This window comes from Pinus tabuliformis, chromosome 4_1 (assembly GCF_031772625.1).
Source record: "Pinus tabuliformis cultivar Carrire ecotype Pingquan chromosome 4_1, CPIR1, whole genome shotgun sequence".
Lineage (NCBI taxonomy): Eukaryota > Viridiplantae > Streptophyta > Pinopsida > Pinales > Pinaceae > Pinus > Pinus tabuliformis.
Window position 1 is genome coordinate 270486320 of NC_142303.1, and position 576716 is coordinate 271063035.

Genomic DNA, 576716 nt, shown 5'->3' on the forward strand with positions numbered 1-576716 from the left:
ATTTGGCCGATCGTTCACCTCCATATGATTGTTTACCCATTTTGAGGAACAGCTGCGAAGAGTGATTTCACTAGCCATCCTTGTGACACTGCCGTGATTGGAAAATTCCAACCCGTACCTGGAATCAGCTGCTAAGCCATTTTATCACTCGTTCCTCAAAAGACGAGTCTTCTTTAAGCTCTTTTCATCTGACTCGTAAAATATGAAAAGATTGCCGAGTTTTGGCCTTCCAGCTCGTTAAAGCGACCGGAAGAGCTATCCCTCCTCTAGATTTTAATCTTTTTGGACCTGAGGGATTATTGCACAAAAAGATCGAGCGCTTGTTTTGTTCGGCTCGTTAAAACTATCGAAAACTCATCCCTTCTGTATTGTTTTATACTTTTTCGGACTTAAGGGATTAGATGACGAAAAAGGACTTTCAGAGTTGACTTTACGTACCTTTTTAGACTCTCTAAAAATGAAAAGGACCGAGTTATCTTTGTCGTTAGACTCGTTAAAAGCATTAAATAGCGACAAACTTGTCTTTAGACGAGAACGAGTTTCACTATCGCTAGGCTTGTTAAAACATAGCGATGGGCTTGCCCGAAGGGCAAGTTATAGAACAAGCATATGTTATCCTCCTCAAGCTTGACAAAAATAAAGAGGTACTGGTCAGCAATGACTAGGGAAAAATTGGGAGAAACTCAAGAAAACTTTGATGGTAGCAAGTCGCTCTTGAACATGACACTTTTCCTCCGTACCACAGTCGGGTTGGGTTGTTTCATTCACCGGTCACATCACCATGGTCTCACCATACCATCCATATTTGGGGTAATGCTACCGATCCATCGCATAAGTGTCGCCATATGTTCAAGAGAAGTCGTTCATAGGAGTCAACCGTGTCCCATCCACTGCCATACATTATCCTTCATCCTTTCATGACCGCCACCCTGAATCATATGTCATCAGATCGTTTTCACCTCCATCAAAATCATTTGCTCCGTTCCGTGTCACTGATGTGGGATTCATTAAGGCCCTCCTTTGACGGATCGCTTCTTGTCGACATCAGCTCATTATCCAAGAAGTTGATCTAGGAACAACCCCTTCAGTACTTTGAAGCTTGCATGCCTCAATGGCAAGTTTCTCACTTCCGGCGACAGGTATACTTCAATGACCTTCGACCGAAAGATTTTGCGTGGTGTTTGACGCCAAGTCCTTTATTCACACCACGTGAATTGTACTGCAGTACCTTGAGGGTCATTATCATTATCGGTGATTCCTCTCGCGCTTGTTAACGGTTTACCTCATTGACCGGTAATCAAGCGATGTCTTCCATGTTCGACTTCAGAACATTTCTCACATGGATCGACTTGTACTTAGAGTGAAGATCGAACAAGTTTGAAGACCCCGGATCTAGTTTCATCCATCCGGGCTGCGATATATATTCAGGAAAGATAAAGACATTGACATGTACATCATTGCAGCAGATAATCATCCTACCCAAAAGATGATAATTTCATCAAAATTATCAGTCTACCATCAGACGATTGTCTGTTCTATGTACAGAAAAATGAATTTATAAAGCTGAGCATGGGAATGCCCGCCTCAGCTAGATCATGAAAGCAGTATGAAAAATAATGTATTGTATTGTATCTTATTACAGGTCTCCTCCCAGCATTGGATGAACTTCGGATCCTCCTGATAAAGCATTTCACCCGATAAACGGCCTCATACTTTAGGGGGCAACTGTTATAGACATTTTTGTGCCTTACAGCTATAAGCATGAAATTTCCATAATCTAAGGGATCCAAAGTCCCTAAACATGTTGTTCCTACCCCTAGAGGAACAAGGCTAACAAACCACAGCAATTCACAGAAGTTCTCCACCAGAAACTGCTCAAAAACAAGTCAATTCAGGATCAATTCAGAGGCTCCACTAGCTGTCTACGCTGAAATGCAAAGTCTACACTGGCTACCTGCACTGCAACGCAGGTAGAAGCACTACCAGGGTGCGCTGAGCGGGAATTGACAAATGGCAAGTTCATTCAACAAGGTGTCAAGACCTTGGAAGCTTCCAGAATCTTCCTCAATGACACTTGCCTCAGTGAATTCGACTAGTGATGAGTAAGAGGTTCTCAATCTCCAAGTAGAAGCAAGAACCTCCAAGTGGAAGCAAGAACTGACAGAGGGAGAGAACACTAGTCAGATCTCAAGCTGACTCATCCTCTCTCCAAACATCTATATATGGATCTCTCCTCCATGAGATCTAGAGGCTGGAATTTTGTTATTGCAAAGAATTGTTGTTGGTTTGAGACTGGAATCATTGGGTGCTTAATGCTTTGAAGGAAGGTGAAGATAGGAATTTCATTTGCTGGGAAGGAGATGCTGGATTGGAGCCCTCTGGGTTGTATCTCTTCCTGAACCTTGTTATTCATCAATAAAGCTATCTTGGTTTCTCCTATATACTGGTGTATCTTTGATGTATGATTGCATTAGTATGTTTAGTTTATTTCTAATCCTGAACTAGTTATGAATATGAATCTATGTCTTTGTGTAGTGTTCTCTTCTTGTGATCTTGCAGAAACCTCTTGAAGCTGGGCGAGCGAGAAGGCAAGTAGCTGGGAACTCCCAAAGAGAAGAGAAACTGGATCGAGGGACAAACGGAAGACACCGGTTAGTCCATCCATCTCTCTTCATTCTTAATTCATAAAGGAAGAATACTAGAATAGCTGTTTTTGTTTGTTGCTAAGGCACTGTCACACCTTAGGTGGATAGGATCGTCCTGCATAGGCATTTTTCCCCACAACAGATGTATCTCTATAATTTTTGATCTCCCAGGTCTGAAATTTCTTCCTACGGTAACCCTCTAACTAATATTTCTAACCCCACAAGTCTCATCAAGATTGGATTCTCCAATGAAGAGTTATGCCAAATCTCCCACGATGACCTGAGTATAGACTAGTTCAGTAGAGCGAACTTGTACGACATGCCACGGGTCACTATTTCAACCTTAGGTTCTGAAAATGATATCCAAAAAACTACAATCCATTCTGTTTTTATAAATTCTTACGAAAATTCACTCTAATGCTCAGAGCGAACGTTATGATGATTAAGGTGACCTGTTTGAATGTAATTCGGGGGTCTGCAAAAACCCTAACTTCCTCAGATTATATCTCTACAAATATAGCGTGACAGGATCTGAAATTTGGAGCCGAGGTTTAGACCGATTTCTTGTCAAATGGGTTTTTGTTTTAGCTTATGAAACTTTGTAGAGAAAGAGGTATGGTGAACATTCCACAATGACCTATTTTAGATGAAATTATGGAGCTTTCAAAAACCCTAACTTCCCCAGATCATATCTTCGAAAATATAGCGAGGAAAACTCTGAAATTCAAACCCGAGGTTCATCACGATTTAGTCTCAAATGGGTTGTTTTTTTAGCTTCTGAAAAGTCTTAGAAAAAACGTTATAGCGAAAATTCCACGATGACCTGTTTGGAGCAGCGAAACCCTAGAATCCAAAGCTCAGATACCAAATGTTATGAAACCAGCTCACAAAAAGATAGAAAAGATAGATCAATGCCTTAGAATTCAACCTCTTCGAGGGGGAAACCTCCTTTACATTACAAAAATGAACAATTCTTGGATGATTCAAATGACAAAACCTCCTTTCTATATATAAGAGTCTAAGGGGTCACAATATAACAAAGCCAACCTAATAATAATAATATAAAGGCACAAAAATAACAATAGAGGGATTCTATGGGGCACAATAATAACAATATAGGAACAATAGGGGTACAACAATAATAATAAGGGATACAACGACAACAGTAATGGGGGAATCACTAGTATTATAGGGACCTAACACAAAGGGGGATAGAATTTGGAAGGATGGAGATCAGCCTCAGATGTTCGATTGAGGTTGACATCAATACCAAAGGGGGTGTTTGTTGGAATTATAGTGTTGGCATTGATTTCAATAGGGTCATGGTCCTACTTTTCATATGCATGTGTGATGGATGTTTGGCTTAGTGGTCCTATTGGTTGGCATTGATGTTAACTTGGTTATGGCATGATTTAGTGGAGGTAATTTGGAGGCTAAGTAGAGATGGATTCTAGACATGTTGTGTTGATTGAAGATGTTGTTGCTGCAGGTGGTTGGATTGCTACTATGGGTGTTGCATATGCTTCTACATGTGTTGGAAGCATTGGATTTGTTTCTACATGTGTTGATATGGTGCTACATGTGTTGGAGGTGCCTCTACCAGTATTGGAGGATGTTGGATGACATGATGTTGTTGTTGCAGGAGTTGGAGATGCTGTTATAGGAGTTAGAGATGTTGTTACAGGTGTAGGAGGTGTGTGGAGAAGTTGTGGTTGTTTCTTGAGTAGTTGGTCTTGATGAGGAGTATGAAAGACTAGAACTTTCATGTCATTAACTTGTTGCAAAGGTTCCCAACCTATGTCATTAGTTGCAAACTTGTTACAGAATCTTGGAAGTGTGTTTAGGAGTTGATGAAGGTGTCCAAGCATTAGGGACTTTTGAGGTCTAAAATGGGCCTCCTAAGGAAATTATAAAATAATAGTGGAAATAATAAAATAATATTAGAGTACATCATCAAATTTTAGAGGGAAAAAAGATAACTATTTTTCAACTCGTATTTTCAACTTATCTCCCTATGGGTTTACTCAAATTTCGAGAAGAAACACTCATTGGATGCAGAATTTGATTCCACATCCAAGGAGTACCCATGTTGGATACTTTTGATGGACACTGCTACACGAAAAAAGAGAAATACATGAAAAACATGATTCCAATCACACTTTTTCATGTATTTCTAATTTTTCGTGCAGTAGGGTCCATCGAAAGTATGTAACATGGGTACTCCTTGGATGAGGAATTAAATTTTACATCCAATGAGTACTCCTGCTCGAAATTTGAGTAAAAAAGTAGCAAGATAAGTTGAAAATACGAGTTGAAAAAGTAGTTTTTATTATTTTATTATTTTTTAATCTTTGTACTTTTTTACTCCAAAAATGGTGAATCATCCCCCATGGTTTACATCATCATCCTGAATACTATTGGTTCTTATAAAGCTGATTTTGGTTGTACATTTTTCTTAGGAGGCCCATTTTAGACCTCAAAATTCCCCTAATGAAAGTTGGGCAGGTTCTAAGTTGAGGGAAGATGTTTTCCTTCCATCCTATGCCCCTGTCGCATGGATGATGTGTCATTAGAGCAACTAAAAGTCTCTAGTCACTGGCAGACAAGATTGTGGGAGCAACCGAGGAGCTCCAATCGAGTTTTGTAGTGTTGTGCATGTGACCTGGCCTTTTCATGAGTTTCTATCCTCATTCCTTGTGCAATTCAACTAATTTTGGTATTATAGTGAGATTATTGATTGGAACTTTTCAACCTATGGTCATAAAAGTTGGTGGGCCTCTAGAAGCTAATCAAAGTTGAAAATATTAAAAGGAAAGTGGAATTAGTGACTTGATCGATTCAATGAGCTAAATCTAGATCAAATCAAGCATATGAAAAGAGTTTATGGAGCTTAGTAGTGTTTGGTAATTATTGATTTGAGTACCTTAGTTCATCTATATATTGGAGGAAGCTCAGTGATAGTATGGTTATTTCTCTTGAGTGTGGAGTGAGTATGTGTTTGGAGAATTGTGTGTAAGATGTGTGAGTTGTCTATGCATATTTTCTAAAGCAATTTGCAATTGTAACAATAGTTAGATGGAGTATGTTTCAACCAACATATTATGTAGAGAGTGAGGAATTTGCAGTTGTAGCAATAGTTATATGGAGTATGTTTCTGCCAACATATTATGTGGAGAGTGAGGAGTATTATTGTTGATTCATTGAGAGTTCATTTGAGAAAGAAAGCTCTTGTTGTTTTGTGAAGGAGTCCAGTTTGAAATATTCTGAAATGTGGCTCTAGATGATCAATAGATTGAGATATCTTGAGGGATGGGTGTTACTTATTGATGGTGGTTGGTAGCTTTAGTAGAGGAAGTAATATTCTCATAATCCACTGGGTGTTGGGCGAGGCTTGTTGGGGATAGATGTTTCCAGTGGATGGGTGTTCACAAAGTTGATTTAGAGTGAGAAACTTCCTTGTTGGACATAGCTAGCTATGATGATGTAAAATTATTTGTTGATTAATAAAATTTGAATCAGAGCAGTAGCAACAACAAGGGTGGCTTCTAGCCCGGAGAAGGGTTTTCCACTAGAAACATTTGTGTCTTTTGTGTTGAATGTTTGCATGATTTTATTTGTGAATGATGCTCTAATATTTTCTTAACTGTTTCTTTAATTAATTGAAGATAATTTTTATAAGTTCCATCACTGCTGATTCACCCCCCTCTCAATAGTGATCTAGTTTCCAACAATTAGTATCAGAGCAGTCTCTCAGTTGTAGCTTGATCACTGGAGAGTGGATCTTGGAGTTGTTGGCATATTTTTTTGCAAATTTTTCGAAATGGATCAACAACGAATTCCAATGCTTCATAAAGATATATTTGCAATTTGGAGAGCGAATTTGGATTCATATTTTTTCTCCGTTGGTGAAGATATTTTGTTATTAGTTGAATATGGAATTAAAGATGAAACTAATTGTTTGGCTAAAAATATTATTTTGAATATTATTTCAAAAATATGATAGCATGTATGTGAGACACTGTGAGACTGCAAAAGAGATATTGGATAGATTGCAAAGCTTTTATCTTGGAGGAAGCAAATTTTAAAAATGGAGAAAAATGCAAAGGATTATACTCTTATTACAGTGACAAATCAAGCCTCCTCACAAGAAGGAGATGAAGAGAAATCAAAGTTAATGGCCCTCGAAGCAGAAATTAAAAGACTCATGGTTGAAAATAAGGATAAGCAAATGTTTAATGAAAAGGAGTGTGCATTCAAAGAAGAAATTTCAGATCTAAAAACTCAGCTAGAAGAAGGAAGAAAAATCGAAATGGGAATGAGGAAGCACTACAAGGAGTTGGAGGATGAGTGCCAAAAATTGAAAGCTGAAGCAAAATATGCAAGAGAAGAATTAGAACAGTGCAGATCTAGTGCTCAAGCATCAACAAGAAAATTTGAAAATGTTGAAGCAACTAGTGGTAGCAAGAAAAATGAGATTCCTCAACAAAATTACTAGCCATGTAAGAAGCAGAAAAATAAGTGAAGAAGGCAGAGAAAGAAGAATAGAATTGGAAGATGTTATAATTGTGTTGTACATGGACATATAGTGCAATTTTCAATAATGAATAAATTGATCCCTCTCATCAAAAGTATCATCCAAAGGAGAAGCTACAACAAGATTGCATGCAAAGAAGATCACCATCATTCAAGTATAATAGTCCATTTTATGGTTATTGTTTCTCATGCAATAATTTTGGCCATAGGGATATTTACTACAGGGCACATGCAAGGAATAAAAATAAGATCAACAAAAGATATCAAGCGATTCCTCAATTCCTTGGTCACATTAGATGTTTTATGTGTGACAATATTGGCCATAAGGACAAGGATTGAAAATCGCTCGTGTTTTATAGGAGATCCAACCAGAGAGAGGAGAATATGCATGGCCAACCACACAAGAAGAAGAAGGATCAGTAGGCAAAAGTTTGGAGGAGCAAAGAGCAATAAAGAAATCCCATAAAAAACTGAGGCCTACATGGTATTAGGGGGAGCATATTGTTGCATCATGAGTTAGATGTATATTCTTGGACGTGAAACCATATATCGAAGTGTTCATAAATAAAAATCTACATATTGTAGGAAATGCATGAGTTCAGGGGGAGTTCATGAGGTTTTAAGTGTATTTTTATTTATGATCTATTTTCTTCCAATTTATTTATCGACTAGCTTAGCTATATTGATACTGCTGGTTTCTGGAATAACTGCATGTTGTGTTCTTGTTGATGTTATTGGAGGTATGGCAGCCACATGATTTCTTATACACGTAGTCAAGGTGTGATGGAGGATCACACATTTAGGGGGAGCATATGCACTTCCTAATGTATTTGTAGAGTAATGAAATTGTGTTCACTATGGAGGAGTATGTTGTGTATATTTTTTACAATAATTTGATGCAGGGAAGAATTTTGTGTTGTTGTTGCCATATAGTGGCAAGATTATATGCTTGCATGACATGATTTGTGCATTGTCTTTGATAGATAAATCTCATGTGTTGCCATGCATGTGTTGCTGCCATGGAGATCAAATAATATGTTGGAGTTAGATCATCTAGAATATGCACTTTATTTCTCATATTTTATATTCTTGATGTATCATGTTGCTGTTGTTATGTATTTTGGTGGATGATTCATGATGTTATTGTTGCATGGAGAGATAATATGTTGGTGCACATGATTTGTTGGATAGTATGCATTTACATGGTTGAGTCTTGATGTTTTATATTGTTGCTTGTATTTGGAGAGAATACATTGTTGCACATGTTTATGGACCAAGATGCTGATGAGTTGATTTTTGATATGAGGGATTTTTTTTTTATAATAATTTTTTTACGTATTTTCTTTTATATTAGATCATTAGAAAAGTATGGTATAATTTTTTATTATTAAAATTTCATTTTTATTTTTAATTTAAAGCGTTTTTTTATTAATTTAGTAGTAATATTATATATATAAGAGAAGAAAAATTAGATTTAATGGATATTAATCATTATTATTGTCTTAATATTGAGATGTACATGATGTATCCTAGTATTTTGTATAGAAATAATAATAAAAAAATCAAATATCTAACCTAAGTTTTTTCTTAGAAATGTTTAAAACACTTCATGTATACTAATCAAATTATCATCTACTTTACTTTCACAAGTCAAAAATGTGTGTCCTCTTTTTTTACTTTATATTGAGATAAATTTATATCAAATGGCTTTGATTTTTATGACATTAATTTTTTTTTGTATATTTTTATAATGCATTACCACCCAAATTTAAGGTGAGTTATTGCTACGCTTTAATCTAGCACTAGTTTCATATTACATTTTCTAGGTTACCTAAATTACAAAAGGTTTCTTCATGAAATTGGATCTACTTAATTGTATGACTTATTTCTCTATACTATATTGCTTCTTTGTGTATATGTGTATGTCATTTCATTTACCACTTTGTGTATGTGTGGATGTCATTTCCTTTAGAAGATCATCTTCAACTTCACTGCCTTTTTCACCTATGTGTCACCTCCATAGGAATACTAAAAGTCTTCATTTTAGGATTACATCCTTCAAATATAGTTTTGAACTCGGATTGATATATCAGTTCTATTTTTTCTACTTTATTAATGTCATGAAATTACCCATGAAGAAAGGAAGATCAATCTCAACTTCTTCTATAGATATCTCCATATTTGAAATATGACTCATTAGTTTGTTTTAATTATACCAAGTATTGTTCTTTTACACTTATCCTACAACAAGAAAATCATTAGCATATGGTTGAAATGAAAAGAAAAAAATCCATTTTTTTACAAGTCTTATATCTAATAAATTACAGTCGTGTTTCCATTCTTAAACACTTTAGTTCTTCTAGGGTTCTACTAAATTGGTTATTTTATAAATTATATTGACCATTCTTTCTCTATAAACCTGAAGTATGAATTAAATAGATTCAAAGCTATGTAAGCTATTAAGAAAATAATTGTTGTGTAGACTGGATATTGCTAGTGTTGTCATTCATATAATCTTCGTAATACTTCGGAGTTTGATTTTATTTATCTCTTAGGATGTCACTTTAGTTGTGCTTATTATGCAACTAGCAATTAGAACATCTAGCTTTGATTTAGAATTAATCATGTTCTCTTGCATGAGTTTTCTATTTTTAAAATATTTGATGTTGTACATTCACTGGAATGGAAAAGACCCATTAACCTAGATAGAGACAAAGATATCTAAAGAAGCACATGTAGTGTAAGTTGTTGATCTAATTCTTGTTATTGACCTTATTGATTGAGAGCCATAAGCAATCATTAAACTAGCATGAGTAGTTCTAGTGTGGATCACCTAATTTTTATTGAGGTTAACATAGAGGAGTGTTGAGATGTTAAAATTGGCAACCAAGGCAAAACTTCATGTGGGTCATCTTATTCATGGATAATAATATTTTTATTAGATTCCTCTCATCGAGAGGTGTAGGATTGATATAAAGATCATCCAATTCCGATAAGTATTCATGGAGATATGAATTTATTTTCATTATGGAATTATTATCAAGCCGACCTACAACTCATGTAGGCTCAGAAGCCCAACAGTCGCATCTATTCACCCACCAACGTTTGTGTATAAATATAAGAGGAATTTTCCTCATTTGGACTCATACATCTCATCACATCTCTCTCTACTGCGCAGATATGAGTCTCTTCTCTACTGCGCTGAAATGGGTCTCTCTCTCTCACACATGTGAAGCCGGAAGCTGTTGAATTTGAAGCTGCAACTGCAGAAGTAAAGATTGACTTGCATGGCCTAGAAGATCTCCTCTTTGGAACTGCGCTGTAGGTTCATCTGAACCTCCTTTGAAAGTCACAACTTTTGGTGGTGGAATGAAGTCAATCAGACGAACGGTTTGCAAGATATCGACTGCCCTAGTTTGAAGCCGGAAACTGCTGAAACTGAAGCTGCAACTGCAGAAGTAAAGATTGAATTGCGTGGCCTAGAAGATCTTCTCATCTGAACTGTGATGTAGGTTCATCTGGACCTCCTCCGGAAGCCGAAACTTTTGGTGGTGGAATGAAGTCAATCCGACTATCGGTTTGTGAGATATGGTCTGCCCTAGTTTGATAATGAAGCAGCTAATGCTGATGCTACTGATCTAGGGTTTGCTACTGCTGATATGAATCAAATTTATTGTACTATTTCTCTCTGCTGAATTATTGAAGATAAAAGAAGATTTGATCAAAGGGTTTCCCCACACATTGTGGGGTTTGTCCCTGGCTAGCCGCCACATCTTGTGTCTCTTGTCTTGGCTTGTTTTCTGTCGATCGTTTAATGTTCTATCTGCACTTTACTTTATGTACATGTGATTGCTAATTGGTGGAATATAATAAGAAAAAGAAGTAAACTGTTATAAGCATAGAACATACCATAACTTAACATGGTATCAGAGCTGAGTTGGAGACAAAGCCCGAGCAAGAGAAAGAGCAATCATTGAAGAGAAGATTGGCAAGGCAATCCTAAAAGAACTATGGGGTCCTCAACACTCTTTCCTACCGAAGACAAGCTCCGTGAGAAAGCTGACTATCACAGATGAAAGATGTCTATCGATCTAACCCTTGAAGATCAAGGAGTGCTGGACCATGTAAGAGGCAATATTGTTGAGCCTTCATCAAATGCATCTGCTGCTGCCTGGAACAAATGGAAAAATGGAGAAATCAAAACAAAGAAGATCATCCGGGACTCTATCGACAAGTGATTGGTGGCCTACATCTCTGATCTAGACACCTCCAAGGAAATCTACGATAGACTGGTGAGTTTATTTAAAGTTAATGATGCAAATCAAGTTTTGTTTTTTAGAAATAAGCTGAGGGAAATCAAAAAGGGTAGAGATGAAAGTATGCAAGCATACTTCTTAAGAATCACCGAGATCAAGAACGATCTCCTATCTATTGGGGAAACTATTACTGATAGAGAAATGGCACTCACAACTCTTGAAGGATTACCATCTGAATGGTATGTGTTCATGACTACTCTTCTGAACTATAATGTAATTCCTGGTTTCGAGGAATCAATGGCTAGATGCATTCAAGAAGAAACAAGGGAAGAAGTGTAAGAAATGCCCATGCCTAAAGGTCCTCCTGCTGCCTTTTCTTTTCATGCAAAGAAAAGAAATAATTCCGGGACTAAATCAAAAGGAAAGGCTGGACCTAAGGCTAGAAGAAAATGACGATGTTACATTTGCGATAAAGCAAGTCACTATGCAAGGGAGTGTCCTGATAGAAAGGACTCACTCTAGGACGATGATCAAAATCCCTCTGATGGCAATCAAAGGAATGACAAATTCAACAACAAAGGTAAGAGGAGAGCTGGGAATCAAGGAAGAGGACAAGCATTCAAGAAGGCCAGAAATTCCAGGATGTATTAAATGCACCTGACCTCAAAAAGAACCTAGTGTCCATCTCAGGAACAGAAGACAAAGGCTACAAGGTAACCTTCAGCGATGGCAAGGTATGTATATGGAAAAATAATGTTAAAGATGCCTTTACTCTTGGGTTTAGTGTTGATTCATTATATCAGGTCGATGGAAGTCTGCTAGGTGTCATGTCTTATGACACATCTCTTCAGTCCGAACTTTGGCATCGGAGGTTTGCCCACCTTCATTATAAAGCTATACTCGGTGCAAGACAAATGGTGATAGGGATGCCCGAATTCTGAATAGAGAATGAAGGTGTATGTCCAGGATGTGCTGAAGGAAAGATCAAAAGGGGACCATTCCCATCAAGCCAAAGCAAGACCTCTGATATATTACAATTGGTTCACTCAGGCATACCTGAGGTTAGCATTAAGAGGGAGACTACTACACCACATACTCCTGAGCAGAATGGTGTGGTGGGAAGGAAGAACCACACGATGATGGAAGCTGTCTGGGCCATGCTACATGATCAAAGACTTCTGATGTTTCTATGGGCTGAAACTACAATCACCGTCGTATATGTACAAAATTGATGCCCTCATCAAGCATTGGGTTCCAAGACTCCTGAAGAAAAATTCACCGATAAGAAACCTGATGTTTCTCATTTTAAAATTTTTGGAAGTCCTGTATACTTTCATGTGCCGAAAGAGAAAAGAAATAAATTGGGAGCATCTAGAAAGAAGGGAATTTTCGTGGGCTATGGTGAAAATACTAAAGGATATATAATCTATGTAGCCGGTCAAAGGGAAGTCATAATTAGTCATGATGTCACCTTTGACGAAGATATGGCTCTCAGCAAGGTGATCAATCTTCCAACTTTGAGGAGCTATCAAGAAGCCGACACCAGGGAACCGAAAGAAAAGGATGATGAATCAATACATGATGTAGAAGAACCCATGGATCCGATTGAGCCTTCCTCTTCTAGGAAGAGGCCTTCATGGCTTAAGGGGTTACTTGATGATGCTGAAGGACATGCTGCACCCTGAGGAACCTTCCGTCAAAGTAAGAAACTTAATAGGTATCAAGGATACCTGACCATCATGAGCACGATCATACAAAATGAGCCTTCGTCATTCTCAGATGCCGTCAAGCATCAAGTATGGAAGGACGCTATGACCGAAGAATATGAGTCTATCATAAAGAATGATGTTTGAGAAGTAGTTCCCAAACCCCAGGACAAGACTGTTGTTACTTCCAAATGGCTTTACAAGATAAAGCTTGCAGCAGATGGAAGCACGGAAAAGTATAAGGCTCGTTTTGTTGCTCGAGGTTTCTCCCAAAAGGAAGGTATAGACTATGATGAGATATTTGTAGCTGTTGCCAGATATACGACCATCCGCTCGATCATAGCCCTTGCCGCTTCACAAGGATGGAACCTACATCAAATGGATGTCAAGACTGCGTTCTTGCATGGCTCGATCAAAGAAGAGGTCTATGTGGAGCAACCCGAAGGATTTGAGATTTATGATCGAAAATCTCATGTATGTAGGTTGAAGAAAGCTCTCTATGGGCTGAAGCAAGCACCCCGAGCATGGTATGAGAGGATCGATAGCTACTTGATGAAGCTGGGATTCACTAGGAGTGAAGCCGATCCTAACCTTTACTTTAAGGTTGAAGATGACAAGCCTCTCATACTGGTGTTGTATGTGGATGGCCTCTTTCTAACAGGTACAGACCCTCTCATTCACAAATGTAAGAGGGAGCTGGCCTCTGAATTTGAAATGAAAGACCTAGGACTGATGCACTACTTCCTAGGACTTGAAGTATGGCAGAAGCCAAGGGAAATTTTCCTATCTCAAGAGAAATATGTGGTAAAGATATTGGAAAGATTTGGTATGATGGACTGCAAGCCTGTGACTACCTCGAGGATCTTAACTTTTAGAAGTTATATGGTAGTGATGTCGGACCAGATTTGGGAAATGCCTCTGAGTTTCATAAAATCATTCGCATTGATGTTCTTGGTGAACCTCCGTTCGAACATATTTTTTGCAGTTAGCATTGTGAGCTCATATTTGGTTGAGCCTCACTGGATTGATGCCAGGAATCTTCTGAGATGTCTTCAAGACACAATCTCTCATGGATTAAGATACACTGCCGGAGATGTGAGACTACTTGGATATACTGATGTTGATTGGGTAGGCAGTGTGGTGGACCGTAAGAGCACTTCCGGGTGCTGTTTCACCTTGGGATCTGCTTCGATATCCTGGATGAGCAGGAAGCAGAAGTCGGTGGCTTTGAGCACCGCCGAAGTAGGATATATTTTTGCTAGCATAACCTCGTGTGAGGTAGTCTAGTTGCGAAAGCTCTTTAGAGAGCTGCTTGGATTTACATTGGATACCACTGTGATTCTCTATAACAACCAGAGGTGGAATTCGGTTATTGAGGAATCCTGTATTCGTCGATTTCTCTAGCAGATAGACATCATCTTGGATATGGTAAGTTGATGAGCAAGGAGGCTCCATCGCATTAAGATGGTGTACAGGTTGATACACCTTGTCAAAGCCCCGAGTAAAGATCTAATCTGTGATTTTCCCAAACGACTTGGAGTCGGTAAGAAACCCTTGTACAAGGGTCCTGCATGTTGCATACATTGAGCTCTGGGAGCTTGAGGGTTTGCGGTGATTACTGGAGCAACATATGACCACAGGGTGACTCACCCTCCCCTGGTGGTGTACACTGGAACAAGATGATTCACTCTCTTGTGGGACAAGATGATTCGCTCTCTTATGGAACAGGATGATTCGCTCTCCTGTGTAGCAGGATGATTAGTTCTCCTGTGAGGCCTGGATTGATGTGTTCTCCATGGCGATTGTAGCAGGATTGATGTGTTCTCCATAGCAATTGTAGCAGGATTGATGTGTTCTCTTGTGAGGCCTGGATTGATGTGTTCTCTTGTGAGGACAGGATTGATTAGTTCTCCTGTCGAGGCATCCTACCCATGCAGTCTGGGACTCATGGGAAGTACCTCTCATCTGATCAATGAGCAGGGAAATGAAGTTAGGGACCATAGTAGTACCGATGGATGCATCGTTGTAACTACCGTACTCCCTACGCTAGGATGACCTCCATTGATCTGGGATCAATGATACTGGTCTGGGACCAGTGGTAGGAGTTGTACCATACTATGACGCTGACTTCGGGTCGGTTGAGACTGGTCTGGGATCAGTGGTACATACTATGAGACTGACTTTGAGTCAGTGGAGGATGATATTGGTCTGGGACCATTGGAGTTGTACTCACTATGACGCTGACTTTGGGTTGGTTGAGACTGGTCTGGGACCAGTGGTACATACTCTGAGACTGACTTTGAGTCAGTATGATACATCCTCGATCACTTCTTCTTCTCCATAATTCAGACAAAAGCAGAGTAGAACAGAAAAATGCAAGAGCAGAGCAGAATAGAACAGAACAGTACAGATCAGTGCAGGGCAGAACAAGACAATGTAGAACAGGCAAAATAGAGCAGAGCAGGGCAAGGGTCAGGCTGTACAAGGAAATGCATTTGATGAATGAATAGTAACGACCGATAGACAGATTGCAGATGAAGTTCTCCATGGTTGAGAGGGAGTGTTAAAATTGGCAACCAGGGCAAAAATTCATGTGGGTCATCTTATTCATGGCTAATAATATTTTTATTAGATTCCTCTCGTCGAGAGGTGTAGGATTGATATAAAGATCATCCAATTCTGATAAGTATTCATGGAGATGCGAATTTATTTTCATTATGGAATTATTATCAAGCCGACCTACAACTCATGTAGGCTCAGAAGCCCTACAGTCACATCTATTCACCCACCAACGTTGTGTATAAATATAAGAGGACTTTTCCTCATTTGGACTCACTCATCTCATCACATCTCTCTCTCTCTACTGCGCAGATATGAGTCTCTTCTCTACTGCGCTGAAATGGGTCTCTCTCTCTCACACATGTGAAGCAGGAAGCTGTTGAATTTGAAGCTGCAACTGCAGAAGTAAAGATTGACTTGTGTGGCCTAGAAGATCTCCTCTTTGGAACTACGCTGTAGGTTCATCTAAACCTCCTTTGAAAGCCGCAACTTTTGGTGGTGGAATGAAGTCAATCCGACGAACGGTTTGCAAGATATCGACTACCCTAGTTTGAAGCCGGAAACTGCTGAAACTGAAGCTGCAACTGCAGAAGTAAAGATTGACTTGCGTGGCCTAGAAGATCTCCTCATCGGAACTGCGCTGTAGGTTCATCTGAACCTCCTCTGGAAGCTGAAACTTTTGGTGGTGGAATGAAGTCAATCCGACTGTCGGTTTGTGAGATATGGTCTGCCCTAGTTTGATAATGAAGCTGCTAATGCTGATGCTACTGATCTAGGGTTTGCTACTGCTGATATGAATAAGATTTATTGTACTATTTCTCTCTGCTGAATTATTGAAGATAAAAGAAGATTTGATCAAAGGGTTTCCCCACACATTGTGGGGTTTGTCCTTGGCTAGCCGCCACATCTTGTGTCTCTTGTCTTGGCTTGTTTTCTGTCGATCGTTTAATGTTCTATCTGCACTTTACTTTATGTACATGTGATTGCTAATCGGTGGAATATAATAAGAAAAAGAAGTAAACTGTTATAAGCATAGAACATACCATAACTTAACATGAGATAATAAAACTGACCCCCTTTTTTACATCATTGAATTTAATAAAACTCTTGGTATGGTGCCTAGAAAAAGGTGTTTCAGAGAGAATTTAAGATTTAAAGGTTCCTTTAGAGTTGAGAGTTGCAATGATGAGATTATACAAGAAAGTCGTTATTAAGTTTAAGGAATAATGAAAGTTAGTTAGAAAAGATCAATTTCAATATAAAGAATAAGAAAGTTTTCCCTTTATCCCTTACTATTTGTGGAATTTATATATTGACAAGTTAGTGACATGTTTAGAAGAAGCACATTACACTCACACTACCATAGTTTGGATAGTAATCACTCTTCTTATTTACATTGACAGTATTGTTCTTTTTGCATGGAACCCACATGTTCTTGAAAAAGTGACACACACACACATCCCAAGGTGATTTTGACAGGTAAAATGTCCACAAGTGATGACTACTCAAGCGACAAGTTAAGAACGCTAGTCAAACACGAAAAATAATAGTGATAAATTTAGCCTTTGCAAAAAAAAGACCTTATAACAAATAAAAAATTAATAAATACTATTTTTAAAGTAAAAAAAGAAAAAAAGAAATATCATATCAATAAATAACTATTTTTATTTTTAAAGTTAAAAAAAGAAAGAATATCATATCAATAATTAATATTACATCAGCTCAAATGTAAGGAATCTGTTATAACGTAAATAAAATAATTAATTTGTTATAACGCAAATAAAATAATTGTTAAAAGTCCATTACATTTAGATCAATCTTACACAACTCCATTGAATATATTTCAAAAAAGACTTGAATTTATAATAATTCATAAAGACTGTATTCTTGTCCATATACCTCAGATATAAGATATCTCATACATATCTAAAGTTGGTGACAACATCGTCTGAGTATGACATTAACTAGCATTTGCACCAGATGTTGCAAAGAAAACGCCGTAAGGCATAAAGTGGGGAAATCCATTATCCATGTAGTGTGTGCATTATTCAACAAGGTGGATCTCTCTAAATTTGTTGCAAACATTTATGTTGTTGCATTGCTAATTTATTTAGAATCTACTACTACCTCCTCTTCTTGGAATATTAAATTTCTTATCACCCCATGATGACAATCCCTCTAATTATTGGCATCACAATTTTTGCACTTTAGTGGCTTTACCTTCAACCTAAAAAAACATGAATTTAAGTCACTCAATTAAAAAGAAATTGCTAAATTGCTATTTATCAGATTTTGAGTAAAAACAATTAATAACTCATATTTACAACACTTTAAATATTTACAACCTATTAAGTCTTGTATTTATAACTCATATTTATAACCCTTTAAAATGAAACTAACTATCTATATTTTTATTTATAATAAAAAGAATCTTCTTTATAAATCTAACACTCACATGCTACTCCTATATATTTATCTTATATTTAATATTGAGTGTCCATCAATTGAATGACAAGATGAAAGCTCAACTTAATTGCACATTTTTGAACTGCTTTGTGGGAATTCATGTCCCATTAATTTAATGGCAAATTGAAGTTTCAAATACAGCACACATTTTATACCAGATTCAGAGAGTTCATGAACAAACTTTCAAGGTTTTAATGGATCTAGGTCATTTGTATTTTCTCTCATATTCTGGGTCGTTTGTATTTTCTCTGATGTTGACTATACTAGCAATTGTCCCAAAAGGTACAAACCTTAATGTCCTTTTAATGATCAAGCCTTATGTGAAAACAATCATATTGATGCACTAGTGTACATTGATTTGTTACATTTGTCTTGGTCTATAATAGAGGTGTAACAAATATGCATTGCAAGGTATGTTGAGAATTTGGTTATCTAGTAAGCTTAGAGTCATTCTTGAGTCATTATCTTTACCATCTCAGGAAGAAGAAGAAGAAGAAGAAAAGCTTATTGAATTGAAAAAGAGCCCTAAAAAGTATTAGGATCCATGGGTCATTTTTTTGCATCATGTAGCAAGATAACATGGCTAATTGATTATGCCACATGAAGAATTAGCCTTTGCCAATATTTAGGCTTATAACTCGGTGATTTTTTATACTAATATTCTTATACCAATTTACCATGATAATTCTATTCTAAATTAAAACATTGTTTGCAGGCTATCGCGGGAGCTGAGCGTTTGCTCCCTGAAAATATACCTTCAAGGTTCCTTAGGTGGATAGCAGAGCTACTATACTTGACATTGGCAGTTTCTAATGTCGGGCTCTGTAAGGCCAGGATGCCCTTTTTGCTTCTTTTTTTTTTTTTTTTGGGTAAAACAAGAGACACATTGTACCAGAAGACATATAGGGATTCCGCAGAGGATTCTGTTAAGGTTAAAGTCAAATAACTATGAGTAAAATTCATAGGTACTTTTTTGAAGTACTTATTCTATTTCAAGAAAGATCATTCTATTGTACTAAGCAGTGTGAAATGACCCCGCTTAAGTAAATACTGTGTTAGTTCGAATAAGTTTGATAGAATTTAAAATAGGCCATGAACTACTAAGATTTGGCAGAGCTTTATGAATGTTCAGTTAAGTTAGCAGGCTGTTGTCCAGAGGCACAGTTTCAAAGAGAAAATGCCATCTGAAATGAACATTGTTTATTTACTTGTGGAAAATAACCATTAAATAGTCCAATTGAGAGGCAAATGCTAGTATGCAGCCTGCATTTTTTATTATCAAAAGAAGTTAAAGCTTGTTATGCATACCAAATGACAAATACTAATCATTCACATCGCAATAAGGGTTGGAAATTAATAATTTTGGAGGCACCAAATACAAGAGTTCAATACAGCGATAAAGCTTATTAATAAACGCAGGGTAGCATTTTCATGCAGGGCACACCAATCACCCATTTGCTACATGAGTTTCCAAAGCATCACTGGACTCTGGCATGATTAGCATTCAACTTGCATTTTACGAGATAGTAAAACTCATCACTGGACTCTGGCATGATTAGCATTCAACTTGCATTTTACGAGATAGTAAAGATACATGGACAAGGTATCTCTAGAACATGACATCATGCTCCTGAGTAACAAATCTAAAAGAAATCTGTATAAACAAAAAAAATACATTTCCAACTGGCTTATCACATATTTCCTAAAAATTTGTGATAGATAACCTACCATAAACAATCCAAAACTCAAACTGGACTGGACGATCTCTTATATCTAAACAAGACTGGGGACTTGAGGCTGTTGTGCAAATTACTGCATACACATTCCATGACAACCTGTACTACAAACTTTCAAATATAATCTGAGCTCCCATATCCCTCTCAAGGAATTATAAGTTTTTCTCCAGCATAGATGGTGTCATCAGTGTACTTATTTGCAGATTTTATTTGATCAACTGAAACCTGCACTCAACCAAGGAAATAGAACCAGTTACACAAGACTTATACAATGGATAGAAGGGAACAAGATGGCAACTTTAGTTTCACATGCATTCAAAAAGTTGAATAGCAACTATGCTAAGAAATGCTCTACAATAAGGTGGAACAAAGAATAAAGATACTTGATAAATAGAGTCAGACCACTCACCAAAATACAAGAGTTCAATACAACGATAAAGCTTATTAATAAACGCAGGGTAGCATTGTCATGCAAGGCACACCAATCACCCATTTTCTACATGAGTTTCCAAAGAATCACTGGACTCTGGCATGATTAGCATTCAACTTGCATTTTACGAGATAGTAAAGATACATGGACAGGGTATCTCTAGGACATGACATCATGCCCCTGAGTAACAAATCTAAAAGAAGCCTGTATAAACAAAACAAATACATTTCCAACTGGCTTATCACATATTTCCTTAAAATTTGTGATAGATAACCTACCATAAACAATCCAAAACTCAAACTGGACTGGCCGACCTCTTATATCTAATCAAGACTGGGGACTTGAGGCTGTTGTGCAAATTACTGCATACACATTCCATGACAACCTGTACTACAAACTTTCAAATATAATCTGAGCTCCCATATCCCTCTCAAGGAATTATAAGTTTTTCTCCAGCATAGATGGTGTCATCAGTGTACTTATTTGCAGCTTTTATTTGATCAACTGAAACCTGCACTTAACCAAGGAAACAGAACCAGTTACACAAGTCTTATACAATGGATAGAAGGGAACAACATGGCAGCTTAGTTTCACATGCATGAAATGAACACTGTTTATTTACTTGTGGAAAATAACCATTAAATAGTCCAATTGAGAGGCAAATGCCAGTATGCAGCCTGCATTTTTTATTATCAAAAGAAGTTAAAGGTTGTTATGCATACCAAATGACAAATACTAATCATTGACATCACAATATGGGTTGGAAATTAATAATTCTGGAGGCACCAAATACAAGAGTTCAATACAACGATAAAGCTTATTAATAAACGCAGGGTAGCATTGTCATGCATGGCACACCAATCACCCATTTGCTACATGAGTTTCCAAAGCATCACTGGACTCTGGCATGATTAGCATTCAACTTGCATCTTACGAGATAGTAAAGATACATGGACAGGGTATCTCTAGAACATGACAACGTGCCCCTGAGTAACAAATCTAAAAGAAATCTGTATAAACAAAACAAATACATTTCCAACTGGCTTATCACATATTTCCTTAAAATTTGTGATAGATAACCTACCATAAACAATCCAAAACTCAAACTGGACTGGACGATCTCTTATATCTAAACAAGACTGGGGACTTGAGGCTGTTGTGCAAATTACTGCATACACATTCCATGACAACTTGTACTACAAACTTTCAAATATAATCTGAGCTCCCATATCCCTCTCAAGGAATTATAAGTTTTTCTCCAGCATAGATGGTGTCATCAGTGTACTTATTTGCAGATTTTATTTGATCAACTGAAACCTGCACTCAACCAAGGAAACAGAACCAATTACACAAGTCTTATACAATGGATAGAAGGGAACAAGATGGCAACTTTAGTTTCACATGCATTCAAAAAGCTCAACAGCAACTACGCTAAGAAATGCTCTACAATAAGGTGGAACAAAGAATAAAGATACTTGATAAATAGAGTCAGACCACTCACCAAAATACAAGAGTTCAATACAACGATAAAGCTTATTAATAAACGCAGGGTAGCATTGTCATGCAGGGCACACCAATCACCCATATGCTACATGAGTTTCCAAAGAATCACTGGACTCTGGCATGATTAGCATTCAACTTGCATTTTACGAGATAGTAAAGATACATGGACAGGGTATCTCTAGAACATGACATCATGCCCCTAAGTAACAAATCTAAAAGAAACCTGTATAAACAAAACAAATAAATTTCCAACTGGCTTATCACATATTTCCTTAAAATTTGTGATAGATAACCTACCATAAACAATCCAAAACTCAAACTGGACTGGACGACCTCTTATATCTAATCAAGACTGGGGACTTGAGGCTGTTGTGCAAATTACTGCATACAAATTCCATGACAACCTGTACTACAAACTTTCAAATATAATCTGAGCTCCCATATCCCTCTCAAGGAATTATAAGTTTTTCTCCAGCATAGATGGTGTCATCAGTGTACTTATTTGCAGTTTTTATTTGATCAACTGAAACCTGCACTTAACCAAGGAAACAGAACCAGTTACACAAGTCTAGAAGACTACAACATGGCAGCTTAGTTTCACATGCATTCAAAAAGCTGGAACACATATCCCCATATTAAACCACGTCCTAATCAGAGAGTTGCTATGATTGACAATCTAGGCCATGACATTTCCACATCACATATACACTACATCCACTTTAATTATAATTTCTTTCTGATGGGCCTTCCGCCGATTCTCGGAATAGATTTGCCAGACCCTCTTCTAGACAGATCTAATATTTCATTCAACTGGTTCATTCAACATTCCCTTCGACTTCAGGAAGATCATGGAATTCTGATAAATACATGCCAAGAAATGGAACCAGCACAAATAAAAGCTCTCAAGGAAGGAAGGTTCTGAGCGCTGTTGAAATGACCCCTTGTATTTATCCCATTGGGCTGCTAATAGCTTTGTCTCTTTCAGAATCTGAAGAGAAGTTTGAGAAGGAGGGCTGCCTCAAATGGCTGGACCGCCAGCCCGCCTCGATAGTTCTGTTCGTTTCTTTTGGGAGCCGCGGCACCCTGTCGGAGAATCAGATTCATGAACTAGCTTTGGGGCTAGAAGCAAGTGTGCAACGGTTCCTTTGGGTGTTGCGTAAGGAGCCTCCTCCTCCAACTGAATCCACGATGACTACCGAAGCAGATATGAGGGAGGTTCTACCTGAGGGTTTCGAGACTCGAATACAGGACCGTGGATTTGTGGTGGATTCATGGGCGCCTCAGATTTCTGTCCTCTCTCATCCATCCACAGACGGTTTCCTTTTTCATTGCGGTTGGAATTCAACGATCGAAAGCATCTTACATGGAGTGTCGATGATCGTTTGGCCTCTCTTTGCTGAACAGAGAATGAATGCCTTCCTTCTAGTGAAGGAGATGAAGGTGGGCATTGAAGCGTAGAAGGGTGCAGATGCATTGGTGAAGAGAGAGGAAGTGGAAAGAGCGGCAAGGGAATTAATGGAAGGAGAGGGGGAATGGAAATGAAGAAGGGGATGGCAAAATTGAGGGGAAGGCCCATCATTGAGTGACAACTATTTTAAGGATGGAAAACATCACGAAAATGGTTTCTAAAAAGTGCAATATTCTCAACTGCCTACGACATTCCAATAATCTGAACCGCCTACAACATTTTTCACCGACGATCTAATGGCTGGAGTTTATTCCATCGTCTAACAATCGATCTAAAGGGCCATAACGAGACAACACGGCATGGAGGGGAGTTCCTTTTAGAGGGAACGCCTTACGGCATAAATATTTTCGAACTCCTGAAAGGGTATACCTATCCACTCTTAAAACTATTTTGCAGATGGTGCAAGGCTTTATGAACCACAACCCCATGCCAGAATTCAGAGAGTTCACTCACGCAGTTGCATAAGCATTCGTGCCATAATCCTAGATTTACTTCTCTGAGCCCATTAGACTTGAATGCTATTCTTCGACACAAAAAATTGCAGACTTCTTCATGCATGGCAAATATCAGTGCTAAATGGTGTTCAACATCCTTGTAATTATGATAAATTTCAGGTGATTGAATTACGATATAACTTTCAGGCAATTTAATTTGATTTGCAGATTCCAAAACATTTTAGTAATCAAATTTCCTTAATATTCTGCAATCTTGAATTTCATTACGTGTGCTCTTAACAACGCTCAGCAGACTTTGCTAGTTTCGATCAGAAGATTGCACCCTCACATTTCTTTGAAGGATCTGGATGAAATGGCATGTTTATTATTATTACTGGCAATGCAGTATCTATGGCGATCTGGCCTCTTCTGTGAATTCTACTCGTTTACTGGCATTCCATTTTAGTTTCTCTTTGAACCATCTCAGCTCTATGGTTGTTTCCCATCGATAAAGAAAATCCATGGCTTAAGGAGATTCTCATGACAGAGAAAAGAAATGAAAGCGCGAAGTCATACTTGACATACAGAAAATTAAGAAACCATGAAAGAAAAGAATTAAAGGAATCAGAACCATTATATAAATTGCCATTGTTCCATTACAGTTCAAGCAAAATGTGGCTTCTTGATAGAGGAACATAACATGCTGCATTCATAGACATTTAATTGCTTGCTTCCTGGACATGATTTCTCATGGATACCACTGTACTCAAATTGCAAAGGCAAAATACATCACAAATACACAGACAACAACTAAAATAAAAGAATCTTTAGCTCCTTATTGACCTACTACTACTCATGATGATCACCAGTGCTGCTGTTTCTGTAAAACCCCATCTGATCCTCTGAGCTCATCAAGAGGGACCGAAGAATCTCGCTGCTATCGCTGGAAGCCCACTCCATCGGATCCACAGAGCTTATGAGCGGCCGAAGAATCTCATGCACGACTATCCATCTGTTGCTGAAAACATCCGCAATCTTTATACCCACATAATTGACAGAGAAGGGTTTGCTGTCGCTCACAACCAGCGATTGCCCATGGAGGAGAGTCTTCAATCTTGTGCCCGTCGGAAGCTGCACCAGATCTGCCAAAGGCAGCCTCATGTTGGGAACCACATGGTACCTCACATTGTTCGAAAATTCTTGGCCTTTGCTTGAGAAAACAGAATCGCCACTGAGAGTAAAGATGGTGAGGTTTTGCAGGCGCAGAAGTTCAGGGGACTTGATGCGCATGGCCAAGGCGAGGATGCTGTGACCGCGATCTCTAAGACTGAGCGCTACATCTTGCAGCATGAAGGGCGTTATGACATTCAGGGGATGATCAGGACCAGGACTAGCTGATGATGATGGTGATGGTGACATCATTGCAGGAACAGGGGCTCCCGCAGTTGTGTCATAATTACTGTGATCAAGATCAAGATCAAGAAGAAGCTTGTCGACGCCATGGATCGCTAACAGCCCGTCATTGAGAATGTCAGGATGTGAGACAAGAACTCCATTAATGTACACTGGATGATACTCGGCCGGCATCTGAGTGGAGGGAGAGATGGAATCTTGGCGGCCACCTCCGTGAGAATTACTTGTGACGACGAGGCTGCAGTGGGCGGCAATGGCTTCCAGGTTTGTTCCGTTGGGCAGCTTTTGCAGATCGGCGTAGGTGAAGAGGCCCTTGGCGATGTGGTGGGAGAAGGCCCATCATTGAGTGACAACTGTCTTAAGGATGGAAGACGATCTAATGGCTGGAGTTTATTCCATCGTCTAACAATCGATCTAAGGGCCCATAACCAGACAGCGCGGCATGGAGGGGAGTTCCTCTCAGAGGGAACGCCTTACGGCGTAACAAGATTCTCGGTTGGAATTCTGTGTGGCCAAAAGAATATTGAGTTACGAAGTCAGTGAGAGCTACGGATGGCAATACGTTGTAGAGACATATAATAGCCTTTGATCCCTGTGATCTCGTTCTCTTTCGCTCCCAATAGGACAATTGATGCATCATATTAGTGCACATATCACGCTTCTCTATAAGAAACTTGACTCCTCCAAAAACAGATAACAATATCAATAACACACAAAGCATGAATGGTATTTCAGTTAAAGCGTTTGGAGAATACATCGTTTGGAGTGTAAGGCGTTTGGATTGGGAGGAGGTCCACGGAGCTAAGGAGTGGCAACTATGTATGTATTGGAGAGGCGGTGTGGGTGCCGCAACGTATGAAGACTTTCAAAAGAACAGAAAATAACGCACAGTTTCATTGCGCAAGTGGGGAGAGCAGCGTAGTAACTTGGTATGGGCAGCGTGCTAGTTGAAGGAGAATCCTACACAAAAGATAGCATTCAACACATAGAGAATTGCATAAAACTCAGGTGACAGGAAGAGCGCAGGTGACAGGCGTCGGAGGAGCCCATGCTGGTGCCTGAAAGCCTGAAGCGTAGACAAAGAACAGAGGAGTTACTATGACAGAACTGGCAAAGAATGCAGCTAGAATTTATCTGATGGCACATTCATTACATTTGGGACTAATAGTAGAATTGTCATGCACAGAGACGCCACAAAACCAGTGGCTCAAATTTGAGTAGGGTAGGAAATCCCCTGCACTTTTCATACCATGTTAAACATAACCATGGGGAAGACCAAATATGAAGGATAAGCATTGAATGCATTATTATTCACAATAATACACATTTATAATACATAGGAGTGACCCTTGGTTTCACATTCCAAGTGGTCTCTTGGACTCCATTAGACCGTTCAGCGCCCACACCTTAACCCTTGGCAGATTAGGTGTCTAACAGATTCAAATTCTGGATCCAACGAGCACCACCCTGCATACTTTGGACAGACCCAGAGTGAGATAAACTGGAAATCACGAAATAATGTGTTTCTTGTCAATATTTTGGAGGGAAAGAAAGCAAGCTACTTTTTTAGTCGCATTTTCAATTTATTTCTTTGAAGGTCTATTCAAATTTTAAGTGTACGTACTCATCTGATGCAGAATGAAATTTCAGATCCAACCAATACGCAAAATTCACTTAATGGTTTCTCACGTTTACAATTCCTCGACTCCTTCAGAATGTAACTTTCTCTTTCATAAATATAAAAGTTATAAAGTTTTCCATTGGAAAAATAAAAGAATTTCATTATGAATATTCAGCGCAATGTCGTCCAAATTTTTTAGACCAAACATCAGAATGGAATGCAAACTAAAGAGGGAAAACTAACATCACTAAAAAAAATCCCCTTGCTGGCAGACTAAATAATATAAATATGAAACAAAGATTCACAAGTAAGAATAAATAAAGCTGCTATGGTTTCTGTAGGTCAAAATAAACAGATAGAGCTAGAGATTTGGAAAAAAAGAACAGCAGCATATCTTCAACAAAGAATAAACAGAGAAAATAAGTGGAGAGGTCTGTCCCATTGAACAGATAACATCATAGAATTTTGTTTTGATCTGGCTAAAGTGGTTCAGAGGAGTAATTGTTATCATCTCCACCTGGCTTCAAACCACACATGTGACATGTTCACTCTTCATGAGCTAATTGTTGATTGAGGCTTTCCATAAGCAATGAAAGTGTATCTCACTCTTGCTTACAGGCCAGAGGGTGGGGTGAGTCTTGAGAGAAGTTACATAAAAATGAAAAATAATATCATAAAATTATCCAAGACAAGCAAACAATTAAAAAATAAGCATCTGAATATTATCATTATCTATAAAAATAAGATGAATCTTGCCAAAAGAATTACTTGTGAAACAATCTGGTCTCAAACAAATATAAAGAAGGCAATAAATGGGTATACATGGGTAATCTGACATTCTTAAAAGTCAGTCATACAAATATCTGTTGCTTATAATACCTTCTGTTCATAAGGCTCGTATATGGGAATTGTACTGCACGAAGTAGATAGATGAACCACACAGGAAGCATCAAATGAAAACTTTTACATCTAAAATTAAAGTCCAGAACTAATTCTAAAAATAGGTTAGGAATGTAGTGCGATTGGATGATGTCTGGAAAGGCATTTGGTAGAACTATGACAAACCTGGTTAGTTAAAAAGAGGATATCTCCACCTGATAGGGTAAATGTATGTTTTCTCTTTTGTTACCTTACAGATCTTCATATCTTCCTACCCTTTAGCATATCCGACACACTATGGAATGTCCTCTCCCGCAACATTTACAACAGGCTAATACAATAGAATCAGTTCAGCGGATTCAAAATGATCCTCTGTTTTGATCTCGAATAGTACTTGGACTCATTCATTTGCAACTTTCTTGATTATTGAAATATGTCTGCATCGAGAGCCTACTGATAGAAACCGAAAAGATGTAGCGTGGGGTACCAAGACATGTTGAGAAGGAAAAAATCGATATGATAGGGGTAAGGAAGAGGAGATTGGACAACAGGCAATACTCACCTGCTCTCTGACTTCATCTGAAATCTCTAATAAATCATATGGCATGCCATCTAGAATACGATCTAGTTCTTCGGTCAGAGCATGGAATCTGCCCGAAATTGCTTCACCGTCCAAAGACTGGATCACGCCATTAAAGCTGAAACCCCAAATTAATCCTCCGCCGTGATTAAAAACCATGAAAACAAACCTCTATGTAATGTGTAGCTGAAAGATAAAGAAATGTGCTCAAACACAATTTTATCTATGAAAACAGGTGAAGCATTGTGTATTCCAAATGATTTTCTGAACGACCAAGAAATATATTGCCCAGAAAGAGTTGATGCAAAGGAGAGGCATCGAGAAGAGAATGAATGAAGTGATCATTACCAGGTACAGTTTGCTTCCATCATGGCAGAGTTGAAGCAGTCTTTTCGCAGAATGGAATGTTTTTCGTAGCGAAGAAAAGCACTCCCCTGCCACCCGAGGAAGGGGTCCCTACAATTCTCGAAGTTCTTCAAACAATGGAAGTAACAGTTGAATCCTCCTAACGAGGTCGAAACAGTCTTTCTTCCGGCTTTTTCTGTAGTCCCTGTTCATGGTACCTCACATTGTTCGAAAATTCTTGGCCTACGCTTGAGAAAATGGAATCGTCGCTGAGAGTAAAGATGGTGAGGTTTTGCAGGCGCAGAAGCTCAGGGGACTTGATGCGCATGGCCAAGGCGAGGATGCTGTAACCCCGATCTCTAAGACTGAGCGCTGCATCTTGCAGCATGAAGGGCGTTATGACATTCAGGGGATGATCAGGACCAGGACTAGTTGATGATGATGGTGATGGTGACATCATTGCAGGAACAGGGGCTCCCGCAGTTGTGTCATAATTACTGTGATCAAGATCAAGATCAAGAAGCAGCTTGTCGACGCCATGGATCGCTAACAGCCCGTCATTGAGAATGTCAGGATGCGAGACAAGAACTCCATTAATGTACACTGGATGATACTCGGCCGGCATCTGAGTGGAGGGAGAGATGGAATCTTGGCGGCCACCTCCGTGAGAATTACCTGTGACGACGAGGTTGTAGTGGGCGGCAATGGCTTCCAGGTTTGTTCCGTTGGGCAGCTTTTGCAGATCGGCGTAGGTGAAGAGGCCCTTGGTGATGTGGTGGGAGAAGGCCCATCATTGAGTCACAACTGTCTTAAGGATGGAAGACGATCTAATGGCTGGAGTTTATTCCATCGTCTAACAATCGATCTAAGGGCCCATAACCAGACAGCGCGGCATGGAGGGGAGTTCCTCTCAGAGGGAACGCCTTACGGCGTAAATATTTATTTCAAAAATTTATCAATGCTTACTTCAATAAAATATAAGTGGAATAATAAATTCCAATCATAAGAGAGGAGTGTAGTGGTATCACTAAATAATAAATCCCCTTCTTATCCAATAAAGCAATTAATGCTAAATAGCTTAATGGGTAGGTTGGTATGACCTAAAGAAACACTAAATATGTGTGAGAATAATTTATATATATAAAGGTGAGACAATTTATATTATTTTACATAAAGTTGAGACCATTTATATTATTTTATATAGTTATTTAGATTATGTTGTTACACCTTTTTTTATAATTTTATTTTAAGTAAGGATGAATTGTTAGAATTGCATTGTTATTGCTGGGAAAAGACAAAACAGTGATGGCTAAGGCAAATAAGATGATGGTAAAGGTGTTGCAAGGCTTAGATGTTTCTAAGCAAAAACAGTGATGGCCAAGGCAAATAAGATGATGGTAAAGGTGTTGCAAGGCTTAGATGTTTCTAAGCAAATTGGTGAGGTAATTGGTTAGATTGATTTCTTCATTGATTGTCTTCTTAATAATGTACTTGCTTTCTTTTTCATTGGGTCACCATCATCATGTCTTTGATTGCCTTTTTCATCGCCTTGTCTTCTTACACATATGGTCACCATCATAATGTAGTCTTCATTATTAGGATCACTGGAGGTAAGGACATCAAGCTTCACATCATTGGAGGTAGGACATGTCATCATGTGTATTTCTTCTAGGCCTTCATCAAGTACAGTGATATGGTAGTCTTTTATTATGATCAAGATACATGATTAAAACTTCATTTGTGTCTTGACAACTTAAACAAGAGTTGTATTCATCCTCTAGCATCTTCAAGAATATTTGTCATCCTAGTCACTACCATATCAATGATTGACATCAACTATTGACATCAATGACAACCTAGATTAACAAAGTTCTATTGATCAAATATAGAATGAATTGGGGTGTTTCTATTGAAGAAATGTAGGGCATCAACATTAGGAGATTTCTTCTTCATTAGTGACTGCATGTGAATACATTTTTAACTTCTTTAGATTAGGTTCTTCTTCTTGTTTAGATTATTAACATTCTTTTTCATCAAACAATAACCAATACATGAACAAAAGTAGACAAGAGAAACAACATGTAGGCTATGAGGGGCCAAAACCTCTCACTCTTTGAGAGGAAAACCCACACAAATTATTCTTATAGAGATTCCAATTGACGAATACGAAGAACATGACCCTTGACCTATTAGGCCACTCCAAAACCAAGACACCAATCCTCTTCTTTGTCACTGGTGAGATCATCATCATCATCACTGCTACTGAAGTTATCATTGTTGTAACATTGAGATCATTACTACTACCCCACCGAGATCATTATTGTTGCATGCTCACCGAGATCTTCACCATAACAACAATATATGAGATATATATGTGTATGAGATCTGCACTTAGATCCACTGAGATAATGATCTTCTCCATCAAGGTCATGATTGTATCTATACGAACGCCATGATAACATCTATGTCGAGATCATGACTTCGTCTAGAATGTAGGCCAAGGCGGAGATTGTTTATTGTGAGATCACTAATATTTTTATCATCTGAGACTGTGACTATGTCTAGAGAGTATGTCGAGGGTGTATTACTCTTCATTACACATGAGACTGTGACTGTGTTTTAGTATGCCAAGACCGTGTTTACTATGAGGAGGCCGAGACATCATCTTCTGTAATACCCATCCGAAAAACACAGATGTTCTCCTCCATTTGAAACATTGAACCTCGCTGTAATGTGAAGAATCTCATACCTGTACAATCCGAAAATTATAGAGAATCCGAGTTTTTTTTTATTGTAATTTTGCGCAGACTCTAGCTAGGTGTTTATAGTAGTTTTGTCTCCATAATAAACCAACTTGACCGAGTGAACCGATGTGTCTCCTTATATGAGCCGACACGACTTCTTTTAATTCTATTTGTTGGCCAACTTCTTCAAGAGGGATTGTGCTTTTCTTTGGAGGGTTGTTAGACATTTCTATATACTTGTATGCATTTAACATAGGCTAAAGAAGAGCTCTTCATACATGACTTTGACTCTTTGACTCAATAATAAATCCTAAGGCTCTCAATGGGAGCCACTAATATATAAACCTCTTTCTCATGAAACCCATGTAGCAAGGCATACAAAAATAATTTTTATTCCTTTTATTTCATCATTTATAAAGATCATGTCATTATGAAGACCGAACCTAGTGACACTTTCTTCAACACTCCCTCTTAACTAGGGAGGTATTCATAATGGTACTTGGTCATTCTCAATCTGAAGAATTTTCATAAGAAGAACCAGATTGGTAACCCATCTATATAGTGTCATAGTAACCAACATTGTTTCCACAACAAGGCCTTGACTGACAACTATATCTCTTATCATATCAGAGCACAACGTTGGCGATACCAGTGACTATAGACAGCTTCATCATTGTCTCTCAAGGTACATACCCATCTGGGTGTTCACTGAGTATGACCTTCTAGGACTATTCTTATCTTGGGTTCCTAGCCCTCAAAGAATATCGATCCTCTTGCCTAATCTTATCTTGGATGCGCTACACATCCTCAAAGAGCATCAAATTCCAGATGATTACCCAATCCTCGATTCTTTCTTCCCAAATGAAGACAAGAATGTTGTATCTATCTCTTCCTCTCAACTAGGGAAGATATGCCCATTCTTGTAAAGGAATGTACCCAAGTTTCCTCTGATCAGGAACTTTCCCAAGCTCCCTCTAAATTAGGGATTTGTCAAAGCTCCCTCTTAACTAAGGACTCTCCTTTTCATCAGTAGTTTCTTCTCCATGGGTCCTTCAGCTTCTTGATCAATTTCTTTCCTTGATCTCATGAAATTCAGTTGAGCTTCTTCCTTGTAGGGCATTTAGCCATCCATCACTTTCCTTCTTGGTTCGTCATGACATTCCTTTCTTCATGGAAAGTGGCCCTCTATATACATATCTGGAACCTTCATCATATGTCTACTTCTTCCTCATCATGTTTCTTTCAGGAATTTCCATCCAACTCTTGTTCCAATAGCCCTTCATGAATTCATCCAGATATTATTCAAGAGATCAAAACATAACATTAAATCAAATAGTACCTTATGAGATGGCTCTTGTTATGAAACTAGCTCACAAAAAGATAGAAAAAATAGATCAATGCCTTAGAATTCAGCCTCTTCGAGGGGGAAACCTCCTTTACATTACACAAATGAATAATTATTGGATGATACAAATGACAAGACCTCCTTTCTATATATAGGAGTCTAAGGGGTCATAATATAATCAGAGCCGACATAACAATAATAATGTAAGGGCACAATAATAACAATAGTGGGTTTCTATGGGGCACAATAATAACAATACGGGGACTAAATGGGCACAACAATATAATAAAGGGGTTGTACTAATAACAATAAGGGGTTACACTAGTAGTATAGGAACCTAACATGCTCCTCTCCTTCAAAAAGTGTTGTCCTCAATGCTTGAGTAGTTCTTGATGCTTTTGTACAAAATTATTGTCCTCCCATGTGGAATCTTCAATGGGTAAGTTCTTCCACTTTATGAGATACTCTGAAATTGATCGATTTCCTAACTGTCGGGTTCTTGTTTATGTGAATGCTCTAGGTTCCAATATGATTTTTACTTCCTCGTAAAGTTCTGGAAATATTGTTTGAACTGGGATCTTTTGCAACTTTTGAATGAGCGGCCAAACTTCTTTGTCCTTTTTCCATTCATCCCTTGCTTCGTGTATCCAATATAGTTGGATAGTATAAATAGCACATAACAATGCTTCCACATCCTCATCCTTTCTTGAGAGTGCATCTATAACAACATTTTGCTTCCCCTTTTTTGTAGATGATTTCAAAGTCATAACCCAACATATTTGTGACCCATTTTTTCTGTTTTTCTAAAGATAATCTTTGTTCTAAAAAGTATTTAAGACTATCATGATCCATTTTTACCTTGAAGTTTCTTCCCATTAGGTAAGGTCACCATTTCTTAAGTGCATGTAATATTGCCAACAGTTCCTTCTCATAAATTGCTTGCTTGAGACGTAGCTGTAAAAATATCCAATCACCTACATCAAAACTTCTTTCACTATGATGTTAATCTGCCAGTTGTTTCATTCGACTCTGCACCAAAGTGGCATTATCCTTTAAAAGTTGGAGAACTTGTTGTTGATTCTCGATGTGATCTTTCACTGCTTGAATATTTTTCTTCTTGATATGTCCTTCTATCTTGAGAGTTTGAGGAGTGGTAATTTCTTCGAATGCATTACAAGATCTGGTCAGATTCATTTATTCTTTCTCGATGAACCTTTTTCTTCTTGATATGTCCTTCTATCTTGAGAGTTTGAGGAGTGGTAATTCTTGCCAATGCTTTACAAGATATGGTTGGATTCATTTCTTCTTTCTTCGGGGTTGGTTCCTAGTGTATATCCTCTTATTTTGATGTTTCTTGATCCTTTTCTTCCTCCTCTTCATAATCTATGTAAAATGATTTCTTCTCAGCACACTTATGACCTTTAATGTATTTTCTATCATAATTGTAACAAAGCCCTTTTTATCTTTTTTCTTACAATCGTTGTGGTGTAAACCTTGTAAATTGTGGAAGGCTAGGAGAAAAAGCACTTCCATAATTATAGTCGTGAGTGGTGGGATTCCTTGTTTCCATAATTTTGCTTTCAATTTTTCTTGCCCACCTGAATGCCTTCTCCAATGAATCAGGTTCCCAAAGATGAACCTCATGTTGAATGTTATCTTTTAAAGTACCTATGAAGACATCAATCCTTTTCTTCTCTAGATTATCATTTACCCTTATATTCAATTTTTGAAATTCCTCAATGTGCTCTTCCATTGAACACTTGTGTTTGAGATTTATCAATTGGCTAAAGAAGGTGTTTCTCTTTGTATCCTCATAATGTGCTATCATTTCCTCCGCGAAAATTGACCACGTGACAAGTGGTTTACGAGAAGAAATCCCTTTATACCATAAAAATTGATACGGTTCTAAATAAATAGATGCAATACATACCTTTTGTAACAGTGGTACACCATGTAGATCAAAATATTTCTCCATCTATAGCATCCAATTTACCGTATCCTTGCCATCAAACTTCCTCATCTCGCTTTTTCTTGATTTTAGGAGCTCGATCTTGAAACTACTGTAACTCTGTAATTTTGGAACTTCCAATTTTGAAACATGACCTACAGTATTCCTATGCATCCTCTTTCCAATGCCACTAGTCTAATCGAAATTGGATTCTCCAAGAAAGAGTTATGCACAATCTCCCAAGATGACCTGATTAGACACCTTTTCCGAATAGCAAAATTGTATGACATGCCACGTGTCACTATTTTGACCTTTAGATCTGAAAAATACACACATAAGATTAGAGTCCGTCCTCTTTCTATAACTTCTTACAAAATTTCAATCTGATGCTCAGATAGAAAGTTATGACGATTTTCCTAAGGTCACCTGTTTAAGATGTAATTCGGGAGTCTAAAAAAACCCTAACTTCCTCAGATCATATATCTGAAAATATAGCGAGACAAAATCTGAAATTTGAACCTGAGGTTCAGACTGATTTCTTTTCAAATGGTTTTTGTTTTAGCTTCTGAAACTTTGTAGCAAAAACGTTATAGCAAAAATTCCACGATGACCTATTTTAGATGAAATTTCGGAGCTTTCAAAAACTATAACTTCCTCAAATCATATCTATGAAAATTTAGCAAGACAAGCTCAGAAATTTGGACCCGAGGTTCAGAGAGATTTCGTCTCAAATGGGTTTTATTTTTAGCTTCTGAATCGTCACAAAAATAAAGTTATAGCGAAAATTCCAAGATGGCCTGTTTGGAGCAGCGAAAACCCTAGAATCCAAAGCTCTGATACCAAATGTTATGAAAACAACTCACAAAAAGATAGAAAAGACAGATCAACGCCTTAGAATTTAACCTCTTCAAGGGGGCAACCTCCTTTACATCACACAAATGAACAATTCTTGGATGATACAAATGAAAAGACCTCCTTTTTATATATAAGAGTCTAAGGGGTCATAATATAATCAGAGCCGACATAACAATAATAATGTAAGGGCACAATAATAACAATAGTTGGCTTCTATGGGGCACAATAATAACAATATGGGGACTAAATGGGCACAACAATATAATAAAGGGGTTGTACTAATAACAATAAGGGGTTACACTAGTAGTATAGGAAGCTAAAAACTCTTCATCATGACATATTCATGTAGGTATCAACATCCTGCATACATGTTGACACATCTCTCAAATATATCCATTGTCAAGTGTCTCCATCTTTTTCCATCAAAGTCTTTATATCTTAAAGGGACATTTCCTAGTAAATTCTTCTTGGTATTTTGGATGTTGATTTCCTTCATCATGGTTGCATATCTCATGATTTCTTCCTTCCTCACACATTCCATTCCCAGGAGTTTTCAATCATTGTCTCTTAATTGTAGTCAACCACCTCATACTTCATATGAGGACATATTGTGTTGATTTCAACTTAGCGAGACTTTATGCCTTCCTGCACCCTTTCAAAAGGAGGAGATCCTTTTTCTCTTGATCAATATTCTCAAGATAGAAGTAGCGATCCATGTTACCTGCAACCATACAACATGAAATTATAATATTTAAACACAAGCATACATACCTCATTTTACCTTTAGGTCATCTAGGCTTCTTCAGATAGCTTCCTTGATTGAAAATATATTCAATCCCTTGATCTTCTTCATTTCTTATGTCATCATGCCATCATTCGTGAATTCCACAAGTTGGAGTTTCTAATGAAACACTTGCTTCTTCTCTAAATTAATGATCCCTTCGATGAAGATTCCATCAACGATTGAGGATCTTGCATATCCCCATCTGACAATGTTTCCTTTTCGACTTGCTGTATGATGAGCCTTGTCCTAGATGACTTGTTCTTTTCCTTCAATGTCCAATGAGGTTCCCAAGAGCTATATCCTTCATGTTTGACTGCCATGGATTTTTTCCTTTATGATTCCCATGGTGATGTTACAAGCTCTTGTTTCTAATTCTTTCATGATGCCATGATTCATCTTATTATCATGGTCATATCTATAACAAAAGATTTAGGAGCTTGTGATAGGACCCTTTTGTGAGCGATACCATCTCACTCATAGTAGAGATTTGTTACTCCCTCTTTCCTTTTTGGAAAATGTTTGAGTCCTTTAACCTTCAATACTTTTGCCTTCAACTTGTCTTTTTCTATCTAGCATAGAGACCACATTTTGTTGAATGAGGTAACCTTCTTATTTATAGAAATTTTTTACCTTTCTCATCAGTTATATCAATGATGATTATCTTCTTATAATCTCTCCCGGATCTCCCAAGTGAGATCTCATGAAGATATTCCTTCATTATTTGATACCTTCAATCGAGTCTAAGTGATATGACCTTCTTCATTGCATTTCAAAGAGTATATCTTCTCGCATTTCATATATCTCTTTTATGTCTCCTCTTCTGCTATATAGGGATGAGAGGACCTTTGACTGATTTCATAAGAATCCTATGAGTCCCTTGATCCTTTTACATGCATTCAAATAATGCTTGACCTTCAAGGACTTTTCCATAGATATTGATGACTGCTTTTTAAGGGACTTTATCTATCCTCCTTTCTCATGCAAGGAATTTCGATGACCCAACCAGTTTATATATCTCCTTGCAAACACGAAGTCATTTAACCAAACTTGATTATATAATGAAAATACTTACCTGACAAGTGAACATGAAATATTCACCTTGATCACGTTACTGATGCTTCTTCGGGGTGATCTTTGAGTTGATGTGACTTTTGTTTCTCTATACATTGTAGATCCTTGTGGTCTTGTTATAGATCCTCCTTGCTAGTGTAGAATCCTAGATACTTTAATTTGTAGATTCTTGAGGCATATTACAGTGGCATTATTTGTACCATTGAACCGGGATTACTTCTGCCCTTATGCTTGACTGAGATAGCATCGAGACTCTTACCAAGATTCCATTGAGATTGTATCACCAATATGTAGGATCAAGGACATGTGACTATGATGATATTGATGTCATTTCTTTGTTGATAACTTCAGCACTGAACCATACTCTAATATGTCACCGAAAACTATGTTTTGTTATCCTTACTGTAATCCACTTTAGTGCACTGTGATTTAGAATCGAAACTTTTCCCAAGTTCTGTGTACTATAATTTAGGTTGAACCAATCACCATTTGGCCCAACTGAGGTATGTCATCCATTTATAAAAGTATGTATTTCCAAAGCCTTCGAACTGATGCATAGAGTGACATTGTAATCACTGCAATTTTGCCCAACAAACTGAGTTTCTTATGCGAGATTTACTAATATCCTCCTACCTCTGATTGTGCCGAGATATTAATGTTGTGACCTGAGCTTGATGTCACTGCTACCTTGAATTTGATGCCATTTTCCTTAGACTATAACCATAGCTCCGATACCATGTTGAGGAACTCTAGGGCATTGACATTAGGAGATTTGTTCTTCATTAGTAATTGATTGTGAATGCATTTTTAACTTTTCTTCTTCTTGTTTAGATTATTACCATTCTTCTTCGTAAAACAATAACCAATGCATGAACGAAAGTAGACAAGAGACAAAACATGTAGGCTATGAGCCAGTGTTAGGATATTCTGACACATAGGAAATAATTAAGTATAACTTGGTCTAGTGTATAGTTAGATAAAGTGCATTTCTTTAGTGTGTACTTTTTGTAACTTACAATCCGACGGTCACGATATGTTATAGACATGAAGTGATCTGACAGTTCATTCTCTCCTTGGTATTACCGACACTTGATCTGTGGCTTAGCACCCGATTGGTCCATGATATCTATTTAAAGAGCATGGAGGGTCACTTGTTAGGTGACTTTTCATGAGAGAAGCTTATGTAAATTTTCTTTATTTTACATTAATAAATTGCCTGAAGTGGCCATGTTGGCTGAGGCTATGGACTGTTTTCCTCTTTGACGGTTTTAACCATGTCAAGCATACTGGTGTATTGATTTGTGATATGTTTATGAGTGGTGTCCTTTGGTGTTCTATCTTGGGAACTTACCATATAAATTCCTACACAGTATCAGAGCTATTCGAGGGCCGCATCTGTTGTTGATCCAAATATAAAGCCGGTACAACTACATCCGACTGTCGTTTCCTAGATCTATTGCTTCTGACCGCTTTCAAGTCGAGAGAACTGCTCTATTGTGTTAGGAGCATCTGTGTAAGTGAGGAATCCATTTCGTTTCACACAAAATGGTTTCTGGTAGCCCTAGCTACGTCATTTTTAAGATCTTGAGGTATACAGTCTTTATTTGTAGTTATAGTTATTTACCTCTATGTTTATTTCAGTTTATAGCACTTTATAATTATTTATTTATTTATTTACCACATCTATACCTTTCATTTTTGTGTATGCTCTTTCCCCTGCGACTCTGTGCGATCTGGGCAATCCATAAATAGAATGAAAGGATTTTTCTCGTTCGTATGTTTTTTTCTAACGCAAGCCAAATTGGAAAATAAGAAAGATCAAGCACATGGATTGATAGGGATGTATATTTCTCCAGACCTTCAATTCCATATGGCAAAAGTTGATACCCCCGATGAAGCAATGAAACAACATAATAAAGTTTTTGGAATTAAAAATGAAATTACAGTCCATCAACTTGAAAATGAGTTTCTTACGTTGGACCCCAGTAATGTTTCTTCCATTGAATATTTTTTGCCCAAGCTCAAAACCCTTAGACTTCTCTTGGAAGGTGTTAAGGTTAAAAAATAAGATGGTAGTCTTATTTATTCCATTCTTATTAAGTTAGGACTAGCATACTTTGTGTTTGTTTCCACCTTCCATTCTACTAGAGAAGCCTTTATTTCTCAAGGACAAGACTACAAATCCTGCTCTTTTGATGACTTTTGTGATTCTTTAATAAGAGAATAAGAAAAACTCTTACATCTTGGTCTTCTTAATACTATAAATTCTTCTAAGAAAGCCTTATCAGCCTAGCAGCAACCAAATTCAAAGAATCCTAAGAAGCAACATCCTAAAAAGACTGGTCCTAAACCAAACAAGGGCCTAAGCAATTTCAGTCTCAAAATGAAAAATCAATTCAACAAAATGATAAGACAAATAAAAACAAAGGGAAGAAGACTGATAGCCATTGCAACTTTTGTAATCATGATGGCCACTTAGAATCCAAATGATTTAAGAAGATGGAATCCTTGGAAGAAGCCATGAAGAAGCGTAACATCGATTTGGAGCACTCTTAAACTTCAACTTCATCTTCGGGAATATCACTTTTTGCATGTGGTTCTCAAGCATCTCGGTCTGGTTATGCACTAAATGTATCTTCTTCTTCTCATTCGCATGAGTGACTCATTGATTCTGGAGCCGAATCTTATCACATGGCCAAAAACAAAGCCATGTTTTCTTCTTTAAATGATTGTAACACAAAAAATATTTATGTTGGTAACGATATATCTCTTAGTGTTGTAGGGTCTGGAACTATTCATCTAGGCAATGGTAAATTTAGAGATGTATTATGTGTTCCTACCTTATCCTGCAACCTTCTATCTGTATATCAGATAACTCATTCAGGTGAAGGTAAAAACATTGAATTTTCACCTCATGATGTTGTAATTAAGGACCTAAGAGATCCTAAACAAATTTTAGCTACTGGAATTATTGATGCTTCTACAAGGTTTCTCAAGTTTAATAACTTTGGGTCATCAACTCTTCCCTCAATATTTGTTGCTCATAATGATGAAGTGAGAAAACCTTGGCATGATCTATTCTCTCACTTAAACTATTTCTCCCTTCAAAATCTATGTAAAGAAAATATGGTGACAGATCTTCCTATGGTATCTTGTAGAGATGGTGGTTGTTCCAGATGTGTACTCGGAAAACATCACCGGGATAGTTTTGAAAAACGTGCCTCTTGGCATGCCTCAACCCCTTTACAGCTTGTGCATAGTGATTTATGTGGTCCACTTCCAGTTGTTTCATTCTCTATCTACAAGTATTTCTTAACTTTCATTGATGATTTCTCCAGACGCGCTTGGGTATACTTCTTAAAACTCAAGAGTGAAATCTTTAAAATGTTCTTGGCCTTTAAGGCCTTTGTTGACAAACAATCTGAACATAAAATTCTTAAGCTAATATCTGAGAATGGTGGATAATATGTTAACAATAAATTCATCAACTTTCGCACTGAGCATGGAATTCAATTGCAACATACTGTTCCATATACTCCACAACGAAATGGTGTAGCTGAAAGGAAGAATCACACCTTCAGGGAAATGGCTAATTGTATGCTTCAATCTAAAAGACTTAATTTTAATTTTTGGGTAGAAGCAATTAACTGTGCAAATTACATAGTAAATCGTACTCCTACTAAGGTTTTAAAAATATCACTCTAGAAGAAGCATCGAGCTCAATTAAACCATATGTAAGTCACTTTCGTGTTTTTGGAAGTGAAGCATGGGCCCATATTCCATATGAGAAACATAAAGCCTTAGAACCTAAGAGCGAAAAATGTTATTTTGTTGGATATTCTGAAAATTTCAAAAGGATATAGACTTCTTCAACCTAAATCCAAAATGTTATCATTAGAAGAAATGTAAATTTTGTTGAAAATATATCGGCCTGTGAGCCTAGTTCGGCGGATGTACCACCTCTCTCTATCCATTCTACTTCTGAAAATATTCCTTCTTTAGATGATGACAGTGAGGATGACAATCCTCACCCACCTTCTCGGGATCCTCCTTTAGCTCCTCAACTTCCAAAATGGGTCTTCGCTACTCGGGATGAAGTGGGTGCTCTTGCAGGTGATCCTACAGATGAGCATCGTACACGTCCTCAGTTCGATAGAGCATCTTCTTTACTAGCTCAATCTTCAACAAATTATGATCCTGATACCTTTGCAAGAGCTTCAGGCCATCCAGATTGGGACACAACTATGAATGAAGAATATCTTTCATTATTGTCAAATGAAACATGGGACCTTGTTCCTCTTCCAAAGGGACGAAAACTTGTTAGATGAAAATGGGTTTACATAACCAAGTTTGGACCAGATCGAAATGTTGTTAAACATAAATCTTGTCTTGTTGCTAAGGGTTTTTCACAAGTTGAAGGAATTGACTATAATGAAACCTTCTCCCTTGTTTCCAAAATGAACTCTATCCTCTTCGTTCTTTCCCTTGTTGCCTCTTTCAAATGGGAAGTCCATCAGATCGATGTTAAATCCACCTTCTTGCATGGGGGCTTGCATGAAAAAATCTCTATGGAACAACCTCTTGGCTTTATAAAAACAGACTCCAGCCTTGTATGTCAGCTTAAGAAATCCCTTTATAGTCTCATGCAAGCCCCTCGGGCTTGGTATGCCAAAATGGATAACTTTCTTTTAGATACTGGATTTTCTAGGTGTCATTCTGACAATACTGTTTACACCAAGAAAGTGGGTAAGTCTCTTATCATTCTTGTTCTTTACATTGATGATCTTATCCTTACTGGTAGTGATCCCAACTTTATAAACCATGTGAAGTCTAGCCTTAAAAAGCAGTTTGAAATGATAGACTTAGGACACTTGCATTATTTTCTTGGTCTTCAAGTCTTGCAATCCAAAGAAGGTATTTCCCTTTCCCAGTCCAAGTATGCGTGTGATCCTCTACGCCACTTTCACGTGGAAGACTGTAAGCCAACCCCTTCTCCCTTTCAGTATGGAACCAAACTTTCAGTCACTTGTACTTCCCCTGAAGTTGATGCAACCTTATACCGTTAGCTTGTTGGAAAACTTTTATATCTGACCCATACCCATCCTCAACTTTCCTTTTACGTTGGCCTTGTTGCTCGATTTATGAAAAACCCACATGAAATTCATTGGAAAGCAGCTAAAAGAATACTTCGTTATGTTTGAGGTACAGTTCAGTTTGGGATTCATTATAGTGCAGAAGCATCTCCTCTATTGGTTGGTTTCACTGATTCTGATTGGGCTGTTGACCCTGATGATCAGAAGTCTACTGTAGGTTATATCTTCACTCTTGGTTCTGGACCTCATGGGCTTGGAAGAAAAAAAGTGCCATTTCTCTTTCTTCAGCAGAAGCAGAGCATAGTGGCGTTGTTGAAGCTACTAAGGAAGCCATGTGGCTTCGTCAAATCTTGTAAAAGTTTGGTTTTCAATAGCAACATATGACTACACTTTGGTGTGATAATCAAAGTTCCATTCAACTATGCAAAGATCCAACCCAACATCAGTGCAACAAACACATTGAACTACACATGCACTTCATCAGAAAGCTCATTCATGACCATGTTCTTGAAGTGCACTATTGTTCAACCGATGATTAAGTTGCAGATATCTTTACAAAGGCTCTCACAGAGGCGAAGTTTACTAAACTTCAATTTATGGTTGGAGTTCAGGAAGTTGTCTCTAATGGGTGGTAGGCTCTAATGCCTCCTTCCTTCTCCTATTGTGTCATCTTTGTACATCCTTCAATCCTATCCCAAGTTGTTCTTAAGGGGGGATGTTAGGATATTCTAACACATAGGATGGTAATCTGAGCAAAAAGGATCACACATCCGAGTTGCAAAGGTGATAGTCCACGAGTTCCTACAATTATGTCCACAAGCTATAGTCTGACCTTGAGAAGGGTAGCCAAAAGAATTACCAACAACTCCATATTCAACAAATCCAAGCACCGAGCTCCGTTCTGTCCACTGGTTTAAGGACTGTAACTATATATTGTTCTTGAGCTGGAAGAATAAAGGAATTTTTGCCCCAAACTGTAATTTTTATTCCTCCTCGGCCTCTGTCCTGCTCCTGTCTTAATCACCAAAATTTGTTGATGAGAAACCAAGTCAAAAACGTGTATTAATAGTGGCTTTTCCAATAAAACTCAGGGGACACGTCTTCAGGATGGAGGCCGACATGAGTAGGCTAGTGTAGGTCGACTCACAGTGTAGAATTATATTCTCAACTTAAAAAATCAATAACTTTTAAACCACTTGGATTTTCGGGCTGAGTAATAGCTCGTTGGAAAGAGAAACTTATACTCTTCAATATGGTGTAGGTGTCATCAAGGAATTTTACCTCTAAGATAGTAAAAAATAATATTTAATTTGAATAATTAATTATTAGTGCAGAAATGAGGGTAGGGCAAAATGCCTTGAGTGTTGGGCTTCTTCATAGATTGATTTCTTCATTGATTGTCTTCTTAATCATGTACTTTCCTTCTTCTTCATAGTGTCACCATCATCATGTCCTTTATTTCCTTCTTCATCACCTTGTCTTCTTTAACATATGGATGTAGTTTTCATTACTAGGATCACTGGAGGTAAGGACATCAAGCTTCACATCATTGGAGATAGGACATGTCATTATGTGTATTTATTCTAGGCCTTCATCAAGTATAGTTATAAGGTATTCTTTTATTATAATCAAGATGCATGATTTACACTTCATTTGTGTCTTGAGAACTTAAACAAGAGTTGTAGTCATCCTCTGGCATCTTCAAGAATATTTGCCATCCCGGTCATTGCCATATCAACTATTGACATCAATGACAACCTAGATTAACAGAGTTATATTGATCAAATATAGAATGACTTGGGATGTTTATGTTGAAGAAATGTAGGGCATCAATATTAGGAGATTTCTTCTTCATTAGTAACTGCTTGCGAATACATTTTTAACTTCTTTAGGTTAGGTTCTTCTTCTTGTTTAGATTATTAACATTCTTCTTCATCAAACAATAACCAATGCATGAACAAAAGTAGACAAGAGACACAACATGTAGGCTATGAAGGGCCAAAACCTCTCCCTCTTTGAGAGGAAAACCCACACAAATTATTCTTATAGAGATTCCAATTGACGAATACCAAGACCATGACCCTTGAACTATTAGGCCACTCCAACACCAAGACACCAATCCTCTTCTTTGTCGCTGTTGAGATCATGATCATCAATGCTACTAAAGTTATCATTGTTGTAACATTGATATCATTAATATTGCACCACCGATACTACTGAAGTTATCATTGTTGTAACATTGATATCATTACTAATGCACCACCGATATTATTATTGTTTCACCTTCACCAAGATCTTCACCATAACAACGATATCTGAGATATATATGTGTATGAGATTTGCCCTTAGATCCACTAAGATAATGATCTTCTTCATCAAGGTCATGACCGTATCTCTATGGTCACCATGATAACATCTATGCCAAGATCATGACTTCATCTAGAATGTAGGCCAAGACAGAGATTGTTTACTATGAGATCACTAATATTTTCATCATCCGAGATTGTGACTATGTCTAGAGAGTATGTCGAGGGTGTATTACTCTTAATTACACATGAGACTATGACTATGTTTTAGTATGCCAAGACAGTGTTTAATATGAGGAAGCCAAGAATCATCTTCTGTGATACCCATCTGAAAAACACATATATTCTCCTCCATCTAAAACATTGAACCTCGTTGTAATGTGAAGAATCTCAGACCTGTACCATCATAAAATTATAGAGAATCCGAGTTTTTTTATTGCACTTTTGTGTAGACACTAGCTGGGTTTTTATAGTAGTTTTGTCTCCATCATAACCCGACTTGACCGAGTGAACCGATGTGTCTCTTGATATGAGCCAACATGACTTCTTTTAATTCTATTTCTTGGTTAACTTCTTCAAGAGGGATTATTCTGTTCTTTGGAGGGATGTTAGACATTTCTATAGACTTGTATGCATTTAACATAGGCTCAGGAAGAGCTCTTCATGCATGACTTTGACTCTTTGACTCAATAATAAATCTTAAGGCTCTTAATGCGAGCCACTAACATATAAACCTCTTTCTCATGAAACCCATGCAACAAGGCATACAAAAAAAAAAATTATTCCTTTTATTCCATCATTTACAAATATCATGTCATTATGAAGACCGAACCTAGTTACACTTTCTTCAACACTCCCTCTTAACTAGGGAGGTATTGATAATGGTACTTGGTCATTCTCAATCTGGAGAATTTATCATAAGAAGAATTAGATTGGTAACCCATCTGTATAGCATCATAGTAACCAAAATTATTTCCATAGCAAGGCATTGACTGACAACTATATATCTTATTAGATCAGAACACAACGTTGCCAAGACCAATGACTATAGACACCTTCATTATTGTCTCTCAAGGTACATACCCACTCGGGTGTTCACTAAGTATGACCTTCTAGGACTATTCTTATCTTGGGTTCCCAGCCCTCAAAGAATATCAACCCTCTTGCCTACTCTTATCTTGGATTCCCTACACATCCTTAAAGAGCATCAGATGCCATATGATTACCCAATCCTCCATTCTTTCTTCCCGAATGAAGACAAGAATGTTGTGTCTATCTCTTCCTCTCAAATAGGAAAGATATACCTATTCTTGTAAAGGAATGTACCCAATTTTCCTTCGACTAGGAACTTTCACAAGCTCCCTCTCAATTAGGGACTTGTCAAAGCTCCCTCTTAAGCATGGACTCTCATTTTCATCAACAACTTCTTCTCCATGGGTCCTTCAGCTGCTTGATCAATTTCTTTCCTTGATTTCATGAAATTCAATTGAGCTTCTTCCTTGTAGGTCATTTAGCCATCCATCACTTTCCTTCTTGGTTCGTCATGTCATTCCTTTCTTCTTGGAAAGTGGCCTTCTTGATACATATATGGAACCTTAGTCATATCACTACTTATTCCTCATCATGTTCCTTTCAGGAATTCCATCCACCACATGAATGCTAGTTGTACTTTCATTTACAACTCTTGTTCTATTAGCCCTACATGAATTTATCCAGATATTATTCAAGAAATCAAAACATAACATTAAATCAAATAGTACCTTACAAGATGGCTCTTCATCATGACATCTTCCTATAGGTATCAACATCCTGCATACATGTTGACACATCTCTCAAATATATCTATTGTCAAGGGTCTTCATCTTTTTCCATTAGAGTCTTCATATCTTTCCAGGACATTTCCTAGTCAAGTCTTCTTGGTATTTTGGATGTTGATTTCCTTCATCATGGTTGCATATCTCACGATTTCTTCCTTCCTCACACATTCCATTCCCAGGATATTTAAATCATAGTCTCTTAATTGTAGTCAACCACCTCATACTTCATATGAGGACATATTATGTTGATTTCATCTTAGTGAGACATTATGCCTTCCTGCATCCTTTCAGAGGAGGAGATCATTTTTCTCTTGATCAAGATTCTCAAGATACAAGTAGTGATCCATGTTACCTGCAACCATAGAACATGACATTATAATATTTAAACACAAGCATACATACCTCATTTTACCTTTAAGTCATCTAGGCTTCTTCCAATAGCTTCCTTGAATTAAAAGATCTTCAATCCCTTGATATTCTTATTTCTTATGTCATCATACCATCATTCATGAAGTCCACAAGTTAGAGTTTCTAATGAACCACTTGCTTATTCTCTAAATTAGTGATCCCTTTGATCAAGATTCCATTAGAGAATCTTGAGGATTTTACATATCCCCATCTGGCAGATGTTTCCTATTTTACTTGATGTATGACAAGCCTTGTCCTATATGACTTGTTCCTTTCCTTCAATGTCCAATGGGGTTCCCAATAGCTATATCCTTCATGTTTGACTGCCATGGGTTTTTTCCTTTATGATTCCCATGGTGATGTTACAAGCTCTTGTTTCTAATTCTTTTATGATGCCATGATGCATCTTATTATCATGGTCATATCTATAACACAAGATTTAGGAGCTTGTGATAGGACCCTTTTGTGAGGGATACCATCTCACTCATAGTAGAGATCTGTTACTCCCTCTTTTCTTTTTGTAAATGTTTGAGTCCTTTAACCTTCAACAGTTAGCCTTCAACTTGTCTTTTTCTATCTAGCATAGAGACCACAAGTTGTTGAATAAGGCAACATTCTTGTTTATGGGTATTTGTTACCTTGCTTATCAGTTAGATCAATGATCATTATCTTCTTATAATCTCTCCCGAATCTCCCAATTGAGATCTCATGAATATATTCCTTCATTATTTGATACCTTCAGTCGGGTCTAAGTGATATGACCTTCTTCATTGCATTTCAGAGAGTATATCTTCTCACATTTCATATATCTATTTTATGTCTCCTCCTCTATTACATAGGGATGAGAGGAATTTTGAATGATTTCATAAGAATCCTATGAGTCCCTTGATCCTCTTACATGCATTCAAACAATGCTTGACCTTCAGGGACTTTTCCATAGATATTGATGACTGATTTTTCAAGGACTTATATCTATCCTCCTTTCTCATGCAAGGTATTTAGATGACCCAACCAGTTTGTAGATATCCTTGTAAAAACGAAGTCATTTAACCAAACTTGATTATAGAATGAAAAAATATTTACTTGGCAAGTGAACATGAAATATTCACATTGATCACGGTATTGATGCTTCTTCCCGGTAATCTTCGAGTTGATGTGATTTTTGTTTCTCTATACATTGTAGATCCTCCTAAGATCCTCCTACCTATGATTTTTTTGAGACTTTAATGTTGTGATCTGAGCTTGATTTCACTGCTACCTTGAATTTGATGCCATTTTCCTTAGACTGTAACCATAGCTCCAGTACCATGTTGAGGAAATCTAGGGCATCGACATTAGGAGATTTATTCTTCATTAGTAACTGATTGTGAATGCATTTTTAACTTCTTTAGATTAGGTTCTTCTTCTTTTTAGATTATTAACATTCTTCTTCATCAAACAATAACCAATGCATGAAAAAAGTAGACAAGAGACAAAGCATGTAGGCTATGAGCCAGTGTTACGATATTTCGACACATAGGAAATAATTAAGTATAACTTGGTCTAGTGTATAGTTAGGTAAAGTGTGTTTCTTTAGTATGTACTTTTTGTAAATTACAATCTGACGGTCACAATATGTTCTAAACATGAAGTGATCCGACGGTTCATTCTCTCCTCGGTATTACCGACACTTGATCCGTGTCTTAACACCCGATTGTTCCATGATCTCTATTTAAAGAGCATCAAGGGTCGTTTGATAGGTGACCGTTCATGAGAGAAGCTTATGTAAATTTTCTTTATTTTACATTAATAAATTGCCTGAAGTAGCCGCGTTGGCTCAAGTCGTGGACTCTTTCCCTCTTCGAGGGTTTTAGCCACGTCAAGAATATTGGTGTATTGATCTGTGATCTGTTTCTGAGCGATGTCATTTGGTGTTCTATCTTAGGAACTTACCCTATAAATTCCTAAATGGTATCAGAGCTATTCGACGACCGCATTTGTTCTTGATCCAAATCTAAAGTCAGTACAACTACATCTGACTCTCGTTTCCTAGATCTATTATTTTTTATTGCTTTAAGGCCGAGAGGATTGCTCCATTGTGTTAGGAGAATCTGTTCAAGCGAGGAATCCCTTTCATTTCACGCAAAAGGGTTTCCAGTAGCCCTAGCTACGTAATTTTTAAGATATGGATGTATACAGTCTTTATTTGCAGTTATAATTACTTATCTCTCTGTTTATTTCATTTTATATTCCTTTATAGTTTTTTATTTATTTATTATCAAATCTATGCCTTTCATTTCTGCATATTCTCTTTGTGTCACGACGTTGTGTGATCTAGGAAAACCAGAAATAGAAAGAAATGATTTTTCTCATGCGTATGCTCTTTTCCGTGGCGCCTTAGTGTGATCTCGGGAAATCATAAACATTGAGAAAAATATTTACTTTTAGGTCAAATCTAACTTTAAGTCGTAAGTCTTGGATTACTTTCTCTTGTTCGTTTTGGGTTGTGTGTGTTCTTTTTTGTTTTGTAGGCAAAAAAAGGGTTTTTCAAGTAAGCACGCACTCCAAAGCTTCAGTGAGCAAAAAAAAAAAAAAACCCTTCCTCATTTCCAAAAATTACTAGCATTTTAAACTAGCTCACTTGGTCCAAAGTTACTTTATGAGAATAGAGGTCTTGGGTTCAAGTCTTTCTTTTTGTTGAGTTACTTTTTCAAAAAGCACATGTAACTTATGTTTTAAAGTTACTTTATGTAAAAGTGTTCTCACCCATTATAAGAAGTGGGTCACTTATAATTCTAAAGTCTCTTTATCTTTTCTTTAAGTTACAGTTTAGTGGATAGTTCATAAAGTACCATTGTAAAAGTGACTTTCACTTATTTATAAAAGTGGGTCACATAAAGTAATTTTTTTTTTTAAGTGAGCTAAGTAGATTAAGTTTGGAGGGGGGGGAGGGGAGAGGGGGGAATTTTTTTAATATAACATTATAATTCACTTCCCAACATTTACGTAGTTCGTCGGCATCTTCAACAACATTTCTTCAAAAAGCCATAACTTCATCCGGAAGCCGTTTTTAGAGCCATTTTTTTAATTGGCCTGTTTTTTTGAAATCTTTCCATTGGAACACTTAGTTTCAACATCTACAACTTCAGTTTCTTTTAAAATGGAAATTCCATGCCTGGTTATTCTTAACAACACTAACTACTTCCAGTGGATATCCTACATTGTGGATTTACTTAGAAGTAAAGGTCTTTATAGAATAGCCTCAGGCCAAGAGTCTAAACATAAAGACGAAGATAAGCAAGCCAAATTGGAAAATAAGCAAGATCAAGCATGTGGGTTGATAGGGATTTCTATTTCTCTAGACCTTCGATTCCATATCACAAAAACTGATACCCCCGATGAAGCAATGAAATAACTCAATAACGTTTTTGGAATTAAAAATGAAATTACAGTTCATCAACTTGAAAATGAATTGCTTACATTGAACCCCAATAATTTTTCTTCCATTGAAGATTTTTTGTCAAAGTTCAGGACCCATTGACTTCTCTTGGAAGGTGTTAAGGTTAAAAAAGAAGATGGTAGCATTATCTATTCCATTCTTACTAAGTTAAGACCAGCCTACTCTGTGTGTGTTTCTGCCTTCCATTCTACTAGAGAAGCCTTTATTTCTCAAGGATAAGACTACAAGTCCCCCTATTTTGATGCCTTTTGTGATTCTTTAATAAGAGAACAAGAAAAACTCTTACATCTTGGTCTTCTTAATACTAGAAATTCTTCTAAGAAAGCCTTAGCAGCCCAGCAGTAGCCAAATTCAAAGAATCCTAAGAAGCAGCATCCTAAAAATAATGGTCCTAAACCAAACAAGGGTCCTAAGCAATTTCAATCTCAAAATGAAAAATCAATTCAACAAAATGATAAGGAAAATAAAAACAAAGGGAAGAAGACTGATAGTCATTGCAACTTTTGTAATCATGATGGCCACTTAGAACCCAAATGCTTTAAGAAGATGGAAGCCTTGGAAGAAGCCATGAAGAAGCATAACATCCATTTGGAGCACCCTTCAACTTCAACATCATCTTCAGGAATAACACTTTCTACATGTGGTTGTCAAGCATCTCGGTCTGGTTATGCACTAAATGTGTCTTCTTCTTCTCATTCTCATGAGTGGCTCATTGATTTGGAGCTTCTTATCACATGGCCAAAAACAAAGCCATGTTTTCTTCTTTAAATGATTGTAACACCAAACACATTTATGTTCGTGATGATAGATCTCTTAGTGTTGTAGGCACTGGAACTATTCATCTAGACAATGGTCAATTTAATGATGTATTATGTGTTCCTAGCTTATCCTGCAACCTTCTATCTGTATATCATATAACTCATTCAGGTGAAGGTAAAACCATTGAATTTTCACCTCATGATGTTGTAATTAAGGACCTAAGAGATCCTATACAAATTTTAGCTACTGGCATTTTTATGCTTCTACAAGGTTGTATAATTTTAACAACTTTGGGTCATCAACTCTTCCCTCGGTATTTGTTGCTCATAATGATGAAGTGAGCAAACTTTAGCATGAGCGATTTTCTCACTTAAACTATCGCTCCCTTCAAAATCTATCTGAAGAAAATATGGTGACAGGTCTTCCTATGGTATCTTATAGAGATGGTGGTTGTTCCGGATGTGTACTCAAAAAACATCACTGGGATAGTTTTGAAAAACGTGCCTCTTCGCATGCCTCAACCCCTTTATAGCTTGTGCATAGTGATTTATGTGGTCCACTTCCAGTTGTTTCATTCTCTGGCTACATGTATTTCTTAACTTTCATTGATGATTTCTCCAGATGCACTTGGGTATACTTCTTAAAACGCAAGAGTGAAGTCTTTAAAATGCTCTTGGCCTTTAAGGCCTTTGTTGAGAAACAATCTGGACATCAAAGTCTTAAGCTAAGATCTGACAACGGTGGAGAATATGTTAACAACAAATTTATCAACTTTCGTACTGAGCATGGAATTCAATTGCAACATACTGTTCCATATACTTCACAACAAAATGTTGTAGCTGAAAGGAAGAATCACACCTTAAAGGAAATGGCTAATTGTATGCTTCAATCTAAAAGACTTAGTCTTATTTTTTGGGTAGAAGCAATTAACTGTGCAAATTACATAGTAAATCATACTCCTACTAATGTTTTAAAAGATATCACTCCAGAAGAAGCATGGAGCTCAATTAAACCAGATGTAAGTCACTTTCGTGTTTTCAAAAGTGAAGCATGGGCCCATATTCCATATGAGAAACATAAAGCCTTAGAATCTAAGAGTGAAAAATTTATTTTTGTTGGACATTCTGAAGATGTCGAAGGATATAGACTTCTTCAACCTAAATCTAAAAATGTTATCAATAAAAGAGATGTAAATTTTTCTGAAAATGTATCGACTTGCTAGCCTAGTTCGGTGGATGTGCCACCTCTCTCTATCCCTTCTACTTCTGAAAATATTCCTTCTTCAGATGATGACAATGAGGATAAAAATACTCCCCCACCTTCTCAAGATCCTCCTTTAGCTCCTCAGCTTCCAAAATGGGTCAACGCTACTCAGGATGAAGCAGGTGCTCAATGGGTCCGCGCTACTTGCGATGTAATAGGTGCTCTTGCAGGTGATCCTACAGATCAATTTCGTACACGTCCTTAGTTTGATAGAGCCTATTATTTACTGGCTCAAGCTTCAGGCCATCCAGATTGGGATGCAGCTATGAATGAAGAATATCATTCATATTGGAAAATGATACATGGGACCTTGTTCATCTTCCAAAGGGATGAAAACTTGTTAGATGCAAATGGGTTTACAGAACCAAGTTGGACTAGATGTAAATGTTGATAAACATAAAGCTCGTCTTATTGATAAGTTTTTTTCACAAGTTGAAGAAATTGACTATACTGAAACCTTCTCCCATGTTGCCAAAATGAACTCTATCCTCTTTGTTCTTTCCCTTGCTACCTCTTTCAAATGGGAAGTCCATCAAATGGATGTTAAATTTGCCTTCTTGCATGGGGACTTGCATGAAGAAATATCTATGAAATAACCTCCTGGCTTTATACAAATAGACTCCAGCCTTGTATGTCAGCTTAAGGAACCCCTTTATGGTCTCAAGCAAGCCCCTCGATCTCGGTATGCCGAAATGGATAGATTTATTTTAGATATTGGATTTTCTAGGTGTCATTCTGACAATACTGTTTACACCAAGAAAGTGGGTAAGTCTCTTATCATTCTTTTTCTTTACATTGATGATCTTATCCTTACTAGTAGTGATCCCAAACTTATAAGCCATGTGAAGTCTAGCCTTAAAAAGCAGTTTGAAATGACAGACTTAGGATACTTGCATTATTTTGTTAGTCTTCAAGTCTTGCAATCCAAAGAAGGTATTTCCCTTTCCCAATCCAAGTATGCATGTGATCTTCTATGCCACTTTCACATGGAAGACTATAAGCCAACCCCTTCTCCCATTCATTCTGGAGCCAAACTTTCAATCACTTGTACTTCCCTTGAAGTTGATGCAACCTTATACCATCAGCTTGTTGGAAAACTTTTATATGTGACCCATACTCATCCTGACCTTTCCTTTGATGTTGGCCTTGTTTCCTGGTTTATGAAAAATCCACATGAAAGTCATCGGAAAGTAGCTAAAATAATACCTCGTTATGTTCGAGGTACAGTTCAGTTTGGGATTCATTATAGTGCATAAGCATCTTCTCTATTGGTTGGTTTCACTAATTCTGATTGGGTTGGTGACCTGGATGATCGAAAGTCTACTGTAGGTTATGTCTTCACTCTTGGTTTTGGACCTCATGGGATTGCAAGAAACAAAGTGCCATTTCTCTTTCTTCAGCAGAAGTAGAGTATCGTGGCATTGTTGAAGCTAGTAAGGAATCCTTGTGGCTTCGTCAGATCCTGTCAGAGTTTGGTTTTCAGAAGCAACATCCGACTACACTTTGGTGTGATAATCAAAGTTCCATTAAACTATGGAAAGATCTAGTCCAACATCAGTGCAGAAAACACATTAAACTACACATGCACTTCATCAGGAAGCTCATTCATGACCATGTTATTGAAGTGCACAATTGTTCATCTGATGATCAAATTGCAGACATCTTTACAAAGGCTCTCACAGAGGTGAAGTTTACTAAACTTCGATTTATGCAAGGATAGTTTGCAGATCAGAGATAAGATTTGGAGCATATGTTAGAGGTTGATGGAGATTTAGTGCATTTATATGTCTAACATGTTGTTTTTGTAGATTATATTGATGCTAGTTGTTTTTGATATGGAGATCAGATTATTGTTGTAGTTGTTGCAGTAGAGATTAGATCAGAGTTCAAAGTACTGATGTTTTGTGTTACAGGGGTTGCATTAGAGATTTTATTTTTGTAGCTTCATTAGATGTGTTTTGTATGACTTATAGAGTATTTTAGTGACAGTTGAGTGTGATGTTCATATTTTATTGTATGTTGTTGCAGGGTTTGAGTTATATGAGTAGAGTAATTGTGTGTTGATGTATTTATTGAGTTTGCATTGCAAAGATTATGTTGAAGAAAATGTATTCATAGTTTGGTATATGAGCAGATTGTTATTGTGAGTCTACTATGAAAATGGATGAAGTGAGACTCACAAGTGTTTGAATGCAGAGATCATGGATCCAATATGAAAATTATGAAATGTGATCAACAAGAGAGCTTGGAGCTTAGAGCTTTCAATGAGAAAGTGATGGCTTGCATATTTAGCCTTTAGCAACATCCTTCAGGTAGTGTCTTGAGAGCTTGTGAGTGGTGGATTCCATCCAACGGTGGTTGGATAGTCTAGTGGTGGTTGGGTGAGACTTACTGGAAGTGGTGACTTCCAACAGGTAGTGGTCTACAAAGTCGAGGGAGTGGTGGCTTCCTGCAGATGGTGGTCTGCAAAGTTCATACAGTTTGTGGACTGGAGCGAATATTGGATCCCATGATTGGAAATTTATGGCTTGCACACTAGTGGTGGCCAGTACCTATGTAAAGAATAATTCTTATAATAATAGAAGAAGAGAAAAGTAGAATGTTTGATGATGGTTTTATATCTTCGGGTTTCCACCTTACATCTAGTGTCCCTTATGTGTGATGTTATTGATGCCTTCTCATGTGTTTATTTGATTTTATTTTCTCATGGTTATGTGCTTAGGTTAGATTCTTATGGTTCATGGTCATGCATAGATCTTCTTATGTGTTATGTTTCTAATAAATGAATGAATCAGGGCTTGTGAGAAGAAAGACAAAAAAATGGTAAAATTGGTTATAAGGCACAATATTTATTTACCCACCCCCCTCTCAGTATTGTTCAAGGTTTCCAACAAGTGGTATCATAGTGGGCATATCGGTTGCAACTTAATTGCTGAGGAGGTATGGGGATTGTTGGTGATTTTTTCTTAGAATGAGTCCTCTAGGAGTATTTGTCCTTGTTGCTACAAATTTCAAGGTATGGCATCAAAATATAAAATCTCAATTATTAGTTTGTGGATCTAAAATTTTGGAAGTTGGCATGTGAAGGATGTGGTGAGGATCCACTTGCACTTGAAGTTTGCAGCAAGAAGCTAAAGATGTATAATTTATGAAAATATTCACAATATAGTTCAGAAGAAGATACCACATTTTAATATGCTAAAGAGATGTGGGACAAACTAGAGATCCTATTTGGAGGTGATAACAACAACAATGCAGATGTCGAGAAGAAGAAAATGAAGAAAGACCCTCATAAGAAAGAATCTTAGCTAGAAGAGTCTCATCTTCCTAGCACAAATGGTTTAGCCGATCATGCGAAGAAATCATAAAATCAATACCAAAGATATTGCAACAAAAAAGATATAAAGATATAAATATTAATGAGTTTCTTTCAAGTTATTCTTTGGATGGTTCTTATTCTAGTCTTGTTGAGTTTCCTAGTAAAGATGAGGATAATATTAAGCTTATTAGAGATGAGTATGAGTCTTCCATGGATGTAGTAGAGAAATTATTTGTTGAGGTTAATAGACTAACAGTTGCATGTAGAGATCAAGAAAATTTGTTACAGATTTGTGACGAAAAAGACGATCTCAAGGAGGATATTATCAGTTTGAAGACCCAGTTGGCAAAATCTAAAAGAGTTGAATAGGTTATAAACAACCAACAAAAAGAGAAAAAGGGACAAGTTGGATAACTTGAAGGTGAATTTATCACATTGAGCAAGCAGCTGGAAGACAAAGACAAGCAATTGAAGCAAGAGAAGAGTACGAAGGCCTTGGACAGTTTGCTTGAGAACAAAAGATATCCATTTAATAGAGTCAGTATTGGTTTTAAAAAGGGAGAGTCTAGCTCATATGCAAGAAAGAATAACAATGTAGAACCAAAAATGCCTGTAGCAAACAAGAGTGGTAACCAAGGAAACAAGCCGCAAATCCAATCACAACAACATTTAGAAGATCATTCACTCTAAGAGAGTATTGTGGAAAATTTGTCAAATTTCAAAAGAACCAAATCCCCTTTGATCCTTTGATGAATGAGGTAGAGTGTTACAACTGCCATAAGTTTGGATATGTTGTAGTCAACTGCAAGAGCAGAGTGTAAAAATATAATTAACAAAGTTTGTAACAATATGAGTAGCAAAGGAGATCATCCATCAGGTATAATTATTCATTTAATGGATTATGTTTCTCATGTAACCTATTTGGCCACAAGGAAGTTGATTGTAGATCTAGCCCTTGGAGGAGAGTACATTTTATATGAGGCATAGATCTAGCATGAAAAGCAATATATTTTATCCTCTTGCATCATATCTTGGCCATGTGGAGTGTTATATATGTCACAACTATGGTCACATAGCGAGAGACTGCATGTTGTTAAGTTCTTCAAGGTAGATCCAACAAAAGTAGCGGCGGATCCAGAGACGAACTAGTAGAAAATCAAACAAGAAGGAGAAGTAGCCTAGGACCATGTGGAGGAAGAAAGAGTAGCAACATGTGAAGTAGAGATATCAACCCCCTCTACAGTCCATTGGCTATCAATTGAATATTCAGAAAAGACTGCAAAAGTTTATGAGAAGTGCATAGCCTTAAGGGGAGCATATGGAAATAGTATGGTATCCTGGTATGTTTATGAGGTGTAGCAATAGCAATGTGATATGTTCATAAGCCTCATTACATATTCAGGGCCACAAGATCATCCTGCCTATTGAAGTTATAATGAGCTCAGGGGGAGTTATGCATGGTATGAGGGTTTCAAGAGTTGTTATTTCTCCATTGCTTTCACTCATTCATTTGTGGCAGCTTTACATCATGTTTGGAAATTACTGAGAGGGGGGTAAATTAGTGATTTTAAAACTTCAATTTTTGCTCAACTTAAATTTTTTCTTATGCACCTTGTGACTTATATATATGCTCAATTATTAATGGTTTATTTTTGCAGTTACCAGAGATAAATATTTTCATATATACTTATTCATAATTCAAGAGCATTCACACAATATTCAAGAAACAACACCTGAAGACACCAGATATAAGTGGAAACCCATAAGGGAAAAAACCATAAACTTTTGGTTGAAAGTGATGTGAAGGCAATCTCCTACTTCCTGTTGTGGGGAAAAATGCCTATGCAGGACGATCCTATCCACCTAAGGTGTGACAGTGCCTTAGCAACAAACAGAGACAACTTTTCTGGTTTCTTCCTTTATGAAATGTGAAAGAAGAGAGATCAATAGACTTACCGGTGTCTTCCGTTTGTCCCTCGATCCGGTCTCTCTTCTCTTTGGGAGTTCACAGCTACTTGCCTTCTTGCTTATCCAGTTTCAACGAGTTCCTGCAAGATCACAAGAGAACAGCTACTTGCGACAAGAGAAGAACACTACACAAAGATAGATATTCACATTCATAACTAGTTTAGGATTAGAAATAAACTAAACATACTAATGCATTCATACATCAAAAATACATCAGCATATATGAGAAACCAAGATAGCTTTATTGATGAATAACAAGGTTCAGGAAGAGATACAACCCAGAGGGCTCCAATCCAGCATCTCCTTCCCAGCAAATGGAATTCCTATCTTCACCCCCTTCAAAGCATTAAGCACCCAATGATTCCAATCTCAATCCAACAGCAATTCTTTGCAATAACAAAATTCCAGCCTCTAGATCTCATGGAGGAGAGATCCATATATAGATGTTTGGAGAGAAGATGAGTCAGCTTGAGATCTGACTAGTGTCCTCTCCCTCTGTCAGTTCTTGAGTCCACTTGGAGGTTCTTGCTTCCACTTGGAGATTTGGAACCTCTTACTCATTACTAGTCGAACTCCCTGAGGCAAGTGTCATTTTGGAAGCTTCCTGGGTTTTGACACCTTGAGAAATGAGCCTGCCACTTGTCCACTCTCGTTCAGTGCAGGTAGCCAGTGTTCCAGTTGACATTCAATGCAGGTAGCCAGTGTTGGCTTTGACATTCAGCGCAAACAACTAGTGTAGCCACTGAAATGATCCTGAATTGACTTGTTTTTTAGCAGTTTCTGGTGGAGAACTTCTGTGAATTGCTGTGGTTTGTTAGCCTTGTTCCTCTAGGGGTAGGAACAACATGCTTAGGGACTTTGGATCCCTTAGATTATGGACATTTCATGCTCAATGCTGTAAGGCACAAAAATGTCTATAACAGTTGCCCCCTAAAGTATGAGGTTGTTTATCGGGCGAAATGCTTTATCAGGGGGATCCGAAGTTCATCCAATGCTGAGAGGAGACCTGTAATAAGATACAATACAATACATTATTTTTCATACTGCTTTCATGATCTAGCTGAGGCGGGCATTCCCATGCTCAGCTTTATAAATTCATTTTTTCTGTACATAGAATAGACAATCGTCTGATGGTAGACTGATAATTTTGATGAAATTATCATCCTTTGAGTAGGATGATTATCTGCTGCAATGATGTACATGTCAATGTCTTTATCTTTCCTGAATATATATCGCAGCCCGGATGGATGAAACTAGATCCGGGGTCTTCAAACTCGTTCGATCTTCACTCTAAGTACAAGTCGATCCATGTGAGAAATGTTCTCAAGTCGAACATGGAAAGACATCGCTTGATTACCGGTCAATGATGTAAACCGTTAACAAGCGCGAGAGGAATCACCGATAATGATAATGACCCTCAAGGTACTGCAGTACAATTCACGTGGTGTGAATAAAGGACTTGGCGTCAAACACCACGCAAAATCTTTCGGTCGAAGGTCATTGATGTATACCTGTCGCCGGAAGTGAGAAACTTGCCATTGTGGCATGCAAGCTTCAAAGTACTGAAGGGGTTGTTCCTAGATCAACTTCTTGGATAATGAGCTGATGTCGACAAGAAGCGATCCGTCAAAGGAGGGCCTTGATGAATCCCACATCAGTGACACGGAACGGAGCTAATGATTTTAATGGAGGTGAAAACGATCTGTGACATATGATTCAGGGTGGCGGTCATGAAAGGATGAAGGATAATGTATGGCAGTGGATGGGACACGGTTGACTTTTCTGAACGACTTCTCTTGAACATATGGCGACACTGATACGATGGATCGGTAGCATTACCCCAAATATGGATGGTATGGCGAGACCATGGATGTGACAGGTGAATGAAACAACCCAACCCGATCGTGGTACGGAGGAAAAGTGTCATGTTCAAGAGCGACTTGCTACCATCAAAGTTTTCTTTAGTTTCTCCCAATTTTTCCCCAGTCATTGCTGACCAGTACCTCTTTATTTTTGTCAAGCTTGAGGAGGATAACATATGCTTGTTCTATAACCTGCCCTTCGGGCAAGCCCATCGCTATGTTTTAACGAGCCTAGCGATAGTGAAACTCGTTCTCGTCTAAAGACAAGTTTGTCGCTATTTAATGATTTTAACGAGTCTAACGACAAGGATAACTCGGTCCTTTTCATTTTTAGAGAGTCTGAAAAGGTACATAAAGTTAACTCCAAAATTCCTTTTTCGTCATCTAATCCCTTAAGTCCGAAAAAGTATAAAACAATACAGAAGGGATGAGTTTTCGATAGTTTTAACGAGCCGAATAAAACAAGCGCTCGATCTTTTTGTGCAATAATCCCTCAGGTCCAAAAAGATTAAAATCTAGAGGAGGGATAGCTCTTCCTGTCCCTTTAACGAGCTGGAAGGCCAAGGACTCGGCAATCTTTTCATATTTTACGAGTCAGCTGAAAAGAGCTTAAAGAAGACTCGTCTTTTGAGGAACGAGCAATAAACAGGGTTAGCAGCTGATTCCAAATACAGGTTGGAATTTTCCAATCACGGCAGTGTCACAAGGATGGCTAGGTGAAATCACTCTTCGCAGTTGTTCCTCAAAATGGGTAAACAAACATATGGAGGTGAACGATCGGCCAATGAAAAGTGGAGGTGACGGTGCAAACACGACCAAGGCTTTAATGGCTGATGATATTACATTCACAGTGGTTATTTACCGGGATAGTTCATTTTTTAACGAGCTTAAACGCGGGTGGAAACATTTGCTCGATCTTACGTTTATTTTTTAACGAGCATGAATTACGTGCTAAAACTGCTCGGATCTTGCGTTTATTTTTTAACGAGCATGAACTTTTTGCTAAAACTGCTCGATTACCCAGTCATATGATAAGAGTGTCTCATTGAGATTCTATTTTTTTTTACGGAGCTTCATCTCACAAAGCTTTGCCCCACACCTTTCTTTATGCAAGTTAGGAAACAGCTAACCCCAAAAACAGATAAATAACCGCTCTTTGCTTGCACTCCAAAAGGTTTGCATGCCCCCAGGTAAAAAGTACGATTTCAAGGTTACTTCTACTTCTTTTCCTTCAAAACAATTGTTTTAAAAAGAGAGGCTTACCTCTTTCAGGTTACCCAAAGATTGTCTCGTTAATCTTTCAAACAAAACACTTCCTCAGCAATGTCTACCGAAATAGACAAAGGTGAGTGACAACGAGTGCCAAACACATAACTTTGACAAAAGAATCTTATTCTAGAATAACCCCTCTTCCTCTACGGACGGGGTACAGACTAGTCATATTCTCCCGCGGAAACCTACTCTATACCCAAAGTTTCCCTGCCGAAGCAGACCAGGATGCATGCCCCCTGGGTTCCAGTCATATCCTCCCGGATTACTCGCGCTCATCGGGAGGACGGACCGTGGGTTGAGACACTTCTTGCGTGAATAGACCATTTAGGGATGGTATGTGACTATTTGCGATGCGTGATCCGGGAAATGAAAGTTGGTCCACGAGCTTGACCACTCTTCCTTCATGCGGAAAACACATTACTCTAAAGAGTGAGGAGACAATAGCTCCCATGCAATATATATAGTCTCGTCCAAGGAGTAGGTTATAATCCAAGGGTCCTTGAACGACCATCACGTTCATTTGAACGGTCTTCCCTTTCAATGTTATGGGCACATTGGGTAGGATCCCTAAAGGTCGACTGGTTCCTTTATCAAAACCTGATAGATTTCTCATTTCAGGTAAAAGCGCTGGCGAACCAAGCGCTTTCCAAGCAATAGAGGAAAGGATACTCACAAATGCCCCCTCATCAATGATAGTGCCAGGCATCACCATTCTGTATATTTGAACGATAATTCTAAATGGTATGCTTGCTGGCAACCGGGGTCTGCCTAGTTGGTTCCAATCAAAGGACACAACCAGGTTGCTTGGTGGTGGGACCGAATAGACGGTCGGATATCGCTCTGACGAACTCCCTTCCTGTGATAAAGGAATGGGTGCATTGCCCCCGTGTTCGTCGGAGTCAGTGTTGATGAAGAGAATTTGGACGGTGTCGTCTTTATTCTCCTCTGTGATGGTATCATTCGAAGACAGAGCCTCTGAAGGCAAAACCGGGTCAACTGCCGTCTCAACTTTTTGACTTTCGTCAGGCATGGATCCAGACGGTTCATCTTCAATGATAAGTGCTTCGGCTGACCACCTGGGTGGGCTAGCCGGGTTCTCAACTAGTGAAGGACTTGGCAGGAGTTTTTGATATCCAGGAGGAAGTTGCGCTCGTAAAATCGGGCGATCTTCCAAAACTCTTTTAGCCTCATCTAAGAAGGGACAACGGTGGATGGCGTGATCGCCTTCACACAGTTTGCAAAGAAATCTAGTTTTCCCTCTCTGTCCTGGGACTTCACTTTCACTAGTCGACGGTGAGCAGTCAACATGGCTATCAGAGGTTGATGCTACCGAATTGTGCAAACGGGGAGACCAGTCCCTTAGTATCCGAGGGATGCAGGGACAATCTCTGTGGAAGTGGTCTCCCTTGCATATGACACATGGCGATTTAGGCCTGGTCAGTGCTGTGTGTGGATTTTTGTCAGACGACACTTGTTTGCCCCCAGTCGCCTTTGGCTCCTTCTTCTTCTTCTCTTTCTTCTTCTTTTCCTTCTTCTCCTTAGGAACTTGGTTTTTTGTTTTACCAGTTCTGTCAAGCGAAGAGGAAGGAGGAGAGGAAGAGTTAGATGAGGTAGAAGGCTGGTTGGCAACTCTGGTCTGGTCTAACTGTTGACTCGACTATTCAGGAATGGTGGTGTTCTGAACGACATTGGTTGAAAAGAGCCAGACTGGTAGGCCAATTGTCAGTCCTGGAAGCGACAATGTGGCCATGTGGGGCGCACCAACATCTCCCCAAGAGGAGAAGGACTAGGATTTCCACCAAGGGGAATTCCTTGGTTGGTGTGCTCCATTTTTTCAACCTAAAGATCAACGCAGGAATAAGGGTGATTGTTCCGTTTAAAATAAATTTTTAATGACGCTTAGACACAACTTGCTTTTTCAGTTTTAAAGAGTCGAGAAAAAGCTAAAGATGACTCTAGTCTCCTTCGATGTTTTAACGAGCCCGAAGTGACAAATGCTCGGATGGACTTTTTCCGTTATAGAGTCTGAAAAAGGCCAAAAGGAACTGCTCTGGAGTTCTAGGCAGAGGGTGTGCCAAACTTTTCGCAAAACCGCAGAATACTTTTTAGGGTACGGGCGGTCGATCTTCCTGAATGCTGTGTTCAGTGCATTGCGATCAGTAGGGCGGCTGACACGGCTTCCTAAGGATAAAGGTTTTATGCCTATAGGGGTCTCCCAATATATACGCGACGGTACGTGGGAGCACAATCCGTACTGGCGCTATCGTCCCTCAGGAGGAATCACCCACCATCCACGAGATCGACAGTCACCAGGCTTAACGACGTCGGAACACGTCTCTAGCCTAGACCTCTATGTTGTGCGTTATGTTGCAAAGCATTGTTAAGTTCATTCAATTTATTTTAGGTTGATCTTTTTAGAAGTTTGCCTTTCAAGGTTCACCACGAGATGTATGATACAATTCCTAAATGCAGTCTAAAGATGATAAGCAAGCTTTATATCTTTTCAACTTTGAAAATCCTAGCTACTAAGGGAAAAGAAAGACACCATCTTTTCTCAAAGAGCAATCAACACACTCTAATGCACTTTTCCTAAATCCAACATGCAAACTATCAAATGCAAATGCACAATGCAGGTGTTTGTTTTCCGCTTTCTTAGTATTGATGCCTACAAAGAAAGCTTTTTGTACAACTTTGAATTTGCTTTTAAATGACAAATACAAACAAGTTTACTTTTTCGAAATCAGAGAGGGTAGAAGAGATTACAACTCTTAACGATTTCCGAAATAAGGACTTGTTTTGACACTTAAAAGAGACAAACTCAAACCAATAAGCAATAGTAAATGTATAATCAATCTGCAAACAGCCAATGAACTCTCTTCTAAGATCACAATCAACAGATCTGAATCAAGGGCTACAGGATGACTATTTCACTCATGCAAAGGAAAACTGTAAATGACGCCACAAACACATAAAAAAACTCACAGTCTTTTTTGTACAAAAGGAGGCGGAATCTAAGCAGAGAAAAGGAGTTATCAGATTGGTACCTATGCTGGTTACAGGCTGCAAAAATCAGAGATCAAAACAAGGCAAAACAGAGCAGAGAACCCCAGCTGCACAAGGGCAAATTGGTTCAGCGCAACCTCAACACAGGGGTTTTGACATTCAGCGCAGGTAGCCTTCACGGGATCTGCGTTGAAATGCAGAATCCCTTCACTGGGTCTGCGCTGAAGGAGAAACTCTCGTTTCCCTCAGATTCTGGGTCATAGATTGCTATTTAATTCACTGTTTTAGGCCAAATAAAAGCAACAAGCAAGGTACAATCAAAGGGATGCTTTGAGGGGCTACTAAGATCTATCACAAGGATCATAAAATCATTTGTGAATCCATTGTTCAGATCATAGACAAGTCCAGTGATTGGATCAAAGCAGCAACTGTCTACTTTGCATCCCGGAAAGATGCAGTTCGATTGTTGTTGTCAAGTCTATGAAGCAAACAATGATAGAAACACAAATAAAATGACTAAACAAATCTCCCCAGCGGAGTCGCCAATTTGTTGTGGGGAAAAATGCCTATGCAGGACGATCCTATCCACCTAAGGTGTGACAGTGCCTTAGCAACAAACGGAGACAGCTATTCTGGTTTCTTCCTTTATGAAATGTGAAAGAAGAGAGATCAATAGACTTACCGGTGTCTTCCGTTTGTCCCTCGATCCGGTCTCTCTTCTCTTTGGGAGTTCACAGCTACTTGCCTTCTTGCTTATCCAGTTTCAACGAGTTCCTGCAAGATCACAAGAGAACGGCTACTTGCGACAAGAGAACAGCTACTTGCGACAAGAGAAGAACACTACACAAAGACAGATATTCACATTCATAACTAGTTTAGGATTAGAAATAAATTAAACATACTAATGCATTCATACATCAAAAATACATCAGCATATAGGAGAAACCAAGATAGCTTTATTGATGAATAACAAGGTTCAGGAAGAGATACAACCCAGAGGGCTCCAATCCAGCATCTCCTTCCCAGCAAATGGAATTCCTATCTTCACCCCCTTCAAAGCATTAAGCACCCAATGATTCCAATCTCAATCCAACAGCAATTCTTTGCAATAACAAAATTCCAGCCTCTAGATCTCATGGAGGAGAGATCCATATATAGATGTTTGGAGAGAGGATGAGTCAGCTTGAGATCTGACTAGTGTCCTCTCCCTCTGTCAGTTCTTGAGTCCACTTGGAGGTTCTTGCTTCCACTTGGAGATTTGGAACCTCTTACTCATCACCAGTCGAATTCCCTGAGGCAAGTGTCATTTTGGAAGCTTCCTGGGTTTTGACACCTTGAGAAATGAGCCTGCCACTTGTCCACTCTCGTTCAGCGCAGGTAGCCAGTGTTCCAGTTGACATTCAACGCAGGTAGCCAGTGTTGGCTTTGACATTCAGCGCAAACAGCTAGTGTAGCCACTGAAATGATCCTGAATTGACTTGTTTTTGAGCAGTTTCTGGTGGAGAACTTCTGTGAATTGCTATGGTTTGTTAGCCTTGTTCCTCTAGGGGTAGGAACAACATGCTTAGGGACTTTGGATCCCTTAGATTATGGACATTTCATGCTCAATGTTGTAAGGCACAAAAATGTCTATAACACTTCCCAATTACATCATATTTTTGTAGGCTCTAACCTACAAGAGGCTTCTACCCCAAGGAAGCTCCAACTCCCACAAAGTTTTCTGCAAGATACCACCCACAAGAGCCTCCTACCTCAACATGCTATAACATGTTCTTTATCAAGCTACAAATTGAAAGGAGACCACAATCTCCCAATCACAATACAAAGTCAAGTGTTATAGTTACCTGATATAAACTTTTGTTGTCAAGACTACTGCACACCTTCTTTGCTTCTCTTCTACAGTTCTATTATGATTATGTTGCTTCTCATTCTTAGTTTTTGGTAGCATCGGAAATGCTCTAGCCTTGAAAATTGGTGGAGAGACTAAGGCACATGAGTGGCATCATGAAAAATCACACACAAAAAACTGCAATATGACATCCCACTTCTTGAGAAGTGGTAGACAACTTGATAAGTGGCAGATATTCTACACTTAGTGTTAAAAAACATCATACAATCCTCATTAAATATTATTGAGTGCTATTATTATAACATTGGCTCTTTATTCTTAATCACAAGTTTATTTCTACTCTGCAACCCTATTATTATAGTTTGTATATATAGTTTTTATCACATATTAAAAACTACGGCTTGATATCCCACCTCTTGAGAGGTGGTGGATATTAAAAATCATTATACAATACTTGTTAAATATTATTCTAACATTTGCTTCTCATTCTTAATTAGAAAGTTATTTCTACTCCTTGAAACTACATCATTCTAGTTGGTATTTATAGTGTTCATTGGTTGATTTCCATTTTCTTTCTTTTGACATCAAACCAATTACCTTGAAACATTTCTAGACCATATTATCATTTCTTGACCATTTCCTACCAGGGAACTTTCATTCAACGCAACTATCTAAGCGCTAAAGTGGATCACTGTAATAACAAACTCAAAATCCTTTACTAGCATTATCTAATGGGTTATCTCTACTATCAAGAAGGTATTGAATTTAGGGCAATTCTTTCAATGGCCTAAGTTTTACAAAAAATACATATATATACCCATGAAGGCAACTAACTAGCAAAGATTAACATTTTCCTATAAAGATCCCATTTTTGTCCAATATTTGATCTCTTTAAGATGCAAGTAAGAATTGTTGAATCCTTGCGGTAGCTATGATGTTTTCAATACTTTTAATCTTCAATACTTTCCTTACATCTACACTTTGACCTAGTAAGGTTTATAAACATTCTTCATGCTTGCAACATCAATGTTAGGAACCTTGGGAGTGGCTTTTAACATACCATCCATGCACCTTTTAAAAAATACTAAGAAAATATTTTACTCAAATAATGAAAGACATAAAAAAATATTATTCTTTTTCCAATGCCCTTGAGTTCATGTCTCCATAAAATTCTTAGTAGGACACATGAAAGCAATCAAAGAGGCATCAATGTATTTAAACCTCTCTTATTCAAGAAACACCTCAATTTGAAATAACTAAGATGTAGTTCTCAGTTGGAATCCCATTATATTAACAAAGTGGCCACTTCCACATTCAACATCACCTTACCACCAGTTCCTTAATTGAAAGACAATTCATCCCCACACCACTTTCATCCCTAGAAATGTACCATGTAAGAAAAAAAATAAAAATAATCAATAACACACATTTTCTATTGTGTGGATCCCATGCAATTCCTCAAAACAAAAACAACAAAATTAAGTCTACCTTACTTTATTAACATAAAAAACCCTCATTAAAAATCTCATTGAATTGGACAAAATTTACAAAAATAAATATATTTTAATTAAAAAAGTAAAAAAAATAAAAATATATATATATATGAAAAATCAACCTACCCTCACTAACATAGTAAAACCCTTATTACATCCTAACTCCCCTTAATTTCTTATTAAAGAACACATGTCCTCTTTCATTCCCTGATGTTTTTCTACAACCATGGCTTTCCTAATATAACATAAAGCATTACATGATTTTTGGAACATCTAACAATCATCAAGACAATTTTAACAATAAAATTGTTATGGGCATCAAACATTGATGTGGGTCTTGTTATCTTGAATGGGGAGATTTGTTTGTTAATTATGGAATATCCATGGCCTCTCACACTAGTATTTTGTTGCTCTTGGACACATATAACCTAACTAGCCATATAAATCATTAATTTTGGATTCTTCAGATGTAAACAATTATCAGAGTTAATATTAATTCCTTGGAATGTGAAGAGACTAGAGTTGTTGTTGAAAAGTGTAACTAGGCTCAGTCTTCATAACGACTTCTAATTATGAATTTATGAAATTGTTGTAGTGGATGCAACCACCCTCCAAAATTTTTCCTTAGCTTCGTTTTGGAGCCTCCCTACCAACCATCCTCAGCAACATGTCTTGCACTGTCAATTACATGAGCTTCAGTTGTTTTCAGCAGATTGTCAGCATGTGCATGATGGCTTATTTCACTCCCCTCACAGGATGCTTGCCCAGACTTGGTCTAGCTGCAGGCTGACCAACTCCCTCAAGAAATTGTGTAATTTTGGAGGGGAACTAGCCTTCCCTCCAGAAATTGCGCAATCTTGACTAGCAGCCTGCTGGCCTCAGAAATTGTGCAATCCTGTCAGTCAACCTTCCCAGGAAAACTGCGCACTTTGACCCAGTAGGACTGCTCAGTGCAGAAATTGCGCAATCCTGGGCAGCAATCAGCTGCTCCTCCCAGAAATTGTGCAATACCTTTGGGCAGCCAGCCCAGATCCCTCCGAGGAATGCGCAAATTTCTCCCCTAGGCAAGGAGGCTGTTGCATGTGCCATCGGGTTGACCGGTTCCACCCAAGACTGAAAAAAATTGACTTGCATGCATGGGCTTCTTTTCCGGAAATAGGAAAAAGCAACATGAAAAAAATATCCCTAGATTTTAGGGAGCTATCTTTAGCAGCTGGAGGTTACATGCAAAGATCATTTTAAAAACTTCCCTCCAAGTGTCATTTTTTCCTAGATTTGTGGCATGTGCGTCATGAGCATCCAACTTATTTATTTGACGCTTCAGAGCTCACTTATTCACATCGATCTTGGAGCTCTGACATCCCACATCACATCTAGGAGTCTTCGACACATCCAACTCAGCTATTTCCGAGTAAGTCCACTTAACTTGTCTTTTGCAACATTTTTGTCGCTTTTGTGTTTTGGCTTGTGTGAATGCTATCTGCTTGATTTCTATGAACGTTTGTTGTCGTTTGCATGCATATTAGCTTGTACTAGTACCATTTCATTTTTCATTAGCATATCATTGTTGTCGCATGCATGACACTGTTTTGCACAAACGGCTGCCGATTCAGCAACTCACTTCACACACATGCATGTTGTTTCGTTTTCTGAATCTTGCATTCAATGTTTGCATGCATGATCATTCACTCATGCTTACACTCAGTATCACCATGCATTCACATTCACATTTTCTTTTAGTTGCTCGTCGACGGGTCGGACAACCTTGGCCCGAACTCTGCCTCACCAAGACAACATTGTGCAATCCTGAGAGGGAAGGCTCTGCCTTCCTCCCAAAAAATGTGCATTTCTACCCAGTGGCTATCTTCCAATCTTGCATTGCACAATTCTAAGAGGTAGTGACTTCTGGCCCAAAAGATTGCGCAATGCAGTCACTGGGCCTGCAACCCTTGCTAGCTGAAATTGTGTATTGCGCAATTCCAGCAGCCAGCAGGCCAGTCTGGATTGTGCAATTCTAGCAACCAACCAACATCAAAACAGTCTGGACTACCTTTTGCGTAGTTCCGACAACCAGTCTCCCATCCTCCCAGGAAAAATTGCACAATCCTTGCCAGTTAGTCCCCATGTAAAATTGCACAATCCTCAAGTTTGTTTTGGTTTTAGCTGACAGATTTCTTGCCATGAATGTCACCATGTCTCCAGATCTAGCATGTGTTCGTCTACCTCTCAATAGTTCAGGATCAATGGCCTCTAAGGGAGCAAGATCAAAGGACACCGACAGAAGCGCAACTAGAGTAGCAGTTGAGCGAGTGTCTACAAGTTTGCCGATCTATGAAGACACCAAGTTGATTGTATACAAGGACATCAAGCTGAAATGGCAAGAGGTCAATGATGCATTTGCAGGAACATTTCGGGAAGACCTCGAAGACCGCCAAGTCTATGTGAACATTCACAAGTCCAGCTTTTATTGGATTGCATGCAAGTATCTTGTGTTCCCATGCGTGGACATGATACATTGGATCGTCTTTCAAATTGATCCTGAGACGATGGCATTGAGCAGTGTTAGCGGGACAGAGATTGCTACCTTTAGGGAACAGGATTATGAACAGATGTACCATATGTCAAAGCCAGTGATCACCATGAAGACACCCTTCACCATACCTAGTAGCAATGCCAACTCTAGGGATATCTTGAAGAACAGGGTAAAGGAGTCGGCCAAATTCAGGATGACACCCAACTAGATCTACAAGATGAAGATATTGTAGAAGGCGTATCAATACTTGTTCATCTTTGCATGTCGCTTGTATGGCCAAGAAAGCACGGAAACCTACCCACGGAGTTGGGTGATCGTGTTGGACCAAATGGCTAGTAAAGGAAAAGCATGCAACTGGTCTGACATGTTCGCTCACAGGTTAAATGAACAGGTAACAAGAGCTTGACTGATCCAAATTTAAATAGGAACGCAAGAAATTATGGAGATAACCATAAACACAGAGATGCAGCAGAAATAATGCTTCATTTCATTAATGTAAAATACTGAAATATGCTTACAAACATAAATGGAAATAAATAGCTAGGGTGATGGTAGCTTATCTCTGAGAAGAGATGTAGTGGCTACATGCCTCTGAACTGTGTTACAATGAAGCTTGAAGGCCTATTTATTGTTGAGAAACAATGGAAAACCATTAACATCCCGAAACCTAACCCTAGAGGATGAAATGCCAAATTGTGGGCCCTGTTTTGGGTAAGTTGGTACATCAACTTCTCGGGGTCATAACTTTGGCACCCGATCTTCGTTTGATGCATACAACAGCTCGTTAGAAATATCTATCCGAGCAATGAAACTTTGGGAAGAGCAACATCAGTCCATTATACCATGTTGCTCTCATATTTACCAAAAAACATCAATTAGGGCTTCAAAATGGCTCCAGAAGTTCAAGACCTGAAAAACTGCTAAAAATAGTAAATTGTGCTATAATTACGGAAACTGAAAGACTGAAAGAGACAGTTGTGGGGGTCCAAATGGGATAGGGGGGTGGCCACCAACATCCACCTGGATCATTATTCCCCCCTTAGGAAGCAATGGTCCTCATTGCGTTGAGTTCCTCCATCTGCTGAACTTGGTCCTTGGTGAGCTGTTCTACAATCTCTGATGTGTCCAGTAATGGTGGGAAGCATGGTCGAGCGTGTTCCACATTGAACACTCGATGCAAGAAAAGGAATGGAGGAATGTTGTGCTCCAAAGCATTATTTCCCATAGCCTTGGTAATGATGTAAGGACCATGTTGGCGTGGTCAGAACTTCTGATGGGCTCTTGTGAGGCGTTCTTTCTGCAGATGCAACTAGACTTTGTTATCCACTTGAAGCTTGTATGGTACCTCTGTGGGTGAGGAGAGGTTGTTCCTGTGTTCTGTCATGACCATATCCCTTTGCTATTGCTGCTGCATGGAGGAACCCTTCACGGGGGTCATGGATGTGGTGACGATCTTCCCCTTACTTTGGGAGTGAACCAGATAGAAAATGAATTGCCTAATCTAGGAGATGAGCTTGTTGGTTTTCTTAGCAGTGATCAAAGAGGTGGCGATAAGTGGGGCTACCTCCGGTATCCTGTATAATGAATTACCCAAAGAAATAATAATAGCGTGAGGCTTTGACTCATACACAGCATGTCGCCTCCACAAGTATGGCTGGCCTAATAATACATCACAAACCTCTAGAGCTGTAACATCACACAATACCTCATTTGTGAAGGGCTTGATGATGTAGGGAAGGTGACACTACTGGTGAACTCGAAGATCTCGTCCTTGGTGAAGCCACCTGATACTGTACGACTATAGGTGTGGTGTAGTCGGTAGGCTCAACTGCTTCACGATCTCTATTGAAATGAGGTTTTTTTGGCTTCCATTGTCGACAATGAATTGTAGCGGCGAACCATTCACTCACATTTGTGAGTGGAAAAGACGCTCTCCTTCCTCTGGATCTTGGCGATGGCAACAGTGGCTCTGGTCTCCGCGTCAATGATCTGATTCCCTTTGCCATTCCCCTTGTTGAGTTCTGACTTAGGGTCAGAACATGCATTTGATTCAGAAGCCTTCAACTCGGCCACCAACGTCTGCTTAGCCCGACACTCACTTGTGTTGTGAGTGGGGCTCTTATGGAACTCACACCACTTTTCTATGTCCTTCTTTGACTTCGTGGTGTTGTTCTTTTCTTGTGGCTTCAATGGGTTGTCTTGGGTCACCCCGCCTTGGCTTTGTCCTTTGATCTTCGGATTTGCAGATTCAAAGTCTCGCTTCTTTTGTTTAAAATTCTGCTCGATTTTGACAGCGTATCGGTACGTCGTGCCGAGCGAGGAGATGTTCAAGAACTTCATCTCTTCTTGGATGTACCTATGTAGGTAGTCGCAGTATTTGAGTACCAAATGCAGCTCAGAATCCTTGATACCCAACTGTGTGTGAAGGGTATCAAAAATGTTTGTGAACTTTGGCACATCTTGGTCCCTTCCCTGCCGCAGCGTGGTCCACTTTATATATTTGTCCTCATAGCTTTTGACAGGGTAGTGCTGCTCCTTGATATCATCCTGGAAGGAATCCCAAGTGGGTGCGGCTGAAAATAGTGAGCCCGTACTTCCATCCTTCTGCTCGCAGTAGGTTTCCTACTAGTCCTTGACGTGGGGGGCTGCTTTGAGAAGAGTGAAAATAATCTTTTCTCGACTGGAAAAATCATGAACAGAAAAATACCCTTCTAGTAGATTTAACCATTTATCGACGACATTTGTGTCTATCAGGCCCTCAAATATGAGGATTTCAAAATTAACTTGTACCTTCAATGGTGTGGTGTTTCAAAAGTAGTTGTTGGAAGCCGATGTGTCACCTCTGGGTAGCCGTTGAAGGATCTGCGCAAAGATGTCCATCATCGCATTCCTTTGTCACTCGAGGGCTTCTTCGAGCAAGATTTTGATAGGATCTCCTACCCCCTCGTCTTTCTTTTCATCCACCATGGGAGGCCGTCGGGATTTGCAAGGCCGGACTTGCAAAGGTTCGACCAGTTCAGGCCCTAGCTCCTTATATCCCGACCTCGTTGGGGACATGCAAAGAAAAACAGAGAAAAATTAGACCGCTCTAATACCACTAATTCAGATTTAAACAGGAACGCAAAAAATTACAGAGATAACCATAAACACAGAGATGCAACGGAAACAATGCTTCATTTCATTAATGTAAAATACTAAAATATGCTTACAAACAGAAATGGAAATAAATAGCTAGGGCAATGGTAGCTTATCTCTTAGAAGAGATGTGGTGGCTACATGCCTCTGAACTGTGTTACAATGAGGCTCGAAGGCCTATTTATTGTTGAGAAACAATGGAAAACCCTTAACATCCCAAAACCTAACCCTAGAAGATGAAACACCAAATTGTGGGCTCCGTTTTAGGTAAGTTGGTGCATCAACTTCCCAGGGTCGTAACTTTGGCACTCGATCTTCATTTGACACGTACAATAGCTCGTTAGAAAGATCTATCCGAGCACTACAACTTTGGGAAGAGAAACATCAAACAATTGACCCATGTTGTTCTCATATTTCCCAAAAAACGTCATTTAGGACCTCAAAACGACTCTGGAAGTTCAGGACCCGAAAAACTGCTAAAAATAGTAAATTGTGATACAATTACAGAAACTGAAAGAGACGGTTGTGGGTGTCCAAATGGGATAGGTGGGTGGCCACCAACATCCACCTAGATCATCGACAGCCACCCAAAGGTCAGCGAGCAAAAATCTACATGTCCCCTTACATGTTGGATGCAATCTGTGCCCGTCAGGAGTTCCCGAGCTTGAAGTGGGCATGGACATCGGCGGAGATATCTGTGAACACTTATTGTAAAATTTTGTCTAAATGCAGCTTCAGAGGAGTTATCACACAACTGTCAGAGTATTTTGTCACCCCGGTGTACAAGATGATATTTGAACAGGATCCACCTTGCATGTCGAAGGAAGTAATGGAGGCGCTGATAAATATAGCAAATTGGTATGCCTCACCATCTAGCACCTTCATACGGATGTACAATGTGGAGAAGCCTTTGCATGTTTTACCGAAGTTTTCCTTGGACAAGCTCGTCATGCAAGAAGTATCATACCACATCTCAGCAGGACTGTCAGCTAGGCTCCACCAGAAGAAGAAGGCACCTTGGTCTACTCTTCCATTGTGGATCAAGTTATACGAGATATGGAATTTCAAGCATGCAGATGTCAAAGGAAAAGAGGTCAAGAAATATCCTTTTGACGCCCAAAGCTATAATCTGTATGACCCATATTGTTTTGTAGAAGATCATTGCGTGAGAGTACAGTTTTAGTGGATCCACTGGGTGTATCATTGGGTGGAGGAGAACCCATGGAGATATTGTTACACCTTCTCCAGGCCCAATGAAATGGTCAGCATCGTTGTGGAATGGTTAGAGAAGCAATATCTAGGAGAGAACCAATAGCAGCAACAATAGAGGTAAACATACTAGCGCGTGACAAAGGCAAGAGGAAGATTGTCGACAATGTGGAGGCAGAGAAAAGCTACAAGTTTCGATCATACCCACTTGTGCAGAAAGTAGCTTTAGCGATAGAGGAGAAGAAGCAACAACGTGATAGCAGGAACACACATAGGCAGAGAGAAAAATAGAAAATGGAGGAAACAGAGAAGGAGTTGCATGAGTTAAAGGAGCAACTACAAAAGGAACAGGAGTTGTGCAGACAAGAGAAGGAAGCGCAGTAGGAACAGGTACACCAGGGGGCACAACTTGTACAGACAAACGAAAATGCACCCGTACAAGTAGTCGACTCATTCGAACAGCTGGCACCAAGAAGGCAGGGTGAGCAGTCACAGGAGAAGGACTTTTCTCAAGAGATTGAACAAGCACTTGAGCAGATGGATACAGATATGGAGCAACATGAGTTAGAGCAAGACATTGAACTCATGCCTCACCACCAAGAGGTCAACCCACCAACTTCATTGGATCCAGAGGAGGAGCAAGTCCCAAGCGATGAAAGAGACGTTGAAATCCTTGGAGACAATACGGAAGGAGAAATGCACAACATTTCATTCGATGAGTCACATCATAGAGTTGTGCGGTCTTGTAGAGTGTCTACTCCAGATGATCACACATCTCCTGCATAGCTTGAGGAACAAGTGATCATGTCCAACGTGCACAAACATCCAGCAACATTGGCCGATGCTACCAGATCATATGCCGAAGCCACTAGCTCGAGTGTTCACTTCTTGATAGATGAGAAAGAGCGAATGGATAAGGAGTTACGAATGACCAAGTAGGGAGGAGAATTGGTTACAACATCCGCCCGAGCAGAGTTGAAGAAGTAAATACTAGATGAAGTATTGTCCCTTGACACAGTCATGTGGGCATTGTATTCCAAGTTTGGTACCATGCATAAGGAAGTTGTCCATCTCAACGGTTGGCAGCAGCAATGTGTTAGGAGAGCACGTATCTTATCGAACATGCATTATGTTGTTTATTACATGAAAACATGGAAAATGAGATACAAAGAAGACCCGTTACACTTGCCCAAGATGATGAAGCCCAGAGCGGTCAAGCTGAAGGCACGCATCTGGAGACAGATCTGAAACTATGAAGATCTCTCGCAGCTCATCACTAGTTTGCAGGCTTCCCATGCACGGGTATTGAAGAGCATGGATGTTGTTGTGTGCACACATGCAATCCCATCTATTGGGACACTCATCAAGGCAAATACAAAGGCACAGGTTCGGCTGGAGCTTGATTCATACTTTGACAAGTTGATGCGTATAGCCACCAACCCAGACTTGGTGATCAGTGCAGACACCATGCATCAGTATGTCGCTGATCTGGCCACACTCAATACAATGATGCACATGTTATCAGATGAGTTGGACAGAGGAGCTCGAGCAGTGTACCCGGATGTTATGGATGCAAGAGTTTGTTTCCAAAAAGATGTCACCACAGAGCACACGAACACCATCGCGGACTACCAAGCTTGGCATCAGTTCACCACTGTCGACCATCGCGAGGATGTCGAAGAGTTGGTCTTCCCACAGTTTTCCGAGTCATAGTGATGTCTTGCATGGCTTGCTCAAGCCTATTTTGTCTCACATGGGTACATGTGCAGATTGTATGTAATGTATTGTCAAGCGAAAGTTCAAGTGTCGATAGTTGGATGTAACAGTCATAGTGTAGATGAAGAGTCATGAGGATAGGTGAACAGACACAAAGGGGAATGTCAAGGGCCACCCCACCCTTTGCTATATATAGTCGCTCATAACTCATTGTAGAGCCTTTTGGTCAACCAAGCTTCCGATAGGAGTATCTTAGAGAGAGCTTGGATAGTATTGTAACGAGCCTTGGCTTCTCCACTGTGCAGAGCTAGTATATCTCTTTGGAGGAGTAGGCGGCAGTGACTATAATGTTCCGTTTTTGGAACTAGTGGTTGGTCATGGTTGTATTGTATGACTGGAACTTACACTTCTTAATATAACAAAGCCAGAACGTTTCATGCATATGTCGTATTGTATTTCAGCTATCTTGTTTACTCTAAATGATATATGTATTTGTTTTCTTACACATACATGTGTAACTATTTTCTGTATATGTATGTATGAATCTTATTGAAATGTGCAATTGGTTTAACCATCACTTTGGATTTCTAGCTTACTTTCCTTCCATGTTGTGATGCATCTTTTCTCGTGTGCTTGTGTGCTCACCTCATTCTCCGTGTGTTAGAACCGCTCATGCACCTTCCTTGACTTACTGCATATGTCACACCCTTGCTACCAACAAGGATATCTTACTTGCCTCTGTGTGAAACCGCGATCAAGGCGATACCATACGACCCAATGCTGGGAATCCTACACCAAATGATATGAGGTGTAGTTGGGACTTCTTACTGGGGAGATCACCTGACATGTTGGCGGGTCCAACACTTTCAACATTTCTGGTGCTAGAAGGAGGGCCAGATGGCAAGTTGTGTCCTCTCATCATGTTTTGAATCTTTGCACATCCATCATGGATTATGTTACACTCACCCCTCCACAATGTTTTTCGCATGTCGAACCTCTCAACATCACAAGGCAGTTTTCACGTATGATGGTGAAGGCGAAGTGGCCTGGCCTTTGTTCTTACAAGACTTCTTTTCCATACTTAGCAAGGAAGATGGATGCTCTGATGAAGAGGCCAATCTGTTGCTTGCATACACACTTCGCGAATCCCCACAACAGTGGCGCTCCAGTCTGCTTGTTGTCAGCGTGTACTCACTTGAGCAGATTTTGATCTCATTGAATCTACTTTCCATCATTTTGATCAAAAACCTATTGAGCAAAAACTGTTACAACAATGAAAGGCCCCGCATGAATCACCTATGGATTTTTGGCAGCGCTTCCATTTTTTACAGTTTGAAGCTCCGAAAATCCAGATGAAATTTCCTTATCTTTGGGATAGATTCGAATATTGTCTTAATAAATCAGTCCATCCCAAGAAGCAATTTGAGCCCAAGCCTCGCTCAACATACTTCAGTGATGGAACTGCGCAATCACAGATGAATACAGTCGTTGTCACGAGTGACTGTCCGTCGTCCCCTCATCAAACAGCTCCACCACTATAGAGCGATGTGGGAGAACAAGCACACACATCTGTTCAACTATCACATCCACCCAACATCACTTCGCTTAATTTTTGCGCAGATTTGGTTGTGAGTCCATTGAGTTGTCACATGCATTTTGTACCTCAACCTACGTCTTCGTACTCGGATGATCCTCCGGATGATATTGTCTTGTGTTCTTCCATTTTGGACTCTACACTTGTTGTGAACGAGTGTCAAGCCATCGAGGGAGTTGGTGTTGCACAACCAACATGCATTGTCATTCATGAAGAGTATGACTAGGAGCTCGAGCATCAACACTCGACGAAGGATGACTCCCTTTTGTCCGAGCCCCCTCCATTCTTTCCTAACATCTTTGATGACCCTACCATCCATGATTTCACATGTGTATCTCCATCTACATATGCACCCATTGTTGATCATTCGCAGGACACACCAGATGTCACTCCATCATCTGACAACGGAGATGATAGATTATTCACTGAAAATCCACTTCATCTACTTTTTCCCGAAACACAGAGGGTGAATTTGTCCGCTTCTCATCTACCCCTCAGTTCGATTCATCAGATCATGAGGACGCTAATGAAATCATTGATTTCGTTGATTGTATCTATCGTGATCTATTTACTCCCATATTCGATCACAATGATGATTCTATCGCAGTTGATTTTTTGAAGCCACCTATTTATGATGATATATTTGTTGAAAAAGTCGAAACCCCCCAGATTTTCGAGGCACCTCAACCTGAGCTGATGGTTATGTTAGGCCCACGCTGTCCTGAGGTTCGTTTCACTTTCGATCAGGAAATTGTTGAAACACCCAAGGCTCCTTATCACTCATATGTATGCATTAAGGATCAATCTCACACACAGGTCATACTTCCTCCACTTGAATTACAAGATCCCATTGCTCATGCATTAGAGGAATCTTACATAGCAAGCACACATGCACAACACAAGTTGTCTTTGTTTCTTTCATTTGCTTGCATGTCACAGTCAAGAGTGTGCATATGTTCCACAGCTGCACTTACTGTCGCACAGCACCATGACGAGTCCATGGACTGTATGTCATGCACTTTCACTCACTTATGTTTTGTGGACACATTGAAACCTTGAGTGTGTTCATCTTCATTGTTATATCTTTCATGTTTGTTGGTTCACATAGCTGTGTTGTTCGCGAACCATGCCTTCACCAACATAGGTCAACCAATGCATCAGTGGCTGCATTGGAAGTATCACTTCATGTGATCAGGCCCATGCATCGTTAGCGTAGGAGTAGGAGTAGTGTTTGCTTTTGGTTGTTTGCTTGCATGTTTGTTTTCTTACTTACCTCGCATGTTTGTTTGTCTGTTTGCTTGTTTTCTTTCCGCTTTTCTTTCGCATTTACTTCTACTTTTTCTTTGTTTTGTGTTTGTTCACTTGTTTTGCACTCGTAGGTTATTTTCACATGAGACCGTGTGTGACTCTTGAAACAAGTTGGGTAAAGTACAAGAGGACTTGTGCAGTTATTAATACTTGGTTATCTATTGTCCTTCCTCTGTATGAAGAACTTGTTATCCTCAGTCCATGATACGTCGATGGAAAATACGTTTGTTTGAAGTGAACCTTGGTGAAAACACAATGCTTGCGCGCTGACTAGTGTCACCTACTCTAGTCGATTGTTTTTGGGTTAAGCCGTGTCAACTCAGTCAAGTAGAGTAAGGTGAGGGGGAAAACCTTAACAAGCACGTCAGAGGTATACATAAACTACTTCTCTGAAGAAACAACCCCTTCTACTCTCAATAAGTGGGATCCCTCTTCTGCCTCTGAAACGAATAAGTGCTATGCACAGTTATGAAAATGAAAATGAAATGAAAAAAATGAAAAGTGAAAATTTTTGAAAAATGAAAAATGAATAAGGCAAAAGAAGAGAAAGGCTTCTTGCGTAGAGAGGTGAAGAAATTAACTCCGCCAAGGTACCGACCAAGCTTTTTGGTAGCGAAGCGATGCTTGTGTTCTTGCGTCACACCGTCGGGGTATAGTCCAGGCCTGCTGACAGCGGAGCAACACCATAAATGAAACTAAAACTCTAACGACTATATTGCTTGTGTACCAATATACCCCTCAACCCCAATCGAAACAAATTTGTTGGCTTGGCTTGGATGTGTGTCGACCGACCAAGAGATTGAAAGATGCTACATCTTACAATCAAGCAAGTGTGGAAACCAAGACGAACAAAGAACTGAACAATACTTCTAGAGGTGTTAGACTTGCTTTTCACGAACAAGTTTCATGCAGAGAGCTGGAGTTCTACCGTTGTGTCACCGAGTGTTGTAGTAGCTACAACCACCCTCCAAATTTTTTCCTTAGCTTCATTTTGGAGCCTCCCTACCAACCATCCTTAGCAACATGTCTTGCACTGTCAAGTACATGAGCTTTAGTTGTTTTCTAGCAGATTGTCAGCCTATGCATGATGGCTTGTTTCACGCCCCTCATAGGTTGCTTCCCTAGACTTGGTCCAACTGCATGTTGCTCAGCTCCCTCAAGAAATTGCACAATTCTGGAGGGGAACCAACCTTCCATCCAGAAATTGTGCAACCCTGACTGGTAGCATGCTGGACTCAGAAATTGCGCAATCTTGTTAGTCAACCTTCCCAGGAAAAACTGCACAATCTGACCTAGCCAGACTACTCAGCCAGAAATTGCGCAATCCTAGGCAGCGTTCAGCTGCTCCTCCTAGAAATTGCGCAATTTCTCTAGGCAGCCAACCTAGCTCCCTCCTAGGAATGCGCAGATTTCTCCCCTAGGAAAGCAGGTTGTTGCATGTGCCATCAGATGGAACGGTTCCACCCGAGACCGAGAAAAATTGGCTTGCATGCATGGGTTGCTTTTCCCGAAATAGCAAAAAGCAACATGCAAAAAGCTTCCCTAGATTTTAGGGAGCTCTTTTTAGCAGCTGGAGGTTACATGCAAATATCGTTTTAGAAACTTCCCTCCAAGTGTCATTTTTTCCTAGATTTGTGGCATGCGTGTCATGAGCATCCAACTTATTTATTCGACACTTCAGAGATCACTTCTTCACATTGATCTTGGAGCTCTGACATCCACAGCACATCCAGGAGTCTTCAACACATCCAGCTCAGTTATTTCCGAGTAAGTCTGCTTAACTTGTCTTTTGCAGCATTTTTGTCGCTTTTTGTGTTTTGGCTTATGTGAGTGTTGTCTACTTGATTTCTATTAATGCTTTCTATTGTTTGCATGCATATTAGTTTGTACTAGCACCGTTTCAGTTTTCGTTAGCATCTCACTGTTGTCGCATGCATGACACTATTTTGCACGAATGGTCGTCGATTCGACGACTCGCTTCACACACATGCATGTTGTTTCGTTTTCTGAATTTTGCATTCATTGTTTGCATGCACAATAATTCACTCCTTACACTCAATATCACCATGCATTCACATTCACAATTTCTTTCAGTTGCCCGTTGGCGAGTCCAGGCAACCTTGGCCCGGACTCTGCCTCACCAAGATAGCACTGCACAATCCTAAGAGGGAAGGCTCTGCCTTCCTCCCAGAAAATGTGCATTTCTGGCCAGTGACTGTCCTCCAGTCTTGCATTGTGCAATTCTGAGAGGCAATGATCGCTAGCCCAGAAAATTGTGTAATGGAGTCACTCGGCCTGCAACCCTTGCCAACTGAAATTGTGCATTGTGCAATTCCAACATCTAGCAGGCCAGTCTGGATTCCAAATTGCGCAATTCCAGCAGTCAGCCAACCTCCAAACAGTCCGAACTACCTTTGACACAGTTTCGGCATCCAGTCTCCTGGCCTCCCAGGAAAAATTGCACAATCATTTTCAGTCAGTCCCCAGGAATGTTGCATGTCATTCCTCAAGTTTGCATTGGTTTTAGCTGACAGATTTCTTGCCATGAATGTCGCCATGTCTCCAGATCTAACAGGTGTTCGTCTGCCTGTCAGCAATTCAGGATCAATGGCCTCCAAGGGAGAAGGATCAAAGGACACTGACGGAAACGCAACTAGAGCAGCAGTTGAGCGAGTGTCTACAAGTTTGCCGATCTATGAAGACACCAAGTTGATTGTAGACAAGGACATCAAGCTGAAATGGCAAGAGGTCAATGATGCATTTGCAGGAACATTTGGGGAAGACCTCGAAGACTGCCAAGTCTATGTGAACATTCACAAGTCTGGCTTGTACCGGATTGCATGCAGGTATCCTGTGTTCCCATGCGTAGACATGATACATTGGATCATCTCGCAAATTGATCCTGAGACGATGGCATTGAGCAGTGTCAACGGGACGGAGATTGCTACCTTTAGGGAATAGGTTTATGAACAGATGTACCATATGTTGAAGCCAGTGATCACCATGGAGACACCCTTCAGCATACCTAGCAGCAATGCCAACTCCAGGGATATATTGAAGAACTAGGTAAAGGATCCAGCCAAATTCAGGATGACACCCAACCAGATCTACAAGACGAAGATATTGCAGAATGTGTATCAATATTTGGTCATCTTTGCATGTCGCTTATATGGCCAAGAGAGCATGGAAAGCTTCCCATAGAGTAGGGTGATCATGTTGGACCAACTAGCCAGTGAAGGCAAAGCATGCAACTGATCTAACATATTGGCTCATAGGCTGAAGGAACAGGTAACAAGAGCTCGACATCCGCCCAAAGGTCATCAAGCAGAAATCTACATGTCCGCTTACATCTTGGATGCAATCTGTGCCCGTCGGGAGTTATGGGCTTAAAGTGGGCATGGACATCGGCAGAGACCTCTGAGAACACTTATTGTAAAATGTTGTCTGAATGCAGCGTCAAAGGAGTTATCACATAGCTGTCAGATCATTTTGTCACCCCGGTGTACAAGATGATATTTTAACAGGATCCACCTTGCATGTCGAAAGTAGCAATGGAGGTGTTGATCGATATAGCAGATTGGTATGCCTCACCGTCCGGCACCTTCATATGGATGTACAATGTGGAGAAGCCTCCACATGTTTTACCGAAGTTTTCCTTGGACAAGCTCATCATGCAGGAAGTATCATACCACATCTTGGCAGGACTGTCAGCTAGGCTGCACCGGAAGAAGAAGGCACCTTGGCCTACTCTTCCATTGCAGATCGGGTTATACAAGATACGAAATTTCAAGCATGCGGATGTCAAAGCAGAAGAGATCAAGAAATATCCTTTCGATGCCCAAAGCTGCAATCTGTATGAGCCGCATTGTTTTGTAAAATATCACTGCGCGAGAGTACAGTTTCAGTGGATCCACGGGGCGTGTCATTGGGCAAAGGAGGACCCATGAAGATATTGTTACAACTTCTCTAGGCCAAATGAACCATTTGGCATCGTTGTGGAATCATTAGTGAAGCAGCATCTAGGAGAGCACTAGCAGCAGCAGCAACAGAGGTAAACATACTGGCATGCGACAAAGGAAAGAGGAAGATTGTCGACAGCACAGAGGCAAAGTAAAGTTGCAAGTTTCGAATAGACCCACTTGTGCAGAAAGAATCTTTGGTGATAGAGGCGAAGAGGCAACAACGCAATAGGAGGAACACGCAAAGGCAGAGAGAAAAACGGAGAATGGAAGAAACAGAAAAGGAGTTGCATGAGTTGAAGGAGCAACTCCGGAAGGAACCAGAGCTGCGCAGACAGGAGAAGGAAGCGCAGCAGGAAAAGGTACAACAAGGGGTGCAACATGTATAAACAGACAAAAATGTGCCTGTACAAGTAGTCGACTCATCCAAATAGCTGGCACCAAGTAGGCAAGGTGAGTAGTCACAGGAGAAGGACATTACTCAAGAGATTGAACAAGCACTTGAGTAGATAGATATGGATACGAAGCAACAAGAGTTAGAGTAAGACATCAACCTCATGTCTCACCATCAAGAGGTCGACCCACTAGCTTCACTGGATCAAGAGGCAGAGCAAGTCCCAAGCGACCAAGGAGACATCGAAATCCTTGGAGACAATCCGGAAGGAGAGATGCACAACATTTCATTTTGCGAGTCACATCATAGAGTTGTGCAGTCTTGCAGAGTGTCTACTCTGGATGATCACACATATCCTATGTAGTTTGAGGAATGAGTGATCGTGTCCAACATGCGAAAACATCCAACAACATTGGTCGATGTTATCAGAGCATATGTCGAAGCCATTAGCTCGAGTGTTCGCTTCTTGATAGTTGAGAACGAGTCAATGGCTAAGGAGTTATAGACGACCAAGTAGGGAGGAGAATTGGTTACAGCATCCACCCGAGCAGAGTTGAAAAAGGAAATATTGGATGAAGTATTGTCCCTTGACACAGGGATGCGGCCGTTGTATTCCAAGTTTGGTACCATGCATAAGGAAATTGTTCATCTCAACGGCTGGCAGCAACGATGTGCTAGGAGAGCACGTATCTTGTCGAATGTGCATGCTATTGTTGATTACATGCAAACATGGATAATGAGATACAAGGGAGCCCCGTTACACTTGCCCAAGATGATGAAGCCCAAAGTGGTCGAGTTGAAAGCATGCATACAGAGTCAGATCCAGAACTATGAAGATCTCCTACAGCTCATCACTAGTTTGTAGGCTTCCCATGCATGGGTATTCAGGGGCATGGATGTTGTTGTGCGCACACATGCGATCCCATCTATTGGGACACTCACCCAAGCAAAGACAAAGGCACAAGTCTGACTAGAGCTTGATTTGTATTTTGACGAGTTGATGCGCATATCCACCAGCCCAGAGTTGGTGATCAATGCAGACACCATGCATCAGTATAACATTGATCCAGCCACACTTAAGACAATGATGCGCATGTTATCAGACAAGTTGGACAGAGGAGCTCGATTAATGTACTCGGATGCTATGGAGGAAAGAGTTCGTTTCCAAAAAGATGTCACCACAGAGTACACGAACACCATCGCGGACTACCAAGCTTGGCATCAGTTCACCACTGTCGACTATCGTGAGGATGTCAAAGAGTTGGTCTTTCCACAGTTGTTCAAGTCATAGCGATGTCTTTCATGGCTTGCTCAAGCCTATTTTGTCTCACATGGGTACATGTGCAAATTGTATGTAATGTCTTGTCAAGTGAAAGTTCAAGTGTCGATAGTTGGATGTAACAGTCATAGAGTAGATGAAGAATCATGAGGATAGGTGAACAAACACAAAGGGGAATGTCAAGGGCCACCCCACCCTTTGCTATATATAGTTTCTCATAACTCATTGTAGAGGCTTTTGGTCAGCCAAGCTTCCGATAGGAGTATCTTAAAAAGAGCTTGGATAATATTGTAACGAGCCTTGGCTTCTCCACTGTGAAGAGATAGTATATCTCTTTGGAGGAGCAGGCAGTAGTGACGGTAACGTTCTGATGTCAGAACTAGTGGTTGGTCATGGTTGTATTGTATGATTGAAACTTACATTTCTTAGTATAACAGAGCCAACACGTTTCATTCATATGTCGTATTTTATTTCAACCATCTTTTTTACTCTAAATGATATACATATTTGTTTTCTTATGTATGCATGTGTAGCTATTTTTTGTATATGTATGTATGAATCTTACTGAAATGTGCAGTTGGTTTACCCATCACTTTGGATTGCTAGCTTAATTTCCTTCCATGTTGTGATGCATCTTTGCTCGTGTGTTCCCTTCTTAACTCCGTGTTTTCACAGGTTTCCAAAGGGAACACTCATCTCACCCTCCGTGTGTTAGAATCACTCATGCACCTTCCTTGACTTACTGCATATGTCACACCCTTACTACCAACGGGGACATCTTATTTGCCTCTATGCGAAACCGTGGTCAAGGAAATATCATACGACCCATTGCTGGGACTCCTACACCAAACGGTATGAGGTCTAGTTGGGACTTCTTACCAAGGAGATCCCCTAACATGTTGACGGGTCCAGCACCGTCAACGAAAATGAAGAAGACAAAAATAATAAAATCTATTTTGAAATACTTGCATCATGAGTTTCATGAGCAAGGATTTTTTATTATAGGTCAAAGACTTCTTCTTGATGTCTTTAGGGATTTGTCATCTTGCCATAAATGTATAATTTAGACTCATATATAGGAAGTGTTATTACACTTGTAAAAGTCCTCCAAGATAGACAAGCACAGTCATCCTACGCTAGCCTCAACGTGTGCAAAAAGAAGCTTCATGTCGATTCACTTATTCATGTTGACCTAATATGGAGCCTAACCACTATATATAGCCAGCTCAGATCATTCCACAGAAACAGTTTTCCAATCACTCTCTCACTTCGAATAATAGAAGGATAGACAGAACTTTGGATAATTGATAAGAAGCCGGAGACAACACTTCGAATAAATGATAAGAAGTGGGACATAGAACTTTGGATGGGTGACAAGAAGTTGGAGACAGAGTTTTGGATGGAGACTTCTGTGGGAGTTTGGTGCTAGTGTTATTTGAAGACAAGGTCAACATTATATCAAAGTTAGTGATAAAGAGAAGAACACGAGGAGGTGGATTGTGTCTTGGTCTAGGAGACAATTCTGGTAAAGTATATGTGTCAAGCTCAGTGTACTCATCTAGTGAAGAATCTATAAGAAGAGAGTTGCGGGTTTTCCCATCAAGAGGAGGGGTTTAAGCCCTGGCTTGAAACCTAATCATTGTGTCATTGTTCTTATTGTTTTGATTGCTATTTTATGTACTGCACATAAATAATAAAGGACAACAATAATAGTTACACAAGTAGTAATCATGTGATAGAATTTGAAATAATGTCTGCCCTACCCAAATTCTCAACATGGATTGAGAGTTATGGTTACAGTTAAGGGCATCTTAGTGACAATTAAGGGTTGGCTATCTCTTGGGCGAAGGATTTAAATCACCTCAGTGACTGTTTCAATACTATATCTTTTTGTTACCTCTAATTCAAATGAATTATAGTCAAGTATTCATTACAGAATCAGCCAAGGTTCAAACCCTCTCTATACTTGGATACCATCCTCGGTCTCAGTTTAGTAATACATAGTCCTCGGCATACCTTTATAAATATAGATGTTGGAATTCGAGTGGTCTACATGTTGGATTCAATTCGAATGCTAACCACAAATTGGATAAATATTCAGTATAACAATGACATTAGTCTCGGATCCTTTCAAGAAATACCCCAGAACTTGAGACAAGAAGATGGATAAACTTTTTGTGGTACTACAGTGACAATGCTTCACTGTATAGGTGCCATTTGCACAATAAGTTTGGAACAACAACAATATGAATACCATAGAATGTCATAGTAATGCACCACGATATTGCTTAGTGTCAAGAGTAATCTCATCATTCACATTTTCGTTGCTAATTTATTACAATTAATCTCAAAAAGCGATTGGTTCGACCTATATGATAGTACCATAAGATGATCAGTGTCATATGAATCAGATGTATAAGGATTTAAAGTATCTCAAGGCTCAAGTTATCTCAATAACATATAGTTTGAAGCAGTTTCGATAATTCTATAATTATGCTATGGTGCTTGATGTTGGACAATGCAAGGTGGTCTCAAAGGAAGTCTTATAAAAGGATTTCAGTTGTGTCATGCTAGGCAGCTCAAGCAAGGATCTCATTCAAGGAAGTATCAAGGTGAAGATCTCCTCTTCACGTGCCAAGTAAGTATCTTTCATGTTTATAATCGATCCTTGGTTTAAATGACTTCATGTTTGCAAGGAGTCATCGACATTCATTGCATAAGAAAGAAGAATAGGTATAATCCTCAAAAGAGAAGTTAGTAATATCTATGGAAAAGTCTCTAAATATCAATCATTGTTTGAATACATCAACGGACTCATAGGATTCTTAAGAAATCAGCCAAAGGTCTTGTCATCCCTATGTAGTAGGAGAGAAGACATAAAAAGAGATATATGAAATGATAGAAGATATATTCTTTGAAGAATGCAGAAAAGGAGGTCATACCACTTAGACCTGATCTACACAAAATTGAAGGTATCAAAGAATGAAGGGATATATTCATGAGATCTCAATTGGAGATCTAGGAGAGATGATAAGAAGACAATCATTATTGTTTTCTAAATACGCTAACTGATAAGCAAGGTAACAAATGTCCATAGGCAAGAAAGTTACCTCATTCAACTTGCAATCTCTATGCTAGATAGAAAAAGACAAGTTGAAGGAAAAAGTGTTGAAGACATTTGCAGAAAGGAAAGACAAGGATGGTCCTCAAGCAAAGACAAAAATAAGTATAGTTAAGTTTCAATACTATAGAAAGATTTTGGAAGCTCATATCACTGAAATATGGAGGAAGCTAAAAGGGCCAAGAAAAGAGGGAGTATCAAATCTCTCCTATGAGTAAGATAGTATCCCTCATAGAAGGGTCCTATCACAAGCTCCTAAATATTGTATTATAAGAAATGACGATGACAATAAGATGCATCATGGCATCATGGAAGCATCAGACGCAAGAGATCGTGACATTACCATGGGAATCATGAAGGAAAAAAGGGACAAAATCCATGGCAGTCAAACATGAAGGATGTAACTCTTGAGAATCTCATTGAACATTGAAGGAAAGAAAGATGTCATCCAGGACAAGGCTCATCATACATCAAAAGGGAAACATCTACCAGATGGGGATATAAAAGATCCTCAAGGTTCTCTGATGGAATCCTCACCGAAGGGTTCACTAATCTAGAGAGGAAGCAAGTGTTTCATCAAGAACTCCAACTTATGGAATTCATGGGATGATGTGATGACATGAAGCAGATTAAGGGATTGAAGATATTTTCAATCAAGGAAGTTGCTAAAAGAAGCCTAGATGACCTAAAGGAAAAATGAGGTATGTATGCTTGTATTTAATATTATAATGTCATGTCATATGATAACATGGATCATTACTTCTATCTTGAGAAGCATGATCAAGAGAAAAAAGATCTTCTCCTCTGAAAGAATGCAAGAAGGCATAAGTCACACTAGATGAAATCAACATAATATGTCCTCATATGAAGTATGAGGTAGTTGACTAAGAAACTTTGATTGAAAGATCCTTGAAATGGAATGTGTGAGGAAGAAAGAGATCATGAGACATGCAACCATGATGAAGGTGATCAACATCCAAAAGACTAAGAATATTTGACAGGGAAATCTCTTGGAAAGATATGAAGACTCTGATGAAAGTCTGAAAAAGAGACAATGGATATATTTGGGAGATGTGTCAACATATATGCAAGATGTTGATACCTACAAGATGATGTCATGATGAAGAGCCATATCGAAAGGTACAATTTTATTTAATGTTATGTTTTGATTTCTTGAATAATATTTGGATGAGCTCATGCAGGGCTACTAGCACAAGAGTTGTAAGTATAAGTACAATTAGCATTCATGTAGTGGATGGAAATTCCTAAAAGAAACATGATGAGGAAGAAGTAGTCATATGACGAAGGTTCCAAGATATGTATCAAGAAGGTCACTTTCCATGAAGAAAGGAATGACATAATGAACCAAGAAGGAAAGTGATGGATAGCTAATGCCCTACAAGGAAGAAGCTCAACTAAATTTCATGACATTACACTGATCACGCAGCTGAAGGACCCACAAAGAAGAATTTGTTGATATACAGAAGAGTCCCTAGCTAAGAAGGAGCTCTAACAGGTCCCTGATCGAAAGGGAGTTTGAATTAGATCACCCCTGATTACAAAGGAATGAAAATTGTGTTTTTCAATTTCATGTGTCATGCACTAGACCAGGACTAACAACCGTAAGTCTAGATGAAGGCCATGAATGGAAATGTAGACACATGATAGACACATCATTCTTGTCTTCCCCTGAGAATAAAGAATGGAGGATTGGGTAATCATCTGGCATCTGATACTCTTTGAGGATGTGTAGGGCATCCAAGGTAAGAGTAGGCAAGAGGACCAATATTCTTTGAGAGCTAGGAACCTAAGATAATAATAGTCCTAGAAAGCCATACTCAGTGAACACCCGAGTGGGTATGTACCTTGAGAGATAACGATGAAGGTGTCTATAAATCATTGGTCTCGCCAGCATTGTAGCTCATGGTCTCGTCAAGAGATGGAGTTGTTAGTCAAGGCCTTGCACTATGACAATGTTGAGTGAGATGATGCTATAACAGATGGGATTACCAATCTGACTCTTCAAAGTTATTGAGTGTGACTAGGTACCATTATGAATACCTACCTAGTTAAAAAGGGAGTGTTCTTGAAAAGTGTAACTAGGCTCGGTCTTCATAACGACTTGTAATTATGAATTTATGAAATGAAGAAGACAAAAATAATAAAATATATTTTGTAATACTTGCATCATGGGTTTCATGAGCAAGGAGTTTTTATTATAGGTCAAAGACTTCTTCTTGATGTCTTTAGGGATTTGTCATCTTGTCATAAATGTATAATTCAGAGTCATATATAGGAAGTGTTGTTACACTTGTAAAAGTCCTCCAAGATAGACAAGCGCAATCATCCTATTATGGCCTCAACGTGTGCAGAAAGAAGCTTCATGTCGGCTCCATATATATATATATATATATATATATATATATATAAGTGACATGTCGGTTCACTTATTCATGTCGGCCTAATATGGAGCCTAACCACTACATATAGCCAGCTCAGATCATTCCACTGAAACAATTTTTTGATCACTCTCTGACTTCGGATAATAGAAGGATAGATAGAACTTCGGATAATTGATAAGAAGTTGGAGACAAAACTTCGGATAAATGATAAGAAGCTGGAGACAAAACTTTGGATTGGTGACAAGATGCAGGAGACAAAGTTTTGGATGGAGACTTATGTGGGAGTTCGGTGATAGTGCTACTTGAAGACAAGGTCAGCATGATGTCAAGGTCAGTGCTACTCAATGCAACAAAGTGATAAAGAGAAGAACACGAGGAGGATCACTGTGTCTTGGTCTAGGAGACAGTGTTGGTCAAGTATATTTGTCAAAGTCACTGTACTCATCTAGTGAAGAATCTATAAGAAGAGAGTTGCGGGTTTTCCCCTCAAGAGGAGGGGTTTTAGCCCTGGCTTGAAACCTAATCATTGTGTCATTGTTCTTATTGTTTTGATTGCTATTTGATGTATTGCACATAAATAATAAAGGACAACAATAATAGTTACATAAGCAGTAATCATGTAAGAGAATTTAAAATAATGTCTGCCCTACCCAAATTCTCAACTGGAGCAAGAAAACATAGTCAAATATGTGTCAACACAATCCTCAAATTTTAAGAAGTGATTCAAGGAATATTGGAGTTCTTAATATATGAAACCTTATCTCAAAATATATATATTTAAGGATTTAAATATTAGACCCGTGTATAGTGTTCTAGGCAACTATTCAAGTTGCAAATATCATACATATAAATAGTAGTTAAACATTTAAAACCAAAACATATTATTTACTATTAAAACTTGTAATTTTTTGACAATATTATCAATTTGATCATATTTATGAATAAATATGTATTTTTTAACAAATATGATACCCTTTTCAAAAAATGACTAAAAATATAACCAGTTGGAAAAATCTTGCCCAAAGTACCTTGATCTTAAAAATCCTAAATTAATAAAAAAAAAAAAGGACACGAAAACATAATGACAAAAAATTGTCATATGTTATAATGTAGAAGACTTAAAAATGTACATATTGAAATATGATATGAAATACAAATCACATTTATGACTATGATTTGAATCAAATTCACAAACATGAACAATCTTCGTCCAAAGTACCTTGATCTTAAAAATCCTGAGAAGAAGGCATCAAGGACATGAAAACATAATGACAAAAAATTGTCAAATATTTTGAAGTTAAAAGACTTGAAAATGCACATATTGAAATATGATATGAAATACAAATCACATTTATGATTATGATGTGAATCAAATTCACAAACATTACAATCTCATGAAAGCATAAAAATATTTAATACATATCTGCATTGACATGCAAATTGTAGCAAACACAATTCACCAATCAATGTGGTCTTTATCATTAAATTAATAAACTGACTAGTAATACATGAACATCAAATGACTAAAGTGAACAATAAATAATAAAAGTATCTAAGGAGTCAACGTCTATATCATGTTTCACATGAACATGAATGAGCCAATGATTGGTCCTTTGCATCCATCTATTGTACAAAGTCATTGGTACCATCCATGGGAATGTCACTATCTCAATGGCACACCAAACCCTTGCTACACCTCATTCGGTGCTTCCTTCAAATCTATCTATATATTATCCCTTCGATCCATACATCATTAGTCTTCTTAAATTGAAGAAATTGAAGGGCTCATAACTAATACCTATAATAGATAAATGATAATCCTCCTCAAGCTAAAGTGGCAAATACACAATGTCTACCAAACCCAATCTACATGCAATGCACAACTACAATGCACACCAATTGCCCAGTGTTCACATGTAAATGAAAAGTCATTACGAGGGAGATTTATAAGTCGAACATAGTTAAAAAATTTAGGTTATCAAATTTTGAAATTCTAGAAGTCCAATTTCAGAGGTGGCTAGGGGGGGGGTTACCCATCCATCCTTGATTTTGAAAGGGGTGTAGTCTTCGCATCCTGATCAGGTGCTCAAAATTATGCTCAAAAATCAAAGTCATCAGAATGGTGTGGAACCTAAACGATCGCGTAGTGCTCGTCATCCTGAATCCAGTGCAACACGTTTCGCACGAAACAGACACCGTATGGCTTAAGAAATGTGTTTTGTTCACTTTGGCAAACAAGTAAATTTTTGGAAAAAAGTGTTGGAAATACTGAGAGGGGGGTGAATCAATATTTCTTACAATATATATATATATATATATATATATATATATATATATATATATTTTAATTGTTCTAGTGATTGCCAACAACATATATAGATATGTGTATGTATACACAGAACACATAAATCAACAGCTGTAATTAATGCTTTTATTAAAACTCAAAACAGTGCAATGAAATAAATACAATATAAGTATAAATCTGATTGTGAATAGTTGCCAAGCTCCAACTTGGACCTCAGTGAGGCTCCAACCTCCAGAGCACCAACTCTGTTTTGCAGTGGTCCTGCACTTAGGAGCACCTACCCCAATGACTTTTGTCCAGTTCAGTTTTGAGGCTCCAACCTCTTGGGTTCCAACCCAACCTTGGTATAAACAGGTATGTTGTTGCACACTATTCAGCTGAGATTGTCTCACTCTTTCTCTCCTGCCTCTATTGCTTCTACTGCCTCTACAGCCTCTGCTGCTTCTACTACCTCACACTCTGGTTCTTCACCACACCAACAGCAACAATAGTGCTCTGTTTTTTTTGTTACTGTTTTATACATTCTCATACCTTTGTCCATTCGTTTCTGCTTACTCAATGGCTCTTTGGTTTCCTCCTCACTCGCTTGAGATTCGGCTTCCTCAACACTCGCTCGACCTTCCGGCTTCCCTCCTCCATTTTCTTTATCTTCCTCATGATTACCTTCGATTGATGGTGTCACGAAAATATAATGTCGTCGCGGAGGTGTTTCAGCAACGCCGAAACTGGTGTTTCAGCAACGCCGAAACTGGTGTTTCAGCAACGCCGAAACTGGTGTGTCAGCAGTGCTGAAACTGGTGTACCGGAAAATTTTTGACAAGTGTCGGTGTTTCAGCAACTTTTCTCTAGGTGTTTCAACAGTGTTCAACAGCTGCAGCAGCCTTCACCAGCAACTTAAGTGTTGGCGTTTTAGCAACGAAGAAATTGGTGTTTCAGCAACTTTTCTCCAAGTGTTTCAACAGTGTTCAACAGCTGCAACAGCCTTCACCAGTGTTCACCAGCAACTTCATACAACGCTTAACTACCTCTACTCCTCTTGGCTCCTCTTGGCTCTGTGTGCTCCTCTTCTTTGGCTCTGTCTCCTTCCTTGAATATTGCCATATTGACATCAATGACAATCTGTGTCCAACAATCTCCCCCTTTGTTATTGATGGCAATATTCTTCTGCTCTCTCTCTCCCCCTTTGACATCAATGGCAAAGGAATGCATACAGACTCCCCCTGTCAACCTGCTCCCCCTGTCCTGCTACATCTTTATGAACGAACTTGAGTGATGATAAAGAAATAACCCCCATCTTTTGACGCAGATGTTCGAATGCTTCTCGAGGAAGAGGTTTTGTGAAAACATCAGCTATCTGCTCCTTAGTACTGATATATTCCAGGACAATGTTTTGTTCAGCTACTTGGTCACGGAAGAAATGATACTTGATTGGAATGTGTTTGATTCTTGAGTGCATCACTGGATTTTTGTTGAGACTAATTTCACTTGTGTTGTCATAATAGACGGTAATTGGTTGATCTGTACATATGTCGAGATCTTTTAGAGCTTCCTTCATCCATAGTATCTTAGTACAACAGTCTGCTGCAGCAATATACTCGGCTTCGGCTGTGGATAATGATATGGATGACTGTTTTTGCTGAGCCAGGATACCAAACAGTCTCCTAGGAAGAATGCATTTCCACTAGTACTTTTCCGATCATCTATACTTCCAGCCCAATCAGCATCTGTGTATGCAGTTACAGTCAGTGTTGAGTTCTTTGGGTACCAAAGACCGAAATCAGAAGTTCCCTTTAGATATCTGAGAATTCTTTTTACAGCTAATAAATGGGATTGTTTGGGAGCAGATTGAAATCTTCCCACCATTCCTACTGCTTGCATTATGTATGGTCGTGTAGCTGTTAAGTAAAGAAGGGATTTGATCATTGACCTGTAATGAGTTGCATCCACTAGAGGGGAGTCATCATCTTTGCTCAGTTTGCAGTTGGTGGTCATAGGTGTGCTCATGGGTGCACAGTCCTCCATTCCATATTTTTTGAGCATGTCTTTTAGATATTTGGTTTGAGATATACACAATCCTGCTCTGGTTTGAGATATTTGAAGTCCAAGGAAGTGGGACAGCTCTCCTATCATTGACATCTCAAACTCTTTTGACATGTTTTGAGAAAATTCATGGCTCATTTCATCATTATTACTAGCAAAAATCAGATCATCGACATAAACAAGAGCAACTAGTAACTTACCTTGATCTGTCTTTATGTATAGATTGCTTCCAGCCACTCCCTTTTTGAAGCCTTGTTATTGTAGGTAGTGATCCAATCTTGCATACCAAGCTCTAGGAGCTTGTTTCAATCCATATAAAGCCTTTTTCAACTTACAGATTAGGTCCTTTCCTGCTGTCAAATCAAAACCTTCTAGCTGCTCCATGTAGACTTCCTCTTTGAGTTCCCCATTTAGAAATGTTGATTTCACGTCCATTTGATAGATTTTGAATCCTTGTGAGCAAGAAAATGCTAAGAACATCCTGATAGCTTCCTATGGGCCACTGGTGCAAATGTCTCTTCAAAGTCAATTCCTTCAATTTGTGAATAGCCTTTGCAGACAAGTCTTGCCTTGTTTCCAATAACCTGTCCTTCCTCATTCATTTTATTTTTGAACACTCATTTGGTTCCTATTATGTTTTTGTCCTTTGGACGAGGTACCAGCTCCCATGTCTTGTTCTTCTCAATTTGGGACATTTCTTCTTCCATTGCTTTTACCCAATGAGGATCCTTGCTTCTGCAAATGTTTCTGGTTCTATCATAGATAGGAGGGCAATGACTTTTCTCTTGGGTGAGGTTGTTATCCTTCTTTGGGTTTGCACACCTTCATCTCTATCGCCAATGATCTGTTCTTCTGGATGGTATCTTTCAACATACTTCATCTTTGAAGGGGTATGAGGTGGTTCTCTTTTCTCTTCTTCTTCTTCATCATCTATCTCTTCTTTAGGTTCTTCTTTTTCAAGGAGAAAGTCATCTTCATGTTCTTCAATTTCCTTTACTGGAAGTTCTTCATCAACCTTTACATCAATGCTTTCCACTATTTTCTTCAGTCGATAATTGTAGCACTTGTAAGCCTTGCTCCGTGTAGAGTATCCAAGAAATATCCCTTCATCAACCCAAGAATCAAACTTTCCGGGTGAGCCATCATTTATTTTTATGAAACACTTGCTTCCAAATATCTTGAAGTACTTCACCGAAGCAGGTCTTCCTTTCCATAGCTCATAAGGAGTTTTATCACAATTTGGTCTTAATTGAGTTCGATTCAGTGTATATATAGCTGTCCCTACTGTTTCTCTCCAAAATTTAGGCTGTAGTTCTGCAGCTAATAGCATGGTTCTTGCCATCTCTTGGACTGTTCGGTTTCGTCTTTCAACTACCCCATTTTGCTGAGGTGTTCTGGCAGCCGAGAATTCCCTTTTAATTCCATGAATATTACAGAACTCACTAAACTAGTTTGATGTGAATTCTCCTCCTCTGTCTATTCTGAGGCACTTAATTTTTGAATCTTTTTCATTTTCTACAAGGGCTTTTAAATTCTTAAAACACTCAAAAGTTTCAGATTTATACTTTATGAAATATATCCACATCATTCTAGTATAATCATCAACAAATAACACAAAGTACCTTTCTCCTTGGAGTGCTTGATTTCTAGTTGGCCCACACACATCAGCATGGATGATCTCCAAGGGCTTCGATGTACAGTGTTCCTTTGTCTTGTGCCTGGTTTTGGTCTGCTTTCCATGTTGACATGGACCACACACTGCCTGATTTGGTTTGAACAGGGATGTCTTGTACAGCTTTGATCTTGTTGATATTGATCAGATTTTCGAAACTTGTATGTCCAAGTCACTTGTGCCACAGCCAACTCTCATCTGTCTGACTCAAGTAGCATTTATTTTCCTGAATCTTGTTCAGAATGTAAATGTTGTCTGGTGTTCTCACCCCTTTTGCCACAAGTTTCCCTGAGGTAGAGTTCCTTATTTCACAGTCTTTGGTGCTGAAAACAACCTTATGTCCTTGATCACAGATTTGGCTGACACTCAGGAGGTTGTGTTTGAGTCCGTCAACCAGCAGAGCATCTTGAGCTTTTCCTTTTCCATTTATCAGAGTAATTGTTCCTTTTCCTGCAATTCTGCCATATCCGCTTCCAAAAGACACATTCCCTTCCTTTTTGCTCAGCGAGACAAACTTCCCTCTATCTCCTGTCATGTGTCTGGAGCACCCACTATCTACAAACCACTGGTTTCCATTATTTTGAGCATATAGAGCCAGGCCACATTTGTCCATGCTGGAATTCTTGCTACTTGTCTTTCTTCCTTTGAGTGGGCAATCTTGTTCATAGTGTCCAATGTTGTAGCAGAAAGAGCAAATTAGATCAAATTTGGTTAAGGGATCAAATGAATTGAAGGTTTTGATTTGTCCCTGCCTTTTGGGGGCATATGAGTTTATTATTCGGTCCTTTAGCTCTGTCTTTTCATTTTTTAGAGCCATACAATGTCTGGCTTGATGACTGAAATTTTTACAGTGAAAGCAATGTCCAAGAAAGATGGTTTTATACTTGTTGAAGCAACCATGGTTTGAGTCTATTTCCTTCCTGGGAATTACTTCTCCCTCATTCTTTGGATTTTTGATGGGCCCTTGGTGGAGTACAGGTTTGTATTTGTTGTAGTGTCCATGATTCGACTCCACATTCTTCTTTGGAGTAATTCTTTCTTCATTCTTGGAATCTAGGATGCACTTTTGATAACATACTTTTTCATATTTTGGATTGCAGGAAAGTGCATCGGCATAGCTTTTCGCACTATTCTTAGTGCTTGAGGATTCTCCTTTGAAACCTATTCCAGACTTGTCATGTTGAAGTTTTTGATTTTTCAGAATAGTCTCAAGTATTTGAGAGCTTTTACGGCCCTTTTTAAATTGCCCCAACTCCTTTCTCAAAGATACTATTTCGGCCTCGCGTTCTTCATAAGTCTCTTCGTTTTCTTTAAGCTTTGCTTCCAAGAGATCTTCTCTCCTTCTTATTTCCTCGTTTTCCACTTTGAGAGAAATGATTTTGTTCCGTAGTTTCTCATTTTCTTCAATGGCGCTTATTAACAGTTCATCTACATTTCCCTCTAGCCCTAAGTCATCATCATCTGTGAGTGCCATGAATAATGCTTCTTGGCTTTCATCATCATCACTTTCCTCATCTGATTTCTTTTTGATGACCATAAACTCATCCTCATCAGACCCATCTTGCTTGGAGAAGAAGTTTTTCTTATTGAACCCTTTCTTTTTATGTGCCATTCTTTTAGAATTTCCTTCATCATCACTGTCATGTTTATGAGGACATTTTGCTGCATAATGACCTATTTTACCACATTTAAAACAGATAAGAGGATACTTGCCTTTAAGCTTAGATCCTCTCTTAAGCTTTCGTACAAATTGAGCCAATTCGGATTCCACATCAGACTCATCACTACAGTCATTCCTTTCTTTCCCCTTCTTTGACTTTGAGGCCTTGAATGTTGCATCTTTGGAACTTGGGCCACCTTTCCTCATTTCATAGGCAGTGAGAATTCCATGGAGTTCATCCATTTTGAGGGCATCTAAATCCTTTGCTTCTTCTATAGCGCTTATTTTGGAGTCAAATCTGTCTGGAAGAGACCTTAATACCTTTTGAACAATGGTACTTTCTTCAACTTTTTCGTCCAATCCTTTCAGGGAATTTACCACTTTAGCTACTCGGAGGAGATATGCTGCAATGTCTTCTTCATCTTCCATCCTCAAACTTTCAAATTGTCTTCGGTGAGTTTGAAGCTTTTCCTTTTTTACTTTTGAGTCTCCATCATACAAGCCAACTAGCTTCTCCCACATTTCTTTGGTAGATGTACAGTGCATGATTTTTGTAAACTCAGAATCAGTGATTCCACTAGTGATGGAGTTCATGGCCTTTGCATTTGCGATGTAGGCTTTCCTCTCGTCTTGGTCCGTTGGAAGAGTGGTAGTCGTTTTGTATTCATTTTGAACAAAATGCCAGACTTCGGGTCCAAGGGACATTAAGTAGTAGGTCATTCTTTTCTTCCAGAAACCAAAGTTAGTGCCATCGAACAGAGGAGGTCTTCTTGATGCTTCGTGATTTCTCATCATGGCTGCGGATCCTTCTTCAAGCTGTTAGGCTAGTATGAAGAAGCCTGCTCTGATACCAATTGTTGGAAATACTAAGAGGGGGGTGAATCAGTATTTCTTACATATATATATATATATATATATATATATATATATAATTGTTCTAGTGATTGCCAACAACATATATAGATATGTGTATGTATACACAGAACACAAAAATCAACCGCTGTAATTAATGCTTTTATTAAAACTCAAAATAGTGCAATGAAATAAATACAAGTATAAATCTGATTGTGAATAGTTGTCAAGCTCCAACTTGGACTTCAATGAGGCTCCAACCTCTAGAGAACCAACTCTGTTTTGCAGTGGTCTTGCACTTAGGAGCACCTACCCCAATGACTTCTGTCCAGTTCAGTTCTGAGGCTCCAACCTCTTGGGCTCCAACCCAACCTTGGTATAAACAGGTATGCTGCTGCACACTATTCAGCTAAGATTGTCTCACTCTTGCTCTCTTGCCTCTGCTGCTTCTACTGCCTCTGCTACTTCTACTACCTCACACTCTGGTTCTTCACCACACCAACATCAACAACAGTTCTCTGTTTTTTTTTTGTTACTGCTTTATACATTCTCATACCTTTGTCCATTCGTTTCCGCTTACTCAATGGCTCTTTGGCTTCCTCCTCGCTCGCTTGAGCTTCGGCTTCCTCAACACTCGCTTGACCTTCCGGCTTCCCTCCTCCATTTGCTTTATCTTCCTCATGATTAGCTTCGATTGATGGTGTCACAAAAATATAATGTCGTCGCGGAGGTGTTTCAACAACGCGGAAATATAATGTCGTCGCGGAGGTGTTTCAGCAACGCCGAAACTGGTGTTTCAGCAACGCCGAAACTGGTGTATCGGCAAATTTTTGACAAGTGTCGGTGTTTCAGCAACGGAGAAATTGGTGTTTCAGCAACTTTTCTCCAGGTGTTTCAACAATGTTCAACAGCTGCAGCAGCCTTCACCAGCAACTTAAGTGTTGGTGTTTCAGCAACGGAGAAATTGGTGTTTTAGCAACTTTTCTCCAAGCGTTTCAACAGTGTTCAACAGCTGCAGCAGCCTTCACTAGTGTTCACCAACAACTTCATACAACGCTTAACTACCTCTACTCCTCTTGGCTCCTCTTGGCTCTGTGTGCTCGTCTTCTTTGGCTCTGTCTCCTTCCTTGAATATTGCCATATTGACATCAATGACAATCTGTGTCCAACAAAAAGGGGACAACTCAGTCAACAGTCTGTACTGCTGACTAGGTTTCCCAGTTGGCATTCACTATGCAGCTGCGGTGCAATCATAATTTCATCCTCCATATTAGTCGAACGTGCTTATGCACCATAAAGGTTCAATTTACTTATTGGGTGGGGGGGCGTTGGTCGAGCCTGCTTCCGCATCCTCTCCTCTCCCTCTCCTTAACAGTCGAGCACCTAAAGGTCCTTATGGTATCTAATTGAATATGCGTTGTAGTGGTTTTAACAATCGTCGCATCTATGTGGACTATTCTACTCGATGTTAGGCAGTTATCTTTCCACTTGTGTGTGCCTCTACTAGGGTGGTATTACTACCTCTTTCTTATAGCCTCACCTTTCCTCCCTCCACAATAGAAGAACATTGATACACCTGCAATTGAACATTCACTAGGCACAGTTACTTTCTTTTCGCAAAGGCACATATATACTTCTCTCTCTTGCCGATAGTTAAAGCCAAGGAAAATTTATAAGTAAATATGGCAATTGGGACAATACCCTAGATGGGGCTCCTATCAAGCTGATCTGGACCAAGAGCGACCAAGCTACCTACCTGCTCCCCCAAGCGTACCCAAGCGAGAAATACCCGGAGACGAATGAACAATGTGGGCTGCCGAATGAAGGATATGGAGGGGCATTTCACATTCAATATTTCCAGAGCTGCTGCCTCCCGTCGACGAGGAGCGACAAGGTGAAAATCAACGCCAATGGTTGAATGCCATGTGGCACGTTCATACAAGCATGAGTTCACAGGATGTTATTGGTTGAAGGCTATACAGGTGGACCAATGAGAGGGTGACACGTGGCAAACCTGGAGGCCGCCACGTGCCGTCTCAAAGGTCGAATAAAATTTTATGCGGGGAGGTCGGGGTGGAACCCGCGACCTCACCCACAACAACACCAAGCTTTACCGCCACGTCCACAGGTTGGTTCTTAACTATCATATCTCAGGCGGGTCAGCGTTAAAAAATCGACCCTAGAACAAGCCAAGGTGCTATGCGATGAATCGGCCCCTAGCATACCCGAGTTGCGATGTGATAATCGCAATTACACATCGCAGAAGTGTAGAGTCTCGTATATCTGTTACCCCCTGACTCCGCCAATTGCGAATTGCGATGGATCCCGGATGCGATAAGATTATGGGTTCCAATTAATAGTTCCGTCAAGTTCACTGTATCGCAATCGCACATCGCCTTACCGCGTTCACAGACCATAAGGTTGTCGGTTCTCCGCCAATTGCGATTTGCGATAGAGCTGCTTGAACCGTCGTCTTAACCATCAGACCTAACTGTCATGTGACCACTCGGCCTTAATCGCAAGATACGTGGGGAAGTTCGCTGAACCACCAATTTCAACGGAACTACCATAATTAACTCCAAATAATGAATTTAACTGGCAGTTAGCCAAATTTGGGGGAAATTGTGGAAAGACTGACAAAAGTCATAACTAAGGTAGTTTTCGACCAAATGAGTAGAAAGAAGTTGGGATACCATTTTTTAGTATTACGGACTCATTGGAGCAAGTTTCAAAAACATTTGAGCATTATAAACATATATTTTTACACTTTTGAGCATAATAGAGAAGCCCAAGCCATTGGAAGCTGGACCAAAAAGACGTAGCGCAAGAGGGGTGAACTTCTTTATCATGTTCCTGTTGTAATATGTTTTTGATGATGTTCTGTACATGTTTATGTTGTTGTTCAGTGTCTTATTTATGTTAAATTGTTCATAAAATTAACATAAAAACTCATCATTTCACTTGCAAAAATTCATGAATCTTTAAGTACAATGAAAATATTTTGTTTCTAATCTGAAGAGAATCTTAGCACAACAATTTAATATTCTAAATCAGATCACATCCCCCTAAACAAAAATTCCCCAAAATCTGACAAAAAGTTTCCCCTTGCATTTAAAAAAAATGGGAATGTTGAGAAACATTACCATTGAAGTTCCAACATCTCAAGTATATAGGAATCACACCCCCCAACTTGCAAGGCATATCCCCATTTAAGATTGGTTAATATGGACATGAGTTTTTTTGCTACTATATTGTCTTTTATACATATCATTCCAATTTTCTTGATCACGTGAGTATAACTTTCACATGTGCTATTATTGAAAAAATTGAAATATGCATATTTTTTATTTTTTAAAACCATGATTACCTTGATAATGAGTTATGTCCCATAAAGTACCGAGTTCAAACCCCGTGGGCCAGCCAAAAAAATTAAAAATAAAACCACTTGTTTCCTAAGAATTTTGAATCACATTTCCATGCCATACCAGCTTCAGAAACCCATACCCTTTTCCAATTCCGATGCAATTTATTTTCAAACCCACTCACGTTCAATGTCTTTAAAATCACCCTTCTTCTATGGTGCGACTTGCACAACCAAGATTTTTATGAGTTGATTCTTGAAGGTGTCACTTATTCACCATTTTATGTGGTTGGCAAAAGTTCTTAATACTGTACAGGATACACCCGTACATATCTAATTTACCTTTAGAAAACCTGTAGTTTGTGGACTTAAATAGCGACAAAACTCTTTAGTATACAAACCAAATGTTGAGAAAGTAATAAGTCATTTGTATAATTATCTGTGAAGAAGTGGCAAAACTTAAACTGAAGAAGAGAACTCGGTTCATTTGCGTTTTCCACATTCCGGTCAGTAAGCCTGAAATGTTTGACACGCATCATGTTCTGCACGCGATGAAGCTTTCACAAAATAATGTGGTTATGTTAAATTCAGCATAAACATACGATCTCACACAGCATCAAGAAATTCTTATGGTGTACACGTTCGTAGGAAGATAACCCAATAAGATGTAGTACCAGGTAAGGACAAACAAACATGGACACCTCGGCATGAGAACGTCAAGGCACCGTCAAAATAAATCACCAGAGCAAAAGGAACAAAAATCAACCAGCAGAGAAGCATGGAATGCAGCCAAAACTTAAGAGATTGGACAAAGTGGAGAAAATAAATGCAGCGACAACGCTAAGAGACAACTAGCCAGATGTTGATTCCTCCACCTGACAAAATAGTTTTGGTGAAAGGTGTTGAAGTTGTAACTAGGTTCCTCTTCATGATGTAAATTTATCATTGATGCATTTGTTATACTCATTATATTTTTGTCAAAAGCATGTTCTTCATGGTTAGAATAAAAAAGAGTCTAAAATAATTTGTGTCAAAATAAAATTTATTTGAGTCATGTCCCATTTGAACATTTATAAGAAAGAAGAATTTGAGTTTTTATTTTTGTCAAAAGCATGTTCTTCATGCTTAGAATAAAAAAGAGTCTAAAATAATTTGAGTCAAAATAAAATTTATTTGAGTCATGTCCCATTTGAACATTTATAAGAAAGAAGAATTTGAGTTTTTATTTTGAGTCATAAGCCCACAAGATGACCACGTCAGCCTAGCCCTCCAAGTGGCACCTATTACCTATTGGAGAGCTCATCATTTCATCATATCACATATTATCTTCTGCACCTAATGAAGAAGGAAGAAGGATGAGTTAAAGGAGAGAGAAGGAAGTCAAAAACATGAAGAATATTCCTTGTTGACCAAAAATTTTACCCTACTGCAGCTCGCATGTGTGGACGAATTGTCTATGGAAAAGGGCTGAATTTTCTGAGGTGATTGCAGGGCAAATTTCAGCCTCTACTCCAGGACTGAAATTCTGAGTTTGACTAGTGTTGACTTCAACTTTTTAGAGACTTGGAGGAAGGTTTGACTTGGTATCTTGGTGGCAGTTTGGTCTTGGCTTGGATATCTCTCATTTTGATCTGATTCTATGAGGTAAGGATTGTTGGGTTTCCCCTTGTGGGTTTTGCCCGAGCTACTAGCCTAATTTCTGGTGTCCTCTGTCTCATTGTGATCTCTGTTTTTCTTGGATGATTGAACAATTGTATAATTGTTTGATAAAGAAGACATAAGTAATAAGAACACATCTAATATTTACAAGTAATTATCAAGAAGCGGAATTTACTAGACTATATTGCAGTTGGTTTCTCAACAAATGATATTCTAAACATGACACATTTTGCACAACGCAGCCACAAAAAACACAAAGAATAGCAAAAAGAAGAAAAAATGCAACAGAGGAAGCAAGAGAAGTGCGAAATAGACCACTACACAGAGCCTTTTCCACAGGCATTAGTTGCGATTCAATACTCAACTGTAAACCTTAGCGAATAATGTGTTTCCTCACCAACCACTAATTCACCTTCCATTAAACAAAAGGATTACAAGTACCGTTCCAGTTTGCTATTGACAGAACTGAACTTCTGCAAAAGTTGGATATATGGGCATTTTCAATTCGGAGCTTACAAGATGAGCCCTTTGAAATTGGCATACATAATAACATAAGCAGAAGAAAAATTGTCTATCTAATTGTCTCTCCTGGTTAATTTCTTGTTTGACCTGCGTTTAGGACTTGATCCATGATTTTCAGTTGTATTTTCGCCATCATCTAACAAATGGCTGTAATCCTCTAAAGTTGCAAATGGAGACTGTCTTGGATTTGCTGAAGCTTTTCTTTTCTTTTGTTTCATTCTTCCTGCAATATCTATTGCCTCTGAATCAAAATCTAACTCCTCGTCAACGTTTGTCTCATCATCTCCAGATGCATCTTCAACAATATCTGTGTCACCTCCACTGTCATCAGCCAACAAGGACTCATCGTCTAGTTCAAGCACCTTATCCAATTTTTCATAGTCATATTCACCATCACTCTGATATTGCACATCAAGGCCCACATCTTGCTCTATCAAATTATCAATTTCATCATTGTCACTTTCATCACCCCCAGCAAAATCATCTCCAGCATCGTCAACAAGGAGATCATCTCTTATGGTTTCATCATCAATTTCTTTTTCTTTCTTTTTCTTTGGTTTTCGTTTGGATGAGTTGGCCTTTGCCAAATAAAACTTGTGAAAAACAACATCTTCGGGACGAACTTCTTCTTCTGCCAAAGATAAGAGGTCTGGTCCTACTAGAGGGGGAATAATGTCAACCTGTTCAAAAAACCAATTATATTAGTCCCAAAACCATGCAATTATTTTATACAATACTCTATTTCTGTTAATCCAGGATAGTTTCAATTTTCTGATCTATATATTCTTGTCCATCACAAAGAAATTATAGGATTACGTGCCACTTTCATCCTTCTTTCTACATGTGTGTATATATGAGTAATCGTGTGCATAGCAAAGCATGAGGAAGTTGACCAAAAACACCCAATTTATTTTTAATAGAATCTATTGGGAATATAAACTGACGAGAAAGCATTAAAGCCAATTGCCAATAGTCTGTTCCCATTAAGCATATAAATCAAGTGATGCAGATCAATAATCCATTGCATAGCCTCTAGATATAAATTGAAAAAATGCAATAATATTACCAAAAAAAAAGATCTCCATAAATCATTTGGAAGTGAAACCTTGGCTTTATATACTGCAAAAAAGAAAATAGAAAAGAAGTGTCACCATAGTAATTGCACCCTGCTTGTGGATCATCTCAGGCAGAACTTCATGGGAACTTCCTCAGAAATTCCAAGCACTGCTTTGGAAAACAAAAACATTATTGCAAGATATTTCACCAGAGAGGCGGCCATTCAATTAGAATAAATTTCTCTGCCTATCTTCCTCTCTGTGTGCAGTGAAATTAAATTTCTTTTCTTGAGAAATTAAGACAGTTTGCTCTCATTTCTTGCTTCTTCAAAATATTATCAAAATGCAGCTTCCCGCATACCCGATGCCACAAACATCAGAGATGAGAGTGATAGAGGATGAAGGGACGCCACTTCTCCCTCCACCTCTCTTTCTACTACTGCTACTACTTCCATCTCTAGGTTGTGGTAGAGCTTTAGGCCTATTACAGCATGCACTTTTGTCCAGAGCAGGCTCTTCTCTTTCATTTATTGCCATTAGTATTTCTTTGTACTATGTTAGCTTTTCTCTATTTTCAGTAGTGTTCCTGACACTCCCTGTTGATTTTTGGTAGCTACAGTTGGTATTCAAGTTGACCTAATTAAAGGAAATCAAATTATTATTTTTGAAGCTCATGGAGGATCCAAAACAAAGGTCAGCCCCACCAGCTGAATTGGTTTGACCTTTGGTCAAAACCCACTTGATTTGACCACTATATATTTATTATTGACATTCAACCTCACTCATTTGGAAAAAAAATTCAGATCGCACAAAAAAAACATCTATTCTTCTGTTCACACATGAGTCTTCAGAAGTTTGACTGAACATTTTTGAAGTCTATTTGACCAGCATTGACTGAGTCTCTTTCTGATCTGTTTGACCGAATCTTTGACAAGTTTGACCATGGAAAGAAGCTTGATTTGGGCAGAGTTGACTGAGACTTTCTGGGAAGCTTTGTCCAGAGTTTGACTGAACTTCTGGGCAGCAGCAGGAGGCTGAAATTCAGCCTGTTTGACTCTGAGTTGACCAGATTGTAGAAAGCCGAAATAAGGCCAGTTTGACCATGTTTGACCTGTGGTAGACTGATGGTCTAGTTTGACCAAATTTGACTTATTAAATCAGACTGAACCTTTTGCTGAATTGAACAATCTCTTCTAGAAAAGATTGCTGGGTTTTTTCCCGAGTTTGGCTTTCTCAGGGGAAAAAATTTGGTGTCTATTGTGCATGGCTTGTCAACTGTGATCTTTACTGTTCTATTGCATTTACAGTTTAATTTTCAGAGTGTAATTACTTAATGATGCTTTGAAAGTATGCTAAAGTAAGACAGGAAATTGTAAGTAATTATCAGTGACAGGAAATTGTGCTTGTCTAAATTAGCACTAGAAAATCAACGTGATATCAAAGCTTCGGTGAAGGCCATTAAAGATCACCTTTGAAGACACCTATTTTTGCAATATGATCTGTGACCAAATTCTTCACTAGATGGCTCCCTCTATCAAGCCTAAATATAGGCTAGAAGGTGCTATAAATTTTAGAGCTTGGAAGACCAAAATAGATCTCATTCTTAAAGATAATGATGTCATGGACTATGTGGAAAGCAAAGTTACTGACCCTCAGGATAATGAGGGAAAGGCCAAACACAAGAAGATGGAAATTAAGGCCAAGAGATTCTTGTTGAATCCATCTAAGGCCATATGATTCCATTTGTTTCTGAGCTGAAGACTTCTGGGATTGTATGCAATCAACAACATTGGTCAGAAGATGACCTTGAAGAATCAACTTCGTGATATACAGATGTCTAGATCTGATACTGTGGCTTCCTATTTCATGAGGATCTCTCAATTAAGAGATCAGCTCAAGACCACTGGAGAGAATATTGATGAATCAGAACATGTGACTATGACCCCTAATGGATTTCTAGATTCATGGGATTCATTTGTATCAAACATTTGTGGCAGATCAGAAATTCCAAAGTTTGATCAACTATGGAATGCCTGTATTCAGGAGGAGTCAAGGCTAATATCGAAAGGGAAAATTCAGAGACCTCAAGATGATGAGTCTTAAGCACTTGCAATTCATAGGAAGAATGGTAAAGGAAGGAAAATTTTGGAAAAGGAATACAGGTAGAAGACCTGCTCCCATTCAACATCAAAAGGACATGTCAAAGATTCAGTGTCTCAATTGTGACAAGTTAGGTCACTATAAAAACTAGGGCCCTAAAAGTAATAATGATAGAAAGAGGAAGGACAAGCAAAATGCTTCAGTTGCAGACATTGATGATGATGGGCATCCACATCAGAAGAGATCTAGGAATGACAATACAGATGATCTTATTATTTCAGATAGTATAGATAGTGAGGGAGTTGACAATTCCCTACACTCCTCAGATCAAAAAGGTAAGTATTTCATTTTTTTTCTTTCTACTTGATTGTTATTACTTTATTTTTGTAGAACCTCTTCTCTTTATATTTTTGGCTTGGTTATAATCGTTTCTTCTTCTTGAAAATTATGGTAGCCATGGTCGGTATTTTCATCATGGAAATTTAAATTATATATTTACCTCCAAAATCATGACAGATCGGCTCCACCAAAAGACAAGTCAGTTGGGTCCCTTTGAAGCACCCATTCGACCCCCTATGATGACTATATATATGTGAGGAATTGCTCCTCATTTGGCAATTCGTTTTGAACAATTACATCTGTGTTTCTGCGAGCTATTGAAGGAAGGAGGGCCGAAATTTTAGGAGGCCGAAATTCTAGGGAGAGCCGAAATTTCAGGGAATTGGTTTTTGACATGGCACTTGATCATGATTTTGGTTACTTGTCTAGTGATTATTCTGCTATTATTTGTGATGTATTGATGAATCTGGAAAGTCTCTCTCATAAGGAAGAAGTTTTCCTGGGTTTTCCCCTTGTGGGTTTTGCCCTGGCTGTGTGCCTAAGTTCTGTGTCTCTTGTCTTATGGTTTGTTGATATTTCTACTGTGATTTGCTACTGCTCTTTTATGCTTATGAATGATTTTCTTATCACTATTTAATGAAATGAATATTAAATAACACTGATAACGTTTTGATGCTGTGAAAAATATGAAAATTATTCTAACCTATGCCCTAGATAAAAATTCAACATCATAGAGCTGGGGGGACGTTGAAGAGCAGCTGGCTGAATTGATGGAGGTCTATGGCGAGTTCTGGGCATATATCTCTGTTCCAAACCCTATTTGATAAGCAGTCAAGGAGATGACTTCATTTAAAAAACTAAAATTTTGTTCTCCTCCTCTGGTTTGACCGAACTCCATTGGAAATTTTGTGATCCTAATTAAATGATCTATGGAAAAGGTCTATAATTCCAGATCTGCATAGTGTTATGAAGAGAAGATCCAATCCGAGCCTCAGAAGTTTGATCTGAGTCCTCTCCACACTAATGGGCTAAGACCCCTGTGATATGATTCTAAAAGGAAGCGCAGGTCTAGATCTTCATTTGACCTCTCTGTGACATGCATTACACCTTGAATATTTGCGAAAATCTGAGACTAATCGAGCTTCTGAGCAAGCTCTGTCATCCAGTCTCATAATCCTTGTATATGAGCCTCTGTGTCAAGCAAGTTAATTCCAGCTCGGTGGAATCATACAAGCCTCTTTATGGCATTTCATGAACTCTGAGTCACAGATCATATCTCTGTTGTGCGAAGTTCTCATTATCCTGTGAACTCCTGTTATATGCAAAATGGAATAATATGAAAGAAGTCTGAGCCTTCTAAACTTTAAAGTGCGAATTTGGATCCAAATCCTTGTGATAAAGAGCAGTCAATAAAGATCTAGCTTGTAGCAATTGCAAAGGTCTGTGGTCCATGCTCTGTGGATAAGCGAAATTCTGAAATATTCATGCAATGTTTTAACTTAGTAGGAGCTGAATAAGGCATCAAATTCATTCTAACGTAGCATACCATTCATTCTGAACTCAGTAGGAGCTGAATAAGGCATCAAATTCATTCTGAAGTTCCATTCACTACCGTGGAATGTTCATCATATATTCTTTTTCAATTGTGATCCATTCTTGGAAATTAGCAAATGATTGGGCCAATGATCTATCACTGATATACTGTGTAAATGGCAAAGTTCAAAATCATCTAGTCTGTGAAAGATTTGGTTCTACATTGTTCAGAGGCCTACGGTACATAATCAAACCTGAATATAAGTCGAGATCCTTGACATATGATCTGTGTAAGATAATCTATGTCTGATGTCATACACCATTATTGAGATGCAATCTAATATGCATGTGATTGAAATTTGAGACTCTAAAGTCACTATCTCTATAGGCACCTTATTTTTGTATTTTTTAATCTGAATTATGAAGAGAAAGAATCCAAAGTTAGTCTTTGAAGCATGATCCATGATCCGATCTTATGTAGCATCCGAATGACATCAAAGTCATTTCTGTAATTTGACGCATCTAAGCTAACGCTGAGGTACTCGAGCTACTGCAGTTCTGAGTCATGTGAACTCTTTGATCTCTTTTTGAACTAGATGATCCATGAAAAGTCAAATGCATTGACGCACGTAAGAAGTCAAGTACTAATGTGTTTTATTTCTGATCTCTGAGGCAATCTCTTAAAGATATATATAAGTATGAGCTCAGTTAAATCAAGCCGACCTGAATAATTATTTATCACTTGATGAATTGCATGGGATCATTATCATGACAACTTATTTATGTGAGGTAGCTACGTTCTCTCTCATATCTTTTATGAAGTTGCTGATCCCAGGGTATCATGGTCTCGGCAACGACTTTATCTTGGTTGTCAATAGAGATTCCATATCTCCAGAACAGGCTATCAAATTGTGTGATCAAATTTGTTTTTTGAAATTCAGACTGATGGAGTCATTTTTTGCTATGCTTAGAGTTAATGGCACCTACTCCATGTGAATATTAAACTCTGATGGCAGCGAGCTTGAGATGTGTGGGAATGGAAAGGACTGTTTTTACAACAGGAGTTGGTCTAATTGTTCCCGTTGCACTCAAATTGTCAAAGTTCCAAGGAAGCAGAAGTACCAAATTTTTCGACAGGATCGGGTCCCCTATCAGTAGTCCATGTGTCATGGTCAACCCAATCTTGATCCGTAAACTGCCGTGGATATTCCACTGGACAGTTCGTCACAACAAATGTAATAATATTATATTAAAACTCTTAATATCCTACACTATTACAGTTTATTAAACTTTAAGATCTATGGATTTAACTGTAATTAGTGCATGCATGCGTATGGAAATTATGCAGGAAAGTAGAGAACGACAAAATAAGCGCACACACATAAGACACAATATATGCTCTCTGGGAAACCCTTTCGGGAGAAAACCCAGCTGGAAGGTGAGGCTGCTTCGCTCTTTTTCTTTGTCTGGAAATATGGTTGCAAGTACAAATAAGTAATGCTTGTGGCCCGTGGGCTGCCATAGTACACAGATCCTCTTTGTGTGCTCTACCTCCTATCTCTCCTGGCTATCTTTTCTCAGCTATGGAACAAAATGCACTCAAAATAATGGAATGCCTCTTCCTCCCAGTGGCCCAGTTATAACATAGCCCGATAGCCTACTAGTGGTTAAGTTTGACTATATCAACTCTTAACTAGAGTTACAAAATAGATTCTTCTAAAGTCTTTTACATCACAAACACGTGGCTAGCCCATTTTCCATGAATAATGGAGGTTGACACAGCATCCTCTTGAACTATATGTGTGAGAATATGAAGGTCAACTTCTAAGTGGCATAACTTTTCACACCCTGTTTCGCCAAATTGGGTCCCGTGAGATGATTCCTCCACTTTTTCCACTCCAAATGCATGGAGCTTCGAGATGGATGACAAACAATATAATGATCCAATTTGGATCAAACCTCCCCATTTTGGGAGGCTTTTGGTCCTCAAAAGCTTTTACTAAATGAGGTGAGGAAATTTTTCCTCCACCTTCTATCTAGTGAACCATTAAGCTTTGCCTAGAAGTTGTCCCTTCAACCCAATCTGCTAGAGTTCATGTTGCCCCTATCTTGTAGTTTTGGACCTCTTTTGCAAAATTGTATCCTCTGTCAACTCTGCTTGAGCGTCTGGTGTCAAATCCTCCATAGAAGGTACGACCTGTTCCTCTTCCTGATCTAGCATGGAAGGCTCATAGAGTTTCAAATTCTCTACATTCACAACTGAGTAAATGCGCATATATGGTGGTAAATTGAGTCAATAGGCATTATTACCCACCTTTTCTAGTATCTCAAAGGGATCATACCTTAGAGCCTTGATTTTCTTACCAGGCCCCTGCAGCCTCTCCTTGTTCAACTGTATCCATACTCTGTCTCCCACCTTGAATGATTTCTTTGTTTTGTGTTGATCATGTCTGGCCTTATACTTCTCCTGTGACTTCTGCAGTGTTTCTTGTACCTGTAGATGGACCTGTCTGATCTTCTCTATAGATTTTTCAGTCCTCAAAGCATCTCTTGTAAGATCTTCCCTCACTCCTCTTTGTTTCCCATATGCAATATCCAAAGGTGAAGGTGACAAATATCCAAAACAAGTCTCACATGGGCACTTTCTTGTAGAAGTGTGGACCGCTATGCTATAATAATGTTGTATATATACTGGATTTTCATCCCAGGCCTTCAGATGCTTCTTGTAGTATCCCCTCAGAAGTTGCACCGAGGTCTTGCTGACTACTTCTGCCTCCCCAACTGTCTGTGGATGGAATGTTGTACATCACTTCAAATTTGTGTCCATCTTCTCGCACAATGTAGTCGAGAATGCACTGAGAAATCTTATGTCCCTGTCTGAAATTATGTTCCTTAGTATCCCAAAGTGCACCAGACTTGTCCAAAGAACAAGTTTGTTGCTTCTTGTCCGCTAATGATCTTTTTACAAGACATCAAAACACACATCTTGTTGAACCTGTCAACTACCACAAATAGGTAGTAATGTCCCTTCCTGGTTGTTGGTAAACCTCCCACAAAGTCCATGGAAATGCTTTCCCAAGGACGAGTCGGTACAATTAAGGGATGATACAAACCTTGTTTCCTGTTGCTAGGCTTGCTGATACAACAAAGCATACATCCTCTTATGAACCTAGCTACCTGTTCTTGCATCTTGGGCCAATACACATACCTTTGTAAGTTAGCCACAATCTTCCCTACACCAAAGTGCCCTGTAACCTTGGAGGTGTGAGCCTCTCTAATCAGCTGCAAACACTCACCTTTAGGAACACATAGCTTATCCAGCCTGTAGAGTAACCCATCCTGGAGATGGTAGTCAACGGTGCCATTGCCATAGTGCACATGAGTTTGACTCTGCAACTGCTGATACACCTTCTTGAAGTCCTTATCTTCTGAAAATGCCTCTCTGTATACATCATGGGTGAATGGCTCCATGTGTATAAGAGTCCCCAAAGCTGTAATCTTTGATATGGGTGGCTTTGAAAGCATATCGACCAACTCGTTTGTGTTGCCCTTCTTATACTTGATCACCAAATGAAACTGTTGTTAAACACCCCATCCACTTGTAATGCCTGGTCTGTTGTAGCTTACTCTGAGCCTGCAAGTAGTGTAATGGCTGGTGATCTGTGTGGATTATTGTCTCCTTTCCCATCAGATAATGCTTCCACTTCAACACAACTTGCACCATGGCATAGAACTCCTTATTGTAGGTAGGGTAGTTAAGAACTTCCCCATGAAATACTTTAGAATGGTAGAAAACAAACCTTCCTCCCTACACCGAGATAGCTCCCACAACACACCCACTCGCATCTGTCTCCACTTCAAAGGGCCACTGCAAGTTTGGTAATGCCAGAATTGGTACTTGACTGATCTTCTTCTTTAGCTCCTTGAAAGCCTTCTGCTAACCTTTTCCCCACTGGAAACTCTTGCCACTTGCCGTTATGGCGTGGAGCAGTGTTGCTACAACTGAAAATTGTTGAAAAGTGTAATTAGGTTCGGTCTTCATAATGACATGCAATTATGTTTAATGTAATGAGATGTAAATAAGAAAAATGAAATTATTATATTGACTTGCTTCATGGGTTTCAAGAGTAAGGGATTTTGTTTTTGAGTCAAGACTCCCATTGAGAGTCTTTAGGATTTATATGTCGTCTAGTCATAAAATGTTAGAGTCATTGTCATGTAAATGAATTCATGTTACACTTTGAAAAAGGCCATCTTGTCTATGTAAAGTATCCTCCAAGAACTTGTCACCTAACCTCTTCAAGTTGGCGTACAAACAATGAAGGAACTCTCTAGATGAAGTCGGCCTAACTCTAGTTGTCAAGTCAGCCTAAAGATCATGTGAAATGGTGTATAAATAGCCTAACTCGACCTCCATTCTAAGCAAGTAACTCAATCTGAATTCGGTCTAGAAAGAAGTATGAAGAAAGGGTGGAAAGGAGTGCGAAGGAGCTGTGAAGTGAGACTATCTTTTGGATGTGCTCTAGCCACAAAAATTGGTGGAGAGGCTAAAGCACATGAGATCTCCAATACCCATAAATGATTTGGGCAGATTCTAAACAGTTTGGGAGATATTAAAATAATTAATATTTTTAATGGAGTCCGTAAATCTAAACTTAGGGAAAATAAAATATTAATGTGAATTAATATAAAACTTTGTTAGAAGGGTCCAAAAGTCATGGATCAAGCCAGAGTTAATCTTAGTCATTGATTAGGGACTTAATCTCGATCGTTGATTTGTCAATGAGAAAAGTATAAGAGGAGGCTTGAGGGTCACTTGGAGAAAACACAGAGGGAGACCAGTCAGTTCAATTTCTGGAGCAAGGTTAGCTAAGAAATTTGAACTAGTGGTCTGGCGAGTAGTCAGGAGGCAGCAAGTATGGAATAGAGAGACGAGATCAGGCACTGGAGACCAGCTGAGGCAAGAGAGGCAGACGCAGAGCATTTCAAGCAGACACAGAGGCAGCAAGAGACTGCGTAGTCACTAGAGGGGTTGCGTGGGTGACACAGAGAGGCCCAAGGTTGACGCAGTCAAGCAGGGGCTGACGCAGAGTATCTGGGAGCCATGCAGAGTGTCTGGGAGCCACGCTGACGTTGGGACTCGAACAAGTGCTGGAGTTTTTCTCTCTATGAGTAAGCCAATTTGGCACCCTGTTGTATTGAAGAGTTGCTAAATAATAAAATCCTCCCTTGCTGCACCGATTTTCCCACATTGGGTTTTTCCAGGGGCTGTTGTCCAAAATATTTGTGTCAATGTGTTAATTCTTGTGCATGTGTTTGTTTCTGTATTATGGTGTGATATATGCAGCAGAATTTATTTTAATGTTTATTGAAAGAATTTCATAAATAACTTATTGAAGAATAAGTAGGAAAAGTAAATCAGATGTTACAGTGATAGAATTTTCACATGGTATCAGAGCAAGTAATCAGAGACAGGAAGGGAAAATCAGTTATGGGTCGAGACCACAATGCAGAGGCATCCATGTCAGGGGACTCGCACAGATTTTGAGAAAATTGCACAAAAGAAAGAGACTTTGATTTCTCTATGTTGGCTTGCAGGCTGGAAGAAGAAGTGGCTTGTATGACTAGTTCTGGATCATCAGAAGTATGGTATATAAATAGTGGAGCCTCGTGGCATATGACGGGAATCAGGGAATGTTTCTCAGAATATCGAGAAGAGAAGATGAACTTTCAGATCACCATGGGGAACAAGGCAAAGTGTACTCTAGTAGGGAAGGGTACCATAGTCTTTCAAACAGAATCGGGAGAACGGTTCTGTGCTACAAATGTGTTGCATGTACCAAGATTGGGGATGAACTTACTTTCTGTGTCGCAACTTCAAGGCAAGGGCTATGATGTCTACTTCATCAAGGAGAAGGTATACGTCAAACACCCGAGCTGGAAAAAGAAAGTGCAAATCAGGATCAAAAGTAACAAGTTGTATAGATTACAACTAGAATCACCAATTGCACTAATAGGCAGTCATGGAGACAAGGACTTGAATGAACTATGGCACAGAAGAATGGGTCATTTGCACCATGGAGCTCTGAGAATTCTCAGGAGAATTGTAACAGGAGTTCCGAATTTGAGTACGGAAGGAGATGATGTATGCAGAGGACGCGCTCTAGGAAAGTATGCCAAGGCAACATTTCCTAGGAGAAAACACAGGGCCAAGAGTGTAGTAGGATTGATACACTCAAATATCTACGGACCTATGCCTGTCAAAGCTCTTAGTGGTGCCGAGCATTTCCTTACCTTCATTGATGACCACTCAAGGAAAACTTGGATTTTTTTTTTTTTTTAAAAGTACAAGGTTTTCTGTCAATTCAAAGAGTTCAAGGCTCTAGTGGAGAATCTCACTGAGAAGAAAATAAAAGTTTTGCGCTCAGATAATGGTGGAGAGTATGTCGATAAGGACTTCACTGATTTTTGCACTAAGGAGGGCATCAAAATAGAGTGGACAACTCCCTACAATCTGAAGCAGAATGGAGTAGCAAAAAGAAAGAACATGACTATTATAGAAGCAACTAGGGCCATGATGTATGATCGGGATATGCAGAAATTCCTGTTGATTTGGGGTAGCATCAGATGTGCTCTAGCCACGAAAATTGATGGAGAGGCTAAAGCACATGAGATCTCCAATACTCATAAATGGCTTGGGCAGATTCTAAATAGTTTGGGAGATATTAAAATAATTAATATTTTTAATGGAGTCCCTAAGTCTAAACTTAGGGAAAATAAAATATTAATGTGAATTAATATAAAACTGTGTTAGAAGGGTCCAAAAGTCATGGATCAAGCCAGAGTTAATCTTAGCCGTTGATTAAGGACTTAATCTCAGTCGTTGATTTGTCAACGAGAAAAGTATAAGAGGAGGCTTGAGGGTCACTTGGAGGACACACTGAGGGAGACCAGTCAGTTCAATTTCTAGAGCGGGGTTAGCTGAAAAATTCGAACTAGTGGTCTGGTGAGCAGTCAGGAGGCAGCAAGTACGGAACAAAGAGAAGGGATCAGCCACTGGAGACCAACATTGAGGCAAGAGAGGCAGACGCAAGGCATTTCAGGCAGACGCAAAGGCAACAGGAGACTGCGCAGTCACTAGAGGGCCTGCGTGGGTGATGCAGAGAGGCCCAGGGCTGACGTAGAGTGTCTGGGAGCCACGTAGAGGTCAGCGAAGCTGACGCTGGGACTAGGAGAAGTGCTGGAGAATTTTTCTCTCTGTGGGTAAGCCAGTTTGGCACCCTGTTGCACTGAAGAATTGTTGAATAATAAAATCCTCCCTTACTGCACCGGTTTTCCCACATTGGGTTTTTCCAGAGGCTATTGTCCAAAATATTTGTGTCAATGTGTTGATTCTTGTGCATGTATTTGTTTCTGTATTACGGTGTGATATCTGCGGAAGAATTTATTTTAATGTTTATTGAAGGAATTTCATAAATAACTTATTGAAGAATAAGTAGGAAAAGTAAATGAGATGTTGCAGTGATAGAATTTTCACATGGTATCAAAGCGAGTAATCAGACACAGGAAGGAAAAATCAATTATGGGTCGAGACCACGATGCAGAGGCATCCACGTCAGGGGACTTGCACAGATTTTCAAAAGATTGCACAACAGAAAGAGACTTCGATTTCTCTATGTTGGCTTCCAGGCTAGAAGAAGAAGTGGCTTGTATGACTAGTTCTGCATCATCAGAAGTGTGGTATATCGATAGTGGAGCCTCGTGGCATATGACGGGAATCAAGGAATGTTTCTCAGAATATCGAGAAGAAAAGTTGAACTTTCAAATCACCATGGGGAACAAGGCAAAGTGTACTCCAATAGGAAAGGGTACCATAGTTTTTCAAACAGAATCAGGAGAACAGTTATGTGCTACAAATGTGCTGCATGTACCAAGATTGGGGATGAACTTACTTTCTGTGTCGCAATTTGAAGGCAAGGGTTATGACGTCTACTTCATCAAGGAGAAGGTATACGTCAAACACCCGTGCTGGAAAAAGAAAGTGCAGATCGGGATCAAAAGTAATAGGTTATATAGATTACAACTAGAATCACCAATGGCACTAATAAGCAGTCATGGAGAGAAGGACTTGAATGAACTATGGCACAGAAGAAGGGTCATTTGCACCATGGAGCTCTAAGAATTCTCAAGAGCATTGTAACAAGAGTTCCAGATCTGAGTATGGAATGAGATGATGTATGTAGAGGATGCGCTCTAGGGAAGTATTCCAAGGCAGCATTTCCTAGGAGCAAACACAAGGCCAAGAGTGTACTAAGATTGATACACTTAGACATCTGCGGACCTATGTTTGTCAAAGCTCTCAGTGGTGCCGAGTATTTCCTTACCTTCATTGATGACCGCTCAAGGAAAACTTGGATCTATTTTCTAAAAACCAAGGACGAGGTTTTCTGTCGATTCAAAGAGTTCAAGGCTTTGGTGGAGAATCTGGCTAGGAAGAAAATAAAAGTTTTGCGCTCAGATAATGGTGGAGAGTATGTCGATAAGGACTTCACTGATTTTTGCGCTAAGGAGGGCATCAGAAGAGAGTGGACAACTCCCTACAATCCGGAGTAGAATGGAGTAGTAGAAAGAAAGAATAAGACTATTGTAGAAGCAACTAGGGCCATGATGTATGATCAGGATATGCCGAAATTCCTGTGGGCGGAAGCATGCAACACAACAGTCTATGTTCAGAACAGGACTCCTCATCGGGCGTTGGGCAAGATTACTCCAGAGAAAGTTTTCATAGGGAAGACACCTGAAGTCAGTCATTTCAAGATATTTGGGAGTTTAGCATATTGCTGCATACCAGAGGAAAAGAGGAAGAAGCTGGATCAAACTACGGAAAAGGGATATCTGGTGGGATATAGTGAAAACACTAAGGCATACAGAATCTACCTTCTAGGGAGCAGGAAGGTAGTAGTTCGATGAGATGTAAAGTTCATGGACGATAGGGCTTTCAGAAAATGTCATGAGATGCCTTCCGAGGAGCAGTCAAAAGAGGAGTCGCGAGTTAAGCCTCTTCAACCAACGGAAGTAAAAAATTCTTCCTCAGGTCAGGAAGATTCTCAAGATGAGGAGGAGCTAATAGAAGCACCTGCTGGCAGAGGAAGAACTAGCAAGGAACTTCGTCAGATTTTGCGGGATGCAGAAGACTTCATCGATGCGCCAAGAAACAATAAGAGGGAGCGAAAACAACTAGATAGATATCAGGCATTAGTAGCTCAGGATGGGGAGCCTGCCAGTTTCAAGGAGGCAGCTCAACATCAGGTTTGGCTAGACGCGATGGTAGAGGAGTACAACTCCATAATGGTGAATGATGTCTGGGAGGTAGTGCCAAGGCCTCAAGACAAATCAGTGGTAGGTTTGAGATGGATCTACAAGATCAAATATGTTGCAGACGACAGTGTTGAGAAATACAAGGTCAGGTTTGTGGCTAAGGGGTATGCTCAAAAGGAAGGAATTGACTACGAGGATACCTTCGCCCCGGTAGCCAGGTATACGTCTATTAGGACCGTGATATCTCTTGGAACTCAGATGGGATGGGAGATTCATCAAATGGATGTCAAAACGGCTTTGCTGAACAGGGTAATAGAAGAAGAGGTATACATTGAACAACCAGAGGGATTTGAGAAACATGAGAAGAAGTCTCATTTGAAACAGTGACCTAGAGCATAATATGGTCGAATCGATGGCTACTTGCAGAAGATGGGATTTGTCAAGAGTGACGCAAATCAAAATCTCTACTATTTGGTTGTAGAGAATGAGCTGCTAATCTTAGTATTGTATGTGGATGATCTCTTTTTGATAGGATCATCCAGGCTCGTCGGGGACTGCAAGAAGAATCTAGCCATAGAATTCGATATGAAGGATTTGGGATGAATGCATTATTTCCTAGGGTTGGAAGTTTGGCAGCAAAAGGGAGAGATCTTCCTTGAGCAAGGGAAATATGCTACAGAAATCCTGAAGAGATTCAGGATGGAGGACTGTGGACCCATGGCTACTCCAATGATCACCAACTAGAAGAAGATTGATGCAGCAGAAGACAAGGATGTTGATCCCACCTTATACAAGCAGTTCATAGGGTCCCTGATGTATCTAGTCAATACCAGGCCAGACATTTGCTACGTTGTCAACAACCTCAATCAGTTCATGGTGGAACCAAAGAGGGCGCACTGGGCAGCAGCCAAACATGTTCTCAGGTATTTACAGGGAACAGTCGATTATGGACTCTTGTACACCAGGAGTAAGGATATCAGATTGAGTGGATTTATTGATGCAGATTGGGCAGGAAGTTCAGGGGATCGGAAAATACCTCTGGGTAATGTTTCAACATTGGATCATGAATGACCTCCTGGTGTAGTAGAAAACAAAACTCTGTGGCTCTGAGCTCATCTGAGGTAGAATATATGCCGGCAAGCACAACTTCGTGTGAGGCCATATGGCTTAGAAAACTACTTGTGAACCTATTCAGAGGGAATATGGAGGCAACCAGTATCATGTGCGATAATCAGAGTTGCATCAAGCTCTCTGAGAATGCAGTGTTTCATGATAGGTCGAAGCATTTTGATATCTGATGTCACTTTGTCAAGGACTGTGTCCAACGAGGAGCTGTACAGTTGAGCTACACTCTACAGGAGAACAGGTGGCGCACATCCTCACCAAGGCCCTTGGAAGGACAAAGTTTGACTACTTCAGGGAAAAGATGGAGATGGTAAAGAACTCGTTTCAGTAGCAAAAATGGGAGTGATAACAGCGCGGATGCAGAGGGAGTTGCAGTGCGAACGCAATGTTGGGAGAAAGGACCAACATCAGGACAGATGCAGAGGGAGTTGTCGTACAGATGTAGCAGTGGCAGTAGCAAAGCCATGGGTAGTAGTATAGGATGCAGCAGTGCAGAGGATGTTGGGCAAGGAGGCTTAGCATCAGCTCAAGGACCCATGTCAGATGATCAGTGTGATACTCAGTGAGGAGTATTACTAGAGCACAGTCCTCGCGAAGAGGGAGTGTTGATTTGGGGTAGCATCGGATGTGCTCTAGCCACGAAAATTGGTGGAGAGGCTAAAGCACATGAGATCTCCAATACCCAGAAATGGTTTCAGCAGATTCTAAATAGTTTGGGAGATATTAAAATAATTAATATTTGTAATGGAGTCCCTAAGTCTAAACTTAGGGAAAATAAAATATTAATGTGAATTAATATAAAACCGTGTTAGAAGGGTCCAAAAGTCATGGATCAAGCCAGAGTTAATCTTAGCCATTCATTAGGGACTTAATCTCGGCTGTTGATTTGTCAACAAGAAAAGTATAAGAGGAGGCTTGAGGGTCACTTTGGAGGACACACTGAAGGAGACCAGTCAATTCAATTTCTAGAGTGGGGTTAGCTGAGAAATTCGAACTAGTGGTCTGGTGAGAAGTCAGGAAGCAACAAGTACGAAACAGCGAGAATGGAACATCATCAAGTTGAAGATTTGATCTTCACAAGTAAGTACCTTATTATAATACAATGTAGTAAAAATGACTTCCTTGTATGGAAAAGAAGGATAGGCATTGTCCTCGAAGTAAATGAAGTCATTGATCATGTCCATGGGAAGGTCTCTAAGCCATCCAAAGAACAAGCAATATCTGAATACATGGAAAGGGATCTCAAGGGTCAAAAGATTCTTAAGGAGTCTATCAAAGATCCACTCCTTTCCTATGTAGCCAAGCTGGAGACATCTAAAGAAATATATGATAAGCTGAGAGAACTTTTATCTAGAAGCACAATAGAAAAGATCTTATCACTTAGATCTGATCACTTAGATAAATTGAAGGTGTCAAAGGATGAAGGGATATCCTCATGTCTCTCAAAGGCATCTCAAATAAAAGATCAATTGAAGGATCTAGGAGAGATGGTATCTGATATCGAAACAATCTTCATTATTCTAAATGGATTAACTGATGAACAAGGTAACCTCATTTCTACTAGGGAAGAGGAAGATATCCCATTCATCAGATTATGGTTTCTCTCCAAGGCAGAGGAAGACAAGATGGAGAATGAAAGTGACGAAAGATCAGATAGAAGGGAACAATTAGAGTCAAGACGAAAAGTAAAATTTGGAAAGTTTGGTACTCCAAAGAAGAAAAAGAGAACATGGCTAAAGAAAGATGCTATGATTGTCATAATCTTGGGAACTACAGAAAAGATTGTCCTAAATGAAAGAGGGGCAGGGAAGAAGACTATTCTACTAATGAAGTGAAAGAACCAAGGACAAAGAAGCATAAGAAGGAAGAAGCAAAAGGATGATAAATATGATCTTCTTCATTAGAAAGTACCCTTCACTTGTAATTTATAGGTAGGAATAGTATAAATAATATAGGATGCATCAAATTAGAAAGAAGCATCGTAATAGAATCATTAGAAGTAAAATCTCGTGACATGGGAAGCAAAAAGTATGTTTGGTACAAATCCTACTAATTACAAAGAATAGGAAGCTCTTAGGAAGCCTCATTGATACATATAGAAAGGAGTGGAGGTCATCATCATCTAGGACCATCATAGTCAATAAAGAAAACATCTGTCGAGTGAGGATATGAAACATCCTCAAGTTTCTCTAATGGAATCCTAATCAAAGGATTCACCGATGTAGAAAGGAAAGCAAGGTTTTCATCAAGAATTCCAACTCGTGGGATCTAAAGGTGATAGCATGATGACATAGCAGGAAAGCAAGATAAAGTACTTTCGAATGAAGTTGCTACAGGAAGTTTGGATGAATGAAAAAAATGAGGTATGTATGCTTACATAGATAATTATGAAAGCCATGTCATATGGTTGCAGATAATATGGATCACTATTTTCATCCTGGGAAACATGATCAAGAGAAGAAAGGATCTCCTCCTCCGAAGGATTGCAGCAAAGCATAAGCTACACTAGATGAAATCAACATAATATGTTCTAATATGAATCATGATGAAGTTGACTACAATCAAGGAACTATGATTGGAAGTTCCTGGGAATGAAGTGTGTAAAGATAGGAAGAGATCGTGATAATATGCAACGAAGGTACAAGGCATTCAATATCTGAAGTCCAAGATGGAGAATGAAAGTGACGAAAGATCAGATAGAAGGGAACAATTAGAGTCAAGACGAAAAGTAAAATTTGGAAAGTTTGGTACTCCAAAGAAGAAAAAGAAGAACATGGCTAAAGAAAGATGCTATGATTGTCATAATCTTGGGAACTACAGAAAAGATTGTCCTAAATGAAAGAGGGGCAAGGAAGAAGACTATTCTACTAATGAAGTGAAAGAACCAAGGACAAAGAAGCATAAGAAGGAAGAAGCAAAAGGATGATAAATATGATCTTCTTCATTAGAAAGTACCCTTCACTTGTAATTTATAGGTAGGAATAGTATAAATAATATAGGATGCATCAAATTAGAAAGAAGCATCGTAATAGAATCATTAGAAGTAAAATCTCGTGACATGGGAAGCAGAAAGTATGTCTGGTACAAATCCTACTAATTACAAAGAATAGGAAGCTCTTAGGAAGCCTCATTGATACATATAGAAAGGAGTAGAGATCATCATCATCTAGGACCATCATAGTCAATAAAGAAAACATCTGTCGAGTGAGGATATGAAACATCCTCAGGTTTCTCTAATGGAATCCTAATCAAAGGATTCACCGATGTAGAAAGGAAAGCAAGGTTTTCATCAAGAATTCCAACTCGTGGGATCTAAAGGTGATCGCATGATGACATAGCAGGAAAGCAAGATAAAGTACTTTCGAATGAAGTTGCTACAGGAAGTTTGGATGAATGAAAAAAATGAGGTATGTATGCTTACATAGATAATTATAAAAGCCATGTCATATGGTTGCAGATAATATGGATCACTATTTTCATCCTGGGAAATATGATCAAGAGAAGAAAGGATCTCCTCCTCCGAAGGATTGCAGCAAAGCATAAGCTACACTAGATGAAATCAACATAATATGTTCTAATATGAATCATGATGAAGTTGACTACAATCAAGGAACTATGATTGGAAGTCCCTGGGAATGAAGTGTGTAAAGATAGGAAGAGATCGTGATAATATGCAACGAAGGTACAAGGCATTCAATATCTGAAGTCCAAGAAGATTTGACTAGAAGATCTCCCATAAGAATGTGAAGACTCTAATGGAAGTCAGAAAAAGATAGAGACCCTTGACAATGGATATCAGTGGGAGATGTGTCAATCTACGTGCAGGACGCTGATACTTACAAGAAGATGTCATGGTGAAAGATAATTACAAAGGTAATTTTGATTTGAAGTACTCATTGATTATTTTTGAACTAATATCGAGATAGGCTTATGTAGGACTACCAAAGGGAAATCTACGGATGACTTCTAAAGTTCCAAGTGGACCATATAGAAGGATGTAATATCTCTCTGAAAAATATGGCTTGAAAGCAAAATGACATGAAGCAAAGCTAGATGGAAAATCTGTTGGATCACTTTCTGATGAGTTCAGGACATGACTAACTCATGGATAAAAGTGATCGATGATCTATGCCCTATGTAGAAAGTTCCCAAAATTGAAGACTCCTTGACAAAGAAGAAATTCATGACATCGAAGGAAGGAGCTCTTCAAGCAACTGATTGTTCCAAGATCGCCACATGCGGAGTTACGGTAGGTTCCTAGTTAAGGGGTAGCCTGAACGAACTATGTCACAGAAGAATGGAACATTTGCACCATGGGGCTCTGAGAATTCTCAGGAAAACTGTAACAGGAGTTCTGAATCTTAGTACAGAACGAGATGATGTATGTAGAGGATGTGCTCTAGGAAAGTATGCCAAAGCGACATTTCCTAGAAGTAAAAACAGGGCCAAGAGTGTACTAAGATTGATACACTCAGATATCTGCAGACCTATGTCCACTAAAGCTCTTACTGGTGCTAAATACTTCGTCACCTTCATTGATGACCACTCAAGGAAAACTCAGATTTATTTTCTGAAAACCAAGGACAACGTCTTTTGTCGATTCAAAGAGTTCAAGGCTCTGGTAGAGAACCTAACAGGGAAGAAAATAAAGTTTTGCACTCAAATAATGGTGGAGAGTATGTCAATAAGGACTTCACTGATTTTTGCGCTAAGGAGGGCATCAGAAGAGAGTGAACAGCTCTTTACAATCCGAAGCCAAATGCAGTAGCAAAAAGGAAGAACAGGGCTATCATGGAAGTAGTTAGGGCCATGATGTATGATCAGGATATGCCAAAATTCCTGTGGGAAGAAGCATGGAACACGACAGTCTATGTGCAGAATAGAACTCCTCATAGGGCATTAGGCAAGATTACTCCAAAGAAATTCTTCACCGGGAAGACTCTTGAAGTCAGCGATTTCAGGATATTTGGGAGCCTAGCGTATTGTTGTATACCTGAGCAGAAAAGGAAGAAGTTAGATCAAACTGCAGAGAAAGGATATCTAGTGGGATATAGTGAAAACGCTAAGGCATATAGAATCTATCTTCCAGGGAGCAGGAAGGTAGTAGTTCGACGAGATGTGAAGTTCATGGAAGATAGGGCCTTCAGAAAATCTCGAGAAATGCCTTTTGAGGAGTAGTCAAAAGATAAGCCATTCGTCAAACAACTTCAACCAACGGAAGTCAAGAATTCTTCCTTGGATCAGGAAGAATCACAGGTGGAGGAGGAGCTAACAGAAGCACCTGCTACCAGAGGAAGAACAAGTAGGGAACTTTGTCAGATTCTGCGAGATGCAGAGGATTTCATCGATGCAGCGAGAAACAATAAAAGGGAGCGAAAATAGCCAAATAGATATCAAGCATTAGTAGCTCAGGATGGGGAGCCTGCCAATTTTGAGGAGGCTGCTCAACATTAGGTTTGGTTGGATGCGATGGTAGAGGAACACAACTCTATAATGGTGAACGATGTCTAGGAGGTAGTGCCGAGGCCTCAAGACAGATCGGTGGTAGGTTCGAGATGGATCTACAAGATTAAATACGCTACAGACGGCAGCGTGGAGAAATACAAAGACAGGTTTGTGGTGAAGGGGTATGCTTAGAAGGAAGGGATAGACTACGAAGAAACCTTCGCCCAAGTAGCCAAGTATACTTCTATTAGAACTGTGATATCCCTTGCAGCACAGATGGGATGGAAGATTCATCATATGGATGTCAAAATGGCATTTCTAAACTGAGTGATAGAAGAGGAGGTATATAATGAACAGCTAGAAGGCTTTGAGACACATGAGAAGAAGTCTCGTGTACGCAGATTGAAGAAAACCTTGTATGGGCTTAAACAGGCACCTAGAGCGTGGTATGGTTGAATTGATGGCTACTTGCAAAAGATGGGATTTGTCAAGAGTGACACAAATCCAAATCTCTACTATCTGGTTGTAGAAAATGAGCCTCTAATCCTACTATTATATGTGGATGATCTCTTCCTGACAGGATCATCCAGGTTCATCGAGGATTGCAAGAAGAATCTAGCCACAGAATTTGACATGAAGGATTTGGGGCAGATGCATTATTTCCTGGGGTTGGAAGTTTGGCAGCGAAAGGGGGAGATCTTCCTTGGACAAGGGAGATATGCAAAAGAAATTCTGAAGAGATTCAGGATGCAGGATTGTAGACCCATGGCTACTCCAATGATCACCAACTGGAAGAAAATTGATGCATCAGAAGACAAGGATGTTGATCCCACCTTATACACGCAGCTCATAGGGTCCCTGATGTATCTAGTCAATACCAAGCCAGACATTTGCTACACTATCAACACCCGCAGTCAGATCATGGTGGAACCAAAGAGGGCGCACTAGGAAGTAGCCAAACATATTCTCATATATATACAGGGAACAGTCGATTATGGACTCTTATACACCAGGAGTAAGGATATTAGATTGAGTGGATTACTGATGCAGATTGGGCTGGAAGTTTAGTGGATCGGAAAAGTACCTTTGGGTATTGTTTCAACATTAGATCGGGAATGACCTCCTGGTGCAGTAGGAAACAGAAATCTGTAGCTCTGAACTCAGCTGAAGCAGAATATATGGACGCAAGCACAACATCGTGCGAAGCCATATGGCATAGAAAACTGCTTGTGAACCTATTCAGAAGAAAGATGGATGCGACCAGGATTGTGTGATAATCAGAGTTGCATCAAGCTCTCTAAGAATCCAGTATTTCACGATCGGTCAAAGCACATTGATATTTAGTGTCACTTTGTCAAAAATTGTGTCCAACGAGGAGCTGTACAGTTGAGCTACACACCTATAGGAGAAAAGGTGGTAGACATCCTTACAAGGGCCCTTCGAAGAACCAAGTTTGATTATTTCAGGGAGAAGATGGGGATGATAAAGAATCCATTTCCGTAGCAGAAATGGGTATGATGTTGCACTGCAGTGGCACGATGTAGCATGATGAGAAGGGGTTGCAATGCAAATGCAGTGTTGGGAAGAAGGACCAGCAGCAGCACGGATGCAGAGGGAGTTGCAATACAGATGTAGCAATGGCAGTGATAGAGCCATGAGCAGCAGTATAGGATGCAGAAGTACAGACGATGTTGAGCGGGGAGGCCTAGCATCAGCACAAAGACCGATGCCGTATAATCAAAGTGATGCTCAGTATGGAGTATTACTAGAGCACATTCCTTGCTAAGATGGAGTGTTGATTTGGGGTAGCATCAGATGTGCTCTAGCCATAAAAATTGGTGGAGAGACTAAAGAGCATGAGATCTCCAAGACCCAAAAATCATTTTGGAAAATTCCATTTGGATGAAAAGTTATTAAAATAATTAATATTTTTAATGAGGTCCTAAGTCTAAACTTAGGAAAATAAAAATATTAATGGGTATTAATAAAGATAAGGATGAGAAGCTTCTAAGAGACGGAGATCAAGACTATTTTAATCTTAGCCGTTGATTAAGGACTTAATCTCAGTCGTTGATTCATCAAACAGGAAATGTATAAGAGAAGGCTCGAGGGTCAGTTGGAGATATACTGAGGGAGACCAGTCAGTTCGATTTCTGGAGCAAGGTTTGCTGAGAAATTCGAACTAGAGGTCTGGATTGCAGCAAGAAGTAGCAAGTATGGAGTTGAGAGGCAGGGACAGTGCCAGAGGATTAGCACAGAGGTCAGAAAGGCAGAAGAAAAGCTACTCAGGGAGACACAGAGGCAACAGGACTACGCAGTCACTAGAGGGCCTGCGTGGGTGACGCAGAGAGGCCCAGCGCTGATGTAGAGAGGCAAACTGCTGACACAGAGGGTCTAGGAGTTGGACAGAGGCTAGCTGGTCTGACGCTAAGCCTAGGAGAGGTGCTGGAGAATTTGCCTCAGTCAGGTGAGCCAGTTTGGCACCCAGTGTACGCAGAAAAGTTGTTTAATAATAAAATCCTCCTCTAATGCATCGGTTTTCCCGCATTGGGTTTTTCCGGGGACAATTGTCCAAAAATATCTGTGTTGATGTATTTGATTCTTGTGCTTGTATTTGTTTCTGTATTATGGTGTGATATTTGCAACAAAATTTATTTTAATATTTACTGAAGGGTTTTTCACAAATAAGTAGGTAAAATAAATCAGTTGTTGCAGTGATAGAATTTTCACAACCCTCTATTCCAGTGTTGCGGGGGAGTGCTCCCCCCCCCCGCTCCTTCTCCCAATCCGCGCTCCGGGCGGGATTTGCGCTCCCTGCCAATTTAGGGAGCGACATCGGGAGCGTCGCTCCCGGAGCGAATATTTAACGCTCGGGAGCGATCGGGGAGCGATCACTCCCGAGTGTTAAATATTCGCTCCGGGAGCGAATCGACCGACGTCGGGAGCAATCCGGGGGGGAAAAAGGCGCGGACGCGAAAAAAAATTCCAATTTCAAAAACAAAAAATTTGTTTTAAAAGCCAATGGGGCAAACAAACATTTCATTATCACTTGAATGAGAGCAAGAGCAAGGAGAGCAAGAGCAAAGGAGCGAGGAGAAGCGAGGAGCAAGTGCCGAGGAGAAAGGAGCAAGCCTACAAAGAGGTAACTAACTTAGTAATTTAGTTAGTTTAGTTAGTTTAATTTAGTTAGGTAGTAATTTAGGTAGTTTAATTTATTTTATTAACTATATTTAGTAAAAAATTATGAATCTAAATTAAATTAATAGATTAAAATTATTAAATTAATTAATCTAAATAAATTAAATTAATTTGCAAATTCAAAAACCTACAAATATCAAACATCATGGACCTAGCTATATTTCTTCGGATTTTCCTCTTCTTGGTCCCTTCTATGGTTATTATGGTGCTGGAGAGTAGGAAACGGAGGGGCCAAAATGAAGAAGGGGATGAAGAAGCTGGAGAAAGTGGATTTGATGAAAACCCCGGTGAGGAGGAGCTGGAGGAGGGTGAACATGACTCTCAAAAAACTAAACAAGACCAAACCCCATTGTGGAAATATGTTAACAGGCCTGAAGCAGGGAAAGGGGGTGGAACCACTAAATTTCATTGCCCCCATTGCAACAATGATTACACAGGTTCATACACCCGTGCCAGAAAACACCTCTGCGGGAAAAGGCCATGGGATGGAGACAAACAAATAGGAATCAAAACTTGTCCAGCAGTGTCAGTAGCGGATAGAGCCAAATACATAAGGGAAGAGGAGGAAGCCCAATACAAATCAAAAAAATCAAGGGGTTTCTTTGAACCAAGCTCACAATCACAAGCACAAAGAACTCCTTCAGCATCCTCCCAAGGCAGGGATATGGAGGCACAAGGTCATCAGGTTTAAGGCGTAAAACCATATCAGATTTCCTTGATGAGGGGTGTAGGAATAATGTGGATTCAAAGGTTTACAGGTTTCTCTATGCATGTGGGATACCATTCAATGTTCTTCGCTCACCTTATTGGCACGAAATGGTTTCTGCCATAAATGATGCCCCTAAAGGATACAAGAGTCCTGGGTATGACAAGGCAAGAACCATTGGACTTGATCATGAAAAAGCAAAAATATCACATTCTTTGAATAGAATGACAAGTTCTTGGACTGACCATAGGGTGTCCATTGTATCTGATGGACAGACAAATGTAAAAGGCAAGCCATTGATAATTGTTCTTGCTGTGTCTGTTAGTGGTGCCATCTTTCTAACTGCACATGATTACTCAGACAAGTTCAGGACCGGCATCAACGTTGTAGAAGCATTACTTGAAACAATTGACCGTATTGGGCCATACAATGTCATCCAAGTCATCACTGATAACGCTCCTAATTGTAAGGCAGCAGGAGCAATTATTGAGGATAAATACCCCAACATATTTTGGTCTGGATGTTTGGTTCACACATTGAACCTTCTGATGCATGATGTTGTCAAGAACAAAAATGCACAATACCAATGGATTGGTGATTTGTACAAGAAAGGCAAACAAATGATAAAATTTATTACAAATCATAGCAATACCCATGGCCTTTTCCGCAATCACTCGAGATTGGAGTTGTTGAAGATTGCGAAGACCAGATTTGGTAGCTATTACCTCACCTTCAGGCGCCTTTTGAAGGTAAGAGAGTCATTGGCTAGCATGGTATCAAGTCCACATTGGCAGGTATTAAAGGAAAGGGCTACAAATGCAGCTGATATGCAAGGTTTTGAACTGGTGGAGGAGGCCGCTCTTGATGGTCAGTTTTGGACAAGTGTGAGGCAAGTATTGGATTTCACCAAGCCCATTTATCACATGATTTGGTTTGCAGATACAGACAAACCAGTGATTGGCGAGGTGTATGAGAAAATGGATACCATGTTGGGGCAAATAAAAGATATTGTTCATAACAGAGATCCCAACTTGTACAAACTGATTCATGATTGTGTGTGTGAACGGTGGAATAGACTTAATCTTCCACTACATTGCTTGGCGTATATCCTTACGCCAAAATACTACTCTATATCTTGGTTGGGCCAACCTGCACCAGGGGGTGGGATTAGGACCAAACCCCATTTAGATGCAGAGGTAACTAGTGGATATTTGCAAGCATTAGAAAAGTTGATACCTGACAGGGAGGAATGTGCAGCTGTGCGCCTTGAAATAGGCAAATACTTCAATGGCATTGGTTTGTTTGGTACCTTCCATGCAATGGAAGACAGAGACAGATTTGATGCTCTCACATGGTGGGAAACATATGGCGGCCATGGACTTTTGCCAAAATTGACAAAAAAGGTTCTATCACAGGTTGTGAATACTTCTTCTGCAAAGAGGTGTTGGAGCACCTACAGCTTCATACACAATGTGAAAAGAAACAGACTCAATGAAAACCGAGCAGAAAGCTTGGTTTATGTGCACTACAACTTGAGGTTGTTGAGTCATTACTGTGATCGGGCTTATGAGGATCCCACATATCGAATTTGGGAATATCACCCAGAGGATGACAATTTGGAGGATGGTATAGTGCATCTTGAAGCACCCGAAGAGGAACTTATAAGGGATGAAGATGAAGCAGCTGCAGCTGCAACAGCCATGCCACCTCCACCTCCACCATCCAGTAGCAGTGCTCGAGGTTCGAGTCTTATTCCTTTGCTGTCGCCACCTCCATCTACATCCTCACGTGGAGGGCATGTGCCTTCTAGTTCTGGTTGTCGGTCTGTGCGGGAGACTCCTAGAAGACCACCACGACCTACTTATACTCCTGGAGACTCTCGTGGCAAGGGCCACATGTAGATTTACAGTTTACTTGTCTTTTCTAGTTTCTATTAGTTTTCATAATTGTTGAGTCTTGAGTCCTTAACTCTTGACTCTTGACTCTTTCGTATCATAATGATATTTTTTGTAAACAATATATGACTGACAATAAAAATTTGAAGTTTGAAGTTGGCAATTATAACTCATTGGTAATGATTGTGAATTATGAATATGATGCTTCGTGAAAGACTAAAGTTGTTTCATTTCATTTCATTATTCATGTCTCATTTTATAACATTTCATTTCATGTTAACAGTTAGAAGTTAGGACTTAGAAATATCTAAGATATTACTTCTTGTAATGGTTAAACTTAGCTTACAAGTACAACTTTGGTGATCAATGATGATAAATGTTATATGTTGAATTTTCAATTTTGAAAGCTTGAAGTTGAAACTTTAAGATTGAATTTGATGAATCATGATTCACGAGACTCAATATGTTATAGTTGTAATATGTATTTTACTAACTTGTGGACATGGTTGATGAAGATTATAATTTCTAGAATCTAGATGATTGATGTGATATGGTTCAATGATCAATCTATGTTTTTTTATGTTTTTATATCTAATTCATCATTCTGCATGTTTTTGTTGACATATATGTATCAAAAATTTAAAAATATAAAATATATATATATATATATATATATTTAAATCGCTCCCGGATTCGCTCCCAAACCGGGAGCTTCTGAAAATGGTCACTCCCGCTCCCGTTTTCGCTCTCGCTCCTGCTCCCAAGTAACATTGCTCTGTTCCATCATTATTCACATGACACCTACTATTTGAAGGGTGGACAAAGGACATGTCATTCCCCTTAGGGACTAGAAACGCCAAATAGGTTCATCTATTAACCACTCCTATTTAAGGAGGTAACACCATTATGTGACTAAGCCTCCAATTTTGGAAGAGAAACCTTATATGAACTATTAATTTGCCCTTTTCTTTCAATCTTGGTTCACTAAAATGCAATAATGATTTAGCGTACCTAATGGTGAAAGTTGCAGCACTAGATATTGTGTGTAATTGAGAGGTGGTTCCATCTATAGGTCTAAGCAACTTAACTGGGGTCCATGTCCTCCAGAGGGACATATTGACATCCACAAGTGATGCGTTGAGAGCCATGGGACTCTAGACAGTTATAGAGCATCACTTGTATCCATGGGCACCTTTAGCACCCATAGAGCTCCTACACTTTGCTCTATATCATTTATGGGATGATGCACCTAGATCGGCATGCTCCCAATCGGCTTAGCAGTACCACATGGTAAAGCAATCAACCCAAGGCCTAGATGAGGTTTGTCCCATACCTTCAAACATGGGAGAGATAGCACCATCTTCAATGCCCTCAATGTTGGCGCAATGTCAGGCATATTGATCATAGGGAGACCCATGAGACGCATTTTGTGCCCCAAACCCAAAGTGGGGTCCACATGATGAGTTTGACAAAGATCTAGGGGCCAACCCCTAGAAGGTGAATTTAGAGGCCACTATCCAATTACAGGTACTAAAGGTCCTCAATGCAAGCCTTAAGGAGACATGCACTAGCATGATGTCAGCATTTTGGCTTGCACATGTGGATATTCACTTTATTTCACAAAGGCTACTAGGTCGACTTGTGACCTAAACTAGTATTTGCCCATTATTTTATGATTTAAAGGCGGTAGTAGGCTAATTAGGCATTCATATGCCTCATATAAATAGAACAACATGTCATTGTAACTTATCATCACATCTCTTGGATTTTCGGCCTCATTAGGGGAATTTGGACTTGTTCTCTTGTGGATAAACTGGAAATTTTAAATGCATTTTGAGATTTGAATCTCATCTTGGGTATTCTTTGGAGCTATTGCTTGGTCTAGTGGATGGAAATCTTACATGTTATCTTGTAAGTAAACTTAATTGTTGAATATTTATTTCTTAATGTCCAAAGTATGGAATGATTAATTCTGGGTCATGGTAAATTGTGCCCTAATTTGTTGAATACTAAATGAATTGCTATCTAGATGAATATTTCATGCATTACACATACATAACATGTAAATAATTGTCCTAGTGGTGAACTCCTAGAAGCTCTCCCATGAAAATCCATTGTTCCATTGCATAGGTAAATGCTTGAAATCTCATTGCTAGGGCATCAAATTTCGACCTCTTTAGAAATAGTTTTGGCTAATCTATCTCATCCTAGACTCCATATTCCCAAGGGACAAGGGACTGATTTAGTTGGTTCGTGATCATACTCTATTTTTATCCATATTTTCTCACTCCTATTTGGTCCTTTCAAGGCCAAGCTAGGAAACTAGGGCTTGGTGTAAATCCCTAAACAAGTAGTGCTTTGGTGGTTGGAGAGCCTAAACATCAAGAGAATAGTATTTGCCACAAAATCTATAGTTTTGGTGAGCATCCACTTCAATTTTATCCATAAACTCTCTTTCCCTAGTTGTTTTCCTAAGAGGGAAAACCTAGTTTTGCCTTGCTTCAACTTAAGGGCTTTCTTGAATGTTTCATGAGCCTTGGTATTGCTAGTAGTTCTTGTTGGAAAGCTTTTCTCTTAGCCTTGACCATTGGAATCTCCAACACTCATCAAATTTATCAAACCTTAGGTCTTGAGCCTTCTTTCCTAGGTCTCATAGAAAGTGAATTGTCTCCTTGTGGAGCTTTGAACCTAAATTGTGCCTTTCTTGAAGAGCTCCTAGTGAGGATATCTTACATATCAACCTTAGTATATCTAATATAAGTGATCTCTTTCCCATCGGGACTCCTCCCATTTGTGAAAGTTCGTAAAGAGAAAGGGGTTTTGGGCCTTGGTTGTGGTGACAGTGGGCCATTACCTTATTGTCATCTCCTTGGTCTAGTTTATACCTATAAGTTTTCCCTTTCCAAAGCTTGCTAGATTTTGCGGAAAGAGGGTCATAGATTTCGTGAGTAGGCTTACATTCTTATAAAACCACATGGAACTAACCAGTTCGAAGTCCTAGTGCTTTAAAAATAAGTAACTCGAATTTGGTCAACTCAGCTAAGTTGACCACTGACCATACCAATTCGACCTCTTGCTTGGTTTGAAGGGTTGGTTTGGTAACTCGAACTTGATCAACTCAAATGAGTTGACCACTGACCATACCAACTTGAGCTATGGCTCATTTTGTTACCAAACTGACCCTATTCAAGTGAATCGATACCTACCCAGCCAAGTAGGTACTAGATCCCACTATGGCGAACTAAACATTTTAAATTCAATTTATTATATAAACAAAAAAGAAATACTAAATCTTAAACCCTACCAAAAAGGCATAGAGAGAAAACCCCCTTTCGCTCTCACCCTCTCTCCCCCCTAACCCAACAAACCCCACACTCCATTTGCCTCACACATCTCATGGACCATAAACAACTCAAAAAGAAATCCATGCTAGCAAGGTGCCTAAAGATAACCATGCAAAAAATATAGCACATTCCCAACATTAAGGCCATTTAGAGACTTGTTGGCGATGTATTTTATTGTTAATATGTATTGCACTCTATAACATTTTGATACATTCACCCTTATCTATATGCGTGTGTGTGTGTGTGTGTGTGGTTCACAGACCTCAGAGATCGGTGACCGCTACATCCACGAAATATTTGTATCAAGTAGATCCACCTGAAGGAATCACTTCCTACTGGGTCAACCACGAAGCCTGACCCTAAGAGTGTCACGAGAATTGAACCCGTTGCCTCTCAATAGCAAAGGTGCTTTAACAACGACTCAACCAATTGATCTAGCCCTTGGGGCTACCCTTACCACATATACCTCATGTCAGTGAAACAGGGATCGCCGATTTTGTCGATTACTCGCGATTCCAACTCTGCTCGCCCATGAAACGATCCGAGTCAAATCTTTGCGAGTCAAACCACATTTACCAAGTTTGACTCGTGGTCAACGTGAGTTTGACTCGTGAGTATGGTGATTATTCCAATTTTTCCGATTCCGCGTTTTTTTCCAGAGTCCCGCCAGTTTTGGGTTTAGGGTTTATCGCGTTTTGGGTTTTGGATTGTCGCTTTGTAAGTTTATTGGTTACGTCGTAGAGCTATTTCATAGTTCAGGGTCCAGACACTGCAGAGTCGACACCGCAGAGCCGGATTGTTGACAGACACGGTTACACCGCAGAGCCGCAGAGCCGGATTGTTGACATACACCTGCGTGAGCCCTGAGGTAACCTGCGTGAACGGTGAGGTATTCATTTTAAGTTCTCAAAGCTGTAATGTGCAGTAAATAAAGCAGAGGTTTCCATTTCGAATCTTATTTCAAACCCAACATAGAATCTGTATTAATGGGCTGAAAGTTTCAGATTGCATTCTCCACTAATCATTGAAATGTGGACCTGTCTCATCATGCAAACAGCCTGCAAACTCACAGAAATTTGTTATCTACAGCAGTATTTCTAGTCCTGAATACGTATTAACAGTGTGGCTATTATTTGCCTTGAGTTCTGACCTTTCTTTTTCACCTGTTGAGCAACATGTAGATTATGTAGCACTAAGGTGCAACATCCTACAGGGATCAAGCTAAGTACTTGGGTAAATGGAACTCTGATTATGAATCAAGGTGCTCAATTATGGCAATCCATTCAGATGATAATGTATCAAGAGATGGGAAAATAGGGCAGTTTACAATTGTGATAGTTATCTGAAAAGTTTAAAGAAGCACCAAATTTTTAACATTCATTTTAACATTCTGCAAATGCCAAAAACATATTGCTTGATACAATAAATTTCCATTGCCTTTGAGAAACAAATTGCACTGTTTTCCAACTCTGATATGAAGCATATCAGATCTATTTCAAATCCACGTCTAATGAGGTAGCTTACTCCCTAAGCTACGTTCTTGGGATATGCACATGGAGGACCAACATATGGAGGTTGCTTACACCTCAGGCTAAGTCAAATTCACCTGTGAAGACTTTCTGTTATTTTGCATGATCAATAAACAAGCTTGAAAATTACTTATTCCAAGCACCTTTTTCGAGATTTAATGAGAGATAAGTCAACCTTAGAGGAGGGTCAGGGTGCTATTGTTACTGTTGTTGGTGTGATGGAGAGCACAATTTTTGGATCTCTTTCGCATGAGATAGGGTGTTGAGTATGTTTGCTTGGTAAGGAGACGCACTTCTTAAGGAATTTTCAAGCAGTTAAAGTGCCATTTTTTGGTCTGCTTCGCATGTCATCTGTGTCGCTGTTATGACTGTTCTCAACCAGCAAAAGGCAGTACTGCACTTTGGCCTTTCAGCATGACATGGCACTTTCTTGGTGTGATTTTGTGCCAATTTTTAGAGCTATGTTGTGCTCCATTGAATAAAACCAGGGTTCTGCATGTTTTCTTAATATATAATATATAATATCAAGCAATATGTAACCTGCATTTCATGTATCAAGCAATATGTTTTTCTGGTTTTATTGAAAGGCAACATTTCTATATGTTTACTGACATCTGTCTTCATTTAATTTTTTAGATTTCTAGCATATTTTAAATTTTTGGATCATTTTTAAATTTGATTTTTTATTGTCTTTCACATGAGCCACAAATTAAATAGCAGCCACGACTCCAAATCTTAACAGAAGCAACAAATTAAACACAAGTTCAAAGCAACAACAATGTCGAGGGAGACGGAGTTTGCTTGGGCTTATTGTGACAAGATTCCCGGAGACCCCAGGCTTCTTTGTAAATTTTGCAAAACGAAATGTAGTGGAGGCATTTATAGATTCAAGTTCCACCTTGCACAAATACCTGGCCATGATATAGGTCTTTGCAGCAACGTTGACGATAATGTCAAACACCAAGCAACCTTGGCCCTTGATATGTTAGATCAGCATAATGCCAAGAAAGCAAAGCAAAATACTGCAATAGGAACTCTTGGGGTTGATAATTTTTCTACCACTAGCCCCATGTCACCTCACTCTGTTGAATCCTCAATGTCGTTCCCAAGTTTCCCACACATGCCTCCAAGGCCAAGTCAAACTCAAGGCCATACGAGTCCTTCGACTCCTTCCTTCAACACTAGAGGTGGAAACATAAACACCTTTTTTGCTCCCCGCACAAAACCCATTTCCCAACCTACCTTGGATGCCACTGGTTGGAAAAAAAATATCCATAGTCAGGCAAGGAAGGCCATTGCTAACTTTTGGTACTGTTCTGACATACCTTTCCACTGTGCCAGAAATCCTTATTGGCAAGCTATGGTTGATGCAATTGCTATTGCAGGTCCAGGGTTCAAAGCCCCCACATCAGAGAGCCTTAGGACAGATATGTTGTTATAGAGTGTTGAAGATGTCATGCTTGTGCTAGCTGAGTTTCGTTCATCATGGGTAGAAATAGGGTGCACCATCATGAGTGATGGATGGACAGATCAGAGGAATAGAACTTTAATAAATTTCCTTGTATCTTGTCCCGCAAGCACAATTTTCTCAAATCAGTGGATGCTTCAGACAAGGTTAAGACTGCCCAACTTATGTTATGCTCATAACCTGCAAAAAGATACCCAAATACAGAATATGCGAAGAAAGATACCCAGAACATAGAATAGTGAGAGACAACAGCAAATATTTTATTATTCAGAAAGCAATGTTCACTGGCCTCTTCGAGGGGGCAACCTCCAATAGAGCAGAGCTCGATACAAAAATAAGACACGATGCTCCTCGCAGGGAGTCTCTATCCTTTATATATGACTCATACATGCAATACCATGGATCAATACCATGGGTTTTATTAATACCATCTATCTAATACCATGGCCCATTTGCAACTAACTGTGGTCCCGTCATTAATTGCGGGTTAACCACTTACAATTATTAATATGGGCTTTATTGACTCTTTACTATGACTCGATCCCACTACATAAATAAGGGGGTTAGGGTGGGACCCTAACATGCCCTCCCCCTTAAGAATAGCCTTGTCCTCAAGGCTGAAGCTGCGGAAACTGTTGAAGAATAGTGGTTGGTTCCCAAGTTGCATCTTCCGAAGAGGTGTCTTTCCACTTGATGAGAACTTCCCTAATCATGCAGCCACGCAGGTGCCTTTCTCGTGTGTCTAGGACCTGTTCAGGTTGAAGCCAGATTGACCCTTCCTCGTCCAATTCAGGTAGACTAGTTTGAATTCTGCAATTGTTCCCAGTCACTTTCTTGAGGCATGAGACATGGAAAACTGGATGGACTTTTGCAGTAGGCGGCAAAGCCAGCTTGTACTTCTCCAATGCGCTGAAGTACTTGATATGGTCCGTAGAATTTTGGAGATAGTTTCTGACAACCCTTGTCTTTGAGTGATGTTTGCTTATATGGTTGCAGCCTCAAAAAGACCTAATCCCCTTCTTGAAATTGGCGCTCTGAGCGATGCTGGTCTACCTGTTGCTTCATGCGGTTTTGACCTTGATGAAGATTCTCTCTAAGATGGGCGAGCATGGTTGCGCGGTTTTGTAGGAGTTGATCCACTGCTTGTACCTTTGAGCACCCCTTGATATAAGAAGTAGGAGGATGAGGGAGTTGACCATATATTGCTTCATAGGGAGTCATTTTGGTGGTGGCATGATAGTTGGTCTTATACCACCATTCAGCCAGAGGTAACCACTATACCCAAAGATGTTGCTTTTCTGAAGTGAAACACCTAAGGTAGGTTTCCAGACATTTGTTGACGGCTTCAGTTTGACCATCTGTTTGTGGATGATAAGAAGTACTGAGTTTTAGTTGGGTGCCTTGTAGCTTGAAGAGTTCCTGCCAAAAATTACTAGTGAAGATCGGGTCGCGATCGGACACAATAGAAGTGGGCATGCCATGCAATTTGAAGATCTGATCCATGAAAGATTGAGCGACCAAAGTCGGTGTAAACGGGTGGGGTAGGGCGCAGAAATGAGCATACTTCGAAAGTCTGTCCACAACCACCATGATGACTGACTTGTTTCCTGACTTTGGAAGACCTGTAATGAAATCCATAGAAACCTCCGTCCATATTGCTGCCGGGATAGGCAACAGTTGTAATGTGCCTGGTGCTTTGACGATCTCCCCTTTGTGGCATTGACAGACATCTCATTCTGCTACAAAAGTAAGGATGTCCTTTTTCATGCCTGTCCAAAAAAATGATCTTTTGGTGCGAGCATACGTCTTCTGAAAGCCTGAATGTCCTGTAATGGGGGATGAGTGCAATTCTGCCAAAATGCAACTTTTGAGGGTGGATGTTGGTGATATTACGACTCTGTCCCTGTAGCAAAGAATCTCATCCTGCCACGAGTAGCCCTTGGTGGAATTTGGATCCGCCTGCAATTGAGAAATGAGTTGGGAGAGCCCGGGATGTGAAAACCATTCCCTGCGAGCCTCTTCAATCCATTTTGGAATGGGAAGGGAAATTGCTAACAGGGTACTTCCCTCCTCAAATTAGCGAGATAATGCATCTGCTACACTATTTTCTTGTCCTTTCTTGTAAATGATCTCATAATCATATCCCAGCATTTTGGCGCGCCATTTATTTTGTTGTGGGGAGGATAGGCGTTGCTCCAAAAAATATTTAAGACTGTGATGGTCTTTGCGGATTTGGAAACGTCGCCCCAATAAGTAAGGTCGCCAAGTCTCTACTGCATGTAAAATGGCCATCATTTCCTTCTCATAGGTAGATTGGCCTAGATTCTTCCCACTTAGTTGTTGGCTTGTGAAGGCCAAAGTTTGCCCTTCCTACATTAAGACCGCCCCAATACCCGTACCCGAAGCATCACATTCAATGACAAAAGATTTGGTGAAGTCAGGGAGTGCTAAGACTGGAGTGGAACACATGGCATTTTTGAGAGCTGTAAATGCATGTTGTGCGTCCTCATTCCAGAAGAATGAATTTTTCTTCAGGAGTTGAGTGAGGGGCTTTGCTATGCGACCATAATTGCGGACAAATTTGTGATAATAACCTGTGAGACCCAAAAATCCTCTCAGGCTCTTCAAGGTCTTAGGTTGAGGCCAATCCTGCATTGGCTGGATCTTTTTGGGGTCCACCTTGACACCTTAACGCCCCACAATGTAGCCCAAATACTCAACTTCTTCCATGCCAAACGAACACTTGGACATCTTAACAAATAATTTATGCTTGCGGAGCAGTTGCAAGAGTAGATCTACATGCTGAAGATGTGCGGCCCAAGTGCAACTATAGATAAGGATGTCATCGAAGAATACAAGGACAAATTTCGTGAGATATGGTTTGAGAAGGTGGTTCATAAGGCTCTGAAAGGTAGATGGGGCATTACAAAGACCGAATGGCATGACCAGGAACTCATAATGGCCTTCATGAGTTCAAAAAGCAGTCTTTGAAATGTCGACTTCCTTCATGCGAATTTGGTGGTAGCCTGAGCGAAGATCCAGCTTAGTGAAGAATTGAGCTCCATTGAGTTCATCCAGCAAATCATCAACCACCAGGATGGGAAATTTATCTTTGACTGACAACTTATTGAGGGCCCTGAAGTCTGGACGCATTCGCCACTCCCCATCTTTCTTGAGCACCATGACCACCGGTGATGAATAAGGACTAATGTTGGGACGAATGACACCTGCTTCCAAAAGTTCCTTGATTATTTTTAATACTTCATTCTTTTGGGTGAACGGATATCTGTATGGGCGCACATTTGGGGGTTGGGCCCCTGGAACCAAGGTGATGCTATGATCATGTTCCCCTCTCGAGAGTGGAAGCTCATGACGCTTGTCAAAGACCGGCAGATGGTTATTTAAAATCTGTTGCATCTCAGGATGAATCGGCAGAGACTTGGTTTCGACTGCCTAGATGGCATTAAATTGAGCTATAACTCCATGATGGCCCTTTTTAGCAATTTTTCCATCCTATGCGAGCTAATGATAGAGGGAGCTCCCGCCTGGAGTCCACGGAGGGTATGTGTGGAGTTGTTCTGCTTAAAACTCATATATAACTCTTGGAAATCCATTGTGATTGGCCCAAGGGTGCGAAGCCATTCAGCACCGAGGACAATGTCGCACCCTCCCATGTGTATGGCAAACATGTGGGTCTTCAACTAATAATCCCCCATTTGAAGTTTGACATTTTCACAGCGGCCTTCACATTTCATTGTGCCCCCATCCGCAATTTGGACTTGGAAGTTAGAAACTGCTCGTACAAAACAATGCACTGCTTTCGCGACTCTTTGATGGATGAAATTATGTGTACTTCCACTATCAATCAAGACTACTACTGGGCGATGTTTAATAAAACCTCTAATTTTGAGAGTTTGAGGTGAAGAAATCTCGGCCAAAGCATGTAGCGAAATAACGGGTTCGTTAGGGACATTGTCCTTTTGGTTGTCCTCTTCTACCGCCTCATGTTCCTCCAGTGGTGGATCTTCCTCCGATGAGTTGTAATCAGTGGCATCAATTTGAAAAAATTTGAGCTCCTTGCATTTATGAACTGGGGAGTATTTTTCATCACAGCAGTAACATAATCCTTGCTTTCTTCTTTCGGCCATTTCTGCAGGTGACACCTTTTGAACCTTAAGTGTTTGAGTCATGCTGTGAGCCTGTGGGGGGCGACCCTTAGCTGTGACATTTGGGCGACTGTACTGGGCTGCTAACGCACGTTCCACGTTACGAGCTACCTTGCAAGCCTCCGTCCATGTGGGAGGGTCATGTAGTAGGACGTGGGCTTTTATGGCTTCTTTAAGACCGCTGATAAAACATTCCGTGTAGAACACATCTAAGAGACCCCTAGTGCGGAAGGCTAAGGCTTCAAAGGCTGTAGCATATTCATCCACTGTGCCAGTCTGTCGGAGCTTAGTAAGACGACCCAGAAAAGAAGATTCCTAGTCAAAGCGGTATGTAAGAGCTTTTTTGAAGGTGGTCCAAGTCACAAAAGGTCCATTGCAACGTTGATGCCATTCCCACCATTGCCACCTTTCAGTGTCCAAGTACATGCTCCCCACCATACGCTGAGTCTCATTATCTAAGATGTTATTCAGATTGAAATACTGCTCCATTTGTGCTATCCATGCTGCCGGGTGAGAACCATCAAATTTATGCATATCCAACTTGGGAGGTCGCGGACGAGATTGTTGGTGGGGGCCCCAGAGGTGAAGAGAGTGGCTAGACCCACCCTCACTGTGTCCATTGCCAATATACGCCTCCTCGTGGGTTTCCTCCTTGCCCTTCGGGATTATGCTAGTTAGTCTGTCAAGCTGAAGTTGGAGGGATTGCACGGTTTGTTCTAGTTTGTCCATCCTCTCATTGGCCATAGCTTGAGCTCTAGTTTCTACCATGCACCGACCTGATGTTCTTGAAATTTGGGACCGCCCAAAAAAAAATTTCACTAAGAATTGAATGGTACCACCGTGCTCAGCTCGTCGTCCTAATTCTGATGGGCTAGATCACCAATAAGCGCCCCGGAAGATCTCAGACTTTTTTTTTCCTGAAAACTCCTAACGGAGTTTTACTCCTTCCTTAGGAATACTGCAGTAACCGAATCCTCAAAATGTCAATGCTGCCAAAAGTCCTGCAAAAATCATGCCCCGGTATAGGAACCCCACACAACTACTCAGATTCGGTGGATCTGAGAGATCTGAATGGCGGATCGGATAGCTCTGAGCGGCGGAACAGATTTCTGCTGCAGATCTGATGGATCTAATAGATCAGAATCGCTGGTCGAAACTGAAGGATTGATGTCTGTTGCTGCTGCACCCCTTTGCGCGAGCAGATCTGGCAGAGATGATGCATGATCCCAAGATAGAAAAGGGAGCTATGGTCCCGAGGAGTGTCAGGTGCTACAGATCGCAATATACATAAGTGTCTGACAATAGTACTCGGCCCAATGTTTCAGGGCTCTAACTAAGGAGGATCAACCGTACCCTTAGCCATACAACCCGACTACCCTATCGTACGGGCGAGTAATCTCTCCGAGTGTTGTTCTCAATGTACTGTAGCAGCAAGACAGCCGACGGTTTATCTATGGCGAGGTTGCAGAGGAGCTAAGGGGCTTTCGATATACCCAGAAGGTACTTGGAAGACAGTCCGTACGCGGTTCTGTCTAATGCGCTACTACTCGAAGGGGTACCCACAGGGGTTACAAGGGAGTCCAACAAGCGTGACCACCTCTTGTATTTCCTGCGTGCATGCCTCCCCAAATCCGCAGGTTTATGCGCTCAACAACAGATCCCGTGGTTTAAAGACGCTGGAACATGTCTCTAGCCAAAAAAAAAAATTGCTAAGAAATGGAGATCCCACTGGCCCTAGAAAGTGCTCTGATACCACTTGTTATGCTCTTAACCTGCAAAAGGATACCCAAATACAGAATATGCGAAGAAATATACCCAGAACATAGAATAGTGAGAGACAACAGCAAATATTTTATTATTCAGAAAGCAATGTTTATTGGCCTCTTCGAGGGGGCAACCTCCAATAGAGCAGAGCTCGATACAAAAATAAGACACGATGCTCCTCGCATGGAGTCTCTATCCTTTATATATGACTCATACATGCAATACCATGGATCAATACCATGGGTTTTATTAATACCATGGCCCATTTGCAACTAACTGTGGTCCCGTCATTAATTGTGGGTTAACCACTTACAATTATTAATATGGGCTTTATTGACTCTTTACTATGACTCGATCCCACTACATAAATAAGGGGGTTAGGGTGGGACCCTAACAACTTATCTGTGAAATGATGGAGGAAGGCGTTCAAGAAGTGGGAGAAGAACATGTTGTACAAATTGTCACCGATAATGCAGCGAATTATATGGCTGCTGGTAAACTTTTTGAGATTAGGCACCCCACTATTTTTTGGACCTCTTGTGCTGGCCATTGCATAGATTTAATGCTTGAGGACATTGGTAAGCTTCATTGGATACATGAGGTTTTGGAGAAGGCAAAATCCATAACCAAATACCTATACAACCACACTATTGTCCTAAACGCTATGAGAAAATAAATTGAAGGTAAAGAAATTGTTCGACCTGCAGTGATTAGATTTGCAACAAATTTCATATCTTTGCAATCTGTGGTTGAGCAAAAGATAAATCTGAAGAGGATGTTCTTGGACCTGAGTGGATGGGATCTAAACATTCCAAGACCCTTGAAGGCATCAAAATTGTTGCACTTGTGTTTAATGATGGTTTCTGGAAAGATGTTGAAGAGATTATTATTGTGACGGAGTCCCTTGTTAGAGTTCTTAGGTACTTCAAGTCTTTTAACTTTTTCATTTTTTAAATTTCATTTCAAGCTTCTTTTTATTTACAATGTTTCATATTTCTTTAAATTTGAATGCTTGAACTTTCAGGATGGTTGATGGTGACAAACCCGCTATGGGTTATATTTATGAGGCGATGGATCTCGCAAAGAAGGCCATCAAAAGGAGATATGGGGATGATGAGACAAAGTATATGCCTCTTTGGGACATTATAGATGCACGTTGGGATAGGCAATTGCATTCCCCCTTACATGCTGCCGGGTACTTTTTAAACCCACAATATTTTTATGATAAGAGCAAATTTAATGAGGATGGGGAGGTTGGCAAAGGACTTATGACATGCATGGAAAGGTGCTTACCTGATCCAAAACATCAAAATCGTGTCTTTTCCCAACTACAAGATTATAGGGCGCCATCTAAATTGTTTGCCTATACCAGTGCTATAAGACAAAGGTCTAAGATGTTGCCAGGTACCCAGCTTGAAGGCTTCATCAATTCATTAAATTTGTTTGAACTTTATTTTGTATGTTAAATGTTTTATTAAATTTTCTTTTCTTTTTAAGTTTTTACTATTTAGTACTTCTACTCACAGCCCCTTACCACTTGCTAGGTCTTTGGTGGCAAAACTTTGGTAGTGATACGCCAGATTTGAAGAGATTTGCCATTCGAATCTTAAACCAAGCATGCAGTGCTTCAGGTTGTGAATGCAACTGGAGCATATTTGAGAAAATACATTCTAGGAAGCACAACTGATCGACACAAAAACGCTTGAATGACCTTGTATTTGTTCATTACAATCTACGACTTCGCAACAAACAAATACTAGGTGAGACTCGAGAGCTTGAATTTGAAGGTTTCATAATCTAGTTCGTACTTTAAAGTTCAAACTTCAAACTTCAAAGTGAAACTTTAATTCACATTTCAATGTCTCATGATAATGACAAGTATGGATCATTCACCAATCGACCTTGAAGAGATAGATTTGCAAACTACAAATGCGGCAGACTGGGTTCAATTAGATGAGCCTCCTCTTTTAAGCCTTCATGACTTGGAGAACTTTGAGAGTCAAGCAAGCGAAGGAGTGGAAGGAATCACTTCTAGTTCTCACTCTTAAGAGTCTTAGACTCTTAGTTGCTGATTTTTTTCTGATTAGTATGCAGTTTTTTGTAAACTTTTAGAAGCATATGCTTCTAAGGACTCAAGACTCAGTGCTTTGGATCATGTTTGGACTCATAACATATATGAGATACTTATTCATTCATGATATTTTGGACATCTATTGATATTATGCATTGTTTGGACATGCCTTTACCCAATATTAATGAAAAATGGTTTTTTTAATTCAATATATGTGTATATTTTTATTTAATGAATTCAATGATTTTTTGCTGATTTTTGCCCGATCCGATTAAAACTTTTCGCTCTTTTGCCTTGCCGATTTATTGCCGATTCCGAGTCTGGTAACATTGCCTCATATATGATATCTACCGACGAAATTTAGGTTTTTAGCTAGAGCTCTGCAACCTCACGGATGTACAGGCCCCTGCCGCCGCCATCTCTGAAACTTACAGGAACAACCCAGGCTTTGCAAGGCCAGAGGCCGGTCTACGAGTGACACACCTCGATGGCTGCGCCTGCAGGAGGGGAAGGCTCTGCCTCCCCTCCCTCGAATGATACCTTCAGCGGAATAGAAAAAAATGCGCCGCCGCCCCCTCCTGAAACCAATCGCGAGAAAAAGAATAGGAAAACTCATGAGTACGAAATCCCTGCAGACAAGGTGGCAGCCACGGATTCGGACACAGAACAGGCTCCAGAAGGCTCTGCGTCACAGCCAAAGGCGACTTCGGCTACCTGCATTCCCAAATCGACAGAGCGCATCAAGATCGAACTGCCCAGTCACAGGATCAATGGAGAAATACAGTACATGCAAGACCACGCTCTGATAGGCAAATTCTTGGGATTCTGGCCGACAGAACGTGCCCTGAATGGCTGGATAGCATCCAAATGGAAACCCAAGGGACAGGTGACACTGCAATTAGGACCAAAGGGCTTTTTTACAGCCATATTTAACTGTCTGGAAGATAAGACCAAGGTATTCGAAGGCGGCCCTTATTTTTTCAACTCCTCTGGGCTTTATCTCACAGAATGGAAGCCCCGTTTTGACCCAAACAAGGAGGACTTCAGCTGGGCTCCGGTTTGGATCAGAATGTATGGTCTACCAGTGGAATATTGGAAGGAGGACACACTTACAGACATTGGCAACAGACTAGGAACCTTCATCAAAGTAGCGGAAGAGACAAAGAAGCGCAAGTTTACCTCATATGCCAGGATCTGCGTCAAAATGCACCTGACCAAGACTTTAGCGGAATCGGTAAGTCTCCTTCACGAAGACTTTGAATGGGAACAAACTTTAGATTATGAGCATATTCCCTTTCGTTGCCGTAAGTGTCATGCCCATGGGCATTTATTTAGAGACTGCCCTCTAAATCAATCCTCCAAAGCTCATCCTTCTGAACCTCAAACAGATGCTGAAGGCTTCATCTCAATACCCAACCGCCGTAGACATCCTAAAAAGCATCAAGGAACCCATGAAACCCCCTTCCGTATTGACGCCAAGAACATGTTCTCGCCTCTTGCCAACCAGTATCCACACAACAGCGAGACTCTGCACTCCAACCCCCAACCCTCTTCCTCCCAGGCTCCCATTGCAAATACTTCAGCAGCTAAAATCAGCTCTGAGCGCTCATCCCAATCTCTTCCAGAAGATAGCCCTAAGGATGATTCAATGCCTGCTGACCCTTTGGAAGGTAAAGGGAAAGCTCATATAGATTCTAAGCATCCGGAATCTGATATGGACATGGATGCAGCTATAGCTCTAAGTCTACATACCTTAACCGAAGAGGAGGAACAGAATACACCCAGCAACATGGATCAGGATCCGGAGAACATTATCATAGAAGGCATAGACATTTTAAAACTTGAAACAGCTTGTAAGCAAAAAGAATACAACTCCATTCCTCCATGGCAAATTGAACGACTGGAAGGAGTCTTAACCAAAGTTCAGCACAACAAACATCTAGGTATACAAGGTGGAAGTCCATGGGACGCAAAGAAGATTCTCAAAGAAAACAAAAAGAGAGGGCGCAAGACGGACTTGCAAAGAACCATTGCTGTAGGAGAATTGCTTGTGGAATCAGGGCGATTCCCTAAGCTGACAAGGTTCTACAAACCCGCATCACATTTACCATGAAGCTAGTCTCATGGAATGTAAGAGGACTAAACAGTCCCTCAAAAAGTAGGATGATCAAAAACTTGATTCAGAAAGAAAAACCGTCGCTAGTTTTTCTTCAAGAAACAAAAAAAAGCACAATAGATATGGACAAGGTCCGAAACAAAATATGGGCAGGCAGTAATCTAATGTCAGTCGGGGCTTCAGGTGCATCTAGAGGATTAGCAATATTATGGAACCCAAAAATCCTTAATCTTTACGACTTCCATGCTGCACACTTTCTCATACAGGCTTCCTTTCATCTCATAGGAACTCAGATTCATGGTCAACTAACCAATGTTTATTTCCCGCAAAATAATCAACACAAATTGGATCTGTTGGAAACACTGTCCAGGTTGAATGAAAATCGACAATTCCCGCTATGGATAAGCGGGGGGGACTTCAACATCATCAAATCGCTGGAGGAAAAAACAGGGGGAAGATCACGGCTGGAATCAGATAGCAAAGGATTCAAAGACTTCATTCAGGACAATCATTTAATGGATATTCCTACTTCCAATGGCATTTTTACCTGGACCAACAAGCGCAGCGGGGTCAATCACATTGCCTCTAGACTTGACCGATTTCTCCTTTCAGATAATGCAATCCACTTAGGCGGCGACTTCAACACGTCAATACTACCACACGGAGGATCTGATCACTGGCCCATAATGCTCCAGTGGTCGAGGCCGGGAGCAAAATGTAATCGACCCTTCCGCTTCGAGGCTTTTTGGCTTACTAACACAAAATTCCGCCAGATCGTGGAGGACGCCTGGAAAGCTTACAGACCTCCAGAAGGGGCCAAAATGTTTCAATTCCAACAAAAACTGAAAAACCTTAAACAGGCTCTCAAAAATTGGAACAAGACTCAATTCGGCAACATACAGGAAGATCGACAAAGATTGGAACAACAAATGGAGAATCTCTAGCAAACTATTATTGAAGAAGGACGCACAGAGGAACAGACACAGCAAGAGCAGATCCTTTGGCAAAAATTAGAAGAAAGAAGAAAACAAGAAGAAATACTATGGCAACAGAAATCTCGAATCACCTGGCTAAAAGATGGGGAAAAAAACACAAAATTTTTTCATAGAACTGCTGTACAGAGACGAATGCACAACAACATCACCTTCATCAACAATCAGCAGGGCGAAAGAGTAGAAAACCATGAAGACATGGAGAAAGAGTTAACACAATACTTCCAAAATATTCTCAAAGAGCCAGAAGGAAACAGAGATGCAGAGATCAAAGCCATCACTCAGCACATTCCTAGAATCATCACTGAGGAGCACAACAATAAACTACTACAGCCGACATCCCTAAAGGAAATTGAGGAAGCTATGAACCAGCTCAAAGATGGCAAAGCCCCAGGGCCGGACGGGTTCACAGCAAACTTCTACCATGCATTCTGGGATCTACTTAAAGAAGAAGTTTGGGAGCTAGTGGAAGAATCGCGAAGCATGCACTGGATCCTCCCAGCTCTCAATACCACCTTTATAGCACTTGTTCCAAAATGTGCAGAACCAAGCAAGCCTGAAAGCTTCAGACCAATTGCATTATGCAATGTCATATATAAGCTTATATCAAAAGTCATTGCAAACCGACTCAAACCGCTGCTACCCTTGCTCATCTCCCCGGAACAAACAGGATATGTTGAGGGACGGCAAATTATGGACGGGATCGTTCTCTCTAATGAAGTGATTCACTCTCTCAAGATTCTCAACAAACCAGGTATGCTCCTCAAGTTAGATTTATCAAAAGCTTTTGACAAGCTTAGTTGGAACTATATTCAAAAAATGCTCATCGCTTTTGGCTTCAGTCATACTTGGACACGATGGGTCTACAACTTAATCTCCTCCCCAAGCTTTTCAGTTTTGTTAAACGGTTCTCCTTCACAACCTTTTCGGCCATCAAGGGGCATTAGGCAAGGGGATCCATTGTCGCCTTTTCTCTTTGTTCTTATGGCAGAGGGGCTAGGCAGATTGTTGAAGGCAGCTATATCCACTCAAATGCTAAAAGGAATCACAGTCCATGGCTCTCCTCCTCACTCCCATCAACAATTTGTTGATGATACCCTGCTTTTTGGCCATCCATCCTCCAAGGAAGCCTCAGTTTTTAAGTCTCTGCTCTCTATCTTCTCAAACGCCTCGGGAACCTCCATCAACTCTTCGAAATCACATCTGTTTTTCTTCAATACACCCCTCTCCACTCAAAGAAATATTGCTAGAATTATGCAGTTTAAAATTTCTAAACTTCCGTCAACTTATCTTGGAGCCCCTCTCGTTGCGGCAGCCATCAACCACTCCTCCTGGAAGTCACTTATAGACAAATTTGAATCAAAACTCTCACTCTGGACGTATCGAGCTCTCAACACAGCAAGTAGGCTCATATTAATCAAGTCGGTTCTCCAAGCCTTGCCGATATATCTCTTTTCTCTTTTAGCTGCACCTAAATGGGTCCTCAAATCAATCCGTAATCTCCAGCGCAATTTTCTCTGGGGCTCTTCGGGTCTCAACAGAAAGTGGGCACTGGTCAAATGGTCTGAAGTATGCAAACCCAAATCAGAAGGGGGACTAGGACTTAGAGACCCGATGCATAGCAATGAAATCATGGGAGCCCGCCTGTGGTGGAATTGGCTCACCAAGCCAAATGCCCTATGGGCCAAATTGTGGCAAGCCAAGTACGCACCAGGTAGCCAATGGAATGATCTAATTAGAATTAACTCCACTATACAAGGTTCTCCCATATGGAATGCCGCTAAACCACACAGCAAATTTATACAAGAACATTGCTTTTGGGAGGTGCACTCTGGAAACTCAGCAAAATTCTGGGAGGACTCGTGGCAGCAGCTTCCCCACTGAATACAATCTTTCACAAGCCTCTATTGCAAGAGAAAATGCAACAAACAGGACTCACACAAGTTAATCAGTTTTGGCAGCATTCTGAAAGCATGGACTTCAGAACCTGGAAAAAGGCCAGCCTTTGGCAAGATAATTGGCAAAGCGAAACTTATGAAGAAATAGAGGAAGAACTCTCATACAGGAAAATCAGATTCTCTCCTCAACTTGATAGACTTCGATGGGGACATAAACACAAAGGCACATTCACAACTCAAGAAGCCCATCAGCTCAGACATAATGGAAACCAACCATTCAAGGACCCGATATGGGAAAAGATCTGGAGACCAGAAATATGGCCCAAAATTTCCACATTTCTATGGCTACTCAGCAAACGAAGAATATTAACGTGGGATAATCTGACAAAACGAGGTTTTGTAGGGCCATCTAGATGTCCGAACTGTAATACTGCCTCTGAAACGATAGGACATCTTATGGAGACCTGCTTGCTAGCCAAGACAATCTGGGGAAAAGTAGAGAGCTGTCACATGAAAACAGATGTCAAGACAGAAGATATAACAGAAAATTTAAGGAAATGGAACCCCTCTCCCTACAAAAGCCCGCTACTAAATCACCTGTGGAGACTCCTACCAGGCTTCATTTACTGGCTTCTTTGGAAAGAACGGAATCACAGAATCTTTAATAACGCTTCTCGGTCATTGGAAGCCTTATGGACTATCCTCACTAATCAGTTGCAAGAAACTCTGTCCCTCAAAGCATGGTCAGATACGGACATGCCAACCACTCCATTAGAAAGCAAGATCCTGAAGGCTTGGAACATAAAGCTCTCAATGATCCAAAAAGATGATGTCAGATCCACCATCAGCAGCTCCTCTCCCTCCAGCTGGTCCCCCCCTGGGTTTGAGTCCTACAAGATGAATTTTGATGGGGCGGCCAAAGGAAATCCTGGTCTGGCAGGTTATGGAGGACTCTTTCGCAACCACGCAGGGGAAATAATCCAGATCTTCTATGGAGCTTTAGGTAAAGATACCAATAATGTAGCCGAACTAGAAGCTTTATGGAAAGGAGTATGCATTGCAGAACAGCACAACTATTTCCCTTTGGAAATAGAAGGGGATTCTTTAATTCTAATCAACGCTGCCCAAAGACTCCAAGCCGGATCACCGGCAGCCAAGGTGGCAGTGAGCTGGAGACTATTAAGCAGATTAGAATCATTGGAGGAGAAACTACACACCACTCAAAGTATAGAGTTCAAGCATGTAAGAAGGACAGCGAATAAGGTGGCAGACATATTAGCCAACAAAGGAGCCTCACAAGCCATCTCATATTTCACGGGCTCTCTGAACAACTCCAAAGATAATAAGCTCAATCATGACTGTATATCTCAAGCGAAGAAGGATCTCATTGACCCGGATGCGGGTGATTAAGACAAGCAAGAGTGGCACGGGCCATCACGTGGCCGGGTGTCAAGACCTCAAGGTGGGACGGTACCACGTTGCAAGAAATTCAAGGGGAGTAAATAAGGCGGAGGCTGGCAAGGGGATGGCATTAATGCCAGTCCTCTCGGCTCGAGGGAAGCAGGTAAGCATGCGAGGGAGGAAGGAGGTTAAGTGGAAGAGTATGGCGGGTTTGCAGGTTACAAGCGCGTCTGGTTCTGTGACCCTCCTCTGTGCTCGCCGCAAGGTGAAAGCAGAGCCGAGGTGGGAACCTGGCAAAGGTGAGACGGCGGAGAGCACAGGGAAAACGACGGTGAGTTCTCTGTTGAACGTTTGGTTGACATTCCTTGCTGTTAGCGAGGTGAATTTGCAGGGTCATTGGGTACGCCAGATGCATTTGCTTTGTCACTGGGTTGGTAAGGTCTGTGAGGAAGATTTAGGAATTAGGAGTGCGTTCTGGCAAGGGGCACTGGTCGCCCGCTCGTGGAACGAGCCCTCAGGACTGGTTCTGGTTCCTGAGCGAGATTGGAGGCCGCATTCGGACCTGCCACTGGGAGCAGCGTTGATTTGGGCGACTATCCAGAGCATTGACGGTGACAGCATGCCGCGAGACAGGCTGCGAATGGGTAGCAGGAGAGGAGGAATTCAGGGACGCGCTCCGCCGAGAGATGACCATCACTCCCCCTCTTCCTCAATTGAGGTCACCTCCCATCCTCGTTGGTTTCAGGACAGCAACGACGAAGTGGGAGGGCAGAGGGAGAGTAGCCCAGCTGAGGGAGACAGTCGCAGGGAGCTTCCAATTCTCAGGTATCGCCTCCCCTGTCCGCATGTTAATTCCTCTCTGATTGTGACAATTGAAGTTGAACATGATTTGGAGCCTCAGCAACAAAAGCAGCACAACAGCAGGGATGAATCCCCTATTGCCTGCCTGCCCATGGGTGGAGAGAGCGGAGGAGTTCAGCCTGTGCTTGTACCGGGGATGGGATGGTCTGTTCCGTATACTGCAGGAGAGAGGAAACTGGAAAGACCAGGCCTCCATATGAATCCAGACGCAGGCCCCTCGGTTCCCGTAAACCTTCATCCGCCGGATTTGAGCAAAGGAAAACAGAAAATGGAGGACTTAGATTTCAATTTGGATTATGTTGCTGATTCCCTGGTGCATGCGGCTCCCTGGCCAGGTCCAAGGGAACTTGCCAGAAATGACAATCCTCACAAAATCATCCAGCTCTCGGATTCTGAGAACACGCTTCACTTCGGATGCCGAATTAAAGAGCAGCTCCAGTCTACGAATGAAGAATGATGTTGCTATGGTATTTTTGGATTTTTGTCTCAATTTCCATATGTCGGCCTTCCTGTCCAAGTGTCCAATGTATGTGTTCAGTGTTATATGTCTGTGTCCAAGTGTCAATATGTTTATGTGTTTCTTCTGTTCAGTCCAGCCATGGACAGTTTATCAGTGTCATGTAATAGAGCTCGCGGGTGCTGCAATGTGGGCAAGGCCAAAGAGACTGAGAAATCTTAAACCTTGCCCTATGTAATCTTTTTGTATATATGTTTTACACAGTTAATAGAAGTAGTCATATTCAGAAAAAAAAAAAAAAACATTGCCTCATATATAACCTTATGTGGTATATACAAGAGAAGACTTTGCATACTTTGTCTCTAAATGTTTGGAATCTTCAATATATATATATATATATATATATATATATATATATATATTTTAAAATATAAATATTTAATGTATTTTTGTGTAAACCTAGTCATTGAAATCAAATCGCTTTAGGTCAATCCAAGTCCAAGTTGACCCTCAACCAAGTTCAAGCTTGAATTGATTGATTCCAAGAGCGAGTTGACCCTCAATTGATTTCAAGTCCAAGTTGACCCTCAACTGACTCCAATTCTGAGTATGAGTTTTAAAACATTGATTCTGACTGTTTGATCAGTTTGCAACTGAATCAGTCGAATCCAGTTTATGTGACCAGTTGAAACCAGAGTACCCCCACCCATGCAGAACCAGTCAAATCCAGATTGTATGACTGATTCAAACGAGAAACGCCCCAAAACTGTTCTAAACTGGCCAAAATTTACTATGTATTTCTATTCTTCAAAGACGAATAAAACATAGCAGAGATGGCAACAGCCTGCCCTGTTTTATTGGCCTCCATTAACGGATTTCCAAATAGGGTGGTCAGTAAATTATTCTAAGCCCAATAGGATTGAAGAAAGCTAAGTATCATATCATGGTAAGAAATTGAGTTATTTTAAAGCACGAAAAGCACAAATTTGGATTTCAAAATTTTGCACTATATGATATAGACTTTCAACACTGCCATCTATGCCTCAATAATCCTGTTTACATGCTTTCCTTTGCATATAGTTGCAAAATATTTATACGTATTTCAAGGAAGGCCTAACTTAGAGGCACCGTAAATAAAAAGTATACTCATTATATTATTAAAGGCAATCTTACCCAATTAACATAAATGATTAACATAGGAAAAACTATGTGATAGATGAAATGTAAAGCAATATTATCCAATTAACATAAACGATTAACATAAGAAAATCTATGTGATAGATGAAATATAATTAAAAATGTGCAAAATCACAAGGAAAATGCCCCGTGTAATAACTTCCAAGCAAACCTTTCTTGCAGGTGCAATTTGGGAGCCCCCGTGCCACTCTCCAGATGATTTCTTGTTAGCCTTTGGTTTTTTCTCGATAAATCTATCAATGAAAGCTCCCAGTGATAGGTCAGTTAGAGGATCACCATTATATACAATATTGGCACCTAAAAGAAGAGTTCGAGCCATTGTTGCTACTGATGGGTGAAAATGAGATGCCAAAGCTGTCAGTTCCCACCAACAGGCACGATCTGCATTGCTGGAAAAGAAAGATAGCAAAGATATTACACTGGCTGAATTCTTATATAGTATATACAAAGAAAAAGTTTGGATACAAACAGAAATTGCATATAAAACGATGTCAACTAACATATTTCCAAGCACTCTATGGCACAGGTAACACACACAAAATTCTAATTACTATAATAACAATAACAGATGATTCAATAAAGCGAACAGGAAGGGAAATCGGAAACCCAATACATAGATATGCCCATAATATATTATCTAAGCTTTGAATATTTGAAAAAGGAGGAATTATATTTCAAAACCATGCCATGGTGCATATTTATTAAAAGCTTGCAACTCCCAATTTCACAATGCAGACACTGTAAACTTATTGACAGAGAACCCATTTCTCAGGCCTTATAGTTTAAAGGTGCAAATAACGAATTCCACAGGAAGATATTTATAACAAATTATTAAAAAATATAAAAAACTGACTTGACATTTTGCAAACTGAAACCACTCCAGGTGATAGAATGGAAGGCAGATAAAGGAAATGAAATTTTGACATGGATGTTGAAACAATGTCATCCAAACCAGACCAGTCATCGAACTGGTAGACCCCCTGGACCGGGAACCGAACCAGAACCAATAAAAAAACTGGACCAAAAAACCGGTCAACCAAAAACACATAAAATATTCAAGTTTCAAAGAAAAACAAGTATACTCATGTGTATCCATATGAATCCAGACCATTTATACCAAAATAAGAAAAAGTTTCATTTATATACCATGCAAGGGTGCACATAACCAAAATAACACCAAATGCAATCCATCTCTGAACTGAAAATACATTAAGGCCCTAGATGGCCTCTAGCATCCAAAAAAAACATGCTACAACAAATACCTACATATCATCAAAATCTTTTCCTATATGGGATCTTTGTCATCAAAATCACCCTCTAAGAATTAAAATAAGATAAAAAATACTTAGCATGTCAATTCAACATTTTGTTTGAGTTCAACAATCAATACCACTAGCATCAAGGTACATAGAGGGATTTGTGCTCTTGATTAAATGCTAGTTGCATACCCTCATACATGACAAAATCCAATGGAAACATTGTAATCCCCTCAATCCTAAAATCATAAAAAATTATTAAGCCTGCAGGATTTTGAGTGGGATCTAAAATTCTATTTTCTCCATATGAAATCCAATGACTTCAAAACCACTCTCAAACATCCTAAGTCAATTCAAGGTAATGTTAAAAATTTAAAAGTGACATTCTCCTTTATCTTTCATATTGAAAATGAAAGATAAAGAAGAATGTCACTTTCACTTTAAGAATTTAACATTACCATGAATTGCATAGCCATTGTACGGCAATAGGCTTGAATGTTAGGCATTAGTCAGGCAATATGGTCAAATACTAGGCATCCCCAGCCATAATCATTACTTCAGAAAAAAAATTGTGTTCAAAGGGTCCTTGATAGCATTGTACAAAACCATCCAGTTTAAGGAAGAAAGGCCAGTAAGGTACCAAACCAGCCGATTCCGTAGAAGAACTCATCAGTCTAGTAATGAACCGAGCAAAAGTGGTCTGGTTTACCAGTCTGAACTGGTTTTTGCCTCCAATCGGTCGAACCGGCCAGTTCTGACTGGTTCGGTCCAGTTTTGATAACATTGTGCTAAAACAGGGCCAAGGGAAACCTGGAAAATTACAAATATGTTGTATATCATCTTCATCTAAAAGAAATAGGAAAATGATCCAGAAGAATCTTAAAATCATTACCAATACAACCCTAGAGAGATAATCTAGTAGCTCAAAGTCAGGAAAAAATTGCACTTTTGCAAATCTATACTCACAGGCAACATTAACAATCAGTATCACCAACCTATTTTATCTACTGAAATTTTACAGAACTAACATATGTATGAATTTCTTTTTTTTATAGTACCAGTCTATGGAATGCCAGTGGTTGAATATTCAATGTCAGATTACATTACTAATAAATATGAGTGGTTGCATATATTAACAACGGTTGGCATGGGCAATAACTAACGTACTACAACTATATATTCAGCATCATACAGCTTTAAGACGAATATTTATTGGCAATTCTATATGTAAATCCCTTCTGCTTTATAATTGAGAAAGAATTGGACTGTGACAATTAATAGTGATGTCAAAACAGTTATTATGAATGGCTCCAATCCCCAGTCTACATCATTGTTCCATCACCATTTCTTCTCTCAAGTTTCATTGTTGTCTATTTTCAACAATCTCATTTCTACCTATATATTTTTCTCACTCAATGGTTTCTCCATGTAAAAATCTCTGTTTTCCCACCCCGGTTTTCAGTTTCACCTTATTTCTCCCATGTAGTTAAATGCCCTTTCCCATAACCATACATTTAACAAGCTGAAAAAATAAATATTGATGAAAACACAAATTCTGGAAATTTTACAGAATGCTGGAAATTACAGAAATAAAAATCAGCAGTAATAAACAGCCATTAAAACACATTTAAACACTGAGATTTTTGGTCAACTTGACCCTGGAAAAACCCCCTACAACTCTTGGGGAAAACCAGTTTGAGAGCTCTTCTTTATTTCTGAAAATTGCCTTTTTCACAGTGAAAAATATTCAGCAAAAAAATCAGCAAGCAAATTTACAACTTATCTCTTTTCCCATGCCTCACAGCAAACTGGAAATTACAGCAAACAAGACAACAATAAATGTTGTACGGCCTCCTCGATTTTCATGCCCACATTCGGCATTAAATGTCGTTGTACGACCAGCATTAAATGTGATGTACGGATTGCAATAAATGCGGTGTACGGCCCTCGTTTTGCGTGCAGAAAAATCAGCAAACTGGTCCTCGTTTTTTGTGCAAACCACTCCTCGAAAATCGTGCCAAAATTTGCCTTTCACTGTGTGTTGAATCAGCTGTACAAATCTGCTCAACTGCTGCCTTGGAATGTGTGCCAAGCTGTTGTCTCCTTCTCCTCCCTGCTCAGAAATCTCTCTTGCTCTCCTTCTCCCAATCTGCTCATGAAATAATGAATGACCTTTTCCTCATTTTCCTCCTTTAATCTAACCCCAAGTGACTTTTGGGTGATCCAAGTGACTTTTGGGTGATCCCTAAATCCAATGGCTGAAATAGATTTAGATCAATGGCTGAGATTAAATGCTCATTTAAATCTCACTTTTTATTTTTTAATTCACCCCACTTTAATAAAGACCCACTTAGTCATTTATTTCCAAAGTCACTTTTCCTTTCTAATTTTTCATTGACTTTATAAAATTCACTTTAAAATTAGACTTAGTAACTTTATCACTTAAAGTCACTTTTAAATTAGATTTAACTTTATAAAAATTATAAAGTTACTTTAGGAGAAAAATTAAATTCTTTTGGACACTTTTCCCTAGGCCAAAGATCAAAGCCTAAGGGAACCACCGGTCCTCCGGTACCAAATTTCAACACTCCATTTACATGTTTCTTGTTACAGGAAATCTAGCAGGCCTAGTGCAAATTCTCAGTAGGCAACCTAGGTCTTATGGCAACAAAAGATAGCTACCATTGTCACATCAGTGGCTTCTCTCCAGCTGTTTAGTGGGAATATTATCCCCACAAGGCTTCCCTAAAAACTGTTGAAATATGTAACTAGGTTCGGTCTTCATAATGACATCTGTAATCATGATTTTATGTATTTGATGTAATAAAAAAATAAATTTACTATTATTGTTCTTGAGGCATGGGTTTCATGCTAAAGGAAATTTATTTTTATAGCTCAAGCTCCCATTGAGAGCTTCTAGTGCTTATGAGTCATTATCATGTATGAAAGATCCCTTTGGGTATGTTACATATTGTAAAACGAATTTATTTGAGTCAAAGTCAAGTCAAAGAACCCTCCAAGACCAAGTCATGATGCTATTTACAAGTCAGCCTACACTCATGATCAAGTCGGCCTAAAGAAGAGCAATTCGACCCAAAGAAAGGCTTACATAAAGGAGACCTCGACCTCACTTGGGGGACACACTCACACACACTCAAGTTCGATCATAAGAGAAGAAGTGCAAAAAAGAAGAAGACGAAGGAAGAAGAAGTCAAAGTTTTAAGATTGGTTTTGGGCTACTTCTCTCAACACGTGCAAAGGAATTAGGGTTTATGCTACTGCAGTAAAGCTGAATTGTAGAAGTCAAGTTAGGTCATCAAAAGGAACTATTTTGAAAGTCGAATTCTCTAGGAGAAATAATCTACCCAAGCGAAGAAGAGAGGAGCAAGAATTCACCATTGTTTCTGACACGTGCAAGGTTAGGGTTTCTGCAGAAGAAACTGTTGGGCAAGTCGAAGTTGTAGAAGAACCTATTGGGCAGGTCGAAGTTGCAAAAGAAGTTGTTGGGCAGGTCGAAGTTACAGAAGAAGTTGTTGGGCAGGTTGAAGTTGCAGAAGAAGTTGTTGGGAAGGTCGAAGTTGCAGAAGAAGTTGTTGGGAAGGTCAAAGTTGTAGAAGAAGTTGTTGGGAAGGTAAAAGTTGTAGAAGAAGTTGTTGCGAAGGTCGAAGTTGCAAGAAGCAAAGTTTGACTTGGTCTTGGAGGTTCTTGGTCAAGGGTCAAAGGTCTTGGAATTTGTCAATTGAAGGTCTATAAGAAGAGAAAGAATTCTAGTGGGTTTTCCTCTCAAGTCACAGAGGTTTTGGCCGTTGTTGATAGCGTATATCTTGTGTCCCATTGTCTTATTATTCTTTATGGTTTGGTAGAAATTTGATGAAAATAATACTAATAATAATCAAGTGAAAGAAGAAGCTAATCAAGAAAAAGTAAAAACACATCACAAACAGTGATCATAGAAGAGAAATCACCTACACTTGTTGCCCCTAGATTTCTCAAAATAGTATCAGAGCTAAGGTAACAAGTTAAGGAAAGAGAAGCTTAAAGAAGGACACTCAAGGACCGAAGCACTAAAAGATCATCAAAAGCATCAATCATCAAGCAGGACCACTCATATGAAAGGCACTACAAGGACAAGGATTACATCATCATCTTGAAGGAAGTCACAAAAGAAGACATCAAAACCCTAGTTCATTCAAAGAAGGATTCTACATTTGAAGCACTCCTCGGAACCTCACACAATCATCACCTTGAGAATGAGACCTCGAAGATCCTACTCAAAGAAAGAAGGACTACAAATTGGAGTATCTAGATGCCCCTACATCAAAGAGAAATCAAGGAAAAGGCATTGTCTTCATCCTGAAGGAAACAAGGTGATCTCCCTCTCTTTGAAGGAAGACATCTTCTATCATTATCATCATCATCAAAATCAAGAAGGCAGCAAATTGAAGATATTGTCATCAAGGAGTATCTTCACAAGTACTTTTATCTCCACATCTGAATCTATCAAAATGTCTTTTTGCAAGGAAAGCAACAAGTTGGTTGGACCATGTTAAGGGCTCAATCACCAAACTTCCAAAGGAAGAAACTCAAGCACTTGCAAGGTACATGAAAGGGGAAGTAAGGGCACAAAGGGTTCTCAAAGAATCCATCAAAGATACCCTCATTTCCTATGTATCAAAGTTAGAAACATCAAAAGAAATATATGCCAAACTTATAGAATTGTTCTTCGTAAGCATTGCAGGAGAAGTGATCTCATTAAGACAAGAACTCTACAAGATGAAGATATCAAAAGAAGAAGGAAAAGCCTCATACTTTATGAGGGTGTCAGAATTAGAGACTAGCTACAAGAGTTGGGAGAAATAATATATATATGGAAATGACAACTATAGTGCTCAATGCACTACCAGAGGAATGGGGAAAATTTACATCAAGCATCTATGGAAATAACGAAGCTACCCCATTCAATGAACTTTGGTCGCTATGAAACCAGGCTGAAGGCAAAATGTGATGTAGGATCAAACAAGCAAACACAGACATTTTCTCCCATGGCTACGAGAAAAGGGTAGTTTGGTCTTCCGAAACGAAAGAAGAATATGGCCAAGGTTTAATGCTACAACTATCAACAATATGGGCACTACAAGAGAGATTGTCCCAAGCTCAAGAAGGATAACAAGAAAAGAGAAAGGGAAGAAGCCCATATCATTGAAGAAGTGGAAGAAGTTGAAAAGAAGATATCAAAGAAGGAGGAAGTAAAAGATATCTACTATGATTGAGATAATCTTCTACACCTGGTTCTTTTCAAGTTTTGTAAAGTATAGTTTTCATAGTAGAAAGCATTAGAAGCATGATAGGATGCATCATTTTAGGAGATGGCATCATAGCATACGAAGGAAGCAAGAGCTCATGACATCAAAAGAAGCTTGAAAGATAGCTGAAGTAGTAGATTGTGGCAGTCATCATTGGAAGGAAGTAACCGAGTCGATACAGAGTCGGAGTCGATCCTCAGCCGAGTCGGAGTCGAAGACGGAGTCTAAGTCGACCCTCGGCCGAGTTGGTGTCGGAGTCGGAGTTTTAAAACATTGATTTCAACCCACTTATAAATATAATATTGGTACATATAATTTCAGCACAAATATGATATTGGCACATATACTTTCAGCACAAGAGAAAAGGTGCCCTATCTATATATATGATTGCATTCAAACTAAATCTCATGGTAAATTATCATATGAGGATCCCGACACTTCACACAATCACAGAGTTCATTCAACTACTGAATCAACTATGCCAACCATAATTTTAAAGCAGAGCTCTCAGGCTTGAAACTTTCCAACTTGCGCTTGAAACTTTCCAACTTGCACCTAAGGCCTTGTACAGGGGTCTGCAGCTTGAACTTGCTACCCAGTTACTCGAACCAATGTTATCCCTTTTCATCGGTTTCTTGGCTATTCTTTTGTGCAGCTAATGAGAGTGGTCCAGCTCCCATGGTACAGCTCCACTTCCACTTTTACATAATATTTTCACATTGTATTTTTTTACATGGTCAAATGCCATGTGCAGGGATTGAATGCAGCAATCCTTGATTTGGAATCACATAAGTCAAAAAAAAAAAGAGTACAACAAGATGCGAACCAGAGATGCTCTTCCAGTGTATCAGCACAGGAATGGCATCACAAGGAAAGCGACAACAATAATGCAACGGATCTTTGTGACCTTAGAAAAGATGTTTCTGCGAATGCAGGGAAGACAGATATGTGATAGGTGAAGCAATAATATCCTGAGAAAGGAATTACAAAGACTGCCTAAATTTAGGGACCTATGAACTTGGCTCTGATACCATGTCAAGCCAAGTATTTGGTAACTCCAGAAACTTAAATTTTATTAAGAAGATCATCAATATATATACATAGGAGTGAGACCCTTTGGGATTCACATTCCAATGTCTTTTTGTATTCTCATTTTGCATTTACATATTTACAAGATATTTTCCCAATCATGAAGAATTAGGCGTCAACAGTTGTATTATGAATTTCTATCATCATCATGTAAATGTTTTATAAATTTCATATTTTACGTGTAATTCACTAATTTGTTACATTTTTTAATATATAAAGTGTACTCCGTGTCATGTTCCGAGGTGTCATCATGTCACACGTCGAATACTTGTATTTTTGTGTCCTCCATGCCCTATGTCCTTGTATCATGTGACTTAGTTCACAACTAAAATAGCCAAAAATAAGATTTACAAAATCAAATTTCCAAGCAAAATTTTGGATGGCACCCAGATCTCTTTTCATTACACATGATAGATGATTTTATTACAACATATCAACTTCACCCAAGGTGCAAATGCAAAATCCAAACAGCAAATCAGCATCTCCCAAGCTTACAAAGCAAAACCCAAGCTTCTTTCAAGCTCATGAAGCAAAACAAGCAAATAGCAAAAACCCAAGCTATTGCAATTTCATGCTAATCTCTAGAATATTCTCAAGATAATGAATCTTGAAATCTAATTATACCCTTTTGAATCTCTCACCTACCCATGCATGTTCCAAGAACTGCATCCTACTTCCTAGCATGGGGAAACCAGTCGAATTGAAGAAATTTGTCAAGCTCTGTAGGAGTATCAAGGTAAACTTCCCTCTGAAGATCATTCACAATCTATATCACTTACCATAAATTTCACCAACGAGAAGAAAATTTCATTATATTTCCATTTTTACATGCAATCCATTTGAGTTAATAATATTCATGCTAATTAGATGAAGGCAAATGAGACGACAATAAAAAGCAAAAATTATGAAGTTATAAACCTTACTTTTTCTACTTTTTATTATTAAAAGAGAAAAGTATTATTTTATGTTTCTAACACAGAAATTTTAAGAGATTTAACTATATTTTAAAAATGTTTTTGTATAAGACCACAGTTAAAATTATTATAATTTTACTCTTCTTCTAAGGCAATCGAAGCCATAGGTGGATGAACAGGAGCAATGAGTTTTGGGAGTGGGAATGAGTAATGGGCTATGGTTCACTATCAAGCTTTTACACAACAAAAGCAAGAGCAATTTCACAACTTGGCAGAAGAAACGAGGAAAGGAATGATCAAGGAGCAAAAATTAATTGTTACTTGTCAAGATCAAGTAGAGAGAAACAACTCATGGAAAGACCCAGAAGTTCCCTCATGCACCAGTTACGTTCTTCATCGGCAAAATCAGTTCAACACAGTGATGGGGGAGTTTGTTCAGCCAAAATCGATTTAGTGGTGGTGGCAAGGGAGAATGTACACATAATAACAAAGTACAATGAATTTGGTGACAAAGAACTGGGACAGCGCTTTGTGGTAGGTTTATTTAATATGTTAATGTTATTATAACTAGATTGCATACATAAAATAAATATAACATTTTTTATAATAATAATAATAATAATCTAGTTTAAGGTTACAACCTATCCAGATGCCAAATTGATGTATCAAACCCTTTGCTTGTGGGTGACAAGAGACCCCTCCTCACAACGACTTTGCTGTTTAGTCTGTAAACGTATTCATACCCTACCCCCTCCGAAATTGATCTTGTGACCTCCAAGGAGGAAATACATGCTCTTGACTGTTAGACACACTAAGAATGGAAATCAAAATAGGGGATTAAATTAACCACATTTAACGAACTTCATTACACTTCCTTTTTATTCGCTCAATTTGAAATATTAATGCAGACAAATGACAAACATGATGACTTGGTGCACAAGAAACATGTCTAAGCCTTAATTACTAAATCTGACTGTAGTACTCATGAACTATTGATGCTCAATATCTACTAATGTAGCCATAAACCATCAATGTCAAATCAATCAATATGAACTTTGGAGAAGTTCATCTTCAGCGATAGCAGGTACATTATCAATCCATGACATGCAAATATGACAATATCATTTGTAGATGACAATTGTGGCCTGTTAATGCAGGAAAGCAATAATAATAATAATAATCCATTATTAATGTCACAGCCTAGCAAGACACCAAATTGACATATGAGACCTCTTCGTTTGTGGGACAGAGAACCCCCTTTCTGCAGGGATTTCACTGCCTAGCCTCCGGAGTTGGACTTACCCTACCCTCTGCTGGATTCAAATCTGTGACCTCTAAGGAAGAAACACATGTTCTTAACCATTAGGCCCACCATATTCAAAGATTCATCACAAGATTACCATTCTACCAATAGAACCCAAGTTTCCTTTTGGAAAAACAAACCCAAGAATTCAATCACATTAACCAATCAGAAAGTTCTCAAATAGTAACTGCAAAATAAAAAGTTTGAACGACATACCTATAAGCAGGTTCACGTATCCGAGGATCATAGCAGCCAGATTTAGGCCAGGCATTACTTTTGCCTAGTTTATCAGACTGATTATTTGTATTTAATCTGTCTTGTGAAAATATTCATCTCTCCTTGATAGCCCTAGACTGTTCACTATTATTCCTGGCATTCCCAAACATGTCCTCATCATCTTTTGTACTGTTATTTCCAGAATCAGAAGAATGACCAGGAATTTCTCCATCATCCAATTCAGAATCGCTTCTATCAGCATTTTCTACCTTAGTAATACTGGAAATTGGCTCTGAGTTGATAAAGCTATGAGAAGTGGCTTTGAGGTCATTTTCTGTCATTTGGTCACCTTCTTCCATAACATCCACAAAATGTTCAATATCATCATCATTGTCCTCAGGCTCAAGCATTGCATTCCTGCAACAATCCATGTTAAACCAACATTTAATTGTTAATAAAATAAAATAATAACCTATGCTCATCTCGTTCAGAACCACAATTTTAAAACAAGGAAATATTACACATTCAATGATTTAAATGCAGAATATAATGACCAAACATGATTCCTCACCAAAGAATAGGTCTTGCTTTTAGCACTTCAGACAATAGCAAAAGACACGCACATGCAAATTGTGGGGGCTGTTGAAGTGCAACCTGCACAACAAGATATAAACCTGTAAAAACCTTGACCCAGATTGCCAAATTGCTGAATTGCCTCTAGCCAAAATCTAAGATCTTAGTGTTGTCATACTTATTGAGAGTAGAGAACGTAGATTTGGTGAGAGTTATGTACCCTCTTATCAAATTAAAATAAGGAAATTCCTTTTCTACTAAAAGCATCAATAAATAGTTTATATTTCCAAATAAAATTGTAGGATTCTCAGATTTCATTATAATATCTGTCCTGGCATAGCCACAACCAAGCTACACACCTGCAACAACCGTTTTGAAAATGCAGCAACACGCTTTGAGTTTATATCAGACTTCAACGCCTTGAACATAAGCCCTAGAAACATCTCTGTCTGAGCAACAGACAGATCAAAATATTATCAGCATATGATAAAAAATAAAAATGTTGCTCATTTAGATTGTGCTTTAGCAATAGGTAGCCAATATAGTTTTGGTCAAGGATATTCAAGGAATACTTGTCCCTGTAAAATGATTTGAAGGCTCATGTTGATTTCACAATGATAGACACAAGATAGAAGCACAACTTTAGATGGTTATTTATAGTTAGTTTACTATGTTGCACCGATCTATTCTGCAAAAGCTTTTCGCATCTGATGGAGATGCCCACATATTCAAAAAGACATCTACATTCTATGCTTTAATACCCTGGTGGTTGAAGATTCAGAGATTCTTTAATAATGGAGTGCTGACATCCCATCCAAACAATCAATTTCTTTAACAAAAGTGTTGTGTCCAATATTCAGGTTTTGATTCATGCTCTTATACCAAGATTGATCTTCCTATTAGAGAATGAAACAACTTTTCATTCAGTGTGACCGTCTGTGCTTTGATATAGATGCACTACAAACATTCAACACAAAGAATGAGATTCCTAAACCATCTACAGTGGCTTCTCAAAGGAACAGTCAGTTATTAACATAACATTTATTTTTCCTTCTAATTCTTGTCAGACTGTTAAACAACTACGATACATCTGCTTATCACTCTTTCTGAACCCCTAACTGGGAATGCAAATGTGCATTTACAATTTATACAAGGAAGTCTTTTATTGCTAATTGTCAATTCCCTGACTAAAAGCCACCAACTTGACAACATGTCCAACAGACAGCCAAGTCTCTCCAATGTTGAGCACTGGCATCAATGCCAAAATAGTTCATGACCATTGATCTCAATGTAGTTTGGTGATTCCTGTAGACTATGTCAATCACCTCTTCTTGTTGGTCCCATAAGTTGTGGGCAGTCTGGTGCGCAAGTATAAGAATAGCATGAAATATCATGGAGCTCAAAATAAATTCATTATAAAATTGAGTACAAAGACAGTAAGATTGATGGTGGTTTAATTGAAGGTATCAGTCATATGTTTCATTCCTCTTAACTTATCAGAATGCTCCCCCATAACAATTTAGCATATCTTGATCATGGGTGTTGAATACAATGACTTTTCATCAGCATATCTTTGTCAGGAGGATGTTATAGTGTCAAATTTCTATGGATTTCTGTGTTTTTCAAAAGCCTGGAGATAATTTATAATATTTCATATACTGTCTTCATTTTATCAACAAGGTTCAATCCATATTTACTGACCAATGTGTGAATTATATTGTTTATGTCTTTTTTCTTGAAACTTTGTGGATTTCCTTGTTACCTTTGACGACTTCATGAGAGCAGGAGTCAAAAGTGTTGAATAAAGAGCACGATAGAAGCGATCACTGACAGTTTGGTTTTTAGCTAGAAGTTGATATAGCAACATCAATGCTTGCACCCCAATATTGAAACTCTTGGAATGCACCTGCCAAGAACAAAGTTTAGGTCACAAATAATGATCAAGTGGGCAAAGGCTAAGATGTAAACATTGTCTTCAACAATCATTATTACCAATTGAAAAAGCACACGTGTCTCCTTCTCTATGATAACATCGGCTTCATCAGTTGAAACATAAGGAAAAGCTCTATTAACACCCTGCAAAAATGGATGATTCAAAACATCAATAGGTTAAAAATAATTCAAACTTAGCACAACTACAATGTTGCCAAGCAACTATTAAAGAAATAACAAGCTATTTTACAATTATTATGGTCAATGGTGATTTCAGCCAACATAATAACTACATGAATAACTACGAAAACACAAAGAAACAGCACACTGTTATAAAACAAATATGTCAATTCTCCCACTTGTACAACATGGAGCGATATTAAGAACATAGTGAAAGATTACAAACGCACGCAATATCAACTTCAGAATACATGTGGATAGGATAAATATAACAACAAATAAAGAGTATGATTAATGAACATATAACTCTATATATGCCAAATGCCATACCCAACAAGACTACAAAGGACACTAACACCGACACTATAATGTTCCAAATTAAATTTTACAGCTAATAACAGACACATGAACAAGGCTACAGTAAATGGAATCACAAATATGCATGCACCATCAAAAACATCAAGAAACTGGACAAATAAGCTGAGCCATTTTATTAAATTATGAGCTGTAAGGAGTACATATATAAAGGAACAAGTGAGCCTAGGCTTGCATAAGCAAGCTGGAGCAACCCAAGTGGAAGAGATGACCCCCAAGAGTTAGGAAACTTCGGCCCAATATCCTTCTATGCAAACCCAGAAATTGGCAACTGTTGTTGCACTGGAAATGCTGAGAATGACCCTCTGTGATGCTCGGAATCGCCTGAAAATGCAGTTGTAGTTTCTCCCAAAAATACTCAACCAAACCCAAAAACGAATCTGCCCCGAACCAACCACCCGGAAAACCCACAAAATGGTGCAATCACCAGCTAAATAATAAAAAGTACTGCTGAATAAAAAGGGAGATTTCTTGCCTGAATACTGCCCAGAAAATTCTGCAAATTTAACCCAGGACTCATCTTGAGTCTCAACAACCCAAAAAAAACCCAGAAAAGGTTTTGGCTAATTCTGACCATCCAAAATTGCCCTCTTTTGGCACTACGCCCTCCTGAACTATTAATTTTGGTATGTTCTATGCTTAAGAGCAATTTACTTCAATTTCTTTATAAGCCCAATATCAATATCCAGTTTAGCAATCACATCAACATGATAGTAAAATGCAGATAGAACATAAACATAAACAGTAGAAGACAAGCCAAGACAAGAGGACACAAGATGTGGCACCAGCCAAGTACAAACCCCAATGTGGGGAAACCCTTGATCAACTTTTCTTATATCCTTCAATCTAAGTTACTAGGATACGGATACGGATCGGGATCCAGATATGGATACGGATCCGTTGGATTTTTGAAAAGCCAGGATCCGGATACGGCGAGGATACGGCGAGTACAAAAATATATAATAATATTTTTAAAAAAATATAAAAATACATTTGATGTTTAAAATCAAAACCATTCATGAATCACAACATTAGAATGAAAATAATTAGACAATTTATGAATCTGAACACTAAAATTATGCATCTTGCCTCATACAAAGATGATAGTAGTAAAAACAAAATGAATGTTTCATCAATGATCACTTTATTAATATGATAATATAGAGTAGGTGTGTCTACATATCATGAAATGGGTCTACATCATCATCATCTACATATTGCAACTCTACATCATGAATAGACAATCGTGCACCAGGAATGTTAGAAGTTGTTGCAGAAGTAGGAAGTGGTTGTGTAGCATCCTCAAGTAGATTAAGGTGAGTCATGGCATTCAATGCCATGTTCAAGTCAGATATCTCAGGTTCCACATCCCACGTCCTATTTGGACCTTTTTTATACTCTGAAGTAGAATGTGATAGAAGGCGAAGGTTGGAATGGACATATACAAGATCCTCAGCCTTCGCTGCTCCCAATATGTTTCTCTTTACCGAATGGATGAAGCCATATGTACTCCAGTTCCTCTCAGCGGATGAGGAACTGGCAACCTGCGATAACAACCTCGTGGCTAGAGTTGAGAGATAAGTGCCATCTCCAGCATGGAAGCCCCACCAAGTAATAGGATCCATATGCCCCCAATCATCCATGGCTATTGGATCTGAAAAGATCCCAGTGGATTGTACAAATGCTCCAAATTCATCACGTACATCCTTTGCAATTCCAACTTCCCTATAGATTTTCCTCAAAGTTATCTTATATCCCTGTACCACTTCAGAATCTCTACTTGGTGTTGTTCTACCAGGTAAAGACAATATTTTGGAATGGTAATATTTGGGATGTAGAGCATACGCCAAAAGGTGTAATGGTGTGGTCATTTTCTTCCACCTTTTTGTAACTGTCTTTCACTTCATTGTAAAATACTTCAAAGGGGTCCTGCTCACTTGCCTTGATAATTTCTCGTATTTTCTCCAACATACTATCTATGTTTTCATAGACTTCCCCCAAGCAAGGCATATCTGTGTCAAATGCCCTAATCATGGTTAGAATTGGTTCTGTGAACTGCAAAAGGTATTGGACCTTGTCCCACCATGCATCATCAAGAATGATATACTTTATTCTTTGTCCTCTATCAGAAGTTGAAGTCCTCCATGATTCCCAAAGAGGGTCAATGACCATTGCCTGTAATGCTTGTCTGACCTCCAAAAGCCTCTTTATGACTAAAGTGTGGGAAGCAAAACGAGTTTCGGCAACCTACATAAACATATTGAAAAGTAAAATCTCAAATCAGACATAAAATAAATTGAACATTAAAATTGAGAACTCATAATGCATAACATTGATTAAAATTGGAGTACCTTTAGTAGCTCCAACTTTGCAAAACTCCGATATATGGCTTGGGACATTGAGTGATTCGTGATAAACATTTGGATCTCCTTTGATGCTACATATATTTCATTGATCCATTCAATTTCACCAATCTTGGCTAGCATAAGGTTCAATGAATGCACTGCACATGGAGTCCAAAATATGTGATTTTATTGACCCTCCAAAATCAGGCCCGCTGCTCTACAAACCTTTGCATTGTCTGTGATAGCTTGGACAACATTTTGTGATCCCACACTTTCTATTGCATCAATAAGAATTGTCGAGATGAACGTTGCATCTGTTTCCACTCCACTGCAATCAATGGCCTTCAAAAACATTGCTCCTTGGGGACAAATTGCAATAACACTAATTAAAGGGCGATTTCTTTGGTCTCTCCATCCATCAGAAACGATGGACACTCCTGTTTCTGCCCATGTATCACGGATTGATTGTAATTGTCTATCCACAAATTTTCTTTCTGATGCTAACAAAGTGGTGTGTACCTTTTCATACCCGGGGCTCTTGTATCCTTTTGGTGCTTCATTAATTGCTTTAATCATTTGTTGCCAATAAGGAGAGCGCACCAAATTGAATGCTAGTCCATTTGCATAGATGCAACGAGCAACATGCTTATCTGCAACTTCTCTACCCTGGTTATTGAATGCTGCTTCAAGAGGTCCTAGAGTAGGCCTTTTATTACTTGTGAAAGCTGGTGTAGATGGCAATGACGACTTGGTTGTAGAGGCTTGCACAGGGAGTTTTCCCTCGCTGAATTTCCTATCAGCAGCATCTTGCAAAGATGCATAAAACTTAACTTTTGCAGGACTCAAACCTGTCCCAGGTTGGCCATTTGGACCATTTGGACCATTGCATACTAACACACCTGTGTTAGTTTGCCCAGTAAGATGGGCCTTCACCCTAGTGTATGAGCCATTTCAAATGCTATTGCATTCACTACATCTCCATTTGTACGAACCACCACCAGAGTTTTTGCCAAGAATTTCCACATACTGCCATAAAGGAGATCTTGGATCTTTATTGACATTTATTCCTTCACTAGATTCATGTTGTAATGGTTCCATGTTTATCACACCTGCGTTGATAACCAAATATAAATTAATAAAATTGTCATTCTCAAAACAAAATTCTAAAGTGGTACAGGGCGAAATAAAATTAAAAAAATATATAAAATTCTAAATTATTATTTTATAATAAATAATTTTAAAATTTAAATTTAAATAAATAACTAATTAAATTATTAATATTATATATATACATAATTTTAAATTTTAAAAACTAATAAACATATAAAATTTAAATATTAATAAAAAAAAACAATACACATATTAAATAATTGATATAAATTGTAATTATTAAAATAAAATTATAAACATAAAGTTATAAACATAAAATATTTTTTAATTTTTATTTATAACTTACACATTATATTAATATACTATATAGTTTACGGCCCACGGGCCTACCATATTTAATTTTTATTTATAATAATAATAATAAAAAAAAAAAAAATATTTAACCCACACTATAACGTATATCATATTATGTGATAACGTATATCATATATGTTATAAACTTATATATGTTAACGTATATCATATATGTTAAAAAAAATTAAAATAAAACAGAAATAAAACCTACCGCATATATGTTATAAACTTATATATGTTAACGTATATCATATATGTTAAAAAAAAATAAAAAAAAAACACAAATAAAACCTACCGCGTGCTGCAACCCTGCTCGACTCACGGCGCCCACGACAGCAACGACTGCAACTGTGCTCGACCCACGACGCCCGCGCTTGCTCTACTGCTCGACCCACGACGCCCACGGGGAACCTGGTCTGTCGATTATGCTCGACAAAGAACGCTGCACAGCTGGACCTACGACACCGCACAGAGGAGCCGCACAGATGCCTGCTCTCCCACGACGCTGCCAACCAAACTCGTCCATGCTAAAATCGATTTCACTATTGCCCTTTTATAGATTTCTTTGCAGCTAAACTAGGAGTTAAACTAGAAGTTAAACGAGCAAAAAATTTCAATTAACTGAGTTATTAACTGTTAACTGAGAATCGAAACCCAACTGAACTGCGACATGAACATTTTGTTAAGTGATCGTACGGATCTCACCGTATCCGTACCCGTACCCGTTTCGGATTAGGGGATCCGAGGTTTCACCGCTTGTCCCCAGCGGATCCGGTAACGTAGCCTTCAATACTTCAGCAAAGAGAGATAGTACAAATTTAAAAATCTGATAATTTATGACAGCAGCAAATAAGCCTTGACCAAAGAAGACAATGTTGGTCAAACAGGGCAGAATTCTTCCTCTAAGTAGCTCAGTGAAACCCAGTTAACTTCGGCTTCCAACAGCAAGCTCAATCAGCCCAAAACACTGTTCATAATTCTGTTTTCATTCCGTGTTTGGTTGTTGTTCTGGTTAGGGCACTTGCTGCAGCCCTAAACTCCCTTGACAGTCTCCAAACAGTCACTTAGGGAGCTGCAGCACACCCTTGACGAGCTCCTCCCTTGCTATGATGCTGCCTTAGGGCATATGCCAGCCCTTGACTTCCCTACGCAGCCCTTGCTGTGGTGCTATGGCCTGCAGCCTAGCAGATAGTAACACCTGTAGCAAACGGTCCCCAAAACAGTGCCCACATACCATCAATCCAACAGCTTGTTAGCCTTCAAGAATTCGGCCTAGCTGTCTGCACTTTCAAGCACCCAACCGGCCCAAGACTCCAAGTCGTTCTCGAAAGGTCAAGAACTTGACCTTTCCCAGGGGCTTTGTCAAAATATTAGCAACCTGCTCATCAATCCTAATGGGATGGAGCCTTATTGCTCCTCGTTGTACCATATCTCGGATAAAGTGGTACCTGATATCTATGTGCTTGGAGCAATCATGAAAACAGGATTCTCTGATATTCGAATCCCACTTTGGTTGTCACAGAGGATCACAGTGGTATCCAGCACATGTCAAAATAGCTCACTGAAGAGCTTGCTCAACCAGACATCTTCACAGGAGCCCATAATCGCAGTTATGTATTCAGCCTCAGCGGTCCTCAAGGCAACCGACTTTTGCATCCTACTCATCTAGGATATCGAAGCAAAACCCAAAGAAAAACAACACCCAAAAGTGCTCTTGCGATCCGCCATACTGCCAGCCCAATCAGCATCTGAATAACCATGCAGACTCACATCTCCAGCAGTGTATCTCAGTCCATGAGTGATTGTGCCCCGAAGATATCTCAGAAGATTCTTAGCACCAATCCAATGTATGTGATGAGGCTCAACCATATATTGGCTCAACGTATTAACTGCAAAACATATGTCCGGACAGGAGTTCACCAGGAACATCAGCGCTCCTATGAGTTGACGATACTCAGAAGCGTTTCCCAATACAAGTCCGGCAGCACTACCACATAACTTCTTGAAGTTAAGTTCAATCGGGATAGTCACAAGCTTGCAGTCTACCATCCCAAATCTTTCCAATATCTTCACAACATATTTTCCTTGAGATAGGAAAATTTCACCTGGCTTTTGCCAGACCTCCAACCCTAGGAAGTAGTGCATCAATCCTAGGTCCTTCATCTCAAATCCAGAAGCCAACTCCCTCTTACATTTGTGAATGAGAGGGTTGCACCTGTCAGAAAGAGGTCATCCACATAAAGTACAGTATGAGAGGTTTATCATTTGCAACTTTAAAGTAAAGTTTTGGATCGGCTTCACTTCTAGTGAATCTCAACTTCATCAGATAGCTATCAATCCTCTCATACCAAGCCCGGCGTGCTTGCTTCAAGCCATAAAGAGCCTTCTTCAACCTGCATACATGAGATTCCCAGTCATGAACCTCAAACCCCTTTGTGGTCTTGCTATTTCTTGAAGGGAATGGTCCCCTTGTAAGTTTTCCTTCAACACATCCTAGACATACACCTTCATGCTCTACTTTGAACTCGGGCATACCTGTCACCATTTGTCTCACATCGGGAAGAGCCCTATAATGAAGATGGGCAAACCTCCGGTGCCATAGTTCAGATTGTAGAGATGTGTCGCAAGACATGGCTCCCAATGGACTTCCTCCAACTTGATACAAAGTATCAACCCGGAACCCAAGAGTAAAAGCATCTTTAAAATTCCTTTTCCAAACACGTACTGTCTTCCATTGCCAAAATGGACACCAAGTTCTTCTTGAGATCAAGTACATATAGAACCTCTTGTAAGTGAATCGTGTTACCTTGATTCAATTGAAGGGTAACGTTCCCTACTCCCTTCACGGGATAGGTGGCATCATCTCCAAGGATAATCTCCAAGTTTGTCTCCTTCTCTATCAGATGAGAGAGAGCTTCCTTGTATCCGGTGAAATGCCTTGAGGCACCACTATCAATTAGCCAATTCCCCAAAGAGTCCGGAGGAGAGGTAGTGGAAAGGGCCGATATAAGATAGTATTCCTTTTGCTTATTGTTAACAACATTTGATTCTTCATACCAGGAGTTCCTTGCTTTCTTGGAGGTTTGACCATTTCCTTCATGTCCCGCATTCCTTTTTCCTTTGCCATTGAACCAGCCATTCCTTTGATTGTTGTTGATGAAGTTCCCCTGAGTGATTGAGATCATCATCATGTGATGTGTCCCTTCTATTTGGACACTCCCTTGCATAGTGGCCAAACTTATTGCAAACAAAGCACCTGCCCTTCCTTCCACTCTTAGATCCGGACTTTCTGTTGAAGTGACCTTTAGACCCTGCATTATTTCTCCTCTTGGCATGAGTGGAGAAGGCCGTGGGGTTGCCTCTATTAGAAAGTATTTCTTGCTCCACCATTCTTCTTTCTTCTTGAATGCATCTCGACATCAATTCTTCAAACCCTTGAATTCGATCATCATTGACAATAGTGGTTCTAAATATATACCACTCGGGTGGGAGTCCTATAAAGGTAGTGCTAGTAAGTTCCCTGTGAGGAATGACCTCTCCAAATGACAGAAGATCATTCTTGATCTCAGTGATCCTTAAGAAGTAGGATTGAATATCCTCATCCTTTCCCTTCTTAATATCCTTCAACTTATTTTTGAGAAATAAAATTTGATTTGCATCACTAACCTTGAACCTGTTGACCAACCTGTCGTAGATCTCATTGGACGTGTTCAAATCGGAGATGTAGGCCACCAAACGCTTGTCAATGGAATCTCTGATAATCTTCTTCGCTTTGACTTCAGCCTTATTGTACTTGTTCTTCGCAGCAACCGATGCATTTGAAGAAGGCTCAGGGATTTTCCCCTTCACATAATCCAACACTTCTTGTTCTTCCAATGTCAGATCAAGAGACATCTTCCATCCATGATAGTCATACTTTTCACGGAGCTTGTCTTCAGTCGGGAAGTGGGATGAGGAACCCATTGAGCCTTTTGTCCTTGTCCAACTGTCTTCGGTGATTGCTCTTTCACTCTTGCTTGGGCTTTGTCTTCACCTCACCTCTGATACCATGTTAATTATGGTATATTCTATGCTTAAGAGCAATTTACTTCAATTTCTTTATAAGCCCAATATAATATCTAGTTTAGCAATCACATCAGCATGATAGTAAAATGCAAATAGAACATAAACATAAATAGTAGAAGACAAGCCAAGACAAGAGGACACAAGATGTGGCACCAGCGAGGGACAAACCCCAGTCTGGGGAAACCCTTGATCAATTCTTCTTATATTCTTCAATAGTTCAACAGAGAGATATAGTAGAAATTTCCAAATTTGATAATTTATGAAATAGCAAATAAGCCCTGACCAGAGAAAACAATGCTTGTCAAACAAGGCAGAATGCTTCCTCTACATAGCTCAGTCAAGCCCAGTTAACTTCGGCTTCTCATGGCAAGCTCAATCAGCCCAAAACACTGATCATAATTCTGTTTGCATTCCGTTGTTGGTTGTTGTTCTGGTTAGGGCACTTGTTGCAACGCTAAACTCCCTTGCCAATCTCCAAACAATCCCTTAAAGAGTTGTGGCACACCCTTGAGGAGCTCCTCCCTTGCTACGATGCTCCCTTAGGGCATATGCCAGCCCTTGACTTCCCTACGCAGCCCTTGCTGTGGTGTTATGGCTTGCGGCCTAGCACATAGCAACCCCTGTAGCAAACAGTCCCCAAAACAGTGCCCAAATACCATCAATCCAACAACGTTTTAGCCTTCAAGAACTCAGCCTGGCTGTCTGCACCTTCAAGCACCCAACCGCATACACATCCAGCCCTACGTTGACCTGCCCTTAGCCTTTTAGGGCAGACCTCTTCAACGCATTACTTCTCCTTATGGTTGTGGCTTCCCTGTCTTGCAAACACACCTAAAACAGTCCTTAACTCAGGCCCTAGAACAACCTCATTCACCACGCTATCACCTACAGCACAGAGAAATTCTCACGTTGTCCTTCCAGGCTCCTTCACGTTGTCTTAATGCTCCTTCTTTCCTGCGACTAGGGCTTGAGATCCTTCTTTCCACCAAGTCCTCCTTTGGAGAAGACATACCCAAACAAGTGGAGAGAGAGATCATGAGATGATATGATGAAAGAATGACTTGAGGTCTCCTTCTTTTATATGCCAAGTTGAGGATGAATTGGGGGTAAAAATGCTTGTTTTGCTTGCTGGTCGACCTTGACAATTTGTCCATAATACAAATAAATTCATATCTACATTTTTACATGTCGGAATCGGATGATCTTTAGATCAATCCTACACCTCTCAGAGAGAGGAATCCAAGAAAAATATCAGATGTCATAAATAAGATGACCCATGTGGAGTTTGGCCCTAGTTGCCAATTTTAACATGAACCAAGACTGCATCCCCCAGTGATGTCATCTACTGAAATCCTCATTATTTCTCCTTAATCTGCAATAAGAATGATAAAGGAAATTTTATTGGATGTAGGGGAGAGGTTTCACATCAAGTCCCAACACAAGATAGTTGAGCCCAACTCCAAAAAAATGGTGTCGAGTGACCCTCTACGTAAGTCGTAGGAATATAAATTTCTTCCCTTCAATAATAGTCACCTCCAACTCCAAAACTTTCCACAAAGGCTAGGCTCACCCTCAAGCAACTCCACTAATTTTCTCTCGGCAAAACACCCTCAGGAGTTAGCTGAAAGGAGTGGTACGAATTCTGTACTGCCTCCTCCCTGTAGTATGAATTGGCTGAAGGAATCAACTGAAATGTGCTACAATACTCCACAAACCTTCTCACCAAATTATCAATAGCTTGCCTCCCTAGGGTGGCACTCGAAGCCCACCAAAAGAAGGGTGAGTTCTCCCCTTGGATAACTCTGTGCTAAGCAGTACTTGTGACCCAGTGAAACAGCTTGAGCAACAAAAGGAAATAGATGAGCGAACAAAAGGGCCCAATAACTTCTATGCTCCTTCTATACTTCTATGCTCCTTCTATTTATAGTTTCTTCTTGCCTCCTCATGTGGGTCCCCCCATCCAATATTTCGACCTCCTTCCCTTAGCAATTCGATTTTCCTAAGGGGTTCTAAATCCCCTTTTTGGTTGGGCCACACATCCCACTACCAATTTAATCTTTCCTTTTCTCTAATGTCGGTGGCCTCCATCTCTCCAACAATTAAGTGGGGACTCCCTTCACCCACTTTTCCTGAGTTTACATGCCAAAATATTTCCCAACACCCAATTGCAAAAATAGAAATTCATCTTAGCAAAATTAATTTAATTGGGGACATTACAAACGTCCCCCACCAAAAATTGTTTGTCCTCGAGCAATACTTGAACAAGCACCCTCTCGATCAACTGACCAAAAAGTCTTTGCCCACAATAACGGGGTCCCAAATGTCCCACTAAGTCATCTCTGATTTCTACCCTATCCTCCTAGGATCGCAAGCCATCCTGATTGGCGTGAAGCATCCCTCGCTCCACTCGCTATCCAGCTCATCATAGGCTTCTGACGCCCTTTGCATGCCGCCACTAAGTCAAGCATCATGGTAGTATAAGATCCTAATCATCTCCTCATGAAGTTTCTCTATCGCATAGCCCCTCTCCTGCACTTCAAGGGTGGACTCCTGAAGATGCAATCCAATCCTGGTGGGATTGAACCCTCATCTTCTCGAGCTTCCCCTGATCTCCTCCTTTCGATCACCCTGCCACACCAATGATGTTCCCCACACCATCAATGAGTCACTAAAACCAAATGGAAGATCTGGTTGACCTTCCTGTTGAAGAATCTAGGGCAGATTAGTGTAAAGTGATTCTTCGTTATTTGATAACAATTTGTGGAGTCTTTTTACTTTTCTTGTTAGCTTATGCTTCTTCTTCTTCTTATTAGTGCATATGTGTGTACTTCATCAAACTACTACCAAAGCAAAATAACAAGAACACAAAGTTTGGCTCTCTTCGAGGGACAAAACCTCTCCACTCTTGAGAGGAAAACCCTTGGTAATTTTTCTCTTACTGAAGCTTCTTATTTGAAAAGTTGCCAAACCCTAGACCCTTGACTAGGATATCCCCCAAGCACAAGTCAAAAACTTCCTCTTTCTGCACTATAACTTCCGGCACATGGACCTTTGTCTTTCGGCACTTTGACCTTCTTCCGACACTTCATTCTTCCTTATAGCAAGTAGATCTTCTAGGAGAGATACCCTTTACTTAGTGATATCCTTCACCTAAGGATATTCATACTTTCTCTAGATCATCTGAGTTCCTTTTGATGTATGGAAGAAGGTTGAGTGTGACAGCACTGCAACCCTAATCTTCGCACGTGTGAGGGTACGGCTTCTTCTAACTTCGCTTGAGGTCCTTCTCTCTATGCTTGGATAGGAGGCCTAGTAAGCCTAGTTTGAATCCCAAACAATGTTATATGTGAGACTGTTATAGCACTGATGTTGTGACCGTAGAGATACCTCTATTCCTCGCACGTGTGACTGGTTTTCACCTTAGAAACAGTCCCTTTGACTGCGACTTTAACTTCTTCTCCTTCGCTACACTAGAGGCTCCTCAAACTTGTCTTCTCTCCACCCTTTCTCGTCTATCCTTCTTCTTTCTAATTTCAGAGCTTCATGATGCGTTGTATGAGGAGTGGACAACCTCTATAAATAGAGGTTTGTCCCTCCTCTTTTAGGCCGATTTGACTGTCCATTAGGCCGAATTGATAATTCATACTTCGCTGAGGCTAGGAGAGGATTTGACTTTGCTTGGAGATGTTCCCATGACCTTGTACATTGACATACATGATGTAACATGCCCTCAAAGGGTCTCATCATAATTACATTGACTTTGACTCTCTAGAAGCATTTCAAAATGTGCTTGACCTATTTTCAATGAGCAAGAAACTCATTGACAAATAATATCAAAATAATTACTATTTTCTTGAATAAGTACAAATATCAAAATTACATTTATGAAGACCTAGCCTAGTTACATTTCCTTCAACACTCCCTCTTAAATAGGGAGGTATTCATACAACATTACAAGGTGTTCGACAATTTTCAATCTTGAAGAATTCACATAAGTGAAACAGGATTTGCAATCCATCTGTTATAGCATCATATCCATCAGCATTGTCATAGTGCAAGGCCTTGACTAACATCTCCATCTCTTTGCGAGACCATGAGCTACAATGCTGGCGAGACCAATGATTTATAGACACCTTCATCATTGTCTCTCAAGGTACATACCCACCCAGGTGTTCACCGAGTATGACCTTCTAGGACTATTCTTATCTTGGGTTACCAACCCTCAAAGAATATTGGTCCTCTTGCCTACTCTTGTCTTGGATGCCCTACACATCCTCAAAGGGTATTGGATGCCAGATGATTACCTAATCCTCCCATTCTTTCTTCCCAAGTAAAGGCAAGAATGTTGTGTCTGTCTTGTGTCTACAATTCCATTCATGGCCTTCATCTAGACTTACGGTTGTTAGTCCTGGTCTAGTGCATGACCCATGAAATGGAAAACACAATTGTCACTCCTTTGTAATCAGGGGTGATCCAAAAACTCCCTCTTGATCAGGGACCTTTCAAAGCTCAATAATATAAAAATGATAACATGACTTAAACTTTGATGCATATATACCTCATCTTGATTCTCCTTTGATCATCCTTGCTTCATTTGATTGATCTTGGTGTAGCCCTTTCTGCTTCATCTTAGCTTCCTTGCATATCATCCCTTTTCTTGAATCCCATGAATGGGATTCCGAATGAGACATCTGCCTTGGTTCATAAACCTTCTTTTGAAGATTCCATCGTAGGATCTTAAAGATCCTTGCCTTGCAAATGTTTCTTTTCCTTTGATGATGGAGGTCTTCTAAGATTCTTAATCATGATCAATTTCCCTTTCATCGTGGATGATGCTTCTTCTACACGAATATCTTGAGCATATCTGCCATGCTCCTATATTCCATAAGACATTTCTACTTATGCATTTTTGTTCTTATCATAAATGCTACATCTACATGAGTATCTATAACTCTATGTACATCATGTTGCTAGATTCTAGGGGATGTTTCTAGCCATGCAATTTTAATTTATTCCTACATGCTCCTATCCTGCTCAAAGTTTTGAAAGAAGTCTAGAAGTAAAGAGTTTTACCTAGTCATAGTAGAGATCCGAAGGATCTTCCTTCTTTTGCTTCTTTCCTTCTTCTTTCGTCTCTTGAGTTATGTGAGCTTCTTCCCTCTTCATTTGTTATTGTTGTCATTCTTAAGCTTAGGACAATTCCTTTAGTAGTGTCCATATTCTTGGCATCCAAAACATTGGATTTTGGACATGTCTTTGTTGTTTGTTCTTCGTGGACCAAACTTGCCAAATTACCCTTTCTTTTGGCCATGGTAGCAAATGCTTGCTCCTTTAATCCCACACTTTCTTTTGCCTTAAGACCAGTTTCCTCTGTTCTGCATAGAGACCACATTTCACTGAGAGTGGTTGCTTCCTTCTTGGCATAAATGCCAGATGTGAAGTTTCCCCACTCCTCAGGTAGAGCATTGAGTACAACAGTTGTCATCTCTCTATCAAATATGACTTCCCCAAGCTCTTGAAGTTGATCTCTCAATTCTGAGATTTTCATGAAGTAAGGAGCTATTCCTTCCTTTGTTATCTTCATCTTGTATAATGCATTCCTCAAAGATATTACTTCTCCAGTGGTGGATACCGAGAACAGCTCTACTACCTTATCATAATTTTTTTCGATGTCTCAAACTTGGAGACAGAGGGAATGACAGAGTCTTTGATTGGTTCTATCAAAATCCTTTGAGCTCTTGTCTCATCATTCTTGTACTTGGGTAAGGCTTGAATCTACTCCTTAGCAGGGATAGCGATATTCCCTTTGACATGCTCTAGGAGTTCATTTTCCTTGAGAAGTAGATCAGTCCTCTTCTTCCATGCAAGAAAGTTATTGGTGCCTACCAATTTATTGCTTTCCTTACAAGAAGGCATTGATGTATATTCAGAAGGGGACATGTACTTACTTGATAGATCTTGAGATGTAATGGAATTGCTTCCTCCTTGAAGGCTTGGTGGCTTCTCTTCCCTAGATCTTGATGCTCATCAAGTTGCCATCTTCAAGTGGACTTGCTTGATGATGAGATTTGCTTGATGACTTGCAGCTTGATGTAGGTCCTACTCCAATCTGCTCTTCTTTGTAGGTGCCTTTATGTAAGGCTCTCCTTCTAGCTTTGTAGACCTCCTTGGTGAATGATGGATTGTAGACCCTTCTTGTCCTTGAAGTGGTTGAGACTTCTATGCTTGATGCTTCAACTTTGTAGATGCTTCTTTTGATGAGTGTTCTTGTGTTGCCCTTTCCTTGATGTGTAACCTACGTTCTAATACCATGTTCAAGAATCTAGGGCAAAGTAGTGTAAAGTGATTCTTCGTTACTTGATAACAATTTGTGGAGTCTTTTTACTTTTCTTGTTAGCTTATGCTTCTTCTTCTTATTATTAGTGCATATGTGTGTACATCTTCAAACTGCTACCAAAGCAAAATAACAAGAACACAAAGTTTGGCTCTCTACTAGGGACAAAACCTCTACACTCTTGAGAGGAAAACCCTTGGTAATTTTTCTCTTATTGAAGCTTCTTATTTGAAAAACTGCCAAACCCTAGACCCTTGACTAGTATATCCCCCAAGCACAAGTCAAATCCTTCCACTTTCTGCACTATAACTTCCGGCACATGGACCTCTGTCTTCCAGCACTTTGACCTTCCTCCGACACTTCGTTCTTCCTTCTATAGCAAGCAAATCTTCTAAGAGAGATACCCTTCACTTAGTGATATCCTTCACCTAAGGATATTCATTCTTTCTCTAGATCATCTGAGTTCCCTTTTATGTCTGGTAGTAGGCTAAATGTGACAGCACTACAGCCCTAATCTTCGCACATGTGAGGGTACTTGCTATAGATATAGGTGTCTTCAAACTTTGTTTTAAGTCCTTCTCTCTACGCTTGGATAGGAGGCCTAGTAAGCCTAGTTTGAAGCCCAAACAATGATATATATGAGACTGTTATATTACTGTTGTTGTGACCGCCTTGCACGTGTGACTGGTTTTCACCTTAGAAACAATCCCTTTGACTGCGGCTTTAACTTCTTCTCCTTCGCTGCACTAGAGGCTCCTCAAACTTGTCTTCTCTCCACCTTTATTTGTCTATCCTTCTTCTTTCTGATTTTAGAGATTGATGATGCATTGTATGAGGAGTGGACAACCTCTATAAATAGAGGTTTGTCCCTCCTCTTTTAGGCCGACTTGACTGTCCATTAGGCCGACTTGATAATTCATCTTTTATTTATCATTCTGCTGCTTGGAGACTTCGTTGAGGCTAGGAGAGGATTTGACTTTGCTTGGAGATGTTCCCATGACCTTGTACATTGACATACATGATGTAACATGCCCTCAAAGGGTCTCATCATAATTACATTTTGACTTTGACTCTCTAGAAGCACTTCAAAATGTGCTTGACCTATTTTCAATGAGCAAGAAACTCATTGACAAATAATATCAAAATAATTTCTCTTTTCTTGAATAAATACAAATATCAAAATTACATTTATGAAGACCTAGCCTAGTTACATTTCCTTCAACAAAACAGGACACGCCCCCAGTCACCTCATTAACGAATGGCACTACTGATGTATGCTCTACGCTCTCCACTAAGATATCAACCGGAGTGGTCAAGGGAGTCTCCAACGAGGATGACTCCTACGTCACACTAGGTGTATCTACGTGCTCCCTACAATCTAGTGTGCCTTCAACCTCATGCTCAACCTCCTCCTCAGGCTCTTGATATCTATAGCCAAGTTTCCACCAGCAAAAACGCTCATTGGTCTCATCCTCTAGTTGTCCCTGGTTCTGTCGACTTTCCCCATATGATGCAGATGCTTGCATCCCCACGGTTTGTGTACCTCTAATGTCTTTGTTGTAAGGATGATGATGGGTTTGGTCTGTCACCCTCCTCAATTGCGTCAACCTCTCATCGTTGCAACGAATTCCACCCCAGAATTCCTGCATATTGAATTTCCCCCGAGCCATGGGTTTGTCTACAATTTCACTAGCCATTGTGCCTACATACCCAAATCTTCCATGATCTTACTGGCTAACCACAACTGGGACAATATCATGCTCTGATACCATTGTAATGTTCCAAATTAAATTTAACAGCTAATAACAGACACATGAACTAGGTTACAGCAAATGGAATCACAAATATGCATGCACCATCAAAAACATCAAGAAACTGGGCAAATAAGCTGGGCCATTTTATTAAATTATGAGTTGTACATAGTACATATAGAAAGGAACAAGTGAACCTGGGCATGCATAAGCAAGCTGGAGCAACCCAGGTGGAAGAGATGACCCCCAAGAGTTGGGAAACTTCAGCCCAATATCATTCTATGCAAACCCAAAAATTGACAACTGTTGTTGCACTGGAAAAGTTGAGAATGACCCTCTGTGGTGCCCAGAATCACCTGAAAATGCAGTGGTAGCTTCTCCCAAAAATACTCAATCAAACCCAGAAACGTATCTGCCCCAAACCAACCACCCGGAAAACCCACAAAATGGTGCAATCATCGGCTGAATAATAAAATGTATTGATGAACAAAAAGGGGGACTTCTGCCCTGAATACTACCCAGAAAATTCTGCAAATTTAACCCCGAACTCTTCTCAACAAACCCACAAAAACCCAAAAAGTGTTTTGGCTAATTCCAATCTTCCAAAATTGCCCTCTTCTGGCACTACGCCCTCTTGAACCAAGATGGTGTCCCCTAGTGATATAATCTACTGAAATCATCCTTATTTCTCCTCAATCTGCAATAAGAATAATAAAGGAAATTTTCTCGAATGTAGGGGAGAGGTTTCACATCAAGTCCCATGAAGTAACAAAATTGTAGCTTGTTGACTTTAAATGTTAAAAATACACAAAGGTATTTGTAATAATAATTTGTTATATATAAAAATGTACAAGTGATAATGAATTTTACAATGAGGCCCTGCTTATATACCTAGGCAGGTGGTCTTTCATCACTGGGCATGTCTTTTTAGACATGGCTTTTCACTTAACTCAATGACTACTTAACATAATCCTTATTTTGATTATTTAATATCTACATTTATTTTTATTTATTTATTTGTTATGAATTTTGTTCATAACATTGCCCCTTCCTTCAGAGGCTTTGTCCTAAAAGCTGTATTGCGAGCAATTTCTTCATCTTGTGTTTGTCATCTCGGCATATTTAATTTGCCGTAACTGGTAGCTCAATTTATACAATTCGTTGATAGCCCTGTTTGGACCCAGGGTTATATCTATTTTCCCCTCTTTCTTTCTTTTTTTATTAATAATAATATAATAAATAAATTTTTTCATTATTTAATTATATAATCAAATTAATAAAATTAATCAATTATGATTATATAATTTTATTAATTGTTATAACTATCCACCCCTATATATATATATATATATATATATATATATATATATATATATATATATATATATATATATATATATATATAGTTTTTTATTAAATGTTATAACACCTATCCACTATATCACACTATAACCTACCCATCGTATCAGATTGTATCACAACATATCAGTGTGGAATTATTGTCGAGGACTGTCGGCAGGGACTGAATCACGTCCGCAAAATGGAACAGGACAAAAGGGATGCGGAGAATAACACGATGCGGTAATGGATTGTCAAGTTTGCAGGTTTATCATACAAATCTCTGGGATTGTCATTAGGTCGTGCTTCATACTCTAGTGAACGACAATCTCTGCGAGGTACGTAAGCACTGCGTGACCTACTGCGTTTGTAATCCCGACTACGAGGATATCTACACATGTAATCCTTGCTAGGGGTACGTCGGTCACTTTTATGAGGCATGCTTCGACTTCTTCTGGCAATATCAGCAATGACACTAAATTTGTGTGCATGGTTGATTTCTTTTTTTGGACAAACCCGACCCCGCTGCAAATTCATCTAGAGACCTTGGTTGATCAAGCGGGCTACTAGCGTGGTAAAGGCAACCAACCAGTAGAGCCTTCTGTTTTTTCCCTTCATTCTCAAAGTTGTACTTACATTAAGAGCAATATTCTGATAATTTGTTAACTCGTCATAAATTCGTTGTGTGTACTCTTACATGGTCTGAGATGTTCAGAGTGGAAGCAAAATCCGCAATTTGGTTACGGGCAGATTCTAATTTGTCATCCTTCATGGATTTCTATTGCATTTTCTGTCATCGCTTCAGAATTATGGATTCTGGGTTGTTGTCGTTGAAATTGATTAAGGTAGGCGTGATTACCCCATTGGTCGATGGGTCTGCCTCCTCCACACATTGAGCACCTGCGTTATCCTTGAAAATTCGAATATCTTGTGTGGTATCCACGATTTCTTCAACCACTAATCCACATTTTGTACAAACCAGACCTTGGGAATGGTCTTCAAACATAACAGTCTCTCTCTTGCACTCGTAACAAAATTTGGTTTCTTCTACCATGGTTAGGTTGGAAACTGGGTTTGTTTCAAGTTTCTTTACAAGGGCTCTGACTGGGAAAGTGATACTTGTTTGTGTGTTTTTCTTGGTTCCTTCAAGTTTGATATCTGTTTGTGTGTTTTTCTTGGTTACTTCAAGTTTGATATTTGTTTGTGTGCCTCCCCTAGTTTCTTTCAAGATTGGCACAGAAAATATGTTTGTGTATTCTCCAAATTTTGTATACATTGAATAAGCTATGTCAAGGACTAACATGTCATCAAGTCTTGGAACATAACTTATAAAGCTTGTCAAGTACAAACATGTACACTTGTAATTTATGCCTGAATTTCCTGCATGTGCCAGTACCCCATTTCTAGATTTTGGAACTCCTTTTCCTTTAACAAAACATAACAAGGAATCATCAACCTTAACATTAGCTTAGTACCTTGAGGTCTCAAAATATTCTTCAACATCTTTGCCATATTCCAAAATGTTCATGCCTTCCTTTTCACCACTTTGTTGTTGTGGATACTTAGCAGAATCTGTCTGATTAGTTGCGGTATTTACCTCTATAACTACACTGCTTTGGTTTCCCTTCAGGCATGCAACTGAGATTTCAGACTCCACATGAGCTTGATGTTGCTCACTCTCAGAAGAATCTTCCAGATCAGCCTTGGTACTTGGCTCTATGTTTACACTCCCCTGGTTTGCTTTTATCCATTCAACTCAAGCTTCAGACTCCATGTGTTTCACAGAACCAAGTGTTTTGATGGATTCAGAACTTGACCATACATCATGAACAACTTTACTCTTAGACTCAACACCATGGTTTGAGGTTTGGATTTCTGCAACAGTATAATCTGAATCTTTCCAGCTATCATTTTCCATGGTTCCATTTTTAGTGTTCGACACTGAACTGTATTCTCTTTCTCCAATTCCTATGTGGAAGTCCATTTTCTCTTTTTCTTTCTCTGCAAGGGAATGTGATTAAGTGTTAACTGGCCTCCATACACCCTTTTGGGTCTTCATCCTCTTGTAATCATGTGTTGCCTTTGACCAGTTATTTGGCCGACTCATAGTCTTGATCCAGGACGTACTCCTCTAGCCTGCAAATGATTTACTGAATGGGGAACTATAATTGTCAGCTGAATTGCTCGCAAAATTGATCAATGTTGGTCAATGTCCTACCAATGATCATGTCGGTGTGCCACAGATCTCCTGTGGATCGATAAATATAGGATGAACTTTCACTAGGAGATTTTGGTTTGTTTCTTAACACTAAATGCTTCTCATCCTTGGAGTCAACACCACGCATAGGGGAACCTTCACTGGGAGGTGTTGTGGACTGTTTTACCTGAAACCTCATACGCAAGGGAACATCATCATCTTGACCTACATCATTCTCATCCACATCAAGACCAACTTCATCTAGATACTCATCTTGATCTTTATCCGCTTCATCGGAATTTTCAACATTATAATCATCTACTGCTTCATCTTCTTCACCATCTTGATTGATATCATTTTCATATTCATCATTATCTATTACATCTTCATTCCCATTATCAGCGTTTTGATCGAAATCTTCTTCTTTTCCTTCCTCTTGTTCCCTTTCTTCATTGTCGCTATGATCTTCCTTATTATCGATTTCCTTTATACATGCTTTAACTTCGGCATATGATTTTCCTAAATGTTGAAATGCTTCTTGAATTTTACCAAATTGCTCCATGAATTCAAGACGTAAAATTAATGGCATATTATGCGGCGAACAACGTTCAAAGACTAGCATGGTTATATTGTGCAGCATGGCTTTGATTCCACTAAAGCAACAAAACATTAGCTAGTTGACTTTAAAAGTTAAAAATACACAAAGGTATTTGTAATAATAATTTATTATAAATAAAAATGTACAAGTGATAATGAATGTTACAATAAGGCCTTGCTTATATACCTAGGCATGTGGCCTTTCATGACTGGGCATGTCTTTTTAGACATGCCTTTTCACTTCACTTAATGACTACTTAACATAATCCTTATTTTTATTATTTAATATCTACATTCTTATTTATTTGTTATGAATTATATTCATACCATCCCAACACAAGATAGTTGAACCCAGCTCCACAAAAAAGCTGCCCAGTGACCCCCTGCGCAGGCCCTAGGAAGATAAATTTGTTCCCTTCAATAACAATCACTTCTAACTCAAAAACTTTCCACAAAGTCTGGCCTCCCCCTCGAGCAACTCCACTAATTTTCTCCCCGCAAAACACCCTCGGGAGTTAACTGAAATGAGTGGTACTAATTATCTATTGTGTCCTCCACAAACCTTCTCACCAAATTAGCAATAGCTTGGCTCCCTAAGGTGGCACTCGAAGTCCACTGAAAGAAGGGTGAGTTCTCCCCTTGGAGAACTTTGTGCTAAGTAGCACTTGAGACCCAGCTAAACTGCTTGAGCAACAAAGGAAATATATGAGTGAACAAAAGGCCCCAATAGCTTATATGCTCCTTCTATTTATAATATCTTCTTGCCTCTTCATATAGGTCCCTCCATCCGATATTTCGACCTTCTTCCCTTAGCAATTCCATTTCCTAAGGGGTTTGAATTCCCCTTTTTGGGTGGCCCCACATCCCACTATTAATTTGATATTTCCTTTTCTCTAATGTCGGTGGCCTCCATCTCTCCAAAAATTAAGTGGGGACTCCCTTCACCCACTTTTCCTAAGTTTACATACCAAAATATTTCCCAACACCCAATTGCAAAAATAGAAATTCATCTTAGCAAAATTAATTTAATTGGGGACATTACAAACATTATGGCTCACAAAGAACGATTAACTCCTTCCTCTTCCACATGCCTATATTATAAGCATCATGATGGTTGAAAAAGCATCCAAACAACATTCCTGGTTTGTATAGGAAGTGTTCATAGGAACCATCCAAAGAGTGCTCCTGCCCAAGTTGGTACTGTCGTCCTATCCACAGTGTGCTTACAAAGCAGGAGTGGGAAGAGTAATTCCATGTGAGAATGTCATGCTCCTATCCAGAGCATTCTTCCTATAGCACTCATTTTGTCGAAGTTCTAAGGAACCAGATGTACCATATTTTTCTTCAAAGGATCGAGATCATCAACCATGAGCACTATGTTATTGGAAACCTATTCTGCAAATTTTTAACGTAAATGATGATTGTAAGACCATGAATGCATGTAACATTTTAGATAACAATGGTATGTTCTATGCCTTAGAGCAATTTACTTCAATTTTTCTTATTAGCCCAATATCAATTTCCAGATTAGCAATCATATTAACATTGATAGTAAATGTAGATAGAACATAAACAATAAGCCAAGACAAGAGGACACAATATTTGGCGGATGTGAGGGAAAACCCCAATGTGGGGAAATGTTAAAATTGGAAACTAGGGCCAAACTCCATGTGGGTCATCTTATTAATTGCAACTAATATTTTTCTTGGATCCCTCTCATCGAGAGGTGTAGGATTGATCTAAAGATCATCCGATTCTGATAAGTTTTCATGGAGATATGAATTTATTTATGTTATGGGACAATTCGTCAAGGTCAGTCAGCAACCAAATAAACCCCACATATGCTCAACGTTTTAGTATAAATAGAGGTGCCTTGAATGTCATTTGAACACACACTTGGGATCTCTTCCTCTCTACTTCTCTTTGGGTTTTAGTGGGAGGAGAGATCCTAGGGGATTACGTTGCCCTAATGGGGAAGCCTTAAATCAGCCTCTATGCAGTCCTGGGAGGAGACACCTCTACGCATTCAAGAAGGGTTCTATATGTTGTCTTAATGGAGCTAAAATACCCTAGCCGCAATCCAATCTAGGAGCTCAAGTTGCTATCCAAGCATGCCCTAATCAGATGTCAAGGAAGGGCTAAATGCTATCCTATACTCAGTCCTAATGGGAGGTTCAATAATGCCATAGCCGCAGTCCTAAAGAGGGTGGTTTAAGCCGTAGTCCAAGAGAGGAGAAACTTTCCCTATACGCTGCCCTAACCTGCTCCTATACGCAACCCTAGCCTGCCCTAACTCGTTGTCTAAAGGAATGCCCTAACAGCAGTCTACAAAGGCTACTTAGCCATAGCAAGAAGGGAGTTGTTTAGAGGATTATCTATACGCAGCAAGGTAAGACCTTAACACTGTTTTTGGAAGGGCTTAGAAAAGCCCTTAGACGCAACAACCAGGAGACTTGGCCGTAGTCTATACATAGCTAAACGCAGTCCAAAGATGATGACAGGATGCCCTAGTCTTGAACAGGGTTGTCTCAAGGATCAAGGAGTTGTGTGTAGGGTTGTTAAGACCAAGCCCAAATCAAGATAGTTTGGACTGCAATCAAGGGGTTTTGAAGTGAGTTGTAGATGACAGTTATACTATGATAGGCAGCAGGCCTTGTCACCTCAAACAAGAAACAACGTGGATAGACTTGAGGCAGATCTGTGCACAGTATGTACAGTAGCATAATGATGTGATAGGTGGCAGTATGATGAAGGCATATGGTGTTGTATGGTGCAGCCTTGGGACAGCAATGAAGCTTGATGGAGCAAGCAAACGGGACAGCAGTATGGCAACCATGGAATGGCAATATCACTAACAGTGGGACAGCAGTATGGTACATGGGACAGCAGTGGCAGCATGAGGTCCAGCAATGTGATGATGAGTGCAGCATGGTGCAACACGGTGAGGTGCAGCATGATGACGAGATGCAGCACAATGATAGGTGAAGGAGTCACCTTGGAGAATCAGTTGAAGCAGCATGTCTTCAACTGATCTCATGTAGAGATGATCTATTTTCTTATCTAGAAAGTCTAAGTGTTGGCTTCTATTGTAGATGTACTATCTCTCTCTCTTTCTCTCTCTCTGCTAAACTATTGAAGACATATAAGAAGAAATGATCAAGGGTTTCCCCACATTCGGGTTTGTCCCTGGCTAGCGCCACACCTTGTGTCCTCTTGTCTTGGCTTGTCTTCTGCGATTTATGTTTATGTTCTATCTGCAATTTACTTTAATGCTGATGTGATTGCTAATCTGGAAAAGATATTGAGCTAACTGTGAAAATAAAATGCTCTAAGCATAGAACATACCTAAAATTAACATGGTACCAGAGTTGAGGTGAATGTTGATTTGGGGTAGCATCGGATGTGCTCTAGCCACGAAACTTGGTGGAGAGGCTAAGGCACATGAGATCTCCAATACCCAGAAATGGTTTGGGCAGATTCTTAACAGTTTGGGAGATATTAAAATAATTAACATTTTTAATGTAATCCCTAAGTCTAAACTTAGGGAAAATAAAATATTAATGTGAATTAATATGAAACTGTGTTAGAATGGTCCAAAAGTCATGGATCAAGCCAGATCAAATCTTAGCCATTGATTAAAGGCTTAATCTCGACCGTTGATTTGTCATCAAAAAAAGTATAAGAGGCTTGAGGGTCACTTGGAGAACACACTGACGGAGACCAGTTAGTTCAATTTCTGGAGCAGGGTTAGCTGAGAAATTGAACTAGTGGTCTGGTGAGCAGTCAGGAAGCAGCAAGTACAGAACAAAGAGACAGGAGATCAGTGCAGAGGCAGAAAAAGGCAGACGCAAGGCCAGAGGGAGCCACGCAGAGGCAGCAGAGACTGCGTAGAGCCAGCAGGGCATGCGTCATCCACGCAGAGGCTGTAGGAGTGACGCTGAAGGCTAGAGAGGCTATGCAGAGTCTCAACAGGCTGACGCAGAGGGTTTCAGGCCACGTAGAGGTCAACAGGGATGATGTTGGGTTCAGAAGAAGTGCAGAAGAATTTGTCTATCTGTGGGTACGCCAGTTTGCCACCCTATTGTACTAGAAAATTGCTGAATAATAAAATCCTCCCTTGCTACACCATTTTTCCCACATTGGGCTTTTACGAGGACATTAGTCCAAAATATTTGTGTCAATGTCTTGATTCTTGTGCATATGTCTGTTTCTGTATTAAAGTGTGATATCTGCAGCAGTATTTATTTTAATGTTTATTGAAGTGATTTCCTGAATAACTTATGGTGGAATAAGTAGGAAAAGTAAATCAGCTACTGTAGTGATAGAATTTTCACAGTGAAGACAATGTCCAAGCAAGAGTGAAAGAGAAATCACCGAAGACAGTTGGGAAAGGAGAAAATGATCAATGGATTCCTCATCCCTCTTCAAATTCACCAATGGTGAAGTCGAAGCAGAGAACAATCTCATAATGGCGCAGCGGAAGTTTCTAATGGCCTACCTAAAGACCACTTCAATGGGAAGTTTGGATCTAAGGGTGGAAGGAAACGCAGATGCCTTGGTTGTAATAAGTTCGGCCATTATGCGAAGGAGTGTCCGACATAGGGACACATCACTTGATGATGATAACAATCATTCCAGGGACATCTTCAATGATCAGAGGAATGACAGGTAAAGCAGGTCATCAAGGAAACGACCGACTCTTCAGAGAAAGCAAGGAACTTGGGGTATGAAGAATCAAATGTCGTTTCTGATAAGATAAAGAAGCATTATCTTGTATTGGTCGTCTCCTTCATATTCTTTGGGAATCTGGCTTATTGATTGTAATGCTTCAAGGCACTCCATCGGATTGAAGGGTGCTCTCTCTAATTCAATAGAGATGGAAACAATCATGGGTGCTCTTAATTGAGTCCTAGTGTCCTAGTCAACTCTTATGTAAAAGTGATTTGGGAATAATTAAAGTTAATTAGCTAAATTGTTTTATTACAAATTAGTTGGTCTACTAGATCATATTGTGTCGCAGAATTGGGTATGTAATTTGAGGGTCTAAGCCGAATGGGTATCCCCCTTTGAGGGTTGAATTTGTAAAAAATCTTATGTAAAAAATTTGAGTGCATGGTCCCTCATACTTAAGACACCGTGACTAAAATATTAGCGGGTGGAAAAACTTATTTATCCCCTCAAGTGTCAAATAATTAAATTTTCTGGCAAAAATAAATAAAAATCCTAAGCCAGAAATTTAATTAATTAGAGTCAAAATTAAAATGTCTAGAGAAATTAAATTTTCCAAATGGAAAAATTCGTGGGTCTCAAAGGAATTAATTTTTGGAAGTACCCCACAAAGAGAATATTGGAATTTCAAGAAAAATTGAACCCTTGGACCTTGATGGTTAAGTCAAAGTCAATTTTTTGAGGAAATTAGCTCAAAATAATTAATTTTGAGCTAATAAAAAAAGGATTTAATGAGAAATTCGAAAATTCTTCAAAAATAAAAATTCAACGGTGGAGATTAAAAGATGATCAAATATTTTTCAACGGCGAAGATTATTTTGATGAGGATCAAGCCAACAAGCCGTTATTTTTATACCTGGAGAATTTATCTATAAATTAGAGAGTCAATTGTGTTAAAATTCATCTGATGTTTGGCTAAGAAATTGTTGCAAAAGAATTGATGTAACACTACAGTCCCGCTAGGAACGTTTATTTGAATCATAATAAAGACTTTGGGGTGCAATTCATGGTGTTCAGTGTTAAGTGATTTGTGGTATGTGCTTGCTACAGGACTTCCTATATTTTTCCTATTAATTTTAAAATTTGCTTTTCATTAGATGGGAATAAAGTATTATATTGATAGATTTTGGGCTTATCTTAGATGATTTGATTCGCCATATGTCTAACAAATTTTCTTGAGAAATATATATAATGTTTGCAGGTTCCCCGACACTTGGTCTCCAAGTTCACAAATTGTGGGCATAAACCAACCTTGTTTGGACTCCAAATATTTATGTGGTTGACTTAACTTCACTAAGGCTATAGTGGGATTAATTTTCCAAAGTATTATTAGCCATTTCTAAAAAAAAAAAATTCCATAAAAAAATTATTTCTCCAAAATTTCTTTCAAGCATTGTATATTTGTAAAATCATTTTGTAAATAATTTTGTATATATTGGGGTTTTGGGCATTTGTAAATCTAATTGTGTAGGTGAGATCAAGTAGAGAAAGATGGAGCAGAGCTAGATCTAGGCCCTTGAGGGTATGATCTAGTCTCTAAATTTTTTTTGCAAGACCATCTATTGAAGAAATTGAGGAGAAATTCAAATCTGAAGCAAATAAAAAATTTCTGAAGTTGGGGTTTCGCGTTTTAGAACTCCCGGGCCCAGATCTAGCCCTCCTAGGGCCAGTGTTGGCCTGTATCCCCCCTGCATCATCACTTTTTGTTGGAATTTCTAAGTTTAACCCGTTAGAAATTCTTCTTGTACTATCTGGTTTATTTCTTCCTAATTGTTTAATTACTTAACAAGTTATTTACCATGTAAATACTGAAAATAAACACAAGTACAATATCAACACATACATATCATCAACTGAAGGAAAAACAAGCACACAAGAGACACCGTTATTTTTGGACCAATGTCCCCAGAAAAACCGAATGCAGGAAAATCGGTGCAGCTATTTGAGGGTTTGTATTATTAAGCAGTTTCAAAATACAATCTGGGTGCCAAAACCGGCTCACCCAACAGAGAATGATCTCGGCAGTAGTACCTTTCAATCGGAGACAAATGTTCCGGCTGAAACCCTGGATAAACACTCCAACAGCTCCCAACTCCAATCTACCCCACAAAAACCCCAACGTCAGCCTCTAGGGACTGTGTCAGCCCTTTCTGGCCTAGCGTCAGCCCTTAGAGCCTCTGCGTCACCCACGTTGGCTCTCTGAGACATTGCACAGCTCTTGGCTGCCTCTGTGTGAGCCCTGGCTGGCTCTGTGTCCCTCTCTCCCTGCGTCTGCATTGATCCTCCTAGTACTATCTCCGCCTCTCATGTTGTCCTGGGACTCCTGCACTGTAGCTCCCTCTGTCGCTCCATCTGCATCTATCTCTACTGACATCCGTCAGTCCTGCTACTCCTCTTTGGGGCTCTCGTAGCAAGGTATAATCCACGAGGTTGGGTACCTCAAAGATCATGCCCCTCATCACTTGTAGTTCGTCTAACTACAGCTCAATGTCTCCCCACTTTCACTCAAGTGGTGTGTGAGCACTCATGGCACAATCATCATCTGTCTCCACTTCTTTCTCCACCCTTGCTGGCGTAGCCTTGGGCTCAAAAGCCTCTCCTTTGCTCTTCTTTCTTGGACACTGGTTTGCATAGTGACCCAGTTCCCCACAATTGAAGCATTTGACCTTGGAAACGTCCTTCTTCTTCTGTTTCTCTTGCTTTCCCTCAGATGCTAGGGCAGCATCCTCCTCTTCCTCCTTGATTCTGATCCCCTTGTCACTGCTTCCCACCTTGCTTAGCCTTTTGATCCCTTCTTAGCGAAGAGTCGCCCACATTTCCTCCCAATCTGGAAGGGTCGCCCTACCCAGTATGCTCTGGACAAACACCTCCCAGTCTTCAGAGACTGCGTTCAAGGTTGTTTTCACCATCAATTCTTGATCTAGCATGGCCCCTATGGAAGTCAGCTGATCCCAACCCCCTTCAACTGACTAAGGAAGGTGTCAATATGTTCTCCCTTCTGCATCTGGTATGACCGCAACTGATTTTCTAGTAGCATCCTTCTCTGCACAGAAGTATGCTAGTACAATTTCTTTAGGGCCTCCCACATCTCATTAGCCATGTCCTTTTCGACAATATATGGTACTACATGGTCCTTGACCTCATCAAGGATGATGCTCTTGGCCCTCGCCATTGCCTCCTCGTACTTGTCCTTCTCAACCGGGTCAATTGGGATCGCTATTGTTTTTAAGGCGAAGTGCTTGAGACAATTCCTGTCTAGAATCGACAAAATTCTGGCCTTCCAGACTACGAAGGTTGAGGCTTCGTCCAGTCTATCCTGCTCTCTTACCCCGTTCACTGCCATTTCGTTGCTCCTCTACTTCCCTTCTGGAAGTTCTTGTTGTGACTCCCTCTAAGCCTTGATTTCCCTCCTGGAAACCCTTCTGCCAATGTCGAGATGCCCCCACTCTGATCATTAGTGCAGTTGCACCACTAATCCGGATTTCTTGGCTAGAAATCCTCGGCAACAACTCCCTCCTCCTTGGTCTTGCCCTGTTAGGTATTGTTCTGACCACAATACCCCACCAACTTCACTCAACAACTTACCCACAACCTCTTATGCCTCAGCAAACTAAAGGTTGTCTGTGCAATCCCAACACCAGCAAAATTCGCACCTCTTGGCCACGGGCGTCAATCCTTCCTGACTGAGAAAGATGACCGGGCACTGCGTAGGTCAGGTTTGCTCCCTTCTACCACTGCATTGATCCTCCTACTGGCTCAAACTTGATGACGCAGGCACTGCCTCACCCCTTCCTTGCTGCTTCTCCGCTAAGAACAGCTTCTGTCACTCGGGACAATTGTTTCTGCTGCAAATGCTTTGCTCAGCTGATGCCTTCAGCTCTCCTGTGATCTGTAACCATGCTCTGATACCATGTTGGAATTTCTAAGTTTAATCCGTTAGAAATTCTTCATGTACTATCTGGTTTATTTCTTCCTACTTGTTTAATTACTTAACAAGTTATTTACCATGTAAATACTGAAAATAAACACAAGTACAGTATCAACACATACAGATCATCAACTGAAGGAAAAACAAACACACAAGTGACACCGTTATTTTTGGACCAGTGTCCCCAGAAAATCCCAATGCGAGAAAATCGGTGCAACGATTTGAGGGTTTTTATTTTTAAGCGGTTTCAAAATACAATTTGGGTGCCAAAACCGGCTCACCCAACAGAGAATGATCTCAGCAATAGTACCTCTTAGTCGGAGACAGAGGTTCCAGCTGAAACCCTGGATAAACACTCTAATAACTCCCAGCGCCAATCTGCCCCATGAAAACCCCAGTGTCAGCCTCTAGGGACTGTGTCAGCCCTTTCTGGCCCAACATCACCCTAGCTCGCCCTGCGTCGGCCTTTGGAGGCACTACATCAACCCTTAAAGCCTCTGTGTCACCCACGTTGGCTCTCTAAGGCACTGCGCAGCTCCTCGTTGCCTCTGTGTGAGCCTTGGCTAGCTCTGCGTCCCTCTCTCCCGACTTATGTGCTGATCCTCCTAGTACTATCTTTGCCTCTCTGCTTCTGTATTCACTGCCGCTCAGCTGTAACTCTGATCACTCTTTCGACTTCCTTATCAAACCCTACCCCAGAAAATCGAAATCTTGATCAACTCGGTGTGTCCTCCTAGTGACCCTCAAGCCTCCTCTTATACTCTTCTCGTTGACAATTCAACGACCGAAATTAAGTCCCTAATCAACGGCTAAGATTAACTCTGGCTTGATCCATGACTTTTGGACCCTTCTAACACAGTTTTATATTAATTCACATTAATATTTTATTTTCCCTAAGTTTAGACTTATGGACTCCAATAAAAATATTAATTATTTTAATATCTTCCACACTATTTAGAATCTACCCAAACCATTTCTGGGTATTGGAGATCTCATGTGCTTTAGCCTCTCCACCAATTTTTGTGGCTAGGGCACATCCAATGCTACCCCAAATCAACACTTTTCACCTCTATGTCATTAGTTTTTCCCTTTTTAGGGCAAGTTGTAAGCCCTAGAGGCCTCAGCGTCCCTCCGTAGCCCCAGCGTTAGGGGTTTTAGGCCTTGAAAGGCCTAGACATCAGCCCTAGGCCACTCGGCTCCCCTGCTAAGCCTTAGACGGCTGCCTCAAAGGCTAGTTGTGGCCTTTTCACGCTGTAATTTTCCCTCTCCCTCCAGTGTCAAGCCCTTTCGGGCTTCATCTTCCTCATTTGCCCTTTGCTCTCCCCTCCTTGGCCTTTCTGACCCCTTTTCAGCCTTCTTTGGCCTCTTTTCCCTAGCCGCTAGCCATTCTTGAGCCTTTAGCCCTCTCTTAGCCCTAATTTGACTCTTATCCATTTCTGAAATTTTCAAAACTGAATACTTCATGGGTTTTGCAAGAAAAAGTTGTTCAAAATTGGTGTTTTCAAATGGCAACGTCATTACCAATGTTGCACGAAGCGGAAGCGCGAAGCGGAAGCGCGGAGCGCGGAAGCGTCATTTTCCAAAAATCTAGGAAGCGAAGCGTCCGCGGAAGCGTCTGCTATATATATATATTTTTTTATATATATATATATATATTTGTTTCATTTTTTATTTTATATATATATATATATATATATATTTTATTAAATGATTTTTAACTAAAACATTAAAACTAAAATTCTAAACTAAGGAAAATTTTAAAACTAAAAAAAATTAAATTAAAATCTAACAAAAACATTTTTATTTTTTATATTTTTTAAAACATAAATCTAAAAATCTAAATTTTAACATGGCTAAAATCTAAAGGAAAACATTAACGCTAACATATTAAAAAAAAAAAAACTTAATCAAAACAAAACTATACAAGATTCGAATCTAAATCTAATGCAATAAAAAAGAACTACGCTAACCTACGGGAACTAAACCACATGAATATCAATGCAATGTTTGAATGAGTGCAACAACGAAGGGCTCGATGAAAAACGCGTGAAACCCTCAGCTACGCATCATATAACCTGCGCTTTTCAGAACTGAACCATCTACTGAGAGGCCGCAGAGAAATTTAGATGAGGTATGGTGACGGCGGCAAGGTAAACGAAGGAATCGTGACGGCTCAGGTAAGAATGGATAGGCTTGAAGCACACACCAGACAACGATGATATACTGAATCGTGAACCTGGCTCAGCGAAAGGATGAATGCACAAATCGATGATATACTGAATCGTGAAACACCAGGAAGCGCAAAAAAACCATGAAGCGCAAAAAAAAACCGGAACCGCGCTTCGCCAAAATTGGAATCGCGCTTCGCCCGTCGCTTCCGGAACGCTTCCGTACGGGGCGCGATTCCGGCCTCGGATCCGGGGGGGGGGGGCGCTTCCTGCAACTCTGGTCATTACAAAAAATTGACAAGTTTGGGCAAAGTGATCTTCAAGGCCTTGGGCTTGCTCTCTAAACCCTAATTTCTCATTATTTTCTTACAATTGTAAATTCTGATTGATAACAGTAATATAAGTGCCATAACAATACATCTAATTGGTCAAAATACTCCTAAATTGAAAAATAAAATTTTCCTAGAATTTTGGCCACTTGGGCATTGCAAATCTAGCCTAGATCTACATTTTACCTTGCTGGCATATCTTTGCATAACTGAATAATCAGATCTGATATTTTCTGAACATTGCATCTTAAGCATAGTTTTACAAACCGGCCGTTTCGAAACCGAAACGGCCGAGTCGAACCGAGTTGAAGCCTTGAGGAGTGACCCGGTAGAAAAACCAGTCCGGGAGGCCGAGTCATGACTGACTCGGCCGAGTTATTGCATGACTCGGCCGAGTCAGTCATGACTCGCTCAACCCGGCCGTTTTGCACATATACTCGGCCGAGTCATTAAATTCAGCCAGTCACTCAAAGAAACAACGATTTTTCTATTTTTTTTTTAACTTTTTAACATTTGGCTGATTGTTGGGGACTCCAAGGTGTTTTCTAAATTGGTTAAGTGCTATTTGGGGTCCATTCCCCTCTCCTAGTATTGATATGATGTTCAAATTTCATGGTAATGTTAAATTCTTAAAGTAAAAGTGACATTCTCCTTAATCTTCATTTTCATCCTTTTACTTAAATTTTTAACATTACCATGAAATGACTCAGGATGTTTAAGAGTGGTTCCAGCCTCATTGGATTTCATATGGAGAAAGTAGAATTTTAGATTTCATTCAAAATCCAGCAGACTTATCATTTTTTCAGGGTTTTAAGATTGGAGGATTGCAATGTTTCCATTGAATTTTGTCATGTATTAGGGTATGGAACTCGTATTTAATCAAGAGCACCAATCCCTCTGTGTACCTTGATGTTAGTGACATTGGTTGTTGAACTCCTCTGGGATTCGCTCTCAAACCTGGAGCTTCTGAAAATGTCGCTTCTGCTCCCGTTTTCGCTCTCGCTCCCCACTTCCGCTCCTGCTCCCAAGTAACACTGAGCTAGATGATGTTGGCAACTCTAGCAGTAGCCAGTACTGGTCATTGATGGGGCCCCTTGTCTGACTCTGATGATGATGATCCAGAGATTGGTCGAGATGATCTTGGCTCCTCTGGCAGTAGCTACTAGCCTCCTTGGTTATTTGTATTTTGTTTTGACTCTTGAGTCTTTGATCATGTATGACAGACTACAGTTGACTATGTATTTACTATTGCCATTGGGTACCACCGTACCATTTTGATATAATGGATTGGTTCATGAGCCTACTTTGATCATATGTTGTCTTCCATGTATATTATAATGTTGTGTGTTTGGAAACTTGAATGAAAATCTTTAAAATTATGTTTAAAATATTTAAAATTATGTTTTTTTATAAAAAAAATAAATATTTAATGTATTTTTTACAACGACCGAGTCATTGAAATCGAGCCGGCCGAGTCATTACCGAGTCGGAGTCCGAGTCGGAGTCGATCCTCGGCCGAGTCCGAGTCCGAGTCCGAGTTGTAAAACATTGATCTTAAGAGACTAAAAAATTAAATTTATCAGTTTGGCAAGCTCATTCCAAGTTCTGGGCACATTTTGGCACTTGTTAAAGCACTAATAGCTTACTATTGTTTACTTTTCTTGTTGCTGTAACAAGTCATTTCAGATCTGGCATAATTCTGAATATTGCATCTTAAGTGGACTAAAACTCATAGTTTTACTTTGGCAAGTTGTTGGGCATCTCATTGATCATATCTAGTTACTATATGCTTGTTGTCTTTTGAATTTAAAGTGATTTTCTTACTGTTGTCATAAGGCTAATAAGCGCTGAAAATTCTGAGGTACTAGTGCTGATTTTGGTTATTGGAAATCTAACATTTGTTTGTCATGTCTTAAGCTATAAGAATTTCCAAATTTTACTCTTAAATCACTCATGTATCTAAGCTCTAATTCTCTAGTCTTGTTGATGGTTCAAGTAATTTTGGGCATTTGAAATCTAATTAAAATTGTGGCATTGGCATAAGTTCATTGCTAATCTTGTTATAGAATCATTATTGGTATCTTGAGTAATTGTGATTGGCATCTTGAATAATTGGCTAATTGATAAGTGGATAATTTTCTCTAAGTTCTTGTTATCAATTGGTGTTGAACATTGCCACTTGTATCCTTAAGCACTTGTCTTGTTGTTAAAGTAAGGCTTCTATGATCCATAACAAGTTTATGAGAAGAGTCTTCAGCGAAAATCACATCCAAATTCATATTGTTGACGTGTTTCGAACCAATGAGTGTGGTTCATCCTCAGGACGAGTTGAAGAACCAGATCAAGGTTGTTCGAAACGCGTCGGCAATATGAATTTGGATGTGATTTTCGTTGAAGACTCTTCTCATACACTTGTCTTGTTTTAAGATTGTTTTTCAATTATTGTTAAGTACTCTTGTCATTAAAGGCTAATCACAAATATAAGTACTTAGAGACTCAACCAATCTTAACTCAAGTGACTTCACTCATAATCATTGCATAAGCATTCTAGCCTTAGCTTTGTACCTAATAAATTACCTCCAAGCATAAGCTTGGTTGATAGACTCCTAGGACAACCCCTTCTCATTTAGCTTGAGGGTAGAGCATCAAGTCTAAGTCCTTCATCTCGAACTTGAGGTAAACTTCCTCAGAAGTTGAAGCAAGGGTTAACTACTCCCTCTATTACTTGAGTCCTTATGCTTTTGTTAGAAACAAGTCATATGATAACAAAATCAACCTTGATCCATTAATCCATAAAGCTTTCTTTTGTAAGCAAGAGACTCCTTCAAATACCTCAAAACCCTGAGGTAGCTTTGATAATTGGATCAAATGTCACTTCATAGTCCTCTCCCGCTTATTAGGAGAACCCTCTTGCCATAAGTCTTGCTTTATGCTATCGTTTGTTACATGCTAGATCTTGTAGATTCACTTGGAAGTCACCATTGACTTCTCTTCAAGTCTTGGCACAAGTTCTTTCTTCCAAACTTCTTGTCCTAATAATCCACTCCCTTTGAATTGGAAGCTCTTCTGGTTATCTGACATGGTTCTAGATTATATACCATTTCTCCCTCTCGAACGCAAATCACTTGTGCTCTTTCCTAGGAGAATCCTTTTGCTTCATTCTTCTTAATGCTTTCACCTGCTGTCAAAGTTTTGGCAGCCTTCATAATGTACATGCAACCTCATTAGGAGGCCAAGGAAGAACAATTATAACAACGAAAAAGATACAAAGACAAAAATAACAATCAAGAAAGATAGATAGATATAAGATACGTATCTTCGAGGATTGAAGGGGATTTGTCAACTCCCTCTTAATCCTTGCTTTCTTAGTAGAAATCATAGAAATCCATTTGCAAACTCATTAACCTCATCATTAATCATTAATGTATGTTGTTTCCTTTCCTTCTTTGCATGAGCTAGGGTTTTGTTATTCAGTGGAGTCATCGAACTGGGTCAAGCTCTATGCCTTTTATCCACAAACCCTAGGGCTTTCTCATCCAAGATTTCTTAGCCTTCAAAATTTTCTTCAAGATTTATCACACGCAAATTTTCTTGCTATTGACAATATAGGTGAGATAATTCATCCACTCCAATGACTCGATTGCAAACAAATGAGCTCCTTCTAGTATTCAGCATCCTTGGATACGTACTAGCGTTTCAAAAACCCTTATTCAAATATATATCCTCCATTTTTTCTCTAGGGTTTAAAAACCCTAAGACTATCACTGCTTCTAAGAGAGAATCACACTTTTAGCGCAAGTGATATAAATCTTCTTCCTTATATGGGAGAGCCTTTATACATAGCTCCCAGCAACACATCTCAGCCAAAGCAATCATAATCGCAACAGTACAATGCAAGGCATATTTTGCATTCTTGACAAGAACCTTTATACAGTCATACAATATATTTCCGCAGTAGTACAAGGTTCATATTAGTAATTCTAAAAGCTTAGATCCCTGCAGCATCAAAAGCAACATTTTGCTTCTAAACATACTCTGAAATACAACGCAATATTTATAAAGGAAATACAGGTTTGTAAAAGATTCAATTCACCACATCATACTTCCAATGTTTTCAATGCATATCTCCCTTAGCAGGCCTTATCTTTTAGGTCTTCCATAGAATCTTATAAGAGAACTCGCTCCATCAAATCAACAATCTTTAAATGGCATGAGCAGACTTCCTTTACAAAAAAATAACAACTTCTGACTACAAAATGTTTGCCAGAACTTTGATGTTTGTTCTCGGTCCTTATTTTCTGCAAACATATGAATGCCCTTTCGGCTACCATCAAAACTGAACTCTGTCCCACAAGGATCTGCTTCAAAGTCTACTACAGGGTTGATATTATAGGCAGCTTTTTCAAGGATAGTTTCATAATCCAGTTCATGAAACAAAGTTAAGATCTTGCCATAGGCATATAACCTCGAAATAACTCAGGAGGACCTTCAAAAATGACTTTAAGTCTTCCCTAACCAATCTCATTACAAGTAGAAAAGCAACACCTTGCTTTTTCTCTATAGACGGATCCTCAACATATTGTAATGTGCTTTCTTCAGAATACATTAATAAAACTAACCTATTCTTCATTTCATTTTTGACTGGCTTGATATGCAAAGAATAGACTTTAGCATTCTGGACTGGACATGGAGTCTACAAACATGTCATATTCACAAAATAGGTCACATCCTTAATCATTTAAAACAACCATGTTTTGTGAGCAAGGATTAGCAATCGTAAGCAACAGAGTCCTTTGATTACATCTACAAAATTGTTGTTTGTGAATGAGCTAAACAATATACCTTGTTAATGTATCTTTTCTCAGTCCTTGTAGCCAGAACAAGTCTTCAAAGAGAACTAAGCATGTTATACTTGAAACACTTCAAACTTGTCATTGTTACTAAAGCTTCAGTCCAATCCCTTCTCCTATGTACACTGTCTTCCACAATCTAAGGGTTAAAACAAACTTTAGTAGATGCCATGCACAAAAGCCAACTTTGTTGGCTTTTCCATAGACAAAGAGATTTCAGATTTCTTTTGGCCACTTTCTAAGGCTCCTCAAACTTTGATGCTTGCACTGATGCCCTTTTCGGATTCTACGAGGCCTACGGTCTAGTCATGAGGCTCCTTGTCCTTCTTGAGGTCTCTCGGTCCCATGTAACTGGCCTTGAGACCTTCTTGGCCCATTTGAGAGATGGACTGAGGTCCTAAAGCTAGGGCTTCAGCCTTCTTCCTTCAATCAAGACCTCCACTGGTACATTATGAGCTTCAGCTTCCTTGAGACAGCAGATATATTGATTTACAAGTCTTAGATGCTTCGATACAAAAGATAAAAACAATGTTTCAGTTATCCCTAGAACTTAACAAATTCTCCTCTTCGCATGAGCAAACAGAGATGATAGTAGGTGATCATCATCCTTTCAATCAGGGTTTGGACTAGGGCTTCTAGGGCTAGTAACAGAACAAGCCCTAGAGGACAACTTGAAAAAAAAAAAAGTGGCTTCTTCAAAGCTGCTCTTTCACCATAGCTCTGATACCATATTGATTTTTCAGGACCTTCTAATCTGATAATTACTTCTAATGATTAAATCCTTCTTATATTCATATTCATCAGTAAGCAATTACACAGAAGATCTCAACAGTAAAAACATTAACGACAGTATGATCATAAAGAGAGCTAAACAAGAGACAAGTATTTAACTTGGGAAAACCCACATAGAGGAAAAGCCCAGCAACCTTTTTCTTATAGAATTTTAGAAATCATTCAATTCAACAAGAGACACAATCTGATCTTTCCAGTAAAACTGACCGAAAACAAAAATCTAGGTCAAACCTGGTCAAACTGCCCACAACTGGGCTCAGCCAACAGTGGTCAAGCAAACCAGGCACAAGCCGAATTTCGACCTCCTGCTGCTGCCTAGAGATTTGACCTACTGCCCAGAGATTTGGCCTTCTGCCCAGAGATTCAGCCTTCTGCCTCAGAGAATCGTCTTTCTGGTTTGCCTCATAATCGTCTTTATTCTGCCTCAGGTCCGTCCTTACTCTACCTCAGATGGTAATTCGAATTTCCTTTGAAGTGATAAGGTTAAGTGGCAATATATATTATTTAGTGATTGGGTTGATCGAATTGGTGTGACCCTTGGGCTGGGCCGAATTGAACAGATAGGAGCCGACTTAACATTTTAGAGGCAAGAATTTGAAATTCAAAAATTTGAATTTTTATTGTAATATAAAAGCATAATTTTATGCTTTGTATTTTGAGAGCTAAACGTTAGAAAATTCAAATACAGTGCAGTACAAGCAAAAAATTTCTTATTTTCTGAACTTCAAATAATTATTTGCGATGTTAGCAGTACTTCTATAAATTTATTTTTCAACCAACAAATGGTTATACTTCAGAAATTAAACAACCATAGTAAGGAGAAATAAGAGATCATGATGCACAATAAGAGACACCGGAGACACTAATTCCTTTCTTAGAGAGATCCTTCAAAATACATCAAGACAAGGGCTATACTGATTCAAGAAGGCTACCACAAGTGCAAAGTCTTAATGTTAGAAATCCAACAAAATTCACCACCGAGATCAGATCTGCCACCACAAAGATCAATTCTGCCATCACAGAGATCAGATTTGCCACCACAAAGATTAGATCTGCAACCACAGAGCTTGAGCCTTGGATATGTCACAGTGCTCGGATCTATGTTACAGAGTTTGGATCCGCCACCACGGAACTCGGATCTATGTCTCAGAGATTAGATCTGTCACCTTAAGGCTTGGATCTGCCAACAAGGAACTCAATCTATGTCACATAGTTTAGTTCTGCCATCACAAAGCTTTGGATCTGCCAACAAGGAACTCAATCTATGTCACGTAGTTTAGATCTGTCACCACAAAGCTTGGATCTGCCAAAAAGGAACTCGGATCTATGAGTCAGACTTTGGACAGGTGCTCGCATAGGTGCTTGGATAGGTACCACAAAGATAATAATATGATGTAGACTTCAGTGACAATAGAAAGAAGATATTGTCCTCCAAAAGACTTTCGCTTGCTTGGACTTGTCTTATATACTTGATAAAGTTGAATGGATATGCTTGAGAGGTGAATACGTGGCAAGGAGAGCAAGTAACCTCTTTATATGTTCATCAAGGTGATCCGAATGGCTGCCAATGAGATCAAGCCAACTTGACTGTCTAGAAGGACCGACCTGCACTTGTGGAGCCTTCGTAAATTGCGGATCCTTCGTAAATTATAAAAATAATTTTCCTTCTTTAAAATATTATTTTCCTCCTTTCAATGCCATGTAAAATATGGCTTACAAAATTTCTGTTGTACCATGAAGAACATGCTAAAAGGAGACCGACCATAGCCACATTTTCAACACTAAAAGCATGATTATGAAGACCGACTATAGCTACAAAATTCAACAATTTGTACAAATATAAGCTCAAGTTGCCCACAGACCTATGGTCTCAACAGACCCTAATTAGGGACCTTCTCCTACAGTCTATCAAAGCCTAGAACACAGTCCTTCCACGCAGTCTGAGCAGACTGAAATGCCTTGAAACATGCCTCAGAAACTCAGTGTGGAACAGTCCTCAGAATGGGCCTCAGGAAAGCCGAAAATAGGCCTCAGAAATGGTGTGAAATTGTCCTCAGACCGAGCCTCAGGAAGGCTGAAAACCCAGTCTCAGAAGGGGCTTCTATTTAGGCCTCAAGAAGGCTGAAATTTGTGCCTCTGGGAAGCCAAATTATGCCACAAATAGGCTGAAAACTTCTCAGAAATGTGCCTCAAGCAGCCTTCACACAAAGCTTCTGAATTGGCCCTCAAAAACAGTCCTCTCCAACAAAACACCATACAGAGAAAATAAAACAATTAGCCCAAAACACCCTCATAATTTGGCCTTCTTCCTCTGATATGCATGCTGCCCTCGCCTCAGAGAAAATCTGATAAACTTACTTGAAAGTTGAGATAAGCATGATTATTGACTGCCTTTTAAGGGGAACCAAGGCCCTTATTTATACTTGGAGTTGGTCTAGAAGTGGGGCCAACTTGCCCTTAAACCCATCAAGCCGACCTGATTTCACATAAAAGAATATAACTCAATAAACTCAATTTTTGTAGGCCGACCTTATTTTCTTCTTGTGAAGCCGATTTCAAATTGAATATTTTCACTTATGGAGGGCCGACTTGGTCAACATAATTTATCCAAGAGTTTCTTAAATATTAATCCCAAATTTTAACCAATTATAAAGGTGTCTTCTATCATTCAATTTGGGCACCATGACCACACTTTCCGGGCTTCATCTTTGAGATGGCATATCTCCTCAACTGTGAGGCGTGACACCTACCATTGAAAACAGCAATGCAAGAACAATCACCCTATGATGGTCTTGTTAGCAAACTCATGATCATGTGCCTTAACAAGGGCATAGAAAGCGGTGCTTCTTCTAGCTGCTGCTTGCGTTGACATCAATGAAAACCAGTATTCAACAAACATCCACCCTTTTATCATCAAGTTCGAGGCTTTATCAAAAATCTGATGTGAACAGCTAGGTAGTGATTCCCCTGGAAACTGATTCAATTCATAGTTACAAAATTCTGCACATTGAGATCAGAAACCCACAAATCCATGCACAGATTTGACTCTGTGTACACATTATAAACTCATAGTTGGGCATTTTAAATCAACAGCTCTGATACCATGCTACAAATATGGTCCGGATATTATATTAGAATTATGCGTTGAATTAGCAACTGATGCTTGTAACTTCAAACAACACATGATGGACACCCTTATATGCTCTAAAATTACAAATATACCAGTATACTCAGATGTTCATGGTGATCAATAGTAATACAAGGGGCACAGGGCCCAATATTATTATTATATATTTAATGTAATATTATATATATATATATTATATATTAGACTAAAATTAATGTTGTTACTATGTTAGTGATGCTGACCCAAGTTTTTAGATTAACAATAAAAGCACCTAAACAAGGCCTAAATTTAACTTAGGCATTTTTTGCCTCTAATAATGGAGTACCCAACTAATCATCTCCTTTAATGCCTTTATAATACTCTCTTAAATAGCTATAGAGACCCTAAACTGATTTAGGGCTAGATAGACCAAAATAGATGGAGAGAGGCATCTTTTTCAGTGTTATGCCTATAGACCTATTGCAACCACTTATAAGTCAATAAATAGACTATACACTACTCTTCTAAGGCATCTATTCGATACTTAATGACCACATTTTCTGTTGATGAGAGTTCGTCATCCTCCTCCAGATATGCAGGTGTGCCATAACTCCATTCTCCACCTCCTCCCCCATCCTCTCCCCAACAAAAATATTGTTATAATATTTATGTAACAATTAGTTAATTAGTCCACAAAATTCATCATTCTTTGCAGCATATTCTGGTGCTTTCCTATATGTTATCAACTTATCACATTAACCATAACAGTTGCCGATGTTAGAATTCGATATCAAGGATGCATAGGGTCCAGGTGAACTAAATAAAGTCCGATTTGAATTTTCCTCCTCACTCCATTTTATAATTGCACTGTTCCCTTTGATCCTCAATTCCTCCCTGCTTCAATTTTAACATGTCTCAGTTTTTCCATAAACAACACCCCTTATCTTCATTAATACATCTTCAGACTTTTACCCACTATAGCATTCTATCCAATTCAATATTAGTATTTGTACCAATGCAAAGTTTACTTGCCGTTAGTAATGCAGAGAGAATCCTTGAATCAATTTCAGCAGCAGCTTCAGATAAGGAATCTTGCTTTTTGTTTTTTTCCGAAATATTCTTCCATTTATCCTTAGAGTCTTTCAAACTCTTTGCATCTTTTTCCACTTCATCATCCATGGAAATCAGCACCTGGGAATTGAGAACAGAACACTCAGTGAATTCTTCAATAAATCTATCTGAAGCCATTGAAAAGAATCAGTCTCTAAAATACTCAAAAGTTGAAAACAATGCTCACACCATTTAAATTTGATGCAAATTGTATAGGTCAAAAACATAACTAGACAAACATCTCACAATGTACAAACTACTTAACCAAATTGCCATATCTCATTCTATGTGCAATACAAAGATGCAGCAAAAGAATCTGGAAAGAGAAGAATGTTGGGATCTGCCCACATCCCACATCAGAAACATGACCATAAGTGGATGTCAGAGATCAATCTTCCTTGAACCAAAAAACAAACATGTACCCCAGCTCACTTCAGTGATGAGTGAAAAAGGAGAAAATGGAATAACCAAATAAACTCACTAGACAGCTGGGTATCATGACAAACAAAATAAATCTTGCCGAAAACCCAGCCAAAAATGTTAAATTTATGTTACTGGCAATTTATTGCTGCGGGTCTGAAATTTAAATCATCGGAATTATCAGGGAAAAAATCAGAAATATCAGAAATTACTGGAAACTTTAAAAAATAAAAATAAAAATAATCATTTTTTTTCAAAATTTTATTATTTTAAAGCAATATCAACATCAAACGTTGTCACACAAATATGAACATAAAGCTAAAATATAAGATGTATAAAATGTCAAGTGGTACATCAATCATTGATACTGAAATATGATATCTGTCCCGATGTCATAAATTCTGACAAGATAATACAAAATCACATTAAAACAAAAAATAAACGTATCTAATAAGATGATCATCATGAGGCATCTAGATCATAGTTGCAGGAATCGCCCCCCCCCCCCCCCCCCCGGATCCTAAGCCGGAATCGCGACCCGTACGGAATCGTTCCGGAATCTCCAGGCGAAGCGCGATTCCGAATTTTAGGTGGCGCGATTCCTATTTTTAAAAACGATTCCTGCCATTTAGGTTGCGTTGCCCCCGGAATCGCGCTTCGGAAGGCGATTCGGGCAAGAGGTTGCGCCACGCAACCTGCCCGGAAGCGCACGCCACCCGGGCGCAACCCGCGGGGCAGCAAAATAAACATAATTTTTTTTTAATTTCTTTTAAAATTTAACTTAACTAAGCATGAGGGGGTGGGTTAGGGTGAGTTTAGGGTGACTTTAGGGTGACTTTAGAAAAGAATAAAGCCCCCATTCTCTTCTCATTTTCTCACTTTGAGTTTATGAGAGTTGGAGAAGAGAAGAGAGGAGAGGAGAGGAGAAGAGAGGAAAGGAGAGGAGAAGAGAGGAGAGCTTGGAGGAGTGAAGAAGGAGGAGCTAGGAGAAGGAGGAGGAGCTTGGAGCAAGAGCTTGGAGGACTTCATCTACAAGAGCTAAAGAGGTAAGTTCAAAGCCCAAACTCCCTTGTTTTTTTGAAAAAGAAATTGTATTTTTCTCCTCCCTCTCCTACTCTTTCCCATTGTTTCTACTTGCTCCTTTATTTACAGGTTGTCCACCACCTATATCCATATTCCAAGATGGTGTTCTTTTGGCTTCTATGTATCATTCCACTCTTGGTTTTAATGATGGCAAGGGTGAGGAATAGAGGGGAAGAGGAAGGGGATGAACTTGGTCCTAATAGTAGTGACCCAATGTATGATGAGGAGGAAGGGTTTGAAGAGGAAGGGGATGAACTTGAAGGGGACACTGAAGCACAAGATGGGAAAGGTACATCAAATCCCTTGTGGAACTATGTGACCAAACTTGATGGGGGAAAGGGTGGTGGATCTTACAAATTTGTGTGCCCTCATGGTTGTCATGGAGGAAAACCATATACGGGTTCATATACCCGTCTGAGGAGGCATCTTTGTGGGGTGCTGGACAGTGATGAAAAAAAGGGTTCTGTGGGGGTACAAATTTGCCCAAACATTTCAACTGAACAAAGAAGAAAATACATCCAAATAGAGATGGCTGCACAACAAAAAAACAAGAAACAAAAAACTCATTCTGAATCAAGTGCAACCTCTAAATTTGGTAGTTGCCCATCTCCTCATGGTACTTCTGCAACCTCTGGAGGTAGAAAAACAATAGGGGATTTCCTTAATGTTGCTGGGAGGGATGATGTGGATGGAAAGATAGTCCGTTTTCTTTGTGCTTGCGGTGTACCATTCAATGTGCTTCGCTCTCCCTATTGGCATGAAATGGTAAAGGCCATCAATGAAGCGCCAAAAGGATACAAGGCCCCCAACTATGAGAAAGCTAGAACAGTGTTATTAGAAAGAGAAAAATCTAAGGTTCAAAGAGCTTTGACACGTTTTACACATGAGTGGGTGGATTATGGGGTATCCATTGTATCAGATGGGTGGACAAATATTAGAAACCAACATTTGATAAATGTTCTTGGTGTTTCTTCTAGTGGTGCAGTATTTATTGCATGTCATGACTCCTCCTCCATCAGTGCAACTGCACAAAACATTGCAGATCTCCTATTGAAATCAATCAAAGATGTTGGTCCGAATAATGTGGTTCAAGTGATCACAGATAATGCAGCAAATTGTAAGGCAGCAGGAAAAATTATTGAGCGTACTCATCCACACATCTTTTGGTCTGGGTGCCTGGTTCACACATTGAACCTTTTGATGCATGATATTGTGAAACACAAAGATTGTGGGTGGATTGCTGATGTTTACAGGAAAGGGAAGCAGCTCATTAAATTCATCACAGGGCATACAAGGGTAAACTACTTCTATGGCACTTACTCCAAGTTGCAATTGCTTAAAATTGCAAAGACAAGATTTGCTAGTTATTACCTCACCTTTAGGCGGCTAGTGAGGGTGAGACAAGCTTTAACTAATCTAGTGTGTGCTGAAACATGGGATGAAATTAACAATGACACAGATGGTGCTAATGTAGTCAAGGACACTATTCTTGACACTTACTTTTGGTCACAGGTTAAATATGTTTTGCAATTCACCAAACCAATTTATTACATGATCAAGTTTGCAGATTCAGATCGACCAGTAATTGGGGAGGTGTATGAGCAAATGGATAGCATGTTGGGGCAGATTAAAGACATTGTTGAGCCTAGAGATACCACCTTGTACAATTATATTCGTGTAGAGGTGCAAAACCGATGGGAAATGCTAAATATTCCATTGCATGCATTAGCATATGTTTTGACACCTAAATACTATCATCCATCATGGCTTTCAAAACCAGCACCTGGGGGGGAAGCAGGAAAAAACCACACCAAGATAGAGAGGTTCACGAAAAATATATGGTTGCATTGAGTAGATTAATCCCTGATGATGAGGAGGCTGCATTGGTACGGAGACAGGTGAGCAACTATACGCTCAACACTGGTCCATTTGGGAGCATGCATGCAATTCAAGATCGAGAGCATTTTTCTGCTCTTGAGTGGTGGAACATGCATGGAGGGGGTACTCCACTTCTACAGAGTTTGGCATTGCGGGTGCTATCACAGGTGGTAAACACTTCTTCTGCAGAGAGGTGTTGGAGCTCTTATTCTTTCATCCACAGTGTTAAAAGGAACAGGTTGAGTTTAGACCGGGCAGAGAGCTTGGTTTATGTTCATTACAACTTGCGATTGTTGTCCCATTGCTGTGAAGATGCAAAGTCTAATAAAGACTTGTTGACTTGGGACAAGAATCCAGAGGAGCCCAATTTGGAGGATGGAGTGTTGCGACTAGAGCAATTAGAGGATGCTCTTATCCAGGTATGTCCATTGTGGTATGAATTTTCCAATTTTCCCTTATAAAGCATTTCTCTAATTCATGTTTTTAATTTTTTTGTTAACTAGTGTTTTTTTTTTTTTGCATGAATTTTTTGAGCGATTCTAGGATGATGATAACCGTGTTGATATGCCACCACCCCCACCCCCATCTGGTCCCTTGGTTCCTAGGTTCCATGGTTCAACACCAACAGCAGGGGGTTCTTCTTCATCAGTTCCAGTGCCACGACTTACACAGGGACCATCTTCTTCATTGCCACCACGTGGAGACCCGCCATCACGTTCTATTCGTGGTGGAAGGAGGAGAGATTAGTAGATATATTCACAATCTACTTCTTTTTGTCATAGATTACTCATTAGACTTGTAGACTTGTGAATTTGAATTTTGAACCTTTTTGGCTTGGCGGTGACCAAGTGACATATTTTGTAAACATTATTATTTGAATTTTGGACATGACAAATGTTGACAGTTGCTCACTTGCTAGATAAATCATAATATGCTCTATGTTTTATGTTTTATAATATGCTTAAATGTTTTATGTTTTATAATATGCTTAAAAATTTGATGTATGTTTGTAATAGCTAGAATATAGATGATTGTTGTACTAGTAAGTAACTACAATGGAATCATGGATGCCATATCTATCTTGATTTATGCAAAAATATGCATGTTTTCATGTCTTCTACAATTAATTTGGTATTTGGGATGCTTGTTTTGAGTATAAATGCAAAAAAATATAAAAATATATATATATATAGCAGACGCTTCCGCGGACGCTTCGCTTCCTAGATTTTTGGAAAATGACGCTTCCGCGCTCCGCGCTCCCGCTTCGTGCAACTCTGATCTAGATAGTCTAATGATAATCCGATAATCATAATGCACTGAGAAGGTGCGGCCAAGGATTCCGTTTCCCTCGCCCTTAAGAAGCTTGTGGTTCCCATGCAATTCCTCAGTTCCTCCAACCTCTCTTTCTTACAGTACCAAGACTTGAGTTCTTTGCAATGAGGACAATGTTTGGGGTAGTTGTAGGGAAATAATTGTGAGAATTTGGAAGCCCAAATTCCTATTGCAGAAACTGATTAAGTTTCTTCTATTTGTTAAATTACTGAACAAATCATTTACTGCATCCTACAGCAAATACTGAAACAAATACACTGCAGCCTTCACCAATTAAAATTATATGCAGAAACAAGAAACTAAGCAAGAAAGAAATACACAACACATTACACCATTATTTTTGGACAAATGTTCCTAGAAAAACTCAATGCAGGAAAACCGGTGCAGCAGCTGAGGGTTTGTATTATTAAGCAGTAGTTTTCTGAATACAATTCGTTGGATGCCCAACTGGCTATCCAATACAGAGAAAAATTGGACAAAAAGAGTAGTGAGATGATCTCACCCTATCACTGGAAGAAGTTAAAAACCAGCACTGCTCTGCGCTGGATGTGAGCCTCTGTGCTGCCTCTGCACAGTACTACGTCAAGCCTATGCAGTCACTACGACACTGCAGCTGGGACTGTGCCACACCTCCTCCTGATTCTCTGTTGGCTGGAAACTTCAGCTCTCAAGCCTCCCGGTCTCACACCCTGGCTCCGGCACTAGATCCTGACTGTTCCTCAATAGAATTTGGATCTCCCTCTGAAGCTTTGCGCTGCCATAGCGTAGCTCTGCATGACCCTGTGTTAGCCTCTTTGGATGTTTTTCTGCCCTTTCTACCTTGTATTCTCCAGTCCAGGAAAACCTCCCCTGGAAACTATCCCTGCCCCTCACTGCAAGAAATCTCCTCAACCGATTCTCTAGCAACTATTGTGCTGTCTTCTCTGAGAAATTCGATCTCTTGATCTCTCTCTGATGTCATTTCCAAATGCCCATCAAGCCTCCTCTTGTATTCTTCTCATTGAGAACCAACAGCCGAGATTAGATTTTAATCAATGGCTTAGATCATTTTGGCTTGATCCTCGTCTTCTTCTAGAAGTTTCATCCTCAGTTTAATTAATACCTTTAAATTATTCTAATTTCCTAAGTTTAAACTTAGGCACCGATTAAAAATAATTAATCATTTTAATAAAACTATCTCCAGGTGGAATTTCCCAAAACGATTTCTGGGTATTGTGGAATACATGTGTCCTAGCCCCCCTGCAAATTTTGAGGCTTAGAGCACATCTGATGCTACCATAAATCAACAAATATCCAATTCATTTCCTTAGATTTTGGCAAGGTGGTATTCCAAGCAATGTTATCAGAACCAGACTGGTCATCGAACTGGTAAAAAAACTGGGCTGAGAACCGGTCATAACCAAACCGAAACTAGTAAAACAATTAGACCAAAAAACTGGTCAACCAAAAAGACATAAATATTCAAATTTTTAAACAACCAAATATATTCATGTGCATCATCCATACAAATACAAACCATTTATACACAAATAAGCAAAAGTTCTCATTTATATAGCTTGTAAGGGTGCGCATAACCAAAATAATATTGAGTGCAATCCATCTCTAAACCAAAAATACATCAACAAACAAGCCCTAAATGGCCTCTAACATCAAAAAAGGTTCTTGCTACAACAAATACCTACATATCTTCAAAATCTTTGACTATATTGTGATCGTCATCATCAATATCACCCTCTAAGCATTAATATAAGATGGAAAATGCTCAGCATGTCAATTCAAGGTTTTATTTGAGTGATGGGTACATTTTTATTAGGATCATGATATAGGAGTTCAACAATCAATGCCACTAACATCAAGGTACATAGAAGGATTGGTGCTCTTGATTAAATGCAAGTTACATACCCTCGTACATGAAAAAATCAAATGGAAACATAGCAATCCCCCCAATCCTGAAATCCTAAAAAAATTATTTCATTTGGTTCTTGCCAGACTTCCAGTCTCAGATAATAATGCGTAAGGCCTAGATCCTTCATATTGAATTCGGCTGCCAGCATTTTCTTACGCTCTTTTCTTCATTACCAATTAATAGAAGATCATCTACATATAGAAGAATGATGACAGGTTCATCATTCTCTACTTTGATGTAGAGATTGAGATCTGTCGTGCTTTTCCTGAAACCCAACCTTTGCAAGTATGCATCCATTCTAGCATACTATGCCCTAGGAGCTTGATTGAGGCCATAAAGTGCCTTCTTCAATCTGCAAACATGAGTTTCCCTATAATTTACTTCCAATCCCAATGGTTTCTCTATGTAGACTTCTTCATCTATGGTACCATTCAAGAATGTTGTTTTGCATCCATTTGATGTCCCTTCCATCCCATTGATGTTGCTAGAGATATCAATGATCGGATCGTGGTATACCTTGTTGTGGGAGCAAAGGTCTCTTCATGGTCAATGCCTTCTACCTCAGAGAAACCTTGAGCCATGAATCTAGCCTTGAATTTATCTATACTTCCATCTGTAGCATGCTTGATCCTATACAGCCACTTAGAGGTTACCACTGATTTGTTTTCCGGTCTTGGGAAATTTCCCAAACTCCATTCTTCATCATAGATTGATATGCCTCATTCATTGCATTCTTCCATTCTTGGTGTTTTGATGCTTCTTCGAAAGTGGAAGGTTCATCTTCAATGAGCTTCGACATGTAAGTTGCATATCCTGAGTATCCTTTTGGTTTCTTTCCCTCCCTGAATCTTCCTCTTGTGGTGTGACCTTCTGCTTCTTGAAGTGTAGACGTTAACCAGTTAGGTCTCTTTCTTCTTTTAGGAAGAGAGATTGGTTCACTGGGACCTTCTTCCTCATGATGAGCTTCTTCCTCAAACATAGGAAGATCCTCCTCATCAGAATCAAATGGGAGATCTTTTGATTTCTTGAAGGAAATGCTCTCATCAAAAATTACATCTCTGCTTACTTCTATTTGATGTCCTTCCTTTATGTATATCTTATAAGCCTTGGAAGAGTTGCTATATCCAACAAATATTCCTTTCTTGCTTGCGAGATCTAGCTTCTTTCTTTCGTCCTTGGAAATGTGAATATATACAGGACATCCAAATATCAGGAGATGATCAATATTTGGTTTCTTCCCAATGAAGAGTTCTTCTGGAGTTATATTGCCAACTGACCTGTGAGGACTTCTATTTTGAATGTATACTGCAGTCTTCACTGCTTTTCCCCATAGGAATTTCGGTAGATCTTGATCATGGAGCATAGCCTTGACGCCTTCTTCTATAGCCCTATTCTTTCGTTCAGTTACTCCATTCTTCTCAAGATTGTATGGAACTATAAGCTCACTCTTGATCATAGCCTCCTTACAGAAAGCAATGAGTTCTTTGTAAGTATACTCGCGTCCATTGTCTGACCTTAGAATCTTTATCTTTCTTTCTGTAAGATTTTCTACCTCTGCCTTGAATTCTTGAAATTTTATGAATAGTTCATCCTTGGATTTAAATAAATAAACCCAAGTTTTCCTTAAATGAGCATCAATGAAAGTAACATAATATAGATGACCTCCAAGTGATTTAGACATGGGACCACATACATCAGAGTGGATGAGATCTAGAACCTCTTGAGCTCTAGATGTACTATTTGCAAATGGTTTCTTTGCATTCTTTCCCAGAGCACAACCTTTGCAAACTCCTTCATGGTCTTCTTTGAGATTTGGTATCCCATTTACAATGGAGTTTAGGGTTTCCAAGATCTTGTGATGACGATGGCCCAATCTTCTATGCCAAAGTTCACATGGACTTATCTCAATGTGGACAAGTGTTTGATTTAGAGGAGATGAGAGTTTATAGAGTATTCCTTCTCGAACTACAATGGTTCTAGCTTTTTCAATGCTAGAATCTTTAGCCCAAACCACTACGTTACCATCTATAAAGGAAACTCTATCTCCTTTTTCTTCTAATGATGAAACAAAAATAAGATTTTTGCACAAACCTGGAAGGCTGGAACATATAGAATGTTGTTGAGATGAATGTTACCCCCTCCTTCTAGGTTAATTGATGTAGATCCAATGCCTTTTACAGGATAGTTCTTGTTGTCACCAAGCTCCACAAAGTATGAGGACTCCCCTTTGGATAGGGTTTTGAGTTGCTTGTGATATCCAGTCATGTGTCTTGAAGCTCCACTATCTATCACCCATATATTCTCATCTTGAAATGTTCAGATGAGGACTTAGAACAATCCTTCATTCTTTGAATATTTGAGATCTTTGGAAGAGGAGACTATTCCATACTTCCATGAAACTTTGCTTGATCAGACTTGCTAATGATGAACACTTCTCTTCAAGGTTCTTCATAATAGAGTTGACCTTCTTCATGCCTTGTGCAAACCATAGCTCTGATACCATGTTGAAGAATATAAGGCAAGACGATATTAATTATTCTTCTAACTATGATAACTGCTTGTGATGTCTTTTTACTTATTAGGATTATCTTCTTCTTATTATTATTATAGTGTGTTCTCCAATCATCAAACAACTACCAAAATAGGAAGATCAACAAGATACAAGTACACAAGATGTAGGCTCTAAGCTAGGGAAAAACCTCTCCTCTTGAGAGGAAAACCCCTCAATCTCTTCTTATAGATTCTTTATTGGTGAATACCAAGACCCTTGACCAACACTGAAGCCCTTCCAAGACCAAGATCAGCTTCTCAAGAATGTGCTTGCTTCACTGCTTTCCAAACCCAACAGAATCTCTTCCGACAACACTACTTCGACCTCTAGCCACAACTTTTCGACCCTAACTGCAGATCTGCAACTTCGACCCCCCGACAACAAGTGCTACTTCGCATGTGTGGACTAGAACTGCTTCTTCTTTGCCTCCAGCTACCTCGCTTGACCTAATTTGTCTTCTAGATCTAGAAGGGGACTTTGTTGGCCCTTCCTTCAACTCTTTTTCACCATGTCGAACCTCCACAATGAAACCTTAGCCCGACAGCAGAAACTGTTAAAATTGGCAACTAGGGCCGAACTCCACATGGGTCATCTTATTTATGACAACTGATATTTTTCTTGGATTCCTCTCTCCGAGAGGTGTAGGATTGATCTAAAGATCATCCGATTCTAACATGTACAAATGAAGTTATGAATTTATTTTGATTATGGACAAATTGTCAAGGTCGGCGAGCAAACTCATGTAGGCTCAGAAGCCCAACAGTCACGTCTATTCATCCTTAACATTTGCCTATAAATACAATATGCCTCCTCCTCATTTGGACACACTTCAATCACTCATCTACACACATTCATATTTCTCTCTCTCTCATTGGTTCGGTATGGATTTTTGTGTTGGAATTTCTAAGTCTGACACGTTAGAAACCCTTCATGCACTTTACTGATTTATTCCTACCTACTTGTTCTATTATTTAACAAGTTATTTACCATGTAAATACTGGAAATAAATACAAGTACATGCTCAACACATTACAAATCTTCAACTAAAGGAAATAGAAACAAGCACACAAGTGACACCGTTATTTTTGGACTAATGTCCCCGGAAAAACCCAATGCCGGAAAAACAGTGCTACTGCGCTGATCCTCACAGTACTATCTCTGCCTCTCTGCTTCTGTATTCACTGCCCCTCAGCTGCAACTCCGATCACTCTCTCAACTTTCTCAACGAACCCAGTCCCAGAAAGTCGAAATCTTGATCTCTTGGTGTGTTCTCCAAGTGACTCTCAAGCATCTTCTTATACTTTTCTCATTGACAAATCAACGGCCGAGATTAAGTCCCTAATCAACAGCTAAGATTACATCTGGCTTGATCCATGACTTTTGGACCATTCTAACACAGTTTTATATTAATTCACATTAATATTTTATTTTCCCTAAGTTTAGACTTGGGGACTCCATTAAAAATATTAATTATTTTAATATCTCCCAAACTATTTAGAATCTGCCCAAACCCTTTATGGGTATTGGAGATCTCATGTGCCTTAGCCTCTCCACCAATTTTCGTGGCTAGAGTACATTTGATGCTACCCCAAATTAACATTTTGGGCTTCTCTCTCTCTCCACACGTGCAAAGGAAAGGTTGTTTTCCTGCTGTCCCTGTGTTGACCAGATTTGACCGAAAACTTCAGGAGGTTGTTTTGACTGTTTTGACCAAGCGTTGACCATCTTTGACTGCGCTTTTCTGAGAGGAATTTCTATTTGGGCAGGCCGCAGTTCTGGGCATGAAATCCGACGTTCTTTGACCACTGTTTGACCAGCGTTGACTATGGTTAGGGCTAATCGCAGGTTGACTATTTGACCAGACTTTCACTGGGCTGAATTTCATTGTTTTGAGGGTTGTTTCATCTTGTTGTTTGGAAGCCGAAGTTGACTGAAGTTGACCAAATCTTTGAGGGTCAAATCTGCCCTGTTGACCAGCGTTGACATTTTCTGGTTAGGGCTCTTTTGCTATTGTCATAAATTATCAGAATTTGTAAATTGCACTAACTCTCTCTGCTGAACAATTGAAGACTAAAAGAAGATTTGATCAAGGGTTCCCCACATTGGGGTTTGTCCCTGGCTGGTGCCACATCTTGTGTCCTCTTGTCTTGGCTTGTCTTCTACTGTTTATGTTTATGTTCTATCGGCATTTTACTTACATGTTTATGTGATTGCTAAACTGAAATTGATATTGGGCTCATAAAGAAATTGAAGTAAAATTGTTCTAAATCATAGAACATACCATTGTTGCCTAAAATTAACATGGTATCAGAGCTGAGGTGAAGACAAAGCCCATGCAAGATTGAAAGAGCAATCACCAAAGACAGTTGGACAAGGACAAAAGACTCAATGGGTTCCTCATCCTACTTCTCGGCTGAAGACAAGCTCCATGATAAATCTGACTATCATGGATGGAATATGTCTCTTGATTTGACCTTGGAAGAGAAGGAAGTGATGGATTATGTGCAAGGTAAAATCCCTGAGCCTCCTTCAAATGCTTCGGTTGTTGCGAAGACCAAGTATAATAAGGTTGAAGTCAAAGTAAACAAGATTATCAAGGATTTCATTGACAAGCATCTGGTGGCCTATATCTCCAAATTGAAGACCTCCAAGGAGATATACGACAGGTTTGTCGGCATTTTCAAGGTTAGTAATGCTAATCAAATTCACTTTTTCAAGAATAAGTTGAAGGATATTAAGAAGGGCAAGGACGAGGACATTCAATCCTATTTCTTGAAGATTACTGATATCAAGAATGATCTGCTCTTGATTAGGGAAGTCATTCCTGAAAAGGAATTTACTCTCACCACCCTTGGAGGACTCCCACCTGAGTGGTGTGCATTTAGAACCACTATACTCAACAATGATCGAATTCCAGGGTTTGAAGAATTGATGTCAAGATGCATTCAAGAAGAAACAAGAATGGTGGAGCAAGAAATGCCTTCTAATAGAAGCAACCCCACTTCATTCTCCGCTCATGCCAAGAGGAAGAACAATGCAAGTTCAAAGAAACAAAGTCAAGGAAGACTGGGATTCAAAAATGGAGGGAAGGGAAGATGCTTTGTTTGCAATACGCTTGGCCACCATGCAAGGGAGTGTCCTAATAGAAGGGATACACCTCGAGACGATGATTATCATAACAACTCCAGGGGCAACCTCAACAACAACGATCCAAGGAATGGCAGGCTAACGGCAAAGGAAAAAGGAATGCGGGACATCAAGGAAATGGTCGACCCTTCAAGAAATCAAGGAACTCCAGGTATGACGAATCCAATGTTGCTAATGATAAGCAAAAAGAGTACTATCTTATATCGGCCCTCTCCACTGCCTCTCCTCCAGATGCTTTCGGAAATTGGTTGATTGATAGTGGAGACAAACTTGGAGACCATCCTTAGAGACAATGCCACCTATCGCGTGAAGGGAGTAGGGAATGTTACCCTTCAATTGAATCAAGGTAACGCTATTCATTTGCAAGAAGTACGTGTTTGGAAAAGAAATTTCTAGGATGCTTTTACTCTTGGGTTTAGGGTCGACAGTTTGTATCAAGTTGGAGGAAGTCCAATGGGATCCATGTCTTGCGACACGCCTCTACAATCTGAACTATGGCACTGGAGGTTCGCCCATCTTCACTATAAGGCCCTACCCGATGTGAGGCAGATGGTGACAGGCATGCCCGAGTTAGAATCCAATGTATTCCAAGATTATTGCAGAGAAGTTGACATTAAGAGGGAGACTACAACGACATACACTCCCGAGCATAATGGCGTGGCAGAAAGGAAGAATCACTCTATTGTGCAAGTTGTTTGTGCCATGCTTCATGATCAAGACCTTTCGAAGTTTCTATGGGGTGACGCTACAAATATCGTCGTGTATGTTCAAAACCAATGCCCCCATCAGGCATTGGACTCCAAGACTCCCAAAGAAATGTTCACAGGTAAGAAACCCGATGTCTCTCATTTTAGAATTTTTGGAAACCCCGTATATTTTCATGTGTCGAAAGAGAAAAGAAGCAAATTGGGTGCATTTGGGAAGAAAGGAATCTTTGTGGGCTATAGTGAAAATTCTAAGGCATATAGAATTTATGTGGTTGGTCAAAAGGAAGTTGAGATAAGTCATGACGTCACCTTCGACGAAGATATGGCCCTCAACAAGATCAACAACCTTCCTATCCTAAGAAAGGACAAAGAAACTGGCACAGGAAATAAGGGTGAACAAGAGGACGAAACGATCCCTGATGTTGATGAACCTATGGATCCTATTGATCCACTCCCTCGTGAGCCTTCCTCCTCCAAGAGGAGACCCTCATGGCTTAGGGAGACTCTCGAAGATGCTAAGAGGCACATTGCACCAAGGGGGACTTTCCGTGAAACCTAGAAGCCGAACAGGTATCAAGGTTATTTGACCACCATGAGCACTATCATTCAAAATGAGCCTTCATCATTCGAAGAAGTCGTGAAACAACAAATATGGAAGGATGTTATGAATGAAGAATACGAGTCAATTATGAAAAATGATGTCAAGGATGTGATCCCAAGAACCCAGGACAAATCAATTGTCACTTCTAAGTGGCTCTACAAAATCAAGCATGGAGCTGATGGAAGTACAAAAAAGTTCAAGGCTCGCTTTGTTGCTCGAGGCTTCTCTCAAAAGGAACGTGTAGATTACGATGAGATATTTGCACCTGTTGCCCGATACACCACCATCTGCTCGACCATAGCCCTTGTTGCCTCGCAAGGATGGAACCTACATCAAATGGATGTCACGACCGCCTTCTTGCATGGTTCAATCAAAGAGGAAGTCTATGTGGAACAACCCAAGGGGTTTGAAGTTCATGATCGGGAATCTCATGTATGCAGGTTGAAGAAAGATCTCTATGGATTGAAGAAAGCACCCCGGGCTTGGTATGAGAGGATTGATAGCTATCTGATGATGTTGGGATTCACTAGAGGTGAAGTCGATCCGAACCTTTACTTTAAAGTTGAAAATGATAAACCTGTCATTGTGGTACTTTATGTGGACGACCTCTTTTTGACAGGTGTAGATCCTCTCATTCACAAATGTAAAGGGAGTTGGCTTTTGAATTTGAGATGAAGGACCTAGGACCGATGCACTATTTCCTAAGGTTGGAGGTCTGGCAAAAGCCAAGTGAAATTTTCCTCTCTCAAGGAAAATATGTTGTGAAGATATTGGAAAGATTTGGGATGGTGGACTGCAAGCCTATGACTACTCCGATGGAACTTGACGTTAAGAACTTATGTGGTAGTGTTGTTGGACCAGAATTGGGAAATGCTTCTAAATATCGTCAACTCATAGAAGCACTGATGTTCTTGGTGAACTCTCGTCCACACATATGTTTTGCAGTTAACACATTGAGCCAATACATAGTTGAGCCTCATCATATACATTGGATTTCCGCCAAGAATCTTCCGAGATATCTTCGAGGCACAATCACTCATGGACTGAGATACACTGCCAGAAATGTGAGGCTGCATGGTTATTTTGATGTTGATTCGGCTAGCAATGTGGTGGATCGCAAGAGCACATTTGGATGTTGTTTTCCTTTGGGTTCTGCTTCGATATCCTGGACGAGCAGGAAGCATAAATCGGTTGCCTTGAGCACCACCAAGGCTGAAAATATAGTTGCTAGTATCTCCTCCTGTGACGCTGTCTGGTTGAGGAAGCTCTTCAGTGAGCTGTTTGGACATGTATTGGATACCACCTTGATCCTGTGTGACAACCAGAGTGGGATCCGATTATCAAAGAATCTCGTGTTTCATGATCACTCCAACCATATAGATATCAGGTACCACTATTCGGAATATGGTACAACGAGGAGCAATAAGGCTCCATCACATTGGGACTGATGAGCAAGTCGTCGATATTCTGACAAAGCCCCTAGGGAAGGTCAAATTATTGGACTTCCAAGAACAACTTGGAGTCGTGGAGAGACCCTCTTATGAGGGTCTTGTATGAGATGAACATTGACCTCTGGGAGCTCCGGGGGGCTTGGGATACTTCTTGGAGCGGTGAGAAACCATAGGGTGAGTGGTTCAGCCTTCCCCTAGTGGTTTGTTGTGCACAGGGTGAGTGGTTCAGCCTTCCCCTAGTGGTTTGTTATGTACAGGGTGAGTGGTTCATCCTTCCCCTGTGATACCCCTTGGTGACATGTGAGCAGGACGAGTGGTTCATCCTTCTCCTGCCGAGACATCCTACACATGCAATTTAGGACTCATGGGAAGTACATCTCATCTGACCAATGAATATGGAAATGAGGATAAGGACCATAGTACTGCTGACAAACGCATCATGTACTACCGTACTCCCTACGCTAGGATGTCCGATATTGATCTGGGATCAATGGGAACTGACTTCGGGTCAGTAAGAGTGGTATGAGACACTCTTTTGATTGGCACTAACTTCGAGTCAGTAAGAGTGGTATCAGACACTCTTTTGATTGGGACTGACTTCGAGTCAGTAGAGAATGGTATGATACATTCTCGACCACTTCTTCTTCTTCATAGTTCAGCAGTGCAGTGCAGAACAGTGCATGGATGGCAGAGATAGTACAAATTGGCAGATGGATTAGCAGGTGGAGTTCTCCCTAGTTGAGAGGGAGTGTTAAAATTGGCAACTAGGGCCAAACTCCACATGGGTCATATTATTTATGACAACTCATATTTTTCTTGGATTCCTCTCTCTGAGAGGTGTAGGATTGATCTAAAGATCATCCGATTCCGACATGTACAAATGAAGTTATGAATTTATTTTGATTATGGACAAATTGTCAAGGTCGGCTAGCAAACTTATGTAGGCTCAGAAGCCCAACAGTCACGTCTATTCATCCTCAACATTTGCCTATAAATACATGATGCCTCCTCATTTGGATACACTTCAATCACTCATCTACACACATTCATCTTTCTCTCTCTCTTATTGGTTGGGTACAGATTTCTGGACTTCTCACTCTCTCTCATTGGTTGGGTACGGATTTCTGGACTTCTCTCTCTCCACATGTGCGAAGGAAAGGTTGTTTTCTTGTTATCCCTGCATTGACCATATTTGACCGAAAACTTCAGGAGGTTGTTTTGACTACGTTGACCATCTTTGACTGTGGTTTTGTGTGAGGAATTTATGTTTGGGCAAGCCGCAGTTCTAGGCACGAAATCTGAGGTTGTTTGACCCTTGTTTGGCCAACATTGACTATGGTTAGCGCTGACCGATGGTTGATTGTTTGACCAAACTTTGACTAGGCTGAATTTCACTGTTTTGAGGGTTGTTTCATCTTGATGTTTGGAGGCCGAAGTTGACCGAATCTTTGATGGTCAAATCCCTATTGACCAACGTTGACTTTTCTGGTTAGGGCTCTTTTGTTGTTGTCATAAATTATCAAAATTTGTAAATTGTACTATCTCTCTCTGTTGAACTATTGAAGACTAAAAGAAGATTTGATCAAGGGTTTCCCCACAATGGGGTTTGTCCCTAGCTGGTGCCACATCTTGTGTCCTCTTGTATTTGCTCGTCTTCTACTGTTTATGTTTATGTTCTATCAGCACTTTACTTACATGTTTATGTGATTGCTAAACTGAAATTGATATTGGGCTCATAAAGAAATTAAAGTAAAATTTCTCTAAAGCATAGAACATAGCGTTGTTGCCTAAAATTAACAAAAACCCTAGCGAAAACTACGAATTTCAGCCCTCTTCTTTGCACATGTGGAGAGAAAGAGAGACAGAGAAACCCAAATCACTTCTCCTTCTTCACTGCCCTTTTTTGTTTCTTCCTTCGCATGAGAGAGAGAGGAATGAAATGTGTTCAAGTGAGGTCGAATTGTCTCCTATATATAGGTCTTCCAGGGGTATGAAATCCATCTTCTAGGCCGACTTGACAGGCTGGCAGGCCGACTTGGTCTTGGAAGGCTCAGTAAAATACAAAAAAAAAATATTTTTACAATTACAAGATGCCCGATGGGGTCATCATATTATGACAATGTTCCTATTTGACTTCTTGACCTAGGACAACCCTTGAAGCACTTTCAATTAGTGCTTGACCTATAAAACAAGTTTCTTGGGCAAGAAACCCAAGCTCAATAATAATAATAATCATTTTTCTTTCTTTTACAAAATACAAGAATCAAAAGTATATTTCATATTTATGAAGATCGAACCTACTTACACTTTCTTCAACAGTCTCCTGCCATCACTGAAAGTCTGTAAAGAGCAGGGAGCTATAGTTGAGGTGACAGTGGGCTATTGCTCAATTGTTGTCACTTGACCTAGTAGTTTCTCTATAGGAGCCCCTCCTAGGACCCCTGCTAGTTTGAGCAATAACATTTTTGGCGACGTTGTCGGGGGCATGAGACGTGTCTTATTCCTCATGCGACATTATTGACATATCATTTTGTGACTCCATTGGAAGAACGAAGCCCTAGTTCTTCATTGCATCTCAAAGTCAACACTCGTAGGGTGAAGTAAGCATTTGTTAAGGCAATTTTAGTTCACACTGGCGTCTCCCATGATATCAATATATAAATATCAATGGCTATCAAAAGGTTTCACAAGTGGTTTGGATATCACATGGGTCCCAGGATACCCAAATGGTCTAGATTGGAATTCCATGTGAAATATGCCACAATTTGAGGTTGATCCATCTATAGCAATTGATCACATAGCAAAACTCATCAAGCAAGCTTCCGAGGTAAATGGGGTTCATCTAGATAGCCTCATCGAGTTATTTATCGCCTTCATTGAATATAAGCACCGAGGTTGGCTTGATTCTTGTGATCCTAAAAGCATTTCATCTTTTACTGAGTTGATCAGCAAATCTTGAAGTATAAGGTGGAAAAAATCCAATCTAATGAAGTTGCTTGTGAAAGCCTAGAGGTAGCCCTCCAAAGGGAAGGTCTCATTAGTCAAGATGAACAGGTTGGAGAGGACGTTGAGAATCTAAGTGATGAGAAGGAAGATGAGTCCTCCTTGGGTCCACATGATGGAAAAGATGATTTTAAGCACACATGTTTGGGAAGGATGAGTCTATGGAAAGTGAAGTTGAGGCTAACCTTGCCTTTCTCAAGGATATTACTCCTGATGACTCTCTAGTTGAGAACCTTGGGGAAGGTGATCCCATTTCGGAGATTACTTCCACATGAAAAGAAGAAATGGGAAATTGTTGGTCCTCAATTTGAATGTGCTCCCATTTATGACACCACCAAGGACGATGAGGTTGAGATTGGTCTTTCCTTTCTCTCGAGCATTATTTATTTCTCTTGGGCATTATCTTCCCCTGCATGAAAGAGGGCAGTTTGAAGTAATTGATTCTCCTTTTAGGGAAGACCCTATCTTTGATACTAATGATAATGAAATCGATAGGGCCCTTACTCCTGCCTACCTTCCTTGTGATTCTAACAATATATTAAAATCACTTAAGCCTTTAGGCTTTGATTTTCAGGAAAAGAATCTCGTTGAATACAATACTTCACCTTCCCTCGTCGCCTTTCCTTCCTGTTCATCATTTTGAGTCATCCATAAGTGATTCCCTCACCCCTTGTCATATGATCTCAAGTGACCATGAGCCCTTTCCCCCTTCTAAGTATAGTGTCAAGGAAGAGTCCCTCATTGAATATATTTTACCTCCTCAGACACACCCTTAGGATTATGATCACTCCATAACCACCCCTCTCCAATGTGACCATCACATTGAGCAACCCATTTGTTGCACTCCTTCCTTCCCTCGCCCTCCTTTCCCCTCCCATCCTGTTATTGTGGCATCCACAAAGCATAATATTAAGAACAATTATTGTGGTAGGGAGTTCATGAGTCTGATCATTCATTCTTCCATCTTGTGCTTAGAAGGAAAGCTCTGCACTTCTAGATTGAATTAATTTCCCCCTTCTAGGACTTCCTTTTACATAGAATGGATATTATATTTTCCTGCCTCCCGCCTACATCATCCTCCATGTGATTGTGCCCACATTCCCTTTGGGTTTTGCTCCATGAGTAATCATATAGGAAGGCATATTTATATTGATTTGATGATATGTTGGTTGCACTAGTTTTATGATTACACTTAGTGTTAACCTTGTACCATATGCATGTTAGGGTAGGATGCACTGCGTATTGATTTTCACATTAGAACTAACATCATATGATATTCGCATGGTAGATTAGCAACATTTAGATTAAACTTGCATTTATATTTAAATTTTATTTTGACTTTTTCGACCTAATATAAGCATGGGCGATCATTATACGCTACAAAAACGTGTTGCCCCATGTGCACGATTTGTGATATGTGTAGGTGACAAGTCTGCAGACCCAAGATATTGTTGGTGTTCTCATGACCTCCCCGTTCGAGTACATTAGTGCACTCTTCTGAGAGATCATGTCCCAATTAGAGCCAAATGTTACCCACCACTTTGTGGGTGATATGCATAGGAGAAAAGAAATTCTCCTAGATGGTCTTTAGCCAACAGCCCATTGCAGCCACCAGATAGCTCGATGCGCCATTTTCTCCGCCACCTAAGACAACCATGTGATCCCTTGCCTATTTTTTATGATCGTATGTTTGAATGTGGGCCTTCCAAACCCCGAAGGTATGGTTTTTAAATTGTGTAGTTGGATATTTTTGTTTACTTTTCATGGACACTTTTGAGCATGGATTAGTGGGGGGATTCGGCAGAAAGGGTGGACTAGGCTTGTATTCTTGTCTCCCATGCCCAATTTGATGGTTAACCTTGTACCCTAGTCCTATGGAATCTCCTTTATTGGCTACCAAGCTTTAGGGATGTCACCACATGGGAAACCTCGATTTTGCTTGTGTGGTCCAGCTTCCTCATACCATATACATCGCCCCCCTTCCACTCATTACAACCCATTCATCATTTTTCCCATCAAGGTCCATGTTTGTCCACTACGTCCATAAGGAATTAGCCTCCCCCTCCCCTTGTCAACACCTTGGATCGAACGTGGAACAATGCCCTAGAGGTTGATGCAGCTAAAAAGAAAACAAAAAGCATAATTTGGCCACTCTCAATAGGAAATGTACCATAAAATACAAAAGATGGTAGGGGCATACAAATTTAGCACGTGGGCAAAATCCAAACATGAGCTCTACCCCTTATCTATGGCTATGACCTTGGTTCCTGTGGGCCCTAGATGAGCCCCCTCCATCATTAAGGAACCCATGATTGTCCCAACCCCTGGTGGGCAATGAACTGCCCCACCTTAAATGGGGTATCTACGATTGTATCCTACACATCATGCTCTCATCCCTTGGAGCCCCGACCAGTTATGAAGAAAAATCAATCAAGGGAAAAGGCATATGAAGAAGGGTGGAAAAACAAAAGTCGAGGTAACTCATCTACCACGATTTCTCCCTCCTACACTCGTATACCCAAGTGTGGGATTCCCCTATTATAGCTACCCTTGCACCATGGCATGTGGCTTGGAGACTTCCCTTATCCCTACTCCATTTCATCATTATATCACATGCCACCTACCACTTGATGGATGTACCATGGACGTGTCACCCTTTTTAAAGGTTGAAACCACCTAATATGATCCTTGGTTAACCCCCTTATTGAGTTTGGAGACACCTACACATGCCAAAGCCCACTATGGAAGGGCATGCCACCATGAAGTGTCCGTTTGATTCCATGATTTGTCAGCTCTTTTACTTTATTACTCTAATGATTTGTTGTATTGGAGGGCAAGGGGATGCATTAGATCTTATGCAAGATTGTGGGTGGGTCTCCAATTGGGGTTTGGTCTCCCCATACGAGATCTAAGCCCTCAAGAGGGCCACATTGGCACTTGTAAGGTGAGAGTTGAGAACCATGGGCCTCCCCCATAGCAAAGAGCACTTCATGGATCCCTAGCGCCATTCATTGACCGCTCGTGTTCCACCTTTTGGACAAAGATTATGCACCTAGATCACCACGCCTAGCTAGCTTCATAGTTGTACGATACACTTGGCAGACGTTCCAAAGGCCCAGACAAGGATGTGTCTCACAATGGGAGACAAAGGGAGGTCTTATGTCATCATTCTAGCCCTTACATATGGTTTGCAGGCATTGTCAATCTACTTGGAGACCCATGAGGATATCATTGTGCCCCCACACCCACTTGGGGAGACCACATCTGACTTCCATGAATATCAAGGAGCCAACCCCTTGATCACTGCGTTTGGAGCTCATTCTCTCAAATTGGCACACTTTGGACTCCACTAGGCCTTCTCAATGGCCCAATGACTCATCATGTTTACTATTTTGCCCTCTTGAGAAGCTTGTTTTTGTATTATGGAGCTATCTTGGTGGGCTTGTCACCAAGGGATGTTATTACTGCACATTATTTTATTATTTGGGGCTTAATTAGGCCTAATTAGGAAAATCAAACTCTTTAGGAAGGATATAAATAAATCACTTGGATTGGATTAGTAGCTCTTATGAGAATTTCACATTCCCTTTTGGAGGACAAGTTTGGTTTCATGAATGAATTTTGTTGTTATTCTCTTGGGCTTGGAGCTTCAATTTGTCTTGAATTGATGATTGGATATATTAATTGAACATGTAAGTGCTCTTTTTCATGTCTATTCTTTACATTTATCTTGTCACATGAATAATGTATGGGATTTTTGTTCTCTACATCTGAAATTTGCCCTAATCTATGTGAAATTGTGGAAATTTTGGACATTTGAAGTGTTGCATACATTACATGAGTCATGTATGATGAATGAATGTTCCTAGAGGTTTTAATTTCAATGAATACATCGAAGTATAAAATCCTTTGGTAGTTGAGTTTATGCCCTAATTTGTCATGTGAAGTTGCCTAAGGACTCCTTGATTGAGTAAAAGTTTCTCCAAATTTCAAAATTACCTTGACTTTGTCTCTCCCAGGGCAAGGCACTAATCTAGCCTTTTGGTGGTCACTCAAACGAATATTTTTCTCACGTTTTCCCCTCTTTCTAGGCTAACCCTAGTAGGTCACCTAGGGCATCAAGCGAAATTCTTTGTAGCCATCTAAAACCCTTGAATTCTGGTCCACTACTGCGTTGGAGTTTTCTCAAGAGGGCCTCCAAGTTTGAGGCAAATCCGTCGATGGAATCCTGAGATATAGCAAGCTCTAGCCGCAAAACCATCTCTTTCCCTAAGTTGATTTGGTTAGAGTCCTCACTTGGGTCATTGCATTTGTATTTCAAAATAAAATTGTCCTTTGATATTATTCTCCTCCCTAAACAGGTCAAGCCCCTCTAGTGTTGATCAATTCCATATCCTCAACCTAGTTTGGGTCCGCTTTGGTTCTTTGTGGTCCCACAACTTTATGACTCAAATTCCACAAGTATTGCATAGAAGCCATTTCTCCACAAGGATCCTTAGATCTAGGAATCTTCTTGTTAAGGGATATTCTCCAAACCCAAGCTTAAGTAACCTCTTAGCCCTTCGTAGAGAGCCAGTCACCTTCCTTATCAAGCAAGTAATGCAATTTAATTGAGTCTCTCTTGTGAATAGGCTTTAGGAATCACTCTCCATCCATTCATTGCTATATTCATCCTTGTGATTCCTCTTATCCCATCATTGAAAGTGTGTAAAGAGCAGGCATCTATAGTTGAGTTGACAGTGGACTATTGCTCCATTGTTGTCACTTGACCTAGTAGTTGCTCTATAGCATCCCCTCCTAGGACCCTTGCTAGTTTGAGCGATAACATGAGTATATGGCACTGTTCTTTTACCCATGATTTCCTATGGCATTTTGTGACTACCACTCTGAGCATCACATCATATTAACACTAACAATCCTTATTATTCCCAAACATAGCCAAACGGTCAATCAACAATGTATCCTAGAGGGATAAGGGACCAATAACTAATAGATATATTCAACAAATACATGATGAAAACATGACCATGTAGAACAAAGGCATAGTAATGCATGTTCCCACAATAGAATTGTCAAAACAGTGTTACACCTATGATGTCATCAGATAATAGATTGTCAAGACATAGTCAATGCAATGCTTTCACTTGTCTCCCATATTAACATTATCTATGGACCTACTCATAATGTTTCATGCACCTACAACGTAATGCATAAAAGATGTACCTCAAAGACTGCAGCTGCCTAGACCACCAACGGTGATTCATGTTTATTAAATCACATAACTATAAATATGTAAAGAATAAAGAAAATCTAATGCCCTGCTGTGATGCATATGCTAAGCACAAAACTCAATCCAAAATGAGTTAAACACTTCACCTTGAATAGTGCAAAGTATATGTCAACTAGACGTCTTGCCAGCTTCGGTCCATCACCATGATTACTAAGCAGAATTTGATTTAAAAAGATGACCTACAGAAATCATGATAGAATGTTAATGGGGCATAATAGCAGCCAGATCACAAGGATCAAAGAACTTCAAACCACAAATGTAAAAGCATGGTAAAAACAGAGCCTAGTCATTTAATAATATTGAACTAAAGAATTGAACAAGGGCAACTGCTTTTTTCAAAAATTAGAAGTATTGACTTTGTTAGTGTAACACATAAATGTAATAGGCATTTGCTCGGTTCATTAAATCAATTTATGTTTATCATGTTATATGAGGAAATAGGTTGCATTATGAATTAATGATGTAACAAGTAAATAGCAAATTAGAGAAAAGACATTGTGTAACTTGCACAACTTACATATCCTCTGTCATGTATTGTGACATCTCTTCATTAATGAGATCCAATCACAATTGATATTTTCCCATATATGGTTCATATCAATGTCTAAATATTTGTGTGATTCTCTAACATGGTATCAAACCCATGGAGACAAGAATTGTTGAAAAAGGTACCAAGGAGGTGTTTCCTAGTGTTATTTGCCTAAGCCTAGGAACACAAAGTGAACCCACCTTTTTAGTACGACTTTATGTGGTTATTAAAGTCATGTGACTTTTTAGTCACTTTATGAGGTACTAAAAGTACATGTACTTTATAATAGTAAAGTGACTTTATGTTTTTAAAGTGGCATTTTGAGAACAAGGTACATGGTACAAAAAGTTATTAAACTGACTAGAGGGGCTCATTAATGAAAGGAGAGACATAAGAAGGGTCAATGGGAGATTAGATATCAAACCTTGATCAAGATAAACTGAGATCTAATCTCAGCCCTTGATCTTAGGGATAGAGCTTCTCATCATTAAGGAGACTAAAAGGGAGGAAAAAGGCAAGAGGATAGCTCATTCTTCATGTGTAGTGTTGGAGAACAGAAAAGGAGAGGAAGAGCAGGAGAAGGCTGAGATAGCCATTTTTGCTGAAGGAGAGACCTATCTACAGCAAGGAGAAACCACACACAGGCTCAAGTTTCAAGGCTGTGACAGTGGCATGCAGACCAAAGTACAGGTCAAATCCAGGCATGCATTTCGAGGAGAAGACAGGCTGCTTCAGCAAGTTTTTCGAACTAGATCTGTCAGACCAGCATCCCAAAATTTAAGGAGGAAAAATCAGTCTGACAGGCCAGAATTCTGAGGAGAAAATTCTGGGCAGAGAGCATGAAAAGCGAGGAGAAAGAGTCAGTCTGACAGCACAGATTTCGACGCAGAGATTTGTCAGAGAGTCACGATTTTCAAGGGAAAATTTGTCAGTCCTGTGGCATCATATTCGGTGAAGAGAAGAGCTGACAGTGGTACAATTTCCAAGGCAGTGATTGTTGGACAGTGGCACGCATTTCCAGACTGGCACAAAATTTCTCGAGGACTGACCCAAATTTCAAGGGAGAAATAAATATTGTGTTTCTAATTAATGTTGTAAAAGTTCTGAGAAAAGAATTATAAAATCCTCTTCTTAAGTGGTTTTCCCTTCGGGCTTTTTCCAGGGTCGTGTTGACCAAAAATCAGTGTCCAAATTGTCATGCTTGTGAAATTATCAGCTGCATGTAAAAATAGTGGTAGTTCCAAGTGTTTTAATTACAATTTATATTCATTTTCAAATCAGCAATTAACCATGGGATGTGGCCATTGAACATTATGTGTAAAACAAATTGAAACCAGGTGGGGCTATAGGACAGTGTTCCAAGGGGACGCGTCCCCCAGGGTCAGGTGCGCACACCCCTCGCACCCGAGACAAGGGACATCTAGGGAAACGTTTCCCCACATCCCCCTTTTTGGGAGACGCAGGGAGAACGTTTCCCTAGTGTGGGGGACACGACTTCCCCAAAAGGGGGACGCTTGGGCATCCCCCCTCAAAATGGGTTATGTGTTGATTTGTGGTAGCATCAGATGTGCTCCAGCCACGAAATTTAGTGGAGAGGTTGGGGCACATGAGATCTCTAATACCCAGGAAGTGTTTGGGTAGATTCTAAACAGTTTAGGAGATATTAAAATAATTAATATTTTTAATGGAGTCCCTAAGTCTAAACATAAGGAAATTAAAATATTAATGTGGATTAATATAAAATTGTGTTAGAATGGTCCAAAAGACATTAATCACGCCAGATCTAATATTAGCCGTTGATTAGGGACTTAATCTCGGCCGTTGATATGTCAACGAAAAAAGTATAAAAGGGGGCTTGAGGGTCACTTGGAGAGCACACTAGAGTGATTAGTCATTCTATTTTCTAGAGCGGGGTTTGCTAAGAGAGATAGAATTAGTGATCGAGAGTTGCAGCGAAGGGGCATTGAGTACAAAGAGACAGAGAGGCAGAGATAGTGTCAGGAGAGCAGCGGAGTAGCTGGGAGGGTGACGCAAAGCCAGCCAGGACTCACGCAGGGCCACGCAGAGGCAGTCGGGAGTTGCACAGAGCCTCTGAGAGGCTAGCATTGCTGACGTAGAGGGCCAGAGGGCTGACTGAGGGCCTCTAAGGCTGACGCAAACCCATCCGATGTGACGCAGGGCCAGCGCTGGGCAGAAAGGGGCTGACGCAGTCCATAAAAGGCTGACGCTAGGGTTTCTGGGGCAGATTGGTGCTGAGGAGCTGCCAGAAGAATTATCCAGGGTTTCAGCCAAGAGATTTGTCAGAAACTAAGAGGTATTATTGCCAAGGAAATTCTCTGTTGGGTAGGCCAGTTTCGGCACCCAGATTGTACTCTGATATTGCTAATAAGAAAACCCTCAGATAGCTGCACTAGTTTTCCCACATTGGGTTTTTCTGGGGACATTGGTCCAAAAATAATTGTGTCATATGGTGTGATTGTTTCTATTTCCTTTAGTTATTGATCTGTAATATGTTGAGCATGCACTAGTGTTTATTTTCAGTATTTACATTGTGAGTAACATAGCAAGTAGGTAGGAAGAAATCAGATAAAGTGCATGGAGGGTTTCTAACTAAGTAGACTTACGAACTTCAACAATATGTGCCCCCCCCTTAAATTTGCTTGTAAACAATGATTTATGACAGGGGAAACCTAGTATTTGACCACATTGCCCTACTAATGCTATGCAATTCATGGTAATGTTAAATTCTTAAAGTAAAATGATGAAAATGAAAGATTCATCCTTTTACTTAAATTTTTAACATTACCATGAAATGACTCAAGATGTTTGAGAGTGGTTCCGATCTCATTGGATTGCATATGTAGAAAGCAGAATTTTAGATCTCACTCAAAATCCAACAGGCTGAACAGTTTTTCAGGAATTCAGGATTCGATGGATTGCAATGTTTCCATTGCATTTTGTCATGTACAAAAGTATGGAATTCATCATCATTCTCATATCCTGATGATGGATCCCATTTGGGATTTGAAACGTTGGTACAAAAATGTTAAAACTGTGGATTCTCCGGTCAATGATTCAAAAGATTCAAGCCACAGATCTCTGAAATCCATAATCTTGTCCCTGTACGGAGGGGATACTTGGAGTGATATCCTTTTACTCGAAAAATCGAGAGTGAGGATAGCAAGAAGAGCAGCAGATTTACATTACTATTTATTATTTCTTTGCTGCTCTTCCGTCATCATCATTCTCATATCCTGACGATGGATCCCATTTGGGATTTGAAACGTTGGTACAAAAATGTTAAAACTGTGGATTCTCCGGTCAATGATTCAAAAGATTCAAGCCACAGATCTCTGAAATCCATAATCTTTTCCCAGTACGGAGGGGATACTTGGAGTGATATCCTTTTACTCGAAAAATCGAGAGTGAGGATAGCAAGAAGAGCAGCAGATTTACATTACTATTTATTATTTCTTTGCTGCTCTTCTGTCATCATCATTCTCATATCCTGATGATGGATCCCATTTGGGATTTGAAACGTTGGTACAAAAATGATGTGGATTTTCCGGTCAATGATTCAAAAGTATGGAATTAGTATTTAATCAAGAGCACCAAGCCCTCTATGTACTTCACAGTGAATTTTAGACTCATCACTCCACTGTTTTTGAGTTTTGGTTATATCAATTTACTATTCCAATCTTCAGATTTCAGTATCTATTATAGTCTATATTGCTTAGTATTACTTAGATTCTAGAATGATGAATGATGAACTTTAATTTTAAATCAATTTAGCATCTAGAATGATGAATGATGATTTTAATTTTTAAATCAATGTAGATTCTAGAATGGTGAATAATGAATGATGAATATGGATCAGAGTATTTCATTACTGAATCTCGTGGTCTATGGATGAATCATGTATGTATTAGTAAGGATGATGAGTATGGATCAATGTATTTCATTATTTAATTCAATTATGTATGTATCATTGTATTTATGCTTTCATTATTGAATATGAAATTGAATATATATATATATATAGATATGAAAAAAAAAAAATTATACCCCGACATCCCCCCATCTCCCCTAAATTTCCCTAAAATTTGCGAGTACTTCCACACGACCCCCTTGTGCATCTCCCCGCACCCGCGTCTCCCCATCCGGAGTCTTGGTGGAACATTGCTATAGGACACAAAATTTATATAAGAATCTGGGGAAGGAAAGTGAAGGAGCTAAGAGACTGCACCAGACAGAGAAGGCACTCAGGCACTAGGCACACAAATCAAACTGATATTGGCAAAATAACAGAAAACCTACTCAAGTCAAAAGATGCAAGCTTTTCACAAATTAATATTTATATTGTTCATAAAGGTCAACCTTAGAAATAACTATCAATACAATGAACATCTGAATCTGAATTGCATTGATGAGAGAGAATTGTAAGCATGCAGCAGAGAGATACATCCGTGGCAGTCTGATATACAGAAGGAAAGCTTCTGACATCCTGCAGCGGACAGGGATACAATATGAACAGAGATAGAATATACACAGCAGCAATTGAACTTCAACAGTAGGCAGACTTAACAAATGCGATCTACAGAATCCTAAAACAAAGAAGAAACAGAACTGCAGTTGAGGTTCCAATTCACATTTTCAGGCACAGATGCTGATAAAAGGAAACCTGCAACAGCATAGTACCCAAGGACAATCAGACACAGTAAGTCTGTTCTTTTGGAGCAAATTTCCTTTATCTTGGCAGAAATTTCATACAACTGATTTTGACCAGTCTAGAGATGAAGTAATTGCTGGTTTGTTCCACTGTTGGAGGTAATTTATTTTCAATTTAGTTTAAATTGTTTTCAGAACAGGATTTTCAGAAAAAGCATTTATCTTTAAGTTCGGCAAACAGAGCTCTACATACTTGATGTAATTACATCATTTGTTCTGTGCCACTGTAGTTTACAAGTCAGGTGTGAAGGTAGAGTGTTAGGGTTGTTTTGACCACACTAGTAGAGCAATAAAGTGCTGGGCTTGCTGACTTATAGAAGAGAACAGCTTAACAGGTAACACTTTGAGGTAAAGTTTTGAGTGTTTTGGTGATTCTTGTGGTGCTCAAAAAAATAGATTTAATGGCTTGCATTCAGTGCATGGAAACAGCATGTGTGGCTGCCTCTTGGATATGGTCATTGTTAAAGGTATCAGAAATGTTATTGACCAGAAGGAACAAGAGAAATATGACGACAAGAATCACAATGCTGTCACAGTCAATACACTAACAATTACTGATGATTTGCCACTACAAGTGCAAGATGGTGAAGGCATTGCCACAGTCTGGAAAAGGTTGCAGGATTTAGATAAGTCATCATACAAAGGTAAATGAGTGTAATGTGCCCATCCGCTTAGGAGACATAAGGAAAAGGCTCCGCTAGTCTAATAAGGTTCCCATAGGCTAGGGCGGAAAAAATTAATCAAGGGAACACAATTTGCCTAGGAAAAAAACCTTGCAAAAGCTTAAAGTGGTAAAAAGGGGGTCAAAGGTCCTAGGCTAATCAGAAGTCACTTTTAAATTATAAAGTGAGAAAACTCACTAAAGTCACTTTATTAAAATAGAAAGGTAAAAAGGTGGCAAAAGTGGCAAATGAGTTATAACTTATAAAAAAGGGAAAAAGAGAAGTCTCTCCTTATTCTTGCTTTTGCTCACTTAAGAAAAAGAAATTTGGAGAGCTCTTGAGAAAGCGTCTAGGGTTTTTGGAAACCCTCATTGTTGGTTGCTAGTTTCGGTGTTGAAACTATACAACTTGGCTAGTTCGGAAGTGGGATCACTCAAATTTCGCCATTGTGCTTCAGTGGAGAATAATATCTTGGAAAAAGAAGTTAGAAGTGTTATCAGTTGATTTTAAGTTTTGACTTGTGTTATTTCATATTATCTTCATACAGGCCTCATCTTGAGATATTTTGGGGAACGAGTTGGCACTTCTAAAGAGGTTGAATCTACTGTTAAAGGAAGGTCGATTTACCTTCATTCTTCCCTTGTTCATCGAGTAATATTACAAAGGGTTCACATGCTGCTTGAAATCTAAAGAAAAAGGGGCCGAGTTCACTTTGGTTGTTGGTTGACTTCGAGGGCCGAGAAATTTGGAGCTAAGTTACCACGAAACGAAAATGGATACGGATCCGGATTCAATTACGAATACAGATCCACCAAACTTTTGAAAAGCCAGGATCCGAATACGGTGGGGAAATGCCACGTATACAAAATACACTAATATTTTTTTAATTTTAAAAAACATATTCAAATTTAAAAATCAAAGTCATTCATGAATGACAACATTGGAACTGAAATCATTAGTTAATTCATAAATCTGAAGATTGAAATCTTGATGCACCATGCTTTATACAAAAAGGATAATTGTTAATACAAAATTGAGTGTCTCATCAATGATCACTCTATTGATATGATGATGTACGGTACGTCTAACTACATGTCAAAAAATGGCTCTATGTGCTCATCAATTGAATATTTCAAATCTGCATCTTAATCAACTTGTCATCTTCCTTGACACTTGGCTTAAAATTTAAAAGTTCCCATCTGGTTACAGTGGTAAATGAATATTGTACATTGTTTGAGAACATGCTATATAGTCTATGTATCATATTGTTCAAAGAGGACTCTCACCTAGAGTTGGATGGGATTGATCTAATTAAATTATTAATGACAACCATCCATTGTATACAATGTAAATTATTATCTATGTATTGTCTCAAAGCTTTCTTGTGTTTATTATCAAAAATTGGAATTAACATGTTGATGTTTCAAAACCAATGTTGCACGACTCGTACTCGTATAAGACTCATTTGGCTATTGATTCGGCAACTCGTATAAGAATCAGGAATGACCCATATAAGGCACGGCAAATACAAACTCCCTCCATTTTCCCTTTCCCTCCACCTGATCTCAAAAAACATATAAAAAAAATCAAAATTGAGTGCCAAGGACGGGTCTTGTACAAGTCCGTACGAGTTTGACACAAGTCGTACATGAATCAACAAGCCAATGTGACTCTTATGCGAGTTAGCGCGGGTAAGTGTCTTATGCACGGGTTCTATGAGAGTGACTTGTTTCGACATATGACTCGTCAAGGCCCACGAGTCTTGAAGGGTTTTATAAGGGTTGTGTTTCACTAGTCAAAACTTTCCTAGTAGCGTTATCATGTGCTACATAACCTATAGGTATTGTTACCCACCATTTTGTGGGTGATATCCCTAGGAGAACTTTTTTCTCCAAGATGGTCCTTAATCGGCAGCTAGCAGGCGGCAGGCCCTTGCAGCCACCAGCTAACTCATTGTGCCATCTTCTTCGCCACCTGATCCAGCCATGTGGTCCCTCGCCCATCTGCCACGATCGTATGTTTGAAGGTGGGCCTCCCAAATCTAAAGGTATGCCATGTCATTTGGAAATTAAGTATTGTAGTTTTCTTATCATGGACACTTCTGGGTATGGATTAATGGGGGGATTTGGCGGAAAGAATGGGTTAGTTCTGTGCATTTGTCCCCCAGACCCCTTTTAGGAATTAACCTTGTACTCTAGTCCCATGGGATCTCTTTTACTAACCATTTGGTTCTAGGGATGGTATTTCACAGGAAACCCTGATTTTGGTTGTGTGGTCCCGCTCCGTTATCCACTCAATTTACCCTCTTTCCATTCATTATTATCCCATCCATCATTTTTCCCACCTAGGTCCACATTCCTCCATTGGGTCCACATAGGGTTAGCTTGCCCCTTCCCCTTGCCCACACCTTGAGTCATGGCCTGGAATGAAGCCCGAAGGTTGACGCAGTTGAAACCAAAGTTAAAATCATATATGGCCACATTCAACAGGGAAAGTACCACAAAATGCAAAAGATGGTCGGGACAAAAAATTTATCACGTGGGCAAAAGCCAATACATGAGCTCTACCCCATCATCATCGCCATCACCCTCGTTCCTACAGGTTCTATGAGCCTTTTTCATCATATATAAACCCATGATTGTCACAACCCTTGGTGGGTGATGAACTGCCCCACCTTAAAACGGGGATTTCACTGCTATACCTTACACATCATGCTCAAACCCCTTGAGCCCCCAAGTAGTCAATCAAAGAAAATCATAAAAAGGAATACTAAGGAATGTTGATTGCTAAGGAAATACTGATTCCCCCCCCTGTCAATATTTCCAACAGTAATGCAGTCATATTCTTAGGATCCAATCTTCTTCAAACATCTATGCTAATCTCCCATGGAATGCAGCTTCGTCTTAACATTTACCAGACCTCCTATCATGCCAATATCTACCCTATCCTTGGTACTTTACCCCTCCAATATCCTGCAACTAGATCACTGAAGATTGACACATGAATGCCTACAAAACATTTCCAAACTAGGGCTCGACCCTCCTTCCAAAGGACGGAAACATTCAGCGTATTGAGTAAAGAAAGATCACATTAAATTATTCACAGGGATGTCCTCCAAGTAAGCCGCAGAGATGCCTCCAAGTAGGCCGCAAAGATTGCCTCTTTTGGTCGCAAATGTAACCCTTTTCAAACTGCATTGAATGCCTTAAATGAATCGCAGAGAAGTGCCCTAATAAACAGTTGAAGGATGCCTCACAAGGTCGAAATTCCATAAGCCAAAATGAAGGATGACAGACACATATTTATAGTCCCATGTGTGAAAGGTCACATCTTTTGGGGTTAGCCGACTTGACACTTTAGGATGGTCGACTTAAATTTTGGAGGGAAATATAAATTCAAATTCGGTGTCATTAATGATTGCTTGCCCAACCAATTTATCACATTAATTAATAATATCAATAATAACTTCCTTTTGTCCAAATTGAATTCTTCTTTTGACCAAATTTGATCCTGCTTGAGGTCTATTGGTTTTCCTTCGGGGCAGAAAGATTTCCCAAGGGAAATTCATCTCGAAACTGCCCAATTTTCAACATTTCAGGCAGTCAAAGTCTATCAGTGGCACATGTTTCAAGGGAAGAGATAAGTACTTTGATGTGTAATTAACGCTACTATAAATTCTCCAAGATAAGCAAATAAAATTCTCCTTCAAACTAGATTTCCCCTTTGGGGTTTTCCTAGTGTTTGAGATTGACCAAAAATATCAGTCTTAAATTTATGTGTGCACATTGTGTGCATGCTTGTTTATTATCAGCTAAAAAGTAAAAGTGAAAGTAGTGGTAGCTTAGCAGTGTTTTAGTTGAAATTTTATATTCATGTTTAAATGTGAAAATGAAGCATGGGGTTGGGCATTAAATAATGATGTGTAAAACACATTGAAACTAGGGGAGCTACAACACACCTAAAATTTTCTACATAAAGGAATAGCATTCCATAACAAAGCCTTAAAAGATGCTTCATACCTAGTGTCTCAAGGTGTGGCTCAACAAAGAGTATCTAGTGATACAAGCATGAAGAAAAGGTTTTCTTAATGATAAATTCAACAAAACAAGATGGAAAAAAATTCAAGATAAGCCCTAAGTTGAAGCCTTGATTAAGATTAGGGTTTTATAGGGCACGAATTGCCTAGGGTTGATAATGTCTACCCTATTAGGGAAAATTTCATGATGAAATGAGCCAGATTTTGAGTTTATAAGACCAATCAAGGTGTGATCAAACCAAGATAACCTCAGTGTCTTCCTTAAGGCCCTAGTTGAATTTGGCCCTATGGCCTAGCCCTAGCAGCTTGCCTTAATGGGCTTAGCAAAATAGAAAGGAAGGAAAAGATAAAAGCTTTGGTGAATTTGGACCACCACAAACATGCTTGGTGCCTTTCCCTACTTGGTTGATGGAGTCTTTAAGGCTAAATTTAAGAGATATCAAATATATGCATGGAGTAAGAAGGAAAACCCTAGTTTTCGCTTTTCGCTTGCAAACCCTAACTATATTTTTCTCAAGGGAAGAAATTAATTAGAAGAAAGCTCTCTAGGAGGTCTTTTATGGCATTCAAAGAAAATAGATTCAACATGCAATGATTAACAAATATTTTCCAATAAAAATATGCATTTAGACATGGAATAAGAGAAAAAACCCTAGCAAACATTTATCACTTGAAAAACCATTAAAATATGCAATTATAATCACAAATTTTCCAAGAAATTGCCTTCTTTCAATCCCAAAAAGACATCTTCAATACATAAACTAGTCTCCAATAGCAACAACTTCAAAAATATCACATCTCCACAAGTAGCGAATAGCAAAAAGGTTAAGTCGAGCTCTCTAGAGGAGGTTGAAATCCACAAGTGATGATGAAAAGAAAGAATGGAGTGATCCCCCTTTTGAGGTCTATCACACTAATCCAACTAAAAGCATAACAAGTTTGATTTTGAGTAGGCACGAAGATGTGGCGGCTAGCCAGGGACAAACCCCACAATGTGTGGGGAAACCCTTTGATCAAATCTTCTTTTATCTTCAATAATTCAGCAGAGAGAAATAGTACAATAAATATGATTCATATCAGCAGTAGCAAACCCTAGATCAGCAGCATCAGCATTAGCGGCTTCATTATCAAACTAGGGCAGACCATATCTCACAAACCGACCGTCGGATTGACTTCATTCCACCACCAAAAGTTTCGGCTTCCAAAGGAGGTTCAGATGAACCTACAGCGCAGTTCAGATGAGGAGATCTTCTAGGCCACGCAAGTCAATCTTTACTTCTGCAGTTGCAGCTTCAGTTTCAGCAGTTTCTGGCTTCAAACTAGGGCAGTCGATATCTTGCAAACCGTTCGTCGGATTGACTTCATTCCACCACCAAAAGTTGCGGCTTTCAAAGGAGGTTCAGATGAACCTACAGCGCAGTTCCAAAGAGGAGATCTTCTAGGCCACGCAAGTCAATCTTTACTTCTGCAGTTGCAACTTCAGTTTCAGCAGTTTTCAGCTTCAAACTAGGGCAGTCGATATCTTGCAAACCGTTCGTCAGATTGACTTCATTCCACCACCAAAAGTTGCGGCTTTCAAAGGAGGTTCAGATGAACCTACAGTGCAGTTCCAAAGAGGAGATCTTCTAGGCCATGCAAGTCAATCTTTACTTCTGCAGTTGCAGCTTCAAATTCAACAGCTTCCGGCTTCACATGTGTGAGAGAGAGAGACCCATTTCAGCGCAGTAGAGAAGAGACTCATATCTGCGCAATAGAGAGAGAGAGAGATGTGATGAGATGAGTGAGTCCAAATGAGGAAAAGTCCTCTTATATTTATACACAACGTTGGTGGGTGAATAGATGCGACTGTTGGGCTTCTGAGCCTACATGAGTTGTAGGTCGGCTTGATAATAATTTCATAATCAAAATAAATTCATATCTCCATGAATACTTATCGGAATTGGATGATCTTTATATCAATCCTACACCTCTCGACGAGAGGAATCTAATAAAAATATTATTAGCCATGAATAAGATGACCCACATGAAGTTTTGCCCTGGTTGCCAATTTTAACAGTTCTTCCATAGAATTCTTTCACCTTTATTTGGTTGTTCACTTGTGCCAAATCTCCTCCAGCAATTGCAACAAAACCTACATTCACAAAACACTTGTTAAAATAAAAAACATAAGGTTGTTGTGCCTTGTTTTCCTTTGACAACAATTTAGCTTGTTGCACTGTTTCTTTCCCCTCTATCAGCACATCAGTATGCTATTTTGAATTCTCAAAAGAATTCATGAGACTGTCAACTAGTCTCTCCTCCACATCATTTGTCCTAATGATGTCTTCCTTCTCTTGTTCACCATAGTGAACTCCTTTTTCTGCAATCATACTGTCATACTCTGAATTCTCCAGCAAATATTCCAGCAATGCAATTTCTCTATGACACTTTGCCAGTATTTCATCATCACTTATGTTTCTTGCATTTACACACAAATTATTAGTTTGGGAATCATAAGGTTCAACAGTCTCAATTGTTGTTTCACATATCAGCTCTTCAGACTGAACTTCATCTCCTTCTTCCACAAGAACTTGTTCCTGTGTTGTCACATCTTCACACATCCATGCATTGTTAAGTTCCTTCTGCTACAATAAATCATTGTTTCTCTCATTTAAGGGACATTCTCCATCCTCCTTAACTTCAGAGTTTGCATCTTCTGAAAGATATTTCTTCATACTTCTGACAGTTTCAACAGATTGCTCATCCTCTGCAAAACACTCCTTTGATAGTGTTCTTTCTCCCTTTGTTAAGTCATAGACTTCTTTCTTCTTAACATCTTTCAGTAGATGTCCTTCTTCTTCATTGACTGTTTCAACAGCTTCCATGGCTATTTCCACTGTGCCTATGATCATGGTGAATTGATCATCCTTTACTATGTTTTCAGCGAACATACTCTCTTCTTCAAGTTTGTCTTCAGTCTCTTGTTGTTTATCTTCTCCAAGAGCTATCCTTGTCTCACCATCTGCATTAACATTCTCTTGTATTTGTCCTGCATCCACAGAGAATCTTGTTGTTTATCTTCTCCAAGAGCTATCCTTGTCTCACCATCTGCATTAACATTCTCTTGTATTTGTCCTGCATCCACAGAGTCTCTTGTTGTTTATCTTCTCCAAGAGCTATCCTTGTCTCACCATCTGCATTAACATTCTCTTGTATTTGTCTTGCATCCACAGACAAACTATCAATCTTAAAAACAATCGACTCTATGGTCTCACTTGATGGTTAAGCCATCATATCTTCTTGTTTTTCTAAATCCTTCATATGATTCAGAAATTCTTTGATGGTCTCCTCTTCAATCTCTTCAAGTCCTTCACTTGGTTGCTTGATATCTTTCTCCAACTGCATATGAGATCTATCTATCTCATCTTCTCCCCAAATAGAATTTAGATTCTGCTGGTCTTCTTTCTTCTTCATGACAATATCAGCAATTTTCCTTCGTTACATGTTTCACCTGCAAACATACACAAATTTTCAGATTTAAAACCATGTGACCCTTTGGCCTCACTTGAAGTCCCAGTTTTCAAGTCTTCATCTTCACTCTCTCCCAAAATTTCTCCCTGTTCTGGTTCACAAATGGATTCTTCCATTTCTAACTCAACTTCCTTGAGTTTTTCCATCAGCCACTTCACTTGCATTTGCTATAGCCTTCTCTGTATTTCTTGCCATTTTACTGGCTTCTTCCTCAAGACCCAACCTAGTCTCTGGCTTTCCTCAAGCATTCTCCTTAATGCATCGAGTTGTTCTTTTAATTCTGCAACCTCCTGGTCAATTTCCTCTTGACTCATCTTCTTGCCATCTGCTTTGGCATCCTCTTTCTTCATCTTTCTTCTGTTGTGGCTTCTCTCTAAACCTTTGCTATGACTATCAGTAGCCATCTTTTTCTCTTCTTGTAAAAATTTCTGTTTTCCCACCCCGGTTTTCAGTTTCTCCTTATTTCTCCCATGTAGTTAAATGCCCATTCCCATAACCATACATTTAATAGACTGAAAAAAATAAATATTGCTGAAAACACAAATTCTGGAAATTTTTCAGAATGCTGGAAATTGCAGAATTAAAAATCAGCAATTAAAAACAGCCATTAAAACACTGATATTTTTTGTCAACTTGACCCTGGAAAAACCCCCTACAACTCTTGGGGAAAACCAGTTTGAGAGCTCTTCTTTATTTCTGAAAATTGCCTTTTTACAGTGAGAATTATTCAGCAAAAAAATCAGCAAGCAAATTTACAACTTATCTCCTTTCCCGTGCCTCACAGCAATCTGGAAATTACAGCAAACAGGACAGCAATAAATGTTGTACGACCTCCGTTTTGTGTGCAGAAAAATCAGCAAACTGCTCCTCGATGTTTGTGCAAAAATCTGCCTTTCACTATGTGCTGAATCAGCTGTACAAATCTGCTCAACTGCTGCCTTGGAATGTGTGCCAAGCTGCTGTCTCCTTCTCCTTCCTGCTCAGAAATCTCTCTTGCTCTCTTGCTCTCCTTCTCCCAATCTGCTCATGAAAGAATGAATGACCTTTTCCTCATTTTCCTCCTTTTCCTCCTTTAATATAACTCCAAGTGACTTTTGGGTGATCCAAGTGACTTTTGGGTGATCTCTAAATCCAATGGCTGAAATAGATTTAGATCAATGGTTGAGATTAAATGCTCATTTAAATCTCACTTTCTATTTTTTAATTCACCCCACTTTAATAAAGACCCACTTAGTCATTTATTTCCAAAGTCACTTTTCCTTTCTAATTTTTCATTGACTTTATAAAAGTCACTTTAAAATTAGACTTAATAACTTTATCACTTAAAGTCACTTTTAAATTAGATTTAACTTTATAAAATTATAAAGTCACTTTAGGAGAAAAATTAAATTCTTTTGGACACTTTTCCCTAGGCCAAAGATCAAAGCCTAAGGAAACCACCTGTCCTCCGGTACCAAATTTCAACACTCCCTCTTACCGAGGAAGGTGTTCCTCACCACACCCATCTTGTCTCTGAAGTAGACATGCTTGCCCCGTGGTAAGGCTTTGGTAAGGATATCTGCAATCTGCTCATCAGTGGAAATATACTCAAGCTTCACAGCTCCCTTCTGAACATAGTCTCTGATGAAATGATATCTGATCCCGATATGCTTTGACCTGTCATGAAATACTGGATTCTCCGTGAGTTTAATGCAACTCTGATTATCACAGTAAATCACTGAAGGTCTCAACGGCTGACCAAATAAGCCAAACAACATCTTGCGAAGCCAGATGGCCTCACAACTAGTTAGACTGGCTGCCATATACTCTGCTTCCGCTGAACTCAGTGCTACTGACTGCTGCTTCCGGCTGAACCATGACACTACTGCTGAACCCAACCCAAAACAACACCCTGAAGTGCTCTTCCTATCAGAAGCACAACCTGCCCAATCAGAATCAGTGTATCCTGCCAATCTCACTCCATCTCCCTGCCTGTAGTCCAGACCATAATCCACTGTCCCCTGCAAGTACCGCAAAATGTGTTTTGCAGCCACCCAGTGAACCTTCCTAGGCTCACACATAAACTGACTCATCGTGTTGACTGCAAAACAGATATCTGGTCTAGTGTTGACCAAATACATCAAGGAACCAATCAGCTGCCTGTACAATGTGGGATCCACCAACTCGGAATCCGAAGCATGAAGCTTCTTCCAGTTGGTGATCATCGGTGTCGACATGGGTCTACAATCCTCCATGTGGAATCTGCTAAGGATGTCCACAATATACTTCCCCTGCCCCAGGAAGAAATGCCCCTCCTCCTGCCACACCTCCAAACCCAAAAAGTAATGCATCAAGCCGATGTCCTTCATCTCAAACTCCGCCGCAAGATCTCTCTTGCAGTGCTCTATGAGTCTCTCTGCACCTGTAATGATCAAGTCATCCACATACAACACCAGAATGAGAGGCTCCTCACCAATCACAATAAAGTAAAGGTTCGGATCTGCCTCACTCTTTGTGAAACCCATCCCCTACAAGTATGCATCTATCCTGGAGTACCAAGCTCTGGGAGCTTGCTTCAGGCCATAAAGGGCCTTCTTCAATCTGCACACATGGGACTCCTTCCCATGCACCTCAAAGCCCTGTGGCTGCTCAATGTACACCTCCTCCTGTATGAAGCCATTGAGAAATGCGGTCTTCACATCCATCTGGTGGATCTTCCAACCCATCTCTGCTGCTATCGATATAATGGAGCGGATCGAAGTATATCGAGCCACGGGAGCGAAGGTCTCCTCATAATCAACTCCCTCTACCTAGGAGAACCCTCTAGCCACAAACCTCGCTTTGAATTTCTCAATGCTGCCATCTGCAGCATGCTTTACCTTGTGAAGCCATCTGGAAGTAACCACGGATTTGCCCTCAGGCCTCGACACCACCTCCCAAACATCATTCTTCATGATAGAAGAATACTCCTCCTGCATGGCCTCTCTCCAGACCTGCTGGCTAGCTGCCTCCTCATAGCTAGAAGGCTCAGAGTCAAGGATGCTGGTAACCATAACCATATAACTACAAAACCTCTCAGGTGGTCTACTCTCTCTGACCGGCCTCTTCGGCTCAGCAACAGATGTGGCATCTCTCAAGGTGTCCTGAAGCCACTTGGGCGTCCTCTTCCCTGAGCATGCTTCTCCCATAGGAGAATGAAACTCCTCCTCCTCATCACCATCAGTAGCCTGAACTCCTGACTGTCTGTCTGCTGTCCTCCTGCCTGCACCTGAACCTGTAGAAGCTGAGGTACCGTGTGAACTGTCCATCAGTGGACTCCCTAGTGAACTGCTCTGTGAACTGCTCTGCATGCTGCCCGGAGCACCACCCCTCTGGCTCGGCGAGCCACTGCTCACTGATGGACCTGACATCCTCATAGATGTACCTCCGGATCCTCCTGATCCCTGCCCACTGGATCCTTGCGACTGACTCAACTGCTGCTGAGGGTCTGGCTGATCCAGATACTCTAACTCCCGTGACCTCCTAAAGGCCCTGTCCTCCTCGAACTTCACATCCCGTCTGACAACAACTCTCCTCTGTGCAGGAATGTAAATCCGAAAGGACTTTGAGGTCTCACTGTAGCCCACAAAGATACCCTTCTCTGCGGTGGGCTCTAGTTTGGTCCTCTTCTCTTTGGGTATATAGGAGTATGTAATGCATCCAAAGATATGAAGATGACCAATATCAGGCTTCTTCCCAGAGAAAGCCTCCTCCGGAGTCATGTGCCCCAAAGCACGATGCGGACTCCTGTTCTGCAAGTAAACAGCTGTGTTGCAGGCCTCTACCCACAAGAACAATGGCAACCCCTGATCATGTATCATGGCTTTGGCAGCCTCTATGATGGATCTGTTCTTCCTCTCCGCAACCCCGTTCTGCTGGGGGTTGTAAGGAACAGTGAACTCCCTCCTAATGCCTGCCTCCGCACAATAGTCAACAAACTCTCCAAGGGTGTACTCTCCTCCATTGTCCGACCTCAAGGACTTGATCTTTCGACCTGTCTGAGTCTCCACAAGAGCTCTGAACTCCTGAAACCGCTTGAAGACCTCACTCTTGGTCTTCAAAAAATAAATCCAGGCCCTCCTGGAGTGATCATCAATGAATAAAACATAGTACTCATATCCACTCAAGGAAACATGAGACATCCGACCGCTCACATCGGAATGAATCAAATCAAGTATCCCCGTCGCTCTGCTGTCACTGCTGGGAAAAGGGGATTTGGCAAACTTGCCCATCGCACAACCTCTGCAAGTATCAAAGTGATCAGTACTGAAATCTGGCACACCTGTAGTGATCTCCCGCAATGTCCTCAAGGCTCCATGATACATATGTCCCATCCTGCGGTGCCAAATCTCACACAGCTCAGAACTGCTAGCTCTGCTGTCGGTACTACTGCTCAATGCCAAAAGGGGTTGGAATGCAAACTTGTACACCTTTGCATGGCGTACACCTATCACTCTAGCTGAATCAGCTGGAGTGCCCCTGGGATACATCAACACCTGTCCTCCCCTGAACAGTACCTCATATCCTCTGTCCTCCAAAGCTGAGACGGATATGAGGTTCTTCCCCATCCCTGGCACATAAAGAACCTCTGACACCTTCAAGGGAGGTTTGGACTCCCTCTGAAATGTCACTGTCCCCACCCCGACTGCTCTAACAACTCTGTCATCACCGAGTACTACCTCAATATCAGTGCCACTCTCTGAAAGCTCTGAGAAGTACTCTCGGACTCCTGTCATGTGACGTGAAGCCCCACTGTCCACATACCAGATACCTGAAGATGCTCCGCTAATCGAGGGAAAAGCATGCTCCCTCTGAACCTGTGTGGCAGGTGATCCTGCACTAAAGGACTCACACATAGTGAACGCAAACTCCCGGTCAAAACGACCTGCAAAGTCCTCAATCTCTGCTGAAGCTGCCACGTCCTGGTTCTTCCCCTTCTTCTTCTTCTTCTCCGGACACACAACTGCATAGTGTCCCATCTTTTGACAATTCCAACACTTCACCTTGGAATAGTCCTTCTGTGTGTTCCCCTGTTTACCTTTACCTTTGCCTTTGCCCCCACCATCGCTTGTGGAAGCCTGCTTCTTCCCTTTGCCTTTCTTGCCTCCTGCCACCAGTGCTACGTCCTCATCCTGCTCAACTGGCTTGGCTGCCCCAAGCTGTCCTTTCCTGATCTCTGTCTGAATACAATCATCCCAAAACCTCTCCCATGTGGGAAGGGTCTCACGTGCACAAACCCCATCAGCAAAGTTCAACCATGAACGGGGGAGGCCATTCACTGCAATCCGCACCAACTCAGTGGATGGAATGGCCTCTCCAATCGTTGCCAACTCATCTCTCACATTGGTAATCTTTGTGAGATATCCAGCTGCACTATCATTCCCCATCTTAATGTTCTTCAACTTCTCCTTCAGGACCATCTTCTGGTTCTCATTGGTACTCTGGTAGAGATTGGACAATGTTGTCCACATCTCATGGGCATTGCTCTTTCCTCTCACATGAGGAATGCAATGGTCTTTGATTCCGTCTAGAATCAGCCTCTTACCCTTATTGTTCTTCTTTTTATACTCAGCCAACTGAGTAACATCAGTGGGCACAACAACAGGGTTCTGTGCGGTATGCACCATGATATCCCAGACTTCTGCCTCCTCAAAGATACTCTGCATTCTCTCCTTCCAAACGCTGTAATTTATATGCCCATCCAGCCTATCCTCCACCCTCAATCCCAATGACATCCTGCTGTCCTAAAACTGAAAAATAGCACTGCTGTAGTAAAGATAAAACCGCTGTTTATGAAAAAATCAGCTTGCTGGAATTTTCTGATTGAAAAATCAGCAACTGTAATTTTTCCTTTTTGCTGTTCCAAACTGCCCTTCAGCACTCAAGCTCTGATACCATGTAAAAATTTCTGTTTTCCCACCCCGGTTTTCAGTTTCTCCTTATTTCTCCCATGTAGTTAAATGCCCATTCCCATAACCATACATTTAACAGACTGAAAAAAATAAATATTGCTGAAAACACAAATTCTGGAAATTTTTCAGAATGCTGGAAATTGCAGAATTAAAAATCAGCAATTAAAAACAGCCATTAAAACACATTAAAACACTGATATTTTTTGTCAACTTGACCCTGGAAAAACCCCCTACAACTCTTGGGGAAAACCAGTTTGAGAGCTCTTCTTTATTTCTGAAAATTGCCTTTTTACAGTGAGAATTATTCAGCAAGCAAATTTACAACTTATCTCCTTTCCCGTGCCTCACAGCAATCTGGAAATTACAGCAAACAGGACAGCAATAAATGATGTACGACCTCCGTTTTGTGTGCAGAAAAATCAGCAAACTGCTCCTCGATGTTTGTGCAAAAATCTGTCTTTCACTATGTGCTGAATCAGCTGTACAAATCTGCTCAACTGCTGCCTTGGAATGTGTGCCAAGCTGCTGTCTCCTCCTTCCTGCTCAGAAATCTCTCTTGCTCTCTTGCTCTCCTTCTCCCAATCTGCTCATGAAAGAATGAATGACCTTTTCCTCCTTTTCCTCCTTTAATATAACTTCAAGTGACTTTTGGGTGATCCAAGTGACTTTTGGGTGATCTCTAAATCCAATGGCTGAAATAGATTTAGATCAATGGTTGAGATTAAATGCTCATTTAAATCTCACTTTCTATTTTTTAATTCACCCCACTTTAATAAAGACCCACTTAGTCATTTATTTCCAAAGTCACTTTTCCTTTTTAATTTTTCATTGACTTTATAAAAGTCACTTTAAAATTAGACTTAATAACTTTATCACTTAAAGTCACTTTTAAATTAGATTTAACTTTATAAAATTATAAAGTCACTTTAGGAGAAAAATTAAATTCTTTTGGACACTTTTCCCTAGGCCAAAGATCAAAGCCTAAGGGAACCACCTGTCCTCCGGTACCAAATTTCAACACTTCTTTCTTCATGAGCTCCTCATTTATCTACAACAGCTACTCCTCCTAGCTGCAATCTTACCTCACTAAGCTCTCCTCACTCAGTCTTTTGGTAAGCACAGTCCTGTATCTGGAACCTCCTCTTGAGCAACACCTTTGCTCCTTCTAGGCTTCTGCAATGTCTCGCTCTCTCTTGAGAAAGTTCAGCGATCTTCTCTGTCCAATCTCTTGTTGGATTCTTCAGGTTCACTACCACTTCTACTTCAGAGTGTTGTCCTTACTCTGTCTTCAAGAACACATCTGGTTCTCCTCTCACAGCTTCTCTTGCTATCACCTGTGCATTAGTATAAAAACACACATTCTCAATGTTAGGCCCCTATACTACTAGTGTAACCCCTTATTGTTATTAGTATAACCCACTTATTATATTGATGTACCCATGTAGTGCCCATATTGTTACTATTGTGCCCCATAGAAGCCCACTATTCTTATTATTGTGCCCTTACATTGTTATTGTTATGTCGGCTCTGATTATGTTATGACCCCTTAGACTCCTATATATAGAAAGGAGGTCTTTTCATTTGTATCATCCAAGAATTGTTCATTTATGTAATGTAAAGGAGGTTGCCCCCTCGAAGAGGCTGAATTCTAAGGCATTGATCTATCTTTTCTTGAGTTGGTTCCATAACATTTGGTATCAGAGCTTTGGATTCTAGGGTTTCGCTGCTCCAAACAAGTCATCGTGGCATTTTCACTATAACTTTTTTTCTGCGACGTTTCAGAAGTTGCAAAAAAAACCCATTTGAGAAGAAATCGCGCTGAACCTCGGGTCCGAATTTCAGAGCTTTTCGCGCTATATTTGCGGAGATATGATCTGAGGAAGTTGGTCTTTTTGCAGACTCCTGAATTACATTCCAAACAGGTGACCTGGGGAAATCATCATAACTTTCTCTCTGGGGATCGGATTGAAATTTCGTAAGAAGGTACAGAAAGAGGACGGACTGTAGTTTCTTGTATGCATTTTTCAGATCCAAAGGTCGAAACAGTGACACGTGGCACTTCATACAATTTCGCTCTTCTGGAAAGGTCTATAATCAGGTCATCTTGGGAGATTGTGCATAACTCTTTCTTAGAGAATCCAATTTGGATTAGACTGGTGGCATTGGAAAGAGGACACAGAGGGCTACTATAGATCACAGTTTCAAAACTTAAAGATTCGAAAGTACAGAGTTACAGTTGTTTCAAGGTCGAGCTCCTAAAATCAAGAAAAAACAAGATGAGGAAGTTCGATGGCAAGGATCTGGTAAATTGGATACTTTAGATGGAGCAATATTTTGATCTACATGGTGTACAACTGTTACAAAAGGTATGTATTGCATCTTCATAGTTAGAACCAGATCAATTTTTATGGTACGAAGGGCTTTGTTCTCGTAAACAACTTGTTACGTGGTCAATTTTCATGGAGGAAATGATAGCACATTATGAGGATACAAAGAGCAACACCTTCTTTAGAACAACACCACAACAATTGGAAAGAGTAAAAGGGATTTGTGACATAGTGGAAAGCAAAATTATAGAAACCAGGAAGCGTACCCCTCACAACTATAAAGATGGAAGTGTTGTTTCTCCTAGCGTTCCACAACCTACAAGGGTTACACCACAACAATTGGAAGAAAAAAGAGAAAAAGGGCTTTGTTACAATTGTGATAGCAAATGCACTAAAGATCATAAGTGTGCTGAGAAGAAATTATTTTACATAGAATATGAAGAGGAGGAAGAAAAGGATCAAGAAACATCAAAAAAAGAAGATATACGCCAAGACCCCACCCCAGAGAAAGAAGAAATGAATCAGACCATATCTTGTAAAGCATTGGCAAGAATTACCACTCAAACTCTCAAGATAGAAGGACATATCAAGAAGAAAAAGGTGCAAGAAGTGAAAGATCACATCGAGAAAGAAGAAATGAATCCAACCATATCTTGTAATTCATTGTTCGAAATTACCACTCCTCAAACTATCAAGATAGAAGGACATATAAAGAAGAAAAATGTTCAAGAAGTGAAAGATCACATCGAGCATCAAGAAATGAATCCGACCATATCTTGTAAAGGATTGGAAAAAATTACCACTCCTCAAACTCTAGAGATAGAAGGACATATCAAGAAGAAAAAGGTTCAAGCAGTAAAAGATCACATCAAGCATCAACAACAAGTTCTCCAACTTTTAAAGGATAACGCCACTTCGGTGCAAAATAAACGAAACAATAGGTAGATCAACATCGTAGTGAAAAATGTTTTGATGTAGGTGATTGGGTATTTTCACTGCTACATCTCAAGCAAGCTATTTATGAGAAGGAAATGTTGGCAATAATACATGCACTTAAAAAATGGCGACCTTACCGAATGGGAAGACTCTTCAAGGATGAGGATGTGGAAGCATTGTTTTGTGCTATTTATATTATCCAACCAGATTGGATAAACGAAACAATGGATGAATGGAAGAAGGACGAAGAAGTATGGCCACTTATTCAAAAGTTGCAAAAGATCCCAATTCAAACAATATTGCCAGAAATTGAAGAGGAAGAAAAAATCATATTGGAACCTAGAGCAGTCATAGAAACAAGAACCCGACAGCTACGAAATCGATCAATTTCAGAGTATCTCATCAAGTGGAAGAACTTACCCACTGAATATTCCGAATTTTATATAGAAGCATCAAGAACTACTCAAGCGTTGAGGACAACGCTTTTTGAAGGAGAGGGGCATGTTAGGCCCCTATACTACTAGTGTAACCCCTTATTGTTATTAGTATAACCCACTTATTATATTGATGTACCCATGTAGTTCCCATATTGTTACTATTGTGCCCCATAGAAGCCCACTATTCTTATTATTGTGCCCTTACATTATTATTGTTATGTCGGCTCTGATTATGTTATGAGCCCTTAGACTCCTATATATAGAAAGGAGGCCTTTTCATTTGTATCATCCAAGAATTGTTCATTTATGTAATGTAAAGGAGGTTGCCCCCTCGAAGAGGCTGAATTCTAAGGCGTTGATCTATCTTTTCTATCTTTTCTTGAGCTGGTTTCATAACACTCAATTTAAAACAGAACATATTACTTCACCTTCAAGATCTCAGCATAATCTTGTTTCACCATTCCACCTGTACTTTGAATGGATTGTTCTTTGTTTTGTCTCCAAGTCCTCTTTCCTTCAGAACTTGCATTAAGCAATCTTGCTTTTTCTTTCCTTCAAGGAATCCTCTGTTTCTGTTTACTCCAAGCCTCCGCTGGTATGCTACAATCTTCCAAGAGCTTCAAGTTTCTCCTTACAGACTTCTGTTGTAGTCTTATGCACATTACCTTCTTCTGTGTGCAATCTCCTTTCATAGGAAGTCTTCCCCGCTCTGATTACAAACCTGGCTCTGATACCACTAATGGTGTAGGGCTACCCCCACTCATACCCACAGTATTCATAAAATGCACAAACACAATTGTCCCAGGTATTTGACTCTCAAAGGAGTCAAACCTTCCACCATCTAATGGTTAAGGCCCTCTTTTACTCTCATTCAGAATGATTCATGGACTGACCAAAGTCACACATTAACCCACCTTTTCCTTCTCAGAAAATTAATCACCCCTCTTTAAACCTTCTATCGAGACTTAAATCACCCCTTAACCTTCTCATATAACTTATTAAAGTCTTTCTTTTAAATCTTTCCTATCGGGACTTTAAACCTCTTCGCAGCCTTTATAAACCCTTCATTAACCTTTAAACCCGCATACATAACCTTCCCCTTCCTTACCTTTGGTTACATATGTTTTTAACACATAAATCTCTTATCGGCACATATTTCCTTATAAACCATTTATAAAGGGAAATGCTCACATAAACACACCTTTCCGCCTTTCTATACAGCCTTGTCACGTTTTCCAAGGTTTAACCTCATCGCAATCGCAATCGGTTATCAGCGCCTCCGCGGTTTCATTAACACATATATGCCTATCGCATCCGATATGTGATAACGCACTACCGGACCTCAAATATTATATAGTTGTGCTTATAAACCTTTCGGCCCCACTTCGGAAACATTGAAATTCCGCTCCAAAAGGCAAAAGTGGAACTCAAATTCTATACAACCGCATTCATATTCCTTATCGGTTCCGTCGACTTCAAAGTTCTTCCACTACGCCAATTACCCGACCTCTGATACCTCTGATCACCGATCTCATCTGAATTGTCGATCTAGACTCTCGATCCGACGGTCCATGATGCATCACATTATCGCAATCGAGCTTCCTGATGGTCAAGGTCCGATAACACCCAAAAGGTTCCGCCGATGCGATATGATCAGGACCGTTGATCTCACAGATCTAACGGCTGTTGAGCGTTACCACTCCATTTCTCCGTCCGCCTGTTTACTTAGATTTTGCACCTTTTCTTCAGTTTTCCTCTGTGGTCCGGTTTTCTTCAAAAGATTCTGGCCTTCTGTTATTTCACTGTGCACTCCTCCTGAGCTTATCTACTGTGAATTCTTACATCGCCTTCACTTCAGAGCTTCATTCTGCTCCTTCTGACTGGATTCAAAGATCCCTTACGATTCCTCTGAATCATTCTCTCCTCTGCGTATTCTTCAGAACTCTGTCTGCAATCCTTTGTTACAGAGCTTACGAGTTCACGCACAAATCAATCATTCACACCTATCACACACATTTACATAGTACCCAAATGAACCTTGATATATATAAAATTATGAATAATTGATTACAACCGAGACTACTCTGTCTCTACACAGGCCTGTTCTTCAATATCAGTGGCCTACTCTCTGACTCTGCCCGTAGGCTTACATATATGCCACGAGTTCTGTTGAACTATCCTGGTTCGACTCCTAAATCTATTGAACTGCCTCCTAAATCCTCTCGGTCCTCTATGTCCACTTCTAGGTTCAATTAATTCCTAAAGGCTCTCCTTAGTTCCTCAAATCATGGCACTGTTTAAGAGTTATAGTTGACTTTGGACTGTTTTGGCATTATTTCCACTCATGTTCTCATTTATTCGAAAACACTTACAATCTCCTCTAATTATCTAATTAAATCACTTAAAGGCCTAAATATTACATTAACTTATCACTTAGGAATCCAACTTCCTAAAATACATGACCCCCCTATGTCTACTTACTTACAATGATTTTCTCTTGGGTGAATGCTCCTGCATCAAGTGTCAAATCCAAAATAACCAATGATAGTTAACCCGAAGGATGGATGTGGTATTAAGGGAATTATCAAAGATGTTAAATATGGAATGGTTATGGGCACGCTACTTCAATCCATGTTTCCCAAGTAGGGCCCCTCCTATAACCTTAAGACCATAGAGGAGGTCCCATTGGTCTACGGCTAAAGACAAACCCCTCTACGCTACAATCTAGTTGAGCCTCTCGCTCTAGATAAAATCACGTTCTCCACTTGTATGCATCTTCACCTTTCCTTAAGGTTTATTTTATAATCTTCATCAAGCCCAAATCCCTAACTGTAATCTCCCTTCTAGAATATTTAGGAGATCAACACTTGAGATCATTTCTAAGTCATTTAAATAATTTCATTATTTATCCTTAGAAATTGACTTAATAGTCCACAATAATTAATTGACTTTAGTTATTGTACTTTTCCTAAGTTTGGCTTAGGAAAGAAGACATAAATCACTTACTCCATCAAGCAAGCACCTAAAGAGGCAATTAATCATCTCCTACATGCTAAGACACCAAGCCTAAAAAAAGGTCCTTCTAAAGCTACCACAAGCTTCAACAAAACCACAGATCCCTTATGATGTCTTATGAAGATGTTGAGAAAATCTCTACCAAACTCAATACCTAAATGTCAAAAATAGAGCTAAGTAGGTATTAAAATTGGGGTTACTAATCAGGATCCAACTGCCCTTGGAGGCAGAGAATTTATATCCTAGTTCATAATTCAAGTAAGGAATCAAAGGATTAAGGTTGCCATCAACATCGGATTTGGAAATGTTAAAAGTCAGTCATTAAATTCTCAGGTGGGCTATAGATGTGGTCTTCTGTTGCGATTTTTTCCTCCCTACAGTATTTCATACTATAGTCTTAGCCATCAGGAAACTAAGTTCCGATGCTAGAGAAGAAAAAAAATAGGGATCTGATTAAGTTCAAGAGTTGGTAACATTTACGGAGGCTACTATCATAAATTTTTATATTGTATATGTAATACAAGAACTTCCTTTTTTCCCAAACCCAAAAAGAAGAACAGCTTAATTGGATACATAAATCAGTATAAGATTATAATAAAGATAACATACAGCATAATATCTTGCCCGCAGTCCAACATGGGGACGAAACACAAAAATATCTACTTCATCAACCACGCCTGCCTGCAATAACAGAGAAAATCATAGCAGTTAATCCAGGAACAAAAACAAACAATCAACAAAATGCCTTACATTTTGCTTTTCCTATTTCTGTATACATGATATAGCTTCAGAGTAAGATTTCGCATGTAGCGGTAAAGTAAAATCATCATTTATAAGCATAGATGACTAGATGTGGATATATATTTATATTAGCAGCCCCAGATTTGCAAACTGCTTAAATTGAATATAACATTCTGAGACCTCCTCAATAATGTGATCATAATTCAACAACACTAAGACAACTAATAGGAAAGTTTCATCAGTTGACAGGAATGTGAGAATGCCAGAAAAACTTCATACTAAATGGGAGGTATGTGAGGCATTCATTTCGCTTGCTTTCAACTTTAGATTAGCGACAATGAAACTATGTTTCTCTATGAACACGACTAAAATAAATAGCAGATCTTATAAAGAAATATTTAAGGGTTTAGAGCAAAGCACAGCAATTTACATATGCACATGGCATGATAAAGAGAATAGGTTTGGTACCTAACATCCGTGATGGCACACCAGTATGAAAAGGGTGGCTTCTTTACTATCAGAGGTTGTTGGTAACCACATTTGAAAGCAAGTTTATGCAAGTTTATAATATTATTTAAGATATAATATAAAGTTAAAAATTCTGAGATGCCCATTTTAAACTAGCGAAACTCCAAAAGAATACCATTTGAAATTCGTAAATGGAAGAATATAATCTTATATCGACTATGAAGAACATTCTAAAGAATTATTATTCCAATCGAGAATTGGGTAAAGTTGGTACAATATAGTGGGCATTCATATCATTATTGTCTTGAAGGTGAAGCCTGGGATTCATATAGGAACATTCAATTTTATCACTGTGAACAGGTTTTCATGAAAACTTGGTCAAGTAAACTGTAAAACAATTTAAAAAAAAAAAAAAACATAAAATTGCTTTTTTGAGGGACAAAAAAAAATTGGGAATAAAAATTGAAAATTTTCAACATGACAAGGGAAATATAAAATTCAAACCACATACATTAAACCATAAAACCATAAGAACAAGCCAACAAGAAATCAAAATTAGAAAGGAAGTCACAAGAATTGTGAAAAAAAAACCAATATTTAAATGAAGAGATTTGTTGATATTAATTAGGAAAAGACAAATATTTCATTAGAGAATCCTGTTACCACAAAATCTAGCAAGCTTTGGAAAGGGAAACCCTACAAGACAAGGGCTAGACAAAGTACTAACAATAGGTTAGAGGCCCAATGTCACCTCAGCCAAAACCCCCTGCTCTTTACAGACTTTCACAAACGGGAGGAGTCCCAGTAAGAAGGAGATCACTCAAAATAGATATGCTAGGTATAAGGCACAAAGTGATCAAGCTAGACCTCATTCAAAAGAGAGACTCATTAATGATTCAAGGCTTTCAAGAAGCAAAACGCTCTCGAAGAAAAGCCCCAGAAAAGGAGGCTCAAGACCTAGGGTTTTGAGGTTTTCATTGGTAAATGGTAATCACAAGGTCAAGGCCCGAGGGAAAAGGTTGAATACAATGACATTCAACTCAGCCAAGGCTCATGAAACACTCAAGAAGCCCTCCTCAAGTTGAGGAGAAAAGAAACTAGTGTTTCCCTCTTACAACAACACCTACGGCAAGAGATTTTATGGATGAAATTTGAGTGGATGCCCACCAAACTGATAGATTAGGTAACCTAGACCTATCTCTTAATGTTTAGTCTCTCAAATCACCAAAAAGCCTTATCCCTAAAATTTCAATCCAAGCCCTAGATTTTCGCCCTTGCCTTAAAAGGACCAAATTTGATAGGAGAAAATTATGCAGAAAATTTAAGGTTGATCATCAAGTGAATGGACCAGTGCCTTGTCCTATGGGGATATGGGGTCAAGGATGTCTTACATAAGCCTAATTCCCTTCCAAGGAGGTTGAAATTTGATGCCCTAGCTATCAAAGTTTCAACAATTACCCACTTAATAGAATAATGGAATTTTATGGCGAATAATAAGTACTCCACTAGGAATATTCATTACATGTTGTAAAATGAGTAGCATATGCAATACTCAACTAGATAGCCTTTAGAATTTATTTTCAACAAAATAATAATCTTCAACAATAGGCACTTACAAGATAACATGTAGTGTATTCATCCATTGGATCAGAAAATAGCTCCAAAAAATGTCAAAATCAGCGTCCATATATCAAAATGCATCCAAATATCTCCAAAATCATCCACAAGAAGCAACTGCGAATTCTCTAAGAAGTCTGAAATGCACAAGTTTGATGATAAGAGTGTTGATTTGGGGTAGCATTGCATGTGCTCTAGCCATGAAAATTGGTGGAGAGGCTAAAGCACATGAGATCTCCAAGACCCAGAAATGGTTTGGGCAGAATCTAACTAGTTTGGGAGATATTAAAATAATTAATATTTTTAATGGAGTTCCTAAGTCTAAACTTAGGAAAAATAAAATATTAATGTGAATTAATATAAAACTAGGTTAGAATGGTCCAAAAGTCATGGATCAAGCCAAATCTAATCTTAGCCATTGATTAGAGATTTAATCTCGGTCGTTGATGGACCAACGAGAAAAGTATAAGAGGAGGCTTGAGGGTCAGTTGGAGAACACACCAAGAGAGATCAAGAACACACCAAGAGAGATCAAGAACTTGATTTTCTGGGGCAAGGTTTGCTAAGGAAATTGAATGAATCATCAGAGTTGCAGCTGAGATGCAGTGAATACATAGCAGAGAGGCAAAGTTGGTACCAAGAGGATCAGCGCAGAAGCCGAGAGAGGTTGATGCAAAGCCAGCTAGAGGCCACGCAGAGGCAGCCAAAGGCCACACAAAGGCAGCCAGAGGCCATTCAGAGGCAGCCAAGAGCTGCACAGAGCCAGAGAAGGGCCAATGTGTGAGACGCAGAGGCTCCAGAGGCTGACGCGGAGCCTAGAGGCAGCGCTGGGAGATTTTTCGTGGGACAGAATGGAAGCTGCAGAGCCGGATACAGTAACACAGTCCCTATCAGAGTGACGAAGAGCAGCAGAAGCTACATTATTGTTGTGGGATCGTTCATCCGGTGATTTAGCCAGAATGTCTGTCTCCAACTGAGAGGTACTCCTGCCAAGGGCATTCTCTGTTGGGTGAGCCATTTCTGGCACCCAAGTTGTATTCGGAAACTGCATAATAATAAAACCCTTTGAATAGTTGCATCAGTTTTCCCGCATTGGGTTGTTCCGGGGACATTAGTCCAAAAACAACAGTGTCACTCGTGTGCTTGTTTACTTTCAGTTGATGATCTGTATGTGTTGATACTATACTTGTATTTATTTTCAGTATTTACAAAGTCGAAGTTGGTGAAGTACTGTGGTTAGAACAGTACCTAACAGGGCAAGACCAAGGAGGACAGAGTTGCTGCCGAGGATTTCTAGCCAAGAAATTTGGATCACAGGTGCAGTTGCACAAACGATCGGAGTGGGGCATCTCGACATTGGCAGAGGGGCTTCCAGAAGGGAAATCGAGGCTCAGAGGGAGTCAAACCGAGAACTTCAAGACGGGAAGTTGAGAGGCTCAGCAGGAGTCAATCAGAGGACTCGCAGGAGGGAAGTAGAGAGACTCGAAGGAATCAAAAGATGAACAGCGAAATGGCAATGAATGGGCTACGAGATCAGCATAGACCAATGTTTTACAACTCGGACTCGGACTCGGACTCGGCCGAGGATTGACTCCGACTCGGACTCCGACTCGGTAATGACTCGGCCAGCTCGATTTCAATGACTCGGTCGTTGTAAAAAATACATTAAATATTTATTTTTTTTATAAAAAAACATAATTTTAAATATTTTAAACATAATTTTAAAGATTTTCATTCAAGTTTCCAAACACACAACATTATAATATACATGGAAGACAACATATGATCAAAGTAGGCTCATGAACCAATCCATTATATCAAAATGGTACGGTGGTACCCAATGGCAATAGTAAATACATAGTCAACTGTAGTCTGTCATACATGACCAAAGACTCAAGAGTCAAAACAAAATACAAATAACCAAGGAGGCTAGTAGCTACTGCCAGAGGAGCCAAGATCATCTCGACCAATCTCTGGATCATCATCATCAGAGTCAGACAAGGGGCCCCATCAATGACCAGTACTGGCTACTGCTAGAGTTGCCAACATCATCTAGCTCAGTGTTACTTGGGAGCAGGAGCGGAAGTGGGGAGCGAGAGCGAAAACGGGAGCAGAAGCGACATTTTCAGAAGCTCCAGGTTTGAGAGCGAATCCCAGAGGAGTTCAACAACCAATGTCACTAACATCAAGGTACACAGAGGGATTGGTGCTCTTGATTAAATACGAGTTCCATACCCTAATACATGACAAAATTCAATGGAAACATTGCAATCCTCCAATCCTAAAACCCTAAAAAAATGATAAGTCTGCTGGATTTTGAATGAAATCTAAAATTCTACTTTCTCCATATGAAATCCAATTAGGCTGGAACCACTCTTAAACATCCTGAGTCATTTCATGGTAATGTTAAAAATTTAAGTAAAAGGATGAAAATGAAGATTAAGGAGAATGTCACTTTTACTTTAAGAATTTAACATTACCATGAAATTTGAACATCATATCAATACTAGGAGAGGGGAATGGACCCCAAATAGCACTTAACCAATTTAGAAAACACCTTGGAGTCCCCAACAATCAGCCAAATGTTAAAAAGTTAAAAAAAAAATAGAAAAATCGTTGTTTCTTTGGGTGACTGGTTGAATTTAATGACTCGGCCGAGTAGATGTGCAAAACGGCCGGGTTGACCGAGTCATGACTGACTCGGCCGAGTCATGCAATAACTCGGCCGAGTCAGTCATGACTCGGCCTCCCGGACTGGTTTTTCTACCGGGTCACTCCTCAAGGCTTCAACTTGGTTCGACTCGGCCGTTTCGGTTTCGAAACGGCCGGTTTGTAAAACAATGGCATAGACTAGACGAAGCTTCCAACTTCGTAGTCTGGATTCTAGAAGGCTAGGATCTTGTCCATTCTAGACAAGTATCGCATCAAGCACTTTGCCTTGAAAACGATCGCGATCCCAGTTGAAAATGAGAAGTATGAAGAGGCAATGGCCAGGGCTAAGTGCATCATCCTTGATGGGGTCAAGGATCATGTGGTACCACATATTGCTGAGAAGGGTACGGCAAATGAGATGTGGGATGCTCTGAAGAAGTTGTATCAGCATACTTCTGTGCAGAGGAAGATGCTTCTAAAAAATCAGTTGCGGTCATACGAGATGCAGAGGGGAGAGCAGATAGATATCTTCCTCGGGCGATTGACAGACATCCAGGATCAGCTGACTTCCATAGGCAACACGCCAGATGAGGACTGCACTGAACACAATGTCAGAGGACTGGGAGGTATTTGTCCAAAGCTTATTGGGCAGGTCGAACCTTCCGAATTGGGAGGAACTATGAGCGGCGCTTCGTCAGGAAGAGATCAGACGGCTAACCAACACAGGGAGTAGCAGTAAGGGGGTTAGAATCAAGAAAGAGAAAGAGAAGGACGATGCTCTAGCATCTGCAGGAAAGCAGGAGAAACGGAAGAAGAAGGACCTCTCCAACGTCAAGTGCTTCCACTGTGGGGAACTGGTTCACTATGCGAACCAGTGTCCAAAGAAGAAGAGCAAGGGAGAGGCTTTTGAGACCAAGGCAGCGCCAGCAAGGCCGGAGAAATAAGTGGAGACAGATGACGACTGTGCCATGAGTGCTCATGCGCCACTTGAAAGGAAGTGGGGAGACATCGAGTTGTAATCGGACGGACTATAGATGATGAGGAGCAAGATCCTTGAGGTACCAACCTCTTGGATTATACCTTACTACAGGAGCCCCGGAGAGGAGTAGCAGGACTGGCAGATGTCGGTAGAGACGGATGCAGATGGAGCGACAGAGGGAGCTACAATGTAGGAGTCTCGGGACAGCGTGAGGCAACAGTGCGAGATGCATGGAGGTGTTGCAGCAGCGGAGAGGTCAGTAGAGGGAGCTTAGCATCAAGAGTGTTTCTAGCCTAATAGAGATGTCAGAATTGGGAGGATCAGTTACTTACTTCTCAGTAACTGAGTTGCAATGCAGCAGTTAGCAGTGGCAGTGCTATGGGCAGCACGATGCAGCATGATGAAAGGGGATGCAGTGCAGATATAGCAATGGCAGTGGCAGGGCCATGGGCAGCAGCACAGATGCAGAGGGAGCTGTCGTACAGATGCAGTAGTGGCAGTGGCAGGGCCATGGGCAGCAGCACAAGATGTAGCAGTGCAGAGGATGTTGGGCGAGGAGGCCTAGCATCAGCACAGGGACCGATGCTGGATGATCAGGGTGGTACTCAATAAGGAGTATTACTAGAGCACATTCCTCGCTAAGAGGCAGTGTTGATTTGGGGTAGCATCGGATGTGCTCTAGCCATGAAAATTGGTGGAGAGGCTAAAGGCTAAAGCACATGAGATTTCCAATACCCAGAAATGGTTTGGGTAGAATCTAACCAGTTTGGGAGATATTAAAATAATCAATATTTTTAATGGAGTTCCTAAGTCTAAACTTACAAAAAATAAAATATTAATGTGAATTAATATAAAACTGAGTCAGAATGGTCCAAAAGTCATGGGTCAAGCCAAATCTAATCTTAGTCATCGATTAGAGATTTAATCTCAACCGTTGATGGACCAACAAGAAAAGTATAAGAGAAGGCTTGAGAATCAGTTGGAGAACACACCAAGAGAGATCAAGAACTTGATTTTTTGGGGCAGGGTTTGTTGAGGAAATTGAGTGAGTGATCGGAGTTGCAGCTGAGGGGCAGTGAATACATAGCAGAGAGGCAAAGTTAGTACCAGGAGGATCAGCGCAGAAGCCGAGAGGGGTTGACGCAGAGCTAGCTAGAGGCCACGCAGAGGCAGCCAGAGGCCATGCAGAGGCAGCCAGGAGCTGCGTGGAGGCAGCCAGGAGCTGCGTGAAGGCAGCCAGGAGTTGTGCAGAGCCAAAGAAGGGCCAACGTATCAGACGCAGAGGCTCCAGAGGCTGATGCAGAGCCCAAAGGGCTAACGCTGAACCAGAGAGGCTGATGCTAGACCAGAGAGGCAGACGCAGAGCCTAGAGGCAGCGCCGGGAGATTTTTCGTGGGACAGACTGGGAGCTAAAGAGTCGGATAGGGTGACGCAGTCCCTATCAGAGTGACACAGAGCAGCAGAAGTTGCATTGTTGCTGTGGGATCGTTCATTCGGTGATTTAGCCGGAATATTTGTCTCCGACTGAGAGGTACAACTGCCGAGGGAATTCTCTGTTGGGTGAGCCATTTCTGGCGCCCAGGTTGTATGCTGAAACTGCATAATAATAAAACCCTCTGAATAGCTACACTGGTTTTCCCGCATTGGTTTTTTCTGAGGACATTAGTCCAAAAATAACAATGTCACTTGTGTGCTTGTTTACTTTCAGTTGATGATCTGTATGTGTTGACATTGTACTTGTATTTATTTTCAGCGTTTACATGGTAAATAACTTGTTAAGTAATTGAACAAGTAGGAAGAAATAAATCAAATAGTCTAGAAAGAATTTCTAATGGGTTAAACTTAGAAATTCCAACAGAGAGAGACCAAATGAGAGCTCTCTAATTTATATGTGTTCAATGATCTATGACTTTAGCCTATGAGCCCCTCAAATAATAATAAAAATGGCCAAATACTAAGTGAAGTTACAAGCCAACCTTGTAGCCAATGTAAAAACTTAACAATTAACCAACAAAGAGGTTGAAGTGTTGACGCCATGCATGCATAGGCCCTTCTACGGCATGTGTTGGGCTCCTCCAATGCCAAAGCGAGTGTAGATGGCTCCATAAATCATGATCTAGGGGTTGGCCCCCAGATCTCCATAAAAATCATCATATGGACTTTAGCTTTGTGTTTGGGGCACAAAATGGGTCTCATGGGTCTCCTAGTGATAGAATACCCTGATTCTGCACCAACGTTGAGGACTCTAAGGATGGTGCCAGCCCTCCCATGTCTCAAGGGGTGAGACAAACCTCATCTCGACCTCAGATCAGTTGCCAAACCATGTGATCACTGCTAGGCCAGCTAGGACACGTTGGTCCAAGTGCATCATCTTATGAAGAATGTGGAGCAAAGTGCAGACTACTGAGGGTGTTGTAGGTGCCCATGGAATCGAATGATGCTCTAATGGTGGTAGGAATTCCATGGCCCTCAACACTTCACCTGTAGGGGGTCATAATGTGCCTCCATTGAAATTGGGCGCTAATGAAGTTGCCCAACCCATGATGAAAACCACCTGCCAATCACACACAATGTCTAGTGTTGCATCTTCACCATTAGGTACAATAATCATTAGTGCATCTAACTGAAGCAAGCTTGTTAGTCAAGGGCAAATTGACCCTTCATATGGGGCTTCCCTTCCAAAGTTAGGGCTTTGATCACATAATAGTGTTACCTCCCTAGGTAGGAGTTTAATAGACGATCCTATTAGTTGTTCCCAGCCCCAAAGGGGAAACACAGGTCCCTGGTATATCCTTCAATCAATAGGTGGCATATGAATAATCATGGAACAAAAGGGGAATAAAGGGGTCTCACGACCAAATGCCAAGGTCAACGAGCTAGCAATGATGACGAAATCCACATATTGGTTGTATAGATGTGAGGAGGAAGCAATCATGGATGTGTGAGTCAGTGTCGCACAAAACACCCGCCCCCAAGAATCAAAAGTCGGATTCGCGGCCCGTACGGATCCGTGGTTGATCTGGCCCCGGAACCGCAATTCAGAAATCTGAAACTATGGATCAATCCGGACAACACAGTTCTTGGTCTGTCGGAACCATGTCGGCCCGATCCGCGGCTACGGGGCCGGATCACCCGTGGATCCACTGCGGCTCCAGGGTCGGATCACTCGTGGATCTGTCGCGGATCTGAGTCGACTCGAGTGAATCCCAAGCGATTCTAAGGGCTGCCGGCTGGCTCTCCGGGTCGGACTTACTAATTTCATTTTTTTTGCTTAATTGTGATTGGGGATGGGTTTAGCTTGGGTTAGGGAAAAGAATGAGGGCAATAAAACTCATTTCCTCACTCTTGTATTTTTTAGAGAGCTTGGAGAAGTGAGACCTGAGGAGAGCTTGGAGGAGTGAAGGAGGAGGAGCTACGAGCAGTGAAGGAGGTGGAGTTTGGAGGAGTAAAGAAGGGCTTCCATCTACAAGAGCTAAAAGGTAAGTGCAAACCCCAAACTCCCTCATTTTTTTGTCGTTGTTTTTTGTTATGTTTTCTCCTCCCTCTCCTACTCTTTCCCATTCTTTCTTCTTCCTCAATTAATTGCAGGTTGTCCAACACCTATATTCATATTCCAAGATGGTGTTCTTTTGGCTTCTATGTATCATTCCACTTTTGGTTTTCATGATGGCAAGGGGGAGAAGGAATAGAAGGGAAAAAGAAAAAAAGGATAGTGGTCCCCATATGAGTGACCCAATGTATGATGAGGAGGAAGGGGATGAACCTAAAGAGAACACTGAAACACTAGAGGGGAAAGTTACATTAACACCCTTGTGGAACTATGTGACCAAACTTAAAGGGGGAAAAGGTGGTGGAAGCTACAAGTTTGTGTGTCCTCATAGTTGTTATGGAGGAAAACCATATACTGGTTCATATACCCATGTGAGGAGGCATCTTTGTGGGGTGTTGGATGTGAAAATTTGGCAAACACCAAATCCTATTGTAGTAACTGATGTTAATTCTTCTAATTGTTAATTCGATTAAACAATTTACTTGTTGTGTGCTAAGGCAAATATCGAATTAAATACACTGCAACCTTCACAAAATAAATACTGCAAAAGAAATAAAATTTTGGAAGAATAGATGCACACGCATACAAATAAACAGTTAGTTTTGGACTAAGTCCCCGGAAAAACCCAACTCGGGAAAACCGGTGCAGTAGCCAAGGGTTTTAATATGCAGTAGTAAATCTGAGTACAATACTATGGATGCTCATATCTAGCAATCCATACAGAGAAATGACTGACAATAAATCTAGAGAGAAAAATCTCACTCCCACAGGCGATTTGACATTGACCTTGGCTCAAGTTGAGTTGCTCTTTGCTGCCTCTGCGCAGTCACTGTGTCATCCTACACAGTACTGCGTCCACAAAACTCGGAATTTCTTTCCCTCTCGCTATCTGATTAGTTGATCTTAGGAAGATGGATCCTCCTGACCTTTGAACTCTCTCTCCAGCTTCTGGCATTGAATCACTGCTTCTCCCCAGCAAAATACAGAATCCCCTTTGAAGCACTATGTTGCCTCTCTGTGGCACTTATTGCCTCTCTACAGTGCACTCACCTGAACTAGAAAAAATTCCTCCAGCCTTATTATCCCTGCCCCTCTCTCGTTGCTTCGAGCTCACTAGCTCTCTCTCCGACAACTCAGTGCTGCTACTCAGGAAATCGAACTGCTAGAGTGTGTTCTCCAAGCCCCATCAAGTTTCTTCTTATAATCTCTCGTTGAGACATCAACAACCATGATTAAAACTTAATCGATGGCTAAGATTAACTAGAACTCGATCCAAGTTGTTTTCTAGAAAGATTCTCACCATGACTTAATTAATACCCTTTAATTAACCATATTTCCTAAGTTTAGACTTAGGAAATACTAAAAATTGATTAATTATTTTAATTAAGTCGTCTCTAGACAGAAATTCTAGAAACGATTTTTGGGTTTTGGAGATCTCATGTATTCTAGTCTCTCCAAAAAAATTTGTGGCTAGAACACATCCGATGCTACAAAAACTAACACTCCCTCTTAGCGAGGAATGTGTTTTGGTGTTGCAACTCACTAAAACAACACCTTATCTATGCATCATCTCCTGTCAAGTTGTTGATGTTTGGCTGTTGATGCGCACCAACTACTGCGCAACCCTGATATGTGTTGTATTTGTGTTGTTGTTGGCCCTGCTAAATTGCTACCAACACTGCAGTTGCACTGCAACTCCCTCTCCATCTGTTATTGCTGCAACTACAAGAACTGCAAATGAAAAGCATCCAAAATATTGAATCAACTTTGATCAGTATGATGCATCTGTCTCCCGAGTCTCTGATTGTTGCCAGTCTTTGCGTTGTCACTAAAGGCTTTGTGTTGTTGTTGACTCTGCTTTATGCCAACTGCATTGTTGCCAACTCTGCATTGCGTTGCCCAGTATCTGACCGCTACTAACCACTGAATCTGTCATTCTGGCATCTGACTGCACCATCTGCCACTGATCCAACCATTCATGAGGTGGACCTCCTCAAGAATCCTGCCCATATTGTAGCTCTCTAGGGCTACAAAACCAAATCACCCCACCTCACTCCTGGAGGTATATCAGTGATCATGGCAAACTCTTCCTCCAATCTAGAGGACAATATGTCGATCTCCACGAATGTAGCCTAATGATCTTGCATTTCCTTTGTCCTTCTTTCTGAGAAGACATTGAGTGTTGTAGTCGCCAAGCTCACCACATCTTAAGCATTTGACCTTGGAAAGGTCCTTCTTCCTCCTGTGTTGCTCTTGTTGCCCCTTCAATATGAGGCCCACATTCTCCTCTTCTTTCACTTGCTTCGTCCCACTGCTGCTGCTATTGTCATTGATGATGCTCTTCACCAATTCTCGTCTCATCTCCTCATGCTGCAGATTAGCCCACATTCGATCCTAATCTGGCAACATATCTGCCCATAAAACTCTGGACGAAGACCTGCCATTCTTCGGAAACGTTTTCTAGAGCTAACCGCACCAATTATATAGGCTGGGGCGCTGACCTTGTACATCCTTGTACATCTCAGCTTCTCCTCAAGATACATCTTCCGTTGCTCGGAAGATCCCTGGTATAGTGTAGCGAGAGCTTCTCACATCTGCCTGCCAATACCTTTGCTTGCCATGTGAGACACCACGTGATCTCGAACCCCATCAAGAATCAACCTCTTTCCTTTTGCCATCTCCTTCTTGTAGGTCTTCATCTGATCTGCTTTCGTGGGTATAGCTACCACACTATCGATGTAGGCTTTGAGATCGTATTCATCTAGAAAACAAGGAATTCTTGCCTTCCAGATCACGTAGTTGGAGGCTTCGTCAAACCGATCATGATCTCTCAGCCTTGTTGATGCCATCTCTACAAAAATTCAAACTCCTCCTCTTCTCCTCTACGCAACTGTTGACTCGCTCTACGCACTCCCTGCTGGAATGGGAAAATCTGCTCACAACTACTGCTACTCTGCAGTGAAAAATCTAACTTTTGGACTAGAAGTTCCCTAAGGAAAGAAGTCCCTCAGTGTGTGCTCTTCCTTCCTCCTAGCATTATTATGCACCAGCAAACTGCAGCAAAATAATTGTGTCCTAGCTAAAGATCTGCCTTGCAAACAAAATATTGCTTCTCCCTTTGCCTCTGGTAATCTTTGATCTGGAAAACTTATCCTCTGTTGACACTCTTAGAGAAATAAACTTTTCCTCAAAAATTTGTTGATTTGGGGTAGCATCGAATGTGCTCTAGCCATGAAAATTGGTGGAGAGGCTAAAACACGTGAGATCTCCAAGACCCAAAAATGATTTGGAAAGATTGTACCCAGTTTGGGAGATATTAAAAGTTAATATTTTTAATGGAATTCCTAAGTCTAAACTTAGGAAAAATAAAATATTAATGGGTATTAATATAAAACTGAGTTAGAAGGTTCCAAAAGTCATGGACCAAGCCAAATCTAATCTTAGTCGTTGGTTAGAGATTTAATCTCGGTCGTTGAAGGACCAACGAGAAAAGTATAAGAAGAGGCTTGAGGGTCAGTTGGAGAATACACCAAAGTGATCAGTCATTCATTTTGCTAGAGCGAGGTTGTTAAGCAAAAGTGAATCAGTGATCAACAGCAAGGGGTAGTTAGTACTGGACAGAGAGGCAGAGACAGTACTAAGAGACCAGTGTAGAAGCAGGGAGAGCGAGAGCATCAATCAGTTCAGGCCACCAAGAGCCCAGCAGAGAGTGTAGAGGCCAGAGGGACTGCGTCATCCACACAGAGCAGCTGGAGTGATGCAGAGGGTCCCAGAGGCTGCGCAGTGCCTCAGAGGGCTAATGCAGAGTGTCCCAGGGCTGACACAGGTTAGCAGAAGGCTGACACAGAGGCTAGAAGGGCCAACGCTGAGCTTCAGAGTTGTCGAAGAGGGTTTCGTGGGACAGGTCTTCCAAATAGTTGTTTCCGAATATAGAGGTATTGTTGCCGTGTATTTTTTCTCTGTCGGGTGAGACGGTTAGGCACCTAGTTGTACTCGGGGAATTACTGCATAATAATAAACCCTCAGAATAATTGCATCGGTTTTCCTGCATTGGGTTTTTCCGAGGACATTTGTCCAAAAATAACGCTGTCACTTGTGTGTTTGTTTTGTTTCAGCTGATAAATTGTAGATGTTGTGACTGTATTGTGTTTATTTTGGTATTTAAATGTTTTAAATAACTTGTTCAGAATTTACAAGTAAAAGAAATAAACAAGCAGAATACAGATTAATTTTCTAACGGATAGACTTAGAAAATTCAACATGGTATCAGAGCGTAGTTGTAGATCACAGAAGAGCTGAAGGCATCAGCTGTGCAGAGCATTTGCAACAGATTTAGCTATCCAGAGTGATAGATTTGATCCTTGCAGAAAGTGACAAAGGAAGGGGTGACGCAGAGGGACTATGTCATCAGTCTGGGCCTGAGAGAGGCCAGTGCAGAAGCTGAGGAAGGCAAAAACAGGCTCACGCAAAGGCACGCAAAGGCCAGGAAGGCTGACACAGTTGGCTGAGGGAGTTGTTTTCCCGGTGTCGAGATTGCGCAGAGCCAAGAGGCTCAATCCTTCAAGAGTTTGGGCGAAGGAAGTTGTGCGTAGTTTGCAGAAGCGAAGCTGGTGGGGTAGTGTGGTCAAAACAGCACCTAACAGGGCAAAAACAAGGTAGAGGGAGTTGTTTTCGAGGCGGATTTCTAGCCAAGGAATCTGGATCAGTGTTGCAGTTGCACAAATGATCAGAGAGGTGCAACTTGACGATTAGCAGAAGGATTTCCAGGAGGGAAATCAAGACTCAGAGGGAGTCCAGAAGAGAACTTCCAAACGGGAAGTAGAGAAACTCTGAGGAGTCGAACCGAGAACTTCCAGACGAGAAGTAGAGAGACTCAAGGAGTCGACCGAGAACTTCCAAGCGAGAAGTAGAGAGACTCGGAGGAGTCGACAGAGAAGAGCAGAGAGATGGTCATGAATGGGCTGAGAGATCAGGACAGGCTAGACGGAGCATCCAACTTTGTGGTCTGGAAGGCCAAGATCTTGTCCATTCTAGATAGGGATCGTATCAAGGGCTTCGCCTTGAGAGTAATGGCTATTCCAATTGACTTGGGAGCTAATGAAAAGTACGAGGAGGCAATGGCTAAGACAAAGTGCATCATCCTTGATGAGTTTAAGGATCATGTGGTCCAACATATTGCCAAGAATGAAACGGTAAAGGAGATGTGGGACACTTTGAAGACATTGTACCAGCATACTTCCGTGCAGAGGAAGATGCTCGTGGAGAATCAGCTAAGGTCATACCAGAGGTAGAAAGGAGAGCAAATAGATGTCTTCCTCGGTTGGTTGAAGGAGATCTATGACCAACTAACTTCCATAGGGGCCACTCCGAATCAAGAATTGATGGTGAGGACCGCACTTAACGCAGTCTCCAAGGAGTGGGAGACATTTGTACAGAGCACACAAGGCAAGGTAAGTCTTCCATATTGGGAAGAACTGTGGGCGGCTCTTCGTCAAGAATAGATCAGATGGTTGACCAAGACGGGAAGTAGCAGCTAAGGGGTCAGGATCAAGAAGGAAGAGGAAGAGGATGTGGCTCTGGCATTTACGAGAAAGCAAGAGAAGAGGAAGAAGAAGGACCTCTCCAAGGTCAAGTGCTTCCACTGTCGGGCACTGGGTCACTATGCGAACCAATGTCCGAGGAAGAAGAACAAGGGAGAGGCTTCTGAGTCTAAGGCAATGCCAGCGAAGGCGAAGAAAGAAGTCGAGGAGGATGACGATTGTGCCATGAGTGCTCATGTGCCACTCGAGAAGAAGTGGGGAGACATCGAGTTGTAGTCATGAGGACTACAGGCGATGAGAGGCAGGATCCTTGAGGTACCCAACCTCTTGGATTATACCTTGCTACGGGAGCCCCGAAGAGGAGTAGCGGGATTGGCGAATGCTGATAGAGACGGATGCGGATGAAGCAACAGAGAGTGCTACAGTGCAAGATTCCCCGAGCAGCGTGAGGCTAGCAGGCTGCAACAGTGCGAGAGGCACGGGAGTGTTGCACCAGTGCAAGATGGCACAAAGAGATGTGCAACAGCGCGAGATGGAGGGAATTGTTGCAGCAGCACAGAGGTCAGTAGAGGGAGCACTTGTTAGCGGCAAAGGGAGCTTCAGCATCGGGAGTGTTTCTAGCCTGATAGGGATGTCAAAAGTTGGGTGGATTAGTTACTTACTCCTCAGTAACTAAGTTGCAGTGCAGTGGTAGTATGCAGTAGCACGATGCAGCATGATGAGAGGGGATGCAGTGTAGATGCAATGTTGGGAGGATGGACCAGCACAACACGAATGCAGAGGGAGTTGTCGTACGGATGCAACAGTGGCAGTGGCAAGGCCATGGGCAGCATTATAGGATGCAACAGTGTAAAGGATGTTCGGCGGGGAGGCCTAGCATCAGCACAGGTATCGGTGTCGAATAATCAGAGTGATGCTCAATGAGGAGTATTACCAGAGCACAGTCATCGCTAAGAGGGACTGTTGAGTTGGGGTAGCATCGGATGTGCTCTAGCCATCAAAATTGGTGAAGAGGCTAAAGCACATGAGATCTCCCAGACCCAGAAATGGTTTGGAAAGATTGTACCTAGTTTGGGAGATATTAAAATAATTAATATTTTTAATGGAGTTCATAAGTCTAAACTTAGGAAAAATAAAATATTAATGGGTATTAATATAAAACTGGGTTAGAAGATTCCAAAAGTCATGGATCGAACCAAATCTAATCTTAGTTGTTGATTAGAGATTTAATCTCGGTCGTTGAAGGACCAACAAGAAAAGTATAAGAAGAGGCTTGAGGGTCAGTTGGATAACACACTAGAGTGATCAGTCATTCATTTTGCTAGAGCAGGGTTGCTAAGTAAAAGTGAATCAATGATTCGCAGTGAGGGGTAGTGAGTATTGGACAGAGTGGCAGAGACAGTACTAAGAGACCAATGCAAAAGCAGGGAGAGCGAGAGCAGCAGTAAGTTCAGGCCACGCAGAGCCTAGCAGAGACGGCGGAGAGGCCAGAGGGACTGCGTCATCCACGCAGAGCAGCTGGAGTGATGAAGAGGGTCCGAGAGGCTACGCAGTGCCTCAGAAGGCTGACGCAGGTCAGCAGGAGGCTGACGCAGAGGCCAGAAGGGCCAGTGCTGAGCTTCAGAGTCGTCGGAGAGGGTTTCACGGGACAGGTTTTCCGAATATAGAGGTATTGTTGTCGTGTATTTTTCTCTGTCAGGTGAACCAGCTAAGCACCCAGTTGTACTCGAGGAATCACTGCATAATAATAAACCCTCAAAATAGTTGCACCGGTTTTCCCGCATTGGGCTTTCCCAGGGACATTTGTCCAAAAATAACAGTGTCCCTTGTGTGTTTGTTTTCTTTCAGCTGATGATCTGTAGGTGTAGTGATTGTATTGTGTTTATTTCAGTATTTAAATGTTCTAAATAACTTCTTCAGAATTTACAAGTAGAAAAAATAAACCAGCCGAATACAGATTAATTTTCTAACGGATAGACTTAGAAAATTCAACAAAAATGACCCTCCTAGCTAGGATAGATGCATACCTACAAAGATTGGGCTTCACAAAGAGTTTTGTTGATCTGAATCTCTATATCAAGGTTGTGAAGAATGAGCATGTTATCATTCTTCTATATGTGGATGATCTTCTCTTCACAGGTGTGGAATGTCAAATCCAAGAATGCAAGAAGCAACTAGCAACAGAATTCGATATGAAGGACCTTAGGTTGATGCACTACTATTTGGGACTAGAAGTTTGGCAGGGACCTGAAGATTTATCTAGGTCAAGGACAATGTTGCACGAAGCGGGGACGAAACCGGGACGTTTTTTGGAAGCGGGGACGCGGAAACGTCATTTCCCAAAAATCTAGAAGTGAAGCGTCTCGGAAGCGTCTACTATATATATAATTTTTTTTATATTTTTTTGCATTTATATTGAAAAAAGCATCCAAAATACGAAATTAGTTGTAGAAGATAAGGAAGCATGCATATTTTTACATAAATCAAGATAGATATAGCATCCATTATACATTAATGATTAATTATTCGAGCATCAACCATTTAAATGCATCAACCATCTAGAATCTAAATTCTTCTTCTCTTGTCTAGCCTTTGCCTCTACCTTGATTGTCTAGGGATATTAGTCAACATTGCCCAATTTTGATCAAACAACCTAATCCAAGACTTAAAATATGGTAGAAAAAGCTTAACATGCTTGATCGATGATTTTGACTTGATTGAAAGGTAATTTTTTGCTAACGGCATGACAAAGGAGTTCAACAATTAACACCACCAACACTAGGGTACATATAGGGCTTGGTGCTCGTATACCTTCATACTTGATATAATCTAATGAAATGCCACAATCCCATTGATCCTGAATTCCTGAAAACAGTTAAGTCTGCTGAATTTTGAATAGGATATGAAATTCTATTTTCTCCATATGAAGTCCAATGAGGCTGGAACCGACCAGGTATAGACAATTGATTGGCTCGCTAATGTACTTGGTGAATACTCGACCAGACATATGTTTCGCAGTGAATGTTCTTAGTCAGTTCGAATTAGATCCAAAGCATGATCATTGGTACCATCCAAGCACATTCTGAGATATCTACAAGGAACAATCCACTACCGACTGAAATATGATAGGAGGATGATGAGTATCATCATTGAGTAATTATATGCGCCTTGATTGGCCTTAATTCACCTCCTAGCTTAGTCAAACCAACTACTCTCACAACCTATTGCATACTTTTGATTATATTTTGCTTATGAGATGAGTTACAGTTGGATATTTTGCTTTGTGGTCCAACGTGCATGTAATGCAGGAATAAAGGATAAAAGCAAAGGAAACGCAAGGATAAAAGGTAAAAGCAAGGAACTATGGTAAAAGACCTTGGTAAAAACTCAAATGGGAAAAGGGAGAGGAATTACAGGAGGTAAATCCTCCTCATTCACTGCCCATCCATTTGAATATCCCTCCATCAACTAAAAGTACAAACAGCGAAACCTGAAGTACTAAAAGATAGCCAAGCAAGTGGAGGTACAAGCAACCTCCCTGCTAGAAGGCAGCCAAGCTAGTGAAAGTGAAAAGACAGGTTACCATCAAGTTGGGAGTTGTACCTCCCTAATTTTTAGGGAAGTCATTGAGACTTCAAATGTATAAATAGAGAGGCTTAGGACCTTAGTTTTTTAGGCAATTAACCAATAATCAGTTAGTCAGTCAGTTAGCAAGTATTCGGACCTTTTGACTTGTAATAGTTTGATGTAATACAGTGTTCTTTGATAATGAAGATGAGTTTTGATTTGAGCCAGCACTGAGTTAACTCAGAGGGCTGAAGCTCTTGGGTTAAGGCCCAACCCTAATAGCCAAAGCTCCTCTTTCTTGTATTGTATTCTAGCATAGCTTCCTGCTTTCTGTTCATTTGCTTAATCAAGTGCATTTCCATTACAGTAGCAGTATACATTCATGCTTTCTGTTCATTCACTTAAGTAGTTCATTTCCATTACAGCACTAGCATAGATGCACGGCTTTCCTGCTCATTTACTAAAGTAGCTTCTTGTTTTTTGTTCATTTGCTTGAATAGTTGCAATTTCATTACAGAGGAGCAGAACAAAGTAGTTGTATTTCAGTTTGTTGCATTCATGCTTTCATTTAATCAATAGGTTGGCAAAAAACAGATCCACAAGGTTGCTCACAGGTGTCTCGGCCTCACCTCCTCCCATTGGGATTATGGTGTGAGGAAGAAACCCTATAGCAACCCCAAAAACACAGGGTTTTGATTTTCATGGAGTTTTGTTGTTTAATACAGTCACTGAAGTCATTTCAGAGTGCTCAGCCCTTTAATGGTCATCAGCTTGTTCGCTCTCCTCCCGTCTCTCAGGCCTCACTCACATTCCCATGTATTTCTCTTTCAGCCTAAAACGCTTGTGTAGGAGTTGTTGATTCACGTTCAAACAATTTTTAACCGTCAAACGCCTTTCACAAGCCAAATCGTCCAATCACCGCTCCAATCCATTTTTCGCGTTTGACTTTTCACCCTTTAAATCCCCACCGTCAATCATCCTTGTCAGATCTGACGGCTATCGCGCCCCCGCTCACCAACCTGCTCGGTCACATCTCTGTCGTAGACCTACCTTGGCAGATCTGACGGCCCTCACATCGTATTACGTGGATTTCCTTCTGACTATTATCGGGCTGAGAGCGCGCGATAAGGGTGGTTTTGCCGTGCTACGTGTCGATCAAGGAGGCTAGTTGCGTGAATTCTCAAAATACCATTTACGGTTTTGAGGGCGGGCGAGATACAGCTTACCGCCCTCCAAACCCACTCGTCCTTTCTACACGTTTCTTTTCGCGCTCCAACCTCCACCGTCGATCTACCCTGCCAGATCTGACGGTTGTCACATCACTCGATCAATTTAACGCCTTGAACTCTCCACTGTTGATCCATCTTTTGATCCGACGGCCATCGCTTCACCCGATCGCCACTTGGCTTGGTCGATCTCTGTCGTTCATCTGTCGATCACCTCCGCGATATAATCCCAGTCGTTCGTCCTATTAGTCCTCCATGTCTGCCCATTTGCCTACGTACCCTCCTGCAATCCGATCTTGTCCAGTCGTTTGCCTTTCAACCGCCTGATCCAGCGGTCCTCGTGTTGTTACCCATTACATCCTCTTTTCACCATTTGGACCTCTGACTGCTTCTTCTGCTTCAACCCAAACTTAGCCTAGTTGCTTTCGCCTGCACCTTAGGATACTTTTATGCCCTTTTACTTCTACAACTTAGATAGTTAGCATTAGATTAGTGTTGTTTAGCAATTCTACTTAGTCTAGTTTCCATTTTGCAAGTTAATCTAGTTTCCTTTCCTGAAAATAGAATTTCAATTCAGTAAGTAGTTCTCTTTCTATTAGTAGCCTTTCATTCAACAGTGTCAATTCAGCAAGTAGTTTCCTTTTGTTAGTGGTTTTCATTCAATTCAGCAATTTCATTCTGCAAGTAGTTTCCATTATGTTAGTTGTTTTTCATTTAATCAGCAATTTCCTTTCTGCAATTACTTCCCAACTTTCAAGAAAAATCTCACAAAAACCCAAAAACATTTCCTTTCATGCCTCGTAGGATTAGGGATACTTTAGGAAAATTCTTGCCAAACACCCCCACCTCATCCAACAGTCAACCTCCTTTCTTCTTCACTGACGGTGAATTGGAAGCCCCTTTGGTTGAGCAAACTGACATATTTGAAGAACCTATAGGGGAAGAAGAAGAGGAAGAACCCATTCCTACTGAACCAATGGCTGAACACTTAAATGACAGAGGAGATAGAGGGAGAATTGGGAGTGCCTTCCCCATTAGGGAAACCAATGGGGACACTAAAATGAAGAATATAAGCCCCTCTACTCTACCTCATTTCCATGGCTTGACCACAGAGGACCCTGACACTTTCCTATTTGAGTTTGTTGTTGTTTGCCGAACCTATGACTATACAGATGATGAGCAAAAGTTGAAACTGTTTCCATCTACCCTCAAGGATGCAGCATTTCGCTGGTTCATGGGTTTACTTAGAGATAGCATAACAACTTGGGCTCAGATGTAGCAGGCCTTCAACAACAAATATAGGGACTACTGTAGGTCAAAGGACACTAAAGATGAAATTTTCAAGATGACCATAGGCCATGATGAATCCCTAGAAGACTATTAAGAAAGATTCCAGCTCGGTTACAAAAGGGCCAGGTGCACACTTGATCCTGAGCCACTGAAGTTGCTCTTGCTTAGAGGAGTAAGGGAGGATATCCTAGACACCTTACACATGTTATCAGGAGGAGATATCTACCAACTACCCTATGAGGACATCAAGACTGTCTTTAGAAACCATTCTAGGGCAGCCAAAAACAAGGGTAGAAGTAGTCAACCTATGGCCAGTACATCATCCTCCAACTCATCCATCAAGGGTGAAATTGGAAATATGTTGGAGGACTTCAAAAGTGAGATGCTGCAAACCCTTGCCTTACAATTGGATACCATGAATATCAGAAGAAAGCAAGAGGAAGCAGAGAGAGTCCTGGCCATCTTCTATCCTAGGTGCATAAGAAGGCATCCTAGGAATGAATGCCCATTAAACCATATTGAGATTTGATCAGTCTGTGAAGAAAACCACTCCACAGACAAGTGCCCTTCCTTGCCTGGACTCAAAGTTGTATATCAAGGAGCTGAAGGGGTCACTGAGCAGCTTTGCTACATTAACCAAAGGAGACCTCCTGGGCCTAGACCATACCAACAGGGTATGCAAGGATCATCCCATGCATATTACAGACCCAACCAAACACAGCTACACCTTCTTGGGGACGCCCTACCAATCCTTACTGGTCTACACCCCCTCCTTAGTCCTATGCATCTCAATATCATTCCCAGCCACCCAACCAGTCATTTCAACCTTACAATCAGCCACAACGTCAGTGGAATACCCCACCCCAGGGGTGGAGGCCCCAATTCAACAATGTTCCAGCTCTATTGCCTCCATCACCTACCTAACCGCAACTCCTGCACTCTGCCCCACCTAGGAAACCCCAGATGCCTGCCCAACCAAATCCAAACCCAAACAATAGGCAGGCCCAACAACCATGCCGTGGAGATACATCATACCCAGCGTATGCTGTTGAAATTCAAGAGATCAACCTGAGATCTAGGAGAATTCTCCCAGATAACCAACCTCCCTCCCCACAAAAGGAGGTCAAGAAAAAAAGAGAGGAAAGCAACCCTAAAGCAAATCCACCCTTTCCTGAAAGATTAGCCCAACCACACTAGCCTACCCCAGAAGAAACTGAACTTCTGGGAGAATTGGAAAACCTATGTGTAAAGATTCCCCTTCTCCAGGTAATCAAAGATGTGCCTATTTACAATAAATTGATTAAGGAGAAGTGCTTTAAGCATCCAGGAAGAAGAAAAAGGGATGCCCCTACCATTAATGTCATTGGGCAATTATCTGACTTAATGTTGGGGCAGGCAATATGTCCAAAATTCTTAGACCCTGGAAGCCTTGTAGTCGATGTCCACATCAATGGCACCATTGTCCCACATACTTTGATTGATCTCGGTACTGCCATTAATGTGATGACAAAGGACACCATGCTCAAGCTTAACCTCCAAGGGTCATTAAGGAAGACCACAACATTGCTGCAACTTGCAAACCGTTCCACAGTCACCACTGAGGGAATTGTGGAGGATGTGATGGTCTCCATTGATTCCTAGGAGTACCCAGCAGATTTCCTAGTTCTCTAGCCTAAGGCTAAACTAACTGGTTACCCTCTCATCCTTGGGGGGCCATGGTTGGCCACAACTGATGCCTACATTAGCTGCAGAGCTGGGAATATGACCATCAAGAATGGGCATATGTCCAAACAAAGAGTCCTATACCCTCCTGCTCAACCCCCCTAGAACATGACTTACCTTTATGGTTGGAGGAGGAGGAAGAAGATGAGCTTTATTCTGCAGGAACTTTATACTTTGAAAGCCATCATAGGAGGAGGACAGCAAGATGAGGACGATTTAATTGAACACTTGCTCCAAAATCCAACTCCTAATCCATTATCACTAGAAGAAGAAGTCAAGGAAACACTGAACAGTCATCAAAGTGACTTATGCTTGGCCGATTCCAACCCAATCTGAGTCAAAATCATAGAATTTGGGCCAGAGAAAACCTTGAAGATTAATCCATCTCTCTGTACTTCAGAGGAGGAACAACTATGCAGCTTGTTGAAAAAGAACCTAGAAGCCTTTGCTTGGAACTACAAGGAAATGGAGTACACCCCTCAGTGTGTACTCACCACATATACATCAAGGAAGGTTGCAAGCCAGTCAGGCAACCACAAAGGAGAATGAATCCAGCCCTCAAAGACATATTCAAAGAAGAACTGCAAAAACTGTTAGATGCAGGGTTCATTTACCCTATCTCTGACAGTGAGTGGGTCTCTCCTTTAGTGTTAGTGCCCAAGAAAAATGGGAAGTGGAGGATTTGTGTCAATTATAGGGAATTGAACAAGGCCAAAAAGAAGTGTTCCCTTACCCTTCATTGACCAAGTGCTAGATGGCCTGGCAAGGAAGAAGTTCTTTTCTTTCCTAGATGGATTCAGTGGGTACAACCAAATCCAAATCTGCCCAGAAGACCAGGATAAGACCACTTTCACCTGTCCATGGGGTACTTTTGCCTATAGAGTCCTTCCTTTCGGCCTGTGCAATGCTCCTGCCACTTTCCAAAGAGCAGTCCTAAGTATTTTTGCTGAATTAGTTCATGACGCTATGGAGATCTACATGGATGATTTTACACCTTATGGTTGTGATTTCCAAGAGGCCCTGACTAACTTAGGCAAAGTATTACGCAAATGCATTGAGATGAACCTGTCCCTCAGTCCAGAAAAATGTGAATTCTTAATGACTGAAGGGATTGTGCTAGGTCACTCAATATCTCAGCAAGGACTGCAGGTGGACCCAAACAAAGTAGCAATCATTCAAAGGGTCCCTCCTCCACAAAAGCAGAGAGATGTTAGGAGTTTCTTAGGGCTAGTTGGATATTACAAAAGATTCATAAAAGACTTCAGCAAGCTAGCCTCTCCTTTGTTTGGTTTATTGAGCAAAGATTCTGAATTTATATGGTCAAAGAGCTATCAAGAGGCCTTGGACATTTTAAAGGATAACGTAACCACTGCACCAATCCTTAGAGGCCCAAACTGGGCCCTCCCTTTTCACATTCATGTCGATGCCTCACATAAAGCCATAGGAGCAGTGTTAGGATAGGTAGTCAAGAAATTGCCTTATGCCATCTATTTTATCAGTAAAATCTTGTCAAAGGCCGAGCTAAACTATATTGTGACAGAAAAAGAACTCGTGGCTATTGTGCATTCATTGAACAAGTTTAAGCATTACATTACAGGCTATCAGACATTTGTGCATATTGATCATGCTGCAATTAAATATTTAATGAACAAACCAGATGTAAATGCTAGAATCATCAGATGGTTACTTTTATTGCAACAGTTTGATTTAACTATTTTTGATAAGCCTGGTAAAGAAAATGTCATTGCTAACTTTCTGTCTAGAATGAATCTACCTGCAGGTGAAGAAGGAATGGTGGATGATCAGTTCCCAAATGAGCATTTGTTTGCTATTTCAGTGCTCTCCCCATGGTTTGCTGATATAGCAAACTATCTTGTGTTAGCACAGTTCCCACCAAACCTGCCCTCCAGAGAAAAAAGCAAGATAATCAGGAAAGTGCCCCCTTCACTTGGATTGGGGGCAACCTGTTCAAACTTGGCCCAGATCAAATCTTGAGAAAATGTGTAAGGGAAGAGGAGGTCTTTAACATCCTTCTGACCTGTGATGATGGGCCTTGTAGAGGTCACTTTGCAGCAAAAAGGACAACATTCAAGGTGTTGCAAGCAGGCTATTATTGGCCTACTCTTATCAGGATGTGAATAAATATGTTAGTAAGTGTCATCGGTGCCAGAGGATGGGAAAGTCTACACCAAGGGATGAAATGCCCCTACAGCCTCAAGTGACTTTTGAGCCATTTAACAAGTGGGGCATTGACTTCATTGGGCCTATCAACCCTACTTCAAAGAAAAAACAGCACTAAAGCAATCAAGGTAGCAACAGAAGAAAAGGTGGTTGAGTTCCTAAGGGAGAACATATTCTACAAATTTGGTTACCCTAGAGAACTAGTCACAGTCCAAGGCAGCTAGTTCAACTCCAACATGATCGAAGAACTGCTCAAGCATCACAAGATCAAACATAGGACCTCCACTCCTTATCATCCACAAGCTAATGGGCAAGTGGAGGTGAGAAATAGAGCATTGGAGAACATCCTGACCAAAGTAGTAAACAGCAGTAGAAAGGATTGGGCTGAGAGACCAGTTGAAGACACCTAGGCCTATAATACAACATGGAAGACCACCACTGGGTTTACACCCTATGAGCTGGTCTATGGGAAAAAAGCTTTGTTTTCCATTGAATTTGAATATAACACAATGAGGATGGCAGCCCAACTAGATCTAGATCTCAGTCATGCACAAAAAGAAAGGTTGCTCCATTTGAATGGCCTAGATGAATTCAGAATGCAGACCCTCCTTCATACAGAGATAGTTCAGCTTCAGAGGAAGATCTAGCATGACAAGCACATTAAGGAGAAGTTGTTTCAAGAGGGGGACTGGGCCTTATTATATGATTCAAGGTACAAAGACTTCAATGGAAAGCTAAGAACAAGATGGCTTGGACCATATGTGGTGGAAAGATGCCATGACAATGGTTCAGTGTGAATCGGGACTATAGATAAAAAAGCCATTCCATTGCTAGTTAATTGACATAGATTGAAATTATACAAGAGGCCTTCATCTAAACAAGAGTTCATTGACAGCATCAATAAGACAGTGATGATGGTGGAGCAAGTTTCAGCTCCTACCTCATCAGGTCACTGAAAAAAGAAAAAAACAGAATAAGGATTCAAGTGAAAACCTCCATGAGGCGCCTGAGTCCCCTATTTGGGTTGAAAACCTCCATGAGGCGGACCAAGGATGAGAGAAAAGGAAAGAAAAAGAAGATCCCTGGGTGAAAACCTTCCTTGAGGCGCCCAAGGCAGATATCTAAGGTGAAAACCTCTCTAAGGCAGCCTAGGTGTTTTTTTTTAGATATATATATAATAATAAAAGAAAAAAGCAAAAAAAAACTTAATTGTTGTTTGCAGGAGGTTGAGAAAGACAATCAAGGAGCAAGGTGAAGATCCAAAGGGGGCCCTGCTCACATATGTTCATCTCCCCCACTCCTTACCATGCATCCCTCCATAAATTCTATTGTTTTTTCACTTCACTACTTCAATTCAAGAGAAGATTATGTTTTCCACAGCATCACCTCATCCATTACCATCATCCCTGCCTTCACACACACTCATACTCACTCTGTACAGCAGACAGCAGAAGAGGCAAAAAGATGACCATACAGCGGCAGCAGCAGCATCGGATCTGCAGTCAAGAAACCATCAGCAGACAGTAGAGGAGGAAGAAGAATGACCATCAGCAGCACCTCTGATCCTTGACACTTGTAGCATGTCATTAAGGCCACAGGTAAGTATCCTACTCACTCACTCATCTGCATCATGTGATCAACCGTTGCAAAGGTTAAGAGGTAGTTGGTTTGTAAGTAAAGAGGTGGTCAGTTTCTTTTAAAAAGGTTATGCCCTCCAAACCCTCAGGATCCCTATAACATGGACAGTCTTCAAGGACTTACCAGCAAAGGATGACATTAAAACCATTATCTATGATGTTAGTCCTTCTATCAGTAAGGAGGAGACAAAACAAGAAAAAGCAGATATAGAGCTAGATGGGGATGAGATGGATACAGAAGAAACTAATACAGAGGGACATAATGAAGGATAGCACAAAGAAACATGATGCTGAAACAAAAGAGAAAGAAGGCATTGAAACAAAGGAGGACAAGCAGCAAGAAACAAAAGAGCTAAGTGGCTTCAGGGACAGAGAAGCAGCTGAACAATCAAAATCCCATGGCCCTAATCAGCATCTAATTGAAAGATATCCTCAGCTAACACTCAGATATCTTGTTGTCCAAGGGCAAGCAAGTACACATTATGAGGATCTGTTTAGGCTGCTAAAGAAATGATAATATACATGCCTGCTATGTTATATACCTAGGGGGGATAATATGGGGTACTAAGGGAGGTACCCAAGGTAATAATGTAATAATGGGATGGGCCATAGTAATAAATAAGGTGGTTAACCCATATCATGTAAGAGACCACAAGTAGTTAATAATAATGTAATGGGCCCATGGTATTAGTTGATGGTATGAGGGAACCATGGTAATGACCCATGGTATTGTATGTATGAGGCCTATATAGAGGCTAGAGACTCCATGTCAAGGAATAGTCAAGGATTATTCATGGCTTGTCAAGGAATAGTCAAGGATTATTCATGGCTTGTCAAGGAATAGTCATGGCTTGTGGAGTGTTCTCCTTCCTTAAGGAGTGAATATATGGTGTTGCCCTACCTTAAGGGTTTTGATTAATAAAAAAGCATTTCTATCTATTTTGATCTTGTTATTTATTGGGTTTATTTCTATTATCCTATATTTCTAGGCCAGATCTATAACAAGTGGTATCAGAGCATGTTTCGTCCCCAAAACATGGGAAGAACACAAATAATAAGATCTACTCAAAAGAGTAGTCCACTGGTACCATGCACGTGCATCTAGCCATCCAAGAGAAAGGTGAACCCTCGATCTTGCTGGTGCCTCGCTCGCTTGAGAGGGAAGTTGACCATGGCAGCTCTTCTGTGTTGATGTGTAGTAGGTGGATCTTCACTCCTCGTTATCCGTCGTACAGGGGTTGTTGTCCTTGTGGCTAATTGGTTGCCATCTTGTTGGTTGTTTTCTTGCGGGGTGATGTGGGTGATGATATGTTGAATTTTTAACCCACGGTGTCTTTTTCTTTAATTCACCCTGTTGTGGTGCCTGTTGTGGTGTCTTCTTTTCCAATACAACCACTGAGCCCTCCTCTGATGTATCAGCACCTGTAACCTTTTCTGCTTCAGCCTCTGTTTGTGTTTGATTGTCTATCATCACTAGCTCATCATCTAATATGTCAGACCCTGGAACATCTTCTCCTTCAGCCTCCTTGGATTCTACCTGTTTATTAATGGAAATATCATGTAATGTAATTTTCTTCTTTTTATATCAGAGCTTCAGGAATTTCTTCTGCACATTAATATTGATAGTACCCGCTGATTCCATCCAAGAATATCCCAAAACAACATCCATATTATCCATCTCTGAAGTATAAAAATCACCATGCAACACATACTTATCCATAGAAATCTTCAAATCCTTATACACTTGAACATCCTCATCATCCACCTATGTGTTTTCAATGTGTTTTGCTAGAACTTGCAATTTTTTTGCCAAATTAACATTGATTAAATTATGTTTACAACTAGGATTTATAGACACAACGATCTTCTCCTTTTGAATGAATCCATGAACCTGCAATAAGAAAACATCAGTAGAAAATAACCCTTTAGGTTTCTTGGTTTCCTTCTTTCCTGTAAAACTAAAATATTTGCTAGGGTATTTGTCTGTCTGTGTGAGCTTATCCCCAAGATTAGATTTACGGTCAAAGTGGTCACGAACAGTTTTTGCAAACATCTCCCAAGTAGTTACCCTTGGATGGCATTTTTTATGACACTGCTACCATTGCCATCTTTCAAGGTCCAAGTACATTTTTCCCCTACTCAACTAAGTCTCATCATCATAGATGTAATTCAATTTGAAATATTTCTCCATTTGTGCTAGCCATTGAGCTGAATGAGAGCCATCAAATTTATACAAGTCCCTCAGATTCTGATCTAGGGCCGCCATCACAAAAATTTGGCGAAAATTTGAAATGGTCACAATTCAGTCAATATTGCTCAGAATCCTTATTATGACCTATTTTTGGAAATGGAGCAACCATTCTGCATCTGCCCATGTGGTAGAAATCTTGATCCAGGCACTTGGAATTTCAGATCTGCACTGCAACTCTCCCGCTGTCACCAAAATTTTTGGCGAAAATTTGAAATTGTCACAATTTAGTCAATATTGCTCAGAATCCCTATTATGACCTGTTTTTGGAAATGGAACAACCATTCTGCATCTGCCCATGTGATAGAAATTTTGATCCAAGCAATGAAGTTTCAAATCTGCGCTGCAACTCTCCTGTCGTCACCAAAATTTCTGCAAAAAAGAGCTGATTTTAAATCAATGATATCTCCCTCATCCGGACTCCGATTCGACTGATTTTTTTTTGAAATTGGGTAATTTTTCTCAAAAAATTCAGATCTGCAATTAGATTTTGTAGATCTTGCACCAGGACGTCCAGATCTGCGCCGCAAACTCGCTGCCCCGAAAAATTGTCTGCAACACCACTGATTTTTAGATCAGCGATATCTCCTTCTTCCGAACTCCGATTCAACCGATTTTTTTTTGAAATCAGCTATTTTTTCACAAGGAATCGAGATATGCAATTAGATTTTGCAGATCTTACACCAAAACATACAGATCTGATCTGCAAACTCGCCGCCCCCAAAATCCTGCAAAAAATAAAAATAAAAATTTCTCCACTTTTGCCCAAGAAAGTGCTCTGATACCACTTGTTATAGATCTAACCCAGAAATACTATAGATATGATATGAAAATATAAGACAATGCCAATAAACCCAGAAATAATATGAAATGATTCTTTATTGATATCAAACCCTTAAGGTAGGGCAACACCATATATTCACTCCTTAAGGAAGGAGAACACTCCACAAGCCATATGCCTATTCATACAATAATCCTTCACTATTTTCCTTGACATGGAGTCTCTAGCCTCTATATAGGCCTCATACATACAATACCATGGGTCATTACCATGGTTCCCTCATACCATCAACTAATACCATGGGCCCATTACATTATTACTAAATACTTGTGGTCCCTTACATGATATGGGTTAACCACCTTATTTATTACTATGGCCCATCCCATTATTACATAATTACCTTGGGTACCCCCCTTGGTACCCCATATTAACCCCCCTAGGTATATAACATGCTAAAATAGATAACAAACTAACACATAGCTTGAAGATCAAAGAATACCAGTGGGAAGAAGAAGAAAGGAAAGCAGGCTGCTATAAACAAGAAGAAGAGACCACAGCAAAAGAATGAGATGTCATAGAGGCTACCAGAGCCACTAAGTTGCTCAGAGGATGAGCAACACTTTCAGTGGGGGGGTGATGATGAGTCTCGTCATTGAGTAATTATATGGGCCTTAACTGGCCTTAATTCACCTCCTAGCTTAGTCAAACCAACTACTCACACAACCTATTACATACTTTTGATTATATTTTGCTTATGAGATGAGTTAGAGTTGGATATTTTGCTTTGTGGTCTAATGTGCATGTAATGCAGGAATAAAGGATAAAAGCAAAGGAAACGCAGGGATAAAAGGTAAAAGCGAGGAACTATGGTAAAATACCTTGGTAAAAACTCAAATGGGACAAGGTAGAGGAATTACAGGAGGTGAATCCTCCTCATTTACTGCCCATCCATTCAAATATCCCTCATCAGCTGAAAGTACAAACAACCAAATCTGAACTACTAGAAGACAGCCAAGCAAGTGGAAGTACAAGCAGGCTAACTGCTAGAAGGCAGCCAAGCTAGTGAAAGTGAAAGGACAAGTTACCATTAAGTTGGGAGTTGTACCTCCCTAATTTTGAGGGAAGTCGTTGAGACTTCAGATGTATAAATCGAGAGGCTTAGGACCTTAGTTTTTTTAGGCAATTGATGTAATACAGTGTTCTTTGATAATGAAGATGAGTTTTGATTTGAGCCAGCACTGAGTTAACTCAGAGGGCTGAATCTCTTGGGTTAGGGCCCAACCCTAGCAGCCAAATCTCCTCTTTCTTTTATTGTATTCTAGCATAGCTTCCTGCTTTTTGTTCATTTTCTTAATCAAGTGCATTTCCATTACAATAGTAGTATACATTCATGCTTTCTGTTCATTTCCATTACAGCACTAGCATAGATGCATGGCTTTCCTGTTCATTTACTAAAGTAGCTTCCTGATTTCTGTTCATTTGCTTGAATATTTGCAGTTTCATTACAGAGGTGCAAAATAGAGTAGTTGCATTTCAGTTTGTTCCATTCATGCTTTCATTTAATCAGTAGGTTGGCAAAGAACAGATCCACAAGGTTGCTCACAGGTATCTCGGCCTCACCTCCTCCCTCTGGGACTATGGTGTGAGGAAGAAACCCTGCAACAACCCCAAAAACACAGGGTTTTGATTTTCATGGAGTTTTGTCGTTTAATACGGTCACTGAAGTCATTTCAAGTGCTCTGCCCTTTAATGGTCATCAGCTTGTTCGCTCTCCTCCCGTCTCTCAGGCCTCACTCGCATTCCCATGTATTTCTCTTTCAGCCTGAAACGTTTGCGCAGGAGCTGTTGATTCACGTTCAAACGATTTTTAACCATCAAACACCTTTCACAAGCCAAATCGTCCAATCACCGCTTAAATCCATTTTTCATGTTTGACTTTTCACCCTTTAAATCCCCACCATCGATCTGCCTTATCTGCCTTGTCAGATCCGACAGATGTCGCACGCCCGCTCACCAACCTGCTCAGTCACATCTCCGTCGTAGATCTGCCTTGCCAGATCCGATGGCCCTTGCCCCATATCCCGTGGATTTCCTTCGACCATTATCAGGCTGAGAGCACGGTATGGGTGGTTTCCCCGTGCTACGTGTCGACCGGGGAGGCTAGTCTCATGAATTCTCAAAATACCATTTATGGTTTTGAGGGTGCACGAGATAAAGCTTAACGCCCTCCACACCCGCTCGTCCTTTCCGCATGTTTCTTTTCACGCTCCAACCTCCACCATCGATCTGACAGTTGTGGCATCACCCGATCGATTTAACGCCTTGAACTCTCCACCGTTGATCTGTCTTTTGATTTGATGGTCGTCGCTTCACCCGATCACCACTTGGCTTGGTCGATCTTCGTCGTTCATCTGCCGATCGCCTCCGCGATATAATCCCAGCCGTCTATCCTGTTAGTCCTCCATGTCCGCCCATTTGCCTACATACCCTCCTGCAATCCGATCTCGTTCATTCGTTTTCCTTTCACCCGCCTGATCCAACGGTCCTCATGCATTGTTACCCATTACGTCCTCTTTTCAACATTCTAACCTCTGACCGCTTCTTCCGCTTCGACCCAGACTTAGCCTTTACTTCTGCAACTTAGATAGTTAGCATTAGATTAGTCTTGTTTAGCAATTCTGCTTAGTCTAGCTGTTTTCATGATCAATTATGTTATGGTGATTTAGGTTTGCACGTTGTTTTCTTCATTTCTGCAGTAGATTAGCTCTCCTATAGACTAGGTTTGCCCTTCTTCCATCAAAATCAAGCTTCTTCTAACCCTATAGAAGTTTGGCTTGGAACCCCTAGGATCTCTTGCCAGATGAGCAGTGACAACAAGCAGTACTTTCACTTCTATTTGTGTAGATAGCACAGTCACCTCCAAGTTTGTACGAACCCCGGGTTGATAAGTAAAGCTGGTAGCCCTGGGAGTTGCAACATTCTTGCTGCAATACCTAAGCTCATCAGAGGAATGATGTCCACTTGACTAGATATACAAATTACGACTGGGGAGGTAGTAAGCAGGATGGAAGAAGCACTACAGGAGGATGTTTCAGTTTGGGATCCTCCATGGTCTCATGGATGAGCCGAGAGCAATAATGTTCTTAGTCAGTTCGAATTGGAGCCAAAGCATGATCATTGGTAGCATCCAAGCACATTCTAAGATATCTACAAGGAACAATCCATTACTGCCTGAAATATGATAGGAGTAATGATGTCCACTTGACCAGATATACAAATTACGACTGGGGAGGTAGTGAGAAAGATGAAAGAAGCACTACAGGAGGATGTTTCAGTTTGGGATCCTCCATGGTCTCATGGATGAGCCGAGAGCAAGAATTGGTTGCTTTGAGTAGTGTTGAGGTTGAATACATTACAACCTGTGAAGTAAGCAGAGAAGTTCTCTGGTTGAGGAAGTTGTTGTCCAACTTGTTTGAAGGACCAATGGACCCAACAGTGTTACATTGTGATAACACCAGTTATATAAGGTTGTCTAAAGACCCAGTGTTTCATGGTAAGACAAAGCATATAAACAACAAGTATCACCACATTCGAAAGTTGGTGTGGAATGGTGTGTGGCAGCTACTATATATATCCACTAATGAACAAGTAACTAACATCTTGACAAAATCTCTTCCTAATAAAAAGCTCATGTATTTAAGAGACAAGCTTGGATTAGTTGATATGTCCTCCCTAGTTGAGAGGAAGAGATAGACACATCATTATTGTCTTCACCTGGGAAGAAAGAATAGAGGATTAGGTAAGCATCTGGCATTAGATACTCTTTGAGGATGATGTAGGGCATCCAAGATAAGAGTAATAGTAAACGACCGATATTCCTTGAGGATTGGTTATCCAAGATAAGAATAGTCCTGGAAGGTCATACCTTGTGAACACCCAAGTGGGGTATGTACCTTGAGAGACAATGATGAAGGTGTCTATAAATTATTGGTCTTGTCAGCGTTGTGCTCTGATCTTGTGGAGAGATAGAGTTGTTAGTCATGACCTTGTTATGTGACAATGTTGGTTGATATGATGCTAATGAGATATCTTCAGATTGAGAATGTCCATGTACCATTTATGAATACCTCCCTAGTTAAGAGGGAGTGTTGAAAAATGTGTAACTAAGTTCAGTCTTCATATATATGAAATGTACTTTGATTCTTGTATATTGTAAAATGAAAGAAAAATTATTATTGTTATTTTTGTATCATGGGTTTCATGCTCGAGGTCTTTTAGTTTAGAGGTTAAGCACCCACTGAGTGCTTCTAGGGTTTGTCCTAGGTCAAGAAGTCAAAAGAGTCATTGTCATAAGTTGAAGACCCCATCGGGCGCATTGTAACTTGTAAAGAGAATTATTTTTGTATTTAAAAGTGTCAAATTCCCTTCAAGGCCAAGTTGGCCTGCCAGCTAAGAAGTCAGCCTATTTTGAGTAGCCATGTCCACCATAGAAGCCTATATAAAGGAGGGAACTCGACCTCCTTTGGGCACACACACACTTCTCATCATCCAAGCAAAGGAGAAGCACGAGAAGGCTAGCGAAGAAGGAGAAGGACGAAGAAAGAAGGTTTATGGGCTAATTCTCTCTCATTGGATGAAGAAAGGCTAGGGTTTGTTGCTTCAAGGTCGAAATTCTCTATCTGTTGGAAGAGGATCAAAGTTGTTGGAAGGGCCTAATAGGTCACCTACTAGCCCTGGACAAGGAAGCAAAGCAAGCGAAGTTGCTAGGAGGCCTTGGAGGCTAAATTTCGCTCACACGTGTAGTTGCAGAAGCAGTTACAGGGGGGGCGAAAATTTCAGACCTCCAGTAGAGGCCGAAATTCTGAGGCTAGGGATCAAAGTTGTGTTGTTGGAAGAGATTTGACTGGGTTTGACTTGGACAAAGGAAGCACATTATCCAGAGAGGTCAAACTTGGTCTTGGAAGGGCATTGGTCTTGGTCTAGAGGTTTTGGAATTCGTAAATTGAAGAATCTGTAAGAAGAGAAGAGATTTACGGGTTTTCCTCTCAAGTGGAGAGCTTTTGGCCCTAGCTTGCAGCCTATATCCTGCGTTCTTGTGTACTATTGCTCTTCTTGTTTTGGTATTTGTTTGATGATAAGAACAAACATAATGATAAGAGAAGAAGCTAATAAGTAAGAAAAAGTAAAAAGACATCACAAGCAGTTATCAAGAATAGAGAAATCATCCTAACTATTGCCCTATAGATTTCTCAACACTCTAGCCAAAGTCCTTTTGGCTTCTCAAGAAAGAATCTGCCCAATCAGATAATTACCTTGCGCCATTCACCTCTAGTCAAAGTCCTTTATGGCCCAACCAAGTCCTTATTGCTTCTCAAGCGAATGTATCTATCTCCCCTAGTCAAAGTCCTTTATGTTGAAGAATGTAACTAGGTTCGATCTGCATAATTGTATGAGTCGTAATGCAATGTAGTTATGAAAAATAATTTTATTATTATTATTATGACTTATTAAATCATGGGTTTCATGCTTGGGTCATCATGTTTTAGGTCAAAGTCCCCATTGAGGACTTCGAGGATTTATTCAGAGTCATTAGTCGTTGTCCATTAAAAGAGACCATTCTTGGGCTTTTAAATCATGTAAAAAGAATTAATATTGATTCAAATAGGTTATTTGTCCCCTACACACCAAGTCAGCCTTAAGGAGAACAAGTCGGCCTCAATCAGGGTAATTCGACCTCACCAAAAGCCTATATATACAAGCAGTTTGAATTTATTTGCAGAACTCACTCACTCACACACAAGTTCGATATCCAGAAGAAAGAGTTGGAAAAGTATGAAGTAGGAAAAGAAGGCTAAAAGGAGTGCGAAGTTGGAGAATAAGGAAGAAAGAGGCAAAATCAAAATTTTGGGCTATCTAATTCTCGCTCGTGTGGATTCCTCTAGGAGATCGAAGTCTCTTTTATCAATTCGAAGTTGCTACTGCACCTACTGCCAATTGTTGGGTCGAAGTTGTTGTTGCAAGGTCAAAGTTGTTGCTATAGGAATATCATCTGTAAGAACGAAGAAAGGGCTAACTTGGTGTGGAGGAAGTCTATGTCTAGGTCAAGAGTCTTGGATTATCTCAAGAAGTTATTAAGAAAGAGTTGTTCACTGGGTTTTCCCCTAGATATGGGTTTTCCCCTGGTTGTCCGCCTGTATCTGGTGTCTATGATCTTTGTTCTATTGTTTTGGTAATTACTTGATGAACTAAAAGATAAAAGAACATAAAGATAAGAAAGTCACAAGTAATTATCTATATAAAAGAAAATATTTCTGCCTTTCTGATTTTCTAACACTTTATGACCCAACCTAAGTCCTTTATGGCTTCAAGCAATGGTTTACCCAATCCTGCAAATAAATCATCATTCGTTCTCAATGAGGGAAACTCTGAAGTATACAAACTCCGCCCTAGATAGAGGCTTGGTGAGAATGTCAGCAATATGCTCATCTATAGATATGTATTGGAGCTCCACTACTCCTCTCTACACCATGTCTTGGTTAAGTGATATTTGATCTCAATATGCTTCAACCTGTCATGAATAAGTGGATTCTTTGAAAGCTTGACACAGCATTGATTATAACAAAATATCACGGTCAGCTCAAGCTCTTAATGAAATAGCCCTACAAGTAGCTTCTGAAGCCATACTACTTCCTGACTTGCGACACTGGCTACAATGTACTCTGCCTCTGTTGTAATAAGTGTGACAAAAGTCTGCTTCCTTCTAAACCAAGATATCATAGCAAATCCCAAGCTGAAGCAACACCCTGATGTGCTCTTCCTTTCTTTTGCACACCTAGCCCAACCTGAATTTGCATATCCCCGCAGATTCACTCCACGGCCCCAGACATATCTAAAGCCATATCCAATTGTACCCTGTAAATATTTCAACATATGCTTTGTTGCAATCCAAAGTATCTGCGTCAGTTCAACCATGTACTAGCTTAGGGTGTTCACTGCAAAGCAAATATCTAGCCTGGTGTTGACCAGGAACATCAAGGATCCAATCAATTGCCTATACATAGTGGGATCCACCAAATCTAAATCTAAATCAGAATCACTTAGCTTCTTTAGAAATGTCACCATATGTGTAGCCATGGACTTGCAGTCCATCATGTCAAATCTCTTCAAGACAACGTACTTCCCTTGTCCAAGGAAGATTTTAGCAGGTCACTGCCACACCTCCAATTCCAAGAAATAATGCATCAGGCCAAGATGTTTCATCTCAAACTCATAGGCCAACTCCCTCTTGCACCCAACGATGAGTCTCTCTACCCCAACCAAGAACAAATCATCAACATACAACACCAAGATCAAGGGATCACCATCAACAACCATGAAGTAAAGGTCAAGATCCACATCACTCTTGGTGAAGCCCAAATTCATCAAATATCCATTAATCCTGGAATACCAAGCCGTGGATGCTTGCATGAATCTGTACAAAGCCTTCTTCAATCTTCAAACATGAGACACCTTCCCATATACCTCATAATCGTGAGGTTACTCTATGTACACTTCCTCCTTAATTACACCGTTGAGGAATGCAGTCTTCACATCCATCTTATGTATCTTCCAACCCATAATAGAAGCAAGAGAAACAATAGTTCCAATAGAAGTGTACCTAGCAACTAGAGCAAGCGTCTTGTCATAGTCTACTCCCTCTTTCTGGGAGAATCCTCTTGCCACAAATATCACTTTATACTTCTCGATGTTGCCATTTGTTGCATGCTTGATCTTATAGATCCATTTGTACCCTGTAAATATTTCAACATATGCTTTGTTGCAATCCAATGTATCTGCGTTGGCTCAACCATGTACTAGCTTAGGGTGTTCACTGCAAAGCAAATATCTAGCCTGGTGTTGACCAGGAACATCAAGGATCCAATCAGTTGCCTATACATACAAATATGAATCTGAATCACAATCACTTAGCTTCTTTAGACATGTCACCATAGGTGTAGCCATGGACTTGCAGTCCATCATGCCAAATATCTTCAAGACAACGTACTTCCCTTGTCCAAGGAAGATTTTAGCAGGTCACTACCACACCTCCAATTCCAAGAAATAATGCATCAAGCTAAGATGTTTCATCTCAAACTCAGAGGCCAACTCCCCCTTGCACCCAACGATGAGTCTCTCTGCCCCAGCCAAGAACAAATCATCAACATACAACACCAAGATCAAGGGATCACCATCAACAACCAACAAGTAAAGATCAAGAACCACATCACTCTTGGTGAAGCCCAAATTCATCAAATATCCATTAATCCTGGAATAACCAGCCGTGGATTCTTGCGTGAATCTGTACAAAGCCTTCTTCAATCTTCAAACATGAGACTCCTTCCCATATACCTCATAGTCGTGAGGTTACTCTATGTACACTTCCTCCTTAATTACGCCATTGAGGAATGCAGTCTTCACATCCATCTTATGTATCTTCCAACCCATAATAGAAGCAAGAGAAACAATAGTTCCAATAGAAGTGTACCTAGCAACTAGAGCAAACGTCTTGTCACAGTCTACTCCCTCTTTCTGGGAGAATCCTCTTGCCACAAATATCACTTTATACTTCTCGATGTTGCCATTTGTTGCATGCTTGATCTTATAGATCCACTTGGAAGTCACTACTGACTTCCACTCTTGTCTTGGGAGTTGGAACTATTTCCCACGCATCATTCTTCATGATGGATTGATATTCCTCCATCATGGCATCCTTCCAGACCTGTTGACCTGCTACTTTCTCATAACCAGAAGGCTCATAATCAATGATGTGACTCATTAATGCCATGTAGCTTGAGTACCTCTGTGATCATTTGCTTTCTCTGAAAGTACCTTTGGGAGTTGCATGTCCTTCTACATCCTGCAAGGTGTCACAAAGCCATGTTGGCCTCTTCCTAGTCACGACAACATCTCTGGGTGGATCTATTGGCTCTATTGGTTCTACTGACTCCTGATCATCTGAAGGATGTATACTTGGTCTAGAGGGACATGTACCTGCATTCTTCAGAGCATCTTGCTCCTCATCATTAATCTCCATGTGGGATTATCTGGACTTCCTAAAGGCTACCTCTGCATCGCAAGTAACATCCCAACTAACCTCAATTTGACATCGTTCTGGAATGTAGATCCGGTATGCCTCTAAATTTTCACTATATACCACGAAGGAACCCTTCTTCCTAGAATGTTTTAACATCTTCTTCTTCTCCTTGAGCACATGAACATATACTAGACAACCAAAGATCATCAAATGACTGACCTTTGGTTTCACTCCAATGAATGCTTCCTTGGGAATCTTGTCTTCTAATGTTCAATGAAGACTCCTGTTTTGAACATAAACAGCTATGTTGGCAGCTTCTGCCCATAAGAACATAGTTAGATCCTAATCATGAATCATTGCATTCACTGCTTCCACAATGGTTCCATTCTTCCTTTCCGCTACTCCATTCTGTTGAGGATTGTAAGGAACAATGCACTCCCTCTTGATTCCTTCCTCCTTGCAAAAATCACTGAAGTCCATGGAAGTATACTCTCCTCCATTATCTGATCTTAAGACTTTGGTCTTCCTTCCTATTAAGTTTTCTATTCGGAACTGGTATTCTTGGAACTTACTAAAGACCTCATCCTTGGTCTTCATTAAGTAGATCCAAGTCTTTTGGAAGAAATCATCGATGAATGTTACGTAGTATAAGTAGCCTTCCAAAGATTTTACTAGCATAGGTCCACATATGTTAGAATGCACTAGATCCAAGGTTCCATTAGAAATACTATCACTGCTTGGAGAAGATCCCTTGGCATTCTTGCCAAGTGCACACCCCCTGCAAACACCATCATGCTCAATTTGAGGTTTTGGAGGACTTGTAACCATCTTTCTTAGTGCTAGTAGAGCCTTGTAATGTAAGTGAGCAAATCTTTGATGTCATAGCTCACATAAGCTGATACAATCATGGACCAATGCTTGGGTTAGTCATCCTACCAGTCTGTATAGTCCTCCTCCTCAAACATGAATCACTCTTGCAGAGTCTGTGCTTGAGCCCTAGGCCATATAAGAACCTGTCCATCTACAAATGCAACTATATAACCTCTATCTTCCAATGTTCAGATAGAGAACATATTCTTCTTCAATCCTGGTACAAATAGAACTTCTTTCATGTGTAGAGAGTCTCTAGATTCCCACTGAAATGAAGCGGTTCCAACTCCTTTTAATGCATGCTTGGTATTATCTCTAAGTTCCACCTACAATGTTGAATCTCCCTCTGTCAAATTAGTGAAAGCATCTCATAAACTAGTCATGTGCCTAGAAGCACCACTGTCCACTAACCAAACATCATTGCCATTTGCAATATTGCCTAAAAGAGCGGAAATAAAACTTTCTCCTCAACTCCCTCTGGCTCTAGAATAGCTTCCTTCTGAAACTTGGAAACATTTGGCAACAAATCAAAGAAATAGTCAAGCTAATGAACACTTGTCTCTTACGTTGACTTTAGTGGTTGCTCTTTCAACAAAGCGTTGATACCATGTTGAATTTTTATACAATGATGCATAGTAGAAACCAACTTTCTGATCTGATAATTACTGCTTAATGATCTTTAACAACTTTACCTTTATGCCACTGATATCATTGAGCAATTATACACATAAAATCTCAACATTAATGCAACGAAAACAGTGAGATCATAAAGAGACGGCCATACAAAATAGAGACAACAAATTTACCATGGGAAACCCAAACTTGGGAGAAAACCCAACAACCTCTCTTCTAGGAGAAATTATTCTTCAGCAAGGTTTACATTTACAAAAATTGTCTAGAAATCTGTGCCAAAATCCAAGTTAAAATACATGTCAAACCTAGTCAAAGTTCCATCTAGTCAACGTTAGTCAAACCAACCAAAAACATAAAAGTCAACACTAGTCAACAATCAAAAATTCAGTCTGCAATCAAGCTCAAACCTACGGTCAAAGGTCTGTGATCAAATCCGTACTGCGATCAGCGTCAATCAACGATCAAACTTGGTCAAACTCGAATTCAATCAAACCACAAATAACTCGGGCCTTCTTTTGTTCACACGTGTTGTTATCTTGTAGAGAAATGTGATGATGATTCGTTGTCAAAATAAAGAGTCTCATCATGAATCTATACATGTCAAGTGGGTGAATTTTGACTATGGGTCACACCCTTTCATGGTGGGGCCAACTTGCAATTTCGGGCCTACATGATGCCCAAAAATTAAAAAAAAATAAATAAATAAATAAAATTAAAATAAAAAATAAAAAATTTCCTTAATCCCTCTATGCTGACTTAGGACGCTTTTTGCATGCAGGAATACCTCTCGATGCTACACAAAAATCAACACAATAACTATTGTAGAATACAACCATCCCCCTCCTGGATGTGCTCGTGGAGGAAAGATTCCAACTCATCAATGTAAATCCCAAAGATGGTCGGCAAGAGGGGGCACCCCTGTTTTACCCCAATGGTACTCTAGATGAAGTCAGAAGGCATGTGCCATCCTAAGGTGACCCAAAACTAACTTGTATAGTCTCATGATTGCTACCATAAGGGTCTAGATATGCCAACATTACAAAGCCTCCAGAATAATGCCTCCCTATGCATAGTATCAAATAATTGTCGAAAGTCAACAAAGCAACAATAGACTTTCAAAAAGCGGTAACAAGCCTCCTCAGTAATGGCTCAAAGTGTGAAGATGTGGTCAATCGTCTAGTAACTTAGGCGGAAGCTTGCCTATTCTCTAGCTCTGAGATGTCGTTTCTCTAGTTCATCAAAAATCCACTGACATAAGATCATGGCATAAAGATTAGAGAAGGCATGGCCCACCATGATAGTCCTGTAATTGTTTGTCTCACAATTACTCCCTAATTTGTCGATCAAATGGATAACATGCCTTGCCCAAGAAGTGGGGAAGCCAGAACAAACTACATGGTCAAATAGATCAAAAATATAGGACTCAACACACTGAACGCCATGCTTCAAGAATTTTGCTTGAGAACCTTCCCCATTCGCTACTTTGTTGTTGCTCATAGCTTTGACTGATTATAGAAGAGATAAAAGTCCTACTTGACAAAGTAATCAATGATATCCAACTTGAAAAATGTTTTTGGAAGGAGAGAACAAGCCTTACTTATAACCAAGAAGGGAATTCCCTGGCCTAAAAGGCATAACTAGTTTAAAAGATTGGTCTTTCACCTTAACTAGCCCTTCATTAACCTTAAAATAAGGGCGCCAATAGTTCGACCAATAATTAGGTTGATAAAGGCTTTTAGCAAGGTCCAGAACCCAATTAAAGAGAGTTGTACATTCAAAACCAATTCTAGGTTTCAAAGGTCTTTCTTCTACCTTCTTAACCATGTGTTGAACTAATAAAGCTTATTTTGATTTCTATCATTCCTACATAGCTTATTTTATATTAGTGTGACTTAAGTAGAGAACTAAAACTCTACTACATTCAATTACATATAATACATTATAAGAGATACATTACAAAGTTGAGTATAGTAGCAACATGAGCAATATTGTGTACTAGTATATCCATGAGTCACAATGTACACAAGCAATGTATGAGTCACCAACCACCCAGTAAGCTAACAAGCCGCTATCTAGCAAGATATTTCAGGGGATTTACAAGTACATCCAACAATATTATTTCATACCTAGCTCAAAGCCAACTATATACAATCCTTTAATATTAAAAAATTGAGAGGATAACCACAAAAGATAGCCACTAACAAGTTCCTAGTGTGAGACCAACTAGTACAACGATATATGCTCTTAGTTGACATCAATGAAAAGACTGCTAAAAAAATTTAGTATGTAGAGGATTTTGTACATCCTTCAGCCTTGAAGTTATGTACCACCAATTAGGTGCAAAAGGAATATTTGCTAATATAACCATTACAACCAATTTTCTTAAGAACCAGCCTAGATACATCTTAACTCCAGATCTACCAAGCGTTGAGAATGATCAAATCTTTGAAGGTGCAAATCTTTTTTGAGTGCAAAACTTGAGGAAAGGTTTGAACCTCGAGAGATTTGATCCCTCTCAGTGCTTGATAGATCTAGAGTTAAGATGGATCTAGGCTGGTTTAGTTATTAACAATTATTAATAATTAATAATTAATAATTATAATTACTAATTTTCTTTTTTATTTTATTTTTATGTAATTTGACCAAATCAAAATGTTTTAATTAATAATTATAATTATTAACTTTTTTATTTTTTTTATGTAATTTGACTGAATCAAAATGTTTGCATAATATAACCTTACAACATCTCTTCCATACTGGGCTGGAGAGCACCTCGGTGCAAAAAGAATTAGAATAAAAAAGGTTTTTCACATTCTAGACAACTCCAAACTAAAGTCATTCTTTCAAAATCCAGAAAGTGAAACCAAAAAAATAAAACCATATTTGCACTCAATTAGCCCCATTGAAAAAGAGTTATATTAAAGAAAAGTACCTTCATATTTGAGTGAGCAGTTAGTAGACGTGACAGGAGATACCCAGCGTTTGAGGCCACTTTCCTTTCTGGATCACCAAGCTGCATTATTTTGAGAATTAAATTTAACCAAACTACACAAACTCATCCATCAAATCACTTCAATCTTGCGCAATATTGCTTTGCATAACTAATGGATTGAGAAGTATCTACAGGAGAAAATTACAACAGACAGTCGATGAAAATTGGAACAATGAAATACAGAAACGAGAAATGATATTACAAACAGTATAGATTAACTGGCTTCTGAGTGTTCGCATAGAGGATCAAGTTTTAATCTTAACAGCAAAGATGCAGAGAGAGGATTTCTCACCCCTTAGAGAAAACTGAGACCAAAAGACGAAATTACTAGTCTTACCTTGTTCACAAGTGTCGAAAGGAGCTTGCGTTCTTGTTCAGGTTTATCCTTAAGAAGATCAAACATTGTCTGCAAACAACATTGCATTAGTATCGCTACTTCAGAGATAACTCACATTAATAATGGTTAATTGACATAGAAACAGACGAGATTATAACAAGATATCCTAGATTATTCTAACTTTAGTCTTTTCTTTTCCCCAGTCTCTTTCCTTTTTATACTACTGCTTAGCATCAAATCTAACCAACTCTGTCTATTATAGAAAGAAGTTATATTAAATTAATAATACCCATGAATAATCAAAAGCAATAAATAGCACTCGGAATCACCAGCATAACAAGAGAAATTTCACAGGGCCTCTCCAGCTCAGTCAGCCAGTAAAATACGAAGTATAAATCATCTTAAATTGAAACAAAACCAGTGTAACTGCTATATACCAGATTAATCATACATGCCAGCTGCAAATCTATATCTCGTTTCATGCACATCTCCTGTTAAGCTTCACACCCCATAATATATAAATTAATTAAAATTATTTACTACGAGGTCTAAAGGTTGGGTCTCTGAATTATATAAAGCACGCAAAGAAAAGAAATGATCTATATGAAAACAAACTAATTAAGCCTTCAACAAAATAGTTCACAAAACGGCGGATTGGGCATGGATCCGTACAGATCCCGAGCAGATACGATGCCGGATGGGCGGTTCCGTGGCGGCCAACCCAAAAGACTCTTTTTTTCCCTCTAACTTGAGTTGGGAGTGGGTTTAGGTTGAGTTAGGGAAATGATAGATGGGGATAAATCTCATTTCCTCACTCTTGTACTTTTGGAGAGCTTTGAGAAGAGAGGAGAAAGCGAGGAGATGAGAGGCTTGAGGAGAGCTTGGAGGAGTGAAGGAGGAGGAGCTAGGAGCAGTGAAGGAGGAGGAGCTCGGAGGAGTAAAGAAGAGCTTCCATCTACAAGAGCTAAAGATGCAAGTGCAAACCCCAAACTCCTTCATTTTTCTGTCGTTGTTTGTATTTTTTCTCCTCCATCTCCTACTCTTTCCCATTTGCTCATTTCATTGCAGGTTGTCCATCTATATTCATATTCCAAAATGGTGTTCTTTTGGCTTCTATTTATCATTCCACTTTTGGTTTTCATGATGGCAAGGGGGAGTAGGAATAGAAGTGAAGAAGAACAAGAGGATAGTGGTCCCCATATGAGTGACCCAATGCATGATGAGGAAGAAGTGAATGAAGAGGACACTGAAATGCTTGAGGCGAAAAAGTTGCATTGACACCCTTGTGGAATTTTGTGACCAAACTTGAAGGGGGAAAAGGTGATGGAAGCTACAAGTTTTTGTGCCCTCAAGGTTGTCATGGAGGAAAACCATATAGTGGTTCATATACTCGTGTGAGAAGGCATCTTTGTGGGGTGTTGGACAGTGATGACAAAAAGGGTGTCGTGGGGATAGCACTTTGCCCAAAAGCTTCAGCTAAAGAAAGAAAAAAATACATCCAAATAGAGGAGGTTGCACAACAGAAAAACAAGAAACAAAAAACTCATTATGAATCAAGTGCAACCTCTAGATTTGGTAGCTCATCTCCTCATGGTACTTCTGCAACCTCTCGAAGTAGAAGAACAATAAGGGATTTCTTGAATGTTGCTGGGAGAGATGATGTTGATGGAAAGATAGTCTGGTCTTTTTGCACTTGCAGTGTACCATTCAATGTGCTTCGCTCTCCCTATTGGCATGATATGGTTAAGGCCATCAATGAAGCCCCAAAAGGATACAAGAACCCTAACTATGAGAAAGCTAGAACGGTGTTGTTAGAAAGAGAAAAGGCAAAGGTTCAAAGAGATTTGACACATTTTACAAATGAGTGAGTGGATTGTGGGGTATCCATTGTATCAAATGGGTGGACAAACGTTAGAAACCAACATTTGATAAATGTTCTTGGTGTTTCTGCTAAGGGTGCAGTGTTTATTACATGTCATTACTCCTCCTCCATCAGTGTAACTTCCCAAAACATTGCATATCTCCTACTGCAAGCAGATGTTGGTCCTAATAATGTGGTTCAAGTGATCATTGATAATGAAGCAAATTGTAAAGCAGCAGGAAAAATCATCGAGCGTACTCATCCACACATTGAACCTTTTAATGCATGATATTGTGAAGCATAAAGAATGTGGATGGATTAATGAGCTTTACAAGAGAGGGAAGCAACTCATTAAATTTATCACTAGCATACAAGGGTTGTAAAGTTTTGTAGATGTTCTATGCTAAGAGCAATTTCACTTTTCTCACAGCAATCATACAAGTGGATAAGCAAAATGCAGATAGAACATATAAGCAGATCTTATAGAAGACAAATCAAAAACAAGAAAAATGTATGTGTTCGTTTCGGCGGTCAGCAGGATGCTTCAACCAGCAAAGTCTCCTTTGGTCAGCCAGCCCAGCATGTGTCACAACAACCCTCTAACCAGCATGTGTCACAACAACCCTCAACGCTGGTCAAACTTCTGCGAAACCCTAGCAGCAGAAACCCTAGCATGTGAGTTGTGTTATCATCAAATTCTCTCCAACTTTACCTGTATATATATCCATCAATGAGGGTGTGTGACACATCTGTTGGGCATGTGAGCCTACATTACAAAACTGGCTGACCTAGCACATATAATTTATTAAGAATAATAAATTCAAAATATAAGTTCCGCTCATCGGATTAAGACTATTTTTATATGGATTTTACACCTCTCAGAAAGAGGAATCCAACAAAAATATTAGCCTCTTAATCTGAGCATCAGAACATGGAGTTTGGACCTAGTTGTCCAAATTTAACACTCCCTCTCAACTAGGGAGAACTCCATCTATTAGTGCAATTAACATCGTGAGTCATCTCGCCGAAACTTGCTTTGCTGGCTTCTTTATTTCAGAACAGAAGTGGGTCAATCACAAAGACATCATTCCCCGACTGACATAATCAGTCCAGAGGTCCCAGACCTCACAAATCTTGATCCCAGATCAAGTGGTTGGACCATGCCATCCTAGATAGAGAGTACGGCAATCTCTGATGCGTCCATCAGTCTTTGCTAATAGTCTCTAGCTTTTCCACACCTCATTGGCCAAATGAGAGGTACTTCCCATGAGCCCTGAACTCAATGGGTAGGATGCATACGGGGCACAGATTAAATGAGTGGCGAACCAGCTCAATAATCACAAGGGTGGGGCAGAAGCATTATGAGTGCTTATAGCTCCGAGAAGCTATCCCCAAAGCCCCCCAGAGCTCCCAGAGCTCATCGTCCAACAGGACCCACATCATAGGGTCTTTCCACGACACCAAGACTCTCACGGAAGGTTAGGAACTTGACCTTCCCCAGGGGCTTAGTGAGAATATCCGCGACCTGCTCATCAGTTCCTATATGATCGAGCCTTACGGCGCCTCGCTGTACCATATCCCGGATAAAGTGGTACCTGATATCAATATGCTTGGATCGGTCGTGGAACACAGGATTCTCAGTCATACGAATCCCACTCTGATTATCACAGAGTATTACAGTGGTATCTAGCACATGTTGGAACAGCTCACTAAAGAGCTTCCTCAACCAAACTGCTTCACAACAGGCCATACTAGCAGCAATGTATTCGGCCTCCGCGGTGCTCAAAGCCACCGACTTCTGCTTCCTGCTCATCCATGAGATCGAAGCAGAACCAAGATTGAAACAGCATCCAGATGTGCTCTTACGATCCACCACACTGCCAGCCCAATCGGCATCAGTATATCCCCGGAGTATTACACTCCCGGCAGTGTATCTCAGCCCATGGTTTATCGTGCCCCGAAGATATCTCAAAAGATTCTTGGCACCAACCCAGTGAGAATGATGAGGCTCAACCAACTGTTGACTCAAAGTATTCACTGCAAAACATATGTCCGGACGGGTGTTCACTAAGAACATCAAAGCTCCTATGAGTTGACGATACTCAGTAGGATTGGCCAAGATAGGCCCTACAGCGCTGCCACTCAACTTCTTAAAGTTGAGTTCCATTGGTGTCGACACGGACTTACAGTCCACCATCCCAAATCTTTCCAGAAGCTTCACAATATACTTTCCTTGAGAAAGGAAAATCTCTCCAGGTCTCTGCCAGACCTCCAGGCCTAGGAAATAGTGCATCAGTCCTAGGTCTTTCATCTCAAACTCAGCAGCAAGCTGCCTCTTACATTGATGAATGAGAGGGTCATCATCTGTCAGGAAGAGGTCGTCCACGTACAGCACTAGAATGAGAGGCTTTCCTTCCTCAACCTTAAAGTAAAGGTTTGGATCAGCATTGCTTCGAGTGAAGCCCAGCTTCATCAAGTAACTATCCATCCTCTCATACCAAGCTCGGGTGCTTGCTTTAACCCATAGAGGGCTTTCTTCAACCTGCAGACATGAGTGTCTTCGATCTTGAACTTCAAATCCCAGAGGTTGTTCTACATACACCTCTTCCTTTATTGCACCATGCAGAAAAGCGGTCTTGACATCCATCTGATGAAGACTCCATCCTTGTGTAGCAGCAAGGGCTATGATGGATCGGATGGTGGTATATCGAGCCACAGGTGCAAATATATCGTCATAGTCAATTCCTTCCTTTTGAGAGAAGCTACGGGCAACAAATCTTGCCTTAAACTTTTCAGCACTCCCATCAGATCCATGTTTAATCTTGTAGAGCCATTTAGCGGTGACAACAGATTTGTCCTTCGGTCTCGGGACCACATCCCAGACATCATTCTTCATAATAGCCTTATATTCTTCATGCATAGCATCCTTCCAAACTTCCAGGTCTTTCTTCATGGTTTTCTTCAGATCTAGGAAGATCTACTACTTTCTTCAGGGAAGCATCTTCGTCAAAAGTGACATCATGGCTTATCTCTACTTCCCTTTGACCAGGTACATAGACTCTATATGCCTTAGAAGTCTCACTGTAGCCCACAAACATTCCTTTCTTCCCAGTAGCATCCAGCTTACTTCTCTTTTCTTTCGGCACATGAAAATAGACAGGACATCCAAAAATTCTAAAATGTGAGACATCAGGTTTCTTACCAGAGAAAACCTCTTCGGGAGTTTTGGAGTCCAAAGCGGAATGAGGGCATTGGTTTTGAATGTACACAGCAGTATTTCTTTCATTATCAAATTCCTTCATCCTTGTTTCATGTGTGGGGAAACCCTTGATCAATTCTTCTTTTATCTTCAAGGTTCAGCAGAGAAAGAGAGAGAGAGTACATTTACAACATAAGTCAACACTTTGACTTGTCTAGATCTGAGCATAGATGATCTTCTATAACGATGAGATCAGTTGAAGACATTCTGCTTCAACTGATTCTCCAAAGTGACGGCTTCACCTATCATAGTACTACATCTAGGTCCACTTGCTGCATCACTGCATATGACGCCATGCTGCAATAGTTGTGATTATCATCATGCTGCCCTATATATCATTGTCATGTCACAACCATATAAATCACTGTCATACAAGAATCACTTCCTTACATCAAGAAACATTGTCCGAATATCACTAAAGTCGCTGCCCAAACATTATTGTCATAGGAACAAATATCTCTTCCATATATCATCTCCATTCTTCACTTGTCAAGAGAACAATATCACTGCTATGCATAACTGTCATAAGAGTAAGTGACACTACAATAAGTGCAGAAGATCACTGTCAGAAAACTATGTCATATTGTCATATTTCACTACAGAAGATAGGGTCTGATAATAAGCCCACTTGACTACCCTTAAGCTCTTCCATATATCCATTTTTAAGACTCCAAAGCATCTGCCTTCTAACAGCCCTTGTTGTCCTTCTCAAGGGACTATACTTGGAGCTTTACCAAGCATCTTCTTACAGCCCATTATACCGGAATTGCAAACTGTCTAATCTGGACCATAATATCTGGCAAATTCATCATTATAAAAGACAAGCACAAACCTGTGATAGACGTCATATTTCTGTCCACAAATACATTTCGACCAATGCACAGGACCCTGAAATTTCGGCCCTGGTTAGGGCTTTCTGTGGCTGCTACGACAGCCCTACTATACAGCCTTCAAACTTCTTTTCAATAATACATGTACATGAGTATGCCGGCTAACACACGGCCATACTCATAACCAATACAACAAGGCACGAGAGGCCTTAATAATAATACATCAAAACTGCAGCTTTCTATGTAAGCGGGTACCCACCGAGACGCTTACATAAACCTGCACCAAACTGTGTATAAGACTGTCATAAACCAGTCTACAACCAAGGCTATAATCTGTCCACAACCGAGGCTATAACCTGTCCACGTGTTATCTCAGCAAACCCGCGTTATCTCCTACGCTGTTTGCTCCAAACGTCTCAGCGTATATATATAACTGTCCACGTGTGTGTCAACGATTCTGTTCTTGTCCACGTGTCTACCGGCAACCATTCAACTGTCTGTCAACCAATAACCCGTGGACTTATAAAATCCCGTGTGGTTGTCCGAACACACCAGCATTTAAACGTCTTCGCGCTATGTTGTAACTCCGTCCACGCGATGGTTTTCTGTATTGTGATACAGACCCCGTCCGCGTGGCAGTTTCCCAACAACCCTCTGCATAAACCACGTGCTATCTGTTCAGGCGTTCCACGTTCCAGCCGTCCACATATCAATCCCGGGTTTATCTACGCACCAGCGTATATAACCTGCATATGTGATTTACTGTCCACGCGTCACCTTTTCAACTAACCGAATCAGTCTTCGGCAACCTGCTCCACTGATAAGGTAATCCGATGATCTGCGCCCTGTATACCACAATCTTGTGTCTCTGCGCAGTATTATAGACTTCGTCCACGTGTCTACCTCCCGGTAGACCCGCTACTTACATCGCTGGTTGCTTCCGAACGTTCTGCCGCATATATATATAACCTTGCGCATATACATATGTCACAGTCAACGTGCCCGTCTACCAACGACTGCGAATGTTACAGGCCCTCGTCCACGCGGCCCTCCGGTAACTTCCGTGTGATTATAATGAATCTTCGCCCACGTGTCTACCTATCGTAGACCTGCGTAGCTTTACGGGATCAGTCCTCCGTTGATCACAACAACCCGACAATCCACATATAGGTAAGTTTCTGTGCAGCGGATTTCTGTCCACGTGACAGTCTACGAATCTCTGTCCACGTGACAGACTACCAACAGTCCGTGAATATCACCGACCCTTATCCACGCGTCGTTGTCAGAACCCGACTGCTTACAAGATGTCTGCGCAACCCTTTACGCTATGCCGCAGCCTATACTTATAAACAGTCTTTCAACCAGATCTTCGACAACTTCGATAGTTTGCGGGTCAGATGTTTATTTCTGCGCTGTCATTTGAGTGAACCCGCACACTCATCTGATCTGCGCAATTATCTATCCGCTCACCGTCCCATCAATCTCAGTTGGAGACTTTATGCGACCACCGGATAGATTAAGCGCATTAGAACTGCGCCCTTCCTTGGAAGTGATGACTGGAAGTCATCACTTCCAGTCAGCTTGTCATTCTCCCTGAATTCAAGCTTAGAGGAATCCATTTCTTTCGATGATGATTGCTATAGATAGAGTTTGTCTTCACCTCAGCTCTGATACCATGTAAAGTTTTGTAGATGTTCTATGCTAAGAGCAATTTCACTTTTCTCACAGCAATCATACAAGTGGATAAGCAAAATGCAGATAGAACATATAAGCAGATCTTATAGAAGACAAATCAAAAACAAGAAAAATGTATGTGTTCGTTTCGGCGGTCAGCAGGATGCTTCAACCAGCAAAGTCTCCTTTGGTCAGCCAGCCCAGCATGTGTCACAACAACCCTCAACGCTGGTCAAACTTCTGCGAAACCCTAGCAGCAGAAACCCTAGCATGTGAGTTGTGTTATCATCAAATTCTCTCCAACTTTACCTGTATATATATCCATCAATGAGGGTGTGTGACACATCTGTTGGGCATGTGAGCCTACATTACAAAACTGGCTGACCTAGCACATATAATTTATTAAGAATAATAAATTCAAAATATAAGTTCCGCTCATCGGATTAAGACTATTTTTATATGGATTTTACACCTCTCAGAAAGAGGAATCCAACAAAAATATTAGCCTCTTAATCTGAGCATCAGAACATGGAGTTTGGACCTAGTTGTCCAAATTTAACAAGGGTAAACTACTTTTATGGCACTTACTACAAGTTGCAGTTGCTTAAACTTGCAAAACAATATTTGCAAGTTATTACCTCACCTTTAGGCAGCTAGTGAAGGTGAGACAACCTTTAACTAATATGGTGACCTTTGAATCATGGGAAGACATTAACATTGCTAGAGATGATGCTAATGTAGCCAAGGACAATATTCTTGACAGTTACTTTTGGTCATAGATTAAATATGTTCTGCAATTCACCAAACCAATTTATTACATGGTCAAGTTTGCAGATTCCGATCGGCCAATAATTGGGGAGGTGTATGAGAAAATGGATAGCATGTTGGGGCAGATTAAAGACATTGTTGATCATAAAGATATCACCTTGTACAATTATATTCGTGCAAAGGTGGAAAATCAATGGGATATGCTAAACATTCCATTACATGCCTTAGCATATGTTTTGACACCTAAATACTATCATCCATCATGGATTTAAACACCATTACCAGCGGGGGAGCAGGAGAAAACCACACGATCCAGAGGTTCTAACTTCTAAATGGTTATATGAAAGCGTTGGATAAATTAGTCACCGATGAGGAGGAGTCTACCATGCTACGGAAACATTTGAGAAACTATAAGCTTAGCACTAGTCCATTTGAGATTATGCATGCAATTAGAGATCGAGGAAATTTATCTTATTTTGAGTGGTGGAGCATGCATGGAGGTGCTACTCCCCTTCTACAAACTTTGGCATTGCTAGTGTTATCACAGGTGGTAAACACATCTTCTGCAAATAGCTGTTGGGGCTCTTATTCTTTCATCAACAGTGCTAAAAGGAACAAGTTGAGTTTAGACTGGGCAAAGAGCATGGTTTATGTTCACTGCAACTTGTGATTGTTATCCCATTACTGTGATGATCCAAAGACTAATAAAGACCTTAAGGTTTGGGACACCAATCTAGACGAGCCCAATTTGGAGGATGGAGTGTTGCGATTAGAGCAATTGGAGGATGCTCTTATCCAGAATGATGATGATCGAGTTGAGATGCCACCCCCATCTCGTCCCTTGGTTCCCAGGTTCCATGCTTCAACACCAACAGAAGGGGCTTCATCTTCATCAGTTCCACTGCCACCACGTGGAGGGTCACGTCTTGTTCGTGGTGGAAGGAGGAGAGATTAGTAGATATATTCACAGTTTACTACTTTTGTCATAGATTAGACTTGTAGTCTTGTTGTGAATTTGAACTTTTTTGTCTTACTCTTCCTAGTTCAGTGTGTACTTGAGTCTTGGTGGTGGCCAAGTGGCCTATTTTGTAAACATTATTATTTGAATTTTGGACATGACTCATGTTGACAGTTGCTCACTTGCTAGATAAGTTACTTGAATGTTTGATGATTTTATCTTCTAAATGTTTTATGTTTTATGATATGCTTAAAAATTTGATGTATGTTTGTAATTGCTAGAATCTAGATGGTTGATGCTCGAATAATTAATCATTGATGTACAATGGAATCATGGATGCCATATCTATCTTGATTTATGTAAAAATATGCATGTTTTCATGCCTTCTACAAATAATTTGGTATTTGGGATGTTTTTTAATATAAATGCAAAAAAATATTATATATATAGTAGACGCTTCGCTTCATAGAATTTTGAGAAATGACGCGTCTGCATCCCCACTTCCAAAAAACATCCCCGCTTCATGCAACATTGGCTACAAACAATAAGGGTGTGACAACTTCATTTCCTGAAAGAAAAATATCCACAAATACTGGTACGTAGAACAAAAGATAAATAAAAATAAAAGAGAGGATAAGAAAGAGTGACTAACTAAACTATATACCTACAAGTTATAGGAATAGGAATTGTTACCCCTCTATAAGTGGGCTTACATAGATTTTTTCAGTTCAGCATTCACCACCATTGTAAGCCCAACATCACAAGTTAAAGCCATGTATAAACCATGTGAGGCCCTATAATAGGTATTCTAAACATGTGTCTTGTCAATTTAAGTTTGTATCCATTTTGTTTTGGTTAGACCATGCCACGTCCCTTAAAAGCTCGTCCCTAATCGAATTGGAGAACCTTGGTGGACTTCTTATGAGGACTCATGGTTTATGGGAGCCTACATTTGTAGGTGTGATCACCGATGTTAAGGTGCACAATGCCATTCCACATGGTTAGTGTCTATACAGCCTGTAGTTGACCCTGGCTTTAGTGCAGTATTACTCATGATAGCTCTCACAGCATAGTAGTCCCTTGTGACAACTTTCACGTTCTTCGAGGCAATTCACGATTCCTAATGCAAAATGATCTATGTGGTCAAAAATTCAACCCAAATTCATATTATAGAGCATGATGAGAGGATTCCATGCCACATGGGATTTTCTCAATCTGAGCATCTGGTGGCTAGTCATAGCTTGATCAAACTTGGTCAACAATATAGGAAAAGCTTCCAGGGGGATTTTCAAGCAAAGCATTGGATTGTTTGTGATATGCATGACGTCAAAAGTGGCCTATTCAAGAAGACAAACAAAACCCACGTTTCAGATTTTGCAAATCCTCAAGGGCATTAGAGATCATCCACTTGGGATTGACGATGTATCAAGACAGGTTTCCAGGAGGCTTAACAAGGCCAAAACTTAACAGAATTTGACTTAAAATATGTTAAAATTGGTCTAGAATGAGAGGAACAAAACCCATGTCTCAATTTCTCCAAATTCTCAAGGGCATTAGAGATCCAACAAGGCATGATGACGTGACAAACAAGTGATGACATGGAAATGTTGGGCAAGATATGAAGATTTCGAGAAATACTCAGATCAAACGCAGGCCAGTTTCAGCATACCTAGGTGTTCGAATTGTCAGAAAGCCAAAGGCATTAGAGATCCAACTTCCATGAGGCTAAGTCAAATTACCAAAGGGAAAAGTAAAGTCAAAAATAGCCATTAGAGAGTCTAACTAGTTTTTGGAGACCAAATGTACCAATTAGTTTAGTAATGGACCATGGGCAAGGGTATTTTGAGCTAAATTGTGGAAATTTGTCCAAGTTGACCCCTTAGTGGATGAATTAAAAATTATACTGTAATATTTTATGAATTAATTTACTAAGCCGCCAACATGTGCATGACTAGTAAATATTTTAATGAGGAAGAGTCAAACTTGTTGTTGTTCACTTGAGACAAGTGCTATCTAATAAAACAAGCTCATCTATTTGCAAACTCTTGTACACTTGTATAATTGTGGAGTGGTTTTTGTTAATGTTTTTTTTTGCTATAACTATTGGGCATTATTTTTTTAAAGCTAATTTCACCTTGCTAATAATTAAATTTATCCTAAGACTAATGTGCTCTGCCATTGAGGAGCTAATACGCTATGTGGAGGCAAGCAACTAGGGTATTCCCACTTGTTTGTTTTGGTTTTGTAGGTAAATCAATCCAAGGGTTTTAAACTATTTTGAAAAGAAGCTTTATTAGTGGAAGGATTTCATAATTTTCCTTACACAAAGGACAAAAATCGAAGATGTCATAAAGAGAGGGCTGCTCCTAAGGAAAATTGAAAGTTGCAGAATGAATCAAGCAATAGTGGGAGCCATTGCCAAAAGGACCAAGCCCACTCCATTGACAAGAATTGGGCAGAGCAACTTAGAGGGACATATACGTCACACTTTGACAAAGGATGAGACTCCAAGGCATAGGTATACCCTTTCAACAACCAAAAATCCAAAATTCTCAAAATTTCCTTTTATTTTTCTACGATGAGGATAGGATTTGCTTGTTGGTTTTTATTTTCATGTCAATTTCTGGCAAGCTATTTATCAGGGAATGTTATCTAAATTGTTAGATCTAAACCCCACTTTGATACAAGTACCTATTTCTTTCATTTTACACTTGTATCTTGCATGTTGACAACAGGGAGGCTATAGGTCACAAGCTCAAATCCTGTCGAGTCCCTTGGGGTTACTAGCTCTATTGCAGCTGGCAGTTGAACTGCCCTCCATCCAAATATTCCAAGGAAGAATCAAATCAAGAAAAATACCCAAGTGTAGGAAAAATTGGATGAAAATGGCAGTCTTCTCCCTATAAGATGCAAATAAAAACAACTAAAGCTTTTGCTTAGTTAAGAACAAAATGCAAAAGGTAGTCTTCTCAAAGAAGCAAAAATAAGCAAAGATAAAACTTCTTCAGAAAAAACACGAAGTGATCAAATTTAGACATAGAAAACAAATGTCCCTAAAAAATTATAAGAGAATCATAATGTTGGCCTCTTGACTACCTTCAAGGCTTTGTCTTTTAAGAAAGGTAGTGCATCTTTGGAAGCATCTTCCAATGCAACGACAAAGCGCTCAAACCTGCATAAAGAAGCGTTTATCAAATCCTTCTGAGTAAGAGCAATAATAAATAAATATATATGTGTGTATGTGTGCTCTTTATAATTATTAAACATGCAACTGCAGGATGACAGAAATAGAATGTACAATGACTTTCAAGGACGTTCAGCTTTCATAAACAAGTGACAAGGTCAATCAGTGACCACAATATCACAAAGATGTCTTGCATCCAGCACATGATGCTCAAGTTTGTAGTGTTCTGTTTATCGTTCTCAATAATCAAAATGTACAAGAGAGTGGTTATGATAGAAAAATATGGATACTAGGATTCAATCAATCACAGGCTTCATTAGTTGTGGCAAATTATATCGATTTACCTATATGTTGGATGCTTAAAAGTAAGCCCACAACTAAAACTTCTATGAAGTTATAACATAATGTATCGCAGAAATAAATGCCATAAAGATCTGTCAACTGAATTTGAACTTCAATCACCTCTGCTTTAGACAATCTTCCCAATACCAAAATAGAAGAAGTGAATTTGCATCCTTTGATTCTGAGAGAACATGGAGAGATTGCTGGCCAAAATACTTCAGTTTCCTATCTGGCAGCAAACTGGCCAAAACAAAATCATAAATCAGCCTCAAACTTTGATTTTAACTCTAATATTAAAGAACTTAATAACAAGAAAGAAGAAAATAACTGTATTATTTTTCTAAAACCACAATTGTGTGGTTAAATTCAGCAATAGATAGTATCCCTTCATTCTTCAAGGCCAATGACAACAAGAAGGCAGAAGCAAAAGTTAAATTCACAAATGAGAATATAAATTTCTAACCCAACACTGGAGTCTCTACTGTACTCCCAGCACCTCGGGGGAATGGGAATTTTCAGAACCCATCCCCAAGCCCAAGTCTTGTGTGATAAATGGGTTATCAGCGATGCGATGTTCTGCACTATGCCATAAGCACTTATAGATAACGGCACGAGAACATTTAGTCCAAAGGACAGATAGTAAATATATAGTAAAGGTAGAAGATACCAGATATGGTGATATGCAGTCAAAAAGACTGACATATAAGGATATAACTTATAAAAGATATAACTACCCTAATGGACACAACCTTACATAACTTGTATTATAAATAAATAATAGAACTATGTATATATTACATGCCCTCTATCAAGGGAGACTTAGTCCTAAGCCCCAAGGGTTAGCTCAGTTGGTCAAAATCAGTGCCTCACCATCGGGAGGTCACAGGGTCCAATCTCCCCGAAGCCCTTGGGGTCAGGCCTTGCTAGTGGGCCGGGCGGCTAGATTCCCTTTCGGGTCGATCAGCCCAGAAATTTCCGTGGACGTAGCGCCACCCGTTGACCAGGGTGTCCGTGAACCACGGCCTAAAAAAAAAGGAGACTTAGTCCTCAAAGCACATGAGGAAACAAAACAAAGAGATCATCAAGCACGAGAACATGTAATCCAAAGGACAGAAAATAAATATATGATAAAGGTAGAAGATACCAGATATGATGATATGCAGTAAAAAAGATTGATATATAAGGATATAAGAGACATAACTACCCTAATGGAAACGACCTTACATAACTTGTAATATATATTAGAACTATGTATATTACATGCCCTCTATCAAGGGAGACTTAGTCCTCAAAGCACATGAGGAAACAAAACGAAGAGATCATCAAAGTTTGCAACAATATTGATGTGTTGTAGAAGCATCAATCCATCCTCGGTTGATTTTTATCAAAATTTATGTTGGCAAGACTCATGAACTAGAATTCTCTTATTATGACTACCAGCATATCTCAAAAAATAAGTTACACAGAAATTCTAGTTCTTTGAAATGTAAACAGTGTAAACTTTATATAGAGTAATGCAAATGTTGGTAAGCTGACTCATAAGAGAGATGACTCTTGTGATTGGGATCACAACACGGCTTCACTGTAGAATGTTTTTTCTTGATCTTAATAAGGACATGCCTTGTTAAAATTATGCTGTGCTTTGATTTCTCTATCAAATAGATCAGCTCACATGCCAAATCATTGAAGTTCGCCAGTAGTAATCATCTGACTTTTTAAAACAAAAGGGTCTATAGACGTTTCTTAATCAACAAATTGCCTTTCAACTTTTGAAGTTTACTTGTCAATATGAAGCAACTTGGCATACCTTACAGAAGTCACTATCTGCCATAGGAATTCATGGGTAAAAACACGAGGCCATATAATTTAAAGAACAAAAAATATCATATATGCATGAGATAAAAGATATGGTTATATGCAGTCAAGAAGAATGTCATATATACAGGATGCAAGAGATGAGATTACCCTAACACACACAACCCTACATAATAAGTAAAAGGTTATACCAAGACTCCGGAACGCGGGGACATGTGGGAGTATCCTCAAATTTTAGGGAAAATTAGGGGGGACGGTGAGATGTCGGTGTATATAAATTTTATATATATATATATATATATATATATATATATATATATATATATATATAATTCAAATTCATATTCAATAATGAAAGCATAAATATATTGATCCATACATAATTGAATTAAATAATGAAACACATTAATTCATATTTATCGTTCATAATGGTCGATGCATCATTCATACTCATTATTCATCCATACACTACGAGATTCAATAACGAAATACATTGATCCATATTCATCATTCATCATTCTAGAATTTATATTGATTTAAAAATTAAATTTATCATTCATCATTCTAGAATGTAAATTGATTTAAAATTTAAATTCATCATTCATCATTCTAGAATCTAATTAGTACTAAGCAAAATAGACTATAGTAGATACCAATGTTATCGGAACCGAACCAGTGATCAAACAGAAAACCGTCTAAACCGAGAATCAGTCGAAACTAGACCAGACCCGGTAAAAAAAGGGACCAAAAAACCAGTCGACCAAAAACACCTAAAATATTCAAATTTTAAAGGAAAACATATATATTCATGTGTATCCATATGAATCCAAACCATTTATACGCAAATAAGCAAAAGTTCTCATTTATATAGCATGTAAAGGTGCACATAACCAAAATAGCACTGAGTAATCCATCTCAAAATCAAAAATACAACAACAAACAGGGTCTAGATGACCTCTAGCATCAAAAAAAAACAAATCATGCCACAACAAATACCTACATAACATCAAAATCATTACCTATATTGGGATCTTTGTCTTCAACATCACACTCTAAGCATTAAAATAAGATAGAAAAAATGTAGCCTGTCAATTCAAGATTTTGTTTGAGTAATGAGTACATTTTTAGTAGGGTCATGATAGAGGAGTTCGACAACCAATGCCACTAACATCAAGGTACATGGAGGGATTGGTGCTCTTGATTAAACACTATTTCCATACCTTTGTACATGACAAAATCCAATGGAAATGTTGCAATCCCCTTGATCCTGAAATCCTAAAAAACTGTTAAGTTTGCTGGATTTTGAGTGAGATCTGAAATTCTACTTTCTACACATGAAATCCAATGAGGTCAAAACCACTCTCAAACGTCCTAAGTTATTTCATGATAATGTTAAAAATTTTAAGTAAAAGGATGAAAATGAAAGATAAAGGAGAATGTCACTTTCACTTTAAGAATTTAACATTACCATGAATTGCATAGCAATAATAGGGCCATAGGCTTGAATATTAGGCTTCCCCACACAAAATTTCTTGAAACTCAAAAGGGGTGCTTCTGGGCATCCCCCCTCAAAAGGGGTGCTTCTAGGCGTCCCCCTTTTGAGGGGGTGTGCCTAAAAGCAACATTTTTGGGGAGACGCATCCCCTACACTGGGGAAACATTTCCTCCTGCGTCTCCCAATATCTCCCCAAAAGGGGAACGTGGGGAAACGTTTCCCCAGGCGTCCCCCATCCCGAGTGCATGAGAAGCATGGGGTGCATGCACCCCACCCTGGGGGACACGTCCCCGTGGAACATTGTATATTACAAGTGCTCTAAAAGGGAAAGAACTCCAAAAGGTTCACTTTCAAAACTACATTTGCCAAGGAACTTCCACAGGCAAGAAATATTGGTCAACCATGAAATTGCAAATTCTCATTATCACCTTGAACAATATTAAGATGGAAATGAATCTTTTTTGCTTAAGGTATATGAAAGGCCTACCAGGATGTTATACCCTATCTCAACTAGAGGGGTAGACCATTTCTTATGGTGGTCTCCAAATTTGTCGTACAAAGGCTTACTCGTTTGTCAAACAAGCAATTCTTGATCTTGGTTTGTCATATTTGACGCACTCTTGAGTTGTAACTTTGCAATAAAATTGTAGTTTCTCATTCTTTGTATTTTGTCTTCCTTCTTGAGGAAGAGTAGTTTGCTCTCTTGAGCATGCTGTGAACTCTCCTCAAGCCTCAATGTCCCTCATTTCTCTATAAGAGGCTTCTTGTCTAAATAATAAAAGTAAATCTTTCGTCTTGAGGGACCTTGGGGATTTCCCCTTGGCATCCCAATCTCCTCATTTAGTAGGAGGTAGCATTGGTGATTGGTTTCTTGATTTGCACTTTCAAGTTCTCTTTTCACTCTTGCAAGTAGCCTAGATCCATTTCATTTCACTCATTTACTTGCTCAAGTTCCTCACTAATTCGCACTTTTATTGGGCTAATTTAGCACTTGTAATTTGCGCTTTACATTCCTCATCTACTCATTGCAAATCTGATTTATTTACAGCTAATATAGTCCATTTAAATGTTGATAACAGTGTTATTTCATTTGCTCATTTCATAGCTTTCACTTGTACTTCTTTCTATTGACATGCAAAGTCACTTTACATGTTAATGTGGTTTCCATTTTGATATAATTTTCTGATTTTTTCATCTAGTTTCAACTAGTATTTTTCATCATAAGTTCATTTCGTTTTCACGCAAATATAGTGTAATCATTTGTGGATTGGTATCCTTATGAAGTTATGTTGAGCCATCTTGAAATACTATTTTTACTTGCAATCAACTTTGATCATTTACATCTCACTTACACTTGCAATTTTGCAATCCTTCTAAAATTTGCCTCCAAGATTTAAGTCTTGGTTGAATAGACATTCTTGGAAATCTTCATTGAAGATCCCAAGTCTATGTTTGGAGAAAATGTTAAAACGCATGACCATGCAGTTATGGTATCGCTGAGTCCTGTGTTAGAATGGTGGCATGTGGGTTGACTTGAAGGACTAGGTGGATCTTTGGTAATGAAGCTAAGCTTCTCCACTTGAGGCAACAACCTCTATCCATACAAGGGTGAAGTATTGGAGAAGTAACACCTTAGATAAGCCTTTAATAAAATCAACCAAGAACACATACCTCACACAACCCACTCCAAACAACTTTGGATTGTCTTGCATGCAATTGTGACATCATTGGTTATCTTATTTTCCTTCTGGGCTCTTTCCCAAATACATGCAAGTTGAATTGTGAGCACTTATATTCACTTTATTGCAAGTACTTTGCTTCATTCACATTCTTGTACCTTATTTGGTTCATGCTCATTTGCTTATCTCAAAGCAATATTGTTTATATCATATGTGAGCATATTTATTTCCAAGTACAAGTATCATTTCACTTGCAAGTTTCTTTCAAGTGCTCTTCTTTCAAAATTGCATCTAACATTTTGCAATTATAGTCTTGTATTGATCTACTAACACCTGTCTTGTAGCTTTTAACATGTCATTGTACTTGTTGACTCTTGAAAGCATTTCTTCTATTGCAAGTATTATCATTTATTTGAGCATCTTTATCTCTTGCAAGTTTATATCTATTGCCACTAGTCTAATCACATCACATTTCCTTGCAGGATATATTGTTGAATTTCATTGATCTATTTACCTGTCATTGATGGTTATATGCTCATAATATTTTATATTTGTTGATTTATTTATGCTACAAGTTGTTTTTTAAGTATTTGAATGGTGAATGCTTTAATTGATTAATTAACAATATCCTAGAACTTGTTGAATCTAACAAGCCTTCCTTAGTATCTTCCTTAGGGTCCACCCTATTATGGGTCTGATCCAAAAATATATGAGAATATAAATAAACCCAATAAATAACAAGATTGAAATAGATAAAAATGATTCTTTATTGATCAAACCCTTAAAGTAAGGCAACACCATACATTCACTCCTTAAGGAAGGAGAACACTCCACAAGCCATATGCATGTTCATACAATATTCTTTGACATCTCTCAATGTAGAGTCTCTAGCCTCTATATAGGCCTCATACATACGATACCATGGGACATTACCATGGTTCCCTCAATACCATCTATCTAATACCATGGGCTTATTACATTATTACTAAATACTTGTGGTCCCTTATATGATACGGGTTAACCACCTTATTTATTACTATTGCCCATCCCATTATTATTCCATTGGGCACCTTCCTTGGTACCCCATATTACCCCCCTAGGTATACTACATTCCACCCCCCTTAACATGTTTCATCCCCGAAACATGGGAAGAACACAAATAATAAGATCGACTCAAAAGAGTAATCCACTGGTACCATACACGTGCATCTAGCCATCCAAGAGAAAGGTGAACCCTCGATCTCGCTGGTGCCTCACTCGCTTGAGCTGAAATTTGACCTTTGGCAGTTCTTTTGTGTTGATGTGTAGCAGGTGGATCTTTGCTCCTCTCTATCTGTCATGCGGGGGTTGTTGTCCTTGTGGCTAATTCGTTGCCATCTTGTTGGTTGTTTTCTTGTGGCGTGATGTGGGTAGTGATATGCTGAAGTGTTAACCAACGATGTATCTTTCTTTAATTCACCACCTAATGGAGCCTGATTGGTATCTGGTACATGTTGTGGTGTCTATTGTTGTTTCTTATCTTCAAATATTACTTTAGCCACTGATCTCTCCTCTAATGTATCAGTACCTGTAACCTTTTATGCTTCCACCTCTGTTTGTGTTTGATTATCAACCATCAAAGGCTCATCATCTGATGTGTAAATATCATTGGAGCTTTGTGCTTCTGCCTCCATAGTCTCTGCTTGGGTCTTAATGGAAATATCTTGCAATGTAATTTTCTTCTTTTTATACCAAAGCTTCAGGAATTTCTTCTGCACATTAATATTGACAGTGCCCACAAATTCCATCCAAGGATATCCCAAAACAACATCCATGTTATCCATATCTGAAGTATAAAAGTCAGAATGCAACACATACTTATCCATAGAAAACTTCAAATCTTTATAAACTTGAACATCCTCATTATCAACCTGCATGTTTTCAATGTATTTTGCTGGAACTCGCAATTTTTTTGCCAAATTAACATTGATAAAATTATGCTTGACTCTAGGATTTATAGACACAACGATCTTCTCCTTCTGAATCAATCCATGAACCTGTAATAAGGAGATACTAGCAGAAAATAACCCTTTAGGTTTCTTGGTTTCCTTCTTTCTTGTACCAATAAAAGCTTTGCTAGGTTGTGTGCCTGTCCGTCTGAGCTTAGTAAGAGGTCCCAAAAAAATAGATTTCGGGTTAAAGCGGTCACAAATGGATTTTGCGAACATCTGCCAAGTAATTGTCCTTGGATAGCATTTAAAATGCCCCTGCCACCATTGCCATGTTTCTTGGTTCAAGTAAAGGTTTCCCAAACTTTGTTTAGTTCCATTATCTACAATGCGCTCCAGAGAGAAATATTCTTACATAAGTGCTACCCATATTTCTGGATCAGAGCCATCAAATTTGTATAAATTCTGATCTAGGCCTGCCATCACAAATAATTTCGGCGAAAATTTGAAATTGTCACAATTTAGTCAATATTCCTCATAATCCCTATTATGACCTGTTTTCGGAAATGGAACAACCATTCTGCATCTTCCCATGTGGTAGAAATCCCGATCTAGGCACTTGAATTTCAGATCCGCACTGCAACTGTCCCGCCGTCCAAAAAAATTCTAAAAAAAGCGCTGATTTTAAATCAGCGATATCTCCGTCATCCGGACTCCGATTCGACTGATTTTTTTTGAACTTGGGTATCTTTACACAAACAATCCATATCTGCAATTAGATTCTGTAGATTTTGCACCAGGACGTCCAGATCTGCGCCGCAAACTCACTGCCCTGAAAAATGCCCGCAACACCACTGATTTTTAGATCAGCGATATCTCCCTCATTGGACTACGATTCGGCCGATTTTTTTTTGGAAATCAAGTATTTTTTCACAAACAATCCAGATCCGCAATTAGAGTTTGAAGATTTTGCACCAAAACATACAGATATGATCTGCAAACTCGCCGACCTAAAAAATTCTTGCAAAAAATTTAAAATAAATAATAATAAATAAATAAATCTCCGCTTTATCCAAGGAAGTGCTCTGATACCACTTGTTATGGGTCTGATCCAAAAATATATGAGAATACAAATAAACTCAATAAATAACAAGATTGAAATAGATAGAAATGATTCTTTATTGATCAAACCCTTAAGGTAGGGCAACACCATACATTCACTCCTTAAGGAAGGAGAACACGCCACAAGCCATATGCCCGTTCATACAATATTCCTTGACATCTCTCAATGTGGAGTCTCTAGCCTCTATATAGGCCTCATACATACAATACCATGGGTCATTACCATGGTTCTCTCAATACCATCTATCTAATACCATGGGCTTATTACATTATTACCAACTACTTGTGGTCCCTTACATGATACGCATTAACCACCTTATTTATTACTATTGCCCATCCCATTATTATTCCATTGGGTACCTCCCTTTGTACCCCATATTATCCCCCCTAGGTATACTACATTCACCCCCCCTTGGCTTTAGCTAGGAAGCCTACATAGAGAGAATTGGGATTAAGTGACAACCCCAATTTTGAGCTTTGCCAACAAAGCCACAACTAGTGGGTTGGACATTTTTCCCACATTAACTTAGGTGTGTAAGCAAGGCAGTGACAGGTCCACTAGCTCAATGGGCCCTTCAGGGTCTTCCCAATGATCTAAAGGATGTTCCACGGTACAGGAGGACCTAAATCCATGTCCTTGGGAGCCTCTTCCTCCTCATCAACATGATAGACCCTTTGGATCTCCAATAGGCTGCATCCTTTCACTCTACCTGACTGTCTACTCCCCTTGAACTATATAAACTCTTCCAGTCATATGGAACAGTTCTAGATGTTTGTAGAATTTCTCCCTCTCGAACACTAATCACTCTTGCTAAGTTTATTCTCGATCCTAGGAGAATCCTCAGAGATGACCTATAAATCACCTAGGTTAATTTCTCATGAACAGTAGTGGATCACTGGATCTATGTCACTATTCACCCCACACATATTCTCTAACCATTTACTCATTGATGCTATGAGGTTAAATCTCTCCTCACATTAAAATTTGTATTTTACTCCATTGGAATTAGGCTATAATCCACTCACATAGTGTTTGACTTTGTAAAATTGTTCCTCCATAACTTACGTCAGACTTGCGTAAATTTAGATAGAAGTAAAAAGTAAATATGTAGTACATTCTTTATATTTCTTGCCCGCCATAATTTATGCAGTTGTTTGCATAAATTTTGTTCTTCAAAATGACATGTCTAATTGTGATTTTATGTAATTGATGAAAAGAAGAAAAATAAAATTATTGTAATGCTTGTCTCATGGGTTTCATGAGCAAAGAATTTATTTTTAGTGATGGCTCCCATTGTGAGCCTTTAGGATTTGTCATCTAGTCATTAAAGTCAATTTGAATCTATGCCATGTATGAAGGACCCTTCTTGGACATGTTACATTTTGTATGAGTCATTAAAGTAAGTATGAAAGTTGTCCAAGACAAGCACAAGACCTCTCCTTCAAGTCGGCTCAAGATGAAAGTAAGATAATCTCCAAAAGGCACGTTGCCCTTGTCTCCAAGTCATGTCGGCTAATTAGGATGGGCAAACTACTATTCATAGGCAACTCGACTTTCATTCTTGACACAGATTTCAGCCATACATCTGAAGTACAACAAATAGTGCGAAAAACAGAAGTAGAAGCCTCTCATCCAGCGCAAGAAGTAGGAGAAGAATCTGAGCTATTCAGGGACTGTTTTGGTTACTTTTTCCTCACACGTGTGGCATATATTAAAGGTTCTACAATAGGGTTTCCTCAATCAGTGAAGAAGTAAAGAAAAAGATCTTTATATCAGCATATATCACAGCCAAGGTCATAACAGTGAGTCTCCTAGTTAAGCGAAGAAGGAAGATACCTCCAACAGCTCACACGTGAGAATTGCAAGGGTATAAGATAAGCCGAGGTTGCAGATATGTGGATAAAACCGAAATTGCAGTAGTGCAGACAGTTTGACTTGTCTTGACTATAGGAGAAGGAAAGAGAAACAAGTTTGTTTCAAGAAGGTTTTCATCAAGGAAGGTCTGTGTCTTGGTCTTGGAGTGGCACAAAGGTCTAAGGTCTTGGACTTGGTATTCGTCCAATGGAATCTCTATAAGAAGAAGAATTTGTTCAAGTTTTCCTCTCAAGAAGGAGGTTTTGGCCCTGGCTAATAACCTATATTCTGTGTCTCTTGTCTCTTTATGGTTTATGCATTGGTAGTTGTTTGATGAAAAAGAACACTAATAATCTAAGTAAAGGAAGATCCTAATCCAAGAAAGTAAAAAGCATTCACAAGCAGTGTTCTAAAGAGGAGAAATCACCTAATATCTATGCCCTAGATTTCTCAACATGGTATCAGAGCTAAGGTGACAAAGTCAAGGAAGGGCATCTTATCAAGTGACACTCAAAGATCAAATCTCAAGGAAGGTATAAAAGCAAAGATCATCTTGAAGTCAAGATCTACAAAGGAAGCATTATAACCCTAGATCAAAGGAGTCTACATAAAAGGTCTTGGGATCATCATCAAAAAAAGAAGGCCAAGTTTAAGAGATCTACGAATCAAGGTCCTTACCATTGAAGACATCAGCAAGAAGTCATCATTGATCTTCATCAAAGGATCTAAAGAGATCTCACTCTCTTTGGGATCAAGGATCATGAAGAAAACTACCTTCATCAAGGAAAAGTTTTCTATTCTCTATATCATCATCAGCATCAAGGAAGCAACAAGGAGAAGAAGGAGCATCCTATCAAGTAAGTATATTTATGTCCACATCTGAATCTATCAAAATTTCTTTTTGCAAGGAAAGCAACAAATTGGTTGTGGCTTCAAACTATCTTGCATGGAAGAAAAGGACACATCTAAATCTCATTGAAAATGAGGTTATGAAACATGTCAAAGGACCTATCACTAAACCAAGAAAGGAAGATGCTCAAGCTCTTGCCAAGTATATGAAAGGGGAAGTTAGGGCTCGAAGGATTCTCATAGATCCATCAAGGATCCCCTCATCCCAAATGTATCTAAACACAAAACTTCAAAAGAAATCTATGACAAACTGGTAGATTTGTGTTCCGCAAGCACTGATGGAGAAGTCACCTCATTAAGGCAAAAACTCTACAAGCTGAAGATGTCAAGGGAAGATGGAATAGCCTCATACTTTATGAGGATATCTGAGATCCAAGATCAACTTCAAGGTCTGTGAGAATTCATGTCTGATAGAGCAATGGCTATAGTTGTATTAAATGCACCATTGGAGGAGTGGGGTAACTTTAATTCAAGTATTTATGGGAATAAAGAAGCTACTCCATTTGAGGATCTATTGTCACTATGCAAGATTGAAGAATCAAGGCTAAAAGAAAAATCTAATGTGGGATAAGGTGATCAAAATCAAGCATATGCTACAATAACAATAAGAAAGGGAAAATTTGGAAAGTTTGGAATCAGAAAAAGAAGACATAGCTAAAATACAATGTTATAGGTGTCAAGAATATGGGCACTATAGGAGAGATTGTCCTAAGCTCAAGAAGGACAATAACAAAAGAAGAAGAGAAGATGCCCACATCACCGAGGAAGTGGAGAAAGCTGAAAATAAGGAGTCCAAGGAGGAAGTAAGAGGTCTCCACTATTGAGATAGTCTTCCTCACTTAGTTCTTTTCTAGTTTCTAAGTTTTCCCGTTGTAAAATAGGAGCATGATAAGATGCATCATGGCATCATAAAAGCATTAAAAGCAAGAGCTCATGAAATCAACATAGAAAAGCATGAAAGATGGTCGAAACATTGCAGTCAACTATGGAAGGATATAGCTCTTGGAAACCTCATTTGTAACATAGGTGGCACTTATGGAAGAGAAGGAAAAAGGTCATCTAGTACAAGGCTCATCATACGTATGTCAAAAGGAAACATCTGCTAGATGGGGACACTCTAGATGCTCAAGATTCTCTGATGGAATCTTCATTGAAAGGTTCACCGATCAAGAGGAAGGAAGTGTTTCATCAAGAATTCCAAACTTGTGGAATTCATGGGATGATGGTATGATGACATAAAAGTGAAGCAGATTAAGGGATTGAAGCTCTTTCAATCAAGGAAGTTGTTGCAGGAAGTCTGGATGACCCAAAGGAAAAATGAGGTATGTATGCTTACATTTAATATTGTAGAAGTCATGTCATATGGTTGCAGATATCATGGACCAATGCTCTATCTTAAGAGCATGATCAAAAGAAAGGATCTCCTCCCTCAAAGGGATGCAGGAATGCATGGGTCACACATTCACTAGATGAAATCAACATAATATGTCCTCATATGAAGTATCAGGGGGTTGACTACAATTGAGGAACTCTGATTGGAAGCTCCTAGGAATGAAATGTGTAAAGAAAGGAAGAAAAAGATCATGGGATATACAACCATTAAAGAAGGCAATCAACATCCAAAGACCAAGAATATTTAACTAGGATATCTCCATGAAAGATATGAAGACTCTGATGGAGTCTGAAAAAGAAAGAGACCCTTGACAATATATATCTTTGGGAGATCTATCGATATGTTTGCAAGATGCTGATGCAAACTAGACGATGTCATGATGAAAGACTATCACAAAGGTAATGTTGATTTTAATGTTCATTCCTTTATTTTTGAACAAATATCTAGATGGGTTTATGCAGGGCGGTCGAGGGAAAGGCTACAAATGTCTTCGACCACTGATGCATAGGTAGTGGGATGAAAGATCCTTAAGGAAACATGGCATGAAGAAAGCAGCATGGCATTAAGGAAGGCCAGATATGGACTGATGGATCACTTTTCGATGATGACATGGTTGACTCATGAACAAAAGTGATAGATGGTCAGTGCCCCTATGAAGAAGTCCCAAACATGAAGACTCCTGAATAACGAACAGAAGTTCATGACATTGTGAGGAGTTCTTCAAGCCGTTGGTTGTCCCATCATCTCCACCTAAGGAGTTGTTGTAGGTCCCTAATTAAGAGGGAGCCTGGAAACAAGTTTCCTACTTGGTAGAAACCTAGAAGAAATATTCCTAAGCCAAGAGGGAGCTTAGGTACATTCCTTCCGTAGGAATGAGTACATTCCTTTATTGGAATAGATATGTCCTCCCTAATTAAGAAGGAGAGATAGACACATCATTCTTATCTTCACTTGGGAAGACATAATGGAGGATTGGGTAAACATCTGGCACCTGATGTTCTTTGAGGATGTGTTAGGGCATCCAAGATAAGAGTAGTGGTAGAGGACCAATATTCTTTGAGAACTAGGAATCCAAGATAAGAATAATCTTGGTGGAACACACCCTGAGAACCTGGGTGGGGTATGTTCTGTGAGAGACAATGATGAGGGTGTCGATACATCATTGGTCTCGCCATTATTGTGCTCAGATCTCGTGGAGAGATAGAGTTGTTAGTTGAGGCCTTGCTATCTGACAATGTTGGTTGATATGATGCTATACAGATGGCTTACCAATCTGACTCTTATGAGAAATTCTTCAGATTGAAAATGACCAAGTACCATTATGAATACCTCCCTAGTTAAGAGGGAGCGTTGAAAAGTGTAACTAGGTTTAGTCTTCAAAATGACGTGTAATTGTGATTTTATGTAATTGATGAAAAGAAGAAAAATAAAATTATTGTAATGCTTGTCTCATGGGTTTCGTGACCAAGGAATTTATTTTTAGTGATGACTCCCATTATGAGCCTTTAGGATTTGTCATCTAGTCATAAAATTCAAGTTTAGTCTATGTCATGTATGAAGGACCCTTCCTAGGCATGTTACATTTTGTATGAGTCGTTAAAGTAAGTATGAAAGACCTCCAAGACAAGCACAAGACCTCTCCATCAAGTCGGCTCAAGATGAAAGTAAGATAATATCCAAAAGACATGTCAGCCTTGTCTCCAAGTCATGTCGGCTAATTAGGATGGGAAAACTACTATTTATAGGCAACTCGTCTTTCATTCTTGACACAGATTTTGGTCATACATTTGAAGTACCACAGATAGTGCAAAAAACAGAAGTAGAAGCCTCTCATCCAGCGCAAGTAGGAGAAGACTCTGAGTTATTCAGGGACTGTTTTGGTTACTTTTTCCTCACACATGTGGCATTTATTAAAGGTTCTGCAGTAGGGTTTCCTTAGTCGGCAAAGAAGTCAAGAAAAACATCTTTATATCAGCATATATCACAGCCAAGGTCATAGGAGTGAGTCTCCTAGTTAAGCGAATAAGGAAGATACCTCCAACAGCTCACACGTGACAATTGCAAGGGTATAAGATAAGTCGAGGTTGCAGATCTGTGGATAAAACCGAAATTGCAATAGTGCAGAACGTTTGACTTACGTTGCCTATAGGAGAAGGAAAGAGCAACAAGTTTGCTTCAAGAAGGTTTTCATCAAGGAAGGTTTGTGTCTTGGACTTGGAGTGGCACAAAGGTCTAGGGTCTTGGACTTGGCATTCGTTAATTAGAATCTCTATAAGAAGAAGAATTTGTTCGGGTTTTCCTCTCAAGAAGGAGAGATTTTGGCCCTGATTAATAGCCTATATTTTGTGTCTTTTGTCTCTTTATGGCTTATGCATTGGTAGTTGTTTGATGAAAAAGAACACTAATAATCTAAAAAAAGGAAAATCCTAATCTAAGAAAGTAAAAAGCATTCACAAGCAGTTACTGAAGGAAGAGAAATCACCTAATATTGATGCCCTAGATTGTTGGCATTATGATACAAGTGTTGTCCTTGATGGCAACTTACTCAGATAACAGTTCACAGTGCAGCAGGTTAATAGCAAAGGATTACAGATCAGACTCCAAAGAATGAAGAAAGAGAGGTATACACAGGTTCACTTTGTCCAAGTAGCGTATACATGCGAGTTAACAAAACAAAAGGAGCGTATAACATATACATGCATTTTCACAAGAGGAAAAGCGCGTACATGTTGGAAAACCAAGTTTTTGGTCCGAGGTATTTTGATCCAAGGTATTGGTCCAAGGTATTTGGTCCGAGGTATTTGGTCCAAAGAATTGACGCTAGGTATTTGGTCCAAGGTATTGGTCCTAAGTGGTTTTGGTCCAAGGTATTGAGAAAGGCCTAGGTATATAAGGAGGAGGAGATCATTAGGCCAATGTGTGCAAGTTGAATATCTTATGAAGTATGAAGGTTATGGGCTTATGGTGCTTTGCTTGATCTGAACTAAGAATGAACCTTAGCGGTTGATGAGAGATAAGATCTAATGATGGATCAGGATCTTAAGGCTTGAAATGAATTATTATTATGTGGTTTGATCATGTATAGTCTAGATCTGAATACTAACGCATGTTTTATTCTGTAAATGTTATGATCTGGGTATGACTAAAGTCTGGAATAGCTGCAAATTTATGAGTTAATATTTGCAAATATGTACGCTGGTTGGCTTTGATAAAAGCGCGTATATACGCTGGTCCGACACATCTAAGTAGCGTATACATTATGAAATATGATATTTGAAGTTGCAGTTGGATCTGGCTATTGTTGCAGAGTTCTGGGTTCTGCTCTGTGTTCTGGTGACTGTGTTTTGATAACAGTATTCTGAATGTTCAGATAGACTAATTGTGATTTGCTTCAGTGACGATAGGCTTTCAGTGATTCAATTGTGGGTGATTCAGAGATTGATGATTGAGTTTCGGTGATTGGTTGACGCAGATGTATTTGATAATTGTATTGCAGTGGTAATTGATTTTGAGCTTCAATGTTGTTGATGGGTCCAGTATGAAAATTGGATGAAACATGGCCTTCAGATTGTGGTGGTGTGTTCTAGGAGTATCCAGTCTGAAAATTTATAAAACGTGGTCGCTAGAGGAAGAAAGAAGGTCATAGCCTTCTATAGGTCGGCACCTACATACTAGTAAACATATCGACTAGTACAAGAGCTAGGGGGTTGTAGCTCCCTTCCAGAAGAAGCTGGAGAACAAGAGAAGGTTGTAACCTTCTACAGGTAGGTGCCTGCATACTGGTATGAGTCTGCACCAGTACAAGATTGTAAATAGGTTTTTCTTCTATTAAAAGAAGACAGTAACAGGTAGTTTTTGTCCCGCGTTGGGTTTCCACCTTAAATCTTGGTGTTCATGTGTGTTTCTTATGTATAATGGTTTGTTCTGATATTACTGCACATGGTTACTGTTTATATGGTTAATGAAGTATTGATGCACTGATTAAAGATCAACATATGATGAATTAACTAAATCATAAGTTTGCTAGATATACGTTGGTTGCCTTAAATACAGTTGCGTGTACACGCGAGTTACCTTCATTAAAGTAGCGTATATAAATTTGAGTATGAAAAGAAAAAGATTATTGATTTGACTAATACTGATTCACCCCCCCCCCCCAGTATTATTTCCAACAATTGGTATCAGAGTAGGTCCTTCAAAAGAAGCTTGATTGCTTGAAGGAAGATCCATCAAGATGAATAATCACAAAAGCATGGGATCCATTAGACCGCCAATCTTCGATGGGAGCAACTTTATTTATTGGAAAATAAGAACCACAGCCTATCTACAATCTCTTGGAACAGATGTCTAGGAAATTGTGGAAGGAGGATATAACTTTCCAACAACAATTCCTACAGACACGGCAGGTAAAAAGCAATATGAAACCAATGCCAAAGCTGTCAATATTTTATTGGGAAGTTTGTCACAATCAGAGTTTGTCAAAGTCATGCAGCTCAAATCAGCCAAAGAGATATGGGACAAAATCGTTCAGAGCTACGAAGGAGACTCTCAAGTAAAACGTGCTAAGCTTCAAACTCTCAGAATTCAGTATGAAACTCTTAAGATGCATAGTGATGAGAGTATAGCTAGTTACTTCTTACGTATAGATGAGGTGGTTAATTGTATGAAGAATCTGGGTGAAGAGATAAAGGAAGTCACTCTAGTTGAGAAAATTTTGAGATCTTTGTCTGCTAAATTTGAGTCAAAAGTGTCTTCCATAGAAGAAAAACAAGATCTTCAGAATATCACTGTGACGCAACTTCACGAAATCCTAACTGCTTTTGAAATGAGAAAAGGAGGTCCATCAGATATGAGAGAAGCCACATTTAAAGCATCAGCAAAGGGAAAAGAAAAAGAAAAACACAATGAATCAGGACACATTTCAGAAGAAGAAGATGAGGTAAATTTTGTCAAGAAGCTTCAACGGGGTTCTGGAAGGTTCAAAGGTAAGCTACCTTTCAAATGCTTTTCTTGTGGTAGAGTTGGTCATTACGTTGCTAGATGCCCTCATGTCAAAGGAAAGATGTTTGCAGAAGGTAATAGAAGTTATTATACTCATGATGATAGTGATGGCTTGTCCAATAGTGATGAAGATGATCAAGAAATTAAACTACTCATGGCATATGAAAATAATGCCTTGGAAAAGGAAGATTTCCTTAAAGAAATCAGTGAACTTAAAATCAGTTTGGCAGAAAAGGATACAGTCATAAACACAGTGACACATCAACTCACTGAAAAAGACAAACACAATGAAGTATTAGAATGTGAAGTAGTAAGTCTAAGAAAAGAACTTGAAAAGACAAAGACTCTGAATCTTAGATTTGCTAAAGGATTAGAAACGTTAAATGAAATCATCAAAGTTCAGTGTTCGCCCATTATAAACATTGGTCTTGGTTTTCGTGAAGGTGAATCTAGCTCACAAGATGAGGTAAGGAACTCCAATGAAAAATCTGAAATGCTCAACAAGGAGATAAAAAGTCAACCCCATCAACAACCAAGGAAAGAAATTCTTCAAAGAAAATCTTTTACTCCTATCTGTGGAAGTGATAGTCGGTTATTTCCTTTGATGAATAATGTTGAATGTTTTATATGTCATAATTTTGGACATGTTGCAGCCAGATGTAGAAGTGGAATGGTTCAAGACCGTCACACAGAAAGATCATCAGGTTCTAGGTACTTTAAGGGATATTGTTTTGCTTACAATATGTTTGGTCACAAAGCTATTGATTGCAATAGAAGGAATATGAAACATGTAAGATGCTATGCGTGTAACAAGTTTGGACATAAAGTAAAGGAATGCAGAAACAAATTTCGGACACCATACCAAAAGGAGCATATATCATCACAATCCAAGGTATTGAAGAAGACGGAATTGTTGTCAGAAAGATGTGGCAGAGCTCAGTTTACAGGCATAACAGACCTAGGGGAAGCTGAAAGTGTAAAACTTCAGTATTCCAATTTTCATACACAGATATTATGAAGAGAAGTCGCATATATATGCGAGTTAGAAGCTGCACAGTCGCGTATATGGTGTTTTGAATAAAAAGCAGCGGGACAGACTCAGGAAAAGGAGTCTGATGTGGTTCAGTCACTTATCTGCTCTGTTTGATGATGGTTACAATCCATTGATGATATGTGGAAATGTGTTGGTGCTCATAAGGTGTTAAAAAGTTGATGTATATCTTATTAATGATGATGCCTTGATGATTCTCACTGATATTTGCAATGATCGAGTCTGAAAATGAACAGTTGGCATAGGTTCAGGGGGAGCATATGCTTCTAATAATGCATTGTTAGCATTATGTTAGAAGATATTGGTACTTGAAGATGCTTATATTGCTTGATCCACATAGTTGTTTTGATTCAGATGATTCTTTTGATGATGTACACATACATGATGTTGATCTTAATGTTGATAGTGCAGATCATATATGGTAGTTGTTGATGACTATCATGGTCTTATTTAGATTGTTGGTCCTTGTTATAAATGTCATGTATATCATTTGATGTAAAGGTCATGACAAGACCTAATTTGTAACCCCACTATGCATGGGAAGGATGATGTAATAATTTCTATTTCAGTCATGTATAAACAATTGGTGTATCCCCACTTGGTTGGGAGATTGATGTATGTATGAGTTATTGGTGATAGGAATATCATGCTCACTTAGTTGAGTTATAGAGTCATGTTATTCTTTTGAAAATATATTTTTCCAGACTTTGCATATACTCAGGGGGAGCATGGACGGTCTAGTGCATCTCAGCATGTACAAAGCGGGAGCTCAATAAGAGAATTTAGCATGTACTCAAGGGGAGCATGGAAAACATAATGTATATCAAAGGGGGAGAATATCTTCGTCCACCCTTTGCCTTTGATGTCAAAGGGGGATAGTGTCTTGGTGTTATTGTTGCCATCAAGTCCAAAGGGGGAGATTGTTGGCATTATGATAAAGGTGTTGTCCTTGATGACAACTCACTCAAATAACAGTTCATAGTGCAGCAGGTTAACAGCAAAGGATTACAGATCAGACTCCAAAGAATGAAGAAAGAGAGGTATATGTAGGTTCACTTTGTCCAAGTAGGTATACACGTGGGTTAACAAAACAAAAGGAGCGTATAACATATACACGCACTTTCATAGGAGGAAAAGCGTGTACATGTTGGAAAACCAAGTCTTTGGTCTGAGGTATTTGGTCCAAGGAATTTTGATCCAAGGTATTGGTCCAAGGTATTTGGTCCGAGGTATTGGTCCTAAGTGGTTTTGGTGCAAGGTATTGAGAAAGGCCTAAGAGTATATAAGGAGGAGAAGATCATTAGGCCAATGTGTGAAAGTTGAATATCTTATGAAGTATGCAGGTTATGGGCTTATGGTGCTTTGCTCGATCTGAACTAAGGATGAACCTTAGCGGTTGATGAGGGATAAGATCTAATGATGGATCGGGATCTTAAGGCTTGAAATGAATTATCATTATGTGGTTTGATCATGTATAGTCTAGATCTAAATACTGACGCATGTTTTATTATGTAAATGTTATGATCTGGGTATGACTAAAGTCTGGAATCGCTGCAAAGTTATGAGTTAATATTTGCATATATGTACACTGGTTGGCTTTGATAAAAGCGCATATACATGCTAGTTCGACACATCTAAGTAGCATATACATTATGAAATATGATATTTGAAGTTGCAGTTGGATCTGGCTATTGTTGCAGAGTTTTGGGTTCTGCTCTATGTTCTGGTGACTGTGTTTTGATGAAAGTACTCTGAATGTTCAGATAGATTGATTGTGATTTGCTTCAGTAACGATGGGCTTTCAGTGATTCAGTTGTGGGTGATTTAGAGATTGATGGTTGAGTTTCAGTGATTGGTTGATGCAGATGTATTTGATAATTGTATTGCAGTGTTAATTGATTTTGAGCTTCAATGTTGTTGATGGGTCCAGTATGAAAATTGGATGAAACGTGGCCTTCAGATTGTGGTGTTGTGTTCCAGGAGTATCCAATCTGAAAATTTATGAAACATGGTCCCTGGAGGAAGAAAGAAGGTCGTAGCCTTTTATAGGTCGGCGCCTACGTACTAGTAAATATATCGGCTAGTACAAGAGTCAGGGGGTTGTAGCTCCCTTCCAAAAAAGCTGGAGAACGAGAAAAGGTTGTAACCTTCTGCAGGTGGGTGCCTGCGTACTGGTATGAGTCTGCACCAGTACAAGATTGTAAACAGGTTTTTCTTATATTAAAATAAGACAGCAGCAGGTGGTTTTTGTCCCGCATTGGATTTCCACCTTAAATCTTGGTGTTCATGTGTGTTTCTTATGTGTGATGGTTTGTTCTAATATTACTACACATGGTTACTGTTTATATGGTTAATGAAGCACTGCACTGATGCACTAATTAAAGATCAACATATGATGAATTAACTGAATCATAAGTTTGTTGGATATATGTTGGTTGCCTTAAATACAGTTGCGTGTACAGGCGAATTACCTTCATTAAAGTAGCATATATAAATTTGAGTATGAAAAGAAAAAGATTATTGATTTGACTAATACTGATTCACCCCCCCTTTCAATGTTATTTCCAACATAGATTTCGCAACAGTAACAAGCTCTAATAACACGATGATTCTAGTGTTAATTAGACAAGCACAAATTTCTGCAGTTGGTAATTACTTCCAATGATATCTGATATTATGTTTGCACATCCTAGAAAAATCATTAAGCAATTACACACAGAAAATTGAACTTAGAAACTTCAGCCTCTTTCTCAGATTTCTTCCCACGTGTGAGAGAGAGAAATATGTGAGTGACGAGTGTGTGTCAAAATGAGAAGTTCTAGTGCCTTTTTATAATGATTTTAGGATGCCCAAGAGACACATCTCTTTGAAAATTTAATTTAATTTTCTTTCTTTTAAATTAAAATTTAATTTTTCTTTCTTTTAATTTGTGTAGCTAGGGAATACCTCCCGCACCTACCCAAAAATCAACAAAAGAGCCACATGCGGCCCTCCTCAAGCTCCAAGTCCATGCAATATGCATGAAAGGAGAAACTTGTCATCTTAATATGCCACATGTTCCTCAATAAAACTCATCCATAACAACATCCAAATAAAATAGTATCTATGCCAAGTCAAAGATGAGAGGCCGGTCTCCAAAAGAGGTGAAATAATGACAATGGTGATTATTGTAGCAACAAATAGATAATTTTGCATTGGTTAAGTGTCAAGCATGCAAGAGTCGTCCAATGTCTACTTAGGATACTTGCTCAATTTATTGACTAAGTTGCTTTGGTAATTTAGCCAAAGTCTATGGCTTCTCTAACAAGTTTATAGAAATTATAAATGTTTGTATTGTCGACCCTTGGATAGCCCCCAAACCAAAGATGAGAGGGCGCTCTCCAAAAGAGGTGAAATAATGACAATGGTGATTATTGTAGCAATAGATAGATAATTTTGCATTGGTTAAGTGTCAAGCATGCAAGAGTCGTCCAAAGTCTACTTAGGATACTTGCTCAATTTATTGACTAAGTTGCTTTGGTAATTTAGCCAAAGTCTATGGCTTCTCTAACAAGTTTATAGAAATTATAAATGCTTGTATTGTCGACCCTTGGATAGCCTCTTTCATTAATGGAAGGCCATGTGAATATTTTCGAAGCTCTCGAGGATTGAGACAAGGATGCCCGTTGTCTCCCTTTCTTTATATATTAATGGTTGATTCGTTGAGTAGAAACTTGTGTATTGCAGAAGAAATCACACACTAACAGGCCCCTCAATAAGCTCTGGAACCAAGAGTATAAACCACTCCCTATTCGCAGATGACACTCTTCTAATGGGAGGAGCATCTTGTATAGTGGCTCGAAGATTCAAAAAAGTGCTTGACAGTTTTATGGAAGTTTCAGGTTGTTTGCTCAATAACAGTAAGAGCAAAATATATGGATGGAATGCACCCTCCCGTACCCTTCAAAGAATATCACAAATCCTTGATATTCCCCTCCAAGCACATTGGAACCATTTCCTCTATTTTGTCTTGCCAATATCAAAAGAAAATCTGAAAGCAGCATTATGGACCAGCTATATAGAGAAAATGAAAAAAAAAAATACAACTTGGGGAATGATTTGGCTTAATCTAGCAGGGAGAGTCATACTAATCAAATCAATCCTTGCAGCTCTTCCCCTCTACCAATTTGCTACAATTCTAGCTCCGGCAAGTGTGCACAAGCAACTCAAATTAATCATAAGAAGCTTCCTTTGGCAGGGAGGCAAAACAGAGACAGAAAAATTTGGTCTCATAAAATGGGAACAAATTACAACTCCCTATGAGAAAGGAGGACTCTCAATCAGATTTTCTGGACTGATGAACTTGGCCTTCGGAGCAAAAATAGTATGGAGATTCATCACTGGGGACAATTGTTGGTGGAAGCAGGTGCTAGAATCCAAATATTTGAATGACTCTCGTTTCTCCCTTCTCTCAAGGAAAACACCAATTAGACCCTGCACCCAAATGTGGAAACTCATAAAAAAGGTTCTACCTCTCATCAAGGATAATACATCAAGGTTGCCAGGTGATGGTCGAGATATAAATATATGGAACGATAGTATAATGGGAAAGCCCCCATTATCCAGCCACCAAGAAGTTCAAAGGATAAGGAGGTGGATGAATTCAAAAGGGCTATGTACACTGGAGTCAATATCACAATGGGATCAAGAGGACAGCTCATGGAAAGATTGGAAGACACCAGATTTCCCTCAAGATCTTAAACATCAGTGGGATTCTCTAATCTCCCTCCTCAAAGGAGCAACCCCAATCAAACAAGGAATCCAAGACTCTTTCATTTGGGACCCATCCAGAGGGGACTACTTAGTGAAATCTGGATATCTAAAACTGCAAGAATAATAAGGACACCTTGACTGGTCTCCATGGAAATCGGCATGGAAAACAGAAAACCTCCCAAAAACAAAAATAAAAATTATATGGACTCTTTTAAAAGGGAAAATCCTTACAGCTAACAATCTCAAGAAAAAAGGTTTCATCGAACCTTCTCAAGCCCTATGTGTCTCAATGCAGAAGAAAACATCCAGCACCTCTTTCTTGAGTGCAATTTTGCAAAAGAATGTTGGAATCTTCTTGTGTGCCCTTTGGACATAGTTGTGAATCTATCTCGTCCCATCACTGAATTCTATGTAGCATGGAAAAACAAGTATCCTTACTCTCTTAAAAATAAGAGTACCATCAAAAGATTCTGGACAAGCTTACCCTCCTTCCTCTGCTAGCAAATTTGGCTTGCAAGGAACAATCAAATCTTTCAGAACTCTAAGCCAGAAGTTGGCAAGGTGCTCTCAAAAACATGGGGGCTAGCAACAGAATTCCTATCAACCAAAGGAACAAGAACAATAGATTTCAATCAGCTACAACAGGAAGAAAGAGCATGGATCAGCTATGTAAACAGCAGGCCAAAATTGCCAAATATACCTAAAAGAAAAGAGGTCAACAAAAGCTAGAAAATTCGCTTGAAGGAGGAAGAATTCATACTATGGTTGAATGCACTTAACAGACCATGTATTTTCTTCAACAGAGCATCAAAGTCTAACCTGGGAAAAGCAGGTGCAGGAGGCATTATTTTCGACCAAGACAGGCAAAACACTATCTCTTTTGAGTGGGGATTGGGCACGGTCTCAAACAATAAGGCAAAGGCATATGGGTTCCTTCTGGGAGCCAAAATCTTAAAAAATAGAAATCTAATGAACCCAGTCATTTTGGGTGATTCCTCCATCCTCATCCAAGCAATGGTCAAGAAGACCAAACTGAAAAACGCAACACTAGGCCAAATCATAACCAGGATCAGTCAGCAATTAAAAGATTTGGGACAAACCACCTTCCTGCATATCTTAAGGGAGAACAATAAAAAAGCAGACAATCAAGCAAATAAAGTGATGGCACGATCCCCAGGAGAAGTGTGGATTGAAAATGAAACTTGTTTTCTTCCAATTCCATAATCATTGGTCCATCCTCTCAATCCAAATACAGTCACCTCGTAATTTGGATTGGCATACATTAAATCTTGCACCTTTCATTTCATGCTAGGTGCATAATCTTTTTCAAATCTTCCTCGTTACAGCTCTCTGCCCAATATCAATATATCTGAAAGATTGTTCCTCTCCTTTTTCCCGTGACCAACTCTCGTCCTCCTCCTGCATGTTGTTCCCCTCCCTCTTATATTTCTATTTATACTCTCCTCCCCCCGCAGTTCTCTCCACTCCCTCCCCAGTCTCTCCGTCCCTCCCTTCGCATTGTGTCCCTGTTGCGCGTTTGCAAAGCGCTCCCCTTATCCCTTCTGCCTTTTCTTCAAGACAAGGTCAGGCAGCTTCCTTCGTATCGGGCCTCCATGTGCCTCGCTGCTTCTTTGCACTCCAAAATAAGTTGGGTTTGCATTTGTCAAGTCAAAGACCAATACAGACACCTCTCTCTGTGTCAATCCTTTCACTGCCAAGGCCTTCTGAGGTGCGCTTCTCTCTGTCCAAGTATCATTCTCATCCTATCTCCAATCGGAATTCTAAAAAGGTTTCCAATCGCAGCACAGGGCAAATGGATCCCCTCGAACGTGCATCCAAGAACGAGGCATGCATCTATTGTCGGGCTAAAAAATTTATGATTGATCAGCTGAGGGAAACTGTAAAAGAAATATGACGCCAGTCGAAGTCAGAGAATGCTTTCTTAATGGGCCGACTTGCCAACCAAAATGCACAAATCGAAGCTCTGAAGTGCACATTTGGAAAATTCCATAACATTTTTGAAAGGTATCCTCACCAACAAGACTGGGGAAAACTCAGTCACAAGAGACAGAAGCAGCAGGAACAAACCAAGAGAAGAGCCCACTGTAAACCAGCAATAGGATGAACCAGTGTTCAGTCTTTCATGGATCTTTTTTGTGGTTTTTTACCTTGCATCAACTCTAGTACTTCAAGCATTGTAACTAAGTAGTTTCTTGCATTATGAAATGTAAATGTCAGGTATTTCTACAGCAGTATGTTAGAATTTATAAGCAATTAGTAGTAGGGAAATTAGGAATTTATGAAATCAGGATAGCATTTGATTAGGGAGGTGCCTTCTTCTCGCCCTCTCTCTCAATTTGGTTGGCTCCAAAAATCTTGTAATGGGAGCTTGCTCCCTCCCCTTTTTTGAAAAGTAATTCCAATATCCGACTTTGTTAAAAAAAAATAGCCTAAGTCTAACTTAGGGAAAGTACATGATCAATTGCATTAGCTATTGAAGTAAAGAAACTAAGGAAAAGAAAATTATTTAATTTACTGAATTTGTTTTAATATCAACCATTGATCTCAAGAGAGTTGAGATTTAATCCTAGCCATCCATCACTTTGGAGATTAAGGTTAGGGATTCAACTCAATCACAAATTATAAAATCAAGGCTAAGGAGAGAAGAAAGACACAAGAGTCAATGCGATACTTAGGGCTGAAGAAAAAGGAGTTGTTGCCACACATGAGAGTCAATGTGATGGCCACAAGTGGCAAGGAAATTCTGCAAAAATCCACATGTATGAAGAAGACTATGTGTGGGCCACACGTGTGAGTGTGCAGAGTTGCTACAAGTGATCTAGAGGATGCATCAAAAAGGAGGCTAATGATGGGATCTACAGTTGGGGCGAGGTATTTCTGCAATGGTCAAGTATCAGTTTCGAAGAGTGGTTATAGCGAGACTGTATTCCTGGGATTTCGACCAAAAGTCTTTTGACACAAGATCTAAAAAATGGATGTGAGCTATGGTATGATGGGACTCCAGATCGAGGAGCCACAGATTTCAAACAAGAAAGGTTTAATCATGTATGGAGAGTCGACTCTCCTTTCTAGACCTGAAATGATCAAAAGAAAGGTGGCCATTTCAATGTCCTTTGTGCGGGATATATTGCTTGACCTGGGTGTTTTACTCTTTAGACCCCAAGTCTGATTATATCAGAGTAAAGATATGTTATCTCCAAATCAACCCTTCTATGTGTCTCCTCTTTGTCATTTAGATCCAAATCTAAACAAAATCTAGAAAGAAAGAGGAAAATACCATATCTTTGTCAACAATTTAAATGGGAAGACCACAATCCGATGGATCCAAGGCACAGATCTAGTGGAACAACCAAAGCAAAGCATCCAAAATGGCTGGGGATTACAAGTGACACATCAAATTTTTGTATACGAAGGGAAAGTGCTTTAAGACTCTCTCCAACTAAAATAATATGGCATGGCAAAGGATTCTACCATACTATTCAATCTGAGGATGTGGGGGGGTTCTACAACCTTAGAAACACTAATACAAATCCTAGAAACCCTAATGGATCTATCCCGTTCAAGGATGCACTGAAGGAAAGTCTATTGATCTAGTTGATCAAATCCAAAATCTACTAGGACCTTACATTGTCGAGCACGTGGACAAGGTTCTTGATATAGACGTAAAAACCCCAGAGGTAAAATAATATTTTGTTAATCTACAATCTAAGGCATTAATATGTCGATTTAATGGTTTATGGCCAAGACTTGAAGACTTATACCAATGGGTGTACACTTCTTAGACAACAAATTGCAATCTCTACTTGTGCTCTAAAGGATTCTTCATAGTACAAGTTGACACACAACAAGATATGGAAAAAGTTATAAATGAAGGACCGTGTTTTTGGGGTAGAGTTGGGTTTTTTATTACCCCATGGTTCCCTAAGTTTGATGCAACAACTATGGTGATAACGATATCAATATGGGTAAGGTTTCCAAACCTCCCTCTTCCATTCTGGCACCATATAGTCTTGGACAATATTGGAAATATTTAGGCAAATATTTCTCTGACTCATGACTTGAAGTGTCTAACTCCTCAACTTCATAAGTATATAATGTCTTATTCAGGCATTTGTGTCCTGACGACCATTTGCCTCCACAATAATTAAAATAAACCAACATCATTGCATCTCACATAGATCCTAGGACTTGAACATCATATAGGATAGTTAATCATTCAAGCAACAGGTGTCCACCCAGTCACTTGGTTTTAACTTACCATAAGCAAGAATTGTGACTCCATTAAGGCATTGGTCTCAAACTTAAAATCTAATATAATCATTAATCTTGCTAAATTTAACCAAGTAACTAGGCCACTCATTTGTGAATCCCAAACAAGTTGGTTTCCAACTTGTTTTCCTTCACCTCATTCCATAGGGCCTACCCCCCGTAGCCTGTTGTTGGGAGACAGCTAGAACGGAGTGGGCAAGGATCAAAGTAACAACCCCTACTCTAAGCAGTTGTCCCGGTGCCTATACAATCTGAGCAACAACATTTTTGGCGCCGCTGCAGGGGACCAATTTATTTGATCTTCATAATCCTCTAATCCGTTTTCATCTTCTTGATCCGTCAAGCATCGCATTCATCTTTGATATCTCACTAATCTTCTTATCACCTTATTCACATCTCTATTTTCACTTTAGCACCTGGACATTTGGGTTAGTTTCCTGTTTGGGTGGCGACTCCACTGATTCATCCATTCATAAAAGCTTACGGGTAGCTTGGTTAACCCCGCTCTCTAGGCTCAGTTAAACAAATTACATTATAGTGAGAATTCAATTTTCTCTCAAACAGGAAGCCTTCCTTGATATCCACCTGCTTCTCCCTAGCTAACTTATCGTTTTCTGCCTTTGGGTCTTAGAGTTTCATGTTCAAGTGGCGACTCCACTTCTTCCATTTTCTGCAAGAATTTCTGCTAAAAGCCTTCTTCTTGTAGAATTCTTGCTTATCTTGGACACGAACCTCTCGTTGATATCCATTTGCTCTCAAGTGAGCAAGTCATCATGAATGACTTGCTTGCCCCTTGTAATTTTACTAACATTCATGGTTATCCCCATGATATTCCAAAAAAAGCCATTGATAATTTACCTTCTTTTCAAGGCAATGGTGCAATTAATGTCAATGATCATCTCAAGAAATTTAATCTTTGTATAGCTAAGTGGTGCAGCAATACTAACTATAATCATGAAGACATTAAGATGTGTCTCTTTGTCTTTTCCTTGGAAGATAATGTTATGGATTGGTTTCATGATTTTCCTAATGATTCTTTTGATTCTCTGCAAGCTATAATCAAGGCCTTTATCAATGAATATGGAGATAAGAGGGATGAAAAGGTTTTACTTCATGCTATTTACAGTATGAAAAAGAATGAAGATGAAACTGTTAAAGAATTTAATAGGAGGTTCAATGGCATTATAAGAGAATTATCTCAAGATTACAAGCCTCCTGACAAACTTTTGTTAGACCATTACATTGATGCATTTGACGTTGACACTTCTTACGAATTGATGCGCGGGAAGCCCGCTAATGTAAGGGTTGCTCAAACTTTAGCTGAGGAATTAGAAAATGACAAGAAAGCATCCGGGAAGTTTGGGATTCCAAATATAAAAGAAGAGGAAAATGATCATGTTAAAGAACTAGCTCAAAGCATTAAAAGTGTGCAAGATGAGCATAAAAATCAAGTCATTGTCATGCAAAACTACCTAGTTAATATGAAGGAGTCTCAAAAGAATAAGCTGCAGGATAATGATGATCAATCTTGGCCATATTGCAGTACTTGTGAAAATTTTCATGAGGAATCTACTTGTGCTTTTACGATGGATGATAACTCGGAACCCAGAGAAATGAGGTCTTATATAACTTAAATCGCATTTCATAACGGTTTACTAATTCATTAACAACCAAAATCACCACATAGTCGAGTTGTTTGGGTTAGATTGGCTACCCCCAGAAGAGTCTTTGTGATAACATTACCTCCTCTTTCAGAGAAATTTCAAGCACGCATAACGCTGGATAAAGATCAAATTAGAGTTAGATACCCCAGTGGATTATTCAAACTTCAAAACCCCCACCTAGTTTCTCTTTATTCAATGTACTTTTGAAACAGTTTCTCGGATCAACTGGAACTGAAGGACATGCAATACCTTCAGTTTGGGGGTATGTTGGGCCTAGGAATTATCCTTAAAATACATCCACTTTCACTCCATTTACACATTTTCTCACCTCTATTCCACCACCATGTCACCACATCAGCTTCATTTTCATCATTATATGGGTTACCTTCATGTTTTCCAAAACATTATTAATTCTTAGTATTTTTAAGAGAATTTATGGTTAAACTTTAGAAAATAATCTCCATATACTTATACCTAACAATTAGAATGAGTTTGCTGACATGTGTAGGTACAAAGGAAGCTTCCAAGGCATCTTTATGTGGCACTCTATGTTCAAATTCGAATTTGAGGAGATCATGGACCACATGGAGAAGATCACGGATCTCATGGAGGAGATCATGGAGGATAGAGTTATGTGTCACCATTGGTTGAGAAATATGTGGGTCAAAGGAGGGAATAGTGGATTTACATTTATGAGTTTGTTATCATAATTTTTGTATAAATAGGAGTGTTATCCCCTTCATCTGTAATCTTCATTTTGTAATCTTAATTTTTAGAATTTTAAAACCTAGTCCTTCATTTGTAATTCAGAATCTTAGTATCGTATAGGTTGGTAATGAGAAGTCAGATTTGGAGAATCATTGCAATGGTTGTAACTGCAATTTGCAATTGATGATGAATAAAACGGAGCTTCTTTGATCCTCTACATTTGACTTCTCTTTTGGTGTGCTTGTGAACCCTTAGAATGATCCCCATTGCCTAGCAAGTACACTTTTATTTTAGTAGGCTTTTATTTTATGTTTGTTTGTGAATTTCGTTAGATTAAATTATTAGGTTCATATGTTTGGAATATTAACGAATGACCTTTCATAAGAAAGTATTAATGTTTCCTTCAATGAATCTGATTTGTTATTTAATGTTTGATTTCATTAGTTTAAATTTCTGATTTATATGCTTGAGATATAAATGAATAGTCTCTTGTGAGAGAGTTTTAATATTTCATGCAATCAATCATAATTAGGTTTAAGTGCTTTAATTTCATCAATCTAAATAGTTTGTTGATTAAGGTGTTAGAAATATTAATGAACAGTCTCCCGTAAGGGAGCTTTAATATTTCTTACACCTGTCACAATGTCTTTAGATTTCATTTTGTTAGATGACTAAATAGGTGTTGGGAATCCCAATGAAAGACCTCCTGTAAGGGAGCTTTCGCATTTCTTCACCTAGCTTAGTTTAGTTTGTCTCTAAGTCCATATATATTGGATGATCCTTGAAGTTTACTTACCCGAATTGATAGTAAATGAAACTCTAATTTTCATCGCATTTTAGACCAAACATTTTGGCACCGTTGCCGGGGACGATTATTTAGAGATAGACTTAGGAAGTTCTTTTTATAGCAATTTCTTTTTTTCTTTTATGGACTAACTTGTGAACCCTGGTGACAACAGGATATTCATAACGGAGTTCAATTTTGAGGATTTTTTTTATTTTCGTACTTCGTTAGATTCAAATTCAATTTTTAAACCCCCATTTCTTACTAATTCATCTACAGATGAGAAATTTGCAGATGTTGAAAAGGTACTTCTTGGAGAGCAAGGATAATATCAAAGACTGGTTTCAAAAGAACCTTGCGCCAAATCCAAGGATCAAACATGTTACTCACATCCTTGCAAACAATCAGGATCTGTTTGTTTATGGCAGCCAAGAATTGTGAAGCCTTCAAAAATGACGAGAAGAGAGAATTGGTGTTCATGCTTGGCAATGGCCGCTGCAAAGCTCTTTGCATTGACAGAACTAAGTCTACCATATCCAAGGCAACATGCACCAGCAGGTCTGGGATGCTGCTGGCGACATCATCCTGGTAGGCCTCAGAAACTATCAATGCCGATGAAGCCAGGCTTCTCAAGGCCTATGGCCAGCTCCCAGAGAACGTCCGTCTGAATGGAGGAGTGAAGCCAGCTCTGACCAAAGCATAGTCCTGCATGGGACTAATCGAAGGACGTTGTTGTGGCACGTGTACTCCTCCTGGAGAACTGCGCAGGCTTTAGTTGCCCTGCACATTACAAGCGCACTCATAAAATTGATCAAGTATCTACACCAGGCGCACTCAGAAAATTAATCAAAAGGACAGATGAATGAAGAATTGGAGTGAGCTATTGAAGTTTGGAGCCAACGTTATCAGGATCTGAAAAAAAATTGAGGTTTTATTTTATTATATTGTTAATATTAATTTAATTTAGGTTGAACATTTTAGACTTTTATTTATATTTTTATTTTCAGTCGGTAAAATTCATTTATATGTGATAGAGTAGAAATAAATGATTATTTCAGCTTTTAAAAAAAAAATCAAAACAATTAATTTAAAAAAAAACAATTAAAAAAAAGCAACTACAAAATTCAGGCACATGAGTATCAAATCAAGTTTTACATGTTTTATCATGGAATTGCAAACTTTGTTTTACTTGTCACTTTCAAGATACCATGAGAAAGTTGGCAATTTGAAGGAAATTTAATCCATTAAAAATTTTCTAAGATTGATCACTAAAGTTATGAATTGGCCTTTCTGAGATTTCATTAATTAAAAAATGTGCCATGCACCTTTTAAAAATTATGGAACACTTGGAAGCAAATCTCACAAAGGAGGATTCATTTATCGAACATTTGAAGGATTATGCTTAGAATAGGCATTAAAATCTATGCTCTCATCATGATTGTATGCGTTTATGAGACAAACTAATCTGCAACATATGCTCTTTGTCATGCACATTCGAGGAGACATCTGACACAAAAAGGGAGATGAGTTAACTTTCATGGTTATTTTTATCAAAAATGGATTGTTATCAACATCAGGAATTGGGCTAAAATTACACTTTTGATTATCCATAATCCGTTTCATTTGGCATTAATTTTTGCGTAAGAATCATCAAGGAATTGGCCATTCCTTGTTGACCACACTAATGTTTTTTTTGCCAAGTTTTTTTGCAGATTTCGGAAGATGAACTGATCAATAAGGAAACTAATTGTGTGCACAATTGGTCTTCAAAAGACTAATTTCATGAGAAATCCAAAAGAACAAGTCCATGAACATAAATGAAATTTCCAGAAAATTACAAGTTCTTGAACTTCCAGTAATAGTTTAATGGTTTGAAATGTTGCATGACAGATAAGCAAATTCAAAGACTTTCAGATTGTTCGTAAAGATACAAGGACGGTGAAATACCTAGCCACACTTGAATTTGACATGAAGATTTGCTATATTTGAGAGTTTGCATGCCATCAAACACTTTTTTTCCCCAGCATATTCACATACACTTCATTATTCCTAACCCACAAATAAAAGCAAGTAGCTCCATTTTCCATTTCCATTGTCAGTTTCCTTTTTCCTACCCTTGCAAATAAAACCTTGCTTCCATACACCATTGAGTTCATAGTCCTTGAGTCTAAATATGTTTCTAAAAACACCTTGAAGCTTGCATGCCTTAAGGGTAAGCTATATTGCCGATAAACAAGGGAATATATTAATGTCCCTTGTTAGTCGGATCTTCTAAGGATTCGACAACAGCAAATGCATTCATACTTGGAAAGATGTGTTCAGGGCATCTTGACTCTCATCCACACCAAAGATGGGAGCTCTTGTGTTGACTAGTGGCCTCCATTAAAGGCCACTAAGTTAACAATTTCTTGTCATGTTCGACAACGAAACATTTATTCACATGACAAGAATTATGCCAATGAGTTGGTTCCGTTGAAAACTTGAAGACCAATCATTTTGTAGCAGACGAAGCAGAATAACTTTCATTACTTTGCAGTTTTTGATATAAATGACTTGAGAACAAGTCAATCAATAAGGCTGGGGTGGGAGTGTAAATTCTAAATTTTGTATACCTTCCAAGCCTTATACATTTTCAGCCGCATTCAGCAGATTCCGAACATTCAACAGAAGATCCAACAGCAGATGCAGCAACAATAAAAGATTCACTTTTTCGACTTCATCCACCATTTTCACCGCCAAGTGAAGAAGACTATGATAAGAATTTTGCAGCCATGCATGCACAACTCTCATCAATTTTTTAAAGGGTAAGTTGAGGTATGATATTTTCTAACTTTTAACCATTTAATTCCTTGAAAGCTAGAATGATAATTTTTGGAAAAAACTTCCTTTCCTCATTAAAAATTGCCAAAACCATCAATTTGGGGGAGGGATATATTTACATACATACTTTGTCACCTTCATATTTTTCCATATTCATATATCACATTCTAAAACCCACATACCTTTAAAACATATTCACTATTACATGAGTATATAAATGGCTTTGTCAAAAGTACTTAAAAGCTAATTGGATGCAACACAATCATGGTTGTTACACAAGAACCAACCATGATGCATTCCAAACAAAATACTTTGCAATAAAAATCACATTATTATTATCCAAAGATCATACATTGAATTTGAATGCAACAAACACAATACAGTTGAAACACAAGAACCAACCAAGTTGCAATTCAATAAACACACTTTGCAAAAGTTAAACAAATGATATCACGCAAAGTCTAAGCCAAAGCTCAAGTATCAAAAGTAATGTAATAGATTTCATGAGGACATGCAATACCTTCAGTTTGGGGGTATGTTGGGCCTGGGTATTATCCTTAAAATACATCCACTTTCACTCCATTCACACATTTTCTCACCTCCATTCCACCACCATGTCACCACATCAGCTTCATTTTCATCATTATATGGGTTACCTTTGTGTTTTCCAAAACATTATTAATTCTTAGTATTTTTAAGAGAATTTATTGTTAAACTTTAGAAAATAATCTCCATATACTTATACCTAACAATTAGAATGAGTGTTGACATGTGTAGGTAAAAAGGAAGCTTCCAAGGCATCTTTATGTGGCACTCTATGTTCAAATTCGAATTTGAGGAGATCATGGACCTCATGGAGAAGATCATGGAGGATAGGGTTATGTGTCACCATTGGTTGAGAAATATGTGGGTCAAAGGAGGGAATAGTGGATTTACATTTATGAGTTTGTTATCATAACTTTTGTATAAATAGGAGTGTTACCTTCTTCATTTGTAATCTTCATTTTGTAATCTTAATTTTTAGAATTTTAAAACCTAGTCCTTCATTTGTAATTTAGAATCTTAATATCGTATAGGTTGGTAATGAGAAGTTAGATTTGGAGAATCATTGTAATGGTTGTAATTGCAATTTGTAATTGATGATGAATAAAACGGAGCTTCTTTGATCCTCTACATTTGACTTCTCTTTTGGTGTGTTGGTGAATCCTTGGAAGGATCCCCATTGCCTAGCAAGTACACTTTTATTTTAGTAGGCTTTTATTTTATGTTTCTTTGTGAATTTCATTAGATTAAATTATTAGGTTCATATGTTTGGAATATTAACGAATGACCTTACGTAAGAAAGTATTAATGTTTCCTTCAATGAATCTGATTTGTTATTTAATGTTTGATTTCATTAATTTAAGTTTCTAATTTATATGCTTGAGATATAAATGAATAGTCTCTTGTAAGAGAGCTTTAATATTTCATGCAATCAATCAGAATTAGGTTTAAGTACTTTAATTTCATCAGTCTAAATACTTTGTTGATTAAAATGTTAGAAATATTAATGAACAGTCTCCCATAAGGGAGCTTTAATATTTCTTACACCTGTCACAATGTCTTTAGATTTCATTTTGTTAGATGACTAAATAGGTGTTGGAAATCCCAATGAAAGTCCTCTTGTAAGGGAGCTTTGGCATTTCTTCACCTAGCTTAGTTTAGTTTGTCTCTAAGTCCATATATATTGGATGATCCTTGAAGTTTACTTACCCGGATTTATAGTAAATGAAACTCTAATTTGCATCGCATTTTAGACCAAACAAGGCGCACATGGACAATACTATGGAAATTATTATATTCATACAGCTAGTTTACTATAGACAAATGGTAGTTATCCAACCCAAGAGAATATTCGCCTACAAACCTATAAAACCCCAGTACCTCTTTATAAAATGAACATTTAAGAGCATTTTTTATATTGGCCGGAACCACCCCACAATACTATAAAAAAGAAGGTGATTTCTAAAGCCCGTTGTAAAGGCCCGCTCGATATGAAAAGTTGAGTCACTTAGTGTTCGACTGCGTACCTAACATATTCAGAGGTACTAGGTCTCAAATTTGCATTTGTCTTTAGGCAAGTCAGTTATGAGTAAGGGCAGGCAACACTCAATCGTTCTAGGGGGGCAGTAAATAAAGTAAGAGTAAGGTTGGTCAATTCCCGACCCAATAAGAGTATAGTGCATTAGCCATGAAGCTATTTATGAAAGTGTGACTAGGTGGAAGGCAGGAGCGTACCAGTCTCTCTGTACTGGGTTCTAATGGAGATGAATTATATTGGCAAGGCTCCTAAGCGAGATAGTTTAGTGGTACCCGTAAGGCAATATGTAATACCCGAATTTCTAAAACAACGTATGGTAAAGAGTCAATATCCTAGTACAATACCCCCTATTTATTTTTGGCTTCAGCAATAAGTTCTAAAGTAAGGTTAGGTTCGTTGGTTGGTGTATTCGGTCTATCTATGCAAGGGCGGTAAAGACGCCACGCCAGTCAAGTTGTTGACTGCATATAGTAGGTAACATAAACCATTCATAGTGCATGTGAGCTTGAAAATTTTCATACGCTTGGTCGCCAACCCAAGCACAAACATTTCCTCATAAGGGCAAGACTATATCCACTACGTATAAATAGGAAGATGCTTGAAACCCTAGTCTAAATAATTCATGCTCTATTGTTATGCTACATTTCCATTGAAGCATTGTCTATTGGACAAGTTTACCTTTCAAAGCAACCATTTACATTCATGTCAAGCTAATCATCTTTTATTTTCTCAAGTTAAAGTTCTTTTTTTTGCAAAGCTATTGTGGGCACAAATCTCAAGTTTATCTTTCAAAGCATTTGAAATTTACATTGAGAAAGTTTACACGCATTTCAAGCGTCATTTGCTTTAGTTTGTTATTGATTCATCATCTATCTTTAGCAACTCACAATTTTTCATGAAGCTTATGCATCTTTTGTTTACTTGAGCAACTATAGAACTAATCTTTTGGAGCATATTTAATTGAAGCAATTTATATCTTTTACATAGCACTTACAATTTCACTTGCATACCATAGTAAGCATTCTAATTTAGTTGCATTTTAAAATTAGCCTCCAAGCATAAGCTTGGTTGATAGAAATCATAGGAAAATGACTTTCTTGGAAAGTTCTTCCAATTGGTACAAAGTAAGGTAAAGGCGAGTGACCTTGCAGATATGAAAGTCGTTTGTCCCCTTGTGCGAACGAAAGCACACGCTGGCTGGTAAGACTCAGGGGACGGGTATCGTTAAAGACACTATAGTGTCCTCGCCCCCTCTTTCTTATAGTCACCCCAATTTTAAACCTTCAGTAAGAGCTCAAAAGGAGGATCTCTCACCTAGATTAGGCATTTAAATTAAAAGTAATCAAGATAATTGCATCCAATTTTAGTTTAGGTGCATTTCATATTAACACATCTTATTGTTTTACTTGCAAATAACCATTACACTTGTCATTTGAGAATATGTGTTGAATTGAATACTTTGTTTTGGCAAGTATCATCTCATTTTATATTTTGAAAGTAAATCGGTTTCCTTCACAAGATATTATTTCCTTGTATGCTTTGGATTAACAAGTGATCATATATCTTGAAAGCATCTTTATATCTTGTACTGATTATTTTATTGTACTAATATCTTTTGTTTCATTTTCAGGATTGCTTGTGCTTCCATTTGAAACCATTTCATTTATTTGAGCAAGTATCTTTAATTTTTGAGCAATATCTTGAAGGAACTAGTTTTAACTTTTACATATGCTTATTACTATCTCATGTGTTGATGGTTATTAAAGTTGATTTTGGTTCACATTGCTCATATTATATTTGCTTGTAATCTCAAAAGTAATCCATTTCACTTTAACATCTCTTAGAAACCTCGCATCTTTTAACTTAGTTTTCCATTTAGGGACCACCCCCCTTAGATAAGCTAGGAGATAGCTTAAACAAAGAGAGTTGGGAATAGGTGACAGACCCATCTCTTTAATTTGCCACCAACCACACCTTGTAGGGTTAAGGGTTTTTCTCACTAACTGGTAGGTGTGTGTGACGGGCAGCAACAGTCCCCATGGACCCTAGATTTTTGTTGATTAAAGTTGTCATTGATGTCAATAGAATGATGTCATTGTTGAAGATAATGGAAACCCCAGATCTATGCCAATGCCCTTGTTGATGCCCTAACCCTTGCATTGCTTGTAAAGAAACCCTAAGGTGCCAAATTCATGATGCTCTAACCCTAGATGTTGTGCAAACCCTAGGTGAGAAAAACCTAGATCCTAAATACATGAAATCCTTACATTGATGAAACCCTAGTATTTCTTGAGCATGGGCCTAATTCCCTTGTCAAAATCCTAAATCCTTGATCCTAATACCCTAACCCTAAAATTCCTAAAAACTAGCCCTAAATAGTATTCTTTTGACTTCAAAAAAAAAATTAAAAATCCTAAATTCTAGACCTTCCTATAAAATCCCAAAACCATAACCATACATTTACACTACCATACGTTATCGTATGCTACCATACATTATCTTACATTATGCTACAATAACTACCATATATTATTACAAAAAAACAAAAAACTTTATTATAAAGTCTCATAATAACCTAAGTACACGCACATAAATTCCTTCCAACATATACTATTCTATTCCTAAAAAAACACTCATGTTGGCCTTTCTACTCACATGTCAGATATCCTTTCCACTCATATATCGACTATCAACTCTCCACAAATTCAATTATCACTCAATTAAAAATTAAAAATTAAAACATTGTACATGTCGACTAAATCTTCACTTAATTCGGCGCCCTTATTTTCCAAACGATACATCCCTTTAATGCCTAACATTATTGAATATATATATGAGGTAAATGAACTCGTTGAGAGGAAAAAATTGCAAAATGGATTAGAGAAATCAAAGAGCTTTGATAAAGGAGAAATCACATAGCAATAAGCACTTAAAGGAAATTTCACATCATCACAGTGCAGAAGTAAAGGAAAATAGCGAGGACGCGGAGCAAAAGAAAAAGTCCAAGAGTGATAGAAGCAGTTTGTGTAATTAAAGTATCAATACAATGTGATCTCCTATTGTGCTCTTAAATTATATGGAGAACTAGAGTCATCGAATTGGCTCAACCTCTATTGTTTTGTTTGAAATTCACTTGTTTCATTATAAGTTGAAGATTGTGTGACAGGATTAATATGCCAACCTGAGCTATTGATGTGGAAAGTGAGCCATTAGTGCCATTAGACTGATATAGAACTCAATGTGTCAAAAATTGGCACATAGACCAGTTAATTACATTTGGATGACATTGCGTTGAATGCAACAGCGAGAGTAGCCACAGCTAATCCGAGTTACCATGTTTGCACTGGATTTTTGGCAGTATTTTCAATGTTTGGTTGGGTCTGTTGATTGTGACCTGGATATGGTTTGAGAAGCAGGCATATTAAGGAGACAAGTAGTTCTAAAATATCTTTGATATGCAGACTTTACAAAACAACTTGTTGCAGACCTAAGGGGAGTGGAGACACACTATTGTTATTTCAAGACCTATGAAACTTTGAGGTACATGTGAACATGTGGAGAAGTACTTTTGAAGGCTAAAGGTGACTCATTGATCTAAGGTGTCTTGGAATATTGAAAGGCATTTGAAAAACCTCTTGAAGAAGCCCTCGGAGAATTGAAGGCTTTATCGAGTCTTGTTGAAGAAGTATTAATGACCTAAGAAATTTTGAAGCATATGAAGCATTGTCATTTCAAGCATACCTAGGAGAAGCCTTCATTGTCTTGGAGAATCTTTTGAGGCAACTTATTAACACCTTGATTCAATTTTGGAGACATCTTGGTGGTGGCCTTGGAGACCTTAATATGTGATTGAAGCCCTTATGGATTAACATTGAAGAAACTTGTTTTGGGTATCATAAAGAGTTGTGAAGACATCTTTTGAGGTTGATAAAGTTGTCAATGATGAGCAAAGCGAGAGCCTTTGTTGAAGGATAATTTGAAGATATTGTCAAGACTTATTGCAGAAGTTTTTGGGAAGCCTTGAAGAACCATTCAACCTACATTGAAGAGTTGAAGCAGATTGATAGGGTTGGTGCCCTATAGGATAGGTGTCCTCAAGAACATCAAGTTGGAGCCTATGCCAGTGGAGAGGGTTGGAGCCCTAGAGGTTGGAGCCTAATAAAGACGAGGTTGGAGCCTTGTGGAAGATAGGGTTGGAGCCTCATAAAGACCAAGTTATAGCTTGGCACCATATAGGTCGGAACCTAGTTGATTGAAGATTGGTGTCTTCATCTAGGATTGGAACCCTAGACACTATTGTACTTGATTTATTAGAAGAGGATTGAAGTCCTTGTTATTTCTAATTAATAAAATTATTTAATTTCTATTGTTCATTTTGTGTTCTTTTTATAAGTGATCTAAATTGAAAAAGTAACAATAGTAAAAGAAATATTGATTCACCCCCCCCCCCCTTCTTGTTGAAGAATCAAGGGCAATTAGGTGTGGTGTGATTCTTCTTGACTTGATAACAATTTGTGGAGTCTTTTTACTTTTTCTTGTTAGCTTAATCTTATTTTTCTTCTTCTTAATGCATGTGTGTGTACTTCATCAAACTACTACCAAAAACATAAGAACAAGAACATAAGAAGTTGGCTCTCTACCAGGGCCAAAACCTCTCTTCTCTTGGGAGGAAAACCCTTTAGTAAGTTTGAGCTTCTTATTGATCAATGCCAAACACTAGACCCTTGACTAGAATATCGTCCAAGCACAAGTAAAGTCCTTTCTCCTTTCTACACTTTGTTCTCTGACACTTAGTCTTCATTCTTCCGGCACTTCGTCTTCCTTCCAATTGTTGTTAGATCTTGATGCACTTACTCTAGAAGAGATACCTTAGATGAGACTCTTTACTTATGATGATGCCTTCCTTTTGTTCACCAACCAACAAATTTGTATGATTGTAATGGGAGGGTTGTTATACCAGCAGATACAGCCTCCTCCTCTTCACACGTGTGACTGTAATAGGCTTTAGAACAGCCCTATTACCTTCGCTCTTCTTCCTTCTTCACTTGGGTGGGAGGCCCTTTAGGCCTACGTTCTAGCCCAAACAAAGATGAATATAGGATTGTTATGTTATTACGGTTGCCTATATGCATGGTTCTGTTTCTCACACGTGTGACTGTTTTATACCCTAGAAAACAGTCCTCTTGTCTTCGATCTAGGCTTCACCTTCTTCGCTACACTTGGAGACCTCTTCGAGACCTCTTCTTCGTCCTTCGTTACCCTTTACTTGCCTCTTTACTTCGCAGATTTCAAAGATATGAGTGCGTTGTCTTTTGAGGGAGTGGACATCCTCTATATATACAGGATTTTCCCTCCTTTAGGCCGACTTGAAGGCCAACTAGTTGTTTGTAGGCTGACTTGATGTCTTAGCTTCAAATGGCTTCTTTGGCGGTGTTACATGCTTGGAGGAGACTTGACTTTGCTTGGAGGGTTATTCTTTGACTCCTATACAAACATATACATGGTGCAACATGCCCTTAAGGTCTTCAACATTTTCTTTTAACCATTTGACTCACCTATAGCACTTTAACATGTGCTAGACCTATTTCAATGAGCAAGAAACTCATTGATATATATTAAAAAATAATATTTCTTTTCTTGAGTAAATACAAATATCAAAAGTACATTTATGAACACCGAACCTAGTGACATTTCCTTCAACACCTCTCATTATTTCCAACAATTGGTTATCAAAGCCAATACCTTCACTCATAGCCTAACAGCTTGAAGGTAGATCCTTATAACACAAATGGAAAAGTCAACGAAGAAGGCTTGCAAACCCTTTGAAGGTGTCACCTCCTCAGTGGATAATCAAATTGGGAAAGCTCTGTTGTTCAATGGAAACTTTGAAATATGGAAGACAAAAATGAAGAATTTCTTAATGGCTCAAGGTTTTGAAGTCTGGGAATCAGTGGTTACTGGAAGCACAAAGGAAGAAGAAGACTACAAGGAACATAATGCAATAGCTATTAAATCTATCTTGAGTGGCCTACCGAATCCTATAAAGGCCAAAGTGGAGAAATATTTATCAACAAAACAGATTTGGGAAAATCTTCACTCAAAAGGATTGTAGGTTGTGACCTTTGATCAAGAAGATGATGGCAAAGAGCACAAAAATGAACCAGAGAAGACAACTGAAAGCAAAGATGAAGGCACCAATTGCATAAAGGAAGATGATGATGAACAAATCTCTGAAGTTGAAATTGAAATAGACCTCAAGACAAAGCTTGTAGCTACTCTGGAAGAAATAAGCACTCTGAAAAAAGAAAATGAGGAATTCAAGAAGCAAGTTAAAATGTTGATCATGACCTTGACAAGTCAAAGGAGGACAATTGTAGTAGAACAAGAAGAGGCATCAAGTACAAGAAAAGGATGAGGATCTCAACAAACATAAGGAAGAATTGCAGTAGAACAAGAAGAGACATCATGAAGAAGTTATATCCATGACAAATCAATTAGACAAAGCAAAAATAAAGGAAGACAATTTGGCAAATTATCTCAAACAAAGGTCTAAAAAATTGAGCAAAGTTGAAGTAGAAATTGGTCAATATAAGAAAGAAGTCTCCTCCCTTGAAGCTCAAACCCTAGATGACATATTATGTCATCAAAGATCCCCCCTTTATAAATCAGGTCTTGGTTATGCAGGTGAACCCTCAAGCAAAAATGATGCAAATCCTAATGCATCAAACAACAAGGATGTGGAGAAGCTTGGAAGAAATGTTGATGCCCCCAGTTCCAGCAAAAGCAAGGAGATTAATCAAGATAACCTTAAAAGAAACCCTACTCCAAGAAGGTGTGCAAAAGGTGTCAAGAATGCAAGAGGCAATGGATATCATCAAAGGATCTCAAGGCAGAAAGACTTCAAAAGTTCATCAAGGCAAGCTCCATCCTCCAGGTACCAAAGTATATTTTTTGATTATTGCTATTCTTGTACAAATTTTGGGTACATGGCAAAGGATTGTAGGGCATACAATAAGGAAAAATATAATGGCCCCCATCAACATCCTAAAAGCAACTTTGCAATAAGTTATGCTTCATCATTAATGAACAAGATGGAATGTTACAGTTGTCATAATATTGGTCATATGGCTCGTGATCGTAACTTGATTTGGACTCCTAAACAAGTTAAAACCATGACAACCAAGCATGAAAGGAGAGTTACACAAGTTTGGAGAAGGAAGCAAATTGAATCACAAGGAGACCATGTGGGAAGTGTTTTGGACACTCAAGGCGTCAACTCATGTTGTTGATCTAATAAATGCATCATTGACAAATATGATATTTCAAGTTTTGATGATGAGATTTTGCCTACTAAGAAGAAGATCATGCATATCGTAAGGGGGAGCTTGTGATTCTTGACCATTCTTGCAGAAGGCTATCCGTGAAGATCCTTTTGAAACCCTTGATGAGTCACACATGCTATGAGACATAGATATATCTCTTGATGGATCATCTCTCATAAATTTTGCAGAAAATCTTGTTTGACAAGTTGGTCTCTCTTGCATAAAGGCATCATCTACTTCATTCCTTTCCATGAAAGCATGAAAAGGCTTAGCGGGAGCAGTTCCATTGAAGAACATCATCCTGTGTCCCCACTACACATTTGATAGACCATTGTTGAAGATGCCTTCCACTTGATTACAAAGCAGTAATCATTTTTGGGTTCCATAAGCACAAAGGAGAGCAAGAGGAGTTCATGCGAGCAGGGGGAGTTGGTTGATCACATGAAGAAATGCAAACTAAGACATCTCTCTTGTACCACATTGCTAGAATAAGGAAAGCATGACAAGGTGAGCAGCATGACAAGCATGATAGGGGAAGCTCTTGATGGAAAAGGTGTTGTCAGGCTACCCCATTTGCCATTGTTGTCAAAGGGGGAGAAAGTGCTAAAAGGGGGATAACATTGCCATCAATGACAAAGGGGGAGATTGTGGGTCAAAGTTGTCGTTGATGTTAATAGAGATAATGGAAACCCTAGGTCTACGCTAATGCCCTTGTTGATGCCCAAACCCCTGCATCGCTTGTAAAGAAACCCTAAGGTGCCAAATTCATGATGTCCTAACCCTAGATGTTGTGCAAACCCTAGGTGAGCAAACCCTAGATCCTAAATATATGAAATCCTAACATTGATGAAATTGATGAAACCCTAGTATTTCTTGAGCATGGGCCTAATTAAAGATCTATCCCTAACCCTATTTTATAAAAAATCCTAAAAACCCTAACCCTGTCAAAATCCTAAATTCATGATCCTAATACCCTAACCCTAAAATTCCTAAAACTAGCCCTAAATAATGTTCATTTGACTTCATAAAAAATTTAAAAATCCTAAATTCTAAACCTTCCTATAAAATCCCTAAATCCTAACAATACATTTACACTACCATACATTATCTTATGCTACCATACATTATCTTACATTATGCTACAATACACTATCATACATTATTTAAAAAAAAAATATTATAAAGTCTTGTAATACCCTAAGTACATGAACATAAATTCCTTCCAACATATACTATTCTATTCCTAAAAAAATTACACTCATGTTGGCCTTTCCACTCACGTGTCGGCTATCCTTTATCACTCAATTTAAAATTTAAAATTTATAAGGAAACAAAAAACAATTGTACAGGTCAACAGAATCTCCACTTAAGTCGGCTCCCTTATTTTCCAAATGACACATCCCTTTAATGCCTAACATTATAGTATATATATATGAGGAAAATAAACTCGTTGAAAGGAAAAAATTGCATAATGCATTAGAGAAATCGAAGAGTTTTGATAAAAGATAAATCGGATAGCAGTAAGCATGGAAATTTCACATCATCGCAGACCGGAAGTCAAGGAAAAAAGTGAGAACACAGAGCAGAAGTAAATAGAAAGCCACAGATAAGAAGTCACAGAAAACGAGGACGCAAATCAAAAGAAAAAGTCCAAAATGACAGAAGCAGCTTGTGTAATTAAAGTATCAATACAGTGTGATCTCCTATTGTGCTCTTAAATTATATGGAGGAGTAGAGTCATCGAATTGGCTCAACCTCTATTGTTCTGTTTGAAATTCGCTTGTTTCGTTGTAAGTTAAAGATTGTGACAGGATTAATATGCCAACCTGAGCTATTGACGTGGAAAGTGAGCCATTGGTGCCTCTAGACTGAGATAGAACTCAACGTGTCAGAAATTAGCACATAGATCAGTTATTACATTTGGATGACATTGCGTTGAATGCAACAGCGAGAGTAGCTGCAGCTAATCCGAGTTACCTTGTTTGCACTGGAGTTTTGGTAGTGTTTTCGATGTTTGGTAGGGTCTATCAATTGTGACCTGGAAATGGTTTGAGAAGCAGACATATTAAGGAGACACGTAGTTGTTCTAAAATATCTTTGATTTGCAAACTTTACAAAACAACTTGTCACAGACCTAAGGAGAGTGGAGATACACTATTGCTATTTGAAAACCTGTGAAAGTTTGAGGTACCTGTGGACTTATGGAGAAGTAATTTTGAAGGCTAAAGGTGACTCATTGATCTGAGGTGTCCTGGACTATTTAAAAGCATTTAAAAAACTTCTTGAAGAAGCAATTGGAGAATTGAAGCCTTTATTGGGTCTTTTTGAAGAAGTATTAATGACCTAAGAAATTTTGAAGCATATGAAGCACAGTGATTTTGAGCATACCTAGGAAAAGCCTTCATTGTCTTGGAGAATCTTTTAAGGCAACTTATTGACACCTTGAGGCAATTTTGGAGACATCTTGGAGGCAGCCTTGGAGACCTTAATATGTGATTAAAGGCCTCATGCATTAACATTGAAGAAACTTGTTTTGGGTATCATGAAGAGCTATGAAGACCTCTTTTGAGGTTGATAAAGTTGTCACTGATGAGCTAAGCGAGGGCATTTGTTGAAGGCTAATTTGAAGATATTGTCAAGCCTTATTGCAGAAGATTTTGGGAAGCCTTGAAGAACCATTCAACCTACATTGAAGAGTTGAAGCAGATTGATAGGGTTGGTGCCCTATAGGATAGGTGTCCTCAAGAACATCAGGTTGGTGCCTGTGCCAGTGGAGAGGGTTGGAGCCTCATAGAGACAAGGTTGGAGCCTTGTGGAAGATGCGGTTGGAGCCCTAGAGGTTCGAGCCTCATAAAGACCAAGTTGGAGCTTGGCACCATATAGGTCGGAGTTTGGTTGATTGAAGATTGGTGCCTTCATCTAGGGTTGGAGCCCTAAACATTATTGTACTTGATTTATTAGAAGAGGATTAAAGTCCTTATTATTTATGATTAATAAAATTATTTATTCTATATTGTTCATTTTGTGTTATGTTTATAAGTGATCTAAATTGGTAAAGTAACAATTGTAAAAGAAATACTGATTCACCCCCCCCAGTATTTCCAACAATTTCAACCCAAATCAGGTAATTATTGTAGGTCCAATTTAGAATAGATTGCCTCTCCTTCCATTGATTGTCTGGAACAACAGTTTACTTAGGGTGATTGGGAATAAATTGGGTAGTCACATTGATTATGAAGAACCAATAGGGAACTTATATTCATGCAAAAAATATGTGTGGAGGTTGATCTGGATAAAGGGCTCCCTGAAGCCCTGCAAATCAATCATGACGGGTGGAGTCACCAAGAGGCAACAGTTGACAAGCAAACTAAATATAAATGCATGACTTCCCATGCCTATGGGTACTTTGTCAAAAACTGTCCAAAAATTCAAGCAGAAGAGCCTTCTTCAAAGCAACAGGTAAATCAGCAGTCAAGGAACGATTCAGAGTTCATAACAGTCTTAAACAAAATAAGGAATTCCCACAAATATGATGTACTTTGGAACCTACAGAAAAAAAGAGAATCCAAAAAACGCAGAGGAAGCAGAAAATTTAGAAAAGGCAGAGAATGAAGTCAAAAAGGAAAATGTAGCAGATCTAAATAATTTAGCTCACCCAAATAGTGGCCACAATCCATCCCCTGAACAATTGTTGTCAATGCACAAGAAGAAGAGGAAGCTGATGAAGAGGAAAACAAGGAAGACTCGAAAGAGAAAAAGGAAGAGAGTGAGGAAGCGGAGATATCAGAGAAAGAAAAAAGGGACACCGAACAAGAAGAGGAACAAGCAGTGGAACAAGATTTGGTGGTTCAACCCACGCCTTATAAATCCTTTGCTGAAGTTCTAAGGAAGACACCAAATCCCTATACCCCTTTACAAGGGGCAAAAATTCCAATCTGGATCAAAGAATGCAATAAGGAGAAATGTTCAAAGGGGGCATCAAACAACCCTCAAACACCTTCTACTAGGTTAACCACGTATTGCTGTTTTTTTATTTTCTTTGTAACCAATTTGTGAGAATTTTTTCATGTATTCAAGAAAATGATACGAAAAGTTCCAGTAACTTCTGTAAGCAAAAACTTTCTAACAAGAAGATGTGCCATCACATCCAACAGCGGAAATTTTTTAAAACAGCATATCAGCTTTCCCTGTAATAAACTGCCAATTTTGGCCACTTTTAATACAAATAATCCACAGTTCCCGTTAAAATAAATAAATAAATTTCGAAGGAAAGCAATGTGGCAATAAATATACAGCTACTACCTTTATTAACAAAAAAGGCCCAACAATTTCTCTAAAGGAAATGCAAGCACAATTTCAGAAGATAGATGGGATGGCAATCTTGTTTCCAATAAGGGGGATATTCCATCCCATTAAATAAATTTAAATGGTGCATAGAGGCCTTAAAAATCAAATTACAATTTGGAGAACAGTTTGCGGAAGTCCACTGACTTGGATGAAAGGAGCAAATCCACAGTCTTTGTTTGCTATTTTCTAATAAGAAGACTTACTATTAAAATTGAAATACGTATAATAGAACAGGCACATAAACTTGCATAATATGGTATGAACATTTGCCTTATTATGTCATCATCCATGTCAGCCATGTAACAAGCATAAAAAGAGTCCTACCTGATTAAAAATAACTCCTTCAATGCATCAATACCAACACCTGCATGGCGCTTACCTACCTTAGAGGTCACCATTCCTGCACAGTAAAATTACTCCACAATTAACAAAGATTAGGGAACAAAATTATTAGTGGACAAAAAAAACTAGCTAGCAGTTAAAAGTATAGTATGTGAAATAAAATTGCTTTACACAAAATTTGACTTATTTATTTTGTTAGAAAAGTTCAGTTTCCATTATCTAATTTTATAACAGTGTAAATTAAATTTCAATCAACAGGATGATTCTTTGAGAAATATCAGGATCCCTTCTGGAAAATTAGCACTTGCTTCACAGCTGTGAAGCAAATCTACATCACTCAACATGAATGAAAACCATCTAATATTTGTGAAAATAAATAATGCCCTTGGAAATGTTATAAAAACAGAAACACAAATAAGAGAGCCTTCTTTCAACTAAGCAAACCTAGTAGGCTGACAGCACACAATAAGTGTCAGTGAGAAAAAGACCTGTTGTAAGGACATGCACTCCTGCACTCTAAATAAAATACTAAATTTACGCTAACAAGTACCATTTTCCAATGCAAAACTAAACTCAGATAGAATAAATTGGCAAAGAATCGATAAATTTGGAGCCCCACATAGCAATCTGTGGGAGCTTTGTTAAGTTTGAATGACTAAATTCAAATGAGATTTTCAATGGTGGCTTGCCGGATCAGTGAAAGTGGGGTGGTGTTATCACCACCTGGTTTCAAGTCTATACAATGACATGCTTGTGCTTGTGGTCATGCTTGTGTGCAACTGGGCTTGCAAAAACAGGTGGGGCCAGGAGAAGCTTGGCGACGATGGCAGATTAGATACCCCTCAATGTGGCTTCTTGATTGCACACAACTTCCTTAGCATGGCAAAACATTTCTTCCCAATGTTAAGTTGTGCAAGTGTGCTTGCAAAAACGGGTGGGGCCAGGCAAAGCTAACATTGGCAGATTAGGTATTCCCTCATTTGAAGAGGACTTCCTTAGAATGCCAAGATATTTCTGCCCAATGCTAAATCTAAACTTACTCGTGTCTACCAGAAGCCTGAGTCAATTTAACATGAAATCAAATGAGCTAAGTTTGCCCCTAATGCTCAGATAGTCACAAACCTACATGAAACAAATTCTCATTTACATTGGTGCCATAGAAGATCAAATTTAATTTATTTGAGACAATGAACCAGTTCAAAGAATCACATGTAGCATGTCAAGGAAAGTTTATTTTGTTTGGATTTCAAGTCAGGAAGACAGAAGACTCTATTTGTGTAACTTCAACATAATTTATCTGGACATCATCAACAGCCTTGTATAGTTGAAAAGCGCATGATGTTGTGCACCAACTCCACCATTTGATCTGCTATCTTTTTACCGGAACTCCAGATTACCTGTGCCTTCTTACCTTTTCACAATCCCAAAGCTTCTCTTACCTGAATCAATACAACATTTTTCGGGGGGTTTAATTGGCCAACTTTGTCTGAGGTTCCAAGCAGTATTTTCAGTGCAGTGTGATAAAGTCTAAGTTACCAGGATCCTGATCCGGATACGGATACGGATCCGCCATTTTTTTGAAAAGCCAGGATCCGGAAACGGCAAGTACAAACAAATATAAAATATTTTATAATTTTTAAAATTAAAATTTATATAAATATAAAAATAAAAACATATGTTAATTCTTCAATATGTAATTTTTATATACAATAAATAATTATTATATAAGTAATTCCTAAAGTATCATTTATAAATATTGATTAAATTTATATGAAAATAAAAAAAATATATGAAAATTTTTAAATATATAAATTTAATATAATATTTTAAAAATAATTATTAAGTTAATCATAATATAATTAATGCACCATTTATAAATATTTAAACATTAATTATTAGTTATAATTATTTATATTAAGCAAATTATTACACTTATTTTAGAAAAACTATTTTTAAACTTTAAAATAAATTTTAAAATTTATTAAAATATAAACTTAACTTTTTAAACTTTAAATAAAATATCTTCTAAATAAATACGAGTAGATTATAATCTTGACGGCACATGTATTAAAGTTTATAATATGTATTTGTATTAAATAATATAAAGTTTATAATATATCTTTGTATTAAAGTTTATAATGCCATCAACATAGAAATAGAAATAATAAATTGTGGCCGGCGAACTCCCTCTCGGACTTCATATGCGCTCGTTCTTATCATTAGATTCATTCACTTGAATTAAAGTTTATAATATATTTATTGTATTAAAAATAATACATTTCAAACTAAAAATAATAAATTTTATGACGTCCAACAACTCCCTAGTTTATTTTCGCGGAGGGATTTGTAATCCATTTCTTAACATTGGAAATTGATTGCATTGATATTTCTGTTTAGAATTTTTGTGCTGAATTACAGTTTTTTACCCACGGAGAGTTTTATGACGTCCAACAACTCCCTAGTTTATTTTCGCTAAGGGATTTTTAACTCTTTTCTTAACATTCCAAATTGACTTGTGTTGATATTTCTGTTTAGAAATTTTGTGCTGAATTACAGTTTTTTTTACCCACGGAGAGAAATTTTTGCTGACATACGGTATTTTACAAACGGAGAGAAATGGGTGGATCTCTACGGATCCGGATCCAAATCCGTCTCTGATCCGGGGATCCGCGTATCCAGCCATCAGGCTTGGCGGATTCAGTAACATTAGATAAAGTTCCCAGAAAATGTTTAACATGACAAGATCTAGTCATTGTATATAGTTGCCAATGGAGCGTCTAGTTTACTAGTGAGGTCAATAGAGTATTAAGCCATTCATCAAAGTTCCATTCTCACTGCGGTTTGTCCGAAATTTACCAAAAGTGACTCAGAAAACAACTTGGCAAAACCAAAGAGTAATTGCTGACCCAGACTCAAAACATTTTGGGAGTTAACTCTGTAAATTTAAGATACACACACACACACAATTACAGTGAATTTCCAGAAGAAAATATATTTTTCATTTACATGAAAGTTTACAATCTCTGTTACCAGAGAAAGAACGACCAGTCATTTTTTTGAAAAAAAGGCCCATAAATGGGAAACAGATGGAAAGCGCCCATTTTTGAAGCCCTGAAATGCTTTTTTACAAAACAATTGTCATTTCTTAGTGCATTTCTGTTATGAAGAAATATATAAGAAATAATGTAAATGATAATAATCATAAATAATGATTAGTTAATTAGTAATTAGGTTGAAGAGTCATGTCTAAATGAGACATGACTCTCCATGAAGAGACACCTGCTTGGTATATAAGCAAGCCTCTCACTCTCATTGTATCATCATTCTTATTCACACATTTAATATATAATATTTATATCCATGTGGATATTTTTATATTCCAAGTCTTCAAGAGTAATTACTCTGTAGAAGGAACTTTGTTCGCTTCATTTGGTATCAGAGGCATTCGATCTTTTGGCCGCTCAACCGCTGCATAGAGCGCGCTCTCCGATCCAGGTCTTTGACCGTCAAATTCATCAACATTGTTGTCGTTGAAGCGTTTCACTACAAAAATTTAGAGTTTCTCCATTTCGCTATCAAGCATTTGGCCATTCAATAATAATAATAATATAAAATATGTATATATATATATAAAATCAAATTCAAAAAAAAATAAAAAGTAAAAAAGAAGAAAGAAAATAAAATAAGTACATATAAAGATTAAAAAATATATATATTTAAAATAAATAAATATAGTCCGATGTAAATTTTGAAGGAGAACATTCATATATATAAAAAGGTTCTACATTATTGATAAAAAGTGCATGATAAAGTTAAGAGGGAATCTTTCCAAATATATTTAAAACTATACGTAAGAGAAGGAAGAGTAAATAATATTATTTCATTAAGTGGTTTACAAGCCCGTGGTTTTAGAAACCCATGGTAATTGCCCATGGTATTTTAAAAGTAAAAGAAAAACAAAAGGAATACAAAATCTCTTTATGTGAATGGTAAGTTTTACTTTTTATGTGGAGAACATTAACCGAGGTTTTAGAAACCCATGGTAATTGCCCATGGTATTTTAAAAGTAAAAGAAAAACAAAAGGAATACAAAATCTCTTTATGTGAATAGTAAGTTTTACTTTTTACATGGAAAACATTAACTGAGTCAAAAGTACATAAGTGAACATAAAAAGAAATAAAGAAAGAAATTACTTTAACGTCCACGAGGCTAAAGATAGCATATGGGACAGATTGCTTCTTCATCTGCTTGATGTATTCGGCCCTTTTCTGTGAAGCTTCAAAATAAATGCTCCCAACTTCTCGACAAACCCCTTGCTAAATAGATTATCCCGAGAGCTAGCTGTCAGCATATCTGCATAACTTTCCTTGATGTCTTTGAAGGCATCACATTCTAAAATGAAATGCTTTTCTGTTCCACTTTTCCGAAAGAACAAAAAATGCATACACTTTCCTCCCACACTTCCTTTGGCCTTTTCCAGTGTCCTGTTTCCAACAAAGTTGATGAGAATTAGTCCTTAACTGAGCAATAAGAAATTTGGCTCTCCAAGAGATATTGGCCTCTATGTATGCTTTTGGTTGATGACTATGAGTGGGATTAAACAGTTCAATATGGTAATTTTTCTTTCTTCCTAGCTCCTTATCCCAAGTACGCTTGTGGAACTTTTCCATAACAAAAGCTTTTATCTCTTTGTTGTTTATGGGACACGCATTCAAGCAAATACCCCATTTACTAAACCATTTGTTATTTTGATGCATCCAAGGTTTTTTGCTCTTGCACAATCTATCATTAAAGACAACCTTAGGCCATCTACCCTCTTCCATTTGCTCAATTTTTTTTAAATACCTTATGACTCACACCATAGCAATTGCTTTAATAGGAGCAGTCCCTGTTTCACTTAATAAGATAGCATAAGGAACTGCACTTTTAATCTTAAATTTGTTTGTAAACAAACTGTTGACACCTAATCATCAGGATTGGGTGAATAACTAAAATTGATGTAAATAAATAATAGAAAATATGAATAGTCACAGGGAGATGAAATGAACAGTCTCTCCCTCATGTATATAATAAAGACCAACCTGAATGAATATCAATGAACTATTTTTGAGGAGTTACTTCCTAGTCTGACATGGTATTAGAGCCAGCGCCATTTTTGGCTTCCCTCTGCTTGTAACTCCCTATTCTGACACTGAATCCTATGCAGACCGGCTAGCCTGGAAACTCTGACGCTTCCACTGGCCTGAACGCATTATTCTCTATTATTCCCTGCTACGCTGCTCCTATCTTTGCTCCACCTGCATACAACATTTCTCATACAACTCTCATTATGAAGAAGGTACACTTCCATCAAGCTTATTATGCCATGCTAGATTTGGACATTTGAACTATGACAACCTCCGCTTGTTAAAGAAAAATGGTGTTGCTGGTTTGCCTACAATTCCTAGGAAACTTAAGCAGTGTGATGCTTGTATTCTAGGAAAGCATAGCAAACAGTCTTTTCATGATTCACATTCATGAGCACATAGAAAACTTGAACTCAATCATTTAGATTTATGTGGTCCAATGCCTATTCCTTCTGCAAATGGAAATAAATATATGATGACATTCATTGATGACTACACCAGAATGTGTTGGGTATATTTATTGAAGAACAAATCTGATGCTTTTCAAACATTCAAGAACTTTCATACATGGATTGAAAATGATGCACAATCTCATATTGGCTCTATTCGCACTGATAATGGAAAAGAATATACTTCAAATGAATTTGAAAACTATCTTCGCCAACATGGGATCAAACATCAAACAACTGTGCCTTATAATCCCCAACAGAATGGTGTAGCTGAAAGAATGAATAGGACAATCTTAAATATGGTGCGCTCCATGATGTTTTTCAAAAATGTAAAATTGATGTTTTGGGTTGATGCAGTTCTATGTGTTGTATATATAAAGAATAGATGTCCATCTAATGCTATCAGAAACAAGACTCCCTATGAAATGTGGTATGGGCACGTTCCTTCGGTAAAGCATCTCAGGGTCTTTGGTTCCACCTGTTATGCCTTGATACCAAAGGTACATAGAAACAAACTTGGTGCAAGAAGTCGTAAGTGTATCTTCCTAGGGTATTCAAACCAATGTTGCATTAATCATTATCGAGATAATATCGACGCGAGGAAAAAATCGGAAAAAAAATCGTAATTATCGGGAAATAATCGGGAAAAAATCATTTGGTACAAAATTATTCATTTTTTTTCATTTTTTTCAATTTTTTTTATATCTAAACCATCTACAACATAAAATAAATACATTAACACATAAATATGATAAAAGAACTAATATATAAGATGTTTAATATCATTTCTAGTGCTAAAATCACACATAACATTGAATCATGTTCTGAACAGTAAGTCCTCACTCCTGAGTCCCAACTCAGCCTCAAAATATCAACAAAAAATATAATAATGTATCTCATCATGTCATAATGTCATATACAATAAAATGAAGAAAATAACTAAAGTCTAATCCTATTGATTTCCTCTACCCCTCTTGCGAGAAAATGCCACAGCGTTCCCTTTCCCTCTAGATGTAGATGCTGGTGCTAGTGGAGTTGGCAGTGGAGTCTGCTATACTTTAGACGCTGAAGAACTAGAAGTAGGAGCTATAGGAGGTAGACCACGTCCTCTACTGGTGGAAAGGGTAGCCCGGGCAGGTGGTGTCACCTGGAAACATTACAATCTCCCAATCCTGAAATCTTGAAAAACTGATAAGTCTGCTGGATTTTGAATGAAATCTAAAATTCTACTTTATCCATATAAAATTCAATGAGGCCGAAACCACTCTCAAACATCCTGAGTCATTTCATGGTAATGTTAAAAATTTAAGTAAAAGGATGAAAATGAAGATTAAGGAGAATGTCACTTTTACTTTAAGAATTTAACATATCAATACTAGGGCCTAGACTTGATCATTAAGCTGCCCCTCTCAAAAATTATTTGTTTCTTTCAAAAAAAATTGCATTTCAAACATTTAGCACCCCTTAAAAAACCAAAAAAAAACATTATAAAACCTTGCTGCCGGAGACCCCCACGATAATTTCGATTGTTATCGCGATAAATTTGAATTTATCGCGATAATTTCATAAAAATCGTGCAAAAAAATTTCCCGCGATAATTTCGTATAATAATCGCGATAAAATCGGCATATCGGAAAAATCGCAATAATTTGAATTTATCGCGATTTTCACAACACTGATTCAAACACTTCCAAAGCATATTGTCTCTATGATGAAGTCAATAAAAATTTTGTTGTATCTAGAGATGTAATCTTTCTTGAATCATCCAAAACTGACAATGTTGTTGAGTGGCAACTTGATCACCTGGATAGATTCGCAGATGCAAAATTATTTCAAGAATTTGATAATCAGATTCCACATCTTGAAGGGGGGATTCCTATACTAGATCAACCTGTGGAATCTTCTTTTGAAGCACTCTCTCCCCCGCATGAAACTCCAACAACGGATGATACTTTAAGTGATGTGATTGATAGAATTAGGAGGCTCAATCTTGATTCAATCCCACCTCAATCAACAAAGCAGCTTGGACCATCTAAGAAAGGTCCCCCAAAGTGGCTGACAAAGACACTTGAAAGTGTTCATCGGATGATGTAGAAAGACAAGAACTAGAAATTCAAATCGGCAAAATGGAGGTGATGTAGATGACTCTGATTCACCTGTTGATATGGATGTTTCTTATGATTGTGAATTGAATTTGTCTACAGATTTTGAACCAACTTCCTTCAAAGAAGCTGCTTCTCATGATGAATGGAAAGAAGCGATGCAAAAGGAGTATGATGCCCTCATAAAGAATGGAACTTGGAAGCTGGTTGATCCTCCATTAGGAACCAAACCAACTGGCTGCAAGTGGGTCTACAAGAACAAGTATAAAGCAGATGGGTCACTTGACAAGCACAAAGCTAGGCTTGTGGCAAAAGGTATGCACAGAAGGAAGAGGTCGATTATGAGGAGAATTTTGCCCCCACAGCAAAATGGGCTACCATCCGGACACTCTTTGCCCTAGCAGCTCAGAACAGTTGGAAAGTCCATCAAATGGATGTAAAAACTGCTTTCTTGAATGGAGATTTAAAAGAGAATGTTTTTATGTCCCAGCCTGAAGGATTTGCTGTGAAAGGACATGAAAAGAAAGCATGCAAACTTGTGAAATCCTTGTATGGCCTCAAACAAGCACCGCGAGCCTGGTATGAAAAACTAACTAAGCATCTTCTGAAACTCAATTTCAAACATTATGATCTTGATGATGCAACTTTATTTGTCAAGAAAGTTGGCAAACAGTTGTATATCATGTGGTGTATGTAGATGATCTTTTGATGACAGGGAACAATGAAAGCTGCACTGCATCTATAAAGAAGGAATTGAGGAAAGGTTTTGAGATCACTGATTTGGGCTATGTTCATTACTATCTTGGTATTGAAGTAACTCAACATCCGAAGTCCATATTCCTTTCTCAAAAAAAGTACATTGGAGATCTGTTGAACAGGTTTTGCATGACAGAATGCAATCCTCTTACTACTCCAATGGAACAAAACTTAAAGCTCGCATCCATTGAAGGAAAAGAATTTGAGGATGCAACAAAGTACAGACATCTTGTAGGAAGTCTCAAATACCTAACTACTACCAGACCAGACATTTCGTTTGTTGTTGGAATCCTCTCCAGGTTTATGCAAAAGCCTTGTGAGGGACATTGGTCTGCTGCAAAAAGAGTTCTAAGGTACTTGAAGGGAACTCAAGACTTTGGAATCAAGTATACACAGGTGGACGACTTCAGCTTGATTGGATACTCTGATTCAGACTTTGATGGAGACAAAGAAACTGGGGTATCTACTTCAAGTTATGCTATCAGTCTTGGATCAAGAGCTGTCTCCTGGAGAACACGCAAACAATCAGTTCCAGCAGATTCCACAACAGAGGCAGAATATGTTGCAGCAGCTGAGGCAACAAAAGAAATTGTGTGGCTCAGGAAAATTCTTAAAGATTTGCAGGTAAAACAAGTACAATCGACTCCACTCATGATTAACAATACCTCAGCAATAAAGTTGGCCAAGAACCCAAAGTTCCATGATCGAACAAAGCACATCAATACTAAATATCATCTGATTCGACATCATGTTGAAGGCAAAACAATCCATCTCTGCCATTGTTCCACTAATGAACAAATTGCAGACATCTTCACCAAAGCGCTTGGAAAAGAAAAGCTTGAAAGATTCAGAACGATGCTTGGACTCACCAACATCCCTTCATATTAAGGGGGGGAATGTTGACACCTAATCATCAGGATTGGGTGAATAACTGAAATTGATGTAAATAAATAATAGAAAATATGAATAGTCACCGGGATATGAAATGAACAGTCTCTCCCTCATGTATATAATAAAGACCAACCTAAATGAATATCAATGAACTGTTTTTGAGGAGTTACCTCCTAGTCTGACACAAACGCTTCTAAATTTTCTCAATTTGTCTCCACTGCATGTCGGATGTATTGCTGGCCCATAGTTCACAACCATAGAGAATCACCGGAATAACTAGAAGCCCAAAAAGAGTTTGAGTGGTTTTCCAATCCCATAACTCTGCCTCTCTACATCTATTTTGAAAAGCATAAAATGCTTTCCAACCCACCAAAGTTCTTTTCTTTCTACAACCATTCCAACTTGGATTTTTGTTGAAGTCAATTCTGAGGTATTTGTAATCCGCAACTTCTTCCAGAATGTTGCCTTCAAAGTAGAACTTATGCTGGTTATGTTTTCTTTTCTTAGAGAAGACCACTACTTTCGTTTTGCTGATATTGACTTGAATCCTCACACTTCTACAAAAATGCTCAAGTGATAGTAAATGCTCTTGCAAATCAAAAGCCGATTTAGCAATCAGAATAAGGACATTTGCATACAAAAGAAGCCTTATAGCAAACTTTCCCAAATAGATACCATCACCCCCTTGCAAATTTAACCACTCCTCAAGCTTGTCTATATATAAACCAAAAAGGGTAGGAGATAGTGAGCAACCTTGCTTGACCCCGATATCGCTTCTAAAACATTCAGAAATGCCTACTGAAGTTCTAATTTTGACTTTCACCTCTTCATACAGCCTATGCACAGCTGCTCTCAAATGTTTAGGAACCCCAAGTTCCTCCATTCTATGCCAAAGCTTATCCCTAGGAACCGAGTCAAACGCTTTTCTGAAATCAACAAAGCAACAAAAGACTTCTTCCTTTTTCTCCCAAACTTTTTCAATGATGTGCCTTAAAGTTATACAATGATCAACTATGGAATGTTTAGGTCTAAAACCTACTTGCCCTTTAGCACGTTTATCTCTTTCTTCTACCCACTTGCTAATTTTGTTTTCTAGCATGCTTCCAAATCAGTGTTGCAACAAATGCCGCCCCCCCCCCGGGATCAAAACCCCTATCCGCGATCCATACGGATGTGTGGGGGAAGCGTCATTTTCATCCTTCTACTTAAATTTTTAACATTACCATGAAATGACTCAGGATGTTTGAGAGTGGTTCCAGCCTCATTGAGCTTCATACGGAGAAAATGGAATTTCATATCCTATTCAAAATTCAGCTGACTTAACAGTTTTCAGGAATTCAAGATCAATGGGATTGTGGCATTTCATTAGATTATATCAAGTATGAAGGTCTGAGATTAGCATTTAATCAAGAGCACCAAGCCCTATATGTACCCTAGTGTTGGTTGTGTTAATTGTTGAACTCCTTTGTCACGCCCTTAGCAAAAAATTACCTTTCAATCAAGTCAAAATCATCGATCAAACATGTTAAGCTTTTGCTACCATATTTTAAGTCTTGGATTAAGTAGTTTGATCAAAATTGGGCAATGTTGACTAATATCCCTAGACAATCGAGGTAGAGGCAGAGGCTAGACAAGAGGAGAAGAATCTAGATTCTAGATGGTTGATGCTCGAATAATTAAATGTACAATGGATGCTATATCTATCTTGATTTATGTAAAAATATGCATACTTCCTTATCCTCTACAACTAATTTAGTATTTTGGATGTTCTTTTAATATAATGTTGAAATTTGGTACCAGAGGACAGGTGGTTCCCTTAGGCTTTGATCTTTGGCCTAGAGAAAAGTGTCCAAAAGAATTTAATTTTTCTCCTAAAGTAACTTTATAATTTTTATAAAGTTAAATCTAATTTAAAAGTGACTTTAAGTGATAAAGTTACTAAGTCTAATTTTAAAGTGACTTTTATAAAGTCAATGAAAAATTAGAAAGGAAAAGTGACTTTGGAAATAAATGACCAAGTGGATCTTTATTAAAGTGGGATGAATTAAAAAATAGAAAGTGAGATTTAAATGAGCATTTAATCTCAGCCATTGATCTAAATCTATTTCAGCCATTGGATTTAGGGATCACCCAAAAGTCACTTGGGGTTAGATTAAAGGAGGAAAATGAGGAAAAGGTCATTCATTCTTTCATGAGCAGATTGGGAGAAGGAGAGCAAGAGAGATTTCTGAGCAGGGAGGAGAAGGAGACAGCAGCTTGGCACACATTCCAAGGCAGCAGTTGAGCAGATTTGTACAGCTGATTCAGTACACAGTGAAAGGCAGATTTTGGCACAATTTTCGAGGAGTGGTTTGCACAAAAATTGAGGAGCAGTTTGCTGATTTTTCTGCACGCAAAACGAGGGCCGTGCAGCGCATTTATTGCAGTCCGTACAGCGCATTTAATGTTGTTCGTACAGTAGCATTTAATGCTGAAAGTGGGCACGAAAATCGAGGAGGCCATACAGCGTTTATTGCTGTCCTGTTTGCTGTGAGGCATGGGAAAAGAGATAAGTTGTAAATTTGCTCGCTGATTTTTTGCTGAATATTTCTCACTGTAAAAAGGCAATTTTCAAAAATAAAGAAGAGCTCTCAAACTGGTTTTCCCCAAGAGTTGTAGGGGGTTTTTCCAAGGTCAAGTTGACCAAAAATCTCAGTGTTTAAATGTGTTTTAATGGCTGTTTATTACTACTGATTTTTATTTCTGCAATTTCCAGCATTCTGTAAAATTTCCAGAATTTGTGTTTTCAGCAATATTTATTTTTTCAGCTTGTTAAATGTATGGTTATGGGAGAGGGCATTTAACTACATGGGAGAAATAAGGTGAAACTGAAAATCGGGGTCGGAAAACAGAAATTTCTACATATAAATGCAAAAAAAAAAAAATTATATATATAGTAGACGCTTCCGAGACACTTCGCTTCCTAGATTTTTGGGAAATGACGCTTACGCATCCCCGCTTGCAAAAAACATCCCCGTTTCGTGCAACATTGTTCCAAATAGCTTTGCAAACAAAGGGTTTATCATGATGGTCCTCTAATTGCAGGGATTATTGACGTCACCGCCCTTGAAAAGAGGTATTCCCAAACTATGTGTCCAATCTGTGGGGAGCCCTTCTTGTTTGATGTTGTTGAAGATTTCTGTAATGTGAGGTGCAAGAATCTTTGAGCCCCACTTTAGATATTCTTCTTGGAGTTCAGCGATGTCTTTTGCTTTTCCAACACCTAACTTCTTGATACCCATCTCTACCTCTTGTGACGTGAAGAGTTCAGCATCAGTGTTGACTAAGGGGGGAGGGTCAACCTTGGGAACCTGCTCATAGAGTTGTCTTGCATAGTCAAACCATTTAGAAGATGTAATATTATTTCCAATTTGTATCTTTTTCGGTTGGAGCTCCTTCCAAAATAATTTGGGATTATTTTTCCCAAGGAAGATTAGTTCTTCCCTCCTTGAAACCATGAAATCAGTCTTTTTCTTGCTTAATAACTGCTTGTAAGCTTTGAGCTTTATGTTATCCTTGTTTGACTCTTTCCACATTCTCCTTGCCTTTTTGCATTCTTCGTCAAACCAAGCATTAACCGAAAAGCAATTTGTTTCAGACTTCTTATTTTTTGCTCTTTTGCACTTTGCAAGTACGCATTGAATTAAATGTGTTAATTCATGACTATGAAGGTTGTGAATTGTAATTTTCTCCTTCTCGAAGAGCCTCTCTAGCGTCATTTTGAAGGTATTATAATTTTTTGGGGTCAAAAGAATTCTGACCTATGGAAGATTTTGTTGAACATGCTGAATTTTTGGCTCTAATTGTTTCTTTCCAATCCAAGAGAAACATAAATAAATTGGTTTGTGATTTGATTTCAAGTCCCATAGCTGATCTCCAATCAGAACTTCCTCCATTTTCTCACACAAACCATGCGAGCAAATTACATAATCTACCACACTTGCTCCATTGTAAGTATTGCAAGTGAAATTACTGAACTTTGCCCATCTAGTCAAGCCATTACAAATGATTAAATCAAAGGCCAACACATAGAATAAGCAATTGTTCACCAAAGAGATTGCAGCCCTTGTCCTCTGAAATTCTTTCCCACTGATGATTACTTTCTTCTGTAAGCCAAATGGGGTCACAATCATCTTTACAACAAAGAATGCTAGCTTGCTCACTTGCAATCGTAGCATTGAAATCACCTACAATAAGGACTTCACCTTGCTGCGAATATGTTGCAATATCTGCTTTTAAGGTTGCAAATGGATCTTTGTGGTCAAGCCCTCTACCTTTGTAGATTTTTGAAACCTGCAGCGCAAAAAAGCATGTTGCAATTCTGATGTGGTTTCCATTGTCTAATATTTTAAACCAAATGAATTGTTTATTTGAGTCTTCTTTTACTAACTGAATGAGACGACCTTCTATCTCCCTTACTAAAACCATGATACCCCCGTGCCCTTTGCCATTCCCTGTTGCCTTGTTCCACACTGCCATCTTCTAGTATCCATCAAACAGAGGTGTCTTGCACCCTTCATGCTCATGTGTTTCTATGAGGCAAATTATGCCTCTATCTTCCGCATTAGGCCCTAACCCAGGTCCTCGTCTCCATGGGTAACCTCTGCAGTTCCAACAAACTAATCTTAAGGAAACCATGGTATGACTTGATTGCTATTTATTTTGACATGCAAGACTCACAATTGAGTCTTTGTCCCTGCTTTCCCATACTGACCTTGCTTTATGATTTCCTATTGAAGAGTTTGTTGCCTCTTCTTTATTACCATTTTGTTGCTCTGCTTTGGAAGGAGGTCCAAATCGCGCTATCACAGCTTTGCCTTTATAAATCCATGTTCTTTTGCCTTCATCTCTTGCTGCCCTAACCTTTAAAATTTCCTCCCTTCTTTCCTCCTGTTGTTTTACAGTTAAATCTTCTTCTAGGAAAAAACAAGAACCCCTCATGAGATGTTTCTTGCTTAGAATGATATATTTATCATGCAAGTTAGGCATAATGACTTTTATGGGCCTAGCTCTCTCCCCGTTAAACTTACCCACCCTCCATGCTTAGCGTATTTGTCGTTGCCATAGCAACTTGTCTTTTAAGAAGTCTCTTGCAAGGTCAAGAGTACATTCATTTTTCCCATAGTCTTTCACCCCTTTAATAATTATGTTTGCTGCCCTATTTTGTCTTTCCTTGCCTTCACTATCTTGCATGTTGTCAACCTGAATATTTGTTTCTCCTTCCTTATTAGCAGAATTGCTAATAACTTGAGCCCAAGTTTTGGAAACTTTGGTGGAATCTCCTTTCGTTTCTTCTCTTGCATTCTCTTCATGGTTGTTTATTTGGGCAATCATTTTCCCTTTATCCTGGGATGATTTCACATTCACCACCTTTGTACTTTCCACTACAGATTTCTTTATGTTTTGCACATCCGCCTTCATGCATTGCCATTCTGTCTTCCCTATTAAGAGAGCTTCATGTAGCAATGCCACTTGTTCTTTTAAAACTTTATTGCTTTCTATTGAAGCCTTGTTCTCAGTTGTTATTATATGAATTTTATGATCTGTTTCCTGCCCTTTAGCTTCTAAAACCTCCAACCTTTGTTTTGCATTTGACAATTCTTTCACATGAAGATCAGATGACTAGGTGAGAGGTGCGGATGTGGGACAATATAAGGAAGAACCATCAATGACTTTTCCTCTAGACTTCTTGTTGCCACGTGCTTATAGAGGAGACTTGTTTGAGTGCTTTTTGCGAAGGGCTCGAGAATTTTCTTTTTAGACCGTTTCTTCCTTGTTTGCTCCCATTTTAGACGGGATATTCTTCGTTTTAAAATGCCTTGATATTGTTTGGCATTGACCCAAGCCCACTTCCCAGCTTTGATGGATAAGGCAATTTTCACTTGTCCTAAATCATTTGTCTCCACATGTTCTGAAATTTCTTGTTCATTTGTCATGTTTGAATGCATTTGTCGTCCAACCTGTTTCGAGAAATATGTAGGTCTATAAAATGCCAAGATTACTTCGCACTGCTCCCTGATGTTCAGGTTATCATTGCTCCTTGCTCCTTGCTCAATAATTCTGTTGAATAAAAGCTCCCTGCTCTCACACTGCTCACTTCTCACTGCTCTCACTGCTGACCACACTGCTCTACTCACATTGCTCGAACAAAGAGCTGTTTCGAATAATTTATGTCGATCTCACGGGCCTACAACAAATTCTTCTTGCTGACACTGGAAAATTCAGACAGCATAAGGTTTAGTACAAAGCTGCATCGCTCCTCCCCAATGAGTCCCCTTGTACCGACAGCTCCTGTCTAGATATATACATTTGTTTCTCTGTACGTCGAAAGCTTAAATTGGGAGCAGAGCAATGTAGAGAACAGAGAGAAAGAGAAAGGCGAAAGCCGTCCTGTTTGCCTTTCGCAATCCACTACACGACGCGACAGCGAGCTCCAACTTTGCATCCACGGTCCGCCGCTCAGTTGTCGCCCTCCTCACGGTCGTGGTTATTAAGCAATCCTCACATTAAGACAATTTGCCACAAAAGAAATCCATTTACGCCATTCCAGTCTTATGGTATTCCCACGAAAGATGTTAAATTCAAACAACTACCATCTATGGCTGTCAGCGCAAATGGTTTCCATCAGTCAACATTTGACATGGTGAATAGCCACGTTTCACTAGGGTTGTAACTTTTCAAAAAGAAAAGAAAAAAAAATATTATAAATAAAAGATATGTAAAGAGAAGTATTATATTATAAAGGGATATTTGAAGAAAAGTTCAAGTCATAAAATTATTGAAAATATTTTTAAGTACAAAGCAAGTATTATTATAAAAGGTTATAAAACGTTACATAAGGAGAAAATATCACTTAAGAGTTTAAGTTAAAGTGAAGTTGAATTGAAGTTTAAAGAGTTATATGAAATTTAAAAAGTAAATACAAAGGACAATAAGATATTTAAAAAAAGCCAATTGAAACAATATTTAAATATTCTTTTTAAGTACAAAAAGAAAAAAACATAAGTAGAAATATATAAAAAGAATACAAAGGAGTTTTGAAATATTAAGGTATCCATAGATAAATTGGATATTAAAAAAATAATAAAAGGGAAAAGAAAGAGGTCAGATTACATATATATTCAAAATATTCAAAATTCATGAAACATTATTAGTAAAAAAATAAAATAAAAAATAAAAGAGTTAAAATATATATATATATATATAAGAGAGTCTATATAAAAAGAAAGGTAGTTCAATTTAAATAAAAAGGGAAAATATCAAGTAAGTCATTAGGAAAACACATTTAAGAGGAAGTTGGAAAAAAGTATATAAAAAAAATATGGGGTTCTTTGCAATATGTCATTTTTGTTCAGAAGGATACCCTAATTGTCAAGAATCATTCAGAAATCAAAACGTTGTTTGCACAAAATGTTACAAAACTTTTACCTTAGTCGAACTTCTAAGTGATGCAGATAAACAATCATTAGCAAGAAATATGAGACAATTAATGGCAAGATATAAGGAAATGAAGAAAACAGAATCCACATTGCAAGTTGAAAGCCCATCATCACTCCTACCAAACGATGTAATCCAATGTACCAAGAAATTGCAGCTAGAAGATTAAGAGAACGGAAAAATAGCCAAACTTCAACAAAACAAGAAATCGTTACAACACGAACATAAAACTCTTGTGGATATGCATTACAAAGAAATAATGGAAAAAAACGAAGAAATTTCTCGCCTCAAGGACCACGTTGAAAAATTAATTACACAAGTCAAGAAGACTAAAGTCAGAAAGAAGGAACTCAAGCAGCACTTATCAGAACAAGAACAAGAAAATTTACGTTTAAAGAACTTTAATAAAAATTTATTAGAACAAATCAAAGATCTAAAAGATGGAAAGCTTAAAAGTCAAAACACTGAAAATAAGGTTGATAAATCAGAAATCAAAGAGCTTTTATGTCTAAGAAACCATAATCAAAGTCTACTCACTCAAATTAAGAAACTTAAGGATGATTAAAAAATATTAAAAGACAAATTAGAACAATTTACTCAAGAAGAAGTATCGAAATCTCCAGTTGTAACAGTCCAAGTTGAAGATAAGGGAACGAATACCGATCTAGTGAATATGACAACTCAAGAAGACAAGTCAGTGGAAGAAATGACACACTTAGATGTTGCAGTTTAGATGATAAACATCCCAAGTGAAGGTTTTGTAACCAACTCAACAACATCGTCCCCTGAAGTAAATCAAAAAAATTCCACACACTTAATAAGGGAATGTCAAACCAAAAAAGTTCCCTATCGACATCCGAATCATGAGAGTAGACAACTCAACCATGCTACGTATCGGGACCATTCAGAATAGAAACAACAAACTGATGTTCCAGAGAATAGTGATGTAACCTCAATCCAGTCCTATGATGACAAGTCATTACAAAATTCCAGTGATCAGAATATTACACAGAAGATTAATCTAGGATGGTATGATCCCTTCTCAGTGCGACAATTTTGTTTGTCACTTAGAAGATCATATCAACTTGTATCGACGAAGATGATTGTTCTGAGACGAAAAGACATTTGAAACCAAAAAAGAGATCAAGACTTTTTCATCGACAAGCTTTGAGGACAAAGCTTTTTGAGGAGGAAGGCAATGTTATGAATAAATATATAAGAAATAATGTAAATGATAATAAACATAAATAATGATTAGTTAATTAGTAATTAGGTTGAAAATCATGTCGAAATGAGACACGACTCTCCATGAAGAGACACCTACTTGGTATATAAGCAAGCCTCTCACTCTCATTGTATCATCATTCTTATTCACACATTTAATATATAATATTTGTATCCTCATGGATATCTTTATATTCTAAGTCTTCTGGAGTAATTAATCTGTAGAAGGAACTTTGTTCGCTTCAATTTCTAGTTTTTGAGGACCAATTTTGGTACGAGAGAGGAAAATCATCTCGGGGAGGCAAATATTTTAAACATGTATCTGGATTCAAGATGAAAACTATTGTACCATTTTTACGGGAATGTGGCTTTGGGGGCAAAGCAGACCTGCTAAAAAGGCAGCCCCACCTGCTGACAATATCAGTGAAAAATTAGCTAAGCATTTGACCAGGTAGTAAAATTAGGGTTACAAAGCGTTCCAAGATGTTTTCCTATACTTTCCAGGTTATTGTTGCAGTGGGGAAAGACAATGAAGTCCATAATTTGCAGAACCTCCAGGGGTTTAGGGATTTTAGTGGAACTAGTTGTTGAGAAATCAATGCTTATAGGAATTAGGGTTGGATTCCTCTTTCTTGATAATTACTTGTGAATTATGTTGGCTTATTTTACTTTTTTATTTGTTTATCTTTCATCAAACAATTACCAAATTATATGTATATGAAGACCACAAGAACAAGAGACATAAGACAATGAAGTCCATAATTTGCAGAACCTCCAGGGTTTAGGGATTTTAGAGGAACTAGTTGTTGAGAAATCAATGCTTATAGGAATTAGGGTTGGATTCCAATTCTCTCTTTCTTGATAATCACTTGTGAATTATGTTGGCTTATTTTATTTTTTTATTTGTTTATCTTTCATCAAGCAATTACCAAATTATATGTATATGAAGACCACAAGAACAAGAGACACAAGATGTCGGCGCTCAGCCAGGGCAAAACCCCTACAAGGGGAAAACCCAGTCAAAAACTCTTCATTCAATAGATTCAAATCAAGATTATACACTTAAAACTTCTTAGACCTAGACAAAGACCTCGTCCAACCACCAAGTCAACTCTTCCCTTCAATAGATGGTCCCTGACAAAATCTACAACTGACAGCACCCTAACAGCAGCTTCAATCTAGAATTTCGGCCCCCCAGCAACAGAATTTCAGACCTGCAATAGACATAGAATTTTGGCCCCAGCGACTGCCCAAAAACTTCTCACGTGTGAGAGATAGATAGCCCAGAAACTTAGATTAGGTCTTCCTAGCAAATTTCGTCCTTCTCCAGCTATTTCACTCTCTTTTCTTCCTGTCATCCTTGAAGATCGAACTTGTTGAGTGAATGCTCCAAATAGGTTGAATTGCCTCTCTTTATATAGCCTTTCTGCTTGGTCGAATTGCCCTAATGTAGGCTGACTTCATGGGGAAAGGGCCAACTTGGTGTGGAGGTGACAAATAACCTTTTTTACTCAAAAATAATTCTATTTACATGATACAAAAACCCAAGAAGGGTCTAATAAAAATGACAATGACTCTAATGACTCAAGACAAAACCTAAGAGCCTTAAATGGAGGCTTTGACCTAAAAAACATAGACCCGAGCATGAAACCCATGCTTTAATAAGTCATTTTCTATAATAATAAATATTTCTTTTGACAAGCACAATTATGAAGATCGAGACTAGTTACATTCTTCAACACTAGTTGGGATGTACAGCCCAAGGCCTTATAATCTAATGGTTATGGAGGAAAATGTTAAGCACACTATGGACTTTATCAACTCGTTAAACCTTAAATTGAGCACCGTTGTTAATTATCCCCTTATTTTGTCTTGCAATTGGCTGTAAAATTAGTGTTTACAAAGGATTCTAAGATGTTTACCTATGCTTTCCAAGTTATTATTGCAGTGGGGAAAGACAATGCAATCCATAAATTGCAGAACCTCCAGAGTTTACGGACTTTAGAGAAACTAATGGCGATCTACAGGCAGAAACCTTATATCCTAACGGTTATGGAGGAAAATGTTAAGAACATAATGGACTTTATCAACTTCTTAAGCCTTGCATTGAGCACCATTTTTAATTATCCCCTTAATTTGTCTTGTAAACAAGATTAATTCCTTGTTATAAAGTAATAGAAGCTTCAAATTTGATATGCTCGTCAAAAAAACAGGGAATTGCTCTAATTCTATTCGGTTAACAAAAGAAAATTTGGCAAGGTCACTACCAAGTTGGATGATTTCAGCATTTTCAGTTTCAGAGTTGTTGCGTTGGAGACGACCAGAGGGAGGTGTGTTATGGAGCGAAAGATGCCATTGGTGAATGGGAATTTGATGGATTGCATATAGAGTTTTTATGGGTAAGGAAGAGTTATCGAGGTAGCACACACCAAATTGAATGGTGATTTTGAAGAAAGGTAAATGAAATACCCACCTCAATTGTGATTTACAGTAAATAGTGGTCTACTAAGTCACAAGACACAATGATACAAGATACAAAGAACATGGGAAAATTAGAATTCAACACGAAATATAGCAACCCCAGAAATAGGGCACAGAGGACACAGTTTATATATTTAAAAATCACAAATTACACATATAAAAATGAAATATGGACAAAGATTCAAATTTTGTTAGAAACTAGAACATTCACATGATACAAATTCAATCAAACAACTAGTTACTACTTACTAGTACTACATCAATGATAATCAAATGACAAACATACAAGAAATTAGGACCATAAAATGCAGTTTTCTCATTATATCTTCATCATTGCTAATTAGATGGAATACCAATGGAAAATACAAACTAGAGTAGATATTAGACCTGTAGATGGAAGAATCTTATAGCTCGTGACTGTCAATAGTCCTCTTCCATATCAAAATCATCAAAAATCAACATTATTCCCACTAGTATCTCCTCCACCCTCCTCCTCCTCTTCTATATCCAACCCAATCTATGCATCTTCTAGCATGGAGGATGACCCCTCAAAAGAATCACCGTCATAAAAAGTCACTAGCTCTATCACTGGCTCATTAAGATCCAAGTTGGTTGATGCCAACTCAAAATTGTTGTCCAAACCTACATTATCTAAAAACACACCCCACATCCTTGTCTTTCCCTTCTACCACTACTTTGTCTCCCTGTAATAAGCATTGTTTTAAAACTCAGACTCAAATTCGGAGTTGGTCGAGGGTCGATTCCGACTCTAACTCGGTATCCACTCGGCCTAGTTAATTTCAATGACTCGGTCTTTGTAAAAAATACATTAAATATTTATTTTTTTATGAGAAAACATATTTTTAAAGATTTTCGTTCATGTTTCCAAACTCAAAGCATTAGAATATAAAGAGAAGACAACATATGATCAAAATATGCTCATGAATATATCTATTATATCAAAATGGCACCCAGTGCATTGTCCAATACATGTAATATCTAGAGATCAGAACAAAAATTGTAATGGCCCAACTACAATTTACAAACAGACTGTGAATATTAGCATACATATGACACATGCATATGATAGGTACATATGCATGTATCGCATGCACTACATTACTATATGTGCTAACCATTTATGAAAAAGTCCAATGAATGAATTATTGACATGCTAAGTAAATACCTAGACTCGCCAAAATAATAATAAGCGTAATATACCACCATAATTAACATATTATTTAGAATAAAATTAAACTCGAAGTATTTTACAAAATAAAAGGGTAACTATAATATAATTAATTATGTTAATTAAATATTGTATTAATTATTGATATTATTAAATTAATGAAATATCATATTAAATAAAATTCAAAGGAATTAAAAGAAATAATTATTAATTAAAAGATAATAAAACGTAAAAGGACCCTATGCAAACTTTACCAAAACCATATTATGAACACAATAGAAGGTGCGTAACGTATATGGTCTATAAATATTATAAGAGTTTAAAAGAGAACGTTGTCAACCATAGACGCAGGTGGTGGATGTTTGTTCAGCCGTAAGCCAAAGCTTATCACTTAACCCTTCGTTGGAGGAATTGGGAACAGAAAAATCATCGCCCTGAAACAGATGAGGGTCCTATATAAGAAAAGGGAGTTTGCTTTCAAAGGGGAGGTTGGCCTGGAGAATGCAGTGCAGGAAGGAAGAACTTACAGTGAAGAACTACAGTTAGAACAACCTTAATTGTCCTTGAAGCTTTTGGGCACGGGGGCCAAATTACTTCAAATTTGAAGTATTTTGGAGTTGGGTACCGAGATTTTGCCCAGTTTGGCAGGGAGGTGTTGGTCTTTTGGTAACAAGAGCGAATTTGGAGCGTCAACAGCCCGGGATTGACCTCAACAGCAAAAACAATTTCCAGGTATTCTTCTGCAAAATTTAAAATTCTAAACCCAATTACTGTCTGGTTAAGAATTCCACAATTAGGGTATTACATTCTATTATCAGAGCAACTAGTTCAAACTCTTCGGACCTTGTAGGCCTCAGACTCCTATTACCACCTCTACGTCTTCCCTTTTCAACCATAGACCTTGATCCTCCATTTGACCTATATATGAAATATAATGACTTAAGAATAATTTGGAAATAAAATTTCGGCTATGTTTTCACATTCTCGGTCAATTTTAGGCATTACAGTTGTGGGAAATTTTGAATCGACAAGTTCTAATGTTAACCTTGTGTGTCACTACCTTAAGAGACGCACAGTACTAAAATAGCGGAGGGTTTTGATAAATAACTTTGCAATATTGATGCGTAGGGTTCCCAGAGGTTGTTTTCATACTTTTTCAACTCGATGTGTTGCTACAAATTGATGTGTTGTCGTCAAAGCCAACCAGGAGGTTTGTCGTTCGATTCCGGCCAAGAAAGCCCATCGTAGTATCTCCATTACGATGAACAAATTCGATCATCTAGTAAAATGGGGCTTCGGATTTATATAAACCACAAAGGTTTCCCCGGGAGCATATTCCAAAAAAAATTCATGCTCAGAAGCACTCAGCCAGTCAAGTGTCATCCATAAACGTTGTCTGTGTGTTGTTGGAAAGTAACGTGTCCCTCGGCAACGATACTTGCCGTCGTGGTCGACTAGGGATCGAATCTGATTGTGTGGTCTTGTCATTGTCCTCTGGTCAAATTCATTTTAACACTAGCTCGAATCCACAATGGAAATGGCAATGAAATTAGCCCCTACATCCTTATTTAGTTTCTAATTATTATTATTATTAGTCGCATCGTCGTGCTCGTCACGTCTCCGTCGGAGGGGCTTGAGCTGAAAAGCTACAGTAATTTTGTCTTGGAGTTTTAACTGTCTAAGGGACCTTTGTTTTCGGACTAGGTTAAAAGAGTCTTCTATTAGGCGGTGGTCGCATGTGACGTGGAATCATGGGATCAAGGTTGTTGTGGTAGAAAGTAGCACATGGAAACAATAATTCTTATTTGTGTGCACTTGGAGGATTTGGCTCGTAATGAGTTTTAAGGATTTAAGGATTTAAGTGGCAGTTTGGGCATTGGTGCCACAAAGCTCTTTGTCGAATATGTCATAACTCCTAAAACATATCATTTTGAGGATTTTAAATGAGTTGTAAGGACTCCAAATTAGCAATATTGCACATCCACCTATTTCAACCGAAGATTTACCTTCTACATATCATCGACTAAGAATTATAAGGAATTGAATTTGCAAAAGTTTAAATAGCGTTATTTTTGCTCATAAAGTAATAAAAATGGAGTAATCCATGGACTTTATGACTGATAGGGATTGAAACTCTTCAGATAGGGATCACTACGAACAATATTTTAAGGTAGAACCATCAGAAGGTGCATTCAAAATTGAACCCATGACAAGTTGGACAACAGCCCGTCTAACAAAATTGAAGAGGGAACAATCAATCAATCATCACAGTACTAGCACTAATAGTGGACAGCTCGTTCAATATAAATATAAGTCTCGCAGTTGTTGACTGTGATATGATGATGTATGAACTGTCTTGGACACCTATCTACGAATTATTAACGCATAGAGCAACGATGACTTTTTCCATCAATAGTTATTAATGTGTACAACAATGATGTCCTTTTATAAGAAGAACATTCAGTTTAGAAAATTTAATTCACTTATATTTCCCCTGTTCCGAGGCACTCGCTTAACTCCTTTACAAGTGATGTGAGAACACCAACGTTTACACTTCTGAGGGTATTTCTCTTTTGATCTGCAAATTTATTGTAAGACAATAGCAACATTCAGTCAGATATCTAATGGGCTCCGACTGAGGCATTGTGAATGACAAGAGTGGGCAAGGATCTCCAGTCACCCAACACTTCAAATCTCACAAGCTTCGAGATTTACTCAATTTTAACCTTTTATGAATAATATCCTTCATCAAAATCTACATTTTAGGTGCAACATCGTGAAATATTTTATTTAACTAGTAGTATTTAAAATTGAGAGACATGAATTTCTATAATAATATTGGAAATGTTGTTATTCATGAACGATAAGTATTTAAAATTAAGTGTAAAAACATTCATGATGAATGAAGTATTATTGTCTTTAATTTATTTTGGAATAAAGTTTTCATAACTTTAATTACTTAATTAATAGATTAGATGAATAACAGAGATTTGACTTTTATGAAATATTTATAGAATATTTTTGTAAGTTAAAATTTATTTTGAAGGTAGTCATATCTTTTTTGTTTTTCAATTTAAATAGAAAGAATATTATAAAATTAAATGAGTTATGGTTTTTTTGCACGTGATCTTGATAAAACAAGGTAAGGTAGCCCGTGATATTGGAACAAATTCTATTCAAGATTAAAAATTTCCATAATAAAATGGGGATAAATCTCCATGATTAAGAATCTTATTATATGTTTTAATAAATATATACACATTTTACTCATATTAGTTCTTTTACATGAACAAGTCTCATGACCGCATTGCCATAACATCATCCTCCTACTTATTATATCTCATCAATATTAATCTTCATCTTATGATATATTATGATATTCTATGAGATTATGATACATGTGTGTATTGTACGTTATTGTCGTAAGGAAAAAAAACAAAAGGGAAATATATACAAGTTAACACAAAAGTTTTGTATAAACTCAGAGAATTAATCATGTCATTAATGGAGATATCTAAAGTTAATAACCCTCCCACGAACATAATAGGGTTAGAAAATGCTAGGCAATTTTAAGAGGTAATACTATGAACTAAAACGATCTATGTATGCATTATTACGCATCAAAATAAAACAACATGCATTAGGACAAGGAGGTAGCGATACCACCCTCCTTGACCTCAGTACCAGTAAGACCTGCCTGCAGGTAAAAATAGCAACAAAAAAACTATACCCGTATGTGAGCTTGAATTTACAAATGTTATATTTATTAAATCTAAATTGTACCTCAGATTTTCATAAATTTTATTATGTATTCAGGAAAAGCTGCGATGGTAAAGACAAATCAACGACAACGGGATCGAGTAGCATCATCATTGTTAACGCCACCACCGTCGTCATCACCATCGCCAACGCCATCGCCATCGCCACCACTGAGACCATCATCAACGCCAACCGCTTCAGCCTCTGAGACAACCGTTCTAATGCATTCATTGGAAGCCATCTTGGAAACATTAAAAGGGCCACCAATAGCTAATACCAAGGAAGAGCAACCTCAACTTGAGGAAAGAAACCCAGGGGAGCCCAAGGGTTTTGATTATAGACAACCAAAGGAAAATATTTCTAGGAGTTGCAAAAGATCAAACTCCCAAAATTTTCAAGAGAATGTGTCGAAGCATGGCTAGAAGGAATGAACAGATGTTTTGTGCTAATAAATACTCTTCTACCTCCAAGACGAAGATTGTCATCTTTCAATTAAGGGAAAGTGCCATGATTTGGTGGGGAAATCTGGAAAAACAATTACACCTCAACGGATAATGTTCCCTGGGAATTGTTCAAGGAAAGATTCTGCGCTAAATATTTGCCACTTTATTTTCAAGAGCAGCAAGTCGGGGCTCTCATATGCTAATCCAAAGTAACAAAACAGTGGAGGAATATGAGATAAGGTTTATGAAGCTTGTGAAATATATTCCTTATCTAGATACTGACGAACGTCAATTTGAGTGCTTTGTATATGGATTATATCCATGAATCAGGGCCATAGTTAGGATGTGGAGGCCATCATCTGTAGCCGAGGCAGTTGAATGTGGTTGTTATGCAGAGGGGCATCTAGGGATAAAAAGGGATGTCAGACCGACAGGTCCCCCACAGCGAGGATTTCCAGGGAAGACTCCCCAAAACTTCTTCAGGGAAAGTAGCTCGAAGCCACCTCCTTATGGTAATAGATTTATCCCAAGAGGAGTAGGAGCAAGAGTTCCCGTGACAATTAATACTATATCTATTGAATCATCAAACACAAGTCCATGGAAATCTCGAGGAACTACTAATAGAGAAAGAAACGCGAGAGGAAGTAGCACAAGAGGACGAAGTTCCTTGTCTAGAAACTCACAATCTGACTCAAGGGGACCATCCCAGGTTAATTGTTGGGGATGTGGAGGACCACACTTTCAGCGTGATTGTCCGAAAGCCTCGTCAAATGTAATGCATCGAGCAGGAAAAGAACCATCATCAAATACCCAAGGCAATCATAGAATCCATGCAATGGTCAACCACAATCAAGCAGAACATCAATCCACTGTAGTGGAATCCTCAGGAATTGTTAACGGAATAAAACTCAAAATTTTATTTGATACTGGTGCTATTGATAGTTTCATCTCGTCATATGCATTAAATAAATGTGGGTTGGCAGCCCTACAAGCAAAATGATTTCAGATAGGTAGAAATGGCTTTGGGAGAACTCCAATCTGTAGATTTAAGTGTCGAGGAATGCAAAGTTGATCTAGGGGTTTGTTCAACTAAGTTAAAAGTATATATCACAGCCCTAGGAACTTATGATCTCGTTACAGGAATGGATTGGTTAAAAGCTCATCAAGCATGGGTAGACTGTTATGGGAAAACAATTCTCTGTATAAATGATGAAAGAGAGACAATCCAAATCCGAGGTATTAAGAGGAAAGTATCTTTACACTTCATCTCAGCAATGCAAATGAAGTGTTGTTTAAGAAAAGGTTGTCAAGCATATGCAGTTCAAGAAATAAACAAAGAGAAAGGATCGTCCTTAGAACAATATCCGGTGTCATCCGAATTTCCAGATGTTTTTCCAAAAGAACTACCAAGATTACCTCTTGAAAGAGAGTTGGATCTCACAATAGAATTGAAACCTGGTATAGAACCAATCTCTAAAACACCTTATAGAATGACAGCTTCAAAACTTCAAGAATTACAAATTCAACTGAAGGAACTATTGGATATAGGACACATTCGACCCAGTATTTCACCTTGGGGTGCTCCTATAATTTTTGTCAAGAAGAAAGATGGTTCCTTACAGCTATGCATAGACTACCGAGACTTAAATCGAGCCACGATAAAGAATCGATATCCAATGCCTCGAATTGATAACCTCTTCGACCAAATGAAAGGAGCTTCTGTCTTTTCAAAAATTGATCTACAATCAAGCTATCATCAATTAAGAATTAAAGAAAACGATATCTCTAAGACTACATTCCGAACACGCTTCAGGCATTATGAGTTCACTGTGGTACCATTTGGGTTGACAAATGCACCAGCAGTATTCATGAACTTTATGAACAACATTTTTCGCAAATATCTCGATCAATTTGTCCAAGTCTTCTTAGATGATATTCTCATCTACTCCAAAAATGAGAAAGAACATGAAAAACATTTACGGATAGTATCATCTTGTCTTAGGGAACACAAGCTATATGGAAAGTTTATCCAAGTGTTCTTTCTTTCAGAAGGAGATTGGGTCATATTATATCTAGTGAAGGGATCTCAGTAGATCCTAAGGTAAAAGCAATCATGGAATCATTGATACCGAAAAATGCACATGAAGTACAAAGCTTTATGGGTTTAGCTGGCTACTGTTGAAGACTTGTAGAAAGATTATCCAAATTTGCAAAGCCTGTCACAAACCTCCAACATAAAGGTGTTAGGCATGAATGGACTGAGGAATGTCATAGAGCATTCTCTAAACTTAAAATATTGTTGACCAGTGCAACAATCTTACGAGTACCTGATATGGACAAAGATTTTACTATATGTATTGATGCATCCAAGCAAGGATTAGGTGCAATGTTGATGCAGGACAGAGGAGTAATAGCATATGCCTCAAGAAAGTTAAAACCTCATGAAGAACTCTACGCCATGCACGATTTAGAGTTAGTCGTTGTAGTCCTAGCTTTAAAGATATGGAAACACCATCTGGTAGAGAGAAGCTTTGTGCTCAAAAGTGATCATCAAAGTTTACAATATTTGTTTACTCAAAGAGACTTGAATACTAGAGAAAGGCGATGGAGTAAATTCCTAAGTATGACTTTGGAATTTCATACATTAAAGGAAAAGAGAATGTAGTTGCAGATGCTCCAAGTAGAAGACCTCAGATATTTATGCCCATCAAAGTAGACTTGAAGAAACGAGTACTAGAACATCTCTTAAGAGATAGTTGGTATTTAAAAGTGAGATTCGGACTTGATAGTAAAAATCCAAAAAGACCTAAATTTGAGGAATATGAACTAGAAGATAATGAAATTTTGCAATTCCATGGAAGGACATACATTCCTGATAATGGGGATCTCTAAGACACCATCCTTAAGGAAGCCCACAGAGCATTGTATTGTGCACAACCTGGTGTAAAGAAAATGTATGCCAATACAAAGAAACTCTTCTTTCAGACAGGCATGAAACGCGATATTGTCAAATCCGTTGCAAAATGTCTCTAAGGTCAACAAGTGAAAGCTTACAATTGTCATCTAATAGGTCTCCTACAACTTCACAACATTCCTATGACCAAATGGGAGATCATTTCCATGGATTTTATCATCGGGCTACCTCTTACTCCACAAAGGCATAATGTCATTCTGGTTGTGGTGGATAAATTAACAAAAAGCATTCATTTCATTCCCGTAAGAGATACTTACGAAGTTGCCGACGTAGCTCGGGTATTTATAAATTAAATTATCAAATTTCATGGAGTACCTGAGAAGATCATATCATATATAGATCCAAGATTTACTTCAAAATTTTGGACTTGTGTGCAGTCAACCTTAGGAACTCAATTAAATTTAAGTACAGCTTATCATCCTAAGATTGATGGACAAACAAAAAGGGTGAACCAAATACTAGAAGATATGCTAAAGATGTTTGTTATTGACCAGCAGACACACTGGGAAAAGTACTTCCCTTAGTTGAATTTGTATACAATAACAGTTACCACAGTTCAATCGGGATGCCTTCATTTGAATCATTGTACGGCAGACCTAGCAGGACACCGTTAAGTTGGGACTGGATAGAAGATAGGGTGATAGTGGGGCTAGAATTAATTCAAGAGATGGAGGAACAAGTAAAACAAATTAAGCAACGACTAAAAGAAGCACAAAATAGGCAAAAGAACTATGTTGATGCTCATAGGACAAATAGGAATTATGAAGTAGGAGATCAGGTTTTCGCCACATAATAACAAACAAAAGCACTATCTGATTTGGAAAAAGAACAAAATTATCACCCTAATTTATTGGGCCATTCAAAGTTCTGGAATAAGTTGGACCTGTCGTTTATTGTCTTGCACTGCCACCCCACTTACATAAAGTTCATAATATATTTCATGTATCTATATTAAGACATTACATCGCTGACAAATCTCATAACCTTCAATGGAAAGAACTGCAGGTATCGGACGAGGGAACCATTTCGGTCGAACCATTAAGTATACTGAAACGTAGGGTTCGACAACTCAAAATCTGCCTAGTAGACCAAGTTAAGGTCTAGTGGGACAAGTATAGCCCTGGATCGGCTACCTGGGAAGATACAGAGACCATATGTCAAAGATACCCCAATTCTAACATAAATTGTCAACCAGGGTGTTCATAAACTTCAAGATGTTACATAATATGTGAAGATTTTAAGGCATTGATAGTGTTCTTATCCTATTGTTGTAGAATGGAAACCAAATCAAGAAACTCATAACTATCTAAGGACACTTGTGTGTAAAGTAAATTATTCAGGCAAAAAGTATATGCACACCAAACCAAGTAAAGGGTATGGAAAAGGGATAGAAGCCTAAATCTACTCACACTCTTCACACAAAACAACACAACTCTAAGAATTGAAAGGAAAGGAAACTGAACTATTCTGAATTTCGAAAATGACAAATACAGGAACACTCACCTACAGGATAAAGTTACTTACTTCACCTCTCTACGCATGAAGCCTTTCTCTTCTTTCACCCCTTTATTTTATTTCCAATATACTCATTAGCATTTTATCGACAAAATTTATATCGCCAGGGTGGAAGAGGGATCCCTACTTATTGAGAGAAATAGAGGTTATTCCTTCAGAGAGCATTACATACCTTTGAAATTAATATGCTCACTCATAGTTTTCTCCTTAGTTTATTCAATCATCTATCCTTTTATTAAAAAGGGAAAAGCACCGAGTAACAAATAGGTTTTCATGCGATACGAGAATTTGAATTTCAGGGGCTGCGGAGACTTGATTTGGTCAATATATTAAATCAATCAGGCAAGTCTTGGCATTTGTGGCTACTGGATGAAACTAATATTGATGTTGTTTAACTTTAAACTTGTGGTCTTAAACAAGGTACAAGTTGTTTATTGTTCGGATAGTGTCTCCATTAGTTTATAAATTTGTTTTTGTTATGTGATTTTGATACTTCAACATGGTTGAATTGATTTTGATAGTTAATTTTGAAGAACTTAAACCCATATTTTGTATATATTTACTCTATTTTAAATCAGATACTTAAAACTATTTTGGGATGATCACATGTAAAAATAATTTTCCATGTTACTAGAACATGATATATGTTATTTGCTTAATTCTATTGGTACGTGGATACCAATATGAAATATGTTATTTAAATTAACATTGCTAAAATATGGATACCAATATGAAGCTTAGTATTTGATTAACCTTGCTATGAAATCTAAATCATGAATTATGTTATGGATGAAGATATCTATAATTTTATTTCATTTCTGCAAATTGATATGATTGATATGATTGATGGGAAGGGAATAAAAGAATAACTACATTCTAATATGAAAGCTAACTTACAAATATATGGGCTCAACATGGCCCAATCCGTATGTAAACATCAATTTCGTAAATAACAACATATGTGGAATACATAGAAAATGTTAATTGAATACAATTTATTTTGAACATATCGATGCATATGTTAAAAAATGGACAAGTGTTTATATTGCAAATAGCATCATTACCAAAATGACCACGTGATGACAAAAGCTCCAAGAACAATTGAGACTTAATAAGATTCCATGATAGGGTGTTGACCCTAGTCCAATTAGAAGGGGCGGAGGTATTACCCATTGTTTATCCTCCAAAACCTAGAGTCATAGGAGAACCGTGTGAATCACATTCCCCTAGACATGTGATGATGACTTTCAGATGCCTACTGATAAATCAAGGCGATAGAGTCGACGTTGTCATCTTTAGAGTTTATGGATGGTTAGATCAGTATATCTGACGCCATAGCATACTCCAGTAGAGGACGGATAGGATGGGAGCAGAAGAAATTAGGAAAGATAGGGTGATTCTAGAATAGCTTGGGAACCCGACAGGGACAAGGTAGGTCGATTATAGAATAGCTTGGGAACCCGACAGGGACAAGGTAGGTCTATTGAGCTTGTAAAACTATAAATGTTCAAAATTCAAATTTTAAGTACCCTCACATTAACAAAAATTCAATTATAAAACACAATCCTTACGTGATTAATCATTATATTAATCACTAAACACTTTGACATACTATATAAACCCTAAATTCAAAACGAAGTTTTCTAAAGGGGGGTGTATGTAATGACCCACCTACAATTTACAAACGGACTACGAATATTAGCATACATACGACACATACATATGATAGGTACATATGCATGTATCGCATGCACTGCATTAGTATATGTGCTAACCATTTATGAAAAAGTCCAATGAATGAATTATTGACATGCTAAGTAAATACCTAGACTCGCCAGAATATAATAAGCGTATTAAGGTGGGTGACTTGCTATATATATACCACAATAATTAACATATCATTTAGAATAAAAATAAATTCAAAGTATTTTACAAAATAAAAGGGTAACTATAATATAATTAATTATGTTTACTAAATATTGTATTAATTATTGATATTATTAATTATATTAATGAAATTTCATATTGAATAAAAATCAAAGGAATTAAAAGAAATAATTATTAATTAAAAGATAATAAAACGTAAAAAGACCCTATGCAAACTTTACCAAAACCATATTATGAACACAATAGAAGGCGAGTAACAAATATAGTCTATAAATATTATAAGAGTTTGAAAGAGAACGTTGTCAACCATAGACGCAGGTGGTGGATGTTTGTTCAGCCGTAAGCCAAAGCTTATCAATTAACCCTTCGTTGGAGGAATTAGGAAAAGAAAAATCACTGCCCTGAAACAAATGAGGGTCCTATATAAGAAAAGGGAATTTGCTTTCAAAGGGGAGGTTGGCCTAGAGAACGCAGTGCAGGAAGGAAGAACTTACAGTGAAGAACTACAGTTAGAGCAGCCTTAATTGTCCTTGAAGCTTTTGGCACGGGGGCCAAATTACTTCAAATTTGAAGTATTTTGGAGTTGGGTACCGAGATTTTGCCCAGTTTGGCAGGGAGGTGTTGGTATTTTGGTAACAAGAGCGAATTTGGAGCGTTAACAGCCTGGGATTGACCTCAACAGCAAAAACAATTTCCAAATATTCTTCTGCAAAATTTAAAATTCTAAACCCAATTACTCTTTGCATAAGAATTCCACAATTAGGGTATTACAAAAACACATAAACAAGGAAGCTCTAAATGGCCTCTACAACAAAACATCACTAGTCACCATTGTTTTAAGAATCGCCCGGCTTGGAACCAATTCGGCCGAGTTGGTCCGAGTCAAGCCCTCACCGGGTCAACTCGGCCATCAAATCGGTTCGGCTGGCCAGATTATTACCGAGTTGGCTGAGTTCTCTAACAACTCAGTCGGCTCAGTAATAACCCGGTCGGCTCGGTAATAATGGCCTAAAAACTCAAAAAAATAGCGATTTTTTTTACTTGCTTTTTGGTGAAGAGATTTGTGTTAAAAGTTGGCGGACACATGAATTCCACATTAGCTGACTGTTTTCATTGGTTGTTTACTTGTTCACACGGCTTCCTGTGGCATGAATCGTTTAGTGCTTGAAAATAGAAAGTGATGCTGGCAATTTGATAGGATCTAATGTTGTAAACTTTTTGCCAAGAACATGAAATCTCCTATAAGAATGGAGCAAGACATTTGTTGCCTTCATTGTATAAAATTCCTCAAGGAATAATGTAAATTTCTAAGTAAACAATGATACTATCTGAGAACCATGTAATAAAGAGGGCACATGAAATTGAAATGTTGATTAGACATGTGATCCTAGTTAGAATGTTTATAGGTGCAATTCTCTCCTAGAAGATGGAAGTTTATCTTTATACATATTACAAAGTTGATGGGAACAAACTTGAAGTTGCCCCAAGGGATCCAAAAACTAGAGAATAGCCACAAAATATTCTATGGGGTGTAGATGGGTCTATCATGACCGCATGTAGATGTGGACGCAGAAGTTTTGGCATTAGGGATCCTATATCTTTATCTGTGTCACATACAAATTGATTTTGTAGTTCTTTTCATGAATACATCTATTAACATCCATCTTGGTGAGATGGTCTAAGATGATTGATGAGAGTACAAGATTAAAAATGAGTTACAAACTATGAAGCATGTAAATATGCTACCAGTGGTTGATCCAGATGATCTTGGCTCCTCTAGCAGTAGCCACTACCCAATAGTACTGGTTACAATTTACTTTTGTTGTAGAGGCTATTTCTAGCCTCCTTGGTCATGTGTTTTGTTTTGATCTCTATATCATCATCTTGTATGTATTGGACAGTGCACTGGGTGCCATTTTGATATAATGGATATATTCATGACCCTACTTTGATCATATGTTGTCTTCTATCTATATTCTAATGATATGTGTTTGGAAGCATGAATGAAAATCTTTAAAATTATATTTTTTATAAAAAAATATATATTTAATGTATTTTTTACAATGACCGAGTCATTGAAATCGAGCCGGCCGAGTCGATACCGAGTCAGAGTCAAAGTCGGAGTCAACCCTCAGCCGAGTCTGAGTCCGAGTCGAAGTTGGAGTTTTAAAACATTGCTAGTCACTACTGCTAGAAAAGACAACATCATCTGGATCAGACTCTGAATCGAAGTCAGATGGGGAAATCCATGGCTCCTCTTCTTCATCGAGGTCTCCAACTGCAACTGTAGAAGTAACAGCACTAGCAGTAGTTACACGCTAAGATAGACGAGCTATGAGCCTGTATTGTGGCTGAGTAGAGGAAGTGCCTGCAGCTGGAGGACTTGGGCTTGGTACTAGTGGATCTGCATTTAACTAAACAGTTTGTAATGCATCATTCTCTAAATCAATATCAACACCAATATCCTCATCAGGTTCAAACTCTGATGGTTGACTCTCCACTACCCAATCTGAGGATGGAACAATATCTTCCAACACAATGGGATATGTATCAGGTCTTTTGTTCAACAATTGATTGCGTCTTAACCGGAGCTTGTATTGGACGTAGACTAGATCATTTAACGGTTTTTGTTCTAAACGGTTTCTTTTCTTCATGTGAATCATCTTAAAGACAGACCAATTGCGCTCACACCCAAAAGCAATGCAAGTTTGACTCAAAATACGAATTGCAAACTTCTGCAATTGAGGACAATGGCTACCAAATGTCTCCCACCATTGTGTTGCAAAAAACATAGTTGTGTAATGAGTTAGCTCAACAAATTATATCCAACTTTCAAATTATAAACAATTTAACAAAATAAGAATTTGAAAATTGAAATTGCTTCTTGGCACATCTGCTTCCCTTGCAATCCTTCCTAGGTTCTTGCCAAAGGTACTTGTGCTCTACTGAAAGAAGTGATATGTTTGTGCATCTCCAGCTGCTCACCCTCATTAAGGACCATGCGCTCAAGGCACTCAATCAATCCATCTCTAACCTCCCTAGTCAAAGCTTCTCCCTCCAGAGCTTTATATTGATATCTTGGGTTCAAAAAAAACCCAGTTGCATATATAGGGCGATGGGGTGATTATTCCATCTTTGATCAATGATTTACCAAATGGGCCTATACTTAGTCATTCTATCCTTGTAAGTTGCCTTTATTTGCTCCTTTCCCTAATCCATAACCTCCTAAATGAAACCCATAGCCAATCTTTCCCCATCCACCAACCGCAACACCTTAACTAGTGGCTCAACAACCTTTACAATCTCTACTGCCTTTTTCCAAAATATGTTTTCAATAACTTTCTTTCTTACATCTTTGCCATCTTGTTTGCGAGCCCATTGAAATGCATTCCATTCATCACTAGAAAACATCCTCTGCAAGTTTATATGTTGGGAAAGCATAGATTGTAATGTCAAAAAATGAGTTGCAAATCTAGTGATGGCAAGCCTAACAAGATCCTTTCCCCCTACGTTTCTCCTCATCAAGTTCAAAATCCATGAGTGATTGTAGATATACTTTGTTATGCTTTTGGCATGCTCTATAGTGCTCTTGATCCAATCTATTTTACCAATATCCTCAAGCATGAGGACTATGCAATGAGCAGCACATGGGGTCCAAAAGATGGTTTTGTGTTTTTCCTCTAACATTTTACCGGCAAGAACATAGTCAGAGGCATTATCTGTGATGATCTGAACAACATTAGCTACCCCACCTATTCAACAACCTCATCCAAAAGATGAAACAACAAATGTGCATCTTTCACCTTATCAGATGCATCAACTGATTTTAGAAACATGGTTCCCTATGGGCAAAAGATAAGAAAATTTATGATGGTATGGTTCCTTTGATCAGTCCATCCATCTGACATGATGGTACATCCTGTTTTCACCCATGAGTTTTTGAAATCTTTCAAATATTCCTCAATGGACATAACCTCTTTTTGCAAAAGATATCCCCTTAATTCATGCATAGTAGGGCCTTTGAAGCCCTTTCCAATAGCAAATATGGCATCAAACATAGGTTCATAATATGGTGAACGAGAAGCATTGAAGGGGATATCAGCATCATACCACCATCTAGCTATGTAATCACAGGCAGTTTCTCTCAATTCTTTCTTCCAATGGTCATCTAAAGTAGGTTGGATTTGACTTCTATTAGCTTGAGGACCATGTGCACTATTAGAGGGAGAGGAAGGTGAGTAATAACTTTTGATATCACCCTTCTTTTTAATTTTACCCTTACCCTTTTCTTGAATAGACTACAAAGAGGGAGGAACATAGCAAAAGGGGTTGAATGCATCAGTATAAGGGATAAGATGAAGAGCCCTCATAATCAAAATTGGGGTTGGCAGCCATCATGTGTTTTAGAGTCCTCTTCCTCCTTATTTGCCTCTATTTCTTTTTGCCTAGATTTTTCTTCCTCAAACTTCTCAAATTTTTCTAGCAACTCCTTCCTAATTTCCCCAATCTACTCTGTTGGTGCTGCACATGGGACAATTTGGCCTCTAATACCAGCCAAGTGTTGTTTCAGCCTATGAATGCCCCCTCCACCTCCCTTAATTATTTTATGACAAAATTTGCAATACATTTGATTGTCAATCATCTCAGCATATGCCCAAGCAGCGTCTTTCATTCTAGGAGCCATTTTCTGATATTTGGAATTGGAAATGAAAGGACAAAATTCTGAAAATGAAAAGAAAAGAAAAAAACAACTCTTCAATGTTCATTTCTTTAAAAAAATTACTCTTTTCAATTTCCAGATTTGCAAAAACAAAAAAAACAAGGGCAGATTTGAGAAGTGAAAAAAAAAAAAAAAAACTCTAGCCTCCTCAATGCTGCTCCAAAATGTTGCTCCAATGATTGCCCAAGAACCTCCTCACTGCTGCTCCAAAAACCAACTCCAACTCTTCACAAACTCCTCACAAATGCTCACACAAATGCAATGAGATAGTTGTGAAGAAATGTGAGGGGGTTGGGTCACTTTTATAAGCTTGGGAGAGGTAAAAATGCATTGAGAAAAAAAAAAATGAGTTTCAAGTCTGAGTTGTCGCCTTTTTCCACCGCGGACTAGCTCGCCCTGTTTAATATGGGCTTGGTAGAGCCAACCGGTCTGTTACTGGACCAGCCGAGTCAGTGTCCAACTCGGCCAATTTGGTAACGGGCCAGCCGTCAGCCCAATTTTTCTACCGAGCTAGCTCGGGCAGGGGTTTGGCTCAGTCGACCAAGCCAAATCCGATTCCAACCGGCCTAGTTTTAAAACCATGATAATAAGATGGAGGTCGGTGTGCACATACAACATTGTCTCTACCCTAGATTGCTTAAGCCTACTCTTCTTCAAATTGTATAAATTCCCATATGTGCTCCAATTCATCTGGCAACAAGAGGATGAAGTACCCTAAGAGAGGAGCCTCATGGCTAATTATTGTAAGAAAAATGGCCAATCTATTTGACAAATCCACCTAAAAAGCACTTGAAATCCCTTCAGATATGTAATAAACCCTTTGGTTACACACCAACACACCTCAGAGCTCCAACCCACAAGAGAAAAATGTGAAAAAATGAGGGGTGGATCGCTTTTTTAGTGACCCAAGGGCCCCTTTTGTATGACATTTGTCCTAAAATCTGGACACAATGAAGGCACATGTCTGACTTGTGTCCTATCATATCCTTGTCCAACATGAAGCACATGAACACAAAGGCCCTTAAAGGCCTGTCCTGTTACTTAGTGATGAAATTTTCCTTGTATCCTAGATATGGTCTATGTCTATAATATATCATAAACACACTAAAGATACTCAACTACAAGCACTTTGCACAGAATAAAATATAACAGCAATGAAATCAATCACAGTACACAAGAGTATTGGCCCAAAGTTCATTTCTCATTAGTCCATCAATAAGAAAACATTAGGGCTCCCATACTAGAGATCATGGCCCTTTACAACCTCTAATACAACTAGTATGCATAGTATACAGTAAAATACACAGTCTGTGCTTTGACTGATATAGGGCTTGAGATCTAATCCTTTAGGCCTTCAATCTCCCAATGAGACAAGTGCATACCTGAGCTAGTCCTTCAGCTCATGATCCTTGGATTGTTTGCAATCCATTGTAACCAATCCCTTCGCAATCATGCTACAACTTCTTGATCTGCGTGATTTGCTTCTTCAGATCATCGATCTGACTTTCTTTTTGTAGATCTAACCTTCTTGCACTCAGATCGGACTTTCTTTTTGCAGATCTAACCCTCCAGCACTTAGATCTGACTTTCTTCTTGAAGATCTAACCTTCCAACACTTAGATCTGACTTTCTTCTTGCAGATATGACCTTCCAACACTCAGATCTGACTTTCTTCTTGCATATTTGACTTCAATACTTGGCCTTCTTGGACAATTATGGCTTCACCCTAAAGTAGATTTGCGGTTAGGTCCTTTAGCCTCCTTCTCTCTCCACAAGTGAAAGCCCTGTTTCTGCTTGTGTGTTTTGCTTCTCCATAGGCTCTTATACTTTTGTGTGAGTGATCTTAGGGGTTTTCCTTGTCCATCAAGAAACCCTCATTTAACAACTCAAACACAAATTAAAATAAACAATTAATTAACTTGGGTCTCAAGCCCACAACTTTGGGTCAAAACCCGAACCACTTGGGTAACTTGCCCAACCAACTCCCTTTTGGTGGGTTTTCACCGCTCATAAATACCTTCTAAGCTACCCAATTTTCAACACTTACGTGGTTTGTTGAAATCGTGAGGTTCTTGTGGTTTACTAAAGTAAGAGAGTTTGTGTTATCTTCCCACTCTCCCTATTTATCGATGACGTGATCTTCTTGGCCTCTGCTTCTGATGATTTACAAAGACAAATTGGCACATTGGCCAATTGTTGTGACCTTGACAGTTGACAATCAACCAAGACAAAACCAACGTTTTGATCTTTAATGCATCCAAGAGCTCTCTTACAGACTTGTATTTCTACTACCAGGGGACAGAGATTGATATCACCACAGCTTACACGTATCTAGGAGTACAATTCACTAGGGCTCCTTTTGGTTTATGGCATGCCCTCCAGCCTCAACTCAATAAAGGGTATGGTTCCCTAGCCCTCATTGAGAGATAGTGCCTCACAAGAAGTTTCAAGACATCTCGACCAACTCTATGTAAAGGAGGCGATTATAAAACCCAAAGTTCTTTATGGCTCCAAAATTTGGGGACCGAGCTTATCAAAAATAGACTAGACAAGAATGGAGAACCTTGCTTCTCAGGCGCATCATCTGATGTAAGTGGACGATTCCGCAGCGCATCATTCAAGCAAAGTTTGGTGTCCACCCTTTCCACCTCAAGGTCATTTTCCACTTGGTCACTTTCCTTCATAGGCTCCAATCTCTCAAAGACTCTACCCAAAAGAAAGAGGTACCTTGCACTTTGCTCATTGTTGCCGCAAAATCTAGCAAAAGTACAATAAAATGGCTCATTGGGCAAAGGCCAAACGCTACGGCAACAATGAGGAAGGGTTTCCAGTGTCACCTTAGCAACCTTCCTCCTATTGTTTAGGGGGATTTCAACCACAACAAAGACTTCCCTATGCCACCTACAAGGTATTCTAATATTATGGCTCAGGGGGACTTATTTTGGAGGCTTAAAGAAAGGCAGAGGGCTTGGCAAGGCCAAAGATGACCGAGATATTCAAAGCTAGGCTTCAAGCTCTCTAAGCTTAGACTTATGCTATGTTGTAGGAAACGTGGGCCAAGGGGTCATTTCCTCCCGGGAATTGGGACGAAACGCTGAAACGTGTATGGGACGAGCCTGAAACGCGTTTCAGGTCGTACGGGCATGTTTCCCGAGGCTAAAACACAGCTCGTACGGCCACGTTTCCGACAAAAAAAGTGTTTTTTTCGTTTTTCGATTTTCTTTCTCTTTTAACTTTTTTATTTTGCAAGTAAATTAATTTGTGGATGTTTCTAGATATCTCTCGCAAGTATGAAAAGACTCTCAACTCATTCCCTCTAAGGAAAAAAAACCTGGACCCCCCTGGTGGCATTAGTGGGGGGGCAACCCCCCCCCAGTCAAGCACCGGGATCCAAATGCTTCTAAAACAAGACCTTTGAATCAAGAAGATAATCAGGCTCCACGCCCAACTATATATCATATTTTTAAAACCAGGCAAGTCCTACTCGGATTTGGACAGGTAGACTGAGCCAAACCCCTGCCTGGGCCGGAATGGCCAATTAGCCGGTCCAGTGACCAAACTGTTACCAAACCAACCAAGTTGGTCATCGACTCGGTCAGTTCGATAATGGACCGGTCGGCTCAACCAAGCCAGACTTAAACCGACTGGCCTAGGCAACGGGGCAAAAATGCGGCAGGGCAGGCTCCAAATTGGGTTTTTTTTTTAGTTCTTTTTTCCCTAATGCCTCTACCCCTCTCCCAAGCCTATAAAAGTGGCCCAACCCCCTCACATTTCCTTGCAACTATCTCATTGCATTTATGTGAACTTTTGTCAACAGTTTGTGAAGAGTTGGAGTTGGTTTTTGGAGCAACAGTGAGGAGGTTCTTGGGCAATCATTGGAGCAGCATTGAGGAGGCTACAGGTATTATTTTCACTTCTCAAATCTACACTTGTATTTTTATTTTATTTTGCAAACCTCGATATTGAAAAGAGTAATTTTTCTAGAAGAAATGAAGAGTTTCTTTTTCTTTTCATTTTCAGACTTTTGTCCTTTCATTTCCAATTCCAAATATCAGAAAATGACAACTGAGTCCTAGAATGAAAGATGTTGCTTGGGCATATGCTGAGATGATAGACAATCAAATGTATTGCAAATTTTGTCATAAAAGAATTAAGGGGAGGTGGAGGGGGCATTTATAGGCTAGAACAACGCTTAGCTGGTATTAGAGGGCAAATTGTCCCATGTGCAGCACCAGCAGAGCAGATTGGGGAAATTAGGAAGGAGTTGCTAGAAAAATTTGAGAAGTTTGAGGAAGAAAAAGCTAAGCAAAAAGAAATAGAGGCTAAAATAAGGAGGAAGAGGACTCTAAAACACATGATGGTTGCCAACCCAATTTTGATTATGAGGACTCTTCATCTATCCCTTATACCGATGCATCCAACCCCTTTTGCTATGTTCCTCCCTCTTTGGAGTCTATTCAAGAAAAGGGTAAGGGTAAAATTAAAAAGAAGGGTGATATCAAAAGTTATTACTCACTCTCCTCTCCTTCTAATAGTGCACATGGTCCTCAAGCTAATATAAGTCAAATCCAGCCTACTTTAGATGACCATTGGAAGAAAGAATTGATAGAAACTGCCTGTGATTACATAGCTAGATGGTGGTATGATGTTGATATCCCCTTCAATGCTTCTCGTTCACCATAATATGAACCTATGTTTGATGCCATATTTGATGTTGGAAAGGGCTTCAAGGGCCTTACTATGCATGGGGATCTCTTTTGCAAAAATAGGTTATGTCCATTGAGGAATATTTGAAAGATTTCAAAAACTCATGGGTGAAAATAGGATGTACCATCATGTCAAATGGATGGACTGATCAAAGAAATCGTACCATCATAAATTTTCTTATCTTTTGCCCATAGGGAACCATGTTTCTAAAATCAGTTGATGCATCTGATAAGGTGAAAGATGCACACTTGTTGTTTCAGCTTTTGGATGAGGTTGTTGAACAGGTGGGGGTGGCTAATGTTGTTCAGATCATCACAGATAATGCCTCTAACTATGTTCTTGTTGGTAAAATGTTAGAGGAAAAACGCAAAACATCTTTTGGACCCCATGTGTTGCACATTGCATAGACCTCATGCTTAAAGATATTGGTAAAATAGATTGGATCAAGAACACTATAAAGCATGCCAAAAGCATAACAAAGTATATCTACAATCACTCATGGATTTTGAACCTGATGAGGAAAAACACAGGGGGCAAGGATCTTGTTAGGCCTGCCATCACTAGATTTGCAACTCATTTTTTGACATTGCAATCTATGCTTTCCCAACATATAAACTTGCAGAGGATGTTTTCTAGTAATGAATGGAATGGATTTCAATGGGCTCGCAAAAAAGATGGCAAAGACATAAGAAAGAAAGTTAATGAAGACATATTTTGGAAAAAGGCAGCAGAGATTGTGAAGGTTGTTGAGCCACTAGTTAAGGTGTTGTGGTTGGTGGATGGGGAAAGATTGGCTATGGGTTTCATTTATGAGGCTATGGATCAGGCAAAGGAGCAAATAAAGGCAACATACAAGGATAGTGTGGCTAAATATGGGCCCATTTGGGAAATCATTGGTCAAAGATGGAACAATCAACTCCATCGCCCTATACATGCAGCTGAGTTTTTTCTCAACCCAAGGTATCATTATAAATATCTGGAGGGAGAAAATTTGACTAGGGAGGTGAGAGATGGATTGATTGAGTGCCTTGAGCGCATGGTCCCTGATGAGAGTGAGCAGCGGGAGATACCGACAGATCACTTATTTCAATAGAGCCACAGGTGCCTTTGGCAAAAACCTAGCAAGGATTGCAAAGGAAGCAGATGAGCCAGGTAAACAATTCCAATTTTCAAATTCTTATTTTCTTAAATTGTTTATAATTTGAAAGTTGGATATAGTTTGTTGAACTAACTCATTACACAACTATGTTTTTTGCAGCACAATGGTGGGAGGCATTTGGTAGCCAGTGTCCTCAATTGCAGAAGTTTGTAATCTATATTTTGAGTCAAACTTGCAGTGTTTCTGTGTGTGAGAGCAATTGTCTATCTTTGAGAGGATTCACACGAAGAAGAGAAACTGTTTAGAACAAAAACGGTTAAATGGTCTAGTCTTTGTCCAATATAACCTTCGGCTAAGACGCAACCAATTGTTGAACAAAAGACCTAGTACAAATCCCATTATGTTGGAAGATATTGATCCATCCTCAGATTGGATAGTGGAGACTTAACCAGCAAAGTTTGACACTAATGAGGATATTGATGTTGATTTTGATTTGGAGATGGATGCATTACAAACTGTTCGGATAAATGCAAATCCACTAGTACCAGCACCAAGTCCTCTAGTTGCAGGAACTTCCTCTACTCAGCCACAACGCAGATGCATAGCTCGTCTATCTCAATGTGCAGCTAGTGCTAGTGCTACAACTTCTACAGTTGCAATTGGAGATCTTGATGAAGAGGAGCCATGGGTTTCCCCGTCTGACTCCAATTCAGAATCTGAGCCAGATGATGTTTCCTTTTCTAGCGATAGTGACTAGTGATGTTTTGTAGTAGAGGCCATTTAGAGCCTCCTTGGTTATGTGTTTATGTTCTAATCTCTATATATTACATGTATTGGACAATGCGTTGGGTGCCATTTTGATATAATAGATATATTCATGAACATACTTTGATCATATGTTGTCTTCTCCCTATATTCTAATGCTTTGAGAAGAAACATGAATGAAAATCTTTAAAAATATGTTTTTCATAATAATAATAATAATAAAAATTAATATATATTTTTACAAAGACAGAGTCATTGAAAACAATTAGGTCGGGTCGACACTGAATCGAAGTCGACCCTCTGCCAGTTCTGAATCCAAGTCCGAGTTTTAAAACTATGAGATACATACATACACACACACACACACATATATATATATATATCTATATATATATCTATATATATATATATATTGCATTTTCCCGTTTCCAAAATTTGGGGGGGTCAAGTTTCGTACTCGTACCCATTTCCTCGTATCGTGCAACCTAGGACCTATGCCAAGGCTACTATAAGTTAGGGTTTGAGTGATGTTCAATATTAGGGTATGCAATGGCATATAGCAACCTGGGAAAAACCCTTAAAATGATGTTCAACAAGAAGGGAACAAAGGGTTTCCAATACAGACTTAGGTTGATGCAAGCAAAAGAGTTCTAGGGTTGTTTGATATGTGTAAACAACAATAAATAGGGATGGTGTCAAGCCTTCTAGGGCATGGAAGACAACTTATTATGCTAGATTTTGCTTTTATATGGTTCATATAAATTATACTACAACTTAGAGCCACTCCTATGCAGTAAAACAACACTTTATACACAAATTTGTTCTTAAAACCCTAGCAGCTACCCTAGCTATCTAGGAGATAAGATAATTTTATTAATGTCCTCGGGTGACCACAAGAGTAGGTCAATGGGACTAAAGGATACATCCAGTGTAAGTACAAGACATGTGGGAGTCCAAATGCAACTCCATTGTAACTCCAAAGCTAATTAGACTAAGATATGACTAAAATAGGACTGACATGAAACAAAAAAACAAATAGAGAATGTCTAAATTCATATGAGATGACCAAAAATACGAAATGTGAAGTATGTCTATTGTTGGATTGTGCAACTCCAGAAAAGAAAGGGGAGAGTTGAAGATTAAGCCACTGGTGTCAGCATCTCCCCAATCTGATGGTCAATGGCGAGGGAGGCAAGCAAGGCAATCTCTCCCTGTTTGGGTCCTCACAAATCGCTAGGAAATAAAATTGCATGATCCTAGGGGGAGTAGATGAGCGAGTGCTCCTAACATTCGAAGCCGAAAGGAAAAAGTTGTTAATCATTCTCTATCCGTTGTGTCTGGGAGGAGGTCTGGAGAGCGGGAGGTGCCCTATGTTGTCTCTACGTCGAGCCATTCCCTCTAGCTCTTTGAGGGTAGGTCGATTGAAGCATGGTAATGCATCCGCAGGTTGATCTCAAATGTACCTGTCTATCATGGAGCAAGGGGGGTTGCAGAAAACCCCGAGGTCTTAGCATTCTCCCCTCTGTTGCAAACTAAGACTTTGTCTGTCGTTTGTTGTTTTGACAAGACGAAACAACCTAGAAGTAAGAGGTAATAGATCTAGGAACCCCATGGGTAGAGAGGGTTTAAGGAAATATAATTTACTTTTAAGGTTGTTTGACACACTTATAGATCAGTGCCTTATCCTACACAGGTGAATGATGTCTTTTTGGAGTTAAATGCCAAGAAAGGATCTTGATGGAGTAAGGGGGGATGCACTATAGAATCCACTTGTAAAACCCTAGCTACTATTCTTGTGAGGGAAGAAATTAATTATAATGTTTGCAAGCTGGGAGTTTCCTTATAAGCTACCAGCCTAGATCCATCTTAAATCTGGATCTACCAAGCGCCAAGAGGGATCAAATCTCTTTTCACTCTAAAAGAGCTTTGTATATCAAGAGATTTGATCCCTCTCAGCACTTGGTAGATCCGGAGTTAAGATGAATCTAGGTTGGTTTAATTTCCCTTTTTAAATGGGCTACATTCCATATGAATATCATGGGTCGATACCATAGACCATTTTTTTTTACTTTTATTTTTCTAGGGTTATTTTTTTTCCATTTTTTTATTTTATTTTAACTGAGTTAAAATGTTTATTGTACATTACATTACTCTTTTTATTTTTTATTTTTTTGCGTAATTTGACTTAGTCAAAATCTTAAACATTACATTACAACATCTCTGCCATATTGGGCTGGAGAGCACCTCTCGGCACAATGAAGAAGACATATCTACATGCAATAATGAAGCAAAGTTTCACTGATTACAAGCATTTTGACATGGAACAATAGAAACCTGACTTAAAACATTTAAAGTGTGCAAAATATCAATAATCGGCAATAAACTTACAAAATCTTCCATAATAGCTCTTCTTTCAATCCCAATAATGTCTCCAATCCAAAAATTACATCCAAGACAAATTGCATCCACAAAAGATCTCATTATGCCCAAGTAGCGAATAAGGAAGCAAGTCATACTCTTTTTTGAGAGGTCGAATTCACATGTGTGATGATGAAAATAGAAGTGAGGGGGAGGCACTATTGATATGAGCCTTCTCCCACTCACTTTACAAATAAGATGACTAAAATCTATAAAGACAAGTTCACTTTTGGGTCTTCTACAAGAAAAAGATTACAAGCCAACCTCATAACTCAAAAACAAGACAAATATGTCATAAAAGCCCACATGTGTGGGAATAAATGCTCTAATAGTGTGACATCAACCTCCAAATCAGCTCAGTAAGCCATCAAAATGTGAGGCAAGGGTTAAGAAGTACTCCATACCCCAAGAAGTGTTAAGGATCATGTGCAAGTCACAAGTATCTCCATGCAAAGAGGTCATGGCCAAAAAGAGCCCTATGTCACCCTCACAAGAGGAAAAGGGGTGACGTGGCATCAAATGTATAAAGCATTAGGGCTCCAAGATGATGTGCAAGCCCTCCATTGTCATCTAAAGGATAACCATCATCATCTAGGCTCTAGATCAGGGGATGCACATCAAATAATCTCAAGGCTAGCCTGGGGGATCCTGGGTCCACTGTGCACATCATCAATATATGCAACACTAAGCATCATCGGCTAAGCATTTCAGCTTATGAGGGTTCCTCCAAGTGTCATGCATCATGAAACCCTCAAATAGTGCAACGCTCTACTCTAGGTAGGCAATGTCGCACCAACAAAGTCAATCTCTCTCTGCAATGAATAGTACGACTTCTACTGTGCTGTTGAGAAGGTGGGGCAATCACTTCAAGAAGCCTCCACTACAATGATGTGGACCACTTGACGAAACTGTTGAAATTCTGATGTTCTACATTGTAACAATTACTTATTACGAAACTTCTTTATGTTGCAATATTAATTAAGCAAATGTAGATAAAACATAAACCAAATGGACAATAAAAGACAGCCAACGACAAAATGAGACACGGAGAAATTAGGTCCAATGATTAGGGCAAAAGCCCACTAGGGGAAAACCCAACCAAATTCTTCTTCTATTAGATACTAATTGTTCATTAGAGATACAGAGTACAATGAGAGATCAAGAGAATGAGTAAGTTAACCCAAATCTGAACAAGTTGAAGCATGAAGATCATTAGTAGCAGTAGCAGATGCAAACATTGAATCAACCTTCAAGATAATGAGTAAGTTCACCCAAATTTGAACAAGTTGAAGCATGAAGATCATTGGTAGCAGCAGCAGATGCAAACACTAAATCAACCTTCCTTTCAACTGAATCAACCTTGGTTCGCCCAGTCTTGCTCTTACTCTCTAAGTCTCTCTCTTACAATCTTCTTCAAGTCTCTCCAACTCTCTCTCTCAAGTTCGAATTCTTCTTTCATAGTGCACAAGTAGTAAGGTGAGATGATATGAGACACATACATATAGAAGGTGCAACAAATTCATGCCATAAAGGAGGTACAACTCACATGCAATGAGGTAGGTGCAATGCATGCCTTTTTGGGAAGAGTAACTTATGCCATTATGGAGAGGCAACGCATGCCTTAGAGAAGTGTAACTTATGCCATTATGGAGAGGCAACGCATGCCTTAGAGAAGTGTAACTTATGCCATTAAGGAGTGTCATCATTTTAGGAGAGAAATGTATGACTTAAATGAGGAGAGTGTAACATATGCATTAATGAGAGTGTAACAGGAATCTTTTATGACATGCCTTTAATGTGTGTGTAAGAGAGAGTGTAACGTAGTGTTATGTGAGTCATCAAGGAGAGAGGTGTGAAGTGATTAAATGTCATAAAGGAAAGGGGACTTGAATTTCCTTTTGATAATATCATAGTATCATAAAGGATAATAATAATAATAATAATAATATTGATGATTAAGCAGAGATTGAACTATTAAGATTGATTAATGATAGGTTAAGTGATTTTCCATCAACTATACTTGATTACCAATTTATGCAAGGTAATTTACTATTTTTGGAAAATCATACTTGAGATGCTAGACATGACTTTCTAATTTTAGATAGTTACTCTAGAATTGTCAGAAATGAGTTTTTTTAAAGGAAATCCATCCCTGAGCTGCCAGTTTTCAAAAGAAACCTCCTTAAGGTCGAGTGTAAATCAATCAATCATTAGGTAACTAAAACCATAGATGCATCATAGTGGAGCACACTTAAAATTATAGGCAAAACCAATACTTCACACAAAGATCACCATCAAATATCTAACTAAACCAAGTCATGTATAGGTGTTCCCTCTCTTATGTTTAAGATGGCTATATGGATAACCCTATTGAGTTTCCAAACCCCAAGAGGAAGTGACAAGTCCCAGGTCAACCCATCAATCCATAGGTGCAAGTGTAGATGGTGGTAATGGAGTGGGCAAGACTTCAAGGCCAAATGCCATAGCCAAAGTGACTAGCGAATTGTGGTCTGATATCCCAAGTGTATAGATGTAAGGAGCGAGCAATTGTGGAGGCATGGATTACCCATTTCCTCAACCTATTTTTTCCACCCTTCTAGTGTGCTTTTTACTTTTTTATGATAATGCTTTGATATGGGTGCATAGCTTAAGAGCCAAGCTTGCATTTGAGAGATTTAGCATTTATTACCCCTTAAGATGAGGCAGTTTATTGCTCATCGGGGTTGGGACAATACAAAAGTTCCTTTTGATGAAGGGAGCATCAAGTGCTCTAAGAACTGGGTGATGGCTAATGAGGGGGGTAGAGCTCATGCAAGTCTTTGTAGAAATTCCACGAAATTTTGTAACTGCTTATATGGAAAATTTGAAATCTAATTTCTTTTCATAAAGACATAGAATTTCTCTACTAATTTTGCAGCGGAATAGGAACAGAAATAAACAGTCACACAATATTAAAACCACAATTTTTCTAGCGAACTCAACTAGGAAAACCCTCTGCTTGATTAAGAATTTTATTGATAGAAAAATGAGCATTAAATCTCTTACAAAAACTATCTTGTTTCAATATAAACCAATCTGGTTTTCTCTGCTTTTACTAAGTTGAAACACCTACAAGACCCTTGATTTGCTTCCCTTATCCTTTGCACACTCCTGGAGCCCTATTTCCTAGTGCATTCCTCCACAATCTATGCCATAGTTGCAGGAACCGTCCCCCCCCCAAAGGATCTGGAGGCAGAACTGCGTCCTGTACAGATCCGCCACCAATCCTTCGACAGAACCCCGGAACCGAAAATCAGATCCGCGGTTCCGCCTTTTTTTGGCGATTCCTGACAAATTGGATCTGTAGGGGCCCCATCCATGGTTCCTGTTGCCCGATCCGCAAATCCAGAAAGGATGGGGTGCAGATTTGTGGAGGTTCAGACGTGTATCCACCACGAATCGTGAGTGGATTCGAGAGAAGGTGGACGGTTCACATGGTTCCGCAGGGCTTTTTTTGTTTTTTTTTGGGAAATTTCGAACTGTTATGGGAGGAACTACACTATTTTAATACTCCCAAGGTGCCCCTTGATGCTCTCTAGACGCTTCCTAGATGCTCCCTAATGGTAATGTTTAAGAATAGTAAAAGAGGCATTCTCCTTTATCTTTCATTTCCATCCTTTTACTTAAATTTTTAACATTACCATGAAATGACTCAGGATGTTTGAGAGTGGTTCCAACCTCATCAGACTTCATATGGAGAAAATAGAATTTCATATCCCATTCAAAATTCAGTAGACTTAACAGTTTTCAGGATCAATGGAATTGTGGCGTTTCATTGGATTATATCATGTATGAGGGCATGTGATTGGCATTTAATCAAGAGCACTAAGCCCTATATGTACCCCAGTGTTGGTGTTGTTTATTGTTGAACTCCTTTGTCATGGCCTTAGCAATTATGTACCCTTCACTCAAGTCAAAATCATTGATCAAGCATGTTAAGATTTCTCTACCATATTATAAGACTTGGAATAGTTGTTTGATCAAAATTAGGCAATGTTGACTAATATCCCTATAGAATTGAAGTAGAGGCAAAGGCTAGACAAGAGAAGAGGAATCTAGATTCTAGATGGTTGATGCCAAAATATGTACAATGGATGCCATATCTATCTTGATTTATGTAAAAATATGCATGGTTTCCATGTCTTCTACAACTAATTTGGTATTTGGATGTTTTTTTAATATAAATACAACAACAACAACAACAACAATATATATATATAGTAGATGCTTCGCTTCCAATATTTTTGGGAAATGACGCTTCCACGTCCCCGCTTCCAAAAAACGTCCCCGCCTGTGCAACATTGATCTATGCACATAGGTTGCTCCTATTAACTAGGAAATACCTCCTAATTGCTAGCGTAATTCCCAAGGGAAAAATCTCCTCCACCAATCTATGCACAAGCTCCTCTTGTACACTCTTCCTCGCAAAAGTTCACACACACAAACATGTGCTCTCTATTTCCTTGTCTCACCAACTCGTGCTCACAAAACAATGAATAACAATGTGCCTTGATCCTCCTTTTAAGCTTTCTGAATAGGCTAAATCTGGCAAGTATTTATTTTAGGAAATAGAACTACGAGTTGAAGAGTTAACAAAGGCTATCAAGTTGTTGTCAGTCATCCTGCCTTAATTTAGAAGTTAAGGCTCTCTTAGCTCGTCCTTTTCCAAATTAACTTGCACTATATTAATTCTATTAGATGATCTCTAATAGAATTCATCATATTAAGCCGACCTGTAAAAATGTTTAAAGATTTCTTACATTACATCTACACATTACCCCTATATTGGGCTGTAGAGTGCGAGGTTGCTAGTTAGCTGGTTGTCCAAGGAGGAGAAAAAATTCTCGTATTGGTTACCCACTTTTTAGTGGGTAACACTCATCAAAGGCTCTCTCTTATGATCCTCCATCAAGTTGTGCACAAGGTTGATTCTCAGAGGCATCTTAGCTTCTCCAATCAATTACTATCTCCTCAGAGCGCCTTCCCTCATACATATTCTCCCTTGATGCACAAAGCCATCTCTTTCCCACTAGACAAGTATTGAATTTGGCTATCAAAAAGGATACCTAAAAATTGTACACCTGGACCTCACGTCCAACAAACCTGGGCTCGAAGATGTCCTTCTACTAAGAGCACTTTTTGGATCTATGGGATGGCATTATTGTTTATCCCCCTCATAGGCCCAGGGATTAGATGCATTCATACAGGATCCCTTTGGGACCGCTCCGAGTCAGCTCCCATCAACTTCAGATAGAGACAAATCACCATATACCACAATCTAATAGCATCTACCAGGTGTACCTTCTTCAAGAGCCAAAGATAAAGATGCACCACATTTTTTAGTTGTCACCCATACTATGAGATTATAGGACACTATCACTGCCTCTATAGGGACTTGAGGGGCTCCCTCTCTACTTTCTTCCTATACTAGGACCAAAGATGCCTATCCCTCTTCATCAGGGAGATCTTTTGCCACAAATATCAACTCCTACACACCATACCCGATGACCACACAAATCACCTCATACTTCCCTATTGACTTATCAAATCAAAGCAACATGCAAAGTTCTTGAGTGCGCCAAACAACAAAATAGTGAGCTCAACCTCCCCCTTGTTGAATTTTGTAACTAAGTTGGTCTTCATAATGTATATTTTGGCCCTTGACGTATTTATTTTGATTATTGTAAAGCATGTTCTTCATGCCATAGTCAAAAGAAAAATATACTTTTGAGTCATGTCCATATGGAATTTTTAAAAGAAGAAAATTTGAATTTGAATTTTTTGCTCCAATGTTAGTCAAGTCGGCCCAGGCAGAGGAAACACCCATTCAACCCAATAGATCACTATATATAGACATTGACCTCCTCCTCAAGGCAGCAATTCGATCCATCTCATCAAGAATCTTCTAGGCATCCAAGCAAAGGACAAGAAGGACAAGGAAGATGAAAAGAAGGAAGAAATTCAGCTCTTTCTCTCTCTATCTAGCTCGTATGTGTGGAAGGATTCTCTCTCTCCAATTCGCACTATTTTTGGGCAGTTGCAGTTGCAGGGGTCGAAATTTATGGGTAGTTGCAGGGGACTGAAATTCTAGGTTTTTGGCAATTTATAAGACTTCAAAATTCAGCCTAGGGCAAAACAAGAAGGCAAGTCATTGGATCAGATTGGAAGGCTTGACTTGGAGGGTTTGACCATAGATTTGTTGAAGGTCAGTTTGACCTAGTTGTTGACTAGAGGTCTAGGTGTGTCTCTTGTTGAACAAAAGAATTTCTCTATTGAAAAGGTTGTTGGGTTTTTCCCCTTAGTGGGTTTTCCCAAGGTAAATCTTGTGCTCTCTTTGTGCATTGTGATCTCTACTGTTCTACTACTTTTATATGGTTGAATTTCTAAAGTATAATTGCTTAATGATATACTGGAAAAATTAAAAGAAGATCAACATCATTAGAAGTAATTATCAGTTTTTCAGAAATATTGTGCTTGTATCTATTGCACTTGAAAAATCAACATGGTATCAAAGCTTTGGTGAAGGAAGGAACACTAAGATCACTCTTGAAGAAACCCTACATTGAGATCACTATTGTTAAGTCCTTTTTTATCTACATCCATGGCTTCTTCTATGAAATCAGAGAACAAGTTAGAAGGGGCCTCAAACTTCAGAGCTTGGAAAACTAGGATTGATCTTATTCTTGCAAAGAACAAAGTTTTGGATATTGTGAAGGGCAAGGTTGTAGAACCAGCAGATAATGCAGGAAAAGAGAAGTTCAAGGAAGATGACATCACTGCCATGAGTCTTATTGTGGATTCTATTAGAGATCATCTAATTCCCTATATTGCAAATCTTGAATCTTCAAAGGCGATGTATGATGCCCTAACTAAGTTATTTATAATCAACAACATTGGTCAAGTCATGATTTTAAAGAATGAACTTCGTGATGTAAGGATGACAAATGATGACACAATGGCCTCACATTTCATCATAATCTCTCAAACAAGAGAACAACTTCAAGCAATTGATAAAGTCATCTCTAAGAAGGAACTTATGACTATAGCACTTAATGGACTACCTAGATCATGGGATGCATTTGCAGTTGGTATAAGTAGCAAGAAGGATGTTCCCTCTTTTGAAGAACTATGGACCTCTTGTACTCAAGAAGAATCAAGGCTTATATCAAGAGATAGAAAGGAAGAAAGCTCTCAAGCATTTGCAACATGCTTCAAAAGGAAGAATGGAGGAAAGAATAAGTTTGGTTTCGAAAATAAGAAACTAAAGAGAAGGCATGCTCCTCAATGAAAGAAAGATATGTCAAAGATTCAATGCTATCGTTGTCGCAGATTTGGTCACTAGATGAGCCGATGTCCTAAAGGAGAGAATGATAGAAAGAGAAAAGGAAAACAACATGCTTCCGCAACAGATATTGATAACCATCCAAAGAAATCTAAAGGTGACAAAGATTTCTTTTACTTTTCTGCTCTAACAAGTTCTATTGCAGATGACAGTGATATGTGGCTGGTAGATAGTGGTGCTTCAAGACATATGACAGGAGATCGTGGCAATCTCACTAGCATGATGGAAAGAAGATTAACACAACGGGTAGAGCTTGGAGAAAACCACAAATATGCAGTCAAAGGAGCTGGAAAGACATACATTGAGTTGGAATCTAGTAACAATGTTCATCTCAGCAATATGCTAGGTTTGAAAAGAATTTAGTATCCATTTCATGTTCAGAAGATAAAGGAGACAGAGTAGCGTTTGTTGACGGAAAAGTACTTTTATGGCCCAAGGGCTCTAATATAGATGATGCTAGAGTTATTGGAATTCATGAAGGAATATTGTATAGACTCTTGGGTCAACCAGCTCAAGCTTTAGTACATGATGAAATCAATCCATGTGAACTATGGCATAGGAGATATGGTCACCTTCATTATAGAGCCTTGCCTGCTTTGAGTCAAATGGTTTCAGGTGTGCCCGAATTGCAGATAGAACATGAAGGTGTATGTAAAGGTTGTGCACTTGGAAAGAATATCAAGAAGTCATTTCCAAGCAGTGATAGTAGATCCAAAGAAATCTTGGATCTGATTCATTCTGATGTATGTGGTCCTATGTCAATGAGATCACTTGGAGGCTCGTTATACTATGTAACGTTTATTGATGACTTCTCTCGTAAGACGTGGATATATCTCATGAAGACCAAGGATGAGGTCTTCACCAAGTTTCAAGAATTCAAGGTTGAAGTAGAGAACTTGACAGGTAAGAAGATCAAGATTTTGAGATCTGACAATGGAGGAGAATACACTTCAAAAGAACTTGTTGCCTTTTGTAAAGAAGCTAGGATTAAGAGGGAGTTGATTGTCCCCTATAATCCTCAACAAAATGGATTGGCTAAAAGAAAGAACAGGTCCATTGAAGAATTTGTCAAGCATATGATGCATGATCAAGAATTGTCGATGTTCTTATGGGGAGAAGCATCTTTAGCAGTTGTATATATTCAAAATAGATGTCATCGTCGAATTCTGGAAGATATGACTCCTGAAGAAGCGTTCACTGGACAAAAGCCAAAGGTTGGGCATTTGAGAATCTTTGGTTGCCTAGTTTACATCCATGTTCCTAGAGATAAGAGGAAGAAGCTAGAACCTTCAGGAAAAAAAGGAATATACGTTGGTTATAGTAAATCATCAAAGGCTTATAAAATCTACATTCGAGAGCAGCAATGGGTTGAGGACCGAGGTTAGCTGGGACGTTACCTTTGATCAAAGGGTTGCATATTGGAAGTCTAAAGAAGTTTCTATGAATTCCAACGATGAAGAAAGACATGAGGCTTCTAATGAAGAAAGTTCAAGTTCTATAAAACATCCTAAGGAGCCAAAAGGACCTTGTGAACCTATAGAACCAGTTGTTGTTCCTGAGATCAGGAAAAGACCAACATGGCTTAGATCTATATTGGAAGAAGTAGAACGACATGCAGCTCTACCTGGCACATCCAGAGAAAGTAAGAAACATAAAAGGTTCTCTAGTTATGCAGCTCTTATGACTAATCTTATTGATGCAGAACCTTCCAATTATGAAGAAGCAACTAGCCAACAAGTGTGGAAGGAGGCTATGAATGAAGAATATCAATCCATCATGAAGAATGATGTATCGGAGATTGTGCCAAGACCTGAAGAGAAGTTCGTGGTAACTTCCAAATGGATATACAAGATCAAGCAAGTTGCAGACGGAAGTATTGACAAATACAAGGCGCGATTTGTGACTAAAGGGTTCTCCTAGAAAGAGGGAGAAGACTATGACGAGACCTTTACTCAAGTTGCTAGGTACACCTCTATTAGATCTATTATTTCTCTTGTTGCTTCGTTGGGTTGGAGTTTACATCAGATGTAAACACTGCTTTCCTCAATGGTGTAATTGAGGAAGAGGTGTACATAGAGCAACCTCAAGGTTTTGAGGTGCATGGGAAGGAGTCTCACATTTGTAGGTTGAAGAAGGCCTTGTATGGACTCAAGCAAGCTCCAAGAGTTATATGTTGGTGATTTGTTTCTAACAAGTGTAGAGTCTCTCATTATTCAGTGTAAGAGGCAATTGGACTCTAAGTTTGACATGAAGGATCTTGGCATGATGCATTATTATTTGGAACTAGAAGTATCGCAAAAGCCTAGAGAAATCTTCCTTGGTATGTCATTAAGAAACTTCAGAGATTTGGCATGATGGGCTATAAATCCATGGCAACGCCCATTGTGACTATTTTGAAGTCAAGAGACTTTGAATCCAAGTTGGTAGATACATCCATGTATTGGTGGTTGATTGGCTAATTGACGTATTTGGTTAATACTAGGCCAAACATTTGCTTTGCAATGAACACATTGAGCTAGTTCCAGGTGGAACCGAGACATGAGCATTGGAAGGCAACAAAGCACATTTTGAGATATCTATGTGGTACTATAAATATGGTTTGAAATATGTCTCAAATAGTGACATATAGCAGTAGGGATATACAGACTCTGACTGGGCAGGTAGTGCAGATGACAGGTAGAGTACTTCAAGAGTATGCTTCAGTTTGGGCTCCACTATGATATCTTGGATGAGCAAGAAGTAGAAATTTGTCGCACTCAACAAATGTTGACACCTAATCCGAAACGGATGAGGTGAAGCCGGACAGTCATCTAGAAGATGAACTGATCCGTTTTGTACTTGTATAAATAAAGTGCTAGCTAATGAATAAAACATCAATCAGTGTTTTCTCTCGTTCAAATGAGGAGTTACCCTGGCCTGACATGGTATCAGAGCCCAGGTCCCAGTCCCTAAAATAGTAGTAACTCCTGTCTTAAGAGCTGCTCTGGCGTGATTCCCTGGCTCTGCCTCTGCCTTTGCCTGAATCCGCTGCCCCTCTGACCAGAATTCTCTGCGCTGCCTCTGACTGCCCTGCGCTCTCTGACACTGCCCTCTCATGAGACTGCGCCCTCTGTATTTGAATAAACGTTTGTATCTCTGCGCTTGAATCTAATGAATGCATCCGTTATGTGAACTCCCTTGTGCGTTCCTGGACATACCTCTGCGTGATTCTTTGCAGAATCCCTGAAGCTTGTTTAGCCATCCCTCTGGTGCCTCCACGCATAAACGTATTGATCTGAATTTATTACCGGCGTCATATTGTTCATGGAACTGTGGTACTGAAGTCTGCGCTGCGTTATTTGAAGACAAGAGATTGAAACTGCGTTTTTTATATAGACTGCATTGTTATATGCGCATTTTAAATGACTGAAGCTGCGTTGTGTTGAAGCTGCATTGAAGCTGCGGCCTGCGTTTTTATTGAAGCCTGACATGGAGGTTCCACCGTGAAGCTGCGCTGAAGACTACGTTTATGAAGACTGCGTTTTTTATTGACTGCATTTTTTCATTGAAGACTCTCGGCATCCGTGGGTGACTGCATTTTCATTGACTGTGTAATGGTGACAGCGTTTCCTTGGTTCCGTTGAATGTTTTTTTTTAACGCATATAAGACTATGTGTGATATATATTATGCGTTGAGTACTGGAGGAGCCATTTCAGATGAGGTATAGTATAGCTAACGAGAAATCGATATGGGCAGCGGCTACCATGGCGTGAAGCCCCTCCAGGATACCACAGCGTTTTCATGTGATATATATATGATATATATAGATATATGTGAGCAGTTATATGTATTTGAGCGCCCTTTGTTTTTTGAACAGTGATATATGTGAGCAGTATTTGAGCGCCCTTTGTTTTCTGAACAGTGATATATGTGAGCAGTAATATATATTTAAGCGCACTTGTTTTGTTGAACAATGATATATATGTGAGCAGTGATATATATATACTGTTGGAATGTTAGAAGAAAAATAAAATGCATAAGGCTATCATATAAGGATTTTTAATTTTTTTCTCTCTCAACAGAAGTGTTTTTGGCAGAGATTTTTTCTACAGAATGCATTCAATCATTTCTATGGTCGGAATAGTTCTCACTGGCAAGGAGAACTATTCTGAATGGTCCCGGATGGTAAAACACACCCTTATCTACAATGAGCTGTGGAAAGGAGTGTGTGTCGGAGAAGAAGACAGAGACCCTGTGCAGCCCACATCAGACAAAGAACTCGCCATTTGGGAAAACAAGAACAGCAAAGCCTTTGCATTGATCGCAGCATCCGTAAATGAGGAAGTAAGTCGTCATATTTCATCCTATTCCACTGCCTTTGAAGCTTTACAAAAGCTGAAAGAACTCTATGATACACATTCTGCACTTGAAGTTGTTCAACTCATGATTAAACTCTTCACTCTTGAACTGAAAAATAATGATCCTCTTACTCTTGCATCTGAAATAAAGTCTATAGTGCATGATATTAAATCCACTAAGGTTGAGCTGGATATCTCTCTTATTGCCTTCCTCAAAGCACTCTATCCTACCTACTCTAACTATCTTGAGTCTTTACAAGCAAATGGAAATCTTAAAGATATAACCTTTGACACTCTTGTGAAAAAGTTTGCTGAAAGAGAGAAAGCCTTTGGAAAGAAAACAGTCCCTGAATCTTCTGAAGAGACTGTTTGCCTTGCTCACAAAGAAAAGAATCCTGCTCAAGATTCTACAAGAGGAAGAGGTGGACGAAGAGGAAGAGGAAGATACTTCAGAGGCAGGGGGGGCAGACATCCTCAAGCAGAAAAGGCAGATCTGCATTGCATTCGCTGCAAACGAAATGGATCACATGATGCTTCTACATGCAAGCTACCATGGGACAAAGTTGAGCAGAGAAGAAATCAGCAGAAAGGTAAAACTGATGACACAGACAAAGGTAAAGCACCTGAATCCGCTCACTATATTGAGGCACAATGTAACATTGGAGTAAATGAAGATCTGTTTAATGCTTCACTTACTTCTTCGAAAAATGACTGGTTGCTTGATTCAGGAGCAACCTGTCATATGACTCATAGGAAAGATTTCTTTGAAGATTTCACTGACAATGTTGATGGAGCAGTATACTTTGCAGATCAGTCAAAAATCAAGCCATCAGGGCTTGGCACAATCAGGCTTAAACTGCCTGGTCTTCCAGACTTTCTTCTGGATCATGTTCTATATCTCCCACAGCTGAAGAGAAACTTGCTGTCCCTGGTCCACATCCGCCAGCAAGGTCACTCCATTCACATGTTTGATGGCAAGCTTGAGGTAAGAAAGGCATCTGACCACTCACTTGTCATGAGGGGTATAGAAGAAGAAAGACTCCTTAAACTGCAAGGAACCTCTGCTCATGCACAGCATTTTTCATATATTTCTCATCATGAAGAAGGTGCACTTCCATCAAGTTTATTATGGCATGCTAGATTTGGACATTTAAACTATGATAGTCTCCGCTTGTTGAAGAAAAATGGTGTTGCTGGTTTGCCTACAATTCCTAGAAAACACAAACAATGTGATGCTTGCATTCTAGGAAAGCATATCAAACAGTCTTTTCATGATTCACATTCAAGAGCACATAGGAAGCTTGAACTTATTCATTCAGATTTATGTGGTCCAATGCCTGTTCCTTCTGCAAATGGAAATAAATATATCATGACATTTATTGATGATTACACCAGAATGTGTTGGGTTTACTTATTGAAGAACAAATCTGATGCTTTTCAAACATTCAAGAATTTTCATAAGTGGATTGAAAATGATGCACAATCTCATATTGGGTCTATTCGCACTGATAATGGAAAAGAATATACATCAAATGAATTTGAACACTATCTTCGCCAACATGGGATTAAACATCAAACAACTGTGCCTTATAATCCTCAACAGAATGGTGTAGCTGAAAGAATGAACAGAACAATTTTGAATATGGTACGATCCATGCTTTTCTTCAAAAATGTAAAGACAATGTTTTGGGCTGATGCTGTTCTATGTGCTGCATATATAAAGAATAGATGTCCATCTAGTGCTATAAGAAACAAGACTCCTTATGAATTGTGGTATGGACATGTTCCTTCGGTAAAACATCTCAGGATATTTGGTTCCACCTGTTATGCTTTAATACCAAAGGTACATAGAAACAAACTTGGTGCTAGAAGTCGTAAGTGTATCTTCCTGGGGTATTCAAACACATCTAAAGCATACCGCCTTTATGATGAAGTAAATAAAAAGTTTGTTTTATCTAGAGATGTCATTTTTCTTGAATCATCCAAATCTGACAGTGTTGTTGAGCGGCAACTTGATCGCCTGGATAGATTCACAAAACCGAAATCATTTCAAGAGTTTGATAATCAGATTCCACATCTTGAAGGGGGGATTCCTATACTAGATCAACATATGGAATCTTCTTCTGAAGAACAACCTCCCCTGCATGACACTCCAACAACGGATGATGCTTTAAGTGATGTAATTGATAGAATTGGGAGACTCAATCTTGATTCAGACCCAACTCAATCAACAGAACAGCCTGGACCATCTCAGAAAGGTCCCCCAAAGTGGCTGACAAAGACACTTGAAAGTGTTCATCCTGATGAAATTGGAAAAACAGGAACCAGAAATTCAAACCGACAAGATGGAGGTGATGTAGATAACTCTAATTCACCTGTTGATATGGATGTTACTTATGATTGTGAATTGAACTTGTCTACAGATTTTGAACCAACTTCCTTCAAAGAAGCTGCTTCTCATGATGAATGGAAAGAAGCGATGCAGAAGGAGTATGATGCCCTCATAAAGAATGGCACTTGGAAGCTGGTTGATCCTCCATTTGGAACCAAACCAATTGGCTGCAAGTGGGTCTACAAGAACAAGTACAAAGCTGATGGCTCACTTGACAAGCACAAAGCTAGGCTTGTGGCAAAAGGTTTTGCACAGAAGGAAGGGGTCGATTATGAGGAAACTTTTGCTCCCACAGCAAAATGGGCCACCATCCGGACACTCTTTGCACTAGCTGCTCAGAACGGTTGGAAAGTCCATCAAATGGATGTAAAAACTGCATTCTTGAATGGAGATCTAAAAGAGAATGTTTTTATGTCCCAGCCTGAAGGATTTGCTGTGAAAGGACATGAACACAAAGTATGCAAACTTGTGAAGTCCTTGTATGGCCTCAAACAAGCACCTCGAGCCTGGTATGAAAAACTAACTGAGCATCTTCTGAAACTCAACTTCAATCATTTTGATCTTGATGATGCAACTTTATTTGTCAAGAAAGTTGGCAAAACAGTTGTATATCTTGTGGTATATGTAGATGATCTTTTAATGACAGCGAACAATGAAAGCTATATTGCATCCATAAAGAAAGAATTAGGAAAAAATTTTGAAATGACTGATTTGGGCTATGTTCATTACTATCTTGGCATTGAAGTAACCCAACATCCAAAGTCCATATTTCTTTCTCAAAAGAAATACATTGGAGATTTGTTATACAGATTCGGCATGACAGAGTGCAATCCCCTTTCTACTCCAATGGAACAAAACTTGAAGCTCACATCTACTGAAGGAAAGGAATTTGAGGATGCAACAAAGTATAGACAGCTTGTAGGAAGTCTCATCTACCTCACTACTACCAGACCAGACATTTCATTTGCTGTTGGAATCCTCTCCAGGTTTATGCAAAGGCCTTGTGAGGGACATTGATCTGCTGCAAAAAGAGTTCTAAGGTACTTGAAGGGAACTCAAGACCTTGGAATCAAGTATACACAGGTGGACGACTTCAACTTGATTGGATACTCTGATTCAGACTTCGATGGAGACAAAGAAACTGGGGTATCTACTTCAGGATATGCTATGAGTCTTGGATCAGGAGCTGTCTCCTGGAGATCACGCAAACAATCAGTACCAGCAGATTCCACAACAGAAGCAGAATACGTGGCAGCAGCTGAAGCAACGAAAGAAATTGTGTGGCTCAGGAAAATTCTTGAAGATTTGCAGGTAAAACAAATACAATCAACTCCACTCATGATTGATAACACATCTGCAATAAAGTTGGCCAAGAACCCAAAGTTCCATGATCGTACTAAGCACATCAATACTAAATATCATCTGATCCGACATCATGTTGAGGCCAAAACAATCCATCTCCGTCATTGTTCCACAAACGAGCAAATTGCAGACATCTTCACCAAAGCGCTTGGAAGAGAAAAGCTTGAAAGATTCAGAATGATGCTTGGACTCACCAACATCCCTTCAGATTAAGGGGGGGAATGTTGACACCTAATCCGAAACGGATGAGGTGAAGCCGGACAGTCATCTAGAAGATGAACTGATCCGTTTTGTATTTGTATAAATAAAGTGCTAGCTAATGAATAAAACATCAATCAGTGTTTTCTCTCGTTCAAATGAGGAGTTACCCTGGCCTGACACTATAGAAGCAGAGTATATTGCAGCCAATGAAGCTTGTATTGACGCAGTGTGACTTTAGAAGTTATTTGCAAGATTGTTCAACCAGAAGTTGGAACCGACCGTGATATATTGTGACAATCAAAGTTGTGTGAAGCTTTCAGAGAATCTCGTGTTCCATGACAGACCGAAGCATATTGAAATCAAGTACCACTACATCTGTGACATAGTGCAGAAAAGAGCAGTGAGGCTCAAGTACATCTCCACTGATGAGTAGACAATTGATATCTTGCTGAATCCTTTGTCCAGAGATAAGTTCGTATACTTTAGGGACAATCTTGGGCTTCTAGAGATTGTCCCTCTAGTTGAGAGGGAGTGTTGATTTGGTAGCATCATGGACAGCCATTCTCCCTATGTCAAAGATGTTGACCAGTTAGGGAGAAGTTGTTCTCCCTATGTCAAAGGTGTTGACTAGTTGGGAAGGACAATCCTAGAAGCCCAGGATCACTCAATTGAGTGTGTGGCTTTCAGCATCAGGCTCAGTCTCTCCAGTTTGGATGAGGAGCTCATTTAGCATCAGGCCCAGTTGCTCAGGTAGAGTGTGGCCTTTGGAGTTTCACCGAGTCAAAGAGATTGACCAGGATGGTGAACCAAGACTAGTCTAGGTCAAGAGTAATGACCAGTTAAGTCAGTGGTACCGACCAAAATTATGATGACTAGTTGATGCTAAATATCATGCCACACATCAAAAGTATCGACCAGGATTATGGGTCAATGGTATCGACCAGTTGTGGTAATTAGTTGACGCTGATATTGATGACGATGTTGATGATGATGTCAGAGATGTTGACAAGATGCTAATGATGTCAGAGAAGCTAACAAGATACTAATGATTTGTTATAACCTTTTGTTAATTTGAGTAACATGTTCTTTGCCTAGGTCAATTACTTCAATAATTCATAAGAGCCCAAGTTTAATTCCATCTTCTTTCATTAGCAATCACATAAACTATTATCTCATTGACAGTAATTGAAGAAAGAACATAAATAACATATGCAAAAGACAAGCCAAGACAAGAGAACACCGGGATTGGCTCAAGCCAGGGAAAAACCCCAAGATGGGGAAAACCCTTGATCAAATCTTCTTATTATTAATATCAAATGTTCAGCAGAGAAAGAGAGGGAGAAAAATACAATCATTGACAAAGAGGTAGCCCAGGCAAGACTTCCATTTTGTCTTCAAACAATAGCAATCAGATTCTTCCCTAACCAGAGATCAATAGAAGACAAAGCAGCTACAAGGAAGTCTCCAAATAGAGTTCAGTCCTAGTCCAATTAGAGCGGCCTTCATAACTGATTATAATGAACCCAAAAACAGATATATACTAGGCAGTCAAGCCTGGTCAATGTGATAATGTAACAACAGAAGATCTCGAACTTGGTTAGGTCTTGATTATAGTCCACATTAGCCCATTCAGTTTCCTTCAACAGGGTTTCCAATCACTGCGACTAGCATCCTTCTTCATGTTGCCTGTCATGACTGCCTGTAACTTGATTTGTTGTGGGAATAAGGCCTAATGGCTCCTCTAACTAGCCCAGAATAGGCCTGCGGTCCTCCTGTAATTACTTCAAGGCTTGTGGCCTATCCAAACAGGGAGAAAACTACTCAAACCATCCACCAATATGCCTCGGCCTACCCCTATTGCATTTCGAACCCATCAAGACCCACAAACAGGCCTCCAAACAACCCCTAGCTACCTTGGCCCTGACCTCCTTGTGCTGCAGCTGCCATAAAAGATGATTCTTTTGAGTTTGATGCCCATACAATGTGTCTAATGAGGATGGAGGACACCTATATATATATATATATATATATATATATATATATATATATATATATATATAACAATTTGTCCTTATGGAGGTGAAGCCGACCTTGACACTAGGAGGCAAATTTGAATTCAAAATTTTCAATTTTCCCACCTTAATAAGATCATGTCCTGTAGAATTTATTTTAAATAAATGAATATTTTTCCTTATCCAAATCCGGTGATCTTTAGGTTGATTTTGGTCCTCTCGAAAAGAAGAATTCAATGCCACAATTATCTTCCCCAAAGGAACTGTACAAAGTGGAATTTGGCCCTAGTTGCCAATTTTAACACCTTTCCATAGAGAAATTTGTCAACATGAGAAGACCTATGACAATCATTATGAATACCTCCCTAGTTAAGAGGAAGTGTTGAATTTTGTAACTATGGTTGTTCTTCATAATGTATATTTTGGCCCTTGATGTATTTATATTGATTATTATAAAGCATGTTACTCATGCTAGAGTCAAAAAATATATATATATATTTGAGTCATGTCCATACAATGTGTCTAATGAGGATGGAGGACACCTATATATATATATAACAATTTGTCCTTATGGAGGTGAAGCCGACCTTGACACTAGGAGGCAAATTTGAATTTCAAATTTTCAATTTTCCTGCCTTAATAAGATCATGTCTTGTAGAATTTATTTTAAATAAATGAATATTTTTCCTTATCCAAATTCGGTGTTCTTTAGGTCGATTTTGGTCCTCTCAAAAAGAGGAATTCAATGCCACAATTATCTTCCCCAAAGGAACTTTACAAAGTAGAATTTGGCCCTAGTTGCCAATTTTAACACCTTTCCATAGATAAATTTGTCTAACTCAGAACACCTATGACAATCATTATGAATACCCCCCTAGTTAAGAGGGAGTGTTGAATTTCGTAACTATGGTCGGTCTTCATAATGTATATTTTGGCCCTTGATGTATTTATATTGATTATTGTAAAGCATGTTATTCATGCTAGAGTCAAAAAATATATATATTTTTGAGTCATGTCCATTTCAACTTTTTAAAAGAAGAAAATTTGAATTTGAATTTTTGGCTCCAAATTTAGTCAAGTCGGCCTCACTCCAAGTCAAGTTGGCCCAGGCAGAGGTCACGCCCATTCAACCTAGCAAATCACTATATATAGACATTCTACCTCCTCCTCAAGGCAACAATTCAATCTCTCTCATCAAGAATCTTTTGAGCATCCAACCGAAGGACAAGAAGGACAAGGACGAAATTCATCTATTTCTCTCTCTATCTAGATCGCACGAGTGGAAGGATTCTATCTCTCCAATTCACACTATTTTCCAGTAGTTGCAGTCACAAGGGCCAAAATTTATGGGCAGTTGCAGGGGGTCGAAACTCTGGGTTTCTAGCAGTGTCTGGGAAGCCAAAATTTGGCCTAGGGAAGAACAAGAAGGCAAGTTGTCGGATCATATTGGAAGGCTTGACTTGGAGGGTTTGACCATAGATTTGTTAAAGGTTAGTTTGACCTAGTTGTTGACTAGAGATTTAGGTGTGTCTCTTGTTGAACAGACGAATTTCTCTATTGAAAAGGTTATTGCGTTTTTCCCCTTAGTGGGTTTTCCCAGGGTAAATATTGTGCTCTCTTTGTGCATTGTGATCTCTATTGTTCTACTACTTTTATATGGTTGAATTTTTGAAGTATAATTACTTAATTATATATAGGAAAAATTAAAAGAAGATCAACATCATTATAAGTAATTATTAGTTTTTCATAAATATTGTGCTTGTATCTATTACACTTGAAAAATGAAAACCTCTCTAGGAGTGTAATGTAGTAGGGCAATTTTTTGTCCTAGGGTTTGTCTTGATGGACCAGGTTGTTTAATAATTACTCTTTTGCTAGTTCAGTAAGGACTCAATTAATTTCCTTTCAACAATATGGTATGAAATGGGTAATATTAATATTAATATCACTGCCAACATGAATTGTGTTTGTTCCTAATAGGTCGCAGGTTTGAACCTCTTTCCCAGCCATTACGCTTTGGACCATAGCATTTTTAAAGAAAACAAGGCTGCCACATGGCAACCACATATTATCCCACATGTCAGTCATCCACAGTGGTTAATCGACACCAAATTCTCAATTCAACAGTAAATAATTCAGTGAGCAATTATAATTTTGTTATGAATTGAATTCAACAGTATATCCCACAGTTCCAAAACAAAGTTGTACCAAAAAAAATCGATCTTGCATGTAATTTTGAACCCTAACTACTTTAGATTTGGCTACCCTCTTCCTTCCCTGTTTGCTTTTCAAATTCAGGACATGTGTACTGTCGGGATTTCTCAGAACCCTCTGATCTCATTACAAGTTCACAAATTGATCATCGTATGATGAAAGATCTTCCTGGGCTTTCCTTGATATGTTCTCCATTGATTTCGTTCACAGACTCAGCAGGAATGTCATTATTCCTTAGACAACCCTGATGCTAAACAAAATGGATTCGTTGTCCAAGTTCGGAGATCAACAATCCGTTGTTCCTTAGACGGCCCTGGTGCCAAGAGAAAAGATAGACTTCACTTGTTCAGGCTCGAAGATCACTAGTTCGTTGCTCCTCAGACGGACCTAGTGCTAAAATAGACTTCGCTAGGCAAGATTGCGATGTTCAAAATAGTTTGCGTATCATTAAAACCCTCGTTGACTCCTTGTGACGTATTCCAAATAAGGGTCTGAACTCTTGTTGTTCTCTCAATAACGACATAGAACTTTGCTTCTTTTGTTGGTAGAACCCATGTGACCAGATAAGATATGAAAAGAAACTTTGTCGCCTATGTCCAATCCAGAATTTGCAATCCAACAGATTCGTTGTTTTCAACAAAACCTTATGCCCAAATAACAGAAAACAATCCTTCCGGGGTTTTTCTTCAATTGATTCTTGTGCCACAACAAAGAACTAAGGGAAGAAGAAGAAGATGTCAACTAGGGTGGAATCTTTCACCACCAAAATTGACAAGAGAGTATGGGGTCTTAAAACCCTCAAGGCTAATGCTCAAAACAAAATGAAATGATCCACACTTGATGCTTCAAAATGAATCCAAGTCTCTTTTATTTATAGACTTTCCTTGAGGGGTTTCACTTTCTTATGTGGTTGAGTGTGTCTTGACTCTTACTCAAAGCTTTGGGTTTTTTAGCCCAACTTACCCAAAACTCGCCCACAATGGGGGTTTTTGGGGTTTTATCCCCTTTTTGAAGGATTATAGCCTACAGGGACAAATAGGCTACTAAGTCCATTGGTCCCCAATTCATTGAGGACATCACAAGGAGACCAACCAATATTATCGAGACTAGTTTTGAGTTGTCATACCATACCTCAAGCCACAGATTCTCAGACTCTTAGAGAGACCAACTCCAAAGTAGAGCACAATGCACCTCTTGTCCATCAAAATTCCTCCCAGTACCAATGGAGCAACCAAAGATCCATTTGAAGTTTCCTCCTTTCGACCTCATAACCCCCTGAGATCATTCAATCATACTCTGCCATGGTTCCAAAGGACTCGCCTGACAACGAGTCAGTGCCCAATTCGCCCCCTCGCTCTAAGCCATTGAACTCAAGTGACTTGACATCATCAACCTCATTGTCCGATATCTCTCTCTCTTTCGACAGGTTTTTGACGTTCTTTCAATTCTTGGACAAATTCTTTTGGTATTTTATATCACCATAACTTTGTCACATTTTTATACATATATTCTGATGTTGTACTTATGTAGATTTCTATATTATTTTCAGCATTTCTAGAAGTTGCACTTGCATTCCCACATTATTTTCATACTAGTTGTACTCTTCAGTCCCATTGACCTACTTTTGTGGTCATTTGTCGGACATTAATAAAATTATCTTACCTTTATCTCTCCTCATTTCTTGTATGAGAAACCTCCAGAGTTTCTTGTACATTCCCGCTTCTCATTCTGTTTCCCGTTTCTCATTTCTTGTAACATAGTCTAGACTGTCCATACAATGCAGATTTTCAATATTAACCAGTCTTGAATTACATAGACGACACCATATATTATCTCAAAACGGCATGGATTCTACTCTGTCAGGTCTGTTAGTTGTATGCTGTAAAATTGGGTTGAGAAAAGCAAAATGAGTGTTTTTTTCTTGTCTATTATACACATGCTAGTAAAACTGACTCAAAAGACTCGAAAGATTCGTATTTGACTTGCAGGTCTCAAAAAAACAAAGTCAGGCAGGGTTAAGACAGAGTCTGAAGAGCTGACTTGGCTTGGTTTACTCCAAAAACAGAGTCAGGCAGGGCCAAGACAGAGTCTGAAGAGCTGACTTGGCTTGGTTTACTCTAAGAAACGGAGCCAAGCTGAGAATCCGAGTGGGTCTTCGTCAGTCTCAGAAGAGTCTAGTAACACTGACACAGAATTGTATTGTTTCAAAGAGGATGAGGATTGGTGAGTTTGGCAGAACAGTTACCTCTAAGACTCGGCACTCGAGCCAAAAGAAGTCTGTGCTATGAGTGTGGGGAGCCAGACCTCGAGCAAGTTTCTCAAACAACTTCCAAAAGAAAAAGGATGGTCGCAAATGTTCGCTAGGGTTGGGTCCAATATCCAATGACATATTCGATACTTGGAGTTTACAATGTAAAGTCCATAAGTAACCAATATTTCAAAAAAAATTATCTTTGAGCATCATTCAGAAAAAGTTTTCAACTTTACATTTTATTTTTAAGCAGCACACTCTGTAACAGTGAATAAATAGCAGAAAACCTTAACGAGAACAAACCTAGAATGGTGTCAAGAGCCTTTAAGTTGGCAAGAGGATTATCCTGCACAAGAACAGTAATGGCCGCCACTCTATCGGCCGTTGTCCCCGACTTCTGCGCCATGGACACCATGCGCATATCCGCACTCTTTCCTTTTGAAATCTCGTACTCCAAGACGTACTGATCCATCAGCCGCTGAGCCAGCTGGCGTTTCGTCTGCAGCAAAGCTTCCCGTGCCGGCTTGGTTAAATTAGCAGACAAATTGGCGTCTGTGGAAACAAATTTTGCTTCGACGGTAGCTGCGCTCGCATACCATGGGCTCGACAATGAGTTCGGCTTCATCAATGGCAATTTCGGGAGCTTTTTGTCGGTGTCAATATTTTTGCCGACTGTGTCATTTTCGGCCACATGTAAAGGACCGTGACCTCTCAAAGGACCTTTGCCTTCCTCTCCGTGACTTCGTTTACCCTTGAAGGCTTTAAGCTTACCAGGTTTCGAGTCATTCTTTACCGTTTTAAGTTCCGTGGATTTGGCGATGCCGTTATTTTGGCCGACTGTGTCATTCTTAGCCGCATGTAAAGGACCGTGACCTTTCAAAGGACCTTTACCTTCCTCTCCATGACTTCGTTTACTCTTGAAGACTTTAATCTTACCAGGTTTCGGATCATTCTTTGGCGTTTTAAGTTCCGAGGGCTTAGCAGATTGTTTTGAAGCGAAATTTTTAGCTGGTTTTGACGGTTTAATGGACCCCTTTTTATGAAAATCGGTGTCATTAAAGCCGACATTCTGAGCATCAGAAATCCCTGCGAGGCCTAGCGAAGAAGCGAAGGATGCCACTTCGTCCTTCAGAGCATTGGCATCGACTTCGGCATTTCTTGGGTTTTGAGGAGCAGGTTTTGAGCGTGAGCCTTTCACAACACCCATTGCTTTGATTTCCTCTCTGGTTCGAATGATTTGATCGCGGGCGGGGTACGAGATCATTCAGGCTCCCAGAATTGAATCTGGGAATGTAAGAAGGTCGTGTAATCTCTTTATTTTATTTTGGACGTATCCCCGTAACGAGCAAATAGGGCAAAGCGTATATCCGGTTCTCTTAACCGCGGATTGAAGGTTTTAATAAAGATTAAGGTTTGCTTTTCCATTTTATGTTATGTTAAAATAAAATATTATAATAGATAAAATTAAAGTATATCGTCACTTGATAGTTTGAATTATACAGCATGTATAGGTATGTTTAATGTAAGGGGTTTTAGTGTTATTTTTTTAGTGGTTTTATAGATTAAAATTTTATTATTCATTTAGGTTGGATTTGGTCCTTTTTTTTGGTTGTTGATGATTTTGTTTAATAGCTTAATTCAAGCAAAGTAAAAAGGGAGTTTGCTAGGTTGGTTCGACTCCTTCATTGCTACAAGTTTAATGTAGCAAGGTTTATATTTTTTTAGTTGGTTACTTCTTATATCATGGGTTGGGTTTTATTGGATGATGTTTATTGAAATAGGTGGTGTAAGTGTTAATAAATAATTTATTTGTTATCACAAAATATAGCATGTTAGTGTAGAACTTTATTGAAATAGGTGGTGTAAGTGTTAAAAAATAATTTATTTGTTATCACAAAATATAGCATTTTAGTGTAGAACTTTTCACAAGGTGTTAATATTGGTGGATTATAGAAGTGCTACCATTGGGCAATCGCTTTCTCTTTCTTTAGTAAGAATGGATTGTACATAAGATACTTTCCCTTCTAGCTTCAAGGGTTCGAAAGCAATATGAAAGTAGAATCTAAAGACACCTATCTTAGCTTCATATAATATTGCCATAAAGATATAATATTTCAGGTAACGATATGGTGGTTTAATTAGGGCAATTTCCAAATTTGAGTGGATGTGGTATTAGGGCAAATTGAGAAGCTTAGTAAGTCAATATTGATCAAAGGAAGAACCACAGTCACTACAAATGAAGAAAATGCTAAGGTTGTTGCCAAAATTACTCGATATATGATCAATTGCAATAATGAAACAAGTTATAAATAGTAGCAAATAAAACAACCCTTAAACAAATAGTTATCTATAAACTTTAAGGTTGTTCATTATGTGGTCATCCATCTAAAGAAGAATTACAAAGATGTAAGGTCCCACCTTACCAACCATCAATAATATAGAGAAGTGAAGGTCACATTGAACATTAATACTCAATTTTTTTAATTTTTTTCATAATATGACTAACTTAGTTATCATATGTAATCATGTTCCTTTGTCGATTTCAACATAAGGAGTCATGGATAACTTTCCCTTGAAAAAAAATTCTCCTCGAGTTTAAAAGATGATAGGATGTGCTCATTACATACTTATACATGAGCTCTAAGTAATACTAGAAATAAATTCCACTATAATGTCATGTGCGAGTATTAAGCTAGATCAACCTATTTGATTTCTTAGATTATGCTAAATAAGCTCCACTTATTGACTCTTTATATCATAACCACAATGTATGCCACAAGAACCTAAAATATTATGCTTCTATTACAAAAATCACATATAAGGGTATGAATATTAATCTACAAGTAACAAGGTAACTAAATGAGGAATATACCTCTCTTCATCAAAAAATCTAATAAATATGATATGTTTATGAAATGGAAAAATAGAATGACAAAAGATATTGATCCAACCACATTTCCAAATTCATCGACTAAAAATTCTCAATCCCAATTACTAAGGCAAACAATTATTTGCAAAATGGCATTGCTTCAATCATGAGACTTGTATAATAAATGTTTCAGCAAGAGCAACTATTGTTACAAATTCATAAGCATATTATTCTTCAAAAAGTGTCAAGTAACCAAAATTGGGCACAAATAGTTTTTTGTTATAGTCATTGAAACATAAGACTGCACCCATGAATACATGCAACTCGGACAACTTATTATGCTCACTTGCACAAGTAATTAAATCCTATAAAATTGGTCACTATAAAATTGTTTCCAATAACAACCCACTTTTTTTTATGATAGCTTTAGATAATAAAAGTAACAACTGTCTTATTCGCTATTCACACATCAGCAACTTATTAAATTCATTTTCACACTCATACAAAAACTTGCAAACATAGGAAGCTACATCCATCAAATAATCTCTTCATAAATTATAGTACATAAAAGTTACAGTAAGTAAGACATTTACTCTAATAATTTATATGCATAAAGGTTACAGTCATTGAAGCCTTTTGACAAACACTTTGCAAACATGCAATCTACAACCAATGAGGTATTTTGACAAACACTTTGCAAGAATGCAATCTACAGCCATTAAGGCATTTTGTCAAACACTTTGTAAGCATATAATCTATAACCATTGAGGTATTTTGTAAAACACTTGGAAGCTATAATCTCTTAGGGCAATTTTAACATGAATCTAAGATTCTTCCTCAACCTATTTAGCTCATAAAATTTATAAGTTGATACTTCAAACGTTGAAATATTAAAACAGGGACTAAATCATCTTATTTTTTTACCAAAAACTCGACAACACACACACATACTTGCCATCAGTAATCTGTAAAATCGCCCAGATTTACGATTCAGGTTCTACAAATATTTTTTTTGGAATCAACTCATGAGTTACATGTTCATAAGGAACGGATACCCCCTAAGGTTGTCCTGAATCATTATGAAACCACCCATGGATGCATTTTTTTAAACTAGCAAATATTTTGACTTTTAGAATTTCATTTACAATTTTTTTCAAAGAGATGGCATGCAAACTTTAATATACAGCCATGCATATAAATGACAACATAGAATTAAGCTATAATTACTTATGCATTGTCTAAATGCTTTTCTAGACCATCTCATCTATTGTAAGTGAATTGAAGGGTTTGAGATTCATTAAGCATTATTTTCATTCAATCATTCCTAACAACACATAGCAAGCATCCTGAGCTATTGTAATGCATATAGAGAAACACTCCAAAATAAGATTTAACCAGTGATGATTCTTTTAATGCATTATGTATCCTTACTTGTTATCTACATTTGCAAGGATTGCAAGCACATAATGACTGAAAGTTACCTCAATTATTTTCTTTGAAACTCTTGCCTGCCATCATTTTGTGCACTTTTTTTAAGGGTTGATCTAGTGAATCCTCCACGTATATTTTGGGTATGCATCCATTTCCTAATTCTATGGTACGCTGCAAGTTAACACTTATTCATGCATAATAATTAAAAATAATAATAATAACATTGTCCATTAGGTATTTTGCCAAACACTTAGCAACATATCCTGAAACCCTATCAAAAACATGCCTCTAATTACCTATTTCAATTAAAACAAAACAAAACCATAACTATGAAACTCTTACCCAAGTCCTTTGGAAATTCTTTATTGCAATTACCTTCGGCAATATTTGGCTTTCCTCTCTCAAATGCAACAATACCAAGGTCAGTACCATAAACTACACCAATAATAATTCCAATCTTGAAATCTAAACATCTATATGTATAGATTGCTCTTAATCTTAATTTTCAACTAGTCAATAAGATTCCAAATAGATGCTTACAACAATTTAATTTTCTACTTTTTCTTTTATGCTAATGCTATACTATAATTTTAGAATAATTAAAATTATACCTGATAATATATTCAACTCCAATCGCTGAGAATGTGATCCATCTTTGATTCCTTAACCAACTCATTTGAACCATTTGGCTTTCCACCCAACCATATACAGGGCAAACTCCTTCCCCTGGAAACCCCGAGCTGTAAGAGCTCACAAGTGGTACTAAAATATAGCAATAGAGAGATGAGATATACAAGGAAAGTTGAGGAAGATAAGTTTCACTTCCTCTCAATACCACTCATGTTCAACTCCATTGGGTAGAGCTACTTAGTAATTTAGATTAGCATTTGGCTACTCTCCAAGTCTCTCCCTCTCACAATATTCTTCAAATCTCTCCAACTCTTGGTATCACAATGCACCTCTTTCTCCCCCAAGTGAGAAGACATGAGACACATATATAGGAGGAGCAACAAATTCTTGTCATAAAGGAGGAGTAATATGCATGCCTTGAGAAAAAGTAACATATTCCATTTAGAGGAGTGTAACTCATGCCATTAAGGAGAGGTATGCATGCCTTAGTTAAGGAGAGTGTAACATATGCATTAAAGAGACCGTAAGAGGAATCTTTTATGACATGCTTTTAATGAGTGTAAGAGGAATATGCCATGTCTTTGATGAGTGTGTAAGAGAGAGTGTAATGTATCATTAAGAGAGAGAGTTATGTAGAGCCATGAGAGTCATCAAGGAGAGAGGTGTGAAGTGATTGAGGTGATGAAGGTGACTTGTAATTCCTTTTAATAATAATATCATAGTCTCATAAAAGATAATAATAATATTGATGATTAAGTCAAGATTGAACTATTAGGATTGATTAGTGATAAGTTAATTGATTTTCCTTCGACTATACTTGATTACCAATTGATGCAAGGTGATTTACTATTTTTCGAATGTCATACTTGAGATGTTATACATGACTTTCTATTTTTATAAGGTCACTCAAGAATTGTCATAAATGAGATTTTATTAAGGAAATTCATCCCTGAGCTACCCATGGGTGGTATTTTTCTTTCAGAGAATAGGGATTCCACATCCCTATCACATGAATCTTTGTGTCTTGGTAGATTGAGGACTTTGTGCCTAATCTACTCCAAGGATCCAAGATTCCACATCTTGATCTTTTAAATATTCAAGACTTCGTGCCCTAATTTCCATGGCTTCTCATTTGCTCTTCTTTGAAACTTCGTGCTTCACCTTAAGGTACGGATTGTGAGCTCATATCCTTTTTTATAATATCAGTCCATGAAAATAATTCATTTTGTTTCAACAAATTATGAATGGGTTTAACCATTCTAGCAAAATCATAAATCAATCTCCTTGCAAAATTAATCTTGTGCATTAATGATTGAATTTTGTTTTTAGGGGTAGGAATTGGGAGATTTTGAATAGTGATAACTCTTTTTGGATCGATATTGATTCCATAATTTGATATTATATGCGCAAGTAATTTTCTTGTAATACACTAAAAATGGATTTCGTAGGATTTAAAGACATTCCAATTTTTTTTGCAACAAATAAAAACCTACCCAAGGTTATTGAAATGATCATTCTCAATTCAAGGGATATATTGTTAAGTCATAAAGATGGATTTGAAATATTTTACCAATCAGATCATCATAAGCTATCAACATAGCCCTTTGAAAAATGGCACCCGCATTGATAAGACTGAAAGGAATGTGTTCATAAAAATTGTGCCTCGATGAGTAGTAAATGTGGTTTTATATTTGTCAGCTCTCTTGAGGCGTGTTTGATTATACCCTAAAAGGTCATCAACGAGAAATATCGTTTGAGATCCTACCACTTGTTGTAAGATCAACTCCATGTTGGGGAGCAATAAGTTATCCTTAATAAATTCCTTATAAAAACTTGGAAGTCAACATATAATATGATATCTATAATGCCTCATATTAATAAATTGATAAATACTCATAACAATAATAAAAAAACAAATGAAATAATAAGCAATAATATGTGAGAATATTAATATATAAATAAAGAAAATAATAAAATATAATAATAGTAAATAAATAAAATAATAAATAATAATAGTGAATAAATAAAATAATAAGTAATAAAGTAAAGTTCCAAATAAATATATAAAAATAAACTATTAAAATAGTAAGAATAAATAAAGCTAACAAAAAATAAAAATGACCAAAACAAGCCAAGGTTAAATTAAGAAAAAGGTTGAGTTAAGGAAAACTTAAGACAAAAAAAATAGAAATTAGCATGATTACAAATGAGTGTGTGCATGCAGATTCCATTTCTATTTTCGGAACAAATTGTTCTATTTAATGGATGAAAAAGGGGATGAGAGACATTCATTCTTTCGAAAGAAGAATGTTGGGAGACAAAAGATTCATTGGTTGTAATAGTTGATTGAGGGCTCGAGGGTGGTCAGTTGTAGAAAGATTCAGTGCAACTGAGTTTACAGTTGGGTGGGGAGTTGTCCCCAAAACATGTTGTGGACAATGGGATCCAAATAGTGCCACGACATCTGAATATCCCCAATAAGGTATATCTTCGCTTACAAATAAGTCTTTTCTTCTCATGTTTTCATAAATTACATGCTAATCAGTTGAATATTTTGTGTTTATTATTAATAACATTAATTGATGTAAATAATTTGTATGTTTTGATTTCGGGTTGTTACATATGGTATTAAAGCTTAGCTTTCAATTCTATTGAATCGTTGAAATTATTAATTATAAACTAAATTGGAGGTCAACTGGAGTTGTAATGGCTCATAAAGTCATCTCAATAAGGTTAAAAGGTACCTAATTTGGAAAAGTTAAAGATCGTAGAAGCATGGACAGGGGAGGTTTTCAATCATCATGAACTCAATAATGGTGATCCATGATGAGAAAGCTTACTACATGAGTATGACATCAACTTAAAATTTTAAAATGAAACCCGTGAAATATTGGATTCAAAATGGTTGAATTAAAAGTTATAATTTGATAAGGATCTACGAGTAAAAAGAAGGCATTGCACGTTTACACGAGGATCAAAAGTATTTTACGTTGCAAATTTGAAAAGATTATTATTTGTGGTGGCATTGTGCATAATGCCAATTAAATGTTGCAAAGTTGAATTGTAAGATTGAGTTTACCAAACGCAAGTGTCTTATCATTGAGGATGTAAACATATATCAAGTTATAGCAAAAGGTAAAGATTATTCTAGCAATTTAGGTAAAATGTGAATGAATGAATGGAGAGAAAAACAAGTACAAATTATGAAAAAGAAAAAAAGTACATGTAAAATGAATTCAAATTGGAAGTAATATGTATATTATATTGAGATGGTATGCAACTACCTTTCGAATGAAAATAAACGTATTATTTGAAGGAGATTAGAGAATCATAAGTATATTGACAAGGTTTTTAAGAAAGAAGGAAAGTTTTGATCTCTAATTATAACAATATATATTTCACAAAGTTACCATATGGATTAATATAAATGGAGGAACTTACAAGATTCTAATGATGATAATGAAAGGTAGCATCGTAAACATGGCCAACCTATGGTGATGAGATGAACAGAATTGGTGCTAGAAGCGAGCGACTGAAAATTTCACAAACAAGTGTAAGAAGTCAACAAGAAGAAATAACTTATCCTAGTACGCGAGGAAAGATTTTTTAGTAACTTAGAGGTATTTTATGAATGGAAAACCCTATAAAAAGAAAAAGGTTGAGGAATCATAGTATAATATTTCCATATGAGAACGAGAGAAGGATGACTCTGAGGATAATGCAGGTCACGAAGAAAATATTTTCAATCAACCAATAAAGTTAAGGGATCAGATAATGATGATGGTTGTTTTAAGGAGTTATAGGAATTATGGTTGACTACAAAAGTAGCAAACCCATGGATGTCTATATGGTGGGAATAAATAAGATAAAAATAGATATTGAGAATATTTTGTTGAGATGTCGTAATTGTTGTCATTGATAGCCCGAGCAAAAGGAAACAAATCTCTGCCCATGAGAAGGATTGTTGAGCTGCGTGATTGGTTATCCTATCAGTAGCCCTATAAGTCAACATGTTTAGTAGGTTTACTTGGTTTACTTGGCATACATGAGATCTATGTCAAAATGGAGATTTGTTCCCTCATCTAAAGAGAGAAAGGGAATGGGCACGCTAATAATGTTTTTGCAAAGGATCATGATCCATGCATGGAGAAAGGAGGCTTCACATAATAGAAAAGCACATGGAAAACCATAGCATAACGATAAATTATTTGCAACAGAAGGAAGGAATCCTAAAGATGAAAGGAGTAACTACTAAAGGATGAAGATAAAGAATGTAACCACACCATCCATTTTTTTTAATAATAGATATTTATTGTATGCAAGTTCAAAGTTGATTTTATGGAATATAAGTCCAATGTTGATTTAGAATTGATCTAAAAAATACAAGATGTTGCACCTATGTCCAAAATCATAAAGGAAAATGGTCTATTGTGATAATATGTAATGAGCCAAAAATATAAGAATCAAACTAAAAAATGAATGTGTGATCATGCCTGAAACGAAACTTTCAAGAGAAATAATAAATGGTCTGCTTATTTATACACCATAGGTCGGCTTCAAAAGCCACAGGTCGACTCCATTACCAAAAGTAGTGTCCCTTCATGAAAGATTAATTCGTATAAATACAAAGTGTGACTCCTCTTTCCATCTATCCAACTCGGTAAATCACAAGGAAAAGATTTTGATCTAAGGAAAGATAAGAAGAGGTTCACATCTTGTGTACCTAAGGAGTTGAATAAGACGAGTTTGAAGATATCTTTTGTGGTCATCCTTCTAATATTATTGTGTAAACTTTGGCTTTATATTTCTATGGTTTTTTCATGAAACTTTGGAGCAAATATTTCTGTGGTTTTTTGTGGCACTTTGGAGTAGACCATTTCAGTCTCTATAGGAGAAGACCTCACTTTACATTAGGACAGTCCTTGGCCTTGTAAAATAGATTAAACCTCGACCTTGTTGGAAGAGATCTTAGATCCCTCCTTTGATCAATATTTTGGCCCCTTTTACAGTCATTTATGTGGTTCAAACCTAAGGCAATATAGACCTCATACCTGTGGCTCAACACTGAGGAAAGATAGGCCTAAAATGAACCTCGGATCTATGGAAAGTTACCTTGAACTTGTGACAATCTTTAACCTTCAGATCTGTGGAAAATTTATGAGTTGGAGCAGAACATTGGAACAAATCTTGGGTTCTTTGTTAGCAGAATCTTGATCTTTTTTTGACAAACTTGGATCTCTTTGGAAATAAGGTTTGAAAGTAGATTTTGGCACCTCTTGTAGCAAAATTCTTAGTTAATCTCTTTGGATCATATTGTAGAAGCATTACTGAATACTTATTCAGACATCCTTGCCTATTAAGCAAAGTCTTTCGGTAGAAATCACATAAGAGAAATTTTTGGCTGACGCGTTTCGAACCAACAAGTGTGGTTCATCATCAGGACCATATGAAGAGGCAGACCATGGCAAAGGCTTAAATAGAGAGCAATGTAGAGACATAATTTCAAGTAATGACTATATTTGAACAATAATATTTAAATTATGATATCAATTTATTAATATATTAAAAACAAATATTGTTAAGTAATAGAAGCCTAAAAACAGAAAATCCTTGCCTATTCGTGAAGCATTATTGACGACATAATGAAGCAACATGCATTGAGGAATATTTTTGAAGACTTTAGTAGCAACACACAAAGATATTCTCAGATCATTGATTGAATCGTTGGAGTATTGTTTGAATCCCTATAGAAGTCATCTTTGGAACATTTTTCAAGATCAACCTAGTTTGGAAATCTTATAGCAATCTTGAAAAACCTTGTTGAATCAATATTTTGAGGAGATTTAGGACTTCTTTAGCCACTTCTTGGAACATATATCCTTTTGAGAAGACATACTTAGAGCATTGTTGAAGAAGTATTTTTGAAGTTGATCTTCAAGACCCCATGAAGACATCTATAGAAGCAACTTTTAGAGACCCCTTGTTGTAGACGTGAAGCTGAACTAAAGAACTTGTTGAAGTTGATCTTGGAAACATATTTCAAGACTTATTGAAGAAGCCTTTTGAAGTCTTGAAGTTGTATTAAACCAATCTTGAAATATTCAAGTAAATTGAGAGGGTTGGAGCCCTAGAGGATTGGAGTCCTCACACAGGGTTGGAGCCCTAGAGGATTGGAGTCCTCACACAGGGTTGGAGCCTTGTAGAAAACTAGTTTGGAGTTTGGATTTGTTGACATAATTTCTCTAATGTGATTTTTATCGAAAGATTTTTCATATTTAGGATTAGAGTCCTCAAGTAGATCAAGTTGGAGCTTGGATTTGAACTGAGGATTGGAGTCATCACCCAAGGTAGGAGCCTTGAAAAAGAAGAAGAATTTTGTGTATATGTTGAAGCCAAATTTGTTGTAAGAGAATTGGAGTCCTCACCATCTTATTAATAAAATTATTATTTAGTCTACATATTATGTTCTTGTATAATTTGTGATAAGATATTAATTGGCATAATATAACAATTGTAAAAAAATACTTATTCACCCTGCTCTCAGTATTTCCAACAATTGATATCAGATCTAGTACCTTTAGTCTTAGCCTAACAACTGGAAGTTAGATCTTACGAACACAAATGACAAAATAAAGAAGGAAATGTTCCAAATCTTCTGAAGATATCCCCTCCCCAGTCATAAAAATAGACGTAAATCAGGTTGACAAAGCTCCATTGTTCGATGGAATTATGTGCTATGGAGCAAAAGAATGGAGTTCTATTTGATGCCCCTAGGATATGAGGTATGGGAATCAATTGTTAATGAAGAGACAACTACCAAGGACTCATAAGAGTACAATGCAAAAGAAATGGAAGCAATCCTAAGTAGTCTATAAAATTATGTAAAAAACAAGGTGGGTCAATGGTCTCCAACTAAAAGACTTTGGGAAACGCTGCAAAATCTCCATGAAGAATCTGGCTTTGTGCCTGTTGTATTAGAGAACGTGGAACAAGAACACATGGATGATCATGAATCAAAGGAAGTAGACGAAGGCACCAAAAACATGAAAGACAATGAAGATAAAAAACACATTGAATAAAATGTTGAAGTAAACATTGAAGCATAACTAATGGCTTCTCTAGAAGAAATCAATTGATTGAAAAAAAAAATAAAGAGCTTGAAGGGAAGAATCAAGAACTTGACCATACAAGGGAAGAAGTCCTTCTCTTGAGGCTCCTAGCAAAAGACAAATCCAAGGACTTTAGCAGGATAGAAGGAAAATTGCATGAACAAGAAAGAAGACATGAAGAAGTTAACTCCCTACAAGTCTGGCTATAGGAAGCAAAGAAAGCAGAAGAAGTAATGAATATCGAGTTAATAAAGAAAGAATAAAATTGTGAGAGGTTTGAAGAAGATATTGTTTTCTTGAGAAATGAGATTGACAAGCTCAATAAGAACTTGAAAAGTTCTCAAGTATTAGATAACATCCTCAGTTGCCAAAGATCAAAATTTGACAAATTAGGCCTTGGCTATATAGGCGAGACTTCATGCAAAGACGATGAAAGACCTCAAAAAACTTGAAAGTCATGTCCTTCATAACTCTAGTCATAGTGAAAGCGAAAAAGGAAATCAAGATGAATTTGGAAGAAAAACTTCACCAAGAATTTATGCAGATAATTTCAGAGGATTCATACATAAAGCAAGTTGCAATAAGGATCACCAAAAGTTTGAGGCTCCTCCAAGTAAGAACAATTTCACAAGATCGACAAGAGAATGTTATTCATCCAGGTACATAAAAATATTTTATGGTTATTGTTTTTCATGTACTAATTTTAGACATAAGACAATTTATGGGGTCTATACTAAGAATGATTGTAACAAAAAAGGTCTTCATTAGTCTTCTAGAAGCCAATTTGCAAGCTATAAAACTAAAGGACCGATTGGCTGCAACAAAAGTTATCATTCATTTGCTCCAAAATGATATAAATGTCACAATATTGGACACAAATCATGTGATTGTAGAAGCAACAAAATATGGCCTCCTAAACAAGTCAAATGACCTACTAAACACAAACAAAATTTCACCAAAGTTAGGAGAAGAAAATAAGAAGGACCAAAGTTAGAAGAACATAACTTGGTCTTACATCCTTAGGGTTGAATGTTCCATGACAAAGTTGAATGGGTTGTGCAAAGTTGAAAAAAGAACAAAAAAAAGCCTGAATCTAAGCCTGCCCAACAATGTCGAACACTTTGGATAAAAATGGTAGGAAAGAATAAATACGAGTCTTTTGTAATTGGTCGCCATACCTTTTGCTCTAATTATTGTGGTGCCCCGCAAAGCACTACAAGAATCCAAAAACTAGAATAAGCATTGCTTCTGTTGGCATGGATAAATCCTTTTATGTACTTGGGTCATTGGATAGGATAGAAATGAGTTCAAGATGTACTCTCCTCATATAATAGGAATAGGCCATAATGTAGATGATATCCATGGACTTACAAAGTTTTACTCACAACCTATTTCTCTAAAAAAAATTGATTTCATGAGAGCCAGATGAAAGCCAATTTTTCTCAAATAGTTCATGAAGAAGGGCAGATGATCACATCAAAGAGACTACCAAAAATCTACAAAATATCCTTGATATGCCTTACAATGTTGAAGGAGAAGTAAGGGATGCTAATTCAAATGGCATGAAGTTGTTACATGGGATTGTTGAAAATGTCAACAAGTTGCAAACATAATTGTCACATCTACAAAATTAAAATCTTCGAGATGATGTATGAGAAAAGATTGCACATTTGGAACAAATTCAAAAGGACATGTTTGTTTTATGCTTTGAAAAAGAATCCAACAAGGAGGAGGCTGTTGTTGGGGTCAAGAAATTATCAAATTTTCAGCAGAAGAGATGAGAGCTTTACAAATGAAGCTAAAGGATAGGATGGAGAGAGAGAGAGATAATTCTAGAATCATATCTTAAGAGTCTGCAACAATCTTTGGCGAGTTCAAGAAGTGCACACTGTGCACTGGAAGATGAATGTCAAAGAATACTTTAGAATAAAGGCATGCCTTAAAGAGTCAGAGAGCATGCTTTTGGAGATGGAACTAGAAAATCAGGCACTCCTTTCTGAAACATTAACGCAAATCAGTCTTGTCACCATGCTTCAGAACATCATTGTTGAAAAGGATGTGAATATACAACTAATGCATAAACAACTAAACACCCTCTAGGATAAATCTTTGGAACTTGAAAATAGGCTGCAAAGTTGTGCTACAAAAGTAGAGATGTAAAAAGTTGAGAAACTTTGAGGATCAACACATGGCTTTCATGAAGAGGAGCAATAGAGAGATGCAGACAATGAGTTCATCATAATACAAGGACACCAAAAATTCAATTTGCAGATGCAAATAGGGTCTAGGCATGTTAGAGAAACGGGAGAACATGGGCACCATGGAGTAGTTCAAGAGAGAAAAGGAAGATTTGCAAACGATTTTCAATATTTCCAAACAAAAGATGCAACAATTGAAATATTGTTAAAATTGGCAACTAGGGCTAAAACTTCATGCGGGTCATCTTATTCATGGCTGATAATATTTTTATTAGATCCCTCTCATCGAGAGATGTAGGATTGATATAAAGATCATCCGATTCCGATAAGTATTCATGAAGATATGAATTTATTTTGATTATGAAATTATTATCAAGCCGACCTACAACTCATGTAGGCTCAGAAGCCCAACAATCGCATCTATTCAAACACCAACATTGTGTATAAATATAAGAGGACTTTTCCTCATTTGGACTCACTCACCTCATCACATCTCTCTCTCTCTACTGCGCAGAAAAGAGTCTCTTCTCTACTACGCAGAAAAGGGTCTCTCTCTCACACATGTGAAGCCGGAAGCTGTTGAACTTGAAGCTGCAACTGCAGATCCAAAGTTTGACCAGCTTTGACCATCAGATCTCTTTCTTAGAATTGCGCTATAGGTCCATCTGGATCTCCTCTGAAAGCCGCAACTTTTTGTGGTGGAATCAAGTCAATTCAACAGACGGTTTGCAAGATATCGACTACCCTAGTTTGAAGTCGGAAGTTGCCAAAACTGAAGCTGCAACTGCAGAAGTAAAGTTTGACCTACGTGGACTAGAAGATCTCTTCATCTGAACTGCACTGTAGGTTCATCTAAACCTCCTCTGGAAGAGGCAACTTTTGGTGGTGGAACCAAGCCGATCTGATGGTCGGTTTGTGAGATATTGTCTGCCCTAGTTTGATAATGAAGCCGCTAATGCTGATGCTGTTGATCTAGGGTTTGCTATTGCTGATATGAATCAGATTTATTGTACTATTTCTCTCTACTGAATTATTTAAGATAAAAGAAGATTTGATCAAAGGGTTTCCCCACACATTGTGGGGTTTGTCCCTGGCTAGCCGCCACATCTTGTGTCTCTTGTCTTGGCTTGTTTTCTGTCGATCGTTTAATGTTCTATCTGCACTTTACTTTATGTACATGTGATTGCTAATCTGTGGAATATAATAAGAAAAAGAAGTAAACTGTTATAAGCATAGAACATACCATATCTTAACATGGTATCAGAGGTGAGGTGAAGACAAAGCCCAAGAAAGAGCAAGAGCAATCACCAAAGAGAAGATTGGCAAAGCTATCCTAAAAGAACGATGGGGTCCTCAACACTCTTTCCTGCCGTGGACAAGCTCCGTAATAACGCTGACTATCACGGATGGAAGATGTCTATCGATCTAACCCTTGAGGATCAAGGAGTGTTGGATCATGTGAGAGGCAATATTGTTGAGCTTCCATCAAATGCACCTCCTGCTGCCAGGAACAAATGGAAGAACAGAGAAATTAAAGCGAAGAAGATCATCAGGGACTCTATCGACAAGTTCTTGGTGGCCTACATCTCTGATCTAGACACCTCCAAGGAAATCTGCGATAGACTGGTGAGTTTATTTAAAGTCAATGATGCAAATCAAGTTTTGTTTCTTAGAAATAAGCTGAGGGAAATCAAGAAGGGTAAAGATGAGAGTATGCAAGCATACTTCTTAAGAATCACCGGGATCAAGAACGATCTCCTATCTATTGGGGAGACTATTAATAACAGAGAAATGACACTCACAACTCTTGGAGGGTTACCATCCGAATGGTATGTGTTCAGGACTACTCTTCTGAACAATAATGTAATTCCTGGTTTCGAGGAATTAATGGCTAGATGCATTCAAGAAGAAAAAAGGGTAGAAAAGCAAGAAATTCCCTTGCCTGAAGGTCCTCGTGCTGCTTTTTCTTCTCATGCTAAGAAAAGAAATAATTCTGGGTCTAAATAAAAAAGAAAGGCTGGACCTAAGGGTGGAAGAAAAGGACGATGTTTCATTTGCAATAAAGTAGGTCACTATGCAAGGGAATTTCCAGATAGAAAGGACTCTCACCGTGACGATGATGAAAATCCCTCTCATGGTAATCGAAGGAATGGAAAATTCAACAGCAAAGGTAAAAGGAATATTGGAAATCAAGGAAGAGGGCAACCATTCAAGAAGGCTAGAAATTCCAGGTATGAATCTAACACTGTTGAAAATAAGTAGGCTGAATATTATCTACCAGTTGCTCTATCTACCTCCGCTCCTTCGGACTCAATGGGAATTTGGCTTATTGATAGTGGTGCCTCAAGACACTTCACTGGTTACAAAGAAGTACTCCATAATCTGGTAGAGAAAGAAACTAACCTGGAAATTGTCCTTGGAGATGACATGAAATACCCCGTGAAAGGTGTAGGCAATGTTTCTCTCAAATTGAATCAAGGTAATACGATTCACTTACAAGATGTATTATATGTACTTGATCTCAAAAAGAACCTGGTATCCATCTCGACAATGGAAGACAAAGGCTACAAGGTAACCTTCAACGATGGTAAGGTATGTACATGGAAAAATAATGTTAAAGATGTTGTCACTCTTGGGTTTCGAGTTGATTCTTTGTATTAGGTCGGTGGAAGTCTGCTAGGTGTCATGTCTTGTGACACAACCCTTCAGTCTGAACTTTGGCATCGAAGGTTTGCCCACCTCCATTACAAAGCTCTACCCGATGTAAGAAAGATGGTAACAGGGATGCCCGAATTCCAAGTAGAGAAAGAAGGTGTGTGTCTGGGATGTGCCGAAGGAAAGCTCAAAAGGGGACCATTCCTTTCAAGTCAAAGCAAGATCTCCGATATATTACAACTAGTTCACTCATACATATCTGGTATGATGCCTGTGAACTCCTTGGGAGGATATTCATATTATCTTACTTTTACAGATGACTATTCTAGAAAGACTTGGATATACTTCTTGAAAAAGAAGGATGAAGTGTTCTCTTGGTTTCGACACTTCAAAGCCCTAATCGAGAATCAAACCGAAAAGAAGATCAAGATCTTAAGAACTGATAATGGGACTGAATATGAATCTAATGAGTTCCATGATTTTTGTAAAGAGGCTGGCATCAAGAGGGAGACTACTACACCATATACTCCTGAACAGAATGGTGTGGCAGAAAGGAAGAACCGCAAAACTATGGAAGTTGTCCGGGCCATGCTACATGATCAAAGACCTCCGAAGTTTCTATGGGCTGAAGCTGCAAACACTGCCGTATATGTACAAAATTGATGCCCTCATCAAGCATTAGGTTCCAAGACTCCTGAAGAAAAGTTCACCGGTAAGAAACTTGATGTTTCTCATTTTAGCATTTTTGGAAGCCCTGTATATTTTCATGTGCCGAAAGAGAAAAGAAATAAATTGGGTGCATCTGGAAAGAAGGGAATTTTCGTGGGCTATGGTGAAAATACTAAAGGCTATAGAATCTATGTAGCTGGTCAAAGGGAAGTCGTAATTAGTCATAATGTCACCTTTGATGAAGATATGGCTCTTAGCAAGGTGAACAATCTTCCGACTTTGAGGAGCTCTCAAGAAGCCAACACCAGGGAACCGAAAGAAAAGAATGATGAATCAATGCTTGATGTAGGAGAACCCATGGATCCGATTGATCCTCCTCCACATGAGCCTTCCTCTTCTAGGAAGAGGCCTTCATGGCTTACAGGGCTACTTGATGATGCTGAAGGACATGCTGCACCCCAAGCAACCTTTCGTGAAAGTAAGAAACCTAATAGGTATCAGGGATACTTGATGATCATGAGCACGATCATACAAAATGAGCCTTCATCATTCTCAGATGCCGACAAGCATCAAGTATGGAAGGATGCAATGACCGAAGAATATGAGTCTATCATGAAGAATGATGTCTGGGAAGTAGTTCTTAGACCCTAGGACAAGACAGTTGCTACTTCCAAATGGCTTTACAAGATAAAACATGCAACAGATGGAAATACGGAAAAGTATAAGGCTCGTTTTGTTGCTCGTGGTTTCTCCCAGAAGGAAGGTATAGACTATGATGATATATTTGCACTTGTTGCCAGATATACGACCATCCGCTCGATCATAGCCCTTGCCACTTCACAAGGTTGGAACCTACATCAGATGGATGTCATAACTACGTTCTTGCATGGCTCGATCAAGGAAGAGGTCTACGTGGAGCAACCTGAAGGATTTGAAATTTATTATTGAAGATCTCATGTATGCAGGTTGAAGAAGGCTCTCCATGGGCTGAAGCAAGCACCCCGAGCATGGTATGAGAGGATCGACAGCTACTTGATGTTGCTGCGATTCACTAGGAGTGAAGCCAATCCTAACCTTTACTTTAAGGTTGAAGATGATAAACCTCTCATACTAGTGCTGCATGTGGATGACCTCTTTCTAATAGGTGCAGACCCTCTCATTCTCAAATGTAAGAGGGAGTTGGCTTCTGAATTTGAAATGAAGGACCTAGGACTAATGCATTATTTCCTAGGACTTGAAGTGTGGCAGAAGTCAGGAGAAACTTTCCTATCTCAAGGAAAATATGTGGTGAAGATATTGGAAAGATTTGGTATGGTGGACTGCAAGCTTGTAACTACCCCGATGGAGCTTGACTTCAAGAAGTGAAGCGGTACTGCTGCTGGACTTGTTTTATGAAATGCTACCAAGTATCGGCAACTCGTCAGAGCATTAATGTTCTTAGTGAACTCCCGTCCAAATATATGCTTCGCAGTCAACACGTTAAGTCAACATATGCTTGAATCCCACCACATACATTGGATTGGTGCCAAGAATTTGTTGAGATATCTTCGTGGCACTATCACTTATGGGTCAAGATACATTGCCGGAGATTTGAGACTATTTGGATACACAGATGCTGATTGGGCAGACAATGTGGAGGACCGTAAGAGCACTTTTGGGTGTTGTTTCTCCTTGGGATTTTCTTCGATATCCTGGATGAGCAGGAAGTAGAAGTCGGTGGCCTTGAGCACCGTCGAAGCAGAGTATATTGCTGCCAGCATGGTCTTCTGTGAGGCAGTTTGGTTGCGAAAGCTCTTCAGTGAGCTGTTTGGATTTACATTGGATACCACCGTGATCCTTTATGACAACCAGAGTGGGATTCGTTTGTCAGAGAATCCCGTATTTCATGATCACTCCAAGCATATCGATATCAGATACCACTATATTCGAGATATGGTGCAGCGGGGAGCTATAAGGCTCCAACATATCGGTATAGATGAACAGGTCGCCAACATTCTGACAAAACCCCTTGGGAAAGTAAAATTGCTGACTTTCTGAGAACAACTTGGAGTTGTTCAAAGACCCTTCGATAAGGGTCATGTATAATGCATTGAGCTCTGGGAGCTCCAGGGGGGTGCGGGGTGCTTCTTGGAGCAACATATGACCACAGGATGATTCATTATCCCCTGGTGGTATACATGTACACCCCGTGGCGACATTGTAGCAGGATTGTGTGTTCTCCTGTGAGGCCTAGATTGATGTGTTCTCCATGGCGATTGTAGCAGGATTGATGTGTTCTCTTGCAAGGCCTGGATTGATGTTTTCTCCATGGCGGCCTAGATTGATGTGTTCTCCATGGCAATTGTAGCAGGATTGATGTGTTCTCCTGTGAAGACAGGATCGATTAGTTCTCCTATCGAGGCATCCTACCCATGTAGTCTGGGACTCATGGGAAGTACCTCTCTTCTGATCAATGAGCAGATAAATGAAGTTAGGGGCCATAATAGTACCGATGGAGGCATCGTTGTATCTACCCTACTCCCTATGCTAGGATGAACTCCATTGATCTGGGATCCATGATACTGGATAGGGACCAGTGGTAGGAGTTGTACCATACTATGACACTAACTTCGGGTCGATTGAGACTGGTCTGAGACCAATGGTACATACTCTGAGACTGACTTCGTGTCAGTGTAGTACTGGTTTGGGACTAGTGAGAGTGGTACATACTATGACGCTGACTTTGGGTCGGTTGAGACTGGTCTGGAACCAGTGGTACACTCTCTAAGACTGCGATACTAGTCTAGGACCAGTGGTAGGAGTGGTACTTACTATGAAGCTGACTTCGGGTTGGTTGACACTAGTATGGGACCAGTGGTACGCATTATGAGACTGACTTTGAGTCAGTGGAGGATGATACTGGTCTGGGACCAGTGGAGTTGTACTCACTATAACGCTGACTTTAGGTTGGTTGAGACTGGTCTGGGACCGACGGTACATACTCTGAGACTGACTTTGAGTTAGTATGATACATCCTCAATCATTTCTTCTTCTTCACAATTTGGACAAAAGAAGAGCAAAAGAGAACAATGCAAGAGTATAGCAGAATAGAACAGAACAATACAGATCAGTACAGGTCAGAACAAGACAAAGCAGAACAGGCAGAATAGAGCAGAGCAGGGCAAGGGACAGGTTGTACAGGGCAGTGCATTTGATGGATGAATAGTAACGACCGATAGACAGATTGCAGATGAAGTTCTCACTAGTTGAGAGGGAGTGTTAAAATTGGCAACTAGGGCTAAAACTTCATGTGGGTCATCTTATTCATGGCTGATAATACTTTTATTAGATCCCTCTCATCAAGAGGTGTAGGATTGATATAAAGATCATCCGATTCCGATAAGTATTCATGAAGATATGAATTTATTTTGATTATGAAATTATTATCAAGCCGACCGACAACTCATGTAGGCTCAGAAGCCCAACAATCGCATCTATTCAACCACCAACGTTGTGTATAAATATAAGAGGAATTTTCCTCATTTGTACTCACTCATCTCATCACATCCCTCTCTCTACTACGCAAAAAAGAGTCTCTTCTCTACTGCGCAGAAAAGGGTCTCTCTCTCACACATGTGAAGCCGGACGCTGTTGAACCTGAAGTTGCAACTGCAGATCCAAAGTTTGACCAGTGTTGACCATCAGATCTCCTTCTTAGAACTGCGTTGTAGGTCCATCTGGATCTCCTTTGAAAGCCGGAACTTTTGGTGGTGGAATCAAGTCAATCCGACAAACGGTTTGCAAGGTATCGACTACCCTAGTTTGAAGCCGGAAGTTGTCGAAACTGAAGCTACAACTACAGAAGTAAAGTTTAACCTACGTGGACTATAATATCTCTTCATCTGAATTGCGCTGTAGGTTTATCTGAACCTCCTCTAGAAGACACAACTTTTGGTGGTGGAATCAAGCGGATCCGACGGTCAGTTTGTGAGATATCGTCTGCCCTAGTTTGATAATGAAGCTGCTGATCTAGGGTTTGCTACTATTGATATGAATCAGATTTATTTTACTATTTCTCTCTGTTGAATTATTGAAGATAAAAGAAGATTTGATCAAAGGGTTTCCCAACACATTGTGAGGTTTGTCCCTAGCTAGCCGCCACATCTTGTGTCTCTTGTCTTAGCTTGTTTTTTGTCGATCGTTTAATGTTCTATCTGCACTTTACTTTATGTACATGTGATTGCTAATCTGTGGAATATAATAAGAAAAAGAAGTAAATTGTTATAAGCATAGAACATACCATATCTTAAAAAATATCCAATGATGAGATATCATGTAGTGTTATTCATGCATGTTACTTACATGTTGTTGCGATTCAATAGCAAGAACAAGGACAAAAGCCTTGAAAACCAAGAGACAAATATCAAAGTTGGGGGTCATTAGGAATCTTTGCAATGATCATAGTCAAAGGATATATTGTTTGAAGATGGGAATTGGAAGCATATTGATGAATTTCATAACAACAAGACAAGATCACAGGAATGTCAAAAAGGGAAACAAGGGATAGAGGAAGCAAAAATTTCTGCAAGAATCTGAGTTAATGCTTGATCATTTGGAAACAAATAAGCAATTAATGGCATCCAAAGCTTCAAAAATCCTCAGAGTCTGCTTGGAGGAATATGTGTTATTTATCAACTGATATTACAACATCAGAAGCATGATAGAGGGGTTTCAACCACCTTAACCACCACAAATGCCATAAACCATTGTTGAGATGTCTATTTCATTGAATTGTGTAACAACCCTAGGTTAAATGTTCATGTAATGTTAATAAAGGTAAAAATAAGACCAAGTTCATGGGACATGTATTCCAAGTTGAATGTTGGGAAAAACACCCTAGTGGGTGTTCATTTTGGTTTATTATGCCTAAGGAAATTAGCAAAGGCATTGAAAAGGCAAAGATGCATTAATTGGCATTTTATTTATGAAAATAAAGGAAAATGGGAGAAAAGGGAGATGAAAGGTCACCTGTTTGCATGAGAGGGAAATCAAAGGAAAATAGAGGAAAATGTAGAAAATAGAGGCCTCAATGATAAAAAGGCTTATGAGGATCAATTCACAGCCTTTTGTCAGTTTTAGCTTGGAGCTCTCTTTGATTCTTTCTCTTTCTCATACTGTTGCACATTTAGAGCATTCTTGGAGCACTCTAGCATTAGAGAAAGGAAGGCAAAGGAAGGACAAGGAAGCAAAGGAAAGCAAGGGACAAGCAAGGAAAAGTTGGGTGAAGCAGCGTCAATAAGAATACTTACAGGTAACAGGTTGCGTGTGTGATTTCCTAGCTGGTTTGTGAATGCATGGTACATGCAAATATGTATTTGGTTCTCTTGTTGTCAATGGCATGGTTTTTACCAGCTGTGACAATGGTTTCAACATTTCCTTTCCATTTCTAGATAGTCATGGTGTGATGGGGTTCTTTCATTTGGTTGACCTTTGGATTTCCATATGGTTTTGGAACTGGGTGAGGTGGTCTCTGGAAAAATCCCTAGGGCCTAGGATGTTGGGAATCACGATTGTCGTTAGACCAAAACCTGTAGGTTTTAGTCAACGATCGCATCGTCGAAGGTAAGGATCCACAAGAGGCGGTTAGTCCATGTCGCGAAACACACGAGGAGAATTGGTTTATCCAATGTCCAATAATCTCCCCCCCAGTGTGAGTCGAGTGTGTATCGAACTCACGACCTACGCTCTGATACCACTTGTTGGGAATCACGATTTTCGTTAGACTAAAACCCGCAGGTTTTATTCAAAGATCGCACCGCCAGAGATAAGGATCCACAAGAGGCGGTTAGTCCATGTTGCGAAACACACAGGGAGCGTTGGTTTATCCAATGTCCAACATAGGGATCCATTGATCAGTTTTGGCAAGATTGAGGTAAATATTGAGGGTGGAGATGGAAAAATTCCTCAAGGTATTAGTGAAGAAATTCGGAGGCATCCAAGCTTGTTTTGGGCCTAGTGATCCCTTGATTGGTTGCGGTAAGGCCTAATTGTTTATGTTTTTTTTAAGGCCTAGTCATCCCTTAATCAGCTTTGGCGGGATTGTGGTAAAGCATAGTTGTTTATGTTTTGTTTTGGGCCTAGTGATCCCTTGACCGGTTTTGGAGGGATTACGTTAAAGACTAGTTGTTTATGTTTTGTTTTGAGCCTAATGATCCCTTGACCGATTTTTGTGGGATTGTGGTAAATCCTTAGGGTGGAGGTGGTTTAATCTACGGGAAGCCCTAGTTTTTTTTGTCTTGAGTCCCACATTCATGCTTGGAATATGACATGAGGGTGACTAGCTGAAAGAAGGATTTGGTTTAGCTAAATCTATGGTTGGGTGGTATATGGAAGTCCCTAACTTGGTTGGCTTTTGCATGTGTTAATAAGATCTCTTTTCCATTGTATTTCATGAGTACTTGTACTTGTTTTTATGGGGCTTTTATGGTTGTTCTATCATGGTTATTATTCTAGTTATATGTTGGTTATAATCATGGTTTCATAATAGATCCTAGCTATGCCTCTTGAGATGTTTTGATTTTTTTATGAATGGTTATTAAATGCATTAGCTAACAAATGTTATTGCAACTATTATGAGAGGGAATTGGACCTTCTTGATGATTCTCAGATAAGTATTAGACCCCTATGTTTAAATATGCATTTATGACTTGTATATTACACGTTCTTATTGTGTTTGACGAAATGATTTTCATAGTTAGGCCTAGTTAGGTCAATATTGTGGTTAAAATTTGTATATTTATCCTTGCCATTAAGTTACTTATCATTCTGGAAAGTCTCAGGAAGTTCTAGGTAGTGGTTTGGAGGCTGACCTAGAATTTAGGCCCAAAATCTGAGACTAGACTCCATGAAACGAGGAATTTAGGTCACAATCGTTACCTGGTAGGCTTATGCATTTAGTTGGAGGCCCTCGACCACATGGAAGCCTTTTCATGCATGCAGTTGGGGTCCCAGGTCAAGAAAAAGGCATTCTAGCTTAGGATTTGGGCACTGGGAGTGGTTGTTTGGCCCCTAGGTGTCTCGTAGCTCCTAAGGAAGGTTAGTAAGGTTATAGTTCATCGATTTAACTTCCTTAACTGTACTTAGGAGGTTGAGTCATGTCATAGTAGCCGTCAGCTCATGTTTACCCCGACAGGCTAGTTAAAGAGGGTAAATGTGGGAGGGGCGATTACAAATTGACCTCCAAACAAAGAGGAAGCAAATGTAGAAAATATGTGATAGGTTAACCCGATAATGCAATATAAATCAAAGCAGAATATTGTAACCTACTTCTACTATCAATTTGCAAAAGCTTAAAGATCGAGCTTAACAATATAATAATAAGAAGAAGAATCAATGGCACAATACACATGAAAATACTTTGGGGAAAGTCTCAGATCAAAACCCCACACTATTGTATTATCATACATGGTGGAAATACATAGGAATTATACAAAGCCTTAACCCTCACAACTAGCTAGCTCTCAGTACAATCCTCACAGATGCTCACAGGCAATCTTGGCTTCTCTCCAGCCTTCCTCTTTGCCCTCCAAGCTCCTATTTCCTTGCGTTGTTCCTTGTGGATGATTAGCCTATTACCAAGTGGAAAAACAAGCCTTCAAAACTGCACAATCCTCAAGGATGAATCCTTGACTGCATGCATGTGTTTCCTCCATGAGAAGACACATGAAACTGATAATACACTGTCCTTGAACATTAATCTCAACTAGGTCTTTCTCAGAATAGACATGCATGAGTTTCTGATGAGGGAATCTTCAGTTAACTGGAGTAGCACTAGTTGAGTGCATTAATGCATCAACTGACTGTTAACTCACTATTAGTTCCTCAAACAATTTGGAACTAATTTAACTGGACTTAACTCAGTAAACTGAGTTAACTAATTACAACTCAAATATAACTCAATCTTATCTCCTTAATTTAAAGGATAACTCTTGCATGACTTCATAAAGACTTCTAACTTGAATTTCTCCAACTAATTAATTTAAAATAAATTAATTAACTATTTCCAAGTAGCTCTTAAGACTAAATTCAATTTTAATTCACAATTTAATTCAAGGACAAATTAAACTGGAATATTATTGTTGCCATATTTCAACACTCCCTCTCAATAAGAAAGGGATTATCTACCACCCCGATCCTGTCTCTATGGAACTCGAATTTACACTTTGACAATGCCTTTGTCAAAATGTCAGCATCTTGCTCCTTTGTCAAAATATACTACAACAACATGATCCTCCTCGCTACACAGTCTATGAGATGATGATACCGGATGTCGATGTGCTTGGACCTATCATGAAATACTGGATTCTCAGAGAGTTTGATACAACTCTGATTATCACAATAGATCACAGTTGGATTATCCTCTAATCAAACAAACCAACTAGGATTTTCCGCATCTAGATGGCCTCACATGCTGCCTGAATTACAGCCATGTATTTTGCCTCTGCCGAGCTGAGTGCAACCGACCTTTGTTTCCTGCTATACCAGGAAACCGCAGCTGAACCAAGGTTGAAAATCCCTCCTGATGTGCTCTTCCGATCTGATGGACTCCCTGCCAAATCTACATCAGTGAAGCCCTGTAGCTTAACTCCCTCTATCCGTCTGTACCATAATCCATACTGAGATGTGCCTCTGAGGTATCTCAATACATGCTTCTTCACCTTCCAAAACATCTTGGTAGGCTGAACCATCGCTTGACTCAGTTAGTTCACTGCATAGCACAAATCTGGTCATGTGTTCATTAAGTACATCAGTGAACCCACAAGCTACATGTACACAGTAGCCTCTACCACTTCTCTTGAAGTAGCAACCTCCTTCCTCCAGTTGTCTGCTAGAGGAGTCTACATGGGCTTTCACTTCTCCATGTGGAATCTCCTGAGTATCTCGTTGGCATACTTGTCCTGAGACACAAACAAATCCCCATCCTTCTGCCACACTTCCATGCCAAGGAAGTAATGCACGAGACCCATGTCTTTCATCTCGAATTCTCTTGCAAGGTCCTCCTTGCAAGACACGATAAATTGATCATCACCAGTCAATATGAGATCATCAACATAAAGTACGATGATCAACAGCTTACCTTTCACCATGATGTGGTACAGGTTCGCATCTGCTTCACTCTTTGTGAAGCCCAACCCAGTGGAGTAGTTTTCTATCCTGGTGTACCAAGCATGAGGTGCTTGCTTAAGCCCGTACAATGCTCTCTTGAGTCAGCACACATGCGACTCATGATCAAAGGTCTCAAAACCTTCCTGCTGCTCTATGTACACCTCTTCCTCAATATGGCCATTGAGGAATGCAGTCTTCACATCCATCTGATGGATATTCCAACCCATCTTGTGCTGATAGTGCCAACATAGATCTGATAGATCAGTACCTTGCGACAGGAGCAAAAGTCTCATCATAGTCAATCCCCTCGACCTGTGAAAATCCACAGGCAACAAATCTTGCCTTATGCTCCTCCACACTACCGTCAATACCTTGCTTTACCTTGCAAAGCCAACGGGAACTCACAACTGACTTGTTCTCCGGTCTCGGAACCACGTCGCAAACACTGTTACAAACTATGGAGTCATACTCCTCCACCAAAGCGTCAAACCAAATCAGTTGCTGCACTGCGTCCCCAAAGGAAGATGGCTCGATCTCAACACATTCCCCAGCAAGGGCCATGTATCCAGTGTACCTCTCAGGTGACCTCCTCTGTCTGCGCTGAGAAGATGGTGCTCCCGCATTCTCTCTCGTATCCTCCAACATTTTGTCAGCTTCTCTTGTGCGCTTTCGTCCATCTCTGGAAGACTCTGCTTGAGTGGATGTCTCCACTCCTAGAACCTCTGCATGCGGCTGCTCCACATCAGTCTGAGGCTCCTCCTCCTTAGGAACCAACAGTTCCTCCATAGCTTGTAGTTGGAGCTCCCCCTCAAGGGAAACTCGCATGGCCTTCTATTCATTGAACTTGAGATCTTTGCGAACCACTGTCCTCCGACTGCTAGGAAAGTACACCCAATAGTTGTGAGGTGTATCAGTGTACATCAAAAATATCCCCAACTCTGTTGTCGGCTCAAGCTTCTTCCGTGCATCCTTTGTCACATGGCAATATACCGATGAGCCAAAGATCCTGAAGTGACCCACATCTGGTCTCTTATCGGAGAAAGCTTCCTTTGGTGTCTTCATCCCAAGAATGCGATGCGGGCTTCTATTCTATAAATAGACCATTGTGTTGCATGCTTAAGCCCATAAGTGAAGTGGTAGGCCTTGGTCATGCAACATTGCGCGTGCTGCCCCTACAATAGTTCTGTTCTTCCTCTCGGCCACCCCATTCTGTTGTGGGTTGTGAGGTGCCGTCAACTCTCGTTTAATTCCTTTCACTGCACAAAAGTCCTTAAACTCTTGAGAGAAATATTCTCCACCATTGTCACTTCTCAAGGCCTTGATCTTCTTCCCTGAATGTTTCTCGACCAAAGCTTTGAACTCACAAAACTTTGTGAAAGTTTGGTCCTTCTTCTGCATGAAATAAGTCCAGCATTTACGATAATATTCATCAATGAAAATCACATAATACCTTTGCTTTGTTGTGGATGCCGTCGAGAATGGTCCACACAAATTAGTATGAACTCGCTCTAAGATAGCCTCTGCTCAACTGTCTCGATCATGAAAGGAAGACTTGGTGTACTTTCCCAAGGTACAACCTTTGCATGTGTCAACTTGCTCAAGTTTACCTCTGGGAAGTCCTGTAGATATTTGCTGCATAACTTCAAAGCCCCATGATGCAAATGGCGCAACTGCCTGTGCCACAACTCGCCAATGTCTTGGCTTTGCACCAATTATGCTTTCGTACTCAATTATGCACAATCATCTGCATCTATTTTATAGAGATTCTTCACTCAAATCCTTATCCTCTTGGTCTGACTCATGGCTATGTGTCTTAGGAATGCCTTTCCTTTACTGAAGACAACATCGTGGCCTTTTTCCTTCAACATCGCGACCGATACCAATTTCTTATTCAGTCCAGGCATATACATCACATCTATCAAGGTGAGAGGAGCTCCATGCTCCCTCTAAAACGCAGTCGTGCTCACTTTTGAAACACTATACCTTCCGTCGTCACCCATCTCTATGCGCATCTTGAGGTCTTTCTCCTCCAAGGCACTGAATAAATTTTTATCACCGGTCATGTGGAATGAGGCTCCACTGTCAAGATACCAGACACAACCCATCATCGATGACACCATGCATGCCATGAGGGTAAAGTCCATTTCGAATTGAGAGGCTAATGCCTCACCTTCTGATTCTTCTGAGGATCCCTTCTTGGACTTCTTCGATGGGAAATTAGTCGCATAATGTCCCATCTTGTGACAATTAAAGCATCTTACTTTAGACATGTCACCCTTCTTCCGTCCATGAGAAGAATTCGATTTGAAATGGGAAGCCTTCCCCTTCCCTTTCCTTTCCTTACTTGCTAAGGCCAAATTTTCTTCATCGTCATTCTTGGATGAAGAACCATCTCATGTGCTCCTCCTGATCTCCTCCTGCATAAGATCCGACCATAGTCGTTCCCAATCCGACAGTTTCTCCCTTCCATTCATAGAGTCCTGGTAGCTATTCCAACTCTTTGGAAGGCCAAGTAGAGCGAGGCTCACCATATCATCATCAACAATAGTTATTTCCACATTGCCAAGCTCATCTTTGTAGGTGGTGAGCTTGTTCAGATATGTGGAAATAGTATCACCTTTCTCCATCTTGATTCTTCGAAGCTTATCCTTGAGCACCGATTTCCTCTGATTGTTATTGTTGTGGTAGAGGTCCGTCAATGTCTTCCACATTGAAAATGGAGTATCCTTCCCATGGAGACTCGCGACAATATGGTCTCGAACTCCCTCAAGGATGATTCGTCTCGCCTTCGCCACACACTTCTTCCACTCAGCCAACTCTTGTGCATTAGTTGAAGCTGGCTTTGGGATTTCTCGATCAATGAATTCCTTCAAGCCATTGTCTTCTAATACAACCTCCATTCTATCTTTCCATGCTATGTAATTCGAGCTACCTTCCAAGGCATACTCGAGGCTCAAGCCATAGAGCGCCATTGGCCAACCTTGAAGTATGACATGAATTTGATTTGCACCCGCAACCCCGAACTTCAAACTTCGAATTCTCTTCTCAGTATACTGTTCACAGCTCTGATACCATGTAGAAAATATGTGATAGGTTAACTCGATAAAGCAATATAAATCAAAGCAGAATACTATAACCTACTTCTACTATCAATTTGCGGAAGCTTAAAGATCGAGCTGAACAATATAATCAGAAGAAGAAGAATCAATGGCACAATACACATGAAAATACTTTGGGGAAAGTCTCAAATAAAAACCCCACACTATTGTATTATCATACATGGTGGAAATACATAGGAATTATACAAAGCCTTAGCTTACATGGTGGAAATACATAGGAATTATACAAAGCCTTAGCTCTCACAGCTAGCCAGCTCTCAGTGCAATCCTCACAGATGCTCACAGGCAATCTTGGCTTCTCTCCAGCCTTTCTCTCTACCCTCCAAGCTCCTATTTCCTTGCGATGTTCCTTGTGGATGATTAGCCTATTACCAAGTGGGAAAACAAGCCTTCAAAACTGCACAATCCTCATGGATGAATCCTTGACTACATGCATGAGTTTTCTCCATGAGAAAACACATGCAACTGATAGTACATTGTCCTTGAACATTAATCTTAACTAGGTCTTTCTCAGAATAGACATGCATGAGTTTCTGATGAGGGAATCTTCTGTTAACTAGAGTAGCACTAGTTGAGTGCATTAATGCATCAATTGATTGTTAACTCACTATCAGTTCCTCAAACAGTTTGGAACTAATTTAATTGGACTTAACTCAGTAAACTGAGTTAACTAATTACAACTCAAATATAACTCAATCTTATCTCCTTAATTTAAGGGATAACTCTTGCATGACTTCATAAAGACTTCTAACTTGAATTTCTCCAACTAATTAATTTAAAATTAATTAATTAATTATTTCCAAGTAGCTGTTAAGACTAAATTGAATTTTAATTCACAATTTAGTTCAAGGACAAATTAAATTGGAATATTCTTGTTGCCATATTTCAACAACAAAAGGGAGAATATGACAGGGGGAACACCCCCTTTTCCATTGATGTCAAAGGGGGAGAGAATACCAAAAAGGAGAAATGGCGAGAGTATTACCATCAATGCCAAAGGGGGAGATTGTTGAGATGTCATCATTGTCGTCATTGATGGCCCAAGCAAAAGGAAACAAATCTCACCCTATGAGAAGGATTGTTGAGTTGCTTGATTGGTTGTCCTAACGGTAGCCCTATAATAAACATGTTTAGTATGTTTTGTTGGTTTACTTGGCATCCATTAGATCGGTGTCAAAACGAAGATTTGTTCTCTCATCTAAAGAGAGAAAGGGAACATGCATGCTAATAATATTTTTGCAAACGATGATGAGCCATGCATGGAGAAAGGAGGCTTCACATAATAGATAAGCACATGAAAAACCATAGCATAACGATAAGTTATTTGCAATAGAAGGTGGGAATCCAAAAGATGAAAGAAGCAATCGCCAAAGTATGAAGATAAAGAATGTAAACACACCATCCATTTTTATTAATAATAGATAGTTAATGGATGAAAGTTCAAGGTTGAATGTATGGAATATAAGTCTGGTTTTGATTTAGAATTGATGTCATAAATATAGGGTGTTACACCCATGTCTAGAATCATGAAGGAAATTGGTGTATTGTGATAATAGGTAATGAGCCAAAAATATAATAATCAAACTAAAAAATGAATGATTTGAAAAATGAATGTGTGATAATGCCTAAAACAAAATTTTCAAGAGGAACAATTAATGGTATGCTTATTTATATGCCACAGGTTGGCTTCAAAAGCCACATGCTCGCTCCATTACCAAAATACGTGTCCCTTCATGAAAGATTAATTGTATGATTCCCAATTCCATTTATCCAACTCAATAAAGCACAAGGAAAAGATTATGATATGAGAAAAGATAATAAGAGGTTCACACCCTGTGAACCTTAGAAGCTAAAGAAGATGAGTTTGAAGATATCTTCTATGGTTATCCTCCTGATATTTTTGTGCAGATTCCAACCTTATATTTCTGTGGTTTTTTCGTGGCACTTTGGAGCAGATATTTTTGTGGTTTTTTGTGGCACTTTGGAGCATATATGTCTGTGTTTTTTCATGGCAGTTTGGAGAAGATCATTTTGGTATTTATAGGGGCAAACCTTGTTTTAAACTAGGACATTATTCATCCTTGTAAAATAGAGTAAACCTCGGCCTCATTGGAAAATACCTTGGCTCCCTCCTTTGATCAATATTGTAGGCCCTTTTACAGTCATTTTTGTGGTTTGGACTTGTGGTAAGATAGACCTCAAATCTGCAGCTTAACATTGAGACAAGACAAGACTAAAATAGACCCCAAAATTGTGGAAAGTTACCTTGAACATGTGATTGTCTTTGACCTTCACATCTGTGGAAAATTTATGAGTTGGAGCAGAACATTAGAACAAATCTTGGGGTTCTTTGTTAGAAAAATCTTGATCTTCGTTGGATAGACTTAGATCTCTTTAGAAGTAAGGTTTGAAAGCATAATTTGGCACTTATTGTAGCAGACTTATTAGATAGCCTCTTTGGAGCATCTTGTAGAAGCATTGCTGACAACTTATTCATAAATCCTTGCCTATTCTTGAAGCATTGTTGAAGACATAATGAAGCAACATGTATTGAAGCATATTTTTGAAGACTTCAGTAAAAGCAGACAAAGATATTCTTATATCATTGATTTAATCATTAGAGTACTATTTGAATCCCTATAGGAATCATCTTTGGAACATTTGTCAACAATAGCTTAATTTGAAAATCTCCTAACAATCTTGCAAAACCTTGTTGGATCAGTCTTTTGAGGAGATGTAGGACTTATTTAGCAACTTCTTGGTACAAACATCCTTGGAGCATTGTAGAATACATACTTAGAGAATTGTTGAAGTGTTGTTGAAGTTGATCTTGAAGACCCCCCAAATACATCTATAGAAGCAACTTTTAGAGACCTCTTGTTGCAGACATGAATTTGAACTGAAGAACTTGTGAAAGATGATCTTAGAGACATTTTTCAAAACTTATTGAAGAAGCCTTTGGATGTCTTGAAGCTGTATTGAAGACACCTTGACATATTGAAGCAATTTAAGAGGGTTTGAGCCCTAGAGGATTGGGGTCCTCACACAGGGTTGGAGCCTTGTGGAAAACTAGGTTGAAGCCTATATTTTTTGAGAGGATTGGAGTCGTCAAGTAGACCAAGTTGAAGCCTGGATTTTAATTGAGGATTTGAGTCCTCGCCCAAGGTAGGAGCCTTGAAAAGTAGAAGAATTTGTTGTATAGGTTGAAGCCTGATTTGTTGTAAGAGGATTGGAGTCCTCACCATCTTATTAATAAAATTATTTTGTATTCTACATCTTATGTTTTGGTACAATCTACGATAAGATCTTAACTGGCATAATAAAACAATTTTAAAGAGATATTGATTCACGCCCCCCTCCCTTCTCATTGTTTCCAACATATTTTGCGAGTGGAAAAAGGAAAATATGTTACCACTAAGGTAATATTCTCACAGTAAGTCCAAGGTTAGTGATAGTTGAGCATGGTGCTAATGTGAATGACAATAACATGAAATTCTAGGATTGGTACTAGAGCTTAGCTTTCAACTCTATTGGACTTTTTAGTTATTGTTTTCATGATTTTTCTTAATATTTTTTTTTGTTTTCATAATTATTAGATTTCTTTCATATTTATAGAGAAAACTTCAATAAAAGGTTACCCTAGCTACGAAACCAAGAAGTGGGAAGAGAACTATGAAACTGTAATAATGTCTAGGGCTAATTTATGTGATAATACTAAAGGGCCTCTCTTTCAAGTGGCATGTTCTCTTAGGGATATTTATGAGAAAATTGAACAACATGATTGGTCAGGGTCATAGTGATGACCTGTATAATTTTAAAAGGGCAAGATGGGAAGTTATGAATAAGAACGCTCATATAGGTGTATGTTAACAAGTGATAGACTAAGAAAATGTTTAAAGGTAAATATTAAATATAATAATTATCTACCATTGACAAAGGAGATACATTTTCTGGTAAGTTAAGGCATAAAGACTATTGAGAAAACAATTAATGTGAAGAGAAAGAAGTTGGTATACCACTGATGAGTTATGTATTTGTATTAAATGAGTAAATGTATTGGAAATGGATCAATGATTTAATGAATGATGGTAAGGCTAGTAATAACTTAACTAGAGATTAAGGCTCTAGATGGTGAAACTTGCAAGTAAAGAGATTGCATCAAAATTGTAGCATATTGATAGTGTGGCTATGCCTATCCTATAAATTGTGAACCTTTTTTTTTAACGAAACAATTACTTTTATATTATAAAGCCGAGATTACATGGTTGTAACCATTTACATTAGATAATACAAAACTCGACTCTATGATCTCTGCAACTTCCATATTCCAATAAATCCATAGCAGGGTCTTGTTGACTTTATGGGTTCTTTGAACTAAAATTCTACATTAAAACCTTCCACATAACTGAAAAAAAAAAAAAAAAAAAACAAAAAAAAAAAAAAAAAAAAAAAAAAAAAACCTGCAATACATGAACTGACTAAAAATTTAAGCAAGATTAATGGGTCCAATTTCATCCTTATCTGTTGAGAAGACAACTTTCCCTTTACTCGCTCCTTCGTTAACTACGCCTTTATTGGACGACTCTTGTGGCTCCTTAGTACCGAAATTGGTTTCCCAGACATAAGATCATTAACCTCTGCAAATAACCCATCGATGACAAGCTATGAACTATGAGTCATTAATTATGCTTCAATCTTGATTAATTTTCTTTCCCCCCTTGCCTCTAAACTTTTAAACTTTGCTTCCATCATATCCACGATTGCCTCCCTGTCACTCTCCAACAGGTAAATCCTGTGAGACAAAAGATCGATTCAATCCATTAGCAGCTTGAAGAGAAATTTTTCCACCTTCCTCCACCTCACTACTTCATCCTCCAAAGTTTGGACACCTTCCGACGCCATTGGCATACAATTTAATAGCAAACAAGTGCAAGAATAACACCAAGGGAAATGGAGAAAGGATGTCTAAAGTCCTTGAGATATTATCATATATATAGACCCCCATCATCCGGACTACCACCATCAATCTCCTATGCCTCCATTAAACACATGTCTCCTCTGATCTCCATGACAATCTCAAACTTGTCCTTCATGAGAATCCATACCAACATTCCCTGCAATGAATTTATGAAGCCTTGTAGGAAGTGTAACGTTCAACCCTATTGCATTAATACATTCCTGTGGGAACTCGCATCACCAGAGCCTGATGCCTTCCAACTATCCATTGACCTGGCTGAATTTCACTTTGATAAAAGAGTTGATCGCTTGGGTTACCACGTACCCAATTGAGGTCTCCAAGTGGACTCTCATTAAACCTTAGTGTCAACCCATTATGCATGAAGGAATTTAATACCCAAAGACAAAGTTCTAGGTTGCTGCCTTCCTTGGTGAAGCTTTGGTTCACAATCATAAACATTTGATTATAGCACGAGGATAAGGCCTTTGTTAATTCCATTTAATTCAATTACAACATTTATTGGCTCCATTCCACAAATGGCCAAACCATTGGCCACTCTATTTAAGTTTGTTTGGACATGGAAGAGGGAGAATTCTTTGAATTTTTTCGATTGGAGAATTATTCTTCTCACCACCAGAGGGAATGTAGAATCAACTCTTGGATGAGTCTTGGATAACATTTAATTACCATCATAGAAGTATTTTGAGCTTCCTTATACCCTTTTTCTTGGTTAGATATGAGCCTTTCCACAACATTGGGAATTCAACCTTATTGTTTGTGGCTATGCCTAGTCCCCATGTGTATCTGATCTCTTCATATTTGTTTGGGCAATATATCACCCCTCTTGCTCCTACCACCTTTGGATTCCCCTTTGCAACACTATCAAAGAATAACAATGTAGTAGCTTGGTTAATTTTCCAAGTCTAGAGCTCTTCCTTATTCATTATTAGGCATTGCACCTTAACTGCATTCGTTCGACCTCTAAAGCTTCCAACAAAATCTAAAATTATATTTATGTTTATCCAACTCCTCTCCAACTCTAATAAACCTTCAATATCAACAGACTTAAGACCTCTCACCGAGAGCTATTCAAAGAGTCGTAGCAAAGCTTTGTTTGTTGCTTGTGTTATTGAGGGAGCTTCATCTCTGAAAATGGATTTATTCCTTTCAATCTAGATAGTCTAACATAAGAACTTAGGCAGGGATCTCCTTGCATGTTTAGTGATAGGAGATTGAATCTTGTCTTGTGGACAAATGGAGGGCCAATTTTCAAACATTTCCTACTAGCTCGAAGGAATAGAGGTAATATGATGAACTTTATCAAAGGCCAATCACCATATTGACAAGGAGAAGGAACATTCAAGTAATATATGTGAAATTGTCTCCTTGTCATGCTTACAAAATACACGCCAAGAGGGACCCTATATATTTCTGAGCCTTAGGTTTTCAGTCGTAAGAATTCTTTCATGTATCAACGTCCAACAAAATGTGTTAACCTTTGGAATGGAATCTTTGTTGCAGATTGATTTCCATAACTTTGAGGAGGAGGAGAGCGAAAAATTTCTTAGCAAAAATGTATATCCTTTCTTGATTGTGTAATACATTATTTTTCCAAGATTCCAAATATGATGGCCCTTATATCTCTCCCTTATTGGAGCTAGCCCATTCAAAAGAGGGATAATTAAGTTCCACTTGTGTTGCAGATGCGAAGGGAGATCTCGACATTCCCAACCCTCCCACATTATCGAATCATCCCAAGTAGAGATATCCTTCAATCTCATGATTCCATTTTCCTTCATCCAATCAATGAGGGATTGTAGATCATTTTGGTTGGAGCTCAGACTTTTCGGGATAAATTAACCCTTCTACATATTGATCCTTGCTCCATTCCCTACTTGCCATCCCAATTTGTCTATGATTAAAGGGGTTGTTGCCTTGCATAGTTTCCAGATTTTGGAACCATTAGCTGTCCACTTAGCTTTCTTAGCTCTTAATAGGTGAGACTTGTGGAAGTACTTTTAAAAAAAAACCTCCTTCCACCGCTCCTTTGAGTTGGAGATCATCTTCTAGACAATTTTTGCACCCAAAGCTAGGTTCATCATCACTGGATCTCTAATCTCTAGTCCTCCATATTCTTTGGGGAGTCGGACTATATTCCAATTAATCAAGTGAAATTTCCTGTCATTATCTTAGACCCCCTACCACATAAATTTTCTGATCATAATACTAATTTGTTTTTAGATACCCATTGGAGCTAAAAGCCCAAAGCACATATACATTGATAACGTCGATATGCGAAACTTGATTAAGATTGTTTTTCCTACCAAGTTCAACCAATAAGTGCCCCCGCCCTTCTATGTTCCTTTTGAATTTTTGAATTATTTCCTCCGAGAATTTTTTGAAGGGCATACCTAAGGAGATTGGAACTCCTAGATATTTCAAGGAATTCCACCCAATTTGAGCTCGAAATTCCAAAACAAATGTAATTTACTATAGAACAACCTTAGATCAATTCCAATCATATTATTGGCTCTTCCTTTTATTTACTAATCCCCACAGAGAGGTAAATATAGGCATTTAGGATATATTTTAATCTAGAAGCAATGAAGCTCCTCCAAATAGAATCATGGCATTTGCGAATTGGGAGTGATTTACATATTTAACATTTCTAACAATGAAGAGGCCAGATAACGATCCACTTTCCCTATCTTTTTCCAGATTTCTACTTAAGCTCTTAGCCACTAAAATATATAGTAGAGGAGAGAGCGGGAAACCATAACAGAGATCCTGGAGGCTTTGAAAAAATGGAGTTGGCCTACCATCGATCAAAGGGGTGGTCTAATACAAGCTTTTATCCAATCTATAAAATCAATGTTGAAACCATGCTTCTCCATAATAAGGAAGAAGAAAGAATGACTTACCTTGTCAAAGGCATTAGCAATGTCCAATTTTATTAAAAACATCTATTCTCCCCTTTCTTTGCACGAATGTATCACCTCTTGCACCAAAATAATATTTTCCAGAATATGCTTGTGCTTAAGGAATCTGCACTGGTTTTTAGAAATCAATTTCGACATCACTTTCTTTAGACGATCTGTAATAATTTATGTCAAAATCTCATAGGATGCATTACATAGCAATATGGAATGAAACCTATTAAACGCTAATGCATTGAACTCCTTGGGAATAAGGGCAAAGAATGTCGAGTTAGTCCCCCCTCCTACTGAACTCTTGAACTTGGTCTAATTGAGCATTTTAATAAAATCTCCTTTAATCAACAACCAACAAGCTCAATAGAAACTGATAGGGAACTTGTGAGGCCCAGGAGCCTTGTTCAGATCCATATTCCATATAGCATCAATTTATTCCTCTTCCATGATTTCTTTCAATAGATATATATTCTCTTCTTTAGAAATCTACAGAAGGAATGTCGACAAGAACTCTTCGCCCTTATCGTGATTTAAATCTTTGCCTGATGTATAAAGAGACTGAAATTGTTGGAAAGCCTCATTTTTTATCTCTAAAAATAATGATATTGTAGGCTTACCTTCAGGGGTTATTTCCCTCACCCTATTCCTTAACTCCCTTGCTTTGATTTGCTTGTAGAATAACAAAGTGTTTTGATCTCCTGCCTTAAGGAATATACCCTTGGACTTTAGCCTCCATAACTCTTTTTCTTTTCAATTTTCTTGGAAGTTTTGTGTGTTTAGACTCTTCTCCCTTTTTAGTTTCTATTCTTACACTTCAATTTTTTCCATTATGGTAATGTGCTTCTCCATCTTCCTCTTTTCTTTTGCCTATCGAGACATACACCTCTTTTGCCCATGTTCTCAATGCTTGTTTTACCAATTTTTATCTTTGATTCCATACATAGGCCAAAGATCCATTCACAATAGTGCTCCATGCATGTGTAATCAGGTCCATGATGCCCTCCTCTTTAAACCATCCAGGGTTAAATCTAATGGGAATAAGTCTTGTATCTTCCTTTTATTCCAAGACCAACGATATTAGGCGATGGTCCGACTCACACAAAGCCAAAATGGAAGAGAAACAATCCATACCATTAAGAATATATGAACTGTGAATTAGGAATCGGTCTAGTTGAGATACAATGTGACCAGATCTGCTTCTGTTCATCCATGTAAACTTCCCACCCCTGGGCTTGACATCCAACATGTCCCAATATGAAATAAGGTCTTCTATTTTTTCTCTGAATGGATCTGACAATATAATTCCAACCTTCCTCTAATATGAAAATAAAGTGGTATTGAACTCTTCTCTGATAATGGAATTCTGATTCCCTTAATTGTTCTCAATAATTATGAGCTTGTCCCAAAATTTTGATTTTTCCTCGTATGTGGAAGGGGTATAAACATTTATTAGCCTGATCCTTTCTTTAATATCCATCCTTTCCAAAATAATAGTTATCCAGCTCTGGTTTCTTGAACATTCGATTAGGGAAAATTGAGATTTATTCCAAAATATACCCAAACCTCCAGAGGCTCCTTGAGAGCTTTGTCCAACTCCATTGCTATCCTTCTAGAATTTTGTTGCCGCATTTTTTAAATCTTCCTCTTCTAACTTAGTTTCTTGCAGAAAAAAGAATGGATGGTTTTTCTAACTTGATTAGGTCTTTCACCGAGAGGGCTTTAGAGGTACCTCCCAATCGCCTTATGTTCCAAGAGAGCACTTTCATTTGGGAGGCAAATGAGCTTTGAAACCTCCCTCTAATGACATTGTTACATACTTGCTACATGAAGACTTTAACAAGTCTAAAATTTGCAACTGATTTCCCAACTTTTTATTTTACTCGACTTATTTTTCCCTGATCTCCTTCTTGGAGTGCCTTCCTTTTTTCTTTTTCGTGCTCCCTGTCTCCTGGCTGCTTGTTTCCTCATTACCTCCTGGCGATAGTGTCATGTTTCTCATCATTGTTTTCCTAGGGCCTTACTATGGATCTCTGACACCCTTGGGAGGAGACACAGGCTAGGCCAACTGATAAATAATTGGATTGCTTTTGATAGGAGGAATCGACGATGAAGGTTTCTCTTCAAGGAAATTTTCTTTTGGAGATTCAATGATTTCCCCTTATTCAACAATAACTTCCTCATTATTCTCCATTGCATGTGATGGTTGGGCTTCTTGATCTATCTCTTCCAGCTAGTTAGCCTATGGGGACTACAAAACCTCAGAAGAATTCACAGAGGAGGAGGGGTTGTTTTTGTTATGATTTTCATTCTTTTTATTTGTCGAGCCTCTCTTATTTCCTCCCTTTCTTTGGTTTTTCCACTACTCAACTTGGTTTCCCGCAGGGGACTCACTTTTGTTGGCTTAAGTGTTCTTTCAATATTGGGAAAAATTCTCATATTCGTGGCAAATTCGTGTTAAAATTGGCAACTAGGGCCAAAATTGATGTGGGTCATCTTATTCATGGCTGATAATATTTTTATTAGATTCCTCTCGTCAAGAGGTGTAGGATTGATATAAAGATCATCCGATTCCGATAAGTATTCATGGAGATATGAATTTATTTTGATTATGGAATTATTATCAAGCCGACCTACAACTCATGTAGGCTTAGAAGCCCAACAGTCGCATCTATTGAAACACCAACGTTGTGTATAAATACAGGAGGACTTTTCCTCATTTGGAATCACTCATCTCATCACATCTCTCTCTCTACACTGCGCAGAAAAGAGTCTCTTCTCTACTGCACAGAAAAGGGTCTCTCCCTCACACATGTGAAGCTGGAAGCTGCTGAAACTGACACTGCAACTGCAGAAGTAAAGTTTGACTTGCATGGACCAGAACATCTCCTCATCTAAACTGCGTTGTAGGTTCATTTGAACCTCCTCTGAAAGCCGCAACTTTTGGTGGTGGAATCAAGTCAATCCGATAGACGGTTTGCAAGATATCGACTGCCCTAGTTTGAAGGAAGCTGCTGCAACTGCAGAAGTGAAGTTTGGCTTGCGTGGACCAGAAGATCTCCTCATATGAACCGTGTTGTAGGTTCATTTGAACCTCCTTTGAAAGCCACAACTTTTGGTGGTGGAATCAAGTCAATCCAACGGACGGTTTGCAAGATATCGACTGCCCTAGTTTGAAGGAAGCTGCTGAAACTGAAGCTACAACTACAGAAGTGAAGTTTGACCTGCGTGGACTAGAAGATATCCTCATCTAAACTACGCTTTAGGTTCATCTGAACCTCCTTTGGAAGCCACAACTTTTGGTGGTGGAATCAAGCCGATCCGATGGTCGGTTTGTGAGATATTGTCTGCCCTAGTTTGATGATGAAGCCGTTAATGCTGATGCTGCTGATCTAGGGTTTGTTACTGCTGATATAAATCAGATTTATTGTACTATTTCTCTCTGCTGAATTATTGAAGATAAAATAAGATTTGATCAAAAGGTTTCCCCACACATTGTGGGGTTTGTCCCTGGCTAGCCGCCACATCTTGTGTCTCTTGTCTTGGCTTGTTTTCTGTCGATCATTTAATGTTCTATCTGCACTTTACTTTATGTACATGTGATTGCTAATCTGTGGAATATAATAAGAAAAAGAAGTAAATTGTTATAAGCATAAAACATACCATAACTTAACAACTTGAAGGGAAGTTGTTTATAGTCCAACATTTCTCAATGTTTCTAGCCTCCCATTGTGAGGAAAATATTTGCAAGAAGGCCCTTCTCCTAATCAACCTCGTCACATATTTTTGCAAGTGCAAATTAACCTCCCTCTGGCTTAGCGTGGTGCAAAGGTTGTCATAGCTCCAATAGGATAAAGGGAGCCGAGGGAGCTTAACCCACACTAGAATGACATTGGGAATGTCTTATGCTAGATCAAAACCCAGTGACCATCTATTTAGATACATTCCACTATTGCCAAAGAAAGAGGGGCCATTTCTAAATATGAGCTCTTTGTACTCCTTGAACTCGAAGAGAAAGGAAAAAAATCCATTCCCTACAGCATGGACTACCAAATTCCCCTTCATTTTACTTTTCCAGTTCTTCTCAGTCCAGGACTCCATGGATTTGGGTGAAGGCCACATCCCAGTCAATTTTTCCACTAAGGTGTGATTTAAGAACGCTAGTGTTGAGCGACAAAAGACCAAGGTCATTTCCACTGATGGGATTCCTCCACTCGTTTTACAAACTTGGAAGGATTATCCTTGGATCTCTGCTTCACCAGGAGGGAAGCGATCAATGCTTGGAAGGCAACCGTGTCATCAAGCAGAGGGGGTGGAGCCCCTTTCTGGTTAGCCACGACTAGAGATCAGGGGTCAACTAGGGTGTCAGAGCTTGCAGAGCACGAGGGAATTGTGAATTTTCTTATTAAAATAAGAGGAAATGGTTATTAAAAGCAATTGACATCTTGTTGAGAACACAAAGCTAATAGTATTGATGAAATAGCCTAGATCCTAGAAGGATGTTGAATAATCTTAGTTCATAGTTGGTATTCATTGTTTATTTAGGTAATCAAATTATTTTTTGCTAATGAATCATGATAATAATACTTACGGTGTATTATTGCTCTATATTTGAAATATATTAAGACGATTCTCACATTTATGATGTTATTGTTTGTCAATTTAATTGTCTTAAATTGATTACATAAGTTATCGATTGAAGTTGGTAAACTTGTGAAGTGCAATTTCAGAATATATGTTAGAAGCCCTTTTTATTAAATTGAATTAAATATGAATGAGTTATTGTAAATTTATCTTTAAGTTTTGTGTTCCTAATTCAAAATGAAACTAATATTCCTATCTAGTGGAAATTAAAATGATTATGGAATTAAAGCAATATTTCTTACTTGAAAAATGAAACCATAAAGAACTCACAAAAAAATGAAACTAAATTAACTCACACTTAGAGAATGGAAACTAGATTAACTCACACTTGCAAAATGAAATTAAGCAAATTCACACTATCTCATTAAAGAAACTAAGTTGATATATTGCAGCACACGTCTAATTTCTAAAAGCATAATTATTATCCTATCAATTCTTGCATGAAACTTAAATGAAATGAAAATTACACAACTAAGTTCTAAAACGAAACGATAGAAAATCATTCATGCTCTGCAATTGAAATGTTTTTCAAAGAAATCATTTTTATTGTGATATTGAAATGATCTGAAAGTGTAAAGAATGACAAGAAAAGTTGATTATGCTCCACAACAAGAATGCTTGGAAATGAAGCTATAAAGGGAATTACCATGCTCTTGATATCAAAACTATGAGAAGATCTATGACAAATGATTACACTATGATTATGACTGCCACAACCTATCAGTTCAAAAGAATACTTGATGAAAGCTTGTTATCATTATCTTATTAAAATTAGTGCTATAGAATGAATTAAAAAGAAACACAAACAATTGTAATACAAATGAAAGAAAATGATGAGATGCAGAACCTTCGCTGTTTGCAAGGGTCCTGCACAAATAGGTGGTTAAAAATCTTTAAACAACCAGTCAACCACGCATTGGAACTTCAAGATGTCTTCTTCATTAACAAAGTAAAAATAGAGTTTCAAAACATTACAATTGCATATCAAAAATTAACCTCCTCCTTTGCTTCAATGGAGTGTTTATATAGTGATTACAATGTAACTTCATGGAGATTCATATGGCTAAAGATCAGAACTGAATGGACACATGGTTTCCATGAATTTGATGAATCACAATCCATTCCAACTTATTTTTTGACTGTGCATTAAATGACAATTTGAAAAACTGTATGTCCACGTAATCTACAAAATAAGGCTCCGAAGATCTTCGAAAATATCTCAAATGGTAACAAATTTGAGAAAACTATTGATAGAGAACTTAATTGGGCCCGTTCTAAATAAAACCCATGTTTTTGTTTTCCGGATTCGCTTTCATTTTTTCAGAAAACACGTTTGAAGTTGACTGGTCAAAATTGCTGCGATTTTCCCTTGATCTTTGCTTGGAGGTCCACATGTGTGAGCTCGCTGGAATTTGATCAATCACAATCCATATTGGAGCTTCTAGAAACAATGTCCCTGTGTCAGATTTCATTCTAGAGTGGTGCTAGTACCTCAACCATGGAGGTAGCTACGAAAACTTAACAAATCTGCAGCAACTTGAACTTGCTAAACTATCATTAGTTAAGCCCACGCAAAATTCTTCTTAATTCATTAAAAATAATGGAAATAACAAACCATGTAAACATATATGCGGGAATTTGGTACGTTTATGAATAAATATGGTTCAAAATGATGACAATGGGTGAACGGAATGATGCGTAAATGAATGGTTTCATCAACAAAATTATGACAAATTGGAGGCCCAACATTCCCCCACACCAGAGATTTTGCATGTCCTCATGCAAACAAAGCTTTGGAAATTTTCACAATTGAACTAGTTCTCGGTAGTTCTTTATTTTGTCATGTCAATTGAATTCTTCATCGAAGCTCCAAGGGATTGGTGTAGATCATCTATCTTGGTAAGAAATTTTTTTCTCGCTTGTTGAGTAAACCAATGAATTCATTCTCCAAAATTACACATCTGGTAGCACAACTCTTTGTTTCCACACTTATTTCTTGATAGTTGCAAAAATGAAAAAGAAGAGTTATCCATCTTCTTGTTGAAATTCTTGCCATAGTATGCTACCCATGAATGATATGATGCCTGTTGATTTGTTCTTCTTTAATAAAACAAACATATCTGCATTACTTATTAATCCCCTGCACATTATCATATACTACTTTTGTGAAAGACAAGGTTGTCCATAAAGTAGCATATCCAAGTACTTGTCATTGTTGTTAAAGCCTTTGAAAATTCAATCTTAGAAACAATTTATCAAGTTTTTGTCACTTACTCAATTGTGCACAAATTGTTTAATCCTTGGTAGAATATCCAACATGCCATATTGTGAGGAATACATCAATAAGACTCTTACTACATCCATGTGCTTTCCAACCCAAATAATGAATGATATCCATGTGCACCATGAATGTTGTATGTGAACAAATCACCACATTTTGATCATGTGTTACAAGCATGTACCATAAAGTCAAGCTTGCTATATCTATAAAATAATTCTTTTTCTCAAGAATTTCATGTTGATGGACCATTTAGGAAAGCATGAATGAAGGCCAAAAGGTCAGATTGTTCATCAAAGAAGCATGAATCAATTTATATGGCAACAAGAAGAGAAAAGGCAAACAAAAGAGCTCATGAAAAGGTTATGCAACCATAGTATGGGGCTCAGTCATAACAACATTGGTAGAGCATCCAATAAGGTATGAGGGCTGAAAATAATAGAATAGGAATGAAGGATTAAAAAAAATGGTTTGAAGAATGTGGATATGATAGGGTGAAATACATAGATCACATGATTCAATAGCTTTCTTATTACAATTTCCAAAATTTTTAACAAATTAAAAAGTATAATGCTAGTTTTACCTTTTGAAGAACTTGAAATGTTGAAGTAGGAGCTGTAGGTGTTGATTTGGCTCAGGTACGCTACTCCATCACTTTGACATTGCTCCACAAAACGTACCATTTTTATGTAGCAGACTTTTTGCAATTCCTCTCAAATGGTAAATTAGATTCTCCTAAATTTTTTTGAGGTTGTTACCATTAGTTTTATGCATCTTTCCATAAAAGATCTCGGCCAATGGGTGCACAGATCCCGAGAAAATTGAGAAATGGTTGTAGGTGAAAGTGACCAATTTCTTGAAAAATACACATTACAATTTCTTGAAATTTTGTGTATTTATTTACCCTACCTCAATGCATTTACCATAAAATTTTCAGGATCAACGGATGCATGAGTTTCAAGATATGGTCAAATCAATTTCCGCCTTGTTTCACCCTTCACGTTGCCCAATGTTGCAACAAAAACTTATGCCACGAACTCATTTTAAGTGCAAATTGAGTGCTTCAAAATGGAAATGGTGTGTTTTTACGTTTTTAAATGCCTCATGCCTTCAGAACCCCATTTTGATGAAGAAGAATCACTGCTATGGAAAAATACCAAAATATGGCCTAATCTGTCCACAATTGTGAAAAATGAAAATCCACCTTTAAAACCCGTGGAAAATTCCTAGAAAATTGCACTTTTTTGGAATTCTGCCAGCGAATTACTCAATTTATCATATTCTGAGAAAACCTAGAAACTCTTTTTTTTTTGTGCTCTAGTCTCTTGCAATATTTGTGGCAAAACTGCCTTTGAAACAAGTTGCTACAAGAAACCAATAAAATATACTGCTGCAAGTTGTTGTTAATTCCATAAAACCATTAGTCTTCATTCAAAACCAAAAATCATGGTACAATTCTTACCATGCGAATGAATGTGACGAAGTTGAGCATGGAAATAAATCATTGCAATATTGATCATTAATGAAAATTGTTAACCAATGTGAGACAACTCACTGATAATGTAAATGAGTGTCAAGGTACTTGAGTGCATCTTGACAGGGACGAATGAATGTGTTGAAGTTGAGTCACCTGCAAGATCTGACAATCAAGAGACATTGTTGTATTCCCATTGTTGTCAACGAGGAGGCTTGCCATTGATGTATGCAAGTTCCAAGGCACTCCAAATAATATCTAATCTTGATCCCAAAAAAGGTGTTGAGGTCGATGGGACAAGATTTGTTGGAAGGTGGGCCTTAAGGAATCCCACATCACCGAACTCGAGCATAGAACCAAAGATTATTTGAATAACCATAAGAAAAGATTAAAACCATCACAAAATTGCAGAACTTATTGTGAACTTTTCTCGTGAGTTTCTGGTTTTCAAGCGAAGCTCGTGTCCAATTACGCCAGCAAGCTCGTTTAAATAATAGGACTTTTTTTTCTCTTTACATTTTTATTTTTTATTTTTTATATGTCCTACTCTACTTGAAAATGAAATCTTGTTCAAGTATATGAATACCTCCAATCGAACCACGTGTGTAACAAGATGATAGATAAACTCATATGCAGGTTTGAAATGCATTCTTTGATATGTACTAATATATGAGAGACCAACTGTCTTGATTGAGATGATGTTAGAAGATACTGAAGAATGGAATACTAGGATCCAATGATTGTCTTGAACTGAGATTCAATGTAATCTTGTCTTTCTTGGCTTCCTGCTAATGTGCGATGTAAGTCTTTAGAGATGTGATTCCCATTCATAGAATCTGGTGATAAGCATGCATGAAACTTTTCAATCTCAGGTTCTAACAGCTGCTCTTTATCAATAGGCATCCATGATTCTTGGACCTTATCTGAATCTTCTTCTTCTGGTTGTTGTTCTTTAATGGCAGTTGGTGAAAATTTTTGCAATACCTCAACATTGTAAGTGGATTGAGGTGTTTTATTGTTAGGGATATGAAATGGGTTTGCAGGTAGTGAAGTGGGAATGGATTTTTTGGGTGCTTGTGTGGGTGGTAATGAAAAAGGTTGAATTGTGGTCAACTGAGGGTGATATTGATGTTGTGGTGGAGGTGAAGGGTATGGATAACATTGATGTTGGTATTGAGTATAGGGAGGGAAAAATTGAAGATATGGTGGATTTCCTCTATAAGGCTCTTCCCAACCCTATTTCCAAGATTGGTTTTGAGATTGGGGTTGAGATGGCCAAGGTTGCCAAGGAAGGGGTGTTTGCCAATTACTTTGAGATTGTTGTGCATAACCCTGAAATTGTGCATAAGGATATTGCATCATATTGAGTTGATGAGGTTTCCAGAGTCCTCTTGGAGCTACATAACAGAGTTGCTATTTTGCTTGATTTGCTCCATTTTCTTTTTGGTAAATTGCCTTCAACCCTGGTAATGATGGGAAATCTTCAGTAGTATGTGATCCAGCAAAAATTTTACAAATTTTAATGTTATCAAGTACACATTCATGCAAAGCATATTTCTTTCTACATTTAGGTCAAAATATAAATGAAGCAACATTCTCGATTTTTTGCTTGTTTTGCATTCTTAGCATATCAGTTTGTTCATTTAAATTACCAAGAATGTCTAGCAAACTGTTAACTTTAGTTTGACTTACCAATCCTGATGCCGACTTACTTACTCTTTCCATAACTGGATCTTAAGGGGATCTTCCATACTTTGCTTTTCCTCTTGATATGTTCTTTCACAGTTCACAAATCTCTTGAAATGACAATTGAGAGACATCTCCTTCTCCCACCAAGTTAAGAAGATCAATCCATTCATTCCTTATAGTATTTAGTAGGAGAGTTTTTAATGTGTCTGATCCTAAATTATGCAATTTAGATCTTTTGGTATTATAAGTAAATCTCTCCACTAAATCTTCTAGGCTTTCATCCTCTTCTTGGTTCATCTTAAAGATTTGATTTCTAAGGTCATGGTGTATGCAATAATTTTTATATTTTTCCAAAAATACTCTTTTCATATCATCCCATGTCCTTATAGAATTTGTTCCTAAAGTCATGAACCATTTAAGAGCTCTATCCTTCAATGTTGCCGGAAACAAATTCAATTTTTGAATGTGTAATGAGTAGCCATAAGATCTACAAATTATTTCAAATTCAAAAAGAAAGGTTTCCGGGTCTTCTGATCTCATACCTTTGAAGTTAGGAAGTACAGATGGAGGGATGTTCTTCATATGAACATTCATATCAGTTTCTTGAATGGGAAATCCAAAAGGATCTTCCTCATTGTCATCATCTCCATCCATTTCTTCAAACTCTTCTTCTACCTGCAAAAATAAGAATTCATGATGTGGATGTGTGGCTCTTACTGCACCATGTGATATAGTGGGGGTGGTAGGTGATTGAATTTTTTTGTTTTTTGTTTTAATAATGAAAAGAAAAGAACTCCTATATGCATTTCCCCGCAACGACGCCAAAATGTTTGTTAATTTAATTGTCTTAAATTGATTACATAAATTATCGATTAGAGTTGGTAAACTTGTGAGGTGCAAGTGCACAATATATGCTAGAAGCCCTTTCTATTAAATTGAATTATTAATATGAATGAGTTATTGGAAATGTATCTTTAATTTTTGTGTTCCTATTTCAAAATGAAACTAATATTCCTATCTAGAGGAAATTTAAAATGATTATGGAATTAATGCAATATTCTTACTTGAAAAATGAAACCATAAAGAACTCACAACAAAAAAAATGAAACTAAAGTAACTCACACTTGTATAATGGAAACTAGATTAACTCACACTTGCAGAATGAAAACTATATTAACTCACATTTGCAGAATGGAAACTTCGCTGTTGCAGGGGACCTCCACAAACAGGTGGTTAAAAAGCTTTAAACGAATAGTCAACCACGCATTGGAACTTCAAGATGTATTCTTCATTAACAGAGTAAAAACAAAGTCTCAAAACATTACAGTTACATATAAAAAATTAACCTCCTCCTTTGCTTTAATGGAGTGTTTATATGGTGATTATAATGTAACTTCATGGAGATTCATATGGATAAATATTAGAACTGAATAGACACATGGTTGCCATGAATTTGATGAATCATAGTCCATTCCAACTTATTTGTTGAATGTGCATTAAATGACAATTTGAAAAAACGTATATCCACGTAATTTGCAAAATAAGGCTCCAAAGATCTTCGAAAATCTCTCAAATGGTAACGAATTTGAGAAAAATATTCGTGAATAACTTAATTGGTCCCTCTCTGAACAAACCCCATGTTTTTGTTTTCCGAGTTTCACTTTCATTTTCTCAAAAAACGCGTTTGAAGTTGACTAGTCAAAATTGCTGTGATTTTCCCTTGATCTTTGCTTGGAGGTCCACATGTGCGAGCTGGGTGGAATTTGACCAATCACAATCCATATTGGAGATTCTAAAAACAATTTCCATGTGTCGAATTTCATTCTAGAGTGGTTCTATTACCTCAACCATGGAGGTAGCTACTGAAACTTGACAAATCTGCAACAACTTGAACTTGCTAAAATGTCATTAGTTAAAACCATGCAAAATTCTTCTTAAGCCATTAAAAATAATAGAAATAATAAAATAAACCATGTAAACATGTATGTGGGAATTTGGTCCTTTTATGAAGAAATATGGTTAAAAATGATGACAATGGGTGAATGGAATGATGCGAAAATGAATGGTCTCATCAACAAAATTATGACAAATTGGAGGCCCAACAGTTATTATATGAGGTTATATTGACATGTGGTTCCATTTATTATGTGATTTAATGATATATCTTAGATACAAGATATGTTGATGTTATAATTTATGTTGATATTTCATGATGTAAAGCATGTGGTAATTGCATGCATATTTTAAGGGATGGAATTTTATTATTCATAACGTTGTGATAAGAATGATGTTATGTTCTCGTGATGACATGTGAGAGTTAACATGTGGATTATTGTCCATGAGATTATTAAGTTTTGATTATAACTAATGCATTGGTTGCATGTTGAGAGGTGGTGATTGATGTGAAATCCACCAATGGGCTAAGAGGGCCAATTTATTTGATGATCTCATAGGATCCCATACCTACAAGGGAGAATATGTAACACCATATGAGTTGGGGACAGACTCAATCAACATTACTTATACCAATGTTTATTTTTGCTTGTATAAATCTTGATGGATAGCTTTCGATGGACTATGGGACCCTATTAAGGAGGCTAAGTGCCTAATATTGGAGTTGGGATGCCATAGTCCAGAAGTGGTGTGAGGACTTTGATGCATGGGATTGTATACCTTAATGAGTGTGGAGGGAGTTGGTCTAGCCTTTTGAGAGTCATAGGGTCATTAAGTACCTGGACCAAAATCTTGCCTTGGGGTAGATCAGGTTCGAGCCTTGGGGCAAGCCTTGAGTCTTTCGTATAGACCAATGAGGCTTTATGCCTATTCTGAAAGTTGGAAGAAAGGGCTTGAGATTCCTTGTGATTTCCCTAATGTTGTGATGTAAATTTCGATACATGCTGGTATACTAGTTCAATAGAGGGTGTAGGGCAAACGTGAAGTAATAAATAAGTTAAATGATTAAACTTATCTTCGAGACTAAGTTCATTGAAGAGGGGGAGTATGTAGTGCCCTGTATTAATAAACCAATAAACAATAATAATAAAATAAATGAAATAAAAAACAATAAAAAATGAGAATATTAATATATAAATAAATAAAATAATAAATATAATATAATAATAGTAAACAAATAAAATAATAAATAACAAAGAAAAGATAATAATAGGAAATAAACAAAATAATAAATTATAAACTGAAGTTTCAAATAAATATATAGAAATAAACTATTACAATAGTAAGAATAAGTAATTTTTTTTTGACATTAGCCGCGAATTTTATATTAAAAGGGTTAAGAATTAAACTCAGAAATTACATCACATTCCAATCATGAGAGACTCTCTCCATGATTCTTAGTTCATAATGTCTGCCATTCCTATAAACCGAAATTTCCTTCTTACATTTTCATTTCTAATTAATCCACAACAACTTTTGTAGCATCTCCAAAAAATTTCTATTAAAAATAAAAAGGAGTAGTGCATTTAAAGACTAGAGATATATTGAAAACCATATCATACGCTGTCTTCTTCAATGATGATCCTTGATAACTGATAAGAGAGCCTGTATTCACCATTTGTCAGAGAGACCTCCATGATTTTGACCTCTTTCTTATCTTCTTGGTTTTTATTTAACTGAATTTTGGAGTGTAAACTAAGCTTCTGATATTGCTCATCAGAATATGTCTTTGCTTCAACAAATAATTCCTTATGATGCAGGTGTAACAGTAAGGCAACAAAGCCCTTAAAACTACACATAAAAGGCACCCTGAATTTAAAATCTACTGAATTTTCCACACTATATATTTCATGTCCTTATGTGAGCTTAGAACTCATTGTGAATTCCATGAATGGATTATTTCTATGCATAGTGAAATAAAGAAGCCAAATCAACTTATGCAGAAGGGCCATATGGGCGCCACTCCCACCAACGGCCCAGGGGCAACTTAGACCAACAAAAGTAGCAAGACTAGCTACACAAATATTATTTTTTCACCACTTGGGGGGGGGGGGGTTGCTTGGTAATATATTGTGATGCAAAAATACAACTAAAGACAATACAAAGAGGGCCAAAGTTTACCTTTACAACACAAATCCCATAGCTCAGAAGTTAAAACTTGCACTCGCAGATTCAACTACCACTCTTTTAATATCTGCTTCTCTTGGCCAACGATACCTCTCCACCAAACACCACTACTTTTCCATATCATACCCCTTTGTATTGTCCTCTTTATGTGTGATTATATAATTTAGACTTCTCTTCACATAATGATTAAACTCTCTCTCATTAAGAAACCATCAGGTCGGATTCTCGATAATCAGAACAGGTTTTAGATGTCAGCTTGTTCTTCATGATTAGTGGGGAATGGTAAGATACATGCCTTTCCCGAGTATGATTGCGGATTGTACTTTGCAAATTTCCATGAAACTTCTGAACGTTGACTCTAGGCAAAGGCACATGCGATACAAATGGTGAGAGGATCCAGTTGCCACCTTTTGAATAATTTTAGGAAATAAATTAGCGGCAAGGGCTCAAATATGAGCTGACCATCCAACTCAAGGTTTTCCTTAGGTAGAGAAGTCCCACGATTAGCCTTTTCATCATCTTTGGAGTTATTTACTCTCAACACCTTATAGAAGTGATATTTTGGTATATGATTCAAAATATTGATAGTTCTTATGATTATTTAATTAATTCATGCATCCTGGGGCAGAGATTTTTATTATCATCCTTGATATGATAAGGAGGGAGTCTCTTGTCACAATGGTTTATTGAATATTCATTTTCACAACTTGTTTAATCTCTTGAAAAAGAGTGTAGGCTTCAATGACATTTCTAAACCCCAATCATATTTATATTCCAATTGATACTTTGGATGAAAAATCACAACCCCCTCCCCCACACACCCGCACTCTTGTTGCTCCTAGAATAAGTAGAGTTAAAAAAAAGAAGTAAAAAGGAATAAAATAAGCAAGAGTTAAATTAAAAAATAAATTGAGTTAAGGAAAACTTAAAGACAAAAAAAATAAAAGTTGCCATGATGACACATGAATTGTTTGCATGCAGATTCCCTTTCCATTTTTGGAAGAAATTGTTTTATTTAATGGATGAAAAAGGGGAAGAAAGACATTCATTCTTTCGAGAGGAGAATTTTGGGAGAAAGGATTTAGTGGATGTAGTAGTTGATTGAGGGTTCAAGGGTGGCCAATTATAGAAAGATTCAATGCAACTAAGCTTACAGTTGGGTAGAGAGTCGTCCCCAAAACATTGTTACGATCAATAGGATCCAAATAACGCCAAAACATACGAATACCTTGAGTAATATATAGGTCATTTTACAAGCAAGTCTTCTCTTCTCACGTTTTCATAAATTATATGCTAATTAGTTGAATATTTTGTGTTGATTATTAATAACATTAGTTGATGTAAATAATTTGTATGTTTTGATTTCAGATCGTTACAATATCACTGTTCTTTTTCCTTGTTGGAACAAGGTTTGCAACCCATTTATTGAACAGGTAAAATTGCATGATCAACTAAGAATTTATCATTTTTTTTTCCTAATTGTTGCTACAAGTGCATAATTCACTAGCCTTTGTCTTTATCTTACTGATATTTAATCTTCTATAATAGGAACCACATGTTGAATTACACATGGATCGAAACCACACAAATATTCATAAGGACATGCAAAGACATGACAAAATTCATGGAACAAGCCAATGGATTTTTTTTCTTGTTATGAATATCAGGCTCCAATATTTAAAATCTTTTTGTCCTCATATAGTCCCAATGTTCATTGGGATGGTTTCAGCTACTTTCCTTTTTTACTCTTTTAAGAATTCTTCTTATGACTACTTACATCATTTGATGAAAATGATCTTTCCAAAGGAGTTGATCCCATTGGGAATTTTTATCTTCACAAGAAATGATTTCTTTGTTGTTAAGAGGCTCATTTTGCAAACAAAAAAACTCATATGCTTTCGTCATTTGAAAATAAATCAAATTTCCCAAGATTTTATGTTGTTTGGAAAATGAGGATGATATAGAGACTTGAAAGTACGTTCTAGGGGGGCAACTCAATTGGTAATCGAAGTAATGTCAACCTTAAGAAAACTGAGAGATCCAAGGAATAAATTGTTATGAACCAACTCAAAAAAAGATAGAAAAGATAGATCAACAACTTCAAACTCAGCCTCTTCGAGGGGGTAACCTCCTTTACATTACACAAATGAACAATTCTTGGATGATACAAATGACAAGACCTCCTTTCTATATATAGGAGTCTAAGGTGTCCCAATACAGTCAGAGTCTACATAACAATAATATTGTAGGGGCACAACAATAACAATAGTGGGCTTCTATGGGGCATAATAATAACAACATGGGGGCTGTATGGGCACAATAATACAATAAGGGGGTTACACTAATAACAATAAGGGGTTACACTAATAACAATAAGGGGTTACACTAGTAGTATAGGGACCTAACATGCCCCTCTTCTTCAAAAAGTGTTGTCCTCAACGCTTGAGTAGTTTTGGATTCTTCTGTATAAAATTATCATCCTCCCATGTGGATTCTTTAGCGAGTAAGTTCTTCCACTTGATGAGATACTCTAAAATTGATAGATTTCGTAGATGTCGATTTCTTGTTTTTGTGACTCCTTCTGATTCCAATATGATTTTTCCTTCCTCGTCAAGTTCTGACAATATTGTTTGAACTGGGATCTTCTCACCTATAACCTTCTTTAAGCATGAAAGATGGAAAACTAGGTGCACTTGGGAAGATGCAGGAAGCTCCAATTTATATGCCATAGTACCAATATTTTGTAACACCTTGTATGGACCATAATACTTTGGTGACAATTTATTATCCTTCTTAGCTTGCTTGAGGGAAATTTGTTTATATGGTTGTAGTTGTAGAAATACATAGTCACCTACATCAAAACTTCTTTCGCTGCGATGTTGATCTGCCTGTTGTTTCATTATATTTTGTGCCAAAGTAAGGTTATCTTTTAAGAGTTTGAGAACTTGTTGTTGATGCTCGATGTGATCTTCCACTGTTTGAACCTTAGAATTTTCTTTTAAAGATGATGTGATGGACGATGGATGATATCCATAAAGTGCCATAAATGGGGTCATTTTTGCTGCAGTATGGAAGGAAGTGTTATACCACCATTCAACCAAAGGCAAACACTTTACCCATTGTGTCTGTTTATCATATACAAAGTAACAAATATATCCTTCCAAACATTTGTTCACTATCTCATTTTTCCCATCAGATTGAGGATGATAAGATGAGCTATAAGCTAACTGAGTACCCAAATATTCCACCTCTTGTACTCCAAAGAAACATTTAGAGCTTTTTTCTTATAATTTTTTCTCCTCCAATAGTTTGAGCACCCTGTCAACATGTTGAACATGATCCTTCCAAGAATTGTTGTAGATAAATATATCATCAAAAAATACTAACACAAATTTTCTAAGGGTTTGAAAATGGAATTCATCAAACCTTGAAATGTAGAAGGTGCATTGGTAAGGTCAAAATGCATGACCAAAAATTCATAATGACCCTCATGAGTTCTAAATTTTGTTTTTGGAATGTCTTAAGTCTTCATTCTGATTTGATGATATCCTGAATGAAGATCCGACTTGGTAAATTAAATTACTCCATGTAATTCATCCAATAATTCATCAATGACATGAATGGGAATTTATCTTTAATAGTAAGCTTGTTGAGCTCCCCATAATCTAGACACGTGCACCATGATCCATCCTTCTTGTGTACCAATACCACTGGACCAGAGAAAGAACTTTGACTAGGTTGAATTATACCAACCTCTAGCATTTCTGCAACCGTACGTTCAATTTCACTCTTTTGGGCATATGGATATCTATAAGGCCTGATGTTTGGGGGAACACTTCCTAGAATTAAATGAATAGCATGATCATGATCATGAATAGGTGGGAGGCCTTTGGGAGTCTCAAATACCTTGGAATGATTGTCGAAAACGTTTTGGAGATCTGGAGAAATAGATGATTTCGATGTGGGAACCTCTAGTGAACATAACAGTGCAATTACACCCCATTGTTCTTTCTTTAGAAGTTTTTTCATGTTGTTAAAGTTGATTATATTTCATGGTTTCCTTGTGATACCCCTTAATTCAACTTCCTTTCCTTCCCAAAAAAAATTCAAGAAAAGTTCCTGAAAATTAAAAGATATTGTACTCAAAGATTGTAGCCATTGGACTCCTAGTACAACATCTGCACCACCCATTGGAATGGAAAGCATTGGACTATTCCAGACATTTTTTCCCATGGATAGCTTGATATTATGGCACTTTCCAGAGCAATTTATGGTTTCTCCATTTGCAACCATTACTTGACACTTTAGTGCTCGATATAGGAAGCAATTCAATTCCTTGGCTATCTTACAATGAATAAAATTATGGTTACTACCGGAATCAATCAACACTATTATATTTTTCTTCTTGATATGCCCTTCTATCTTGAGAGTTTGAGGAGTGGTAATTCCTATCAATGCATTACAAGATATGTTTAGATTCATTTCTTCTTTCTCTGGGATTGGTTCCTAGTGTATATCCTCTTATTTTGATGTTTCTTGTTCCTTTTCTTGCTCCTCTTCCCCGCCTATGTAAATTAATTTCTTCTCAGCACACTTATGACCTTTAGTGTATTTTCTATCACAATTGTAACAAAGCCATTTTGCTCTTTTTTCTTCCAATTTTTTTGGTGTCAACCTTGTAGGTGGTGAAAGGCTAGGAGCAACAACAATTCCATCTTTATAGTTATGAGTGGTAGGCTTCCTTGTTGCCATAATTTTGCTTTCAATTTTTCTTGCCAACCTGTATGCCTTCTCCAATGAATCAGGTTCCCAAAGGCGAACCTCATGTTGGATGTTATCATTTAAAGTCCCTATGAAGACTTCAATCCTATGCTTCTCTGGAATATCATTTACCCTTATATTCAATTTTTGGAAGTCCTCAATGTGCTCTACCATTGAACCCTTTTGTTTGAGATTTATCAATTGGCTAAAGAAGGTGTTGCTCTTTGTATCCTCATAACGTGCTATCATTTCCTCTGTGAAAATTGACTAGGTGACAAGTTGTTTATGAGAAAAAATCCCTCTATACCATACAAACTGATTCGGTTCTAAATATAAAGATGCAATACATACCTTTTGTGTTTTTTTTGCACATCATGTAGATCAAAATATTTCTCCATCTGTAGTATCCATGTTATGGGATCCTTGCCATCAAACTTCCTCATATCTATCTTTGGAATATGCTGGGTCTTCAATCCAACGTTAGATTCTATGAAATCATGATTAACATTACTTTTGTTCTCATCATGAGTTTCCTCTACTACCTTTTCGCCATTAGGAGGCCTTTCTTGTAGCAGCTTTGTCCCACCTTCCTTCAAACCTTCCATGTCTTTATTCAAATATTCCATGCCTTTCTTCCAATATGCTTCCATACCATCGATATCAACTTCCATGGCATAGATAAAACTATTTATCTTAGCTTTAATTGCATTCTTCAAATCATCCATCCAATTTTGATTACTAGGTGTTTCTATTTTCTTGATTCGAGTCATTCTTTTTCTTTCTTTTAGGATCTCGATCTTGAATTTGTTGTATCTCTGAAAGTTTGGATCTCCAAGGTCTGGAATTGTGACTTGCGGTAGCCCTCTGCGTCCTCCTTCCAATGCCACAAGTTTGATCGAAATTGGATTCTCCAAGAAAGAGTTATTCCCAATCTCCCAAGATGACCTGATTATATACTTTTTCAGTAGAGCGAACTTGTACGAAGTGCCACATGTCACTGTTTCGACCTGAAAATGATACAAAAATAAGTACAGTTTTTCCTTGTTCTATAACTTCTTACAAAATTTCAATATGATGCTTAGGGAGAAAGTTATGACGATTTTCCCAAGGTCACCTGTTTGGGATGTAATTTGGGAGTCTGCAAAAACTCTAAATGTCTTGGACCATATCTCCGAAAATATAGCGAAAGAAGATCTGAAATTTGGGTCTGATCTTCACCAAGATTTAAGCTCAAATGGGTTTTAATTTGAGAGTCTGAACCTCCGTAGAAACAAAATTATAGCGAAAATTCCACGATGACCTATTTGAGATGGAAATATGGAGCTTGGAAAAACCCTAACTTCCTCAAATCATATCTCTGAAAATATAGCGAGACAAGATCTAAAATTCATACCTGAGGTTCAGAAAGATTTTGGCTCAAATGGAGTTTTTTTTTTGAAACTTCGTAGCGAAAAAGTTATAGCGAAAATTCCACGATGACCTGTTTGGAGCAGCGAAACCCTAGAATCCAAAGCTCTGATACCAAATGTTATGAAACCAACTCACAAAAAGATAGAAAATATAGATCAACGACTTCAAACTCAGCCTCTTCGAGGGGGAAACCTCCTTTACATTACACAAATGAACAATTCTTGGGTGATATAAATGACAAGACCTCCTTTCTATATATAGGAGTCTAAGGGGTCCCAATACAATCATATCCTACATACAAATAATATTGTAGGGGCACAACAATAACAATAGTGGGCTTCTATGAGACATAATAATAAAAACATGGGGACTATATGGGCACAATAATACAATAAGAGGTTGCACTAATAACAATAAGTGGTTATGACTTATGGAGACAAGGACAGGTTGTAGACCACCAAAGGTTTACCAGTAACTATGTGTCAGGCAAGTTGTTAGCTTCCTCTGGGATACAAAAAAGGGAAAGTAACAATAAGTGGTTATGACTTATGGAGACAAGGACAGGTTGTAGACCACCAAAGGTTTACCAATAACTATGTGTCAGGCAAGTTGTTAGCTTCCTCTGGGATACAAAAAAGGGAAAGTACAATTTGGTCTTTTTGGGAGTAACTTTCTTGTAGGACTTGTTGCAAAAATAGCTAATCTATCCACCATAGAATTCAACTCCCTACGAACTTGCATAATATTGAAATGTAATAGATTCAAACTTAATTTCCAAGTCGCTTGTGTATATCGTTTTAAGATCTTATTTGGTCGAGTGTAAATTTTATTAACCAAACTAATGATAAGCTTTGAATCTTAAAATAGTAAGATGGTAACACCCTAAATTAAATGCATTCTCAATTCCAAGCATTAGAGCTTTAAACTTTGTTACATTATTTCTACATGCAAACTCAAGCCTATAGGAAAAACTATAATTTTTTCCTAGAGGAGAATAAAGTACATTACCATTTCCATTTTCTTCACTTGAACATGCACCATCAAAGTGCATATGCCAAATGGCTTCATGAGGATCTACAAATTTTGTAACAAGATTATGATCTTGTTTTAAGAATGTGGAATATATGCCTATATCCTCTTAAATTTTTTTTTACATGCAGTTGTGGGACACTTTAAATATATGGTGAAATACATCCTTCATGGAGAACAATAATGTTTTTTCTAGCATTTGAAAGAGGCATGTGGGTTTTGTCCATTGTCACATACCCACTAGTTAGAGCTTGCTAATCGCTTCTTAGAATGATCGAATAATTACTCACTGACATATCCATCACCTATATTTTATAGGTAGTCCTTATTTGAAGATGTGCTCGTACCAAAGTTACATCTTTAATATCACCAATGGTATATTGTTATCGATTAATGAGTACTAACATACATTTGGGATTCCCGATGGTGCAAAAAAGATCTATTTCTTCCATTATAATCCTTGGCATCCTATTAGAACTAGATTAACCATCGATTAAATAACAATGATAATTTTTGTCCATAATCTACATTGAAACATAAAAAGGAGGATTTGTTTATAACATTCCTAGGATTATTTATAGCTAATTTATTTACAAATAACTCTTCTTCATCTTCTTCTTCAATCAAGCTAGCAATAGTAGAAGTCTTACCTTGCATAAAAATTTTATGATGTTTTTGTTGTTCACGAACAATTGCCATAGCTAATAATGAAGCATTTGCCTTATTATTAGCCATTTGTTTCAAAATATTATACTTTGACAAAGAAGAAGAAGATTAGGGTAGGGTTTACCTCATGGTGTGAAGCAACTTTAATTGCTTGACCACTTGGATTAGAAGCATTTCAAGAATCTGTTTGTGTAGAAGATGGACTTGGAGCATAAATGGTATTTTAAGGGCCACCCTTATTATTTCTTTGATAATATTTATTTCTTATGTCAACCAACATTATGTCATCTCTAGGAACTTACTCTAGAGTAGCAAATTTATTCCCAAAATTTATTTCTTGAGTATTATTTCTCATTTCAAAGTACTTTTGTCATGATTTTCTTCACAAAATTTACATCGTGATCGTGAAAGTATTGTTATGGTAAGAAAAGTTTAAGATTGATTTCTCAAAGAGGCTTTTGTAGAAGCCTCTACAGTTCATGAGCAACAACCTTTCTCGCAAAAGTAATTATCATGTTGTTTGTATCTTGTACAAGTTACAAAATTGTTGATATATCAATTTGATTATTTGGATCTTCGATAGGAAGACTTGTTCCGATAAGTTTTTCTTCAATCTCTAAACATGTTTGTAGAGTTGATGTTAAATTATTAACAATCTTTTCTTCTAATCTCTCTTGATAAGAAGAGGGTAATGAAGGTAATGCATTGTAATAACGCATTAAAGCAACTTAATTTTGAGGTCTAATAACCTTAGGAATTTATTATACAATTTGGTGAAACATATTTTAAAGGGCTTGAATCTTTTACTTTAGTTATAAACTAGATTATTGTAATCTTTTAATAAATATGTTAGACTTTGAGGTTGTCCATAAGCATATTTAAACCAATAACAAGACTCAACTCAAGCTGAGAACGCTTTAAGTAGTAACTGAAAGAAGTTAGCAACAACTGTTTCTTCCAAAGAATTAACAAATAATTTCATACATATGTCATTATCATTTGTCCTAATATTACAACATGCATTTAGAAAGTAATTAAATGTTCATTGACAAAAAATGCTTCATTTCCATGGAATTTGGGCAAGTGATATTTAGATTCTGGAAGAGGGTTAGTTGCTAGATTTAAATTCAAAGAAGAGGGCACATGCCAAGGAGTAGTATTAGTGTCTTCCTCATATTTGAATGAACCATATTTTTTATTATATTTGTAGGTTTTGTTGTGGATTGAACATGATTGAAATTAATATACATGCTTCCAATTAAATATGAAGTAGAAGATTGATATGTGGAAGTTGCGCTCGAACATCTAGAAGAAGTCATTATGTTCTTGTAAGGAAAGCGAGTCCTAGATAAACTTGTAACTTTAGTTTCAAAATCTGAGTTAGATTTTCGAAGTCTCCTTTGTAGACTTTCTAAGATTTTCTTCCTTCTCTTGATTTTATCTATAGGATTGAATTTAGGTGATTTACCTCTCATTCTTCATGAGATATGAGATAGAGGGGACATAGAATAACTTACGGGCAAGCAACAAAATTATGTTATTAATTTTGAAGGGCATCTCTTCTTTATTTAATTTCAATATCATGAAAAATTATGTCCCAAGAAATTTCAAATTGTTCATGAGAATATTTTTTCTTTCTAAAATATAATCAAATATTACTAAGGTAATACTCCGCTGATCAGGAAAGTGAACCCTTTGTAAGTTTTTAATTGACCCAATCACTCATTTTAAGTTTCTCTAAGTTTATCATAGTTTCTTGCTCATTTATATTTTTTATTCACACATAATTGCAAAATTTGAACTTAGAACAAAAAATACAATTGAATCTCTTAATTGTTAAACTTAGAAACAAACAATGAAAGTAGACACACAAATCCCACATTGAGGGAATAAAAGGACACATAGTTTTTGACCCCCCTTTCTTATTTGGATGGATCGACCGCATCAAACAACTCATGGGGACTTTCCCATGTATTTGTGCTTTCCACATATACCATGAATCTAACATGGTGGCAGCCACACTCTCTAAGGAGGGTCTTAGTGGTGTATTTGGGGTCATGAGGTACAACTACATAGATGACAATATCATTCGAGAGGAGGGTTTGCTCCATCTTCCATAACATATGATTGTATCTATGTTTTATAATTTTTGTTTCTTTATAGGGTAGTCTTTTTTCAGAATATATGATATTAAGCATCTGCTCTATATTTGGACACACACACACACGTGCACACACACACACACATTTGGAATATTTGGTAAGACTCTGAAATTTGTTATGCAACTCACATATAGGTGTATATGATCCACACACTGACTATATGTACTGGGTCTATCTTTCATTAACATAAATCCAACGTTTTTTTCTTCTGAAAAATAAAATAAAAAAGAAAGTAGACACAAAATTTAGGCAAAGCCGCTGGAAAAATCCCAAAGGGAAAACCAATAGAGGAGAGAGATTTTATTATTTATGTGCCCTAAAAAATATAAACAAAGTTTATACAACAATTTTCCAGCATTAAATATAGTACTTATCTCGTAAATGAATCCACATAAAACCTTGAAAATTATGCTTTTTTCTCCTCCTCAAAATATGTTCCAACAGATTTTTGTACAGTTGTATGTAAATACACAATAGAAATAAATACTGCTCAAATTATGTGCCAAATATTTTAATTTTCATGTATGGAACAATACAAATTTAATTGCAACAAATTACCTTGTAAATTGTGCCTACCCTTGCCCTCAATTTTTGAGCCTTTTGTTGTTGTTGTTGTTGTATGGCTAGCAACAAATGCCTATATTGTTACAGATCCATTTGGGCACATCAATCCCATCATCTAGATCAGTGTTTTTAGGGCTCATCAAACCCTAATTTCAGTTGCTACATGTCCTAAACAAGTCATCCCTTTGAATGCCTCCTTCCCAGACAGTTTCATGACTTGAAGACATCTAGAAATGGCCTCTAGAGGGACCAATGCAGATAGGCCCATGTAAGGGTGCGCTGTAGAGCAGTTAAGTCCATGCCAGGATGCTCTGCATAGCACTTAGGCTTCCTTGCACCTGCGCTGGGCGAGTTTGAGCGAAATTCACATAGGGTTTGGGGAATATTCTTATCTTTTGGAGTCATCTAGAAGGTTCCCTCACTTATAAACTCCTATGAGCTCGAAAATGGATGAGGAATGAGTTAAGATGCATCTTATCCTCTCATCCCTTCTTCCATGAAACTAATTCTAAGTAGGGAAGGCCATTCAATGCCACCATTTATGACAAAAACTCCTTCATCTCCCTATAAATTGACCACTCATCTAAGTGATCAAGGGCTGGACTATGTTGAATTCTAAGGAGATAATGTTGCTATGAGAATTGACTTTGAGACAAGTATTGTTATGCTACAATTTTGTCATGCTTTTGATGTGATGTGGATGGGATCCAAGCTGGAGGAGTGACTTTGAATCAGACTTGATGGTTGTAATTCCTTCTTCTATTCAATAAAGTATTTGAACCTTTTTCCCATATGCTTATCTTGTTATATGATGCTTATATGTGTGAATGTATATGATTCCATTTACTTGTATTCAATAGATCTTTTGCTTTGATCGGTTCTTTGTCTTCTGTTGATGTTTACAGGTACTTCTCAAGCGTGTTAAGTACGGGAAGGAGCGACAGGATCGATATAAAGGAGAAGAGGAAAGCGGAACTACAAGTAGGTCTTCTCATCTTCTTTGTCTTATCTATTGCTTATAGGAAAAGGCTAAAGTGCTTTAAATTGTTGTTCTAGATATGGCTACTTATCTAGGGAATTAGTATTTATCCATAGATACCAAATTCTCCGTAAAACAGTTTGGCGACTCTGTTGGGGACCTATCATCGTTCCAAGTAGCTTATCCACATCCTAGGACACTCTAGTAGACCTTAATTCCTTTCATTGACTGTATTTCAGCCTTGTTGAAGTGTTATTTGGTCAAAAATTGAGGTTAGATGACTTTTGAGTGGCCTCTCAGGAATCACCGCAGGCTTGGTCAGGGGACAGTGCTCTGCATAGCACCCTTGAGTGAGAGACAGTGCTTTGTAGTGCAGTTAGGCCCTCTTTGACCTACGTTGACCCACCTTAGGGAAAATTTCAACTTTGAATTGGGTTTTTTCTCCAAATTTCCTTCTTTTTATGCTTGCTGAAAGATCAATGATTGTAGTATGTCTCTGAAATCAACTTGTATTTCCTCTTTCCATCCCTACTTTGACTTGGTTGATTAATGTTTCTTAAATGTTTTCTTTGTCATTATCGATCCACAGTCAAAGTTAGATTATAGTTGATTAATCTTTGTTCGAAAGAAAGTGTCGTAAAAGTCTTATTTTCCTTTGAAACAGAACTGTCGTTAAGTCTTCGTTCTTGTTAAAGATTGATTGATTGTATGTGCATCAGTTTCATTTTTGTTCATCTTAACATTAAGGAAATTGAAAAGAAACACTTGCATCGTTCATATTGTAGTTTGTGAATTCTTGAAAGGAATAGCTACGGAAATTGCATTAGATGTGCTCTTTGCTCTTTGTCAAAGATCTAATTGCTCTATCCCTACTAGCTAAGGTTTTCATTGTTCAATTGAATGAGAAGAATGCTTATCATATTAGCTGAATTTTAGGAATTGCAAACTTACATCACGTGGTGAACCTTGAAAGGAAAATTCGAAAGAAGATCAACTTAAAGTTCATCTGAATTAACCTAATGGAGCATTGTCACCTAACGAAAAACATTTAGTGCTTCTAGGCTAGAGACGTGTTCCAGCGTCGTAAAATAAAGCAGTTGTCGCTAACTTGTCTGCAATACATCCCGAGTGTGATACCTCATTCCATATATGTGAGTATTTCGTAGCTCGTCCACGTACCTTCAGGTATATAGGGCGGTGTTACAGTGCGTAAAGTATATGGGAATGCTCTCACTTTGCGGTTTTGCATAAGACAACGCTTATACGAATTGGGCCTCCATGTACTTTCAGGTATATATGGGAGGACAAAACTATGTTGCTATCCATCCTTAGGTAACCGAGTCGGCCGCCTTGTACACTGTGATACACCGAACACAACAGTCGGGGAGATTGCCTGCTTGTACTTCTTGGTTCGCCAGGAGGTATTCTGTAGTTCACAGTTGCTTGGTAAACCTTTTGTCTAGATTATCCATTTTTTGTTTTGTTATGTTACTTTGATTAAAATGAAGTTAATTGACCGTGATAACATCCTCCATGCTCACTCCTTAGTTGATCTTAGGTTGATACATATGGCAACAACTCCAGAGTCCACCGACCAAGGAATTCTTTCTGATGGGAATCCTAGTCCTTTTCCTCCTTTTGGAAATATTGGTGCTCCATATATGGCTACATTGTCCCTTCCAGGATTTACCATTGGCTTGCCAGTATGGTTGTTTTCAACCTCCTTGGTTCAAAATGTTGTGATTTCTCTGCAATCGAGTACTCCTCCAACTGGACAAAATCAACCTCCAGTTGATCCTAAAGTTGACCCTTTGCCTTCTTCCTCGGTTGTTTCTTCCTCCCCTTCTTCCTCTTCGCTTGGTGAAAGTATTGGTACTAGTAACCAGGTGGCTAAGAAGAATAAGAAAGGGAAGAAGAAGAAGAAGAAGTAAATTCAGCAGAGGGGAAACCAAGCAACCATTGCTTTGAATGCAACATCGGATGAGAAACCATTCGTCAAGCCTCACAAAGTCCGATATCCATGCAAACTTTGTGCGGGAGACCATCTTCTTCGAAATTGTTATGGTATTCCTTAGATCTTAGAAGAATGGTCTTCCCGTTCACATCATCTTATGTCATCAACTTCTGAGATCATGCTGGTGACACACCATCAACTAGTGGTAGTAAATTTCATGGAAATAAGGGTAAATTTAAGTGTCCCTGTAGGTTATGTGATGGGAATCACCCCATTCACCTTTGTCCCTATCTGGATGAAGCCAAAAAAGTGTTGGATAACCATCCTGCCTCTCCGCAATGACTTCCATCTGGTTACAGGAGGCTCTCCCTTAATCCTTCACTAGTTGATGAATTGACTAACCAAAATCAACCGTCAGTCAAACCCACTCTCTTTGAAAGTGAATCCTATGAGTATATACCTGACCCAAATCAATAGGTCGAGGAAGCAGTTGACCCGATTTCACCTTTAGTTAATCATACCTTTCTTGTAGAGAGTGAATATGATACCACTCAGGTTCTTTTGTTTCTTCAGATTCTAATGAGCTTGGAGGCAACCCTCCTGTCCCATCAAGACATGAGGAAAATCCTCCCGTTCTCGTAGCTCAAGGGGTTAATTCTCTTGTTTCTACGGTATCCCCTCCAAGTAGTCTGGTCACTTCCTTTGGTTGGAATTGACTGGCAGGATTTTGTCTTCCTTCTTATGTGCCTTTCTAGATCATAGTACAGGTTTGTAATATCATTGTATCTGGCACTATTATAGATGAAGGTGCATCTGTGAGTATCCTTTCCTCCACTGCTTGGCAAGCGCTCGGTTCACCACCACTTGTGCCTGTTACCCAGAATCTGTTGGCTTTTAACAGAGGAACCAGTCAACCATTAGGGATCCTTCCTCAAATGCCTTTTACTTTGGGAGGAAAAATTGTTTATCTGAATGTGATGGTAGTCCTAGACCCTTTAGATTACAAATTACTTCTTGGGAGCGACTATGTTTATGACATGGGAGCTATTGTTTCAACACTCTTTCGAGTAATGTGTTTCTCGCATGAAGGCAAAATTGTCACCGTTGACCAACTTTCATTTCCCGGTCCAAATATGGGTCCCCGTCAACCATCTTCCCTAAATGGTCCTTTTGTCCCAATGGTATCATCCCTGCCACGAGTTAATTATTTGCAGCCTGTTCCATGCCTACATCAACTGATGACCAATTCAGTGACGTTGTACATTATGTACTGGGGGCATTGGAACCAGATCTCTCCTTTGAGAGCATTGTTATCCCATCTGATGAGAACCTCTTGGAAGTCATGACATCTTATGAGTCGTGAACAAGGATACGAGGATAATTCCTGGTCTTGTGTCAACCTCGTTAAAAAATGAAAAAAAAAGGATGAGGATAGTTCTTTTACCATGTCAACCTCATTAAAAAATGAAACAACTCCAATGAGGATAGTTCCTTGTCTTGTGTCAACCTCGTTAAAAAATGAAACCAAGGATATGAGGATAGTTCCTGGTCTTGTGTCAATCTCGTTAAAAAATGAAACAAAGGGTATGAGCATAGTTCTTTGTCTTCTGTCAAGCTCATTAAAAAATGAAACAAGGAATATGAGCATAGTTCCTTGTCTTGTGTCAAGCTCGTTAAAAAATGAAACAAGGAACCTGAGCAGAGTTCCTTGTCTTGTGTCAAGCTCATTGAAAAATGAAGCAAGGTCCCTTGGAGCAAAGTTCTAAGTCGAGTCTTTGAGTAGATCTCGTAAAATCCCAGTCAAGTCTTTCACTTGATCTCATAAATGAACCTTTATTCCATCCATCTGATAGCCATGAGTAGTCTACTTAGGTGAATGTAATGAAGCTTACGGGGGATGCACCTAATCCTAAAGTTAAGTTTCCCTGTAGGTTATGTGAAGGGAATCACCCCATTCACCTTTGTCCCTATCTGGACGAAGCCAAAAAGGTGTTGGATAATCGTCCTGCTTCACCGCAGTGACTTCCATCTCTTTACATGAGACTCTCCCTTTCATCATGTTAGGGGCATGTAAACCAATCTCAAGCATAGTTCTTTGTTTCAAGCTTGTGTAAAATGAAACTGAATCCAAGCATAGTTTTTCGTTTCAAGCTTGTGTAAAAATGAAACTGAATCCAAGCATAGTTTTTTGTTTCAAGCTTGTGTAAAAATGAAACTGAATCCAAGCATAGTTTGTCGTTTTAAGCTTGTGTAAACATGAAACTGAATCCAAGCATAGTTCCCTATGGTTCAAGCTTGTGTAAAAATGAACCCATCTCCATTTTAACCATCATGATTGCCATTCTATCAATCTCTTCCGTCAGATGAACCTTGGTTTTTCTCCTTCCATCATCACTATCTGCTTGGCTGATCATACACTTCCATTTTGTTGTTTTACCCTTTTTGAGGAACAGTTGAAATGAGTGGTCTTATTAGCCAGTCTCTTCACATAAATCAACATGTTCTAAGAAGTTCCAACATCACCAGAACCAGTTGCTATCTTAGACACCACTCGTTCCTCAAAGTGGGGTCCTCTTTAAGCTCTTTTCAGAATCCCGAAATATGAAAAGATTGTCGAGCGCTTGTCCTTTTCAGCTCGTTAACGGATTGGAAATGACATCTACTCAGTATAAGTTTAACCCTTTTTCATGCTGAGATAGATTATTTACGAAAAAGGAATACGTTGATCAAACATGATCAATAGGTTCTCTCTCGTATTGTTTTATGCTTTTTCGGACTTGTGAGACAAATCTACGAAAAAGAACTTGTGGAGTTTTCTTTTTGTCCTTTTTCAAACTCTCTAAACATGAAAAGGACCGAGTTATATTTGTCATTAAACTCGTTAGAACATCAAATAGCGACAAACTTGTCCATCTAGACAAGACCGAGTTTCACCTTTGCTAGACTCGTCAAAACATCACATAGCGATGTATTCACTCGAAGGGTGGAATTATACAACAAGCATATGTTATCCTCCTCAAGCTTGATAAAAAATAAAGAGGTATTGGTCATAATGACTGGGGAAAATGGAAAAAGGGAAAAACCACTTTATGGTAGTAGGTTGCTCTTGAACATGACAATTTCAATCCATCACCGTGACTACTTGGGTTGGGTTATTAGCTTTATGGTTATCACACCGTTGGTCTATCATACCATCCATCATTTTGTTTTGGGTAAATGCTACCAATTCATTTCAGTGTCACCGACATGTTCAAGAGAAGTTATTCATTCAAAATTCATCCTTTGCAATACCATAAACCTTCATTTTCATGACCGCCATTCCTGAACCTTGTGTCCTCAGTTAAATTCCGTCTCCAAAATCATTACACTCGTTTTGTGTCGTTGATGTGGGACACATCAAGGCCCTACTGCGATGAGTCGCTTCTTGTCGACATCAGCAAATTATCCAAGAATTTGACTTCGAAACACCCTTCCAGTACCTTGAGGCTTGCAAACATCAATGGTAGGTTTCTCACTTCCGACGATAGGTTTACATCAATGGATTTTGAATGAAAGACTTTGTGTGGTGTTCGACATCAAATCATCCATTCACACAATGCAGAATGTACTGCAGTACCTTGAGGATCATTATCATTATTGGTGATTTCTCTCGTGTCTGTTAACAACTTACATCATTAGTTGGTAATCAGACGGTGTCTTCCCATGTTTGACTTCAGATCATATATTCACATGGTTAGACTCGTCTTGAGCAAACGATTGGATGAGATAGAAGACCTCGAATCTAGTTTCATCCATTCAGGCTGTGATTTAAGGAGTACTAAATCATATGTACAATGGCTTTACATTGATGGTCATTTTGATCATGGGTCTATATCTGTGGATGACTGTCTATGTACATGTAATGAAAGTTTATAGGCTGAGCATGGGTATGCCTTCCCTCAACAATTCATGTAAAAATAAAATATCATGATATATGTATTGTAATTGATATAAGTCACCTTCCACTTCGAAACCTCCTCATCACATCGTAAAGCATTTCATTCGACATTTGCATTTTTCAACTTCATACTTTAGGGGGCAGCTGTTACAGATCCATTTGGGCACATCAATCCCATCATCCAGATCAATGTTTTTAGGGCTCATCAAACCCTAATTTCAGTTGCATGCCCTAAACAAGTCACCCCTTTCAATGCTTCTGTTATGAAACCAGCTCACAAAAAGATAGAAAAGAGAGATCCACGCCTTAGATTTCAGCCTCTTCGAGGGGGCAACCTCCTTTACATTACATAAATGAACAATTCTTAGATGATATAAATGACAAAACCTCCTTTCTATATATAGGAGTCTATGGAGTCACAATATAATCCAGCCGACCTAACAATAATAATATAAAGCCACAAAAATAACAATAGAGGGATTCTATGGGCACATTAATAACAATATGGGGGTAATGGGGGCACAACAATATAAATAAGGGGTATAACTACAATAGTAATGGGGTAATCACTAGTATTATAGGGACCCAACATGCCCCTTTCCTTCAAAAAAGTGTTGTCCTCAACGCTTGAGTAGTTCTGAATACTTCTGCATAAAATTCTCATCCTCCCATTAGGAATCTTCAGCGGATAAGTTCTTCCACTTGATAAGGTACTCTGAAATTGATCGATTTCGTAGCTGTCGAGTTCTTGTTTCTATAACTGCTTCTGGTTCCAATATAATTTTTCCTTCCTCGTCAAGTTTTGGCAATATTGTTTGAACTGGGAGCTTGTCGCCTATAACCTTCTTTAAGCATGAAACATGGAAAACTGGGTGCAATCGAGAAGCTGCAGGAAGCTCCAATTTGTATGCCATAGTACCAATCTTTTGCAATACCTTGTACGGACCATAATACTTTGGTGATAATTTATTATCCTTCTTAGCTTGCTTGAGGGACATTTTCTTATATGGTTGTAGCCGTAGGAATACCCAATCACCTAGATCAAAACTTCTTTCACTGCGATGTTGATCTGCCTGTTGTTTCATTCTATTCTGTGCCAACACGAGGTTATCCTTTAAGAGTTGGAGGACTTGTTGTTGATGTTCGATGTGATGTTCGACTGCCTGAACCTTAGGATTTTCTCTTAAATATGATGTGATGGATGGTGGTTGATACCCATAAAGTGCCATAAATGGGGTCATTTTTGTTGCTGTATGAAAGGAAGTGTTATACCACCATTCAGCCAGAGGCAATCATTTGACCCATTGTGTCTGTTTATCAGATACAAAGCAACGAAGATATCCTTCCAAACATTTGTTTACTATCTCAGTTTTCCCATCAGATTGAGGATGATAAGATGAGCTATGATCTAACTGAGTACCAAGACAAGAAAATAATTGTGTCCAAAAATTTCCACTGAAAATGGGATCTCTGTCACTTACAATAATCTTTGGGTTTCCATGTAGCTTTTGAATTGTTTCCATAAATGCAGTAGAAACTGTACTGGCTTTAAATGGATGTGATAATTCACAAAAGTGTGCATACTTGGTAAGTCTATCAACTACCACCATGATGACACTCTTTCCCTCAGACTTGGGTAAACCTGTGATAAAATCCATTGATACCTCCTCCCAACGTTGGCTTGGAATGGATAAAGGTTGTAATAGACCCGGTGTATTAATTGTTTCAACTTTATTTTGTTGGCAAACCAAACATTCTGCCACAAACTTTTGAATATCTGATTTAAGGCCATCCCAAAAAAATTCCTTCTTAACCCTGTGGTAAGTTTTTAAAAATCCCGAGTGCCCTCCTAAGGGAGAAGTGTGCAATTCCATAAGAATCTTTTGTTTTAGCTGGGAATTCTTACAGAGGTATAAGCGATCTTTGTACCATAACGAATCATTTTTCCAGCTAAATGTATCAAACGTACTGGAATCTTGTTGTAGCTTTCGAATAAGTGCCCACACTTCTTCGTCATTCTTTCATTCCTCCCTTGCTTCATTTATCCAATCTGGTTGGATGATAGAAATAGCGCACAACAATGCTTCCACATCCTCATCCTTCCTTGAGAGTGCATCTGCCACCACATTTTGCTTCCCTTTTTTGTAGATGATTTCAAAGTCATAACCCAACATCTTTGTGACCCACTTTATCTTTGTGACCCACTTTTGTTGCTCTTCAGAGGATAATCTTTGTTCTAAAAAGTATTTAAGGCTATCATGATCCCTTTTTACCTTGAAGTGTCTTCCCATTAGGTAGGGTCGCCATTTCTTAAGTGCATGGAGTATTGCCAACATTTCCTTCTCATAAATAGCTTTGCTTAGAAACTTTCCCTTGATTGGATGACTTTCAAAAGCAATGGGTCTTTCATCTTGCATTAGAACAACACCAATTCCATTTCCTGAAGCATCACATTCCACAATAAAGGTTTTTGTGAAGTCCGGTGTAGCTAAGACTGGTGTTTGGCACATTGCCTCTTTAAGATGTTCAAAGGCCTTTGTTGCTTCCGGAGTCCATGAAAATGCATCTTTCTTCAATAATGTCGTTAGAGGTGCTGCTATTCTCCCATAATTCTTAACAAACTTGCGATAATACCCTGTCAACCCAAGAAATCCGCGCAAATGCTTTATGGATGTGGGGATTTTCCATTCCTTAATGGCTTTAATTTTGGTAGGGTCTACCTTAACTCCTTCATGAGATACAATATGACCCAAATATTCCACCTCCTGGACTCCAAAGAAACATTTGGATCTTTTGGCATATAATTGTTTCTCTTCCAATAGTTGTAGCACCCTGTCAACATGTTCAACATGATCCTTCCAAGACTTGCTGTAGATAAGTATATCATCAAAAAATACTAACACAAATTTTCTAAGGAATGGTTTGAAAATTGAATTCATCAAACCTTGAAATGTTGAAGGTGCATTGGTAAGGCCAAAAGGCATGACCAAAAATTCATAATGACCCTCATGAGTTCTAAATGCTGTTTTCGGAATGTCTTCAATCTTCATTCTGATTTGATGATATCCTGAACGAAGATCCAACTTGGTGAAGTAAATTGATCCATGCAATTCATCCAGTAATTCATCAATGACAGGAATGGGGAACTTATCTTTAATAGTGAGCTTGTTGAGCTCCCTATAATCCGGACACATGCGCCATGATCCATCCTTCTTGTGCACCAATACTACTGGAGTAGAGAAAGAACTTTGACTCGGTTGAATTATACCAGCCTCTAGCATTTTTGCAACCATACGTTCAATTTCACTTTTTTGGACATAGGGATATCTGTACGACCTGATGTTTGGAGGAACACTTCCTGGAATCAGATGAATAGCATGATCATGATCACGCATAGGTGGGAGACCTTTGGGAGTCTCAAATACCTTGGAATGATTGTCCAGGAATTTTTGGAGATCTGGAGAAATAGATGATTCTAATGTGGAAACATCTAGCGAACATAATTGTGCAATTACACCCCTTTGCTCCTTTTTTAGAAGCTTTGTCATACCATTAGAGCTGATTATCTTTCCTGGTTTCCCTGCAATACCCCTTAATTCAACTTCCTTTCCTTCCATAGAAAATTTGATGAAAAGTTCTTGAAAATTAAAAGCTATTGTACCCAAGGATTGTAGCCATTGGACTCCTAGTACAACATCAGCACCTCCCATTGGAATGGAAAGCATTGGGCTAGTCAATACATATTCTCCCATGGATAGCTTGATATTATGGCACTTTCCAGAGCAATTTATTGTTCCTCCATTTGCAATCATCACTTGACACTTTGGTGCTGGATATAGGAAGCAATTCAATTCTTTTGCTACCCTACAATGAATAAAATTGTGGGTGCTTCCTGAATCAATCAACACTATCACCTTTTTCTTCTTGATTTGTCCTTCTATCTTGATGGTTTGAGGAGTGGTAATTCCCGCCAATGCATTACAAGATATGGTCGGATTTATTTGTTCTTCATCTAGGCTTTGTTCCTGGAACATATCCTGTTCTTTTGACCTTTCTTGCTCCTTTTCTTCTTCCTCTTCACAATCTATGTAGAATAATTTCTTCTCAGCACACTTATGACCTTTAGTGTATTTGCTATCACAACTATAACAAAGCCCTTTTGCTCTTTTTTCTTCCAATTGTTGTGGTGTCAACCTTATAGGTTGTGGAAGACTAGGGGCAACTGCACTTCCGTCTTTATAGTTGTGAGTGGTATGCTTCCTGGTTGCCATAATTTTGCTTTCCATTTTTCTTGCTAACCTGAATGCCTTCTCTAATGAATCAGGTTCCCAAAGTCGAACATCATGTTGGATATTATCCTTTAAAGACCCTATGAACACATCAATCCTATGCTGCTCTGGAATATCTTTTACCCTTATGTTCAATTTTTGGAACTCCTCAATGTGCTCCATTATTGAACCCTTTTGTTTGAGACTTATCAATTGGCTAAAAAAAGTGTTGCTTTTTGTATCCTCATAATGTGCTATCAATTCTTCCGTAAAAATTGCCCAAGTGATAAATTTTTTACGAGAGCAAAGCCATTGATACCATACAAATTGATTTGGTTCCAAATATAAAGCTGCCATACGTACCTTTTGTGTGTTTTGCACATTATTGAGATCGAAGAACTGCTCCATCTGTAATATCCATGTGGCGGGATCCTTGCCATCAAACTTCCTCATATCGATTTTTGGAATATGGTGGGTCTTCGATCCAACATTAGAGTCTACGGAATCATGATTAACATTTCTTTTGTTCACATCATGAGTTTCCTTTACAACCTTTTCACCATTAGTAAGTATTTCTTGTAGAAAATTTGTCAAATCTGTCTTCCAATCTGCCATGTCTGTCTTCAAATCTGTCTTCAGATCATCCATCTTAGCTTCCATGCCCTTTATCTTAGATTCCACGCCATTTATCTTAGCATCTGTTAGCTTTTGTGAGCGTGACATTTGTTGCACTTGTTCTTGTAATTTTGATATATCATGTAGCATTTCTTCCTCTTCTTCATGAGTCATGCTAGAGCTTTCAGGTTCCTTACTAGGTGTTTGCATTTTCTTTCCTCGGGGCATCAGTTACCGATAATAATGCTTTACTATGCCCTTTGAATTCCTTCAAACCAAGCTTATGCAAAAATAAAAAATAAAAACTACACACCTTTTTTTACTTTGTAGAAGCCTGATATTGAATCTGATGTATCTCTGTAATTTCGAATCATCCAGTTCTGAAATTGTGACCTGTAGTATCCTTCTATGTCCTCTTTCCAATGCCACTAGTCTGAACCAAATTGGATTCTCCAAGAAAGAGTTATGCCCAATCGCCCGCAGTGACCTGATTATAGACTAGTTCAATAGAGCGAAATTGTATGAAGTGCCACGTGTCACTATTTCAACCTTTAACTCTGAAAAATATATAAAAGAAAACTACAGTCCGTCCTCTTTCTGTACCTTCTTACGAAATTTCAATCCGATGCTCAGAAAGAAAGTTATGACGATTTTCCCCAGGTCACCTGTTTTGAGTGTAATTCAAGAGTCTGCAAAAAGACCAACTTCCTGAGATCATATCTTTGAAAATATCGCGCGAAAAGCTCTGAAATTCGGAGCCAAGGTTCAGCGCGATTTCTTCTCAAATGGGTTTTTTTTGCGACTTCTGAAACGTCACAGAAAAAATGTTATAGCGAAAATGCCACGATGACCTGTTTGGAGCAGCGAAACCCTAGAATCCAAAGCTCTGATACCATATGTTATGAAACCAGCTCACAAAAAGATAGAAAAGAGAGATCCACGCCTTAGAATTCAGCCTCTTCAAGGGGGAAACCTCCTTTACATTACATAAATGAACAATTCTTGGATGATACAAATGACAAAACCTCCTTTCTATATATAGGAGTCTATGGAGTCACAATATAATCCAGCCGACCTAACAATAATAATATAAAGCCACAAAAATAACAATAGAGGGATTCTATGGGCACATTAATAACAATATGGGGGTAATGCGGGCACAACAATATAAATAAGGGGTATAACTACAATAGTAATGGGGTAATCACTAGTATTATAGGGACCCAACAGCTTCCTTCCCAGATAGTTTCATGACTTGAAGACATCCAAAAATGGCCTCTAGAGGGACCAGCGCAGGTAGGCCCACGTAAGGGTGCGCTGCAGAGCAGTTAAGTCCATGCCAGGGTGCTCTGCAGAGCACTTAGGCTTCCTCGTGTTATCACTCAGGTTGTCCTTAAGCTCCGGAAAAGGATACGGCCGAGGTAACCACAGACCAACTTTGGATTGCAGGTTCTAGCCCACTTACAATCAGAGAGGGCTCTCTCTTTGGGATTTAGCTTTGTTGAAAATGATTTTAGGCTAGGTATTGAGTTCAGAGGGTTTTTTGTTTTTCTTTTTGGTGGGAAAATTGATGTTTCAGGTAGAGAGGCAGAGCATAGTCTGAGGGTTTCAAACCATTGGGCGTGGAGTCGAGGAGGAGGACTGCTGATGCATTCCCTTGGTCACAATAAGGGAAGGTGGAGCAAGATATCTGCGCATGAAACAATGTTTCAGGTTTAAATGATGGAGTGAATGCTAAGTAATGAGAGGCAGTTAAGAATCTCTCAATCAGCTTAACAGATGGAGGTAACAGAGCTCTACCTATGGGCATTTAAGAATCCCTAGATAATTGGCAAACACAGGTGAATCAGGGTAAATATGAGCCAGGAGGAATTCATATTCATAACCAATTCATTCAGAGGAAAACATAAGGAAATAGCAGAAAATGAGCATAGAGTGTATTTAAACAAATTCTAAGCTATTCTTTCTTTATGCTATTTAGATACTGGTAAACAATAAAACAGAGGTAAGATGCACTTATTGTTTCAGGCTGCAGCACAAGAATTCCATCTTCATATCTTCAAAACATTCATTAACAACAGGAAGTTTTCTCTCCAAGCTTTCAGCAATCTTTGGTTATAGAAAAAACTCAGGTATACAATGCGAGTCTCTAGTGAAAATTCTCAATTGACCAACCGCTTGAAACAATGTAGAGAGCAATATATATAGGAAAAAACTCTCTACAACTGTTTTTATTACAACTTGACCTAAATAGGTCTGAAAGAAAGATGATTACTTTAACCTAATCCTATCTAGAAATAAATGCATAAAAATGTCTCGGGCTGCGCTGAGGGCTGCCGTATCAAAACTGAATAAATGATGTTGTCCTCGGTGGCTTGGTGCAGTGTTTTCTGAAATAAATGTGTATGGGTTTCTGCTTCTTTGCTGTCTGTCTGCATTTAAAGCTTTAACTGTGATTTTAGGGCGAGGATGGGCTTACGCCTCTTGATTTGACTTTCTGGGGGGCTCATCAATGTTCAGGTGCTTCGAGCCCCTAAAAAATCTTGGCTGATACTCTTTGGCTCTTCTTCTCAATCTGATACTCTTTGACAATAAACTGGGCTGCTGTTTTGACGTGCTGTGTGTTAAATCAACATTTAATGGCCGCTGTTTGGCCCTCGATTTCCTTTAGAACTGTCTTCTGCTCCTTTCGGCAAGCTTCGCGAAGAAAAATGGGTCATTCGGCGCCTTTCGGGCTTGCTGGGGGCTGCATGATGAAAAGATTCCCTAAAGATTCCCCATTCAGGCCTATTTTATCTAGCGATGCGCGATTTGCGCCGCAAATCGCGCATCAAAAACTGCCTCAGAAACTGATTCCGGGGCTCCGAAGTGCGATTTTCGCCCTTCGCGCCAAAAATTGATGATGACGTCAGCAGGTGGGACCTCGTACGGCAGATGACGTCAGCGATGACGTGGTGGGATGACGTCAGCATGATGATGTCATCACGTACGGAGGTGACGTGGCAGTACGGTAGGGGACACGGTGGCAGGACACATGGCAGGGTGACTCGGCGGTATAGTGGCAGGAGGCCACGCAGGCGGATGATGCGGCAGGTGACGTGGGGCTTACGTCACAGGGGGAGGGCGGTAAGTGGTTTCTGGGCGCACCGCCTTTGGACAAAGGTGGTTTCGGGGGAGGGGGCTCCGCCACAGCCCAGGAGGTGACGCGTGGCGGGAGTACGGCGGCAATACCGCCCATCTCCCGGACGCTAACCTTCGGGCGCGTCGGGGGACAGGAAGGCCCGCCCACCGTAGATCTGTGGGGCGGGCGATCTAACGGTTGGCGGGGAGGACGAGGCGACAGAGGGATAAGGGGCGGGAATATTCATGGAATATTCCAGTTTTAATACGACGCGGCGGGGGTGCAAAAATATGGTTTATGTGGGTTTTGAGGGGTTAATAAGCGGGCAGGACATGTTTTTGTGAATAAAACTTTGGTGTAAGGGCACTAAAGTGGGTTATTTGAGGGTTTTAGGGCTAGGGGAGAGGTTGTTAGCGTGACCAGGTGTCATCTAACTCCTGTTATGACACGGATGGGCTAAAAACAGCCCCTGATGGACCATTTTTTCCCTGACTTAGAAGAGATATGGCTATATTGCCAGGGAGGGGATAGTTACATAGGGGGTTTTATATACATAGTTTTAGTAGGGAAAGGGGAAAACTGATAGGGAGTTATATAGTAGAGTTAGTGGTTAATATGGTGATGATAAGCAGGCGCTAAGGTAAGAGACCTTAGGCTAATCCTCGAGGGAAAAGTGAGTTATAGATGAGAAATAAAGGATCCTTGAGTGAAGCAGATCTTCACCAGGACAAATGACATGGAAAATGACGAAACTTAGAGGAATCAAGCAGATCTTGACCTCTTTGGGGAAATTAGTAAGTGACTTGGGGAATTAGAAGAAGGGGGAGTTAGTGATATCCAACTTGAGCTCCTTCAGATGAAAAACTATCTGCAACTGTGATCTGAAGAGATAAAACACTTTGTAACACATAATTGATCATAAATCATCATTCTGCAACCTCACAGCTACCCACCCAGCCTACTTACCTAACATTTTTTCTTCTTTTGATTTGGGTGCACTTAGACTTGTAGACCCAGCTTTACAATTTTTCTTTTGAATGTTTCCTATCTAAATCTACACTTATTTCTGCCAGGGCCCAGATTAAGCAGTTGGATCCCTTTGATTCTCTACCTATCTACAGATCTGCCAAGATTAAACTGTTTGGTCAGATGCATTATCTATATTCTAAAACAGGAAATTGAAACCTAGGGAGACCAAGGTTAGACTGTTTGGACCTCCCTTAAATGAAAATTCCTCAAAACTCGAAGAATTCATCAAAATTGGAAAACAACAGTGCTATTTGGACTAAGCACACTTCATGGTATCTTGTGGAAATATGGAACACTGCAGCCTGCAAAGTATGACATATTTGGCATGTAAAAATGTCAATCATGAAAAATGAAACCCTGTTGCAACAGGAGGCTAACAGTGGCTCCACTTGGGGATGGCTTTTCCTTGTGAAAAGCCAAGAACAGCAGGTCAGACTGCCTTGATCTTCTGTGCTTGCTGTAGACTGGAAACATTTGTTCTAGCTGCTAAAAATGTAAAACTTTGAACTATGAACAACCTCCTCCTCAACTGAATTACTGTGAACTGTGCAACATCGCCTGCTTTCTTCTGCGTGCTTGATAATTATGCACAATGACTGCAAATAATTCTTTTCTACCATGAATTGCTTGTAATGTGACAGTTTTCCTCTTACTGTTTTGCTGAAATTGGTGTAGAGACAGAGCTTTTAAAACTGTGTCTTTCACAAATTTACTGCTTTTTTCTTAAACAATCGGCCTGCTTATACAAAAATAAAAAATAGAGTGCTGATATATACAAATAAGACTGTACAAAGATATATACAAAACTGCATTGTGTCCCTTAAAAGGGGTCATGGTAATGTTTCAGCATACGGCCATTGACAGGGCCTTCTTCGGCAGTGCCGTCCTCTATAGATCTGAGAAAATAAGTGTTATTTCCCTGAATAGCAGAAACAACAAATGGGCCTTTCCATAACAAATGAAACTTTGAATGTTTTCCCTTGTCTTCTCTTCTTGAGTCCCACCTCAGAACTTTGTCACCAACATTGAAATCCTCAGCCTTAGCTCTTCTATCGAACATCTTTTTAAGCTTTTCTTGCAAAATTTGAGCTCTGTCATAAACTTGTTCTCTGGTTTGCTGAAGATGAATGGTCTGGTTGATTCTTCTTTGAATGTCATTTGGTTCAGCCTGAATTTCCTGTAACAGTTTGATAGTAGGAATGCCCAGGGATGAAGGAAATCTTGCCTCCATGCCATATACTAGCTCATAAGGGCTCATCCCAGTGGATCTGTTGCTCGAGAGTCTGTCTGCCCATAGGGCATTTACCAGCTTTTTGTGCCAGTTCTTCTTGTTCTCTTTCAGCACTTTCTTTATGATGTTGATGAGGCTTTTGTTAGATGATTCGGCCAAGCCATTACCTTGAGGGTAATAGGCTGTAGAGTGGCCTAATGTAATATGAAATATGTGGCAGAAATTGATCATCTTTTTGGACTTAAAGGCAGCGGCATTGTCAATGATGATTTTCTCAGGGCAACCAAATCTAGAAAGGATATTGCACTCAAGGAATTGGATAATGATGGTGTCATTGGCTTGTCTACAGGGAATGGCTTCAACCCACTTGGTGAAATAGTCAGTGGCTGTTAGGATCCATTTGTGCTGGCCTGAGGAAGAGGGATGGATTTCTCCAATGAAGTCAAGACCCCATTGTTGAAAAGGTTGTTCGGTTGAGATAGGTTTAAGGGGAAGGGGTAACAACTTTCTCTTGCCCTCAAAGATTTGGCATTTGTGACATGACATGGCAAACTTCTTTACATCTGCAAAAAGAGAGGGCCAATAGAAACCAGCCCTTAGAATTTTATCAGCGGTGGACTTCCAGTATAGATGTCCTCCACAGTCACCTGCATGGAATTCTTTCATGACATTGTTAGTTTCATTCATGGTTAAACAATTAAGCAATATACCTTCATGATTTCTCCAAAATAATGCACCATCTACAACACAAAACTTTAAAGCCTTCATTTTCAAAAATCTTTTCTTGGTCCTGGACAATCCTGGGGGAGCACACAGGTTTAACAATACAAAGCAAATATCAGTGTACCAAGGGCATTGCAGAAATATTTCACTGATCTGTGGAGTCGCCAGCTCCGATTCTTTGTCCAGTTGGTTAATGTCTAAGGCTTGAAAATTTGTTTCGGACATCAGTTTGGCTAAACCTTGTCCCTTTATCAGCTTGGTTGGTTTTATTTCTATGTCATACTCAAGGATGCTTTCAATCCACTTGCCTCTTTTGCCTTCTAATCCCTCTTGGTTCAATATGTCTTTTACAACAGCGTGTGGGACATAGGCAATCACATGTGAACATAAAATGTACACTCTGAAATCCTTGATGGCTTTAACAAGTGCGTAGGTCTGTTTTTCCATGATTGGGTACTTCAAAGGGGCGTCTCTTAAGGCTCGGTTGAAGAAAGCGATTGGCTTTTCAGCTCCTTGTTCATCCTTTTGCAAAAGGACAACGACTATTGTGTGATCAGACGCAAACGAAAATATGATAAAATCTTTCTCAAACTGTGGGCTGGTGAGTACAGGGGTTTGGGTTAATGCAGCTTTGATACTTTCAAATGCTTGCTTGGTTTCCAGGGACCATCTTACCTTGGCATCCTTCTTCAACATGTTGCTTAACAATCGTATTAGTTCAGCTAGATTTGGAATAAATCTTCTTAGGAAGTTGATCTTTCCAAGGAATGCTTGCAGCTCTTTTATGTTTCTTGGATATGGAATTTGGAGGATGGCTAGGATTCTTTCAGGGTCAATTCTGATCCCATCTTTTGATATGATGTGGCCAAGTAACTTGCCTTCTTCAAGGCCAAATAGGGACTTCTTGGGATTCAAGGAAATTCCATATTTCCTACATGTCATGAAAATTTGCCTAAGATGCTTGAGGTGCTCTTCATCAGATTTAGAAAATGGGGTTAGGTCATCAAGATAGACAACTAGGAAGTCATGTATTTCTTTGGAAAATGCAATATCCATTGCTCGTTGAAAAGTTGCACCAACGTTTTTAAGTCCGAATGGCAGTTTTGTCTTGGTCATCCGGGTGAACAAGTATTTGGTTGAAACCTGAAAAACCATCTAGCAAAGAGATTCTAGATGACCCCACTACTCTCTGCATGATGTGATCCATTTTAGGCAAAGGGTAATGGTCTTTTAGGGAGACTTGGTTTAAATTTCTGAGATCTACACAAAGTCTGATTTCACCTGTCTTTTTTCTTGTAGGAACAAGATTGGATACCCATTCAGAAAATCTGATGGGTGCTATGATGCCTGCTTCAAACATCCTCTTTACTTCCTTCTCAATTGGGGGAAGAAGCATAGGGTTGATTCTTCTAAGTTTCTGCTTGAAGGGTTTCTGGTTTGGTTTCAAGGGGATTGTGTGTTGGATCACTGAGGTGTCGTAGGATTTCAAATCCTCATAGCTCCAAGCAAATACATCTTGGAATTCTTTGAATAAGTCAATGTATTTGGGCTTTTGATCGGGTGGCAAATTTTTGGACAGTTTGATCATTTTTGGATTTTCTGCCGTCCCAATGTTGTGTTCTTCTATATCAATGTTAATGGGTTGCAATTTTGGCTTTCTAGGAACGTCATTGGCGTCAAACATGTCTTCTAATGGGGTTAGGCCAGCAGGCAAAAAGTTATCTTTTAAATGAATGATCTCTGCCTCTGCTTTGGCAATGTCTTCCAAATGCATTTGTTTCAGCTGTTCTATGTTTTCTTTGGCAAAAACAGTCGGGTTCAGGATTTGTTTGGCTGTTGCAGCTATTATAGCTTGCTGATCTTCATTTGTTTGCTGTTCCAAATCTGTCATAGCATCCATGTCGATGTTAATATTTGAAAACTCATGCTCAAGAGCAAGGAAATTATTAATCTGGGTATCATTTTCGAACACTTGCCAATCCTTAACGTTATTTGGGACAGCGGGCCTATGTTTTATTTCAGCTGTAAAGTGATGGTTTGGGTCAAAAGGAAGCTTGCATGTACTAGCAAAGGTGGCTAGGCTGTGTGCATGAATGTTATGTTCTCTTGAAATTTTGGCCAGCTTGAATTCAGTGAATGCATTGAGTATATTAGTGGCAACAGTCCTATAGGCTCTCATTCTATTGTCATTGGTAACAAAATTACCTTTCATTTGTTGTATGATTAAATTAGAGTCTCCTAAAATAGACACTTTTGCAGCTCCTAGAGCTTTGAGCAGTTTAAGGCCTAGCATCAGAGCCTCATACTCTGCCGTGTTATTTGTGCATTTGAAATTCAGTCTGTAGGCATGACCTTCTGCATGGTTGTTATATGTATTGTGAATCCAGACACCTGCCCCTGCTCCCAACTTGTTAACAGAGCCATCAAACTCTAAATACTAAGTGATTTCTTGCTTGTGGTTTGTACTAAGAGTTTCAGCTAATTTAGGATTGGGCAGATTTACAATTTCTATTTGGGGATGTTCTTCTAACATGCTGGTTGTGTTAACTATTGTGACAGTTTCACTAGTGTGTGCAACTGATTCTTCATTGATGTGTGCTTGTTGTTCTAGAGCGAAGGGCTCATTATCAATTGGAGAATCTGTATCATCATTAAACAAAATAAAGGAATCCATATCAGAAAGGATTGAATAAATGGGAAAATTTTCAGGCTTGCTCTCACTACTCACCACATATTTCATCAGCGTTTCTCTATACAGTCTCTTTGGTTGCCCAAAGACTGAAATGGTGGCATAGGAAAGGTCTAATTGAAGGGATCCTTGAAGCTTTGCTCCCCATGATCTTGATAGGAGCATACCGTACTTTGGTGGAATGTCAGCAACCACTACATCCATGAGGATGGTCTTATTTGGATATTGAACTAAGGAAACACACAAGTCTTTGATGAGGCCTAGACATTTCACTTGACTTGAGTCAAATGAGTACAAGTCTTTGTAAGGTCTTGTAACGTCAAGGTTCAGTTTTTCCATAACTACTTTGGGCATTAGATTGTGCGATGCCCTTGAGTCAAACATAGCATTGTGCAAAACTTTGTCATGTATATGCAAACTGACATAAAAGGGTGGGACAGGTCCATGTGTTGACTTTCCATTGACTTCTGGGCCAAACAGTAGTTCAGGGGAATCATCCAAAACATTTACATCGTCCTTGTTTTCTGGAATTTGAAGTGACCTTTGAATTTGTTGCCTATATACATCGTGTTTGGCAAGTTCTGAGAGGGGGATGGATATTTTCAACTTAGCTATTTCTGCCTCTAAATTAAATGGCTTTTCCAATGGAGTCTTGTTGTTGATAAAGGCAATTTTTTCCTTTTCATTTAAATTATCTGCGATTTGCTCTTGTTTATCAGCGTTATGAGGACTGATAGCTTGCGGTTTTTTAGTTTCAGGAAAGTTTTTTGGAACACTGTTCGAGCTTTCTTTCGAGGGAGAAGGTGGCAAAGGCTGATCTTTGGAAGGCTGTATTTCTGTTATGTCTTCTACAGTCACTTGATGTGGGTTTGGAACATTTGTATCAGCTGGTTCTGTTATGACAACCTTGCCTTTGGTCTTGTTGGGTTGTTTGCCATCCTTTGTTTTACTAGGTTCCGAAATGTCAATGGTCCTAGTTCTCAGCTTATATTGTTTGTGTACTTCATACACAGCAGTATCATATCCTTGTTTAAAATCAAAAGACTCACCAGATTTAGTTTGAAACTGATTGTAATCGAGTTCATTTTGGTCTTCTTCGGACAGGACAGTTTGGTGCTCACCCTTTAGATCCATCAGGTTCATGTGAGTGTCCTCTATGCGTTCACTAGAAGTATATCCTTCAACATAGTTATCTTGAAAAGGGGGTCTTATGTCATGGTCTTGGTTAGACCTACCAGCATTTGAGTTCTGCGTTTTCCTAAAATTTGGATTCCTTATGGTATTGGACTGTTGTCCTTCCCATGATGCTTTTCTCTCAACATTTTCTACTCTTTCTCCTAGCCTTTGTAGGCCATTGATAATAGCATCAAGCTTTTGATCAAAGGCTGAGGGTTCTTCCTTAAAGGTGGTTCTTCTTTCCATTCTAGCTCTGTTTCTCTTGGCAATTAAGTTAGCCTCAACACTGACGGCAACGTTTTGCATGTCTGCAAGGGACTGAGGAGCTCTTTCTTTTAACTAGTATGCCATATCAGGGTCAAAACCATCCGGAAACTTGTACAAGGCGAGATCAGGGGGAGGCCTTAGGTTCTGTGGTATTGCATTGTAAACATTATTGAATCTTGCACAGTACTCCAAAACAGTCTCTTGAGGACCTCTTTTAATTGTATCATATTCGGCTAGTATGTGCAAGGGGTCTTTCTTTTTCTCCCATCTGTTGGTAAAGGATTGGTAAAGCTCATCTGGGGTGGTTATGGAATTTGCAGCAAGTGATCTGAACCAGGTTCTGACGTCACCTGTTAAGCTTTGAACAAAAATTCTTATTCTCACGCTATCATCATCTATCTCGTAGTTTTCAAAATAGTCTTGCATCTTTTTAGTATGCTGAATGGCAGTAAAAGGGCCAGTACTATCAAAATATGTGATTTTAGATTGGTACTCTTGAGGTAAAGCCCCAACATTAGCAGGTAATTGCAGGGGTGCATATCTATTAGCCATATTGGCAGGGATAAGTGGAACAATGGGGATAAATGGAACAACTGGAGTAACGGGGATCACAGGAGTAACTAGAACGCTGGAAACAACAGTAGTGGTAGTATGTGCAGTGAATGAAGGTGTGGAAGGAGGAGTTCGAGGTGTAGATGATGAACTAGGGGAAACAGGGGCTGAATGAAACAAAACCTTGACAGGAGTCGGAATACAGCTAGGGCAAGCTGTTTCAGGACTTAAATCAACAAAATTTTCCTGTCTTTCTTGCTTCTTGAGGATCTTTGGGATTATGTTAGGGTTCTCAAAAACAGATGGTGGATTCGGGTCTGGATTTGACCTTGTGTGTCGCGGATTTTTCTTAGGAGCCAGCTTCTGAACTAGTTTTTTGGTATTTCTCTGGGAATATTTTTGTAATTAGCAAGGAACTAATCAAAATTTGGGACAGCTATTTGCAACTTAAAACTAGCATGAAGATTGACTGAAGCAACTTTTATTTACTTCTGTTAATGCAAAGCAAAGAACAGTTTCAAAGGCTTCCTGGCTGACATTCAGGCTTCATCTGTAGTTTTAAGAGATAAACAACAATAGGGAAGATTGATTTATGGTCTCAGCGGAGCTTTCTTACCTTCTTTGTGAAATTAACTGAGGAATCCCCAGTGGAGTCGCCATTATGTTATCACTCAGGTTGTCCTTAAGCTCCGGAAAAGGATACGGCCGAGGTAACCACAGACCAACTTTGGATTGGAGGTTCTAGCCCACCTGCAATCAGAGAGGGCTCTCTCTTTGGGATTTAGCTTTGTTGAAAATGATTTTAGGCTAGGTATTGAGTTCAGAGGGTTTTTTGTTTTTCTTTTTGGTGGGAAGATTGATGTTTCAGGTAGAGAGGCAGAGCATAGTTTGAGGGTTTCAAACCATTGGGTGTGGAGTCGAGGAGGAGGACTGCTGGTGCATTCCCTTGGTCACAATAAGGGAAGGTGGAGCAAGATAGCTGCGCATGAAAAAATGTTTCAGGTTTAAATGATGGAGTGAATGCTAAGTAATGAGAGGCAGTTAAGAATCTCTCAATCAGCTTAACAGATGGAGGTAACAGAGCTCTACCTAGGGGCATTTAAGAATCCCTAGATAATTGGCAAACACAGGTGAATCGGGGTAAATATGAGCCAGGAGGAATTCATATTCATAACCAATTCATTCAGAGGAAAACATAAGGAAATAGCAGAAAATGAGCATAGAGTGTATTTAAACAAATTCTAAGCTATTCTTTCTTTATGCTATTTAGATAGTGGTAAACAATAAAACAGAGGTAAGATGCACTTATTGTTTCAGGCTTCTTGAAGCCCCGAAAATTGGGTCGACAACAAGGGGGATACCCACCCGGTTCAGACCTTGGTTGGCAGCTCCTTATCCGTTTAGTATAGCGGGTCCGACTGGGGATAATGGGACCAGTTTCCCAATCTAAGGGGTGTGTGTGTGTGTAGAGTTGGATGATGCTGATCTAGGAGTATTTAAAGCTAATTTAATTCAAACTTCTAAACTAACTCTATGCTATTGTAATCTAATGAGAAACAACACATCTAATCTACGCTAACCCAGGGTGTATTTCCTCTATTATGCGATCTAAAGAGATTTCGAACAATAACTGGTAATAAAGATCATTCAACTATCATAAGAATAGAAATCAATTAAGATAAACCATTCTGCATAAAAAGTTAAGCAAAACAGTTGTGAACAACATATCGCATAATAATTTATTCATATATCAAACACAAATAGATGACTCCACCATATAGAAGTGCCAAATGGTAACCCACACATTCATGCATTAACATATAAACAACTGAAAACTGCATATCACTTTAAGAATATAAGCAGAAATTGGTCAAGAGATAAAAGTACCATTTATGACTAATCCTACCCATAAAATTCAAGCAAAAACGATTTATCTCTACTTGTTCTAACATCTACTAAGAGTACAAAAGTGCAACATTAGTAGCAGACATTAAAATGCAAACATTAATAAATCTCGATCCATCCATTCATCAAAACCTCCTCTGAGGGTGCAGAAGTGCATGTTCCGAGGACAAGTTTTTGACAAATTTCTGGACCCCTCTCCAAATGCAATGAGAAGGGTTAAAATACTACTTCCTAATTCTAATAATAGTATTTTTACAAAATTTAGGATGCGGTTTTCAAATGACCGTCCTTTTTCTAATCTAGTTAAAAGAAAAAACAACATTCTAAATAAGGCTACTTCTGAACTTGGTCCTTAAAGTTGCAAGTGTTCAGCATGGGCTTGAGGAGAGTCGGCTGACTGATTTCTGCGCTGAGCTGGGCTGCGAAAACAACATCTACGAGAGCTGGCACTACTTTTTCGGCCGCGTTTGTGATGCATTTCACCGTCATCCATTGGCTGTGTGGCTTGACCAAGTACATCCAGTAACATTCCCAATTCAACCTGGCTAATGCTTGGATTGCTCTCCCCTTTGCCTGCGCTTTCTGCTTCCATTCTGCTTCCAGTTGTAACTTATTTGGTAGGTACCCCGGGGTGGTCTCTGCGATTAAATTGGCCCTGTGTAAATTCTCATTTACACAGTCGATAAGAATGCTTGCCTGTGTAGCCACTGTCTCCGCTGCTCGCTCCGCCTGCCTGATTTGATCGTCCCATTTATTAAAGAGCAATTCTTTATGATTTTCGTTTATCCTGGGTGCACCTGCTCTTTTCCCTTCATCATCATCCTGCCAAGTTAAGTATTCCGTCACCCTTCTGTCACTCTGATCATAGTCACTCCGCAAGTCTACCACTTGATTGGTGATTTTATCGCTCAGCTCGCAATAGTGACTCCACTGTGATATTTTACGTCCCAACTCTTCCTGTTGCTGCAGTAGTTGCTCATTTAAGCCAATAGATTCTGAAATAAATTCTGCCAGCTTAGGCTCATCTTTATGCATTTCCTGTAAAGTCTGCAATTGTTTTCCTTTCTCGTCTAGACTTCTTTGATAGCCTATCTGCATCTGCTGAAAGTCTTCCTGCAGCTTCTCGAGCTGTTTGGAAGCTTCAATATTAGCATTGGCTTGTTGCAACTGTTGTTGTAGCAGCTGTATCTGATCTTCTTGTTCTTTCAATAGTTGCTGAACTTCCGATGCCTTGTCAATAGTTGCAGAAGCATATGCTCTTGCGATCTGAGACAGCTTAGTGAGATTTTCAGTCGGGTTATTGTTGGGGTCTTTCCATAAGACGTCCAAATGTTCAACATCTTGTGACAGTGTATTTTCTAGTTTTCTTTTCTTCCTCTGTCTCCTTACAACTGCTTTGTGTTGGGGACTATAGAATACATCCAGTGGGGGAATTTCTTCTACATTAAGTAGAAGTTCAGAAGGTGGAGCGATAGGAACGTGTTCTGCTTCTGTGACACTGCTGACTATGGTCGAAACCACTTCTTGCACTACCTGTGTATTTTTCACAGGTGTTTTTGGGGATTGGCCTTCAAGATTGATCAATTCATTGAAGGTTTCCCATTCTTTGTCGAGTTCTGTTGTGATGAGTGGTGTTTCGATGACAGGAGGGGGGACATCTCTTGGCGGGGAGGCGATAACTTGCTGTTGAGACATTGCACTTGACTGAGCTGTATCTTTAGTTGTTTCTTCGTTTTTTCCTTGGTCGTATCCAGACTCTTTAGGATGCTCAGGCACTCCTTGCGCAACGTTGGATTTAGATCTGGAAGTGCTAGAGTTTTCACTGAGGCTAATGCTTGGAGTTGGTTCTCTAGCAGGCAATCACAGCTTCTCTAGAGGAATACTGGCCAACCTTCTTTCCCTGTATAACATGAATCTTTGGAGGTCATCTGGAGACAACCTCGACCGAGCTTCCCGCAAAATTTCTTGGAGTGAACTTCTACTCTGAAACAAATCATCAAACAAATCTTTCTTTCCAGCGAATACTTTTATTTTGACGTTCGTTGTGAAATCTTGGGCAACATCATTTGGGTCAAATGGCCTAGCTGGGAATTTAAATAATTGAAGACACGTCACATTCTCCACTTCGGCGAAAGCGTGTCCCACATCGAACAATGAGAAGGCCCCACAAGCTACAGGAAATTGAGGCCATATGGCCTTCTTCTTGTCCTTTAGGTCTTTGGTCAGGCCGCCTTCTGAACAGGTTTGGTAAGCAATTTCCCGAGCCAAAAGTTTATCAGGGATATATAGAGGTAGGACATGTGGAGGTACAGTGCTTCCAAAAACTCTAATGTAGGTAAACCATTCTTCCCCGAACCATCTCGCGATGGGGATGATGTCAATTTGTGCCTCGGGAGAGCACCTCGGGGGGTCTTCATCATACATTATTCTATACAAGGGCAAAATAAGCCCGTGGCAAATCTGGTAGAAGTGAGGGACGAACTGAGAATCCCATAACACCTTATGATAAACATGGATAGGCAATGGGTCCTGGGTAGTCCACTTCCAACCCATAATGGGGAATTTAGACATAAGACAAATAGAATCCATAACATATGCAGACATATAAAAAGGAGGATAGATCCTTTGAGACGAGGATCTTTTAGACCGGTAATTGATAACAGCCGTGTATAGATTATCAGAAAGGATTTTGGCCCAATCTATAATATCGGCGTTTGTGGCAACATCAATTAATGGTAGCCATTTAGACGAAAACTTATTGATATCCGACATCCCAAATAACCTACAAAGCATGGCCGCAACAAAACAATATGGAGAGGTGAGGGAACCAGTGCTGTACATACCGTTTTTGTCCTTTTTGAGTGGCTCCTCTTTTCTAGACCAATCTTTGGTGGTCTCTGATAGGTCTAGGTTCTCTGCCGCGAATTTCTTAACGAATTGTGCGTTATAAGTCGCATGCGGTTCAGGAAGATGATACATAAGCTTCAAATCTTGCGCACCAAACGATCCGATGAGCCCGTGTCCTTGAACTTTGAATTGTCTGTTGTTCATGTCTGCATTATCAAGTATCGACTTGATCATATCCGTATATGGTAGAATTTTGGGTCTTGCCGCTATCTTGTGAAGAAATGAACATGCTATCTCCTCTAAGGACGCCTCAGAAGAGCGTTGTGAGCCCGCGATAGCAGCAACCTTCATTATTCTAGGATTTTCCTCTTTTAGCAGCCTGTACATGTTTTCCCATGTTGATATCCCTGCGTCTTTGTTACAGGGTGTGTCTGTATACAAAGGCGCCATCTCCTTCGTCTTTTCCTTCGCTTTGGAGCTTTGAGCTTTATTTTTCTTTCCCATTTCTTCCTGCATTTGTGTTTGAATCGTCTTAGCTCTTCGTTCCTGCAGATTACGAGTGAAATGGAAATGACTGATCCAGAAAGGTGATGGGAGAGTTTTAAATGCAACAGATGTATCAAATATGCCACCTTACGTGAAGTAAATCTCTACAAAGGCACGCGTCTTTAATTCATTTAATAACTGACAACTAATTCATTTACTATCATTAAAAGCACATGATTTCGAGTGAGATTATGGTAAGTGGCTTTTCTTTGAATGACGTGCCCGAAGGATTCGTAATGAAGTGATTTATGATTTGCTTACGTAACCTCGCATATCGCGCCATCGCAAATTGCACCATCGCAAATCGCACCATCGCAGATCGCGAGGATGTGATATCGCAGCGATCGCAACATCGCAGATCGCAGAAGTTTGATGTTTGCCAAATCTTGTCGGCTTATTTCTGCGATATGCGATCTTGCGATCGACGTTATCACAGATCGGTGAATCTTTAAGTTTTTCTTAATGAGTATTACTTTGTTGCGATGCGATGTTATTCTTAGCACGAGGATCTTGTGCATACCGATATTTAAAGAGAAATGGAGGTATTTCCTATATTTTTGCAACGCGACTTTAAAGATTTTCTCCTTATCATAGACTTAGGTTTAAAATATTCAAAAGACTTACCTAAGCCTATGATGGTAACCTTATTTTGAGGAAAGGAAACTCTTGTTTTTCCTAAAAATTTAACTAAGGGTCCCCATTCATTTAGTATTTTGGTCAACACTTAAATGAACAAAGGGGGGTTGTTGCCGGCCACAACAAGGCTGCAACACAAGAATTCCATCTTCATATCTTCAAAACATTCATTAACAACAGGCAGTTTTCTCTCCAAGATTTCAACAATCTTTGGTTATAGAAAGAACTCAGGTATACAATGCGAGTCTCTAGTGAAAATTCTCAATTGACCAACCGCTTGAAACAATGTAGAGAGCGATATATATAGGAAAAAACTCTCTACAACTGCTTTTATTACAACTTGACCTAAATAGGTCTGAAAGAAAGATGATTACTTTAACCTAATCCTATCCATAAATAAATGCATAAAAATATCTCGGGCTGCGCTGAGGGCTGCCGTATCAAAACTGAATAAATGATGTTGTCCTCGGTGGCTTGGTGCAGTGTTTTCTGAAATAAATGTGTATGGGTTTCTGCTTCTTTGCTGTCTGTCTGCATTTAGAGCTTTAACTGTGATTTGAGGGTAAGGATGGGCTTACGCCTCTTGATTTGACTTTCTGGGGGGCTCATCAATGTTCAGGTGCTTCAAGCCCCTAAAAAATCTTGGCTGATACTCTTTGGCTCTTCTTCTCCATCTGATACTCTTTGACAATAAACTGGGCTGCTGTTCTGACATGCTGTGCGTTAAATTAACATTTAATGGCCGCTGTTCGGCCCTCGGTTTCCTTTAGAACTGTCTTTAGCTCCTTTCGGCAAGCTTCGCGAAGAAAAATGGGTCATTCGGCGCCTTTCGGGCTTGCTGGGGGCTGCGTGATGAAAGGATTCCCTAAAGATTCCCCATTCAGGTCTATTTTATCTAGCGATGCGCAAATCGCGCATCAAAAACTGCCTCAGAAACTGATTCCAGGGCTTCGGAGTGCGATTTTCGCCCTTCGCGCCAAAAACTGGTGATGACGTCAGCATGACGTCAGCAGGTGGGACCTCGTACGGTGGATGACATCAGCGATGACGTCAGCATGATGACATGGCGGGATGACGTCATCACGTACGGAGGTGACGTGGTAGTATGGCAGGGGACACGGTGGCAGGACACATGGCAGGGTGACTCGGCGGTACAGTGGCAGGAGGCCACGCAGGCGGATGATGCGGCAGGTGACATGGGGCTTACATCACAGGGGGAGGGTGGTAAGTGGTTTCTGGCCGCACCGCCTTTGGACAAAGGTGGTTTCGGGGGAGGGGGCTCCGCCACAGCCCAGGAGGTGACGCGTGGCGGGAGTACGGCGACAATACCGCCCATCTCCCGGACGCTAACCTTCGGGCGCATCGGGGGACAGGAAGGCCCGCCCACTGTAGATCTATGGGGCGGGCGATCTAACGGTTGGCGGGGAGGACAAGGCGACGGAGGGATAAGGGGCGGGAATATTCATGGAATATTCCAGTTTTAATACACTGCGGCGGGGGTGCAAAACTATGGTTTATGTGGGTTTTGAGGGGTTAATAAGTGGGAGGGACATGTTTTTGTGAATAAAACTTTGGTGTAAGGGCGCCAAAGTGGGTTATTTGAGGGTTTTAGGGCTAGGGGAGAGGTTGTTAGCGTGACCAGGTGTCATCTAACTCCTGTTATGACACGAATGGGCTAAAAACAGCCCCTGATGGACCATTTTTTCCCTGACTTAGAAGAGATATGGCTAGGGGAAAAATGATAGGGAGTTATATAGTAGAGTTAGTGGTTAATATGGTGATGATAAGTAGGCGCTAAGGTAAGAGACCTTAGGCTAATCCTCGAGGGAAAAGTGAGTTATAGATGAGAAATAAAGGATCCTTGAGTGAAGCAGATCTTCACCAGGACAAATGACATGGAAAATGACGAAACTAAGAGGAATCAAGCAGATCTTGACCTCTTTGGGGAAATTAGTAAGTGACTTGGGGAATTAGAAGAAGGGGGAGTTAGTGATGTCCAGCTTGAGCTCCTTCAGATGAAAAACTGTCTGCAACTGTGATCTGAAGAGATAAAACACTTTGTAACACATAATTGATCATAAATCATCATTCTGCAACCTCACAGCTACCTACCTAGCCTACTTACCTAACATTTTTTCTTCTTTTGATTTGGGTGCACTTAGACTTGCAGACCCAGCTTCACAATTTTTCTTTTGAATGTTTCCTATCTAAATCTACACTTATTTCTGCCAGGGCCTAGATTAAGCAGTTGGGTCCCTTTGATTCTCTACCTATCTACAGATCTGCCAAGATTAAACTGTTTGGTCAGATGCATTCTCTATATTCTAAAACAGGAAATTGAAACCTAGGGAGACCAAGGTTAGACTGTTTGGACCTCCCTTAAATGAAAATTCTTCAAAACTAGAACAATTCATCAAAATTGGAAAACAACAGTGCTATTTGGACTAAGCACACTTCATGGTATCTTGTGGAAATATGGAACACTGCAGCCTGCAAAGTATGACATATTTGGCATGTAAAAATGTTGATCATGAAAAATGAAACCCTGTTGCAACAGGAGGCTAACACCTTGCACCTGTGCTGGGCGAGTTTGAGAGAAATTCACATAGGGTTTGGGGAATATTCTTATCTTTTGGAGTCGTCTAGAAGGTTCCCTTACTTATCAACTCCTATGAGCTCGAAAATGGATGAGGAATGAGTTAAGATGCATCCTATCCTCTCATCCCTTCCTCCATGGAACTAATTCTAAGTATGGAAGGCCATTCAATGCCACCATTTATGACAAAACCTCCCTCATCTCCCTATAAATTGACCACTCATCTAAGTGATCAAGGGCTAGACTATGTTGAATTGTAAGGAGATAATGTTGTTATGAGAATTGACTTTGAGACAAGTATTGTTATGCTACAAGTTTGTCATGCTTTTGATGTGATGTGGATGGGATCCAAGATGGAGGAGTGACTTCGAATCAGACTTGATGGTTGTAATTCCTTCTTCTATTCAATAAAGTATTTGAACCTTTTTCCCATATGCTTATCTTGTTATATGATGCTTATATGTGTGAATGTATCTGATTCCATTTACTTGTATTCAATAGATCTTTTTCTTTGATCGGTTCTTTGTCTTTTGTTGATGTTTACAGGTACTTCTCAAGCGTGTTAAGTACGAGAAGGAGCGACATGATCGATACAAAGGAGACAAGAGGAAAGCGGAACTACAAGTATGTCTTCTGATCTTCTTTGTATTATCTATTGCTTGTAGGAAAAGGCTAAAGTGCTTTAAACTGTTGTTCTAGATATGGCTACTTATATAGGGAATTAGTATTTATTCGTAGATACCAAATTCTCCAAAACATCTATGACATGTACTTAAATTTGTATATATCTATCCATTTAATGTTGTAATTTCTCCTTGGGATGCATGCCCAACTCCCCATTCACAAATCCCTCTCTCTCACACTTCATTAAATGCTCACAATGAAGTAAAAGATATGTGCCTTCACCCTCATAAATTCCCTTTTATAAAAACCCATAATGATTTTATCCTAACCCTAGATCTCAATGATCCATATTCACTCTCGGTTTACGAGATTGACAAACTTGACTTAATATATCGTTGAGATCACTTAAATCACTTAAGTGACCCAACTTTATATTCTAAAGTCACTTTCACTTTATAATCATTAACTATAAAAGCTACACTTTATAAAGTGTTGTCACTTAGAGGGTGTTGCTAAAACACTTCCACATGTTAGGCACCACCAATGACGAAGCTCCTATATGAGCGACCATTTTCAACACTTCATCATAGCAAGGAAGGTACTTCAAGAAGAACCTCCACCCAGATCTGTCACTCCCTTTGTTGTTGTAATTGCTCCCTCTGAACATAAATATTCTCTTGCTACTTGCACTATACTCAGATCTGGTAGCCTGTCCTCCTCATCCTCTAATGTCATCTCATGCCAACTTAGTATTTGGATAGATTTGGAGGAAGTCTCTCCCCCATCACTCTTTGTCATTGACAGTGAATCCCCCTGGATCCATCCAGAGGTTGTCCTATCAACCTGTAACACTGCCCCTGTCTGATGCCAAGCACTACTGATTCATCCAAGGTCTCTCCCTATGAACATAGAAGCACCTATTCATCTTGGAAAAAAAACACTGTATATCCATCAACCTCCAAAGTTGTTACCAAGAACAAGTTTAACAGTAGCCTTGGAACAAACAACATACCTTCCACCTCCACAAACCCTCACTCTAGTTGGAATCTCACACATCCAACCCCCTTTACTACATGGGTGGTAATATTTCCACAATTCACACTTCAATCTATGTCTGTCTCTGGAACACTACGAAACACTAACCTCATCACTGTCATGTGATTGGATGCTCCACCGTTCACTAGCCATAACCCACTATCCTCATACATAACAATACCACAACCTGAAATACAAGTGAAAAGAGAAAAACTTTTTTCAAATCTCTCAACAAAGTCATCAATCTTAGGTGAAGCTGCTACTACTACTTGAGTCTCTTTCTTCTTCATCTTGTATGGACACTGGCTTTCCTAATGACTAGTATTGTGACATAAAAAACATTTCACTTTGCTCATGTCCTTCTCAAAAGTAGATCCCTTACTTCCCTTAACCCACCCTTTTCCTTTACAATAAGAGTGTAATTCTCCCTATCATATCCGACATGTTGGTCTACATTTTTGGAACCGACCCTTGTCTCTTCTTGTATGAAATCATCCCATAATCTTTCCCAATTGGAAATATTTTCCCATGCAACAATCCCATTAATAAAGACATCCCATTTCTTAGCAAAACCAGTGAAGGCTGATCTCACCAACTCTGAATCCCTGCTGCCAACTCATCTCTAATTTGTATGATCTTGGCAAGGTATGATGTAACTGTGTTAGGTTAGACATCTTGGTACTTCTCTAGATTTTTCTCTTCATACTATCTTCCTGTTTTCATTGGAAAAGGCTCCCTACATATCAAGATCATTATCTTTATTTGTAACATGAGGAATGGCATTGCCTTTAATAGAATTAAGAAGAATACTCTTAGCTTTAACATTCTTCTTCTTGTAGTATGCTAAAATTATTGGGTTCGTAGAACAACTATAGACTTCTCAACAATGTCCCACAACTCTTGTTCCTCTAGCAATAAAACTCTCCTCTCTCTCCAAGGACTAAAATTAGTTGCCCCATCCAACCTATCCTCAAATATCAACCTAGTAGCCATGACCTACCCAACTGATCAACATTAAACTAACCAATAGTACTCTTCCCTTCACTTTCTGAATAAAACCCCTATAATATCCTTGTGTCAAAATCTGTCCACTAAACCTGAGAGCCTTAGCTCCTATACCATGTAAGTTTTTAATTGACCCAATCAATAATTTTAAGTTTTGCAAAGTTTATCATAGTTTAATGCTCATTTACCTTTGTCGCTCACACATAAATGGAGAAGTTGAACTTAGAACAAAAAATACCATTGAATCTCTTACTTAATTGCAAAACTTAGAAACAATAATAACAAACCATGAAAGTAGACAATTTTTTTTGGCAAAGGCCCTAGAAAAAACCTCAAAAGGGAAACTAGTAGAGAAGAAGATATTTTACTATTTATGTTCCTTCGGAAATATAAACATATATTACAACAATTTTCCAACATTAAATATAATACTTATCTCGTAAATTGAACCCACATAAAACCTTGAAACTTGTTCTTGTTTCTCCTCCTCAAAATATGTGCAAATTTTCTCCTCGAAGTTTGTGCCAACTGATTTTCATACAATTGCAAAGTTGTGCATACAAACACAACAACAATAAATACTACCTCAAACTATGTGCCCAATCTTGTACTTTTCTTGTATGAAACAATATAGATTTAGTCACAACAAATTGCCTTGTAAATCACTTTATAATATAAAGTCACTTTTACTTTATAATAATTAATTATAAAATGTACACTTTATAAAATCGCTTTATAAAGTGTCATCACTTAGAGGGTGTCGCTCAAACACTTCAACATGCTAGGCACCGTCAGTGCAAAAGTACTCGTGCTACCATTTTCAACACCCTTAAATCTAGTTTTTGAGGGATACACAAAGTATTTAAAATAAAAAAATAAAATAAAGTAAATGAGAGAGTACAATCATTCCCTAGTATGGTCATTAGAAATATGTTGATGGAGAAGCTCTAATACTTCTCATAAGAACATCTTGAATTTTATTAGGCTAAACAAGATAAGTAGGAGTATTACCCTCCCGTTTATAACCTTTAATTTTACACCCAAATTATAAGACACAATTTTTGAAATATGATATTTATTTTTAGATTATAAAAATCTTCTATTTTACTTATAACAACCAAAATAATAAAATAATGATACATTAACTTAGAAACATATTGAATGAAATATAAAAATAGATAACAATTTAATTTACAATAAAAGTTCCAACAAGGCAACTTGAGAAGAAATCATCAATTAATATTATTAAAGACCAATATGAATGCAAGACTAATTGTATTTTTAGATCCTTATGAGGATCCAAACCAAATATGTACTTAGAATCCTAAGATGTTACGATAACTCATACAAAGGCAACAAAGTGCTACAAGAAAGAGAAAGAAGAATACGATTGGTGTAGAACACTTCAAGAGATGTAAAAAACATCAACAAATCTGTGCAAAATTGATACTAATTAGAATTGAATATGATAAAAAATTATAAATAGTGCAAACATAATACAAAGAAAATGAACAACCTTGAAAAACATAAGACTTTAGTGTTTCTCAATCTTTCCTTGTCATTTTTAAGATATCCTTGCTATAAACAAGACAATTTAGTCCACAGGAAATTCAGAATGCAAAATGAATAACAATAAGAAAATTAATCTCAAAGCTTAGGAATACCTTCACTCAATTTTTTTCTCTTCTCTTCATGACTTCTCCATTATTTAATACTTCTTTAAAACAATTATTTGATTCAATCATCTTTTAACAATTTTTTCTCTTCTCTTCATGACTTCTCCATTATTTAATACTTCTTTAAAACAATTATTTGATTCAATCATCTTTTAACAACTTGCTTAAACTTTGATTTCAGAAAACCTCATGGGAAAGTAAACTTTATTATAAAACAGTCACAAAGTTTTAAAAATTATTAACTAGTAGTAGGTGGGGTCTCACTAGACTCTATTTGATAAGACTTTAGCACACATAAATATCCTTGTGACTCCCAAATTTAAAAGCATTTATATCATATATGGGATTTTTTTTTTCAATAAATACATCATCATTATCACCACACTTGTATCTCCCTTATCCAAAATATGATATTTTGAGTCTTCATTAAAATTAAGTATCATATTGTCAATGTTAGCCCAAAAACTTAGTGCCTCAAAATGTTCAACTGTAAATATCCTCATAGAAATAAAATAAACATATAATCATAAAAGTTGTGGGTGCATGTCTTTAAAAGAAATTCCTCTTTTCACCTCATCCAATATTTTCTATGATTTAGAATGTCCTAAAGTTGATTGAGAAGACTAATTGTTTGGAAGCTCTTAGAATGGCTTCTATCATTTATATCCAAAGGTCTTAGAGGGAGGTTGCTTTTCATTTTTGGGTGGAGAATGAGAAAAATAGGTTGTCGATGTAATCATAGGTGTCGTCATAGGTGGCAAGGGAAGATTTCTTGGACTTGTAGGAATTAATTATACCTGAGAGTGGTCTAAAAAATATTATCTTCCCAAACATCTTGCATTAGTTGAGGTTGATGTTCAGGGACATCCATGATGCTTGGGTCAAGTTGTAAGGGAATATTTGGAGGGACAAATGGTTGAGGCAAGGTTGGTTGTCCGTCAAGGTCTACACACCCTGTATGAGTTAATTGACTAAATCCATCTGAGTTTGCATAAAAGTGAATAGAAAATCACATTCTTTTGTTTTTTCCTTCCTTCCAAACAACATTTTTCCTCCTTTCCCATCCTCTTTTATTTCCTATAGAGCCCTTACTAAAGAATGTCATCTATAAAAGTATATTAAATCAATTAAAGCTTCTTAAATGAAAGACAATGTGTAGTAAGAAAACATATTTTCACAAAATTGTGTTAAACATATTTTAGCAAGCCCAAGTTAAAGCATAGAAAATACTAAAAATCTAAAAGGAGAGATGAAATGAAATCATTCATAATATAGGGGGAAACTCAAATTAACCTTGATTCATGCTCATAAAATGCATAATCCATATGATAAATTGTTCTTTTGATGCATATCGACATCTTCATCTCCCATTCTTAAATATCCTTCTTTCAAAATGATATGATAATCATTTTATTTCCAATTTCCTAAACATAGTACTTCATTATCCTTAATAAGGATATACATATAGGGAAAATGAAGAATGATAAGTATGAAATATCACAATCCAGAAACAACAATATGCTAATTAACATAAGGATTCACTTCTTTTTAGTACAGGGGCTTCATATTTTGAATATTTGTCATGTGAGTCACTTTTAATACAATGAAACAAAGTATTCAAGTTCACTTATTATACCTTTATATGTATATATGTATGGAAAGTGATAATATGAGTGGAAGGATGAAACTGTGATGCCAGGGACTTCATATTTTGAATATTTGTCATGTGAGTCACTTTTAATACAAAGAAACAAAGTATTCAAGTTCACTTATTATAATTTTATATGTATATATGTATGGAAAGTGATAATATGAGTGGAAGGATGAAACTGTTTCCAAGCATAACATACTTCCTATTTTTAAAATGAAACCAAATATCATAACCCTAATTTCTTCAACATAGAATTGTTATCAAGATGCAAGGCTTATCGTTGTTTTTAAAGTAACTTTGTAGTAGAGCTCAAAACCCATCACGATATTTATTATGCAAAGTAAGACCAAAGCGAAGTGAGTATACTATATAATATACCAAGTCCTTTTCTTTTTATTTTCAAATGATTGTAATACAAAGAGTAATAATATTCATCTCTACATACTTAAAAAAAATAACCAACTCACCTTATACCAAGCTCATGTTAAACTTATCAAATATAGCACGATATACAACACATTAGGTTTTTCCTTTTAAAACCATAAGAATTTTTCATTAAAGTTTCGTCATATGAATCCTTCTCTCTTTTTTAAAATCCAAATTTTAATATAGAGTTCAAGTTAAGACATCAATTTTTTTGGCCCATCTTAGAACCATTTTTTTATTCTTTTACCAATTGTTACTCTAGCTAGTCATCATTTTGATATGAGAAGTAAAAAAACATTTGTTTTCAATATCAAACCCATTCACAACATTCTTCATTATTCTTCCAACAACCTTAACAAATTCCATTATTACAGAGCCGCAAGTTAATTATATGAGATAAACAAAATGGAAAGTGTGAGTATGAATGAATGTAATACACAAAGCCAAAACATGCTATCAAGATCCCAAGCACCATTTAGTACAAAATACAACTCGTTCACCATTTATTCAATTTTTTCAAAGAGAACGAAAAATGCATGAACAACAGGTTGATGCCAAAATTTTCACCTTCAACAAAGGCATGCATACATAAATGGAATAATAATACTTTTATATCTCTAAGTGAGGCAAAGAAAAAGGAAAACAAACTCATCATACCATATTAAACCAAGGCCAACTTAAAATATGTATAACAAATTCATGCTACAACAATGCTTAACTTAACCACACAAAGTACTCACCTCCATACCAAGCCTTTATTTAGTCGTAGAGTCTTTGTCCCATGATTAAATCTTCTCTAGTACTTCATTGTGCAACAACCAAGGATTCTACTCAACTATTAACCTCACAAACACAACCAATAATTGAGTTTAAGCATTCAAATGACAAATGAACGCAACACAATAACCCTAATGAATTCAAAGAAGTGATAGTGAGTTGAAACTAGGATCATTAATGCACCACCAAACAAAACTCAATGTATCACTCAACGTGGTGGAAACCACCTTCAAATATTACAACCGACCTTTTTACCCCACAATAATTTCATATTATACCTCAAACATTTAAATGTTATGTCTTATGCCAATTAAAACTCATGATGTAATAGTTATAAGATTATCAAGTGTCCACATGAGGTGGGGGCATCCTACCATAGTGCTTAGCCACATAACTTAAAATATACTACATATACATTCTTGCCACCATGTCACCCTTTTATCAAATGTTGTCACAAGATTCAGGCCTATGGTTATACCATAATGCCATTAACTACACATCATCACAATATATCGCCATCAACATGTATCACCGTACCCTATAACCATACAATATATCATTTTCTCATATAGTCAAACATTTACCATTTTCCATATAGTTATGTAAATATAAATATTTTGCCTTATTTACATTTTTACCGTACGACCAATAACATATAATACTTTGTGAGATAACTAAGCATTATTAGCCCTTTCCAATTTTGTGTGTGTGCCAAACCATACCAACTCTATACCATAGGTTGCATGTTCAAAATTAATTCATATTTGGAACTTGAAACAATGTAAAAACTTGAAAATTGCATCATTATAACAATCTTTCAAGGATGTGTATTTGAAACAAATTAGTTTGTATATCAAATAGTAATATAAGCTAAAAAAGTAAATTCAATCATTCATAATGCTTCAACTAATGGAACCTCGCCTACTCTAGCTTATGAAAAATACATGGATATCAAACTTTCAAATACTTTTCAAGCTTTAACACAAGTGAGCTATAAATGGTCAATAGCTTAGCAAGAGTTTTTACTCTATTTCAAGCATATCATGAATATCCCCCATCATTGGCACAACCTTACTCTTAGTTAAGGATGGAAAAACAATCAACCTTGTTCATTTATAGAGAAAATGTTTCCAATCTTCTTCATTGTTATTGGAGTCACCGTTCAAAAATTATTCCCACTCCTCTTGTCTTTTCTTCTACTTGGAATTGATTTGTGTTCTCAATAGAGGTCTATATTCAATAAGGTGACCAAAACCCTTCTAAATTAAAAAAATTATACAATAAAACTGACATTGTACAAAGGAAGCTATCATATAGGTTGTCATAAAGCATTCTCTTAATGTCATCAAGAGATGTATGCTCTTCCATTGCTATGAGGAACGAAGTAGTCAATTCCATAAGAAAGATGGGTTGTTTATTACACTCTTTGGTGTACTAGTGAATGTATGGATCCATCAATAAGAATGCCTTATTAAGATGTGGTGCATAATGCACTCTTGGTAAGAACATAAAGGGATGGTGGTGCTCTCTATCATTTGTAGCAAATATTAGTTATTGGTGTAGTAGAAAAAATTATAGTGCATTGACTTGGTGAGTTGTAATAAAACTATCATATCAATGGGTAAATAACATGAATAATGAAAAATATTTTTAAAACTTAGTAAGAGCATTGTTACTAGTGCGATATTATAAATGTAATGCATTGGATGTGTTAGTGTGCTTATGAAATTTTAGTGCACCATGTATTGTGTGTTTAGTGAAAATGGGTGCATTAGTTAGTTTAATGCAATTTTTTTGAAACAAATTTAAGTTCAATATTAAATGAAGATTACAATTGTTAATTTAGCATAGACATTTTATTTTGTAAATGTATTTTCCTAATAAGCTTTATATATAAATAAAGGACAACCACATTAGCAATGGGTAACCCTTATATCTTCATGCAGATATGGGAGCCATGGGAAAGGGAGAGGCATGTGTTCTCTCATCATGTTACACCTTAGACTCATCTTCCTTTGTGGGATTTTTGCCTCTTGAGTTTCATGGGAAGGATGGCTCCCTCAAGGGGAATACAAACCTATTGATGGAGTTGATTTGTTGTTTGGATCATGGTAAGAAAGTATTCAAGCTTGGCCTTGATTTATTTCACCAACCCACATAAGAGGATTTTAAGTTTATCAGTGGGATATCTAGGAGGTGGAGAGGACTTTTCTCATTTCCTCAGTTTATCACTTAATGTTGTAGGTGAATTTAGGCAGCATATAAAGTTATGTCAGTGTGGATATCATTAACTACTGTGACTTCTAGGTTTATGAAGGCTAGTTTAGATTGCATTCTTTTGGACTAGAAGAGGTCAGGTTCTTAAGCCTTATAATTATGATACCTACATAACATATGTTTGATGGGTAGGACATAAATTTCCCTTTGTAGTATTGTGTAGATAGTTTATTTCATAGGCCCAAATTGATAAGGTTGTTTTCCATTATTTTACGATAACATTATGTTGATTTGGATCATTGCCATAGTGCGTTTGATAGGAGATGCATCTTCCCCTTTGATTCAAAGCTAATTTCATTATTTTTTGAGAGGTTTATAGTGATTTGATAAACATTCAACTAGATATTTCTTAGGCTGATGCATGATGTGCATAAGCACATGCACGCGAAAATGTTTCCCAAGAGAGGGGCCAACTCGAGTACCATTGAAAAGAAGTGAATTTAGAGGTTTTGGCTTTATTAGCTAGTGAGGTAAATAATGCCCTATATCTTGTATAATATTGATATGCAAGGACGGATATATGAGAACCTCCAAACATCCTATTTAGTTAGGTTGATCGACTAGATGCGAGAAGAAATATTATTGTTATCTTTTGATTATGTTGATTGTGTATTTTGTTGTTATTTAATGCACTTGTAATTGATTATAATATTTTCTTTACAGTGTTTATTTTTTGTTGTTTATTATGTTGTAGATATTGGTTTATATGTTGGCGATGATCCTCCCCAACTTGATGCTAAGATGGCTAAATCATTGAGCTACCCTAGGTGCAAAAATTTGTTATTGCATGGATACTAGTTTATAGATTTCATTAGTAGGTGACATATCCATTATACACATTGATGGTTCAAAATAAAGTGGTCATAGTAGAACCTTGAGTGATCATGTAAAGCCTTGAGCTTGTAGAGATATATGTGAGCCTTCCCTACAATACAACATTATTGTTGGGTCATATCATTGGTATCCGCATCCTAGTTTAAAGGATGAACATTGAGGTTGAGCAACAAGATATGAGAGATGTTCATCCATCTTCATCATCCAGTTTATCTTTTGGGGATGCTACTCATCCACTTCCTTCCCCTCCTCTACCTCCTCCACCATCTCCTTACCCTCATACTCCTCTACCTACATCAATAGCAATCAATCCATTCATCAATCCACCTACCAATGCACCTACACCACCAATTGCATCAACTATTGACCCATCTATTGCTCCACCTACTTCTGGAGCTACACGAGTTACAACAACTATTGATCGTATAGGTGTGATGGTCATAATGAGCGATATAGATATCACTAGAGAGATATATTAGGCTATGGTTGTATTCTTATCAATCAAAGGTATTGATGCCCCTGCCTTTATTGGTAGTTCTAGCATTATATGACATGTATATTAATAGCTATGATGTATATTTGACATATATGTTGATTTTAATATTACCATTCTTGTATATTATACATTTTCATATCATGTTGATATCAATATAGTGTGATTCATAAAATGTATTATGTGCATGTTAATGACTCAGATTTAAATGGTTTCTCTATTTTATAATAAATTTGAGACATATCACTCATTTAAATTTGAGATGACATATAATGTTTGGCTTTAATTATATGAAGCCATTTATTCTGGATTGTTGTTGCATAAAATTATAATCATGTAATGTCATAAAATGTTAACTCTTTTTCAAAGTTAATTCTTTGTTCTCCATGTAGATACAATACATTGATTAAACACGTTTACAAACTCGAGTAAATGATTGAATCAATGATAACATGATTTGATTAGTATTTTAAATATAAAATTGTTATTAAATCATCTTTAAAACTTATTCTTAAATAACTTTTCTAAGCTTTGTTACCGCTCAAACTAGCAGGGGTCCTAGTAGGGGATCAAAAAAGGGCAACTACTAGGTCAAGGGCAAAAATGAGGCGATAACCCACTATCACCTCAGCTAAGGCTCCTTGATATTTACAAACTTTCAACGATAGGAGGAGACCCAAATAAAGGGAACCACTAGATGGATGGATCAATGAAGAGATATGGAGTGATTCCTAAGGCCTATTCACAAGAGAGACTTAATCACATGGTTTGCTTGCTTGAGAAGCAATGTGTAAGGCTCTCTAAGAAGGGCCACGGGAATTTCAAGGGCTAGGGTTTGTAAATTAGGCTTGTAGGGGAGAGACCTAGTCCAGTTTCCAAATGGTCTTTGTGAAATTATCTTCAATAAACCATGGGACCACACAGGACCAAGTGGACCCAAAATTAGGTCAAGGGGGTGGAGTTGACCAATCAAGGGTATGCTTGACCTAATTGAGGCAGGGAAGGGGATCGAAAGGGATTTTTTAGTAATTTTGATGTAATGATCCCAATAAGGTCACTAGCCAAGGGAAACCAAGGGCAAGAATGGATCTTAGAGCTAGGGCTTGGAATATTTCAAGATCCCACCATCGAAAATGCTTCAAATTTGGAGGGCCTCTAGAAGACATAACAACGTAGTAGAGGGCAAGAGATTGAAATTTTTGGATGGGTGAATCGTGAGAAAAATGATGCCCTAGGTCACCTATGGAGGCTAGGCCTAGAAAGAAAGAGAGAAAGGTGAGAAAAATATGCTTTTGAGTGATCACCAATGGAGGATCAATGCCTAATCCTTTGGGAGAGATGGAGTCAAGGAGATTCCAATGCTTGGAATGGATTCATTTAGTCAAGGAGGCCTTTAGAACAATTTCACATGGCATTAGGGCATGAGAACAATTGCTTCAAGGTATTTACACTTTGATTTGCAATATATGATAACATATTGAGATAAAATTTTGATAAAACATCTCTAGGAACATTCACTCATTCCTACATGGCCCATGACATGATGCAACGTGATAATAGAACAAATTTCCACAATTTCGCAGCAATAAATTGTAGCCTAGTATAGCGAAAATCCCCAGCAACATGCATGTGACAGAAGAAAATAAAAAGAATAACAATAAAATATTACTTACATGTAAGAAAGAGTATATCCAATCATCATTATATGTGAATAGTGAAGCTCCAAGACAAAAAATGAAAGAGATCCAAACATCAAAATTCATCCATTCATACAAATTCACCCTCCAAGAAGGATAGCGAAAATCTCATAAGAGAGAAAGATCTAATCCAAGTGACGACGATCAAAATGATTCATCTCAATTGTCTTTATACACTCTCTAATGAATTTGATTTAGCTAATTTGGCTTAATTTAACCCCTAAAATAAAATAATGTGCATACTAACAAAACTTTTGGTGACAAGCCCACCAAATAACTCAATAATGTAAAGATAAGCCTTTCAAGAGGATCAAATTATCAATAAAGTGAGTCATTGGGCCTTTAAGGAGGTCTAATTATGTCCAACAAGTTCCATGATGTAGAAATGGACTCCAAACATAGTGGACAAGGGGATGGCCCCTTGTTTTCTAAGTAAGAACCTGTGGTGCTCCCAAGTGGGTGTGGGGGCACAAGGACATCCTCATGGGTCTCCAAATGGATCAAATATGTTTGTACACCATCTGTAAGGGATGGATTAATGACATAAGCCCTCCCTCTACAGCAGGAGGGATCCTGGAACATCTGCCAAGTGTATGGTGCAACTGTGGAGCCGATTGGGCATGGTGTAACAAGTGAATCATCCTCGTCCAAAAAGGTGGAAAACGAGCAATAAATGAATGTTTCTAGGGATCCATGAAGTAATATATGCTATGGTGGACGCCCATGGCTCTCAACGATCACCCTACAAGTGCCAATGTGGCCCTATGGAGGTATAGGACCCCGTGCAGGGAGACCAAGCCCCAAATGGAGACCCACTAACAATCCTGTATAAGATCCAATACGTCCCCTTTTCGCTCCAATACAACCAATCATTAGAATAACCAAGTAATAAAACTTACAAATCATGGGATCAATGTGGCATGTCATGGTGACATGCCCTTCTATAGTGGGCTTTGGCATGTACAAGTGTCTCCAAGATAAAGAGGGGGTTAACCAAGGACCCTATTAGGTGGTTTCAACCTCTAAAGGGGTTGACATGTCCATGATACATAATTTAAGTGGTAAGTGGAAAATGAAATAATAATGGAATGGAGCGGGGATTAGGTGAATCATCCAGATGACATATCAAGGTTCATGGGTAGCTATAACAAGGGAATACCACACTTGGGTATGTGGGTTCAAGAGGGAGAAAATCATGGTACATGGGTTACCCTGGCCTTTATTTTTCCACCCTCCTTCATATTACTTTTTCCTTTTATTGTTTTTTCTTCATAACTTCTTGGGGCTCCAGGGGATGAGAGCATGATGTGTAATATGTAGAAGTGGATACCCCCTTAAGGTGGGGTGGTTCATTGCCCACCAGGGGTTGGGACAATCATGGGTTCCTTAATGATAGAGGGGGCTCATCTAAGGCCCATAGGAACCAGGGTGATGACCATGGATAAGGGGTAGACCTCATGTTTGGCTTTTTCCCACGCACTAAATTTGTATGTCTCGACCATCTTTTGCGTTTTGTGGTACATTTCCTGTTGAGAGTCACCAAATTATGTTTTTTCTTTTCTTTTTAACTACATCAACCTCTAAGGCATCGTTCGAGGCCTGACTCAAGGTGTGGAAAAGGGTTGGGGGAGGCTAACCCTAGGTGGACCCGGTGGACACATGTGGACCCCAATGGGAAAAGAGATGAATGGGGATAAAATGAGTGGAAGGGGTGCAATGTAGGTGGTATCTAGAAGCGGGACCATGCAACCAAAATCAGGATTTCCCATGTAGTGCCATCCTTAAAGCTCATGGTCAGTAAGATCCCATAGGATTGGGATACAAGGGCAACCACGAAATTAGGGAATGGAGACAAGAATATAGACCTAACCCACTCTTTCTACCGAATCACCCCACCAATTCATGCCCAAAGTGCCCATGAAAAGTAAGGAAAGCTACTCAACTATACCAATGAAAACCATACCTTTGGGGTCTGGAGTCCCACCTTCAAACATACATTCATAACATATGGGCGAGGGACCACATGGCTAGCTTTGGTGCAGGTAAATTCTAAGTGCGGACACAAACAATTCCTCTAGCCCGAGAGAGTGGGTCTAGCCATAAACAAACAATCTATGGAAGATCTCCTTAAGCTAGAATCAAATAAGAGGGCCTATATCTTAGTACGCTATTCCGCTTGGTGACGACATTGCTTCCTCACTCCAACTATCTTTTGTTTCCTTCCTTTGAACACCTGAAACAAGTCAACAACAACAAACAACGAACATGATAACATACAAATTGCATTCAACCTACTTAATAGGTAAAGAAACATTAAGCCATAAATATGTGAGATGACATTTCATGTAGGAAACCAATCTATAGTTGCATCTATATTAGTTCAACAAGAGATTACAACCGATGTCTTGACGTTGTTGTTATCCTCAGACATATCTGGGTTCCCGCATACTTATGCTAGCATCTCATTGATAGCCTCAACAATGGTGTCTCAAGGATCTTCCCTTTAGTCTTCACATCAAACCAAACTCACAATTCTCCGTTAAACACAAGCTAGAAAGCTACAAACTATGGGTAGCTTGCTGACTACTCCAAAATCAAAACTTCAGCCAGAACTTAATTAGGACTAAAAGCTAACTTGTGCTTGGGAAAAAGAGAGGTTTATATAGCTTGGATGGAGGGGAGATGGTTCCTCTTCTCATGGGAGAAGGCCTTATCTCTTGGATTAGTTCCATCCTAATAGGGGAAAGGAGCCCAAACTAACCTCGTTGACTCCATCTGGACTAACCATTTACTAGACTTATGTTACAAAGCTTCTAGAGCTAGAAGCTTCAGCTCCATATTTAAAAAACTTTCCAAAAGAGGATCAACGCGATTGAGAAAGGGCTCAGTCGATCCGATTAGTGCTAGGGATAGTTGTAATCCCTGCATATCAGCGTGAGGAGGACATGGGTCATTAGCGTCGATCTTGTAAACTGGGATAAACATAAGATTTTTGGGAAATGATGCAAAAGGGAATTGTTTTTCTCATGAAGAGGAACACAATGGGATTTTCTTCATGATAGGAAAGCACGTCGGGTACACTATAGAGGTCCTCCAGGATCGTAGACAAGGAGTACAGGGATAGTGAACAAATGCTGTGTAATGGATGCCCCCTAAAGCATGAAGGCCGAACTAGAGTGAGGGGTGAAATGATTTACAAGTGGAAGCAGGGAACCAGAGTCTGTCATCGGGAAACCTGCAAGCAAGCATAGATTCATATACATCACTGAAAACTATGAATAATGATACATGAATTGTGGTATGGACGCAACCATCTAAAGAATGATCATGTAAATGGATCTAAGGCATGGGCGCAACCATCCAGCAGAAAGGATCATAACGAAACCAAGGTATGGTCACAACCACCCAATAATGAGAAGGATCACATATAACAACTCATGGTATGGTCGCATCCATCCATCTGAAAGAGACATGTATATCAACATGACCATGTCACATCGCCTCGCAACCTGAACTTGTGTAATCTTAGCCCAGGGTCTTGCGCTCCAAACGACCTAATCAAAGTACAAATCCTAACATGTGAATGAATGTGTTGAAGTCAAACATGCTAGGAAGTCGCTTGATTACCGGTCAATGACGTGAACCGTTAACAAGCGCGAGAGAAACCACCAATAATGACAATGGCTCTCAAGGTACTGGCAGCACAGTTCACAAAATGTGAATAAAGGAACTGATGTCGAACACCCATGAAATCACCCGATCGAAAGCCAATGATGTGAACTTGTCATCGAGTGCGAAGAACTTGCCATTAGGGCATGCAAGCTCTAAGGTACTGGAAGGGAGTCTCTTGGCTAGCTTCCTGGATAATGAGCTGAAGTCGACAGGAAGCGACCATGTCGAAGGAGGGCCATGATGTATCCCACATCATCGACATGAGACAAAGGGATGCAAATGATTTCAGATGATACAGAGGATCAGGAGTAAGTGTAACTGCAGAGGGACTAACTCTTGAACATATCGGTGACATGATTATGGAGTTTGGCAACTTTTGGATCCATAGAATCAGTGGTCATGATGACGTCCCAGAGATCAAATGGAAGGAAAAAATGAAAAACCCAACCTAGGAAGGTCAATGATGAAAGGAGGATATCCCAACCCGACCCGAAACAAAAAGTGTCATGTTCAAGAGTGAGTTGCCAACACAACTGATAGAATTTCCAAATTTTCCCCCACCATTTCTGGCAGGTACCCCAATTATTTTTTATCACAAGCTTGAAAGGGATAACATGTGCTCGCACTGTAAGTTCATCCTTCAGACGAATCCGACCTAGTAAGTTTAACAAGCCCTAGGAAGGAGAAGCTCACGTTCGTCATGATGACGAATCCAATGTTGTTTGATGTTTTAATGAGTCCAACAAAGGGGTAACTCAGTATCTTTTTCATGTTTAGAGAGTTTGAAAAAGACACGGAAAAGAAAACTCCACATGGTCCCTTTTTGTACATTTTTATCTATCGAGCTCGAAAAGGTAGAAAACGATACTTGAGAGAACCGCTTGACCATTTCAGTTAAGGAGTACCTTTTTCGTAAATAGTGCATCCCAGCCCGAAAAAGGGGTAAACGTATACTGGGTGCACGATGTTTCACAGCCTTTAATGAGTTCAAAATGACAAGATATCGGCAATCTTTTCGTGTTTAAAGAGTCGGAAAAGAGCTTGAAAGCAGAACCCCCATTTTATTCTCTTTTACAAGTCAAAAAGGGAAAAATACTCGGCAATCTTTTCATTGGAGATTTACGAGTCGAGAAAAGAGCTGAAACATGACTCTAATATGATCTAAACATAATAATTTTTGAGATAAAGCCTGTTGCGGGGCTTGTCTAAAATATTTCCCTCATAGTCAATGAGCTCATAGGCCCCTTTCTGTAATACATGTTTAAAAATGTAGGGCCCATGCTACATGGGTTCGAACTTGCCTGCCCCCAGCTTATCATTAGCTTGATCATACAGAAGAACTGGATTGCCCTCAGAAAAGGCTCAAGGAGAGATAGACTAATCAAAGTGGGATTTGACTCGCTTTTTCTATGCTTTGATCACCAGAGCAGCAAGACGGCGAGTCTCATCGAGTTGTTTTAGGTACAAGAGATACTCTTCCTGGGGTGAGGTCTCGGGGAGAAGTTCGACATCCAGTTTGAGGGATGGAGTTTCGCACTCAATCGGTAAAGTTTCTTCTAGACCGTAGACTCGCTGGAATGGTGTGAATCCAGTTGCGTCCTTGGTCGAGGTTCGGCAATCCCACAGAGATGAGAATAGCATGAGATTCCAATTTGATTTGTGCATCCCAATGGTGCGCTGAAGCATAGTGACCAAGAGTTTGTTCATAGCTTCCACTTGGCCATTGGCTTGAGGGTATACGGGGTTGAGCCATCATGGCGCAAGCCCCACGTAGAGGTCAGCTCAGCCATCATGTAATCTCGAAAATGGGAGCCATGGTCGGAGACAATGGCCGGAGGCACTACCAACCTAGAAATAACATGATTGAATAGAAATTGAGTCGCCATTTTACCGTCTGTAGAGTATGTAGACATTGCTTCAGCCCATTTGGTGAAATAGTCCACATCAACGATAATATACCCATGCCCCCTGATCGAATGAGGGTTACAGGTCATATAGTCGATGCCCCATTTAGAAAAAGGACTGAAGGTAATAACGAGGTGTAGGTGACCGGGTGGGGTGTGCATCTTCCACTGGTAAATTTGGCATTCATGACACTTGCGAACAGAAAGGATGCAATCCTTGAAGATGGAGGGCCAGAAATAACCAACGCGAAGGATTTTTTGAGCAGTAGAATATCCATACATATGACCGCCACATGCACCAAAATGGTAATGATTCAAAACTCTCTCAGCCTCCTACAGAGTAAGACATCAATGAAGAACTGAATCGACACCGACATAGTATAAATTATCTCCAATAATACGGTAGGGTTGGGATTGATGTAGAATGCGTCGACGATCATCCTTAGTCAATGCAGACAGGAATTTGGACGTATGGAGATACACGATGATATCACCGTACCATGGGTCAAGGGTACTAATCAGGAAAAGAGTCTCATCTGGGAGCCACTCATCAGCACCAACAGGAAGAGACGCAGAAGGAAGGGAGCAAATTAACTCAACGAAAACCAGTGATTTCTTAGATTTTGCAGTAGTAAACACCAAATCAAATTCTTGGAGGATAACAATCCACTTTGAATATTTTCCCCCCAGTAACTGACGAGTTAGGATGTAGGTCATGGGGTTGCATTCCGAAATCACAGTGGTAGTGCGTAAGAGAATGTAATGCCAAAAGCGCTGAACAGCCCGTACGGTAGCCAAAGCCAACTTCTCGACGTGAGCATAATGCGTCTCAGTGTCGAGGAGAATGTGATTGAGGTAATAAATAACATGTTTAGTGCCTTCGTCATCGTCCTATACCAGCAGCATGGTGATAGTACTAGAGGCTACAACGAGATAAAGGAAGTAATCACGATGATAGTTCGGGGGATGTAGCAAAGGAGCATTGATGAGGACAGTCTTTAGGTCATCGAAATACTTTTGAGCGACCCCATCCTAGGTAAACGGGGTTCCTTGCTTGAGCAACTGGGTGAATCCTGAAGCTAGCTCAACATAGTTTGGTACGAAACGACGAAGGAAATTTGCTTTTCCCTGCAAACTCTATAGTTGATGCAATGAAGATGGAGGGAGTAAATTAACTATGGCCTCAACTTTAAGAGGATCAGGGTGAATGCCTTCCTTAGAGATAATAAAGCTGAGGAGTCGTGTGGACTCGACACAGAAGACACACTTATGCGAATTCAACCGAATGTTTTAGTGTCTACAACGAAGGAAAATTTGCCGGAGATGATCAGGGTGATCATGGCGCTTACGAGAATGAGCAGGAAGGTCATCCAAGTAAGGCTGAACGATGTTTCGAATGTCATGGAACACATAAGACATTGCCATATGAAATGTAGCCCCATCATTCTTAAGGCCAAAAGGGAGTTTTTTGTATGCGAAAGTACCCCACGGGCAGATAAAGGTTGTCTTTTCTTGATCAACCAACACAATGTTAATTTGGTTGTAACCAGAAAAACCATTCATAAAGGAAAAGATTTCGTTCCTAGCACATTCATCAATGATCTAATCAATTAAGGGAGTGGGATAGTTATCTTTGGGACATGCACGATTGAGATCATGATAATCAACGCAAACGCGAGTAGTGCCTTATTTCTTTGTCACCGGTACAATATTTGACACCCAATTTGTAAGAGGGATCAGATAAATAAATCTAGCTTTGAGAAGTTTTTCAACTTCACCCTTGATGGCGGCGCTTTTCTAGGATGCACTGGACAAATCCGTTAGCAAACAGGCTTCGCATGAGGGTGAGTTGGGATTTCATGCATGACTATACTGGGGTTGATGCCAGGAATTTCTTCATATGACCACGCAAAAAAATCCCGGAACTCTTGGAACATACAAGTATAGAGCTTGATCTCATCTTAAGAACAAGTTACCCTGATATGTAAATTTTCAACGATACCAGGCTTGATAGAAATATCAATTGGCATCGTTTGGGTAATGTTACCCATGTTTCCTTCTGACCAAACTTCATGAGTCATGATCAACGTCTGAAGTGGTAGGTAGGGAAACTGAGAAGAGAACTCCTCGAGACAAGTAGACATGACTGCCGGGTTAGGTAGGAACGAGGAACAATGATGAGTGTCATTCCAAGGTGTTTCCTCCAAAGACATTACTTCGATGATACTCTCATAAAAAAGGAAAGTATCAACTAAGGGATCAAGAGATTCTGAAGCACCAAGACACAAGGATTGAGAATACGCATTGAAAGGTGTTCACAACACAGAAGGATAAGAGGATACCGAAGGTGAGGCCGAAACAATTTCCACATAATTGATTTTGGCTGGACTTAGCAGCATAACCTCGCCCCATGTATCAACAAGATTCGGTGAAGGTATGACCCAAGGATCAGACTTGACCGAGATCATATTGACAAAGGCAACCTAAGGAGGTCGGAGTGAAAAAAATTCCCATCAAGGCGGGATATTTAAAAAGCCACGCCCCTGCACTATCATAAGGAGCACCAAGGTGCTTGACATAGAGAACATTGCCATCTAAGGAGGAAGAGGCAAATAAGGACAGTTGGTCGATCGTGACTATCTTTCCTTGATGGGGGAAACAAATCATGTGGAACCATGGAGGAGGCTACAACATGCATGGCATGGGTCCAACTTCATCCGAGTATAAGATTATAATTGAGATTAGTGTCAACAATTTTTACTTCAACATGTACTGCCTTTCCCTCCAAAGTAATGGTGAGGTTGGGTAAGACACTGAATGGTCGCGAATCACGTCTATCGAATGCTTCCAAAGTGTTAGGGGACTAGTTCAGAGTAGGAGAACCAATTGCCTTCCAACAAGCGACTGACATGATGAAGGTAGAAGCACCTTCACCGATGACGGTCCGATGAACGGTTTTCTCATTGATGATGACCTGAATGAGAAAGGCAATCTGATGAGGAAGACGTGCGACGTGGTTTCCTAGATCAAAACATATAAGACTAGAATCAACAGGATCAATACCCCCAATAGCCGACAATAATGATTTTCGTTGAGATGGTCAACTTTGAAGTACCTCGAGGGTGGACATAGCTGATGGCGTCTGAGCCAAATCCTCAACAATATTATAGTGCTGAGCAGCGCGAGTGTTGGGATTGTACGAGGACTTTCGCAACACACCTCGAGAAGTTGGTCGAATGACGGAATCAAGGTTAGGTTGCTCGATATGAAAAGGACCAGAACTTGACGGGGCAGAAGAAGAAGGGGCAACTTATTTTTCTTTCCCTGCTGTCAGGGTAGGAGTTTGATAATATTTTGATCTAGTAGCCACATTGATGGGCATACTCATCATGAACACTTGTGAACCTGAGGAAGTAGACAATTGAGGCTGGTCTACTATTTGGGTTTGCTGGGATGGAAACGAATCTTTTAGGACAACTAGGGTCCCTTTGAGAAAATGACTAACTTCGGATCGTCTAGGACAATCCTTAGTATAGTGATCCTCCTCACAAATGAGGCACAAATACTTAGGCTTCCATTGAGAAGCATCACCAACAGATGACTTAGGAGGACCCTGTTTTGGGGCATCAACTTTACCCTTGCCTTTGTCTTTCTTCTTACCTTTCAAGGACTTGTCCACTATGGTAGACTGAATAGCGTGGACCTTGGATGGAGACCAACTTCTGTTTGGAAGAAGTTTTTGCAGGGGTTTGTGTCACTGAACCAATTACTCCATCGACAGGAGGTGTAGCAGGAGACTTAGATGATGTCAGATCAGATGATGGTCTGGGTGCATCAGGTAACACATCATATAACGTGCCAGACTGTGAATAGACAAGGTCTAGATACTGGGCATGCGCGATAGCTTGTTCCTCGGTGACACATCCTCCCATAGTTATGTCCTTAACAATTTTGTTGACGAAGGATTTGGTGAACCATTCGGTCAACAACTGATCAACAATCTCAAACTTAATCAGGCAACGCTGACGCCTCCATTCATGGATATGATCAGAGATGTGGGTCACAATATCTTGCTTGAGTGACGTTAGTAAGTGGGTGTCGGTTTCATAGCAAACTGGCAATTGGAAATGTGTGAGAAAGGCCATGGTGAGAGTGTTAAAGTCATGATAGGTATTTCGAGGTAGCTTGATATACCATTTAGCTATAGCACCTGTAAGAGTTCGTTGGAAAAGATGAAGACGAATGGAATCATCAACGTAAGAATTCGAGGAGCACCAGAGGTGATATGTCATCACATGGGCTTGTGGATCCTCTTTGGCTTTTCCTTCAAACTTTGGACAATCACTCAGAATCTTGGAAGGGATCGGAGGCCAGTATGGTGAATGAAGAATTGGATCATTCGTGAGTCGAGACACATCTGGAAACTCTAGTGTAGCCAAGAACGACAATTGGGTGTTAAAAGGCATTGGAGGTCGATAAGCGGGTCCAATCGAAGGAGCCCATCCTTGCTAGTAAGGATTTTGTCCCCATAGTGGAGGGTTTTGTCTGTAAGGCATTTGATTGTGACCCCAATGTGGGTTACCTTGCCTGTAGGTTGGATTTTGACCTTGAAAGCCTTACAACTATCCAGCCATAGGTTGCTGACAAGCAACATATGGGTTAAAAGGCTATTGAGCTTGTTGACGTTAGACATATGGATGTTGCACCGACTGTCGTTGGACATATGGGTTCTAAACCTATTGCCCCTGGACATAAGGATTCAAGACTTGATGCCTTTGGACAAAAGGATTCTGAACCTGTTGCCCTTGGACATTAGGATTTTGGGCCTGCTGTGAGGACTTGACCTTGACTTTGTCCTTACAAGGGTTTCCCTTTTTGATATTAGTACAAGGGTTGCTGTTGCACGGGTTGGCCTTGCTACTGCAAGGGTTGATCTTGTGGCTGTAAAGGTTGTCTCTGTGGTTGTAGAGGTTGGCCTTGCAAAGACATAGGCTGGGAGGTTTGCTGAACATACTGCATCTGTGGCTGCATAGTTTGCTGCAACTGTTGCAAGGGTTGACCCTGCGGCTGTTGCAGTTGTCCTTGTTGTGCCAACACCTACTGCGGCATGGATGGCCCTTGCTGTAGCAAAGGTTTCCCTTGTTGCTATAGAGGTTGTCCTTGTTGTTGCAAGGGTACTTGAACAATTCCCGGATTGATACCTTGAAAATTTCTGAACTGTATCTGGCCATAGCCACCGAGAATGTTGGACGGACCAGGCTGAACATACTATCCATGGTAAAGGACGTAAGGCGGATTGACCATTCCTTGATAACCATATGGAGCATAAGGAGTTTGGTACTGAACCTGAGCCTCATAAGGCTGTTGATACTTGAAATTGCTTAACCCAGACAGACCAACGAGATAATTCCAAAGGAATACCTGGCTGATCGTACGGATTGTACGAAATCTGCGGTGATATCACAACAGGATCGAAAAAAGGATTCAGAGGATAAACGACCAATCCAAGCTGACCTTCAGGAGTCAGCGAACTCTCAGGAGTTTGGACAGGATTGTTTGGAGATTCTGGGCCAATATCAGAAAGTGACCAAGGATCTGAGGGAGGTGGAGGATGAAATGACAAAGGTTGAATGCTTAGAACAATTCAGAGTTCAACACCTTGGTCCTCAAGTGACTGCGATAATTCAGGAAATGGCTCCTCTGAGAATCGTTCAGACGAGGAGAGGAAGAGGAACTAGGTGAATCAGAGGGTTCAACCGCGATGACTTCGTCTCAAATAATAGGAAAATAGAGATAAATTTCAAGGATTTAAAATTAGCTTTAAGGGATACTCACGATTTGGTCTAGAAAAGACTTACAAGGATGTTATGAGATCGTGGGCAATAATTTTTTAAGACGCACAAACAAACGATTTCTCTTCATGTTCTAAGAGTCGAGAAAGAAACAAAGATGAATCTATCACTTTCGATTTGAAACGAGCTCGAAAGGACAAGCACTCGGACGATCTTTTAAATTTAATGAGTCAAAAAGATCAAATGACTACTCAGGATGATCTAGGTAAAAAAGGATTACCAGGTAACTGTGAACTGCAGAATACCTCCCGACGAACCGAGAAGTACGAACAGGCAATCTCCCCGAATGCTGTGTTCGGTGTATCACATTTACAACGCAGTAGACTCGACTTCCTATGGATAAAGTATTGTAACCTAATAGGGTCTCCCTTTATATATGCGACGGTACGGGGAGCACAAGTCCGTACTAGTGTTGTCTAGTGCCGAAGCTAACGACAACTGCTAGGTTTAAAGACGCCGAAACACATCTCTAGCCTAGACCCTCTAGATGTGATCGTTAGGTTTCAAATGCGCCTTAGGTTAATTGATTTCATTTTAAATTTTATCTTGAATTATGTCTCGGTTTTCAGGCCTTAGCGATGTGACTTGAAAGATCCTATATGCATCTAAATCAGACAAGACTCTTTCAATTCAATGAATTGTTTACACTAGAGAGAATAGAAAACACAATCAAAAGCAAACAATCAAGCAACTGAAAGCAAAATGATTTTTTCACTACTTTACTTTTCGAAAATAAACTAATGAAAAATTCTTTCCAATTCCTATAAACTAAGTCCACTTCAAGCAATCCTTTCACAAGTAAAGATAATTCTTTTTCCTTTTCAAATGCAAATGCAACTCTAGTCGTCAATGATGCTAATTAATGTAACACATTGATGCAACAAACTAGAATTATGTACTTTTCATGAAATGAAAAAATGAATCTTTCATAAAACACTTCAATAAAAGTTTTCGAGACAATCAATCCTCAAGCAAATGAAAAGTCACAAAAGAGATTTTCTTCTAAACCAATGACACAATGACTCTATCAAAAACAAGACAAGCAATGTGATCTATATTGGAAAAGAGACGCTTAAGAAAATGAGACCTTTCAAACTTGTGTGATGGAGATCAAAGCAACAAGAGGACCACAAATGAAATGCAAGGAGTAAATTCACCAATCACTTGACCCACTAAGTTCACAATCAGCTGAATGGATGACAACCTAGATTCCCTATGGCCACCAACCATCCAAGGACTCAAGAAATCAAGTAAAGGGAAGACAAATCAACAAGCACATAAACTAAACCAAATGAAGCTCTCTAGTCAAGGAGAACACAACCTAAACAAGCCTAGAGGCAGAAATCAAGAGAGCAAGACACACTGGTCGAGATCTAGGGGAAACCCTAATCTTTACCTACAGACATCGACGTGGCTGCCAAAATGAGAACAAGCATCAGAAAGGGGTTGGCGCGACCATTTCTGAGCAATTCGCGCTGATTGACGCGACTGTTAAGAAAATAAGCGCGCTGACTGAGGATGCAAGGAAAAAATATTTTTTTTTTAAAGGCTGAGACCAGACTTGCTACTGTAAATTTCAAACCTATAGAAGTAAACCAGGCAAAGTAGAAATGACTAAAGGGAAATGGTGATACTAGAAAAGTTCACAAAAAACCATGAAATTACAAACAAGCAAACAGAAGGATTGGATTCCCCAGTGGAGTTTCCAATTTGTGGTGTAGGTAAATTCTAAGTGCGGACACAAACAATTCCTCTAGCCCGAGAGAACGGGTCTAGTGACAAACAAACAATCTATGGAAGATCTCCTTAAGCTAGAATCAAATAAGAGGGCCTATCTCTTAGTACACTATTCCGCTTGGTGATGACCTTGCTTCCTTGCTCCAACGATCTTCCATTTCCTTCCTTCGAACACCTGAAACAAGTCAACAATAGCAAACAACAAATGTGATAACATACAAATTGTATTCAACCTACTTAACAGGTCAAGAAACATTGAGCCATAAATATGTGAGATGACATTTCATGTAGGAAATCAATTGATAGTTTCATCTATATTAGTTCAAGAAGATATTACAACCGATGTCTTGACGTTGCTGTTATCCTCTGACATATCTGGGTTCCCACATACTTCTGCTAGCATCTCATGGATAGCCTCAACAATGGTAGTCTCAAGGCTCTTCCCTTTAGTCTTCACACCAAACCAAACTCATAATTCTCCCTTAAACACAAGCTAGAAAGCTACAAACTATGGGTAGCTTGCTGACTACTCCAAAATCAAAACTTCAGCCAGAACTTAATTAGGACTAAAAGGTAACTTGTGTTCGGGAGAGGTTTATATAGCTTGGATGGAGGGGAGAGGGTTCCTCTTCTCATTGGAGAAGGCCTTATCTCTTGGATTAGTTCCATCCTAATAGGGGAAAGGAGCACAAACTAACCTCCTCGACTCCATTAGGCCTAACTATTTACCAGACTTCCGTTACGAAGCTTCTAAAGTCGGAAGCTTTGGCTCCATATTTAAAAAACTTTCCAAAATAGGATCGATGATACTGAGAAAGGGCTTAGTTGATCCAATCGGTGTTAGGGACAGTTGTAATCCCTGCATATCGGCGCGAGGAGGACATAGGTCATTAGCGCCGGTCTTGTAAACTGGGATAAACATAAGATTTTTGGGAAATGATGCAAAAGGGAATTGTTATGCTCATGAAGAGGGACACAATGGGAGTTTCTTCATGATAGGAAAGCATGTCGGGTACACTGTAGAGGTCCTCCAGGATCGTAGACAGGGAGTACAGGGACAGTGACAAAATGCTGTGTAACACTAGCTCATATGGTGGAGAAAATGGCACATCGAGCTATCTTGAGGGCTACAAGGGGCTGGTAGTTGCCGACTGAGGACAATCTAGGAGAAAAAAATTCTCCTCTGCATACTATCCATAGGTGGTGGGTAACATCTGGCTCGAGCTGGGACATGATCTCTCGGAAAATTGCACGAAGCCACTCGAACAGGAGGTCATGAGAACACCAACAATCTCTTGGTACCGTAGACCTGTTACCTGCACATATCAAAGACCAAGTACACGGGGCGACATGTTTTTGTGGTGTCTTATGATTACCCATGCTTAATGTTAGGTCATATAAAACAACAAGAAAGAAAAATAATTTTCAATGCAAGTTTAACCTAAATACAACTAATCTACCATGATAGTATCATATGATGTTAGTTCTAATGCAAAAATCAACATGCAATGCATCCTACCCTAACATGCATATAGTAAGGCTAATACTAAGGGTAATCATAAAGCCAATGCAACCAACATATCATGATATCAATATACTTATGCCTGCCAGTATGATTACCTGTGAAACAAATCCCAAAGTGAATAAAAACACAATCACATGGAGGGTGAAGTTGGTGGGAGGTTGGAAAATATGATCTCCATCCCAGGTAAGAGGAAGTCATAGGAGAAGTAAAATAAGTCAATTCAGAAGTGCGAGGCTTTCCCTCTAAGTACATAATGGTGGAATGAATGATCACCCTTAGGAGTGATTGTATTGACAACCCTAAGGGTATGAGGGGTAAGGAGGGATGTATCTAGTTGATGGCTTAAGATGAGGGGTGAGGGAATCATTTGTGGAAGACTCAAGATGATGAAGAAGAGAAAAGCGCAAGGGGGAGGGTGAAGTATCACATTCAATGGGATTTTCCTTCTCAAAATCATAATTTAAAGGCTCAAGTGATTTGAATATAGAATCACAAGGAGGATAGGTGGGAGATTTGTTGATTTCATCATTCTTAGTATCAAAGATTGGGTCTTTCCTAAAATGAGAATCTATTACTTCAAATTCCCCTTTTCATGTAAGGGAAAATAATAATTCTCCTTTCCAAGGGTATCGATATATATGTCATCATAAATAATGCCTAGGAGAAATGGAAGAACAGTCTCAACATCCTCCTCCTTGTCGGTATCATAAATGGGAGCAAGATAAAATTGAGGACCCAAAATTTCCCAATTCCCCTTTTAAATGCGAAAGTAATCTTCAATGGAATCTTCCAAGGGGCTAATGGGATTACCTTCCCCAAGGTTCTTAAAAGGAGAGTCTTCAGGAGTAATATCCTTAAGAAAGGTAAGGTCAACCTCAACTTCACTTTCCATGGCCTCATCTTGCCCAACACACGTGTCCACAAAATCATCCTTTTCATCATGTGGATTCAAGGAGGACTCATCCTTTTTCTCATTATTTAGGTCCGCAATGTCCTCTCCAGCTTCGTCAGATTGATTCCACTCTTCCATATATTCCTCGCTTTCATGATGATCCTTCACACTTGAACTTTATGTAATGTCACCTTGATCATCAATTGTTTACCCTTTGTGGGATTTTGTGATTGATTATAATATTTGTCAGTGATTAGGTTAGTCAGAATATTAAAAGCACAGGTTAGGCCAGCAAAGTCAAGGAGACGACTAGGATCCTTCTCATAGGCACACCCCATTATGTAGAGTTTCTTTTGTGTTGACCTATGAAACCTGAGCATGAATTCCTTATCCATATCCTTCAATAAATCTTGATAAAATTCATCATATTTATCCACATCCCTTTGTAGTTCTTGAATGTCTTGGTCATTGAGTTTTGCAAATGTAGGACCAAGTTTTATCTATCTTTTACAATAGTCCATTTTTCATGATTTTGCATATTAGGATTAAAATGGAGTCGCCGGGTGGATTAAAGTGCCTTGATAGATGCTTGCTTCACCCTACAAGGATTAACTTTGAAGCTCAATGAAGAACTGGGGCTTTGTTCTTCCAGTTGAGTTGCCGATAATGATATGTCAATGTGTCGTATGGGAAACAAAAAACACGTTTCGTGTCCCCGACAAAGGCGCCAAAATGTTACCGCTTCTAGCAGGGGTCCTAGGAGGGGATCATAAAACGGCAACTACTAGGTCAAGGGAAACAATGGAGCAATAACCCACTGTCACCTCAGCTAAGGCTCCTGTTGAGTCTTGAAAATGTCATTCATTTCCATTACACTTTCACTATTATGTCCAGTATATCACCTCCATTTCACTACTATGTCACCACATTCATCCCACTTTCATTATCATTGGGCCACATTTATGTTTTTCCAATCTTTATTAATTCTAAGCCTTTTAAGTGAATTTTTGGTTAAAAATTAGAAAATAATGTGCATATTCTTATATCTAACAAATGGGTTGAGATTGTTGACATGTGTAGGTTGAAAGGAGGCTTATAGAAGACCCTTATGTGGCACTCTAAGGCCAAATTCGAATTTGAGTGGAAAGAATCATGGGATCATGAGGATATGTGTCACATCTCCTAATTGTATTGTAACTTTAAGAAGACATGTGTCTTATCAGTTCCTATTTTGATTAGGACTCTAGAGGTAGAGGGAGAGATTCATGGACTCTCATTAATGAGATGGCATCTCATCTTTTTGTATAAATAGGAGATCTCTCTCCTTCATTTGTTAGCTTAGAGCTTAGAGCTTAGAGTTTGGAGTTCTTAAGTCTTTTTAGCTTGTGAGTTTGTAGTTCTTCCTTGATGGCTTTTGAAAGCTTTGGAGAGCTTTGTTGTACTTTGTAATTTGGAAGAATTTGAATAAAGCTTTGATGTTCTCAACATGGAAGGAGATGTGAAGTAGATTTCATGGAGCATATTAGAATGTAAGGTAGAGTAGATTTCATTTGTAAATTTTGCTTTGATTTCATTATGTCATTTGATTGCTTTCAAGTTGGTAGATTAGATTTTTCATTCATGCAATTTTAATTCATGCAAGTGTGTTCAACCGGTTGATTGTAGGTTAGTAATGCACATAGCTTTTTAATGACTAATGACATGACAAAATCTTTTTTTTTCCGGGGAAAATAGAGTTCGTAATTTCTATTAAAAAGAAGATAATAGAGATTACATGTTGTAGATGCCAAAGCATATGCCGTAGTGTGGTAAATACCACTTACAATACCAATACTTCTGGGAAGTATGCAGATACAGCCCTCAGACAGGGCCTCCAGAAACAAGGCGAGTAAAGCCCACAGGGGGCAACCAGAAACTGGGTATGTATCCCCAACAGGAGTATACGCCTACCCAAAATGCTAATAAAAACAGTAAATAAACATTAGCTCAGAAACCGGGTATGCAAACCCCAACAGGAGTAAACTCCTACCCTAAACAAGCTAATACAAACAGTAAATAAACTATAGCTCCAGTGGGATGTGCAGAAATGATGCAACCAGAGGGAAGAGGCACGAAATGGGGCCATACCCCCATCCCCTCAACTCTCCACCAAAAACCCGCAAAAATCCACACATCTATCCAGTGTAGCCAGAAAGAAGCCAATCATAGACAGCCATAGAAGAGCGGCACGAATCGTTGCAGATCCCTCAACACTCTCCAAAGCTGCAATGGAAGGCAAGCAGAGGACCCAAAAAAAGAACCCAGCAACAGCAATGGAGCCCAAACAGGTCCCAATATGCAGAGTCGGGTCGATACGGGGGCAGAGGCGGCTAGGGCAGCCACCTCGCCCCCATGAAGGAGTCAGGCCCGAAGCACAAGACCCCACACAGCACCGCCGCAAAATAGAAAAGAGCCAAAACCCCCGCCGGTACCGCCAAAGCAAAGGGCTGTTGATGCTATGAGCAGCACGAAGAAATCAGAAGCCGCCGCCGCGCAGATGAAACCGACCGCAGAGAAACACCGCAGGTGGCAGCCCACGAGACCCCCGGAACCGACGAAACCACCCGCAGCAGCAACGAAGGTCAGGTAATGGAAGCCCGGAGGGCGACCAGAACCCCCACCCGCGGAAGGTCCTGCCGCCGCAGGCTCAGGCAGCAACCAGGGCCAAAGGCAGAAACCCTATGGTTCGCCGCGCGCGCTGTCCCCCCTTGGTTACTATTCTTAATGACATGACAAAATCATCTTGTCCTTCTGCTGATTTATTTTTTTTGAGTTCTAATTCCAGCATTGTTATTTCTTTCAGTTTTGTTTTGCTCATTTACTTTCATGCAATTTAGATATCATATTACTCAGTTTGTTTATGATTACTTCCTATAGACAGATTGAGTTGAAAGGAGAAGGATCAGAACAGGGGTTGAAGTAATGTGATTTGATCTTAGTTTCCTTTTATGCAATTTAATTTCCTGCAATTTAGATATCATATTACTCAGCTTGTTTATGATTACTTCCTATAGACAGATTGAGTTGAAAGGAGAAGGATCAAAACGGGGGTTGAAGTAGTGTGATGTAGTTGCTTTGCTTTCAGTCTTTGAGTTGCTTTAAGTTCAGTTTTTATTTTCTTTTTATACAGCGGCAATGATACTAGGTTTCATAGTCACTAGCTCATTGATTGGCTGTTGCATTCTATTTTGATTAAAGTAGCTGCATATTTACACTTTTGTTTAAGTACTAATTCCATCAATAACATGTTTTGAGATCTTTTGAAGTGCTAAGTTTTGGAAGTTACCATTAGGGACATAGGCCTTGTCTTGAAATCTCTATCCATACTTGTCCTTTAAAAGTATTCTTGAGACCTTAGAATAGGATTTCCATTTGCATTAGACACTTTAGGAAACCAACAAAAACAAAACCCCAAAACAAAATAAAATCTATAAAACAACGAAGTAAGAAAAAGGTTAACTAAGCACATATGGTGCACCACACTTCATCAGTTTACGATACCCGGATTGATAATTTATGTAGAGCAATTTAAGACATTAAATTGACTAGATAGCTCCCCACTCTTTATGGAATTTCACCAATGGGAGGAGACCTGGTATAAAGGGAATCACTAGATGGATGGATCAATGAAGAGGTAAAGAGTGATTCCTAAGGCATATTCACAAGAGAGACTCAATCATATGGTTTTCTTGCTTGAGAAGCAAGGTGTAAGGCTCCCTAAGAAGGGCCAAGATGATTTCAAGGGCTAGGGTTTACAAATTAGGCTTGTAGAGGAGGTACCTAGTCATAGAAACCCTTATGAAAACTTGGTTTCCAAATGGTCTTTGTGAAATCATCTGGAATAAATTATGGGACCACACACGACCAAGTGGACCCAGAATTAGGTCAAGGGGGTGGAGTTGATCAATCAAGGGTGTGGTTGACCTAATTGAGGGAGAGAAGGGTATCAAAGGGGAAATTTTCACTAATTTTGATGCAATGATCCCAATGAGGTCACTATCCATGGTAAACCAAGGGCAAGAATTGTTCTCAGAGCTAGGGCTTGGAATATCTTAAGATCCCACTGTCGAAAATGCTTCAAATTTGGAGGGCCTCTTGAAGACACAACAATGCAATAGAGGGAAAGAGATCAAACTTTTTGAATGGGTGAATCGTGAGAAAAATAATTCCCTAGGTCACCTATGGAGGCTAGGCCTAGAAAGAAAGAGAAAAAGGTGAGAAAAATACACTTTTGGGTGATCACCAATGGAGGATCAGTGCCCAATCCTTTACGAGAGATGGATTCCAGGATATTCCAATGCTTGGAATGAATTCATTTAGTCAAGAAGGCCTCTAGAACAATTTCACACGGCATTAAGGCATGAGAACAATTGCTTCAAGGTCTTTACACTTCGATTTGAAATATATGATGAATTATTGAGATAAAATTTTGATAAAAAAATCTCTAGGAATATTCACTCATTCATACATGTCCCATGACATGATGCAACTCTATAAAAGAATAAATTTCCACAGTTTCGCATAAGAAAAGTAGTAAATTTCAGCCTAATATAGCGAAAATTCCCAGCAACATACATGTGACATAAGAAAATAACAAGAATAGCATTAAAAGAGTACTTACATGTAATAAAGGGTATATCCAATCATCATTATATGCCAATAGTGAATCTCCAAGAAAAAAAAGAAAGAGATCCAAACATCAAATTCATCCGTTCATCCAAATTCGTCTTCCAAGAAGGATAGTGAAAATCACACAAGAGAGAAAGATCCAATCCAAGTGATGATGATCAAAATGATTCATCTCAATTCTATTTATACACTCTCTAATGAATTCGATTTAGCTAATTTGGCCTAATTTAGGCCTTAATATAAAATAATGTGCATAATAACAAAACTTTTGGTGACAAGCCCACCAATTAACTCAATAATGTAAAGATAAGCCTCTCAAGAGGATCGAATGATCAATAAATTGAATCGTTGGGCCTTTGAGGAGGCCTAATGAAGTCCAAGAGGTGCCATGATGTAGAAATGGACTCCAAACCTAATGGATAAGGGGATGACCCCTTGTTTTCTAAGTAAGAACCCGTGGTGCTCCCAAGTGGGCGTGGGGGCACAAGGACATCCTCATGGGTCTCCAAATGGATCAAATATGCCTGTAGACCATCTGTAATGGCTGGAGTAATGATGTAAGCCCTCCCTATGTTGCGGGAGGCATCCTGGAACGTTTTCCAAGTGTATGGTGCAACTGTGGAGCCAACTGGGCATGGTGGACCAGGTGCATCATCCTTATAAAAAATGTGGAACACGAGAAATCAATGAACACTGTTGGGGATACATGAAGTAATATCTTCTATGGTGGAGGCCCATGGCTCAACGCTCACCCTACAAGTGCCAATGTCGCCCTTTGGCAGGCTAGGAACCCGTATAGGGAGATCAAGCCCCAAATGGAGACCCACTTGCAATCCTGCATAAGATCCAATGCTTCCCCTTTCCCCTCCAATACAACCAGTCATTAGAATAATCAAGTAATAAATCTTACAATTCATGGGATCAATGGGGTACTTCATGGTGGCATGCCCTTCCATAGTGGGCTTTGGCATGTACAAGTGTCTCCAAGCTTAATAGGGGGTTAACCAAGGACCCTATTAGGTGGTTTCAACCTCTAAAGGGGGTGGCATGTACATGGTACATCCTTTAAGTGGTAGGTGGAAAATGATATAATAATGGAATGGAGTGAGGATCAGGGGAATCATCCAGACCACATGTAAAGGTTCATGTGTAACTATGACAAGGGAAGCCCACACCTAGGTATGTGAGTGTAGGAGGGAGAAAATCGTGGTACATGAGTTACCCTGACCTTTATTTTTCCACCCTTCTTCATATGCCTTTTTCCTTTTATTGATTTTTATTCATAACTGCTCGGGGCTCTAATGAATGAGAGCATTTTGTGTAATGTGTAACAATGGATACCCCATTAAGGTGGGGTGTTTCATCGCCCATCAGGGGCTGGGACAATCATGGGTTCCTTAATGATAGAGGGGGCTCATCTAGGGCCATAGGAGCTAGGGCGATGATTATGGATAAGGGGTAGAGCTCATGTTTGGCTTTTTCCAACGTGCTAAATTTGTATGTCCCGACCATTTTTTGCATTTTGTGGTACATTTTCTGTTGAGAGTGGCCAAATTATGCTTTTTCTTTTCTTTTTAACTGCATCAACCTCCAAGGCATCATTGTAGGCCCGACCCAAGGTGTGGACAACGAGAGGGGGAGGCTAACCCTATGTGGACCTAGTGGACACATGTGGACTCAGATGGGAAAAGAGATGAATGGGGCTAAAATGAGTGGAAGGGGAGCAATGTAGGTGGTACTGGGAAGTGGGACTATGAAACCAAAATCAAGACTTCCCATGTAGTGCCATCCCTAAAGCTCATGGCCAATAAAGGAGATCCCATGGGACTAGGATATAAGGGTAACCACGAAATCAGGCAATGGAGATAAGAATACAGACCTAACCCACTCTTTCTGCCAAATCCCCCCACCAATTCATGCCCAAAAGCTCCCATTACTAGTAAAGAAAAATACTCGACTATACTAATGAAAGACATACCTTTAGGGTCGGGAGGCCCACCTTCAAACCTACATTCATAATAGATGGGAGAGGTACCACATGGTTGGCTCAGGTGGCGGAGAAAATGGCACATCGAGTTATCTGGGGGGATGCAAGGCGCTACTCGCTGCCAGTTGAGGACCATATAGGAGAAAAAATGTCTCCTATGCACACTACCCAAAGGTGGTGGGTAACAAGCTTATTATTAAAATCAATAAATTAAAATCCTGATAATTAAATCCAAGAAGATATTTATTCTTAAGATTTTATATAATGGTAACATCTTGTATATATTTCTTGTTTTTTAAAATTGAAACAATAATTTTTTTATTAAAATTTGTTGCAGCTACGACATACAACATGATAATACAAACAAAATAAGACTTGAAGTTAGTCTTTCAAGAAGTCCCTAAAATTCCAAAAATGTTGTGTATAAGTTAATGTCATCTTATTGCCTTAAAGTATAAATAAGAATCTATATAATAAGATCGTAACATACTAATATAGGAGAAAAAATACCTTATATAACATTTAAAGACATCATATTAATAAAATAATCACCTACCAGGGGATTCTTGTTTAATGTCTACCCACAGTTGGAACACCAAGTCAACATTTTCCATCTCCCAACCTCCATTGTCTTCTTGGATAATCTCCTCATACTTTACTACAATGGGGAAAAAACCAATTGATACCTTAGGTGGGAGACAGGGGATTCAAAGCTTCTAGAGATACCCATAACCAATTCATGTAACATGTTGCACTTTAATTCTAGCTTCTCTCTTTGAAGTGCCACTATCTCTGATATTCCTGCATACTTGTAACCCCAAACTTCAATTTGATTGGCCTATCTATTTCTAAGGTGGGAAAGGGATACTTTGATATCCACAAGAAGATGTTCACTTATTCTCTAATAATGGTGTGGGTTAAAGGACTCACAAAGGATGGCACACCCTTAATGGTTATGGGTGGCCATACTTTCCTAATACCAACCTCTCCAAGATTTAAGATTGTCCGAACCTAGTCTTGGAGTAAGCCACGAAGCCTAGAAGCTACACCACAAGATTGAAAGAAAAATAAACTTAGAGCATTAGTTCAAAGGAAACTACCTTGACCCAAGAAACAAATGCTAAAGGATAGAAACAATCTCCCTTGGAACCAGATTACCACTACTCATGGATCATTTCTCAAATAATTAAATCAAATGTAATGCAACACTTCTAAACATATAACTAATTTGTGAGTGTTCACTACGATCATGTGTGAGTGTGTTGAAGGTAGTAGAGGTTAGTAGGGTTTAAATTCCCGCCCTTCATTTTGAATGAATATTTCCACTTATCTTCACCATCATTGAGCTAGATATATCCCCCACTATAAAGATATGAGCTACGTTTAGTGGGAGTTGGGATAATGAATAAAATCCCCCCAAATTTTGTGTAACCAGATCACAAAATAGAAGAAGAGATAGATCAATGACTTGAAAATAAGCCTCTTCAAGGGAGAAACCTCCTTTTGCATCACATAAATGAAAAATTCTTGGATGATACAAATGAAGAGACCTCCTTGGTATATATAGGAGTATAAAGGGTCACAATATAATAAAGGCCTACATAGCAATAATAATGTAAGGGCACAACAATAACAATAATGGCCGTCTATGGGGAAAAACAATAACAATATGGGGGTTACACTAGTATTATAGGGACCTAACATACCCCTCTCCTTCAGAAAAAGTTTTTTTCTCAATGCTTGAGTAGTTGTGGATGCTTCTATATAAAATGCTCATCCTCCCATGTGGAATCTTCAGTAGGTAAGTTCTTCCACTTAATGAGATACTTTGAAATCAATTGATTTCATAGCTTCTTGGTTCTTATTTCCCCGAGTGCTTCAACTTCCAATGTACTTTTTCCTTCCTCGTCAAGTTCTGGCAATATTGATGAACTGGAAGCTTGTTACCTATAACCTTCTTTAAGCATGTGTTGTCACCGCGATAAACACCCTCCAAAATTTTTCCTATACTTGAATTTTGGATCCTACTTATGATCTCATGACCTGTCACCTCAAATTGTTCATGTTCGTGATTGGTTGATAATTTTATTATGAGATTTTAACTATTGAAGTAATTTTTCTTACACATGCTCAACCTTTAATGCATTTACAAGAAGTCTTCTTTCCAGCAAGCCTAGCAGTCAATACGTACCTTCAAAAGTCAAGCACTGTGAAATCTTTGTTGATAGTCATTGCGCAGATGCTAAGGATAGTGATTGTGTAGTTCTTTGTGGATGATGGCTACATAGTCCCAAAAGACACTGCTTGCGTAGTCTCTAGTATCAGTGATTACACAGTTCTTGGAGACAGATACTGTGTAGTCCATGTGGACAACCATTGCGCAATTCCTAGTTGACAACTCTCTCACTATTAATTGCAATTATATCATCGTTCCAGAGAGTTTTCTCAATTATCACTTTTGTGCACTTTTTCTTTCATAAGTGTCTCTTTCATTTTCGCGACTTTCATTTTTGCTTGTTTTCACTTTAACAAGTGTCACTTTTGTTTTTTATTTTTATTTTTATTTTCACTATAATGTGTCTCTTTCACTTTCTTTAGCCTTTGCAAGTGTTGTTTTCACTTGTTCTTAGTGTCGCAAGTGTCGCTTTCGGTTGTTTTCTCTCCTACACATGTTACACTTTGGTGCATTAATAGAGGTAGCTCTAGCACACTATTTTTCATTAGTTGATCCTATATGTCATAAGAATACACACTAGACACTCTCCCACATCTCAACACACTTTCTGGTTACAATTGACACTCCTATCGTAACTTGTATTCTATGTGTTGTTTCAACTGTCACACTTAGAAATAAGTGCCGCTTTGATGCCATTTCAAGATATGCTTGTTGATTTTGGGTGCTGAGCATTCCTTTGTGACGTGTTGATGTTATTTGAGTGTGATATCTCATGGTTTTTGGATTTATTTTCTTGCCTTTCTCTCTCTTGTCTGAATCATACCACACTTAGTCTTTTTTAGAGCTTTCACTGTATTTGCGACTTGCTGAACTTTTCTCCCTCCTAGAACTACACATTGTGCAGTATTAAGTCACAGTGAAGCATATTTGCCTCCTAGAACTGTGAACTGCACAGTTGTTTCCTCCAAGGACTACACATTTCACAGTCACAGTGCTCAATCCCCACCTCTTATTCCTAGAAATTATGCAATTCTCTCTCCTAGCTAGTCTTCCATTGTGCATTGCACAATCTTAGTCAAAATTCAGACCTAACTGCCTCCTTGACCTCTGCAACTATGTGATTCTTTGGCTCAGTCTTCCTTGAAATGCACATTGCGCAATCACAGTGAGCAAGCCTGCCTCACTACAACACTATCTACCTCAAATGCGTAGTTATGTCTTCCAGTCCCTCAACCACTGCGCATTGCGCAGTCACAATGTCTATACCTTCACCATTGCCTCTTGGAACTACACAATACACAATCCCTGAGTCTCCTCCTCAGTCCTGCACTCTATCTTGGGTTGAATAAGATAAATTCATAAAGAAGTTAGACTAGGATATTTCTAGATTGATGTCATCTTGTCATTAGTGAATTTCATCTACATGTACTGTATCTTGACATGACATGATGATTCTCGAGGAGGATGCCAAGGAGATCATGCAAGAACACACTTGTGAAGTTGAAGAGACAAAGAGACTATCAAACAAGAAGATGAAGGGACACTAGATCACGATGGAAGATTGAAGATCAAAATCACAAGGAAAATTCCATATCATCCAAGCTCTAGGAAGGTGAAGATGAAACACATGCAAGAATTATAATGAAGATACAAGGGAGATCATTAAGAAGAGGCTACAAGAGAGCACTTGCAAAGAAGAAACACCGAAAGAACCATCATGAAGACATGAAGAAATCCTAGACCATGAAAAAATAGTGACTACTCATGCTGACTTGAAAGGCTCAGACACTCTTTTAGGCCCTTTGGAGGGTGAAGACAAAGAATACACAAAGATACATCATGAATAAGATATAAAGATGTCAGCTAGGAGAAAGGATTGGCCTAGACACATCATAATGAAGTGCCATGTCATCAATACCAAGTCATGGCTTGGCAAAGTGTCATCACAAAGTCATATGTGTTAATGTATCTTGCCACATCATTTGTGGAATGTAATTATTTTATTTTCAAGAATGAGAAAATGTAAAATGTGTGGAAGACCAAGGGTCCCATATGGAATGTGAAAAGTCACATGAAAGTTCTAGAGTCATTAGAAGTTTAAAAGTCATGTAGGAATTCAAAAAGTCATAATAGAGGCTCAAGAGTCATGAGGGCGGCCAAGAGTCACATAGGAGGTGGAGAGTCACCTTATTTGTTATAAATACACCCTCATAGCTCAAGAGATGGGTCTTTGGACTTTGGAATTTTCACCTTGGCTTCTCTAGTTTGGCATAGGAGAGAAGATTATTCTTTAGAGAAGCAAGTGGTGACTTAATGTTCCACTATTGGGGCTAGTTGTGCATCATTGTAACTGTGTATCTACTTCCACTTAATATATGAAGATCTTTGAGTTGGCGCACTTTCATGCATATGTGGTGAATGAATATAAGACTATTCTTTCATTTTTTGCAGTGTATGTTTATGTTAACGCATACTAATGAAAATGAACTATTTCGTTAGATTTGGTATGCACCTCATTGAATGTGCATTGTTACTGCTTTTAATCATCGTTGTTATCTTGTGTATTAATTTGCAGGTTAATAAACGATGCTTTTGTGTGTCTCTTTTAGGATAATACTATTACATTTCTTCTAGAGTCTCACTCTCTCTTTTCCCTTCGTGAAAGTACCACACATGCATTGCAATTGTATGGCTCACAATGTTAGCTTACTTGCTTGTTTCAACACTGATTGTATAATGTCTTATGTTGTTAATTGTGGCCAAGGAAAATTCTTAAGGATAATGGCAACCAACTGTATTTCTAGTTGGGGCTCCTACTCCAAATGATGTGAGGTATAATTCGGACTTAATATCGGGGGAGGCCCCCTTGGTTGACAAATTTATAGTACTGTCAAGAACATGAAACATGGAAAACTAGTTATTTTTGGGAAGATGCATACAACTCCAATTTGTATGCCACAATACCGATCTTTTGCAACACGTTGTAAGGACCATAGTGGATTGAGATAAGGAACGACCATCTTAGGATGAGAAAGGAGAGGGGTCAATGGGGGTTGGAGAGGAAAAACGACGTAAGAGAAGGAGAAATAAAAGGGCACATAGATGCGAACAAAAGACTTAGATGAGAACACATAGCATAAAAAAATTAGGGAAAAATTCCTTACCGAAAAGAAAGAGTGAGGATCAATTTGAAAGACTGAATTGGATTGGGTTGTCCCTAAGCTTGTGCTCATAGTTTTGGGGTGCCATTCCTTGTATTATTGTGTAGAGGCCATTAGACTATGAGTCTAAGCCTAAATGGCCAGTGGGAGGCCCAATGGAGGATTGAACCATTTAATGCTTGTTGAGTAGCTATTGAACCACTTGGGTCCTTGATGTATTGTTGTTGACCACTTGATAGAGTGACCAAAGCCATTGTGGTGCTTACTAGAAGAGAGGTTGAACTACCTATATAGTGGGCTACTAACTCCCTTAGTGATTTTCATGAAAACACAGATGTGGAACTACCTATATAGTGGACTTGGTCTCCTGGAACTGAGAAATACCCCATCTGGGTCTTGGGTGAAGCCTTGTTATTGAACTCAAAGAGTTTGTGGGTCACTATGGTGCTTGCTGTATAACTGTTTAACTACTTGGACACGGAAAAGAACTGTTGAGCCACCTGGATAGTGGATTACAAAACTTTGCAATGGTTGCTATGAAAAGGCAACCGTTGAACCACCTAGAAAGTGGACTCCATCTCCTGAGTTTTTGACCAAGTCTTGGTGTGAAATTTCCCTGTGTAAGAATCCCGTTAGACTCTAGACCTAACTTCAGGGTGGTCAACTGCAAGAGCGTTTGGAATGTAGTTGGCCTATGGTTTGGTGGAGAGTTGAAGTTCCTCGTTCAATTGCCAACTAATTCAATTTATTTAGATAAGTATAGTGGTTTATACATATTTGGATGATGGATTATCATAATATTTGATTTGTTAATGATTGATATGTGGTTCTGTATTACTCATGGAATAATTCTTGAAATCACTATCATATTCATGGTTGATAAGCTATCTTTTGTGTCTGTGGTGATAATGAATGATTGAACCATGTGGTTACTTCCATCTTCATGAATTTCAGGATATGGCATATGTTTATGGCTAGTTAACTCAAGTTTACCAAGGACTAACCAACTATTTTATAAGTACTCAAATATATTAATTGTGGAATTGGGCATATCATTACCTTACTCGCGACTGTGTTGGTAAGTTCTTACACTATGAAAGTCATAGTAAACTATAAATCTAAGAAATTTCTCTTGTTGTCGTTGTTTGGCTTATAACTCCAATTTTTTTTCTCAAAATTCACTATGTTGATGAATGCATGTTAAACTTCTCAAGAGTGACTTACAAACCTATGTGAGTGGGATACATATTAATGTCATTGCCTAGTGGTAGTGGATTAGCCTCAATTGACACTTCTTAGAAAGTTTGGCATTTGGGTAGTGTGCCCTTGCCTTAAGGAATTCCTTAAATTTCCCTTACTTTCCTTTTTACTCCGTGTTTTGCAGTAATTTGGTGATCTAGTTTTAGGACTGTCAAGGCATAGTTCATTCACACAAAGGTTGAATATCATTCGGGCCAGATGTTCATTTCAAGAGCCAATCACATATGGGATATGGAGATTCATGGTTGGATGAAACCACATGCATATTTTAGGGGTTGAATGTGACTTGGGAAAAATTACATTCAAGTGAGAGTTAGATTCAAGATCCATCCATTCCAGAGTGTCGAGGGGTGTCACGAAGGTGAAAGGCCTGAATGGGTGCTGGTTGGATACAACGACGAGTATTGAAATCCATGGAGAGGGAAAGGGTCAGTGGACCCCTCTTTATGTTGACATGGAAATTCCAAGGCCACCACATGGATCTCACATGGTAGACGATGGTCTCCACATTGGATTAATGTCATAACTTGCTTGGATCCGGTGATATGAGGGTGTCCAGTGGCAACACAAAGCTAAGGGGTTGGAGAGTGCTAACCAAATGTAACGACAAGGTAAGGAAGTTCGCCATGGTGGAAGATATAGTGGGTTCACATTGAGTTGATTTGGTTGTGCCACATGGGTATGAAAAGGGCCAAATGGACATCCATTTATGATGTGGCCTTATATAATTGATCAGGCTTTTGATGTGCATAACTTTCAATCCAGGAGTCAGATTGAGGTAAAATTTATATCGCTGAAAATATCTTGATGAGTTGAATGCGATGGTTCGATTTATTTTGAGATGTGAATACTTTAGGAAAAAAGGATTTTGTAACCCCATATCCATAACAATGAAGAAAAAACACCAGCAAATTATAGAGTAAAAAATTCAACAATAATGTACACACCAGTTCTAATTAATTTCATTAACAAAAGGCATATATTTATTCATGAAGAGAGGTCTCGAGAATCTCTCATCTCCACAAATATCTCAATCAATCAATCCAAAAATATCTCATAAAATAGTGCACAAATCACTCCATATTTTTCTCATTAAAAAATAACAATTTACAAATGAATCATTATTCCATCACCCCCCCCACCCATAACGATCACTTGGAAATATTCCAAGATCATCTCTGAATTTGCATAAATTTTCCTTAGGTAGTGCTTATGTGAATATATCAACTACCTATTCATCTGTTCAACAATACTTGACCTTGATCACTTCTTGCTGAACTGAATCTAGGACAAAATGATATTGAATTCCAATATGCTTGGTCTTCTTATGAAAAACTGGATTATTAGTCATTATATATAGCACTTTTATTACCACATATCAATTGAGTGGGTTTCTCTTGTTGCTCATGCAGATCCTCTATAATTCTTCTCATTCAAACTGCTTCACATGCTGCTGTTGCTACTGCTTTATACTCTGCTTTTGCCGCGGAGAGGAAAACTATGGGTTTCTTGTTAGTACTCCAAGAAAATTTTGTTGAACCCATGCTGAATGAATACCCTGAAGTTGATTTCCTTTCATCCATGCATCTAGCCCAATCTGAATATGTATAATCAATTATCCCGAAATATTCTATAGACTTGTATACCAAACAATAACCAATTGTTCCATGAATATATCTTAAAATCCTCTTTGCTACTTTCCAATGCAATTCCATAGGTTCTACCATAAATCTTGATACCATACTAACCGCAAGGGAAATATCCGGTCGAATTGTAGTTAAGTAGATCAAATTTCCAACCAATTGACGATACAAAGTAACATCAAATGAATTGGATTCATCATGTCTGTATAACTTCAACCCAACTTCTAAAGGAGCCGCGCTGGTTTGCAACTCAACATTATGAACTTCTTTAGAATGTCCCAAGTATACTTGGCTTGTGACATGAAAATACCATTCTCCTTATGCCAAAATTCGATACCTAAGAAATAATGCAACTCACCAAGATTTGTCATCTCAAACTCAACAATCATATGTGACTTAAATCTTTGAAATAGACTAGCACTATCCCCTATTTAGATCAAATCATCAACATATAAGACAATTATCAAAATGTCTTGTCCTACCTGAAAAATATAGAGACTAGACTCAGATAAACTTTTAACTAGGCCATGATGTTGAAAATACTTATCAATTCTTGAATACCATGCCTTTGGTGCTTGCTTAAGACCATATAAGGCCTTCTTTAACTTATAAACACAATCTTCTTTTCTTGGCAGAAGGAAGATAGTATTTTCATGTGAACTCCATTGATTTCTATTTTGATTTTGATTCTAATATTGACCCTTGCTCCTTCCTCCCTTTATGCTTTGCAAAGTAACATGTTCCACTTGCTCAGAGGATTGATTTTCTTCAACCATCAACAAGAATCTACTCAATTCATTAATTTTCATTGTATTTAAATATTTGGAGACCATAACACTTATGATGACCATATGAAACTTAGGTAAAACAATTCTTGAAATCTTCTCAATTATCCTTCTTTTTGGAACTTCTTCACCTAATGACCTCATCTAATTAACATGATCTTGCATTTTTGTGATATAATCATGAATGAATTCATTACTTTACATATGGGCATTTTTCAGAATCCATCCTTAATGTTTGCAATTTAGCTACAACCACACCTTCATATATGTTCTTTAAGATATTCCATGCTTCTTTGGATGAAACTACACCACTGATTCTCAAAAATATAAATTCTTCAACAACGCTCCCTATAAATACAACTGCTTCATTATCTTTCTTAATAAATTCTTTTAGAGATTTCTTATCATTACCACTCAACGCTTTGAATTCATCTAGAAAAATATCCATTAATTCTCTGTTATGCACTAAAGACTCACTCGTTCTCTCTCCTTTTACATGCATCTCCACTAAGTATTTCTCCTTAAAAATAATACAGAGTAAATATATCCATTTTAAAAATTATAGTAGTGACTCCACACACACCTTTTAAAAAGGTTTAACATATTATATATATAAATCATAGCCTTGGGTAAGTATAATATGCACTCGTGATGAAGAATAAAAAGGAATACGTAGATTCGAATTATGCGATCAAGAATCAAACGCATACGAGCATGTGCAGGTTCCAAATGATACGAGTATGCGATCAAGAATCAAACGCATACGAGCATTCGAACCACACGATACCAAATGAAGAATAAAAAGGACATTCCAACAATTTGAACCACACATTGACTTCAACGAGGGTCTGCACGCTGTTACATGCAGTGCACAAGTCTCCATGCAATTTTGGTTTGCTCCACACGTTGACTGCAACTTCAATGGCAGGCTCTTTCCCAACACAGAATGCTCCACGAAACTCTTCTCGGATGCAGTTCTGCTCAGATCTTCAACACATTTTCTCCAACACTATGTCTTGAATGCATTTTCTCCATGCTTGGATGCTTTACACACAATGGACCTTCACACTTTCAAGTTCTGGTTGTTGCTCTTCAACAATCCAACGTTGGTCGCACCCTGCGTTCCAGCTCTTGCTCCATGTACAAGCTACTCTCTCCTGGTTTTACAACAATATTCAGCTCCAATCCAACTAGAAAACACAAGGCATGCAATGTCTCTAACACTAATTGAAGGAAAAACAACAACAAATTGTAGAGTAAAAAATTCAAAAATAACAAACGCATCAGTTATAACTAATTTTGTTAACAAAAGACATATTTATACATGAGGAGAGATCTCGGGAATCTATCATCTCCAAAACTCTCTCAATCAATCACTCCACAAATATCTCATGAATCAATCCACAAATGGCTCCATATTTTTCTCACTGAAAATAATAGTTTACAAATGAATCATTAATCCATCAAACAAACTGTGGGGTTGAGTTAAAGAAAACAAGTATATGTCCCATAAAACGAGATGAGATAAGGGTGTGGGAGGGAGTGTTACATTTAGACCATGAAATCTTCAGGGATTTAAGAAGACACACAAAAGTGCCTTAGGTTTAGGGATTTTAGAAGACACACAAAAGTACCTTAGGTACACGTTTTAGAATTATATTTGAAGAATTGGAAACATGGCATGCTATACAAGTTTGCTCGTGTGAAGAAGCCTAAAATCAACAAGTTTTGGGAAAGTTACCATAACTTTCAGTTGACACATCAAATTCAGTCACACCCGTGGAATTGCAATGAAATATCAGATTGCTACAAAAAGAAAAAAATTAGATCCAAAAGGCCTCAAATCTCAGAGATATATCAATAAAACTTCAATCATTCTGCTATTTTCCAAATTAAGATACATAGCTTACTAGTGACCTAATTGTTAACTAGAAGTTTCTTATTTTTGGTGACTAAAAGTTGCGATAAAGAGGAGTATTATTATTATTTTCCAACATCCTTCCAAATAAAGCTATTACACCAATTACATCTACTAAAGGTTCATCCTTGAATCATGAAGAAAGTGAAGACTTAGAGTTTAGGTTATATCAATTAGAGAAGTAAGTTAATGAAATAGATAGTAGTATGTTGAAAAAGGTGGATTTATTGGGTTCTCGAGAAAAGTGTAAAAGAGAAATATAAAGAAGATGAATGAAAATAAGGAAGCAATGCAAAATGTCAAGGAAGATATACAAAAATCCAGTAGGGATGAAATAAAATAATTACAAAATAACCTATTAAAAGATCTCTCTAAAAGGGGCGTGGAGATCCAAGGAAATCAGGAACATAAGGAGAATCAATGTGTTGAGAATCAATATCATATGGGGAGTATGCTATCACAATTGGAGAACACAAGTATTGAATCATAGAAGTATCATCGTGAATTTTCAATTGAAGATCAACATCATCAAGGCTTCAAGTCAACACCAAGGAATTATTACATTCCGAAGATCGATATGAGGAAATATTTTGATCTACAAAGTACTATGATTCCAAAAGTTGAGTCTCAAAGTAAATAATATTTCACATAATAATTTGTTAGATCTATTTGTGGGAACTTTAAAGGAAAGATTCCAACATGAGGTGTGTCTCTTTAACCCTAAATATGTGGAGTATGCTTTCAGTCTAGCAAAGGAAAATTAAAAGTAAAAATATGGCCACTATAAAATTGGTAACTAATAACTATAACGAAGCTCATGTTATTGAAATGTGTAGCTTAGGAGGTACTCCCATAACCCCTAGGGTATTGGGTTTGTGCTAAGTTGACCCACAAAATGTGGTTTATAGGCAATGTACCCAAGGAGTGGGCTTTGTACCCAAAGTCATGGGAAAAAGACCCAAGGAGAAAATGTTGTTACCCTTGAAGGGTTAAGGGGCACCGAGGGCTTCAATGGTGTGGGCAAAGTCAAATGAAATAAATTTATTTTTTATGTTAGTGGAATTTTGCATGTAGGCTTAAGTTGACTTGGGCTACAAGTCATGTCTCTTGGTGGCTAATGTAATCCACTAAGACCACTATAAGTAGAGATCAAATGGAGTTCATTTGGCATCCATCCAAGTGCAATCATCTATTTTGAAGACTAGTTAAGGAGTTAGAAACCTAAAGTATCCCCATTGGAGTGAAGAAAGAGGATTGAAGTTTCTTGTTTCTTCGGTTCTAGATAGGTTGAGTTAAGGAGTTGTTGGATGTATGGTTTAGGACATGGTTTTTGGCTAGTTACTAAGTTGAATATTTGTGATATAGGTTGAGGGTTCTTTGTTGCTTAGAGGAGGTTTGAGGCCCCTAAAACTTGTGCATAGCAAGGCCGAGAGGGCAGGTATGATGCTATAGTGATGGTCATAGGTCCTTAAGGTATAACACAAAAGTTTAAGGGCTTAGAAGGGATATTTACGCAGTGAAATCATAGATCTATTGAGGTTGAGTTAGGGAAACCTTGAGGTTGTTGCAGGAGCGCTAAAGAGGGCTGAAAATCTCAGTCAGTCTGTGTACAGGACTGAGACTCGTTGAAGAGGTTAGTTTAAGGAGGTAAGAGCCGATGTTTAGGATGCATCTTCTATGTTAATGGTTGCTAGGTTTGATGGCGTGAAGTCTATCTACAATGAAGGTAAGACATTGTGTTGTGTGCCCTAGGTTCAATCATACTTGGAGCAATAAGGAGACAGTTAGTAGGCAAACCCTTTGAAGACCCTAAGAGCAGTCATTCTTGGAGCAACTAGAGGATAGCTAGAGGGCATATTTGGTTGACCTATGTTCAGTATTCTTGGAGCAACGAGAGGATTGATATAAGGTAGTTTGTTGAGTTGAAGACACAAGCCATTACAATAGAAGTACTTGTGAGAAACTGTGGCAAAGGTGTTGGAGTAGCAGTACTCTCTGCAAGTATAGGTGGCACAGGACTTACCAGGTGTTCAAGGAAATTGGACTAAAAGGGTTGATGTAGGCACTACTTCAACAAGTCAGTCAAGTGTGTCTTGTTCAAGGGAAAATTGATGGTGATGTGTTTTTGACATCAACCCCTAGTCTTTTCCTTGTATTAGGGCTAATTGTAAGGGCCATGATCCCTGGTATGGGAGCCCTATGTTTGTTGTATTAAAGTTGTAATATAACAAGTTTTGGGTTGTGAAAAATTCTTCTGTACTACATTGATTAACTGCTATGCAAAGTGCTTATGTTGTGGCATTTTAGTGTGATTGTGTTTTAGACATAAACCTGATTCTGAAGTGTCAAGGAAAAATCAACACATGCTCCCTCTCCTAAGTTGACAAGGTTGACTCCTCAACAAATAAATGAAAGAAGAGAAAAGTGACCATGCTTCAATTGTGATAGAAAATACAATAAGGGACATAAATGAAATGAGAATAAATTATTATATATTGCCTCTAAAGAGGAAGAAGATCAAGAATTTGAACAATCACAAGATCTAGAAGTACAAGAGACTACTCCAACAATATCCTATCATGTTTTGGTTGGTATCAATACTCCACAAACCATCAAGATAGAAGGATACATCAAAAAGAAAAAGGTAACAATGTTGATTGATTCAGGTAATACCCTATTGTAGCGGCTACAACCACCCTCCAAATTTGCCTTAGCTTCATTTTGGAGCCTCCCTACTGACCTCCTTTACAGGCTGATTTCCGGACTTAGTGTCAGTTGCTGGTTGAGCAGCTCCCTCTGGGAATTGCACAATTCTAGAGGGGAACCAACCTTCCCTCCAGAAATTGTGCAAACCTAGCTGGACACCCAGCTGGGCTCTAGAATTGCACAATTCTTCCTATTAGTCTTCCTCTCAAAAATTGCGCAATTCATCCGAGGACAACTGCTCAGCCCAGAAAGTGCGCAATTCTGGGCAGTAGTCACCTACTGCTCCAAGAAATTGCACAATCCCTCTGGGACAACCAGCCCAACAACTATTAGAAATTGTGAAAATCCAGCCAGGCAGCCTGCTGGGCTTAGAAAGTGTGCAATACAGTCAGACAGGCTTCCTTCAAAAAATTGCGAGGTCTGACCCAGGACAGCTGCTCAGTCCAGAAATTGTGTAATCTTGGCAGACAGTCACCTGTTCCTCCCAGAAATTGTGCAATCCCTTTGGGACAACCATCTCTGCTCAGCCCAGAAATTACGCAGATTTTCATCCTAGGCTCGCAGACTGATGCATGTGCCTTCAGGTTGGCCGGTTCCCTCCGGGACCGAGAAAAAATGATTTGTATTCATGGTCTGCTTCTCCCAAGGTAGCATGCAAAGGAATCCCTTGATTCAAGGATCTATTTTTAGCAGCTGGAGGTTACATGAAAGGATCATTTCAGAAACCTCTCGCCAAGTGTCGCTTTTCCCAGATTTGTGGCATGCACATCAAAACCTCGATTTTATCAAAACTCATCAACTGGATGCTGCAGAGCTCATTCCTCACATCAAACTTGCAACTATGACATCCCACATTGTATCTAGGAGTAGTTAGCACATCCAACTCAGTTGTTTTGGGGTAAGCCCTCTTTTCATGTCTTGCATTGCATTTCTGTCGCTTTTTGTGTTTCACTTTGTGTGAGTGTTGTCTACTTGATTTCAGTGAATGCTTGTTGTCATTTTGATGCATGTTAGCTTGTAGAAGCACCGTTTCAGTTTTCGTTCGCATCTCATTGTTGTCACATGCATGACACTGTTTTGCATGAATGATCGTTGTTGCGGTGACTCGCTTCACACACATGCATGCTTTCCCATTTTCTGAATCCTGCACTTGTTGTTTGCATGTATGATCATTCACTCTTGTATGCACTCATCTCATCACGCATTCAAATTTCTCATGTTTTCAATCGCCCGTCGGCCGGTCTATGCTGCCTTGGCCGGACAGTGCCTTTCCCGGCTAGCACTGCGCATTTTCGGAAGTGAAGGCTCTACCTTCCCTCCAGAAATTGTACAATTTTGGCCTAGTACTGACCTGCAGGCTTGCATTACGCAATTATTGGAGGCAGTGCCCTGCTGGCCCCAGAAACTGCATAATGAAGTTTGCTGGTTGCATGTCACTACTGACTGAAATTGCACATTGCACAGTTTCAGTCCTAAGCAGACTAGGTTTGACTGTGCATTGCATAGTTCCAGTAGTCAGCCAGCCTCAAGATAGTCCGGAGTGTGCCTTGCACATTTTTGGCAGTCAGTCTCCCAACCTCCAGGGTGCAACCTTCACGATCAATCACACATGTATGTTGCAAGTAAGTCCTCAAGTTTGTTTTGGTTTTCAACTGACAGATTTCTTGCCATGAGCGTTGCTATGTCTCCAGCTATCACAGGTGTCGTTTGCCTCCCATCAGCATAGGTACAGCGGCTTCCAGGAGAGCAGAGTCAAAGACACCGTTAAGAGTGCAACTGGGGATGCAATCAAGCAAGTTTCTATGAGCTTGCCTACCTATGAAGACATCAAGTTGTTCGTAGACAAGGACATCAAGATGATATGGCAACAACATCACAACGAGCAGCACCATCAATAGCAACAGAAGGCATCACACCTGCACGCGACGAATGGAAGAGGAAGGTTGTTGACAACATAGAGGCAGAGCAAAGTTGCACGTTCAAAGCAGATCCACTCATGACGAAAGTAGCTTTGGAGATTGAGGCTATGAGGTGATGGCACGACATGAAGATCATGTGAAGGCAAACGGAACAAAGAAGGAGTTGTATGTGCTGAACCAAAAACTCAAGGAAGAACATGAGCTGCATAGACGAGAGAATGAGTTGCAACAAGAACAGGTACAACAGGGGGTGCAACACGCACAAACGGATGAAACTACGCCCGTACAAGCTATAGATCCATCCCAGCAGCTGGCACGGAGCAGACAAGGTGAGCAATGTTGTTGATCACATGCAAGGGAATTCAACAACATGGTTGTCATTGTGCGCACGCATGCAATCCCACCCATTTGACACTCTCACTGAGGCGAAGACAAGAAGCAAGTCCAACTGATTTTGACAAGTTGATGTGCACGACCACCAGCACATGCTTGGAGATCAGTGTAGACACTATGCATCAACATGTTGCTGGTCCGGTCGCACCCGGGACGACCATGAGCATGCTAGCAGACGAGTTGGACGGAGGAGCCATATCAGTGTACCCGGATGCAATGGAGGCAAGAGTTTGCTTCATCAAGATGTCACCATTGAGTGCACGAACACCATCACGGACGACCAAGATTGGCATTAACTCACCACCTTCGACCATCACAAGGATGTCAAAGAGTTGGTCTCACCAAAGCCGTCCGAGTGTCAGCGATGCCTTGCATGGCTTGCTCAAGCCATTTTGTCTCACATGGGCACATGTGCATTGTAATGTAACGTCTTGTCAAGTGGAAGTTCAAGTGTCGATAATTGAATGTAACAATCATAGAGTAGTTGAAGAGTCATGAGGATAGATGAACAATCACAAAGGGGAATGTCAAGGGTCACCCCACCCTTTGCTATAAATAGAACCTCATAACTCATTGTAAGGGCTTTTGGTCAGCCAAGCTTCCAATAGGAGTATCTTAGAGAAAGCTTGGACAATATTGTAATGAGCCTTGGCTTCTCCACTGTGTAGAGCTAGTATATCCCTTTGGAGGAGCAGGCGGTTGTGGTTGTAACGTTCCGCTATCAGGGCTAGTGGTTAGACATGGATTTATTGTATGACCAGAACTTACACTTCTTAATATAATAGAGCCATCATGTTTTCATGCATATGTTGTTATTGTAGTTGGACTATTGTGGTTTCTTTAGCAATGTGTGTTATTTAACTTACGCATTTGTGCATGAAATATTTTGTATGCAATTGTATGGGTCTTGTTGTAGACGCATTGTTGGTTTAACTGCCACTTTGGATTGCTCGCTATCTTGCTTTCCAACTGGTGATGCATCTTTGCTCGTGTGTTCCCTTCCAAGCCGAGTACTATTACAGGTTTCCAAGGGGCACACTCACCCCACTTTCCATGTGTTAGAACCGTTCATGCACCTTCCTTGACTCGCTACAGCTGTCACACCCTTGCTACCAACCTGGAAATCTTACTTGCCTCTGTGCAAAGGCGTGGTCAAGGCGATACCGCATGACCCATTGCTGGGACTCCTACACCAAACGGTCTGAGGTCTAATTGGGAATTCTTACCGGGGAGATCCCCTGACATGTTGGCGGGCCCAACACTGTCAACATACCCATAACTTCATCAATTACAAATTAGCAAATCTTCTTAATTGTTTCATATATCCAACACCAAAATTTCAAGTAAAGATTGTAGATGGAGGCAACAGAATTTGTTCAAGGAAGTGCCATAATATTATGCTCAATGTGGGGGAGTATCAGTTGGATAGTCCCATGATTTATATACAAATAGGTGGTACTGATGTTGTAATAGGGGTCCAATGGTTATAATAATTGGGAACAATGACCCTAGAAGGAAAGGAATTTGAGCTTAGAGGTATCCAAGGGAAACCATCTAAAGTGATGAGCTCTAATGAAATGACAAGATTACTAAAAAAGGGGGACCAGGGTGTATTATCATAATTATGTTAACTAAATTTTCAAACATTAATATCATCTATGTTAGGGAATCTCCATAAATCTGTCAAAAATCATTCCAAAAGTATTTAGATTAATGCCTAATGATCTTCCACCTAATCAAGATCATAATCATGCTATTCATTTGCAACCATGAAGTATGCCAAAGATAAATGAAGAAGGGAAAATCATACTAAAAGTAGAAACAATCCTTGAAACAACGATTAAGCAACAAAGTAACCCAATAATTATGGATTGCATCATCAAACAAAACAACCTACGAATGGAAGTGATGACATGGGAAAATGACTTAATTTTGTAGAATCACTGGTAGTTAGTCGAGTGTCGAGGACAACACTTGTGTGAATCAGAGGGGCATGTTAAGATATATATAAGCCCCATTTTAACCCTAAAACCCCTTACTAAGCCATATATATTAAGTGATTAATTTTCTATTGTTATATTGTTATGCAAACGATAACCCCTCATGGTCCTATTTTATTATAATTGTACCCCTTGTCTCCTATATATATACTAAGGAGACCTAGTCTTAGGGTCACCAAATATTGTCTTGTACATTATATTAATTGTAAAAGGAAGTTTTCCCCTCTAAGAGGAATATAATTATTGGTTTCTTATAACTTTTAAGGCACAAGGATCATAACATTTAAGGTTGGGAAGGATGCTTAATACAAATTCTCCTATGATTATTAAAGAACAATTGAAGGAGGATACCCAAAACAAATAAACAATGATAAAATAAAGCAGATCCCTTCAACATCACAACTTTCCTAGCCATCCAATTTAC

At 38.9% G+C, this 576716-nt stretch overlaps 2 protein-coding genes and 1 pseudogene across 2 annotated transcripts; 1 reads left to right on the forward strand and 2 right to left on the reverse strand.

Moving 5' to 3' along the window:
* The first annotated feature begins 22767 nt into the window (after positions 1-22767).
* On the forward strand, positions 22768-23292 carry LOC149175304 (UDP-glycosyltransferase 72B1 pseudogene; annotated as a pseudogene).
* A 1293-nt stretch (positions 23293-24585) lies between these two features.
* Positions 24586-25323, reverse strand: LOC149175305 (fasciclin-like arabinogalactan protein 21). Its single transcript, XM_089421109.1, has one exon. The coding sequence runs from the start codon at positions 25321-25323 to the stop codon at positions 24586-24588; it is 738 nt and encodes a 245-aa protein (XP_089277235.1).
* Positions 25324-103632: 78309 nt separating this feature from the next.
* EDA25 (CCAAT-binding factor) lies at positions 103633-431416 on the reverse strand. Its single transcript, XM_089419585.1, is given in 16 exon segments — positions 103633-104573; positions 154023-154260; positions 163953-164369; positions 164524-164606; positions 164885-164974; positions 166288-166431; positions 166518-166601; positions 208037-208195; positions 231570-231662; positions 258203-258274; positions 301301-301381; positions 301698-301766; positions 314144-314219; positions 314694-314813; positions 361913-361988; positions 430367-431416. Coding segments are annotated over 16 exon segments (3390 nt in total). The 5' UTR covers positions 431328-431416; the 3' UTR covers positions 103633-103946.
* Between the last annotated feature and the right edge of the window lie 145300 nt (positions 431417-576716).

Excerpts from the sequence above, each read along its gene's own strand:
- LOC149175305 (XM_089421109.1), bottom strand. The coding sequence starts at position 25,323 with ATGCCGGCCGAGTATCATCCAGTGTACATTAATGGAGTTCTTGTCTCA.